General features: G+C 39.5%; 8 protein-coding genes across 14 annotated transcripts; 5 read left to right on the top strand and 3 right to left on the bottom strand.

Moving 5' to 3' along the window:
* Nucleotides 1-22,632: 22,632 nt before the first annotated feature.
* Nucleotides 22,633-24,120, top strand: AKAP5 (A-kinase anchoring protein 5). Its single transcript, XM_070931603.1, has one exon. It carries the CDS (start codon nucleotides 22,633-22,635, stop codon nucleotides 24,118-24,120), a length of 1,488 nt encoding a protein of 495 aa, XP_070787704.1.
* Nucleotides 24,121-43,744: 19,624 nt separating this feature from the next.
* ZBTB25 (zinc finger and BTB domain containing 25) lies at nucleotides 43,745-52,971 on the bottom strand. Of its 2 annotated transcripts, XM_070942414.1 has the most exons (3): nucleotides 52,906-52,971; nucleotides 47,057-47,236; nucleotides 43,745-45,568 (listed from the first exon to the last, which is right to left on the bottom strand). In XM_070942414.1, exons 2-3 carry the CDS (start codon nucleotides 47,227-47,229, stop codon nucleotides 44,425-44,427), a joined length of 1,317 nt encoding a protein of 438 aa, XP_070798515.1. In that variant the 5' UTR covers nucleotides 47,230-47,236; nucleotides 52,906-52,971; the 3' UTR covers nucleotides 43,745-44,424. The 2 variants fall into 2 exon arrangements, with proteins under 2 accessions (XP_070798515.1, XP_070798523.1); XM_070942422.1 differs by lacking the exon at nucleotides 52,906-52,971 and having other exon boundaries at nucleotides 43,745-45,565; nucleotides 47,057-47,326.
* A 6,707-nt stretch (nucleotides 52,972-59,678) lies between these two features.
* On the top strand, nucleotides 59,679-72,718 carry ZBTB1 (zinc finger and BTB domain containing 1). 3 transcript variants are annotated; one of them, XM_070942386.1, is made up of 4 exons: nucleotides 59,679-59,805; nucleotides 64,022-64,163; nucleotides 64,422-64,476; nucleotides 67,534-72,718. In XM_070942386.1, exon 4 carries the CDS (start codon nucleotides 67,553-67,555, stop codon nucleotides 69,680-69,682), a length of 2,130 nt encoding a protein of 709 aa, XP_070798487.1. In that variant the 5' UTR covers nucleotides 59,679-59,805; nucleotides 64,022-64,163; nucleotides 64,422-64,476; nucleotides 67,534-67,552; the 3' UTR covers nucleotides 69,683-72,718. The 3 variants fall into 3 exon arrangements, with proteins under 3 accessions (XP_070798487.1, XP_070798496.1, XP_070798505.1); XM_070942395.1 differs by lacking the exon at nucleotides 64,422-64,476; XM_070942404.1 differs by lacking the exons at nucleotides 64,022-64,163; nucleotides 64,422-64,476.
* Nucleotides 72,719-81,299: 8,581 nt separating this feature from the next.
* HSPA2 (heat shock protein family A (Hsp70) member 2) lies at nucleotides 81,300-83,668 on the top strand. The gene has a single exon (XM_070942374.1). It carries the CDS (start codon nucleotides 81,414-81,416, stop codon nucleotides 83,319-83,321), a length of 1,908 nt encoding a protein of 635 aa, XP_070798475.1. The 5' UTR covers nucleotides 81,300-81,413; the 3' UTR covers nucleotides 83,322-83,668.
* Nucleotides 83,669-100,419: 16,751 nt separating this feature from the next.
* PPP1R36 (protein phosphatase 1 regulatory subunit 36) lies at nucleotides 100,420-135,392 on the top strand. Its single transcript, XM_070931602.1, has 11 exons — nucleotides 100,420-100,467; nucleotides 101,870-101,934; nucleotides 102,562-102,657; nucleotides 104,160-104,278; nucleotides 107,307-107,373; nucleotides 118,760-118,858; nucleotides 122,477-122,617; nucleotides 131,978-132,020; nucleotides 132,672-132,868; nucleotides 133,406-133,600; nucleotides 135,061-135,392. The coding sequence occupies exons 1-11, from the start codon at nucleotides 100,420-100,422 to the stop codon at nucleotides 135,293-135,295; spliced, it is 1,305 nt and encodes a 434-aa protein (XP_070787703.1). The 3' UTR covers nucleotides 135,296-135,392.
* Nucleotides 135,393-152,003: 16,611 nt separating this feature from the next.
* BRF1 (BRF1 general transcription factor IIIB subunit) lies at nucleotides 152,004-395,672 on the top strand. The gene is made up of 18 exons (XM_070931601.1): nucleotides 152,004-152,302; nucleotides 172,943-173,020; nucleotides 208,166-208,339; nucleotides 236,872-236,903; nucleotides 256,820-256,892; nucleotides 279,552-279,701; nucleotides 283,556-283,649; nucleotides 298,385-298,511; nucleotides 301,439-301,478; nucleotides 302,243-302,335; nucleotides 306,966-307,217; nucleotides 345,071-345,132; nucleotides 345,579-345,660; nucleotides 346,229-346,284; nucleotides 356,130-356,386; nucleotides 389,651-389,702; nucleotides 391,787-391,955; nucleotides 395,079-395,672. The coding sequence occupies exons 1-18, from the start codon at nucleotides 152,116-152,118 to the stop codon at nucleotides 395,114-395,116; spliced, it is 2,016 nt and encodes a 671-aa protein (XP_070787702.1). The 5' UTR covers nucleotides 152,004-152,115; the 3' UTR covers nucleotides 395,117-395,672.
* LOC139308148 (fin bud initiation factor homolog) lies at nucleotides 203,331-203,828 on the bottom strand. The gene has a single exon (XM_070931600.1). The coding sequence runs from the start codon at nucleotides 203,826-203,828 to the stop codon at nucleotides 203,331-203,333; it is 498 nt and encodes a 165-aa protein (XP_070787701.1).
* BTBD6 (BTB domain containing 6) lies at nucleotides 259,682-263,520 on the bottom strand. Of its 4 annotated transcripts, XM_070942361.1 has the most exons (5): nucleotides 263,253-263,520; nucleotides 262,689-262,977; nucleotides 261,847-261,937; nucleotides 261,236-261,354; nucleotides 259,682-261,073 (listed from the first exon to the last, which is right to left on the bottom strand). In XM_070942361.1, the coding sequence occupies exons 2-5, from the start codon at nucleotides 262,886-262,888 to the stop codon at nucleotides 260,041-260,043; spliced, it is 1,443 nt and encodes a 480-aa protein (XP_070798462.1). In that variant the 5' UTR covers nucleotides 262,889-262,977; nucleotides 263,253-263,520; the 3' UTR covers nucleotides 259,682-260,040. The 4 variants fall into 4 exon arrangements, with proteins under 4 accessions (XP_070798462.1, XP_070798439.1, XP_070798454.1 ...); XM_070942338.1 differs by having other exon boundaries at nucleotides 262,689-263,326; XM_070942353.1 differs by lacking the exons at nucleotides 262,689-262,977; nucleotides 263,253-263,520 and adding an exon at nucleotides 262,161-262,575.
* Nucleotides 395,673-576,716: the final 181,044 nt, after the last annotated feature.

Genomic DNA, 576,716 nt, shown 5'->3' with positions numbered 1-576,716 from the left:
AAAGAGATTATTAATTTTATCTTGCACCTCTCTCTCTTTCTAAATTGTTCAAAACTCACTTCTATATATCTTAGCCTCTCTTTCCCCAATTTAGGGCTTCCTAGATAAGTCTAACAAGTATCCCAAGGCCTAAGTAGACAGACAAGGATAAGCCCATTTTGCATAATTTGAGCTCCTGGCGTCACCAATTTAAAAGTCTAAATAATGCATTATAGAAAAGCATTTGTGAATGGTTTCCCAGAGAATTGTTGCTTGACACAGCAAACAATAGTGATTAATATACACGCTAATGAGGTTTTAGTTAGTGGTATACAGTACTGAGCTCAAAACATCCTTCCTTCACTTTTGTCCTTCCATCTTTTGACACAATTTTCTGATAGTTTGATCTAGAATCTGATTTTAGGTGGGAAGCTTCCTTTTTTCTCTGATAGCCTGCAAAGTACTATTTGTTGCATATTATCTCACTTCCACATGGTATCTTAAACAGCCATATGGATTAGTAGCCACACAGTTGCTTATTGAGTGGCAGCCATATAACTATTTTAAGAAGCAGATCTGTGAATCTTTTTGCATGCTGCGTATTACAACTGTACATGAATTTGGAGGGCTTGTATCCTAAACAACCCTGGGAGAAACAAGACTGGCTACAGCTTCATGTCTAGTTAGTGGCCAAGCTTTTTGCCAGTTACCTAATTTTGTAACTATGATAAAATAATACCAAAAATAGTATTGGTTGTCACAGGAAGGATAGGCTTATTATATATAACTAACTGTTGAGATGTCAGAAATTCCTGTAGCAATTATTTGATTGTCTAAGTATAAAGAGTTCCAAAGTGTTGTATGTTCCCTTTGGATCTTTTTAAACATATTCAAATAATATAGTCGGTGCTTGTAGAGGATTCAAGGCGAGGAAGCCAGCTAGTTTGATGGTTTCTTAACATAGTAATTCGTCATCCTGTAATAGAATGGCTCATGTGCCATGAGGAATAAATCATGGAAGCTCTTGGCACAGAGCCACTAGCAAGTTTCTTGTTCTATGTCTACATGATTTATTGCTATGCCTTTGGAAGTAGGCAAACACTCTCGCTCACTGAAGCCTAGTCAGTGCCATTTTTTCCACGTCTCTGCATCAGCTGTGATCCAAATGATTCAGTCATGTCTTATACAAAGACTTAAAGCTGAATTCTGTCCTTACAGAAGCCTGTATAAAATCACAATTTGATGATATCTTAGAGGTCATCTGTCCAACACCCTGCTCAGGGCAGGATTCACACATATCTCTGATAGATAAACTTCCAGGCATTGTCTGAAGAGCTCTAGGGAAGGAGAACCCACAGTTGGTACAGTCAAAAAAATCTTGACGTTTTAGGCTGAACTTTGTTCAATTTGGTTTTAAGCATACTTTGTCACTGCATGAGTCCTTGCTACATTTGAAAGAAGACACAAGGAACTGGGCTTCTCTTGGGGAAGGATGTCAGGCATTTTGGCTTTCCCAGTTAAGATGTTGCAGCAGGTGATAGGAAGGATTTTTTGCAGTCATTAACCAGCACAAAGGCAATCTACTGTGTATATGAATATGCAAAGCTGAATTGATAAAATCATTATTTGTTGTTGTTCAGTTGCTAAATTGTATCCAATTCTTTGTGATCCCATGAACCATACTTAGGATACCAGGCTCGTCTGTCCTATACTGACTCCAAAGGTTTGCCCAGATTCATGTTCATTGGTTCAACGGCATTATTTAACTATCTCCTCGTCTGCCGCCCCCTTCTCCGTTTGCTTTCAATCAGATCAGAATAGCTACAGTAGGGTTGTATGATCCGAGCTGCCGTCTCTCTATAAATACTGGTGGGGAGGTGTGGGGTGCTGGCTTTGTTGCTGTGAGTGGGTTGGTTGCCTGTTGCCTGTGAGCGGGTTGTTACATCTTGATTAGTTGATGGAGTTGATATTTGCAGATTAGTCAGCTGTTTCGTAACATCCTGTGTGGGTGAGATCCTTGATGTTTGCCCATTAGTCTTTTGTGTTTTAACGACCTGGGTAATGGGCTGTGTGTTAACATCCTGAGTTCTAGTATTGTGATATCCTGAGTTTTTTGATGTAATGTCCTGAACAGATGGCTGTGATGCTACATCCCGGGCTTTGGTTTGGCTCGGATGTTACAAAACAGCTGACTAATCTAAACATCAACTCCATCAACTAATCAAGATGTAACAACACAGGCAACCAACCCGCTCACAGCAACAAAGCCAGCAACCCACACCTCCCCACCAGTATTTATAGAGAGACGGCAGCTCCGATCACGCTTTCCTCGCACAAGCACGAAGCCGAAGACACCAGCCTGAAGATGACGAGTGGGACCTCATCGAAACGTTGCCAAGATACTCTCAATCTTACACGGGAAAAGACCTGAATACACCAAAACTTGCATATATATACTGTGTGTGTGTGTATATATATATACACATATATATATGTTTTCTGAGGTTTTTGCGGGTGTTTGTATGTAGGTCTTTGGTTATTCGGGTTTTCTCCCGCGTAAAATTGGAAGTGTCTTGGCAACGTTTTGATGAAGTCTCATCGTCATCTTCAGGCTGGTGTTTTCGGTTTCGTGCATTTGCTCCTAGAAGCACGAATGTGTTTCTGTGTGTGTGTGTGTGTGTGTATATATATATACATACATACATACATACATACATACATACATACATACATAGAAAGAATGTTAACTAAAACCAGCATTAAAAACAGAATACTAAGAAGCTTGCTTCAGCTACACATGAGTGACAAAAGGGGAATGGAATTAAAATTAATAATCAGAACAGTACTGTATAAATGCTAAAATAGTAACACAAAATCACTAGTTCTTAATTATCCTTGCCTGATTTTGCGTGCTACCACACAAAACCTGGCTACCTTGCAGGTTATTTCAGGATAAATGTCAGAGAACAGAAATTGCATAGATTGTCAGTTGGGGAATCCTATTTTGCGGTTCAGGGATGTGATAATCAGGTGCTATGAAAAACCTACCCCCGAGAATTGCTACATGATCTGAATAAATTATCCGCTTTAGAATTTTCAGTCAGAAAATTGTACTGTATTGTACACTGTACACTGTAAAAGGTCCGTGTGTGGTGTGTGTGTTTGTGTGGGGGTGAGGGTGAAGGTGGTAGTAAGAGTGACATTAAAAATAGAGAATGCTAGGGAAAATAGTGTTAATGAGTTCCAAGCAGTTTTTTTTTTTTTAATGCATTCACAAAGTCATATTTCACCTACATTTTATTTGCTTAGCCAAGGCATATGGGTGCTGAAGAATTGTCATGATCCACAAGGTGGGCACCATCCATAGAGCTGACTTGTATTCAATTACTGCTTCCATGATTTTTCTTAAGGATTATTATCAGACCCACATCCTAGGTTTCTGTTTCTGATTCCTATTTTGTCTTTGTAACTAATTCTTAAATTTCAAAGATTAGAATGAGAAAATTAGTATTCCAAGACCCACTTGAATTCCATGCATGTAGTTTTGTGCTTCTGGAGAGAAAGTTGTACTTTAGATCTAAAAACGTGGACTCGTTTTACAACAAAAGTTGGCTTTGCAGCAGTTATAGCCCTCACCACTTTATAACCAGTGAAAACCCACTGATTAGCAATGGACTTTATCATATATTGATAGACCAGAGCAGTCATGGGATTATCTTGGTTTCTCATATAAAGTTTGTCCTTGACTTCTGATGTAATGGAGCCTGCCTATTACGGTCATATATTGTAATGTGTAAAGCACATTATCAGACCTTTTTTACAACCTTTTTTGCAGTGGTAATTAAGCAAAGCCATGGTCCTAAAGTAAGCATGTTAGTTGTAAAGCAAACCCATTGTTCATTATGGGCTATTTTGCAAAAAAAAAAGAAATAAAATGCCAGTTTTTGGCAGAAACATAATAAAATGTGGAACACTGCCAATAGCCATAAATGTGGGCTAGTTGCCAAGTACTCAGGGGTCCCCAATATGTGAGCTGCAGCCCACTACCAGGCCATGGCCTATCTATAGCCTGATTCATGCAAGCAACGGGCACCAACACTCACAGCCTCACTTGCAAATGAAGCTGTGTGCACCCATGTGTCTGCCCCTTACACAAAACCATCCCCTCTTTCCTCCCCCCTCCCCCAGTGCCATAGTACCAACCCGGCAAGGTTGGGGAACACTGATTTAACCATGGCCATTGGAACTTCAGAACCAGGTTCATTGTAAGTATCTTTGAAGAGGTCTGTTGTAACTTTGAATGGCAGCTAAGTGACCAGTCGTAAGTTGAGAACTATCCGTATTGGGTTCGCATGTTGCTCAGCTGGCTAAGAAACCCTGTATCAATAGGCAAATCCTAATTTTGAACATACAAGATGCCAGGTTTAAATCTGGGCATCCCACTCAGGACATTAGTGCTTGTAACTCCGCAAAGCCATTGCCCAAAAGATCCAGCTTTCCTGCCACCTGCTGCTTCTCAGCGGAGGGGGGGGGGTGGATTGCAATTCCCAAAACCTCAGTTAGTGTCCCTGGCGGCTTAGTGTGGCCACTGTGGTGGAGAGGTTTAAGATGCTGGGATAGGACTGATGCAAATGGCTCTGGATCAGGCACAAGGCCCTGGTGGTTAAGAAGAGAAATGGGGGGGGGTGTGTTGGTTGCCTCTTGAGAGTCTTGCAGCCAGCTGAACATCTAAGGGATAAAATGATCAAATCCAGCCAGCGCTGCTAGTGCAGGTCAGGGAGACCAGGCACACCTAGTGTGACAGGCAGTATTTATATATATATATATATATATATATATATATAAATAATGCCATTATCCATTATTCCATTATCACCTGCAAAGGCGGCAAGTGAGCACGAGTGCCTACAAACCTGACAGCTACACGTGCGAAGAAAAGCGTTGCAGGCAGCCACCAGAAAGGCGCCCGCAGCGCCACACAGCCTGCATCTTCTTCACCTCCTTGAAAGCTTCCCGTCCATCCGCCGCAGGGCGATGACCCCGGAGGGCCAGCCGGCGGCCACAAAGGGCGTCGCTGCTGCGCCTGAGCTCCGCCAGGACCCTCCTTCTCGGGGCGACTCCTTGGCATCGCCATCGGCATCGGCAGAGCCGGACGGGCGGGTGGGTGGGGGGCCGGGCTCCGCTCCTTCCACCCTCCCCGGGAGTTAAGTGGGAGGATCTGCCGCGGCAAGCGAAGAAGGGACGGAAGGCGCCGCCGCCGCCGCAGCCGCTCGGAGGCAAGCGCTGACTTCAACCGCCGAGGCGGCGGATCCGAGCCGAGAACGGTTTGGAGAGGGAGCAGGTGAGCCCGGGCGGGGAGCGGGCGGGCGGGCGGAGAGGAGGTAGCCAGCCGTCGCGGTGCCCTGGCCGGAGCCGAGGCGGGCAAATGCAAAGCCGGGAGCGCTGGGGAGGGGGCGGGGGGTTGATTTAAGGTGATCGCCCCCTTGAAGGAAGAGCGGGAAGGTGGGGGTGAGGATGGAGCCCATCAAAGGATGCGCGATCGTCGCTCCTTGCAGCCTTGGGAGCCGCGCTCTCTCCCTGCATGTGCACCGTGCGAAGGGCGCTAAGCGGCGATCTTTGCAACGCGTGGCTGTATTGCTAATGCCCGCTCCCCCCCCTCCGCCCCCCCCCTCTTCCCGGTGCACAAGGACATTTTAAGCGCGCGCAAGGCAAGGACAGCTGCTCGGTGTGGGTGTGTGGAGAGGAGAGGAGAGGAGACGGCGGCTTCTTTGCTCGGTGCCTCCAAACTGGAAGCAGCATCTCTCTCTCTCCCCCCTCCTCCTCTTCTGAGTACGCTTCACGCTCAGGGAAGTTGAGGGAGCCTTTCTCTTGAACGGGAGAGTAACGAGTGGGAAAGTCCCCGCTGAGCGTGGTTCGGAGGAGGCTTTGTGTGGGCAAAGGGGTTTCAAGGGGAAATAGCCGCCAACGCTCTTTAGTTGCCGGGTGGGGGTTAGAAACGATGCCCTCGGTGTGCTGGGCCTCCTCCTTGCAGGGCATCTCCCTTGAGTATGTGCGTCGTGCCTTGAAGCAGACCAGAACCGCTGCTTGGCATCCTCAGTGTTTTTGGACTGTGAAATGGGAGCCATCAGTGGGGCCATTATGCTGGCATGGGATGCTTGAAACAAATGAAGGTCCCAAGCAGACAACTGTTAAAGTTGCAATTAAGTTGCAATCAGTTAACTGTTAAGTGCAATCACCAGGCACAGTATGGTAAACTGGGCTGCACACTTTTGTGACTAGAAGTAAGCACCCCGTTTTGTTTCTGTTTTCAAGATTCTGCATTATCATACTTGGGACCTGGTGCAGAGGGCTAGGTTTTGAACCACAGGACCTCTTGAATATACGCTTGAGTAGGATAACTCCACCCAGCCACTTTAATTAAGCTGGTTGCCTCCTGTGCTGAAACCAGCTGGAAATGAAGGTGGTTTAAGAAGCTGCTGTCTGGATTTCAAGCTTTGGTAAAAACACTGGCCAGGAGTTCTGTCTGGACAGCAACCACCATGGCCCTGATTGGTACATCACCTGCTTTTTTTTTTTTTATCCTTCCCACCCATGCCTGGAAGGCAAGCACCAATTGGGCAGACTTTTGAGACTATTCACTTGCATGAGCAAACAACATCCCTGGTCACAGACCCATACAGTCTCAAGTATAATATTGTTTGTTGAGTTCAACCCCAAGCTGAGTGCAAGAATTCTTGCTCATGATGAATGGATGAACTCCACAGGTGAGCTGGTGGGAAAATAACCAGAGGCATCCCTGTTTCAGCTTCCTGCTGTCATTTGAGCTAGAAGAATAAATTCTTGTCAATTTCATCCAATTCTTGCTTTCTGCCAGGATGTGGTTTGGCAAAAAGCCCCAGTATAAAAAAAAGGTTCAGCCATTAATGTTATTGGATTCAATAAATTCCAGAACTGAGAGGCACATCAGCACTGAGAGAGAAGAGAAAGGAATGGTGTGTGTATATGGTTTATATATGTGCATGTGGGGCATGTGTGTGCATATGCCTCTTCTTTATGAATGTTTGGGAAAAGTTTTGGTGTTCATTGCTCTTTTCTTTGCTTGCCCACACTCTCTTTTTCTCTGGCACACAAAATCTTTTGTTGCCCTTCCCTTTCTCCTTCATGTAGCCTTCTCTTCCCCTCCACACCATTCGGGCCCCAGGTTCCAGTCCCTCCATTGCCATTTCATTGCTTTTAGGATGCTTCCATGGGACTGATTAAAACACATATAGAGAGATACTGACATACACACACAAACACACACCCAGAGTTAAGGCTCACAGTTTCACTGGTCTATCAGCAGACTAATTAAATAGAACCTCCCCCCCCCCCAAGAAAGATTCAAACATGAATGGTCCACCTGTGGACTGGTCTAAGAGTCTAGGAAAAATGGCCAGGAGTGACCATAATTAAAGGGATGACGCATGCACAGCACAGCCAATTGACAGCAGGGCTGGCACACTGCTTGAACCAGCAGAGACTGGAAAATTACTTTTGACAAAAAAAAAAAAAAAAACACAAAAAAACCAAGGAAAAATGGGTGACCAGGGGCAGGTTGAGGATGATGTCATGCATTTGTAAGCAAGCTGCCCAGCACCACACCAAGGCAAGTGGTATATGCAAATTAGCGGTAGTGTCTCTATTATAAATCAGAATTGTGGATCAGATTAGGTGCAAAAAGAAGAAGAAATGCGTAGATAATGTAGCTGAGACATACTGCAATGTTTAATTTACAGTACTGTTGATACAAAATTAGAAGTTTTGTGCACCCACATCTCATTACACACACACACACACACACACACACACACACACACAATATGCTGGTCTCTTCTTTGAGATAAGATTCATGCAGCTTCTGGGGAAATTATCTAGAAATAACTCTTGATGGCAAAAATGTACGATTTTTGTCGGCTAAGAATAACAAGCCTGCTTAAGTAAGTGATCTTCAATTGCTGTTTGCCTTTGAGAAAAAGGAAGTACAATTTTGGCTGCTGCTGCCATTCCTTCTGCTTAGTCCAAGGATTTGCAAAGTTGGAAGAAGAAGAGGAAGCTTCTTTCCATGGCAGATCTGGCGCAGAGCTTCATCTTTCATGCTGCTGCTGCAGAAAATCCCTACTTCCAAGAGTTGTCAAGAAAGCTTAGGCTTTTTTTTTTTTTTTTACTAATTGCTTTGATGCATCAGGGACAGTGGTGAAATCCACATTTTTTACTACCGGTTCTGTGGGCGTGGCTTAGTGGGCGTGGTGTGGCTTGGTGGGTGTGGCAGGGGAAGGATAATGCAAAATCTCCATTCCCACCCCACTCCTGGGAAAAGGCTATTGCAAAATCTCCATTCCCTCCCCACTCTGGGGCCAGCCAGAGGTGGCATTTGCCGGTTCTCCAAACTGTTCAAAATTTCCGCTACCAGATCTCCAGAACCTGATGGATTTCACCCCTGATTAGGGACCATGGGTTGGCTCATGTGGACTTTCTCTGCCCCTTTCTGTCCTATAGTGAACCCTACTGAAGGAGAACAGCAGAGTTACACCATCCATGTGTTGGGAGGAAGAGGCCTTAATGGCAAGCGCCTACCATGCAATGGGCCCTTGGGTGAATGGGAACCCAGTCCTAAGATGGGCTTCAGTGCAGAGAAAGCTTTTGTCCATAGCACAGGACAGGCTTGGTGAAAACGCCTTCCCGGGGGAGGGGCATAGGGGAAATGCGAAAAGCCAGCCGTGATCTCTTTTATGCAATTATCCACTGCATGAGAAGGAAATCCACGCAACGCTATAGATTTTCAATATTTGCTGATCACCTATAAAAGCGAAAAAGTCATCACAGCCTTCAGATATAATCACAGCTCTAATCAGAGGTTTCTACCAGTATGATAAAAAAAAAATCAAGAGAGTGGCCCTGACCCAGCAATTGAAGCTCTGCCTGTTTGTTATATCTATTACTGCTGCATTGGCTTCCGGTGGACTTCCGGGTGCGCTTCAAGGTGTTGGTAACTACCTTTAAAGCGCTCCATGGCTTAGGGTTGGGGCAGGGCTGGATTTTCCTACAGGCTAACTAGGCTTCAGCCTAGGGCCTCAAGATCAAGAGGGGCCTACATTCAAATTGTTAGCAAAATTAAAATTACACTTTCACTATGGGTGAAAGGGCCTCATAAGTGGAATAGCCTAGGGCCTCTTTTCATCTAAATCCGGCCCTGGGCTGGGGTACTTACGGGACCGCCTTCTGCCACCAATTGACTCCCACCGGCCAGTTCGCTCCCACAGAGAGGGCCTCCTCAGGGTGCCGTCAGCCAGACAATGTTGGCTGGCGACCCCCAGGGAGAGAGTCTTCTCTGTGATAGCACCTACCCTCTGGAACGATCTACCCCCAGAGATACGAGCGATCCCAGACCTCCGGACTTTTCGTCGGGCCCTAAAAACTTACTTTTTCCAGTTAGCCGGGCTGGCCTGATTCCATGTTGGTTTTAACGTTTGATACTGATTTTTAATTGAAATGTTTTAAATTATGGGCCAAATTTCATTTAATTATTTTTAAAAATTATTTTAACTTTTGTGTACAAATGTTTTTATTCTGGCTGTTCACCGCCCTGAGTCTGAAAGGAGAAGGGCGGTATACAAATCTAATAAAAGATAAAGAAAGATAAAGATATTACACATGTTATACAGGTAGTCCTCGAGTTACAACACTTCATTTAGTGACCATTCAAAGTTATAATGGCACTGAAAAAAGTGACTTATGGCCATTTTTCACCCTTACGACCGTTGCAGCAATCCCCACGGCTACGAGATCTAAATTCAGATGCTTGGCAACTGACTCATATTTATGACAGTTGCAGTTTCCTGGGGTCATCTGATCACCTTTTGTGACCTCCTGACAAGCAAAGTCAATAGAGAAGCCAGATTCACTTAACAACTGTGTTACTAACTTAACAGCAATGAATCACTTAACAACTGTGGCAAGAACGGTCGTAAAATGGGGCCAAACTCACCTGACAAATGTTTCACTTAGCAACATAAATCTTGGGCCCAGTTGTGGTCATAGGTCGAGGGCTTACCTGTACACATAACAAATGGATGGAGCTTCGATTGCAGCTGCCATCTTGATTTTTTTGAACCATACCCTGTAGAAGCCCTTGCCTCTAATATTAATCTTGTCTGTTCAGAAGTAAAGAGAAAGAAAGCAAATCAGATATCCATCTAAGAAGGAATGACCGAAGAAATACTCTACATCAGTGTTTCTCAACCTTGGTAGCTTGAAGATGGGTGGACTTCAACTCCCAGAATCCCAGTTGAAGTCCACCCATCTTCAAGCTACCAAGGTTGAGAAACACTGCTCTACATCGATGCTACTTGTGCTCATTGTTAAGACTGCCGCAGGAAGGCTGCCTGCGACCTAATAAAATTAAATGAAATCCACCTTGAATCTGATAAAATGTTAATCCTATTAAAAGCATATATAAATGAATGAGTAAAAGTAATTACCATAATGAAGCCAGGAGTATATTTTTAATATGATTAAGTGATAGATAATGTATGCCATAGCAGAGAGCATTATATAACTGTTCTTCCCACCTGTGTGAACAGTGAGAATGTCTCTTCCATATGGAGTTTTCTGTCTTTAGTTTATATAAGCATTTATCATAAAAATGTCTCTTAACCTAATCTGCTCTGTCATTACTTGGGATATTTGTTTGACATCTAACTGATTTCATACTCTGATGTCTCTATTTAAAAGTACTCAGTGGGAAGGTTCAAAAAATAGCCTTCAGTGTAAGTAATAAGGAACACATATTAACAAAAATATGGCTTAATTCACATTATCAGAACAGGACATGCTTTGTATTAACTATGAATTGAGTTTTCAGATGTACAACCCAGAAACCACATTTTATGGTTGATTGCTCCTTATTTTCTCTTGCTTCACCTTTATAAATTTATTGTTATCTCAAGGTCCATCAGATTCTAGAAGGGAACCAATCCTCGTATCTACTGTAACCCTTACATCATACCAAATCATATTTAGTATAAACCATTTCATTTATATCCTTACTAGGTGTAAGCCTTGATTAATAGCTAACCTATCACAATACTGTTGACCGAGTATGGTATCTGACTCACAACTTGATGCTAGGGCTAGGCCTTGATAAGTAATAGTAGTAATTCCTATTTTTGTTGCTGAATTGTGTATGAAGATCGGTATGGTGCACTGAACAATATATAGAAACCAGCTATAAGCACTGAAAAGGAGTACATAAGAATATTATTAGCTAAAGCTGAAACATCGTTTACAAACATCAAATAGCCAGTGTTTTTTTAAACAGGGCAGATGGATTTAAATACTCAAGGGGGAAAAAAGCTTAAGAATCCTTAGGGTTTCTTTGGGATGTCAGATGTTTTCTAGTGAACTCTGAAAATGTGCATTTATATTCACTTTTTTAAACATGAGATTTGTAGTAATTTTTATTCTACCTCTTATAATGATAAGGAAGACTGATTTAACTATGTAGTTCTGTGATACCGGACTCCAAATGTTACACTGGAGCTACAAGGCATAAATTTATGTCTATAACTATGATTTAGCTTTCATGTCTATTCGTTCAAGTTCGGGGTATATACATCGTTAGTAATAATAATTCTTTTGATGAGTAATATTAGAAGAGCTGATGATGGGAAAATTTTAATTTCCAAAATGAGGGTTATTAAGATGGTGCTTTACTGCATTTCTGATGAAGAAGCACTATCTTGAATGAAGTTCAAAGAATTAATATATTTAAGTACTTGCTTCAAATTCTAATGGGTCAGTCAGTGGTCCTGGGATTTTCAAAATCATGTTAGCTAAGTGATTCATAGTTGCTTGGTTTATAATGGATGGGTTCATTTATCAGGTTAACTCAAAGTAAACTTACCACATCATAGCTTAATGTAACAAGTGACTTATGTCAGTGACAATAATTCTGGGCTGGTAATAAATTATGTGATGTGTTATAAAGCTTTCCCCATGTTTGAAGAAGGATTTTTCCATTCTTGACCATGCTATTTTAGTGTGGCCAATTTCCCCAGCCTTTGTTTCTTTTTTCCTATTAGTCCAAATATATAGTATATAGAAACCAGCTACAAGCATTGAAAAGGAGTACATAAGAATATTATTAGCTAAAGCTGAAACATCATTTACAAACATCAAATAGCCAATGGTTTTTTAACAGGGCAAATGTGAATGTGTTCACATATGTATTTTATTTATGTTGCTTGTTTTCTTTCTGTGCAACTGAATATTGAACTGGATACTTTGAAAAAAAGTTTGTGTTTGAATTGAAATTGTGCCTCTCTAGTTTTAAAATAAATTGGGACAATGAAGAACTTCAAAAAAGTCTCTCCAAGCATGGGGACACTGAAGGGTAAAATTATCCACATAAGGTTCCCCACCTTCATTTTAATGCTGCTTTCCTGACTGGGGATTTTCAAGTAAGATTTTGGATCCCCTGATCCTGGTTTATAGTTATGGTCTGAGAGGAAAGAGCAAATTCTGTATCTGAAAGCATTTGGATACTTTAAAAATTATATAAATCTACAAGTTACTATTTGGATTGGGTGTATAATAGTAACACTTCGACATATATCGCTTCATAGTGGTTTAAAGCCCTCTCTAAGTGGTTTACAGGGATGTGTTGGCTCAGTGGCTAAGATGCTGAGCTTGTCGATCGAAAGGTTGGCAGTTCAGCGGTTTGAATTCCTAGTGCCGCGTAACGGGGTGAGCTCCCGTTACGTGTCCCAACTTCTGCCAACCTAGCAGTTCGAAAGCACGTAAAAAATGCAAGTAGAAAAATAGGGACCACCTTTGGTGGGAAGGTAACAGAGTTCCATGTGCCTTTGGCATTTAGTCATGCCGGCCACATGACCACAGAGACATCTTTGGACAGCGCTGGCTCTTCGGCTTTGAAATGGAGATAAGCACCGCCCCCTAGAGTCAGGAACGACTAGCACATATATGTGAGGGGACCCTTTATCTTTAAGTGGTTTACAGAGTTAGCATATTGTGCCCAACAATCTGGATCCTCATTTTACTGACCTTGGAAGGATGCAAGGCTGATGGACTTTTTAGGTTAAGGACAAACAGGAGATATAATAGGAGTACATGAAGTATTACATGGCATTATAGGAGTAAAAAAGTAAAAAAAAAAAATCCTGTTAGTGGTAGAATTTTCAGTGAAATTGAGCACTCAGAAATTTAGCACAGAACAAAGGTTTCTCTTCTTAGTAGTATACAAAAAACCCCACAAAAATAGGTTTATCTATGAGAAAAACAATCCATTAGTGACATCTGAAATTGTACAAAAGAGACTGAAAAATTTCAGAGAATAATTTAATGAGTGTTGAATTCTGTAATACCTCCTTTGATGACCAACTTTTTTTCCTTTTTGCTAGAAGTGAAAACTTTGAGGTTGTGGACTAATTTATTAATGGAACATCAGACTATCCCAATGATAGTCTTTAGCACAGTTGGTAAGTGTGGCTAATAACTACTCTTGAAAGCCATTGAGCAATCTTCTGCTAGTCTTTAGTACTTACTACTTACTGAAGTCTTACTGAAACAAAAAAACGTATGAAAAAGGCATATACAGTACTTGGTTAATAGACTTCTGTATGTGCCTTTGTATCCTGGTGACTGCAGGGACAAATCCCTTGCCATTGCCTGTGTCCTAGGCATGAAAGAAAGTGACTGGCCCAAGGTCACCCAGCTGGATTTCTGACTATTAGTTTCTAGCCTGGTGCTTTAAACACTATAGCAGACTGGCTCTCTTAATAGATATAACAATAGATGATTACAAGCTGCTACCTTCCCTCATTGGAGCCAGTGCACAGTAATGGTTGGAATGGGTAGACCTGCTTGTATGGACTATGAAATAAAGAAACATTCATTCAAATGCATGTTTGCAGTATGGTATATTTACTTTGCGACTAAGTATTTTGCATAACCTTTTCTCACTACCTCAAACCAGGGGTGGGTTCTAAATTTTTTTACTATCGGTTCTGTGGGCGTGGCTTATTTTGTGGGCGTGGCTTGATGGTCATGTGACAATTATTTAGGATTTACAAGAGGTACTGGTCTACCAGGCTTTTAACTGCTTGCAGAGCTGTACCGATCTACCCATTTATTTTTTGCAGGCACTGGTCTACACATTTATTTTTGCAGGCACTGATCTACTCATTTGTTTTCTTTTAACACTGATCAGCTGTAGGGCGGCCCTTTGAAGCCCCACGGCAAGAGTTTAAACAGTTTTTTTCCCTCTAGCCATCAGCTGGGACTCAGGAGGCAGCAATAGATTGGGGGTGGGGCCAAATAAAAGGTAAGAATAGCGTGGGGGGTGGGGTGCGGGGGGGGTGGGGGGGCACAGGGGGATAGGGGGGCAGAACCAGTTCGGTGACGTCATATCGTTACCGCTACCGGCTCGGGAGAACTGGGCCGAACCGGGAGGAACCCACCACTGCCTCATACCAATTGTAGTGTTCTTCCTGATTCTGTTCCCTTCCTAATACCATGCAACAAACTTTGTGAGAGCAAAGATAATGTGAATAATAACCTAGGTATATATGCTTCATCAGTAATAATAACTGGTCACAGGTTTTCATGCCCCCATTGGAGCCTGAATCTGTGGAAGAGGACAAGCTGGAACTGGAGCCCACGGAGATCAAGTGGGTGGCTTCATTGGCTTCGGAGGAATTTGGGGAGGAGCAGGCTGAGGCAGCCCAGGGCCCCTCAGGATTGGGACAACTTGTTAGCAGGGTGGAACGGGGGCAGGATGACAAAGAGAGGGCAAGCAGTGGACATGATGAGTGACCGAGCTCAGGCGATGAGCAAGGACCGTCCCTCCTGTTCCCTGACCACGGAGAGTGGAGAGAAGGCGGGAACAGCACAGGCCGACCGGATGACTTGGGAGGAGAATGCCCCCTTCCTCTTCACAAAGCACACATGGGAACAAAGCACACATGGGGAGATTTAAGGAGATGCTGTGGGGAGGGGCATTTGTTGAGAACAAACACTGAATTGGTAGAGTTTGATGTGCCAGTACGGACATTTGGAGTTTGCAGGACTGCTTGCTTCTTCCTGACTTCGTGGACTCAGCACCTTATTCCTTACTTTGTGGACTCATTGTTTGTTCCTTGTTTTGTGGACTCATTTCCCTGTTCCTTTGTTTTGATGGACTGGGCACAGCCAGAGGCTGCCGTGTGAGTGTGCACGCACTTTGCTCTGGGACTTGCCAAGAACGTGGGAGCGTTTGAGGGGAAATTTGGAGCACTAAAGGGGAGTTTGAACTCTCATGTGGCTGTGTGACCTTCGTGCCTTGTCCTGGCTCATCACACAGATAGTCCGGCCATATCTTGTCTGGACGTGTGAATACCCTTGTTTGAAGGGGTGTGTTTTATAGTCATACCTTTTGGGCAGGGTGACCCTCCAAATGAGGCTAAACTACAGTTTCCAGCTGTTTTAGCTGCCATGGCCCACAGAGAAGGATGCCACCAATTCACCCACTTATCCCAGATCTAATAATCAAATCCTATCTGGGAACAATGATTCTTCTTGGTCTTAGGTGGTAGTCTTCAAAATGAGTACAGTACTATAGAGGTTTGTAATGGAGGATCTGAACTCAGACCTGGGCCTTTCTATATGCTTTGCATGTACTGTATACCATCGCTGAGCCGGAGAGCCTCCTGATGTTACCTGAACAACATGATGCATGGAAGGTTGGATGGATGGACAGTTAGATAATTAGATGACAGAAAAGATGATATTCAGAGCATATATATACCAAGTATATATACTTGGTATACATATACAAATACATTTCTTTTACAATAAGTGCTTTATAATTGCTATAATTCCCTTGACATATTTTTAAATATATCATATAATAGCAGCAAATGCTGTTTGAAATACACAACTGTTCAGAAATTTAAGTTTTCATCTATTTAAAAGCCAGCTGTGACTTTTGCTATAATATTGGACCTGTACATGGTCTTTATCATTGGAAGCTGTTTTAGTCATTCATTTAGCCTATAGTTATCAGCAGTTCTGGCAGCAGTTCTTCTAGATTTCAGAAAGAAGTTAAAGATGTGTGGGTGAGTGCAGATATAACCAATTTTCAGCTCATTTTTCCATGAATACCATGCCTGCTGATTTTTTTTCTTAAAAAACAATAAATATAGAAAAAGTACAAAAGAGGAGTCCTTGCTGATTTTATCCCGCTAGTCTTTGCCGACTCTAGGGGGTGGTGCTGCTCTCCATTTCAAGGCCATTGAGCCTTGAAATGTCCGAAGACATTTCTGCTGTCATGTTACCTTCCCACCGAAGTGGTATCTATTTATCTATTTGCATTTGCATGCTTTTGAATTGCTAGGTTGGCAGGAGGTGAGGCAAGGATGGGAGCTCACCCCATAACATGGCGCTTGGGTCTCGAACCTGGGCTGCCAGTTTTCCAGCTGACAAGCTCAGCATTTATAACCACTCAGCCACTGCGCCATCCCAATACAGAAAAAGACAGGAGAAAAAATTGACAGAACTGTCAAAGATAGAGTGAAGTTTGGCTTAGTTTTAAATACAGGTAGTCCTCGACTTACAACAGTTCATTTAGTGACCATTCAAAGTTACAACGGCACTGAAAAATGTGACTTATGACCATTTTTCACACTTACAACCGTTATGGCATCCCCATGGTCACGTGATCAAAATTCAGGCACTTGTCAGCTGACAGTAGCAGCATCCCGGGGTCATGTGATCCCCTTTTGTGACCTTCTGACAAGCAAAGTCAATGGTGAAGCCGAATTTCCTTAACAACTGGGTTACCAACTTATCAATTGCAATGAATCATTTAACAACTGTGACAAGAACGGTCATAAAATGGGGCAAAACTCACTTAACAAATGTCTCACTTAACAACAGAAATATTGGGCTCAATTGTGGTCGTAAGTCGAGGACTACCTATATTGATTGATGGATTGGATTGGATTGGATTGATATGATTTGATTAATACACCCACCCATCTTAGTGACTTGAGTAGGAATTAGGATTCTTGGCTTTAATGTATTTACTTTTGGGGGGGGAGTATGCTTCCTTAAACTATCTTGTGATGTTGATGCTGAATGATCACATGGAGTTTCCATGAGGTACACAAGAGAAACAGTGTCAAAAGAGAATCCCACTTGCTGTCAACGTGTGGGATATTTCTGTTTATAAAGGGAGGGGGGCCCAGGGGTGGGATTCAGCCTATTTGGTCTGGTTCGGGTGAGCCAGTTGCTCTGACAATCAGCTGACAGCAAACCAGTTTGCTCTGACCTTCAGCTGGGCCCACCCGCCCTGTGCTATACCTACCTTTATTTTGTTAGTTTTAAGCCCAGCTGATTGGTGTGGCAGACTGGATTGCCACACCTCAGCTGTTTTTAGTGCTTTTAACACTGCTTGTAACAGACTTTTCTAATGGACTGCGCATGCGAAGTGTGCTCTCAATGAACCGGTTATTACACCGGTTAAATCCCACCACTGGGGGGGTGGGGCGCTTTAGATTCTTGGCCATGTTTTTAAATTAGATTAGCCATGTATTTTGGAAGAATTATAAATACTGTCCTGAGTTCATTCCTAGGAGCATTCATCTCTCCATGGATCCCTTGAGAGCAGAAAATTCAATTTCTTGACAGAATCATTTTACGTTTCTAACACATGCACCTCAAAATGCTAAGGAGTGAATCCAGGACCTTTTAAAATGCCAGATATGTATCCTCCCACTGAATTTTGGGGCTCTTAATAGCTCTGGATGAAGAGTTTCAGGCCTAAGGATGCATTGAATAGGCGTATTTCAGGGGCTTAATGATTCATGCAGCAGTTGCTATGGAAAGGGAACTGAGCCTATAAATAAAGCATCCTTCCTAGAATTTGTATTGTCTTTTTTAAAGTGTAGCACCCTCTATGTTGAAGATTGGGTCAAAATGTTTTGGTGTAAAGAGACTTTAGGGAAGCACCCTATGAAACTGTTGGCTTGCCATACCTTGGGTCGTCCCGTAATGAATCAGACAGGCAGTTTAAATACAATTTGGTATGTAGAGAATATTCTTAGAAATTAAGGACTTCCACGCTCTTTTGTATCTGCTACAGCATGGAGCTAGGAGTAGTGAATTGCTATCTAGGACAGAATAATTTCTTGATGCACTATATCAGACCTCCATAATTTGTGAATGAGTGAACCAGGAACTATGCAATCAAGGGTAAGCAGTAAGCAGCAAGGCACCCTTGATGAATGCTCTAAGTTAGGGGTGTAAGACTCAAGTCCAGCAGGCCAGATCTGCCCATGGGGTGCTTAGATCTGGCCCGCGGGGCTGCCTTGAAAACAGCAAAGGACAGGCCCACAGCCCATGGCTGTCCTGAGCTCCGTTTTCACTGGCAGAGGGTTGTAGGAGGCCGTCATGCAGGGGTGAAATGCTCCCGGTTTGGACCGGTAGTGATGGAGACGGGTGGTTTGGCGAACTGGTAGCAAAAATTCCTCTCCCCCCCCCCCATGCCCAGCTGAGCTGCACAATCATCAGAGGCTTTTTCTTTTAATTTTTAAAAGCATTTTTTCTACAACCTCTTCGGCCGAAAAAATGCTTTTAAAAGTAAAAAAAAAAAAGACTCTGATGATCGCGCGGCTCAGCTGGGATCGTCAAAGGGATCGTCAGCTGATGATCCCAGCTGAGTTGCCTGATCGGCAGAGGCTTTTTTCCTTTTAAATGCCTCTGACGATCCAAGCTGAGTTGCCTGATCGGCAGAGGCTTTTAAAAGAAAAAAAGCCTCTGCCGATCAGGCAGCTCAGCTGGGATCGTCAGAGCCTTTTGAACGCATTTTTTTACAACCTCTTCGCCAAAGAGGTTGTAGAAAAAATGGTTTTAAAAGAAAAAAAATTGGCCATGCCCACCCAGTCACATTACCACCCCGCCCCCCCAACCAAGCCACAGAACCGGTAGTAACAAATTTTAGATTTCACCACTGCGGTCATGGCTGAAAATGGAGCTTGGGAGCCCATTTTCGCTGGTAGAGCAATCAGGCCACCACAGGCACCCCTGGCACAAGTGACATCGAGCTGGCCACACCCTCCCTGACCATGACCACCCCAGCCCCCATCCCCCAGGTAAAACACAACCCTGATGCAGCCTTCAATGAAATCGAGTTTGACACCCCTGCTATATGTTCAAGCCAACAGCAGGATTGCATATTTTTTTATTTTATTTACTCACAGGTAGTTGTCAACCTATAACCACAATTGACACCCAAATTTATGTTGTTATGTGAGACAATTGTTAAATGAACTTTGCCCCATTTTATGATCTTTCTTGCCACAGTTGTTAAGTGAATCAGCTGATAAATTAGTAATATGGTTGTTAAGTGACTCTGGCTTCCCCATTGACTTTGTCAGAAGGCGGCAAAAAAGGATCACATGATCCCGAGACACTGCAACCATCATAAATATGAACTAGTTGCCAGGCATCTGAATTTTGATCACATGACCATGGGGATGCTACTACCGTTGTAAGTGTAAAAAATGGTCATGAGTCACTTTTTTTCAGTGATGTTGTAACTTTGAATGGTCACTAAATGAACTGTTGTAAGTCGACTACCTGTATTTACTTATTTCTGGATCGGGCTTAGTAAAGGAAAACAACTAGCGCAGAGATGAAATGCTTTGTCCTGGGGCTGCTGCATTGCCTCAATTTTTTATTCCTCAAACAGAGAATGGCTAAAATTAGATTTACCCAATTTCACAAAATGTTGGAGTTTCCAAACAAGGCAACGAGATCCAGGGTGATGTACTGTAATAATTAAGGTGTTAGACTAGACTTCAGGAGACACAGGTCCAAGCCCATCTTCATCCATAGAAACTTACTGGCTGACTTCGGGCCAAATGCTCTCTTAGCCTAAATCCACTACACAGGGTAATTGTGGGGATAAAACAAAGAGAGATGTTAAGGTGTCTTGTGCTCCTGGAAGAAAAATAGCAGGGGTGAAATCCAGCAGGTTCTGACAGGTTCTGGAGAACCGGTAGCGGAAATTTTGAGTAGTTCAGAGAACCGGCAAATACTACCTCTGGCTGGCCTCAGAGTGGGGTGGGAATGGAGATTTTGCAATATCCTTGTCATATGTAAATGACTAACCCTGTGATTGATTTATATATATATCAAAAGAATGTAAATATTAATTCCCTTTTCCAATAACCACCCTCTATAACTCCTCCTTACCTTGACTCCGCCTCCTTAGTATATAAGCCCCATCCCGTTCCTTCATCTCTCTCTCTCTCCTGTCATGATACCTGTTAAGAAGAAAAAAAAACAATAAATATATTTAATAGAAAAGGAATGACTTCTATGAGTTATTGGGCTTGATCCTTGAACCTACATAACAATCCTTCCTTCAGGAGCGGGGTGGGAATGGAGATTTTGCAGTATCCTTCCCCTGCAGTGGGGTGGGAAGGGAGATTTTGCAGTATCCTTCCCCTACCATGCCCACCAAGCCATGCCCACAGAACCTGTAGTAAAGAAATCTGGATTTCACCACTGAAAAATAGGCTAAAAATCTAACAATCGATTCACCAACCAACAAAAAGCCATGCTACCTCATACATTTATTTTCATTGGGGTAACAGGCCCCTGAAAAGCTTGATGATCCAGCATTGCAGAATAAAAACTAAACGTTAGCTTGGAGTTAAATGCAAAAAAAAAGTAAAAACTGAATGACGGGTAGCAAACGATGGGCATTGCAGGCTGCAGATGTAATCCCAAACATTTCCAATCCAAAATATTCTTTGCCTGAGTCCCTAGAGTGCCATTGCAGACTGTAATAGGGGATGCTAGCAAAAAGCCTGACTTACTTGCCGATTGTTCTGTATGCATAATGTGCAAACAAGGAATGGGAAATATGTGGCCTTCTAATGTATTTTTTATATTGCATTTTTATGCTAATCTGGATGCTGCCTAGACTCTTTGTAGTCATTGATTTATAATTGTAAATAGGGTTGATTTGGGTCATGGGATGGGTGGCATATATATTTAATAAATACAGATAGTCCTTGACTTACAACAGTTGAATTAGTGACTGTTCGAAGTTACTATGGGACTGAAAAAAAGTGACTTTTTTAGGACCATTTTTCACACTTAATGACCGTTGCCACTTTCCCGTGGTCACGTGATTTACATTCAGATGCTTGACAACGGGTTCATATTTATGATGTTTGCAATGTCCCTGGGTCACGTGATCCCCTTTTGTGACCTTCTGACAAGCGACGTCAATGGGAAAGCCAGATTCACTTAACAACGGCATTGCTAATTTAACAGCAGCAGTGATTCACTTCCCAAATGTGGCCAGAAAAGTTGTAAAACGGGGCTAAAACCACTTTCATATTTCTCACTAAACAACATAAATTTTGGGCTCAATTGTGGTTGTAAGTTGAGGACTACCTGTACAAAGAAATCAATAAATTAATTTTGTTGGACAGCTAGTCTCATTATCCCTTACCATTGTCCATGTTGTCTAGATCTTCCTGAAACTGGAGGCAATTTCAGCAACATATAAATTCTAATTATTTATCCCTTTTGAAGTTCATAAGCTGGTGATGGTGCTACAACCGTTTTCTCTTCTTGTTTGCACATCTGGAAGCTTCAGTTTTATCAACCCGGCTGTACAGGGTAATTCAAATTCAGGATCTTCCTGTATTCCACTTACTTACATTCCTATAAAGAGGCGCCTGCTTTGTGGATATCATGCGGGGTGAGAAGTCATTTAGGCAAGATTGTAAGCACTTCCTTAACAAAATAGCTTACCGGTAATTCTTTGGAAGATTTGTTTGTGTGGGTGAATTTAGCATGCTGTTATTCATTTTTTTCCTCCCTTTTCTTTCCCTCCCCTCCTGCAGATGCCTGCAATGCCATCCCACTGAGGAAGAAAATGATCACATTTACAACCAAAGAAGCACTAGCTGGAAAATGGATTGAAAGGCAGTAAAAAAAGTCAATGTGCAAGGTCCTGGGGAAATTTCATCCCATAATTGATCAGCAAAAAAGCCTTTTCCGCTGCTGTGTTTTGAATGTGTTTCCAAACTAAATCTTTGACTGGGAAGCCATAAGTAGATTTGCAAATGGCTGTTGTCTCTTGTGTCCCTCACTAATGGAATAGGAGGCACTTTGTGTGTTGATTTTCAACCTATTTAAAACATTTAAAATGGGATACTTGTGATGGGATATCACCACCACATCAAAATATATGTGTAATTCCTTCAGGAAGAGAAGAGCACTGTTACGAGTTAGCTGTTAAAAAAACCTCTTCTTCTGTTTTTTTAGCTAACACCTTGAGGCCAATTTTGAATTATAATAAATTGACTTTATTAATAACTTACTGACATACATCTGAACAAGATTCATAGTGATTTCCTTTCTCTAATAACTATTGGGAATTATGCTTCCAAATAAATGGTTTAACATATCATCTCCAAAATACAATTGCCAAAAAGAAACCATAACCAAGTGATATTCTTTTATTGTAGATCAGTCTCAATTGTGTCTTTCCAATGAAACATTAGCAAAGGAACCAATTTTACAGACGTTAGAATGGAAGCCCAAAATATGGAACATTCAGCAAAAGGAATTCAGATGGACACTGAGCAACAATTGGAAACTTCAAATACAACTGATCCAATTATCACTCCTGACAGTCCAGCCAAAAAGGCTTCTATCTTTTGCTTTAAGAAAAGGAAAAAGTATTGTGAGAAGGGAGAAGAGAAGGATGAGAACCATGAATCCAATTCACTTAGCTTAAGGCCTGCTAACCAGTCTTCTGACATGGGGCACAATGAAACAGAGGTTTCAAATCCATTTTGGACTTCAGGAGGGGCCTGGCTGGCTTTTAAACGACTAGTGACATTAAGGAGAAGATCCAAATCCTCTCTAAAGAAACAAACACAGGCTTGTTCTCGCGTACATCTAGATGTGGACATAGGAGATTCTGGCAGGACACGATTTCCTAAGGACCATGCCAGTTCTGGTTCTAAAATTCCCTGCCTAAAACTCTCCCGAAACAAAAAAAGGGCCAGCCACTCTGAAATAATAGAACAGCCTGACTGCGAGAAAAAAGGAAATGATACAGCAAGCATCCTGAACAACAAAAGTAACGAAGAGCCAGAGATGGTGGCTATGGAAGTTCCACTTGATACAAAACAATCTCCCAGCAGAGGTCTTCAAGAAGGAGAAAATGACAGTGGAGCCATGACAAATACGGAAAATGCGTCACTCTCCAATAGAGAGAACACATTTCCTGATCCCAATTGTTATATTGACTGTGGAGTTCCATCAGAAATAATCCATTCTGAAACAGCACTTGTAACTGAAGAAGAGAAGCAAATATTTCAGTTACATCATGGAACCCTCTATGGAAACTTTGAAGAGCTGGAAAATCAGAAGTTCAGTTTTAATGTTGAGATCAGTCCTCCCATTCCTCAGGACCTGCCTGAAAGTGAACAACAACTTATAGGAAGAGAGGGAACCAAAGAGACCAAGTCCCAGCCATTTGGGGCAGGCATTGATGTTGTGGCCAAAAGTGAGGATGCTGCTGCGAAGGAAGGTCATTCCATTGAAGTGATGTTGCATTGCAGCCCATCCATAATGGAAGACGAGGCTTCAGACATACCGGTTTGTTTTGATGAGGAAGAGAAAAATGAAGTAAACCAGTTTACCATTCCTGGGGCCGGCATTGTAATCATGATCACTGAAGCTGAAGATGATCAGGATGAGGAAGAAGAATCAGCCCCTACCTGTGAAATGTTTGCATTTCCCCAAGCCATCAAGCAAAAAGGGAAGAAAAAAACTAGCAAAAACAAAGCTTCTACTGCAGGGTGCAACTACGCAAAGGAAGACCAGGCATGCTCCCAGGTCCCATCTTCCTTTGGCACCAACAGCCAGGAACACTGGACTTCAGAGCAATATGAAATGCTGTTGATTGAAACAGCTGCCTCGCTTGTGAAGACAGCCATTCAGTCATCTGTTGAGCAGCTTGTCAATGAAATGGCTTTGGAGCAAAATAAACAAAACAGTGTTTTATGATCACAGGAGCCTCTTTGTAAATTAGAGGCAGGCCTGCTACTGTATCAGGCAAATGGAAGCATTTGAACAAATTGGCTTGTGCTAGGAAACAAAGTACCATTTGGATTTTCTTTGCCCATTGCCAGCACTGCTTGATCCATCCTTAACGACCAGTTCAGTATTAATGCTGCGAGGAAATGTGCCAGATGTTCTGAAGTATTTAAATTTAGCATGAGAGATTAGGGAGGGTCTTAATTCCTTGAGATATTTGCAATATCTGTGATTAACTTAATTTTGCATGTTGGTATAATGGATGTATATTGTATAAACAGCTTGTAAAAACAAGGGGAGGGTCTTTTGCTGCATGGTGACATGTCTTAATGGTTTACTCTCTATAGTAGATCTAGGAAAGACGCCCATTCTCTCCCTTTCCTTTCTTCTCAATTTATTTATTTCATTTGCAAATACCAAGTTATTCAAGTATTATTGTCAATGATTGAGCAGGTTTTTTTTTTAACCCACTGCCTTTCGGATAAGTTTGGCCTTTCTTAATTTTTAGCTGAAATTACAGGAACTGGTGTTCCACATCTGGAGGTGAGTAGGTTGGAGAAATCTGGCTCAGGGTAGGAGAAACTCAATTTATTAAACAAATGGATCTAAAGCAGGGGTCCCCAAACTTGGCAGTGTTAAGACTTGTGGACTTCAGCTCCCAGAATTCTCCAGCCAGCATAGCTGGTTGGAGTAGCTGGTTGGAATTCTGGGAGTTGGTTGGAATTCTGGGAGTTGAAGTCCACAAGTCTTAAAGCTGCCAAGTTTGAAGACCTCTGCTCTAAATCAAGCTGATAATGGTTCCCCAAAAAGAGCTGAGGAGAGAAAAAGGAATTGGTGACACCCCCATCCAAAACAGAAATTAGATTGAGCAACAGTACCCAAAAAGCATATTTTTTCACATAAAAGCTACCCATTTCTACTGGAGTAGATGACTTCAGTGTTTCTGAAGTCCTACCAATCACTTTATCAAAGAATCTCAGCCCCATCAAGAGAGAAGCAAACATTTCTTCAGAGAAATTGACAAACTCTATTCAGAGACATTGGTTATGGTAAGTTTTAAAGACATAAAAGATACTACTGCCCACAATGATTTTATTAGTATAATTTTAAAATAATGACAAAGAGTTTAATCCTTGCCACTAAAAGTGTTTTCCACTGACCACAAATTCTGAAACACTTTTAATTCAAATAATAAGAGCTCACGGGGGCTGAAACAGTGGGTTTGTATTGCAGTGTGAATTACCTTTCCCCTAAATTCAATCTAAATAAGACAGAAGGAGAGAGGGAGAGGAAGAGGGAGAGGGGGGGCAGAAGAGAGAACACACTAAGCCTAAATCTTTCAGAGGCCGCTCTAATTCCAGACCCTGGGGAACATTCAGTTGAGTTCTTCAATTCCCTTTGCTTCAGGACAGTCAACTGAGAGCTGGCTGCTCTGGCCTCCTTTACTCTGTCTCTCACGAGATCCTTCCCAAATTGGGTCAGTGAGTCTCTTCCCATCTACCCATGTTGGAGAAACTCAGGACTACAAAAGCCTTAAAATAGTGCTTGCCCTAGTTCCATGTAAGGATGGAAGATGGATAGAGTGATGGAAGAAGGCAAGTGATTTGTTCAGAGCTCTAGTAAAGGACTGCTTTCCCCGCTAAAGGTTGTACACATTTTGAAATAATTTGGAAGTCTTTGAGATCTTATAAAAGCGCCACATCTCTGTGATCCAGTAAAGCAGCCCCTTTTTTTGATCTTCTTCACCAACTTGAAGAAGGAAATGATCCTTTAGTTAATGGAATGAATATTACAATTCTTTAAGCAGATACATTTTTTTCAGACTTGCATGACATGCATTTTTGAATAGTAGAGATTGGTATCCTTGCATGAGGTCTGAAGTATTTCTCTGAATGGTAAAGAATGAAGAGCAAAGAAGTTAAGTGAATAAAAGTGTAGTAGAGAAAGAAGAAGAGATTCTGGTGCTGTTTTTGGTTCTAATCTTCATTTTTCTTCCATTTACAACTGAGGCACTTCAACCTCTCTGAAACAAGCTGAGAATTTATGAAGAAAACATCAAGGAAAAATCCACTCTAGTTTACTAAATTCAAGGGTTTTGTATCCTCTGGTGTGCATTGGGAGATATTTGGAGTATAGTGAATTAAATAGGTTGTTTTCAGAAACTTAATTCCCACTTTATCATGCAAAGAAAACTCAGTGCAGCCAAATTCCATGAATATAAATTAAGAAATATCAGGCCATGTTTATAAATTGCAATGAATGAAAAAACAGAGAAGTATGAAAGTTTCAACAATAAAATACGGTAAAAGCAAAAGCAAAGCAAAACTCCAAAACTTTCTAAGCAAAATTACAGAAGTAGGGAAGGCCACTAGATGTTGATCCTCCAAATTCTCCAGATCATCCAAGAAATTCTATCTATGTGGTTATTAAGAATTGACACTGGCTTGACAGCTTTTAATCAATCAATAAAAGCTTTTTAGAACAGTCAGTTAATTCTTTATCAGGTACTGGAAGACTTTCAAGGAAGGAACTTGGTGACATTCCATGACAGATATTTCATAGCATTTCCATCATTTCCACATCAACATACTTTGTAAAAGTACCTGTTTGCAATTGTTTTTTTAATACAAGTCTTAAAAATAAAAAGTATCTAGATCATCCTGAGTTGGCTATACATGAAACTTGCTTTCTGTACATGTCACTGTTGTATCAATTACTCAAGGACCCAAATAAATTGGATGAAGGCATCTCATGTTATCATCAGGAAGGGAAGGTACAGTCACTTTTGAGATCTTTGAAGAATTAGGTGCGTCTGAAGCTGGATGAGACAGCCAGTTTGGTGTACAGTTATGGCATCAGGATAGACACTGGGAGATGAGCTCTAGTCTCACCTTAGGTACAAAGCCAGCTGGATGACATTGGGCCAAGCACTCAGTCTCAACCCTAGGAAGTAGGCAATGGCAAACCATCTCTAAAATGTTTCCAAGAAAACTACTGGAACTAGTCCATGCTGTTGCCAAGAGTCAATACTGACTTAAAGGCACATGTGCACACACCCAAATCCATACATGAGCCATATGAGACAAATAACTGGCTTTCAAGGGAAGATTACTGTGGCTTGTAACCTATTCTGTACCTCCCTGGCCCTATTCCACTAAGGAAAAACAGGAATGCTTGAGAAGAAATGCTGGGTTCAGAAATTACAAAATCCATAGTAACGAACTGGCTGTACGTCCACATCAGTGGTGGGTTGCCCCCGGTTTGGACCGGTTTGCAAAAACCGGTAGTAAAACCAGCGGGAGGCTCCACCCACTGACCCAGATGTCATCAAAGTTGATCTGCGCATGCACAGAAAAGTGCGAGGGCACAATGCGAACCGGTAGTAAAGGTAAGTAGAACCCACCCCTGGTCCACATGAAATATTTGTGTCTTGTGTATAGCCACATGAGGCACAGCTCATCGGTGTATAGGACTATTATATTGCGGCCGCTAGACGACCATGCCAGTTTTGAGAGGGCGGTTACAGAAACTGACTTAATAAATCAAAGAAATACAGGAAACTATTAATTCTTTGCTGCCATCAATTAATGATTGGATGACTACAGCATAAATATGGCAGTTCTACTGTACATGAAGCTGGGAAAGGCTGTGCAGCTATTTCTATCCTGACCCTAAAGTTGTTTGTAGTGTGACAGGAATATGCACCATAAATGCAAGGTTGTGCATTTTGTTTCCTATTAAAGTAACTGTTGGAAAATTCCTGTGGGTAATTTCCAGCTTGGTTTGCACTCCACACACTTACTGTAAATTCCTGTCTCTAGATTGCAATGAACACATGCACTTCTCAGTGCATCTAGCAAAAATATGGTTTGATGTTGTTTATTAAGATCAAAGCAGGGATCAAAATCAGCTAATTCGCAAAATTGGAGCAAAAGGCAAATAAAAATAAGGAGGAGAGAGAGATGAACAACAAAAATAGTTTACATGATGAATCCATCTATGCATATCAAAAGGTCTCGGAATTTTCTAGAGCCATTGGAAACAATCCCTGTGCATAATTAGCATGGGCAGCCCAAAAGGGAATAGCTTGCTTTGATCCATCTGTATATAATGGCAGTGGAATTGAGATGAGAAGAGTTTTATTTATTTAGCTTATTTATACAGTATGTTGGTAGAATTATACTAAGAAAATACCCCAGTGTCCTTTACCACTTTGGTATCGAGATATGGGTTGGTTCCTTTATTCTAAGGAGATAGCCTCAGAGTCTCCAGGTTTATCTGCAGAGATAATCTGCAATGACACACAAGGACATATGAAGTAACATTCCCAGTGAAAGGCCCTGAAAGGTCATACAAGCAAGCATAGATAGTTAATCTCCCACATTTGGAAAGACGTTTCAAGAGATGCAATCACTTTGGATAATCCACATTTATTTTTTGTCATGTTTCATTTAACCATTTCTAAGTAAATGAAAAATCCTCCCAATGTCTATCTTTGGACATAGATTTAATAATAGCATTTCCTTAGCAACCTATCAGAGGTAGTCTTCACTTTACGACTCGCCATTTAACAAATGTTCGAAGTTATGAAGGACTTGAAAAGTTACTTATGATCTATCCAAGAAGTTACAACTGCCGCACCACCCTGTGGTCACATGATCATCTTTTTGGGCATTTGGCAACTGGTTCGCATTTACAATCTGTTGCAGCATCTTGAAGCCTAATGATTATGTTTAGCCATGTTTTTTGCCACTTTCTGGCAATAAATAGCCATTGGATAAGATGGATTTGGACTTACAACCATGTGATTCACTTAATGACTGGTGACTTGCTTAATGAGCATTGTAAAAATGGTTGTAAAATTGAGTCTGGTCCCATGGTAACTTGCCTTATAACTGTAATGACTTACAACCTGTGAGATGTAAATGCCTTATTCCCTAATGTGTAAATAATGTATATATGGGACATCGGGGGTTAACTTATTCTTTGGTTCCTAATGTATTCATAATTCACCACTCCCATTCTTGGCTCCACCCCTTGTATATATAAGGAGCCACCTTCACCATTTTCCTTGCTTCTATCTGTGAATATTCAGTGAATATAGAATGCCTGTTATAATTAAAGAGAAATATATTTAAACCTCTAACTCTTATTATCATTATTGAGTCTGATCCTGAAAATATTGCAACAAGCTGGTAGCAGAGGATGGTTAATTGACTCAATAAATACTTAAAGATGTCTAAGAAAGATAGGCCCAACACCAGGGCCTACAGCAAAGAAATAGAAACTGAACAAGAAATAATCAACGAATCCACAAACGCGATTTCGAGAGAATCCGAAGAATACACCACTGAAGAAGAAGAACTAATAAATGAAAATAATGACCAGGAGGAAATCGAAATAGAAAATAACGAACTCAGGTCAGAGATATTAAAACTATTAAAAAGCCAGAAGAATGATGAAAGCCTCATCGCGAATCTCCAAGAAATGCTGAAAAACAGCGGAGCAGCGAGAGAGAAAAACATTGCTAAAGAGAAACCCAAAGACCAAAAAACTGTGAGTGATATGACTACAGAGAAAGTCGTTATGAAAAAGAAAAGATGTGATCCCGCGCGAAATTTTGAATGGCAGCCATCTTGGTTCCAACAAGCCTCCAAAGTGAGCGAAGCAGAGCCAATCAAAATGCTCAGTTCAAAATTTCTGGCGCGAAAAACGTTATCAGACAACGAAAGCGAAAAGGAAGATTCAAACTCTTCAGAAGAACCAGAATCAGAAAGCGAAGACGACTTAACGAAATCCCAAGTAAAGTCAGCAATGAAGACGCTTTTTGCTGCATTTGGGCCAAAATTAAAAATTTCCAAAGCGACAACGAAGAAGCTAGAGAACAAGCCGATACCTCAAGACCTGCACGCTCCCATCCTGACTTCGAGAGCGACGACGCCCGAGCCCAGAGAGCCATGTCGATTCCGCCCTACACCGCAGACCGGATCAAGTACCAACGCACACAAAAGAAAGAAAAGAGCAGTCGCCGCCATCAAAACTCCTAAAACCGAGCCAGAAACCGACTCGTCTGAAGAGGAGCGGAGCGAGCGAGCTGCAATGGAGAGAACCTTCCACGACGACGCCAAAGAAGAAATGAGCAACGCGCATGTGCGAAACTACGTAGACGGTCCGGAAAGACTTGAACTGGCCAGAGAACCGCGCAGACTCGTTGCGAGCATCCCCATGCCGTTTTGCAATTTCCTGCACTTGCGAGACCACGGACTACCTCAGGTTGTAAGTAATGGACAAAATAATGTGGGAAACTTACCCAGTGACTTCCCAAAACTTAGAGTTGATGGCATTAATTTGCAAGAATGGTATCAACAGCTCCAGGTTGTCTTTATGAAAGAAAATTTGCTATTCTTTATCACTAGTCCTCCAAGAAGACCTTGGACTTTAAAAATAGATTGTTTACATCATAGAGCATTTTTCTTAATAATATCTAGCGTGTCTCCTGCAATGTATCATAGCATCAAACCAAACCTAACTGTTTCAGAAATAATTCAATGCATGTTTAATCTGTTTCACAGCGATAGTGTAGCTACCACTACAAGAATGTCTAAGGATTTCTTTTCTTCCAGAGTAAAACCAGGGGTTTCCATAAGTGAGCATTTGATATCTCTAAACAAAATAAGAGCTGAGCTGCATTTGAGGGGGGAAGTGATTTCAGATCAAACAATGAAAAGTGTTATTATCAATTCACTTGATTCATCATGGGATAGTTTTATGTCACACTTAGACACCATCAATCTAGGATATTTATCCATAGAAAGTCTATCTAACAAATTGATAGCAGAAGACAATTCAAGAAAAAATCGTTCCAGCAATCACACAGAACACAAATCTTTTAGGAAGGTAGCTTTCCAGGAAAAATACAATGAAGCTTTTAAATGCCATAATTGTGGGTCCAGGGAACACAATAGAAGAGACTGTCCCAAAATCTCAAAGGAGAGACATAGGTCAGAGTATAGGAGCAAATACAATTATAGGCAGTCTTCCACAGATAGACATAAATATAGAAGCCCACCAAATTACAGAGATAGTAGAGGGGGTAGAGAAAATTCAAAAGAGAGAAAATCTGGTTCACTGAATGGACTAAATAAACAAGACAGCACTAAAACACAACAAAATGAGAACAATAATTGGCTTATTGATTCTGGGGCAACCAACCACACCACTAATAACAAAAATATATTGTCTTCATTTACAGAAGATAAATTTGTAATAAAGGTAGCTAATCAAGAAAAGGTTCAAGTATTAGGCAGAGGAAATGTGACCTTGCCTGGCCTAGGAAAAATAGAGGGGGTATTGTTAATTCCAGAAATACCTCATAACATACTAAGTGCCATAAAACTAAGCAGAGATTCTGACATCAATATAGTTTTCTCAAAGGGGAAAGCAACTTTAGAGAAGGACAAAACAAATGTAGGCACTGTGATGATTAAAGGAGGCCTACCCTATCTAATAACAAAAGAAAGATGGTTACATAACATTGATTCAAATATGGAAGATTGTATTGAGGCAGATGATGAAAATGTTAGTAACAGTGACAATGATGAATGTAAAATATCTCATGATCACGCAAATACACACAATGAGAAGAAACCAAGAATAGGTAAACCAATTCATGATGAGTGTGCTCACATCTTGCATAGGAAGTTAGGACATGCAAGTTTTCCTGTAGTACAAAAAATGACTGAACACGCAGAAGGTGTCAAAATAAAAAATTGTGAAAATTATTTGGAATGCTCAGTATGTAAATCCACTAAACTAAAAACTAGTCCCAGACCAAAAAAATCCAACAGATCAACTAACAAAATTTTTGACTTAGTACATATGGACCTAGTTGGTCCATTAACTCCATCAATCACTTATAGAAAACGTTACTTCCTAACAATAGTAGACGATTACAGTCGCTATGGTTTTGTTTACACATTAAAACACAAGGATGAAACCTTTCAGAAATTTAAGGAATTCTACAAACGCATAGAAACACAACATAATATCAGAATAAAACAAATTATGACAGATAGGGGATGTGAATTCATGTCTAAAGAATTCTCCCAATGGTTAAAGGATAGAGGAATGCTACATTTCACGTCTAGTCCATTTTCTGCGTTCCAAAACGGGATTGCAGAGAGAAAGAATTCCACACTACAAACCATGATTAGGTGCACATTAGAGGATGCTGGTTTAGGCAAACAATTTTGGTCAGAGGCCTTACATTATTCAAATTACACTCAAAATAGAACCTGGTCCAGTACTGTGAATAAAACACCATATGAGGTGATGTATAATAGGAAACCCAAATTAGCACACATGCACATATTTGGAGTCACTGCAGACGTACACATACCTAAGCAGTTGAGAAGAAAGGGAGAAAACGTATCCAGAAGATTAAGATTTATGGGATATGAAACTGGCACCAAAGGGTACAGATTCATTGATAATAATAACAAATTTATAGTCTCCAGAACAGCTGTGTTCCATGAACAGGCCAATTGGTCTAAATTACATCTTAATGAAATATTTCCAAATAAATGCAAAGATACAAAATCTTGTGAGGAAGGGACAATAGAAAATCAAAATATCAACAAAAATAAAAACAAAACCAAAACTTGGACAAATAGTCAGCACAAAATAAAGACAGACACATTAACAAAAAAGGAAGCAAGATATTTGCATGATAACCATAGCAAACCCGAAAGAGCTATTAGAAACAATAGAAATCAAGTACCAAATAAATACAGAGATTACATAATGCATATGGATGGTGAACAAATGACACCTAATACATATGAGGAAGTATTAAAACTCCCTCGTGAAGAAAAGGAAAAATGGGAACTAGCTATGAAAAAAGAGATGGAAAGTTTGCAAGGATTAAATGTGTTTACACCTGCGATTGCACCTAAAGATAAAACGATTATAGGTACCAGGTGGATTTATAAAATTAAGAATCTAGAAGGAGGCAATACTCTATACAAAGCTAGATTGGTTGCACAAGGTTATGCACAAAAATATCCGGAGGACTACACTGACACATACTCCCCCACAGTGAGAACAGAGAGTGTTAAAACAGCTCTAGTAGTGGCATCTGCACTCAATCTTGATGTATTTCAATATGACATACAGACTGCGTATTTACACGCAAAACTAGATAAGGAAATATATGTAAGAGCACCACACAGTCAATACACTAATAAGAATGAAATTTGGCTATTGAACAAGAGTCTATACGGATTAAAGCAATCTGGCAAAAGATGGTACGATTGCTTGGTAAAAGTACTTAAGACCATGGATTTCAACGCTACCACTGCTGATAACTGTTTCTTTGTAAAAAAGAGTGATGATCATATTGAATTTGTATTAATTTATGTAGATGATATTTTATATATAGGAAAACACAAGGAGAGAAGAGAAACCTTTGTAAATAAGCTAAACGAACATTTCTCGTTGAAATCTCTAGGTAAAGTAAACAAATACCTTGGTGTACAAATTAACAAAACTAGAAGGGGATTCAAACTTACTCAGAAAGATAAAATCATTGAACTTCTGAACAAATGCAATTTAAACAATGCCAAACCCTGTGACACTCCTATGCAAACTGATTTCCTTAGAAACACTGATGAATCTTCCCCTGAATTCAAGGATAATACATTTTATAGATCAGTCATAGGTTCACTTCTTTATATATCTAATTGGACCAGGCCAGATATTGCATTACCACTCAACTTATTGTCAAGATATGTTAGCAAACCAACAATGTATCATTGGGAAGCAGTCAAAAGAATTCTAAGATATCTGAAAAGTACATTAGACTTTTGCTTAGTATTAGAACCTAGTAATGATAAAGAACCAAAACTTACATGTTACGCAGATGCGGATTGGGCTGGAGATATATCATGCAGAAAGAGCACTTCTGGTTATATTTTTCTATTAAATGACTGTCCAGTTTACTGGTACACTGGTAAACAAGAACTAGTAGCCACTTCGACCACAGAAGCGGAATATGTTTGTTTGTCCAAAGCTGCAAATAACCTTGTATGGTTTAATGATTTGATTTCAGATGTTTGGAAAAAACCTGCTTTGCCTTTTGTTATGCATGAAGATAATAAAGCAGCCATTGAAATATCCAGATCCGATGCCATTGGACAAAGGTCCAGGCATATAGATATAAAATTTAAGCATGTGAGACAATTGTCTCAAGATGGATTTATCAAAGCAGTGCATTGTGATACCTCTGAACAATTAGCTGACATATTGACGAAGCCTTTACCTTCTAAACAGCACAAATATTTAACATCAAAATTATATGTCTTATATTGTCCTGAATCTGAATGTAATTGGTGTTGTATAGCGAACCGGCATTTAGAGGGGGATTTGTGAGATGTAAATGCCTTATTCCCTAATGTGTAAATAATGTATATATGGGACATCGGGGGTTAACTTATTCTTTGGTTCCTAATGTATTCATAATTCACCACTCCCATTCTTGGCTCCACCCCTTGTATATATAAGGAGCCACCTTCACCATTTTCCTTGCTTCTATCTGTGAATATTCAGTGAATATAGAATGCCTGTTATAATTAAAGAGAAATATATTTAAACCTCTAACTCTTATTATCATTATTGAGTCTGATCCTGAAAATATTGCAACACAACCAAAATTCCAGGCTCAATTGTGGCCAATGACTACTTGCATTGGGTTTGTCTCATTATCCAGAGCAGCTGTTTCTCAGCACAGTGTGCAGTTCCATCACATCCAAATTGTACCACTGTACACACATAAATATTGCCACTATTTGCTTATCTATTCCATGCTGCTTCAGCTAACTTTACAACCTAACAGTGAAGTCTGCTTTAGTCTTTATTTGGAGTAAATTGCTCTTGAAATCCCCAAACTCCTCTGGATTCCTTCATCTCTTACCCTGTCATTTAGTAATGTAATAGTGAAGCATTGTATAAAACCACAGATCAAAATCCCACTACTGGTTCACACAAAAATTAAGTGAAGTTGAACAAAGCAGCTGCTTTTTATGTTGTACTGGGTCTGAGTCTAAAACAGTGAAGCAGCTGAATGCTGCTAGCTAGCAGGAGGAGGACAATTTAAGCAATGTTCAGCAGTGCTCAGAGCACATTAAAAGATTCCCCGATACTAGCAGTCATTTTTTTTAAAAAAACCCAATTTATGCATTTTGAAATTTTTTTCCAATCAGCCAATGGCTGTAAGATATATTTATCTTCATTTATCTATGCAACAGCCACATTATTGGTGTTTTAGTAATTAATGGTCACCGATCTGTGATACTTTTTCAATCGCCTCAGCAAAAGTAGAAGCTTACCAGAGCAGAAAGGATAAATTACAGAAGCATAGTTTTGCCCAGCTAGGGGTGAAGTACACATTTCATAAACTATATAATTTGGCTTTTGTGTGAACTTACTATAAATAAGCTACTAGGATGGAAAACAATCAGGGGCATGGTTGCAGCATAAAGAGAAGGGGAGAGGGGGTGTAGTCATTTCTTTCCAACTTCAATACATTGGAGCGCTTCCCTCTACTTCATTCGATTAAAATGAAGTAACCAATCCTGCCTCCCACCCACTCTCCCACCCCTGCTGCAATTTGCAAACCAAAAATAGGAATAAATGGAGGAATAAAATGCATTTAATATATGGTGTCATTTGAGTCAAGGGGGAAGCTCATCAACGCTATGGTGAAGGGCAACATTATTCCAGTTTTTCACAGTTGTAGTTCACTAGCTAGCACAGTGAGATTGCCAATTCCATGGTTTGGGTTTAAATTATTCCCATACAGTTTGCCCTTGGAACATGTTTTTGGGGGTCTCCCAGGGGTGAAATGCTCCCTTCGGACCAGATCACCCGATCCAGTAGCGATGGAGGTGGGTGGTTCGGAGAACCGGTAGCCAAAATCCCTGCCCCCCCCCCATACCCAGCTGAGTCACACAATCATCAGAGGTTTTTTTTTTTACTTTTAAAAGCATTTTTTTCTACAACCTTTTTGGCCGAAAAAAATGCTTTTAAAAGTAAAAAAAGAAAGCCTCTGATGATCGCGCGGCTCAGCTGGGATCCTCAAAGGCTTTTAAAAGCATTTTTTCTACAACTTCTTCAGAGGTTGTAGAAAAAATGCTTTTAAAAGCCTCTGATGATCCCAGCTGAGTTGCCTGATTGTCAGAGGCATTTAAAAGAAAAAAAGCCTCTGCTGATCAGGCAGCTCAGCTGGTATCGTCAAAGCCTTTTGAAAGCATTTTTTTACAACCTCTTCATCGAAGATGTAGAAAAAATGGTTTTAAAAGTTTAAAAAAATGGCCACACCCACCCAGTCACATTACCCACCACCACCAAGCCACGGCCACAGAACCCATAGTAACAAATTTTAGATTTCACCACTGGGGTCTCCCCAGTGACACACTGGCATGTTCTTTGTTTCTGGACCTGAAGCTGAATCCATCCTTGTTACAGGTTAGAAGCAAATTAAAAACCGTATCCAGTCTTGTACTCTGCTCTTTTTAAGCTGCTCAATTTTAATGGGTTTTAAAATGTTACTGATTGTTAAATGTAATGAATTGCCTACAGCTGCAATATAGGAGTAAATGGGATATAGATTTTAAAATATTGAAATTGGGAAATGTAAATTAGGTTTATTTAACCTTCACCCACTGATATTCTTGTTTTGCAATCTGTAAGAAATGGTTCAACGTTGTTTTAGGATGCACTGGAGAAATCTAAACAGCCTACCACCTGGCTGTTAAAACTCCCTCTGTTCCATTTCCTTTCTGGTGTAAATAAGGCCATAGCTATTATTTTAATTTAGAAAACATGATCCTCTTGTGAGGGCTCATTGTTTTCCAAAGATTAGACACATCACATCATAGAAGATAATTGCACACAAGACTTTATTGTAGCAACACCTTTCCTGTTGCCCTGGATTAAGTTCCTTCTCTTAGGCTTTTCAAGTTGATAAAGCCATGTAAATAATTTTTTGATGATTAATTCTTATAACAAGTACCATGTTTTCCTGAAAATAAGACCCTGTCTTATATTTTTTTGAACTCCGAAATAAGCGCTTGGCCTTATTTTCAGGGAGGTTATATTATTTTGGGGCACATGGAGGAAACCAGAGGAAATGGCAGGGACCAGCTGCACATGCATTTAAATATTTTTGGGGAGGGCTTATTTTCAGGGGGGACTTATTGTAGTGCATGCGCTCAAAAGCCCAATTGGGCTTATTATCAGGGAATGTCTTATTTTCGGGGAAACAGGATAAAAGTCTTAAAGTTTGTAAAGTGACATTCAATCTTTGTCTCCCTCCAATGTTGTATTTATTCATCATATTTATATAGCCATTCATCTTACAAGATATGACTGTGGGCAGCGTACAATAAAAAACATCTAGTATTAAAAACATCTGCACCAATTCTACACATACCAACCAATAGTGAACACACTGTGGCCGTCACAATATGAGCATTAGTCACTTCCTCACTGCCACAACTGTGGTCCTTAAACAAGGCAATTGCTAAATGAGAACCACCTGTTTATTAAACTCCTAAAATAATATTTTCATACTACTACATCGGTGGCTTTTTTGCTTCTTATAAATCAATGGATTTTTTTTTAAAAGTAAGTGTTAGAGTTAATGTCAGTATTCATTACTAGATTAGCAGAGGGGACTTGAACTTATAGACAATGCAACCACTTCATTATTTCATCCTTACTTTGTGATCCCCAAGTCTGTTGACACAATCATGTTTTGAGGGACTTGTAGAAGGGTATCAAAGATGGAGTCAATTCAACCTCGGGCAGGGTGGTGATATTCCACAGTGAGGATGCTATGGCAAAAATAGTCCATCTCTCAAGTCCCACCAGATGTAATTCCTCCAGAGACAGAATCTGCAACATGCCTTTTCTGCTGGACCATCCGATGGTCCATGCCAATTAGAAGTCAATATCAGCACCTTGAATTGGACCCAGAAGCAAATTAACAACCAATGCAGCTAGCAGAGCAGAGGTATAATGGGTGCTATTTCCGTGCCACCACATTTTGTACCAGCTGAAGCTTCCAGATACGCTTCAAGGGCAGAGGCATAGAAAATAGTGGTGGTGATTATTAAATGAAGCCATGTTTTTCAATCTGGTGCCCTCCACTAATATTAGGACCATTATTGACCTCATGATTTCCAAGAATGATAACTAGAGCCTCCAGGGTATTCATCTGCAAGGCTTATCCCATAATGGTGCATCTTGTCCCTCATGTATCTCCAGGTATGAAGCAGGTCTTGCATTTCCACACAACAAGCAGTGAAGAACCTTGAGAATGGTTACCAAATCTGGGTTGCCAAAATTGGGATGTTTGCTAGATGGACATTGGAGGTATTCTTTTACTGCCATGTAGCAGTTGTCTAGATGTTTGCAGCCTCAGTATGATCACTCTATTTAAAACGGATGTACTGTATTTGCTTGTGGTAACAATTTCTCTGTACTAATTACTACCATACGAATGAAAAGAATAACAGAAAAGAATAAAAGAATAAAAAATGGAAATCAGTGCAATAGAAGATATGAAGCTAAGCTAATGTACCAACACGCAGCACAATGATAATGAATAAAAGTTTAATACATGACCAAAGTACCTCTTAATTTTTATGATTGCATATGAAAGTGCAATTATTTGAAAGGAATAATATGTTCGCCCTGGTTTGAATCTAGCCACTTTGCTGCTTGCTACATCTCTACATGTTTTTTTTTAAACTACATAGCTATGCATTCAGAAAAGGTGCAATCTAAAAGTCAGAGAACACAGGGGGAATCTGCCTTTTTGGAGTTTGTAACTATTACAGGCGATAATTTGTTTTTCCATTCAAATTGTTTCAAATGTCACGGTACACCCAGATACACAGACAGGCATTCCAATATTTTCACTGGTTTTTGTATTTAAAGATAAAAAGGTGTTCAAGCTGTGTGTTAAGTCATACTAAAGAGTTATTCCTGAAAATGAACTGAGCAATGGAACAATTCACCCACCTTTCAGCTGTATTGTGGCAGCACAAAGAGCACAGTAGGAAAAAAGCAAAGCAGCTCTGCAGCCAGCTTTGCAAAATAGTTAATATAAAGTTGCAAGTCAGAAGGAAGGCAAGAGCTATTTGGAGAAAATGAGCTTTCAAAAACAAATACTCTTAGTTAAGTCTAATCTTAGACTTAACATGGACCATCGATGCTTGGCTTAGTACCTTTGAAGTAGGTTGGAATGACAGCTCTTGGAATTCTTAGCCACCAGCACCCACAAATCATATAGACAAACACATCTGGAGGCCATCATGTTGAAGAAACATGCAGAAGAGACGCTTTAATTTGTGGGCTGCTTTGGAGAGGTTAGCAGCACTCAGATGATCTGGAGTAATATCAGAAGCTGCATGGAGATGTCCCTGGAGTTACCAAGAACTAAGCTGTAGTGAGATACATGCAGGTAATCCTCGGTTTCACAACCACTTTTTCAGTGAGGGATCCTTGATGCTGTCTGAGCTTGGATGTTTCCTTGTATATGGGTAACATCAACAGTGCTAGTAGGGAATGGGGTTTCCATTGGAAGATAGGACTGAGCTGAATGGGTGGTATTGTGTTTCCCCGAAAATAAGACTGGGTCTTATATTAATTTTCGCTCCAAAAGACTCATTAGCTCTTATTTTCTGGTTAGGTCTTATTTTGGGGGAAATACGGTCCTAATGCATCCATCTGGCTGACAATCTTAACTGGGGTTTATTTTGGGGGTAGGGCTTAAATTATGAGCATCCTGAAAAATCATGCTAGGACTTATTTTCCAGTTGGGTCTTATTTTGGGGGAAACAGGGTAGTTACAATCAGTCCTCAAAGTTCTAGTTGTCCCAGCACTCTTTGGTATGTGATCAGAGTCTGGGCACTTGGCAACCAGTTGCCACTTACAACAGTTGTAGTGTCCTGTGGTCATGTGATCTCCATTTGTGATCTTCCCTGCTGACTTCCTACAAAGTCAATTGGGAAACTGGCATAGATCACAGATCACTCTGGTGTCTTCCACCAGCAGCAACTACACCCACCCCACCATGCTTGTGCCAGATCCACCCCTTGCGCACCCTGTAGCAGCCACCCCAAGCCCTGCCATGTTTACATATGGCCTTGTATGCCCTCCTGCACCTTGCAACAACCACTTACCATCGGCTTGTGAGCTTCTTAGAGCTTTGAACTTCCTGCTGTCTTCCCCACAGACTTTGGTTGTTGGAAGCTGGCAGATAGTTTGCAAGATTAATAACCTACAAACCTTGTTTAACAATGGCAATGGAATCTGCTGGGACTGACATTGCTAAGTGATGCTGTCGTATGACATTATGCTTTACGACTGCATTGTTTAGTGAGGGAAATTCTGGCCCCAATTACCATTGTTATTCAAGGACTACCCACAATTATTTCTTTATAAATTTCAACATCTATTGTGCTGAAAAATAACACAGGAAGTGAGGGATAGGTTAATTTTTAGTGAAAGCACATGATTCAATGAAGGTGGAAAACATCATTGGCAGAGTTTAAAACTGGAAGAGCTAATTTTTCATAGCACAAGATAGCTCTCTATTAGCACTTGGCTGCCATCTAATGGCCAACAAACTCCTATCGTTCTGAGAAAGTTTGTGCTGAAATGAAACTGAAGGCAAGATGCAAAGTCACAGTATTTGCAGCTGTAGCCAGAGAAGGATAACTAGAATCTGAAGGACGCTCCCAGCACCTCTGCCTTCCTACTAGGCCAGTGCACAAAACATGATCTTGCATCCTCTAAAAAGGCCTTAATTCTAAAAAGTTTCTCCAAGGACACTATTTCTGCAATCAACTGCAATTTTATATTTTAAAAATTATACATTGCTTTGCAAAGATATCACTCTTTTGCATATATGAACTAATGCAGAGTATTTGTAGAAAATCTTAAAAAGTATGTATGGGGAAAATACCAATACCATGTTCTTGTTAACAAAAAGATTTCTGTGATGATCATCTATGCTCCTGTTCACTGCAGGAAATACAGGTAGACTTAATACATTGAAATTCTTAGATTACAATGACTATTGGAATTTCCATGGCTAAGTGAAGCAGTCATAACGCACGACATCATGTAACCATATCATTTAGTGACAGAAATCTCAGTACTCCCAGATGACGTTGTAACTCCAGGACCACCCGGGTTAAGCAGGTAGAGGCAGGAGTCCCAGATTTGAAGAAGCAGCTCAGCGGGTGTGTAAATGCTGTAGAGCAGTGCTCTGGACAGGCTCTGCAGAGCACAGGTGGGCAAAAAAGCAGCAGGAGTGACTTCTGAATTCCTGCAAGCTTCCCCATTGGCTTTGCTTGTGAACATTGGAAATCACGTGATTGTGGCTAGCTGAAACACTGTAATTACAAGCTGGGCACCAAATGCCTGTAATCCAGTCATGTGACTGCAGGGATGCTACAATAGCCAGAATTCTAAGGACCAGTCATTAGTCCCCCTTGTTCAGCACTGTTGTAATTGTATTTGTAATTTGTACAATTACAATTTGTAATTGTAAATGTAATTGTAAAACGGTCACTAAATAGAATGACAATAACAGAAAGACAGAAAACAAGTGCTTGTAACCTGAGGACTACCTGTACGTATCAGAACAAAAGACCACACTGGAAAAACTGTTCCTTTGTCACTGATTCTACCTGTCTCTCCCACTACTTTCTACCAAACTTTTTAGCTGGGGAGTTTAGGAACAGAACTTAGAAATGTCTGTATGCAAAGTATATATTCTATCACGTTATGTTGTTGAGTGATCAACATACATTGCCAACCAGTGGTGAAATCCAAATTTTTTTACTACCGGTTCTGTGGGCATGGCTTGGTGTGCATGGTGTGGCTTGGTGGGCGTGGCAAGGGAAGGATACTACAAAATCTCCATTCCCACCCCACTCTGGGGCCAGCCAGAGGTGGTATTTGCCAGTTCTCCGAACTACTCAATATTTCTGCTACCAGTTCTCCAGAACCTGTCAGAACCTGCTGGATTTCACCCCTGTTGCCAACTCTCCACAAATCCATCGTAACTTTCATTTTTATGTCAGAGTCTTCATCCAAACTAACCCTTAATTCTGCAGAAGATGCTTGGGAGATGCCAGTCATACAAAGATCTAGTGCAAGCTGTTATAAAAAAGTAACATGAGAGAAATTTGATATTAACATACTGGATATAAATGTAAATAATGATCCTGCTAACAAAACAGTTAATTATGAATATTTAAAAATAAAGAGAAGCAGCAGGAGGATAAAAGCTAAGAGTAAAGACAAAAGTCGATGCAGAAAGTTGTAAAATTGTATATATCTGTTGTCAGTATTGTATTTTAACGTCTGATGTGCGTGTGTTTTTGTTTTTTGTTTTTGTCTCTTGATTTCTTTTGCTATTGTGTGTTTGGTTTTAAAATGTAAAATACTCAATAAAAAAATTTTTTTTAAAGAAAAGTAACATGAGAATCCACAATACAGAATTACTGAGTTTCTTTCCTTAATTTTTAATAATGAGTGAAGAATTTAAAACATAGAATTATTACCAGAATCAATTGGTGTATGCTTTAATGCTTTAGAAAGCAAGATGCTTTCAATGTCATAACCCACTCTATGGTTATCACCTTAACCATAACAGCATTAAGTATCAATTAAATTGCACTGTACCAGAAAGAAAATGGAACACCCACTCTCTAGTATACGTGTCTACAGCAGATGCAAGGAGGGCAAGTAATGGAATATGTGGTGGTATGAACCATATGATTCACATACGTTCTTTGGTGGCCTGGTTTCCTTTTACCCCTAACTTTTCCAAGCATAATTGCTTTCTCCAGTGACATGGCCAAAATAAGCGAGACACAGTTTTGTAATTTTGAGAGAATGCTAGGCAGTGTAATCAACCCATTTTACTTCTATATAAGAAATAAGGATAGAATGTAAACTAGTACTTCCTAATCTCAACAATTACAGCAAATTGGTTGGGGAAATTCTGGGAGTTGGAAGTCCTCACAAGTTAAGTTGCTGTGTCTGATAAACATTGATGTAAACATAAGAGTGCTCATATTTAGCAAATAATTTTGACCCAGAGGTAACAAGGTAAACTTTTTCAGAAGTAGAAAGTACTTGATCACATTATTAGAAATGTTTAGAATTATATATATTTGTTGATATTGCTTTGCTTTATAGTATTATTGTAGCTTCCTGGCTACTTATCAGTAAGTAAGGTGGGAATGGAGCAGAAAAGCAATTTAGTTTGTCTGGCTAAGATGCTGCAATAAAACACTGAAACTGAAAATTTCCTTTGCTTTGCTGTGTTAATAAAAAAAATAGAAGATTCCCAAAAGGTATCTTGAGTGCTGTGCCTTGGATCAACCTCCCACATGCTGATAACGAAGTCATTTTATTAAAATTACATTTTGGTGTGTAACAATTTCTAGCCTGGCACAAGAAATAATGCAACTGAACAAAAGAATTATTTACAGTACTTGAATTGTTTAATCTAATTTCATCATAACTAGTGAACTAATCAGTGACACGCTATAACCCTTCTTTAAACTGAAGAACATTAAACAGAATATTAATTTAAAACATATTTAATTTAAATTAAATATGATTTACAATAACCATTTTCTTTTATGAGTACTGCAATTTCCCTTTGTTGTCCTCCCAACCTGATGTATCATGGAAAGCTCTACAGGTGACATGCCAGCATTATATGGTTATTATTAAAAATATCTGTGACTATCACATCTTCCACAACAGTGGACTGAGCAGAACATGTACCACAACCCAATGTTGACAGAGAATAGCATTCCATGGTCTTTTAAGTTCCAGCAATCAGTCTGAACCAAATAGTTCCTGCATGTGAAATTTCCATTCTTTCGTTGGCTCTGATTGTATTTCTCAGCAATATTTTATGTACAAAATATTTTACATATTTTGTGTACAAAAATATGTACAAAGATCTGGCTATATCATATGCTTTTTCCAAATGCATTCCTGATGGCATACATTACTGGGGATATTCTGGAAAACAGCTGACCCACCAACTAGGAACATAAACAGGGTGTATTTCAGAAGAACAAATAACTCCTTCAACAGTATTCATACAATAGGGCTGAATGCATGAATGCACAGGCTACAAACTTGCAGGTCAAAGAGAATGGAAAAGGAGAGAACTATTCCACAAGTATGGTATCAATGCTCTCTTGAGAGAGGTCAGGATCCAATGCGTTTTGTGACTCCACCTGAGCTTGTGAGAGAGTGCCGCTTTTCACCATACTTGGGATCCAATTGTCACCATATGGCTGAAACTTGACGGCTGCCGTGTTGCCAACCCGCTGGTATCGGGCAAATTTGAAGTGTTTACCTTTGTGCGTATACATGTGTTCAAGAAGCTGGTTTTTTCGGAGAAATTTGTGACCACAAACAGTGCAGCTGATCTTTCTTTTCCGTGAAAAGGAAAAGTTACAGTTTAGTTCCACAGGTTCTGTGTCCTTGGACACCAGTGACAGCTGGCCAATTGGCAGTGCCTCTAAGTTGGGGTGGCTGGGATATTCCGAGTAGTGTTCGTTTTCTTTCTGAAGGAAGGAACTGAGTCGGTGGCTTTCAGTAGCTTCACAGTTTTCACTGAGTGGCTGTAGTTGGCTAAGGTTATTGCTTTCCAAGATGGAGGTGGGAACCCTGAAGGGCAATGAGTCTGACACATGAGTAAACAGGTGTTCACATAAATTGTTCCTGGATTCAAAATGTTCCCCGCAGTACTGACATAAATGAACTTTGAGGTTTTCTTTGGAAAAGGATGGACCCCTGGGATTTGGGGAGGATGATGTGTGACTCTGAGACACAACTGGCTCTGCATCAGTCTTCTCTTGCTTTATAGTCACAGGTGGATTTGCAGCCTCCTCTGGTGGTTTCCCAGGTGTCTTGGTAGAAGGATGGGAAACCTGCTGGTCCAAAGACCCATCATCCAGCCCAATTGCCAGAGATAGCTGGAGCTGAGGGTGATCTCCCTGATTAGTGGCTCTACTACCAATATTGGTTAAATTTTCCTTTGCTTGGAGATTCTCCTTCATAGCCTTGTGTGTGGTTGAGATCTGAATCCCATAAAGGTTTGAAGACTGCACAACCTCTGGAGAAAGCATCTGGTTCATTTCAATTGCCATGCGGGAAAGATAGTCAGCATGCAGGAAACGGATGCCTTCTTCTAGTCGCGTATGATTGACCATCTGTTTAGGTCCTTTGCCAGTGTACATTATATGAAGCAAGTAGCTGAATATGTCAGGTTGGATATCAGTGGGCTGAATCTTTATGCATTCACTGCTTGAAACAAAAGTGAGAGTTAAGTAAGAACATCATGGTTAAAGCTCTGTTTATAGAAGAATGAAGACAAGCATATTCAGTATGTCTCAAAGGAGCCTTAAGAACCAATATGTTAATTAAGATATACAATTTCAGGGATTCGGAGGCCCTTCTATTAATGCATAAAATGGAATTCCAAAGTAACGGCATATATAGGTGCATAAAATGGAAAAAAATATTAGGAAAATATTGGTCATGAAAATATATTAAAATGTCACTGCATATCTAAGAAGAAAAGCTGGCAGATACTCTAGGCTAATTTACATACAAATGATTGTTATGCTTTCCTCCTGGCTTGAGATTACAAGAACAGTGTCATCTGGAGACTGCGGCCACCATCCTGATTTCTCCCTGGTGACACCCACGAGGGAAGTGTGTTGTTTTGAAAACTGCTCCCCATTCCCACATTGCTGTTAACAGCTCTCAGGAGTGAAGCTAATAGAAGTGTTTTCCTCACTCAAGAGTGGCGACTTGATGCTGTTAGGAGTGACAGCAGTGCTATCCTTTGAACATAAGAGAGATGAGAAAGAAAAGCTTGAGAATTTTTTCTTGCCTCAAAAGCAAGACACCCCAACTCATAAAATTTAGCACCCAGAAAGGATTATTTGTATTTGTGAAGAAAAGAAGAAAAAAAAGAGGGAGGAAGATTCACACCTAGTACACTGATAGACAGGAGGAAGCTTACATTTCTTAAAAGTTACAACTCCCTGCCCAACTTCTCCCATGGCCTCCTTGCCCTTTTTGCTGAGTTTCCTCCCAGATTAAATCAAAGATAACATCCCTATTTTCAGCTAAAGAAGAGGAGGGGAAAGTTCACAACAGTCTTTCTAATAGGAACACTGAGCTTGTGGAAGATTTTCCATGAAATTCACAGTTTCCAGGCAATAAACAAACACCAGATATGCTTCTGTTGTCACTGCAACCAAAACATAAATGGCCACAGACTCACACAGCCCTACGATTGGATGGGAGAAGAATCATCCAGCAGTGGGACCCTCCAATAACTCTTCTGCTATGAAACAGAATCTTCTCATAGTAAGTCTGTTTTCTGATATATAACTGTATCCTTTAAACCAATATTTATCAAACTTGGCAATTTTAAGATGTGTAAACTTTATTTCCCAGAATTTTCAGTCACACATCCTAAAGTTGCCAAGTTCGAAAAATGCTCCTATATAATAATCTATATAATTAAAATGAAGATCATCTTGTCCATCACTAAAATGATCCCTTTTATCTGAGCTCCTAATTTACTATCTTTATTTTGCAGGCCATTTGGAGGATAAACAGATACATTATTTGAAATCATGCCCACCAGAAATTTCCATGATATATATAGAGGCCAGCAAATAAAATGCTAAAGATCACGTGAGAACTGTAATTTCTGAAGCTCCCATCAAAAAGTCAATGTGAGTCTTAAATGTTCTTCAAAAAAGGACACTGACTTACCTTGTCTGATGAATGAATATCATCTTAAAATAGTTGGAAAAAGCAGCCAGGACAGCTCGATGAGCTTTGAAGTAGACATCTCCAATTGCAACTGTGCAGTCACAAAGGAAGCCAAATTCTCGCTGCATGTTGAGTTGTTGCAGGAGGATCAGGCTGTGGCTTGCTGTATCCATTGTGCTTCTAGGAGACAAAAGAAGTTCTCTCAAGGAACATGCTAACTTCAGTGCTGGCAACTGCAGGAAAGCCTGCAATCTACTGCAAAACACATTATATCAGGTATGCCTTGCAAGAAAACAGAATCTCAGAGGCTAAAAAGATGCTGTCAGTTAATGAAGACAGCTGTCTTCTAAGCAGAATTGTTTCTCTGTCTTTTGAGGGATACAATATCTTCTTGTCCTGTTTTATCTCTGTAATGGTGTGTGGGAATGACCTTGGGAGAAGGGGGAAGAGCCACTGTAATTACTAGTAAGGCTGATGTCAGCCTTGTGAGGTAGTACAGATGAGAAGCATGCCCAGATAAAGTAATACTACTTTACTACAAGCTTACATTAATAGAATATTTCAAGCCGGAAATTTCTCCCCAATCCATCCATCCATCCATCCATCCACACCACCACCATCTGTATAGTCAAGAAACTAGGAAGGGTCCCTCCTGATATGCTTGCCACATCCACATTCCTGCTGAGGGCAAAGTTGCCTCTAATCTGATTGTTCCCCTGGTGTGGCTCTTTCCCTCGTCTCCCAAGGTCATTCTCACAATCTCACATACAATTACAGTATCTCAGGACTCTTTACCAAATTAGAGTTTTGATGTATCTATTTTGGGCCAGGCAATCTTTCAGAGGCCAAAGACAGTGTTAGGGTTATATTCACTGAAGCAATGAAGTAAACTGGGTGATATTGGTTTTGTACTTCCTTTTGAATAGGGAAATGTCTATGAAGAGTCTCAATCATCCAGGTCATAGTCACAGTCAAGCTGTTTTCCAAGGCACCCGAAGGCCAGACAAAGAATAATGGATGGAAACTGATCAAGGAGAGATTCAACCTAGAAATAAGGAGAAATTTTCTGACAGTGAGAACAATCAACCAATGGAACAGAAGTTGCCTTCGGAAGTTGTGGGAGCTTCACCACTGGAGGCTTTCAGGAAGAGATTGGACTGCAATTTGTCAGAAATGGTGTAGAGTCTCCTGCTTGGATGGGGGGGGGGGGTTGGACTAGATGACCTACAAAGTCCCTTCCAACTCTGTTAGTCTAATCTAATAGTTGTCTCGAAGATGGTTGTTTTTTAAAAAGGCTACTGAATAGGGGGAGGGGGGTGTTTGTTGTTTTTTTGGGGAAGAAAAAGATGTTTTGCTTCCCATCCCGGAATCTTCATCAGTTGTACTGGATGGTGGGGGAGTCACCAATACAAACAGGTATCCTTCCATTTCCCCCACCATCCAATACAACTGTGAAGCTTCCTGGATGGGAAGCGAAGTGTCTTTTTCTTCTTCTTCCTCAAAAAAAAAAAAAAAAAAAAAAATCAGTCCAGTTGCATTTTCAAAACAACCACCTTTGAGACAACTATGACTTGGATGACTGAGAATCTTCTGTTATTTTGAATGGGGACACTTTTAAAAGTTTTAAAACAGGTGGTGAAATATTGAAGTGCTTAGTTTTATTATTTCCTGTCTACCACTATTAAGGAAGGAGGCAGCTTTGAGGACCACAATGAAGGATATTAGGAGACCAGATGAAGCCCTAAGACCACATATTGTCCAGTTCTGCCCTAACTGGTTATGGTAGGATTTCAAGGGAAGAGATGGACTGGGTGACATCTTTTTTCATATAATGGTGGCCACTTATATGGAAGACTTAACCTGGATAACTGGGCAACTGATTGTGTTTAACATACCATTCAAGCTGATGTTTGCTGAGCTGTCCAACAGAGGACAAAAACAAGGATGTGGGCATTCCCTTCTGGCTGAGTAATTTTTTATATTTCTTCCCTTCTGTTAAGTCAGGAGCTGGGAAAGAATGGGTGCCTTGTAATTTATATCTTTTTCTGGAACTCTCCCTGCCACCATTCCTTTATTTCCTTTCCCCCATTAGGAAAATTTATATTGGAGTCTGGAAAAGTTTTCCACTACATTTCCTATTCTGACAGTGAGAGATCTTGAAAGAAGAAATGTATATGTTAATTTGCCTGGATTTCTGTGCTACTTTATTCCTGCACCTCTAACTGGTATAAAGTTATAAAAAATTAAAATGGTGTATAATTCAATTGTGTAATCTCAAAACAGAAACAGTGCCATCCACCAGGAGAAAGTCAGGCCTTAGCACCTGCCACGTGCTCTCTCAAGGGGCCATGTTTTCATGGATCTGCAATAGCTCAATTGCAAGAGGATGTTTGGATGTGAAAAGGCAACTATTAAAGCCAAACTCTGCAGATGGAATCCCCTTGGGAGCAGGACCTCCACAAGCCCTCTCTTCCTTATCTTACTGGAGGGGCAGATTCATTTTGGAGTAGATGCTCTTGAAGATATCCAGGTCAAATCATGTAGATGACAACCAGAACCTTGAATTGTACCCCAGAAATTAACTAGCAGCCAATGCTGCTCCATGAATAGAACTGTTCCATAGTTAAATTTAGATATGTCAATAACTATACAGGCAGCCACATGATCTAAACTTCTGAATGAACAGCCCCATGTACAGTGAGTTGTTTAAGATTAGGCTGAAGCTTCCATACCTAAAAATGATGTAGGCAGGTAAGCAAGGTGGACCAGGCTCTTATCTAAAATATCCCTTCAGGAAATAAATAAGAAGGAACCAAGTCATTAAGGAAACGAAGGAAAAATGTCACCTAAACCAGACGAAAGAAATTGGGTTTGAGAACTTGGGAGACCCCTCCCCAAATTCCATTAGAGCTACCAGACTTGTAAATCAACAAGGCCAGACTAGCAGCCAGTCTTGTGACTCAACAAAGCAAGGACTCTGGGAGATAAAGGGGTCCTGAAGACCTTGGAGTGTTTTTGGATCCAGACTTGGCACTTTTCATCCCTCTAGCTAGTGCTGCCAGCAGAGTTAAGGTTAATTGTGGCTAAGTGTGTATGTATGTGCACACATACAAACACACATGTGAAAAAGCAAATACATGTACGGTATATAATAGTGGTGAAATTCAGCCGGCTTTATCCGGATTGCACGATCTGGTAGTGCTGGCAGTGGGAGGCTCCGCCCACCCGCCCGGAGTCATCACATCCGTTTTTGACCCTCTGCGCATGTACAGAAGGCTCTGCGCATGCGTGGAGGCGCACGCTCACATTTGCAAACCTGTAGCGAAGTTAAGTGAATACCACCCCTAGTATATACATTGTAACCAGTATAGTTTGCTGTTATTTAAATTCACTGGGTCACCATGTATTCCAGGGGTGTCAAACTCACGTCGTCACATCGTCGTCATATGTCGTATCGGGACCAGCACGTGACGCATCCAGCCCGCGGACTGCAAGTTTGACACCCCTGACGTATTCTAAAGAATCGTTTGTGGATCAGCATTCGATTGAAGGTGATTTGAGTGTACCTATTTTCTAGGGCTTTATGTGAGTAAATGACCATAAACCGAATATAGCAGCTCTCATGCAACAGTTGCAATAACACATGAAATGACAAAAATATGAGTGATCACATGTAATGACTACCGATCTATGGAAAGAACAATTGGCACACTGGCTGTACTTGTACTTGCTCTGATGATTATGGCCTTCAGATACTATTCAAGCTAGAGCGACTGCAAATTATCTTCAGAGCTACAGATGGAGCATCTCTATATTTGGAAGACCTGCAGATTCATAGCCACTATTAAGATTTAGTCTCTCGTTCTAATTGTCTAAGGAATCAGGTGAAGACTTTCACCATATCACTAGCCTAGTTTAACATATTGAAAGAATAGGCAGGAAACTTAAAACCAGAGCCCAGAATTATGATTATGTCTACCAATTCAATGCTATTGCAGGGCATTGTTTTAAATATATTGTTGTGTCAGTTGTTTAATATTTGTTTACTGGGTTCAAACATAATTTAGTTGGATTGCCTTGTAATTATTACAGGGTTTTTTTCTTTGTACTGCATCTTGGTAAAGGTATATTATTAAATGTATTAAATTCTTAGTACATTTCATGGAGTAAACTCCAACAAATATGATGATACTTTTGAATAAGAATAAACAGGATGGCACGCTTAAATGATTCAGCCTGGAGTGTAAGAAACATCCTGGAGGGAAATAAAATCTACTCCCCTTGTTACCACCTTAACATTTGGGAGATTGAACCTGAAAAATGAGGTCAGCATTTAAATTTCACCCTTCAGAAGCTATGTTGGCATGACACATTTACTTATGACCAGCCAAACCATGGTTAAGTCACAACAGTTTTCTGAAGCTATGCAAATGAGTTTACACAATATTTTTGCATTCTCTGAATCCAGTCAGTATCTTTTGGCAGCATAAATGTAACTTGCTTCTGAGTTACAGTAAAAAAATAAAAGATATAATATATAAAGAAAAAAATCCTTTTATTTTTTTTCTTCTCCCTCTACTTTTTGCTTTTTGTACTTTTCAGCTTGTATTAGGGTTTTAGTCTGCATTTTTAAAGTTTAATAAAAAAATTTTAAAAAATAAAAATTAGTGACAATACTTCACAAAACAAAATATGAATTATGAACTAAAAGAGAAGCAACCCAAGTCCAGTACCACAAGAAAGCAATTCTTTATCCAATTCTGGGAGATAGCTTCTTAAAAGATTTTTAAAAAATCTGTCCCACGTATAGTACTTAAACAAAACAAAAAAGGTACTCTCGCTATTGCATAATAATCAGGGTAAAACCGCTAGATTTCTACTGAAGGAATCTCTACAGATCTTTCCAAATCAAGTTCGTTTGCGCTAACAGGGTCGGTCTCTTTTTCTCTCCCCAATACAATTATTTGGATCTTAGACTTTCAATACAGTAAGTTTTGTTTTAATACAACGCACAGATATTAACCTAAACTTAAAAGTCAGAATCTAAGCGCAATAATTTTCCAATTAATGTCATAAAAGTGCCGGTCAGAAGAGCAGTTTCCCCTTTCCCGGGGTCCCAGTGTTTTATCCTCTCCAGTCCTAGTGGAACATGGCGCTCTCCACCTTCCCTGGCAAGGAAAGATGGGAGTCGCAGACCCAACATCTGGAGGGCGCCAAGTTGGCGAAGCCTCAGCTGATAAAACCAAACAAGCTTCCGGAAAGGGGGGGGGAGAGAGAAGTGAACTACTCGTAACCAGCAGGTTGGCAGCTGCACGGCCCCTAAAACGGCTCGACTCGAACTCCTCCAAGGAGCCGCCGCCGCCGCCTCTTAAAAAGCCACCAAGGCAGGAGCGGGCTTGTTGAACTCCCCGACTCCCTCGCTCGCTCGGGGGAAAGCCCCGAAGGTGGGAGTCAGAGAAAGCGACGCCCTCCTCCAGCAAGACGCCGCTCGGTTTTCCAAGCCGCCTTGCCGCCGCCCGCAGGATCTGCAAAACGCCGCCAAATGCACGAACGTGTCTGCGTGGACTGAGACAAGCCGGCGGCCAAGCGTGCAGCCTCTCTTAAGGGTCCGTCCGGTTCGTCTTTCTGCGCTCTGCTAGCCCAGGGGTGGTCAGAGGCCGCAAGCGGCTCTAGGCTCCAAAAAGACCCTCTCCGGCCTCCCTGGGGAAAGCTAAGGCGGGAGGAGGGGGGCGGAGTGTTGACACAAAGAGAGGGCGCATCCGCCTCTCCTTACTGACCCCCAAACGCACCCAGGCAAATCCGGCGCCAGCAGTGCAACCAGCCGGTACCTCGGCCGGTCGATTCCTTACCCCGATCCGCCCTTGACACAGGAAAGCGGGAGGCGACGGCGGCACAACTGGGGGGGTATACACGCAAGCCGCTTTCTCTCTCTCGCTGCCGCGCGTGCGCGCGACCATCAGCTTCCACTACCACCCCCACCCACCCCCACTTTCCTCGGCAGAAGGAAAAGAAGAGCCTCACTTCGAAAGTAGAAGGTGGAAGTCGTGACCGCTGGCTGAAAAAAAGAACAAGGGCTGAATTGCACCGCTCTAGGCTGATTAGGGTCCTTCTGGATAGTAACTCTTTTTTTTAATGTTTTTGAAAGAGAGCAAGAAGGGAGATATTGGGTATGTCTAATTTAATATAAAGAAGAACTGGGGGGGGGTTTGACATGATAGCAGCACTGTTCCAATATCTAAGGGGCTGCCACAAAGAAGAGGGGGGTCTGCCTGTTCTCCAAAGTACCTGAAGGCAGGAGAAGCAGCAAAGGATGGAAACTAATCAAGAAGAGATCCAACCTTGAAATAAGGAGAAATTTCCTGATAAAACAATTAAATCAGGGAAATGACTTGCCTCCAGAGGTTTTGGGCGCTCCCAACACTGGAGGTTTTTAAGAAGAGATTGGACAACCATTTGTCTGAAATGGTATAGGGCAGTGATGGTTAACCTTTTTGCCGTTGCATGTCAAAAGCGGGGGGAGCACGGGGGGGTTGCAGGCATGTGTGCCCACACCCATAATTCAATGTGCCCCACCCCCCACGCATGACCCCCCCCCGCACTCCCCCCGCTTTTAGCACACGATGGCATGGTGGACCCGGTAGGCCCGTTTTTTCGCCCTCCCCAGGCTCCAGAGGCTTTCTAGGAGCCTGAGGAGGGCGAAAACGGCCTTCCCCACCCCTCCAGAGGCCCTATGTTGGCCGGAAATGGTCCGTTTCCCAACTTTCCGGAAGGCCCAAAAATCAGCTGGTGCTGGAGCTGAGCTAGGGCAATGCTCGCGTGCCCACAGATATAGCTCCATGTGCCACCAGTGGCACGCGTGCCATAGGTTCGCCATCATGGGTTTAGGGCTTCCTGCTTGAGCAGAGGTTGGACTGGAAGACCTCCAAGGCCCCTTCCAAACTCTGTTATTCTGTTATATTCTACTTATATATACCTGCACAATTAGCACAGGAGCTCCCCAGGGCTGTGTGCTCTCTCCACTACTCTTCTCTCTATACACCAGTGACTGCCTCTCAAAAGATCCCTCTGTTAAAATACTGAAGTTTGCAGATGATACAACAGTGATTGGTCTCATTCAAGACGATGAATCTGCATACAGACGGGAGGTTGAACAACTAGCCTTGTGATGCAACTAGAACAATCTTGAACTAAATACACTCAAAACCGTAGAAATGGTGGTGGATTTTAGAAGAAAACCACCTATAGTACCGTCTCTTACAATACTAGACAACACAGTATCAACAGTAGACTCCTTCAGGTTTCTAGGTTCTATCATATCTCAAGACTTAAAATGGACACCTAACATCAAAAACGTCATCAAAAAAGCTCAACAAAGAATTTTCTTTCTGCACCAACTCAGAAAGCTCAAATTGCCCAAAGAGCTGCTGTTCCAGTTCTACAGAGGAATTATTGAGTCTGTCATCTGCACCTTCATAACTGTCTGATTTGGCTCTGCAACCAAACAAGACAAACTCAAACTTCAAAGGATAATTAGAACTGCAGAAAAAACAATTGCTACCAACCTGCCCTCCATTGAGGATCTGTATACTGCATGAGTCAAAAAGAGGGCTGTGAAAATAGACCCCTCACATCCTGGACATAAATTGTTTCAACTTCTACCCTCAAAACAATGCTATAGGGCACTGCACACCAGAACAACTAGACACAAGGACAATTTTTTCCCGAATGCCATCACTCTGCTTAACAACTAATTCCCACAACACTGTCAAATAATTTACTAAGACTATTACTATTATTCTTCTCTTCCTTACTAGTATCTATCTCTTCCAACTTATTACTATAACCATGTTGCTTGTATCTTTCAATTTATATTTTTGTTTCCTAATACGATTTGATAGCTTATTAGTAACCTTGACTGTCACTAAGTGTATCTTTTTTATTTTTGATGAATGTATTTTATTCTCCTTATGTGCACTGAGAGCATATACACCAAAGACAAATTCCTTGTGTGTCCAACCACACTTGGCCAATAAATAATTCTATTCTATTCTATTCTATTTTCAGTGGGGGAGCTGGCAAATGACCCTGGCCCAAGTGTTACCTTCTAAGGAGGAACAGAAAAGAATCCCTCCATGCAGATGTAGTTTCAATAAGGGCTACATGTTGAATGCGGTTTGAAAGCTCACAGGATAGAAGGCCAAGGCCCCAATGTCCATACTGAGCAAGAGCTCCCGTACTCCACCGCCTAAACTTTTGGCTTATGGCATTTCAAAAGAAGTGAAGTAATACAGTTCCCCTCTGAAGAGCTTCCTTGTCTCACTGTAACATAAAACAGAGGTTAACCTAATGCAATTGGCTGTCTACTTTTGGAAATGCCATGCAGCCTTAAATTTATAGACAACATCTGTAACCATAGGAAGAGCCAACACAGTAACATTGGCTGTGTTGTGTTTTATTTTTGTTTCATGCCTTTATTTTTACAAATAAAGTGGTGAACATATCCAACACACTTTCCTCCTCCTATTTTCCCCACAACAACTCTATAAAGTGAGATGGGCAGAGAGAGTGACTGGCCCAAAGTCACCCAGCTGGCTTTCATGGCTAAGATGGGACTAGAACTCAGCCAGTCTCCTGGTTTCTAGCCTGGTGCCTTAACCACTAGAAATACACAGTTCAATCTGAAGCTGTTGGAACTGTTGGACAAGGAAAAACAACTATTCAGTGGCCAGAAACCTCACTTAACTTGGGGGCAGGGGAGACTGAATATAGTGGGCAATGTACTGTGACGCACATCTGGACCAAACCAAGAAGTTTGGGAGAAGTTCTTCCTTGGTTTCAGAGGGAAGTCTTTTCAGCCTATTTTAATAATTATAATTTCCAAATGTTCCGAGCCTTATGACACAAATAATGTTTCTTTATCATTGTGTTTGGATGGAGTTTCAGATTTTGCACAAAAGGAGTTCAGCTCTAATGCATCATGTTGTACACTCTTGTTTAAAGAGAATCTTATTTTCCAATTATATGTTTAACCAAGAGTCAACTCCTTCTTGGCAGTGAAGAAATAGGTACTACAAACAAACAAAACACACACAAGTACTTTAAAACTTAAGCATTATAATATCAAACAATGGGATGAAACAAAAGAATTGATTTGGACTCAGATTATACTTTGGCACATGATCCAAGGGAGACTGGCTTCTACAATTAAGATATTTGGGAGGAAATGTCTTTGACTTTGAAGAGCTCCTGGAAAACAACACTAAAACAAACAACAAAAACCTTTCAAGTAATTTAGAATAGGTAACTGATTAAAAACATCTCAGGCTGGGGTTTTAACAGAGTGCTACAGGAGGATAAGGAAACAGCAGAAGGAACTGATTTGAATTCTATGCTTGTTTTCATTATTAAAGATTTAGGACAGATTTAGATCTGTGCTAAACCTGAGTTTTTTGGTGGAGAATCAGATCAAATGATTGGGGATGAAATCAGAGGTAAAAAAAGATTAAAAATTATCAGCCAAGTTAATCAACCAAAAATAAATAAATCTCAGTTCAGATAGTATTGCCTAGATCAGTGTTTCTCAAACTTGGGAACTTTAAGAAGTGTGGACTTCAACTCCCAGAATTCCCCATCCAGCATGGCTGGCTGTGGGATTTTGGGAGTTGAAGTCCATACATCTTGAAGTTCCCAAGTTTGGGAAACACTGGCCTAGATAGAAAGACATGTATTTTTTTAATTTTGAGATTTGTTCCTGAGGACTGAAACCAATTTGATTCCAATATTCAAAAAGGAACCAGAATAATAAATATTCTTGTTAGTATAGTATCTGCTCTAGGGAAGTACTGTAATGGTAAATATTAATGAATACCAAAATCATAGCCTTCTTGAAAAGGAGCCACTGTGGTTTCCATAAATGTATATCTCACTAGATTTTTTTAAAAAACACGTAGATAACTCAAGAGATGTGTTTTCAAAAAGGTGAGATCCTTCATCATCACTCCTGAGTTTGATGAGTTCCTTCATCAAAAGCTCCTGAGCAAATTTAGTGGTCAAGAGTAAGAGATCAGGTACATCATGAAGGCAAAAATGAGGTCCTACATGCATGCCAACAAAATTATACATTTAAAACCATGCAATATAGGTCAATGGAGATACGTAAGTTTTTCTTCCTCACTCAGAATGTTAACATTTTAGGCAATAGAAACTCAATGCAGTGAGACTCAAGATAACGCTTGTGAGCATCTCAAATGCATTCATTTAACCACTGCAACACAATATGCTGGATTATATGAGTCTAAGACTTGATCCAGCAAAGCTCTTGTGATCTTATTGCTATATCCAATATATGCCTATATCACTTCAGGGGGGAGGGGGGGGCTACAACACATTTAAACTGTTAATGGGACATCAAACTTTAGATTACAGCATTTCTTTTGAAGAAAATTAAGAGGACAAATTTTATCACTTGACTGCATTTTTATCTGATGACTGCAGAAATGGATTACAAAGGGGAAATTGTTAATTTATGTCTGTTACAGAGGAAGAAGACTTGTTTTGATATTCAGATAATATAATAACCAAAGTGTGTATATTGCATTCAGGCAGCACTGCTGGAAACAGTGGAATGGAGGTAGGTTAGTTTTTCCAACTGTATTTTTTTTTCATTTATTTTCCTCCTGTTGAAAGAATTGGAAAGGTAAACTACAGACTAGGGTAACTGCATTTTAGTCTAATATATTGTGCAAAAACATCCCATATATTTAAGTATGTTATATGAACCCAGAAAATTGTGATAAGTTAATACATTTTGGACAAAGAAAGGGATGGGAACCGGGACAATATGGGAATGTACCTGGTTCAACCATAGGTATTAAATACTGGAAAACTTAGTGTAAAACAAAACAGATTTCATAGAGTAAAGTAAAAAAAAAACCCACCCTAATGCCTCCAAAACCCAAAAAATCCTTTTCACTTGACTTTGAGTGTTTTGTATCATTGTCCCTCTTCCTGTAGCCCTTCTCCAAAATGATTTGCTACCTGCTTCAAAATCTGATCTTTCCAGTCTCAGAAAAAGGCAGCTTTGGTGACTAGAGCAGGGGCCAACTTGGCAAATTTAAAACTTGGTTGGCTGAGGAATTCTGGGAATTGAAGTCCATAAGTGTTAAAGAGACCCTCCTCTTAAAGGGGGTCTCAAAATTTGGTAATCCCTGGACTAGAGGAAAGGTGAGAGAGGGAACTGTAAGGTTTTGGATTGGAAATGATTATGTAGATTCTCTTTCTTTCAACATTTGCAATGCATGCATATACACATATATATCCTGTTCAATCGTATCGGTTTTTTGAGACAGCTGAACCAAGTTCCTGAAATTTTCTTGGCAAGGTTTTTCAGAGGTGGTTTGCCATTGCTTCCTTCCTAGGACTGAGAGAAAGTTACTGGCCCAAGATCATCCATCTGACTTCATGCCCAAAGCAGGACTAGAACTCTCAAACTCTTGGATTCTAGTTTGATGCCTTATCATGCACTCACCCAACTCTCCTGTCTGTTTCAAACCTGCATTGGGCAACATTAGTAGCAAAGTATCATACACTATTAGTGAGACTCACTTTCAGAGTTCTATGTCTATGGTTGTGCCAATTATTTTTTGTAAAAAATAAGTTTTGCACATAGAATTATTTAGGAAGGTCAGTTACTCTCAGGCCAGCTTTGTTTGCATAGTGGTTGTGAGGATAAAATCAAATGAAATTATTACGTATGCTGATTTGATTTATAAGGAAAATAGAACATTATATGCAATAATTATTTGTGTTATTTTTCCTTTTAAAGGTGCCCATTACAGTTATTATTCTTACAGGGGATTGAGGAAACCCACCCACCCCAAAAGCAACATCTTTGAGAGCCAGAATATACATTTATTACAGAAAAGGAGAGAATGGGAGAGGCTCCTGAGCATTTTCAGTCTGAAAGAAATAAATTCAGGATCCATATGCCTAGTTCACATATTCTGAAGTGTAAAGTTTTGCTTACTCTGTTAAACTTCGTTAAACATGATTAATACTGTACCATTCTGCTTGATCCCAACCCAACGTGATTTATGAAAAGAACTATAGTTCAACGAATCGTTCAATATGCAGACCCAATATTTTCTTACAACTCAAAAATAGGTTTTTGGTAAAATGGTGGAATTAGCGAAGTACCGTGGGAAACATCGCTTTGCTCTAACTAAATATGAATAATAGCCTTTCCTGGGAAAGAAGCAAACGACGGTGCATCTGCCTTCCCTAATCCTGACCGCTGGTCCAGGCGAAGAAGCAGCATCCCGGGCGCCAGAAACCACGCTCTCTCCTCCCGTCTTGGCGGCACGAACGCGAGCCTGGCGACAACGGGATGGCACCGGGCTGCTTCCTGCCGATACGCCGAGGGCCGGCCGATTGCCCCGCGGTCCCTAGGAAAGGGCAGAGAAAAAGAGCGACGGGCCGCGTCGTGCCTGTACATTGGCCACGACCGCACCAGCCGCAGCAAGCAGGGCCAGGCGCCGCTTGCTGGCCGCCAGCCGGGGGGAGGGGTCCGGCTCAGTGCGGTCGCGGCAAAGCCCTGAGTTTCTTCTGCAGTAAGAGAGCAGCGGCAGCAGGCGCGGCCGGGGGCGGAAGTCCTTTGTTGCTGCAGCAGAGGAGGAGGCGGCGGCCGCGCCGGCAGAACAGCCGGGGCCCTTCTCCTCTGCTCCAACACCTCCCCAGCGCTTTGGCGGCAGGTAAGAAAGGGGACGCGAGGCTCGCCAGCGCAAAGAACGGGGTAGGCCCCTGGAGGTGATCTCTGTTGCGCAGCAACGGGAGTCAAGAGTTGGGCGCTGCGACGGCTCCAGGCCTCGGGAGGCCGAACGGAGGAGTGGCGGGAAGGGTCCCCGGGCGGGAGCGGAGCAGCGTGGCCGATTGCTGGAAGAGGAGAGCGGGGGGGAAATGGCTGAGGGAATATGCCTCTGCTGTCGCCCGCCTTTTGAGAAAGCGAAGCGCCGGAGAATTTTTCCTTGTTCACGGCCCTCTGTTGCGCGCCGAGCACCAGAGGGAAAGGCGGCGCCAGCCCGCCCGCTCGCCCGGCCTAGTGGTGGGGCTTTCCAGCGGAAGCCACTCCTAGCTGCGATTCAAGGCTGCTCTTGCTTCTCCTCCCCTGATGATTGCACCATGTGGCTGGCGTCTCGTACCGCCATCGGCTTTTTTAACCGAGAAGCGCAAAAAGAGCCGGGCGGATTTTTTTCTTTCCATCGCTCAGGACAAAAAGTTGTACTTGGGGTCGGAAAGGCTGTGGGAGGGTTGCTGTCGCCGGCTGTTTTTGACCGAAAAGCTGCCATTTGTAAAACGCTACGCTGGTCAGGTTCCCCGGCAGTTAATTTGCACTTTGTTGGGGTTTAAAGAGAAATAGATAAATGAGCAAAAATCGGAAGGACGCTGCTTTGCACGTCAGTCTCAAACAGGTGTATAAAAATACTGTATAACTTTATGGGTAGCATAAATCAGGGGTCTCCAACCTTGGCAACTTTAAGCCTGGCGGACTTCAACTCCCAGAATTAATAGCTTTAATTAATTAATAGCTTTGCTGGCTGGGGAATTCTGGGAGTTGAAGTTCGCCAGGCTTAAAGTTTGGAGACCCCTGCCATAGATTAAACTTTTGTGTTCTTCCTAATGAGTACTTTTTCTCTACTCAGATATATATTGAAACTGCTTTAGTTTTTTAAAATTGTCTTTGAATTTAAATGAAATCTTGGCATCATTTCATGGAGAACATCCCCCATCTCCAGTTGTTGGATCTTCAATACCGGATGAAGTTTTTCTCTGGAAATGAAACTTAGAAACGTTTCAGTCGTCAAAAACCGAGGAGATAAAGAAAGACGGAAGGCTAACATTTGACAAGATTGCCTGCCTTATGTGTACACATCACTCTTGTACAGAGTTCAAATGTAGAGGAATGTGATGATAGCCTTGAAGGACGTGTGCAACAGCTCAGTTCTGAAAGAGAGGAGGCAGTGGGGAAAAAAATCCTCAAGGATTTCCCTGCTTTGATGGCCTTGGTATTAGAATGGGGAGAGAGAAAAACTCAGGCTTCCAAAAATGTGAAATTATACCCTGCAAGAATAAAGTAGAGCTTCAGTTCTGTAGTATTGTTTCCTGATCTTAAAAAGCTGACAAATGTATCTTTTAAAATGTATATCCCTTAGTATGCACAGTATTTGAATTTTAATGAAAATATAAACATTCATTTCAGATAGAAAATACTTAGTTATATGATAACCATAAAACATGACTAGGAAGGAACATTAAGTCAGTAGCAAGTTACATGGGTTCAAGACTCTAGATTCAATTTCTGACAATTCTAACTGAATAAGTTGATGCAGGTCTAGTGAAAAGTTACCAATCAGCAAGGACAGATACCCTTGGTTTACCTACACACTAACACACTGTTAACTTACTATAGGTTAGTGAATAAATCACAATTACTTGGACTCACATACCGTACTAAATTATAATCCATGATAAATATTATGATCTGCCATTATCAAATGACTGGCAGCTACTGTGAAGCAATCTCACTGATTTTTTTTATCAATGGTGTTTTTTCAAGTTAGCTCAGAGCCCACAATCTATGTATCCAATGATTTTGACCTTGTTTAAATACCTTCTTTGGATTGAAAAGAATTTCTTAGAAAGCTGTGACAAACTGTTTCAATTACATTAGTATTAATGTATTTATTTTGATTAATTTTTACTTCTGATTTCTAAAATAGATATCTGTACAGTATTTAGTTTTCTAGCACATTGTTTATAGATATTGTATAATCTTAAATACTGGATTTGTCAGTGCTGTTTTCTTAGATATAAGTGTTAATCTGTTACGTATATTTTTAACAGAAAATGTCTTTCTTGCATTCTTGCACTCATTCTTGTAATATCTATCTAGCTATCTATCAGATTTATTTGCCTCCCATCTTGTGGTCCAGGTGACTTTTTAACATCCATTAGCCATCAAATCTAATTAGAACAGAGATGAATGTGTGACCCTGTAATGCTGTGATGGCAAACCTATGGCACTGTGCCAGAGGTAGCAATCAGAGCCCTCTCTGTGGGCACACTTGCCATCCACAGCTGCTCTTCTGGTTCCCAGCACGCATATGCGTGCCAGCCAACTGGTCTTCAAGGGCACTGGAAAACGGCCTGAAAAATGGCCAAAAACCAGGCTGTTTCCAGGCCATTTTTCGGGCTATTTTCAGACTGTTTTCTGGGCCGTTTTTAGGCACTGCATGGACACGCGTTCCGGTTTTGGCACTTGGTGCTGAAAAGGTTCGCCATCACTGCTCTAAGGGCTTTGAAATTCCACTAAGGTAGTATAGCCAATGATGAAAGATCCTGGGAGTTGCAATTTAACATCTGCAGGATGTTCTCATCTGGAGAACTACAGAATTGTCTGCAAAGCATAGGGACCTTGAAATATCCAGAATTCACAATCATGCAATGTCACATTTCAGAAGTTGGAAGCTTTTGAGTTTCCATTGTTACTCTTCTTCAGCCATTGACACACAGTGGTCAGAGATTATGTATCTGGTCACTGAAAAATATATCTTCCATACAATATCCAATTGTTCTAAAATAACCATCACAGTATCTGTGACCTTCCACTCATATTTCATCAGCTGCTTAACTTAAATAGTTTGTGAACGGTGAATTAATATTCCAAAAGTTAATTCTGATTTGAATATTTATTTGTCATAAGAAAGCTTGCTTAGTAGATGGAATAATGGAAAAGTAAATCATATGTTGATATTTGGAAAGTAACCAATAGTATTAAGTCTTGGTTGCTGCCTGTTAATGGTTAATGGTTTAGTGTGCCTTAGCATTAAACTAAGACCAGATGCTGAACTATCAGAAGTTTAACTATCAGAACTGAAGCATTAAAAACTTATATCCTCTATACTTTGGTCATTAAATTTCACTGTCTTTTTTCAATATTTCTTTAGACTTAATTTCTCATAAAAAGTTAGATCATTTGACTTCTAATTGGTATATGTAGATTTGTGGGTTACTCGAGCCTGGGACATATTTTCAGTGCCAAGGTAGCACAATAAGCCATCCAGAGTTGTCACAATTAAGTAACTGCAAATATTCTGACCAGATCTCCTTTTTTAAAAAATAATAATTCCTCACATGAATTGTTGGAGGGGAGGATGAAGGAGATGAGTAAAGCCATCACAAAACCACATTGCTGATAAAGAAGTAGCACAAAGACCACTCATATCTCTCTGCATTATTTCTCGGAGGGAGAATTTATTTTTCTTTGTGACTTCCTTATCACATATAGCATGTATGTGTATGACTTTGTCCATTTCTCCTCCACTGAATTCTTGGCAAACTATAGTCTATGACAGTGATGGCTAACCTTACCATCGCGTGCCAAAAGGGGGGGGGGGGAGCGTGGGGGTTGAGTGTGCACATGCCCACACCCATAATTCAATGTGCCCCACCCCTGTGCATCCACGTGCGACCCCCCCCCGCGCTCCCCCCCCGCTTTTGGCATGTGATGGCCCGGTAGGCCTGTTTTTGCCCTCCCCAGGCTCCAGAGGCTTTCTAGGAACCTGGGGAGGGCAAAAATGGCCCATTTCCTGATTTCTGGTGGGCCCAAAAGGCCTGAAAATCAACTGGCTGGTGTACGCATGCACGCTGGAGCTGAGCTAGAGCAACATTCACGTGCCCATAGATATGGCTCCGCGTGCCACCTGTGGCACGCGTGCCATAGGTTCGCCATCACGGGTCTATGATGTCACCAGAAGTATATGAACTGAAACTACTGCTGCTGCTGCTGCTGCTTAAGCAATTGACGCAGAAGGGGAAATAGGAAAGATGGGGATCTTTGTGAAAATCCACTATTTCAGACAGTTTTCTTTTTTGCCATTAATTTAAAATTTTGTATGTATGCATTAACAGAAGCCTCAGATAAAGTATCACAGCTCTTCCCCACCCATGCTTAAAAGGATGTTGACAGACTGGAAGAAGTGCAGAAGAGACCTACAAAGATGATAGCAAAGTTTAGTGAGCAGATCAGATGAGACAGAGCTGCAGGAACAGGGTAGGTTGCTTGCTCAGAATATTTTATTAAGTGATTCATTGAATCCTACCTAGTCTCTTTTTGCAGGACAAAGTATCTCTTGTCTCCTGTGCAATTTTAGGGAGATATGAATTTTCTTCTATTAAAATTGTTGTCTTGTGTAAATGTAATGTGTTGTGGGATAGACAACAGTTAAGCTGAACTGCTGTAGTAAATAGCTAAGGGCCAATAAGGACATGATGATGTATCTGTAATTGTAGCCACCATGGTTTATTGCAGAACAAAGACAGACACAGAACGCAAGTGGAATTGGAGTTAGGCAGTGGCATTGAAGGTAGGATGTTTGAAACTTTACTCCCACTGTAATATTTTCAACATCAAAATGCATATTTCTCTCTTTTCTGCTCTGCTATTAGACCCGTTGGAGAAAAAAGATAACAACTTTGATTGATTTATCTCAGTTGTCTCCTATCTCATTGCCAGTGATTTCTTTAAAATTGTTGGCAAATCTGATCATAGGTTTTTCATATTCATCTTGAAGATCATAAAGTTAGTGGTGCTTTACTTCAATCACATTCTGCCCTGATTCTGGACTCACATGATACTCGTAAGTCAGCCTTTTCCCAAGGAGATATCCTCTAAATATATGAAACTCTTCCAAGAATTCATTTATCAATATAGCCATTGCTGAGAATTTTGGTAGTTGAAGTTCACACACTTGGGGAACAAACAGGCTGGAGAAGGCTGCCCTATAACTTTAAATGTAATGATACCCGTTTTTGGCCTCCCCCGCCTCCAGTAGCACTCTGCGGCCAAAAACGGGGCCCACGGAGGCCTCACAGGGCATCTGCACGCCCGGTTTTTAACCTCTCCTGCCTCCAGAAGGTAGACAAAGAGGAAGAAAGAAAGAGACAGAGACAGACAGACAGAAAGATAGAGAGATAGACAGAAAGAGAGAGAAAGAGGGAGGGAGGGAAAGAGACAGGATAGAGAGAGAGAAAAAGAGAGATAGAGAGGGAAAAAGGTAGAGAGAGAGAGACAGTGTTGATTGTAAATTCCTTGAGGCTGAGAAGAATTGCTGCAAAACTGAGTTTCCTGAAGTGGACCACTAGACTCCTAAACATCTGAAAAAACGATCTAGTAAAAAGAAAAGTCAACCAAAAGAGCAACATGCAAACAAAAGCAAACAAAACACCCCCAGGAGCAAAACAAATTAAAGTTTAATTTGTGTGCATTGTTTAATGTACTGCTAAATTGGCCATGCCCACCTAGTCACATGACCTAACCACACCCACACCAGCCAGTCTGGCCCACCAACAGTCTGAGGGACCATAAATTGGCCCCCTGTTTATAAAGTTTGAGGACCCCTGCCCTAAATCTTTGAAATCCCAATACTCTAAAAGTAAGAATAAATAAAAAGCAAAATAAAAACCCCAATCCTAAAATGTCTGCTTCTTCGCTTCTTGTGACATCATTATAATTCATTATAATGCAGCCATATTCTCTGCAACCCCCAATGCTGACATTAAAAACAACGCACCACAATTGCAAAAATGGGCTAATACATTACAGTATACTATACCACACCCACTCTTTCTGTGTGTGTGTGACAATGTACATACACACACAAACATTTAAGTTTTGGAGAGGGGATGCATACACACACAGAAACACACATTTAGTATGATATGAATTGTCCAACCAAAGCATTCAAAGTCTGTTCTAAGGACAACAAATACTTTACGTTATCAGGGTTATATAACACTAATTATAAATAACTCTGAAGAGACAAGGGATGGAGAAGTCAATTATGGGAAGAGAGAGGGGAAAGAGGGTGGGGGAAAAGCTGAAGAGATTGGAAAAACAAACTAAAATGTTTCTCCTGTGCTTAGAGAGTGCAAGACCTGATATGCACTGACCCAGATAAATAATTCATTGTTGCCTATTGCAGCTTCTCCATTTTGAACCCATAGAAATGTTTTGGCTACAATTGTTATCAACCTCAGTCAGCATGATTTGAATTCCAATCTTAAATATAAACTTAGGTTAGGGAAAGCTGGTTTAGTTAGAACCAGCAGGCCATCAGTGTAAATTGTGGAGCAAATCTCAAAATTGAGAAATTAAATAACCATTTCAGTAGACTGCTCAGTTGAACATCACTAACATTGCTCTAGTCTAAGGAAAAGATTCTAGAAGTTTTTTTGCTTATTTTTAAATAATACATTTATATATAGCAATTTATGTTGCTTATAAACCACTTTGGAAGAACCTTTAAGGATTTAAAACAGATGTAGCATCTGTCACATTTTTTATGACCTTTGGCAGAGCTGGAATGGGGGTGGTAATTCTGTCTTTCTGTTCCTTCTCCTCCTCAGTGGCTTTTGACCACTAAAAGGTATCCTTTTAGGCTAGTTGAAAGATTTGGGGATTATTTTAGGAGGGCAGGGAGTTAGGATTCATTGTTTTACAGTGGTTCTCGTTCCTTAATGGCCAGTTGTAGTTGATGCTGTTGGGGTAGGAGAATCGGGAGTGATTGCTCCTTAGTCTTTCCAGTGTCTGGTGTCACAGGGTTTGACATTCTCCAATTATGTAAAATTTGCATGAAACTGCTAGATGAGTTCATCTGTTGGTTTGAGATTCAGTATCATTCATACACTACCCATTGACCTTGAGATATGTTGTGCAAGTCTTATATGATGAAACTGACTCCAACTTAATCTTACTGAGTCAGAGTATGGATTTTAAGGCCCCACAGATCTGGGAATTTTCCATTTTTAGTTTGGATGAAGTTATACTTTTCCATTCAAGACTGGTGCTCAATCTGAGATCTTGGACTCTCAGCTCCTGCTTCAAGAGCAGATGGCAACTATGGCCAAAATGTCTTGTATACATATGTGCCCTTTTCATGATCAGGAGTCCTTGGCCTTCTTACTCTTGTAATTAATACAGCATAATTTATTATGCATATATTTCTTTGGAAATGAGAGCTGTCTATATATTTAACTTAAATTTGAATCTAAACTTTGTTACTATAGATCTGAAGGCCTTCTGTAGAGGCAGAAAAAAAATCAGAAAATTGTAGGTAAAGTTGTAGTATCAGTTCCTTCTTCTAGATAAGACATCTTATCTCTTTGCTTATTGCCTAATCTTCCTTGGGATCCCTCCCCCATGCCTATGAAGGTGTAGTTGCTAAAGAAAAAAAAACAGAGGAAGGAATACAATTTAAAATATTTGGGACCTCGAGTGCATATTTCTAGTTTTCTCTAGTTTTGTTGTCATCTCTGGGAATGTGGTAAATAGTTAGGGTCATATGATGTATGGTGGCATCTGATTATGTCTGTTCTCTAAACATAACTAATACTTGTCCTTTTCTCCATTTCTATTGGCACAGGTTGTGATTCAAGCACAAGATGGCAAGGACTAGCCATAGCAATTATGTCCTTCAACAACTCAACAACCAAAGAGAATGGGGATTTCTCTGTGATTGCTGTATTGCAATTGATGATATCTACTTCCAGGCACATAAGGCTGTCTTGGCTGCTTGCAGTTCTTATTTTAGGATGTTTTTCATGAGCCAGCAGCAAAGCACAGCACAGTTGAACCTCAGCAACATGAAGATTACAGCTGAGTGCTTTGATCTCATTTTACAGTTTATGTATTTAGGGAAAATCATGACAGCCCCAGCTAACTTTGAGCAATTTAAAGTAGCCATGAACTCCCTACAGCTCTACAATGTGCCAGAATGTCTGGAAGATATACAAGATACAAATTCCTCTAGTTTACAGTGCTCTTCTTCTGCTTCCAGCACTCAAAACAGCAAAATGATTTTTGGTGTTCGGATGTATGAAGATACACAGGCTAAAAACAAGAGCGAAGCAAACAAGTGGGGTGCTGAGCCACCAAGTTCTACTGTCAGTACTTCCCAAAGCAGAGAGGTTGATGATGAAGCTTTGCAATTAAACAATTTCTCTGAGCAACCTTTGGAGAATTGCAAAAGGACCACTGTGTCAAAACTCTCAGGTGCCAAAGACAGAGTGCCCAATTCACGGCGCTTTGGAAGAAGTTTTACCTGTGATGGCTGCGGCTTCAGTTTCAGCTGTGAGAGGCTGTTAGATGAGCATATCATGTCATGCACTAATAGGCATTCTTATCAGAACCCCAGGTATTTGGGGTCTGAGAAGGACAGCAGTGAAAGGGACTCTACTTCTAAAATGTCAGTTTCCCAATTGGAGAAATATCAAGCAAGTGCAAACCAATCTGCTGAGAGTTCTTCATCCACAACATCAAATATAACAAGTGGAAAAAGCAGGGGTGCCTCATCAGAGCCATTAAATGAAGAGCGAAGTAGAGCCACAGAAAGGAAAAGGATTATTGTCAAAATGGAACCAGATGATAACCCTACAAATGACCTGAAGGAGTTTAATATTGTTAAAGTAACAAATGGCAATGATTCCACTGATAATGAAGAGCTAGATGATGATGAACCTGTTTATAGATACTACATTGAGGAAGATGTCAGTGAAAATAGAAGTGTTAGAAAGGCTCTTTTAAAACCCCACATGCTTATTGGTGAGCAAGCTAGGAAATATATTAAAAGTACCAGAGTCCTTGCAAATAAAGTCAGTGCAAATAAAGCCAAGGAGGTGACGGAAAATGCATCTTGTGAACTCTGTGGTCTGACAATCACAGAAGAAGATTTGTCTTCTCATTACTTATCCAAACACATAGAAAATATATGTGCCTGTGGAAAATGTGGCCAAATATTAGTAAAAGGACGGCAGTTACAGGATCATGCACAGACTTGTGGAGAGCCACAAGACTTAACCACCAATGGTTTGAGGAATATGGAGGAGAAAATTGACTTGGAAGAGAGTCCTGAAGAACAATCTGAAAACCAAGAAATGATGTACGTAGACATGTTAGATGAGTTTGGAGATAGCCATTTTCAGATGAACACGCTCCCCAAAAAACAACTGTACAGGGATTCAGCATGCCCTTTCCGATGTCCTAACTGTGGATTACGTTTTGAAACAGAGAATTTGGTAGTTGAACATATGTCCAGTTGTTTGGAACAAGATCTGTTTAAGAATGCAATTATGGAAGAGAACGAAAGGGATCACCGACGCAAGCATTTCTGTACTCTTTGTGGGAAAGGGTTTTATCAGCGTTGTCATTTGCGAGAACATTATACTGTGCACACCAAGGAAAAACAATTTGTTTGTCAGACATGTGGGAAGCAGTTTTTACGAGAGCGTCAGCTGCGCCTTCATAATGACATGCACAAAGGCATGGCCAGGTATATCTGCTCCATTTGTGACCAAGGGAACTTCCGAAAACATGATCATGTTCGGCATATGATATCCCATCTATCACCTGGGGAGACAATTTGTCAAGTTTGTTTCCAGATTTTTCCAAATAATGAACAACTTGAACAGCACATGGATGTTCATCTGTACACATGTGGGGTTTGTGGAGCCAAATTTAATCTGAGAAAAGATATGCGATCTCATTATAATGCTAAGCATTTGAAACGAACATGACCACATAATGCTTGTTTGACAAGACCTAGAACAAAAGCAAATGGAACACCAAAGCAAAACGAACAGTAGTGCATAAAAAAATTGATCAGCCGGTTTTTAAATGTCTGTTTTTATCTTCATTATAGGGTCTTAAACTACAGTACATAGCATAAACAGTACCTAATGTTTCATTATTGCATTTTTATTTTTGTCTCGTTATATTTTTGTTGGGTTTTTTTTGCCAGAGTATTCAAGCTATTATTTTTAAACCCTCAAGTTTTAAAAGCACGCTGTAGTATTACTCTAGTCACTAGCTTCTATTAAAAAGCTTCTCAATTCCATCAACATAGGATGCCTGCTTTTATATTTCTATGGGTGTTTTATTTTTTTTTTCCTTTTTTTCTTGTGAACAATTTAAATTACATAGATTTTAAAATATGCAAGGGTAGTCTTAAGGCCAAGAAATAATTACTGGATACTATCTACAACAGAATCCACCATATTTAGGTATATAGAAATTCATGGACATACTGAGTTGCAGGAGGTTTTTTGCTTCTGTTATAAGAATATAAGGTTATCTTTGATATCTTGTCATTTGCATTTCATGTATCCAGCATAATTAGTGCATTTTGTTACTTCTGCAACAGTATCTTGAGATGAAATGAGGACTGCACATGAGTTTCATACTTCAGAATCATTTTACATATTTGTATTTCCTGTATAATTTTACACTGTTGTAATCTGCTCTAAAGATGTGGTGCAGCTGAAAATATGTGAAGTTCCCATAAATGTGCCCATAAGATAATTCATAAAATATCTGGAATAGAACTTAAACCAAAAGCAAACAACCTTTTGCCTTCCAGATATTTTAGGGTAGGCCACAAGTGAATTTGAATACATCAGTTCAGTTTAATGGGAAAATGTGCAATTTGGAATCATGTTTATCCTCATTTTTTTTTTAGATGTCATGTTTTCTTTTTTTCTGGTTGGCTTTACCTGATAGTCTAGACAGCAATCTATTTTATTCCTAAGAGACAGAATATCTTTTTAATTGGATGCTTTTGTCAAGGAGTTCTCTTATCTGTATAAATTTTAGGGGCTTTCCTATTTCTTCAATCCTTTCCAATTCTGGAATCCTTCAATTCCAGAATTGAAAGTTGGTTTGAATTGTTTACTGAGGATGGGCAGAAATAATTGAAATGTCAGTCTGCAGTGCTTGTCAACTTTGAAAAATGATTCTGTAAATTTCATGTTAAGAGAGGAGTATTGATGCTGCTTTGGTTTCTTAGAGAAGCAACTATGTATTTTCCTTTTTTCTACAGCGCTCATCTTTTTTCCTGTATTCACTTTGAAACTAAGGATGATTGAATCACTCTTGTCATGGGGATAGGGATCTTCCCTCTTCTGTAGCTTCACTTTTTAAAGCTAAAAACTCCTAGTTTAGAGATAGCTTATGGGGTTCCAGATGTTGCTGAAGGACAATTCCACATTAGCCAATATGCGAATACTAAAAATACTGAGAATTGTAGTTCAGCATTTGGAGTGCAGTGGATTGGCTTAACCTTCCTAGTGCTTGTTGCTTATAGTTTCTTAAGCATTAAGTTCCTTAATTTGAAAGCAGCAGAATGATTATTTTGTAGGCTAAATTCTGGACTATATTATTGAGGAATAAGATGTGTGTGAAAAATGTGTGAAATGAAAAATGAAAACAACTGCCTGAACCATCCTGGACATTAAAAAAAATCTTTTTAATTTACCTTATTTTTTTAAGGACAAGAACCATATAATTCCAAAACACTCCCTTTTTCCACGCTGCAAGGATTAACAGCCCTACACTTGTTAGTTAACTGCCCAACTATGTTATAAGAATAGATTACCAGTCCTTCCTCTCATTTGACTGCTATTCCTTCAACACTAACACATCCAGATCCTCCTACTGAGCAGGATGTGGTTTTCTCCACCCAACCCATTTTTATCTTCAGTAAAGACTGTAGAATCCAGGTCTCTACAATACACACAATTCCCATTAGGAATTTGAGGCTAAGACTTTTTGTTTGTATCACTTTTCCAGGGATAGGCACTTTTTTAGGCCAAATGATGTAAGTCTACATCATGCTTTGGGAGACATACATAAGCTCATGGCACATGCATATATGGGATGATAGAGTTGCATGGAAACATTCCCAGATAGATACAAAGCCACCATTACCTGTGATTAATAGTGTCATGATCATTCAAGGCCACTTGTTGCAAGAGAGAAAAAATTACCTCCATAGGCAGCAATAAAAGTCATGCTCTAAGGAAAAAAAATATGGATTTTCATCCCTTTTTTAATCCAATAAAAGGGGAGAAAACCATTCCTGCTCCATCCTTGGCAGGACTGGTGCAATTACTCCATGTTCCTTCCATGTAAAAGAAAGAGCAGATAAGCAGAACCAAAGTGCAAGTGTAAGGGGTTGGTATGTATGTATAGTGTGTATGTGTGGAGTGTTGGGAGTCTGGGAAGCCTGTCTGTCACATTGCCAATGCCTGTTGCAATCTACCAAAGAATCCCATACCATTGCACTGCTTCCAGTATTTCTGCACGTTATTGTTATAGTTTGCTCTAGTTATGCTGCTATTGCATCAAATGTCAAAAAAAAAATGAGCTGCTGTGCCTGATGTAGAAACTAGTTTAGAAAGAAATAGGCGTGCAATCAATGTATATAACTTCAGGAATGTGCTATGTTGGCTCATGTGACAAACATTTACACTTTTTGCAATGTACAAAGCTCTTTATACAGTACATAGTTTTATTCATTTTTCAAAGATATTCTAGCTGCTGGTTTTGAAGAAAATTAAGCAGGTTTGCATCTGGTTACTACGATGAGAGATCACTAGGAAATCCCAAGGCTGTAGGCTAGACTAGAAAGGACAAAAATATCTCAAAAGGGAATGGCAAATCTTTTCTATATTGTTGCTAAACAAAACTACATGATGGTTTACATGTAATCAGATTACAGAGTCGTGGAAGTCTTCAATTTTATTCAAAATAAATCATCTGAGTTCAATGTATAATTGTGTTAGTTTAGAATTCATGTTTATGCCTACTTATAAATGACTGGTGGTCAAAACTGGATTTTGGATTATACACTTCATGTGAATCATAAAGATTTCTTTCAGCAATTAATGGGGAAGCTTCCAAAATACTCTAACCAAATGAATAGTATAGTATTTTTTTAAGAAATACCAAAATTCTGAAAGTATCATACAGCCTATACCACTTTTCTTCCTGGGAAAACATATACTTTAAAGACATCCTCATTTTCCTTGAAGCATCTTTATATCTTCAAAGCTTGCAGAGTTACAGTATTTATATACTAAAGATAAAACATCAAGCCCGCTGATTGATAGATAGCCACTGCAGTTGCTTCAGCATAGAATAGCACAGCCAAATCCAATTCCAGATCCAGGAGACTATCCAACAGATGTTTAACATAATCCACAACAGCTCTGGAAGGATTTCCACAATTCCTCTATCCGGAAGAGATCACTCACCCAAAATTGGTTGCTAGGCGGCTATCCAGCTGGTATATTTCCTTACCTACAGCAGTGGAGAAAACACTGAAGATGGTATATAAAACATCATCTATGTTAAACTGAAAAAGTAACCATGCACTGTTAATAAGACACTTAAATGATAAATATCAGTGTAGACTGTCTACAGTGATGAGGTGGGAGGGAATTGTCAAACTTTTGATAGGTCCTATCACATAGTTTGTAAAATGTATCTAGATTTGGCAACAGAATCTAATTGCATATTAGATCATTATTCAATATTGAATATTAATAGTAAGGAGTTTGTTAGTGGAATTATGAGAGATGGTAGATTCTCCTGTGTTAGACAACCATTTGCCTTAATGCTTTAATTTGGAATTCTGCCTAAGCAGAAGGTTAGTCTTGAAAGTTGTGCTTCACATTAAAAGCAGCAGCGACAGGGCTCTGGTTGAATCAATGCCATATCACACTAACATGCATCAGGATTTCTCCAAAGGGATCTAGCATAAGACCACAGTTAGAAAAGAATGAAGCTTGACTTGGAGGGTTTTCTGTTTTTGACATTTCAACCAGCCTATGTAATATTAACTGCAATTTAAGGTAAAGATGTTAACAAACAATAATAGGTTTCACTAATAAAAAAAAACATTAAATAACTGTTGATGTAGTTGCTACCAAGGTCTTTTCTTATTTTTTTAGAATTTCACTCAATAAATGGCTAGCCTCTTGTAATGCTGTGTCAAGCTTCAACCTACAGATAGGATTGGAAGCAATTAGGCAAGCTCCAAAGAATCCAAGATTTTCTGATAAGTAGTTCTTATTGAAGAAAATATTGGAAGACATGACAAAAGAATTCCAGTGATTACTGTGTCTGAAGAATAAACCCTATTTATAAAATCAGTATTTTAAATCCTTTGGGGCTTTCTTTTCTTGCTTGTCCCACATACTGTAATGGACTTCTCAACTCCCACCTTTTGAGCATGAGGCCCAGTTTCTATTTGTGTCTTGTTTTGGCAACATCTGTATTCATACTTTCTCTGACAACATGACAAGTAACTCGTATACTATTTTTTTTTCAAACTTTACAATGAACACTTGATTAGTTTTAACAGCTGACCAAATCCTAGGTGGCATAGAATAACTGAACCAAGGTTACCCAGATATTGGTTAATAAGCTTCCTGAAAACTTAGCAATATGAAATCATGGCTATTATTATAACAAGAAAATATGAATGGAGAAGAAACTGAAAATGGGTGGATACAACTATTTCAAAATATTTTTCCCCCTGGGTTACAATCAAAAATCCTTCAAGAAAATTCTAAAGGCAATTTTTATCTAGAATGTCATAATTCAATTATCTTTAATAAATAAAATAAACCAAAAGAAAGACTCATGTATGATATATATAACATTGTCTTATACCGTGGCTTGAAAATGATACTATATGATACAATAATTAAATATATGGATACTATAACTATTCCTAATCACTTGTTCTTTCTCTGTAAAATTGAAAAAAATGCCATTAACAGTGGGGGTCAAGCTCAAATTAATCTGATGTGATTCTTTAATTACTTTGATTCATTTGTTGAGAAAAGTAGCACTGAGGTTTTCTTTCTTTTAGATTCTTGCCATCTACCTATTGCTACCACATGGTGTCATCCTTGCTCATAAAAAGCAAAGCAATTCTTGTTGAAGTTGAAATTTTTTCTAAATTTCAGTCTTTAACAATTGCCATAGTCCTGATCCTATTAAACACAAAGGCTTGAGTGTACCCAATCATGGTCCAAGCAAGACAGACAAACATACTCGGCCTCAGAAATAGTCTCTCCTCCAGGTATTCAAATCTTCTTTCTGTTAATTAACAAAAAGTGCCTATTAGTTTACAATCAGTCACCCATCACAAGACTTTATTAACAAAGACCAGCACCGGCTTTTTTTAATCTATCCACTCTCATGTAGGTGGACACAAGTTAGCGTGACTAGTCTGAGTCACTATATACTTTAAGAAAATAAGTGCTAGATTTTTTTTAAGGTTGATGTTCTTCAATCCATCACTAGTGCCCAGCATCACAGCAGAGCACAGCATGGCATGGCCAAATCCCAGTCTTTTTTTTTTCTCTTCTATATACCTGTTAGCACACTTATTAGTAAGATACATTTTTTTTTACTTTGTTAGCTTAAAATTCTAGCATAGCATTGCCTATGATCAAGTTTACTGTATAACCAGTCAATTAACAAAAATGAAATTACTTTGAAAATGATATGCAGTAAGAAAATATTAAATTTGCTATCCTTATTTGTGGCAGAAAATAATTACATAGAGGAGTGGGTACAAAATTACATAAAATATATTCATAATTTATCGCAATCCCAAGTAAAGACAATACGCAAAGAAAATTGTCCAGATCATGGGTGTCAAACTCAGGGGCCAGATGCTGGCCACGCCCACCTGTTTTAGTGAAGGGGGAAAGTTGCGATATGTCATGTGACGACAGGAGTTTGACACCCCTGGTTCAGATAATGAAAAATGAGCTTACTGAAATGGAAAACTCCACAGAACGTATCATGAAAAAAAATCTAGATACTTGTTTGTTTGATGAAGCTGGTATAATTGTCATCAAATTAGAATAAATTGAAATGAAATAAAAACTTTCTGCTGTCTATTCTATATATTCTGCTGCATATATATCAGTATCAGTGGTGGGTTTCAAAATTTTTTACTACCGGTTTTGTGGACGTGGCTTGGTGGGCATGGCATGGCATGGCTTGGTGGGCGTGGTTTGGTGAGCGTGGCAGGGGAAGGATCTCCATTCTCCATTCTCTCCCCACTCCAGGGGAATGGTACTGCAAAATTCAGAGCTTGGATAGCTCTGCAGACTAAAGCACTGTAATTTAACACCAGCTGTCTGCAATTAAAGTAAATTCGAATCTTGCCAGGCTCAAGATTGACTCAGCCTTCCATCCTTTCTAAGGTAGGTAAATTGAGGACCCAGTTTGTGTGGGCAATAAGCTGACTTTGTATAAATATACAAAAGTGTGAAGGCTATTGCTTAACGCACTGTAAGCCGCCCTGAGTCTCCGGAGAAGGGCGGCATATAAATCAAATTAAAAAATAAATAAATCCCTATTTCCTCCCGATCAGCTGGGACTTGGGAGGTAGAGAATAGATGGGAACGGGGCCAGTCAGAACTTTTACTACCGGTTCTCCGAACTACTCAAAATTTCCGCTACCGGTTCTCCAGAACTGGTCAACCTGTTGAAACCCACCACTGATCAGTATTCATCTAACCTAATATAATACAATTATCAACATGGAATTTTCTTATTGCTGGAGATTTCATGCCTTCACTGTGTAGGAAGTTAGCACCCACCCCTTTCCTGGAAGAGTGAAATATTTTAGGAAATATGAAAAAGGCAGAATATTATATTTCCCTGGATGAGAAATATGAGAAGCATATTTTACAGACAAAGCAGCTCCCACCTTCCTGCCCCCCACCCTTTGTCAATGGGCCATTAAGGCCTGGGCCAGTCTATTCTACATAACAAAGATCTGCCTCCTTCAGGCAGAGCCATAGTAGGAATTGCCAAAGATAGGATTAGCCCTCCCACACAATAGCAGCAGAAACTCACCACATGTGACCTGGGAAGCACATGTGACCATCAGCCAGCAAGGCCCCCACCCCCTGGGAGTCTGACAACCAATCAGGATACTCTGTTGGGGCCCCAAGAAATGCAGAGCCAGAGAGAGCATAAAAACCCGAGGATTTACTGTATCTGCCCTTTTTCTGTTCAGGAACTCAAGCCATGTGATCCTGTCCACCATTAAACCATCTTTCCAAGCAGTCTCCATGTTTCCAGTGTCTGTTTTCCCCACTTGGAGCAGAACCTAGAAGGATGTTTCTTCCAACAACTGTGTCTAACATCTGATATTCAGAGATAAATTGTATATTGACATTCTGCATATCATAAACACAGTATGCAAGCATGTTCTGAAAAACCTTGGTTATTCTAAAGCGTGTGTGCTAAAAACATCTCATATGCCCTAAAATATGTGCTAAAACATCCAATATGAGGTGTAAAAATGCTATTTTAATTTTAATACCAAAGCTAATGTTGAAATCCTATACAAATCTATTTAAAGTAAGTTTCAATAAACATAATGGGATTTACTCCCACCTAAGTTTGTAAATCTCATCAATTGTTTAGAACCCTCACAGGCAGAAGTTATTTTATCAGATCAGTATGAAAATTTAATAATAGCTTTGCAAAAATGAAAACAAAGTTTAGCAATTGTAAGGTAATTGCATTAATTGCATATAAGGAAGTTCCACTTCACATTAGCATAACACAAAAGGTTGAAGCAAATTCAAGAATGATCAATATATAAAAATATATACTTAAATTCTCTGACCTGTGACTGTAATAAAAATTACTACTACTAAAATTCATGCAATTCCCTCCACAAGATGAATTTAAAATGATATAATATGGGAAATAATTAGTGAGGTAATTTTATTACTTCTTCCCCAAAAGAGTTAAAATATAACTTTACCTTGTTCTGATTATTTCAAATACCTATAGTGTGATTTTTTTTATTTGGGATTATGAACCACCTTTTATGAAAATTTAAATTAGAAGGGATGATAAATTAATTAAAATAATTAAATTATTTAATTGGGAACACCCTTTTCCTATTTTCTGATTTTTTTCTCCTTATGATACATTAAACATATGGCTTCAGTATATGAAGTGAGAGACTATATTTGTAACAAAATAATACGCTTTCATTTGAAATAACATTAATTAACTATGGTCTAAAACAAGGGTGTCAAACTGGTGACCCATGGGTCAGATGTGTCATGTGCAGGCCACATCCACCTGGGCTCCAGAAAGGAAAAAACATCACGATACGTCACGATATGTCACGTGACACGATCGAGTTTGACACGATTTAAAATGTTTATGTGAATGCTTTCTTCTATGTGATGGAAATGCTTGTTGAAAGAATAAACAATTTTAAAGAATCTGCTTAGACAAAGATTTTCTTTTTTTTCCTTTTCAGAGAGAATGACATTTTAATGCTTAATTTTTTTATACACATTCCCAGCACATACTGGGCAGAACTAATCACATTTCTTTTCTGGTTTTACCAGAAATTCACCATCAGATAATTTCTTGCACTACAACAAAAAAGGTAAAATTATTTTCCTCTCTGAAGATTTGTTATTCTTTTGCAAAGCTTAAGGTTCTTTTTTTGTCATTTATTTACATAAGAAACCACAAAGAATAAGCTTGCTCTCAGTATTCAAAATGTTCTAAAAACTCTAAACATGCAGTCATCACCTTAGAAGCTGTACAGTATATGCAAGATAAGGTCTACATTTCTGCAAGACTACTTCCAAAAGTTGCCTCTCCTACATGATTTGTCAATGTTGCATGCTCCAGGTTCCATTGATAAATTTTTAAAAATTATTTATTAAATGTGTTTGCCATCTATCTCGCTGCGAGGTGACTCTCATGGCAGGAGCGGGGAATGATGGCCCTTTTAATTTGTGGACTTCAACTCCCAGAATTCTTGAGTCAGTGATGCTGGCAATTTTGGGAGTTGAAGTCCACAAGTCACAAAAGGGCTTTTTTGGTGGTTGCAGCACACTGCTGGCTTATATTTAAGTGATTATCTGTTTAATATAATATTTAATCATATTTAAATGACTGACTTCAGTGCCCAGAGAATTATAGGGTGCAGTATAAAATATAGGGTATATATAGTGTAGAGTGCAGTATAAAGGCAAGAAAACAACAGTTTATTGTTTATTCATAGTATTTGTTAACTCAAACAAAGGCTTCCTCCAAAGACTGGTATTTTATTTATGTTTCACAATCATGTTATTACAATAACCTATAAAACATTATTAAACTTACATGGTACAAGTTACTACTATATTGCCCTGATTTCTTTTATCTGCAGTGCTGCTACCTTAATTTTAGTCTACATTGCCCTACACTTGCTGTAGCTTCAATCCTTCATTGACTTTAGGTCCTTGCTGCTCTCATATTATTTTTAGGAAAAGTACGACTTGACCTATTTTAGCACTACATGCTGACATGGCTATTTATCTAACTTGAGAGATTTAATTAACTCCAAAGGTTTTTCACTCAGGTACAAAATGGTTAAGGAACTTTGAAATTATGTTTCTGTGAAGGAAAATGGATTCTGTACATACCATTTTTTAAATAATTCCGGGGTTGAATAGTGGTTAAATAGATCTCGATTCTAAGTTTCATCTTTGCTGAGGCATTGAAATGCCAGACATAGACTCTTCCTTTTAGCCTAATCAAAATGGTAATGGAGAGCAGATCTCAGTAACTGAAATAAAGGGCACATTCCCACAGCAGTCTAAAATGATCGATGGGATCTAAGCAAGTTTCAGTCCCCGACCCCAGGTTGATGAAACCTGTTAGAACTCTGTTGGTTAAGGAGGGGGAAAGTAGTTTACTTTAAAACTACAGCAGCTAAAAATGGCTTTAAGGTGCCTATGAAGACATATTCATGAGTTCATGTCATAAAAATGGTTACCAGGATATATTTGTGCCAGTTAGAAGACATGAGAGTGAATCCTCAGTTTAGAATATTCTAAGTACAGAAAGCCCACCCCAGGGTCCTAAAAGCACTGTCTCTTTCTATGTAGTTCAGAAATATACACTCTGAAGTTTTATGTAGCTATCTTGGCTTACATCCAATATGCAAAATCCCCTTGTCTTTCATTTATTTATCCCCTCGGTATCTTTTATGTTCTAAGCCAGCAGCCACACTTTGTAGTACAGAATTCGGTACATTTAATTATGCACTGTGTGAAAAATCTTATTATTTCTTTTGAAGATACTATCAGTAAACCTGAGATCTATTACTACTATTATCATATACACTACAATGTGAGATCACAGCTGCCAATTCCTTGGTTGGTATTAGCCTTTATACACATTGAATTCTTCCCAAGAATATAGGATGTCTTCATGTAGTAGTATTCATGCACATCAAGCAGTATGGCCTTTTATAATTGAAAGATAAATATTTTGCCAATGCACAGATTTTCTAAATGCTGCCCAAATTTTTTTGGCATGGCACCCAGTGTGCCAATAGCCACTATTATTATATTTTATCACTTTTTCAAAGTACATGTTTGGTCAACTAAATATTAAAATAATATTTTCTATTATTTCAAAACTAAATATCCCTGTCTATTTTCTCTACACAACTCTCTGGAGGGTTGGGCTGGGGAACAGGGAGTGCTCAGTCACCCAGCAAGGGAAGCCCAGAACAAACTGTCTCGTCTTCTAGCCCAGCATCTGAACAACTACACTTGCTCTCTTTATATTCTGAAGAGGCTGAAAAATAATGATTTTCTATGCGGAAAAAAATTGCACGAACCAATAAACTTGCTTTAAAAAAAGACCTGTGTGTATTTGTGATACATTAGTTTGATGTAAAAGACACATAATTTGTCAGTCAATAATAACAGCGCGCGTGAGGGGAAGCAAACTCAGTATATGCTCAGAAGCAATGTTGCGTCTGGCCCTGGGTCTCGACATGATGGCTCAAGTTTGCGATAGTTCAGTCATTTTCCCGTTAGGAAGCTGATTTTTTTCCTCAGAGAACACTTTTTTCCTCAACCGTCCCTTCCTCCTCCAGCCGGCAGACATCGCCCCCTCACCCCCCCCCCCTCCCCCCGTGCGCGCCCCGAACCTTCCAGGCGCCGCTAGAAGCGAAAGGAAGGGCTGAACCCCGAAAGGAATTTAAGCATACAAAACGAGTTTAACCACTCCAGTCACTGGAGTGAAGGGCGTAACGACCGCCCGGAAGGCGGTTCGAGACCGCCCAAGGAGAGCGTCCCGAATCTTTATTGGTCGCTGGTGACATCAATCCTTCTAGACGGAGCGCGCCTCCTCTGGAAATTTCCAACTGTGACGGAAGAAGGGGCAAGGACATACCAAAGGGATTGGTTAGACATCGGTAAAGAATGACGTGATTGGGCAATTGGCTTCTGGCAGATTCCAGAAGCTGGTGCACTACGAGTATAAAAGGAAGCTGAGGCGAACGCAACGGCAAATCGCTGAGGTTGTCCGTTGTTGGCGTCTAACGGCCGGCTCCTGAAAACTTTCATTTTAATCCTCGAAGTTTTAGAGGGATATCTTGATCGCGTTCCTGCAACCATGTCGGGCAAAGCGCCTGCCATAGGCATCGACTTGGGCACCACATACTCCTGCGTCGGAGTTTTCCAACACGGGAAAGTGGAGATTATCGCCAACGACCAAGGCAACCGCACTACACCGAGCTATGTTGCCTTTACGGACACTGAACGCCTCATCGGAGATGCAGCCAAGAATCAAGTGGCTATGAATCCCAACAACACCATCTTCGATGCCAAGCGTCTCATCGGCCGCAAATTTGATGACCCTACGGTGCAGTCCGATATGAAGCACTGGCCTTTCCGTGTGGTGAGTGAAGCTGGGAAGCCCAAGGTGCAAGTCGAGTACAAGGGTGAGAACAAGAATTTCTTTCCTGAAGAAATTTCCTCTATGGTATTGACCAAAATGAAGGAAATAGCCGAGGCTTACTTGGGTTGCAAAGTCCAGAGTGCTGTAATTACTGTACCTGCATACTTCAATGATTCCCAGCGCCAAGCCACCAAAGATGCAGGTACCATTACAGGTCTCAACGTATTGCGCATCATTAATGAGCCCACGGCCGCTGCCATTGCCTATGGTTTGGATAAAAAAGGGAGCAGAGCAGGTGAGAAGAATGTGCTGATCTTTGACTTGGGTGGTGGCACATTTGATGTTTCCATTTTGACCATTGAAGATGGCATCTTTGAAGTGAAATCTACTGCTGGAGATACCCACTTGGGTGGGGAGGACTTTGACAATCGCATGGTGAGTCACTTTGTGGAGGAATTCAAGCGCAAGCATAAGCGTGACATTGCTGGCAACAAGCGAGCAGTTCGACGGCTCCGCACAGCCTGTGAGAGAGCCAAACGTACCCTGAGCTCCTCCACCCAGGCTTCTATTGAGATTGACTCATTATTTGATGGCATTGATTTCTATACATCCATTACCCGTGCTCGTTTTGAGGAGCTCAATGCTGATCTCTTCCGTGGTACTCTTGAACCTGTGGAGAAGGCTCTTCGTGATGCTAAGCTAGACAAAGGACAGATTAATGAAATTGTTCTGGTTGGTGGCTCAACTCGTATTCCCAAGATCCAAAAGTTGCTCCAAGACTTCTTTAATGGAAAAGAGCTAAACAAAAGCATAAATCCCGATGAAGCTGTAGCATATGGTGCTGCTGTGCAGGCTGCTATTCTGATGGGTGACAAATCAGAAAATGTGCAAGACCTCCTGCTGCTTGATGTAGCACCACTTTCTCTGGGTATTGAGACTGCTGGTGGTGTGATGACTGCCTTAATCAAGCGCAACACAACTATTCCCACCAAGCAAACTCAGACCTTCACTACCTATTCAGACAACCAGAGTAGTGTGCTGGTACAAGTGTATGAGGGTGAGAGAGCCATGACCAAGGACAACAATCTGCTGGGCAAGTTTGACCTGACGGGTATTCCACCTGCACCTCGTGGTGTGCCCCAAATTGAGGTGACATTTGACATAGATGCAAATGGTATCCTCAATGTTACTGCAGTGGACAAGAGCACAGGAAAGGAGAACAAGATTACAATAACTAATGACAAGGGCCGCCTCAGCAAAGATGACATTGACCGCATGGTGCAAGAAGCAGAGCGTTACAAGGCAGAGGATGAGGCTAACCGAGAACGAGTAGTTTCCAAAAATGCCCTGGAATCCTATGCATACAACATCAAGCAGACTGTGGAGGATGATAAGCTGAAAGGCAAGATTAGTGAGCAAGACAGGCAGAGGGTGCTTGAAAAGTGCCAAGAGGTGATCAACTGGCTGGATCGAAACCAGATGGCGGAGAAGGAAGAATTTGAGCATAAGCAGAAGGAGCTAGAGAAGCTTTGTAACCCCATCATTGCCAAATTGTACCAGGGTGCAGGAGCTGCTGGTGCTGGTGCTCCAGGTGGTGGTCCCACTATTGAAGAAGTAGATTAAGCTACCATGGACTGGACTGTATGAGCAATTGCCATCTGCTCTACTCTTTCCCCATGGAGCCTGTGGGTGTGTAAGGGAGGAGGTATTATCTTGCTCTCTACTTTATTGGAAAGCATTGCCAGCTCATTTTGTTGCAGATAAAGTTTGTCTTAGTATTAAGATACCTATGCTAGTTGGTGGATGTTTGGTTTTTATGTTCACTGTTGTAAATATCTACTTGAGCATTACAATTGAGGGAAGAACATTTCAGAAGAGTATGGAAAATGTTAAACATTAAAAAAAGCCTTATGTTATTTTTTGGCAACTTTTTGGTCTGATTATTTTGAAATTTTGGTAATAAAAGTTATTTGAAGCATACATTTCCTTTTTTTTCCCTTTCTTTCTAAGTGTAAGTTTTTAATAGCATGCAGGGAGCCCTATGTGTTGCTTTTACTTAACAGTAACAGCTATAATGGTCGAGGTTAAATATTTTATCATGTGCTGATGTTAAAAGATATTGCAGGTAGAATATTTTCATGGGGTTTTGAATTTTCAGAATGCACTGTCTGATAATAGTGACAGATAAGTTTACTACTAAGCAGAAATTTGGCAGGCAGAAGGGGGTGCATTACATTGCCATGCTCAGACTGACACTACATGCTAGTTAGCAGATGTATTCTGACATAAGTGCCATCTTTGTCTTTGCCAATTAGCAGCAATTAAGTGTTGCTTTCCTTTAATTAAAATTATGCACTAGCCTGCTAAATCCTGTAATAATCCAAATATCACTTGCTTTAAAGTTTAAAAAAAGCTTCAAAAGCAGAGACTGGCTAGATTCATTAAAATACAGAACCATTTCTAATTAATTTTGCTGCCATAACCAGTTGAACAGCTAATGTCAGCATAAAAGTTACCAATTATATAGGACAAAAACTTAAGCTGAGCTTTAGAAAGTGGATCCGAGTGGCTTGATAAAAGAAGCTAAATGGATAACATTTTACAGGGAGATCCTGACACATGGGAAATAGCTGAGGTTAATAAAATCTTTGAAATATAGTCAAGTATTCTAGCTTTTGCATATACCTAAGAAACCATTGAAAAATATGTGCATGCTTGGATATAATTCATGACAAAATGTGCCCAGGGCTGCAGCTGCAGGTTAGGAACTATTAACATTTGGTGTCCTTCGGGACCTTTGGTGTGATTGTTCTGATTATCATCAAATGGGAAAATCAAAATGCTATTTATTGAGGTCAACCCATATTTAATAATCTATTCTAGGTTACTAATGTTCTGCTAGGATAGCCCAAGTTGAATAAGAAACGTCAACTCTTTAGATACTGAGCTACAACTCCCACAGCACTTGGTCAAACAAGCTACTTGGAGCTGTTAGAAATTCAATGTATAGGGAATTGCAAGTCCCCTTCCATGATTAATTTAACAATTTTCTATGGAAAGGTGGCTGAACTTGGCTGTTACGGCTTAACACTTGATCACACCAACTATCTTTTAAAACTTGGCAATCTTAATATTTTTTTCTAAAATATCTGAAGCATCTGAGTAACTTGATCAGTGATATGTATGATAGAGAAAAGATTGATAAAGATCTTAAAATATTTTGGGTACCACAAATCATTTCCAATAGCTTTTTCAAATCATATAACAGTTTAAATTTATTTGCATGTATGTGTGGATAATTGCTTTTTTGGAACAATATAAATTTATGCAGGGTATATTTATTGTACAAACATGCACAACCTTTTCTCTATAATTAATATAATAATTAAACTAATAGCTAGTTATAGACGTTATTCATATAGTATGTTTAGACTGGCAAACAAAAGAATTAGCTAAGTCTAACCAATGTTTAGTTAGCATTAGTCATAGTTTTTTTGTGGGCTGACTGTTCTATAAACAAATCTTGCTAAGTTTCTGGTTCGGGGCATTTTGACACTTCCCCTTGGGTTAATTCAGTACCCAGGCTAAAATGCATTCGTTCACATAGGATAGTAAAGTTCATTTAAATGACAACATTTTCAGAATATAGACTACTTTAATATGTATGCTAAATGCTTTTGTATCTTTGCTGATTCGGGTCTACTGTAAACAATTTATAAGATTCATCTGCCATTTAATATGGATACGAATAAGGGAATATTAATAAAAGCAAGTTTTTATTTCAGTTGCAAGTGGCCCATGACTGAGAAAAGCATCTTCAACACTATTAAATGTACAAAAAAAAAATCTATCTTTCCTTGGATTTAGTTATTTTACCAAAAGATCAAAAGAAATATATTTTTAAAAAATTAGATCAGTGATCCTCTCTAATAGTGCAGGAAGGTCTCACTTAAACCTGTAGGATAGATATGTAGCAGGTATTGCTATGTTAGATAATTTAAGGGCTAGACCTCATACTGAGAATCACTTGGAAGTAGCAAAATAGTTTCCCATAGGGAATTTAAACTGATGCAAAATGGATATTTTAGAGAAAGTTTCCCAATTTTGTATATAATACAAGTTTGGTTAAGTCCTCACTCTTTGTATCCTTTACCATGTTTATGCAGTTTCTTTTAGTGGAAATATAGGGATAAGTTGGTCATGTATCACCAACATTTGGCAGGTCAATGTCCTTTCCTATGTACAGAATATTTGAATCTTCAGGTACAGATTTTGTGTGTGTGTGTGTTCCTTCAATTCCCGGCAATTGCTGAGTCAAGTTCCTTTCAGTTTTCTTGGCAAGATTTCAGAAGTGGCTTGCCATTGCCTTGGGCTGAGAGTGACTGGCCCAAGGTCACCTAGCTGACTTTATACCAATGGTAGGACTAGAACTCATGGCTTCCCAGTTGCAACCTGGTGCCTTAATCATTACTTCAAATTGGTTCTTCAGGTGCAGTAGTTCAGGTGCAACTTTGTCTTGGCTAGAATTTGGCATCTTCACTTGTTTTCTTTTATTAAATTGTATTGGGACTCCCAATTTCTTGGAATACTATAACATAATATGGTAACAGGATTATTCTCTTAAAAACTACCATGCAAATTATTACTGGCCCAGTATGATTTGTTTTAGTTCAAAAGTGCCCAATTCTAACAGCTATGTGGGGTTAGTTAATACGTCAAGCTTGTCACAGAATATGTATTTACCGTAACTAGTAGCCACAGCCATTTACATCCCTGACAAGCTGCTTGTACACCTCTGCCCTTGTACTGTATATACAGTGTATATACAATAACAATGAAATCAAATGTGTATTAATGGCAAGGTATTACTATACTTTTTGCCACCATTGGCAGTTTTACAATTAAAAATATTAAAATGCTTTTGGGGTGTGTTTTATGGTAGAGAATTCCAAAATTCAATCTTAACCTGCTCCTGCATGTTTTTTTTTTTCTATCACAGCAGCCTCATAAGTTACCTTATCTTTAGAGCAACAAAACTAGTATGGTATATTTTCACTAATGTGTATTAAATAAGCAGAATTCTTTCTTCAGAATTTTTTTTTAAAACTCGTATGTCCACTTCTATGCAGAACTGCAAGAAAAAAGAGAGGCTTTAGATATTGGCTTGAGCAACATATTTTGCTAAATCATAAGCCAATTGTGGCATATTCAAGATATTACACCTTATTGTGATAAGCCAGCTGTTTCCTCTCTACAGAGAAGCACACAGGAATATTGATCCATAATCTGCTAGTAGTAAGAAAATATCTGACTTTTATAGTCATATTTTGCAAACTCTTCTACAATACTTCCTATTCCTACTTCATGAGCAGACATGTTTATTATCCTAGATTGTTTCCTTTTGGAAAAAACCCCAATTGCACTGAATTCTTATATACAGATTTGTACTATTGTATGCTAGGGTGTGTATGCATAGATCAGATCAGTTCTAGCAAGGAGGCTAATGAAACATACTCTTGGATAAACAGGTTTGTTAAACTGTTTGTAAAAAGCAAACAGGGTCCACCCTATTAATAGGAAACTTTAATTGTATGCATGCCTGGAAATTGCTGCTAGCCCCAGCTTGATCATATTTGCATGTCAGTAAATGTTACTGTTTTTTTAAACCTTTTCTGACCAGATCAAAAACTTGTGAATGCTGAAATAAAAATATTTGAAACTGAAACATACCAAACAAATGAACCAGCTGATGTTTTTCAGTATCTTAAGATCGCTATCACTACATGTTATGCAAATTTATCAGTCTGATTCTAGAAATGTTCAGGACACCAGGTAAATTATGTTTCCACCACGTTCAAAATCCAATTAAGCCACTTGGACACAATTCTATGACCATCTTAAAGTCTTGATATGAAAGAGCTTCTTGGGTAAATATTCTCATAACATTCTTGGGCTTCTGGTAGACAGAAGATTTGATTCCTCAGGATTTGTGGAAGCCAGTATTCCTGTTGGTGTATGAATTGTTCTGAAGCATTCTGGTTATAGTATAAAGAATATTCTTCACTGTATTCTACACCATTTTTATTGGCTTTTTATAGATACATATTATTAGTTAACTGCCCAGAATTAGCTGTTTAACAGTTTAAGACAGGTGGCCATATACATTTTGTAAAAAAGTAAGTCTGTGTGCTGTTCTTTTATACATAATACATAGTTGAGAAAGCCAGAATCCTGCTCTTGGACGCCTTTCCTATCTTGATCTTGTGGTTGAAATTTGGAAAACCTTTTTGTAAACAGTACAGAGAGTCCTTACTTAACTCTGTATTGTTGACTTGGCAATTTGGACTGGCAACTCCATCACTAATCAATGTGGTCATTAAGTGAAAAATTATGTGACTGTATCAGATTTCCAACATCAGTTTCGCTATGGTCATTAAACGATTCATCTGCTGTAATTAAGCTGGCCTGCTGCCTTCTCTGACTTTGCTTGTCAGAAGCCAGCTGTGAAGCTCACAGTGGTGATTTCATGATTGGGGAATGCTGTGACTGTTTAAATGTGCATTATTATGAAGCGCCCAAATTGCAGTCAACTGACAGTAGGGATGCTGCAACAGTCATAAATTCAAGGACTGTAAAGCTACTTTTTCAGTGCCATGGTAAATTCAAACAGTCACAAAACAGGACAGTTGTTAAGCAAGGACTACTTGTAATTTTTAAAGGAGTACATTTCACCTGACATTTGTGTTTCCTGCCACTATCTCCACTTTACATTTTGCAAAAAGTTGGATGTTATAGCAGTGTTTCTCATCAACTTTTAAGAAGTGGGAATTTCAACTCAACAGCAGAGTTCCCTAGTTAACATAAGCTTTTGTGGATCACATACTGTATGCATGATTGATAAATATTGTGGTCAACAATACATTTGGCCAAAATAAATATTAGTTTTTAAGTTTCCAGACAATCTCTTGGTTTTGATACAAAAGACTATCATTGCAATAAGTCTTGAACTTATTTTGGATGTATTTTGACAAATGAAAGAAACAGTTCTCTTCTCAAATTCTCTGCTTTAATTGCCCTTCATTTTTGTATATCATTTTAACCTTTCCCTATAAATAAAATGCCTACTAATACACTGCCATTTACATTTTACTATTCTCATAGAATTTCTACAGCAAATGCACAGTCAGTTAAAATTATGGGCAGTGAGATATGGGCAATGAAATAAAACTAGATTTGAGATAAAACCTCATCTAAGTGATGTTTTTTCTGTAATCTTGATTAATTTACTTTCTTATTTTTAGCTCTTCATCTACAAAATGTGTACTTTTAATTATGTAAAGAGTGATGATCAAGGATTAATAAGGATTAGAAAGGCCCAAAGCACTCAGCATATAATAAATGGGAAGAGTTTGCAAAAGTCAAAATTTCAATTACGGATAACAATGCTAAGTAATTTGCTAGAACACAGTCTATTTCAGCAGTGTCTCCAAATGGTATGTTTATGATTAAAGGTTATTTCTTGATAGACTAGTCACAAAACAAATTTCCAGAAACATTAAAATGGATGGCAAACCTTTTACAAAGAAGAAAATAAAGACCAGCTGGTTATTCCAGTTTTTCTAAATTTAAGTTCTTTCTGAGGTTATTGAGCTGAAGACTTTGATACAAAACAAAGTTGTCATTCACCATTAAACTCAAAAATTCTTTAAAGCCCTTCCCATGCCTGCAGGATTGAGGAGGGCTGGTCTTGTTAATCATGTAAAGCAGTATCTCTATAGTGTGAAATGGCTTATGTTATACTTTAAGATGCAAGCTAAACACTATTCACTTCTCTAAATTTAAAATCTCTGGATATCTGTTGCAAGACGGTAATGAGAAATGATTTGAAGAGAATACAAAATATGCTTTCATGTGTGACATACTTAAAAAACAGGCAAAGCTTTGTTTTAACTATTGCAGTTGCCATTCTGGTTTTTTTTTTTGTTTTTTTACCATAACCTATGAGCATTCCAAATTTTGTATTTGGCCACAGAACAGTAAACCCTTGGCTTGCAACCTTAATCCAATTATGAGAATTTCTCTTCCTGACAAACCTTTCTCTTACTCTTCCTAACCAAAAAGCAAAGGGCATAGAAGATGATATGATCAAATGGAAAAGTACAGAGCAATAACTCAGAATGAATTTCGTAAGAGAAAATTCTTAGGTTCCATTCCTAAGGCTAGGAACTGCTTTTAGAGAACAGAAGACAGCATTTGGCAGGTAATCAGCTGGCACAGAAATAAATAAATGGCAGCTGCTTTACTGGGAATTAATTTAGCAGGGTTCAGTTCAGTATAAAGGTAGTTCTGAATGAATATTCTCTGGAAAGCCAGAGCTGACATCGTCTTATTAACCAGATATATAAAGTTATAAATGTCTCATCTATTCCTATCCTTTCCAATGTCCATTGATAAGCAGGTATAATTTTGAATATGTACAAAGGTTGAATGTTATAAGTCTCCAACAGATGTGCTGATATGCTAGAAACTGATGTCTTTAGAATATCATCTTTTGCTTCAGTTTATGGAAGCTGCTGTGAGAAAGAGCTTCAACTGAAATTTACTGCTGAATGCAAGTAGTTTATGGTAATGACTGTGTTGATATGAATTCTGTGCATCATTGAGCCAAGAAATGAAAAGGAAATAAACAGATAACTGATTTGTTTAATCAAAAATAATTTAGATCTCTTGTGTCAAGGACCAACACATTTTGCATGAAACAGGTTGATGAACTGGTTAATAACAACTGATGGATTACTCAAAGGGAAACTGCTTTCAAGCTTGCCTTTTCACAAGAACATATGGCTCATATTATTGATGTCTTCACTACTGGACTGTTTTGTGCAAGATGGGTTTTGTTAAGGATATTGGTGTTGTGTTACCAACCAGCAGAGTAAATGCACAAGGAAATGTTGCTGAGAGTAATGAATAAGAGATATGCAAACTGGTTTATCAAAAGCTTACTTTATAGTAGAAAAACAGTCTCATAGTCTTTAAACAAATTCCAAGTCTTTGCCAGTTGAATCAGTCCAGTAGTTACAGATATCTTCTTACCAAACAAACATTAGTTGGTTAGAATAACAAACTCACTCTGGTTCACAAACCACGATGGTAGCAGATCCATCAAACGATGATTAGCAGATAGCAACTCCGCTCAATGGCAGCATATCATACTCTGGTAGCATATCACATCAGCTTCATCATCAAACTGAATACGTTACAATACCTTGCTTAAATACTCTCACAACCAGTCATTACCTAATTACAGCATGGCTCAGCATTACAATGAATACCTTTAAAGTAACATAATACATTTACAGATTAAAGTTACAGTACACTTATATTGCCTGGACAACTTAGTTAGGCTCAAACCATATCCTAACAGGTTTCTTGTATGTGAATAGCAGAAATGAAAGTTCAAGAGTTGAAATTTTCCAACAATTGTGTCCTGTTAGAAGAACAAGGCAAATAATTTATTCAAAACATTGTGTCAGGCAGCGAAACATGAGCTTATCATTATGATCCAACAATGAATATCCAATGAATATCATTACAAAAGTTCACTTGTGATGTGGGGGGAGATAAAACCCAGGCTTTGGCAGGAAAATAACATATAGCTTTTTGGCATGCAGGAGGTGTTATTCACATGGATTTCTTTGAACCTGGCACTAGGATCAACTCAAAACTGAAATCTTTGAAACAATTGTTAAACACAGCTTGGAGCACAAAAAAGAATTTTTGCTGCAATTTGACAATGCTAGGTCTCACACTTCACAATCCATTCAGGAGGTAATTAAGAAGTTAGGGCTCACCTTCTCTTACCCAAAATTGAGATTTCTTCATGGGCATCTGTTTGATTCAAATGAAGAGGTGTAAGGACTGTCAGCATGTGGTTAAAGAGACAAAGTTTGGATATATTTCATGATGGAAGCTTGTCAATCTTTGACAGAATAGCACATAGTGGTGATTATCTAGTGAAACAGGTAACAGAAGAGCTAATTTAAGAATTATTTCCCTGTTTCACTTGTTAATATATCCCTATTGAAACTAAAGTTAATCAGGTATTCCTTTTAATTTTCATAATAGATGGTTTATAGGTATGCCAAAAAATCAAAATAGCTTGTTATATCTTCTTTGCCAACAAGGGGAACTGATCATCTTTTAGCATCTGGGTGTTGTGATATGTTAAAACAAGTAGGTAAAAGACATCTCTCTCTTACGTACATGTATATATACACATACATATGATATATCACGTATTTGTAATGCCCATATACCATTTTATTTTGTTACTTAAAAACTTTCCCAATTTCAAACTGCCATAGCAAAAATATGATGGATAATGAATATTCTGCTAGACTTTTCTATAGCATTGATTTCATAATGGACAATCAGATAACATAATAACAGAGTTGGAAGGGATCTGCAACCCCCTGTAGAAGCAGGAGACACTATACTATTTCAGACAAGTGGCTGTCCAGGCTCTTCTTAAATGCCTCCAGTGATGGAGCATCCACAACTTCTGAAGTCAAGTTAATTGTTCTCACAGTTAGGAAATTTCTTCTTAATGCTAGGTTGCTTCTGTGTGTTTGTATTATATTGATATTAATATTGATGGAATACACAGTATTTCTCAGTTGCAACTGAGAAATGCAGAAACATGATAGAAAATGAAAGCTAAAATGTCTGAAGCATTAGTAAGGAAGATACGCCAAAGGTACATAAAATTATAAACCAGATAAATAAAATAACAATCAGTAGGTACTATTTAGGCCATTGAGTCCAACCCCTCTACTCCCCATCCCCCATCTTTGCTGCAAGGATCCAAGCAAAACCATCCCAGGCAGACATCTAGCCTCAGCATGAAGACATCAAGTGAAAAAAAAGCCACCTACCTCTTTGGGTGATGCTATTGTTGAACTGCTCTTAGGAGTTGGACTTTATAAAGATTTGCAATGTATTGACTGGGATACTTGAAAACAACCATCTTTATAAAGCAAATTTAAAAACAGAAGTTTTCTACTGAGGATTGGTAGTTTCCAAGTTGGAATAGTTTAAAAAGGGAATTAAATTTTGACAGATGAAACTATACTTGGCTACTAAATACCAAATCTATATTGTCTCCAGAATCAAAGTCAACAGCTTTCTCAAATCTAGCTTCTGGGAAATATGTGCAAGAGGCATCTAGTTGGATACTGATTTAATTGGGAGCGCATTTTGATTCAATTTATCTTAACAGTTATTGGTCTAATGAATGGGCATGATACTGTAGCCTTAACAAACAGAAGCAGATGAAGGAACATTTCTGTTTGGATTCTGCTTTCATTGCAATTACAAGGCTTAACTTGTTTCCCTATCAGTTTCTCTGTCTGTTCTTAATAAATATGCATTGTTGCTGCCAAACGTCCAGAATATCTTTGGCAATAGCAATAGCAACTGCAAACACAAAAGAACACTGTGCTCTTCTCAGGAAAGGTCAAAGAACCAAAACAAAGGAGCAATGAAAGCTTGAGCAAATTTTACAGATACGGCATAGTTGTACATGGTGATGTACGTTAAAAAGATGACTTAAATTTAAGAATAGAAATAGGCAAACTCTAAAGTCACTTGGCCTTCTTCTGACTGAAGCAATGTGCATTCCTTCTAACTCTTTTCTGCAGTCATGGATTCTAAGCATATGTAGCAAGGTCCATTTAACGTTCATGATTATGAAGAAAACACATGTTTTATACATTTTTATAATACTTGCTTTTTATCCAAGTCCTTTAACACTGATTGGCAAGAGAATGTGCTTTGATACATCTGTATGATTGTGAAACTACATTCTAATGACATTTAAAAAAATAAAACATGAAAATTCATTGAGGCCTGGATTATTATTGTAGTAATCAATTTAGTGACCTCAAAGATACTTCTTGTCAGGGGTTCCTCTCTGTTATCAGAATTGTGCCTGCACTTCTATGCTTTCTAACTTGTCCCTGTTTTGTTCCAGCTGGAAAAGATGTCAGATAACACTGGTTAAGAATCATATTTTTCTTTATTAAAAAAAGCCCAAGTTGGGTAGGTGGCTGCCCAAAACCACTGCCAACACCCCCTTCCTTTACTTGTATCTTTTTAGCATATGATAACAGTAGGCACATTCTTGCTTGGTTTCATTATTTTTTAGACAACTACTTGCTTCTTTTATCTTATATCTACTACACAAGTCTACATCATCCTCTGTAAATACTGGTATGTGTCTGGCACATTTAAAAACAGTATTTGGCATCAAATCTATATTTGTTAAATTTCTAAAGCACGGAGCATCACATTTTTATATGAGGTTTACAAAAGGAAGAGAAAAACCTATACCCTGAAGGCAAAGTGAAAACAACACTCCAAAATACAACACAACCCACAAATTACAGTACCTAAAGATAAATTTATTTTGAAATAAAGCAGCTGTCAAGTGTATCCTGCTTTTTCCAACATATCCTTTATACTTTCTCTTCTCAATCAAGCTTGTTGCTGAATAGGTGGAGGATCTGTTGAAACAGTAGCTTTCCATACTATTGGATCACAGTTCTTAGAATAGCTGCCTGGGTATTCTGGGAGTCCAACTATTATTATAGCTGGTCACAGAGTCAGCCAGATATTTAGATTGAATTAGACCACTCCTTCCCAAGAACCTAAGGCAGGCAGGTGTTTAATTATAGTAAGTTATTGTTAAAATTATTAAAGTTATATATTATGGTTGGTCATAGAGTCTGACAGATGTTTTTGGCATTTTTATTCCATTGTAGAGTTTTTAAAGACCTGGGATAAGTGAATGTTTGGTGATGCTGAAGGTATGTAGCAGCATATCAGCTGTTCAAAGTAAAGCTACCTTTTGCAATTTACTAATGGCAATTCTATTGATCACCACTGGTGTTCAAATGGTGTTCCAGATATTTTGGGATTGCACTCAAGGCACCTATTACTATTAGTATTATCTTTGCTTTCTTTTATAACAGTCCTTCTGCATTCAACTTCTATATTCAGGTTTTTGATTTCTGGGATTTTCTCCTGTCCTTTTTCTTTTTGCTGTCTCCATGTAGAACATTGATTATTGTTCGGAATAATATTGCTTCATTGACATATGAATTATTGTTGTTAAATACTACTCCAGTGAATTTCGGAGGCATTGAACTGAGGAAAGCAGAGAATTACGTGTACTTACGTGCCTTGACTCAGCTAAGTAATATTAGGAAGGGTTGGATTAAAGCAGAGAACTAAGATTCGCCTTTCCTGAAGGAACTCAAGGTGCCTCAGGGCAGCGCTTCTTTTTCCAAGCCGATTCGCGCAGCGAGAGGGAGGTTGGCCCAAGAAACGACTGGCCCAAAGTTATCTAGTGCTTTTCCAGAATAAAATATGTCAGTCCCGAAGTTCAGCATCTACACCAAGATGATTCAGTCACTAAGTTCTTTGTTACAGACGAGTGTATATATATATATGTGGGGTGATGGTGGTGGGGTGGGGTAAGCAAAAACCACAAATTTAAAGGAAAGGGCAACGTTTTATTTCGTTCAGCCACCACCATTTTTGTAATTTTTTCTGCATATTACTCTTAGGAGACCTCTCTCCTCCTCCCCCTGCCCCCCGCCCCCGTTTCAAAACTGTTCAAACTGCCACCTGCGGCCAGGCAGTTTTGCTCTTACACAGTGTGAGGGGACCTGAGGGAGGGCAGTGAGATGGGGGAGTGGGTGTTTCAAGAAGTTTAATCAAAATGCAGTTAACAGTGATAAGCCATCATTAAGAGTATACATATACATATACATATACATATACATATACATATACATATACATATACATATACATATACATATACATATACATATACATATACATATACATATACATATACACAGTGGTGGGATTCAGCCAGTTCGCACCACTCGGGAGAACCGGTTGTTAACTTTCTGAGCAGCTTGGTGAACTGGTTGTTGGAAGAAATCATTAGGGCAGAGAACCGGTTGTTAAATTATTTGAATCCCACCACTGCATATACATATACATATACATATACATATACATATACACATACACATACACATACACATACACATACACATATACATATACATATAAATTTGTTTTCTGAGGTTTTCGCGGGTGTTTGTATGTAGGTCTTTGGTTATTTGGGTTTTCTCCTGCATAAGAAAACGTGGGAGAAAACCCGAATAACCAAAGACCTACATACATATACATATACATATACATATACATATACATATACATATACATATACATATACATATACATATACATACATACATACATACATACACACACACACACACATATATATATGTACATACATACATACATACATACATACATACATACATACATATATATGACAGGAACCAGAAATATCTCACAGGAGCAACTGAAGGCAACTCCTAGAGAGACAGGAAATGCATCTCAGAATAAAGCTGCCTACACAGCTGACATAACCACTGTAACATCTTCCCTTTTCATATTACATAAACAATATTATAAGCATTGTAAAACATGTAAAAGTGCCGATGAAAACAACTGTAATATCTTCTCCTTTTCATATTAAAACAAACTAACACATATTAGAAACATCATAAAACATTATAAGCATTGTAAAACATTATAAAACATGATAAAACATAAAATATTATAAAACATTATAAAACATTATAAAACATTGTAAAAGTTCAGATTGTAAAAGAGTAGAATATCAACACTTTCTACAGATTAAGTCTGTCAGGTGGTCACGGACATCTGCCACTACAGGTGACGACTGGCCCTCTTGCGCCGACTGGCTCTCTTTGCACTACGGGCTTCTGCGACCTCACTGAGACCGCTGGTATCTTCTCGCCACTTACTGGGGTGTCCGTTATTCGACTGCTATCGGGTATACCCGCTTGCTCCAAGCTCTCATCAACATTGGTCTGAGGCCCCACCCCTGTGCATTCCTTATTGTCAATGGGTAAGTGTGGCATGGTAATACCAGATGCATCTGGCCTGTCCACAGGATATGTAAAATCGGGCTGCTCAGCTATGCGCAAATCTACCCGATTGCGATGATATAGAGTTCCTTCAATGTCCACTAAATAGGAGCGTGGAGCCACTTGTTGTAAGCAGCTACCCATTTTCCAGCGGCCTGTTTGATCTCCAGGCAGCGGTCTCATCTGAATCCATTCCCCAATCTTCAATTCTGGGAAATCTCTAGCTGATTTATCATATCTTGCCTTGACCGCTTGTCTCTTCAGCCGTAACTTTTCTGGAACTTCTTGCATCACAGAGGGTTCAAGCAGCTTGTTTGCCACTGGTAAGGGTGTCTAGTCTCCTTGACATCAGTCTCTGTGCTGGACCATGCCCTCAGTTGGGGTATTTCTCCAATGTAGAATGGCTTTTCATGGGTCTTTACCTTCACTGTGAGCTTTCCTACATAGATTCTTAGCGATCTTTACAGCTGATTCAGCTTTGCCATTGGCTTGTGGATGACGCGGTGAAGAGGTCACATGCTCGAACTCCCACTCAGCGGCAATTTTCCTAAATTGCAGGCTCATAAACTGAGGACCATTATCGAGATCACTTTATCTGGTTGGCTAAGACGTGCAAACTGAGTCTTGCATCTCTTAATAGTAGTCTCAGCCGGACAGTCAGGAAGGGGTTCGATTTCCCAAGAGTCAGAGTAATGATCAACTAATATTAGGTATTCTTTTCCTGCATAGTTGAACAAGTCCATACTAATAATCTGCCAAGGGCGTGATGGTATCTCATGTGACATCATGGTTTCTTTTTGTTGCGAATATGCATATTCATTGCAGGTGGAACAATTGCTAACAAAGTCCTTGATTTCACCTTGCATGTTGGGCCAGTAAAGCGTGTCATGGGCTTGTCTATAGCATGCCTCTCCACCAATATGGCTCGAGTGTATGCGCAACAGCATCTCTGCTCTCAGTGACTTTGGCACTATGACTCTTGGACCCTTGTACAAGATTCCATTTTGTACGGTGATCTCATCTCTAAAAGACCAATATTCCCTCACTATTGCAGGAACTGCCTCCTTCTCATTCGGCCACCCACTCAGAATGATAGCCTTCAGTGCCTGTAAAGCTACATCAGTACCTGTGTGCTGCCTAAGCTGACATAGGCACTGATTTGTGACATTAAGATATTCTCCTTGATTAACTTCGGCAAAGAAAGTTTGCTCCTGTTGCAACCAGCAAACCATCTGATGCTCGTGTTCTCCTCCAAGTGTCACCTGATCTAACATAGCCCTACTTAAGGCATCACTGATATACATTTCACGTCCTGACTTGTAGACAACATTGAGGTTGTAATTCTGTAAGCTAAGCATCATGCTCTGCAGCCGTTTAGGAGCACACAAAAGGGGCTTCTTGATTGTATCCCGGGTATAAAGATAATGATTGAAATACTGGCAGGCAAATACAATACTTAAGAATTCCTTTTCAATTTGAGCATAATTCAACTCGGCAGAAGAGAGCGCTCTGGATGCATATGCAACCGGCTGACCTTCTTGCAATAGGCAACATCCTAGGCCATTTTTGCTCGAATCAGTTTGAATAGTAACGGTCTTTGTAACATCATAATATTTTAACACTGGAGCAATGATGACCAAATGTTTTGTCTCCTGTACTGCCTGGTCATGCTTGGGAAGCCAGTGCCAAACTGCATCTTTGTCCAGAAGGCGTCTCAATGGCTGACACACCTCTGACAGGTGCGGCAGAATTATTTGCAAATGAATTTTAAAGCTGCATTTTATGCTGGTGCTTGTGTTGATAATTCGTCATACTTGGCTATTGTTTAGAGACTGTATTGACACCATCATTAACCCGCTCTAGAGCTCTCAGTCATTTGTCAATAAGTTCTATAGTCCGACACATCTCAATTGAGGACCCAGTTTGTAGGGGCAATAAGCTGACTTTGTATAAATATACAAAAGTATGAAGGCTATTGCTTAACGCATTGTAAGCTGCCCTGAGTCTCCAGAGAAGGGCGGCATATAAATCAAATTATATATATAAAAAAAATTGCTGCTTGTAAGCTTAAATTATGCTCCTTCAAGAGGCGGCGGCATGTGCTTTCACTGGTAAAGCCCCAAACTATTTTGTCCTGAATGAGTTCATCCCTTAAAGGGCCATAGTCACATTGTAGCCTTTTCCCTTAAGTGTGTGATGAAGATATCTATTGTTTCACCTTCTTCTTGCTTGCAGCTGCCGAATATATATCTTTCATGAATGACATTTTTAAGAAGTCTAAAATAAACCTCTAAAGCAGGGGTCACCAACCTTTCGGACCTCAGGGACCACTAAATTCATAATTTTAAATCCCGCGGACCACTAATACGATCTGCCTAATGACCGGCTGGGTGGGCATGGCAAGGTGGTCATGTGACTGGGTGGGCGTGGCCAACTCGATGTCACTCATGTCGAGGGACACCTTGCCAGCCTCTACTCACCACTCCTCACTTGCCCGCTGAGCTCCTTAGGGCCCCAACAGGAAGCAGTTGCTGGAGCTAAGCAGCCACCATGAGAAAGAGTTGGCAAAACAGCTGGCTCAGTTCAAATTGGATCTGACCAAGAAGGAGGCTCAGCAGAAGCACCTCACTGAGGACTACGAGCAAAGGCTTTCCAAGCAGACGGAAGACCTGCAGGAGTGCAAGGCCAGTACCAGCACCTGGAGGCTCAGTGGGCTAAGTTGGTTAGCCAGTTCCAGGCCATGATGCTGTCCCACTGGAACAAGGACCTCTGGCTCCTTGCCACCAGTGGCACTTCCCTCCAGCCTTCGCCCAAAGCCCCACACCAGGAGGCTGAAGCAGACCCCAAGTCAGAATTTCTGCCCCACTCCGACCTGCACAAAAAGACCCAGAGGGGGAGACTCTCTGCAGCAACACAAATATTCATTGCATGTATCCGGCTCAGGGGCTGTAGTTTGAGGACCCTGATTTAGTGCAATATAAAAAATACAAATAATTTTTCTGTGGACCACCAAAATTTTCTCGCGGACAACCAGTTGGTGACTGCTGCTCTAAAACATCTAGGATAGCTTTGATGTCGCTTTTTTGCTCCTCAGTGATGGTTAAGTTGTGTTTATAAATGTGGAGGCATTCACCGCCCATCAATCTCCTTAATGTGGCGGCTTGTACTGCTGGCGGCTTATCATTCAAGCCTGTAGATAACGAATAAACTTCAAATTCCACCCTAAACATATCCCAATTGCTGCTGCAGTCTCCACTCACCCTCATAGCCTCAAGGCAGAGGTATCCTGTTAGCAGCTGCCATGCTTCAACTGCTTGGCTTCCGGGAGTTTGCCTCAAATGTATCAGGAAGACATGGATTCAGACCTCTGACACCATGTTTCAAGAAGTTTAATGAAAATGCAGTTAACAGTGATAAGCCATCATTCAGAGTATCTCTATCCCTATCCCTATCTATCTATCTATCTATCTATCTATCTATCTATCTACCTACCTACCTACCTACCTACCTACCTACCTACCTACCTCACAGAAGCAACTGAAGACAACTCCTAGAGAGGCAGGAAATGCATCTCAGAATAAAGCTGCCTACACAGCTGACATAACCACTGTAACAGTGGGGGCAGCTCACACATGCCAAGAGAGTGGTTGCCAGGATACTCTGGTAAACAACCCCTGCAGCATGTCCCAGCTACAGTTTTTGGAGCTGCCTAAGGGAGTTTACTTGCCGGTAAGTGAGCCTTTGAATGGGGCTGCTTGGACCTGCACTTCTTAGGAGGAGGCTTTGGGACGAGAATACCGTGGGAAATGATTCTTTCATGTCCCAGGGCTTTTAAAAAGGACTCTGTTTGAGTTTGTATGAGAATCTCCACAATCAATGGGGCTTATGATATCAAAGGTGCTTTTCCAAAAGGCAAAAAAACCCCCAAGTCCAGTTGCCTTTTTAAAAAGCACCTTTGAGACAAGACCCATTGAAATCAAAAAGTTTTCCTTTGAACAGTCATTTTAAGAGTTACCTCCAGGCTGGTATTTTAAACAAAATAAAAAATAGGCAAAATATAAAACGCTTTAGACAAGTGGAGCAGACTTTCCAGGGGTGAAATGTAAAATGTGTTACTACCGGTTCTGTGGGCATGGCTTGGTGGTGGGGGGAATGTGACTGGGTGGGCGTGGCCAACTTTTTTTTTTTTAACTTTTCAAAGCATTTTTTCTAATGCTTTGAAAAGCCTCTGCCGATTAGGCAACTCAGCTGGGATCGTCAGAGAGGCATTTTAAAAAATGGGATCGTCAGAGACTTTTCAAAGCATTTTTTTTACCACCTCTTCGGCCAAGAGGTTGGAGAAAAAAATGCTTTGAAAAGCCTCTGAGGATCCCAGCTGAGCCGCACGATCATCAGAGGCTTTTTTTTTTTACTTTTAAAAGCATTTTTTTGTCAGAAGAGGTTGTAGAAAAAATGCTTTTAAAAGTAAAAAAAAAAAAAGGCCTCTGATGATCGTGCGGCTCAGCTGGGCATGGGGGGGGCGCAGGGATTTTTGCTACCGGTTCTCCGAACCACCCGCCGCCATCGCTACCGGATCGGGCGATCCGGTCCGAACTGGGAGCATTTCACCCCTGAGACTTTCCCATCACTACTGATATGGAGAACTTTTTTCTAATTCCGGATAGTTTATAGAACAGGATTTTAAAGATACTGAAAGTCGTACCTCTTTGCTACTGTCTAAATTTGTATAGCTCAAATAAAGAGCATTTGGCAGTGAAATGCTTGTCTTCTGAATGCCCCCCCCCCACTTTTGGAAGCTAAATTAAGGAACATTATAGTTGCATAATCTGAATAAAATTCAGGAGAATGTTGTACTGTGCTGTCCATACCCTCCTGAAATGCAGACAGGCTTTCTCTTCAAGGTAATTAAGACATAGGCAGCTTGCCCCTATAAGGTTTGGCACTTCAGGTGATTGCCTGAATTAACTTATAAGTAATAATACCTGATAAATAATAAAGGTGGAATATAAATAAATAATATAGTCTACACTGCTAGCAACTGAATTCATTTGTGTTCCTGGCTGCAAATTTGACATCTCAGTGACTGAGTTTAACTTATTTCTAAACTATGGTCTATTTTAAATATTTTCAGTTGACTATAATTAACCCTGGCTTGTGGTACTGGAAAGAAGATACTAGAACGCTCGAATTTTCATGGTAAGGATTCAGTTGCCTCTCTGACTTTCACCTTTATTTTTAAATTTACCAAGTTTTATACTGCTTCTAATTTACAAACCATGTAAATCAGTGAAAATTCAAATCAACAATGAGCAATACTGAAAGTATCAATCATTAATACTTCTATAAGTTATTTTCCAGTGGCTGAGAGCAATAGAAATATTTTTAACCCAGCCTTTTCCAACTTGCCAATGTGTTGAATTTCTAGTCTCATAAACCTTTCTATTATCTACTGAATGTACTGTATGTGCTATTGTAAGTCAAGGCTCATAGTTTCTCAGTTTTGGTAGGATTATATCTTTATTCCCCAAACAAGCTGGTTGGTAAGAAAATTAGTAGTAGTGGCACAGGATATTTTAAACCAGTCAAGCAATTATTCCCACATAATACATACCATCCAGTTTCATTGTCTAGCACCCACTACTGCTCCTCTTATCCGCAACCACAATAGAGATCCCTGTGCTGTCTAGGAGTTATGAGTTCTCAATCCAATCCATCTGAGATACTAATATGCAGAACAGTCTACTAATTTCATTTTTTAGTTGCATGCATTACTCTATTCATATGAATTTTCTGTTCATAATTATTTGACTTTTTATACTGCAGTGCCCAGCTTAAGGAAGAACCTAAGGACAGTAAGGAGAAAAATAAGAAAGGCAAGACTATCCAATTTCAGGAACTTGGAGCAAAGCCACTAGAAAGGTGATAATGTTTCAAAACCAAGAAAAGTTTGGCTATCCAGCAATGATTTGTGGGTTTGGCAGTGGATAAATCTCAGTTAGGATGTGAGAGGTCCTGGATTCAAATACTGAGCAAGGACTGTCTGGTGATGTTGGTGCAGAAGATTGTACTTTTGGGGATGATTATTGCTTAGCATAGAAATATATGGAAAATATTTCTGATATCTCAAATAGTTAGCAGATGAACTCAATTTTCTGTGCCTGATATCTTGAACTGGTCCAGGTCATAACAGATGCAATTTGCATAAATAATATTTGATATAGGGTGATCTATGTGATCTTGCTCTGAGTGGATTTATAGGGATTAAAAATGTTATGTTGGCTAATAAGTAAAACTTGTCTATAACTTTGGCTGTGAATTCAAATTATTATTTTTACCGGATTGGGACTGCTTTATTAAAGGATAGAGGATTGGTAGTCAACTATTACATTTCTATCATTTGAGGGCTGGGTGATTGAATATGAAGCTGTTGAAGTTTTTTCCTAAGGCATTACAATGTTATGGGATACTATATGCAGTATGTGTTTCTCCTCAGTCATGAATATGACATGTCTGAGCAAGATGCTAGCTTGCATCCATTTCTCAAAAGGAGAGCAATAGCATCTCTGTTTCATATAGATAGTATGTGCATGATTGTGATCCAATATATTCTTCTTTAGAACTTTACTGCCAGAGAAATTCTGCTGAATTGAGACACAAGGTGAAAACCCCTGATGTTGGGCTGCCATTGATCATGTGCCTTTATATATATATATATATATATATATATATATATATATATATATATATATATATATATATAAAATGTTTCTAGCAATTCCAATCTTTGAGTTGATTATTGATCATAGCCCCCTTAGAGTGAATAGATCTGATATTTTAAACCCATGTTGTGGCCTTTGGAATGCATCCAAAAGTTAAAGCACCCATTTATCTCTCTCTTACATGAACACAGAGATGCAATTTCTTCAGATTTTTTAGTGGTGGGGGTGGGAAGGAGATTAAGAGGCAAAATAGGTGGCATAAGCTTCTGTGAAGGAAAGCACAAAAGCAACATGTGATCATCTAGGTTGAAAAACATTACCCACATCCGGAGTAAATTAAATCTAGAAAAAGACACTGTTGGGTAGATAAAGAAGCAAGAAAATTTTTAAATTTTTGTATGATTTTGTATGACTTATCTATCTTTCCTTTTTATGTTAATTATCTGTAACTTTGTTTTACTCCATTTTCATTGATGCAAAGTTCTACAACTAAATAATGAGAATTGGGCCATACATTATTGCACACTATAAGCATGTTTTGCATAAATAGGATATGAATTGAAACAGAGAAACCCAGACTTTCTTTATGTAATCTATTCCAATACTACCTCAGTTTTTCATGTACCTGAATTACGTAGAACTGTTGTGTGTGTTTTGCCTTTAAATAGGTACAACAAAGAGTTATTCTTTTTTTAACTGTAGGTCAGGTCCTCATTATTTTCGAAATCTGTTTACCTTGAGTGTTTCTTCTGGAGAAGACAAAACCCCTCGGCCAACCAAGAGAGCACTATCTGAACTCATAACTCTAGAAGATGTTAAGTGTGAGTAAGGGAAGATGTTTACACTGAATGACTGGGCTTGGAAACTTGGTTAGGCTTGGAAACAAAGTCATGCCAAGCCAGTTTGTATTTGGATGGAAACTGTTTAGAAATTCCAAGGCCATAAACTGCACTGACAAGTTGAAAAAAACATTCTGAAGAAAGGCAGTGACAAACCACTAGTATATGCTACAGTTGCTAAGAAAACTCCATGGATATGACTATGTACACCTCACAAATTGAACCTAAATTGAGGACAGTTTTTTTTCCTTCTTAACACTATCCAGATTCCACTCATTTTGTTGCCATATCTGAAATGGTTTGAAAGATTTCTTATTTGTTTATATTACTTCTGTAGAAATGTTGTCTTCTATTAAAAAAGATAGTTGCCCATTTCTGTGCAGTGCTGAAGGTGCAGAGAACAGGTGTTCAACTGAAAGATGCCAGCCCTGCAAATAATTATGATTAAAGAGCACAAAACTATCAGAGAATAAAAGAAAACTACTCTGTGTTACATCCTGCTTTATCTGCCTCTTCACAGACCTCTCAGTATCTTCTAAGTTTCACTTATTTTTATGATTGGGATAGAGCATATGCTTTCATAAAGCAGATTCATGGGAAGTTTGGGATTAATAAATAGAATATGAACATTCCTTAATGATAATGCTTTCCTTAAATACTTTGTCGCTTTTCTCCTGCGAGGAATCGGGATAAGATTGAATTGTTACACATATTTAACTTTCCTGATTTTTCTTAATGAAAGTTCATTTTAATTCTCAAATATCATATAAGGGAGTTCTTCCAGAATTGTATTATTTCAAAATGTTAGGGAAAACAGTGTGTCTTTATATTCCATATTGATGTATTTCATTTTTTAAAAATAGAAATGATAGTGGTACTATTTTATTATTTCAATACATATTTTCTCTTTTTTTAAAAGAAAGAATTATATCTTTCATTATTATGTGTACCAGAAATAGGCATTTATAATAAAACTAGCTTGGTCCAAAGTTCAGCCTAACAGACAGGAAGCAGCAGGTGAAGCTAAGCAGAATCACATCAGATACCTGTACAATTAGCACAGGGACCCCACAAGGCTATGTGTTCTCTTCACTTCTCTCTATATACCAATGACTGCATCTCAAACAATCCATCTGTTAAACTACTGAAGTTAGCAAATGACACAACAGTGATCGGTCTCATTCGAGACAACAATGAGTCCGCATACAGACGGGAGGTTGAACAACTAGCCTCGGGGTATGACCAGAACAATCTGGAATTGAACACACTCAAAACCATAGAAATGGTGGTGGACTTTAGGAGAAACCCTCCCATACTACCACCTCTTACAATACTAGACAACACAGTATCAACAGTAGAAACTTTCAAATTTCTAGGTTCTACCATATCTCAAGACCTAAAATGAACACCTAACATCAAAAACATCATCAAAAAAGCACGACAAAGAATGTTCTTTCTGTACCAACTTAGAAAGCTCAAACTGCCCAAAGAGCTGCTGATCCAGTTCTACAGAGGAATTATTGAGTCTGTCATCTGCACCTCTATAACTGTCTGGTTTGGTTCTGCAACCCAACAAGACAGACACAGACTTCAAAGGATAATTAGAAGTGCAGAAAAAACAATTACTATCAACCCGCCTTCCATTGAGGACCTGTATACTGCACAAGACAAAAAGAGGGCTGTGAAAATATTTACAAACCCCTTGCATCCTAGACATAAACAGTTTCAACTCCTATCCTCAAAACAACGCTATAGAGCACTGCACACCAGAACAACTAGACACAAGAACAGTTTTTTCCCGAAGCCGTCACTCTGCTAAACAAATAATTCTCTCAACACTGTCAAACTAGTTATTAAATCTGCATTACTATTAATCTTCTCATTGTTCCTATCACCCATCTCCTCCCACTTATGACTGTATGACTGTAACCTTATTGCTGGTATCCTTACGATTTATATTGACTATTTCCTAATATGATTTGATTGCTTATTTGTTCCCTATGACTATCACTAAGTGTTGTACCATATGATTCTTGACTAATGTATCTTTTCTTTTATGTATACTGAGAGCATATGCATCAAGACAAATTCCTTGTGTGTCCAATCACACTTGGCTAATAAAGAATTATATTCTTTATTATATTCTATTCTTAATTAATTATATTAATTATATTCTATTCTATTCTTAAACCTAATTCAAATTGCAATTTCCTTGTAAAGGTTTTTTGTTGATTTGGGAGAGGTAGTTATTTTCCACCTTGGAAAATAATTCAGAAATGCTTTGAAGATCATCCAAACAGAATCTTTATTTATTAAAGCAGATGATTTTTTTTTTCAAGCTTCCATGTGATTTTGAAAAAAAAAAAGATGCTGCTGTTTTAATGAAAATCTTTAATGAGCTTTGAAGTGTCATAGCTATGGTTTTTCGGAGCTTATTTTTTCAGTGTTTTGAGGAAGTAAAATAAGTAGACTGTCCTGAGTTGTTATGAAGAAACAGTTGGATATAGTTTTAAAAAATGATATAAGCCAACTTTTTGTAAGATTTTAATTGCCCTGGTGGCTGGATATGATGATATGTGTAATTTCACATATCTGGAGGAGATGGGGTTCATCCCAGGTGCGGGTTTTGGGGGTGTTTGGGCAAGATACCAATCCCTGCCCTATAGATCACAGATTGTTCTGTATTGCTCTAAGACTAAGCTCTAAAATGACTTTACCCTATAGATTTTATTACCTTTGTGTATGTATCTGGGTTCTTCTATAAAGCATGCAGCTTTCTGTCCCATTTACATTTTTTTATTGGTTTAAAGAAGGCAGGTAAACAGTGACATTGTGCAAGAAAATCAGGTCCATTGTGCCCTGAGCATTAGATTAGGTTTCTTATAACAGGTGTTCCCAAATTTCTGCTTCTTGCAAAGTGGAGGGCCTTGGCAGATACTTCCAAATTCTGGAAAGGTTGGATTAAGCATACTGGCTCATTATACTTTTCTTTCTTTGTGAATATTTTCAGATGCTGCTTTATTTCTGGCACATGAAGATGATTCCATTCACGTTTCTTCTTTCTCCTTAGTTATGAGGTACATATTGAGTATTTCTGTCACATGATTAGAAGCTTGTGTGTTTTCATTTATGAGCAAATCAAGAAGCTGTTAAGTTAAAGCAAATCAGTTAATTTACCAATGCTTGATCCAACCATACATCATCTCCCACAAGGCCTGGAACAGTCAGGAGGCACATACAGTAGATTTAATAATCGGATGGCAATATTTATAGCACCAAAGACCCTCTCAACTTTCTTAGGATCAGTAGAATTAAACATTTCCCAGATAATCTACCCAGAATTTATCTCTCAATTCCACAGACTTACATTGCCAGAGTACATCTCAGAATGGATGTAAGCAACTTTATCCAACCGATGCCTTGAACATTGCTCACAGTGGTACTGCAGATATTTCTCTGGTCTTTCTTTACCCAGGAAGAAGTGGGTGATCTTGAACAGGGCCACTTGTTGGCTACCTATAAGCATGATAAGAGTAAAAAAATAATTGTTTTGTTTCCCTCATTTTGACAAGAAACTCTCACTGATGCTTAGCACTAGCACTAGCACTAGCACTAGCACTAGCACTAGCACTTAGACTTATATAACGCTTCACAGTGCTTTTACAGCACTCTCTAAGCGGTTTACAGAGTCAGCATATTGCTCCCAACAATCTGGGTCCTCATTTTACCCACCTCGGAAGGATGGAAGACTGAGTCAACCTTGAGCATGCTGAAAATTCGATCTGCCAAATTGTAGGCAGCCAACAGTCAGCAGAAGTACCTGCAGTACTGCATTCTAACCACTGTGTCACTGTGGCTCTTCTTTAGCTTTGTTTTTCATCTTTCTCCAACATCTCTCAAAATGTCTTCAGGAGTTAATTTCCATTTTAATCTCCAGGTGTTACTTTGAAAACCAGGAAGCTGCTAGGATCCCAAGATAAGAAACAGCCTACAGGTGTTGGGAGTCAAGTGGCATACACATTTAACCAACAAATTAGTAACACCTGAGCAGGCACAACTGGATCCAAGACCAATGTTACTTTTTTATTCTAAGATGATTAAGGTCTCATTTGAACCAAGCATCTTTTTCTACAGCTGTGTCTTTTACAGCTGTGCACCATTGAACAACTGATTCCCAACACTTTGCCACCACCCCTCCAAACTACCAATCAGCAGCCCACTCCAGTCTGGCTCCTGATCAGACTGATAACATAAGGTATCCTGAATAGCTCAGGAGACCACTGTGAAGGCTGTGCCTGTTGCTGTCTCTTGTAGCCATTAATCTCTGTTACATCCATTCATATCTGACAGGGGGTCCAAAGACCCTTAAAATCTTTGTCCTTCACAACTTCCACCAACTATCATTGATGTATTTCACTAATAACTCCTATGGACAGTGCTTAATGCCATCACATCAGACAATGCTGTTACAAAAACAGAACCAAACCCCAAACAAACTTTGAGCTCATTTCATTTCTGGACATTTTATCTTCTATCTTTCCAGCTTTAACTGTAATAAACTACACAAGGGAAAAAATAGAAAGGATAAGATACTGGGATAAATAAGAGATCAGTATGGTGTCACTTTATTTGTATATGCTTTGACTCTGTTATAAAGGTAGGATACAGAATCTTTCTCCTGCTAGTCTGTGGTTTAAAGAGGTCAAACAAAGAAGTGGTGGAGGCAAGATAAAAACTACATCTATACAGTATATATAAAAGCCAAAACCACTCACGAATTAATCACAAAATCTCCAGAACTGTAAAGCCTACAAACTTGAAATTTGCCATGTATGTTCCTCTTGGCTTCTAGTTGCTCACAAAGAAAGGATTTTTTGAAATGACCATCAGAGCATTAGTATTTCCTATATTATTATAACAGGCTCTGATGCTAATTAGTTAGACGTTCTACTCTGGAGAGAATGGGATAGCATAGGACAGGCTTCTGTGGGGCAAGCTTCATGGAGAGGAGGGGGTAGAAAGCCTGAGGGAGAGAAGAGGATAGGATAGGAGACGTTTCTGTGAGCTGAGGGAGAGAAGGGGAGAGGAGAGGCTTCTTTGGGGCCAGCCTGAGGGAGAGAAGGGGAGAGGAGAAGGTCTATGAGGCCAGCCTGAGGGAGAGAAGGGGAGAGGAGAAGGGAGGCTTCTGTCAAGCCAGCCTGAGGGAGAGGAGAGAAGAGGCTTTTGTGGGGCCAGCCTGAGGGAGAGAAGGGGAGAGGAGAGGGTCTATGGGGCCAGCCTGAGGGAGAGAAAGAGAGAGGAGAGGCTTCTGTAGGGCTAGCCTGAGGGAGAGAAGTGGAGAGGAGAAGCCGATCGTATCTACTCATTAATTTTCAAACTCTAAGTGTTGATTTATCAAGCCCGATCACATAGTTTTGTAGTGAAGCACGGGTATACAGCTAGTTTAAATATAAATTGAATTAAGATGAAATTAAATAAATGTAGGTAATCTAGTTGTTTCATATTTATTTAATAGTGTTCACTTTCTTTTTTTATTAAGAATTATATTAAATAGACACAACAAAGAAACCAAATACCCCCCTCTCTCTGGATGGATGGATAGATAGATAGATAGATAGATAGATAGATAGATAGGTAGATAGGTAGATACATACATACATACATACATACATACATACATACATACATACATACATAGGAAAAATGACCCTCTCCCAAAAAAGATAGTAAAAAAAATAAACTTTCCCCTTTATCATCAGCAAACATATCAATACTGAACAATTTATTGTTGACTGTTAAATATAAACAGATCATAATTCTATACCTCACCTCATTTTCTATAAAACCCTTTTTAAATCTTCAGCTCCTCTTATTGATCAACAGAGATCCAGTAAAAATCAGTAAAATTGATAAGATTCTAAATATATAAACCTCCTTTCCATTTACTCTAAATCCTCTTTGTCCCTCTCTTAACAATTAAACATTACAAAAATAATGGAATTGAAAGCTATTAAACATTTATTGATTTATTCAATTTAAACATTACCAGAAATAACCCCTTATTTAAATATTCAAAAGTTGATAGCATAAATGTTACAAACGAATTCATTATATCATTGAATATTTCTCAAGGAGAAACAATTCAATCCAGATACCCATTAAATATCACCAAAGATAGCAACTCATTATTTAATCACAGTCAAATAAACCAATTTTGTAGCTTTTTTCCTTTTTCCTCCCAGCCATTCTTAAATCCTACAGATACATTCTAACTTCTGTTTTTTATATTCTCTTTGCCTTTTCTCCTGAAGTTCATCATATTTATCCAAAACCATTCGTAATTTCTATTAAGTAATTCCAATACATCTCTTATATTTAAATGTAAAAGGATAGCCCACATCACTTTTAAAGTACATTATTTGTATGTTCCTTTGGATTTTTAAATATTCATCCAGTTCCACTTGCAAATCCAGTATCTTGATCTCTGTTGTAATTTTTAAGTCCCTCTGAAAGACCATTTTTATTGTCTTCAAAGGAATTTGTTCATCTTCAGTAGCAACTTTAAGTTCCAGGAGAGAGTTGAAAAGCTGAAGCACTTCATATGCTCACAAATCAAACATTTCCTTTAAAGTTGCTGTCATATGCTTTAGTAATAGATCTTCAAAGTCTTGTTTGCAAAATTTAAACAAAACAGACCTTTCCCACAGGAGAGGATCTAATTAATTTCAAAGCCTTTCTTTAAATCAGTTTCACAAAGGCTTAGTTAGCATTTGAACTTTTTAAACCGTAAAGTACTTTGCTGTATATTGCCAGTTACAAAAAAACATCTTACAAAGCTAATAAGACTTAGTTTCCTTTCTTTTGAAACAGATTGAAGGAAAACACACCCAGCAACTTGTAGGCTTGCAGTTCTAAAGGTTTATCAATCTCAAAGAAGCTATACAAAAAATAAATTCCAAAGTGATTAAAAAGATGAGATCTGATGAAACCTTAAGTCCATGAAAAGCTGCATTTATAGCTCAGAGCATGACTCTGAGAGTCATGCTCTGAGAGTCAGAGCATGATTCTCAGCTGATGGCAAATGGCTGCAGAGGCATCAATTTCTGCTGTGTGTTCACAAAAAATCAGCTGTTGAGGAATATATATGAGCAATCTTCAGATCTCTCTTTGTTCCAGAAAGAATTCTGGCAGATTGGACTTCACATACAACTGCTTTTTGGCTGTAATGCCCCTGCAATCTGCATGGAGCGGAAAAATGTGCCTTGCCTCACTAGAAACTCTCTGCAAGAGAAAGATCTTTAAAGGTGTTTTAAAAAGTATTTTGACTGACCAACGTGTTTTGGACATGTAATAGCAAACTTGGTATCCAGGGTGATCTTGGAAAAAAAGATTCTTCTCTTGTTAACATGCGTTGAAACTAGGATTGGGGAGGAAACAAACTAGACTGGTGGGTTTGCTTTGGTTTGGCATCAGTATTTCGGGCACATGTATATCAGCTGGCAGTTGGGCTCCTTTTGACATAAATGTAGCTTCATTCATTCATTCATTCATTCATTCATTCATTCATTCATTCATTCACTTTAGATGACTGCCTACCTCAAAGTCATTACTCTAGACAGCTATTAGAGTTAGAAATACAGTCAAACATAATAAAAAGAACATTCACATAACCAGCATAAATCACATGGATAAAAATCAGAATCAACGTAACTACTGCGTAGCCTGTGTCCCACATCTAGATCCCAAGAATATTGACAAAACCAGTCCTTAAGGCCTTAGAAAAGGAGCAGGGCAAATCTAAACACTGGCCTGTCAGGCAGGTGTGGTGTGATGTAAAAGAAAGGGCTGTTCCATCTCACTTTTCTTCTACCTCCTGGACCAATCAATACTGGCATTATTTTTAGACAAGAACCTTTAGCTCTTCTTAAAGACCAGTAAACCTGTACTTAAAAAGTTTTAAATATACAGGCAGGAGAAATTATACTATCTCTGCTTTACTGGGCACTCCCAACCCACACTATAAGGGAGGCACTTTACTAAGAAGCTCTAACCTAACCACAGATCAGACAGACACAGTACTTGTATCTGAACCAGTGGGCAATGAAGTCCAAAGTCTTCAGCCACCCAGCATACCTGTCAGATGCTCTGAGATGAGCCAACAGGCCTTATTGGGGTGGCACAGTTGAACAAGAAAGTTCACTTCACTACATGGCTCTTTTAGCAGCTGTCAAGTGTTTGGGTTCTACTTTTGAACAAGGGTTTAATGCTGCTTCAGAGAGTACTGAACATATGATTAAAAACAGTTTTAGAAAAGATGATGGGGTAGGGCAGTTACAATGGGAAGATCCCCCTTTCTTGCAATTACCGCACCTGTCAACTGTTTTTAAAACTATTATTAAATATTGATATTTTCCATAGGAGTGCTAAACTCAGGTTTAAATGTACACACACAGAGACTCTGGAGTGAGCTCCCCCTCCACAGCAGGTGTCAGCAATCTTTCAGGCTGGCTGACCGATGCAGGCAATGGGAATCCAGTTCTTCCAATAGGCACCCAACTGCACAGTTCAATTCTACATGATCATTGACTTGATGGGGAAGTCAGCTTGTCCCTAACTTCTCTCGCCATTTCTCTGAGCCCTGGCAGCCTGGGGACCTGTTGTCAAATCTGGCAGTTGTGGCAAGAGAAGCATAGAGAGATATTTCTTTCTTCACTAGGTAATTGATTGCATGGAGCTGCTCCATAGAACTTAGATGTGGTGAGAGTGAGGAGAGCGTATTTTGAAAGAATTGAACGCCCCTATCCCTGAAAGCAGAACAGCTCCGGAAGGCAGTATTTAGAGCCAGAGGGAAGGTGATTTCCTTCAGAAGCCCAAAACATCCAATGGGAGCTGGATAGATCCCTGATTCTGATAGTGTCATCATCAAGATGGCATGCAGCGAAGAGGGGGTTGAGGGGTTTTCTATGCAAATTTTTAATGAAATTTTTAAGGGGACCCGGGAGGAGGGATGGGAATAATGATTTTTTAAGGGGAACCGGGAGGAAGACCAAGGGGTTTGGGGGGACGAACCCACTAAGGTCAGAGCTGAGCCTGGCACAAGGGACGGTCTGGAGGGGGCAAGTCGAGGGATTGGGGAGGGGCTGGAGGACCACCCGGAGGAGGAATTTTCCATCAGCACGGTGAATGGGAGGGACAGATATGGCGGGAGCAGGGGACCATATCATGTGTTGGGGGCGCGCACTCGCTGTTTGAGAGCAATTGCGCACCCCGGTCCCCAAGACTCCACTCAGATACTAGGTGGCTTAGATACTTAGGACCTGGGCCTCCAGCTGATGTTATGCAATGCCAGGTCCGTGGTTAATAAGGCCCCCCTCATCCATAATCTTATACAGGAGGGGGGAGCGGACCTGGCAGCTATTACTGAGACTTGGTTGGGCCCGGAGGGAGGGGTCTCCCTGGTTGAGATGTGCCCACCGGGCTTCAGAGCGTTCCATCAGCCGAGGGCCCAGGGGAGGGGTGGGGGGCGGTGGCGGTGGCGGTTATTATTAAAGAAGGTCTTTGTCCGAGGGAGACCACTGTGCCACAGATTGCCGGATGTGAAACCCTCTTTGTGAGATGGGGTCATGGGACTCAGATGTACCTGGCTCCCTGCCACGTGGCAACGGCCCTGCCCGAGCTACTCAACGTGATAGCCACGGTGGCAGTTGATACACCCAGGCTTATGGTCATGGGTGATTTCAACCTGCCATCCGCTGGTGAGACGTCTGAGATGGCCCGGGAGTTCATGGCTTCCATGATGGCCATGGACCTGACCCAGTTAGTTCATGGCCCCACCCACAGGTGGGGTCACACTCTGGACTTGATTTTTGTCTCTGGCCAGTGGTTGAGTGGCCTTGTTATAGGGGATATAGACATGGAACCCTTGTCATGGTCTGACCACTCGCTCCTTCGCCTAGATCTTCGAACCGCTACACCCCACCGCAGGGAGGTGGAGCCTACAAGATGGGTCCGCCCCAGGTGCCTGATGGATTCTGATAGATTCCAGATGGAGCTTGGGCCATTTCCTGAGGTTCTAGCACATGACTCAGTCGGGGACCTGGTGGCGGCCTGGGATCGGGCCGCTAGCGGAGCCTTAGATCGAGTCGTGCCTTTGCGGCCTCTGACCCAGTGCCGATCCCTCGCAGCTCCTTGGTTCACTCAGGAGCTGAGGGAGATGAAGCGCCGGAAAAGACGCCTGGAGAGCGGTTGGAGGGCCAGTCTCACCAAATCTGATCGAACACTGGTAAGGTCTCATATTAAGACCTACCTAGTGGCGATAAAAGCGGCGAAGTCTAATTACTTTTCCCCTCTTATTGCGTCATCAGAGAATCTTCCGGCAGCCCTATTCAGAGTGACCCGCTCCCTGCTTCAACCGGGAGTGCGGGAGGACCCCTTGGAGGGCAGGGCTGAGGATTTCAGATGATATCTGTATGACAAAATCGCTCAGATGCGGCGGGATTTGGACTCTGACTGAGTAGATCTGGGCAGGATGATGAGGAACAGTCTTGAGAATGTTATCTGGGAAGAGTTTGACTCTGTGACTCCAGATGACGTGGACAGGATTTTGGGGAGACTTAATGCGACCACATGTTTACTGGACCCGTGTCCCTCCTGGTTAGTACTAGCTTCCCGGGAGGTCACATGAGGCTGGCTCCAGGGAATTATCAATGCTTCGTTGAGTGAGGGTCACTTCCCCGCTGCCTTGAAAGAGGCGGTGGTGAGGCCTCTCCTCAAGGAGCCCTCCCTGGACCCGGCAGTATTGGCTAACTACTGTCCTGTCTCCAACCTTCGCTTCGTGGCGAAGGTTGTTGAGAGTGTGGTCGCACGACAGTTCCCACAATTCCTGGAGGAAACGTCCTATCTAGATCCGTTCCAGTCGGGTTTCAGGCCTGGGCACAGCATGGAAACGGCATTGGTCGTGTTGGTTGATGATCTCTGGAGGGCTCGGGACAGGGGTTGCTCCTCTGTTCTGGTCCTATTAGATCTCTCAGCGGCTTTTGATACCATCGACCATGGTATCGTGTGTTGTGGCCCCGCCCTCTGAGCCTATCCCATCGGAGGAAGAAAGCTCCGAGCATGAGGAAGAGGAGTCAGCCAGGCCTCTCTCTCCAGGCCCCTCCCCTCTGGCACTGTCTCAGGTACCGGCCAAGGGAGAGGAGATTAGCAGGGAGACAGGTGTCTCGGATGAGAGTGAAGGAGAGACATCATTCCTGGACGCACGCCTCCGAAGGCGTGATAAACGATTGCAGCAGCTCAGGAGGCGTGCTAGGGATTAGAACTGAGTCATTGGACCACACCCCAGAGACTATATAATAGAGGGTGATGGCCAGTGATCCTTGTGACGAACAAAAATAAACCTTGGATAGTCACTAAAGCCTTGTCCGAAACTGCTGAGAAGAATATTTATTTTTGTTGGACTCTTGTACGCTGAGTATATTATTTTTCTGTTTCTGTGGAAATAAAGCACTTGGCAGACGGTGTGTATATCGCTGCCAAGTTGGAGATAAAGATCTGGGTGTGTGCCAAGTGCTTCCTTAACCCTCGGCTGGCTGTGTTTGTGTGTGTGTGTGGACGGGGACAGATCATCATGCTGCACTGGTTGGAAGAGTTGGGGATGGGGGACACCGTGTTACAGTGATTCTCCTCCTTTCTCTCCGACCGGTTGCAGTTTGTGTTGACAGGGGGGCAGAGGTTGACCTCGAGGCCTCTCATCTGTGGAGTGCCACAAGGGTCGGTCCTCTCGCCCCTTCTGTTCAACATTTATGTGAAGCCGCTGGGCGAGATCATCCGTGGCTTTGGGATGAGATACCACCAGTACGCTGATGACACCCAGCTGTACATCTCCACCCCCAGGCCACCCCAGCGATGCCCTTGAAGTGATGGCCCAGTGCCTGGAGGCTGTACAGATCTGGATGGGGAGGAACAGGCTCAGGCTCAACCCTTCCAAGACTGAGTGGCTGTGGTTCCCGGCATCCCGATATAGTCAGCTGACTCCATCGCTGACTATTGGGGGCAAGTCTTTGGCCCCCATGGAGAGGGCGCGCAATCTGGGTGTCCTCCTGGATACGCAGCTGTCCTTGGAGGAACATCTGACAGCTGTTGCCAGGGGGACTTTTTGTCAGGTTCGCCTGATTCGCCAGTTGCACCCCTTTCTTGATCAGGATTCCATGTGCACAGTCACTCATGCCCTTGTCACCTCTCGCCTGAACTACTGCAACGCTCTCTACATGGGGCTCCCCTTGAGGAGCACCCAGAGGCTCCAACTGGTCCAGAATGCGGCCGCGCGGGTAATTATGGGAGCTGCATGGCGCTCCCGCATAACACCGCTCCTGCGTGAGCTGCACTGGCTCCCAGTGGTCTTCTGGGTGCGCTTCAAGGTGTTGGTTACCACCTTTAAAGTGCTCCATGGCATAGGACCTAGTTATCTTCAAGACTGCCTTCTGCCACCGACGACCTCCCATCGACCCGTGCGCTCCCACAGAGAGGGCCTCTTCAGAGTGCCATCAGCCAAGCAATGCAGGCTGGTACCCCCAGGGGGAGGGCCTTCTCTGTGGGGGCACCTACCCTCTGGAATCAGCTGCCCCCAGAGATAAGGAGAATCCAAGACCTCCGTGCCTTCCGCCATGCCCTTAAAACTTTCCTTTTTCAACAAGCCAGGCTGGCCTAACAAATCCTTTTAAATGATTTTAAATTCATTTGTCTTTTTAAATTTTGGGCCAAATTGAGATATTTCCTTTTAATCTGTTCTTAATTTATGTATTATGTGTTTTTACTTGGCTGTACACCACCCTGAGTCCCTAGGGAGAAGGGCGGTATATAAATTTGAAGTAAAATAAAAAAATTAAAAAAAAAACCACATTGTCACAGAGGTGTCAAAGATGGTTTCTGGTGAAGAGGGAAAACAACACCTTTTTAACACTGGACCAGCAAAAGACAGATGAAAGCTGCCTCCACAGTAGACTCAGGATGAATCAAAGGCTACAGATAAATTTAACAATGGTTAACAGGATATCTTTGTGCCATGGTTACCATATGAGCTCTTAATTTCACTATTCACTATTCCTTTTACTATTCTCTTGCATTCTGGATTGCAGCTATCCATAGGTTATGGACAGCACCAGGTGAGCTATAGATATAGCCTGCTGCTGCTCATTATGACCTTGGTACATTTTCCATAACTTTTTTAGTCATGAGAATACTAGTCTCAGTCATGGCCATACGACATACTACTGCTAGTGATAAGAATAGGCAGTATGCCACAAGGGGAGCACAGGCCAGTTTTACCCCCAAATGTATTTAGGCTATTATGTGCAAACTAGGATCTTTAATTTAGAGATTATTTTGCAAGCTAGCATATTCTTGCCTCCATTCTATCAGCTAGAAGGCCTATGCCCATGATGGCGAACTTATGGCACGTGTGCCACAGGTGGCACACGGAGCCATATCTGTGGGCACGCGAGCGTTGCCCTAGCTCAGCTCCAGCACCATGTGTGGGCCGGCCTGCTGATTTTCAGGCCTTACAGGTGGGAAACGGGGCGTTTCCAGCCTCTGGAGGGCATCCAGAAAAGTGGGGAAGACCGTTTTCGCCCTCCCCAGGTTCCAAGAAAGCCTCTGGAACCTGGGGAGAGCGAAAAAATGGGCCTTCCGGGCCACCAGAAGTCAGGAAACGGGCTGTTTCTGGCATCCGGGGTGGAGGGGAGGCTGTTTTCACCCTCCCCAGGCCCCAAAAAAGCCTCTGGAACATGGGGAGAGTGACAAACAGGCCTACTGGGCCCACCTTTTTGCTGTCACATTGTACATGCATGCACAGTGGGGCAGAGGCATTGAATTATGGATGTGGGCACGAACACGACCCCCCCAAATTTCCCCCATTTTTGGCACCCAACAGCAAAAAGGTTAGCCATTACTGGCCTATGCAATATATAGTCACCTGCTTAGGACTGCTAAATTCAAAAGACATTCAAATTTATATTTTAAAAATCTCTTATTAATCATTGTAATTTGATATCAACTTTTGGAAGAGCTTTGAAGGTTGCATCTCAGTCTTCAGGTAAGGCGGATTTTTGATGAGCAGGAGTGGTGCTGGATGGAGAAACAGTAAGGGCAGATATGTATCAGACTGGAAGAGGCGGAGGGTTCAAAGATGAAAGTAAGGGTATGCTTATGCTGAATTTAGGAGCATGGAAAGAGCAACTATGGAGAGTATAAGAACTATCAAGTGATTTGAAAAGTGGTTTGGATATACACATTGGATGTTTTATATCCTTGCCCAAATAACTGAATTGGTGGGATTAAAATGTATCATTGATATGAATGAGGATGGTAAAATCATTGCTCCTGAAGCAAAAATTATTTCCCAAATCCTAGTACCCTGTTCCAAGTAAAAATCTCTTTCACAATATGTGACTTTTAATTTTGTTCTAGGTGTAAGCAGTTGGATGATTTCCTCATGGCTTTGTTGTACTACATTTCCTTTTATCTGGAGAAAATAACCCTGGAGATGAAACCCAAGTCTTTTATGGGGTGAGTAACTTTTATGCTTTCCTAAGCAGACTCCCATAACTACAGTATGTACATAATATTGTATGGTGAAGTCTTGGTACTAAGGCAAAGGTATTCTCTTTCTTTAGAGTTTGTGCACTCAGAGGATTTCCCAGTTTGATCTTTACTAGACTGTGCAAAGAGCTTTCTCCATCAATGGAAGGTCTAGCATTTGGAGACCAGGTTGCTCAGAATACAATACCCTTGTCCCATTTTACAAATCTGCACGGATTTTTCAGTGTCAAAGATTTCAAATTCTGTAGCAAGAATGTAGATTTAGATTTAACTCAAAATGAAAATTTAATCAATTTGTGGGAGCAAGGTGTTTTAAAGTGTAAATTACTTAATTCTACCCTGAGAAACTCAGCTTGAAAAACAAGTTTCTAGCCCTTTGTGATTCTGAAATACCTGCTGAAGTCAGAGAAGAGGCTAAGATAAATTTTACTCATCAAATTGGCTCCAGTGATATTGCTTTATGACCCGGGGAAATAGCAAATAGTACATAGTAATGTAGGTTACAGAATATACTCTTCTTAGCCCACAATTTGATAGTCTTGTAATTAATTTTTATTTTATTTAGCATGATGATAAAGACCTGCCTTGTTTAGGGAGGGATAGCTAGGGCTCAGTGCTTCAAGGAATACCTGATATTAGGAAGCTCTCTACTTTAATTCTCTGTAGTGCCAATATCTCATCATGTGGGAAAGAGGTATTAATTCAAGAGAAGACAAAAGAATTAATTAATTCCAGTCAGAGAAGACACAAGAATCAAGCTATATGGACAACAGTGCTATGCAATAGGTCACCTTATATAATAGAGAGAATAGGTAAATGATGAAATGCTTTCAGGCTCTGTGTTCTCTTCTTCTTCTTTTTTTTTTTTTTTTTATTGCAAAAGTTTTACAATTACATTTTCACCCCTTTTTTCATCCCCCCACCTCCCTCCCCAAACTTCCCATCCTCCCTAACCCTCCCCCCCCCAGACTTCCCTATTACATACTCATAACTAATAACACTAATATATAAACCTGAACCCATCCCTCCCCCTATATAATTTTTCCTCTTTGTCTCTTTACATTAAAATATTTCTAATACATTATTTTCAAATAAAAGCTATTTGATACTTTCTAGTTTGGTATTTCTGTGTTCTCTTCTTGATGATCTTATGACAGACTTGCTGGTTAGAGCAGTGGTGGGTTCCTCCCGGTTCGGCCCGGTTCCGCTGAGCCGGTAGCGATGACGATATTATGTCACCGAACTGGTTCTGACCCCCCCACCCCCCCACCCCCCGCATTATTCTTACCTTTTATTTGGCCCCACCCCCAATCTATTGCTGCCTCCTGAGTCCCAGCTGATGGCTAGAGGGGAAAAAAACTGTTTAAACTCTTGCCGCAGGGCTTCAAAGGGTCGCCCTACAGCTGATCAGTGTTAAAAGAAAACAAATGAGTAGACCAGTGCCTGCAAAAATAAATGGGTAGATCGCTACAGCTCTGCAAGCAGTTAAAAGCCTGATAGACCAGTACCTCTGCTAAATCCTAAATAATTGTCACATGACCATCAAGCCATGCCCACAAAATAAGCCACGCCCACAGAACTGGTAGTAAAAAATTTTAGAACCCACCCCTGGGTTAGAGCCATATATTTTGAAGTTCCACAGTGCCTCCTGGAGCTCCATCCATATACTGTAGTTTTTAACCTCCCATTCCTTCATGACCTTATTTTTTCTTCAGATATTTGCAGTGTCCTCTTTAAGATATTTGATTCACCACCTGTTATTGGTCTACCTCTCCGATTCTCTATCCTTTGGTCCTTTTTAGGTTTCTTCTACCACAACTTTGAAAATTGGTATGATTTATCCAATCCTGTTTTAAAGGTGGTCAAGCCAGTATCTGAATATGTATTTCTAGTGTACAAAAATGAAATAACTACAGGTAGTCCTCGACTTACACCCACAATTGAGCCCAACATTTATATTTCTAAGTGGGACATTTGCTAAGTGAGTTTTGCCCCATTTTGCAAGTGCAACTGCAGTTGTTCAGTTAGTACCATAGTTGTTAAGTGAATCTGGCTTCCCATTGACTTTGCTTGTCAGAAGGTCACAAAAGGTGATTTACATGACCCTGGGACACTGCAACCATCATAAATATGAGTCAGTCACCAAGTGTCTGAATTTTGATCACCTGACCATGGAGATGCTCCAGCAGTCATAAGTGTGAAAAATGGTCATAAGTCACTTTTTTCAGTGCTCTTGTAACTTTGAATGGTCACTAAATGAACTGTTGTAAGTCAAGGACTACCTGTAATAATGACCTGGCTGTTTCCCTGAAATATTCAATATTAAACTTAAAGCAAGGCTAAAAGTCCTCTAGCTCATGTACTGTGTCTAACTCTGGGCTTCCAACTTTAAGATAGACAAACAGAAATAGTTCTGGATACCAAATGTTGTTCCTAAACTACCATTACAAGAAGTCAATTTATTGTTGAATGTTAGGGGATCATCTTAAAGGCTTTAAGTTATATAAACACAGAACCAATTATTGACAAAGAAGTGGTGAACACTGTTCTCTGAATGAGTTTGAGCAAAAGATGGTTCTCAAGGATGCTAGCTTGGATTCCTGCACTGAGCAAGGGATGGGCTGTGGGATGCATTCCAAAAAGGGGATGGGATTGAGACGAAAAAGTACTGTATATAGGTTCAGAATGAAAAAAGTTGACTTAATTAATTTTAAATTTAATTACAATTAATGTGAACATTCACCATGTGTTTAACTATTTTTCCTTTTATCATATTAAAATTACAACCTGATGGATACCTTATGGCAGGATTGACCCTGATTTAGTTTAAATTAAATTAGTTAATTTAGTTTAAACAATCCTGAAGGGAAGTTTTGCATGATGAATTCAGTCATAGAACAAACATTTACTTGCATCAGTAAATGTTTTATGCTGTGTTGGATCACAACTTCCAGCTTTTGCAATAACCCTGCTAGGATTTTGAAAATGTCAGCATTAATGTTTTCTTCCTTCTCTTGACCTATGTAGGGCATTGTAGTACTATCCTTTCTGCTTCTTGTTTGAGATGCATTATAGTTCTACTATTAATGATAATCTGATATATATGTAAACTATTTTAATCATTGGAGTCTTAATAAATTGGGTAGATGACTTTTATGATGCGGTGTTTACAATGTTTTCTTTTATTAACTCAGAAATTCCCAGTGTTGATAACTTTTCTGATTTTCTAATTGGGATTAGAAGATTGGAAATGCGCTAAACATGGGTTGAACAGCCTAGACCACATCTGACTCTATGTCTTTATTTGATTTGAAAAAGTGTCTGCAAATGATCAGTTCAGAGCAATATATCTCTCCCGCTACAGTCTGCCGCATGTGGAGGGAAAGAACAAAGTATCAGGAAGAGATGAAGAGAAAAGGTGTCATAAAAGAAGAGAATGGGTAGCTCAACTCACCTTTTGCTTGTTCTATCAGACCTATCTATCAATATGTATTCAGCTTTGTATCGATACTTTCAAGAAAATGTTCCCCAGAACAGAAATAAATTAAAAAATCCTTTAATTTTTATATATTTTTTGTCAAACAGAAAGCCCAGCATCCTAGAAAAAAAAGAAATGAAGGAAAACCAAATAAAGCTCGCAGTGACCAAAAAGCACCTTGCTGAAATGTACTGTATTCTTATCCTTGGACTGGGAATGTCTGATCAGCATCACATGGCTTGTGGAAAGTAAGGAAATGGTTGTGCCTAGAAAATATTTTCTCTGAGTGATTCCAAATGGATGTTTCCTCATATTGCCCATCAGAAGACCTGCACCTATTCTGTCTTTTCCTCATGAATATTTTTTGTGTGGAAAGAATGAAAGAAGTGGTGAGACAATGCACAAGGGTTATAAATCAACCTCCACCACCACATTTCATGAATGTGCGTGGGTAATTGCATGCTGAACTCTTTCCCTGGATAGACCTTCTGAAATAATGTGGTTCTAAATGTGATATCATGTTATGATCTAAATGTGATGTCAAGTCATATGCACTATGTATAAATGGCTGTAGGCAATCGAGAATTGAAGGCAGATAAACTATTTTCTGAGTGGAAGTAGGGATGGAAAAGAGAAATGACAGTAGGCAGTTTTGTGAAGTGAAGTGAAGTCCCAATTTTTGGGACTCTTACTAGGAAGTATACACAGCCAACCAATGAGGGTTGTCATCAATTTAGTTTATTTATTTATTAATACTATAAGATACAAAAATACAAAAGAAAATAGTAGAAAAGGTAGGGGAGGGAAAAGTGTGGGAAAAAGGGGAAGAAGAAAGAAAAGGCATTGACTTCCAACTCCCTTTGGTGCAGTAGAATAACATAATAACATCAGACCTTTTTTACTTTTACATAGTAGCATAAACTAGCCGTTTCTATAACAACAAACTGATCTAATTGGTAAAACCCAAAGTCAAAGTTTCATTTTTTTCCACCTTGAGAACAAAGTCCAGAAGCGGCTTCCAAGTACAAACAAAAGTAGCAGTGGTGGGTTGCTCCCGGTTCGCACCGGTTCGCAAGAACTGGTAGTAAAAATTTGTAGTAGTTTGGAGAACCGGTAATAACATTGGCTGGCCATGCCCCCGAACCGGTCCCCGGCCCGGTCGCCACTCACTTACCCCGCCCACTTCATCAGAGGCTTTTTTTTCTTTTAAAAGCATTTTTTCTACAACCTCTTCGGCCGAAAAAATGCTTTTAAAAGTAAAAAAAAAGGCTCTGATGATCGCACAGCTCAGCTGGGATCGTCAGAGGCTTTTAAAAGCATTTTTTTCTGCAAACTCTTCGGCCAAAGAGGTTGTGGGGGAAAAAGTGCTTTTAAAAGCCTCTGGCTATCCCAGCTGAGTTGCCTGATCGTCAGAGGCTTTTAAAAGCATTTTTTTCCTGCAACTTCTTAAGGTTATAGAAAAAAATGCTTTTAAAAGTAAAAAAAAAAAAAAGTTGGCCACCCCCACCCAGTCACATTACCCCCCACCAAGCCACCCCCACAAAATAAGCCACGCCCACAGAACCGGTAGTAAAAAAATTTAAAACCCACCCCTGAAAAGTAGTTGTATTTTTGTCTTTAATCAAAGCAGTCAGTTTGGCCACCTCGGCTAACTCCATCAACTTCTGCAGCCATTCATCCATTGTGGGAATCAAAGTGTCCTTCCATTTTTGTGCATAAAGTAATCTTGCTGCTTTCAACATATATAACATCAAAGTACCAATTTTTTTTCCCCAAGTCTTTTTCCATTAAACCCAAAAGAAAAGTTTCTGGTTTTATCTTTATAATCACTTTGAGAATCTTCGGTATTAAGATTTGAATCCTACTCCAACATTTCTTTGCTTTGTCACATGTCCACCATCAGTAGTAAAAGGTCCCTTCTTTACTTTTACACTTCCAACATTTATTTGAAATACCTTTATATGTTCTTGACAACTTATCTAGTGTTAAATACCAACAATACATCATCTTATAAAAATTTTCTTTTAAGTTACAATTTAATGTAAATTTTAAACCTTTCATTCACATATTTTCCCATTGTTGAAGCATGAAATTATATTCAAAATTCCTTGCCCACTGAATCATGCAGTGCTTTATGTGTTCATTTTCCAAATTAAAATTCAATAACAATTTATAAACTTTAGCAATAATATATTCATGACTACCACACAATTCCAATTCATTTTTCACAAAATCAAACTCATAACTCTTTTTGTCTGCTTTAAATCTTTCTTTCAATTGTAAATATGTAAACAAATGGCAGACATGTCTTTCTGATTCTAACTCCTCCTTAGACTAAGGATAGGATCACCAAAGTTAAAATATATTATTTGACCGTAAGTCCACCAGTCTGGCTTCACCAGACTGGTTTTTCTTGTCTAAAAACAGCTTCCTGAGGCGACAAATGTCCTGACGTGTAGCCCCAAATCCAGGTAGCCCCAAATCCAGCAACAACAAGCAGGAAAAAACCCCAAAGTTTGCAATATTTAAACAAAGGTCAGGCATTTTCAGAGAAGTTGAAAAGGTAGAACTCAGCTAGAGTATATTTGTTTTTTAATGGACAAACGCAGTAATGATTTTCTTAAGAAAATTAATGATTGAAGCCTAACATTCCCATTATTCTTTGAAGGATAAGTTTCTGATAATCAATGGGTAATGAGCCTTCCAGTTAGGGGTAGGCAAACCTTTCAGTTTGGTTCCTGTCTTGTGTTTCATAATACAGCTCCAAAATCTTTAACACTGATTTTTCTGTCAGGATCTGAGGGAAACTGCCAGGTAGCCTGTTTATTGTGAATGCATTGTAAGGATCTGAAGAGGTGCAGGCATGTTTATTAGCAGCATTTTGCTATCAGATTGTAAAAACATTTACAACATTCAGAGCCTTGGACTTGGAAAAAAAGTGTTAGTTGTCTAGGTTGTTCATATGCTTCTTATGTATTAGACTGAAAAAACAAAAGTCTCTTTTGAGACACATTCAATTTATGCTAACTTTATGGATTTCCATACAATTCTCTTGACTGGAATATGGGAGTGATTTGTCATTATCTTCTGCCATTATCTTTGATTCCCAATACAGCCTACAGAACTGTGATCCCCTGTTGGTCTCCCAATGAAGCACTAAACAGGTCCAATTCAATTGAACTTTTTGAGATTAGTCAAAGTTGGCTAGGTGCTGCTTTCCAACCTACTGGGTTGTTGTGCATATTGTAGTTCTATTACAGGTAGTTCTTGACTTACAACAGTTCACTTAGTGACCATTCCAAGTCATTACAGCACTGAAAAAAGTGACTTATGACCATTTTTCATTCTTATGACCCCTGCAGCATCCCCGTGGTCATGTGATTTACATTCGGATGCTTGACAACTGACTCCCATTTATAAATAAATAAATAAATAAATAAATAAATAAATAAATAAATAAATAATTTTATTTCTATACCGCCCTTCTCCCGAAGGACTCAGGGCGGTGTACAGCCTATTAAAAAACACAAAGACAAACATCAGTTAAAATAATTAAAATTATTACATAATTCAGCTGAAATTTAAAACCCCAAAAATTTAAAACCCAATTTAAAAATCATTAAATTGATAGCCCGGCTTGGCGGAACAGCAGGGTCTTGAGGGCACAGCGAAATACACGGAGGTCGGAGATCTTGCACATTTCCGGGGGCAGTTCATTCCACAGGGCAGGGACTCCCACAGAGAAGGCCCTCCCCCTGGGTGTTATGACAGTTGCAGTGTCCCAGGATCACCTTTTGTGACCTTCTGACAAGCAAAGTCAATGGGGAAGCCAGATTCACTTAACGGTGAATCACTGTGTAACTAACTTAACAATTGAAGTGATTCCCTTAACAAATGTGGCAAGAAAAGTCGTAAAATGGGGCAAAACTCACTTAACAAATTTCTCATTTAGCAACATAAATTTTGGGGTCAATTGTGTTTGTAAATTGAGGACTACCTGTGTCTGCGTTAGCAAAAAAAAACAACAACAAAAAAAACCCAAGACAAATCTGTTTAGCAAATTTACATGGCCACCCATCTCACTGAATCTGACTCTGGACAGCATACCACCAGCTTATGTTTAGAGCTTTATCCTCATTTGCACTTAATTACAGCATAAATGTGGGTTTATCCTCTTAACACAACTTTCACCTGGTCCCAACCCATGAATGAAATGTATACTTTAGACTCCCTTAAATAACCTCCTCCTTTTTTCCTCATACCATTCAAAAGCTGCTTCAGCATTTGTGAAATCATTACTTTGGAAAAAGACAGATGAGAGATTGCAAATAGCAAATCAAGTTAGGACAATTTTCCACCTGCTCAAGGGTGTGGACTAGCATTGGGGCTTGGTACTACGAAAAGGCCCTTTCATTAGTTTCCTTAACTTTTATGACTGTCTGGGAAATACTTAACCTGAACTTAATTATTCAACCCATGAAATGCTATTTTAAATAACACATGATATGTATTACCTCTGAAAGAACATCTGTGTTATCTCTCAACAACAATTTTGTGAAAGGTCACAATTAATGAGAAAATTATCACTGCCTATATATACTACATGTTATTTTTTCATAAATCTCACCATTTATAGTTCAACCTCCTTCCTTCCCCTAGATTGGTTCATGTATATATAACACATAACTCAGGCTAATCATTTGTGACTATCTTGAAGTGGATTCCTGTCCATGAAAACTTATAGATGGGTTAATCTTTAAAGTACTAATAGTTGCTTCATTTTTACTAAAGGACGATAAAAATAAAAGCATACCCTGAACTAAGCTCCTTTCTAATGCATTCACATGCATTTTCCTGTCTTTAATGACGATTAGTGTGGCAGGAAAGATACCCTCTTAGCCAGTGTAAGCTTGGGGCACAAATCAAATATTGTCAGCAAGGCCAATGATTAGCAGAAAGACCAAAGAGAGCAGTAGAGGACGCATGGGAAAGCAGCAAAAAACAAAACAAAAAATGCCCTCCAAGACAAAATGAAAAGAGAGGAAGATTCAAGGGCATACTATAGAAATAGTTGAGCAAATGAAATATTATGCAGGTGTCCTGAGCAGTATTTTTCCTGCGAGATCGAATTTGGGTTGGTTACCAGGACCTGAGATTTACTCTTCTGGGTTTTTGAACTAATGCTGGAGCCCAGCATGAGTCTGAAAGCTTGGAAGAGTAAATGTCTGGACCCAGTGATCGACTCAAATTCGATCTCGCATCATTATCCTGGGACATGAAAAATTGGCCTTCATTTGTGAGTATTTTTCCTTTATGTAAAAGTAATTCTACCCATTTTTTTTTTTTAAATTTGATTTATATGCCGCCCTTCTCCGGAGACTCAGGGCGGCTTCCAGTGCGTTAAGCAATAGCCTTCATACTTTTGTATGTTTATACAAAGTCAGCTTATTGCCCCCACAAACTGGGTCCTCAATTTACCTATCTTAGAAAGGATGGAAGGCTGAGTCAACCTTGAGCCTTGGCGAGATTCAATCTTACTTTAATTGCAGACAGCTGGTGTTAAATTACAGAGCTCTGTCTGTTGAGCTATCCAGGCTCCTTACCTGGACCTTTTATCATTTATTCATAAAGACTAGGATGGGCAACCTTACTATTCTTTACACAGTGAGGACTCCCTATGGGTGAAATCACATTACACATATGGGTATGACTAGATTAGGGGAATTTGGGGGATTTTCTGTTGTTTTACCCATGATTTGTATATTTATGTTTTTAATCTTGGCTGTACACCGCCCCGAGTCCTTCAGGAGAAGGGCAGTATATAAATAAAATTATTATTATTATTATTATTATTATTATTATTATTATTATTATTATTATTATTATTTGCTGACTTTATATTTTAAAACTGCAGTATTCATGTTTCCCAAATGAAGTGGTATAAATCTGTGTTGTTAGTTTTCAGTAATCATGGTTAAAGAGGCCTTTTTGGTCTGCAAACCCTGACTTTCAGGATTGCATATAACCCAGATTGCTCTTTGCTCATTTCTCATCTACAGTAGTGGCCAAAATTGTGGAAACCTTTTTGGAAAAGTGTATTTTTGAGGTTTGATGGCTAATAACATCACTTTATTTTAGGAGTTTCAAGATAATCATATTCCATTGCTGGAATGGCTTGGGAATAGCCCAGACCTTAACCCAATTGAAAATCTATGGAGCCAACTAAAGAAACTTGTTATTCAGAAATGACCCAGCAATAAAACCCAGTTAATATAAGCAATTATTCAATCTTGGTTTCACATTACAACAGCTGCAGAACTAAAAGACTTGGTTCATCCATGGGAAGACATTGTAAAGCCGTCATTCATGCTAAAGGTTACCCAACTAAGTATTAACTGATGTGATAATTTTTGTATATCTCGTTTTTCTGTGGTGATAATTTTTATATATTTCATTTTTTCTATATGTTTCACTTTTCTTCTTTATACTGTAACTGCTATTCTAATAGCAAATTCTTCATAAAAGTTATTGCATTACATTCTTGATTAAATTATCTTTCCATTGATATATAATTTTATGGTACTACTAAAAAAAAAGTAGTGTTATTAGCTAGTTTTAGAAAATACACTTTTCCCAAAAGGTTTTCACAATTTTGGCCACTACTGTATACATCTACTAAATATGTACGGATCTTTTCTGTCCTTTTGTCTAGACTGCTATAAGAAATTTTTGGTCAACAAGTACTAACACCTCTTAGTATAGTCCAATAAAATCATATCACAATAGTAAGGAAGCTTTTAATCCCATTCATCCCTGGTATGTTAGGATTCCCGTTCTGTTCTCCCAAATATGTGTAGTTTAGTTCTTAGAATTCTTATCAATGGCAATTCCCTCTGGGGAATTCTGAGAGTTGAAATCCATATCTCTAAGGGACCTTGGGAAAGTTGTGATAGGATTCTTCAGTGGTGTTTTTATCTACAGGGAGGATATGTGAATGTGTATTTAGCATAAGAAGCTGAAGCAGTGCTATTTAGTTTTGTCACCTTAAGATTTCATTATCTCATTGTGCTATTGTTTGTGCTACATGTGTGAACTGGTTTAGAATGAGAAAGCCGCTTGATTATTTGTGAGAGGCACCACAACAGATTTGCAAAGCCAAACTAGGTGTGGTGTTGAAAACTTCATAGAGAATAATTTCAGCTGTCAGAAACAATGAAGGAGTTGGATTTTAAACAATATTAATACATTTTCCACATCAAAATGAGGGAAACTCGGTGCTGGTTAGTGGTTATAATAAAGGTAACTGAATGGGAAATAATGTTGGGAATTCTCAGCAAGTGAAAGGAACTGTTCCTTTCAGCAACCTCTCTTCCCAATAATTTTATTCTAATCAGGGTCTCATCCAATCAGAATCTCATCTTGCCAGACCATTCAGGGCAACTTTCCATGTATTGATTTTATTTTTAAAACCAGATCCCATTCTAGCCCCTCCGTACATTGTATATCTAATTATTTGTAAATATACAAAATGGATGCCACACCTTTTACATGGAAATATTACCCAGGTGCACATTCAGCAACATTGGATTAAGCCAGCCTCATTGCTTGCGGTTGGGGAGTGTTCTTCCTTTTCTTGATTAGGCTGAAAGAAGCATGCTGACTCTGTTGTTAATTTTAGGTGGAAGCCCATCCCAGTGCTATCCATGCAAGAAGCTACATGAGTAAGGTTGCTTAGTGACCTAGCTGGAAAGTCTAGCTTTGAAGAATGGATTTCAGGGATTTAATTATTTCCCCACCCCAATCCATTCCCACCACATAGTTACAGAAAAGGGAAAGTTAAAAGTGAAGGGTGTCTTGAAATAAATCACCTGAGGAAGTAAGGGATCTTTGTAGTGGTCTGATGGGTAACGCAAAGGTTGCTGTTCAAAAGGCAATTGGACTTCCCTGATTTTTTTCCCCTTGAAAAACATTTCACCTTCTCATCCAAGAAGCCTCTTCCGTTCCTTGGATGAGAAGTGAAACGTTATTAAGGAAAAAACCAAGAGAGTCCAGTTGCCCTTTAGTCAGTACCTTTTGGACAACCATGGTCTGGATGATTGAGAACCTCCATAGATGTCTGATGGGTAAAGGAAAAGGTACAGTATGTGAAGCCTAGAAACAATTTATAAAAATATTAAGGGATAAACAATATTTTAAAACAATTGTTCTCCTCTCCCCAAGGAAAATCTTTGTTTCAGTGTACTAAAGATATGAATATATGGAATAGGAAACAAGGGGCTGTTTATATTTGCATATGACTATCAAAACTTTCTCTTGCTTTCAGATGCAGTGGATACTGTAAGGTTTTTGAATGCATCTCAGAACCTATTAAGTCCAATGAAACTCTGAACACGAGGCTACTGATAATCAGTTTTTATTTTATGCAGAAAGCAAAACTGGGCGACCCTTTTTAGTCATCCCCCTAAAACAGCAGGCAGAGAGAAAAGCAGGCGCGCGAGGAAAAAAAAACTTTTCCAAACTTCTTATAGTTCACACAGCTTACACAAATAGCCATTGCTATAGCAACATTATTTCATATTATGCAAACCTCATGATTTTTCTCAGCGTTCTGGAAACAATGGACCTTAGAAGGGGAAAGAAATACATTTTCTGGCATATAACTCAAGTTTTGTTAGGGAATGCTATCTCTCATTAGGTTGCTGAGAATACACATTTTAAGTTACAGCAAACAAGCAGAATCCACATTTTGCATTTCATAAGAAGTTATTTTAGCTACTTGGCAATTCACCTAGAGGCTTTATCTCTGCAGTTGGCACATTAGGTTACAATGGAGCTCAGCTTCAGCAGGGAATCAAAGGTCAAGTTAGGCACCCACTGTATATGCTCTAATCCTTTCAGGGACCCTTTCATATCCTCCCTTTTTAAGGCAATAGGATGCTTCCTATTGCTGGAACAATTCCTCTTCCCAAGAAAAATCTTTGTTTCAGTGTACTGAAAATATGAACATATGGAATAGGAAACAAGGGGCTGTTCATATTTGCATATGACTATCAAAACTTTCTCTTGCTTTCAGATGCAGTAGATACCATATTACAGGTGGTTCTTCTGTTGAAAGACCTTTCGAATTTGTGATGGTGCTGAATGAGAGGTAGTAATGACTGGCCACAAATGGCCACTGGGATGCTTCACCCTGTGTGCCTGCTTTATGGCCACTGAAGCATCCCAGTGGCCATTTGTGACCTTCTTTGCCAGCTTCCTTCAAGCAAAATCAAAGGGGAAGCTGGGGGAAGGTCACAAATGGTGGCATGATGTCCTCACTTAGTAACTCACAATGATTAGCTTAATGATGGCAACTGGGAGTGCCAGAATTTCCATTGCTAAGTAGTTCAGTCATGTGACATCATGCTTTACAACTGTGTTGCTTAGTGATGGAAATTCTAGTTCCAATTGCTGTCGTTGAAGCACTTCTGTAATATACTCTTGAAGTATATTACAGAAGTGTAATATAAAAGAAGCACTTCTGTAATATACTCTTGTACAAGACAATTGCAGAAAATTGAGAGAGGGTTTTATGATTAATACTTTGCTACTTCTTTTCCTTGTTTTAGAAAGAAAATATCATCATCTCGAAAAGACAGGGAATTCTTTGAAGTAAGTAGAGGCTAACATATACTCTAAGATAAAATTAATTGTATTTAAATTTTGTGTGATTATAAAGGGGGGAAAATCAGATGAAGCAGGTTTTGAGCTGTAATGTATCACATATGCCACTAGAAAGTCAATGAATAATAAAAGCCATTTATGACCAACATGTCTTAAACTGAAAAAGAAGTTTTTATTAGTCTCTATATGCTGAAAAGACTAAAAATGCTATCCTCCCTATTTATTTATTTATTTATTTATTGATTGATTGATTGATTGGTTCGATTTATATGCCACCCTTCTCCAGAGACTCAGGGCGGCTTACAATGCGTTAAGCAATAGCCTTCATACTTTTGTATATACTGCTTAGTAGGGCTTTCGCCCCCCCCCCCCCCACAATTGTTCTTTTTTATACAAAGTCATCTTATTGCCCCCACAATCCGGGTCCTCATTTTACCTACCTCGAAAGGATGGAAGGCTAAGTCAACCTTGAGCCTGGTGAGATTTGAACTTGCAGTAATTGCAGGCAGCTGGTGCTACTTAACAGCACTTTAGTCTGCTGCGCCACCAAGGCTCTATGTTCATTCAGTATAATTGTAATTTTTATTTGTAAATGTACTTTAAGTAGAGAAAAAGAGTTATATTCCTGCTTGCTTTTAGTGCTTGTACAACTTCGCATCCTACGTAGCTTTTGTGACATTCAGACAGAAAAATCTCAAGGAAATCCAGCAAGAAGTTGGTAGATTGCTCCGGTCAAACATATTCAATTCTGCTTTAAGAGAGAGAACCAAATCTAGCAAGGAAATGAAAACAGATATTACCAAACAATTCATGAAAGCCACATTTGCCTTTCGCAAGTAAGTCTTAAATTCTCTTTCTCTCTGACCCAACCTACCATTTTGTCAATTTTAACAGGGAAAACTTATAACAGAAATTAAAGATGTTATAGCTAGAGTTTCATACATGCATACTTGCTCACACAAGCATAACATTTCAAAATGCTGGAATAGGCTGCATATTGCCTCTGTCTTCATATTTTAGGTTGGTTTTTGTTTATTTTTAAAAAAATGTAGCCATGTTTGCTTAAATATCATTTCTTTAACTTATACCTTCTTCAAAGTTATAAAACTACATCAGGGATTGGAAGGAGATACCATGTCTGCTAATCACTATATGCTTGCCACACCCAGTTTTTCCAAATCCATATTGAACTATGTTGAAATATATATGACAATTTGTTCCAGGATAGAAAAAGTATGCTTTGCTCTTGTTAGTTGAATGTGACAATGTTACCATGTCTGGCTCCATTGATCTTAGGAAAAAAAAAATATTTGCTTTCTTATTTGACAACTCCCATTATGACTTTTTTCTGATGTTGTTATTTTTTTTAATAGGAGAACAGATGTTAAGCAGCCAGCCATAAGAAGTGTCATGGATCAGCGATCACCAGTGCTTAGTACTTTACTGCCTCTGGCTAAAGATAGTGCTCAATATCTGTTTCAGGACCATTATCTTCGTCCCAGCAAAACTGCCCCACGTTATATCCCAGAAGAATTGCCAGAGTTGTTTTCTATTGTGTCACGCACCAAGTAAGAAATAATTTCAGTATCACACATGTAGTGTCAACCTGTTCATTTAATTTTATTTAGCATATTTATATAGCTACCTATCTCATGTGTTTCCAGGTGACGTACAACACAACAAAATTCCATACCATAACAATCTAAAGACAATCAAAACTAAATAAAACATATGTAAAATAAACAAATAAAACCAAAGAAAGCAGGAAAAGAAGCATCACTTAATCTTGAACAGTCATCATGCAGGCACCTCTTGGGATCTCCAAGGCCAGTGAAAAAAGCATGTTTAAATGGCTTTCCAGAAGGCTAACACTCCAAAAGGGGAAATCCAAGATTACTTCAAGTTCCAGGCTGCATTCAAAATTACAGACCACACACCACGCTGTCCATCTCTGGCATAAGCCACATTGGCATCAGGTTGCTGATGTTTGCATAATGCTGTTGCCATTGCAGTCTAGATATCTCAACAGAATGCATACTGGCCAGACAATTCCAACAGGCAAAAAGGCCCTCTCACCAGCACTGCCATACAGACTCCTGCCAATGGCCAGTCCATGTGCTGCTACCAGTTCCACATCCAAATGGAACAACTGCAGATAGGTTTATTTTCAATAAATACATCTACATGATTCATATTTTCAAACTCATTTTTTTACACATTATGTTTGTAGGCTTATGCTTAAAATATGGTAGACAAATAAGCTCTTGGTTGGTTAAAAAAAAATGGCTCGCAGAACACCTTTCTCCTATTTATCTGGAATTCCCAGAATCTTTTCCCCATTTTAAGTTCATCTTGAACAGATGGTAGAGGTAGGAAAATCAAGAAAAAAGTAACACATTTCATGCTGATACTTAGTTTGGGAGAAATACTAACAAGGTAGATATATTCAATATCAAATATATTTTGGCTAGAAATGTTCAGTCAACTGAACAGCTTGGCTTTTGTGACATATTTCTCATTTTGATGAGTTTTACTAAGAGCATGTGGAAAAAGCCAGAAACTCAACCACTTCTCATGTATCTCTGTTTTTATGCCAACCTTTCTTTAAGAAGCTCAGGACAATTTATATGCTTTCTCCCATCCCCTTTCTCCTTTGATCTTCATAGCACTTCATGTGAGATATTCCAAAAGATTTTGATTGACTTAAGTCTCTGAATTTGTGCCTAAGCACAAATTTAAACCTTGTCATATTCTAATGTTCTTATCAACTACTCAACTGCTTAGATCCCTTAGGTGGCTATTTTTTTTATTTATTCAATCCAGTTTTCAGTTATGATGAAACAGATCTTACAAAGTTTTGCCAATCCTATTTGAGTGATGAGAAGATTCTTGCCTCTCTTCTACCTAATTAACTTGCTTTATTTTCATATATTTCACTATATTTACAGTTGCTTTCCTCCAATGAGTTGAAGATTGCATATTAAACTCTTGAGTGTATTTAACATCCCTGTCTTTTCTCCTGCAACAGGATTGGCATTATTGGCTCTCAACGCACCAAGTTTGTCCCGCATACACTTTTACCAATTGGAAGCACGGAGGATGAGAAGGAAAATGGAGAGCATCTCGAAGGAAGTGTCTCTTCAGAATTGTCACAAGAAATAACCACAGGCTCTAGCAGGGCTGTTCAAAGCAGTGCCAGTCACCAATCTGTGGCAGTTTCACGGGCTACGACTGAAGGAGACTATATTGAAAATCCCCAGTAATACATGCTAGTATGAGGGATACAATGCCCATGTATTAAATCTCTTGGTAGCTTTCTAATCAGCTTTTGATTTTATCCATTATTCATGCCTGAGAAAATATGGCCAGTTTAGTACTATTAAATGTCACAGTGCTGCCCAAAATAATAAATGAAAAATCCTCATGAGGACAAATATTATAAACACATGTTTCGTTTGTACCAGTTTAACTGCTATAGGTATTCAGCCCAAAAATGCTGGGAACTAACTTTAAGTATTTGTAATTTGAATATCTGAAGGTATTTCTACTCATGCATGAATTATTTATGACTAATAAAGCAGTTTAAACTGGAACTTTGGCTACTCATATAGACTAAGTTTGTAAATTATGTCTGTTAAACCATGGTTTGCTTTAGTCCAACTGACTCAATTGCTTCAATCAGACACATTTAAAGTTTCTGTTGACGTACTGGTTTTGCAATTTAAAAAAATATTTCAATGGAATGTAATGGTATGGTTTTCAAACAGGTAAAAGTATCTATATTAAAATCGTAAGAGACATAGGCAAGAGGATACCTACTTTAGACAGGAGTGTTACTTAATGTGGAAGACAATGTGTAATGACGTAATGTGTAAGAAGAGACTAGACAGCCACTTGTCTGGAATAGTGTAGGGTCTCCTGCTTGAGCAGGGGGTCGAAGACCCCCAACATCCCTTCTAATTCTGTTATTCGGTTCTGTTGTGTTCAATACAAATGTAGCAAGACACTCTTTTACTGAGTAAAAGAGTGTCTTTTACTCAGAGTGTCTTTTACGCGATCCTGTTGCGAATCGGTAGTAAAGGTAAGTAGAACCCATCCCTGGTTCCTATCCACTGCTTTTGGCATGCTGAAGGCAGCTCATCTGCAATCATAGACATGATCTGATAGTCAGTTATTTTTAACAGATTAACAGAGTTGGAAGGGACCTTGTAGGTCATCTAGTCCAGGGGTGTCAAACTTGATTTCATTGAGGGCTGCATTAGGGTTGTGTTTGACCTTGTGGGGGGGGGCATGGACAGGGTGTGTGGCCAGCTCAATGCCACTTATGTTGATGGCGCCTGTGGTGGTCCGAACCCTCTGCCAGCAAAAACGAAGTGTGCGGCCCTCTCGATCTTCGTTTTCACTTGCAGAGGGTTGCAGGAAACCATGGCAGCCGAAAAGGGAGCTTGGGAGAGTTGGGTGTGGCTCTTCCGAACTCTGTTTTTGCTGGCAGAGGCACCACAGGCCGGTCCTTCACTGTTTCCAGGGTGGACCCACAGGCCAGCTCTAAGCATTCCGTGGGCCGGATCCGGCCTCCAGGCCTTGAGTTTGACACCGCTGATCTAGTCCAACCCCCAGTCCAAGCAGGAGACCTTACACCATTTCTAACAAATGGCAGTCCAATCTCTTCTTGAAAGCCTCCAGTGATGAAGCTCCCACAATGTCTGAAGACAAGCTGTTCCATTGGTTGATTGTTCTCACTGTCGGAAAATTTCTCCTTATTTCTAGATTGAATCTCTCCTTGATCAGTTTCCATCCATTATTCCTTGTCTGGCCTTCAGGTGCCTTGGAAAATAGCTTGACCCCTTCCTCTCCGTGACAACCCCTCAAATATTAGAACACTGCTATCATGTCTCCCCTGGTCCTTCTCTTCACTAGACTAGCCATGCCCAGTTCCTGTAACCATTCTTCATATTTTTCAGTTTCCAGTCCCCTAATCATTCTGGTTGCTCTTCTCTGCACTTTTTCTAGAGTCTCAACATCTTTTTTTTATAGTGTGGTGACCAAAACTGGATGCTATAGTGTGGTGACCAAAACTGGTATTCTAGGTGTGTTCTTACTAAGGCTTTATAGTGTGGTATTAGTACCTCACTTGATCTTGATTGTATCCCTCTGTTAATGCTCTATTCCTACATTATTCAGATTCTATGGATGGCACTTTTGTTTGTGTGCTTGCTTTATCTTGTAAAGTTAATTTTATCCTAGTTTCAAATCCCAGAGTTAGAAGGGGGCATTAAGTAATGACATTTTAATCACCTTGTGAGTACAGGAATCTAAATTATCTGTACTGATTATTTTATAGATCAAAGTGTTGTATGAAAGCAGGGAATAGTTTTATTTGCTAAACTATAGTTCAGCACAGCTATTTGGTTACTTGAAAGTAGCATAATCCATCTTTAGACTGTCTGGGCCTGTAAATATAAGGAACCTTGTGTTTGGTTTACTTAGACAATCGATAGTACACAGAATGCATGTTCCTACTCAGTATATATATAATCCTCTATTTCAATATAATTGCTTATTTTTAAAACAAACCCTGCCCCTGGTAAATGCTATCTTATTTACTTATTTCATTTACTGATTGATAATTTAAGGCTGTTTGATTCCAGAGTAACTTTACTTGGCTTACTGTCAGGCCCCCAAACCAAGAAAGAAACATGGCGATTCCTTCAGGTCGATTTCTTTATTGTTCCACAGTATAGGCAGAATCTTGCCAAACTGAAGCACTCTACTAGCTACATCAAACATATATTTTGGGAACTACTAGGGAGGACTTGTCTTCTTTACCCTGTTTGTTTCACACAAACTATCTGGACTGAGCTGCCTCTTATTCCTCTGGAATGCCCCACTCCCTTCTGGGAATCCAGCCCACTACATTCCATCACACACTATAAAGAATATACAGTTTTAAAAGACAGTAATAAACAGAAAAGTATACATGTCTGGAAACATTCCAGGAAATACACCTGATGGGCTCAACAACTATTCTCTATTCCAGATCCTGGGAAAGAGTCAGGTTTTCTAGGAGACTATAGGAAGTTAGCACCCACCCCTTTCCTGGAAGAGTGAAATAGTTTAGGAAATATGAAAAAGGCAGAATATTATATTTCCCTGGATGAGAAATGGAGAAACATATTTTACAGACAAAGCAGCTCCCACCTTCCTGCCCCCCACCCTTTGTCAATGGACCATTAAGGCCTGGGCCAGTCTATTCTACCTAACAAAGATCTGCCTCCTTCAGGCAGAGCCATAGTAGGAATTGCCAAAGATCCAACAAAGATAGGATTAGCCCTCTACACAATAGCAGCAGAAACTCATCACATGTGACCTGGGAAGCACATGTGACTATCAGCCAGCAAGACCCCCACCCCCTGGGAATCTGACAACCAATCGGAGTACTCTTTCTGGGCCCCAGGAAGTGCAGAGCCAGAGAGAGCATAAAAACCCGAAGATTTACTGTTTCTGCCCCTTTTTCTGTTCAGGAACTCAAGCCATGTGATCCTGTCCACCATTAAACCATCTTTCCAAGCAGTCTCCATGTTTCCAGTGTCTGTTTTCCCACTTGGAGCAGAACCTAGAAGGAGATTTCTTCCAACAAGACCATTAGAGTGGGAATTACAGACACATTCCCTTTTATATGAGGGAATTGCATTTTTCTACGTCATCTGTGCTGTACATTTAATAGTTAATAGTTTTTAATGAACATAGAAAAAAAAGTACATTTAAATGAAACTTCGAGTATATATCTCAAATGTATTTCATCATTAATTTATAAAAGAAGCTACATTCTTCAAATTATATGTACAGAGATTTTAAAAAAGGCTATTTCCTATCTGTGGGCCCCAGTTTAATAGATGTGATGCAGTGAAGAATACATGGGAAAGGGAAAGAAAAAGCAAATCCAGATAGCAATTTTGAAAATTTGATAAATTATAAATGAAAGCTGCAGTCAGTTGCGAGAAAGAAGGAGCTACAATAGCCATTGGCTTCAAATGATCTAACAGAAAGATCTGCTTTCTATCCTCTATGGCACAATGTGGAAGAAATGCAGAATGAACTGATTAATTAGCTATTTGACTAAATCTTACTTGGTTAATCAGCTAGCAAAGGTTTAATTGATTAATAATCCTCTTTCATGTTTGTCCAAATCAGTCTGTGCTGGCTGGATGTATCAGCTCATTTTTCTCTGAAGAGATATAAAAACATTCTCTAGAATCACTATGCAGAATGTATTGGTTTTGCAATATCTATACTAGAAGAATCAGGTCCTGATTGTCTTCCAGACATGAAGGATAGGACAGATGTCCTTTGTGATTACGTTGAAATGTTACAGTTTTTTACAAGATGCATATAGAGGTGTAGGAAGAATTATGCCTTTAGAATTATGAAGGACCAGTTAATGTTGGGAATATATTAGTATCAATGCGAGTTACTAAAAAAACCTGTAATCCAGAGATATTAAGGGCCATGTTAGTTGGTTCTCAATTTAAGAACGCTCATATCAAGTAAGGAAAGTATTTTTTGCTGAACACATTGTTTTTTTCTGGGGCACTGTGTAGAGGCTGCCTGCTGGAGGTGGGTAGGACCAAACAAAAGTGGATAGATCCACTCTCCCCTTCCTTTTTCCTCCTTGCTTTAGTGCCTGTCTAGATTCTCAGTCATCCAGGTCATGGTTGTCCCAAAGGTGCTTTTTCAAGAGGCAACTGTACTTTCTCATCCAAGAAGCTTCTTCAGTTTTGACTTCCATTCCCCACCATTTAGTCAGAATTGAAGAAGCTTCTTGGATGAGAAGCAAAATGTCTTCAAGAAAAAACAAAGGAAGTCCAATTGTCTCTTGCAAAAAAGTACCTTTGGGACTCCTTGCTTTATGATATCAAAGAAACAGATGATTACTATTGCCAGAGATAGGAAGGGCTTTAAACCAAGGACATCTGATTCAGGGATTCAAGTTGTCTAGTCTGCCTTAAAGAGTTGATGTAAGAAATATGGACCAGATGATGTGTGAATTCTTACAAAGAGCTGCATGGATGAAAAATTACTAAAAATAAGCAAGGGGTACTGATGCCAACCAAGAAAGGTTTTTTTTTCAACTGGCATCTGCTACAGAAAATAGCAGAACATAATATTTGGGCGGCATTCTGTGATCTGCCACTGTTTGCCTATTACCTCTATTTTGTGTGAAATAATCAATCCTATCAGGAGGTGGGGAGAAAATCCAAGAGGGACTGTTATGGTAAGTGTACTATCAGGATAGCTTAAAGCATGGTTAACTTAATCATGATTTACTCAACCTAATTTTCTGGGCCTTTATGATGCAGTGAACTGAAAGCCAACTATACCCGTTGAGCTTGCATAACCTGCTAAATATATTGCAATAGGATACTTCGTAGCTCAGTATATTGTGCAAACTCAGCCAAACAGTTCCAGGCATTTTCCTCAGCCTTACACCATGATGAGCCTTGAACAGGTCCTCAAGGCAGCTTTGGGCAATGCAGAAATGGAGGTGAAAAATCAGGACCAAAAGTGATAGTATATGTTGTGCTTTAACTCAGGGGAGAAATCCAGCAGGTTCTGACAGATTCTGGAGAACCGGTAGAGGAAATTTTGAGTAGTTTGGCGAACCGGCAAATACCACCTCTGGCTGGCCCAAGAGTGGGGTGGGAATGGAGATTTTGCAATATCCTTCCTCCAGGAGTGGGGAAGGAATGGGGATTTTGCAGTATCCTTCCCCTAGAGTGGGGTGGGAATGGAGATTTTGCAGTATCCTTCCCCTGCCACGCCCACCAAGCCACATCCACCAAGCCACGCCCACAGAACTGGTAGTAAAAAAAAATTGGATTTCACCACTGCTTTAACTACATAAAACCTATCCTACAACAGATGGGAAATACCAAAGCAAATGCACCCCCCCCCCCCATAGTTCTACAATCATGATCTACAGCTGCTAATTATGGAACCTAAGAAAATAAGGAGTAGAGAAGCTTTGAACAACACAGTGGACAAAATTGATCAAAATTAGTGATCAAAATTACTCATCTTGGAGATTAAATCAAATGCGGAAATTTGTTGCAGACCCAACTGCACAACTCCAAAATACATAGGTGCATGAGATGATATGATGTGCATGAAATCCATGTTACACATGGATGGCAATAGATGGGCTCAAAAGGTTACGGTGTTGATCTATAACACTGTATGCCCAACTTGAAATGGAGAGAGAAAATATGGAAAAACTGTGCCAGTTGGAATAATAGATTGTATACAATAAAAAACATTTCAAGCAGTGAATCTACCCTAATGAATTCAATGATCAAAGTATTAAATAAATGAAAGCAATCCTGTTTATTCCAGAGGGAAAAAATGATGAACATCTATAGTTCATCAATAATTCGACTGACATTAATGAAAATTGGGCAAGAGATTGTAGTATCATCATGTTCTTCACAGTTGTGGGACAAACAAGATGGTGCAAAAAGAAATGGCTGAGGAAGTTGCAAGGAAGTCCAAAATTTAGGCAAAATGTTTCAGTCACGCAATCTGTTTAAAGTCAGTCAAGGATGGAATCTATGGAATGAAACATTCATATTGATTTAGAGCATTATTTGGGGATAAAGAATAATGCCTGCCTTATTGTATTCGTACAAATGCATTTACTCTACAACCTCTTAGAAAAGGATGTTTACAATATGCATAGCAAGCAGCTGTGGAAGATTTGCTAACTAGGAGTTGCTACTGAAATCAATATGAAATTGGCAAAATTGTAGCTTTCTTGTCTCTGCCAAATCATTTAAAATTTGCTAGGCAGTATAGGCAGCTCGGAATATGGATGAAAGTGGAAAAAGAGAAGCTTAAAATTTATAATTAAAATGTGGCTCTGTATATATAAAGGCAAGAGTGGCTGTTTATCAAAGTTCCTCAGCTAAACTAAAGCTTTGCTCAGGGGCAAAGCTATGTTATCTTCAGGAAAGTGAAGTTTTAGCTCCTAACATGGGTATACCATTCTTGTAGAAGCATGTAACTTGCTGAGGTCAGGTTCCATCTGAGAATGAATCATCCTTCTAACAGGAGAAAATGAGTCAGGAGTAAAATTCTTTTCACAAGCTTATTATATGAGTCTCCTGCTTTGCTCAGGAGTCATAAAACAAAAGAACAACTTTTGATGTTATAATATTACAATAAAAGCAATAAAAAATATAAAAGCATGGCTCCACCCTTCCTTGCACATTTTGTGCATTGCACTTATCTTCAATGTTTTGGTTTAGAATGAATTGGTAGACCAAAAAGTGGCATTTTAAAATCTAATTACCAGTACTGTGCATAAACAGTTTAAAATATGGAGTCAACCAACCCAGTTAAATTTAACACATACACACACGCACGCACACGCACGCACACACACGCACGCACACACACAGAGACACCAGAAATAAAGTAATATGGGATTTAGAGATTAAATGCAGAAATTCAAACTTCACTAATACCTCCATTTAATATTTGATGCTAGTAGGGCACACTAGAGAACAAAATGGGAAGGCTGCCCATATAACATGCATATGTTATACATTATAAATTCCACACATACTAATATCTGTGCTTTGAATAACTTTACCTCCATGCAAAATTGCTACGTTTTTACAAAGCAGATCAAGGCAGCTCCTCCCCAATCATTGCTCTCATTTATCTTCAGAACAGAACTGGAAGTTTAAACACACAAGCAGATCTCTGGGACTTATCATAAATATACCAGGCGTTCCTTCTTTCATATTTTCTGAATTTCCGCACCTCTGCAGATGCTTTTCCTATTTAGGTTGGAGAAACTTTTTTGCACCCCTCAAAAGGGTTTAAGGTCAGACCAGAACTCTATTTGGGCATGCATTTATACAGTGGGACTCAAATACGTGACAGAGGGCAGGACTGTGCTTGCCAGACCCTCCCAGATTGTGGAATCTTTGTTGCTCTCCTATGAAAATGGCTTACTGTCTGGAAGATTCAGACGCCTGATTAGGACTGAATCTAAAATCTTTCCCTGCTTGCATTTCACCAGTGTAGAATCATAATCTGGCATGCAATGTTTTCATTTTGTTCCCAGACTATCAGGTACATCGGCTTACACTATTTAATACATATAATAATATATGAGTTAATGTTAACCCACTAAAGCAGCTTATTATTAGACGACATGTTGGCAGACACAGGCATACTCCACCCCAGACACTGGTCAGCTACTTTTCTTTTAGCAACTGCCTATTCTATGAGCATTTTGCACTTTCCTTCTTCCCCAGTTTTGACATCAACATGCCTTCATGGAATGGGATCTGATTACTTGAGGAACATCTCATCTTAATTACATTGTTCTGCCCTACCCAGTCAGGCAGGGAGGATACCTTGTGGATTTTTAAAGAATTTCAATGATAGGATCCAGAAAGAGAACCTTCTCTGTCATTGCCCCCTCTTTACCCCCATAGACAGCAGCCCGCCCCCCCCCCCTTTGCCAACTGGCATTGGTGTCAGAGACTAATATGCAACCTTGGGGACAGCTGGTGTCATGAGGATGTTCTCGCCACTTTTCAACTTATTAACTGTTAATATTTTAACCATAATCGCTTACATTTTGTGATGAATTTCCTATTTTCTTCTTGTTATTGTAAACAGTCAGTTGCCTAGGTGAGATGTAGAAATTGATGGGTAAATAAATAGATGAATAAAAATGTATCTCCAAATGTCTAACTAGGAGGTTGTGTGAGATGTATGTTGGTGTAAGGGCACGTGGCCTATGCTCAAAGTTAAGATGGTGGCCTATGTTTAAAGCTCCACCATCCCTCTTGTCCAGGGGTGGGCAAATGTTGCCCCTTTACAATCTGTGGACTTCAACTCCCAGAATTCCTGAGACAGCTTGGAGTTGAAGTCCACAGGTTGTAAAAAGGGCCACATTTGCCCACTCCTGCCCTTGTCCATGTGTTGCACAATATGCATAAAAAGGTGGATCTTCAATCACACAGTTGCAGCTGTCCTCTTCACCTTTTTGATCTCTCCCCATAGAAACTCCTGCTTTCAAACAAAGGACATCAGAGTACCACTATTTTATTTGGGGAAGGACAGGAATTTGATGTGCTCTTCTGTATTATGAATGGGATTTTTAGATGCAGAAGTTCTCTTTTTCCTCACTCCGGTATCTAGAGACAAATGAGAGATGTTAAAGGGCAGAGTTGTTTATTTGCTGGTTTTTCTGTATTTGTCATTTGCAGGCACTCCCCCATCCCAATAAGAGATCGTGTTTCCAGAAGCGGGTCAGTTTAAGTCTCCCCTCCCCCAACACATATAACTATTTCAGTGGTGGGTTTCAATTTTTTTTACTACCGGTTCTGTGGGCGTGGCTTGGTGGGCATGATGGGCGTGGCTTGGTAGGCGTGGCAGGGGAAGGATACTGTAAAATCTCCATTCCCTCCCCACTCCAGGGGAAGGTTACTGCAAAATCCCCATTTCCTCCTGATCAGCTGGGACTTGGGAGGCAGAGAATAGATGGGGGTGGGCCCAGTCAGAATTTTTACTACCGGTTCTCTGAACTACTCAAAATTTCCGCTACCGGTTCTCCAGAACTGGTCAGAACCTGCTGAAACCCACTTCTGAACTATTTGCATAATCATGGCAGCATCTGCCTCCCTCCTTCTGGGATTCTTCCTGCCCTAGTATCAACCTATATCTGGCTATTTCATATTATTTTAAATTCTGGAGACTAGATGTGAGAAGAGAAGCAGATAAAACAATCTAAGGGCCTTGCCTTGCCTTTTGTCCTGGAAGTGGGAAGAAACCATGTTGCCCTGTCCCAGTGCCAATTCCCACACAGCTTGGCAATGAGACATGTCACTACAGCTGACTGCATAGGGTTCAACATGAAGAGGCCTTGGGAAAGTGACAGGTGTGTTGCTGCTATTCCCCTCCTACCTTGTTTCACCACTGACTGCTCTTAATATGAACAGTAGAAAACTCCTTAGATATGAGTTGGGTTGACTTATCACAGGCTGCTTAATAAAAGTAATTACGCAAACCCTAAACGCAAACCCTAAACGGAAACCCAAACGCAAACCCTAAGTGTTGGAAATGCGGTCATTGGCAAGGTACTTTCTACCATACGTGGTGGACGTGTCCTGAAGCGAGGAAATTCTGGAAATTGATACAAAAATGGATCCAAGAAATAATAGAGGAGGAGATTGCCCTTATACCAGAAATTTACCTCCTGGGAGTTCTGAAACGAGCATATGGGAAGAAGAAGAAATATCTAATTATCCACATCGTTACAGCTGCGAGAATGTCTTATGCACAAAATTGGAAGGAGAAAAGATGTCCAACTGAGGAGCATATAGTTAACAAAATATTGGAATGCGCAGAAATGTGTAGATTAACATATGTACTAAATGAGAAGGAAGATTCAGAGTTTTATATGGTATGGGATTTGTGGTATAGGTGGTTGGGAAATGAATGCAAAAGTTAATTACTAAGGGGGACAACACTTAACTATTAACTTAACTTATGTACTATTATGACTTATAATACATTAATTTCATAAATATCTTACGATTCTAAATTTAAATTATCTATATAACCTATTAGCTACCATATTTATAAGCATATAGTATGACTACACGTTGCCAAACCGAAAAGGTTGGATTGTAATATATTTGTTTATTCAATAAAATTAAAAAAAAAAAAGTAATTATGACTTTTAGCGACCACATAGATTTTGTTCATGCGAATTGCACCCTAATATGGTTTTCCAAAGAGGTACCCATCATCACTGTAACTGAATCCCTCCAACTTACTGTAGTTGCTCTCGTCTTCTCTTTCCTTCGACCTTTCTCAGTGTTAGAGCCTTCTCTAGAGAGCTGGGTCTTCACATAATATGTCCGAAGTACAATAATTTGTGCCTTAAGTGAGAACTGTGGGTGATTTGTTTGATTATTCATTTTTATACACAAAGAAATACTGAGATTCGCAATCCTATGGCTAGCCCTTTTTTTTTTTTAAAAAAAAGCCTTTTCTATGATTATTTTCTTCCTGATTTGAATGAATACAGGGGGCTTTCTCTCTGCCTTCCCTTCCCTTCCCTCTCCTTTCTAGAGCCACCAATTACGTAAAATTGGGTCTTTGCTCCACACTCCTCCAATCTACTTAGATCACACTAACCTTAACCCTAACTGAACTGTCTAAATTCTAAGGATAAAATCCTAGATTCCTTTTATTTAACCTTATTCCCAGTTGCTCTAGTAGAATTACTTCAAAATCTAGGCCCCTGTTCCCACCCTGGAAGATGGGAATCAAAACCTACCCTCCTCAATATTGACTGCTCACTTGCTCTGTTGCAACTTCTAACCAATCATACAATTGTTCTTTTCATGCCTTTCAAAAAAATTTTTTGGGACTGTTCCATTAAAAAAGATTAGCACCACCTTCATACAACACTGGCTCTCTGGACTAGGAAACGGAGATGAGCACTGCCCTCTAGAGTCAGACACGACTGGGTAAGAGAAAATTTTACCCTTTTATAAAAAGCATTGCTAATTCCAGTGCTTGGAGCTGCAGTTCTGTTCTCTCACTGTCTTTGGCATGGCATTTTCAGATGGACATTGGGCAGGCAGTTGGGGGAGTGGAAATGATGATTCACCCCATCCCAATTTTGATCCTTCTACCTCTTCCTTATTTCTAACTAACTAGCCTTGGATCTTAATATAAATATAAGCAATTATTACAACTGCTATTGCAGTACACCTCCCAGATCTGCTTCTGAAGCACAAGATGATGTCTGAGGATTACTTATCCTTTCTAAATTAATTTATCAGTAGTTCAAAAGTTGGTTTTGTTTACAGAAGTGCTCTGAGTGAGATAAAAGTAAGGATTTAGCTCCCTCTGCTGTCTGCCTCCTATCATTACTGAGTACGTGCTATCTTAATAGCCTGGAGTGGACCACTTTTTGTTATCAATTGCAAGGAGTTCTCACTTGTATAACTTGAAAAGATGTCCTCTGCATAAAGGGCAAATTTGAAAATGTGAAAAAGTCTGTTATTAAGTACTTTGTTACAGTGAGATAAAAAAAAATGAGGATGCCAATTCCTGAGAATACGCAGAAGTATTGCTTCTTTCTTTCTTCAAGCAGCTGCTACAGACAGAGAAGACCCAATTCACTTTCCCTAGTTAGTTAGCAATTTATTACCAGAATATAACTGTATTGATTTTTGGTGCTTTAAATGAATACCTCTGTAAAAATCCTTTCCAGCTACAAACAGGCCAACTTGAATTTAAACAACTAAAATTCCTGGATAAAATTTTGCTGGCTTCTTCTGGTCTGGGTCAAATTTCAAGAAGTGGGTTACAGAATAATTTCCATTGCCAAGAGGTTGGACTTCTTTTCTACAGCCTTGAGGATGGAGAAAAAAGAAAATCACATATCTGCTTTAAAATCTCCCATTGCAATAAGAGTGTGTAAATGCCAACCTATGATGGAATTAAGCAACCTGCCTCAAGTCAGCATATTTGAGTGAACATTCATAGTAGACAAAATAATCTGGAATATTTCTTACTAACAAAGACTAAACATGTTGATTTTTGTTCCCCAAAAATGTTAACAATCACTTTCAAACTGATTTAGATTATAAGTGTCCCACAGAGTACAAAATCATTCAAAACAGACATCTTGCACTTGGTTATCAATCCTAGCTATCAAAATCCAAAAATATGCATTGAATGACCTCAAATGAAAATAATACACATTCTCAAGGAGCACCATGCAGTACTGAAAAATAATGGTGTAGGAACTTGTGCATATTGAGATAATAGTTCAGGTTCTGTACTTTCTAGCATTTTTAATGTGGCATATCGTTTTGAGGCTGGCCTAAATTTAAATTTGTCTTTAAATATTCTTATGCATGTTGCCCTTGAACTTCTTACTTCAATCGTAGAGAAACTTCTGAGTTTCTGAGGCTGGAGAGCAAAATCTAATGGATTGTCAGTCTATCATCTTCATTTAATGACCCCCATAATCCCTTGCAGGGTGGAGTCTGGGCAACTGAATGGAGCAAGCAGAGTGATTTAATGGCTGGATGCCCTTCCTGTCGCCAATGTAGAGCTTTGTTCAGCAGATACATTCTCAGTGCTCCCAGAGAGTGAAATAACTGCCTCTACATAGGATCAAACTCACAGCCTCCCGATTGTGAGGCGAGAGCTCCACCTCTAGATACCAGTCTATATTTGATGAAAAAATGGACACTTAGCCATGGGAAACTGTTCCTGGGACAATAACTAGCCCTGAAAAAGTGGAGGCTGATTCGGATAATTGGAGCTGAGTGCCAGGCACCCAAAGATAGTGCCAATTAAGAGCTGCTAGGCAAGGCCAACAATTCTGGCTATATAGCAGCCAAAACCTGGTTTCATTCCTCCATTGCAAATGGATCTTCAGCTTATGACCCTGGGACAGGGACTTGTGAACTGCCTTGGCTCTTGGCTATCAGTCTGCCCTCTTAACAACAGCAGGCCTTTTACCTTTGGCTAGTCTCAATTTACTGATTTATTAAAGCACCCTGCTACAATTTATTACCAAGAACATTGACTTTAACTGTATAACATATCTGTGGAACATTTAGAACCCTCATTGTTATCACTTTCCCAGCTCCTGTGTTTGCTGCCTTAGTCAGAGAATTATGTTTTTTCTTTGCCTATTACTAGTCTTGGCCTCAAACAGAATGTTTGCTTTTTCCTGTTTGAGAAAGTGACATTACTAGTAGTAGCATGTAATATTGACAGGGAATGTAGAATTACTATTATTATACAGCTATAATTACTGAATTTCTGAATAAATTCCTGAATAAACTGATTTGGGATAAATTGAAGAAATATTCTGTATTGCTATCAGCTATCACGTACTGCAGTATAGTGTTTTGATGTTCTTGGTTTACAGTGCAATAATACTTTTACGCCCGTCAGGTTTACAAATTATGTTATACTGTAGGAAGTTAGCACCTACCCCTTTCCTAAAAGAATGAAATATTTTAGGAAATATTAAAAAGGCAGAATATTATGTTTCCCTGGATGAGAAATGGAGAATCATGTTTTAAAGACGAAGCAGCTCCCATCTGCCTGCCCCCACCTTTTGTCAATGGGGCAGAGGCAGAAACTCAATCTTTGTCAATGGACCATCACCTGCAACACAATAGGACCCATCTAGCAACAGAAACTAACACAATAGGACCCATCTAGCAACAGAAACTCACCACATGGCACCTGGGAAGATTACATCAGTCAGCAAGGCTAGCTAAGACCTCCACCCCCTGGAAGTCTGACAACCAATCAGGATACTCTTTTGGGGCCCCAGGAAGTTCAAAGCCAGAGAGGGCATAAAACCCTCCCTAGGGTTTTTTTTTTTTTGTGGGAGTTCAAAAATATAAGCCCTGAGCTGGAAATAAATTAGCTTATTTCTCAAAGTCAGCCAATGTTGGGGAACCCCCGAAGTCCAGACTTCTTTCAAATTGGTGAATAATTCTCGTGTGAAAGTGCCCAAATATTACATAAAGTGGCCCAAGTGAAAACAATTTCTTGAATATTATTTTGGCAGTCTATCAATATTATGTGTCAAAGGGTCATTTTCAACTCTTATAAACTGCAGAGGTATCTTTTCTCCTTGAATTTTCAATCATTTTATATAAATAAAAAAACAGAAATGTTATATGTTGTATAATATTTTAACTAAAAGTATTTATATATTTAAATCAGGGGTCCTCAAACTTGGCAGCTTTAAGACTTGTGAACTTCAATTCCCAGAATTCTCCAGGCAGCATAGCTGGCTGGAGAATTCTGGGAGTTGAAGTCCACAAGTCTTAAAGCTGCCAAGTTTGAAGACCTCTGATTTAAATGTACCAGACAAGTAAATAAATAGCTTCCACATCTCTTTAAACACAGTGAGATTGATTTCCAGACCTCAGCTGTTTTTCTTTCATTTTTCTGCAGTCAAAAAACCTGGCACATCTAGCATTACCGCACTGGAATATTATAACATGGACCATGTCTTATTGGAAAAAATAAAGGGAAAATCTGAAAAAGGGACAAATCTGAGAGACTTTCATAAAGATAAAAAAATTATAACAGTTATACAATACAGCAGTGTACTGTATTTCAAACTTGGCCACTTTTAAGATGTGTGGACTACAACTTCCAGAATTCTTGCTGCTGACTGGGGAACTCTGGGACTTGTAATCCACATCTTAAAGTTGCTAAGGTTTAGAAGCCTTGCAATATTAATGTCAAAAGGATTGCTAAGGATGGCTACAAAAGGCATATATCCATGTTTTAGTCTTCTCTACATACAAGTTCACCTGATCTTTGATTAAAGAACCTGATCCTTTACCTACTCAGGGTTTTGTGTTCTGGAACAAACTTCAGAGACTAATTAGAAATGCAGAAAAAACAATTGCTACCAACCTGCCTGTTGAGGGTAAAACTGCCCTCTGCAAAGTAGTGCAACGGACCAGACAGTGAATAGATACGTTGCTTAGCAAAAACACACAGATAGTCACAGACTCTGAACGTTTAAAGAAAAATAAACAGTCTTTACTTGTAGTATAAAAACAAACTTGGCTTCTCAAAACAACTTCTTCAAACAATCACGGTTTAACACAAAACATAGTTTGCTTACAATTCCAGTTCTCTTCAAACACAGACACAGTTCCTTCAAGCAGTTCAACCTGCAGGAGCAGGAGCAGGAGCAGGAGCAGGAGCAGGAGCAGAAGTGAACAAACTTCCTGCCTTCCTTTATATGTCTGCTTAGCACAGCCAATTAGTCATCTTTGTAGCAGTTAAAGTTACAGAACATAGTTTTCTATATATTATCTACCCAACCGTAGGATAAGCATCCAACACTGCCTTCCATTGAGGACCTGTATACTGCACGAGTCAAAAGGAGGGCTGTGAAAATATTTATAGACCCCTTGCATCCTGGACATAAACTGTTTCAACTCCTACCCTCAAAACGACGCTATAGAGCACTGCACACCAGAACAACTAGACACAAGAACAGTTTTTTCCCGAACGCCATCACTCTGCTAAACAAATAATTCCCTCAACACTGTCAAACTATTTACTAAGTCTGCACTACTATTAATCTTCTCATTGTTCCCACCACCCATCTCCTTCCACTTATGACTGTATGACTGTAACCTTGTTGCTTATATCCTTATGATTTATATTGATATTGTTTCCTGATTGCTTATTTGTACCCTGTGACGATCATTAAGTGTTGTATCTTATGATTCTTGATGAATGTATTTTTTTTTCCTTTTATGTACATTGAGAGCCTATGCACCAAGACAAATTCCTTGAGAGCCTATGCACCAAGACAAATTCCTTGTGTGTTCAATCACACTTGTCCAATAAAAAATTCTGTTCTGTTCTGTTCTGTTCCCTATCCTATCCTATCCTATCCTATCCTATCCTATTCCTGTTCCTGTTCCTATTCCTATTCCTATTCCTATTCTATTCTTTACTGAACTGACCCTATAGTAAATGAGGAAATTTATCTGTCATCCCGGCCTTTTGGACCAAAAGAAAAACCAAAAACTCTTGAACTCTCCATACTTCAGCCTCCTGCTACCAAATCACCCGTCGGCGGGGGGTGGGGCGTGTAGCGGGAGAGGGAAGGCATTCTAAAGGCTAAGGAGCAAGTAGTAGCGGCAGAAACTCTTGTGAATTGCAACGTTCGGCGTTCTAAGACGCCTTCGGGGAATCCCCAAACACCCAAGAGGCGGACCAGGATACACTGCCGCGGAAAGTGGAGGCTCGCAGTAGCAGGCAAGGCCTCGCGAGAAAGGGCGGTTTTTGGAGGCTGCGGCTCCTCCTCCTCCGGCAGCGAATGGGCGGCTGAGCCAGGCCTGCGTGGAGGAGGAATAGCGCGAGAAACCGCCGGCAGTGTGTGCTGAGCGAGGAAACCGGCTCGGCCCGCTGCAGGGAAGTCGCTCCAACGTGCTTGCTTGCCTGCCGGCCGGCAGCCGCCGCAACCCCCGTCAAGATGTCCGGCGGGCGGGTGTGCGCTGCCTGCGGCGGCTCCGACATCGAGGTGGACTCAGCCCGGGGCGATGCCGTCTGCACCGGATGCGGTTCGGTGCTGGAAGACAACATCATCGTCTCCGAGGTGCAGTTCGTGGAGAACAGTGGCGGAGGCTCCTCGGCAGTCGGGCAGTTCGTCTCCCTCGACGGTGCGAGCTTGTGTATTTGTGTGTGTGTGTGTGTGTGTGTGTGTGTGTAGCGGGAGTTGGGCCCGGGGGCTTTGGCTTGTGGGTGATGGTGGGACAACCGAAGGAGGAGCAGCCCGATGCTGCCTCTGCTACTGCCGGCCGTGACGTTGCTCCCGTGAACAGTGAATTGCACGTGGGAGAATCACAACTCCTCTGCTTCCTCCTCCTGTGTCTCATACAGAATTTGCTTAGTTTAAAAGCAAAGCAGTGCAATGACAAAATCGCCTATGTTGACACTGTTAAGAATACAATGTATGTGCCACTGTAGGAGCCTGTAAGGTGTGTAGTTTGTGACATTCATTTAGCAGAAAAGTACAATTAAAATACAGTTATGACTTATCCACAGTTGATATACATTTGATTTTTTACTCTTCTTGGCTCACCTGCCTTCATGAATACAGCAGCTGAAGTTGTATGGCACTGAACATTTTTTTCTAGTTTCACATATTGCATATCTAGAGGACTATTTAAGAACTTTAGGGAGTTAAGTCCATGGAGAAAGAAACACCTATTCAATCTAGGCTACAGTTTTAGACAAATTGAGCATTGTAAATCTCAGGCATTATTATATAAATATCCCTGGTATTCTAGTTTGGATCTAATCCTGAATATGGAAGAAATCATTGTGTGTTTTGGAACAGGGATATCAATAGGCTAATAAGTCTCAGCTATATTTCTCTGACACATCTGAACACCTGAAACCTCTGACACACCTGAGGTTTTGCTGACCCTTGACCAATAACTTGATGCAGAAGTGAGCTGCACTTGAAAAGACATGGATCCCACAAATAAGGGGTTTCTGGGTTCATGAAATAAGAGGCTGCTTGCTCTGACGGAATTGCATTTCTCTGAAAAAAAGTATGTGACACCAGAGGCTCAAGTGTCAGCAGCAAGGAGAGGCAATGCCATGATAAAAGAAATGCACTGGCTGATATTTTGCTTCTAGATAACATTTTGATATTAACCTATAGACAATTTGGAACCACTTTGAGAGAATATTTCTATTATACAGAAATGCTGAACAATTGCATTCACCATCAAAGGTTGCCTTGAGTCCATCACATGCAGTAGAAACTCATTTGAGTTCAGCTGGAAAGCCTTTTCTGTTACACCAATTTTGGAGTGCTTACCCTCTAGAAATTAACCATGGATTATAAAAAAATTTAGAAGCTACATTGGGTAGTTCATGATGGTATGATTAAATTGCTTATAATTATTATTACATTATGAGTTTTCTTGTATTTTTTTGGTAGTATATGTTTTAAAGTCTACACTGGTTTTGAAGGAGTCAGTGACAAATAAATACTTTGAATAAATCAAAAGGGAGAGGTAATAAATACAAAGCAAAGTGATGGAGAGGGAAAGGATGACATCTTCCTTTTTTTCTCTGAAAAAAAAAATAAAACATATTGTAATTGCCCTACAAGTAGTTTTTGAGTCAGAATTGTAATGGAGCCTGCTGATTTTATGTTTTTTTTTATTGTGGTTCTTAAGTAAACAAAGGGGTTAACATAAGTGTGGACACCATGGTTGTTAACCAAGTTGTTAAGAAATAAGGGTAGGGGTAGTGAGTGTAGCCTCTTCAATGGGGTAAATGAGGTTTCTAGATCACAGATGTCAAACCAGATTGTGTCACATGATGTCATCACGTGACATATCACAACATTTTACCTTTGCGAAGCTGGGATGGGTGTGACCTGCATGTGATGCATCCGGCCGTGGATCGCCAGTTTGACACCCCTGTTCTAGATAATTCAAATTCAGTATTGAAGGGAAATAATTCTGTTAATTGGATTCTTGATTTGGTAAAAAACATTCCTAGTTAATGCTAGCTTAAATATGATTGCTCAGTTAAGATGAATAATCTTAATTGAAAGATGCAGCAATTATCATCATCTTGGTAAAGGAAAAAAGTGTAAAACCATGTTTAGATGATATGAAAAATAATTATTAAATGTGCATGTATACAGATGTAAAATTTTATAAAATATAAAAAATTCCAATGATCTTTCTGTTATTTAGCAGATATATATCTGCCCCGAACCATGGTAAATGAAGATGTACAGTTGCAAGAAAAAGTATATGAACCCCTTGGGATTACGTGGAATTTTGCATGAATTGGTCATAAAATGTGCTCTGAACTTCATCTAAGTCACAACAATAGAAAAACACAGTCTGCTTAAAATAATACTACACAAACATTAGATGTTGCCATGGTTTAATTGAACATAACGTGTAAACATTCACAGTGCAGGGAGGAAAAAGTATGTGAACCTTTGGACTTAATAACTGGTTGACCCTCCTTTGGCAGCAATAACCTCAACCAAACTTTTCCTGTAGTTGCAGATCAGACCTGCACAACGATCTGGAGTAATTTTGGACCACTCCTCTTCACAAAACTGTTTCAGTGTAGCAATATTCTTGGGATGTCTGGTGTGAATCGCTCTCTTAAGGTCATGCCACAGCATTTCAATCGGGTTGAGGTCAGGACTCTGACTGGGCCACTCCAGAAGGTGTATTCTGTGCTGTTGAAGCCATTTTTTTGTTGAATTACTTGTATGCTTTGGGTCATTGTCCTGCTGCATCACCCATCCTCTGCGGAGCTTCAGTTGGCGGACAGATGGTCGTACATTTTCCTGCAAAATGTCTTGATAAACTCTGGAATTCATTTTCCCATCAATGACAACAATGCGTCCAGACCCTGAGGCAGCAAAGCAGCCCCAAACCATGATGCTCCCTCTGCCATGTTTTACAGTGGGGATGAGGTTTTGATGTTGGTGTGCTGTGTCTTTTTTTCTCCACACATAGTGTTGTGTGTTCTTCCCAAACAACTCAATTTTGGTTTCATCTGTCCACAGTATATTTTGCCAGTAGTGCTGTGGAACATCCAGGTGCTCTTTTGCAAACTTCAAACGTGCTGCAATATTTTTTTTGGACAGCAATGGCTTCCTCCGTGGTGTCCTCCCATGTACTCCATTCTTGTTTAATGTTTTCCTTATTGTAGATGTGTCAACAAAAATGTTAGCATGTGCCAGAGATTTCTGTAGGTCTTTAGCTGATACTCTAGGATTCTTCTTTACCCCATGAAGCATTCTGCGCTGTGCTCTTGCAGTCATTTTTACAGGACGACCAAGCCTAGGGAGAGTAGCAACAGTGCTAAACTTTCTCCATTTGTAGACAGTCTGTCTTACCGTGGACACATGAACATCAAGGCTTTTGGAGATACTTTTGTAACCCTTTCCACCTTCATGCAAGTCAACAATTCTTGATTGTAGGTCTTCTGAGAGCTCTTTTCTGCAAGGCATGGTTCACATCAGACAGTGCTTCTTGAAACCAGTAAACCCAAAACAGGTGTGTGTTTTTAAAGGGCAGGACAGCTGTCAGCAACACATCCAATATCATCACACTGATTGGAGTCAAGGTTGGCTCACTCCTGGCTCCAATTAGCTCTTGGAGAAGTCATTAGGCTAGGGGCTTACATACTTTTTCCTCCCTGCACTGTGAATGTTTACATGTTATGTTCAATTAAACCATGGCAACATCTAATGTTTGCGTAGTATTATTTTAAGCAGACTGTGTTTTTCTATTGTTGTGACTTAGATGAAGTTCAGAGCACATTTTATGACCAATTCATGCAAAACTCCACGTAATCCCAAGGGGTTCACATACTTTTTCTTGCAACTGTACATTGATGCATTATTGTCTCCTCCCCACCCAGAATGTTATTAACTGTGGGGAGATGCTCTTTGCTTTGTGGCCTGGGGGCTTCAAGATGCTTGATTACTCTAAGTTGTTCTTCTTTACCTCCTCTTTTACTGCTTCGGGTATCAAGATAGACAGAAAGTTCTGGTTCTTGCTCTTCTGGTGCCACAACCATTGTTAATGTTGTTGTAGTGTGTTTTAAGTTATAACTAATTTGTATTAGAGTAGTAGATCATTTTCTGCTGTTCCCATTTTCCCCATCTCCAACACCCTTCCCCCCCCCCCCCCCCGCCTCCTGATTCTCAAGGTGCATCATTTAATAATATCATTTGATGCTGGATGAGGATGTTCTGATTTATGGGTCCTCAAGTGAAGAGCTTTCTCAGAGCAAGATACAAAATTATACGTGTTCCCACTTACATGAACGTGTGCTGGTTCTGATTTGGTTGCCTCGCACCTTTCCTATGGATAGCCAGAACTGGCTATTAGAGAACTTATTACTTGCAGCTGCTTCTATTTTGAATTATTTGCATTTATTGTATCAATGCTTTTCCTTTGCTATGGCAAAGGTAAGCAGTATAATTTTAGAGAAGAGAAAGAGGAGGGTTTTTTTTGTCTCCCCATAGTCCTTCCTATATAGCGGTGTTTCTCAACCTTGGCAACTCTAAGGAGAGTAGAGTTCAGCTCCCAGAATTCCCTAGCCAGCAACTGGCAGGGGTGTTCTAGGAGTTGAAGTCAACACTTCTTAGAGTTGCCATGGTTTAGAAACACTGCTATATGAGGTCTGCTCAGAGAAGTAGTTAATGTTTGCTTGGATTAGATTCAGCTCTCCATCTCTAATTTTATGGCATATTTGGAATCATTCCTTTTAAATAATCTTTCCCATATGATATTGTATTTCAGAGTTCCAGGCTGACTGACTTCTGTAAGCTAGCACTGTTTATGTATTTATATATTTATGGGTGGGTGTAAGGAACAAAATCCTCAACAATTGTTTATAGCTCAACCTGTATAATTCTCATAGTTAAATCTAATTTATTTTAATTTCCTACTACTTGGTAAATGCTAAAACTATTTTTGTGTCTTCTCTTCTCCAAGTATTTGAGTGTATTCCGTTTCAAAACATGTAGTACATAAATAAATTATAAAATTAATCTACCATTATTAAGATAAAGATATTTTCCAGATGAATTTATCTTATAGTTACCACATCTATTTTTCTTGGCAACAGTATGGAAGTCGATTGCTACTGTCTTCCTAAATATTTTTTGTTGTCCAGTCTAAGTCTCCAAATGGGAAGTTAGAAATGATTATCACACTTTTTTATTGTAAGAAAATATAAAATTTTATTTCAGTGTCTGTTAGAAGTTTTTGATTAAGTCGATTGTTTATTTTTATTTATTTGTGTAATTTGCATGGCTATCATCATTAGCTGGCATTGATTGTTTGAATTGTTAATGGATGTCACTGTGTTTGCAACCTAGGATAAGCAGGTGAAACCTTAAGAGCACAAATTATTTATATTGATTTCTGGATCCTTCTTACTATAGTCCAGTATTAACACGTGGGCAATGTTTGAAAATGAGGTGGAGATGATTCTGAATGAAAAAAGTATTGCTCAGGGAAATCAAGTGTTTCTTTACCTCTTTTATCAGGAAAAACCACATCTTTGCTAGCTGTTATAAAGCAAAGTGTAATATTAATATCTTGTTAGGATAACTGTTAGTATTTCACATATTGCTCTGTTCTCAACAGCATTGTATTTGTAAAGAAAGTTCCCCACAATATACTATAAGTAGAAATAAGTAATATTTGCAGAATTAAAGCCCTGATTAAAAAAAACACTTAATCTCTCCCCTGGTATAGCTGACAAAGTGAGGCGAGCCTGTGGTTTAGAGGTAATACATCTACCTAATACATAAGTAGCCCAGAAGGGTATGGCTAGCTGACGAGAGCTAAATAGCTTGAAATAGATCTTTATTTATTTGTCGGTAAATATAAATTTAACATGCAGAATTCAGTCTCCTAACCTTCTTTTTTTTTTTTAATTAAAAAGTTTTTAAAAATTTTACACATATTTTCCCTTCCCTCCTCCCCCCTCCTGCCCCAACCCTCCCCCCCCCGGACTTCCCAGAGCAAATACAGGATATAGCATTTAACAAACATATAACCCCCCCCATAAGCTAACTATCTATAGATTTATCTCCCTTTTACATTTTAACTCCCCTTGTTCCTATCTGAATATAACTATTTAAACCAAGTATTTCTTGAAAATAATCAATCCAACTTTGTTCTTGTCCATTCTTCAATAATAAGCAAGTCTTCTTTCTTCCAGCATTGCACAATCAAAACCCAATTACAATTAACCATCACATCTCCAACCCTTACATATATTAGCACATTAACACATTAACAAAATATTTTAACCAATCTCAAATAAATTATATTGTAAAAATCTTATTTTTACTTTTTACCCCATAAACTCATATTGACTCTTCCTAGAAACATTCCTTACTTAATAGCTTTGCATAAACTTATTCATTTTATTCCCTACAAATCCATTGCTTATAATCAAATAACATCTTCACTATTTGATATTTATAAAAAATATTGTGAAAACCTTCCCTCAACCCTTGCACCACTTATATTTTCCTTATAACCCACAAGTTTATATTTATTCTTCAACAAAACATTCTTTATAAGCTTATATAAATTTTTCAGCAAAGCATTCCTTAAGATATAACTTTAGTGTTAATATACTTCAGGACAAAAGTAAAGGTTTGGTCAATAGCCCATAACAATTCAAACGTAACATTACTTAATATAACTTTTCAAGACAAATGTCCCTAAATATAAGTAAATCATTTATTTATACTATAGCATTACTTTTCAAAACAAATCATATCCCTAAATATAGATATAGTCATTCGTTTTCACTACTACTATCCTCCCCAGGCAAAAAGATTGTAATTTTTCCCTCTCCATTTTTTCCTGACTTTTTTGCGAACCTTCTTCTTCAGTCTTATTCCTCCATCTTCTTTTATTTTTATAAGTTCTTGAGTTTTCAGCTGAAGTTGCTGTACCTTACAATCTTGTTCTCTTCACAAAGTAATTCCTTTAAGTAAACACACCTCTTTGACTACGATTGAGAGTCCATTTTTGTAAAAAAATTGTAAATTTCCACTTCGAATCCTCCTTGTTATATTAGAAATCCCAACATCTCCTGACAATTTTCCAGTTGACTGTATCAAAGCCTCTGGAGAAATCTCTCTCAATATTACCTGGTTACACTCCTTCAAATCTCTCAGCCTTTCCTTCTTAATTTGAAAAACATCCATTCCATTTTCCAAAGGCACATTAAACTGGATTGTTTCTTCCACCTCTTCATTCAGCAACTCACTATTATTTGGCAACTGAAATACCGATACAGTATCTTCACTTGTAACTTTGTTTTGAACTTGAATAAAATCCTTGTTAAAAAACCCTTCCATTCTTTCCAACACGGAGGTAAAAGATTCTAAAATTTCTTTAAAGAAATCCACAATCAGTATTTGTGTGTTTATTGATGTTTGTAATAGTGAGCCTTCATCACTTTCAAAAAAGCCAGCCATTTTTTTTTATCCATCCACTTTGAACAATGCTGGGTGTTAACAGCTTTATCGAGAGTTAACTTTCACTTTCACACCCTATTAAGCACAAGCGCCATTTTCTTCACTCCTTTAAGCAGCTTCAAAAAGTAGCAATTTAAACGTGGAATTAAGGATTTGTTACTTGCAATTGTCTGTTCTCCTGTCTTCACTCCATCTGCATAGATAATCAGCTTAGATCTCAATAAGGATTGCAGATGTGGTCGCGACGTTTTTTTCTGCTTAAAGCAGAAGCGCCCTGGATCTCGGAGTTTCACCAGACTTCCTGGGGAGCTCTCACCCTCCAAGCCCCCAAAACTATTTCAGGGGCTTTCGGGGAGCTCTACCCCCATCCAATTGCTCTCCTTTCCCTCTTCTACCGGGGGAAAGGTTTTCCAGCCGCCAGACAGCTGATTTGCTGTCAGGGCAGCTTTACAAGACCACAGGGCTGGCGCTCCGAAAGAGAGCATCCAGCAACGTCAGCAGTGCCACCGGAAGTCCCAATCTCCTGACCTTCTTAAAGGCATTGGAATGTGGGAATAATGTGGGGATGTTACTGGAAGGGATAAGAGTGAATTTTTTTTTACTTATTTTGAGCAGTATTAAGAACCAGAGGCATATGGAGGAAAACCATTTCAGTTTCCACCCTTAAAATATCTTCCAATCCAAATAGTGATTTTTCAAGCATTGAACAAACATTAATAGTGGGGCTAGAAATTGTTTGCTTCCAAGCGGCAAACTTACTTTCAATCCTATCCTTAATTTTGCTTAAGAATTTTTTTTTTAAAAAAAATGTGCCATTTTTTTGTGTTTGGGGAAGGGTTGAGTACCACATTGGCCACTCCTAATTTAGGATCAGGTTTTAAACATTTGTCTTCATAGCATCTCTGCCCTGAAATTTTGTTTCTAAGAAAACTTGACAAACCACATCTGACATACTACAGTGGCTTAATTCGGCAGATTGATATTTCTGATGAAATAGAAAAATGACTCTGATTATTGTTTTGATTATGCATTTTATTCAGAATTTAAATTACTTCCTTGCAGTAATTCCTTCCTTTCCTTTTAGAAAGTTAGCTTTAAAAGTGACATAAATTGCTTGTATCATATATTAATAGCAATATTCTTGTACATTGGTTAAGAGATCAAAGTAAAAGAGGTAGATTGGGAAAATGGGTATAAGAGAACGATTGGTAAAGAAATATGTGTATATAGAGAAAAAATGGCAAAAAATGTAGAATGAGGAATGTGTTTAAAAGTGACAGCAAATGCAGAGAGATTGTGGTGGAGATAAAATTTATTCTGAATTAGGGGAACCAGCAGAGTAAATGCAATTAAAAATAAAGCCTGGGAATGCTAGAAGGGATATTTTAGAGATTTGTATGGGAATAATAGTGATATGTTGAAGAGTAAAATTGAAATCAATGCTATAAATACATGTGCCCAAGAAAAAACTGATGAAGTAATAAATGCTGTGGTAATGTTGAAAAATGCAACCATATGTGTGGATGGCATACCTGGAGAAGTATTCAAGTATGCTTCTGGTTTGTTTTTGTTGTGATTGTGTGAATTCTTTAATTATCTTTTTGTAATTTGCTCCTGTGTACTATATTGTAATTTGTTGTTTTTATGTTGCTTTTTATTATTTTGAGTTGTCCAGAGATGGTTGGAGTCGGGAGGCATCAACATTGAATAAATTATGCAAAAAATGCATCTGTGCCTGATAATTGAAAGAATGCTGTTATTGTGCTCCTGTACAAAGTTAACAAAAAATGGTGTTAACTGGTCACTGCCTAATTTTGAAACTGAATGATTTTGTTGTATAATCCAAAGATATAGCATGAAAATTTACTCACGCATTGGAAGTAAACAAAGGTAGACATAGAATACTACATTTAAAATATGTTTGGGCATCAGATTTAGGTAAGTAGTTAGAAAGAGTTTGATAGATCAATACAACAAATTTATGGCGATCTGGAAATTTTTTACCTGCTTCAGTGCAGGAATGCCAGTGATGTAATTCCTATAAGAATTTCACATACAATATGTAATCAGGAGCTGCTGGAGATATTGTAATCAAAAAGTGATTTTCCTTTATATTCAGTTGGAATATGATACAGTCTCAACATTAATGAAAAGATAGCAAGAATTGAACTCGCTCCACCTGTAGGCTTGTTACATATATTTGATGGAATGAATAAAAAGCTATGAAGCAAACTATTTTGGCAGTAAGGTTGATTATTTCTCACTAATGAAAAATATGTAAACTTTCACTTGAAAAATTAGTAAGATTGGTCTTATTAAGGTCCTGTGTGAAAAGGTTTCTGATAAAATTCAGAATGGGAAACCATTTTAACAGGATGGCAAGATTTCATGTTTTATAAATGACAAAGTAACAATAGCAATAGCCCTTAGACTTACATACCAGTTCATAGTGCTGTACAGCCCTCTCTAAGCAGTTTACAGAGTCAGCATATTGCCTCCAACATTCTGGGTCCTCATTTTATTTTGGAAGGATGGAAGGCTGAGTAAACCTTGATCTCGGCTCCCCTAGGACCGTGTCCACGCTCAAAGAACACGCTTAAAGCCAAGCTGGTGTATCTTCATTTAATCGTGGCAATCAGCGCTTACAGAAACCGGAATGCAAAGCTAGCAAAACAAAGACGCAGCTGTCACGCCCTTGCAAGCGAGTCCTTATATAGTTCCTTCCAGATTATATTCAGCTGGAAGGTCTCGTACTTCCTCATTTCCTTCGGACGTACTGGGATGCCGTCACTTTTCTAGAGTGTTCTCAGAGTAGTAAGCTAACCCCACGCGACCCCATAAGGCACCCGTGCACATAAACGCCTACTCGGATGCCTATTCCACCACCATCACCCATGTGGCTCAACCCCCCCCCTTCCAGCCGGGTATCCATGTTCTGCCGGTGCATGGACATGATGTCGAGTGCTTCTTGACGCTCGACAGGCGGCTCCCCCTACCAGGCGTCCGTCTAAGAGGAGGAGACAAAAAGAGATGATATTAAGGGTCAGGTAAGGGATGTGGTTTCTGGGGGTTTGCTTTGTGGAACTTTCTCAGTAATCTGGGGGCGTTTATGTCTTTTACAGGTACCCAGGATGCTTCACTATCAGGATACCCTGTCCAGCGGACTAAATAGTATAACTGGCCTCTACGTAGTTTGGAATCGATGATGTCTTGTATTTCATAGTGGGCACCGGTTACCGGGCCAGGAGGTGGTTTTGGTGTTGTAGTGGGTGTAGTGGCCGGTTTTAACAAGCTAGAGTGGAAAACCGGATGGGTCTTTCCCAATAAGGGGGGTAGTTTTAGCATGAATGTTACGGGGTTAATTACTCTAATGATAGGAAATGGGCCTATATATTTGGGTCCTAGTTTTTTACTTGGTAATCGTAGCTTTAAGTATTTTGTTGACAAATAAACCAGGTCTCCGATCTGAAAAGATGGACATGTAGCCCTCCTTTTGTCTGCCTGGAGCTTGTATTCATCGGCTGCCCATGTCAAAGCGGTTTTTACGTGAGGCCACACAGCATTCACGTTAGTAGCCCAGTCGTTGGGAGTCATAGGGTTTTGGAGGGAAAGGTCTAACTCCGGGATAGCAGGGAAGTCCCTCCCCATGACTACCCGGAACGGAGTAAATCCGGTACTCCGATGTACTGCGTTATTGTATGCCGTTTCAGCAAATAGAAGGTAATCAACCCAATCGTTTTGTTGGTAGGTAACGTAGGAGCGTAAGTATCGTTCTATCATGGCATTCGTGCGTTCAGCAACACCGTTCGTACTAGGGTGATAGGCTGAACTAAGGCCCTGGGTTGACCCTATATCACGGAGAAACCCTCTCCAGAATCGGGCGGTGAATTGTACCCCTCTGTCTGATATTATCCTCTTAGGCACTCCATGCAAACGGTAAATATGTTGTAGGAATAAACGTACCAGGCGTCGGGCAGAGGGTAAGCCTTTACATGGAATAAAGTGGGCTTGCTTTGAGAAAAGATCGACTACTGTCCAAATAACGGTATAACCTCTGCTACTGGGAAGGTCTACAATGAAATCCATGGCTATTTCCTCCCATGGTCTGTTTGGTTCGGCTACGGTTTGTAATAAGCCCAGTGGCTTCCCTGGTTGTGGCTTGGATACCGCGCATGTGTGGCATCCCCGGACGTATTGGTCAATGTCTTTCCTCATTTTAGGCCACCAGAATTGTCTGCGCGTCAGATGTAGGGTTTTAAGGAACCCGAAGTGTCCGGCGGTTTTCCTATCATGGCACTGGAGTAACACTCGTTGTCTCAATGTTGCTGGAATATAGAGTTTATCTCCCCACCACGCTAGGCCATCATGGTGGGTTAGGGATGCTGCATTGTTTTGTGCCCATGCGTCCGTCCGAATGGCTTTCCGTAAAAGCGTGAGCCAATCCTCGGTCTGCGGGGCTGTCAATACATACGCTTTTAGGGGTGAGATTACTGCTTGTAAACCCTCATCTCGTTTACTGTGATATTGCGGCATCCGTGACAACGCATCCGCTAAAAACATTCCTCTAGCTGGCTTATACACGAGGGCAAAACGGAACCGCTGAAAATATTGTGCCCATCTCACCTGTTTTGGGGACAGTTTCCGAGGTGTTTGGAGGGCCTGTAGATTCTTGTGATCTGTCCAGACCTCGAACGGTATGGGATTACCCTCCAGTAGGTGCCGCCATGTCTGTAACGCCCATTTTACGGCATAGGCCTCTTTCTCCCACACTGCCCAGTTCCTTTCTGCGGTTGTAAATTTTCGGGAGGTGTATGCACAAGGCCTTAACATACCGTTCGCATCTTTCTGCATTAGAATAGCTCCTACTGCCACGTCACTAGCATCCGCTTGTATTACGAACGGTTGTGACGTGTTAGGGTGTATTAATACGGGTTCAGTGGCAAAAGCCCGTTTAAGATTTTCAAAGGCTTGTTGGCATTCAGATGACCATTGTAGTTTGTATCCCGGCCTAGGCTTTTTCCCAGGGGCCACCACACCTTTTGTTCGCAATAGCTCCGTTAATGGTAATGCTGTTGTTGCAAAGGACGGAATGAAATGTCGATAAAAGTTTGCAAAACCTAAAAAACTTTGCAGTTGTTTACGGGTTTGCGGAGCTTTCCACTCTAAGACCGCAGCTACTTTCTTCGGGTCCATCTGGATACCAGTACGACTAATTCGAAAACCTAGATAATCGATCTCCTCCCGGTGGAACTCACATTTTGAGAGTTTTACAAAAAGATGTGCGTCCAGCAACTTGGTCAGGACCTGTCTAACCAGCTGGACGTGTTCTTCCATTGTGTCAGAGTAGATCAAAATGTCGTCCAGATAGACTAAGACGCCCCGATATAGGTGTTCATGTAAAATACCGTTTATAAGCTGCATAAACACCGCTGGTGCCCCTTGTAGACCGAAAGGCATCACCAGGAACTGGTAGCTGCCGAGGGGAGTGTTAAATGTGGTTTTCCACTCGTCTCCCTGACGTATCCGTACCCGATAATAGGCTTCGCGGAGGTCCAATTTCGTGAAGACTTTCCCTGACGCCAGGGTAGCCAACAAATCAGTTATCAGCGGCAGGGGGTACAACGGTTCTACGCAGACAGCATTCAATCCCCGGTAGTCAACACATAAACGTAAGCCGCCATCCTTCTTACCTCGAAAGAGGACGGGTGCCGCTAAATGCGAACGACTGGGACGAATAAATCCCCGGGCCAGGTTTTTATCTATATACGTTCGCAATTCCTTCAGTTCCTGTGGTGTCATCGAGTACATACGGGGTTTTGGCAACCGGGCTCCGGGAAGTATTTCGATACCACAATCCGTATCCCGATGGGGGGGCAGGATGTCACATTCTTCCTCGCTAAATACTCGGGCGAGGTCATTATATGCTAGGGGGTATGTACCTTGTCTTGTTGTTTCTTGCTGGAGAGCCACCCTCTCTTTTGTACATGGCAGTCTGAGCCTACGATAACCCCCCTCCCACCATATGTGTGGTTCCCACCTGTCCAACCACGCGAGCCCAAGAATGATGGGTTCGATCATCTGGGTTACTACAATGAACCGGATCATTTCCTGATGGGCTCCTATTTGCAGGAATACGGGTTCTGTAACACTGGCAGTAGGTGTGCCTCCCAGGATGGACCCATCCATCTGCTCGAATTTAATGGGGGTACGAAGAGTCAGGATCCGAAGGCCCAAGCCCTCAGCTACCGACTGCCGCATAAGGCATCGAGTACAGCCTGTATCAATTAAGGCTTTTTGTTCACACTCCTTCTTAGTGACAGGATGTCTAAGGGTCACTGGTATCAGGAAGGGGTGTACAGGGTCACTTACCATAGGATCCTGCAACTCATCTCCGTTGTCGCTTTCTTCGGATGCGTCGGGGACACGAGCCATCCCTGGCATGGTATTACTGGACCGGGTTGTCGGTTCTAACGAGGGCGTCTGCGTGGCCGCCCTAGAGCGTTCTGGTGTTCGTAGGGGTCGGTCACGTGGCGTGGTAGTCGGAACGGATGGCCGGGAAGTTGACAGTCGCGGGGCTGCGACGGGGCAGTCCGCAGCTCTATGACCCTCTTGGTTGCATCGAAAGCACCGGAACGGGCGTCTGTTCGCCTCGGTAGCGGTCGGCCCGAATGCCGGGGTTCCTCTAAATGCCCCGCGGTCACTGGATCTGCCACTTGGACCACGACGGGACTGGAACGGTGGTGTGTTCCGAGGCCTGAATTCTCGTAGACCAACGTCTAGGCTCACCGCTGCCTTGTACCATTCGGACAATCGTGGGCCTAGACCCCGGTATACACAGGCCTGTTTTATTTCTCTATCTAGCCCTGCCTGGAATTGGTGGATAAGTAATCGCTCTGGCCACGAATGGAGTTTTCCTGCCAGATTACGGAACTCCTTGACATAATCCTTGGCAGGGCGACCACGCTGTCGTAGGTTGACCAATTCACCTTCGATGACCTGGGTCCGAGTTTCATCCTCGAACCTATTGCGTAATGCTTCAAGGAACAGGCCCAGATCTGTTAACTCGCGGGCGTGTTCACTATGTAAATCGGCAACCCATTCAGCTGCCTCCCCCGTGAGCACTGCTGTGACCGCCACGACCATGGACCACTGCGAAGGATATAATCTGCCATAAAGGTCCATATGGCTTATTACCTGACTCAGGAACAGTGCCACCTTTCCTGCAGTTCCATCAAATGCAGCCTGCACAGGCGGTAATCCCCAGGGATGTTGCTGGAGGGGGGGTGCCCAGGGACCGTGGCCCCATGCCGGTAGCGGGTCTCTGTAACGCTGTTGTGGTGGCTCGACACTTGAGCTGGTCAGGATTGAATTCCTGGCAGGGAGCTAAATTAGCCTGCAATACTGCATTCTAACCACTGCGCCACTACTGCTCTAATGACTATTCATTAGGGTGAATTGGCCTATTACGGGCTAGTTTAATATAGAAGTGGTTGCTTGTAATGTATTGTAATGTAAAAAAATTGTGATGGTGGTGGTAGTAGGTGAGATGATAAATCATCTTCAGGTGGAGTAATTTGCTAAGTGTGCAAATGTGGATACGACAAAAGATGCATGTCACAAAAATGTTAAATCAGTTATATTGGTTTTAAGATTATGAATCTACTAGCCCTCCCTCTCCCGCCACCACACACACCCAAAAACTGAATTGGGAAGGATGAATATCAGATTTTCGTTGCTAGCAATGTAAAAAACCTGGGTCAATTGATTGATATGATTTGGTCTTGTGAATCATTGATGTTTCTGAAATAATATTTTAACACAGATAAATAGATTTGTGGGGAAAAATTAATCCCACTTCTATACCATTAATGTTTTAGTCCCTTTTTAATCCAGTTTTTGTTCACTTTTAATGTTTTAATTGTTAATGCTTGATGTTTTTAATGCTTTTAACCTAATTGTTATTTTTTGTTGTTTTATGATGTTGTAAGCTGTTCAGAGTTGTGTGAGTTGAACAGCATATAAATTTAACAAACAAAATGTTTAAGACAAATGTATAAGAAATGTATAAGATGTTATTGATGTATAATTTTCTGCCCAATCTCTTGAATCTGACTATTTCTGGGGGATTATGGCTATACTAGCCCTGGGATTTTATAAAAGTAGTATTATTGTTTTATAATATTTGTTAAAAAACCAGTATGGCTCGATGTGTGTTAGAAACAACACTGAGCACATTACTATGTAGCTTTTTTGTTTGCACTTCAATAGGTAACTGAGAAATATATGGAGGTGAAGCAGAAAATTAATTGTATGATTGTTGATTGAGAAAAAATGAATGATGAAGTGAATAAGTTTGAACAATGGAGCTTTGCACAAATTATGGAAATAGAGTTTGGTTATTGAATGCATGAATGGTGTATGACGAAAGTAAAGCAGGTGAGAGAATAAGTGGTGTGCTCACAGAATTTTTCAACATAGATCTAAGAGCAAGATAAATAAGTGACTTTTCCTTGCCTGTTTACTGTGTTGATGGACAAATGTATAAGAAAACCATGTGATAACATTAGATATGTGTTGATTGGGAACATGAATGTGTATGTGCTGCATGCCTTGTTATTAGCTAAGAACCCAAATGATTTGTAGCAAATATTAAACATATTATATAATGCAAAGAGTATAGGTCAGGATCTGAAAATTAATTTAATAATGACAAAAATAATCGTGCTTGATTAGGAAAATGGACTGAATATTTGCAAGTGATATTTTAATGGCAAAAACTTGGAATAAATAAACAAAATTTTACTAAAGATATCAAAATAAATGAAAATACTTTTATAGAAATATAGAGATAAAAATGCGTCAGTTGCAAGAGATGAGTATTTGTTAATGGAAGTAAAAATATTTTTTGTACTGTTTGTTTATACTCACCTTGTTATTTGGAAGTTCTTATTAAAACAGGTATATATTTAATAAATAAATAAGTTATTTGGAAGTGAGAATTGACTGTTTCAGGAGAAAAATTAATGAACTAGGAATGGAATACTTAACATATGTGGTTAAAACAAATTCAGATTAGTAATGCAGATGATTAAGTGACAAAAGTTAATTCACTACAAAACAAGTTTGTTAGTCATATGGAGAGAATAAGTATGAATTGAACTTTAAAATACATAAAGTAGAGCAAATGGCGAAGACGGAGAAAGTTATGGCTGGGTAACTGATTAAATCCTAAAAAAGAGAGAAGTGAGAAGTCTAATGAACAAAAAAATAAAATGTAAAATATGTATGGATATGATAGAAACGAGGATGATTTGAACGGATAGAAAAATATGGAGAGAAAGGTATTATGTAAAGTAGATTTAGTTACATTTCTTTTTTTTTCTTTTCTCATTTAGCTTTAGTGTATTTTGTGTACCTGTTTTTATTATTTACTGGTATATCACTTCAAACTCTTTTCCAAGGTTTGCATTAATGTTGCTTGCCTTGAAAGAGGAGCATGTTTGTAAGAATATTGCTAGTGAAAATCCATAACAAATACTTAGAGCTCTTACTGTGCCTCTTATAGTTTCCTCCAGGTGTCAGTCTTGTATCATGCCTCAGGAGTAATCTCCTAATAACCTTCATGACAACAATAAAGGCTTACTTAAAATCCTCCAGAAGATACTTTGGTGATTGTGAAAACGCTGACTTCTGAATTAGGCCTGCATTGATCCCCTTTTATACTGCAAAGTTGGTTTTATAAGATCAAGAATTTGATCATCTGCCTTTTAATGGGGCTTCTTGGGACCGGAAGAAGGGTGCTATGTATGTGTTGTGTCTGTCTGTCAGGTCTCTGAGAAATTATGTGACATGAATTGAAAGTGTGTTGAACTGAAGATATGCAAGAACAGTACAACTTTTTAAATAAGCTCTCACATTAACATCTGTAAAATCAACCTTCCTGCAAGCTACTGACAGCCAGGGTAAGATGTGCTAAATGAATTGTTGAGTCAACAAGTGCAAGGCCTATGGATTCATATCCCCTTGAAGGGTTAAACATGGAACAACTAGCATGGAGAGTACGCCTGAAGAGTCCTCTGTAAGGATGAAATTGGTCATGTAGTGCATTTTACTGGTCAGTAGCTAGAATTTCAGACTATTACAGTTTTATAACAGTAGACTAAACAGTAGGCTAAAAGTGAGAAAGTATATTTACAGTTTATGTAAATTGCCATGCCGTATTTTGATTTTTCATTGCTTCCCAGTGTAGCTACTGAAATCTATGGTTATTTTACAATTGATTAAATATGCATTCTGATAGTCATATGAACTAAAGTATGATTATTTTATTTTGTAAACATTAATAGATGACTATATTAATCTTTAAAGTGTCAGAAAAGTGTTGCTTTTGTTGCAGTAATGCTATTTCTCTGCAATTTTATCAGACTATCTTAAGAATATGAAAAACTTGAGATGTTGTAGTGTTTAATGTACCGATAGATCTATGTACTGTCTTGCTTTTTTTTTCCTTTAAATGTTTACCATAGTTACTTTGACATATACATTTTCCTCGGCTTATTCTCAAAGGAAATTTATTTGATTGTAAAATGACAGAAATGTGAAACTATATTTACAGTTTCTATTGCTGTCAGTGTCCATTCAGTGTGATAAACAAATATAAATAAACTAGACAAAAACCATAACAAATGAAACAAATCAAACGAAAGTCTTATTAATATTATCATAAAACAAAACAAAACAAAATGTTGCTTAGCATTGGAATTTGTTTACATGCTTGACCAAAAATGAATAAACCTATCTTTGTTCATTAAAAGCAGTCAAAAACAGAACAGTTTTCAGTCTATTGAATGTTATAGATTTGATAAGAGCCCCAATGTGCTGGATTTCAGCTGAAGCCAGATGTTCATAGCAGTGGAACACATTTTATCTTTTCAATGGGCAACTAATAAAAAAAATAAGATGTATAACTCTTCTACTTTGCATTTCCTTTAGCACAGTGTTTTTCTATCTTGACAACTTTAAGACGTGAATTTCAACTCCCAGAATTCCCAGTCAGCATGGAAAAGTTGAAGCCCACACATCTTAAACTTGCCAAGGTTGAAAAATACTGCTTTAGAAGACAAGAGAAAGAGAAACTTGCAGCGTTATAAAATGAAAACCACATTCTGAATTGCCTGAGAGTTTTTGCTGATGAAAGTCTGGATTGACAGTTTGCATGAGTAATTGCAAATAGCCTAAAAATTAGTAAAATATATTTGCATATTCACATACATATAGATGACCTGGAATAACCCTTCAAAGCAACCAAAGCATTGAAAGAATGTGGCTGCTTTAATACTTCAAGAAGGGGTACTTTGCTTCCTCTGATGTGCTTTGCAAAATATCTTTTCTCCCAATTGGCTGCGGAGTGGGTCAGGAATGGGTTTGATACAGTAGATCTGCCTGGAGACTGAGTCATAAATTTGTTGGCCACGCCTCCATATGCCTCCATCGACTCCAGTTTTTCGACTCAGTTGATCTGAGGAGACTTATTGACAATTTCTCTGTATTATCACCATTCCTGACCCATCTGGATTCTACTTTTCAGGTTTTTTCTTTCCTTTCCTTATTTCTTGGTACTGCGAGCTGGCCAGTTCAGTTTAAAACTGAAAACGCCGCACGTGCGCTCGTGCACACGCCCCCCTCCTTTAGCGCTCATCAGCTGTGAAGCAGTCTTTGAACCGCCGCCGGTCGCCACTCTTCCCTGAGCGAGCTGCCGATTGCCTTAGCCCTTATAGGTTCTATAGAAGTTCTATAGGTTCTATAAAATTCTCTGGAATAACAGTGAGGGAAATAACCCATCCTGACATATTTTAACCAAAAATTTTAACCAAAAATCTAAAGAAATACTTCAGGGACATTTGTTCATCTATGAATATATGTGCTTGAGAGTGTCAGTCTGTTAAATGCAGTATTGTAGTTTTTGGACCCAGTTTTTGATAGATGAGAATTGGTTACCCACAGCTAATTGGTTGTGTTCTTATTTCTGTCATAATTGCTCCTCCACTAACAGTGCTGGTTTCCCAATGGTATCATACCAACAAGATGGTTGAGCTGTATAAACTGCCCAGCCTTTTTCTCTCATCAGGCATGTAGCTCATTCACATAATGTTCAGTATTTATGAACAAATCTAATGTCCAAACAGTATAAAGTACTTCACATTATCTTTAATGCTTAAAATAAGGTAGACAGTAGAGTAGTTATTATAATGTTCACTTTGGATGGGAGGACTTGCATTCTTATCTAGATTTGTCAACAAATTAAGATGACTTAATTATTTCAACTCAACAGAGGGCTGTAGATACGACCACAGAAGTAACAAATCTTTAAGGCAAATCCTTACAAGAACTATTCCCTTTGTTGTTACTGATAGAGGAAAACACTGTCAGCCAGGGTTGCTCATAACTATTGTCCAAAAAAGTCTGTGCTTTTCATGGTGATGAAAATAAGAGATTGGCATTAGTTTAAGATTAGAAAGGGGTGTATTAATGGCCAAACAACATTGTAGACTATTTGCATAGCTTTGATAATGTACAATACTTAGCTTCAAAGAATTTCTTAGACATCTTCCATGACATCTAAAATCAGAGGATAAGCCCATCAGTGTCTCTTAATTATGTTGGAACCTTCCTTGCTTGAGAGGTAGTACACTACTGATGCCAGTTGTTGGGAAGTATATATAGCTTTCATATACCACTTATTGGATTTCCAGGGATACCTGATTTGTCAGCGTAAGAAATAGGAATGCTGGACTTGATAAATCTGATCTGATTAGTAGGATTGATAAAAGCAAAATCAGAAATGGTAGAGATGAGGTATTGGGAGAAGAGAAAGATTAAGGTCAAGTACAGAACAGGGCTGGTTACATTTCGGAAAGGTGTCAAACCTGTAAACATTATAGTAATTAGTGTGTAGTATGCCTCTGAGAACTCTAATATAATATGAATCTGTGAAATTGTTTTTGAGCAGCCTATGTACACGTTATATATGAATAATATATGCAGCTTATTTACAAAAAATACGTTGATAACTTGAACTTTAGAGGCTGAGAAAGATGCCAAAAAGAAAGGAAAAAAAGCTGCAGTAGCAGCTTGAGGTTCATAATCACATAAGAGGAGTCTCAGAGTCTAGGACTATTGATGTTTGTTAGGTTGAAATACTTAGCAAAAGAGAGTCTGGGCAAGATGTATTGAAATGTTGCCATTAATTTGTTATATTTGACAGCTTTTTCTTTTCTTTTTCTTGTAGCAGCAGGAAAAACTCAAACTGTTGGAGGATTTCATGTCAACTTGGGAAAGGAGTCGCGGGCACAGACTTTGCAAAATGGTAACTTGTAATTCTTATTTTTATTTAGCCTTGCTAAAGAAAGCTATCCTAGAGCTAAATTTTATCCACTATGATTTTGGAGGGTGTATCAGAGAGGAAGTAGATATTTTTAGAGCATGGCTTATGCAATTCCCTTTAAATTGTGAATTGAGTTGGAAAAAATTTGTACTGAAAACCATAGTTGGCGGCAGCAAATAGTAATTAATGCAAGGAGAAAAGCAAGGCATATTTGACATCTCTGTCCTCATAGCTTCCAAATAAATTGCTTTAAATGTCAGATGTACTTTAATTCTAGGATTGAAGCATTTCAGAATAGACCTAGTTTAGCTGAGTCATGAATCTTGATCTTTTGAATTCAAGTAGAATAATAACCCTTCAAGAGCAGATTGACGGAGGGCAGCTGCACTCAGTAGCTTCACAATAAGAGTGTCTTTCCCAGGTGGTAGAGTGGGCAGTTTGAGACCTTCCAGAAGTTTTGGACTAATTCTTCATTCAATGTGCCAGAGAACAGGAAGAATGGAAAGTAAAATAAAAAAGAAATAGAGGGCATCAGCTTGTCTGTCCCATTATAAATTCAATGCTGAAGCTAAGTAAGTGTGGATCTGTTAAAGCTTTAATAAAAGACCATTTTTCTACTATAAACTTAAAATAGTATGTGCGGTTCTATTCTTAAGCTCAGAAGACCCTATGTGCTTGGTATTTTTGGTAAAATTTGTGAAGTTTCCAGATCAAAATTATAATTCACATTTTCTAATCAAGCTTTCTGCAGTGACAAACAATAAACTGTAGAAAAGAACAAAAGCTTTTGGTTAGATTGGATTTAGGCTGGAGAGCAATTTTCTTTCCTTTCTCTTCTTACATTTGAGAAGTTGGAGCTGTAGGCAGATGGAATTTGACTAGGCAATCAGAAAGTCAGACTTTTGTATTTAAACCAGAGGTGGCTGATTCAGAGGCTTCCCATTCCCATTCCCATTCCCATCCCATCCCATCCCATCGCATCCCATCCCATTCCATTCCATTCCATCCCGTGGCTTTATATTATATTACATTCCAGTCATTGTTCATATGCAATTACTAAATGGATTCTCATATTTTTTATTTTGAATATGCCATGCATTATGTTTAAAAGAAAATCTCATTACAGAAAATGAATGCTAGCTTTAAAATTCATAATTTTGTTTCAAATGTTTCATTTTACTGTGCATTTAATTTCAGTAAATAGCCTTTGCTATAAGCTGCCTCTTACTTTTCTAATGTAACATTGATGTTCTCATTAATTATTTCTAATAAGACCTATACAGTAATTTGCTTGATTTTTCTCTCATAAAACTAGATATTTTTCATTAATTACTTAACACAAGCGAGAGGAACCTTTGAGTGATAATTCAGCAAAACCCATGTTTATTAAGCATCTTTTTAAATGCCACCTGTGTGGATTTTTTAAAAAAACAACAGATTTCAATTTGTACCGCTGAATCTGTATTAATATCAAAACAAGGATTTAGCAACAGTAACTCATCACTACCTGGTGGGACTACTACAGCATGTTCTATGCGGCATTGCTTTTAAATACCATTTGGACGAAAATTCAAAAACCCATTTGCTAATGGGTGCTAGACACCCAGAACATATTACATCTGTGCTGTGAGTCCTGCATTAGCTGTCAGTTGTTTTAAGAGCAATTTAAATAGTTGAGTTTATGACTTGGTACTAAGATACCAGCAGGACTGCCTCCTTCAATTGGAATTAATAAGTCTGGTACCATCCACACATTAAAAAACTGTTTAGAGTTCTCCACTATTAAATGATCAGAGGAGCCAAAGCCAGGAGAAGATGCTTCTCCATTAAGGCCCCTGTGTTGTAGAATAGCTTTTATCACCAGAAGGAAGGCTGTTTGCCTTCTGGAAGCAGGTTAAAATGGAGTTCTTGCAGGGAGCCTTTTTAATGAATGAAGAGAGCACTTTAGAAATTATTTATGTGCTTCCGTTTTAAGGTAAGTTTAAATATTTGTTATGATTGCATAATTGCATTTTGATGTTATGGATGTTTTCCATTGTAAATTGCTGAAAGTTACATGATTGCAGTGGTTTGAAAAATAAAATATTTTAAAACACAGAAAAATATTATAGCATGTTAACCATTGACAGAAGCAAAATGGATTAGTTCTAGTTTCATGTCTGTTATGTTGACCTACAGTGGGGCAAAAAACTATTTAGTCAGCTACCAATTGTGCAAGTTCTCCCACTTAAAAAGATGAGAGAGGCCTGTAATTGTCATCATAGATAGACCTCAACTATGAGAGACAAAATGAGAAAACAAATCCAGACAATCACATTGTCTGATTTGGAAAGAATTTATTTGCAAATTATGGTGGAAAATAAGTATTTGGTCACCTACAAACAAGCAAGATTTCTGGCTCTCACAGACCTGTAACTTCTTCTTTAAGAGGCTCCTCCACTCATTACCTGTATTAATGGCACCTGTTTGAACTTGTTATCAGTATAAAAGACACCTGTCCACAACCTCAAACAGTCACACTCCAAACTCCTCTATGGTGAAGATCAAAGAGCTGTCGAAGGACACCAGAAACAAAATTGTAGACCTGCACCAAGCTGGGAAGACTGAATCTGCAATAGGCAAGCAGCTTGGTATGAAGAAATCAACTGTGGGAGCAATAATTAGAAAATGGAAGACATACAAGACCACTGATAATCTCCCTCGATCTGGGGCTCCATGCAAGATCTCACCCCGTGGGGTCAAAATGATCACAAGAACGGTGAGCAAAAATCCCAGAACCACACGGGGGGACCTAGTGAATGACCTGCAGAGAGCTGGGACCAACGTAACAAAGGCTACCATCAGTAACACACTATGCCGCCAGGAACTCAGGTCCTGCAGTGCCAGACGTGTCCCCCTGCTTAAGCTAGTACATGTCCGGGCCCGTCTGAAGTTTGCTAGAGAGCATTTGGATGATCCAGAAGAGGATTGGGAGAATGTCATATGGTCAGATGAAACCAAAGTAGAACTGTTTAGTAGAAACACAACTCGTCATGTTTGGAGGAGAGAGAATGCTGAGTTGCATCCAAAGAACACCATACCTACTGTGAAGCATGGGGGTGACAATATCATGCTTTGGGGGTGTTTCTCTGCAAAGGGACCAGGACGACTGATCCGTGTACAGGAAAGAATGAATGGGGCCATGTATCGTGAGATTTTGAGTGCAAACCTCCTTCTATCAGCAAGGGCATTGAAGATGAAACGTGGCTGGGTCTTTCAGCATGATAATGATCCCAAACACACCGCCCGGGCAACGAAGGAGTGGCTTTGTAAGAAGCATTTCAAGGTCCTGGAGTGGCCTAGCCAGTCTCCAGATCTCAACCCCATAGAAAACCTTTGGAGGGAGTTTAAAGTCCGTGTTGCCCAGCGACAGCCCCAAAACATCACTGCTCTAAGAGGAGATCTGCATGGAGGAATGGGCCAACATACCGCAACAGTGTGTGCCAACCTTGTGAAGACTTACAGAAAACGTTTGACCTCTGTCATTGCCAACAAAGGATATATAACAAAGTATTGAGATGAACTTTTGATATTGACCAAATACTTACTTTCCACCATAATTTGCATATAAATTCTTTCCAAATCAGACAATGTGATTGTCTGGATTTGTTTTCTCATTTTGTCTCTCATAGTTGAGGTCTACCTATGATGACAATTACAGGCCTCTCTCATCTTTTTAAGTGGGAGAACTTGCACAATTGGTGGCTGACTAAATACTTTTTTGCCCCACTGTATGATTGCTATCATTTGTGAAAATAAAGTAGATTTTTTAGAACACATTGGTATATTATTTGAGAGTTTTAAGGACTAACGTAAGTCTAGTTGAATTGGAAGTTTTCTTGTGGAACTCTTTGGGTGATATTTATGGAGGATGTAAATTTTGATTTTGAGTCTTTGAATCTTTCCCTAGTGGTGTGAAAGTCCCCTGTCTTTCAGTTCTATACTCAAGACACTGACATATTACTCTTGCCATTTAGGGCAGGCTCATGAAAAAGCAACCTCACAGAAGATCCTTTGTTTCAAAAAATATATTTTTCAGGACTCCCAACAAAGGCTTCTAACCTACCGGAATGAATCCTGGAGTCTTGTTGTTTGGCTGTCCATCAACTTTTGCCTGACTAATCCGTGGCATTATTTGAATGGGGTATTTGGGGTTTAATCAAATTTTGATTCACCAAAACCTCGCACTGTAAAGCAACAACAAGAACAACAACAACACTTTCTTCATAAAACATTTGAAAACGTTGTGCTGACTGTTCTGAGAATTGGGTTTCTCTTTTGGGTAACTCTGCAGCTGCCTTACTGTCAATGCATGATTGGTAAATCTCTTTCACTTGACGGAAAGGAATGCAGCCTTTTAACATGCAACAAACTCACTTCTGGCTCACTGCCACACAGTTTCTGAGAATTTTTTTCTACCAATAAAAGCTGTGTGCTAGTAGATTGTGCAGGTGCTGAAAATGTTTTCTATTACCATATACAATATTGGGGCATGTAAGGACATCCTTTTGGTTTCTGTGCACAATGTACTTGGCAGCCACATTTTTTTCCCACGTTTTGGCCAAGTCAACAACTGTTGGAAGTCTGAAAACACCTTTGTAAATTTTCTCCTTATTAGCATTTGGTGATTTTTTTTAAAAAAGGTCATAATATGAGAATTTTGCATCCCACTGCTTGTAATATAGATCCTGTATTGTTATGGGGAATTAAGACCTTAAAAGAAAAAAGGGTGGAAATCATTCACATAAAAATTGTAGTTTGGAAACAATTAATTTTTTGAAGGATGAAGGCAAAACCTCTAGTGCAGCTTGTGGATGGGGACAATACACCGTTATTAGATACACAGATAGTTGAGGATGTGATATGCATGTAGCTGGCATGGCAGTTTGTTATACCCAGTATGAAGATAGTAGATCTCTTGTTTGCCAGTAAATTATTCTGTTAGTCTGTTAGCTAGTGCTGGTGGGAGTTAGTTTTTTAAAAGATAATACTTTTTAGTAACGCTTTTTACAGTGCTAAAAGATAATGCAAACTGAAATCACAAGGAGGTCCTTGCTTAACAATCTGTGATTCTCTTTTAACAATGGCAAACGGGACTGCTAGGATTGTGGTCACTAAGCCACACAGTCACGTGACATTGCGTTGTACAGCTCATTGTTTAGTGATGGAAATTCTGGTCCCAGTTACTGTTGTTAACCAAGAACTACTTGTACATGGTTTACTTCTTTCCATACCCCTTCGCCTCTATTCAAAACACCCAAATTGTTGTAATTTCTATCCAAATGTTGGCAAAAAAATCCAAAAAGGTTTTCCAGATTTTTATAAAAATATTCCATATTTTAACCCTGATCAAACTAGTTGACTCTGAATTCTTTATTTTTGCTTTGAAAGATTAATTGTTAACCCATCAAATTGCTGTCATAGGATTGAATCTCCCTGCAGACTTACCTTCTTCCATCTCAAAGATTGTTTCAAGGAGTTAAAAACATTTTGTAAATTCAAAAATAAATCTTCACCCAAGTCCTTTTTCATCTCTTGATTCATCATTTCTGTTTCCACTCTGACTTTAAACTCCATTTTATAATCCTTAATTTCTTTATTATCAGCTAAGACTTGTATTCCCACTTCATGCTGTCTACCCATAAATTCTTCCATAGTTTATCTGTCAAGAAATAAATCTACAGGTGCAGAGATTATTGCTGTCAGGTTTGTTATAAGTTTCTTTCCCAGACAATTCCAGTTGGTGATTCTGGTTTGTAATGACTGAGGAGGAGAGGCCCCACCTTTGGCCCCTACTATGTGGGGAGTCATAGGGATTAGTGTTTTCTCCTTTCCTTTTTAACATCTATATGAGGCTGCTGAGTGAGTCATGATACTCAATTACTCTGCCAAGCATCACAGTTGCAAAAATCACTCCCCCCCCCATTTTAATTATACCACAGCTGAAAAAAAAATCTATTCAGTTGTCAAACCTAGTTGATGTTGTAATACCACAGAGGTCTGGCATTCTCATAAGGATGTGTTCTCAGGCAGATCAGTTAGATTAACTTATTTGAAAGATATCAAAAAGTCAGCATACCAATATCCTGGGGAAAGGATGCACTTATATTTATTACTTGCATTATAGGTACTCCTCAACTTAGAACATTTGTTTAGTGACTGTTCAAAGCTACAACACTGAAAAAAGCAAATTATGACCACTTTTCACAGTTACAACTATTGCAGCATCCATGGTCACATGATCAAAATTCAGACGCTTGGCAACTGGCTCATATTTATGACAGTTGCAGTGCCCTGGGGTCATGTGACCACATTTTGTAACCTCCTGACAAAGTCAGTGCAGAATCTAAGAATGTCTTACTAACAGCTGCAGTGATTCACTTAACAATTTTGGCAAAAAATGTAAAATGGGGCAAAATTTACTTAATAGCTATGGCTTAGCAACAGAAATTTTGGGTTTAATTGTGGTGGTAAGTCATGGTCTGCCTGTATACTGTATTTCCGTCTGATAGAATTTCTGTAAACAGATGCTTTTTTTCCTTTTAGAATTTGGATTGCATGATTTCTGTTTTCTAAATTCTATAGGTCTTAGTTCATTTTTAGGTTGTTATACTGTTTAAGGAGAAAGTCATTTGAAGGGAAGATAATTAAAAAGTAATCTTTAACTTATGTCTATAGGTCAGTAATTTAATATTTAGTTTGGTAGGTAATCCAACATAAAAAGATATTCCTCTTTCCTCTTTACTTTTTGTGCTGGAAATTATTAGAAATTCCAGTTTGTTTCTCATAACATATACCGACTAGCAGTTTTAATTCTGGGCCAAAATTTGTTTAATTCTTTTAATAATTTTAAATTTTGTATCGGAGGTTTTTTATTCTTGGCTGTTCACCGCCCTGAGTCCAGCAGGAGAAGGGCGGTATAAAAATTCAATAAAATAAATAAATAAATAATTCATATTATAATTTTTCTGCACTGTTTATTTTTTCTCTCCTGACTTGACTCTGTGCTGCTTCAGGCCATGAAATATCTTTCTCACACCCAGAGATTTACAAACTTTACTACAATGTTTTCACAGAAATAGTAAGTGGCAAAGGAAAGGTGCATGCTGAAATACATAGAAATAAGAGAAACGAAGTCTCTCAAAGTCCAGTAAGTTTGCCTTGAGAGAGAGAGTCCAAATCCCAAACACAAGGCACAAGGGTCAAGCAAAATCTAAGGGACCAAGCATCGTAGTTGAGTTGTCAGCCGGTCCAGAGTCACAGTCACAAGATTTCAAGACTCAAATAACATAAAATTTCAAGAGAAAAGACAAGACACATAGAATCTAGGCCAGAAGTCTTCAAATTTGGCAGCATAGCTGGCTGGAGAATTCTAGGAGTTGAAGTCCACAAGTCTTAAAGCTGCCAAGTTTGGGGATCCCTGATCTAGGCTAACAAACAATCAACCAAAGGCTTGAGCTTCCTGTCCTTTTTAAATAGAACCAACCCCAGATATGCTCATTTGGAAGGGCAGGTTCCTTTCTTTACAGAGAAGCCTCACAGAGTGCCTTTGCTCTGCTTGCCCCTCCACATGTGAGCCTTGTACTGGGGGAACTGGCAGCTCAGTTTCTTCCTTTTTTGAGATCTGCAGCACTTGTGACTCCTGGTTACTGGTCATCGTAGCCTCCTCTGCCTGCAGTTGCCCAGGGAGCAGTTTGGCAATTGTGGCTTTTCCTTATCTCATTAATCATGCTGAAGAACAAGTGTAACTAAGAAGGTTCATTTTCAAACTTTTATTACAGTCAGTGACCAGTATGATGTGGGGAGTTGATAGTATATTTGGTAAGGCTGCAAAGAATTTTAATCAATATACCTCTTCATCCAATTACATGGCTTCCAGGGAACCCAACACACAGTATAGCTAAAGGTAAAGGTTCCCCTCACACGTATGTGCTAATTATTCCCGACTCTAGGAGGTGGTGATCATCTCCGTTTCAAAGCCAAAGAGGCAACGCTGTCCAAAGATGTCTCCGTGGTCATGTGGCTGGCATGACTAAACACCAAAGGCGCACAGAATGCTGTTATCTTCCCACTAAAGGTGGTCCCTATTTTTCTACTTGCATTTTTTACATTCTTTTGAACTGCTAGGTTGGCAGAAGCTGGGACCAGTAATGGGAACTCACCCCGTTACGCGGCACTAGGGATTCGAACCGCTAACCTGCCGACCTTTCGATTGACAAGCTCAGCTACTGAGCCACCGCGTCCCTTAATATAGCTAAAGAACTTAGAAAAAAGCTTGGACATCTTCAGAAGGGAGCGAATGTTCTATCAACTCCCCACTACATTGCCTCCAGAAAATCAAAGACCTAATAATAGAAAAATATGATATTATGGTTTCATTCAATGTCACAGCACTGTTTGCATCTGTAGACCTGGAACTAGTGAAAGAATCCTAACCAAAATGCACTAAGATTAGAATACCCAGAAACATGGATTCATCAACCTCTGCCTCACTACCTACTTATTCCCTTGTGAGGGACTTTTTTTTTAGCCAACTTTTTTGGGAGCAAAAATGCTGGGACAGAATCTCTCCAGCAGGAGGGGAACTTCAGTGTTGGGCTGAGAAAAGAAGCTTGCATTACAAAGATCCGAGCTTCTTTTCTCCAGCTCAGTGTTATAGTTCCCTTCTACGCATGGAGGGGATCTATCTGCATCTCTTCAGCAGGCAGTTCTTTCCCTTCATCTATTCAATGATCCATGTGGTTGCTTAAAATGACTGCATCTAGGAGAGCCAGGATGTGGCCGTAAATTTGAGTTAAATAATGTACGATCATAATTCCAGGTTTGGTTACAGTCATAAGTCAAGAACTACCTGTATCATCATAGAAACCCTAATTTTACTGTTTATTTCTTACATATGAACTGATCATGATTGGTGCTCGTTTCTTGTATTATGCATGAAATCAGTGCTAGGAATCACAAAGCAGTTTTTTAAGCCCATTAACATAAGAGCTTTTTTCCCTGTGGAGAATTAGATGTGTAGCCTCTGTATTGTCAAATTTAGTGGTAAATGGGGTTTGGTTGAAGCTGTATTTAAAATCAGTTAACAGCAGTATAAATACCCTTGAGGAAACTCTATGTTTTATGTGATCTTAAATTTCATGTATAAAATATTAACTCTGCATGTGCCTGTTGCTGAGCTATAATTCCTGAACTAAATTATAGGATAAGCAACCTAGTGGCCTCGATATATTGTGGATCTACAAGTATCATTCCTGACCACTAGCCATGCAAATTATGACAGAGCAGAACCCTGGTTACTTAGTTCTTAATTCTACTAGAGACAAATTGAGCAATTTAAATACTAAGATTCATTTGCCCAAGAACCTAAATTAGCTGTGAATTAACAGGTGATACCAACAGTGGAATTGGCCGGGCTCTCCCATTGTTTAGAGCACTAACTAACCTTTTTGCTAGCAAAAAGCAACATAGGCATTCCTACTCAGATACATTGTTCTGTTGATCATTATACTACCTATGCTGCTGAAACATGGTACAACATTTTGGATTTTGCTTCAAGATGACTGAAAAACTCAGTGTTTTCCAAACCTGCTGCTTGTGCTGAATATGTGTCAGCCTTTTAATGTAGAAGAGACTAGGAAACCAAAGTCAAGCATGCTAATACTAGTTTTATTATAAAATTACAGTAACAGTATCTTGCAAGTCTGAATGCGCTTTCCCCGCCCTTCCTTTATTTTTGTGACAACTAAGTCTTGCTTGAGATGCTTATTCAATTTATAACTCAGTCTCAGAGTCTGAGTTCTTTTATCTGATTGTTGTCTTGGTTGCAGCTCCTTCTGCCCATTGCAATATTAGAGGATTTAATCTATGGCAAAATACAAAATGAAACAGTTAAAAGAATGGTGCTGCAACCAATGTATGGTAGCTAATCAAACACCAAATATGGTGGTTTGGATACACATGTCACTTGGCCTTATACCAACTTTCATATTGCTAGCCCAGTCATGCCCTAGTTGGAAAGTGACCAGCTTTTTTTTAAAAAAAGACCTTGGATGAAATTTGTGAGAAAAGATCTAGTAAAATTTAACCTCAATCTGATAGAAGTGAAACAAGAGGGACACAACAAACAAAATAGGAGAATATGCACATGATGTCAATCAACCCATAGCATTTATGGTCATATACTGATTTCACTGTGGGTTGTTACCAGATGTGAACTAAGGACTTCAAGTTTAAGTGTCATAGCCATGTTTAAATATTTATTTTGAAATAATGAATTATATAGTGACAGTTCCGTGTAAATCAGACTGTATTTAAGTACTTTTTTTTTCTTTTGTTCAATCGTGTTCGATTCTCAGAAACTGCCTGGACAAGTCCCTGCAGTTTTCTTGGCAAAGTTTTTCAGAAGTGGTTTGCCATTGTCTGCTTCCTAGGGCTGTGAGTAAGTGACTGGTCCAAGGTGACCCAGCTGGTTTTCTGCCTAAAGCGAGACTTAGAACTCTTGATCTCCTGGTTTCTATCTTGATGCCTTTACCACTACACCAAATTGGCTTTCTCTCTAAGCATGATAGGAATTAACTGCAGACAAGTAAACAGATTTCAGTGTAGGTGAGTGAGAATATTGGTGCTTTCTCCTTTACATTGAGAATACTCTATCCATCCCTTGTCTGCCTGAAACACTTTAGTAAGATTATAGGTTAATAACTTTTATAAGCATATTTACAAAGCTAAGTAGTTGAGTATATTCCTAAAAATGTGCATGTAATTCTTCAGGGTAATGGTATGAAAATAAAGATACTAAATTTATAATATATTACATCTGGAATTTGCTCCATTATGTAAGTATTCATTGCTTGATTGCCTAACATTCAAGTGCTGGAAATCAGTCACATTTTAGAAGCTTGCATATGACTAAAATATTGCAGAGTATCTACTTTCTGTAATATTTGCATAATGTTATTACTATTGCAAGAACAGCATCTTTTGAAAGGGTTGTGGAATGGCACAAGTTTGCCATCTACAGTTTATGATCTTTCATAGAAATCTTATGCAGTATCTTATTTATTTATTTATTTATTTATTTATTTATTTATTTATTTATTTATTTATTTATTTATTTATTTTATTGAATTTCTATACCGCCCTACTCCCGAAGGACTCAGGGCGGTGCACAGCCATGAAATAAACACATAGATATATAAAATTTAAAATCGAATAAAATGAATTAAATAAATTTGGCTGAATTAATACCCATAATTTAAAATACCCATAATTTTAAAATACATTAAAAATTTAAAATTTACACTTAAAAGGGAGAAGATTTAGGCGAGGCCAGCTTGATGAAATAAAAGCGTCTTCAACTCGCGGCGGAAGGTGCGCAGATCCGGAATCCTCCGTATCTCTGGGGGGAGCTCATTCCAGATCGTCGGTGCCCCCACAGAGAAGGCTCTCCCCCTAGGGGCTGACAGCCGACATTGTTTGGCCGACGGCACCTGGAGGAGCCCCTCTCTGTGGGAGCGTACTGGTCGGTGGGAGGCTGTTGATGGTAGTAGGCGGTCCCATAAGTAACCAGGTCCTAAGCCATGGAGCGCTTTAAAGGTGGTAACCAGAACCTTGAAGCGCACCCGGAAGACCACCGGGATTACTGATTTTTCAAAAGAGGGTACACCAACTTGTTCTTAATTATTTACCAAGCCTATTTTATCACATGTCCCCAGGCCATCAAAGGAACCAGGATGGATCTAAACCTTCCTAACCATTTCATTAGAGACCATAAACTGAAAATAATCCCAGATGAGAGTATAAGGCTATTTCAGACTCTATCTTGGGCAGGTTTATCAGTAAAGTGTTGTACAAAAGCATCATGGTGGCTAGATGATAGCTGCTTCTGTTATCCTTGTCAAGAAGGCTTTGCATAATTTTAAAAAGATGTTGTTGGACAATACCCTGTTGTAGTAAGGGTGGAGAATTGCAAATGTTACATTGTCCTTAATTGCATGGTATAGCCTCAGACATGAGCTCTTACCCTCACATTCTGTTTTCAGGGATTGTTCTTCTCTATTTCCTGAAGTTCTTCAGTAAGCCAAAGTGCCTCTGAATCCACAAAAAGGCTGTTGAGGGCAATCTTATTAAATGCCTGACCGACCTTAACACTTGACAGAATTATCTGCCAGATTGCTAGGAAAATCCCTAAGCATCTTCTGGAACCTTTCTGGATTTATCAGGTGCTGAGAGAAAATAGCTTTTGCTATCCTGGAGAAGTTTTGGGTGGTGACCAGGGTCACTTGAACCAGGAAATGTTCCAACCATGGAAAAGGACTCATTAATGTCCTCCCTATTCATATTATATAGCAACTGCTCCAAGGAAAAACTAGGTCAAATAGGCCTCAGCTTATGAAAATCAGTCCTGAAACTAGCTGGGATGGGTCTATAGTTGTCATGGTGGCTATGAAATCCTTAACCAGACTGACGGATAGGGTACAGAAATTGAAATTCCGCAGCAGTAATAATGGTACATCAGTATGGTGACACTGCAAGCTCCAGATTGAGGACCTTGGTCAGAGCTAAGCTGTTGCTAAAGATCATTACAGTGACCCCTTTCCTTCCTTGATGTCACAGGACCTGGAATCCAGGAAGACACAAGTGTTTAGTATCTCCAACATTACTGAGCCAGGTCTTGGAAACATATAGCAGATCCTCTTGTTCTCTTGTTAAGAGCCGTGGTGGCACAGTGGTTAGAGTGCAGTATTGCAGGCTATATCTGCTGACAGCCTGCAATTTGGCAGATCGAATCTCACCAGGCTCAAGGTTGACTCTGCTTTCCGAGGTGGGTAAAATGAGGACCCAAAATTGTTGGGGGCAATATGCTGACTCTATAAACCACTTAGAAAACAGAAAAACAGAATAACAGTTGGAAGGGACCTTGCACATTGTTGGCTCATATTTAAATGGTTGTACACTAGGACTCCAAGATCCCTCTCACAGTTACTACTATTGAGCGAGGTACCACATATACTGTACCTGTGCATTTTGTTTTTCTTGCCTAAATGTAGAACCTTACTTTTTTCACCATTGAATTTCATTTTGTTTGATAGCGCCCAATGCTCAAGTCTGTCAAGATCCGTCTGTATCTTAAGCCTATCTTCCGGCGTGTTGGCTATTCCTGCTCGCTTGGTGTTGTCTGCAAATTTGATGAGTTTCCCCATCTATTCCCTCATCCAAATCATTGATGAAGATGTTGAAGAGTACTGGGCCCAAAACAGAGCCTTGGGGTACCCCACTGCATACTTCCCTCCATGTAGATGCAGTTCCATTGAGGACTACACGTTGAGTGCAGTTGGTCAGCCAGTTATGAATCCATCTGGTAGTGATGCTGTCTAACCCCACATTTTTCTATTTTATCTAGTAATAGGTTATGGTCTACTTTATCAGATGCCTTACTGAAGTCCAAATAAATTATATTGACAGCATTCCTTTGGTTCACTAATTTTGTCACTTTGTCAAAGAATGCAATAAGATTAGTCTGGCATGATCTGTTTTTGACAAACTCATGTTGGCTTTTGCTTATTACTTTGTTTGCTTCTAAGTGTTCGCTGATTCGTTGTTTGATTATCTTTTCCAGAATCTTCCCTGGTATTGAGGTCAGGCTGATAGGTCTGTAGTTTCTTGGATCTATTCCCTCCCCCCTTTTTTGAATATGGGAACTATATCAGTTCTTTTCCAGCTTTCTGGCAGTTCCCTGGTGTTCCAGGATCTTTGAAAGATATAATTCAGTGGTTCTGAGATCTCATCTGCCAGTTTAGAAAGGGCTGGAAAGCACTGTGAAGTAGTATATAAGTCTAAGTGCTATTGCTATTGCTATTCATCTGTCTCCAAGTCATAAATGAATATGGTCTTATTAACAGGGAGTCTCAGTGCTTAGCAGCAACAACTGGAGAACAAATAGTAATTGTGGGAAAGTAATTTGAAGCTTAATACATTCTCCATAAACAAATACAAGTTACATTTATGTACATTCTTTGTGAGAGTTATTAGAATCTATCACAGGATTATGTAAAAAAAACAAACACAAATTTCTCCTAAGTGCTGATTCTTATTCTCCATTTGCCTAGGGTTGATATGTTTGCTTTTATAATTTTTATTTTAATCTGGATTTTATATTTTTTAAATCGCCAATTTTTATACTTGTTATTTGATTGCTGTGCATCTCCCAAAGTCACATGTTGTGAGATGGACAGCTATATAAATTCAATTAATAAAATGATAACAGTTATAACGATATTTAGTTGTGATTACTTTTAGGTTCTATTGATTCCAGACAGTCTATTATTTCAAGATAATATAAACTAGTCTAATGGCACAGCAAAGCCTGATAAACCAGTTGCCTTATCAGTATGTAAAAATATTACTTGTTGCAGTTCATTTCATGAAAGAGCTTGTGAGAATAAAAATGTTTCAAAGTGCTGGCTAAATGATAGTAAAAGGGAGAATTAGGAAACTTCATTGTCAAGGGAGATTCAGAAAGCTATCTTTCCCCTTTTCTTTTTGAACTTTTCCCTTTCTTTACTTGGAGGTATTTGAGCTTTTTAAAACTTGTTTCCATAACTGTTGTACATTTCCTGTAAATATGAACTGAAGCAAAGTTTTTGAGGTTGCAAGTTTAGGCAACAGATGTGTCCTGAATGTGAGAACTAGAACTTTTAACCCCCATTGACTTCACCACACATTTGTTTCTTCCTGTATTGGACAGATGTACTTTATTTTAAAGTTCTGGCTGGAAATAGTAATATAGGAAACTCCCTTGTACAGAAGAGTCACCTATTATTTTTATTTCTGAGGTGAAACCTATAGAGGTTCTGGAAGCTTTCTGCTACATAAAAATGATGCTATCCAATGTATTAGGTATTTACTTCACAGTATGGTAGCTTCTAGTTAAAAGTAATAATCTAAATAAAGAAATGGAACAGGGAACTGGTGACCTTGAAGAAATGGACACCATGTTGCCTGATAGTTATTTTCCTTAACCTGGCGTTATCCAGATAGAGGTAGTCCTTGAGATAAGACAGATTACCTAATGAACATTGACCGCTGATCATTTAACATTGACAGCTGATCACAGATCACCGCTGACCGCTAATGAACATTGACCACAGATCACTTAATGAGAGGACCGCTGGTTTGAAAGACGGGTCAAAGAGGCCATCTATGTCAAAATTGAAACAGCCCTTTCTCAACAGGGAGAGGGATACGACATCTATCTATCTATTTCCAGTCTACATCACAGTCCTTTCAACAGTTCCAGAAGGCTCCACACTTATTTGCACTACTCAGGTGACCCTGACAACACAGATAAACCTCCAGGTGGCCTTAATGACTTGCCAAAATAATGCAAATGACCATCTGTCTGCAATCTGACCATCTGAGTATAAATCCTTCCATTCCCCACCATCCAGTCAGAGCTGAAGAAGTTTCTTGGATGAGAAGCGAAATGTCTTCAAAGAAAAACTAGAAAGTCCAGTTGCCTATTTAAAAAAGCACCTTTCGGATAATGAACATTCAGTTACAATAGACACCCCAAAATTACATACAACCCTGTTTGAAAGTTAGAATGGCTGCAGCATCCCTCCTGTCATTCATCCTCATGACTGCCCACAGAGACTAGTAGCTCCACCTCTCTCCCCCCATCCTACCCCGCCAGGATCCAACAGCACTTGGGCTTCCTCCCACATGCCCATCACCCATTGCATTTACTCTTTGAAGCTCTCTGGTGCTCCTGTTAGGGAAGGAGGGCAGGGCACGTGTTCCTGGGCCACGTGAAGGTAGCATGAATGTGGTCGCCATTTTGTTACTCTTGCTTGTGGCTGGGGACAAAATGGCAGCCTCCAGACAAACTGCTTTATTTTTGCTGCCTTAACAATGTCTACACAGAGCTGCTAAAACATCTGGATACTGCAGAAAGGTTCTGCAGTGCTGTGTAGACCTCATTAAGGCAGCAAAATGAAGTGGTTTGTCCCTGGGTCACACCGCAGCAACCTGAACTCAGCCGTCATTTTATGGGTGAGACAAAATGCTGGCTGTTTTTGGAACCGTGCCATGCAGCTGCAGAAAGAAGCAAGTGCTCTGGAAGGCCTTGGAGCTCTTCTAATACTAGGTGAGGAGGAGGATGTTTGGCCTGGTGGGGTGGGAATTGGGCCTAAAGCCTGGTGGGGCCAAGATGGGAATGGGAAAAGAACTGTGGCGGCTCAAGGGGCAGCACAGGGTGTCTTGGGGTGTGTGGGGAAGTCCTTGGGAGGGCCAGGAGAGGTAGGTCTAGGCCTGTGCTAGGTTTCCAAGCCCCCCCTCCCAATCCCTGAGGCATCCCGTGCTCCACTTTAAAGACCCAGGCATTTGTTTAATGATTAATTGGGAAGAACAGGAACAGGGGGGTCATTAGGTGAGATGCTTCACTAACAACCCTCACAACATGTGACCATAATGGCAATATCCATTACAGTCATATTTTGAGGACTATCTGACCAATGGAATACAAGTCCCATAATCTTTAGTGAGCCTGGTTGGTAGGATAATGGGAATAGTGGTCCACGATACACCTGACATTGTTGCTTTACAAAACACTGGGCTTAACTATGGCTATATTATGCTTCATGGGCTCCATATAAAAGATTTTTGTGCTGATGCACATTTTCCTTTTGTAATGGAAGTATACAAAGGAAACAATATATGTTGTTGGCACTTGCCTAGAAGAGTATACTTCTTGAAATTTTGGCTAGAATTGTCTTGTTCTACCAGGTGTGTGCATCTGCGAGAAAGTAAAAGCCACAGTGCTTATGACCTCTCCATTTGGTGAGTGAAGAGAGTTTTGTGTTGTTTACCTTTGACTTCTTTCCATACAAGTGGAAAGATTTGCAGTTTTGTCCTGTTTATTGGCTGTTTGGAACAGATAGGAGAGGTAGAGCTGAAATCTATCTAGTGTATTGAAAATTTAAAAAAGTAAATTGCTAGAGAACAATATATTGCTATATAGTCTACATTCTTTTAGATTTATTTATGGAAGAAAACCAGAAAGGGTATATAGCCCTGCTCCTTTAAAGGGCTATCTCTGTTTATATGAGATCAAAAAATTGTAGCTGAATTGAAAAATTCAAAATTAATTTAAATTGAATCTCTGTCTGAAAGAGATGAGGAGTTAATTGCTCATTTAACTCCCAACAATCCTAAGTGATAAGTGAGAGAGCTGATGTGGCGTTCTCTAGTTAAGATGTTGGACTGGTAAGAGATTCTAATGCAGCCTTGCCAAGGAACCTGAGTGGTGACTTTGGGCCAGTCACTATCTTTTAGTCCAGCTTATCTCACAAGATTGTTACGGGGCAGAAGAGATCTTGTACAATGCTCAGATACATGCACATATCAATTAAAATATTAAACATAACAAAAAATATAGGGAAGTATAGATCAATCCCCTTTTGATGTATACATTTACTCGGTTGTAAATTCTCTTCAATTCTATGGTTCTTTTAAATAAAAAAGCAATTTTAAATTATAAAGCACATTGTACATTTGATTTTAGAATGTTTAAATCAGTTGATTTTTAGCTATTATGTTCCATACTTCCAAGCTTTAATAATATTTGTTGGAGCCTTAAACGTAACAGTTTAGGATAGTATACCTGGAAATAACACTTCTGGTTATTTCCGTATAATCCGTATAATCCCTTTCCCTAAATGTCCCCTTGAACCTCCAATGGGCCTATAAAGTTTATTAGATAATAAAATCAGTGGATAGCTAAATACCAGAATACCAGAACAAGTTCACAAAATTCCAAATGTGTCTTCTAGACCAAAAGATTATTTATGAACAAGGTTAGAAGTTGCACACATTGCATACAGGTAAATATTAAGTAGTATGTGTGTGTGTGTGTAAATAAAATGGGGATGCACAAGGAATATTAAAAAAATCTTGGGCAGTACTGGATTAAGAGGTACTGCTTCATTATGACACATAATATTTAGAGCACAACACTGTACTGAAGCTTCTGAATAAAAGGGACAATAGAGCAAAATATGGCCACCTTTCTGCAGATTTTTGAGGATTAGACTGCTAATCTCCATATTTGACCTACTTAGGTAGTTAGATAATGCTCTTGGTCAGGTAGAATGGTCTGTGGAATAAAATGTATGTGATTGACTCCCCAGCTAGACAAGATCAAAGCTGATGTTAAATTAAGAGTTATTTATTTCACTTCAGCATAGACAGTGGTGAATCATTGAACCCTACTAATGTGAAGGCTGTTCTGATGTGGCATAAACAGTATTAGTAAAATACTTAGCTGGTACCCTGTTCCCCTGAAATTAAGACATCCCCTGATAATAAGGCCAGTTGGGCTTTTGAGCACATGCGCTAAAATAAGCCCCCCCCAAAAATAAGCCCTCCTCCAAAATATTTAAATGCAGAGCTGGAAATCAGGTAAGATGGCAAGAAGAGCCCCATCTTGCTCCACGTGCCCCAAAATAATAAGACCTCCCTGAAAATAAGGCCAAGCACTTATTTCAGGGTTCAAAAAAAATAAGACAGGCTCTTATTTTTGGGGAAACAGGGTATAAATGTTTTATAAATACCACTATTACTATTTTGGAAGATTAAATAATCCATTTTTTTCTGAATTTGCTTGATCTCTGCATTGGCATTTTGGATGCCAAGTGGGATCAAAAGTTCAGCAGAGAAACCACAGTGTCTAAGTCTCAAATATACGTCTTTTTCCCCAGGATGATATACTCAGTGGGATAGGGATTTTGAATGGAAAGCCAATTTTAGCCAGAGTTATCTTAGCAGTTTCATGCCTGGCTCTACGTAGACTAGCCCAGATTTCAGGCACAAGGGAACTGCAGACATCAGGGAAGAAGGCTGTTAGGAATTTTGATTGTATTGTTTTTTACATGTTTTAGAACTTTGTAAATAGTAATCTGTGAGCAATAAAGCATACAACCAAAAAGGCTGTATGAGTCTAGACTTATAAATACAGTGTTTCCCCCAAAATAAGACCCTGTCTTATATTTTTTTGAACCCCGAAATAAGCGCTTGGCCTTATTTTCGGGGAGGTCTTATTATTTTGGGGTGCATGGAGCAAAATGGGACTCCTCTTGCCATCTTACCTGAATTCCAGCTCTGCATTTAAATATTTTCGGAAAGGGCTTATTTTCTGGGGGAGGCTTATTTTAGTGCATGCGCTCAAAAGCCCAATTGGGCTTATTATCAGGGGATGTCTTATTTTTGGGGAAACAGGGTAGTAGATCAGGTTAGCTCCCTCCTTATTAATGTTCTGATATCTATAAAGCCAGAGATATTTCAGACGGATATTCCTTGCAGTTTTATTTTATTTTATTCTGCCATTTTAACTTCTGTTTCTGTTTGTATTCCTATATCTGATTGATGCCATTTTTATAGTTTTTAGAGAAGATTGTACCATGGTTATATTAATTGAAGTTTAAATTCTATGAAAGTCACCAAGAGTCTTAATTGTGGCAGGGTAGATACTCAAGAACAAAAGGCGAAAAGACTTTGTTAGACTTTATTAAGCAAGAGTTTTATACACTGCTCAAAAAAATAAAGGGAACATAAGCAGAAGACATCCGAGATCTGAATGAATGAAATAGCCTTATTAAATACTTTGTTTGTTACATACAGTAGTTTTGTGTTCCCTTTAGTTGTTTGAGCAGTGTATAAACTACTGTTTCATTCATTCAGATCTCGGATGTCTTCTGCTTATGTTCCTTTATTTTTTTGAGCAGTAGATTGAACTGGATGAAGCTGTCTATCTGGATCCGCTCCAGTCCGGCTTCAGACCTGGGTACAGCACGGAAACGGCATTGGTCGCATTGGTGGATGATCTCTGGAGGGCCCGGGATAGGGGTTCTTCCTCTATCCTGGTCCTATTAGACCTCTCAGCGGCTTTTGATACCATCGACCATGGTATCATGTTGCGCCGGCTGGAGGGATTGGGAGTGGGGGGCACCGTTTTGCGGTGGTTCTCCTCCTATCTCTCCGACCGGTCGCAATCCGTGTTGACAGGGGGGCAGCGGTCGACCCCAAGGCGCCTTGTTTGTGGGGTGCCGCAAGGGTCGGTCCTCTCGCCCCTCCTGTTCAACATTTATGTGAAGCCGCTGGGTGAGATCATCCGTGGTTTTGGGGTGGAGTTCCATCAGTACGCTGATGATACTCAGCTGTACATTTCCACCCCAGACCATCCCAATGATGCCTTGGAAGTGATGTCCCAGTGCCTGGAGGCCGTGCGGGTCTGGATGGGGAGAAACAGGCTTCGACTCAACCCTTCCAAGACCGAGTGGCTGTGGCTGCCGGCGTCCCGGTATAGCCAGCTGACGCCATCGCTGGTTATTGGGGGCGAATCATTGGCCCCCACGGAGAGGGCCCGCAACTTGGGTGTCCTCCTGGATGCGCGGCTGTCTTTAGAAGGGCATATGACAGCCGTGGCCAGGGGGGCTTTTTGTCAGGTTCGCCTGATACGCCAGTTGCGCCCCTTTTTCCATTGCGCTGCTCCTCCAATCCATGGACGGGTAGTATCTCCTAGTTGCTGGGCAGAACTGAGTGCTAATCACTTCCCTTAGTTAGGCCACTCCCACCTCCACCAATCAGCATCAGTCTTTCTCACTCAGTTGCTGTGAGAACTTGGCAATTTGAGTGCTCTTCAATTGAATTTTAATCCTTCCCTTTATTATTTTATTTTATTATTTTTTTTCCTGTTTCTCTTCAGTGCTATTTTAAGCCTCTAAGAAAAAAGCCTGTGGTGCTGTGTGCTGAGGGCGAGCTTGGGGCTCCAAGCCGTCAGGCCTATCTCCCCACCGATCGGGGCTTCAGCACGCCGGATTCCGACCCGGCTGGGCGGATCCGTGCTTTTCTTGCCGCTGGCGACGCGCTAGCCTACCGGGGAGCCGGTGGAGCTGCCGTCGCCTCATTCAACTCCTTCGAGCGGCGCCGGAGTGCCTGCCTTGACATCGGGCGGCCTCCGATGATTTTGAGTCAGCTGTGAGGCGCAAGGAGGGTGCAGCGGCTTCGGGTGCAAGCGCTTGACGAGAGCAGTCCCTCGGCGGCGTTTTTCTTTGGCGAAATTGCAGCTCCAGTCAGAGGACTAGCAGGGCGTGAGTTAAAAGCCTCCTTTCCCTCAGAACTTTGTCCGGTGCCTCAGGAGGAGCGCAGATTGTGGCCGGTCGCCATTTTGTTTCCAGTTTTGCCGGCGTGGCGGCCGCCATTTTGAAGGCAGCTAATTAAAAAAAAAAAAAAAAAAAAAAAAAAAAGAGAGACACTAAAATCAAAGGTCCGACCAGCAGCAGTGACTTTGGGGACTTATTAGCTGCACTTATTGACTTAAGTCATTACCTCAGTAATTGCCTGCCTGCCTTATTGGGTTCTGAGCTCAGCGACTTCTGAGCCTAATTTAACCCCTACTCAGAGAAGTCCTCACTGTGGGCATTCCCTTGAAGGGGCCTCGGTGTTGCACTCTTGTGTCTCCTCTGTGACTCTGCTCGCCCTGTACCCTGCCCTCATACTCCATGGCGGACATACCCTTGTCATCAGACTCAGAGGGCGCCTGTAGTTACCCTACATCCCATCACAAGGCAGGCAAGAAGAAAGCGAAGTCCAAACACCATAAATCAGGTTTGGCTTCTAAATCTTCTAATGTCAATAAAGCTGAACAAAGACGCCATGAGGCCTTGGAGAAACAATTTGAGAGGGCCCAACAACGTCAGGCGGCCCTGTCAAGGCAGGTTTCCACGGCGGAGGGCCTTGCAGAACCTTCTGGTACTTTACAAGCCGAACCCACTGCAGAATCATCAGCAAGGCTCACAACATCGAATCTATCCAGAGGTGTATCAATGTCATTGCCAGATGTATCTAGCCATTTGGATGCATCCTTGGCCGGCAGGCGGATGCCAGAGGCTACTTTTACTCCTACAGCGGCGGGGCTCCGCCCTGAGGTCCCTGACACTTCTGGGAACTTTCAAGCCATGTTGTCAGATGCCCTAGCCAAGATCCTGGCAGCGGGCATGCAACATGAGGCTGCTAGACCTAATATTCCCTGCCAATCTTCTCAAGCTCAGTTTTCTGGCAATGAGGCCGTTCCTAGTACCAGTAGACAGCGACCGGTTGAATCTTCTTCAGAGGAGTCTGAAGAGGGCGAAATTTGTCCTGAGGATGTCGAATTCTCAGAGGATGAGGATCTTCCCCCCGAGAAGCCCTCCTTCACAAATTTATTTCGACCTTCTGTCTTCAAATCTTTATTGCATAAAGCCAAGATTGCTACAGGATTTGGTATTGCTGACGGGTCTGCAGACAAACCAGCGGACCTGCAACACCCTCACGATGCTCTTTTCCAAGTGTCTCACCAAGACCAGGATTTGATTCCGTGTCCTCCCTTATTTTCCAACGTCGTTAAATCGGCTTTTGGCCAACCAGGTTCCCTGACAGCTCCAAGTGGCCTGGACAAACGTCTTTATTCTGCTGAGTCACAACTGGAGGAGCTTCTTGCCGTACCTTCTGTGGACGCTCCGGTCGCTGCCCTATCTACTTCTTCCCTGCTGACAGCGGACGTTGTGGATGGTCTCAAGGCGGAGGACCGCAAAATGGAGATGGGGTTTCGTAAGGCGCACCAAGCGGTGGCTTGGGCTATAAAAGCGGCCACGGCTACGTCATTTTTCAATAGGGCCTCACTGATATGGCTCCGCCAGCTGCAAGAGAGGCTTCCCCCTTCTGATACCAGGCTACACCAGGATATTAACAAGCTGGTGGCAGCAACAGAATATTCCGCGGATGCCTCTTTGACGGCGACAAAATTTGCTTCTAGAGCGATGGCTGCAACAGTTACCAACAGACGCCTCTTCTGGCTGCGCAATTGGCGTGCAGATAACAAAGCCAAATGGAAATTGGCATCAGCACCTTTTACGGCTCCGTCGCTGTTCGGCCCTTGTCTAGATCCAATCTTGATAGAGGATAAAGACAAACGCAAAGTGTTACCATCTTCCTTTCGCCGCTCTGACAGGAGATATACGCCTTATGCTCCGCGTCAGTCCTTTCGATCTTCGGGTTCAGGAGGCTCATACTATCAGCGCTCTTATTCCCAGGCATCTGACCGGACATCAGAGCGACAGCCATTTCGAGACAGAGCCCGGAGCCAATCCCAAACGAGGCGTCCCTTCCGAGGCTCCTCTTATCGACCTCCCCGCAGGGGAAAATGACTTGTTGCGCCAAGGCACCATTGGAGGTCGGCTCCAGCAATTCTCCCTCCAGTGGGGCCTCTCAACAACAGACACTTGGATCCTTGCTACCATTCACCAAGGCCTGCGACTAGAGTTCCATACGTTACCACCCACCAATTTTCGACGCTGCCCCATTCCTCGTTGCAAGGTCCAGAGAGAACTCATGGAATCGGAAATTTCACACCTCCTCTCCATCAACGCAGTGGAGCCAGTCCCGAAAGGCCAGGAGAGAACTGGGTTTTACGCTACCTTATTTCTGGTGCCCAAGTCATCGGGGGGCCACAGGGGCATATTGAACCTGAAACGTCTCAATCAGTACATCTTGTATCGCAGGTTCAAGATGCACTCCCTCAGTTCAATCCTGGCGTCCATCAGGCAAGGGGACTACCTTCAATCTGTCGATCTGAGAGAAGCTTACCTGCATGTGCCTATCCACCCGCTGCATCGTCGCTATCTCCGATTCGAATACAACAACATGCATTTTCAGTATCGGGCGATGCCTTTCGGACTGTCCTCGGCCCCCAGGACTTTCACGAAACTGGTGACGGTGGTCGCGGCTTCCATCAGGTCGCGTTCTGTACGTCTCAGTTGTTACCTAGACGATCTTCTAGTGATGTCGACGTCTCAGTCGCAGGCACGCAAGGACATAGAGGTGGTCCTCCAAACGTTCCAGGACCACGGGTTCACCATCAACTGGCAGAAAAGCCATCTGACACCTACGACCAAACTTCAGCACTTGGGAGCGGTGATCGATTCTCAGCGGGGCCAGGTGTTTCTATCCCCAGATCGTGTTCAAGACATCAAATCTACGGTACAGGACATTCAATCTCAGAGGAAGGTCTCCCTACTGCAGTTAACTCAATTGCTGGGAAAGTTGATATCCTGCATCCATGTCGTTCCGTGGGCACGCAGACATTCCCGGCCCCTTCAATGGTTGTTGCTTCCCTTTCAGAGAGCGCACCGCAGCACATCGACTCATCAAATTGTCTTACCTCCTCAGATACGTCTATCACTCACATGGTGGAGGTCTCCTGCACTACAAAAGGGGTGTGTCTTTCTCGAGACGGATCGTGTGGTCCTGATTACCGACGCCAGTCTCTCGGGCTGGGGCGCACATCTGCAGAATGCAGTGATTCAAGGTCAGTGGTCTCCAGCGGAACAGGCGAACAGCATCAATTGGCTGGAGCTGAGGGCTGTTCGTCTTGCCTTACGTCATTTTGTCCACGACTTAGAGGGGAGACATGTGCTAGTCCGAACGGACAATGTTACCACCAAGGCACACATAAATCGAGAAGGAGGCACACGCTCCAAGTCCTTGATGGTGGAGGCGGAAAGTTTGTTGGCTTGGGCGGAACGACACACAGCATCTCTAGTGGCGGACCACATCTCGGGGCAGGACAACATCATGGCGGACTGGCTCAGCAGGGAACACATAGACCCTGCGGAGTGGTCCCTCAAACCTGCCCTCTTCCAACAGATTGTGCGTCACTTCGGTCTTCCTCAGGTGGATCTCTTTGCCACGCCCCTGAACGCCCAGCTACCAAGGTTCTACACACGTTACCCAACCAGTGGAGCGGAAGGTTACGACGCTCTGCGCTGTCGGTGGCCTCACGGCCTCCTCTATGCCTTCCCCCCTCTACCGTTGATTCCACGGCTAATTCGGAAGATGTTATCGGAGGGAGCCGAGTTGATCCTGATTGCACCTCAGTGGCCTCGTCGGCCCTGGTATGCGGACCTAATGGGCTTATCTACAGCTCCTCCATGGACGCTTCCGCTGGAAAAGGACTTGCTCAACCAGGGGGCCATCTTCCACCCCGACCCAGGTTGGCTCCAATTGGCCGCCTGGCGCTTGAGCGGCTCCAGCTACAAAAGGACAGATTATCCTCGGATGTGATTAAGGTGATTCAAGCGGCCAGACGGCCCTCTACTACTAGGATCTATGAAGCTTCTTGGCGTGCTTTTTCGTCCTGGTGTTTGTCCCATCACGTGGACCCAACATCGGCAGATGTCCCAGATGTACTGGCCTTTTTACATGATGGCTTAGCTAAAGGGTTAGCTCCCGCCACGCTTCGTCGACAAGTGGCAGCCTTATCCACCGTCATCTCGTGCGAGAGACATCGGTCTCTCTCTCACAATCCTAGGATCAGGAGTTTTTTACATGGAGCTTCCAACATCTCTCCGCCTGTAATACACAGATACCCATCTTGGGATCTCCCCTTAGTGCTCCAAGCGCTTACCACTTCGCCATTTGAACCCCTAGCCTCAGTGTCTCTGAAATTTCTGACGCTTAAGGTCACTTTTCTACTGGCTATTACATCGGCTAGACGTGTTTCTGAACTCTCTGCATTGTCGGTTCGTAAGGATCTTTGTATTTTTCATAGCGATAGAGTGGTTCTGCGTTTGGACCCATCTTTCATGCCAAAGATAAACTCCAGATTCCACCGCGCTCAAGAATTAGTCCTGCCTAATTTTTGTCCGAATCCTCGCCATCAGTTGGAATCTCTATGGCATACTTTGGACGTTAGACGTGCCCTCCGGCGCTACATCAAACGTACGGAGTCCTTTAGACAGACTGAATCCTTGCTTGTGTCTTTCACTCCTTCTTCGATGGGGAGGAAGGTGTCAGCTAATACTATCGCCAGGTGGATTAAGGCTTGCATCACAAAGGCCTACGATGCAAAATCACGTCCTCGGCCGTCAAAGATTTATGCTCATTCAACTCGAAGCGCGGCTGCGTCGGCGGCTTGGTCTACGAATGCCTCGGTGTCTGACATCTGTAGAGCAGCCTCCTGGGCGTCTGAGTCATCCTTTATCCGACATTATAAAATTGATCAATATGCTTCGTCGGACGCATCCTTTGGACGTAGAGTCTTGCAACAAGTGGCCACGTCCCAGACAGAAGATTCAAGTCAGCCTCCCGCCCGGGGCAATTGAACTTGGGTACATCCCGTCCATGGATTGGAGGAGCAGCGCAATGGAAAACGGACGTTGTGATCCTGAACGTCCATTTTCGGGGCGCTGCGACTCCAATCCATACCCACCCATTCGGCTTCCTGTTATGTTCTTGTCTGTTTTGCTTTGTTGTAGTTATCATAGTTGGCCTGGTTACAGCGCCTTCGTGAAGAAAGACTGATGCTGATTGGTGGAGGTGGGAGTGGCCTAACTAAGGGAAGTGATTAGCACTCAGTTCTGCCCAGCAACTAGGAGATACTACCCGTCCATGGATTGGAGTCGCAGCGCCCCGAAAATGGACGTTCAGGATCACAACGTCCGTTCTGGACCGGGACTCCCTACGCACGGTCACTCAAGCACTCGTCACTTCTCGTCTGGACTATTGTAACGCTCTCTACATGGGGCTCCCCTTGGGGTACACCCGGAGGCTCCAACTGGTGCAGAATGCGGCTGCGCGGGGGATTATGGGAGCGACGGGGCGCTCCCATGTGACTCCTCTCCTGCGCGAGCTGCATTGGCTTCCGGTGGACTTCCGGGTGCGCTTCAAGGTGTTGGTGATCACCTTTAAAGCGCTCCATGGCTTAGGGCCAGGGTACTTACGGGACCGCCTTCTGCCACCAATAGCCTCCCACCGGCCGGTTCGCTCCCACAGAGAGGGCCTCCTCAGGGTGCCGTCGGCCAGACAATGCCGGCTGACGACCCCCAGGAGGAGAGCCTTCTCTGTGGTGGCACCTACCCTATGGAACAATCTACCCCCAGAGATACGAGTGATCTCCGACCTTCGGATTTTTCGTCGGGCCCTAAAAACTCATTTTTTCCAGTTAGCCGGTCTGTCTTGATTTTAGGGTTAGTTTTTAAAATTTTAATATTGATTTTAATTGATAAGTTTTAAATTATGGGCCAAATTATAAATTATTTTAACTTTATTTTTAAACTGTGATGTTTTGTATAGATGTTTTTATCTTGGCTGTTCACCGCCCTGAGTCCGAAAGGAGAAGGGCAGTATAGAAATTTGAATAAATGAAATGAAATGAAATGAAATTTAGCTTGATTCTTAAGTTTTGTGAAGAAGGTAATAAAAAGATAGCTGGAGGAGAAATAAATAAATAGGAATGAATAGATGGAAGGCAGAATTCCCGAGAGTTTCTTGCTACTTACGCAAAGTTAAAAATAAAGTAACTATTCTAATGTAGCAGGACACATTAAAAGCTAAATGTTTTCAAAATCTCAGTCTTTTGGAACATGTCATACCCTAGTACTGTGATGGCGTGCCACAGATGGCATGGGGAGCCAAATCTATGGCACCCTAGCTCAGCTCCAGCACGCATGTGCGTGATGGCCAGCTAATTTTTGGCCCTTCCAGGCCCACCAAAAGTCAGTAAACAGGCTGTTTCCAGACTCTGGAGGGCCCGGGGGGGGGCGAAGACCATTTTCGCCCTCCCCAGGCTCCAAGAAAGCCTCTAGAGCCTGGGGAGGGCAAAAAACGGGCCTACCAGGCCCACCGGTAACCTTTTTGCCGTTGCGTGCCAAAACCGGGGGAAGCGTGGGGGGGTAGGGGTCATGCACACATGCATGGGGGGGCGGGGCACGGGGGGCATTGAATTATGGATGTGGGCACGCGTGTGCACAACCCCCACGCACTCCTCCCGCTTTTGGCATGTGATGGCAAAATGCTCTAGTGTAAACAAGATATTAGACTTTGCTAGTAGAATATATTTATTGACAGTTGTATTTCAGTAGATACCATGCACAGGCTTTGAGATTTATATATATATTCCTTGTGTCACATGTATGTATATAAAAATACATCTATGCCACTAGCTGAAGTGATTATTTAATACAGTTTGCAAGGAGTTAAAAAAGCATAAAACTGCAAGAAAACTGCATTGCTTTGCTTGCAGAGCTGAATGGAATGGCATTACAGTCAAGTGTTAAATTACAATATTTCTTATGTAAGGAAAATAAAGGTTTTACCAAGCATTACAAAATTGGTAGAGAGAAAATATTTCTTCACAGGAATTAGTAAGCAGTCAATATGTGGACTGTACCATAGCAATCATAGCATGTGTATTTTCTTTGTAAGTACATGTATTAGTTTTGTGTGGGAAGCTCCAGCTCACTGCAGCCTCCCAAAACAGCTGTATGCAAGAATATATATATGTCTGTGATCACATTACAATTTCTGTGCTAGTTTCATATTGTTTCATACTTGGAATAGGTTTTCATCTAGCAATTTGGAAATGTTAACAGTCCTAAGAGAAACAGATGCTCTGTGGCCAGCAGGAACAATTTCTTGTTGGGCTTGACTTAAGATAAGAAACAGATTATTTTTTTGAGTTTAAGATATATGAATGAGAAAAATTGTGGGTATTCTACTCTATGCTATGTTATAGGGAAATTAACGATGTTATTACTTATTAACTCAGACAGTTTATTTAAGTTACAGATTGACACAGTTCAGAATAGTTGGTTTGTTGTTTATTTTAGAACCTACTGCAACTTTGGCACATGTGTGAGCAATGCTTAACTTAATTCAAAAAAATAATACTAGAATTTGGGAATAGGGAATTGCCATTTCTTGTTGGTGTTGGTCTTATCTGGAAAATGGCACCAATGGAGCCTGGATTTCCTAAGGCCTCTTAAAAAGGGATTTGTATAGAGACAAATATACAGAGAATCTCTAGGTGATTCAGTTACAGCTTGGTTGAATTAAATAAAAGTAATTAATTACCAAAGAAAGCAAATGAATTATTTCCCAGCAGTTGGCAGTAGTTTAGAATATGAATTGGAATGACTAACCTGTTTTGTTGATTATGTATTAAAATTATATCCATAGGTTCACAGGCAGCAATTGATTAAAAATAAGGTTTTGATAAGCAAGGTATTAAATGCAGTATGTATGTACCCCGTACCAATCAAATGATGCTTAAAATAAAGAACCAATGAATTTTTTTCCATGATATTAATTAATTTGAGCAGAAGCAAATTATAATTCCCAGGACATAAATCATTTTCTCAGCATAAAGCTACAAGAATAGTGTTCTTGACAGCAGAGACCAATATTTCAGCAAGCTGTTTGATTAGAATAGAGAATAAAACATTGCTTATCTTCCATCTTACGCATTTTTTAGCCAGAGTTTGCCAGAAGGTTAGGTCCTTGGATGGATAACTTGTAATGTGTTGGCAGAATTTCAAACTCAATATAGTTTAGCAACACGTAAAAGCCCCTCCCCTCCCCTCCCCCACCAATCAATAGGTGTTGGTCCTTAGAAGTAGGCAAGATCAAGAAATAGAGGCAACAGACATTATAGGAATATCGTATATTATTATAGTGAAGAATAATGCCGTGTTACCCCAAATGTAGGACATTTCCAGATAATAAGCCCAATTGGGATTTCGAGTGAATGCCCCCCCAAAATAAGCCCCCCCCAAAATACTTAGATGCATGCACAGCTGCTGCGCAAACAATCAAGTAAGAGCTGCTGCTGCTGCCGCCCGAGATCAGCAGGCCAGATTCGGTGAGCCAGATGCACCGCTGCCACTCGGGAGAAGAAGAGAGAGGAGGTGCTGTGAGAGAGCTCATTTCTGACTTTTTCTTCTTCTGGGCGGCGGCAGCGCGTTCAGCTCCTTGAATCTGGCTTGCTGCTCTCGGCCGGCGAGGGGGAGTGGTAGGTGGGGAGTGGTGGGGTGGCGGAGAAGCAAGACGTATGGAGCAAGATGGGACTCCCCTTGCCGTCTCTTCTCCCCCCCTTGCTGGGCATGGCAGGAGCTGGAAGACATGGTGAAGCGAGACGCGTGTCTTACCTGACTTCTAGCTCCTGCCATGCCCGGTCAGCATGCGATGGAGGAAAGTCCATCTGTCCATGGGGAAGCGTGGCCAGCAAGAGTACCGCTGGTGTGGCCAGCCACTGGGGGGGGGGAAGAGACGGTTGCTCGAAGCCCAGCGAGGTGCCAGCTCCCACTCACCCCTTGAGATACTCTGTCTTGAGGTGGCTGAGGCGGGCGCCATGACTCCGGAAGGTGAGTGCAAGCAGCTCTTACTTGTCTCGCAGGCCGGCTGAGATGGTCAGTGTCTCCTTGAGAAGGGCCCGCGCATGCACCAGCATTCCCAGGAAGTCGTGGTTGAGGCGGCTCTCCTCGTGGCTCTCGTGCTCCTGGGCCTGCCGGAACTTGTTTTCCAGCTCCCCCAGCAACTTCTCCGAGTTGACATAGGTGTCCCCAATCTGTACGGATTCCCTGCTCAGGTAGTTGCCGTAGCTTTCCTTGCCATCCAGGTCATAGGCGATGCTCTTCTGGATGCCTTCCAGCACGCGTGCCATGTCCTCCACTTGCTGGCCCAGGAGGGTGAATTCCTCACGCAGCGTCAGAGTGGGTGCTGCCACCGCCGCCGCGGGATGCGAGTGTTCACCCTCCACATCCACTGTGCAGCGCAGGTGGTTGCTCACCCTGAAAAGCAACTGATACTTCTCCGGGTCATCGTTCTCCTTGTAGTCCCCGTTGGGCACGAAATAGTGATGCAACGTCCTGTAGGACATCTCCGGATAAAGCAGGCCGTTGAAATAGCCATGGCACAAACTGATCGAACAGCTCAGCAGTCACACTGAGAGGAGCCCCAACAGCATCCTGGGGTGGAGGGGAGGGAAGCTGCCCTGACACCCTAAGTGTCCCAAAATGGAGGAGGGCAAAGGCAATTCTGGTCGCGCCTAGTTTCAAGTCTTCTGGTTGTGGCCGCCTTTCTTGTAAGGGTTCATTGGGATCCACTGGGAAGCCGTCACTTGACCCTTCTTGCTCCCCGCAGAGAGTTCTCCTTTGCACCCGATTTGCCTGCAAGAACTTCAGGATTTTTTTTTTTTTTGTGACCTGATCTTCGCCAGCAATGCTGCAGGCAAGAATCGGCCACGCCTATCCCGCTTTAGGGATAAGACCCCTGATAATAAGGCCAAGGCCATATTTTGGGGGTCAATAGAATCTTGAGAATTTGTCAGTTTCTTTCTGCCCCATCTTGTAATACCATCTATATGAAGCAAAATCAAGGCAGAGTTATTTTGAGTTTCTTTTTCATGGTGTCCACTTTTCTAGGCCTAAGTTATCTTACTTGTCTTCTCCCTTAATAGTTCATTGCCCTCTAGGTCAGATCTATACTGCTTCACAATATGTTAGTAAGGATGCTTTCTTAAAACAAAAGCAAAAAAACCTCAAAAGGGCAGACTAGATGGATCACTAGGTCTTTTTCTGAAACACAGAACAATTTTCTATGTTTCTATGTTATAGTAAACTAGGAGTGGAGTTTCGTATGGAATGACACTTAAACCTTGTTCTTGTACTGACCAAAAATTTCTAGACTCCATATCATAGGCATCCTGCTCTTAAATTTCAGCACAATTTTCAGGAAATATTCAGTGGTCTGGACCAGGGGTCTCCAACCTTTTGGACCTCAGGGACCACCAAGCTCATAATTTTAAATCCAGTGGACCCCTGGGGGAGGAGGCTCAGCCGCCTTTCGGGTCTACCTGTCTGCTTCTGCGAGGCCTTCAGGTGGGAGGCCCGAGAGAAAGTGCCTGGTCCAGGCACACAGCCTGGAAAACCTCTTTTGTGTTCCTTCTTTCAAGAAGCTTGGTCAATCTGAGTGAAGGAAAACAAAGATGGGCAGACTGACGGTGGCTTGCTGATGTTGGTGGCCAGTGCACCCGGGTGGAGGAGCTGCTCCAGGATGACCAAAGGGCCAGTCCTGTGACTACCACAGCTCTGGAATATGGGACCGGGCTGTGATGGGGCTGGAAATCTCTGCCATAGGGGGTGGCATGTGCAATGTGCAACTTTGCAGGTGGTGCAATATGCAAAAAGGAGCGCAGCCCTTGCTGGCCGGAACGAGATAATGGTGCTGTTACGGAGGGTGGGGCTGGGTGGGTGCCCCAAGCAGGCTGAAGTGGCGGTGGTGATGGCTGGAAGGTGCAGGAGTGAAGTGCTCCTTGCATTTGCATGGCATCAGCATTCCGCCTTCACCATGGTATATTTGTGCCAGCTGGTGGCACCAAGGCAGCCCTTGTTTCCTGCCGTTTGGGGCTCAGAGTGATAAACCGCATCCAGGAAGCACTACAGCTTTTTTCCATCTTATCATTTCTTCCCTACATTACAGTACACTGTTCATAACTGTACTATTTTAAATTTAATCGGCATCAACCTGGAATCTTAACCGGTGCACCAGTTTTTGCACAACATAATCAAGAGAATCCAGTAAAGAAAGCAAAGCTAACAAATCTCAATTCTCCCGCTTCATGCTAAATTTCTTTTAAGAATTTCTACTCATTCCCATTTTAAATGTATAGGCATATTCATGCCTGGGATTTATCCACCAATCCAATACAAAGAGAAGTCTTTAAAGCCCGGTGTTTCTTAATCTTTGTTTTTAAATCGCACAGGCAAAAAAAAGCAGGTTGGAAGCAAATGGAGGACTTGGGAAAGTAATGATTGGGGGGGAAAAATCAATGAGAAAAACGGAGATGTCCAGAAAGGGACAGCCAATGTAAATAATAATAGTTTTAAAAAATCACAGTCAAAAGGGATTTGGGCAGCTAACACTGGAAAAGCCAGCTTTGGAAAGCGCCAGCTGGGTACAGAAAGAGGAAGGGGTCTTTTTTTTTTCCCAGAAAGAGCCACAGGGAAAGACGGGGAAAGAGCCAGTCGGCTTTGTGTGTTAAAAGTCAGGCAAAGATATCTCAAAGATATCTCCAGGAGGTGGAGGTTTCCTCCTCCTCCTCCTGGAACTGGTGCTGCTCTTCCTTTTCTTCCCGGCCGTAGCCACCCAACCTCTGAAGATCCAGTATTTTCACATCCAAAAGGCTAGCCGGACAGAAGGATGGAAGGGGTGGCAAGGGCTTTGTGTGGTCCCCCTGATGGGGGATAGCTTGAAGTAGACGAAGGGCTTGGCTTGGCATGGCATATGAGAGCCAGCACTGGGGTCGACCTGCCGGCTGGAGGGGAATTGCTGCGGGGGACTGATGGGGCGCTTGGGTCTCGGAGCTCTTGGGTCTCGGAGCGGTAAACCACATCAGGAAGCACTTACAGCAGAGAGAAGCAGCCGGAGTCAACCCTGGCTTTGCTGTCCATTGCAGACGTTAGATCGCCCCCCTGCAAACTGTCATCTCTCAAGGAGCCTGGCCAAAGTTTCCCATGCCGCTTCAACAGGTGCTCCTTGAGAGACGAGAGTTTGTAGGGGGCCGATCTAGCGTCTGCAACGGACAGCAGAACCAGGGTTGACTCCGGCTGCTTCTCTCTGCTAACAGGCGGCCAAGCTAACTGCCTGAAGGATCCAATCCTGTCTCTGGGAGTCAAAGCGCTGAAGCACAAGCGGCGCAGGAAACCTTGGCTGGGCTTCTCGAGAGAAATGCAACAATTTCTCTGCGGACCACCAAAATTTTCTTGCAGACCACCGTGACCACTGGTCTGGACGACTTCTGAGAATCTAACCCCTTCTTTTATTGTAGCTCCATTTTTACAGAGCATTTACATTTACTAGTACTGTGCTGTGCTTTCAACCAGCCATGCTGTATCATCTTGTGAATCACCCAAGAAGTGTTTTTTCATCATTGCCAGCTTGAAGATGTGTGGACTTCAAATCTCACAATGCCACAATCTATTCTGGAAGTTTGAAGTCCATACATTTTGCCAAGGTGAGAATTTTTTTTGCTTTGGAAGAAACTCTATTCATCTTTTTCTAGAAGCCACAAATGAAAACCTATTTATTTCAACTAGCTGGGCTGGCTTGAGCTAAATTTTAAATTGATTTTAAATTGGGTTGTTTTAATTTACGGCCAGAATATTTAATTATTTTAATACTGTTTTTTAAATTTTGTATGCTTTGTTTTTACTTAGGCTGTGCACCGCCCTGAGTCCTATTTGGAGAAGGGCGGTATAGAAATTTAAACAAATAAATAAATAAATAAATAAATAAATAAATAAATCTTCTATGCAATCTGGCACATGATCTCTCCCCAAAATATGAATGTAGGGAGGGAGCACTACCACTACAAGGAAAACTTGTAGAGAGCACAATTTTATATTGACAGATTCCCCCAGTTGTGATTTTGTCCTACTTGTGGTTGGGGTTCTGCAATACCAAAATGTGCTTTTCCAATGCATTATATCAAAATACTCACTTTACATCCAAATAAACATGGGATGCTTTATTAGAGATTGTGAAGTATATTGCAGTCTGTTTAGTTATTTTCAAATGAAATGCTGTTGCTGCGAAACCTTTGGCTTGTTTTTAATCTCATAGTGATTAAGGTGCTGGCCTAGAAATCAGGAGACTGTGAGTTCTAGTTCTACCTTAGGCACAAATGGTGGCTTAACTCTCAACTCAATCACCTCACAGGGTTGTTGTGGAGAAAATAGGAAGGGGAAAGAGTGTTGTGTATGTTCACCACTTTGAGTTACTTATAAAGTAATAAGGGTGGGATAAAAATCAAATAGCAATAGTACTTAGACTTACATACCGCTTCACAGTGCTTTAGAGCCCTCTCTAAGCAGTTTACAGAGTCAGCATATTGCCCCCAACGATCTGGATCCTCATTTTACCGACCTCGGAAGGATGGAAGGCTGAGTCAACCTTGAGCCTGGTGAGATTCGATCTGCCAAACTGCTGGCAGCCGGTGATGAGCAGAAGTAGCCTGCAGTACTGCACTCTAACCACTGCGCCACCACGGCTCATCTAAATAATAAATTAGTAATTTTTTTTACATTACACTTCTAATCTTTGGAGTATATTGCTTCACAGTTAAGAATAAGTTAAGCATATAGTTCTATTAGTTTTTACTTGAATCATAAAAATGCTTTGCAAATGGTTTATAATTTTTGTTGTTGTTTCTTAAAGGAAAACGCCAGATCCATCATTTAGGGAACCAGCTGCAACTAAATCAACATTGTCTTGATACAGCCTTCAACTTTTTCAAAATGGCAGTGAGCAAGCACTTAACCCGTGGGAGGAAGATGACCCATGTCATAGCAGCATGCCTCTACTTGGTGTGTAGGACAGAAGGCACTCCACGTATCCTTTCACTGTTTTGGCAATCAGACCATTTCAAAATGTCTTGGATATTTCTAGAATTTTATGAATAGAAGATTGTTTTCATATCTTTAAGAAAACAATAGGAAACCATTCCAAATTGGATAAATGTAAACAATTGATGGAGATAATTAATTGGTGGGAATTATTAGATTTAATGGCAGTTAGGGAAAGGTATGGATCGGACACAGGCTATCTGATTAGTTTATATTGCAATGTGTTTATTTTTCAGAAGAATCTACATCTGTGACCAATATTATAGTTCTAAATCCTGAGAGAGACACAAGTTCTCTAGGGACTTACGACTAGGTAACATATGACCAGTTCCGGTCCTGTATAGACATAGTTAAGAATGATTAAATAAAAGATGTAATTATCTTTAAAATCTTTTATTAAAAATTTAATAAATAAATAATAAATAAATAAATAAATCTTTTACATATGCATTCTAATTATAAAAATTGTGTAATTGATCTGGAGTCTAGTCAAGAGTTTGTCCTTTGCGTTAAAACTCTGCTTCTACTGAGCAAATGGTTTATTGTTTGTACCTTATTCTGTTTTAATTTCATAAATCTGCTTTTCCTGTAGCATTTTCTTCTTTTGTTCGATTTCTGGGTATGTTTCCATTATTCCACATTATTCTTGTTATTAGTGAAATTAGATTCTGATGTCCAGACAGATAAGACATCAGGGTAATTTGAGACAAATATGAAGACCATATTCTTTACAAATATATAATAAGCAAAAAACAATCCTGCAGGAATCTCATTGAATTGAAGGTGAAAAAAAATAAAACAGGAAAAGGAAAGGTAGATACAAAATTAATATAAAGAACTATAGGAAATATTATAGAAGACAAAATAATAATAAAAAAGATGTGTTGTACCTAACACATCAGAAGTTGGGAAAAATTAAAAAAATATACCAAGGAGGAGAGAACAGAGAAAATAGTGGTGGTTGCGTAGAGAAAGTGAATTTATTACATTATCATTGATTTATCACATAATCCATGGAAAAATGTTATTGATCTACTCGTAGAAAAAGTTTAGGTGGTTTGGCTATTGGCAATCATTTCTGCTTTTAAAATTCTCCTTGATCCAACAAACCATTCAGAATATGGGGCCTTTTACCCCTCCTTATTTTCAGATAGGCTGTAGCTTAAAACTATTTCCCTCCCGTTGATTGCACCATTTCTGGGATTAGATACCCTTTTCTCTCTACTTGAATTCTAAGGCATCCCAAAATACTTGAATTTGCACACAAGTTCATGCATCTCAGGGTTGTTAGATGTGGCTCTTAGAGCTAGAGTCCCTCAGACTGCTTAGGGCTGCTGAAAAAGTAGGTGATAACATGGCAAGAATGCCTGTTTGCCACTAGAATGCCACTATTGATATATTGGAGCTTGACAGAACCTTCCTTCCTTCCTTCCTTCCTTCCTTCCTTCCTTCCTTCCTTCCTTCCTTCCTTCCTTCCTTCCCTCACTCACTCACTCACTCACTCACTCCTTTGAAATAGACTTTTTAGCTTGTTACAGCAAACCTTATAAATTATTGTATCAGCTTTTCTGGAGAAAAAAGACTATTCAGTTCCGTATCAGATACTGATTTTCCTTAAGTTAATGCATTTCACATTAAAAAGCAAACTTTGTTACAATTCATTTTTTTAATATCTATTTTAAAATGTAAACTACATTGATTTAAGATTTGTTTGCTGCATTTCTTTAAAATGTTTGAAATATAGAAACATTTTAAAATATTCATTGCCAGTAGTGTTGTGAATAGTATTAAATGTGCACTTTACAGTGTACAAATAGCCCCCTATATTATATTGCAAGTTTGTTCTGTAAGACTTCACATGGTTCTATTTACCCGCCATGTTGCCAGGTGTCTGGATTTATGTAGTGCCAGACATAATGTTAGCTGCTTGTGAGGAGAACCTCTTCTTCATGTGGCAGGTCAGCTTTTGATCTACGCAAGATAATTTTTGCAGGTGTGAGAGATTTTTCTTGCTTTTTTATTCTGTATTTTTGTCTATGGTTTGACTGGTTTTTCCACTTTTATAATTTGGATAATAAATTGAAATGCCATATAAGTAGCAATTACCAGTTAGCTAGTATATTTTAGTTAGGGTTTCCAAGAGGGACAAACAACAAACTTTCCTCAGTTAAAAGAGAAATGTCTTATTTTAACAAGAGATAGCATTGCAGAAGTTGTCAGGGGGACTTTTCAAAAGAGAGCCATTCATCATTTTAAAAATATTTCCATATGTCTGGCGGTGCGGCTGTTATATATACTCTCTTTTTTGACAGATGGAAATATTTAAAAAATATTTTATGAAATAATATTAGCATTTTAATATTATTTTATTGGCATAAACTGCTTCAGTTTTCCCCTTGCATTTATCTTGACATCTGGTCCTCAGAAAGAGGTAGTACATGAGAGAGGCCATCTGGCTTAGTGATTTATGTGATTCTGTTACATAAACTCAAACAGTTAGTGGAATAGATGATAATTTTGTGAACATGGGCAAGCTGGATATATTAGAATGACTTCACTTGTACAGAGTTCCACTTAATATTCCTGCTTCCTTGCTTTTTCCCAATATGTTGGCTGCTTTTGTTACGGTGGATATGTCATTTAATTAGAATCAAATCTTATGGAGAATTAGGGAAGCAATCTCTCTTCCTGGGCAGCTAGCTACATGGAAGCATACCTATAGAGAGGGGAATAGTATTTTAATGGTTTTCATATTGAAAGGCTCCATGCTCAGCCTCTAGTACAGGGGTGTCAAAACTTGACCTAAGGGGGCCGGGGTGGGCGTGGCCAGCTTGACATCACTCGTGTCGGCCCAAGTGCTGTGCCAGCGAAAATGGAGCTTGGGAGGGTTTATGCACGGCCCTTTTTCCATTTTCGTTAGCAGAGGCCCCCGTGGGCCAGTTCTTCACTGACTCAGATCTAAATATCCAGCGGGCCGTATCCAACTCACAGCCCTTGATTTTGACACCTCTGCTCTAGCATCCTCCAATTAAACAGATCAGAGATCAAGTAGTGGACAAGATATTTGCAAAAGTTTTGGACAGCTGTTGCCAAGCAAAGTGGACTGTGATCCTGACAAAAGAGAATATTTGTAATGTACAGATGATCTTTGGAGTCCTTGGAGCTCTCTGAGCTTGGTTGTTTTCTTGCAAATGTTTCATTACCAAACTAGGTAACGAATCAGTGCTAGGAGAGTGGAGTTTGTTTTCTTTTTATATACTAGTGCCCTGTCAGTATTGGTGGGAGTGTTCTTGGTGCTTTCTTGATTAGGCTGTTGTTTACTGTTGCCTTGCTTGTTTGAATTGGTATTTCTTTGATTAGGGTATGGTTTACTTCTAAATTGTTGGCTTTGTATTAATCTTGATGTAAATCAGCTTGTTAATGGCTGATTTGTCTGTGTCCCAGTTTCCAGGAACTCTGTAGTGGTTTTGGACTTGGCTTGGTCTAGAATGCTCACAGTTTCCCATTTGAAACTATGGTTAAGTCTGTTCATAGAGATAAACAACATCTACATACCATTCAAAAGAGACAATCAAAGAATGAAAAAGGGAATAAAAAAACTAAAACACCTCTTCACCAGCAATTAACACTAGACAAATGGTCTGGTCTGTTGAAAGGTTCCTATGATTCTTCAGTCACCATGCTTAATAATGCATCTTACTGTGTGAAATGAGAAGTCATATGCTTATTCCATGTACCATATTTTTCGGACTATAAGATGCTATGAAGTATAAGATGCACCTAGCTTTTGGGAGGAAAACAAGGTGGAAAAAAATCTGCCTCTGCCTCCCAGCAATTTACCTCCTTGCAGCAAACAACAAACAGCCTAGTCAGCTTCAGCACAGCCTGATTTATCACAAGCAGCTGATTGGTGATTGGATCGGCCTCCCTGAATACCACCTATCAGCTGTTCCAGGCTATGTTGATCATTACCGCCCGTTGCTGCTGCCGCCTATCACCACCTCTGTGCACCCCATTTTTGGCCTCCGTGCGTCTTGTTTTTGTCCTGTTCCAGGTGGCGGGGATCGCTGCCACTGCCTCCAATCCCCGCCACCTGGAATGGGGCCCATGGAGTCTGAAAATGGGGCATGTGGAGGTGGCAATAGGCAGCAGCAGGGATGGGCAGTAACAGACTGTGGCGATGCCTGCAGCCTAGAACAGCTGATAGGTGGTATTCCGGGAGGCCGATCTAACCGCCAATCAGCTGCTTGTGCTAAATCAGGCTGTGCTGAAGCTGACCAGACTGTTTGCTGTTTGCTGCAAGGAGGTAAATTGCTGGGAGGCAGAGACCGAAGGGTGGGGGCCGGCAGGTGAACAGGGCTTTGGCAACATTCATTGTATAAGACGCACAGACATTTCCACCTACTTTTTTTGGAGGGGGGGAAAGTGCATCTTATATACAAAAAAATACGGTATATCTAAACCTCATGCACCCCCCCCCAAAAAAAGGTGTTGTACCTTACGATTCTTGATGAATGTATCTTTTCTTTTGATATACACTGAGAACATATACACCAAAGACAAATTCTTTGTGTGTCCAATCACAATTGGCCAATAAAAAATTCTAAAATATAACTTCTATGAATTTGTATATTTATTGCATGCTTTCAGAGTATAGCCTGTGTCTTTAATATCTTGGGAATGAAATACTTTTAATTCTTCGCTAGACTTTCAGAAAGCAGGTTCATCCCTAACACTTTTCTTGTCTCAAAGGTAAGGCTTTGGCAAGTGTCTTCCATTGATCAGTTGATCTGTTGGTTTTGGATCCTGACTATCTCTGCAATGGATTTTGATGATACTCAACCTGTTCTGGGACTTGATCCTATTGGATTTCCCATCTACATGTTATTTGACTGTTCTAAATGTGGATAACTTCTGGCCTAAAATTTTGCTGACTTCAAAGGCTTCACTAAGAAGCAATCTTAAATCATAGTAATATGGTTTAGAACATGCTGGATGAGGAATTCTAGGAACCGAATCCATAAAACTTAAAGTTACCAAGGTTGAGAAACACTTGTCTAGAAGAAGGCTGTCTGTGTATTTTCCTGGAGCAAAGCTGAGTTTTTCTTTATAAAGGATATTGAGTATTGTTTTTATGTTTGCATTTGCTCTCAACCTTGCATATAAGCTGAGGTGTTTCTTCCACTACAGCAAAATAGAACCCTCAGATTTCATCTACACAGGTCTGTTTATCAATGAAACAACACATCTGTGAACTCTACCTCCGACAGAGTCTGCTGTGCAATGCTGAGGGACTCTTTGAAACAGATTTCAACAGACTGCATGAAGCTGTAGGGAAAAGGAGGAGGTAAAAGCTGTTATGTAAGCAGAAATGTGCTTACGCAACCACAGGTATCACTTCGTATGATATTTTGAATGCTGCTTCTTTTGATATACCTTTAATTTCTTTTCATCATTCGCAAACGGAAGGTTTATTGCATTGTTCTCCAGGCACTGTGATATTTATTTAGAACATTATTCATATTGCAACAAAAGAAAACTTAGAATAGAATAGAATTTTTTTATTGGCCAAGTGTGATTGGACACACAATATATGCTTCATCTCACTCAGAGCTGCCTATTGTGACAAGTCTCCATGATCTTAGGAGAAATCTTTTCTAATTCTGGGACTTTATTTTCTTTGGAAATGGATTTTTGGGCTATCATCTTGGGTTGAAAGGATATAGGAAATTGCTTTTTATTACTGAGAATCCTTTCCATGCCAGTACTGTTTTTTAAATTTGGATTTTAACTAAAGAATGGCAATCTGACTTCTCTCTGACCCTGCAATTTCACTTCTGCATCATGTTAGGCGAATTGCGTGCGGGAACTTGTGCTATGATCTTGGCAGGAAAGTACTTGCTACTGCTCTCTGTGGCATAACCAAATAAAGGAGGCAGCCGAGACCATTTGTTTTTAAAACTTTCAGTGGACATGAAAGTTTGAACTAATATTGTAGTTATTCTGCTAAGAAGTATAAAGTCTGTTGGTAGAAGATTTTTGAAATGTGTGTCAGTGAGATTTTAATTGTGCTTGTCCTTTTGCCTTTCTTCTTGGGATTAAGGATAGTGAGTAGTCTCTTTCTTGTTTATCCTCATGCAGCATTTTTAAAAAATAAAAATACCTTGGAAGTTAGAGTCAAATCTGTTAGTAAAATCATGGTCAGTGGCCAGGATCCTCCACCATTTTAAGGAAGATTAATAGTTGTGGATAAAGTTTATGGATGTTCCGGTTGGATTCAGGCAGGGGTGAAATGCTCCCGGTTCGGACCGGATTGCCTGATCCGGTAGCGATGGAGGCGGGTGGTTCGGAGAACCGGTAGCAAAAATCCCTGCCCCCCCCTCCCCACCAAGCCACGCCCACAGAACCGATAGTAACAAATTTTACATTTCACCACTGGATTCAGAGGTGGGTTCCACTTACCTTTACTACTGGTTCGCAGTGGGAGTGCGCACTTGCATTTCTGCGCATGCGCAGATCACCCATGATGACATCATGGCGGGTGGGTGGACCCTCCCACCGGTTTTACTACCGGTTCTATAGAACTGGACCGGACCCGGAGCAACCCACCACTTGTTGGATTGTGTCCTGGGCTTAACTTTTTATTTATAAGTTGTTTGCTTCCTGGGTTCCTGCTCTACAAACAAGATGCTGTAGGAAACAACAATACATGATAGTCCTATAAATGATCTAGCAGTGAGGACAGTTCAAAGTAACAAAGTGACATAGGAAGCAACAAGTTAAGCCAGAGCCCTCACTCATTGCTCTGATCTGGGCCACTCAACCTCTAGCAACTATTACTAACTGGGAACAGGTTTCATGATAGAAAAAGGATGAAGTACTGATCCAAAATCTACCCTTCTTCCATTTTCCATGAAATAGTGATATACAATGGAAAGTCAAATTGATCTCCCAGTGACTACATGGACAGAGTCATGCAGTTTACTTGGCACACTCATTGCTTTCTTCTAGGATGGTTTTTATAGTCTGCCAGTCCAAATTCAGCCTTTTGCTTGTTAGTCTCACATTTCTCACTGCTTGACTTCCAAAACCAGACAAAAGTCTGAAAGAAGCTGCTACTTAACTGTCCTTACAAGTAATATATTACAATTTATTTGCTTGTTCTTTGTGGCTTAAATAGGATTTGAATATATATGTACGTTTCTCTACTAAGGTCCAACATTCTTTATTGTTTTGGATGTTTAGCATGTTTTCCAAATTAGGTCTTTCCAAATTTCTTAGAGATATAGTAGTCTATAGATTATAGGCTTCACATATATTAATACAAATGTCTTGAACTTTTTTCTGTTTCTAAGCTTGATTAAAATTAAGGAGCAGTTTGGATATTGCCATAGATTCTAAACAGCATTCAGTATCTGGAAGAGTTGTCTATTTTTTTTTTTTTACTAGTTTCACCAGTTATTTGACAATATGTGGCTAAAACCATAATTGGGTGTATATTATTTTCCATGTGTAATGTTTACTTTAGAAGGGAAATTGTATTGAATATGTGGATGGCAAGGGAGGGAACGATTAGGAAAATTGTTTTGAATAATGGAAGATTTGCACAATGGAAGATATTTGACTTTATTTTCCCCCTCTAACAACCTTTACATAAGAGCTGTAACAATGGGGCTAATATTTCCTACTTTCCTATGTTCATATCTATTCTCACAAATTAGTGTAACCCCGCCATTGCATCTGCAATAGAATATTAATACCAAACTCTATAAATATTTTCAACATCCATTTTATTAGTGTGTTAATTTGCTTATTGTATGTTCATGTCATAATTTTGTTGCTTCATGAATGGGGGTCATCAGGAGAAGAAAGGAAGCTAACTGCACCTCAGAAATTTTATTTCTTTGAATTCTTAAACATTAGAAGGTGTTGGGCATACAAATTCCAGTATGCTTGAAAAACTAAATCTTTTCTTTTTTTATTTTAGGAAGAGGTATGAATTGAGGAAAAGCACTAATACTTTTAAAGGATTTAGTTTTGTTTTTGTGCTGATTTCATCAGTAGGCATTCTTTCCTGTGAATAAGGTGTAGCCTTATTTAAAATTAAATCAGACCCTGTGAACTGGCTTGCAGACAAATCAGACCATGAAAAGGAGAAAAGGAAAAAAAAAAGATGAATTAAACAGGAGCCACTGAATCCAAAACTTCTGAATTATTATCAGCATTGAAACATGTTTTATATTATTTCAAAACTATATCATTTCTTTATAGACAATTAAAGAGTGTGGTTAAGAGATATGAACACACAATAAAGTTCCATGGGAAACTTTATTTAGAAAATGGGAATGCCTCATATTAACAAATCATAATTAAATAAATAATATTAAATATGTTTCTTATACTTGAGAATAATTCAGCAATTTTTAATGTTATTTGGAGACTTAGAGATTAGTTAAAAAGGATTTCATTATGTTAGAAGTATAAAATAATGGAAGGGACATTATGAAATTGATTTCCCCAATTGCTGTCTTGTTTTGGCAGACAATCATAATTTGTCAGTACAATTTTGGAAACAATAATATGGTTTAATGTTTTTTTCAATTATAAAATGTGTAATTTTTTACTATATTATATGGATTTATTTACAATGGGCTACAGCAAAAAATAAAACTCTTTTATGAAGGAAGGACAGGGCCACCTTGGTTTTATGATCTTGGATTGGTAATATATATTCATTCTCTGCTCATGAGAATTATTTTTCTATTGACTTAATGGAAATACTGATTAATGAGGTCAAGGTTTAATTTTGCTTTTAAAAGACGACTTTTAAATAAGTGTTCTTATATGTTATTCCTTTCCTTTTTTTTTAATTAACATAAACAAACATAAAACACAAATACATGTAAACACTTATACATTAACAAAGAGTCAATCGACTAACTTCTAGAAAACCTTCGCATCGGTGATTAATGTCCATTTAACCAATTTTCCTTAATCATACTATTTACAAATTCACTTGCTTATACCTTAATATATTCATTGAAGTTCAGCAGTATCTTTCTACAAACATATTAACCATTTATTTATACAATCCTACGGCTCATCTCATGTATCTATTTCTACAATTCTTGAGTTATGTTCTCCTAATGTCCTATGTTGTTGGCCCTATCCTTCTTTCTAACCATGTGTACCATTTTTGCCATAATATGTTATTCCTTTCCATAACACACACACACACACACACACACACACACACACACACACAGAGAGAGAGAGAGAGAGAGAGAGAGAGAGAGAATACAAATGTTTTAAAAATGTACATTTGAAATTTATCTCTCTATGCCGTAAGAAAATGTTACTGATTTTTGCACTGATGATGTTATTTAGTTAGGTAATGAAATGTCTTAAAGCATTTCAATTGGTGCAGATTTATTTAAAACATTTACATAGTGACCCATTTTAAAGCAAACTGGGGTGGCTTACAATGAAGAGTAAAGCAATATATACACAGTAAAAGCAAGAAACAAACAAACAAAAAACCAGAAAACCCTAGCACTGCAGCCATACTTCTTTGATACAACCCAGACATTCCCTTCCCACTCTGACCTCACCTTATCCCAACAATAAGGAGTATGATCATGTTAATGGTGAATCAGATTTGTGGATATAACTGCTTTTCTGCTTTTCTTTTGAATTTTTCTAAAATTCAAAAATATTGTCTTTAAAAACCCAGTGCAAATATCCTTGTTGGTAGGTTTAGGAAGAGGCAAACTTTAACCTTACTAGTTCATTTGCATTGATATTGGACTAAGATAAGCTGTACAGTTTTCTGTGGTGTATGTGTATGCATGGGCTTATGAATGTATGCACTTATAACATGTTTTTTATTGAAATGAAAATGTACAGTATTGTAATTAGTAAGAGAATATTAAGACAGCATTGAAAAGCAATTAAATCCAATGGAATGAATGAATGAATGAATGAATGAATGAATGAATGAATGTTTTCCCCACTATAACAGTCAGAATTTCTGAAAACTTCTGGGAACCAGAGTCACCTTGTAGGTGGGATAGACAGTATCAAAATTTAATAAATAACATAAATAAATCATGTATAAATAGAAAGTAGTGGAACACTTGACCTGGTGTTAGAGTGGTAGAGTGTAAGTTTTTAAAGGAAATAATGTCATGGAAGTAAATCACATTTAATGAATAAGAGTCTTAATCCAAAGTGCTGAAGAGTAATCAGCTTTGGGCAAAAACAGTAATGACAGAAATGGTTCATAGGGATTCACAACCTCTAGTATAGTATCTCTACACACCCTTGTTCCCACAGATACCCCCTAGTCTGGCTTCATGTTTGATCAGACTGCAGTTGGATGCATATTGGTACAACTCTTCTGTGGCAAAAGGGATTGCAACATTTAAGGTTACAGGCTGGAGCAACAATTTTTAAAATACATAGTTCTTCATTAGAAAAAAAAGTGGAAAACAGAAAACTAGCAAAACTGGCAAAGCAGGATGATTTGAGCCAGAATCATGAGTGCCTAGTCTACTGTGGTTTTTTAAAATGAATGTGGGTGTATATTTTATTTATGTTATTTTATGTAAAGAAACATCCAGAAATATCAAGTAAAGAATAAGTAATACCTGGTTCAGCAGTAGCAACTGTGAGAAGGATCTCAGAGTCCTAGTGGACGATCACTTAAATATGAGCCTGCAGTGTGCTGCAGCTGCCAAAAAAGCCAATTCAGTCCTAGGCTGCATTAACAGAGGGATAGAATCAAGAGCAGATGATGTGTTAGTAACACTCAAGGCCATAATTGGAATACAGCATCTAGTTTTGGTTGCCACGATATAAAAAAGATATTGAGACTCTAGAAAGAGTGCAGAGAAGATCAACAAAGATGATTAGGGGACTGGATGGTTGCAGGAATTGGCTATGCCTAGTCTAATGAAAAGAAGGACAATGGATGACATGATAGCAGTCTTCCAATATTTGAGGGGCTACCATAAAGAAGAGGAGGTCAACCTATTCTCCAAAGCATTTAGAGCAGTGTTTCTCAACCTTGGTAGCTTGAAGATGGGTGGACTTCAACTCCCAGAATCCCCCAGCCAGCGCTGCTTCCAAGGTTGAGAAACACTGCTCTAGATGCTTTGGAGAATAGGTTGACCTCCTTTTCTTTATGGTAGCCTCTCAAATATTCCAAAGCTTCCAAGGCTGAAAAACACGGATCTAGAGGGCTTAAAAGAAACAATAGAAGAAGCAAAACTCATCAAGGAGAAAACCTACCTAGATCTAAGGCAAAATTTCCTGACGTTAGAACAATTAATCAGTGGAATGACTTGCCTCCAGAAGTTGTGGATGCTCCAACACCAGAGGTTTTTAAAAAGAAATTAGACAACCATTTGTCAGGTATAGGGTTTCCTGCTTCAGCAGGGCTTGGATTAGAAGACCTCCAAAATCCTTTGCAACTCTGTAGTTCTGTAATCTTCTCTTCCCTTCCTCGTAAAAAAATACAGTTCCTTTGAAATCCCTGGGATTTTACCACTTGCTCTGCTGTTTGTATAGTACCAGGAACAGACATTATTTTCTTTGTTATTTTCTCAGGGAATTCAGGATGGCAATTCATGTTCTTCATCCACTATTTTTTTCCACTTAACAATGAGGCACAAAAGAAATCAACGCAGGAGACAAGACAAATATAGCTGTATCCAAAATGACATTATCCACAGTAGTTTGCATAGTAACTATGACTAAAGAGGGTTTTTGAGCTACATTTTTTCCGTTTCTATACCTTAAACCATGGCTAAGCAACGACAGCCTTCAAAGCTGATCCTGTAAGTTTGTCAGGAGGAATGGGAGGTTAAAGACTTTCCCCAGTGACTGAATCTGTATGAGAAGAGTAATATGTGAGAAATGTAAGATTTTGCTAAGCCAAACTCAGGCAAATCATATTACAGTTACTATAGTATTTAAAGTAAAAGAAATCAAGAAAGTAAAGTCTCTCTCTTAGGCTGATGAGATCCCTTTAAGGGCTCCAAAAAGATCATTGTAACCTTTTTCCTTCCCCCCCCCCCACTTTAAAGATTGTCTATTCCTATCCAAACTGTCATATCATTCTCACAAAATTATAACATATGAACTGAAGGCAGAATGTTTGCCTTGGGCTAGAAGAGACACGTGGAGCTATTGTTTCTTGTAACTGTTCTCTGGAGCAAGCTGCATCAAAATAAATTGCAGCCTTTGTGCTGGATCACAGTCAGATTTGCAACAGGACAGTATGCAGAAAAGATTTGACTGCCTTTTCCCCAGCATATTGCTGGCAGCTATTATTTTGCTAGAGGCAATTGTTATGTAGAGACTGTATTTTTCTTTTGAAGAGGTTTAGTAAATGCATGCTTAAGTATTTCTTGATTTAAAAAAAAAAACCCTGATCATGAACACATTTTATCTTGGAAATGAGACTGTTTGCCATCTTTGGAAAATTAAGTGGTCTAAAAGTTTGAAGCTACCTTTATTTTAGTAGAAATATATATTTGGTTGTCAGTCAAAAAATATAGTCACCGCAGTTGGTTTTGTTGAGAAAATTAATCGAGTCCCTGGCCCTATAACACAGTAAAGTATTGAACTGTAACATTTAATAGATATTTAAATTCAGCTACACTTTCAATACATTAGTTTGAGTCTTCAAACTAGGGATGCTTTCTTTGGGAGATTCAGATATAGATACAAATGTCTGTCCTCGTGTACATTGGGATAAGTAAATAGCTTCCTAATACTCATATAAAGAAGTCTTTCTGCTTATGGAGCTATTACAGTGTAAATGGCCTTGCAGAAGGTATTCAGCAGCCATTGAGTAAATAACAATATAACCCTGAAAAGGAGTGAGGAGTGAGGTAGAAACTCAAGATTGCCCTGCCTTGATTCTCTTTTGTGTAAAAGAGAGGAGAGAAAATCTTTGTTAGGCTTTTAAGATTCTGTAATTGTACCTTGCAACAATAAAATAGAGTTGCAATATTCCTTGTGGAGTCCATTTCCTGATTTTGCTTACCAGTGTGCACAGAATAGCTTGCTCAAGTACTGTTACAACATCAGCAACAATTTTATATTTTCAGATAACAAACCTGCACAACTTGATTGTACAGTTAATGCAGCAGTTGGGACAAGACTTGCCTTAGCCAGGAGCAGTTCAAAAATTTACTGCCTTGCCAGTATGTCTTTCCTATCATGGAACTTTACTGGAGAAGTTTGGAGGAGCCCAATATCAATTTCTGACTTTTATAGTCCAGTATGTAAATTGTTCACTAGCAAAATTTCCTACAGATAACTCTTGGTGAGATTTAGTTTTGAGTCTGCTGAAAGAAGAGGCAATCAAATATGCTGGGCCCCTCATTGAGCGCATGACATTGTTGGACAATAATTACAGAAATTCATGCAAAGAATTAGACTTGAGAGGTCTAATTATTTATTCTTGATCAGAATGAAAAGGGATGAATATTTAGCTGTCTTTGATACCAGGTAGGGCAAATTTGAGTAATAGTAATGCTGTTAAAATTGGTTAATTGAAGTCCTCTTTACATTAAAATTGGTTAATTGAGGTCCTCTTTACATTAAAAAAATATTGCCTGATTTTTTGGGGGAGAGGAGTTAATTTGTAGAACTGTATTTGGTTGACATGCTGATTTTTTTCCGAATCCATCTTTGCATTAAACTGATTTCTTTTAAAAGAGTCTTAGAGTAACTCTGCAGACACAAACTTTTTGCCAAGATGGAAAAATGCATGTTTGGCCTTCTCCAATTGGATTATATGGATTACTGGTTCTCTACCAAATGTGTACAAATGGATCCTTGAAAAGTTCAATCTGTGCTCTTAAGACAAACACTTAAAAAAGTAAGTAAGGTCCTGCATTTTCCTGGCTTTGCAAATTGTTACAGAAAGCAAACCTTAATTTTGCAGAGCACACAAAATCTCTGTCACAACACTTAAATAAAGGAATACTTTAAATATGTTTGTTTAAGAGCAATCAACATTTCAAGATTTGAAAATTACAACACTATCAATTCCTGAAAGTGACCATTCTGGTGATAGGCTATGATCAAACAGAGCACTTAGGCAATGTGTTCTGACAATTAGAACAATTAATCAATGAAATAACTTGCTTCCCAGAGTTGTGAGTGTTCCATTATTGGAAGTTTTCAAAAATTGACTGGACAACCATTTGACTGGGATGGCGTAGGGTCTCTAGCCTTAAGGAGAGGGTTGGACTAGAAGATCTCTGAGGTTCCTTCCAACCCAACTGGAGCCAACATGTTCCTAAGTAGTCATGTTCCTTTTTTAGGCCAACAAGATAGAACTCCCTGTGTGGAAAAATACTCACACAAGTCTGATTTATGTTATGTACATTTACTTTTGTCAGACCGGTATGATTCTTGTTTCCTTGAATGTGAATAAATAGTTACACTGTTTGTAAAATTAGACATTCTCTGATGAATGAACGACCTAATTGCAATTTTATGTTGTCTTATTTTGTTTGAAATTGAACATTATTATTTGTAGACTTCTAGTCAATGATTGTAATAAGGATTAACAAAACATAAATTTAAGAGGTGTATTTACTGCTTCTTTTCCTGTTTACCATGTTTAAAAAAATCTTGCAAGCTTGTGCTGGTTATGCCATCATTCTTTTTTTTTTTTTTTGTCAAATGGGCATGAATGGGCTTGAGGAAGGAAAATTAATTTTTGTTATAAGTGGAGATGAACTGTTTTTTCCTTCCTTAACTATAATGACCTTGTAGAGAGAAAATTGTTTTTTGAATTTTGTGTTTATTTTTAAGCTATGTTTTTGTTCTGAAGAGCAGAACAGAATTTGCTCAGTGGACTGCAGAACTGTAGTGGTGGAATTGAGTTTATAGAAAAACAGAAGGGCAATTTCAAACCTTTTCCCTCACAAACCCTCTGAGTCTGCAAATGCTGGCTCTGTCTCTTGCCTTGGTGCTTTAAGTACACTTTGGTGGTTCTACATTTAATGGTCTTCTCCAACCTACTGCTCTCCAGATGCTTTGGATTACCTCTTAAAGACTTTGCATTTGAAAAAGGCTTTGTCTAACATATAAAGTGATATAGGGTGACCCTTGATGTTATTTCTACTACTTTACAAATGGATATAAAAAGTCTACACATCCCTGTTAAACTTCAACAAAGTATCAGCTTAAGGGTGTGTATCTTTATGCAATATATTATGCAACCATGTTATTTTAAGTTTTTTATTATTTTCCCTACCCCAAAATACTTCAGTTTGTTTTTCAATTGAATTCTACAGCTTATATGTTGTATTAAAGGTGGAAAAAAATCTGAAATAATTTATCTTGGTCTGATTTTCTTACATCTTAAAAACTTGTCATTTTAATAGGAGTGTGTAGACTTTCTATATAACTTTGTCTTCTGGACCTGAGCAAAATCTAGCAGAAAACAATGGAAATTAGTTCTGTGATAGAATTGCTCTGCCTTTACTAGATATCATAGTGCTTCTGTTGTGTAATTGTTGGATTCTGTCTTGGCTATATTTCATTTTTTGAAGAGTTTGGTGACAGATTTCAGTTGTTACCAGGATTTCTAATGTTTATTAATGTATTTTGTAGCCCAGAAAATAATGATGTTCTGTGCAAAGTGAATATACTGAGGTAAAATTCCTTTTTTATCTGTTGTATGAAGACTCGGAAGTTACAAAAGTAGAAAAGGTCCTTCCTCAATTACTGGATTTCTCAGTTATAGAACACCTGTTTGGTTTTATTGTTTTCCACAATGGGTAGAGGATATCGAATTGCACAAACGTAAACAGCTAGAGTGGTGAGTAGTTGTAAGGAGTCAAATTGATTAGGCAGAAACAAGAGGTTCCCAACTAGAAAAAACAGTTAGGTCAAAATGAGGAGTAAGGAGTAAGGAGCTGAGGTGGCGCAGTGGTTAGAGTGCAGTACTGCAGCTACTTCAGCTGACTGCTAGTTCAGCAGATCAGCGGATCAAATCTCACCGGCTCAAGGTTGACTCAGCTTTCCATCCTTCCGAGGTGGGTAAAATGAGGACCCAGATTGTTGGGGGCAATATGCTATTTAGTATACTGTCTTTGGTGTAAGCCGCCCAGAGTCCTAGGAGAGTGGGCGGCATAGAAATATGAATAATAAAATAAAAATAAATAAATAAAATAAAATAGATCAGATGTCCCTCAAGGGCAGCAAGGAAACTATCTGTTGACACAAAATGGCAGGAGGAAAGGGTCTAGAATGTTAATCCCAGAATGCTTTATCCAGAATGCTTTAAGAGAGGGGTGTAAAGCTCTGTGAAAAGGTATATAAGTCTAAGTGCTATTGCTAGTGCTGTTACCACATAACCAAACCATATAATAATTGTAAGACAGCTTTTCTGATTTTTGATACCAGTGGGTTACGGCTTTTGGTTACATACTGGTACTTTTAAATAAAAGCCATTATAAGAGATTGACTAAATGCAGTTTAAATGTTTTTGGAATATTAGAATCTTGTTTAAGATAGCCAAGTAAACATTTAGATGTAGTGGATGAAAAGTGGTAGGTGGAAATGTTGCATGCAGAGATCTGTCTGTCTACATGCTTTTCAAGAATAATATACCTGAAACACTGCCTGAAGCTGAGCAGTAATCTGCCTTGAGCTCTGAAGCGCTCTTCAGTATGCTTCATTCAACAACTTTTATCTTTTGACAGCTTAATTCTGTAGCTCTTAAACTGGAGCTTATCTTGTAAATAAAGAAACCATATTGCAGATCATCTTTTCAATTAACTAGGGCCCAGAATAAAATAAATTCAGCAATGAGTGGGTGATTTCTCACTAAAGGTACTATTTAGTACTAGCTCTCCTGTCTCCCACTGTACTTCCTATTCTTAAAAAAATTTTTTTTCTTTAATCCCCTTATTTATTTTTAATTCTTCTCATTTTCCTGTCCTCGTAGAGTTTCTGGTCCTTTTTCAACAATGTAGTTTATTCTTTCTATGACCCCAGAAAATCCTAGATAATGATTGTTTGGCAATTTCCATAGCAATGTTATTTTCCTTAAATTATCATGAAGACATAAAATTGCACCATACCCTAAAATGCACTTTATTTGGTAGGATATGCATGTGTGAGTGGGGGGGGGGGAGGGAGGGAGATCAGTTGTGTATAATACGCCAAGCTATAGTTATCATATATTTTTGTCTATAGAACATCTATATATTATTTAATAAACTCTGATTATAATGGCTAATTTATGATCTGCGCTGTTGATGGCGCAGTGGCTAGAATGAAATATTCCAAGCTAACTGCCCACAGCCAGGAGTTCGACTGCCTCAAGGTTGACTCAGCCTTCCATTCTTCCAGTAATATGAGAACCCAGATTGTTGGGGGCAATATGGTGTCATTTGTAAACGGCTCAGAGAGTGCTCTAAAGCACTATGGAGTGGTATATAAGTCTAGTGCTATTGCTGTCTCTTGTTGCATGTAATAAGGTTTTTTTTCCTCAAGGATATTGTCCATGTACAGATTGTAAAAGCATAAAATTATTCATCTACTTGCCTTTTAAAATTTCAAAGTCATTAGAAAATTCCTGATTGGGGAAACATATAACTATATTGTTTAGGGTACATGAAATTATAAATTGAAGTAAAGATGCCATGCAGTCAGGTTTGATTTGTGATGACTTCATGGATTCATTTATGTCAGTTAGTAAGATCTAAGTGATTCGCTACTGCCTGCTTTTGGATTGTTTTTCAACTTCCCAATACAGTTTATAGTCCTGGTGTTCCCTTTTGTTCTCTGTTGCTCTCTAATCCAACCCAACCCTATGTAGGTTCCAGACTAGAATGGCCAGTGCCACTTATCTGCCAAGATTTTACAAGGATTCAAAACAATAATATACATCAAACTTTCTAAACACTTGCAAGTACTATTGCTTTGTAAATGACAGAATTGCTGTCATAACCGACTCAATTTTGATGCAAACTTTGGCAAATGATAGTAAACTCTCTGATTTCATCACATTTCCCCTCTTTTACCATTATCCTTGATTTAGTGTTTTATTGTAATTTCTTTGATTGTTCTGAGCAACCCAGAGTCACTGAGAATCAGGTGGCATCCAAGTATTCTTATCTATTCACAAAAATGTGAAGTCACAGATGCCAGTTCTTTTAACTGGTGTTGACCTTCATACGCATCATATTCTTCTCAAGAACATAGGAGGTCATAATGTATCAGCATCAGTTGTTTCCAACATTTAATGATCCAACAGTGTGATAATGAATTAAACACATTTTACAATTAATCAATAAATTGCTTTTTATCTTTGGTAATTGTGGAGAACTATTCTATCAATCAGAAGTTGATCTCTTGCCCTATACTTTTCCTTTTATTTCCTGTGTATTTTACTGGAAGGATATTGTTTTCTTCCAAATAATCTTGTATGCCGTCTGCTATTATGTCTGTGAGTAATTTAAACTTTGTAGGAAGCATGCTATAGAACTGTAGTTCCCTGGTGTTATTCCTTTTGCTGGGTCTTTTTGAATCAGATAAATTTTGCTAGATAAATTTTGCTATTAACTGGTACCTGGTTTCTCCTTTATGCAGTATTTCATTACACTGGTTAGCTATAATTGAATATAAGCTAGTCAGATATTTGAGTCAAAAGCCATGCAGTTGCTTATTTCCAGGATACATCTAGTTTTTAATAATGTTCATTCAGTTTTTAACCATTTCTATTGTTACATTAGTTCTTCCATCTTCAACTTCTTTTATCATCCAGCACTTTTGTTACAGATTTTTTTGAGTTTCCCATACATCTTTCCAAAAATAGATTATTTTCTTTCTGTTTTGTTTTCCATTTTCAGAATTTATATTGCCATTTATACTTTGGTAGGATCCTATTATCTGATTGAAATAGCTGATTTTGCTTAAATTGGATGATTCATGTCACATACTGTTCACATTTTCCAGCTATTGATGTTATTTGTTGCTAAAGCTTCCAATTTTTGTGTTGCCAAACCAGTATTTTTTATTGAAAATAAAAAAAAAAAAATCATTGTCCTGATCCTTATATTCTTCAGTTTTTTTCTCTTGTATTTTTTAAATTACTTGCATCTGATTTTAATTTCTTTATTTTGGCTTCTAGCTGGCTCTTCTACATTGGGATTAAATATGATTTTGCTTTTGGTTTTCTAATTTTGACACTCATTTCTTTTGTAACCACCATTACTGCATTGTAGGAAGCTGAATGGTCTGTTCAATAGATGCTACCATATTTTCCGGCGTATAAGATGACTGGGCGTATAAGACGACCCCCAACTTTTCCTGTTAAAATATAGGGTTTGGGCTATACTCACCATATAAGACTACCCCTCTTCCAATGCACACCAAATAAAAATTAAAAAACATCAACTGGCTCACCTACAATGTAAAAGCAGCTGTGCTAGTCCCAAAATGGCCTCTGCAACAAGCAGGAACCTCACACAGCCACAAAAAGCCCCCCAAAAAACTTTCACACTCTACACATACACAACACAACTGGCTCACCCACAATGTAAAAACAGCTGTGCTAGACCCAAAATGGCCCCTGCAACAAGCAGGAACCTCACACAGCCACAAAAAGCCCCCCCAAAAAACTTTCACACTCTAAACACACACAACACAACACAACTGGCTCACCCACAATGTAAAAGCAGCTGTGCTAGACCCAAAATGGCCCCTGCAACAAGCAGGAACCTCACACAGCCACAAAAAGTCCAAAAAACCAACTTTCACACTTTACACACACAAAATTCCACATACAGCTTTGTGAGATTTTGTGTGTTTGTGTAGTTAGAGTGAAACACTACAAAAACACACTAAATCTCAGAAAGCTGCACAAATATTATTTTATTTTATTTTATTTTTATTTTTATATGAAAGCTAAATTTAAAACTTCCTAAACTTTAAATGGCTAGGTCTAAAAAAGAACAACTAAAAAACCCCCCAATTATAACCCCAATTGACTATTTTTTTTAAAGCTCCCAAAGGGGAAAAAAACTTACCCAATAGAACAGAGATCTTCAAACTTGGCAACTTTAAGACTTGTAGACTTCAACTCCCAGAATTCCTCAGCCAGCTTTGCTTTGCTGGCTGAGGAATTCTGGGAGTTGAAGTCCACAACTCCCTGCTTGCTTGATTGCAGGCAGGGAGTTGCTTGCTGATGGAATAGATTCAGGCAAGGAAGCAAGGCAAGCAGCTGAGGTAAGCAAGCTGGAGGGGGAAAACTTTTTTCCTTTTACATGGTTTCTGGCGATCCCAGCTGAGTTGCAGGGAACTCAGCTGGGATCGTCAGAGCTGGGATCGTCAGAGTAAAAGGGAAAAAACTTTTTTCCTTTTACATGGTTTCTGGCGATCCCAGCTGAGTTGCAGGGAACTCAGCTGGGATCGTCAGAGCTGGGATCGACCGACAGAGCTGGGACCGTCAGAGCCATGGTTCTGGCGATCCCAGCTGAGTTGCAGGGTACTCAGCTGGGATTGTCAGAGCTGGGATCGTCAGAGTAAAAGGGAAAAAACTTTTTTCCTTTTACATGGTTTCTGGCGATCCCAGCTGAGTTGCAGGGAACTCAGCTGGGATCGTCAGAGCTGGGATCGCCAGAGCCATTTAAGGCTCGTCAGAGCCTTTTGGGCTGGTCTGCCTGGTTACAGGAGAACGACACCTGGTGTATAAGACGACCCCCGACTTTTGAGAAGATTTTCATGTGTTAAAAAGTCGTCTTATACGCCGGAAAATACGGTACTTTAATCTTTCCCAGTGCCTTATTCACATTTTTCATTTTAGGTGCTAGGTCTTTCTGGGCACTACTTTCAATGCTGGCAGCCTTTGCCTTTTCATCAGTAATTCTGCATATAGCATAATTTTATCTTTTAATTCTTCTTGTCAGGATGGATTCATAAATTTTGCTGTTTGATTTTGGAATGGAATCTAGGTTTGACCTGGGGCTGCAAAATGGGTCCTGGAAAGCTGCAATATGAATAGTGAATTGACCACCTTCAGAATAAAGGTTCAGTGCTCTACTCTACCATTACACTTGTAGTGCATGCACTTTTTCGTGCTTAAATATATTGCTATGTGAATGAGATGGCGGGGTCTCCAAATTTGATATATAAATAAAATAAAAATATCTAGTTTTGAATTATTCGGCCAATATGAAGCATGAATCCTCCCCCCCCCTTCACTTACTATGCTTCTGTTTTTGATCCATTTGATTTACTAAAAATCATATTCGATTCTGGCATTGGCTGGGAATATTTTTATACTTGTAGATTAATTTTTCTTGGTCACAATTGACTTCATCAAGGTCATCAGTGCTATTTCAGTCACTCGGTTCTTGTTCAGATGTGTCTGGTTAAGTCAGAATTTGGGTCTGGAAAGAGCTTGAAAATTTTGCTATTGGTTTCTTTCCTTTCCTTTCTGCCAGCTCCTAGTATTTTTATTTTGACATAATAATACCTTGCATGCTTTAATTTGGGTGCAATTGGACACAGTAGCTTGTATTGAGGATCATTTCATTGTAGTACAACCAATTGAACATTTGTAACTAGATCTAAACTTTGCTGTATTTAGTGTTCTTTTGTTCTTTATATAGTTTCTTTTGTGAGGGACATGAAATATCCATCTATAAATAGTTGCCAAATGGCTTTGCCCAAAGGAATAATATTGCAAACAAAAGGGGCTTGACTGCCTAAGGGGCTCTCAGTGTTTGCACGGATAATATTGAACTGGATCCTATCAAGGGGGACAAATGTTGGTTTGTATTTTGCATTCCAGCCTGAGGAAAGACCTCAAATAAGCCTTGCTCCAGCCTTGTGACCTTTCCTTTTCCAGCAAGTTTTTGAGAATGAAATCACTATTTCTGTGATTCATAATTCTCCAACTTTTCATTCTCTCTCCCTCCCCAACACTAGAAAGCTTGCAAACAAAAGGATTGTTTTTACAACTGCTTCCTACTGATAATTGCTCTCACTCAGGCCAGCCCAGCAATAGCAGATCCCACATTTTATCTTTGTTCCGTAGTTTGGCACCTAAACATTGCCAGATATTACTAGACATGGATTAAATGTTTGTGGTTTGAACTTTTCTTGTTCTTATTTATTAATGGGTCTCTGAATCTCCTTCAAAGGAAGTTGATGACTGATAAGATTTTGCCTTGCTTCCAAATGTGGAAGCTACTCATTTGGGAGCTGCATTTCATCTGTACTGTTTTTAATCTCAAGAATGGAGTTAAGCTTTTCCACTTGATTCAGCTCTTTTGAGTTATAATAATAATTGTGGCCGTTTTTGTAGGTTTTTAAAAGTTTATATTTGAGCATTTGGTTGTCTTAAGTGTGTGACAGGCATAAATTGAAACAGTAAAATATAATGCAAAAAAAAAGCATAATTATAAATAATGTCAAATCCAGTCTAAACATCTGGCTGACTGTGTGACTAATCATCATAATAAAAAGAATAAAAATAATCCTTTTGTGCTCTATATTTAATCAGGCAGTACTGTGCTAAGCCATTATTCATTCTTAGAGTTTGCATGTGTGCTAGGCAGTCTTTGCTGTGGCAGATTCGAGGAGTTTGAAATATTTGACTGTAGGATACATATCTTGATACAGAAAATTCTTAAAGTGAATATAAAGAGAAAACCAGATAATTTTCTTTTGGGTTTAATGAAAAAAGAGACCTGGAAAAAAAAATTGGAACTTTGATATTATATATGTTGACGGCAGCAAGACTTCGTTATGCACAGAAATGGAAGGTCACCTCGATCCCCACAATGGATGAATGGCTGCTAAAATAGATGAAGTTAGCGGAGATGGCTAAATTGACTCTTTTGATCAAAGGAAAAAATATAAATACTTTTATTTCTACTTGGAAACCGCTTCTGGACTTTGTGCTTGAGGTGGAACAAAATGAAACTTTGATTTTGGGTTTTACCGATTAGATTTGTTGTTACAGAAATGGCTAGTTTATACTATTATGTAAAAGTAAAAAGTTGAGGTTTGATGTTTATGCCTTATTCTACTGCACCAAAGGAAGTTGGAAGTCAATGCCTTTTTTTTTCTTTTCCCCCTTTTCTTTCCCCCCCTTTCCCCTTTCCTTTTCCCTTCCCTATTTTTCTACTATTTACTTTTGTATTTTCTTTGTATGCTATATTATAAACTAATAAAAACTGTTTAAAAGAAAAAAAATGAAATAGAAATGTTTGTCCAGCTGTTGATTTGCTGGCCTCTGCAACTGCCGGAATCTAGGCCAGGTAATTATATAAATTACTGTGTTTCCCCGAAACTAGGACCTGTCCAGATAATAAGCCCAGTTGGGCTTTCGATCGCATGCGCTAAAATAAGCCCCCCTGAAAATAAGCCCTCCTTCCAAATACTTAGATGCATGCAGAGCTGCCGCCCAAGCAACGCGACTTGAGGCAAGGCCGGAGAGGAGGGTGACCGGGGGGGGGGGGAGGGGAGTCCGCAGTCCCAATGAGTGGATTTTGCAAGCAGCCTCCCTCCCTCCCTCCCCTGACTGGAAGGCAGCACCGGGGGCTCCTGCCTCGCTTCCCTGCCTGCCCACCCAGCTCCACACAATGGGAGGATGCAGAGACATCCCGCCGTTTCCCCACGTGGAAAGGAGCCCCCCATGGATGGGTGGCAATCAGCCCCCGTGGATGCCAAAAGCCCTGCTGCAGAGGAGGAAGAGTGGGGAGGGGGGTCTCTTGGCCGGCTCTGGGGAAGGGTGGGGGTCGCCTTCCCCTTCTGCCTGCTGCCCACGTCCCCAATCCAACCTCATCCTCGGCAAACCTTTTTGTTTTTTGTGGGTCGGATGCTAAAATGGCCTCAATCTGCCAGGACCGGAGCTCCAAGACAGGACTTCCGCCAGGCTGGGCTATCAATGTAAAGATTTTAATTGGTTTCAAATGGGATTTTAAATTCGGGGTTTTATAAATTGGGCCTATTATTTAATAATTTTAATTATTTTTAAATTTTGTCTGTCTTTGTGTTTTTAATTAGGCTGTACACCGCCCTGAGTCCTTTGGGAGAAGGGCAGTATAGAAATAAAATAAAATAAAATAAAATAAAATAAAATAAAATAAAATAAAATAAAATAAAATAATAAAATAAAATAAAATAAAATAAAATAAAATAAAATAAAATAAAATAAAATAAAATAAAATAAAATAATAAAATATAAAATAAAATAAATAAAATAAAATAAAATAATAAAATAAAATAATAAAATAAAATAATAAAATAAATAAAATAAAATAAAATAAAATAAAATAAAATAAAATAAATAAGAGGAGCTAATTGAAAGGTTCATCGACAGCTGAGATCCCTCCCCATTCCAGCTCTCTCTCTTTTTTTCTCTTTATAATCTGCTATTGGCAAGTGGGAAACAGAGTGGCTTAGGGGGAGGGGGCAGTGAGGGGGATGCTCCGACAAGCCCACCAGCCAGGTTAAATGCTTGGGGGGCGGAAAGGGGTGTTGTGGGGGAGAAGGCGATCACGATGACGATGCCGACGACTATGCCAGGATGCCAGAGTCCCCGAGGTGGCCGCTCTGGCATCCAACTTAGCTGGGCGATCCCCAGTGAGCAGAAGCCAGAGAAGGGAAGGAGAAAGAGGAGGAGGCATCTCACTTCTCCGTCACCCCACCCCTCCCCACCTACCCCCCTCTCGCTAGCCGAGATCAGCAAGCCAGATTTGGGGAGCTGAACGTGCTGCCGCCGCCCGGAAACAGAAGAATGTGAGAAATGGGCTCTCTTGCAGGCCTCCTCTCTCTCTTCTTCTCCCGAGTCTGGCTCACCGAATCTGGCCTGCTGAAGTTTAGGGATAAGACCCCCCTATTGCGGGGGTCAAAAGAAGATAAGAGTTCCCCTTATTTTCGGGGAAACACGGTATTAAGAAAGTATACATGAAATGTTTTAAATGCTATGCAACTCAAATTTAGTTGCTGTGCAGCTAAATGCAATCTGATCACTTAATAAATATTTAAAATTAAAGTGAGCTACTTTTTACTAGTTTTTGGCAATAAATGCCCATTCAGAAGAATGGATCCACATTTATGACCTCAGCATTTGCTTAATAACTGCAGGTTTGCTTAAGGACCACTTCAAAAAATATTGTAAAATTGGGTATGGTTCCATGGTTGTCTCAATTTACAGCCGGGATGATTTATGACCTGTAAGATTTACTACCTAGAAATGACTACCTGTATAGATATTAATGCATTTTTATTCTACCCACACTCAACTGAATCCAACATTTTGTTTGCTTTAGTAGGATAGATTACAGATAGTTCTCAATTTACAACCACAATTGGAAATAGAATCTCAATTGTTAAGTGAAGCAAATGGTAATAGCAATAACAATTGCAACAGCATTTAGGCTTGTATACCACCCCATAGCACTTTACAGCACTGTCTGGACAGTTTACAATGTATTTGCATGTTGACCCCAACAATCTGGGTCCTCATTTACTGACCCCGGCAGGATGGAAAGCTGAATAAATCTTGATCGCATTGGTGCTTGGCAGCCAGTTTGGTCTAGTGGTCTGGAAAGACCAAACTAGAAAGTAGCAAACTGAGAGTTTAGTCCTGTCTTAGGCACGAAAGCCATCTCGGTGGCTTTGGGCCACTCCCTATTCCTCAGCCCAACTTACCTCACAGAATTGTTGTGTGGAGAAAATAGGGGGAGGAAGATGTGTTGGATATGTTTACTGCCTTGGGATACAAATAAGTAAAATAAAAACAGTCGTACACGGCAAGCCAGTTGCCAAGTGCCCAAAATCTGATCACATGACCATGGGGTCCATACAAGATATTTTACAATGGCCAGAAGTGCTTTATGGACCATAAAGCCCCCTTTCTGGCTCCATCATAACTTTGTGTTGTTGTTAAAGGACTAGTCGTAAGTCAAGGACTACCTGTATGTTTAACCTTTTCAGATTTAGTTCCCTCCATTATTTCTGGGGATTGGGGTAAACTCAAGTAACTTTGTAGTTGAAGAGAAATTTAATGTAGATTTGATCTTGTCAGCACTTCTTAACTGTATCTTGTACTGGCTTTCTTTTAGCAAAAATTCCCAGCATTAGGACTGAAGTTGCCTCCTTATTACTAAAACATTTAAGATGCAGTATGAGACTCTTCTGATGAATTCTCATTCATTAGGACCTAGATGCTTGTCAGTGAATTACATTTGTAGAGAATGCAAATGAGTTAATCTATGTTTTTTCCGCAGTCTCCTTTACTGTATCTATTTTGTTCTAGAAGTTTTTAAGGAATGTAGGGGATAGCAAATTAATGAAAATAGTTCTCTGACTTTTCTATGCGTGTTGCATGAGTAAACTACAGATAGTCTTTTTTGAATAACTGCCTTGTTAAGCAGTTATGTTGATGTAAAAGTAACTTTACTACCAATCCTCATTATGACATTGGCAGGTCTGGGAAGGAAAGGAAACCTGAAGTGAGATCATAGCAACAATCACGGTTTCACATAGGAACAGCTTTGATTAACAACTGAGTTTCCCCCCTCGCCCCCTTGAATAAAGACTAGCTATGCTTACTTATTTAACTTTGGTTCCAAGGAAAAGTAATTAAGCTCTACAGTACAGTGCTTTGGTTTGTTGCATATGAGTGAATGATTAATTTATAAGGAAACTAGAGAGTGATACCTTCAAAGAACATAAAAACCCAACCTTCTGACCTCAAAATTACAAACTAGGCTATAAGTTCATTCTGGCTGTTTGCATAGTTTCATCCTTTGTTTCAAGGTCATTCATATTTGGGAACTGGCTTTTACATATACAGATTCTTCTTTATATAGCTTTTCTTTGAAGAGCTAGTAAGAACTGATTGGAGGCTGACAAAATTGTTTCTGAGTATTCTGGAACACTAATAAAGCCACACCCTCTTCTTTTATAGGTAAAATAGTGGTCTAAGGGTGTGTCTGTGTAAAAGTTTTGCCTGAAGTTGGATATGCTTATGCCGGCCATGTAAACTTGTGTAGCTTATGTAAGAAGGACCCAAAGAATCAATGCAGCCTCTGTGGTTTTGTTTTTTTATGTTAAGCTAAGTATGACTGATTTACAATACCAGTAGATCTTTGCATTTTACTCTAACACAATATATGCATACTTTTAAAAAGCCTGCATACCACACGTTTGTATCGAAATTGCACATCATATTCATGTAGTGTGGTGCATTTTTATTGACAACTGAACAGTAAATTACGGAGTTTTTTCCTTAAATCTTACTTCTGTTATGGCAGTAAATAAATCACTATCTGCTTCTGTTTCTTCATCTGCAGTATTAGAACAATTAAGATTTACTATATAAATTAATGTAAGTATTATTGATTTCATTAAGGATTTGCTAGTTAAATGATCACGGATACCTTATTTCTACCTAATAAAATACAAGGATTTTGGCAATTTACTGAACTAAATCAAACTAATATTCAGTATGTTGCTTACTCAGCTGAATGATTTACATACATTTCTTTATTTAGCAAATTTATATGGCTGCCCATCTCAAAGAATGTGACTCTGAGCAGTGTACAGCCAGCAGCAATTAAAAACAATATGACAACTATTCATTAAAATAATGTGATTAAAATAAATATAAACAAAAGCCAAGATTGCTGGAGGATAACAACCACTTAGGTACAATATAATGTTGATTCAAAGGAAAATAAGCTTAGTACTTTATTCCAAAATGCAGCAGTCTGCTTCTGAAATTATTTTGAGAATAAAATGGACTGCAAGTGAACAGATGTGGGCAGAGGGAGAAAGGGCAGAGCTGCCCAATGATAATTAAAAATAGAGATACAGTGGAAATTTGGGATGTCCAATGTATAATTGGACATGCTTCCCACTTCTTTTGACAATATTTACTAGATAATGCTGCATGTGTTGAACTAAAGGTACATATACAATTTACTAGAACCTAGTAGAGACCAGAATTTGAATTGGAGGTTGGGTTCACAGAGCAATCCTGATTTTGGGACAACCCATAACTATTTTTATAGAAGGCTTTGAGGAAAAATCATGTTTTAGTTAAAGACTGGAGAAATGAAGTCTGGGATTCTGGATTTTATTAAGATTTATTCTCCATTCCTTGTGACAGTTGCTATGTTAGGCACAGAGGCTGCTAAACTTTGGCAGAGGTTTTGTGCCTCTTAACATTCAGCTCTGTTTTGAAATCTGTATGCATTGTTGGCCAAGATAACCATTTAAACCTTAAGCAAAGTTTATAACAAATAAAGCCAAGAGCAAAATCCAACTTAAATACTTGTCTGCATCCTTCCTTCCCCCTCTTAAGTCCTCACCGTTTCTTTGCTAAGAACTGGAATATTTAGATGTCCTGTTTTGTGTGCTTCCAGAATAAAATGTTTTTTGTCTTTTTCTTGTTGACAGTCAAATATTATACATTAGGAATGTGTATGCTCTTAAGTTCCTTAACCTCAAGAATAGACATGCTGCTTGACCTCAGTGACCTCCTTCAGGTAATTGTAACTGCTTTTGTTTAAATATTCTGTTAAAACATTAACACATGCCAAAAACTGAAAGCAGAGAAATTATAATAGCAGCTTTATTCAAGCAACTTTTGTTGTCTTTTTCTCCCATTTAGCTCTATTGGTTTATTTAGTGCAATTAGAATCAGGTGTTTGGTATATATCACTCCATTTTACAAACAACAGATCAACAATATAATTGTGATACTAATAATTAGGCTGCCAATGCTGTGGGCTTTATACTCTGTTCAGATTTATGTTTATGTATTCTATTTTAAAAGCAGATTTAAAAAATATTGGCAAAAGCAGGTGTTCAGTTCTGTAAAGCTGGAGGGAAATTATTTTAGCAGAAACTTCAGAAGTTGGCTTGAAAGAAGCATGCTGGCGAAATTATATATGTATTATTTCTTAAGTAACAATTTTCCAACTTGAGGCTCATCAGATACATTGGGATGGAAAATCCAAGAATATAGCATCTGGAATGTTAGAGATGATTTCCCCACATATATTATAATGATTGTCATCTGCATGAGAATGATATAACTGAAATATGCAGGGTGAAGCAAAAACTAGAGGTCCCCAACCTTTCTGGCTTCACGGATCAGTGGCAGTGGAAGCAGTGGGTTCCCCCCCCCCACATGCGCAATCTAGATCCTGCGCATGCTCAAACGAAGCTTCATATGCTCACCCATTGTTTGCATGGCCCAGTTGCCAACAGGCTGTGGACTGGTACTGATCAATGGACCAGGGGCATAGACAAATACAGGTAGTCCTCAACTTACAACAGTTCATTTAGTGACTGTTCAAAGTTACAACAGCACTGAAAAAGTGACATGACCGTTTTTCGTACTTATGTACATTGCAGCATCCCCATGGTCACGTGATTATGTGACGCTTGGCAACTGACTCATATTTATGACAGTTGCTGTGCCTTGCATCATGTGATCACGTGTGACCTTCAGACAAGCAAGGTCAATGTGGGAGCCAGATTCGCTTAACAACCATGCTACTAACTTAACTACTGTAGTGACTCACTTCACAACTGTATCGCTTAGCAACAGAAATTGTTGACTCAATTGTGACCGTAAGTCGAGGACTACCTGTGCATTGCCATCTTAATAATTATAAATGTATGTATTTATTCATGTACAAGTCTTATAGGACTGTTCATCTCATGTACCATAACCTTGAGCAGTTCACAAGACAATGAGAAAACATCAAACCATAACAAAAACTCCTGCTATTTCAAAGAAATTTTTTCTCTACACATCAGCATTCCATTTTGCTGAGCTCCGACCTACTCTACCTAAGTGCTTGTGGGGAAAGCCAGTTCTTTGAGGCTTTCGAAAGGCTTCCCCTGTTGGATCCCAGGGGAAAAGGTGCACTACCTGAGTCCCACCAGATGACAACATTTAAGGAACGAGACCTAGAGTGTGTGTACCATATCCGCCCTGATAGAATGAGTACATACGTTCAGGGTTTTGAAGATGATAACCATCCCCTTGAATTTTACCTAGAAAGAAAGTAGAAATTCACACAGCCGCAGTATAGTATGAACAAACTGTGGAGTTCAGCTCATCAATGGATGATCTCTGCCTGTGACCTCATATAGAGAAGGAGTGAGAGAACTGAGCCCTGAAGTAACCCACAGTGCAAGGACCTGGAGTTTGACACGACCCCCCAGCACTGTCTGGAACCAACCACAGAGGAAGGAAGAAAATCATCACAAAACTGTGTGCTGGAGCTGGTTTAGAAGAATACCATGTAAATGGTATCAAATGCCACTTGAGAGTTATAAGAGGGCCAGGATAGATTCATCTCCTCCCTCCCCCATCCTGAGCCCTCCAAAGATTATCCAGACACAACCAGTGCTATAGCCCCCCCTGAACTCTGCCTGAAAAGGGTCCAGATAATCTGCTTATTAAACGGATAATTTGCAACATCATTCTTATCTTTATGATATCTGGTTTATCTCTTATGGTCTTAGATATATTGGATTAGAATACATCTTACTTAGCAAGCGCCTTATTTAGCAACCATTCCTGGTTATGATGGTGATGAAAAAGTAACTGCACTAGTTTTCACATTTACAACTTTTACAGGTTTGTAAAATAAAGAAAAGCTTCATAACTACAGTTGTGGTTTCACTAAGCAACTAATTAACTTAATGACAGAGTTGCCAGCTCCAATGTGTTTGTTAGAAAACGACTACTTGAACTGCTAAATCTTATCAAACGTCTTCAGCTTTTCTGATCTTTCTTTCAAATGGTGTTCAGCACAGAACTGTATTAATAGCTAATATATAACTACATCATGTATTATAAACTATATATTATTTTTTCTATTGTGCCCTCTTTCATAAAAGTCATATGCCTTTTCTGAAAATAAAATTGAAAACAAACAAACAAAACAAACAAACTGAAGATTTGGATACCAAGCTGTCAGTCTTTATAATGGAGAAATGATGTATTCTGTATTAGTACATATTATCAAAATACCTGCAGACAGAAAACAAATAAGTAGGCAGATTTATGCCAGTTACAAAGCTTTATTTTAATATATGTTAATATAATTCGTTTGAAGTGTCTCTGTTTAAGAAACACTTTTTTAAAAAAAATACTTAATTTATGAAGTCAATATTAACTCAATGGAATTTATTACAAGCCCGAAGCTGAATTCCAAAATAATTTCAAGAATTCTTAAAAAGAGCCTTTTAGATAATACTTTCCAAAAGCAAATCACAACTCTTTCATATAGTAGAAATGAGGGAATGTTGATTATCCCTACATGTGTTGGGTGTCCCACAAAGAGTTAGTGATCTTTCCAGAATAATAAAAAAGGACAGTTTTTCTTTTTCAGTAAGGAAATCAGCCTTTTCTGATGTGATCATAACCAACAAGGAAGGCAGAGTAATCAGACTGGAATTAATTGGAGAATTAACTTTGGGTAAAAGTAATTGTGTAATACTGCACTTCTTGATTTTACGGGGAAATTAAAAAGAAATGAAATCATACATCTACCTTGAAATTGAAGAAAATGGATTATATGGCAGGAGTAGTTAATGGAAAAAAACGAGTCAAAACTTTCTGAAAAATGGAGAGACTAAAAGCAAAACTGCACACAAGTCCAACAAAGAAGAAAAGAGGCGTTGGACTTACCGTGAACGCTCTTTCTCCAGGGGATGCGGAGTGGGTCAGAAGTGGGATGATCCAGCTCGTCTGGCCAATCACTGAGTCGGATAAACTTGGCCACGCCTACTCAGGCCTCCCTTCCTTCCAGTTTGTTCGACGAAGGCAGATCTGCAAAACAGTCTCAAGCCTAGAAATACAAAGGAGAAATCGCAGACGGGAGGGGCTGACCCACTCCGCATCCCCTGGAGAAAGAGCGTTCACGGTAAGTCCAACGCCTCTTCTCCCACTGGGATGCGGAGTGGGTCAGAAGTGGGACATACCCAAGCTTGCTAATTCGTCGGGCGGGAGGTCTGCGAAGGTCGATGTCGGGGTGCCAGGTGAACCTGTTGGAGGACTCTCCTTCCGAAGGCTGCCTCGGCGGAGGCAAAGGTGTCCAAACGGTAATGCTTGATGAATGGAACAGGAGAGGCCCAGGTAGCTGCCCGGCAAATTTCCTCGAGGGAGGCCTGCGTGGCCCAAGCAGCGGTAGTAGCTGCACTCCGTGTGGAGTGAGCCGTAATATGACGTGGAATGGGGAGAGATCGTGAGTCATAAGCTTTGGAAATACAAGCTCGGATCCAACGCCCTATGGTGACTGAAGAAACTTTGGATCCCAAAGATGAGGGTTGAAAGGAAATAAATAGGGCTTCGGAGCGTCTTGAGGATGAGGTCCGAGAGATATATATTTTTAAAGCCCTGCGAACATCAAGGGTCCGCCATTTGCGTTCTAGTGGATGAGATGGATTTGGGCAAAAGTTAGGCAGGATAACTTCCTGTTCACGATGGAATCGTGAGTTAATTTTTGGCACGAATGCCGGGTCCAGTCTAAGAATTACCCTATCTGGGTGTATCACACATAAGTCCGGTCTGACTGATAGAGCTGCCAGTTCAGAAATGCGGCGAGCCGAAGTCACGGCCACCAGGAAGGCCACTTTCATGGTTAGAAATCTAAGGGAGGCAGTCCGGAGAGGTTCAAAGGGTGGACCTGTCAAGGCTGACAATACATGTGGCAAGTCCCATGTGGGATATCGGTGTACCACGGGCGGACGCAGATTTCGTACCCCACGTGGATGGAAAGGTGATGAGACAGAGGCACGCCGTCCCTGGGTGTAGGATTGCCCCTTGACTGAGGGACACCTTCTCCGGAGGAAGCCGCCAAGGGTCCGTCGTTGAGAGGGCTACGAGGTCGGAGAACCATGGCCTTCTTGGCCAATAGGGGGCGATGAAGACCACGTCTGCTCTCTCTGCCACAATTCTGCGAAGGACCCGCGGGATCAATGGGATCGGCGGGAACGCATAGAGTAGCTCCTGAGGCCAGGGGCAACGGAGAGCGTTTGTGTCCTCTGCCCCCTGCGATGGGTAGCGTGTGAAGAATCGGCGTAGCTGTGCGTTCTCTGGGGATGCAAGGAGGTCTACCTGTGGCTGGCCGAACCGGAGACAGATGTCCCGAAACAGAGCGGGGCTGAGGCGCCATTCTGATGCGTCTATCGTGGTGCGGCTGAGATAGTCCGCCTGAAGGTTGTCCTTCCCCGCGATGTGATCCGCCTTGAGGGATAGAAGGTGAGATTCCGCCCACTTCCCGAGAAGAAGAGCCTCCTGCATCAAGGCCTTGGACCTCGTCCCCCCTTGGCGGTTGACATGTGCCTTCGCCGACACATTGTCTGTAAGCACTAGTAAGTGTTGTCCCTGCACCGTCTGATGAAAGGCCAGAAGAGCTAAGCGGATGGCCCTGAGTTCCAGAAGATTGATACTTGACCTTGCTTCTGTCGAGGACCATCGCCCTTGAGCGACCTGGGAACCCAGGTGCGCGCCCCAGCCCGTCAGACTGGCGTCTGTAGTCATAATCAGTGGATGTGTGTCCAAGAAGACGCATCCGTTGTCCAGAGCCGGGGATAGCCACCAGTGCAAAGACCGGCGTACTGACAGGGGGACCCTGATCTTGGATTTGGAGTCCGCTGTCCTTGCCCGCTGATAGGGGAGTAGCAGCCATTGAAGGCTGCGGGCATGAAGCCGAGCCCAGGGAACTATGTCTGTGCATGAGGCTAGTTTCCCCAGGAGACGGGACAATTCTAGCTTGGGAGCTGTCGGATCTTGTAACAGATGCCGAATCAGAGATCTGAGGCTGTCTTTCCTCTCCTGGGAGAGGAACACCTGTCCCACCTGCGTGTCTATGACTGCGCCTAGATGATTTATGCGCTGTTGAGGGACCAACTGACTCTTGGGCACGTTGACTAGAAACCCATGATTCTGTAATATTTGCAATGTGAGAAATACATTGGTTCTGGCTCTGTCGTAGGACGAGGCTTGTATTAAAATATCGTCCAGATAAGCCTGAATTCGAATTGGTATGGACCGCAGGTGAGCTATCAAGGCTGCCAGAATCTTGGTGAAACTGCGCGGGGCCGATGCCAGGCCAAATGGAAGGGCCCGGTATTGTAGGTGACGCCCCGCGTAGCTGAACCTGAGGTACCGCCGGTGAGCTGGCTCTATAGGTATATGAAGGTACGCCTCGGAGAGATCGATTGAGGCTAGGAAGTCTCCGGGTCTTATTCCCTCCAGGATAGATTTGAGCGTACTCATCCTGAACTTGCGGTACACTAAATGGGAGTTCAGGGATTTTAAATTTAGGATCGCTCTCCATCCCCCCGAGCGCTTTGGAACCACGAAAAGAATCGAGTAAAACCCCTGTCTCCATTGCTCCCGAGGGACGTCCTCCACAGCATTGATCTCCAGAAGATGCTGAATGGCGATCTCCATCAAATTTCGCTTGCTGAGGGTGCTGGAGACAGGGCAAGGCACGAAGCGGCTCGGAGGACGGGAGAGGAACTCCAATGGGAGGCCGAATTCGATGATATGAAGAACCCATTGGTCTGTCGTACTGCGAGCCCATTCGGGGAGAAACAGGCTCAACCTCCCCCCAATGGGAGCTATCAAGCGAGAGTCACTTTTGGCGGCGGAACTGACGTCCGCCAGTTCCACGAAAGGGCCGTTTCTGAGGGGCGAAGGGTTTGGATTTATCCCTGTAGGAACCTCTATCTTGGGGACGAAAGGAACCCTGTGAGTAAGGTCTCTGACTGGGGCCCTCCTGAAAGAAATTACGGGCCGGGATCCTGCGATAGTAGGGGGTAGCCCTGCGATCAGCTCGTCTAGTAATGGAAGGTAGGACCTTCCTTTTATCCCTGTCCTCCACTAATAATGGTTCAAGGGAAGCACCAAATAATTTAGGGCCAGAGTATGGTGTAGAAGCTAGACGCCATTTGGCCTTGAGGTCAGCTTGCCAAGGCTTAAGCCACAAAAGGCGACGGGAAGTAACTGAAGAAGCCATAGCCCGCGAGGCAAATTTGGCAGCATTTAACGTGGCATCCGAGGTGAATTGTGTGGCAGCTATTATCTTATTTAAGTCCTGATGGACTCTGGCCTCCTGGGCCGGTAAGCGGGACTGGAGCTGTTGGAGCCACAATAGTGATGACCGTGAAAAGAATGAGGCCGCAGTAGCGGCCTGAATTGCCCAAGCTGAGGCCTGGTGGGCTTTCTTGAAAGAAGAATCAAACTTACGGTCTTCCGGCTTAAGTCCCTCAGAAGTGTCCCCCGAGAGGAAAGGAGACGAAGATGAAAGCGCTGCCACAGGACCATCGACTTCGGGAACCTGCAAGAGACTAGTCAGGACAGGATCCATGTTGTAATTCCTACGATCGTAGCCACTAGGAGTAGGAAAAGAAGTTGGATTAGTCCATTGTTTGCGAACCACATCAGTGAAAAGTTTTGGTGCCGGGACAAACAATTGCTCAGCTACTGGTTCAGAAAAAATGCCCTGACTGGAGGAAGCAGCAGAAGTTGAGGGAGCAGAATCAGTGTCAATTAGGCCCGAGGTAACCTTGGCCTTGTGAAGCAGTGATTTAAAGAGTCCCTGGGGGAAAAGCCCCGTAAAGGCTGGCACATCTGGAGCAGTGGATTCGTCATCCGATAAATCCACCTCCCGTTGAGGTTCATCCTCCAGGTCTATATCAGCACTACCCTTAGATCTAACAGGAGAGTGATCAGGGGACCCTGTAAGGCTGGCATCAGGAGAAACCCTTGATCTTCTGGAATGAAGGCTCTCAGAGACAAGAGAGGCAGAGCGGTGCTCCCTGATGCCTGCTCGAATGCCATGAGAAATGGCCCTGGCAATTAACAACTGCACCGATTGAGGAAGATTCTCCAGATCAGACTTAGGTTGGTTACTTGGTGGAGGATCTTGAACAGAAATAGAACAATCGAAGGGGTCCCCCTCCTGTCTAATTGGAGAACCAGGAAGGCTATCCTGCAGTTCAGGTGAGAAGGCTCTGGTCAAATCAACCTCCTCTGCCACCCCTGAATCGAGACCGGATTCCGGGTTTGTCTCATCTCTATGAGACTTTTTGGTATGCTTTGATTTTGAAGAGGCCTTACGGCCAGAATCAGACTTGCAAGATGACTGGTCTGCCATCGCGATGGTCAGGCTGTGTTACAACAGGAAATCTGCACGTAAATGGACAATGATAAAGGCATCATCAATTATCATGATATCAGACAATATTCAAATGAAGTTAGTGTAAATATAGACAATAATTCCCAAGTCTTAGTTCCACAAGGAAATATACAGAATTAGAATTCCATCCAAGAGACCGCTGTAGTGAATAAGCCAGCCAGGCAAATATATATTATGTTAAGGTAAAATGGCTGCCTGGGAAAACCCTCCAGGGACAGACAAAATGGCCGCCAATGATTTGAATTTAATTCCCAAAGAAATAATTCCATTTGACCCAGGCCTGCTGCATTTTTGGTCCTTGTCTCCTCTCTCTCTTTTTTTTTTTTTTTGGATGATGGTCAGAATCAAAATTGAAGAGAAGCTTACCCATTAAGAGGATCAGGCAGGTCTGAGCAGCCGATTGAAAGGGGCGCGGAAAATGGCGGCCACAGTAACGTCTGCAAGTTGGCGGCAACTAAAAATGGCGGGGAAGTGTCCAAAACCTCCCACGCCAAGCCCACAGCGGTAAAAACGACCACGCCGTCTTCCCTGAGCTCCGGGAAGAACGGCGGCCACAAGCAGAGCCGGAACGAAGCCCTGGACGAAGCCAGGCGCTTGTCGGCTTTTCCGACCTCCAGCTGATTAGCGCTGGGGCGGAACTAACAGCAGAGCGGGCGGCGAAGTCAGGGGCTGAAGAATGAAGCTCCTGTCCCCCGAAGGTGAAAATCGCTCTTCTCGCCCCTCCGCTGATGAGCGCGGAGGCGGCGGCTGTCTGGGGGGCGCGGCGGCGGCGTTTCCAGCCTAGGAAGACTGAAGTGGCCCGCACGCACAGCGCTAGAAGAGAATGGGGGCAGAAAGAAATTTAACATTCACGTTCCCTTGAAGCTCAAGAGGCAGTGGAGTTAGTCCTGCTGATTAGACAGCGTTCAAGGTAAAAAAAGCCCCCAGCAACAAACGATCTCAAATTCTGTCAGAAGTGAGAGACTCAGCGAAGTGACTGGTCAGAACCACTGAGTCGAATAAACTGGAAGGAAGGGAGGCCTGAGTAGGCGTGGCCAAGTTTATCCGACTCAGTGATTGGCCAGACGAGCTGGATCATCCCACTTCTGACCCACTCCGCATCCCAGTGGGAGAAATGGAAAACCGCAGAAGAAGCTGATATTTAGTTATTTTTTAAAAAAATACCCACAAATAGGAGACAGAAAGAGGAATAGAAGGAATCCATATTATTAACTTAGATTTGTAGAGATATTATCAAGAAAATTAAAACTCAAAATGATCTGAAATTGGTAAGCAAAATAAGTTTTTTTTCAAACATATTGGAAAATAAGAGAGAGAAAGAAACTGAGCTGTTGAGAGAAGATGGCATAAAGGATACCAGATAACAAAGGCAGAATTATTCAGTTCCCATTTTGATTAGTCTTCCCTAAGAGGATACCTCTTCCACTGGGTGTTTATGAAAAACAGATTCAAGGAACATAGTTCCAGCTTGAGTCTTGAGAGAAATATACCAAACCCTCTGATGGTTTGACTGAAGCTCTATTCTTATCTTTAAAAAGTCCTAAGAGAATGATTGAAGTACCAGATGTCTGGAAGAGATATTCTTTTCTTCAGAAAGAGGAAAAAAAAGAATCTGATCAAATACTAAAGCAATTGTTCTGGAAACACCTTGGAAACAATTTAATGATTCCTAAAGTTATTATGAATATGTTAAGAACATGTCGTTGTTGGACTTTATTTATTTTTTAATTGGGAAACCTGAATGGGTAGGCCAGAGCCTTGGGGAAGCTGTTGAATGTTATGCAGAAACAGCTTCCAGAGTCACCTGTGAAGTGGATGATGCTGATGTGTGGGGACTTTGTGATACTGGTTTTATAGAGGCCTCAAAGCCTGGGTATGAGATGGAGTTGTAAGAGCTGATAGGAGCCAATGGCATATGGTCAGTTATAACCAATGTATTTGTTTTACTGTATGTCTTGACTTGCTGACCAAGTGATGCTCTAGTGAGCTGTCCTGATGCTTGATGGCTGTTAGGATCTGGTGTGAATAAACAGGCTTGGCTCCCTAACTAGTGTGTCCAATACACGGAATGGAATTATAGAGGTTTTTGTGAATTTAGATATTTAATTTTTGATGGAAACTCTGTTACTGGTGAATAAATTCTGTCTTGACTTCAAATGAATCATTAAAACATGCCTTTCTAAGCTGTCTAAAGTTAATCACTTTAGCCATTAGAGCTTTTGAAGAATGGTGTACAGCTATTTTTAAAGCAAAGAAATGTATTCAGTATTACATAACACTCTTTTTATTAAGCACAGCAGGTTCTCCCAAATTTTCCAAATACGAATTTGACGAATCTAACTAGAATTGTTTGTGACATAGAACTGTTTTAAAATCTAACATCAAGAATTGATCAGGAAGATAATTTATAGGTGGCAGCCCAACCCATTACATTTTAATGCCGCCTTTTGTGTGCACACCCCAGCCAGTTTGATCACCCCAAAATCATATTTCCCCCAAAATAAGGCCTAGTGCTTATTTTGGAGCCCCCCAAAAATATAAGACCGCATGTTATTTTTGGGGAAACACGTTATTACCATCTTTGGAGCAATGCCTAATTAGTCATTACTTATCAAAAGTGCAAAATAATCCAGTAATCTTTGAAAATGAAATTTGTTTCATTATCCATATTTCCTAAGGCATATAAATTGAAGGAACATATTAAATTGATTCAGTTCCTATTGTTAGCTGCCAGATTTTTATGCTGGAAAACTAGAATGTACCTTTCATTGAATCAGAAATATTTTGAAGTAGTGGAACTCGCTTTGGCTGAAAAAATAATACGGCAGTGCTTATTTTACTTCCAATATTTTATGATTTATTGCTTGTTCAAATCAATCAATCAATCAATCAATCAATCAATCAATCAATCAATCACAGTATTAGCTAACTAGTTAGTATATAACACATAGTGTCATTATCAGGACATGTGGTACAGTTTTTCCTGGGCTACTTGTTTAAATTGCAGAGACAAATGTTCTTTTTATGATTACCCATTTGAAAATATTGATGTATATTTAAAAAGAAGATAGCATAGCATTCAACATAATTTTATGGGTTTGCATGTGTAGAATTAAAACAAAAGGTAATGGGAAAGCATTCTGACAAGAACCATCTTCCCATCTTTAGTAGTTCAGCTTATCTGAACCACATCCCACCAGTTGTTCCTTGGCTCACTTGCTTTTGAATTATTAGGCCAAGTCCAATGGCCATGTTTCCCAAGAATTTTCCATGGTCCTTGAACTGCAACATTGCTCTGCCTCAGTGATTAGAAATAGTTCTAAAAACAGCTGGCAGTAGAAGGGGATGACAGTGGTGAAGTCAAGCAGGAAGATTCATGGGCAAGGGAGAGGAGGACTGATCAGTGAAGTAGGAAATAAATTGCAGTGTTTGACCCAGAGTTAGGTTGAATCTCCTACATTACCAGGTACATCTTGCTTTCCTTATGGATCAGGAACAACTAGGCTAGAGGATGGTACTTTATTGTGATTGTGAGAAGAACTCAATGCAAACAGCAATGGGGATAAATGGACTAATTACCTGATCAGATGTGGAGCAGAGTTTAAAGCAAAATCAGCATTCAGATGATTTGAATTAGCCCACACTAATCTCTGTTTTAAAAATACGCATATTTTTCAAATGGTGTAACTTTTCTATGTCTCTTTTTCGTTCCATCTGCCTGTCCATTCAGTGACAAGAAAAGTCTCAAGTAGGTGTTACAGTGGGTGTATGGGGTATTGATATTCTTCACTTGGACATACTGTTTTTCCGGTAAAGTTAATTTTGAACATTTTGTACAGTCAGATTTAAATTAAAAAGTCTCCTGGTGTCCTTTCTCCTAGTGTAGCTTGTGTTTATTCTGCCTATTAAATAGTACCAAGGATAGAGTAGAAGTTTTTGTTTGTAGCTTAACAGTTTTGAAATTTAAAAAATGGAATATTTTCATTGTTTTTTGTCCAGCCATTGAAACTTGGGCAGTATTGAAGTACAGAACAAAATTGAGATATTCCCAGCTTCTGTTATGTTGTCAGGTGCTCAGATCTAAATGCTGGCAAAATTGAACATCTGATATTGTTGGGAATAGCAAATACGGTACTTAGGGCAGAAAAGCAGACCCTGAACAGGCAGTCAAAGCGTATTAATATATATCCTTGGCTCCAGAAAACCAAGTTTCTGGAATGGCAAAAGACACTGAATTTTTATCATAAGTAGTGTAATCAGGTTGCTCAAGGAGCATGAAGATTCTGGCCTATGGTTTTAAATGGCACCATGAACTGCCCACAGTCTCCACTTTTTAAACTCCCAGCACACTATTCACACAGTCCCCAAGACTTCTGGTAATGTCAGATAATATACATTCTAGCACTAAGTAAAACAAGTAAATTATCCTTTTGCTTTACCACTGTGTGTGGTCTTTCACACATATATGGATAAGAAAGTGCTAGAGCACCTGCCCAGCCATGGCTGATCCCAAAAGCTCAGTCTAATTAATACTTGGCTAAGAAATCAGGAGTCTGGTAGTACCTTATCTGACTCACACAAGCATACGCCTTTTAATAACATTGGTTAGTTGGGAAAAAAAGCTAGCAGAGTCCTGATTTTTTTTTTTTGGTCATGCCAGACTAACAAAGCACTCCCTCCTACAATATCTCCTTGGATAAAAATAAAAATCATCAGGAAATACCAGATCTGTGGGATATCCCAGCATGCTGGCTGTGGAATTCTGGGAGTTGAAGTCCACACATGTTAAAGTTGCCAAGGTTGAAAAATACAGGGATAGACTAAAAAATAAGCACACACATAAACAAACCAATCTTGAAAGGAGTTGCAAAACCATTACCACTTGCCAGCAGAACTACATGACTTTGTCCATGGAGTCACTAGGAGTCAGACTTGATTCTAAGGAGACTTTATCTAGGGTTGCAGTTCAGCACTGTCAGATATCTATAATTGGCCACATTAGTGAAATGGTAGGCCTGCCCCACTGATAGCTAGTGGTATCTCTGTTCCACTATGCATTCAATGGGATGGCTTGGGTTTGGATATACAGGGAGATTACTCCCAAGCCCTTCTGCTTCTGCTAGGCAGAAAATTGTTGATCCTTTTAGAACAAAGGTAGCAGTTGCGTATCAGAGCTGGTCAAAGAATATTTTTTTTTATTCTGAGTAAAGGTTTAAATCCATTACAAACTTTATAAAGCCCAGGCAAATAAGTAGGGGAGTTCAGGAATCTGTTTATCTCTAAGTTAAACAAACCTACACAGAAAACTTAGAATTTTAATCTATATTTTATTGTATATTGCTAAAGCTTAATACTTTGACCCTGTATTTATTTTCTCGGCATAAGCTCTGTAATTGTGTGTTTTATCTAACTTGGAACGTCTTTTTTTAACATTTTAATATGAAATGTAAATACATAGTAAAGTGAACTACATTTGTTATTATACAGTAGAACTTCCAATATTTTAAATATACTAATAAACAATAGAACCAAATAATACTTTCTTTTTACAGCAAAATTACTCTAAATTAGAAACTGAGCAGCATAAGATTTTTCTGTGGAAGATTCTTTTAAATCGCAAGCTGTGATTTGAACGGCTTTGTATATTTTATTTCTTTTGCTGTTGGATGTTTGGCATGTGACTAAGTTAAAAGGGATTTTTGCATTCCTGCTTTTCCTTTTTTTAAACAAAGGTTGATTTTATTTATCTTTTCGTAAGATTGTTCTGCCTCCCAAAGGGAAGAGGAGAAGAAAGAGATGATTCCATTTATCCATGCTTCAATAGCAGAGGGATAGGCAGAAACACCACAGAGTTTCTTTGTTTCTTATGTTTATTTTTCCTTTACATTTGACAGAAAAGCCAAACTGATGATAAAAACCTTCTCTCTCTCATAAGAGGGAGTAAGGAGTAGAAAGCCAGGTGATATGCTTCCCAGAAGATAGGGGGCAGCAAAGCTAGGTTGTGTGGACCCAAAAGACTTCAAAGAGAGGTTTGAGACCTTCAGCCTTTTGCTCATATACTAGCAAAATGATGGCAAACTTTTGGGCTCAGTATATCAAAAATTCAGAAAATGTCTATCATAACTTTGCTGGTGTCACCCCCCCCCTTCCTCCCCTTGTTTCCATCTGGGTTTGTTTTCTGTGCTATTTCTGTTACTTTCTTTTGTTTTTATATTTTTCTTTGTTTTAAAATATTTTTAGCAATTTGTAAACTGTCCCGAGTGGCTAGGAGTCAGGGGGCATCTAAAATTAATTATTTGTTGGTGGTGGTGTTGTTGCTGCTACTGCTGCTGCTATTATTATTATTATTATTATTATTATTATTATTATTATTATTATTATTATTATTCCAGAAACAGACGGGTAAATGCAGTTTTGTTTATTCCGGCAAACTGACATTGAGAGGTTTCCTAGTTCTGGAACTGGTTAATTTTATTACCGCTTGTAATCATTGATAGCCTTAATTGCTTTGTTACAATGTTAAATTGGGAGATTTACTAAAAATGGCATCATGCATTTTAATGAGTTTTGAGTTATACATATTTATATAATTTAGATCTGTCATTTTTTATATTTCTTTGTATAATACAATTGAAATGTCCTTATTTCGAAAAAACAAACAAACCTCATTGCATTATAGATTTTTACAAGCGCAGGCTTGCAGATAGAATGTGGTGGTGGGGAGACTCACAACAATCAAACATTGAAGAGTAGAAAATAGTCTCTTTGTGCAGAAACTGCTCTAAATTGACAGCTAAGGTTTGAAAAGAGAGAGCTGGAGAATGTATACAATTTTGAAGTGTGGCAGCCTGAATAAAGAGCAATCTAACTGCTCTTATTCAGTGGGTTAATTTCTCCACAAGGACAACTCCCATTTTCTGGACAGCTTCTTGATTTAGTATAGTATGAGCACATAATCTATAGTTGTATTAAAGAAATAATTCAAAAGGTTTAACTGACAATGAGGTCAGAGAGCCTTAATACATCTATAAATGCCTCCTTAAGAAACCAGTTTGACCCTCTCAACTGACTATCACTTGTTAATAATTTTTTTCCTCTGAAATATTTCTTTTGTCTGCTCCTGAATGAAACTGTCAGTTTTAATAATATTTGAATGTTGTTCAGTTTGTTTTTATTAAAAACAAAAAAGAAAGTTGGCGCTGTGAAGCAAATGGTACCAAAAAGGCAATAAAGATTCTGTTGATGTGTGGTGTCATTTTGCCTATCAGTTTTATTTGATTGTATTTGTATTATTTTATGTAATTCATCCAGTAGATTTATGAATTAATTAGTAGTATTTCTGTTTTGTTTTTAGATGCACGTGCAAAATCCTTGTGTAGTTTACTAAAAGTGCAAAATATTGTAGAATAAACCAAAGTAAAAGCAGATCTTGAATAAAAACTGTGTAAAAACCATTTATTAAAAGACAGATATTAGTTCATGATTGGGTCAGGCCAAATATTAAAAAACAGTTTAAAGGTATCAAAAACACATCAGTGTTGTCATTTGGTACATATTAGATATTTAATCACATTCTTGCTTTGCTGCAAATGACAATCTTCCATTGGTTACTAGCTGGAATTAAGCTACTTAAGGTACAATAAATGGTAGATTGGGTTGTGCCTGCCATTCCACTCACTCAGCTGGCTGGTTACAGTCTGACAGTAGGAGAAAAATAAAGGAGAAGAGTATCTCTGAATTATATAGCCACAGACATCCAGGAAGAAGAAAATGGAAAGTACTATTGAGAACAGATTTTAATTTAGGTAGCAAAGCCACATAAATTTTGAGGACTATTAATATTAGCTCTGTAGGTAGGTTCCAGTCTAATCTCTCAATTTAGTTCTTTAGCTTTTTTCAGCTAAATTTAGATCAAATGCTTAATAATATTTTTTGAGTATATGAACTAAGTTTCACTTTGCCATGTCTTAGTAAGTCAATTTAGACATCTGAAATCATGCTAAGAACTTTAACTATTATTTCTATAAAATATAAATTGAGAAATCATAGTTTACGATTGGCAAACCAGAATCTGAAATCACAATGTACAGTATATCACAGAAGTGAGTACACCCTCTCACATTTTGTAAATATTTAAGTATATCTTTTCATGTGACAACACTGAAGAAATGACACTTGACTACAATGTAAAGTAGTGAGTATACAGCTTGTATAACAGGGTAAACGTGCTGTCCCCTCAAAATAACGCAACACACAGGCATTAATGTCTAAATTGGTGGCAACAAAAGTGAGTACACCCCTAAGTGATAATGTCCAAGTAGCCATTTTCCCTCCCTGGTGTCATGTGACTCATTAGTGGTACAAGGTCTCAGGTGTAAAGGGGGAGCAGGTGTGTTAAAGGTGTTATTGCTCTCACTCTTTCATACTGGTCACTGGAAGTTCAACATGACACCTCATGGCAATGAACACTGAGGAGCTGAAAAAACGAATCGTTGCTCTACATAAAGATGATCTAGGCTATAAGAAGATTGCCAAGACCCTGAAACTGAGCTGCAGCACAGTGACCAAGACCATACAGCGGTTTAACAGAACAGGTTCCACTCAGAACAGGCCTCGCCAGGGTCGACCAAAGAAGTTGAGTGCCTGTGCTTAGCGTCACATCCAGAGATTGGCTTTGGGAAATAGACATATGAGTGCTGCCAGCATTGCTGCTGAGGTTGAAGGGGTGGGGGGTCAGCCTGTCAGTGCTCAGACCACATGTTGCATCAAATTGGTCTGCAGGGCTGTCGTCCCAGAAGGAAGCCTCTTCTAAAGATGATGCACAAGAAAGCCTGCAAACAGTTTGCTGCAGACAAGCAGACTAAGGACATGGATTTCTGGAACCATGTCCTGTGGTCCAATGAGACCAAGATAAACTTATTTGATTCAGATGGTGTCAAGTGTGTGTGGCGGCAACCAGGTGAGGAGTACAAAGACAAGTATGTCTTACCTACCGTCAAGCATTGTGGTGGGAATGTCATGGTCTGGGGCTGCATGAGTGCTGCTGGCACTTGGGAGCTACAGTTCATTGAGGGAACCATGAATGCCAACATGTACTGTGACATACTGAAGCAGAGCATGATCCCCTTTCTTCGGAGAGTGGGCCGCAGGGCAGTATTCCAACATGATAATGACCCCAAACACACCTTCAAAACGACCACTGCTTTGCTAAAGCAGCTGAGGGTAAAGATGGTGAACTGGCCAAACGTGTCTCCAGATCTAAACCCTATTGAGCATCTACGGGGCATCCTGAAACGGAAGATGGAGGTGCGCAAGGTCTCTAACATCCACCAGCTCCATGGCATGGAGGAGTGGAAGAGGACTCCAGTGGCAACCTATGAAGCTCTGGTGAACTCTATGCCCAAGAAGGTTAAGGCAGTGCTGGAAAATAATGGTGGCCACACAAAATATTGACACTTTGGGCCTGATTTGGACATTATCACTTAGGGGTGTACTCACTTTTGTTGCCAGCAGTTTAGACATTAAGAGCTGTGTGTTGCGTTATTTTGAGGGGACATAACATTTACAGTGTTATAAAAGCTGTATACTCACTACTTTACAGTGTAGCCAAGTGTCATTTCTTCAGTGTTGTCACATGAAAAGATATACTTAAATATTTACAAAATGTGAGAGGGTGTACTTACTTCTGTGATACACTGTAGATAACATTGGTACATTGGGGTTTTCACTAAGGGTGACTGTAGTTACGGCCACTACCTTGCATCTGAAAAAGCTCCTGCTCCGTAGAAAAGGGAGTGTTGAGGATGATTATATGTGCAACTCTAAACTGTTGCCCTTTTAGATTAAAAATCCTAATCCACGCTTTAAATTTTAAATTATGGATTTCTGATTCTATTGTAATTTCTGGTTTGGAATTGTGGATATATTCACACATAATTTGATGGTGGATTTGTGATCTTGATTTGTTGAACAATATAAGAGTTGATACATTAATCCCCAAACAACTAACTGCATTATAGTTTATATTTACGTATGAATCCAGCCAATTTCTCCTTTGAATTTTTGAGATACTGGAATAATATGATATGTCTTAAGAACATAGATGCTTTTAAAATATCTGGGGAGATGTAATATGGTATCTAAATTGAAATTGAGGCCTAATACTGGGGCCTAATAATTGTTAATCATTCCACCTGTATTTCCCTTTTGCATTTATTTTCTTTGCCTCTCTCTTTGCAATTTATTTGAAATTGGCTATGACAGACTTTTGCTTCCATTTTGCTGACTTAACCCTGAAGCAACCTAGAGGATTGTTGTTGTTTTAACTTGCCACAAAGAAGGCTAGGTAGAGAATGATAGCTCTACTATCACCAGTGTTCATTTGTTTGATTGATTTTTACTTTATAAGTAACTAAGGTACTGAACATGCCTAATACTCCTTCCTCCTCCTCTTTTCCCCTCACAATAACAACCTTGTGAGGTGGATTGGGCTGAGAGAGAGAGAGAGGCTGGTTGAAGTCTAGAATTCATGGTCTCCTGGTTTCTAGGCCAGCATTGTAATCACTACCCAAAACTGATCCATTAATTAATACATGCATTACCCCATTCTTTAAATGGAAAGGTATGAGCATAAATTTAATGAGAGAATAAGAAAGTAGTACAGCTTTTGGCTCAGATGTCTGTTTGACTTCTCAAACAAAACATAGATTGTTGAACAGTTTTCCATAGCTACTCAGTGAAAAAGAGTGAAATTACAACTTGGCAAAAGTGTTAAAGCTGTAGGGTTTTTGATTTAAAAAATCTGCAGTAAAATTTATCTTCAATAAATTGACAGAATTTTATGTAGTGCATAGTTCTGCATACAGTAAAGAACAAATGATTAACAAGCATGGAGAATGTAGTTACTGCTGTCCACAGATGTATTAAGAAAGCCTACTTTGAAATTCTGAACATGTTGAACAATTTTGAGGATGTTGTTAGCATCCAGTTTTTCTGGATGACACTGTGTACTGACCTTTTCTCTACACTTTCTGCTATTTGATTAATTATTTTTTCATTGTCCCAATAACAAAATAAAATTGAGAATAACATGTGTTGGTAGATTATGAGCTTTGGGTATTGTAAGGGAAGTACAAGTTGACTATTTTGCACCTCCTCCCTTTGCCCTGGGAAGACATTTATCTACTTTGCACTTCTCTTTGACACCTCTGAGGATAAAGTGCAAGGCTGCTTGGTTCCTTGTTTTTATTTTTACTTTCGTTGCATGTGGTGTGGTGAAGAGATTTTTGAAACTGCAGCAGTTTATGGCAGGATAGTTTTTGTTTAAGTTATTATTCACAGGGAATTTCACCTCCACTTGATCTCAGAAATTCACCTTTCATATATTGGAATAATGCAAGTGCTATGTTACAGTTTGTATATTTGCAGGATTGATGTAGCTTCTTTCTCCCATATATTTCAAAGAGACAACCTGGAACTCGGACCACAGAAGTGGAAGAAACAAGGCACACTTTTAATATTTTACATACTAGCAATCTTTCAATTAGGAGCCATGCTTCTTTAATTCCAGTAATATTAAACCAATATAAACTTTCAGTTATTTGGGGTTTATGTCAATAAATCATTATAAATTAGCTGGTACCCAGTCAGCTACATAACTGATTAAAATATGTATGTAAACCTGAATAAAAATGCTTAGGAAAAATAAAGGGCATTAAAAGAACATAGAAGTTCACATATGAAAAGAATCTTGGAAAATGACAAAGTATCTGTTTTTATGGAATACAAAACTGTTTTTGTATTAGAGAGGCTTTAAACTACTCCCATAGAAACTACTCCCATACAGTTTTCATTATTTCTCTTTACTGCAGAATTCTGTGCTGTATTCAGTTTTGTTCTGGAAGGTCATCTAAGATTTAGAAGCAGCTTTTCAAAGGAAGAGACTGCTGGCCAATGAGATCAGTGAAAATTGGTTGCCCTACCTTATATAAACATAACCTGTTTTTCCTTCTGGTAGCACAAAGTCAGAATGACGTGCAATCTATTAGGGTTTTTTTCCCTTCCTAAATAATTTGGTAAGTAATTGGCTGTGTCAGAGAAATTTGGGGTTTATTTGAAAACATTTTGATGCTTATTTAAAAATTAGATGATTATTTTCAGGCTGTTTCATCTAATGACAGATTTATTCTTCTGCTTCTTAATTCAAAGAATCATTTTTTTCCTTTATACAGGTGAACGTCTATGTGCTGGGAAAAACGTTCCTTCTGTTGGCCCGAGAGCTCTGCATAAATGCTCCAGCTATAGGTATTTTTAAATAAGAGTTAGCTTTTGATATGTAGTTACATTGTGCCATTATTTCATGGCAGCTTTTCAAAAATACTTACATGGACTGTTTAACTGAAGTATTTAAAGATACTTCAGAATTAAGACTGGATGAATCTAGAAATGAAAGCTGTCTATGTAAGCTCAGGGTTTACCTTAAAACTGAAAAACAGTTACTTCTGTTATCAGTGTGACTTCTTCCAGTTATATCCATCTTTTGAAGTAACTGTAACAAAACATATATTTGAACTAACATTCAACAGAAATAAAATAAGGATGGTAATAAGTGCTTTGGACTTAATGGCAAATAATGTTTCAGAGCAGGCAGAGGCATGAACATGGAACATAGCCCAAATATAGAATATTGCACTTGCCAACAGCTGCTTAAACAAAGTTTATTCTTTCCCAGGATTATATGTGATGAGGACATCCAATATTAAAAATAGAAAAGGAAAAGTGAATGAATAATAAAGAGCTTGATTACTTTAGAGGGATTTGAGGCCTGTCTCCTTAAAAAAAGGGCAGTGCTGCTGCTGCAATTTTGCAAAATCCAAAACATGATCCTTTCTACATCATGAGTTGTGGACAGTAATTATAATAGTGATGTTATATATACCACTGACTCTGTGACCTGGTTCATGCATAATGCTTAGACATACAGTACTATACTGTTAGCTTTTCTAAGCTATTCATTATAACTTAGAGTTCTATGCAAACCAGGTCGTTATGATTTGTTTTGAAAAAGATGATTTAAAAAAAAGAATTTTGTGTAAGAGCTCTATAGAGAGAGTTTAAATGTACAAAGAACATTTGTGACAAAAGAAATGTGCTTCGTGGTACTTTTGCAGAAAACAGAGAGAAACGCTCAACCATTGTCTTAGTATCATATTGTCTAGTGTGTGGTACTAATCCCTATAAAAATGTTCTTAACTGTTTTGATGTATCAACAGTGGTAACAGCATTATACCATGGATGTCAGAAATGAACTGAACATTTTCATTAAGTCATTTCTGAAGATACTGGGAAAGTGGTATGATATGTTAAAAAATGCCAAAATTTACTGCTAACAAAAACTAGAATAATTCATTTCTGACATTCTGAATAATTTATGTACCATTTTAGAGTGTCTAAACCACTTTGGGTATATTATCTGAGTAATCTTAAAACAGACCATTATCCTTGAGAAAGTGGCTTGCCTGTGACCATATGGAGCGGTAATGGCAGAGAAGACATTTGAACCAGGGATGTTTTGACTAATGCTCCTAGCAACAGTGCTGGCAAGCTATGCGAGATGTTTCCCTAAATTAGCTTGTTGTGCATGCTGGTTAAATGATTATGCTGTTGGTTTCACATAGTAGCATATGTATTTAGGATATAATTCAGAGATGCTCTTTCAGTCTAATTACTTAATAAGACTATAGCTGTGTAAATGGACCTTATAACTCTTTATCAGGAATTTTAAATTTTCAGAGATGAATCGCAGACACTATTAATAGTATCATATTAATATCATACATTTTAATATGGATTTAGCACAATATTGAGATTGAAAAGATATTTGCTTTTATCTCGTAACTTTAGATTGATGCTTATTAAAAAGGTTACATGAGGAACTATATTGGGCATTATATATACCCATATTTCTGTTAAGTATTTGTGAAGTTTCCTCCTATAGTAGAAATGTGTCATGGAAAACAAATCCGGAATCCCCTTGGTTACATAGCTCATAAGCACCTTTAGATCTTGGCAGATACAACTTTTCTGACTTATCCTAATTCATATATTGCCCCGTTAAGTGCCTGTGGCTTGATGAGCATACGTCTCCATTGCTGGATGAACAGGAGTGGAAAGGACACTAAGTAAAACTCATTTTGTAGAGCGCAGTAGCTGCAAGATAACACTTCGTGATAGCTTTGTTGCTTGCCTCTTGGGCTGTCTCTATAGTTACATATACAGATGGCTGACAGTTTCCTCCTGGGGGATTATTAAATTATAAATACTAAATTAAACAGCTTGATCTTCAGTTTACTTACTCAGAAGTAAATGGCATGGTGTTCAAAGTAGATTCCTGTAGTATTCTGATGTTGAAAATCAAGTGAATGTACTTATTATTACATGATCTGTGACAAATCAGTTTGGACACATGGAACCTAGTAGTGAAAAATGTTTTGTGAGAGGAAATAGCTGCCTGCCCGTAGTTATTAGCTTACCATTCTGTAAACAAACGTAGGGCTGAGATTTTGAAAACACTTTCAGGCCTGTTTCCACACAATATGGTTAAATAAGTGAAATAAGGGCCTGGCAGCTATATCGATACAAAACTTGATTGGTGTGTGCTGGGTAGATTAATCATAATCTATGAATACAGCCATTATGACCTGGCTTTTGTTGGTTAAGAAGAAAGCACTGTATAACAATTTGATTATACTTTAGATTCTGTCGCTGTGTTACAGAATTCTGAAATTTTAGATGTGCCTTTTCTTTGTACACATGTTTGTATCAAGAGAAATTCATCTCCTGGAAATTATATTTATTTTACTCATTATGTTTTAGGAACAAACATTTCCACTAATGCTATATAAAAATAAATGTTTGTTCTGTAGTGCAATCTTAGTTTCAGATGTGTCTTCAGTCTTAGAAGTTTAGCTTACAGAAATAGATGTGGAATTATAGCACCTTAGGTTTCATCTTTAAAAAAAGTGTTACTATTTCTGCATATATTGATGTGGTTCAAGTACCAGAAGATTAATAATGAGCAAAGCACATAAGGATTTAGGACAAGTAAAAATGTTTTATATTCAACAGGTTCTCAAACTGCTCTACTTTATAACATTCTAGTTGAGTCAGTCTCAGCCGTTAGTTATCTATATACAAAATAAATGCACATCATGTGCAATTTTTTTAAACATTTCTTGCTCTGCATACTGCAGTTTAATAATTAAGTCAAATAGCTTATGAATAAATAAAATAAGATTAAATTCAAGAGCATTCCTTCACTTAGTTTCATAGCCTGATGGTAAATAGATAAGTAAGTACTATAATACTCTGACCGGCTCTGCAGTCTTTCAGTCAGATCAGAGTATCTATTAATATGCAGAACAGCCCTGGAATACAATCTAAGTGAAATGCATCATGCGTAGAAAATGAGTTCAGGTATTTGTCCTCCTTGCACTCCTGTGCCATTGGTGCTGTCTGAGGAACACTGGAATTGGAATGTCACTTTTCCACACTGTACTTCAGTCATTCCCTCTTGTCCAAAATAGCTGAGTTCATTGCCATCTAGAATGGCACTTACATTGTAAAAGGTGTCTTGCTCAACCTGCACAGGATGCTCAAACCATACTGAGAAAGTGTTACTAGATCCATCGGATGTAAACTTTGTCAGATTCTGGGCAAGTACAGTGCCTAACCTCTTCAGTTCAATTTTGACGCTGTATTCAGCTTTTCCACAACTTGACCCATAGAGTCCCAGTCCTGCTATAAATATCCTTTTATCTACAGCAAACTGGATACTGTCACATCGTCCCCTGTACCTCCATTGATTGCTGCGATATGCAGATGATTGAAATCGATGGCATCTTTGAGGTACAAGTCCTTTCCGCTTCGTTAGTGGAAATTCTAACTTCGGTTTATTTGCAGCAGTATACCACAAGAAAATATTATGTCTTTCCTCAAGGGTCAGGATGTCAGACTGAGCAGCCCCATTGGCAAACTCTTCCAAAGTCATGGTTGGAATCCGAACCAAGTATAAAGCTTTCCCTAATACATTCCTCTTGTTCCTTGGCGTAATTGGCAGCCCTTGTCGCTTGCATTCAGCCTCAGCCCAGTTCAGAACTGCCTCGAACACCACAACCTCCTTGGTGTTTAGTGCTTCCCGCATCACAATGATCTCTAGCGTCTGTTGATCTATTTCACAGAAGCCCTCCGATTTCAGTGCCATTTCAGCTTGAGCATCAATGACTTCCCAGCAGCGTTGTGTCAGCTCTGGTTCCTCAAAGAGCCTGCTCTGAGACAGCAGAACGCAAGCATTCTTGGCCTCTAAGCTAGTCTCCAGAAAATTGACGCAAGCTTTTGCTAAGGCTGGGACAATGTATTTCTTGGCCGCGTACAGAGTAGCAAGCACAGTGTCTGCTTCCAGCTCGATTTCATCACTATACATGTACCTATGAATATAAAAAGATTCCCTTTTTAAAAAAGAAAAATACACAACTCTTAGTTACAACTTTCAAATTTTTTTTGATGATTTTAAACTTTTACATTCATGTTCCTTAAATTTTTGCTTTAAAAAATCATGCAATTAGTAACTTGTCTTAATTATTACTTACTTTAATAAGATTAGGAAAGCAGCAGGTTCTACATCTGGTATATGGATTTCAGACTTGACCTCTGCAAGATCTCCATAAAACATTGCGTAGAAGACCGAACTACCCACTGCCAATACATACTGCATTAAAAATTATAAATTCAAAATCAGGGTTTGGTAGGCAGAGAATCAAATACATTAATTTTCCTATCTCCCACTTAGCTATAATGGTTTAGATCAGAATATATCAGCACATTTTTTTTTGAAATCTGCTATTACAGTTTGGATTCCTCCCCTCCCACCCCACTGCAATTCAACTGCAGATAAACTGCAAGGAAATACATAGCAATAGGACTTAGTCTTATATACCGCTTCACAGTGCTGTCAGTGGTTTACAGAGTCAGCATATTGCCCCCAACAATTTGGGTCCTCATTTTATCGACCTCGGAAGGATGTAAGGCTGAGTCAACCTTGAGCCGGTGAGACCCGAACTGCTGATATTCTGATATTTCTAGGCAATTGTTTTGTTGCATTTGTGCAACAATGTCCTCACTGAGTTAAGAGGACAAGGAAACAAGCATCTTTTAATGCACAATTCATCTACATGGCACAAATAGAAAAGATCCCACCAACCTTGTGAGCAGGAACTTTCTTTGCTGCCCCCACTGGGCCCACAATGAAATGCACGTCAGCCATAAGTTCACTGTTGAACATCAATGCGTTTCTGTATAGATTTACAAAACGGAACCATAATTAACCCCATACCTCTACCCTTGCCATCCCATACTCTTTGTTCTTCTCCCCTCCCAATCAATGCAGGCTACCCCTTCCCCCTCTTTTTGGAACTATTTCAATCATTACTGCAATAGCTCTTTTCTGTGTTGGCTTGTGACCAGAACAGGACAAGTAGCACCGAGTAGCAATGTTAAGAAAAATGCTCAACTTACTACCCAGTGGGCACCCAATGCAGCTTTCTTGGTAGCGCCACAGAAATAGTTTTGTTAACTGAGAGGTCTTCCAAGATGTTTTGGGCTTCCTAGATAGTCTACTGCCCTGGTGTTCCTGGAAGGGTCTCATCCAAATAGTAATGAGGTTATCCCTGCTTAGCTTCTGAGCCTAGGTGTGATCAGCTCCAATTCGCTGAGCAAGACAGGATCAAACCTCCCCAATTTCTGGAAACCCTTCAACTCCCCACGAGCACAAGAGGTACCCCTTGGTTATACCAGACAGGGGAATCCCATTGCCTGTTATTGCAATGGAAAGCATTGGTGCGGGAGAGCCCTTTCAGGAAGCCAGCACAAAGTTCACGCCCAGGTTCTTGCAGCAAGTGCCGAAGCTTTTCGCTCCGAGTCTCTTTCGCTCCCAAGCTCTGCCTTTAAGTTGCCCTCCCTTCCTCTCGCTCCTGCCGCCGCCGCCGCCGCCTCAGCCTCACAACGCGTTTCCTTCTCTGGGCTGCTTGCCCGAGCGGGGCTTACCTCTCTCGCAGGGTGGGGTGGAAGGACTGCCAGTTAGCGCTCTCCACGTTGTTGTTGTTGAGGTTTTGCAGCGGCGGCGGCGGCGGGGGCTGCGCGCTCTGCTGGAACTGAAGGGCGTTTTTCTTGGTGTTGGCGGCGGCGGCGTTATTGCTGTTTGCGAGATTGGTATTGGCGCTGGCAGGGTAAAGTTCCGCAGCCATCTTCTTTTTGAGGCCCAGGGGCAATATCTCATAGCATGCTGCCCCTTTGCTGTTGGCCCGGACGCTCTTTTTGGACTTCTTTAAGGTCTCTGGAAGCAGAAGAAAGAAAGTCAAACACTTCATGATCCGTCCATGGAAGCAACCATGGTCCAGGGGCATCAGCGGGAGGGACCCCCCTCCTCGGCCATCAGTCGAGCGCACTCTCGCTTCGAAAGAATTAAAAAACAAAACAAAACACAACCACCACCCTTCGAAGGACAGCAAAAACAAACTACAGCGCCTCGTTTGAAGGATTGGTGCCTAAAGCATCTTTTGTGTTCCGGCTGGTGGCGCAGCGATGATGCTTTAATGACTCATCGCTCACCTGGCGGTGGGGAGGGAAGGACGCTGGGGATGGTGCAAGGCTCTCCGAAGCTCAAGCCGCGGGGCAGGACTTGCCCGGATCCCGCTCCGCAAAGTCCCAAGGAACTGTCACGATGCCGATTTTCCTTTAAGAGACGAGAGCAGCCCTCGACCCCGGGGCAATGTAAACTTCTGCCAAGGTTCTTGGGGAGGCTGGAGGACACGCGAAAGCGGGAAACCCGGCTTTCGCCCGTTTTCAGGGCAGAGGGCGAACATCCGCGAAGCAACTGTAGATCTCCGCTTATGGTTGTTTATTTAGTATTATTCCACAATTCAGGTTGCAAGTCCTCCGTCTCCCGAGCGATAAAATCCCAGAGGCCGAGGGACACGAAGGAGAGAGGCATACGATCCGGCCGCTTTTTTTTTTTTTTTTTTACGAGCGGAAGTTTTTTTTTCCTGTCCCTTCCCGTCCCTTTTTCGCCTTTAAAAGCGAGACTCGCCAGGCCAAGCTGCAGGAGAGGGAAGCATCCTCTTAGGCTGGAGTCCGGGTCCTGGTGCTCCCCAGCGGCGGTCTGGAGATGCTTCTTTTCTCGAGGCCGCGTCGTCTCTTTTCTACCCTACTTCGAAAGTCGGCAGGACTAACCGCGTCTTTGCAGGACAGGGCGCCCGTGGCCGTCCGCGTGTGCGCTCCACGCGTGTACGTGCTTCCTCCCCGTCTCCCCGCTGTTGTTAGCACCACCGCCACCTCTTCCCCAATGTTGCTGCTGCTGCCGCCTCAAATAGTCAGCAGCAGCGCCGCGCGTCATCGGCGGCTGCTCCAATGGCGAAAGGGCACAAGAGGGGAGGGCCGGCCTCTCTCGCTAGACAATATGTCATTCTTCGCTCGCTCTCTCGAACCGCCCACACGCCCCCCTCCCCCCCCCTCCGCGCTTTCCTCTCCCATCAATCCAGTCCCCTCCTCCATTTGGGAAATTTACAGGAAACCCAAATTCACTCTCACTGTTGGATGGAGGGGAGATAAATGCACGCGCGAGCACACACGGCGGGGGGGAAAAAAAAAGCTGCTGCGGCGGAGCAGTGGGAGTGACGGCCAAACGTAAAAACCTTCCTTCCTTCCTTCCCGCCCTACCTTCCACGACCGCCCTTCCCCAAAAAGGAGTCGCAGAAACTCTTCCAGAAGTAAAAAATCCGTTTAGAAAAAGGGTCGCTGTTCCTTCGAGAAGAAGGAAAGTTTTATTATTCATTGTTTTAAATTGGCATGCCGGCTCATTCCCTTCCATCCACCCCCACTCTTTCGGTTGCTTGGGAAATTCTTCCCCCCAACCCCCCCCCCCCCAATTCCACCCCGGGGAGATCTCGTCTGAGCTTGCCTCTTGCGGCGGCTCGCTCCCAAGGCGATCGGGGTTAGGCGTCAATAAACGCGGCCGGTGTGAATGCCATCTAGCCGGGGGCGCTTTTAATTTTGGACCGTTTGCAAAATAGGGATGGATGGATGGATGGATGGAGGGGGGTGGGGAGAGATCTTTAGGAAATCGCTGGAGGCAGCCCGCGTTGAGCGCCAGCCATCCTGCAGTTCAAAAACTCCGCTGCGGCGCCGATCCTAGCATCTCCCCTCTTCCCATTCCCCCAGTCGCGCACCCCGTCCCTCCCGGCAATTCCCCAGTAGGAAGCAGGTACCCCGGCCGCTCTCTCACCAGGCGTCCCTTTGCCCGAACCCAGTCGGGAAAGTTTGCACTGCGGGCTTATCCGTGGAGTCAGAAGCCATGATTATGAAAACGCCTCGCCGATCCCAGCTTAGCGCAGCAGTTATAAGGAGCCTTTTCTGTGCGGCCTAGCGAGGGCGCCCCTGCTCCTTCTGGCCGTCCCTTCGCACAATGCTCCTTTTCAGGCATCTTTTCTGGCTCCGTTTGAACTCCCTCCCCTTTGAGCAAAAGCTTGGGGGTGGGGATCTACCCAACCCAGTGCTTTTTCAAACTTTTATCGGCCTGAAAGCAAGGCGGAGTTATCAAAGGTGCCGGCAAAAACTGGAGAGTTTTCGCCCAAATGCTTCTAATGTAATGAAGCGGGCTCTGATGGATGACCACTGGATAACTTTCTATTCACTCTATTCTAAAAAGCAATGCATCCGGTTGGAAAGAGTACAAACTCAGCCAAGGTCCTTTTGGTTCCTCTAGGAGGCCTCTAAGTTGTCAGAAGAAAGGAACATTCTAATGACATACATCTTAAGGGTTGGTTAGGTCAAGGGGATCCACATGAGTTAAAAGTTGTCCATCGTTAAAAGATAAAAGAGATGCTTCAGTAATCTACAAAAAGAATTATGACTGTTTTGCAAAGAAACTCTGTAATGTCAATTAAAATTGATAAATGTATAGGACCATATGAACTGCTGACTTCAAAAGAATCCTTTGTCTAGAAGGGTATAAAACCATTGTACCTAATTCCTGTCTTTGTTCAACGCTTCATGTACAGAGCCTTGAACCTATTGCGCAATATATATATATAAAATCTGTCTCTGATCAACCCAAAAGTTGTGTTTGTCTTATTAAATCCACAACATTTATGGCACCCCAGATGGGACTACAAGGCAGAGAACTTTTGTTCTACCAGACAGCCTGCCTCAGTGGGAATCGACGCCTCTCCAAGGAAAATCCACTGGCCGGCCATTAGGACTCCTTTGAAGTCCATGGAGATTCAGTGAGGAGGTGCCGTAAACCCGCTGACAAAGACAGGCCAGTCAAGAATCCTTGAAGGTTGATCAGATACAGAGACTCAACATAAATACATAAAAAAAAAAGAAGAAGAAGAAAGAAAGAAAAAGAAAGAAAGAAAGAGGAAAAGAAAACAGGTAAGTATAAATCAGAGAGTTAAAGTCTCTCTGTTTAGAGGTACCTACCCATTAAAAGGGTGGAAGAGTGGGGTTTGATCAACCTCCTAGGAGACCAGTTGGCGTGCTGAAGTCTCTGGAATTGGAATTAAGGAACTAAGTATTATGTGTAATCTTATGTGTGGTAAGAGAAGAACTAATTGCAGTGTTATAAATTTTCTGATAAACTGACATTCTTAAACAGCCAGAGTTTACTGTTCTTCCCTCCCGGGGTTTAGCAGGCAGTTAAAAAGGTGAAGCCTGTCTAAATGGGAAAACAGATATGATTTGATCAATTTGGTGTGATTTCTGTTAAATATATATGTATATATATAATGATAGTGTGTAAAATTGAATGGAATTTAATTGATTGTGATATGTGTGGCTGCCAGCAAAGTGAGATGATTTGTGCTTGAGGCTGTAAGAGATATTTGAGATTATTGTAATGGTTGGTTTGCATGAAGTGGGATTTTTTGTATGTGAAATTGGTTTAAAGAAGTCTGATTGCAGTACAAATATGAAAAGCCTGTGTGTTGATAAAGTGAGAAATTAGAGAAATACTAATGTTAGTATAGTAATAATACTGTGTTGCTTTGTTGTAAGAATGCTGAATGGAAGAGAGAAGCGAGGCTTCCTTGCATGCTGTACATTTTTTCCCTCTCCCCCCCTCCTTTTCCTTTGTAAGAGAGAAACAGTTCCTTTTAACTTTTTTCCTTTCTCTCACCCCCTCCTTTTTTCCCCTGGGAGATGAGAGGCACGAAAGAGGGGGGGGCTACGGTTTAACCATTTTTTTTCTCTCAGAAAAGTAGCCAGAGAAAGGAGAGGGAAGTGGGTGATCGGCTAATGCTGTTACTGCTAGGTCTCTTTAATTTGCATATGAAAACTTTTCTGCTCTGAATACGATTTTGATTTTATTTTTTCTGGAAATTTTTGGAGGTTTAAAAACGCTTCATTAAACCTGTACTCAGAATCCTGTTGTTTCGCCAGGCTGGGTTAGCAACATAATTTTAAATCGGATGTTTTAAATTTCTGAGGTTTTAAATTGAGCCGAATCCATTTAATATTTTTAATTATTTTAAATTGGTGTTGTCTTGTTTTTTTTAAACAAAATAGGCTGTACACCGCCTTGAGTCCTTCGGGAGAAGGATGGTATAGAAATAAAATTATTTTTATTCTTATTTTTATTTTATCTCAAAGAAATTATTTTGAAAGATTTTTTTAATTTGACTTGCATTTTACTATTGTTTGTCTTTCTTAAATGTTTTTTATGTCTGCGTGCATTCTGCATCCTTAACAGATGGCACGTTTGTTCATTTGTATGTTTGTTTGTTGTTTATTTGTTTGTTTGCTAGTAGCACAAGTTACTGCCCTTTTTGGGAATTGTCACAAAGATGAGTTGGAAATTGCGATGTGTGGTGGGAGAGATTCAGTGGCATTTTTGTCTAAAATGTTGGATTCTGCCTCGAGAGTATGCTTGTTTTTGTTCACTTCAGTTTGCGGGGAGATTAGATAATTGGTGCTGAGGAGCTCATTTGTTTATAGAGGGATATACGGTAGTTGAAGGAAGAGAGGAAGTTTTAAGGGAAGTCAGAAAGTTGCCTTTAAGTTTGTCTACACAGACTTGTGCTGGCTTGGAAATCAGGATGGCAGTGGTAGGAGGAATTGAATGTTATAATAAGAAGGAGTTAGAGAAAGTAGAATTGATGGAAAGGAGAAGGTATGTGATTTGTTTTTGGAAAGTTATGGAAGTTGGCAGATTGAAATGTGGAAGTGCTAAGAAGTAGGAGAGAAGTGGTGATCTGAAGAGAAGTGGTGTTTTTCGTTGACAGAGATCAGATTAAGTGAACAAAGCATTTGAATACACTTAATCAGTGAAGGGAGTGTTGGAAGATTTGAGAAGCTCAATATTAAAAAAGCACAAGAAAATTCCCCTAAAGAAAATAGGCAGAAACTCCGGCAGAGTTCAGCCCCCACCTTTACCAATGGGCCATTAAGAAACTGAGACGCCACCTTATTTCCACAACAAAAGGAAGAATAAAAGATGTGTTTGTTTCTTGCTTGCCTTACTAGGAACAATAAAACTAATTCCAGGAGTTTTGAATTCAGGACTGGGAAAGCTCTGCCTTTCAGCAATCTTTAAAGGGAAAGACTTTTTTTCCCCCAACAGGAGTAGTAAACAAAAATCACTCCTGATAGAAAGGAGGGGTAGCGTCTCCGCCTCCATCTATAAACAAGCAAGAATTAAGACAATCCTATGCAAAATTAATTGAATCTGGATCTTGGAGTTTGAAATGGGAGGGACATGAAAGAGGAAGCCTTGAAAATTTGAAACAAGCTTTAACCGGGGCTCCTGTATTGGGTTTGCTAAATTTGGAAAAGCCATTCGGTCTCTTTGTAGACACACACACACACACACACACACACACACATTGAATTGCACGAGGGGTGTTGGCTCAGAAAGTAGGCAATTGACCTTTGGAGGGAGCCCTCATTGTAAACACCCCACATCAAGTCAGAACTATCCTTCAGTGGTGGTTATCTGATTCAAGATTCTAAACAAAAATAAAACAATTTTAATGCAACACAGATTTGATTTTACCTGCAGTTCTCAATTTGAATCAAGCACAGTTCTTAACCAACACCAGATCAATGGATCACCTTGGATGAGAACATTATGGTGTTGAAATAATTGGCTTACATACAAAAACAAGACCTGATTTGGAGGGACACCCCCTGGAGACAAATTGCCTCAAAATTGGTCTGCTCAAACCTTTGAATTGTATTCATTAAATTAAGCTCTATGGACAGGGAGCCTGGATAGCTCAGTGGATAAATGCATTGTAATTTAACACCAGCTGTCTGCAATTACTGTAAATTCGAATCTCACCAGGCTCAAGGTTGACTCAGCCTTCCATCCTTTCTAAGGTAGGTGAATTGAGGACCCAGTTTGTGGGGGGCAATAAGCTGACTTTATGATGGCTATTGCTTAATTCATTGTAACCCTTAGTCTCTGGACATCATTTGGCAAAATATGGGTGGAGTCATTGGGGACTTCAAGCTATTGTACATGAACTTTTAAACTAAGCTATGATTGTATTGGGATATATCCTTTAGTAACATCAATTATAAACAAATGTTTGGTTTGTAAAAAGGTGAATGAACATGCTGTCAGAAAACAACAAATGGCTTTAAGACCATTTCAATGTATTCATGTGGATTTTACAGAATTACCAAAAGTGGGGAGTGTAAAATATTTATTAGTCATAGTGAACCACCTCACAGGGTGGGTTGCAGCTTTTATCTGCAGTAATGCTACAGCAACAGTGGTGTCAAGAGTTTTACCCAACCTAGACAGATTATCATCATATGAACTGTTGTTTGAAGTAGTTTTCACTACAGGAAGCATATGCATTACTTCCTTGGAAACCAGTGACAAAGTATTGAAACAATATGTGTATAACCTGTCCAGATATTTTGAAGTTTTTAGGAAACAAGGACTATTAGCCTAAACACCACCTTTGAAGTTTCCAGTCCACAAATTCCACCACGATGATTGGATGTTAATCCAAACTGGACGGAAGTTAGACCCCAAGTGAACGGGCTCAATCTCATCAAGGAAATCCAGTGAAGTTGATGATCCAAAGGATCCAGCCACCAGTGGGAATAGCGTTCTTCATCATCTGGACTATTTTTGTATTTTTTTCTTTCTTAGGATTCAGTGGTTGCCTATGCTGTTTCCCAACTGAAAAGGACTACAACTGCTCAGATTCCTTTGTGCACTCGCCCAGATGTATTGGTTTTGTAATTGTGTTTTTAAAGATCTTAGGAGGACAATCCTGGATCCACTGGATGAGACTGATACCAGGTGATCATCAGCCTTGCTGAATCACTCCGGAAGCTGATTCTCTACGCACGGCGGAAGATTTGTAAAGAGGACAACTGCCTTCACATTGTACATATACATATTATTAGCTTTAATATAACACTTTCTTACACATGCTAATGTTATTAGAAGTTTGGAAGTATGTTTTGTGGGTACTTGTTGTTCTAATCTTGCTAGTAATTTTGTTTTACATGTATAAGGAACGTTTTTGTGGTAGACCTAGGATTTTTATTGCTACTCCTATTTCCCAAATCACATGCACCACTAACCCTCTCCCTGACGTAGTGAGCTTCACACCATGGTTGATTATGATTTGTTTATGGCTTTGGACATTATTCGCACTAGGACTCTCAAGTGAACATAAGATGAACATTGATTCCCCAAGTGGAGACACTTTAGGTCAAGTTCACTCACGCCAAGAACGCATTGTATATGCATGAGGTCGTTACCTTAGACCTAAGTCACCTCCACCACCTGAAGTTGCACTATTGACATTCCCAGCTGAGGGGGGAATAGATAAGGAAAATGGGCCTCTACAACAATTGCATAGAGGAGACTATATATCACGGATTTTGGAATAAAGTCAAGATCTTGTTAAACAGTATGACCCTACCCTAGGTCAGAAATGCTGCTTATGTTTATCTACTAGCCCTACATCTTATCATGCTGTTCCTGTCAAACCACAACTCTGGGTTAGAACAAAGGCTACCAGAAATAAACTTTAAGAAGGGAAAGTGGGGTGGATGGAATCTGTCCAAGACCATTTCAACCTTCAGAATTTCCACTCTGGTTCAACTTGAAGTCCAAATTAGATTTGTGTATCCTTTTTCCACCTGGAAATACTACCTCTCGATATGTTTTTTGAAGGACCAATTCTCAGAGATAAACAGAAGGACCTCTCACTGGAAGTCCCATTGCAACCACTGGCAGAAATGTTTGTGGCAGGGACTTAGGGGTCTGGACTAATGCAAGGAACTACTGAGTGCATGCCTTTTCCATAAATCTTCTTATGTGGAAAGGATGCATATTTGTGTTTACCAACAAACTGGACAGAAACATGTAACAAATCAGGTGTGGTCAGAGAAATTGCCAAGGAATTGCAGGATAGGGCTTCCAAGATAGGTCAGAGGTTATAAACAACTGACATGTGGTTTTCTTGGTTGCCTGGATCCGGGTGAATTAATATGGCTGTGGCAGGCCTAGCTTTTATTCCTTGTGCAATCCCTATGCTGAAACATCTATAAATAAGAACAGTAAAGGAGATTCAAGTTGAAAAGGAACTAGCTTTGATAGAACGTTTTCTTAATCAACTTGGTCCATATCCTATGGAAGAACATAAAGATTCTGAGGCAGACCCATATGAGGAAATGGAACCTGTAGAAAAAGGTAGAGAATCTCCCCAAGAATCAAGAGAGTAGAAAAACAATCAAGAACTACCTATCCTTTACTTTTATTAATTATCTTTTGTTAGACCCTATATATGGTAGATTTGTTTATTGGAATCTTGTATACTCAGAAGTTAAACTTATATGAGAATAGTGAAAGTTTCTGCATTGAAAAACTTTCAGAGGGGGGAATAATGTAATGAAGCGGGCTCTGATGGATGACCACTGGATAACTTTCTATTCACTCTATTCTAAAAAGCAATGCATCCGGTTGGAAAGAGTACAAACTCAGCCAAGGTCCTTTTGGTTCCTCTAGGAGGCCTCTAAGTTGTCAGAAGAAAGGAACATTCTAATGACATACATCTTAAGGGTTGGTTAGGTCAAGGGGATCCACATGAGTTAAAAGTTGTCCATCGTTAAAAGATAAAAGAGATGCTTCAGTAATCTACAAAAAGAATTATGACTGTTTTGCAAAGAAACTCTGTAATGTCAATTAAAATTGATAAATGTATAGGACCATATGAACTGCTGACTTCAAAAGAATCCTTTGTCTAGAAGGGTATAAAACCATTGTACCTAATTCCTGTCTTTGTTCAACGCTTCATGTACAGAGCCTTGAACCTATTGCGCAATATATATATATAAAATCTGTCTCTGATCAACCCAAAAGTTGTGTTTGTCTTATTAAATCCACAACACTTCGAATGCTGAGAGTCTTGTCTCTCGTTTCGTTCTTAACATCCTGAAACAGCTTGGAAACTGATGTGTGTGTGTGTGTAAATGACTTCAGACGTTAAAACCTTATCCAGAAGAAATAAAAACAAAAAACTGTCCAGGAAGTTGCAGCCAAAATAAATGTTATTGTTTTAAGGCTGCAACGTTGTTTTTTTTTTTTTTTGTTTTTTTTTTGGTACTAGTTGTAGCTTTGATGCAAGAAACTTCACAAAACTGGCTCTCCACAAGCATTTTTAAAAAAATGCTCAACTCTACTGTTAATAATTTGATCCAGGATACACTCTTACTGACATTGAGCTGACTGGGTTTCAATTATGAATGATCAAGATTTGCCCTGCTCCAGTACTTTGGCAATTTCATCTGTCCTCCATGAATTTGCAAATATCACCTTAACTAGTGTTTCCCAACTTTGGCAACATTAAGATGTGTGGACATCAACTCCCAGAATTTCCCAGGCAGCCATGTTGAAGTCCACACATCTTAACGTTGCTAAATTGATAGACACACAAAGGGGCTCCTTAGCCTTCTAATGAGAGAAGTTAAGAAGGGAGCTGACTAGATTTTCCGATAGTCACTCCTGCATTGAGTACATTCACACACACATACCCTCAGTGCATGATCCTAACATTTCTACTCTTTCAAGAAGATACTTACAGGTTGTCTCCACTTTCGTTTCTGGCAGGAACGGTGTATGACTGTACTCCAAGTATCTTAATTTGAGAAATTCCCAATTCCCTTGCATTCCTTTTGGCCTCGGGATTTCTGCCCAAAGAATCTTGATTAGTGCTTCTCCAAGACTTGATACGGCTCTCTTGAAATCTAATGCACGTGTATGCATGTGTTTATTTTTTTGTAGCTCTTTGAACTCCAATATGACATAATCACTTCCTCCTAAAGCTGTAATTGCTTTCATCTCATCAAACCATGCTTTCTTATTGGTTAGAATCAGCTCTGCGAGATTCAATATTTGTATTCTTCTTAAAGATAAAACTATCAACAAAATGACTGAGAAACCATGTAGTTCTGGCCCAGTTAGTTTTTATATACGGTAGATGCCTGGATACTTAAAATGTCTTATTATTACTATTTCTTCCAGAAAGTTGAGTAGTTTGTCCAGGATATTTTCTAAGATAATGTTTGTAAAATTTATGTGTACATACTCTGAAAACTAAAAATGCTACTGATTTATTATTTTTAGTCATATACAGAATTGTGCAAATGTTATGGATAGATTAATAAATTAACATTTATTAGATTCAGTCATGGGTGTAATTTTCCTATTGTAGATTTTATTCTTAAAAAGTCCTGGTAATTGACATTGATTCCTGATAATTGCACAAAATTATATGTGTTGTTCTGCCAGCAAAAATACCATCTAGAGTCTTTTTTACTTGAGGCACTAGGATAATTCATGTGAATAAGTACTTAAGTGATTTGCTGCTATCCTGGTGGTCTCCCATCCAAGAACTAAATCAACCAACCTATTTAATTCTGTTAAGGTCAGCTAGCTGTTCCACATATCATAGCCTACCATTTGTATGTTTCTGGATTAAGGGGAACAACAAAACTTGCACTGCTTGTCTTGTTACATTATAGACCTCCAGTTTGTCCCTGACCTTCTTGCAGAAGGCAAAGTTATAAAAATGGGTGAGTCGTGAAAGAGGAAAAACCTCTCTCTGCATAGTTCTATCTCCAGACTATTATTTTCCACAAAGGAAGGAAGCATTTGTTTTTGTTTTGCTCTGCAAGGAGGAAGAAGTGTTATTCTGTGCAGGAGAATGCAGGAAATAATAATTCCCCATCATTTGCATGAAGAAAGGCACTTCACGCATAAAGAATGAAAACAAGTTTGAAGGCACAGCCCAACTCATGCTTCTAAAGATCTGGGGATCAGCCCTCAAGGGTTTGCTGTACTGGATTTATGCAGTTGGAAACTGTCTATTTCTTGTTGTATCTGAACAGGGGCCTTAGTGTTACATAACAGTCCTTTGTATATATCTGTCTCTGACTCTGTTTCTTTGTAAGAATGTTTACCTTCCTCTTCACCCAGATTACCATTGCAGCTAAGAAATATAAATGGAGCAACAGGATCTTCTCTCAGTGACAAGCTTCTGACATTACCATTTAGCTTGCTAATTAACACACATATTATGCCAAAAATGCACAGGATTTGCTTTTAATCTGAATGCTAACTTTTTCCTAAACAGGTTAGCTTATAGCATTTGATTTAGTAGTATCTACAGTATATAGCTAACCATCATAGTTAACTGATTGTTTGAATTTCCTCTAAAAATATTAATGTATACAACTCTTCTAGTTAATTATTTAGGTTTTTTTTTTAAAAAATGTACTGCCTCCGGTTATCTGAAAATGTGTATGTGGTGTAGGTGATCATGCATATGCATAGACTTTATGAACACATGAAAATAAAAAATAGTACATAATGTCAACATTAAGTTTAATTAATTTAAGTCCATTTCAGAAAAAGCCCCTTTATTTGTGGAATTGCTCAACAGGGCATCAGCTAAGGATATGGACTTCAATTTAATAGTTAACAATTGATATCAGAGGAAATGAGAACTGGTATCTCCAGTGAAAAATTGGAGAACATAGAACAAAGCTTGGTCATTTGATTTGAGTTAGTTTCCCAAAAGATATACCTTTCTTAAAGTGGTGCTGTGAACAGCCAATGGGATGTTTTTTAAAAATTGGATAATTGCTCAACCTCATACTGCATTGCTCAATAAATGAAATTGTTTACCTACATAAAACCTGAAAGCTCAAAATCTAATCAAAAAATTATTTTTATTTTTATTTTATTGTGTGCCTCAAATAGTAACTAACAGAAGACAACTAAGTAACTAACAGAAGTAACTAACTTCCTAGTAACTAACAGAAGACAACTAAGCCTATTGAATATATCCTTGATTTATAACCACAGTTGAACCCAAAATTTCCATAGGTAAGCAAGGCAGTTGTTTAGTAAGTTCTGCTCCATTTTACAATTTTTTTTTGGCCATGGTTGATAAGTGAATCACGTGGTCATTAAGCAAATCTGGTTTCCCCCATTGGCTTGCTGTGAAGGATACAAATGGTAAACACGTGACCCTGTGACAGTGCACCTGTCAGTTGCCAAGTGCCCAATTTTTGATCACATGACCATGGGGATGCTGCAACAGTTGTAAATATGAAAACTGGTCATAAATCAGTTTTTTCAGTGCTGTTGTAATATTAAAAAGTCACTAAATGAATGGTTGTAAGTGGAGGACTATCTGTAATCTATCTAGAGCTTTTGGGCTGTAGGACATGAAATTATTATATATCCAACAGCAGCTATTATGGTGTTGGCCTTCATTCACATCAAATTCTTGGCAAAAACCTAGGATGTTATAATGTATTGGAGTAGTATTTGTGCAGATTCAAGGAGTGTGGCGTTTTGTAATGGACAGATGGAAATTTTTGTTAATGCACAGATTTTGTATTCCAAGGCTTTTCAGTATGGTACCCAGAGTACCAATAACCACTGGGACCACCACTCCAGTTTATGCCATGATCTTTTAAGTTTGATTTTGAGAACTTGATATTTTGTGATTTTCTCCAATTCTTTGTCTTCTTTTTTTTAAAAAATTTGATTTATATGCCGCCCTTCTCCGGAGACTCAGGGCGGCTTTCAATGCGTTAAGCAATAGCCTTCATACTTTTGTATATTTATACAAAGTCAGCTTATTGCCCCCACAATCCGGGTCCTCATTTTACCTACCTTAGAAAGGATGGAAGGCTGAGTCAACCTTGAGCCTGGTGAGATTTGAACTGGCAGTAATTGCAGGCAGCTGATGTTAATAACAGTGCTTTAGTCTGCTGCGCTACCAGGTCTTCTGTTTTATTCTCTCCTCATATTGCCACATTAATTATCCAAACTTCCTCCTTTTCAACAACAGTTAAGTCAGGTGTATTACATGCCAAGACTTTTATTAGTTTTTATTAAGAAACCCCATAATATTTTAATCTGTTCCTTTTCAACTACTTCTTACCCAGTTTTCATTACTGGCACATTATAATTTTTACATATTTTTACAGATAATTTTAACAATTTTAGCAGATGACTTACAGTGTTTGTCAATGACTGAATTTTGATTTCTGATTTTCCATAAAGCTTCAGATCGTCCATAGAAAGCAAACATGTATTTTCTTAGCATTTTTTTGCTGTTTAGTAGCCAAAATTTGTTTTCTTCAAAATTACTGAAAGTGGGATTATAGCAGTGACAAATGATAAAGATGATAATGAGTTTCCCTGGAAGATACCTCTCCTAATATTGACAAGCCAATTTTTCATTTCCAACCACCTGTCTTCTATTATTTCATTATTTTTTTCTATAAATATTCTGATGTTTTTACTGACACCAGTTGTTTCCAAACATACAACTATGTGGTTATGATCAAACTCCTATAAGCAATCTAAACCATATGTAAATTTGTTTTTCAGTTTTCATAATTCTCCCAAACCATTTTCACAATCAGCACTTGATCTTTTGTCCTGCTGCTTTTCCTCTTATTGCCTTTGTGTTTAACTGGAAGGGTATTTTCTTTCAAATAATCTTGGGAGCTTTATGCTATTATTCCTCTAAGTAATTGAAACATTGTAGGCAAGCATGTTATTGGTTTATAGTTTCCTGATGTTTTTTTTTTTTTTTTTGACTCAGATAAGTTTTGCCAGGTAGTAATCAGTTGCTGATGTCTTCTTTATGCAATAGTTCATTATGCTATTTAGTTATAATTAGATGCAAGATAGTCAGATATTTGAGCCAAAAGCCCTTGTTCAGTTCCAGGAGATTACCCAGTTTTCAATCCTTTTCACTTGACCTTTCTGCTGTTATTATTAGGTCTTCTGTTTGATTTTTACTAAATTCTTCTTCAACTTTTATATCCAGCCAGATTGGAAGGCTGTGATGGTAGAATAGGAGGATCCTCCTAAAACCCACTTTCATCTCTACAGTTTTAACTGTGTTCAGCTCCAGATTGTTCTGGCTGCACCACAGGGCCAGTTGTTCAACCTGCCATCTGTATGCAGACTCATCACCATCTCAAATGAGACCACTGAAAAGGACTTTGCTTTTTTCTACTATGACCTCATACTGATTTTTTGCAACTCAGCTATTTTAGCCTTATCCATACCTTATGCCATGATGCTACAAGACTGTTTTGCGTGAGAAATTAATGTCTGAAATGCTGATAACTTATTTTCTCTTTTGCTTCATACTTTGACATTTAGGTGGTAGTTCTTATTTTAGTCATTGTGTGCGAGCCTGTATTATTTTGGCAGATGGGCAGTATAAATTATTTTTAGATGACATGTTAACATTATGATTCAAATACATTATTTTAGGATTGTAAAATGACTTAATTCCAAAGTGAAATTACAATACAGTAGTTTTAGCTATTTATGATGTGAAACTTAAACTCAAGCACCCTTCCCCCAATAATATATGACATCTACATGAGAGGACCCTTTGATATTGAAAACTGGCAGTGTTCCTCAGTGAAATGCTTTGGAAACCATGATGGTTTCCTGTCATTTCATAATCATAGCCAAAGCTGTCTTCTAGTAACTTTGATAGCTTCTTCTATCCTCTGGCATATATTTTAATGTCTTGGTTATTGAATATAATTGTTATGATGGGGAATAATCATTTGTTATGCAAGTAATGAATTTAAAATCTCGTTTTCTTTTTCTGTAATATTGAAGAACAATTATAGATTGGAGCCATGCTGCTAACTGCATAGCAGTGTAGCATAAAATCTTTTAAATTACAGGTAGCAGCTATATAGGTAGACATTGATTACACTATATCTGCAAATCATTCAGGAGACATTAATCCACATAATCAAAATGGAGCAGTACACCACATAAAATTGTGTCTTTGAGATAAATAATCCATTGCATTTAAATTGTCTTCAAATATTTCTGGTTTCAGGGACTAGAAATCAGTTATCACTAATGGTGATTAGTTAATTTCATGGCATAGTAGATATACTTATTAGTATAGAAGAATTCTCAACCAATTTGACTTTTTTAATGAAAGCTTAAGTTGATTTTTGGAAGTTATTTTTTTGGCTTGGTTCTGTTGATTACTTTAAATTAATCTTCAGTAAAGAGGGAGATATGAAAGCAGAATTAGTCTGTGTGGTAATAATTGGAGCTGGCTAAAACTTTCATCTATATACAATGGCTTTGGAGATCAGAAATTTAATACTGTACTTCTGTAGAAGCGAAATAATTTCATCTGTTAATGTGGCATTTTTAACTAATGTGATATCTTCAAAGAAGTCTCAAGTAATACTAAATTGTATATGGGATGATTTTCCTCTTGCTTGTCATCCTTCTGGATGAGGATATTAATCATCAGTATTAGTCTCCTCATCCAGGTGCTTCCCAGGCATGTTTGGGATTACAATTCCCAATTTTTCATGATATCATAATTTTACAGTATAGTTCTGTAGGTATAGTGAGTTTTGGTCTCAACACATTTGGACAAGGAATGGTATTGATAAACCTGTGTGATTGTACATATTATTCATTGCTACAATTGCTGCATTAATCTATGACAGATCTTAGATTTGGAAATATGGAGTCAAAATAATAATTTTAGGGATTACCCTTAAGGGCTATCAACGCTGATTGATTGGACCTACACTATTTATTCTGTACTTCATAGTTTATGTGGAAATATATATTTAAATATCTCAAGTTTAGTAGGTCTTTTTTAAATCATGTGTCACAATGTATTCTACTTGGTTTACAAATTTAAAATATGCAGCCTTTTTTCTAGCTAGTACTAATTCCTCCTCTGCTGTTCTGTGTTGGAAGAACATTCAGGATTGACTTGATTAATGGCAATACAGCATTTGTATCTATTTCTACTGAAGCTTAAAAAAAAAAGGTGGTCCGTTTTAAATAGACAATGAATAAAAAGGAATATGCAAAACATCTCTTCTTAATTTTTCTTGATCCAAAATAGTCACCTTCTACAGTTCATTTTTTAAAGAGAGGTTGCTTTGTGTGTGTGTCTCATGTGACATTTGGTATCTTTCAGTTCACTGAAAGCTGTTCGTTGTCAGACATGTCCTAATGAAAGGGGTGGTGAATTTTGAATAATGCCCATTCTCCTAGTAGTCCTTGTATATCTGATTGGAGCAATGGGAAAAATGGTGCTGAGAGTTCCAGAGGGAAGAGATAATCAGCAAAATATCACCTTCCATTAGTAGAGGTTTCTGCCAGAACAAAGCACAACAATTCTTTTTGTTCCTAATAGTAAACACAATCTTGTGTCTACAGCTGGAGAAACAATAGGACAGTGAAGTGTTTTATGTAAGTCGAGTAAATCTGAGAAGGCTCTGTATAGAAGAGGAAAAGTTATGGTTGGTAATAACTAACTTTTTTCCTCTTGCTTTGGGCAGATCCGTGTTTATATATTCCTCGTTTTGCACATATGCTCGAGTTTGGTGATAAGAACCATGAAGTCTCCATGACCGCTTTAAGGCTCCTGCAGCAGATGAAGAGAGACTGGATGCACACAGGTCGACGGCCGTCAGGGCTTTGTGGTGCAGGTATTGCAGAACTCGTGAATTGGAGTGTGTGGAGTGGCAACAGCTAGTGGCGGCAAAGAAATGTGTTATGTATATTTCATTTTGTAAGAAGCAGTTGCATATGTTCACCCTTAGAATGTCGTGCTTTTAGGCGAATCTGTACATACAAGTTTAATGTCAAGATGAATCAAGTTAGATATAAACTTTAGGAACTAATCTAACCCTTGGCCATAAACCAGAGTATCACAGAGGTCATATTATTCCACAAGCAGAAAGTGTAGATTACCTATAAGGCATTGTATAAAAGTTGTATAAAAGAACATGAAAACAGTGGATTACACGGAACCTAAATCTTATGGTTTAACTGAATAACTGATAGTTATTCATTCTAATTATATTTAGCAATATCTTGGCATAAATATATTAAGGGTGTATTTATTAAATTTGTTTGCTGCCGAGTTTGCCATGATCAGGGCAAGTAAGTCAAGCTACAGTACTTCCATAGCCTATATATAAGAATATTTTAGAACCAAAGTATATACTATAGGCAGATCCATGGGACAAAACCCTAAAACAGACTTTTCTAAGGAAAAATTACTTTAGGAAGAGAATTCAATTGGTAAATTGCAAGAGCTGTTTTTGCTTTCTCCAATGTCTTGGAGAGGCAAGTATGTTTGAAGCAAAAAAGGGAAAAGTGGCTTACAGGGGGCACTTGGAACACAGAAGATATAAGTAGAAGAAGTATTGTGCTGCACTTCCATTTTTCTGTTATTTTGCACATGACATCCTGCTACAGTGGAGTGAAAGACTGGACCTGTTGGACAACTCTGGCAGAACTGTTGAGAGACTTGTTATATCAGACTTTTCTCCTCCAAATTGATTACCACAATAGACCACTTCAAGAACTTATCCCTGATTCTACTTTGGCTCTTCTTTCCTCTCTGCCTCTTATTTATTTCTTTTGATTATAAGCTTGTGGGTCGTGGTCCTGTCTTGTTTGACACAGGTATTAAGTAAGCTATTACAGGTAGCCCTCGCTTATGACCATTTGCTCATAAACTGCTTGAAGTTACAACCGTGCTAAAAAAAATGGAATTAAGGCCCGTGCCTGAAGTTATAGCTGTTGCAACACTCTCCCTCACATTCACATGATCAACATTTGGATATGTGGCAGCCAGCCTGCATTTTGGACTACAGGGGCGTTACAACTTCTCCCACCTGCCTATCTCTCTCCCCACTCTCCATTTATACCTTTTTGGCCCCCTGCTTTTCTGTGCTCTGCCGCCCCAGCTTATCCTTGCTTTTTCTTGCTCCCAGTGCTGATGATGCATTCACGACCTGATCTTTCATGCCAACAAGCCCCACTGCGAAACCAGCAAAAGCAATCTGATAAAAGCAAACCCTTTTGCATAAAGCCAGCGAAAACAATGCGCCATGCTGCTGCGATGGGCTTCCTTCTCTACCACAAGAAGCAGAAGCAAGCAAGAAACAGCTATAGATCTGCAGCATGCCAGAAACCCACCCCAACCCGACCCAGCAGTATGGTGCAAATGGGCTTGCTTTTGTCAACTGCGCATGAAGGGGCTTCCTTTTGCTGGCTTGCTTTTTCTGCCTCTGGGACAAGGGACAAGGTAGGCATGCCTCCCTCATCAGCAGCGAGAATAAGAAGATGGGGAAGATAAGTTGGGGTGTTGAAATGCAGAATTGTGAGAGTGCTGTGTGACTGCTGCTTCCTGGGGCATGATAATAGTCCCAGAGCCACGTGAATAGGATACAGGATGGCCAAACACCAGATATGAGGGGAGATTTTGAGTCAGTCTCTTCCCTTTTGAGGCTTGGGCCTGAGAGGGACCAAGGCCAGAATGGTTTAGATTAGGTTGGGTACTCCCTTAATGATCCATGAGTCTGTGAGTGTTAGGATTGCTGTCCTAAGGCACATGATACAACCGTGCTGATTTGGCAATTTAAGTCCCAATGGTGGTAATAAATCAAGAATTAACTCAACCTGCTAAGAAGTGGTGGTGGTGGGAAATAAAACTACTTTAAAATAGTACGTTAAATAAATAATACATTTAGGCTTCTGAATTTTTAAAGTGAAGAACACAGTATCTAATTAAACTATTCATGGTTTGAATTAGAGAGAAAGGATGTGTAGCCATTTTAGAATAGAATAGAATAACAGAGCTGGAAGGGACCTTGGAGGTCTTCTAGTCCAACCCCCTGCTTAGACAGGAAACCCTACACCACTTCAGACAAATGGTTACCCAACATCTTTTTAAAAACTTCCAGTGTTGGAGCATTCACAATTTCTGAAGGCAAGTTGTTCCACTGATTAATTGTTCTAACTGTCAGGAAATTTCTTCTTAGTTCTAAGTTGCTTCTGTCCTTGATTAGTTTCCACCCATTGCTTTTTGTCCTACCCTCAGGTGCTTTGGAGAATAGCTTGACTCCCTCTTCTTTGTGGCAGCCTCTGAGATATTGGAACACTGCTATCATGTCTCTCCTAGTCCTTCTTTTCATTAAACTAGACATACCCAGTTCCTGCAAGCGTTCTTCATACGTTTTAGCCTCCAGTCCCCTAATCATCTTTGTTGCTCTTCTCTGCACTCTTTCTAGAGTCTCCACATCTTTTTTACATTTCTTTTCCTTTTTTATTTCTTCCCAAGTAAAATATTTTTTAGTTGGCAGCCACCAATTAATATTTCAATTGTGGCTTTCTTCCTGCACCTAGTAGAAAATGAACAGAATTGTTGAGATATAGCAATAGCAAGAGGACGTAGACTTACATACCACTTCCTACGGTAGTGCTTTATAGCCCTCTCTTAGCAGTTTACAGAGTCATTTTGCCCCCAACAATCTGGGTCCTCATTTTATCGACCTCAAAAGGATGGAAGCAGTGGTGAAATCCAAAATTTTTTACTACTGGTTCTGTGGCCGTGGCTTGGTGGGCATGGTGGGCGTGGCTTGGGCGTGGCAGGGGAAGGATACTGCAAAAAGTCCATTACCACCCCACTCCAGGGGAAGGATACTGCAAAATCCCCATTCCCTTCCCACTCCTGGGGGAAGGATATTGCAAAATCTCCATTCCCACCCCACTCTGCAGCCAGCCAGAAGTTGTATTTGTCAGTTCTCTGAACTACTCAAAATTTCCACTACTGGTTCTCCAAACTGCTCAAAATTTCCGCTACCAGTTCTCCAGAACCTGTCAGAACCTGCTGGATTTCACCCCTGGATGGAAGGCTGAGTCAACTTTGAGCCAGTCAAAATCAAACACCTGGCAGTGGAATGCACAGTTAGCCTGCAAATACTGCATTCTAACCACTGCACTACCACGACTCTTAGGAGCTTTTCTGCGTTGTGGAAAATATACAGGTATACAGTATCTTCCAACTTTAGCGTAAAAACACTATTGAGGATCTCTGAACCTCGAATTGAAACACTGAAAGCACTGAATGATGTTATGCAATTACTTTTTATTTAGATAATTTTACTATGTAAATTCGGCATGGTAAAAATGGAATATATGTACAAGTTTTGAAATAATTGGGAAAAAGCAAATGCATGTGCTATTGTGGTGTTAGGACATTTTCCCCTAATTGTGTGTGCATGGATACATGTGTATGTATGCAAGGAGGCGGTCTATCTAGGTGAAATAATTTTTAAGGTTGAATATTTGTTTGGGCTGATGTAATATTTCTGCATGCAAAGTAAATTTTTATAAAATTCCAGTTTAATCTTTCTGCAGTCCATCAATATTTTAAAATTAATATGAAATAGAAATAGAATTTCCAATGCCACTTATATGATTTAATGTATTCCTTTGCTTCCCTCCACCCTGGGTGCCTTTGTGATGTGATTCTTTTTTTCTGTTCTAGCTCTTCTTGTTGCAGCAAGAATGCATGATTTTCGGCGCACTGTTAAAGAAGTAATCAGGGTGGTTAAGGTTGGTGAATCAACGTTAAGGAAAAGGTAAATCAAGCTTGTAATTTGCTTTATATTTTACTTGAGATTAGAGCATTTCTGAAATTTATTATTTGCTGCATGGAAAATAGATCTGTTTTCCCTTTCTTTTACGAACAGAACCCCATCCTTTGATTAAACCGTGTCTTATTTGGGGCCAAGGAAGTGTACTTTCTCTGTCACAGTGGATGCTTCCCACCAGGATAGCCCTCTAGAAGACTCTTTCTTAGGCTTTGGGTAGGCTGGTTGGAGCTTCCACCGGGTGATATGATATCTCTTTTATGTGTTGACTGGATTTGCCATCTGCTTAGTGTTTTGTGTACATTTTAGTTTTATATTGTTTTATCCTATGAGCTGCTTAGTCAGTTTGGAGTTGGGCAGCATCTAAATGAAACAAACAAGCAAATAAATAAATAAAATGTAGCAGATTTACATAAAATTTCATTTTTACACATTTTTTGTCAGAGAGTTACATAGAATGTCATAATGGAATGTGATCAATACTGCACTGGAGCTGAATCCAAATATTGACTGCATATCGACAGCAGTTCTTCTGTCTCATATTTTGGAAATTGGATGAGCAGTTGCATTTCAGAAGCTGAAATTTCATTGAGGAGATAGCGTTGAAATGACAGTTAAACATAAACATTTAGATTGGAACTAGCTATCTGCAAGCAATTGATTTGTGGAACTGATGTGAGTCATCCATGTTTCCTTCTATGTCTAAATCAGTGGTTTATGTTGCAATCCTAGGATATAACATTCTGGTCTGTTATAGATAGGCTGTTTCCTTTCATGTTAAAAGATACTTCTTCCCAGTCATAACTGTAATTAAAATACAGAGCAGAAGCTTGGTAAATCCAATTTTATGGGTTTATGTTGGCCCAAAGCTCAGTAATGAATATATTTCTTTAGTCTTGTTCTGGAATGCTTATGGGATCTGCAAAAGATCACATCTTAAGAAAAAAATATTAATTCAGTTGCTCCTAACCAAAGCCTACAAATAGATGGTGCACCTGAACCTGCAGGTTTCCCCATAAATTACTTCTGGAAATGTATCTTTTTCTATGTATAAAGTGTCTGCCTATTTTGAAATAAATGGAGAATGACATCCTTCAGGAAAGGGAGCTTCATGCAAAATTTTTGCAAAGTACTAGTGGTTATGGCAGCTGTTCAAATGTCATGGTTTCTACAGGGATGTAACGATGTAATTGTTTTATAGTATTTTATTTTTTATTTTTAATTATTTAAAGTAATAAGTTGAACATTAAAAAAAGGAAAATTTAGACTTTGGTGTTGTGGACTGTTTAAATAAAATCTATAGGACATATTTACTTTTTGCAGCTAGATAGAATGGAAGCTGATTTTCTCTTCAGTTTGCTGAGGATAAAAGGTTTCTATTAAGCCCCAGCACTGTTTAATTTCAAGAGCACAGTTTATGCAAATGTATCAGCTTTCTGAAATAATGTAATTTGGGTTTGTGTAATACAAGTATTCTGTGACTAAAAATGCCTTTTGATGCGCCATATTTAGGTTTGCAAGATAGTGATGTCAGATTATTCTTATTGTTTTATATACAAGTTTCTTATTGTTTTTCTTGTCAAACATAATTATTTTGTAATACCATTTTTACTCTTTAATAATTTGCATTTACAGGGAACCTTAAGTTCTATTGTAACAGAAAACTTCCTGTTTTCCTGTTTACTAGAAAGTAAATAATTCCAGTATTAACATATTCGTTTTGAATTACTATGTTTACAAAGTAAAGTTTAAATTTTGCTTGAAATTATTGAAATTAATAGAAGCGGCTTAGGCGAATGATTATCAATATATTCCAATATTAGTTTTGATAGTATTTTTTTTACTGTTATAACCATAGGTCATAGCCTCACACAATGCAAAAATCACTGACTTAAAATACACATTAAAAATAACAAATAAAACTTCAAACGTAGTTTGTATAAATAAACTATGTAGGAGAGAATAAAAAAGCCTATAATAAACATGGCAAAAGGATCACAAAATTTCTGAAGTAAACAAATCTGCAAAATATAACCCTCATTACTTAGATGAATCAAAAGTTGACATGGCTTTGAGCAGCTGCTCAAATAAAGACTGTCACAGCTGCGAAGGTCATACTATTCTTAGGAAACAAACTTTCTAGGGGGTTGGTCAAGCCCATTTCCTTTTTTGACATTGGAGTAAATATTTCATTGTGGCTGCTAAAGAGGCATGATGAGCAAATAATGAGGAATATCACCTTTAATATCCCATGCAATGAAGTCATAGGCAAAGGTTGTAGGGAATTTGCCTATAATTTCTATCCAGTATAGCTAAGGCACCTCCTGTATTCTGTTTTATCATGTAACTGCTGTCAACTAAAGAGGGATATGGATCAAATAATTTCATTTAAACTTGTTCTTCATAGCACACCATTGAGTAGTCTTTTTTGATATATAAATTGATGCAAATTGTTGCACTAGGCATCTCGGATTTATATGTTTGTCTTGCTGTTAAATGATGTACAATGATTTGCATTCTGAGCAGATATCATTGATGGGATGAAGGCAATTGGAAGTTGACTTGCAGGTAGTCTCTGGATTCAAACCCTAACTTGCCTAGAGTAATTGACATGCTTGGAATAAAACTTGACATTGGGGTTTTTTTGTGTGTGTCATATCAGCCAAAATGTGACAAAACTGGCTGATGTTGTCCTTATTATTGGCAAAGAATGATGCATTTGACACAGCTACCCTTACACCTTCTATATTATATTAAAATAATTTTATGTGAAAGTCTCAATTGACCAAAATCATGATGGCAAGCAGAGTTCTATATCTTGAGTTCATTTGGTGATGACCACAATATATGCATATGGAAGATTGTGACTTTGAATGTAAGAGGAATATGTGAAAAAGCATATGGACGATCAAAGGAGATAAAAGAAAGCAAAAATATTTGTTATGCATCTGTGAAACCAAGAGAAAGGAAAAGGATGGGAAAAATATGAAATCCAAGTGATCTGCTCTGTGGGGTGGAATTGATTCATACATGAAGGGAAGGGAAGGTATATATTTAATTATGTACAAAATGGCTAAAATGTCTGCCAGAAAGAATGAATTTGGGTCATCTAAGTTAATTCACATTAAAATAGGTAGCCAAAGGCAGTCCTATTTTAATACTGTCAAGATTATATTATTTCAGAACATTTCTCAAACATACTCTCATCACTACTTAAAGGTAATCTCCACTTACAACCACAATTAGGACCAGAATTTCAATAATAATTCATGACAGTCATAAATTGAGGAACCTATGTGATTGAACCTGTTTTTATGACTATGTTTACAGTGCAGTTCAGCAAATCTTGTGGTTATAAATCCAAATCCATTTTCCCAAATAGGAATTTTTAGAGCTAGAAACCAGCAGAAAATGTCACAAATCTCAGTCTTGTGATCACAAGACACTGCAAGCAGTTGTAAATGGGAGCTGCTTTCTAAGTGCCCAAAATGCAGCCGTGCGACGGGGGAGGGGGGGCAGACAGGTCATAAATCACCTTTTTTGATTACTCCGAATGATTACCAGTATATTTGACAGCCTTTAAAGATGACCTGAAACAATTGGTTCAGAATGCAACAGCCAAAGTATTGACTGGTCTACACATGATGTATACAGTATGTTCCAAGTCCAGCATAGACTTCTTATAAGTTTCCAAGTGAAATTAAAGTACATATTTTAGCCTATAAAGGTTTTTTATGGCTTTGTAGTGAGGTATTTGTAGTATTGTCTTGCACCTGATTCCCTAGGAGAAATTGCATCATCAGCTTGTGAAGATGGGGATACTTTTCAATTGGTGCATCTGCATTACAGAACACCCTCTTCTGAAAATATGATCGGCCCCCATGCTTCTAGTTTTTGGGTTATTAAAAACTGAACTATTCTGGAGAGGTTTTGAAGTTTTAGGAGACCTGGATCCATCTAATTCTGCATCCTACTTCTCCCAGTAGCTGGCCAGATATCTTTTGAAAACTCAGAATCAAGACAATAACTATCTCCCACTTCTTTATATTATTCTTGACTAGAAGCATGGTGCTTCTGGACTTATCATGACTTACAGCCATCGATAGACTGAAAGGCTTGTCATTCTAATTTAATAGTTTTTTTAGCTGATCAACCTACTGATTTGTGGACTTATCCTCTATGAATTTATAAGCCTCAGAGCAAGCTAAGGCATAGTAAAAACTTTCTTTGAAAACCATCATTATAATTTATTTAAGCTTAAAACCTGCTGATTTAAGGCAGTAATAAAGCTTATAGCTAGTAAGACATTTTGCAGTTTCCAAATGATTCAGAAGGATTATTGGTATACAGTTTTCATTTTATTTGAGTGATAGCAAATGCATTGAATTGTAAAAGAAGCACATTCAGTTTAGCAGTTGTTTAAAATGAAGGCGCGTCAGTACAAAATTTGTGCTTTGAAATGTTTACTCAGGTCATGCACATCAACTAAATTGACAGTGTTATTTACTTTGACAAGGTAAACGTGACAGCTGAATTATTTTTCCAGGATCTATAATTATAGCTGTATTTATCACAGATTCGTAAAACATGATTGATGTTTCTCAAATAACCTCACATTATATTGCATTTATCAAGGGCACATTCAAAACAAATCTTTTTCACTAAGCTTCCCTGAGCTCAATATTTTTTTCTTGAAGCGTTTAGATTTTTAAAATGCCATTAAGTAGCAGTTGAATTAATAAGTACTTATTTCATGTAACTCTCTTAAATTGTGCAAGGATCTGTTTATGAAATTGAGGGCCTCTGACAAGTTGCTTGAGATTTTATCTGGGAAAAATTCTGCATAGACTTCTCATTTGTTTTTTCTCAGCATAGACTACCAGAGAGGAACTCTTGATCATATACATTAAATTCAGAATCTCCAGATTCAGTAATTGACATCTCTGTCTAAGGCAAGGAAGGACTCCTGTTTGAACCAATACTCTTTTAGTTCAATCAATGGTTTTACTCCATATACAGCAGCTTTCTATGTATTGGGCTTCGCACAGGCATACAAGAAATTTCTAGATGCTGACTCTTCATTGCGAAACTGGCTTACTCAGCAGAAAGCTGATACAAATAGTTTAATTTCTTACTTTCAGACAAGAATGAAACCACAAAAAGATCTCCCTATCTTCCTACTTTGACTAGCATCAGGTTTATGTGCACACGCGCGCACACACACACATTGTGTTCCTAGATGCTAATTGTAATCCCTTCCATCTTTCTCAATCAACAGATCATTGGCTGTTCCTTTCCTGGGATTGTGAGGCATCTGATATATGTTTAACATAACATAATATAACACAACACAACACAACACAAGTTACACAACACAACATAACATAAGAAAACATAAAACATAACATATAACGTAATGTAACGTAACATAACATAATAGTCTCACTAGCTAAGGAACTCTTAGTTCTTGTGCTAACAGCTTTATTCCTTACACCATTTCCATATCTGCTTCTTTTTGTTTCTCTTTAAATCTGGCAGTGTCAGCACTTCTTTTCTTCTGTCTGTCTGATTTTTGATGGCTAGAAGGTGTTTTTTCCCTTCTTCCATCTCCATTTCTTTGATGGAGCTGTTGAAATCTCTCTCTCAGAGCAATCCTGACTGGTTAATAGAAAGGAAAACTACCCAGTTACAGGAAATGGATTAATAAGCTTGTCATTCGACTTTTTTAATGGTTCTGTAGAGGGGAGAAAGAAAGCCAGATGTGATTTTTAGTAACAGTGGGAGTTGGGTTTTTTTTTTTTTTTTTTTTTTTTGAGAGAGAGATGCTTGTAGCAAACCTGGGTGCAATCCATTTGATTCTACGTGGCTTGAAGATCCTGAAATGAAAGAAAGCAAAGAAATGTTCAGCAAATAAAAGTAGGTGATAACTCTAGGCATCCTGAACTGGTAAAATCTTAGTGGAGGCATGAACTGAGTTGTGATTAGCAAACTCAGATACAAGTAAAAAGTGAGGTCATTTGTCTAATTGGTACTTTACATGGCAGTGAAGGTTTTGCTTTATGCAAGCATTTGTGCTCTCAGATTTTCTGCTTGATTATTGATGATGGGCAAGAGTAGCTGGAGTTTTCTATAGTTTCCAAAAAGATGCTATGAATTGGGGGCCCTGCTGAGAAATGAGATGATGGGTTCTGGAAAACTTGCTGAAAGATCAGTTGAGGCAGAAGGGAGGTGACAACAGGAAATAAAATAGGCTTTTTGAGAAAAGAGATTACATATCTCCGAGAGGGTATCCATTTTTGTACCATTTGATAAGTCAGTTAGAATGTCCAAAGAAACCGTATCCCAAGCTTCCTATGTGGAGGAAAGGGGACATAACAATTCAGATGGTCAAAGTCATAATTGGACAGTGTCACAACTGGGCAAGTCACGGAAAAACCATTGGTCATTTTAAATATTTCAAAGTCTCTAGATGACTAGCTGTCATACCAGAATCACAATACCTGTTCCCTTAAGGAAAGATGGACAAAGTGTTCCTGAAGGTTATCTCTATGAGTCTGCATACATGGATCTTGCTGTACTATGTAGGATTGCTGAATTAGAGAAAGAATTTCTTTTGTCACTCATGGGTGTCAGAGGAAAAGAACATTTTTTGGGTGCAGAATGAAAGAAGTAAGAAATTCTCTAGTTTATGTGATAAATATTCAGACTAATTGTTCTGCAAGCTAGAATATAAGAGAGATTGAAGTTCAAACAAAGAAAAATGTGCCCACTGACCTGGCACTGTGTGAGCTTGTGGGCAATTTGTAAGTGTTCCAATTTTTTGTGGCCAATCTGAACTTCTGTTGGGTATTGAAGACCTTTGAGGATGTTATCTATACTGTAATGCTTCTTTGTTAAATAACATAGTTCCTTTTGTTTGGAAGGAAAGGAGGAACAAGAACAAGTTGCCCTTACACTCTTGACTAGATTGTAAAAGGGTGGTTCCTAAGGCAAAATAGAAAATGTATGGTTTGATAAGAAGATGGGAGAATATTTAATTTAATTTAAATATAAATTGAATTAATTTTAATTCAATTTATATGCCGCCCCTCTCCAAAGACTCAGGTTGATAAAATGGTTGATAAGAAAGACTGCTGGGTATTAGACTCAGATTTGCAGTTATCCAACATGGTCAGATGAATCAACACAGCAATGATAGGAATAAATTTACACCTCCCACAATGAGAATCAAAAGTAGCTAAATATTGACAGGTCTCTTACATGTGAATTAAACTGTTAGCTCCTCTGAGATTAGTAAATCTCAGTTTAGTAAAAAATATGTGCGTTCTGCAAGCAGTTTAAGAGTTCTATCTCAATAAGGGAAAAGATAGTAATCAGGAGTGGGTTCTACTTACCTTTACTACCAGTTCGCAACGGAGTCGCACGTGCACTCTTCTGTGCAAGCGCAGAAGCTTCTGCACATGCGCAGAAGCATTTTGATGACATCAGGGTCAGTGGGCAGAGCCTCCCACCAGTTTTACTACCGGTTCTATAGAACCAGTGCGAACCGGGGGCAACCCTACACTGATAGTAATTCCTAATTATTACAGAGCTCAGGAGTTGGCATTCATGGATCACACACAAAAAATCATCCCTTGTTTTTAACCCCAAAAACGTACAAGTGCTGATAAGAGGAGGGGCATTTAATTTGTTTTAATATGATCCTTGATTTCCATTCAGCATATAATTTACCTTTAAATAATATAGTCAAATCAAGTGTGGGCAGTCATTGGAGAAGTCTGTGGGCACATGGTCTCCCATCACACATGTGGGTGTATTAGGTTTTGAGAAATGTTCTAGAAACTCCCTGCAGTTTTTTAATTGTGATAGGCTTATTTTAGGGCTTGCATTTTAATTTTCATGTGTTTCCCCAGCGTGTCAGGAAACTGTTGTCACTTTTAAGTATTCTTTACCAGAAGAGTCACAAAAAAGGGGCTTCATATTTTAAATAGTGTCTCTAAGATAAATCTCTCTAAGAAATTTAGTGTGACATGGAGTAAAAAAATTTTACAGTATAAAAAAGAAAATGAGAGATATGGGAATCCACTTTTGACCAAAGCAGAGTTGTGATAAAGGCAGTTGTGAAATGAGAGCCAGGAACTAGAAATCATAAGCTGTAGACTAGAGACATGCATTGGTCCTCGACTTTTGACCAGTTGTTGAACAAAGTGGCTGTTAAATTGAGTGCTTCACTCAATGACTGCAATCCTGTAATTCCTGGTTGCAATTGTTAAATAATTTTGTAGGATGTTAAATGGACATATTCCCAGCTAAGGAATGTGGGATGGCTGGGGAGAGAGTCACTAGGAGGCTCAGGAGCAGAAAATCTTCCCTGATGAAATCCATGTAAGATTTTCAGGGCCTGAGTGGAGAGAAGCTCATGTGTAGCCAGTGCTGGACTTCCTGGGGCTTCCCCCATCCTTCTGTGTGCTTGTTTCCTTATTGTTTCCTTATTATGCTTGTTTCCTTATTGTTCTGCTTCTCTACTCAGGAACTGAAAATCCCCTCCACTGAAATGCAAGCAGGATTTTCAGTCCCTGAGCACAGAGACCCTTGGGTGCTGCCTGCACCAGGCCTCCCAGGGCATCCTCCCCCTGTCTGAGGCAGCCCATGTTCCTTATCTTAACTGCACTACCTCTCTGCTCTCTGATTGGATTTCAGGTCCCTCTTGTCTCTGGGGGATGGCTGAAAGAGTTGCCTGCTGAAGGAGTTCAGTTCTCCTCTAATTTGTGGGAGATAAGTCCTCCAGTGGAATAAAGGATCAAGTCTTCAGGATCTGAGTTAATTCTCTGCAAAACTCGCCGAAGGAGTTCAGCTCCCTTTGGTAGGCAGCTCTTTCAGCCAGCTCCCAGAGACGAGAAGAAATCCTCTCAATAGGCAGCATCAGCTTGCAACCTTCCATTTTGCAAGCTGCTTCATTGACTTTGCCTTTTTGGGGAAGCCAGCAGAAAAGATTGCCAATGGCGATCACATCATTATGGAGTCCTTGGCAACCTTGGTCCCATAAGTGGGACCAGGTTGCCACATACCCAGATTGCAATCACATGACCACAGGAGTGGTGGTACAGTTTACCTCTTGTGTTTTGTAATGGCTGGAAGTGCTTTACAGACCATGAATTACCCTTTCAAAGGCCATTGTAATTATAGACCGTGGTTTAAACAATTGGTCATAACTCAAGGGCTACTTGTACTGTACTGTGCCTATCCAGCCAAACTCTCAGCTTGATAAGGAAATTTCTATCTTGTGTCCTGCTTACAGGATACCGGTGACTGAGGCTGGATGAGTAGAGTTCATGTAGAGTTCCCTAACTTTTACTACATGACAAGGGTTCCTGCCCATAGTTTGGGGACTTGGAGCAGAAAGACAGCATGAACTCTTGATTCTAGATAAGGAGAGGAAGATGACACTCAAGAACATTCTGGTTTGGAATGTAGATTTGCTCCTTCATGCCTGTATTCTATTAGTGTCACTATGTTTCTGAAATATTGCTTAGGACGTAACTGTGTGGTTATTTCTACCTCCCAATCCTCTGAGCACAAGCCATGAATATTTTCTCAGCATAGTATGATAGGGTGGGTACATTGAATAAAAGGCATGTGCTGTTGCACGAGCTTGTAGCCAAGAACTGAAGGCATTTTCAACCTCTAGTATTACTTTATAAGCTATACACATTCTTAGCCTGCATTGATAGTCACTGGAGAATGCATAATGCATTTATATAAAATGACAATTGCTTCAGCTTTAGGCCTGTGAAGAGGTAAACGAGTTCATGTAAATTACAGATCCTAGCAAGCACTGTACAAAATAACAAAAGATGCTTTCAAGGATGGAAAAGAGTGCTGTTCAGTTTTCTATTGTGTAGTGTGCCAAGTTTTGAAATTTATCATGAGCTTTGTATTAAACAGAGCAAACAAGATAAGGTTATATTATATATCTGGGAGAAAAAAAAATCATACAATATTGGTGGTTAGTAGATATGTGTCAGTTAAGATAGATCTTAAATCAGCTGTCAAGCAGATGGCTGACTTTGGAATTTGGGATGTTACCAAAAAGAAAAGAATGTTGGTTATGAATGGAAATAACTTGGCTTTATTTGGTATCTGGCTATGAGTTTCATTGGATACAGATCAAAATTATTTTGCTAAATTAAGTAGTGTCTTGAACTATGTAAAATGATTTTAAATTGTATCATTGGGTGAATCGTACACTTTTTGCCAGTATATTGGACAATGATCCAATTTACTGTAGGTAACTCTTAATTTTCTTCTAGTAAGACATGAGCAACAGTCTCTTTTTATAGAGTAAGTGCCATTTTCCAATTTCCTTGAGGAATTTCTTTCCTTTTAGCAAGCAATTTGTTACACTGATAATAAATATTTCAGGCAATACTCTGTATTTTCATTTTTATGCTCATTCCTTTTAGGCAATAGTCCACATTACTTTTGGTTTTTAGAATCACAAAGTCATTATATTTCATCTGATTCTGTTGCTTCATTGTTTTGCCCAATGACTAGCATTGATGTATAAATAAGAAAGGAAGAAGTGGGTTTCTCATGGCATGTAGCAGTGAATATTTATTAGATCTTCAGTGCAAATCATGAATTTGCATGGTGAGGACTTCTGCCTTTTTAATAAAAAAATCTGGTAAATGCAGAACATATATTCTTTCATGTCCTATAAAGACATATTCTTCTTCCATAAATGGGGATCAACTATCCTTGGATTCAAAGTGAAGAGCATGCTTATTGCATTATTGGGATTTCTGAAAGACATTGTCTTCTCAGCAAAAGCTGCCCACTTGTTAAAATTATTGATGAAGGTCTTTTTAGTTGTTTAATCTTTTTATCCATTATCCATTTTACTTTTTGACATGTAAGGTCCTAGCAAAAGGTATCACCCTTGCAATGGCAGATATATATGATTACCAAAGTCCTCCACAATGTCCACCTGTGTGCCAAGTTTAGCAAAATCTATGTAGCTACCCATTGGATGCCTTTTGTGGGGTAATTTTCTCTGAAGTGTTCTCTTCCAAAGTTTGTGAAATGCCTAGTATTAGATCCTTTAGGAACCTGCTTGGACTGTCTATCTGTCTCACCACATCTTACTTATATGAATTTTAGGATGTATGATACAATGTTGGTTTCCTTTTTGGTAATATGTTTTATATTCTTTAAATTTATAGCTGCTTTTAGTTTGTTTTAATTATTTGATTAATTATTTAATTTTTTTTTCCAGACACACTTTAAGATGCAGTATGAGGAGCAGTATAGATTAATAGATTAACAGATTGTTTAATAGATTGTTAATAGATTGTTCCTTGCACTTTAAGCAGAAGTAGATGAGAAATGCTTATTGAAAATAAAAGATTACTGATCTACAGAATGGTATCAATGCTGACTACTCCTGTGTAGGCTGTATCTAATATTGTATCAGTGAACTTTCGGTCGTATAACCAGATCGTATAACTATATAGACCATTAAAATGGACTTACTCTTAAAAAGTTTCCAGAAGTGCAGTTAATTATATCACATAGAGAAATTGGATAACATCTGTCTGATTCCCAGTTGCTCACAAGGCACTGTATAACATATAGGCTTAATGTTTAAACCCTACATGGCTTGCATTTCTAATATTACAAATTTATTTGTGCATTAGAATCTACAGGACAGGTTTTTTCCCCCAGAAATTTCCTCCCTTCTGTATCAAAGGGTCTATATCACAGGTCCCCATGGACTGAACCCGGCACTGGTCCGCAGCATCCCAGAAACCAGGCTGCCCAAACAAACGAAGCCCTATCAGCAGGATGCAGGCAGCACACAAAACCACGCCCCCTTCGGTCTACGGAAAAACCTGTCTCAATGGAACCAGTGCCCAAAAGGTTGAGGGCTGCTGGTCTATATGGGAAATGACCTTTTCTTGAGCTGGTCCCAAGCTGTGAAGGAATTGTGGATGAAGACAGATTAGTTGCCAATAAGTAAATAAATAAAGCAGATACAAGACTTTAGGTAATAAAGACATCTTGATATCAGCAATATGTCCCAGAAACGAAAATCGATCTCAACTTCATATGAGTTCACAAGATATAACTTTACATTACAAGATGTAACTCATTTTATTTAATCTAATTAATTTAGTGGACATTTTATTTCCCCATGTTGTAATTACTTACAATGCTATATATTAATCATAGACATTAATTTGGGAGCTATGAGTTGTATATCTAAATGAACAATTATGGTGAAGCTCTTATTGTGAAATACTCTAAATTACAAAAAAAATATCTAAATCCAAAAAGAGATTTGATTGTGTAAGTATTAAATGAGATTATTTTTCCCCATTTGATACTTATATACCAGTTTAAATAGATAGGGCCATTATAGTTGGTCAAAAGCTTTTAACGTTTAAGATTAAAATGACTAGTGCATTTTTGGTGCATTTCTCATTAAAAATACAATTTAAAATTCTAATAGAATCTGCTATTTGTCCATCTTCAGTAAATCTATCTTGATCCAAATTTGTATAATCAGTAGTTAATTTGCTTGATCTTTTGACCAAATAAATTATAAAAGTCTTTTGATTTTATTCAAAGTACAGTTGGTTGATAAGATTCAGCTCCGTTAGTTTTTGGTATCATAATTAACCACTTGATAACATGAATCAGAGATGTGATTATCCTGTAGTACTGAGTCAAACAAAAGAATGAAAATAGAGGGCAATTATTTTTGGAATAATTTGATAAACAGTTACAGTAATATTATCACTTTATTTAATTACTTGTTATATTTCTTTGGAAGATGGTTGCAATATGTTCTATGAGCTGCTTAGCTAGGAGTGACGGTAATTGAGTGTAGAAAATCATTTATTTAAATGTACATGCTCTGATGAATACAGTTAGCATAAAGCTGTATAATATATATATATATTATACATACATATATATATATATACATACATACATACATACACATATACATATACATATATACACGCACACACACACACACACTTCTCTCTGAATATGCTTTAACAGAGTTATTTTAATCTATGAAGCTTTCTTTTTTAATTTATTTGCTAATAAGTCATATGCCTTATTGCCATGCTAAAATTTCTGTTAAATACATATCTACTTGGAGGCAATTTTATTACATTCCAAGACATCTAATCCTCTTCTCTTTCCCTCTAATCCTCTTCCCCTTTGAATCATTTTTATTAATGTCTTTATAACCTATATTTCTATATTTTAACTCTACTCTCTTCTTTTAAGTAAAGCAAAAAAGAACACACAATAATTAACATTATCATTAAAATTATAATTAACATTTCTTAATAAAACACTAGTTTTTAATATGTGTGTGTGTGTGTAAACATATGTGTTTGCATATGTTAACAGAACAGCTATATAAGTAGTACTAAAATATAGAAGGCTATATATTTTCATAATGTAAAACCTATATTATGCCAATTGGTAGGAAGATTCCAGTGGTTGCATGGAAAAATAGGTATTATCTCTGGAAGCTATTAAATACATGAGAATTATTCTCCCCAGGAAAATATTTACTTTAGTAGGTGAGAATATTTAAAAATACATTATCCAAATGAAACATATTGAAGAGAACAATAAGAAATAGCCCTGTTTATGCAGAATAATTAGTGTTGTGAAAATAAATCTTTCCAGCAAGATAGATACATATTTTTAAAGTAATGCTTATGTTGATTCAACATAAATATTTTAGACAAATTTATAAGCTAATGATTAAATTCTCCTAGAAAGAACAAACATTTCAGCCTCTGAGGTCTTCCAATGGCAGACCTCTCAGTGATTGTTTTGAAACAGCAGCATTAAGTAAGAGATTTCTGGATTCCTATATATCAGTTTCAGGTAATCTCAGAAAGTCTTAATTAACATAATAAGTTTTTAACATATTATAGTTGTTAGATGATAGGGTTCTTATAATCTGTCTTGAATGTAATCTGCATTGGCATAATCCTTTCCTTCCCCGCTTCATCCTAATTTAAATTCTATATCAACCTAGCCACTCTATGGATCTGATGAAGTGAAGTGTGGAGCTTATGTTTTTAAATAAAATTAGTTGAAAAAGATACTACCAGAGTTCTTCAAACTTACAAAAGATTTAAAGCAGGGGTGTCTAACTCGTGTCATCACAGCATCATCACGTGACGTATCAGGACTTCCCCCCTTTCACTAAACCGGGCGTGGGCGTGGCCAGCGTGTGACGCATCTGGCCCGTGGGCTGCGAGTTTCACAATCCTGATTTAAAGTCTGGAGACTAATTGTCATTTCAGGCTTAGACAGCTTAACATAGGTTAAACTTGCTTGCAAAATTAGGTTATAACAATTCTTAAGTAAAACTGGGTTAATGACAAGATGTTTACATTTTGAAAAAATGTGCAGTTTGTTCCTACATTTTGATATACACTTCAAATGGAAGAAGATTTTGCTTGCCTATCTTGCCTATTGGTCATTAGTTTTGGTGGAATGGAATACAGAAATAAAATGAAACGTCTGCAAGTAAACAAGCTCAGAGAGCACCAAGGACTCCGCAGTACAGAAACGGATTTATCTCATATTTGTATATAGTTTTGTTGTGAAAAATTTTGTATGTAAATTTTGACTTGTATATTGTGACAATCATCCATTAATCTTTTAATATATGCTTTTAGACTTACAGAATTTGAAGATACACCTGCAAGTCAGCTAACAATAGATGAGTTCATGACCATTGACCTGGAAGAGGAATGTGATCCTCCTTCATTTACAGCTGGTCAACGAAAGATAAAGATTCAACAGGTGAATTTTTCAGTTGTTCATTTCCCTAATTCTTAATTCCTTTTGTAATAGGAGTTATAAAGCTCTGCCATGCTATCTTCATAATTTTATCCTTCACTCTTTCACATCTGAAGCCCAAAGTGACAAAAAATCCCATACGTATAGTATAAGCATATGTAACACCAGTAAACTATGTAATAATGTCTTCAGTTCCCTCACTGCATCAGAGTCTAATTCAATAAAAACATTCTGAAAAACAAAAAGTATCAGAATCTGCTTAAATTCTTTCCCACTTATCTTGATCATTAAAAAATTTGTTATTTTTTTTGGGGGGGGGGGGCAAAAATTTCTTTTAAAACACTTGAGACTTTTGCAAAACAGCTGTCAGATCTTTCTAGCAGCAATCATAACTGGAAATGAACAATTGAGGTTCAAGTCTTTCTGAGCTTTGATCAGTAAACAATAGTACAAGAATTTCTTATACTTTTGCTTCAAATATGAATACACACACACACGTACATGTGTACGCACACAAAGACACAGGCACACACACATACAACATTCAAAGCAGTTAGCCAGTTGCTTTTTTTTCCTTCTATGTCTGTGCCACATAGTGGAGGAAACTTCTCTTTTACATCTGGATATTGTTTATACAATGGCAACAAGATTCTTATCAGAATCCACTGTTACAGTATCACTCCCAATATATCATCTGATCCCATTTCGATGTTTCTTCCCTAATGTACCGAATATACACTGCTCAAAAAAAAAAAATAAAGGGAACACAAGCAGAAGACATCCGAGATCTGAATGAATGAAATAGCCTTATTAAACACTTTGTTCTTTACATACAGTAGTTTATACACTGCTCAAACAACTAAAGAGGACACAAAACTACTGTATGTAACGAACAAAGTATTTAATAAGGCTATTTCATTCATTCAGATCTCGGATGTCTTCTGCTTGTGTTCCCTTTATTTTTTTGAGCAGTATATAAGAAAGGCATTTCTCAGCCACATTAATGGGCTTCCATTAGGTCAGTTCTGGGTCCTTGGGTCAAACAGGGATAATGTTTTTATGGGAGGAGAATTGGCAGTGCTGTTACAGAGAGGAGTGGTGTTTTGCCTCTTAGAGGAATCATCCATGGACTTGGAGGTTTTAGATAAGATCATCAGGTCTCCAACTTTCCCTTTATTTAGGGATTTTTATTTAGTTTATTGAAATGATAGTAGTGGAAAAAACTATGGCATATCCTAGATGAAGCAGTTTACCTAAACCCTTTTCAATCAGGATTCTGGTCTGGGAAAGGAATAGAGAAAGCCATGGTTAATTTGGACCTGGTCCTCTTAGATCTCTCAGTGGTTTTTTTTTTTTACATCATTGACTATAGTGCTGTTGTTGATATAGTACTGTACTTGATAATTTTGAGGCACTGTTTTGCCGTGGTTCCTCTCCTTCCTCAATAACAGATTCAAGTTAGTGGTGGTAGAGGCTGAGAGTCAGCCCATTAATCTGACAGATTTGTGGAATTCCACAGGGGTCAGTCCTTTCTTGCTTTTTAACATCTAAGTGAAGCCACTGGGTGAGGCCATCCAACTATTTGAGGTGTGGTGTCATCAGTCTGTATTGGGAAAAAATCTTCACTCTTTCTGCAGAGCCAGTTCGGTGTACTAGGCATCAGTCTAGAAACCGGGAGACCAGAAGTTCTAGTCCCGCCTTAGGCACAAAGCCGGGTGACCTTGGACTAGTTACATTTTCTCAGTTTTAGGAAAGGAGGCAGTGACATACCTTTCTGAAAAATCTTGCCAAGAAAATTGCAGGGATTTGTCCAAGTAATCTCTGAGAATCAGCCAAAGTTGAATGAAATTAAAAATCATTAATCTGAATTGGGCAAAAGTGTTCACTCTGTCTGAAAAACTGTCACAACTGTTTACTGTGGTTTTACTGGAGTTTATTTGCAATTCTCCTAAACAATGCATAGTTCACTTCATAGTGTAGTGGCAAATGTATTCTGACTTACAAGAGTTGGGTTTTTTCTTATGATACATAAGCTTGTAAGCTTGTTATATTGCATGTAGATTTCTTCTCTTATGTATGCCACATTCATTCTTCTACCCCAATTAGCAAAGGCCACAGCTGGAAAGGTATTTGCTTGATAATTAGTTCCAACTCCCCCTCGCTTCCAAGTTCTCCTTTCATTAAAATTCTGTGTTTTAACTGGTCCAGTTTAAAATAAGCATTGCTATTAATTATGATCAAATTGCATTGGAGTCGTTCCAAAATGTTGCTTGCCAAGACATGCAGACTGTCACTGAGTCAGTTTTCTGAGATAGATATTTGTGAACAATTATTAATTTTGCATACAAATTATTACAGCTGTTAAAAAAAATAAATTTGGGGGCTGGATTGAATTTCCCTCTAGAATATTTTCTATAGAACTTTGGGTATAGATATTCAAAATCTAGTCTTTATTTATGACATATAGAAAGGTTTTTTTAAAATCTCTGTCAGACCTTAGCTGAACTTTATCCTGTTGAATGTTGGTGAATATACTTTTAACATGGAATAATGCCATCATAAAGAATTGGAGCTCATTCAAAAGGATTTTTGCAAAATGAGCAAAGGAGGAGGAAAAAAATGTATTTACCATTAGGTAATTGCCACTTCTGTAAAGCATTTTCTGATGAAAATATGTAGCAAGTGGCAAACTTCTCAACTGTAGTCTTGCTCCTGGAAAGTAATACCTGCCTGGTAATTAAACTTAAGGGGGAAAATAATTGCCAACAATGGACTTTCAAGGCTCTAGGGAATATATTTGGAGCTGAGGAAAATATTCAGAAGGCTGAAGCCCCAAGGGCACAGGCCTAGCAACATCAGTAGATAATAATACTGCCTAATATACTTAGGACAAAAATTTCTAACATCTCTTTTCTCTTTTCCCTATCCAGCTTGAGAAGGAATTGTCAAAAAAGCTTGAAGAATTAGAAGGTAGAGTATATATTCTATCGGTATTTTTTCCCCAAATTTTTATGATCACTTATCTAATCAGTAGAAATCTGTCATATCCCTTGTTTTGATCTTTTTGACAGTTTTCTATTGTCCTAGAAGAAATAGTTTGCAAGATATTATAACTCTTAGCCCAATACCAGATCTCCCTTTAATAACAGTGAATCAACATGTTTAATGTTAATCGTCAGAAAATCTGAGTACAGTTGTCATCTATTATGGTGTTAGTTTATCTGGAAGATTGTTCATTCCAACTAATTATCTAGTTAATGTCATGTATTTGCCTCACTGGAGAGCCCTTTCTTTGGCCAGATTAACTGTTCTGCCATCCATGTTAATAACATCGCAGTGCAAGAGCATTTATGCCTTTACTTGGTGGGGGAAATTGAGACAATTACACATGTGCTGCTCATTCTATGTGGCCTGGTGCACAGACTTTCATAATACATGTCCTGGTAGACATCCTTAGAAGGATTCTTAAAGTCTTTCTATAGATTTTGGGTTTTTAAATGAGCAGACATAAGACAGACAGACATGCTTTTTAAATAGGCTAAAGAAATAGGCTAAATCTAAATTGATTTAATTGTTAGAGAGTTTCATTTTTCCCGTTCTTTCCTTTTTTATTGTCCTTTTTTATATGTAACTGACAGATGGTCTTTGACTATAACTAAAGTTTATTTACTTTTCCTTCACTTCAATTATGTCCAATTTCCTTTGCCCACTAGTGATTTTTCTGTTTCTGGCAGGTGAAATAACAAGCTATCAAGATGAAATAGAGAATGAATTAGAAAATAGCCGGCCCAAAGCAAAAGGAGTTTATGCAAATTACAGCAAGGATGGTAAGTTGATCTGAAATCCATTAATCAGGAATATGCTTAAATATGAAAATGATTGTATGGCAGTTTGGTAATAGAGGCATACATTCCACAAGATTGATTTAAAATACGGCAAGAGTAGGATAATGTAAAAAAAAAAAAAGAATCCTTTAATATAGCCACCTGCAACCTAGAATCTCAAGCTTTTTCATCACTGCCAGCTATTGGAGAGGTGAGTTGGTGGAATGTTATTTCATGGAAAAGGGAGACTGAATTTGATCTATGCTAGTACTGGTTACCTGACCTGAGAACACTGATTTCCTTCCCAAGTATCTTGAAAATGGAATTCCAACAGCTGTAGAGGAAGGGACAGGGAAGGCGTGTGAGTTGGTGAGGGCAGGCTACTGCAACTATGCAGCTATGGAATTATGCAAGTATGATATATAAATAGCTTCATTTTTGTCCTGAGCCTTTTGGCAGACTTTCAGCTTTGCAAATTAACTAATACTTTAAAAAATGTATTTTTTACATTTGGCAATATAATGTTTGATTTCACAATTTAAAAATAAATAAAATAAGTGAATAAAAATCAAACGCCAAAATTTTTATTTTTTATAGTTCAACTGGTCAGGAGACTTCTGAGTGAAAATATTTTGGATCAAGAAATTGCTAAAGTGAATTTTGGAAAGCTGAAAATGGTGGAGGCATTTAAGTGAGTTTTAAATGGTTGAATGCCAACTCCTTGAGCAGCTACTTGGGGAAATCACTTGAGCTATACTGTGCAAACACTTTTGTATGAAATTATAACATTTAAGAGAACAGTGTATGATTTTATTTATTACAAAAGTACTTCAATTTAACAGAACATTGCAGGAAAATATCTGTGCATTATTTTATTATAGGAGTCCTCGACTTAAAACAAAGGGGTGAAATCCAGCAGGTTGTGACAGGTTCTGGAGAATTGGTAGCGGAAATTTTGAGTAGTTCAGAGAACTGGCAAATACCACCTCTGGCTGGCCCCAGAGTGGGGTGAGAATGGAGATTTTGCAATATCCTTCCCCCAGGAGTGGGGAGGGAATGAGGATTTTGCAGTATCCTTCCCTGGACTAGGGTGGGCATGGAGATTTTGCAGTATCCTTCCCCTGCCATGCCCACCAAACCACTCCCACCAAGTCACGCCCACAGAACCGGTAGTAAAGAAATTTGGATTTCACCACTGCTTAAAACCATTTGTTCAGTGACTAGTTGAAATTACGGCAGCGCTGAATGAAAGGAACTTATAGCTTTTTCTCAGAGTTACAGTTATTGCAGTGCTCCTGCAGTCATTTGATTAAAATTTGGGCACTTGGCAGTTTTTCCTGCACTTATGATTGCAGGGACACTTCAACTCCTTCCCCCCATCTATCTCCCCTGCCATCTATGTTGGCTCCCTACACTCTGCATCACCTGTGGCTCTTTGCTGTCTCCTCATGCCCAGCCTGGCCCTTCGCATGAGGCTTTCTACCTCATTGTGCATGGCAGTTTCCTCATGAGTCCTGCGGAAGATTACTTCATATAGTCAGCAGTTGTCTCATGAAGGGCCAGCATGGGCACACCTTGTTAGCAGCCAGAACAAGAAGACAGTCAGGTGGGGAGGGAGAGCGCAGGGATGCAGGTGTCTTGGAGTGCAGGTTGGTGAGAGCAACTGGGACTGGGATTGGGCTGGGGTGGCTGTGGCTTTGCACCATGCTGCTGGGATCGCTGAGGCTTCCTGGGGTGGCTGCAACCTCATACCATGTTATACCATGGTATGTTATGCTGCTGGGCTGGGGTGTCTGGGCTGCAGCCGAAGCACGCTAAGAAGTCCCTGAGCTACAGCCTGGCAAGCCCCAGAGCTGTCTAGTTCTAGGTCTGCTTGCCATCCTGCAAGGCAGGATGCAAGATAGAGAAAAGGTAGAGATAGAGTGGGAATAGGCAGTTGGGAAGAGTTGAAGGGGAGGCAGGCTCAGAATTGGAAGAGACCAAGTCTAAAATGTCTTGGAATGGGGTGGGTAAATTGGCTAATGACCAGTGGAATCTGGTTAATGATGGCAATAGGAAGTGCTGAGATTGCCATAGCTAAGTGGTGTGTCACATGACATCACACTTTATGACTGCATTGCTTAGGAATGGAACTTCCAGTCCCAATTGCTATCATATCTCCAGATCTACCTTTAATTTGATTTGAGTTGATCCTAACCCCTAAATCCAAACTCTACTACTGCCTGCCTGTTGTTTGAAGATGCCTCCTTCAGCTCTGTTGCTGGTTTTAGGCTTATTGTATTTTAGGTTTATTCTATCTTTATGTACTTTCTCATCCTTGTTATGGCTTATAACATGCAGTGACATAAAGATAGCCAGATTGGCAGCAAATCCATGTGCCTTTGCATGTCAAGAAAGACTTAAAGCCAATCTCTTGTTATTTAGGTTTTGAAGTTATTAGAAATTGTCTTTAAATGCTGTTTTAGTGTTGATTTCATATTTTCATATATTGTATCAACTAAATATATACTTGCTTTATTAAGACTATTCTTAATAAATAATGCTATAAATAAGATTTCCCCCCAATACATATTCTGTGCTGTTGATGTACATACTAAACCCTTCAAGCTTTCTAAAATTTATGCTGACTTGCATATAATATGAAGTAACAATCCTTTTCTGATACTGTTAAATTGCGTTTTCCCTATTTTCCAAAGTTCATATTTTTATATGGGGTGAGTCTTGGGAGCTGATTGTGGCTCAGTGGTGGGGCTGTTGCTCTTCCTATTTTTATTATTTTAGCAATAATGGTAATCAGAGTGAGGGAGGCTGTCAGTCAGAGCTAAAACTATGCACAATTAAGGAGTACTTGGTTACTGAATCTTATTTCTTTAATGGCCCCTTCTACATGGTTTAGATTTCAATTCTTAGAATAGTACTTCATTATTGAAGTGCAATAATTCACCTACAAGATGTAGAAGAATTAATTCCTAATAACATCACTCATGTTCGTAAAGCAGGCTCCGCACCAGTTATCATGAGTTCATTCAACTCTGGAATTCTGCCTGTGTCTTCAAAGGAGAAGTGGTATTGCATCTCCTGGCACTAATTGCCATTTTGATGAAAGTGTCAGCTCTACAAATGATTCTTTCCTATTGCAAGGATAAGTTTAAATGTACCACCTTTCCAACCCCCCAGCCCCCGACCTTCTAGTCCTGTCACTGTAATGTCTTTTGTGGATCTTGGGAGCTAAATTGAAAATGAGAAAAAGTTCGGTTGCCAGCCATAAAAAGTCCCCTGCCCGTTTAATATTAAGTGATGACTAAGTGGTTAGTAGCATTCAGAAGCCTATTCAGGTAAGTGGATATACTTCTGCAGAATGTAAAAGCAAGATCCTGAGTGAAAAGATATATTTTGAGACCTTAATAAGGAGAAGCCAACACAAACTCTAGTGGCAGTTCCAAAATAGAGGTCTCACCAAAGAAAAGTACTTAATTGTTCCTGTTTTGAAGGAACTAATCATTGGCATGAAATATATCCATGTTAATTACATTATTAGATAGTAAGCTGGATATCTGGGTACCAGTTCAGTATAGTGATTAAGGCATCAGGCTAGAAATCAGAAGACTGTGCATTCTAGTCCTGCCTTAGGCATGCTGGGTAATTTTGGGTCAGATACTCTCTCTTTCCCCAACCCACTTCATAGATTTGTTGTGGGAAAAATAGGAAAAGAAATGAGTATGAATATGTTCTCTGCCCTGAGTTATTTATAAAACAAATAAAGGTGGGATAAAAACCAATCAAACAAACAAACAAACAGACAGACAGACAGACAGACAACAAACAAACAATTTAGGATATAGTATTGCTCAAGTGATGTGAAGCCTGGCTCATATCTCAGTGATTTTGCTTAAAATCCACTACATTGAACTCTCAGGATATTTCAGTATTTTACAGTTGTTATTCCATATGTTTTTTCCAACTGTAATTGGAAAACTGGTCTAATTTGAACCTGCTCCTAGACAAGGGAGTAAATGTAACACTCTAAGCTACATTAGGTAATGAACTGTCTGCAGCAAGAACATCATTTCTGGGATCTCCTCACATGGATTACTCTTTTCCAGGATGAAACTCCTACTGACATTATACAGTATGTGGTATTACACAATCTGTTAAATATTATGAATATGTTGCTATACTTGATATTGAGTTTCATAAAAATGTTTGTCAAACATTTTAAAGAGAAAATGTTCTGTTTATAACTGGAATTTGAAATAATATTAAAACATGGTTGGACACAATTTGCTAATTTGGATGGGACCATTGTCAGCCTACTTTCCCAGACACATTGAGTTGGCAACGTGGAAGCTTCTGGTGCTAATATGGCTTCCAAAACTGACAACCACATTGGGAAAGATTCATACAGTATATGTTTGTTGATGTACTGCATAGAGATTGCACACATTAATTTGCAGAAGAAATGAGCTAGACCTTTTGGCTTTCTGAAGATACGACTTTGATCCTTTGACAAGCACAGATAATAAACTGTTGAAAGGTAGAAAAATAATCTTGGGAATCTTAAGAAACTCATAAATAGCGTATCGAGCACTTAATTTTATCCTATCTGATAACATTTGATCCTCTGTCATTAAAGATTGCATAGAAGATACTATTTCAAGTATATTTGGAGATGAGGATGGAGAAGATGAAGAACTAGCAGCAGCTGCAAATCATCTGAACATGGACTTTTATAATGAACTGCTTGATAAAGACAGATCAAAGGAAAAAGAAATTTCTGTAAGGCCATCTGCTCTGGAATCACTGCTTGGACCTCTTCCTACTGCAGCCAGTCTTGGAATAACAGAATCTATAAAAGAATGTATATTGACTAAAGACCGAGACCATAGTAAGTATTAATTTATTTATAAATTATTCATTTGAATAATCACTGAATTACAATCCTGAAAAAGTTTGTGAACATTAAATGTGGGTTTTTCAGGGCACTAGTGTTCGCATTTTGTAGCATTTAGAAATGTTGCAGTTTTTTTAATTAGTTCCATAGCTTTTCTTTTTATTTGACATGTTTTCATTAATTGCTGGTGTTTATTCTTTTCAAAATAGATTTGTTGGCTTACACTGTACATCTGTGGTTTTCATATAATGAATAAAATGTGGTTTTCTTCATCCCCTGAAAATGATTAAAACCCTAGTAAGGAAAGAATTAGTTCTAACAGAAGAGAATATAAAGCATGTCACTCAGGATTGAACTGAGGAATTTTTGATGTTCTTTGAGCTTGGTTGTTTGCTTGCAGATTTTTCGTTGCCCAACTAGATAACATCACTGGTGCCTTATACTTCACATTTTCTGGGTTTTACTGTTCCTTCGTAATAAATGCACTTACAGTCTGAAGACTCATGAATATCTCTGGACTATTTGTAGGTTCTCATATGGCCTTGAGGTTGATTGGTAGAATATTTAGCATCCCCCATCTCTGTGGAACACTCTACCACCGCGGAGATGAGACCTGTTCCCACCCTTTTGGCCTTCCTGAAGGGTATTAAAACTTGGTTTGGCCAGTTGGCTTGGAGCCACAAGGGAGGTGCTCACCACTGGTTGATGGGGTTAGAAGATCTCATCCCCATGGTGTATATCTCTTGGTCCTGGTTTTATGTATAGTTTTAAAATTTTAATTTGCATAGTTATTGTTAAGGAAATTCGCAGTGCAACTCTAGAGTGCACATGAAAGCGATTGAGAACAGTTGCGAAAAAACAGCCAACACACAGATACACTGAGTTGTGTTTACTTTTTAGGAAATAGTAATAAGGCACAGTCCAATAAACAGTCCAGGTCATACAGTAGATAGTAAAACAATAGTCCAGGGATAATCCAATAACAAAGTCTTCTTACCATTTGTCGTAGTCATACACAATATACAGTTGCAAACAGTAGCAAACACAGCAAAGAGCAATAATGATTAGCAAAGAGAAACAAACCATGTTTCAAGCTCCCTCTTAAGGACATTGGCTACAGAGCTAACCAGTCAGGACACAGTATGATGCAATACAGCAATACAGTCTTAAAGATATATTGAGGTTTTATATATTGCCAACCCAACAAGTTAGGTAATTATCATTTCCTAACATTTATAATATTTTAATTGCTTTTCCATTTATCTTTTTATGAGCTGTAAACTGCCCAGAATTGCCCAGTAGGGGAGATGGGTGGTATATACATGTAATAAATAAAAATAATAGTAATTTTATTATCTGGTACTTTTATCATGACCTACTAGGGATTGCCTATAATTCATTATAGCTTTCTAGTTGTACATAGAGGTACCCTACACAGAGGTACCCTACCTACAAAGAAACAGAAATCTAATTTGGACCTCATTAAAGTAGCGGGTTGTCCAGGGAACAAAAACAGGATGCTGGAGATTATAGATTTGTATGCTGGGCCAAAAAGATGTCCCAATATTTTTGGAATCAGACGCATCGAAACATAATATTTCTGGAGAATAAAGGGCAGCAGCAGACAAGCCAATGGTGTAAAGTAGATAAACCTGAATCATTCACAGGCTTTTCCTCCATTTAGAGGGAAATTATTTTCAGAGTATATTATGCCTCTTATAGAGTTTACACTCAGTTTTTATGTGTTTCCTCCTGTCAGAATTGTGAGAAATTATATTTACAATTTTAGCAAGAGTTGTCAGCTTTCCTGCACATGCACACACAAACAGGGCTGAGGACTATATTGCTCACCTCTTTTTTATATATCTATTTTGAACCAGACATACTGACAGATTAGCTGACTGCAGATGCAGAAATTCTACCTTGTTTAATCAAGTGTGGAGTGTAATAGCTGTGCTTGTTTCTTGATTCCACTTTCAGAATCAGTATATGGTACCTGTTGTTTTCTGCAGCCATTAATTTCCTTCTCATTTTTGTGACTTTCCATGACAGTGTTGTGTCCTTTTATCATCATCACTTTTTACACTCCTATCCCTGCTCCACACCCTTACCCTTATTAAAGGTGCCTTTTCATCTTCAAAAGCTCCAGATCTGAGGCTCAGGTAGGCTGCATACCATCCATTATAAATGTTTAAGAGTAGTATAAATCTATAGGGAATTTTTTAGTGCCGTTTGTGTACTATAGAGCAGCTTTCTTCATCTGGTGGCCTTTGGTATGTTGGACAATTCTTGAAGTCATACTAGCTGAAAATTCTGGAGGCAGTGGTTCAATACACATGGAGTCTATCCTAACAGACTAAAACAAGAGAACTCTTCCCCAATTCCTTCCAGAAGTTTCAGCTACAGCTTCTATTAGTTTTAGCCTCATAGCCAGTAATCAAGAGTGATGGGGGTTGTTAATTCCAACTAGTTCCTAATTTTCCTATTCTCATTCTAAGGAACTTGGTAAGAAAAGTTAGTTCATTGTGTACTTCAGGTTGTCTTTTTATTTAAACATGTTCAGATTTGGCTTTATTTATCATATTTTTTCCTAACAGTACCCATAATCACATCACAACTTACTTTACACTTACTGAGGCGTGCATTATTTTTGTGTTCCTCATTGCCACTTGTCAAAATCTTTTAGTTTGTGCAGATTACTTTCAGCTTGCTGTAAATGTGTATTCTGTGTTCATATCATGCGAAAAGGTTTCTCTAACTGGGTGATGATAAATCTTGATAGGAGCAAACCTTTTGAATCAAACCTTGTATTTACAGCTCATAAATTTGAGTGTCTGTATCTTTGATTGAGCCTTTATTATGCTGTTAATGAGATGTGAATTTTTGCAACCGGCATAATAATGCAGAAACCTTCTTTCATCTATCCCGTCTACTTTATCCACAGTTTAGTTGGTATAAAGTGCAGTTGATATAAATTTTATTGTTTAATAAATGTGTGGATTGTGTAATGACAATGCATGTTCCTTTTCTACCTATGCATTGAATAGTATAAGGTTCAAGTTGCAGTCCCAAAGGTGCTTTTTCCAAAAGGCAGTTGGACTTTCTTGGGGGTTTTTTTCCCCTTTGAGAGTGTTTCACTTCTCATCGAAGAAGTTTCTTCAGCAGCACTCCTTGACAGAGATGTCATCATTACTGTTAGCCTACTTCAGTGCAAGCATCACCACTGCCACCAAGGAGTACCACCTCAAGCCTTGTAGTACAGCCAGCCAGTCTGTATTCCACTTCCTCCCGCTTGTGACAAGGCATGCCCAGCTTGGCCCTAAGCAAGGCAGTTCTGATTGCCGTCTTCCTGAGACTGTGCATGCTGTTCTCCAATTGCCATACACCATTCTTCAGATGTATAGTCAAAGCTATGGTTTTCCCAGTTGCAATGTATGGCTGTGAAAGTTGGACCATAAGAAAGGCTGAGCGCCAAAGAATTGAGGCCTTTGAACTATGGTGCTGGAGAAGACTCCTGTGAGTCCCTTGGAATGGAAGGTGATCAAACCGGTCAGTCCTAAAGATCAACCCTGACTGCTTTTTAGAAGACCAGATTCTGAAGATGAAACTCAAATACTTTGGCCACTTAATGAGAAGGAAGGACTCACTGGAGAAGAGCCTAATGCTGGGAAAGATTGAGGGCAAAAGAAGAAGGGGACGACAGAGAATGAGGTGGCTGGAGGGAGTTACTGAAGCAGTAGGCGTGAGCTTAAATGGACTGCAGAGGATGATAGAGGACAGGAAGGCCTGGAGGAATATCGTCTATGGGGTTGCGATGGGTCGGACACGACTTTGCAACTAACAACAACAAATTCTTGAGATCCTTGGGAAGCTTTAAGGCCTTCCAAAGCTTTGCAAGAAGGCTGCACGCTAAATTGTGAGAAAGATGCAAAAAGGGTACACACAATTTGGAGAACAGTATGTGTGATTTTGGAGAAAGGCAGGAGGTTTCAGAAAGTCTCGGCCTTTGAAGGGTTACGAGTACAGTACACAACGATTTGGAGAAATTGTTGGTCTTGGGAAGAAGGTGCCTCTCATAGGGCCAAGCTAGACATGTCTGATCAACAGTCGGAGGAAGAAGACGGTGAAGGTCAGGTTGGTGTGGCTGAAGTAGAGGAGTGTTGCTATGCAGAGGAGTCCAGCTGTGCAGTGACCAAAAGGGCAGAAATGGGGATGTCCTTCACCTTACTGAGGCTCAGAACTATGAGAGATCAACCTGGGAATGGCTTGGATCGCAGTGGATTCTCACCTGATGACTGCTGGAATTTAATTAATGGAACTCCTCCCGAAGGTGAAGACAGGCGCAGGCTGTTGGGGATGAGTTTGTGTTGTCTCTCTTCAACAGTGAAGGGATACAGGGCAGAAAACATCCTGCAGCCAAGAAGGCGCCACACCTATTTGCACCACTCAGGTGACCCTGAGGACACAGATAAACCTTCAAGTGGCCTCAATGACTCACTAAAAGAATTCAAATGACCAGCTGTCTTAAAGGAGCATAAATCCTTCTATTCCCCACCATCCAGGCAGAGCTGAAGAAACTTCTTGGATGAGAAGTGAAATGTCTTCAAAAAAAACCCAGTTGCTTCTTGAAAAAGCACCTTTGGGACAACCCTGACCTGGATGACTGAGAATCTCCATAGACATTTAATTAATGAGACAACAGGGAATTCCAGGATTTCTAGATGCAGTCCTGTGACATCATGCTTCATGACTACATTGCTTAGTGACAAAAATTCTTATTTCCAATTACCATTGTTAACCAAGGATTACTTGTAAAATGAACCCAGATTCCTAATCACTATGTATGTATGCATTTATGTATGAATGCATGCATGCATGTAATATACTTATTTATTTTATTAGATTTATTTGCTGCCTATCTTGTTTTGATACATGATATGATATTCAGATAGGTGAACTATTGGGCCATTGGTTAGGCATATCAAAACTGTTTGATCCAGAGGTAGATAGAATATAACAGTGATGCCAATGCCCTCTCACTTTTACATAATGGTTTTAGGTTACTATAATGCTTGGAGTATGGGAATAACCTTCAAGATTGTAAACTGCAGCTAACCTATCTATTAAGCCTGCCCAAAGTGATTATATAATTTCTATTCTTATATAATAACTGTAGTAGTTATTATTTGGCTTCTCAGCACAAAATCAGAGTTAGTTTACATTTTATAGATTATACAGTTTTGGCCTTGGACTCTTGAGATATTATCTTTGCCATTATGTTTTGATCTTGTAGATCAAAGAGAGATATTCGGAGAGTAATGCCATTATGAAAGTTCATCTTTAGACTCAGTATGATGGTTTGAGAGTTCTTGGGTTGGGAAATCCCAAAGAGTTATTAAACTCACTGGATAATCTTGGACCAGTTGTTATGTCTTGAACTAAGTCCCCCCGTTGGAATGGCCTAAGAACAAAAGGCCAATGGGTTCATGTACTTGAACGTGAGGCACAATGGTATCCAATATCTGGAGTTAACCTAGGCTATGGCAAATATTCTCCTTTAAGAAATGGCCCTTTTAGAAGAATTTTCTCCTTCATGGAAAAACCTTTGACATAGGAAATTGAATTTGCTTTTATGGCTTTTGATGGTATTTGACTTTTGCTGTATAGGTTGATCATGTTTTATTATGCATTGTGTCTTATGTTTTAAAGCACTATGAAAGAGTAGCTGGGAAATGAAGTAGAAATGTGAGTTAATGATTATAAAAATAAGTGGCAGAGTTTTGTACTATCCGCGCTGAAAAAACTGAATTTAGTAGTTTCACACATGGCAACATCGGCAGTATGCCACCTTAAGGACACAGCTGTGCGTTTCTACTCCTTTTGCCAAAAATCTTTAATGCAACATCATGATTGATGATGTCACTCATCAGTTTGGCAGAGTTCTATCTAATTTGATCAAACTTGGAGATGTTGGAACATAATAGTGCTATATTGACAACCATAGTTTTTTTTTACCCAGTATTTTTTTCTTTATAGGCTTGTTTGTGGAACAGGTTCACATATTGGCTAACATAAAATACAACAGCTTTTTTTCTGGATTGCTTTTTTCCTTTTTTGGCATCTTTTGGGATTCAGAGGTTCCAGGGCCCTGCTGCCATCTAATGTACAAAGTCACTGTCTCTTGTCCTCTGTTCACTTTTTGTTGGAAGTTGAAATGTGTGTGTACGTAGAATTGGCTTGTCCTTTTTCCCTTAAGTATGCAACAACCCCTGAAATTCATCTGTCTTCTTGATCGGCTACTTTATCATTGTATACAAAAGGTATATAATCAAGGAGATAGAGATTGGAAGAACTTGACCTGTAAGTGATCAGGGGGCAAGGGGAAAGAGCTCTGGTTCAGAGGATGGATTGCTTCCTTTGTTCATAGCTTTGAAGCTTATAACAGTCAATTATTTGGATGAGCGGCCATCAGGAACAAGCAAAAAGAATTACTCCTTTGCCCATTTCTTCCTGTTTCCTTTACCTAGAAGCCTCTTATTACAATAACCATAAAAGGCAACCGTATTGCTTTTGATTATTACAGAAGCATTATAGAAAATGAAACCTTGGCAATCTAATGGAATTTCCAATGAATTCAAGCGAAAACAAAACCCATTGTAGTTATGTTACTTAAGTGATTATTGTTGTTTGGATGAAATATCGGGCTAACAGCCTTTCAAGACTACATCCGGCAAAGAGAGGACTCATCATCACACTTTCTGTTGTAGATGAAGATTTATTAAGCCCTTTTCAGAAGCTGCGATCCTTGCCCTTGGCAAAGATGATATGAGGGAACATAGACAGAATTTTACTGGAGTTAACTGCTTTGAAGTCAGCATAACAAATGATAGACCAATATCCAGAGCTATGAGGAGCCCTGAGCATGTCTTTGCTCAATTTACATTTTGCCCTAGATGACCTGTTTTATGATTTCTTTAGGACTACTGGGTACATGATGCTAAGCCCTGCTAATGATATTTCTATATTATTTAACTTATATTCGCAATTCAATTCATTTATAACCTTAATTTTCTAATTTTTGATTAGGAAGTAAAATATAATAGGATAAGGCAAGGTTATGAGGCATAGAATATAGGTTTTGGAACACTGACATTTTTATCAATTAAATAAATGTTGTGAGGTTTTTAATTATGTATTGCCAGAATGCATATATTTCTTTGCTGATATTGTGAAAATGTGATAGATTTCTGATTTGCGTTCTTTAAAGCCACATTCTCTCTATTCTTCAGAGATCTTTTTAGCCAACTGAGAATTTATTGTAAATTGCTAGCAAATTCTGAGATATCCATTTATCAATACTGGTGAAAAATGAGATACTTAAAGGCAGATGGTAATGAGAGATTGGATATTTTCTGAAGTAATATATCATAGAGTTTTTAAGATGTGCCTCAAAATGTATTCAACTTTAATTGGACATATAATTGTTTTACAGGCTTGATTTTTGTTTTATTAATGTAGTTGAGAGGTGTTTAATTCATGCTTTTTTTTTTTTGCACCATGTTCTCACTTCAAATAACTCAATCTTTTTTTTCTGATGATTTTGTTTCTTTTTTCAAGAATTAAAATAATTTAGAAGAAAATATGATAAGAAAAATTAGGAAAAACCTCTCCTGCAGTTGCTTCCCTCTTCACACTGAAACTCCCAGTGACTATCAACTTACAGATAGTGTACTTTTTTTACCTTTTGATCATTTTAATAATTCAGTTGATGGAATTTTGATTGGAATTTTGATGGAATTAAGATAAATGCAAATTAATATAAAATTCCATATAGATGTAAGGGAGAGCATGTTGAATATTTCTGAGTGTTACAGGGAACTATTTTAGCTAATATTCACAAGAAAAATAAGTGAATATACATTTTATTGGCAATAATAATAGCAATAGCACTTAAACTTATATACTGCTTCATAGGGCTTTATAGTCCCTCTCTAAGTGTCAGCATATTGCCCCCAACAAACTGGGTCCTTATTTTACTGACCTCAGAAGGATGAAAGGCTGAGTCAACCTTGAGCCGGTGAGAATCGAACTGCTGGCAATCGGCAGAATTAGTCTGCATTCTAACAACTAATCACCAACATGGCTCAAAAACAGTAAAGCATCTTTTGGAACCAAGTAACTGTACTATCATTTATGATCTTCTAGAATTCTTATTTTATTTTTTTTATTTTATTTTGAATTTGTATACCGCCCTTCTCCCTGAGGACTCAGGGCGGTGAACAGCCAAGTAAAAACATCAAGTACAAATATTAAAATACAGTTAAAATATACATATATAAATTTGGCCCCATTAATTAAAAACAATAAACAAAACACTTAAAAACACTTAAAAAATTAGGCCAGCCCGGCTTGCTGGAAAAGGAAGGTTTTAAGGGCACGGCGGAAGGCACCGAGGTCTTGGATTCTTATCTCTGGAGGCAATTGATTCCAGAGGGTAGGTGCCCCCACAGAGAAGGCCCTCCCCCTGGGGGTCACCAGCCTGCACTGTTTGGCTGATGGCACCCCGAGAAGGCCCTCTCTGTGGGAGCGCACGGGTCGATGGGAGATTGTCGGTGGCAGCAGGCGGTCTCGAAGATAGCTAGGCCCTATGCCATGGAGTGCTTTAAAGGTGATAACCAACACCTTGAAGCGCACCCGGAAGACCACTGGGAGCCAGTGCAGCTCGCGCAGGAGCGGTGTTACATGGGAGCGCCAGGCTGCTCCCGTCACTACCCGCGCTGCTGCATTCTGGACCAGTTGGAGCCTCCGGGTGCTCCTCAAGGGGAGCCCCATGTAGAGAGCGTTACAGTAGTCAAGGCGAGAGGTGACGAGGGCATGAGTGACTGTGACAGGGAATCCCAATCAAGAAAGGGCCGCAACTGGCGGATCAGGCGAACCTGACAAAATGTCCCCCTGGTTACAGCCGTCAGATGTTCCTCCAAGGACAGCTGCCTATCCAGGAGGACTCCCAGATTGTGAGCCCTCTCTGTGGGGGCCAAGTAACTGTACTATCATTTATGATCTTCTAGAATTCTTATTTTATTTTTTTTATTTTATTTTGAATTTGTATACCGCCCTTCTCCCTGAGGACTCAAAAACAGTAAAGCATCTTTTGGAACCAAGTAACTGTACTATCATTTATGATCTTCTAGAATTCTTATGTCTTCCCTCCTACCATAGGCAATTATGGTGATTAAGTAAAGTTTGGCATAAAGAGATACAGGAATAATTAAGGAAAATAAATGCACACAGCCTGGGGGCTACCAAATCTAGACACTTGGGTTGCTTTTCCAAACACCCTTTTCTTTTAGATACTTAAGATTGCAGAAATAGTAATGTAGCTGACTGAAACCCCCAGGAGTTCAGTATGGGAAAAGTAGAAAATTAGGGAAATGTGCCAGAGATGAGAAGGAGAGATAAAGTTTCTTCTAATATAAGGTAATTTCCAGAAAGTAATTCGTGTTGCCACTTATATAGAGAAATTATAATTCTAATTTCTGACATTAGTCAAAGATCACTTGACCCATTTGACCACTTTATTGATTGTATTTTTATCCTCCTTTTTCTCTGCGAGTTCAGGGCACCTTACCTGGGGGGGGGTGTCTCTCCCCTTATAGTATCTCTATACCAATACAGGTAGTCTTTGATTTACAACCATCACCTGATCACAGGGATGCTGCAACAGCTGCAACTATGAGGATGGGTCATAGGTCTCCTCATTCAGTGCCATTGTAATTTTGAATGGTTGCTGAACAAGTGATCATTAAATAAGGACTACCTGTACTTGTATTTTGGAAAATAACAGTTCCTGACTTGTTATTTAAAGTGGGCCTTAGTTTCAAAACCCCCGTGCCCTTGGACTTTATATAAAAGTTATTTAAATTGACATGTATCAGTCCTGATGGCGGAGTGGTTAGAATGCAGTACTGCAGGCTTCTTCTGCTGACTGCCGGCTGCCTGCAATTTGGCAGTTCGAGTCTCACCAGCTCAAGGTTGACTCAGCCTTCCATCCTTCCGAGGTCGGTAAAATGAGGACCCAGATTGTTGGGGGCAATATCCTGACACTGTAAACTGCTTAAAGAGGGCTGTAAAGCACTGTGAAGCAGTATATAAGTCTAAGTGGCTATTGCTATTGAAGGAATAGGCTACAATCTGCCACGTTAGTCCAATCGGGTTGGCAGATGATAAAAAGCATCCACAAAAGAGACCTAAAACAAGATGGAGCAATGACATCAGCAAGTATTGTGGGCCCAACTGGCAAAGGAAAATTCAAAACCATATTGGTTGGAAACATGCAGAAGAGGCCTTCATCCTGCAGTAGATATACAATGGCTAGAATGATAATGAAATTTTATATCTATATAAAATATAGATATACACACTAGGAATATACAAGTTATATAACCAATTCCTTAGGCAAAGCAAGCAAAGACTGTAAATTCATTATATCATTTCCATTATAGTCTTTGTAGTTCAGCCTAAACTGTAATTTAAATATGGAGAGCTAGCATATTGCTGGCACATAATAGCTAATTTCTCATTCTTAGTTTGTTCTTTCTGCAGCTGTCTTCACTCCCCCTTTCTTTTTACAGTGTTAACAATTGCTTGTCTGATTCAATCTCATGCTCTCTTAATGCAGTAGAATGTACTCTTGAAATGACTTCACTTAAATGAATAGTCTCAATTAGCTGGAATCTACCTATTTTGGCATTTTAAAATGTGACTTTTTACAGCTAGTATTTCAAGCATTTCCTTTTCTAAGAAGGCATTTAAGTTGTCAATTAACTTAAGATATTAAAGGAGAAATTCTGCATTGAAATGCAGATGTGCTGTGGACCCCGCCACCCAAATTTTTTGAATTTCCTCTGGCTGTGTCCAGAAAAAGAGCCTTTTCTGCTTTGGTCCCTGACCTCTGGAACTGTTGTGACCTAGCTCGCTTAGTCATTACAGGAGTCATTACAGGACACAATTAGTCTCAAACAAAACTATTTTATTATAACAGCTGAGAATTACTTCATTCCCAGCTTAGTCCAAATTAATTCCAAAACAAGTCCTTCAGAAAAAGTCCTTCAGGCTTATCACAAACCTTAATCTTCTTTGACAACCTGCCAAAGGCCTTTCTTGGCAAAGCCCCACAAAGTTCAGAAGCAAGAGATACCGACTGGAAAACAAATTTAGCAATGTTGCTTTCCTACAAAGAGCCCAAGAGCCTTTGCTACTCTTTTAAGCCTTATGGGAGGGGCCAACCATCTCCTGGCCTTACTCCCGAGTTGTCCTTTTTGCTTTAGCTGCTCTTGCCTTCTGGCAGCCCTGCGCATGCGTGCACTAGGAACAGGCTCCTCCTGTTCTTCTGCCTTTCTGCTGTCTGACTCTGGAGGCTCCGGAGTCCGCACATCACTCCCAGATGGCTCTGGCCCAGGGGTGAAATGTAAAGTTTGTTATTACTGGTTCTGTGGGCATGGCTTGGTGGTGGTGTGGTTAATGTGACTCGGTGGGCGTGGCCAACTTTTTTTTAAAAAAAAATTTTTTCAAAGCATTTTTTTCTAATGCTTTGAAAAGCCTCTGCCAATCAGGCAAGTCAGCTGGGATCGTCAGAGAGGCATTTAAAAAAATACCTCTCTGCCGATCAGGCAACTCAGCTGGGAGTTGCCAGAGACTTTTCAAAGCATTTTTTTACCACCTCTTCGGCCAAGAGATTGCAGAAAAAAATGCTTTGAAAAGCCTCTGATGATCCCAGCTGAGCTGCGCTATCATCAGAGGCTTTTTTTTTTTTTTTTACTTTTAAAAGCATTTTTTCTTCGGAAGAGGTTGTAGAAAAAATGCTTTTAAAAGTAAAAAAAAGCCTCTGATGATCGTGCAGCTCAGCTGGGCATGGTGTGTGGGGGGGCGCAGGGATTTTTGCTCTCGGTTCTCTGAACCACCCGCCGCCATCGCTACCAGATCGGGCGATCCGGTCCGAACTGGGAGCATTTCACCCCTGCTCTGGCCCCATCTCTGCCTCTGATGCAGAGCCCTCGTCCGGGCCTTCCCCAGATTCCAGGACTGGCCCATGGTCCTTTCCAGCCTCCTCATTTTCCAATTCCGCTGCTAGCTCTGCGGGCTGCTGGCAGAGCACAACAGGAACATCATGCTACCCCCCAAGGTGAGAACCTTACTCATTCTTTTGGCCTTTTGAAAGGACTTGAAGACATTTTCTCCTGTAGGCTGTCACGGCAGTCAGTAGAGGGTGATGGACAGGGTGCTGGCCTATAGGACCGAGTCAACTGGATGTTTAAGCTCCGCCCTTTCCTGCTTAGTTCCAGTTTTTCGACTCGGTCTGCCAGGACAGCCGTGTCTGTAGATAGTTCTTGCAAACTAATTAATTTTTACTTGGCTTTGACTTCGGAACGGATTAGACTCTTCTTCGGAATTTCCTTTGGCATTGTTCTACTCATTAGCTGCTGATCGGCTCTATCCCTCAAGTGCGCGCACGAGTTCGCTCTGCCGCGCTTCCCGGCTTTCCCGCCACTCCCCTGAGGGCGGAGGTACGCTTCTCAGAACCCCAACCACCACCAAGCAAATTGGGGGTTCGGATACCGGGATAACCGCCTTCGACCATTCGGCGGTGCAAGCTGCGCTTCAGAGCTTACTAGCTCAGCAGCGGCCCAGGCTTTTTCTCCCCAGCGCGAAGCAAGCTTCGCTTTTCGTCGCGTTCTAGCCTCCTGGTTAGCGACTTCAACGGGCCACTTCAGGATAAGGATCAGCACTCTGGGAAAGCGCAAGTATCTGGGGACCCTGCAGATAGCCCTAGCTACCATTAGTATCCATTCCGGGAATTTCAAAATGGCGGACGCAGCGAAATCGCGCTCTTCGCGCCAAACCCAGGCCAAGGGGAAACGATCCAGGGAGGAGGATCCTGGTGAGGGGACTTCGTCTGGCCGCTCTTCCAAGTCCAGGGCTATTGGCTCCAAATTCGACTCACGCCCCACTGGCTCTAGGCCTTCTAGGGAGGAAGAACGGCGCCACAAGGCCATGGAAAAGGCCTTTTCCAGAGCCCAAACTGCTTTGGGCCTAACGCTGACTCATGATTGCCCTGATATTCCCCCAGAGGCCTCAGGCCCCTCTAAAGCCCCGTCTGTCTCAGCACAAGCACAAGGGTCTACTCCAGCCTTATCCCCGGACAGATCAGTCCTGGAGGAAAATGTCTATGATTCTGAAGCTGCTTCGGTGTTTCCTGTAGCTCAGGAATCTCCCCTTGATCCTGCTCCTACGCAGGTCCCAGCACAGGCCCCTACGGATCAAGCAACCAGTCAGGTTCCCCAGGCCTTTCAAGACATTCCTCCTGCCCTAGCAGTCCTCATTTCTGATGCTATACGCCTGGGCATTTCCCAGGGCCTACAACAAAGGCCTTCATCAGAGTTTTCTGTGCGCTCTTGTCCTCAGCAGCCATCCAAAGATCCATCCTATCAGGATGAAGTAGAGGAGCCCAGGGATGTCTGCGAGGCTGCTGACTCTGCCAGTCAGGATTCCCTTTCAGATGGGGAGATTGTTCCGGATCAGGATCTCTCAGAAGATGAGGGCCTGGAGCCTGATCAACCAGCCTTCATTGGCCTTTTCCGCCCCCATATGTTTCGTTCCTTACTCCATAAGGCTCAACTTGTCACCCATCTGGGGGGTCCTTCCTCTTCTTCTTCTGCAGTTCCCTCTACATCTACGGCTACTGATCCTACCTTGTCCTTATTTCAAAAGCCTGCTGTCCAAAAGGAAGTGGTCCCAGCCCCGAAGTTATTTTCGGATGTGGTTCTCCGACAATGGTCCCTGCCCAGTTCCGGCCCTGTCCCTAACAACTTGGACAAGCGGTTCTACAATATGGCCCCTGATTTTTCCTCTCTCCTCCAAGTACCTTCTGTTGACTCACCTGTCTTGGCTCTATCCTTCTCTTCACCATTCACAGGTCCTCCTGAGGAGTGCTTGCGGCCTGAAGAAAAGAAAGCAGAAAGAACTTTAGTGAAAGGTCATCAAGCATCAGCCTGGTCGGTGCAAGCTTCTTCAGCAGCATCATTTTTCAACAGGGCCACAATCCTCTGGCTGAGGCAACTTCAAGCCCGTTTACCTGCGTCCGATCATCGCACCCACCAGGACCTGAATAAGATTTTGGCGGCAGTGGAGTTCTCTGCTGACGCCACCCTCAACGCGGCCCGCTTCTTGGCCAAGGCCATAGGTACCTCGATCACCTCCCGCAGACTCCTATGGCTTCGTAATTGGCAAGCTGACATCAGAAGCAAGTGGCGCCTGGCTTCTTCTCCCTTTTCCGGAGACAAGCTTTTTGGTTCTCAGCTGGACCCTCTATTAATCGAAACAAAGGATCATCGCAAAATTTTGCCGTCGCTGCACCGTCGCCAGGACACCCGGCCCCTTCACTTCTTTTGACCTTCCTCTTCCTTTCGAGGAACAGACCCTTCTTTCTCCAATCAGCGATCTCCGCGGTCCTTCTTGTCCAGATCCCCGGCTACTCAGGATTCCCAGGTTAGACAAGGCTCTCGTTTCGGCTTTAAACGGCCCTTTCGAGGGAACAGGGGTCGGCCCTTCCGTCGATCCCGCTGATTCCCCTTCAGTCCTTGCCTTGGGGGGCCGCTTATCCCAATTTGCTGACACATGGGATGTTACTGTTTCAGATGCCTGGGTCAGATCTACCATTCGTTTCGGCCTACTTCTAGAATTTCGGTCCATTCCCCCCAAATTTTTTCTTCGCTGCCCTGTATCTAGGGACCCTGCCAAAACTGCAAGGGTCAATTCGGCCATCCAACATCTCTTGGACATCAAAGCCATCCAGCCCGTCCCTCGCTCTCAATGGGGGGAAGGTTTTTATTCGCACCTTTTCCTGGTGCCAAAATCTTCAGGAGGCTGGAGGGCAATTCTCGATCTTAAATCTCTTAACCGGCACATTGTTTATCGCCGGTTTAAGATGCAGTCCCTCCAGACCATCCTCCTGGGTATTCGGCAAGGAGATTTCATGGCTTCAATTGACCTAGCGGAAGCCTACCTCCATATTCCAATTCGGCCCAGCCACCGCAAATTTCTCCGCTTCTGCCATGGAGGGCGGCATTTCCAATATACCGCCCTTCCATTTGGTCTGTCATCCGCCCCCAGGATCTTCACTAAAATAATGGCATCCTTGGTGGCCCATATTAGTTCCATTCCCATAAGGACTATGTTTTACCTGGATGATTTCCTCATCCTATCCCGCTCTCTGACCCAGGCCAATCTGGATCTCGAACAAACCATCCAAATTCTGCAAGACCACGGTTTCTCCGTTAATTGGACTAAGAGCTGTTTAATCCCTTCTACCCGCATTCAACATTTGGGAGCCGTCATTGATTCCGTTTCTACAGAAGTGTCCTTATCCCGGGAACGCCAACTCAGCCTATCTTCCTTAGCCGGGCGTTGCATTAATCGCCAGGTTGCCCCCCTCTCCGACCTTTCCTCCTTGTTGGGGAAGATGGTGTCGGCTTATGGGATCGTTCCTTGGTCTCGTCTCCACAGCCGGAACCTTCAATGGCTCCTCCTGCCCTTTCAACGTCACGCTCCGCCTCCTACCACGACAATGATCCAGATCCCTTCGACTGTGGTCGACTCCCTTCGCTGGTGGACGTCGCCAGCTCTGTCCAAGGGCTGCAACTTCTTAGAACCCCAACGGCTGGTTCTCACTACCGATGCGAGTCTCCTCGGCTGGGGTGCGCTTCTCGGCCCTCACACCGCACAAGGTCGGTGGTCTCCCCAAGAAACGAAACTCAGCATCAACGTCCTTGAACTACGTGCTGTGTATCTGGCTCTGCGAGAGTTCGAACCCCTCATCCGGGGTCGAGATGTCTTAGTCCTCACGGACAATGTTTCTGCAAAGGCCCATATCAACAGGCTGGGAGGGACTCGTTCTCGGATCCTGTTGCAGGAGTCCATTCGTTTGGGTCTGTGGGCCGAGACTCATCTTACTTCCCTCCGGGCAGAGCACATCACAGGGAAGGACAACACCCAGGCCGATTTCCTGAGTCGCTCTCAGATAGACCATACGGAATGGAGCATCCCACTCCGCCTCTTCAATCAACTGACGGCGTGGTTCGGCCTTCCGCGGGTGGACCTGTTTGCCTCTCCCAGCAACCACCTCTTACCACGGTTCTTTTCCCGCTTCCCAGCTCCCGGAGCGGAGGCGGTGGACGCTCTCCGCAGTCCCTGGCCTCAGGGCCTGCTTCTTTACGCGTTCCCACCGCTTCCCTTGATCGCCAAAGTAATTCGCAAGATGTTACAGGAAAAAGCGGAGCTCATTCTTCTCGCCCCTTATTGGCCACGTCGGCCGTGGTTCGCGGACCTCATGTCCCTGTCAGTGGCACCTCCATGGCGGATTCCCGACGATCAAATCGAGTTACGCCAGGGCAACCTGCTCAACCCCGATCCACAGGCTTACCATCTGACCGCCTGGAGGTTGAGCGGCTCCGTTTGATCTCTTCCAACGTATCTCCAGCCGCTATCCCCATCATTTTGGCGGCTCGACGACCTTCGACCGTCCGCATTTACAACTCCACTTGGAAATCTTTTCTTCATTGGTGTTCCAGAAGGTCCTTGGACCCCTCCTCGGTCTCTGTCAATCAAATTCTGGACTTCCTTCAAGTAGGGTTTGCTTCCGGGCTGTCACCTAACACACTACGTCGGCAAGTGGCTGCTCTAGCTTCCGTTTGGAACTCGAGTCCAGGTACGTCCCTCTCGAAGGAACCTCTCATTCGGGCCTTTCTGCGGGGTGCCACCAACCTGCGTCCACCAACAATTCACAGATTCCCCACCTGGGATCTTAATAAAGTACTTACAGCTCTCACCAAACCTCCCTTCGAGCCACTTAAAGAGGTCAATCTTAAATTCCTCTCCTTTAAGGTATCATTCCTGGTGGCCATCACTTCCGCACGGCGTATTTCAGAGCTCGCTTCACTTTCCACTTGTTCTGACCTCTGTATCTTTCACAAGGACAGAGTAGTTCTTCGCTTAGACCCGGCATTCATACCAAAAATTAACTCCACTTTCCACAGGGCTCAAGAGCTTATCCTGCCAAATTTTTGCCCTTCTCCGAAGCACCATCTGGAAAAAGTCTGGCACACCCTGGACGTACGCAGAGCCCTAAAGATATACCTTTCCTGTACTTCCTCTTTCCGAAGATCTGAGGCTCTTTTCCTCTCCTTTCAACCTGGGTCCATGGGGGCACATGTCCCGTCTACCACGATTGGCCGTTGGCTAAGAGCTACCATCTCCTTGGCTTACGAGGTACAATCCTTACCCGTTCCTCGCCGGATCACGGCGCACTCCACCAGAAGCGCTGCAACATCAGCTGCATGGGCTACCCAGGCTCCACTGGAAGAGGTCTGCTGGGCTGCGACTTGGACTTCGGTGACTCCCTTCATCCGCCACTACCGGCTGGATACGTATGCTTCCGCGGATGCTGCTTTCGGACGGAGAGTGCTTCAGAGAGTACGACCGGATCCCTCCCTATAGGACATGGCTTTGGTATGTCCCTCTACTGACTGCCGTGACAGCCTACAGGAGAATGGGCGTTGGACTTACCTGATACGCCCCTTCTCTGTGTGTCTGTCACGGCAGTCAGGCCCACCCTGGTCGATACTGGAAGGGGTGGCTTCACCGGGAGGGGTGTGTGTGGTTCTTTCACGTTTACCAATTTTTCCCTACAGACACGCCAGTCGACTGGAAACCTTCGCCTCAAAACTGGAACTAAGCAGGAAAGGGCGGAGCTTAAACTTCCAGTTGACTCGGTCCTTTAGGCCAGCACCCTGTCCATCACCCTCTACTGACTGCCGTGACAGACACATAGAGAAGGGGCGTATCAGGTAAGTCCAATGCCCATTTTCTGCCAATTGTCCCGGTACCCCAATGGAGGTGTAGCATTTTGGAGGTGGCTAATAGAGTAGATACCCCACTGCCTCACAGTGCACACTTTGCTCCCTCTCTTTGCATCTGGGTCAGTTTTATTTTAACCGAATTTTGAATTTAAGATCTTTATTTATTGTTTTAATGTTTTACAATGTATTTTAATCATATGTCTGTAAACTCGAAGCTAGAAGCTAGAATCGCCTGCAGTGAAATGGGTGGGCGGGCGGGCAGGCAGGCAGGCGTGGAAAAATGTATGTTATATATGCAGTTATATGTCATGCCTTCAGGATACATCTAACTCTCTTACTTTCATTTAAGCAAAATAACAATGGTGACACTAAGCAAGTATAGGGATTCTCAGATATTAAAACACATTTAATTTTCTAATATCAGAACAACTATCTGTTAGTTATCCCAGTGAAATTACAAAAGAACAAAAATCTGCCCAAGTAGAAAATAGAAACCTATTCATTCAATTACAAATATACGTGGCAAGTGAATGAATTTATAGTCATGATGTCCATATGGTCAGTTATTTTTCACTGCTGGTAATTGTGAGCGAAGTTGAAGCTAGGAAAAGATTCAGATTCTGTAGCTGAAGCCAATGGTCTATTGTAAGTTAAGAAGAGTATGTTCTTGTAGCCTGATTTTAAAATTGCAATTGTGCTGATAATGAGGTCTCCATAGAATTATTAAGAAGGAAATGAGTTGATCAGAAAAAGGTCATTTACCACTGAGCTTAGCATTGCCTATATAGTAGCTATGGTGAAAGCTTTGCTGTTGAATGGCAGTAATGAAAATAATAGTATTCCTGCATGGGTTTTACATGGAATTCTCACAATAATATTTAATACTCTTTAAAATTTAATATATGCACACCAGTACAACTAGACACAAGGACAGTTTTTCACTGCATGCCATCACTCTGCTAAACAACTAATTCCCACAACATCGTCAAACTAAAACTGTATTGCTATTTTTCTTCTCATCCTTCCTATTACCTATCGCCTCCTACTTAGGATTACCCTGTTTTCCCCAAAACAAGATATCCCCTGATAATAAGCCCAATAGGGCTTTTGAGCACATGGCAATAAGGCCAAGCGCTTAGTTCAGGGTTCAAAAAAATATAAGACAGGGTCTTATTTTCGGGGAAACATGGTATAACCTTGTTGTGTGTATCTTTACGATTTATATTGCTTTATTTAGTTTCCTAGTATGATTTGATTGCTTATTTAGTATCCTATAACTCTCACTACTGTTGTATTTTATGATTCTTGATGAATGTATTTTTTATGTACACTAAGAGCTTATGCACCGAAGACAAATTCCTTGTGTGTCCAATCACACTTGGCCAATAAAGAATTGAATTCTGTTCTGTTCTGTTCTGTTCTGTTCTGTTCTGTTCTGTTCTGTTCTGTTCTGTTCTGTTCTATCCTATCATTAATACAGCATGAAATGCAACTGCTTTGAGGCTTCACTTCCTACAGAAGTGATTGTGATAGTCTTACATTCAACTCATAGAAGATTAACAAATAAGATGACCAAAAGGGAAAGAAATGGGTGAGCAGGAGATACTGTAAGACTTCTTAAAAATCGAAATAAATTGGTAATAGATTCAGAGTCAGTGGAAGAAAACATTTTAATTCAAACCATAGTAAACAGAGACTTCAATCTTACATATAATTGCTTGGAAGTAAATCCAAAGGATTTTGCTGGAAGTCATTTATAAACATGAATAGGGTTATATTATCAAGGGATTTCTTGTCAGAAAATTGTATTATATTCATTTGCTTTTATACAAGGATATCTTAAATTAAGGGAAATAGCAGTGGCTGTTAGTGTTGATAGCTACCAAATATCTAAAATTTGTATTTTTAATAATAATGTGCTGGAGTCAAAGATAAGCAAATACTTAACTTGTATTTTGTTTTAAATTTGGATTATCTAGCTAAAGATATATACTGGTTTTTTATATCACTCTTAAGACATGATAATAGAGTTATGGATTGTTAAGCAAGCCATGATGGTCTATTACTCACATAATAAATTCACATATCATGCTATATAAAAGCATGCAGACCATATTATGAGTTATTATGGAGAACTTCTTTCCATAACTGTGTTTAATTTTAAATGGGAAACAAGATGAAAAGTATTAAACATGCGATTGGAATACAATATTTAGCTACACTTAATTCTAATAATAACTAAATGTAGGTAAATAAATTGGAAACAAAGTTAAACTAATAATGTTTTAGGTACTGTGAAATGGCTACATATGTGCATAGAGCAGTGGTATAGAATAGAATAGAATAGAATAGAATAGAATAGAATAGAATAGAATAGAATAGAATAGAATAGAATAGAATAGAATAGAATAGAATAATAGAATTGGAAGGGACCTCAGAGGTCTTCCAGTCCAACCCTCTACTTAGGCAGGATACCCTACACCACTTCAGGCATATGGTTGTCCATTCTCTTCTTAAAAACTTCCAGTGTTGGAGCCTTTACAACTTCTGGAGGCAAGTTGTTTCACTGATTAATTGTTCTAACTCAGGAAATTCTCCTTAGTTCTAGGTTGCTTCTCTCCTTGATTAGTTTCCACCCATTGCTTCTTGTTCTGCCCTCAGGTGCTTTGGAGAATAGGTTGACTCCCTCTTCTTTGGCAGCCCCTGAGATATTGGAATACTGCTATCATGCCACCCCTAGTCCTTCTTTTCATCAGACAGACAGAGACAGACTAGACAGTTCCAGCAACTGTTCTTTATATGTTTTAGCCTCCAGTCCCCTAATCATCTTTGTTGCTCTTCTCTGCACTCTTTCTAGAGTCTCCACATCTTTTTTACATCGTGGCGACCAAAACTGGATGCAGTATTCCAAGTGTGGCCTTACCAAGGCATTATAAGGTGGCATTAACACTTCATGTGATCTTGATTCTATCCCTCTGTTTATGCAGCCTAGAACTGTGTTGGCTTTTTTGGCAGCTGCTGCACATTGCTGGCTCATATTTAAGTGATTGGCCACTAAAGGACAGACTTGTATTTGAAATCATCCTCTATTGATTATGTATCAAATCTAAGTAAAGTTTATTGATAAAAGGAAAACAGAATAATATTTTTGAAATTGCTCATTTGTGGTGCTTGGACAACCAACTGAATAGATCTCAGGTTCTCTTATTACAATTTTCCCTACATTGTAATTTTAATTAATTAATTAATTAAAATAGTTAATATACAACTGTGCCTTGATTAGTATGCATACATTTATTCAAGCCCCTTTTTTCAGCAGGATTAAACAGCCACACATTTTGATCTAACTGGATCTTTCAGTTAAAGGAGAAGTAGAATTTGTGTACCATGGAGTCAAAGTCAGAAAGTGCAGAAATTACAGCCGTAGTGCCTAAATGTTCATTCTATTAGTGTTCTACATTTTCAAACTCCATTATTAATATTGTTGCTGCTGCCACCAACAGATTCAGCTGTCTAGGCATGAGTATTTCCCTGTTTCTATGAAGAATGGTTTTCTTTTACATTGATCAAAATATTCTGCTACATTCTGCTGCCTCCCAAATCAATGCAGCTATTAGTGGATGGGAGCAGCTGAGGCAATGCTGGAATAAGCTACCCTCCCTTTTTTTGCAGATATGTTATATAGTATTTGAACATGCTACAGAATGCCCTACAGAATTTGATGACACAAATGCCATGGAGCAGAGCACAGTAACCCAAGCAACATAATCTCTGACTTAAATGGATTATTCTTTAATCAATCTCTGAGGTCATGGTTAAAGTTAGTATGGTGAAGGATAAAGATATAGAAGCAGAACACGTGTGCAACTGTAATACTGTACTCTTGGATAAAGCTTTTCTCCCAACTGCACCCACTCAGTTAATGTAACCAGCTTGTGCCATCCTGGCCATGCTCATCATTTTTTTCATAGCAAAGTCAGCTTTCTAGAAGTGATGTATTTCCAGAATGAAGCCTGTCCTCAGCAGAGGTTCAGAGTTGTCCTTTTGTGGTCTTACAAATAGATGCTTGTAATGATTGTGTGCTTAGCAATATCAGACTCTTTTATTTATGGCTCCTCTATGTTTCCTACCTCTCTTTTCCTTCCCAAGCTTGGCTAGATACAAAGTTCTGGTTTGGTTGTAGAATCTTGTGCTTTGACTTAAGGTATTTTTGGAACAAATGCCAACATTTTTGAGTCATTAATTTCCTGGCTTTCTTTATTATCAGAGGTCAGTTGACTCAATCCTGTCTTAATTCTTCTATGCCTAAATGCATCACCATTGGAGATGCTTTTGTGACAGCTTTGGGGTTTTCTACAGAGATTTTTGAGGTCTGACAATATTTACCTCTCTTGGTCTGCCTGAATGTGCTGGCATCTTTATGTCTGGAGGTCTGTACATCACAAAGGCTCAGAGTTGATTTCTACAGTAGAAGTACATATTTCTTTCCATTAAGCCAGGGGTCGGCAACTTTTTTAAAAAAGTTTTTTATTTTAAACACATTAAAAACAAAACATAGACATACAACTTTTATAGAAAAATAAAAAATTAAAAACCAAAAAAGAGAAAATATCACTTTTCTTTTCAGCTGGATGCAGTGATCCTTTCTTTCTATATATCAATATTTACAGATATTTTAGTCTTAACTCTTTTTTTTTTTAATTTGATTTATATGCCGCCCTTCTCCGGAGACTCAGGGCGGTTTACAATGTGCTCAGCAATAGCCTTCATCCTTTTGTATATTTATACAAAGTCAGCTTATTGCCCCCACAACTAGGTCCTCAATTTACCTAACATTCATTTTCTATTTTCTTTCGTTCCCTCTATCCTATAAATTGATCAGCCACATTTTCCCCCTCCTTTCTTCATTCATTCAACTTATTTCCTTATTTTTCAACCATTCATACCATCTACTCCATATCTTATAATACTTTGATTCTTCTTTTCCCTTAATTCCTTTAGTTAGTTTATCTAATTCTGTGGGGTCGGCAACTTTAAACACTCAAAGAGCCATTTGACCCATTTCCCACAGAAAAGAAAACACCGGGAGCCACAAAGGTCCTAACCAGAAGCCCCCCATTCAATTCTGGAGCTGACTGGAAGTCTGGTTTCCCCACCATAGAGTCTCCTCCTAGCGCAGCGTCCTTTTTCTTCTACCTGTAATAATTGAAAGCCCTATCAATTGTGGAGCTGACCAAAAAACCCACCCCTTGCCATAGAGTCTCCTGGTGTGCCGTGCTTCCCCACCCCCAAACTGGAAAGTCCTTTCAAAATTGTGGCACCAACCGGCGACAGGAAGCTGTAACAGAAGGATGAAAGAGCCACGAGTTGCTGACCCCTGCATTAAGCTGATGCTTTCCAAACCTGGGTAAATTATTCAAAATAGGGTAAAAGTAGTTTTTCTTTGTGTAACAATACACAAACCCATTACCCAATGACAACAGAGACATTTAAATCAACTTAAAGTGTTACAATGGATGAAAAGGACTTTCTGATAAGTGGTAATGCAAAAATAAAGGGGGGGGCAGAAAGTACTGCCTTAAGCCATCCTGGCACCAGGGAAGTAATAAAATCTTTTCTTTCTTTTTATGCATTTGAAGATTTTAAAATTACTACAGTATGTTGCTGTTTTACAGTTGAGCTGTTTGTCTTTCCAAAAAATGCAACTGGAAATGTTCCTTCTTTCTATCCCTTCATCCTGCACAACGAAGTCATAACCAGCTGGAACTTTGATGGTGGCCTTTTGTAGAACTGGCAACGCAACCCCCTCCCCCCCCCCCACCCATTGTCTCCAACTTCTGCCTCCAGGCTGTTTGCCCTGTTGCTCCCAAAATAGTTAATTCTCCCTCTCTTTTTGAGTGGAATCATATGTCCACTGAATAGGAAGTGGGATTTTAAAATATTTATCCACCTTAAGAGGATATCATTTGTGATTTAGTTCATGTTTTATTTATATTTATTTCATTGGACTACTTGCATATGATTTTCTTCAGTCTCTTTTCCAACATACAGTGATTGTAGCAGCTGCAGGAATGACCCTTGTGATTACCACTCCCCCCCCCCCCAATGCTCTAGCATGACATTTTTCTGAGGGCTCCTCTTTCCCAATTGCCACTTTTCCCCTTTCTGAAAATGCCACTCCCCTCATATTTGCCGCTGCATCATCATCATCATCATCAAAAAAAGAGATAAGGAATAATTGCCACAGTTCAGCTTCAGCTATTGCTTGAAATGAAGTTTCAAATTCGTAAATGTCAGAAATTGATTAGAATAGAAATAATTTTGGCTCAATTTTATTCTCTTTATTTTTGCAACAGCTTAATTTGCTTCCATTTTTAAAAATGCATGATGAAAACAATTTTTGTAAAAGATATTCTGATTTTTCTAGATATTATATTAATCTGTTATATTGGTTTAAATTATTGGCAAAGAAGATTTACCATATTTTTCGCACTATAAGACGCACCTGACCATAAGATGCACATTAGTTTTAGAGGAGGAAAACAAGAAAAAAAAATCTACCTGTGCCTCCCAGTATCCATCCGATATTCATCTGCCTAGCATCCTTGCAGCAAACAGCCTGGTCAGCTTCAGCATGTTATCGCACGCTCATCAGGGCTCTGCTCTGTTGCGTCCACCATCGGTCAACTGAACTGAGCTGCCGCCAGGAAACACTGGGGCCTTTGTTGCCGAGCAGCTGATTGGCGGTTGGATCAGCGTCCCGGAATACCACTGAAGAACTGTTCTAGATGGTGGGGATCGCTTGCACCGCCACACCAACCCCTCTCCCCCCTGCCGCAATATTCGCTCTATAAGATGCCCAGACATTTCCACCCATTTGGGGGGGGAGGGAAGTGTGTCTTATAGTGCGAAAAATACAGTAATCATTGAGGTACAAGTAGAATTTCTGTACTTGTAGTAGCAGTATCATCGATCAAGAAGACATGTTTGGTGATTTTTTCCCTCTCTCTGCCTCATTTATACTTTTTTAGAGTATCTTCAATTTATTACATACTTGCATTCATTTCTTTTAAACTGGTCTCAAAAGATTGGTATGTTGATGTTAGAACTACAATTCCCAGTAATCCATCTGGCATGCATGGTAGCAATTTTAAGAAGATGCCAGTTTTGGGGAAGACTGGAATCATGCAATGAAGCACACTAAAGTTGCAGTTAGAATACTGTATGTGAAATCTTCAATGGTGGTACTATTTAGATTTGCAAGTCTCTCTTGATTTGTTGCCATGGCAAAATTTCATTGGGAAAGACTCTTTATCAAAAAAAATTAAAGAAGGTGGCGGGGGGGGGAGGAATGACAAATTTAGCTTTCTTGTATATTTCAAGATAAAATACATTCCTGAGACAGATATAACAGGTCAGATTCTCATTTTCTCATTACACATTTGATGAGTTGTAGGTTTTTTTGACCTTCCCACTTGTCTTTTAACATTGGTATTAAGGAACTGCCTAGTACATCAAAACTGATTTCAGGATTTAATTTCATTTTGTGATGGGGAAAATGTTAAGTGGAGCAAAACTAAATCAGCCAAAGTCTGTTCTTGCTCTGTAATGTTAAAAGTCCTGGTGGGTTTGATTTTTAATTGTTAGAATATAACTTCACCATGTGCAAAAAAAAAAAAAAAAAAAAAAAAGAAAAAAGAATTGTACATAAGGGAAATAGGTTTTGTTGAATTAAGTCTTGTTTCATATGTTTGGGCTTTAAACAAACATAAATAGCAATGGTAACATAATAATTATGCAGCAAAAATAAGTCTTTTTGATGTTACATAACTAAGAAAAGCCCTATAGTTTAAATTGTCCACAAACAAATTTGTACTAAGATTAAACTTTAAGAAAATTCATGGAACATCTAAAAAGTTATTATAGATAAAACATCTCCAGGAATTTTGAAACACCCCCCTCCCCCCCAGTTGTCCATATCAATACAAGACTCTGGGAGGCTCACAAGTAGCTCAGAAATCAAACAAAGGAAGTACAACATCATAAATGGAGGAAGTAATTCTCCATATGGAAGAGAATCCAGAATTGGAACAATTTTCTGTGATTTTCATGCCCATGGTGATATAATTGTACATCTTTTCTGCAATATCATTTGCTCCCAGGTGTATTAACATGAAGCATTAATTATCCATGGAGTTGAAAACAGAGAGGCATCCACAAACAGGTTCTTTAGAAGATACTGTATAACACATGAATGCCAAAACAGTATTCAGGTCCTTCTCAATGAAACAGACTTTGAATGTTCAAAGGAAGAAAAAAAGACAAGATGATCAATCCCTAAAGGGCAGAGAGGCTACTACAACTGTGCCTTATAAGAAGACAAAGAAGAATCTTGAAACTTGGTGATTTGTTAGTATGAGTTATTAACTGACCCCATTTGCCTGTGAAGATTATCAACAGCCAGGAGCAAGGATTAGGGACATGACAGAACATCTTCCAAAAGTTTTCAGCTCCATGGATAATTATTTCTTCATGCTAATACATGTGGGAGCAAATGATGCTGTAGAAAAGATATACAATTATATCACCATGGACACAAAAATCTCAGAAAATTTCAGAAAACGGCTTGGGGGATCAGTTGATATTCTCATCTATCCATCCTCTCATTCCACAAAAAAAGAATAGTATCCGGCATAAAAAAGATCTGAAAAGAACAACAAGTAATGCAGATAGGAAATGGAAAATGAAACCGTTCACAAGAGTATTGAGCAATAACTCAGAACCATAGAGCTGGGGTTCAAAAAATACATGCTCAGAATAAGTTACAGAAGGATTCTAACAATAACAAAAAATACTTCATTAGACACATTCAGAGTATAAAGCAAAGACTGAATAAACCAGCTGTTCTGTTGAAATTGCAAAATGCTAACACGTAACCAACTTCTCCCCACCAGAAAAATAAAAATAAAAAAATTCCAAGGAGCTATTCAATTCTATTTTAGTATAATCTTCTTCAACAAGTAAGAAGATGAGATTAAACCTCTATGATCAGGTTACTTTCATCCAAGGGTAGCAACAAAAAGTACCTGATCATTATGTATTATTAATTATATATTATCTTTGAGAAATCTTGGACAATTGGTAAAGTGCCAAATGATTGGAAGGGGCAAACTTTGTCTCTGTGTTTAAAAAAAAAAGGTAGGGAAGGAATATCCCAGGAACTATAGATAAATTGATTTGTTACCAATATCTGGGAAAATTCTAGTGCAAATCATGAAAAGAACTGTGAGTACCCTGAAAACAATCTGGTAATTATTTAAAGTCAACATGAACAATCTCATTTTTTGATGAAGTAATTTCTGTAATGGCCTCTGGAAATGCTATAGATATAGTATATTGCAATTTTCTCTAGATGAGATGGATGGCACAAATATCTCGATTTAAGGGAGATTACGTGAGAGTGTATTCCATGACATGCTGATTATATGGCCAGTTGTTTTTATTAATTTATTAATCATAGAAGATGTGGCAGGTCACAATAATTGACAAAGTAAAATAATCAAAATTATTACAGATATATTAAAACACCGGAAACAATGCATGACGTCAAACCTCAAAGGCCCTCTGATAAAGAGCTGCTTTCAACTTTTTCTGGAAACTGCTTTCCAGAAACAATTGAGAGGTTTTAACCAACCAGAAAGGGTAGCAATCCAAGTGAAAAATGACACTGCCAGAAGCCCTATCCACTTCATCTGGAGTTGCAGACTAACAAACTGATCCCTGATGACTTCACAGGGTAAAATCCCAGTTGTCTCTTGACCAGCTAGGGTCCATTTCAGCTCAGGTTTTGAGCAGTTTTATCTGTCTGATGCTGTGATAATTCTCCATAACAACCCTCAGCTTGACCATTATCAAATTTAGGCAAGGTTCAAGGCTTATGAAAAATACCTAATTATTATCAACTTATAATTGTATTCCAGGGCTAAAGTTCACACTTCAAAGAAATGTAGTATTCCATACTTACTTGTTAACTTAATAATTTTTGCCATAGTGACTTCATGACTTTCTTGCCAGTGTATTTTAAATATTATAACATTAGGGAGTCAAATAGCAACACTATTTTATTTCATGGCACAATACAGGATTAAATATTACAAGAAAAACGAATGGTTCTAAATAATACAAGCTCCAGAAGATTCCGTGCAATTCATTTACTGGTTGATTGTAAGGGAATCCTTATTTGGATAAAGATTTGTTTCCAGTTCTTGAGATATGAATTGTTAATAGTGCTATGCTTATTTGACAATATAATTTCAAATAGTGTTTTATTCTTTTAAATAGCTGTAGGCCTTTTAAAATGATGACGTCAATGAAAGTTACAGGATGTAAGCAAAACATATTATACAATGAAGCACTATTGTTCTCAGGGTCTAAAAGAAAACTCGCTGCTCCTTACAAAATCAAGGTGGCAGCAAGGTAATCCTAAATACTACAAGAAAAGTTGAATTTTGCAAATTTTCTGAAAAACAAAATTGCAATTTCCTTTTCCTTATTTCTTATAAGTGGCCAGAAGCATTAGAATATAATAAGTATCAAGTGCTGGGGAAATCAGGAGATTCAGGCAGTTCAAATGAGTATAAAGATTTATTACAAACTTAAACTCTCTACAAGAATCTGACAAACTAGTGATCAAGGGAAATGAGCGAGAGATAAGAGAGGCATTCAAGGTGGGCTGGATCTCTTGCGGGTGTGCAGGGACTCGTGACTTACGACATGCTTGATTCCTCCCTTGGGTTCAGCCTGGTCATCTCCTACATCAAGTTCTTGGACTTGGATTTTAAAGGTTTCAACAAGCATTGCCTGCAGTTTTTTTAGTGGAGATTAAAATCATGCACTGAAGATACTTTGTTCATTCTCAGCATTTAAACTGGTTCTTGATTGATCTAATGGAAGTACTGATTAATATCGTTTCATGTGTGCATGGTCTAATTTGCTGTGTAAAAATTAATAGTTGTTATAAATCTATTGTTTGTTGATATTAAAAATAGTTTAAATATTATATCCTTGATGATTTGAGACTTTCATTTTTGGATTTTAAAAAAATATATGTTGAAATATTGTAGAAGTAATACTGTTTCAGTAATTTTATATTAGTTTTCTATAACCCACTCAGTATTTTTCTTGAATGTTTATAGCCAAATAATGTATACAAATAGCCTAGGTTTCTTTGTTTGTTTAAATAGAACAGAACTCTGCATGGCATACCAAAAAAGAGAGAATCAGCCTACAAGTAAAATAACTATATACCATTAAAAATACTAAAACAATAAAATGACCATCACAACAAAACATAGTGAAATTCATGTATGTGTGTGTTATTATCTATCTTTTATGTGAGGTGCCTCAGGGCTTGGTTCTGTCAGGTATGCCTCCTTTCAATACTCAAGAAAGAAAAACCCCGACTCCACTTTCATAGAGAAAGGTACTTTTACTGAGTATGAACTGAATGCAACCAAAGAAAAGCAAGGTCTGAGATAATAGGCGCGAAAATCACATATTGAAATCATCCTTAAAACTCTCCCCCCAATCGTCTGGTCAGGATTATCCAATCCACATCCCCCCCCAGGGGTCATGTGGGGTGCAGCTTCCAATGGTTCCATCCTCCTGGTATGCCACGCCGGTTGACCTTGAGTGGTTATCAGCACTCTTCCCAGCTGCAGAGAGACGCTGAGGAAAACTTTCTTCATTTACTCCACCAGCTCACTTCCCCCTGCCCCCGACATCCAGATAGTTCCCCCCTCCCCCCGTTACAATGGCAGCTGAGCAAGCAAGCAATAAAAAGGGGGAGGCTGACAGCAGGGCTATTCGACATCTACATGAAGCTGCTATGTATGTCTAGTTTAATGAAAAGAAGGACTAGGAGAGACATGAAAGCAGTGTTCCAATATCTCAGAGGCTGCCACAAAGAAGAGGGAGTCAAGCTATTCTCCAAAGCATCTGAGGGTAGGACAAGAAGCAATGTGTGGAAACTAATGAAGGAGAGAAGCAACTTAGAACTAAGGAGAAATTCCCTGACAGTTAGAACAATTAATCAGTGGAATAACTTGCTTCCAGAAGTTGTGGGTTCTCCAACACTGGAAGTTTTTAAGAAGATATTGGATAACCATTTGTCTGAAGTGGTGTAGGGTTTCTTGCCCAAGCAGGGGGTTGGAGTAGAAGACCTCCAAGGTCCCTTCCAACTCTGTTATTCTGTTTTCTGCTAGATAAAGTCATTCATCAACAGAGGGTACAATATCATCAGTAGGCATGTTGTACATGTCTATCTCAGGATTCCATTCAGGTGCTTACTCAGTAATAAAAATAAAACAGTAAATAATTAGAACGTTTTGAAATACTAGTTTGGGTAACTTTTTCATGTCCGTCAAAGCTATTTGCCAGAGTTATTTACCAGAAGAGGAAAATAAAATAAAATAACAGAGCAGGGTAAAGTATCAGTAGGTCCCCACTCCATGCTCTTTCTTGGTAGGCGTCCTTTCTTGTCAGTACCAGTGAGATAGAGAAGTATTAGAAAGTAGGAAGTTCTTCCAAATCTCTCTCCAGAAATGCTTTCTTGTTTCTCTGTGGGCTGGTTAATAGCAGATCCATACTTTCTTGTTTCTCTGTGGGCTGGTTAATAGCAGATCCATACTTTTCTTATGTCTCTTTTATTGGTGCTGAGAAGAATTTTCTGCATGAATACAGAAAAGAAGTAAGAGGATCGGAAAATGGGAGATCATTCCCATGCTGTGCATTGCGCAGGGAGTTGGAAGATCCCTTTCAGTTAATGCTGTCTGTGATTCTGTGATTACCCAATAAGTATTTAAGACTCTGTGCAAGCCAGTATAGAAGACTGCATAAGTGAATAAATAGTGCTTTTCCCACCGGGAAATAAAAAATTGCCCAAGAGCTGTCTCTGTCATTACAAGGACCTCTGGAAGGTTTCTCACTTTCTGCTTCCCATTTTATCTTTTTGAAGCTTGCATCTCTACCTCTTCAAGTGCCGTTTGGCTTCCCCTGGGAAAGGAGTCTGGTAGGCCAGTCTTCCATTAGGAGATAAAAGGTGTCTTAGGACCTCTCTGTTTGACAGCGAAATCTCTGCAGGAGGCTAGTTAGGCTTCTGATGCCAGGTCTGTCAAAGAACAGTAAAACATACCAGAAATCTATTTTAAACATTAGGTACTATAACCACAGAATGAATAGCAGCAGCTAACCTAATTGCAGGTAATACTCGATGTACAATCACAACTGGGACCAGAACTTCCATTGCTAAACTATGCAGTCATGGTGTGATGTCACCATGTGATGTCACAGAACTGCATTACTTAGGGGCAGCAGTTCCCATTGCTGCATAATTCCACACGGTGCAGGTTGTTAAGTGGAAAGTGGAAGGAGTGCCAGATAAGGAGTGCAGGGTACTGCAGCGGGTGCAATAGGTCCTGGGCGGATTGGCACAAGCTGCATGCACATGGATGTATGTGTGCGCACGCTGCAGTATGGCACGAACACAGGCAGATTGGGGAAAGAATATACTGCTGCTCAGTGGCTTCTTGAGGTACTGCAGTTCTGGAGCTGCAAAACCTGTGAATTCAAAGCCCTTCAGAGTGTGAAGCCCACTCCAGCCTGCCATAGTAGCACAGTGCAAAGGGGCAGCTTGGTGTGTTCTGGATTGCAAGAAGCCCTTGAGCCTCAGTGCAGCATTGACAGGTGCAAAACAACAAAATACAAAAAAAAAATACATGAAGGTTCTAATTAAATGATTAATTAGATTAATTTAAAATTAAAATTAATTTAATCTAATTAACTTAGATTCATTACTACAGCTTATGCACAGGAATCTCCTCCGACTAATGGTTAGCATCTGTACAAACCTAGATAAGTGGTTACGTAATGATTCTAAACTGATGCTTCATTTAATTCTTCCCCCTGGCTTTGCCAGTCTCTCTCCTATATCCATGAAGCCTAGCGCCAGCCCAGCCCTGTAGCAAGGTGCAAGGGGACTACTTGTCACCCTTAGAAGCCACAGCTGCTTCAGTCCAGTCTCGGCCACAGCTGCTCTTGCTACCATGCCCTCTGAGACCCCTGCTGCCTCAGGTTTTGCTTCCCCCTCCCTCTGCTGACAAGGTGTGCTGACCACATGAGACCATCTTCTTCAGGTCTTGCAAGGAAACAGCTGTTTGTCCCCTGGGGAAGAAAACCTTTTGAGGCCAGCAGTTGCCTTGGTTAGCAGTGGGAGCAAGAAAGTCAGCTAGAGTGGTTGATGCTGAGGAGGACAGTGGGCCAAAAGAGCATAGATGAGGGAAGATAGGTGAATTGAAATGTCCCTGTGGACATAAGTGTGGGTGGGCTGTAAAGTGTCTGGATTTTGAGTATGTGACCACCATTGTAAGTTTGAGGACAAGTTGTAACTCCTTTTTTCAGCACCACTGTAACTTTGGAAAGTTGCTGAATGAATGGTCATAAATTAAAGATTACCTTTATAGACCTTCTGTAATTCTCAAAGACCTCAGCAAATGAATAGGATTTTCATTTTCTTTTCCCTGAGACTTGGAACACGGGGCAGCCTTGCTACATACTGCCATCTTTCCATTAAGCAATTTTGAGCCTGTTTTGTACCAGTGTCGCACAGGCAAAGAGATAGGAAATGGAAGAATGAGGCTGTAGCAAAACAGTAGTTAGCAGTGCAGCTTTTCCTGTCCAGGCATGAATGTGTGAAGCTGCCTTTATATTGAATTTGACCAGTGGTTCATTTAATTATGGTATCCTGACCAGGATTGCCTGCAAGGTCACAGCAAAAATCTTTCCAAGGCCTGCATGAAACATGCAAAAGATATAAAACCTGGAGGTTTGCTGAATAAAACTGCACACTCGGTCTTTGAGAAATGGATCCTTTCTTTTCTCGTTCAGCCTTAATGTTCAGTTTCTATAGATTTTAGAACAGGGAGCCAGCAATAAGAGCACGAAGGGCCTGACAGACGCTTTCAAGGACTATAATTGAGTTGGAGACTTGATGGAAAGCTGCGGAAACTGCTGGTTCCACCAGAGAGATTAAAACGGGCAGAAAAGGGAGAGAGTTGCTCCTTAACTGTAAAGGCACTCTCTGATCTGCTTATAGGATTAATAGTCGAAAGCGGGACCTCTTTTTTAAAAAAAACAACAGGCAACCCCCTCCCCCCCGCGGGGGCGCCCCCCCCCCCCCAAATCCATAACTCTATTGCAGGCTTTGGCTTCCTCTTGAAGAAAGAAAAAAAAAAGCAAAAGAAGAAAGCAAAATGTGTCATGATTTTCATCAAAACGATCCAGACTCTCTGCTGTTTTAAGATCACGGGCCAAAAGAATAGTAAACAAAGCCATATCGACTAAATTGCTGAAAGAACATCATTGCATTTTTGAATGGATAACTGCTAGGATTTTTTAACTTCGACTCATGTGTGAAAACTGTGAAGTAGAAAGCTGCAGATAACTGCAGTGCAAGACTTCATTTGCTGAATTGTCAACGAACTCATGACTAAAATATGTCTTTTAATAACCTCTCATTTCATGGGAGTTATTGAAGAGAATATTATTTAGAATATTTGTTTAACTGGAAAGAGGACGCCATTGTATATTTCACTTGAAAAAGGAGCCAAGAATTGGGATCAACTTTCCTCTCTACTTCTAAAGCAAGGTGCTTTATGGACCATAGATGGCCCTCTTGGCAGTTAAAACAGATTAGCTAGTTTTGTTGATGATTGCAGTGGAGTTTACTGTGGTGCGTTAGAACAGCTGTTTTTCTTTCTCAGATTTGACCCTTATAGTGAATGTTGATTTAATAGTCCAATTTCTTTATTTACAGGGGACAGAAAATTTGGGTATTTGAAAGCCCCATGTACTCTTTTCACTTAATAAATGCCTGTCAGATGAAATGAAGAGTGGCTATTTGTAGACAGGACCAGTAGCCTTCAATTACTCCATGTCCTCCTCCCTCTCCTGAGTTAAGGTTGTGCTTATTTCGGATCAGTTCCTTGTTCTGCAATTCATCAGTTGGTAAATGAGTTCTCTCTCTCTTAATGTTGACAGAGGAAACAATTGGCACAAATTCCAAGACAAGTTTAAATTAAAATGTTGACACAAAAATGCATCTGCTATTCATGGAAATGGTCTAGTTTACAGACTAGTTTTAAATTCTAATGCACCAGGTACTTTTCTTTTTAATGAAATTTCCAAATATATTTGAGAATATTTATTTTATACAGTGGATCATGTTTGCTATGGTTCAAAGCTGCATATGTGTGTGTAGGAATTTATCATATAATTTGTCCATTTATGACAGAATAAGATAGAAAATGAAAAGGTGGATCATTCTGGTCTCCTTCTCAATTGTTGAGAGTTCTGGAAAACATGTTGGATCTCATCCCCCAACTTACTTCCTGTGTTCTTAAGGAAAGATCTACATTCAAGACACTTAACCAAGATTAGTTATGGTTTGAAACAGGGAACCCAACTGAGACCACAGAGTCAGGCGCAGCTTCTCTAGACTCTGGAGTACAGATTCTAGTCCCCTTTCAAAAGCTGCAGACAAAATGTAATTTATAATATGATCTGAACAGAAAATTATTAAATGTATGAAGAGTAATTGCATTAACAAAACATTTTGAATCCAAACTGTTTAACGCACTCCCAGGCTAAAGCCACAATTTGAAGTGTAAAACAGACTGTTCCAATCACTTGGGTGATATTTCAAGCAGAAAAAAATGATTTTTTAAATTTGACATAAGGTAGTCCTCAACTTACAAGCATTTGTTTAATGAGTGTTAAAAGTTAAGATGGTGCTAAAAGATGACTTATGACTGGTCCTTGCATTTATATGACAGTCGCGTGATGAGAATTTGAATGCTTTGCAACCATGTATTGATGATGGTTGCAGCATCCCAGGGTCATGTGATTGTCATTTGTGACCTTCCCAGGGGACTTCCAACAAGCAAAGCTAGAAGCTGGATTCACTTAATGTCTTTATGATATGCGTAACAACGGTAGCCCCCCCCCCTCATAAAACTGGGCATGACTCATTTAATGCTTAGTGATGGAAGATCCAGTCCCCATTATAGTTGTAAATTGAGGACTATTTGTACTTCTGTGTCTTGCATTCAAAATAGAGCATTTCAAATTTGAAACTGATCAAAGTTGAAACATTTTGCAGACTTCCCAGTATCTTCCTGTAATATAATTAATTTTAATATTAACATTATGGTTTTTGCTTCCTTGTTATATTTTTTAAAAATACAAACAGGTGATCGTATGACAGACTGCTATGATTCTCTGGTAGAGTTGAGCCATCTATAATGTGTGAGTTTAAAATTGACACAAACCCCTTTTGTGTACTTCCTTGAAACTCCCTGGGACAGCACCATCAAAATTTGGCAATAGATTGTGTCAGAGTTTGTTGCAGAAATTAAATCCAGAAAGCACACACAGGCAGACTGATGCAGCAGGATTCATTAACTTCTTTATATACATAATAATTTACAATACCAATATCAGAGTTCTTCTTCAACATAGTAGCAGTTACAACACAAGGCAGGAGAGAACAGTTAAGTTTCATTTCAGCAGAGCAGACAAGCATGCACAGATTGCTTAGTTTCAGTTTCAATTTTTTGCACAGACTCAGAAGCTGCAGACTAAGACACGCCCTGGCTCCAGTCTGTCTCAGCTCCAATTGGCTGACTTAGTTGCTATGCCTATTCATTGGCTGATCTATTCCAGTTTATGAATATTCATACCCTGACAGATTGCTGTAAAATGGCATTTTAGAAACGTAATAATTACTAGCCAAGACCTCAGCATTTTGTCCTCAGGCAACGTCCACCAGTTGCTCAGAGCTGACAGCACTGGAGTGGATGAACAAATAACCTGGCCTTGTAGGAGGAGTTTGGCCATACTAAATGCACAATAAACAAATGGGTTGCCAAGTTCAAACATGCACTTCACATTATGTTTGCCCTTGCCCAGTAGATGCATGAATTAAACTAAGTTTTTTAAAAAGACAGTATTTAAAAGCTACAACTTAAAGATTAAATGAAGAGATGTTTTTGATTTGTGTATCTCAGTTTAGACAACATCAGTTCAACTAAAAATAAACACTTACCTTTTAATGGGACCTCACCCATCTGCAAGCTCAAATTGTGTGGCATAAGAATAATGCAAAACATTCCGCCTGGAATGGCCTAATAGCACTGCTTGGAACAACACATGCTTAAGTATTCTGAAGGGCGAAGTACAGGTTGCATTTATGTGCTTACTAAATGCAAAGGCAATTTATGTGAAATCAACAACAAAGCCATATCGACTAAATTGCTGAAAGAACATCATTGCATTTTTGAATGGATAACTGCTAGGATTTTTTAACTTCAACTCGTGTGAAAACTGAAGTAGAAAGCTGCAGATAACTGCAGTGCAAGACTTCATTTGCTGAATTGTCAACGAACTCATGACTAAAATATGTCTTTTAATAACCTTTTCCAGAAGCATTTCAGTCAATATATGATCACATAAAATTGCCTACTGAAATTGTATATCATCTGTCTATATCCCAGGAGATAAGTGTGCAAAATGTTTCAAATAACATGAATATTAGAATATTATTGGGTAGTTGAAAACACAGTCACAGCGTTTGAACCTGTGACTGTGTTTTCAACTACCCAATAATATTCTAATATTTAGACTAATTACTGAGAAGATTTATGGAATCCTAAGCAAGTTGACCTCTTCCAGTTCTGGTACCCATTTCTTTTGGTATTTATTGTTACCTACGTGTTCTAATCCATAGCTTTAGTTTGCAGCCACTTCTTCAAAATGCATTGAGTATCCAGAGTTTCTGCTTCCTGTCCCTCAAGGCTAGGTTGTATCTGTACAGCATTATGATATTTCTTGACAGTAAAACTACTGTAGTTCAGTTTTGAAACATGTCTTTCTCAAGATTAATAACTCAGTAACAATAGGCAATGATGCAATAGGAGGCTTTTTTTCTTCATTCACTTGCCTGATTGGAGCATTTTCAGGACAGCTTGTAGATTGCAAACTAGAGACTTAGCCTTCACAAAGTGGGAGAAGAGAGGCTTATATCCCTTCTCGAGACCAAACATCATCTTCTCCTTTGTGCCCTTCTTATTTACAATAACAGCAGGTAAGAGAGAAGAGCAGACAGCAGGGCTTAGAAAAGAAAGACAGCTGGACATCTGTGCTGGGAAGCTGCTGCTTTTACACGCTATTGTGGAATGTAAATCTGGACAGGTTTCTAACGAGCAACTGTAATTCATTTTCCTGGATTTTGGGTGGACTGCTTAGGCTAGCAGGGTGAGGAACACTCAAAGTGACCTCCCCAATTGCTAGCCTTTTACCTAGTTATCCCTCTAATTTCCCATGTGTACATTCATGCATACAAAACAGATGTTATGATGATTAGTGCAAGCTACTCAGTGGCATTCATCATTCACATGGATGAATGCAGCAACTATTTAGATATTGCATGTCCTTGACTTTGGGCCATTTAAAAGTTCCTAAACTCTCATTTCTTCACTTTACATTTAATTGAGTGTTTATCACTGAATTATATTAACAACAATTCTTAAAGAGATGAGGGGCAAGCCTTGTTTGTACCTATTTTCCACAATAATTAACTCCGGTGACAGTTTGTATTCACACAAGAAACAATAACTAGAGAAAAGTGTGGTTAAGGGGGAAAAAATCCTATCTTCCCTTTTTTTAAAATATGGATAGGCCCCATATGCTGAATGATTGCTTTGTTAGCAAACCAGTTATCAGAAAGACTGTATTTCTAAGATGATTAAAGCCAGAGATTGAATCGGAGTTGATTTGGAATGAATGCATACCATAATTAAAATTTGTCTTACTTCTGTTTAGATGAAAATACTGGAGATGGTGAATTAGATCTAAGTGGAATTGATGACAGTGAAATAGATATGGTAAGAATCTTTCCACCCCCAACTCTCATAGTTGTTTCTATACATATGAGGATATGTTCAAAATTATCAGAGTTTTTTTTTCTTTTAAAGTAAAACTAGTGCTATTGTTTTTCCCTTGAGAAAAATAAATGTTATTCTATATTCTGAAATTACATGTGCTACACAAAAAAATAATACAAAATTCTGTATTTAAATGAAACTGGTGATTGGTAGTAAATAAGCATGTGTATACAGAGAAAAGTATAGGTGTGCAATCTAGCAATAGAATAAGTAGAAATGAATTATTTGTTTTGTTTCTAAGATCAGTATCTATACTTTAAATATAAAAGAGAGTCTTTGGGAAAGCATGAGTTAGTTTGAGAGAGAATGGTGGACACAATAAGGATTGTGCTAATGCCTATATATTTGCTGCAGAAATCTTAACATTTTTTACTCTTTATCTCTAGTACATACTTAATGATTCAGAAGCCAGGATAAAAGCAGAACTGTGGATGAAGGAAAATGCAGATTATCTCAAGGAACAAAAGGGTAAGCAAAATAAATAAAAACATTTCTGTTGAGTCTTGCTTGCTTTTTATTTGCTTATGACAGTGTTTACAGATCATTTCTTAGGCTGGAAGGCGTACAAAGTAAACAAAAGCAGTAAACAAACTTACAGGGCTCAAAACATTAACTAACTGATCAGTTTGAAGAAAATCATAGTTACATTATTTTAAGAAGACTTAGCCCAGACTTAAATTCATTCTTTAATAAAAAGACACGAGCCATGTGTGTGCTATCTTGTAGTTAGTACAGGTACCCCACCTCCACCATATGATGAAATAAAAATACTGCAAACCTCAGGAAAGATCGCCTCAGAACTATGAATGCCGGGCATCCTTAGCTCCACCTTAGCTCCATTGTTTTCATTTGGGCAAGTCAGAGGTACCTGTGACACTGCATTACTGACCACTGTTCTGGATTTGACACTGCTACAGAAGGGAAAAAATCAAGTCTGTGTTTGCTTCCGTCTCAGCCTCTACCTCCAACCCCCGATTCCTTAAAAAATTATTCCGCTTACACTTCTCTTTTATCCTTTTTTTTTTTTTTTTTTTAGAAAAAGAAGCAAGGATAGCAAAGGAAAAAGAGCTTGGTATATATAAAGAACATAAGGTAAATAATATTTTTGAAATCAATGATGTCAAAAGAAACATTTGAACAATGTTTAATTTTGTTGGATAAGACCTATATAAAGTATTTCACTGTAAACACCAATGTGTTTTAGAATAAGAACTCAATCTTACCAGTTTGGCTGGCTTCAAAAAAAGGGCTGGGCCAACAAATAAAAGTCATGGGATCATAATCTTGATTGCTTGTCTGTCTGCTTCGGAAGACCAGCTGCTGGGAAATTGGTGGGCTTTCTTGTACAATTGGTTGGTTACTGTCAGAACAGACTGCTTGTATTACGATTGTAATACTACAATTTATTTTTTCTCTCTATATTTTTAAAATAAATATGAAGCATATCTTTTTGTGCATTCTATCTTATATATGTTTGTTAAGATCCTCGTATCACTAAGGTATATTATTAACGTGTTTTATGTGTAGTGCATAAATATATATCAACTCCTAGTTAGATGTGGGCTTTTTTTTTTTACTGCAGTAAAGCTTTTAATGTCATTAAAGTAAATCATATGTAATCCAAACTTTCTTAATTATATATTTATTTTTAAAATAAGTATTTCAAAGCTTGATTGTCCTACTTAACAAAAGAATAGCTAGACATGTTAAGATAAGATTGGCCTCAAATTGAGCTACATTTTTATGGACTGCATCCATGCAGTTTTGCTGGCAGAGTTAACAGGTGCTTAGTTTATTGAGATTAGTTAGTGGTGACTCAGTGCTGCCATAGGTAGAAAAAAGTAAATGCTTCTAACCAGTCCTGTGACCTATTGGGTCATCCTTTGAGAGAAAGTTGGTGTAGTCTGATTTGAGTGAAATTAAATTTTATTTATTTATTTAATTAATTAAACTTATATACTGCCCTTCTCCCCAGGGGGACTCAGGGCTGTGGACAGCCAGAAATTAAAATACATATAGTACAAAAGTTAAGAAAAAACTAAAATAGATTAAATCAGCGGCATTACCAATTTAAAATCCCAAATCTACAAAATCAAAAAATTCCCAATTTAAAACCCAAAAACCAATAAAGTTAAAAGATTAAAAATCCCCATTAAAACCATTTAAACTAGGCCGGCTTGTTGGAATAAATAAGTCTTCAGGGCCTTGCGGAAAGTGCGGAGATCTGGGATCATTCGTATTTCAGGAGGTAGCTCATACCTTAGGCTGATCATACTTTTTTTTTACCCCAATGCTAGATAGTCCCATGATCATCTAAGAGGAATGTAATGGCAACTTCTATAATAAGTCAATATTTGCTTACCTTAAACAGATAAACGGAATGACTACAGGCAGGCAAAAAGCAGTGGGAGCAGGACCAACTTCTGACTTCCTGCTGACTTCCTTATTTATTTTGCTTTTAAGGAAACTGACAAGGAATGTTGGAAATCATGATCATGTGAACATGGGGATCCTGCAACAGCCATACATTTGCAAATAAACTGATTTGAACATCATGGAAATTTCAATTCCACAGGAGCAATGGGCCCTGGATTTTTAATGCTTTCTTTAAATTAGCAGATTTTAGGCACTCAGATTCAAAACTTATTGAGGCATAATGCACTGTTTGGGCTAACTTGAGGGTACAAACAGATAAACACAATAAGAACTTTAGTAGTTACCCATTTTCATACCAGTTTTCTCTTTGAAAAATTGAAGAAACATTTATAATAGATATGTTGAAGTTATGTTAGACTTTTATACTTCAGAAAGTACTCTTTAATCTGCAATAATAAGAGAGCAGGGAAGCCTGTGTTGTTCATTTGCTTTCTCTTCCCATTAATGAAATTCCATTCCCTCTTTTGGACAGAAATTGTCAGGGAAGATTTTTCAGTTATTAAAGCAGTCCATTGTACTACATTCTGAAATTGCCCCACTCTTTTACCTGACATACTGTCCTCTTTCAAGCTGGATCAGTTGCAGATTCAGGGTTGTTGTCATTTGTACAGTCACTCCTTTCTTCAGCAGTGACAATATTATGTATCCAAACTCTGTCCCAATAATTATGAAAGAAAGATTGGGAAGCAGATTTTCTTTTCTTGGCAGTAACTGCACATTCCAGTCTTCTTTTTCTAAAATACTACTTCATTCTATGTTAATCCATCATGAAATTAATCATGATGATTTTAATAAAATTTTTCTATACATCTAAATGTGAGTATCTATGAGAGAGATGATGGTAGGGTATAGATTGCCAAAACTCAATGAAGATATAATGCATAGTTAGCGCAAATATTATTTGCTGCATTAATTCTGATACCCTAATGTTCAGTAAATCCATAATTTGGCTTGCTAAATGGTCTTGCTAAATAGCCCTAGTAGCATAGAGGGAAACATCACTAAGGTCTGGATTCTGTCTTGCAAATGAAAAAGCTGGAGAGATGCAGTAATGATGTAATTTCTTTGAAAAACTGGGAGCATCATTTTGGCCAAGTAGTTGCTGTTTTTGCATTTTGCATTTCCTCATAAAATCCTAGCAGCATCCCCATCACACCTGCAATTTTTGTATTCAGCAGCAGAGACTAGAGCTCAACAGCAGAGTACATGATTTGCATGCAAAATAAATCCAAGCTTGATTCCCAGAATCTTCAGATAGGGATAGAAATGATGCCTGTTTGATAACTTAGAGGAACCTATAACTTAGAGAAACTATCTATCAGAGTACAGACAGTACTGAACCCAATGTCTGATTTGTTAAAAGCGGCTTCCTCCACTTTTATTGCTGCATTTAAATTCAGTGCATTATGCATCTAGTTGACATTGCAGTTGCTTTGAGCATCACATATCATTTCTCAGGGGACTGCATTTATTCAGGCCCATTTTCCAGCAGATTTTCAACTTATGCATTCCTGGCAGCTTCCAGTGATCTACAGTATAGCAGTCCCAGAGAGCCCTTGGACATAGTTCTTTGCTTTTACTTGATCTATCTATGCATCCCTTGAGTCTCATGTTGCAGCAGTGGCTGCAGCGTGCTGTTTGATATTTCCATCGAGATCAGCAGAACAAAGATTTGCAGTAAGTTTTTCTTCTATGCTTGTGTGTCTGTGGGTAGCAATAATGTGATTTATTTTGTACTGACATTTTATAAAAAGCACCACTTGAAAATAATTCTTCTGCAACTGGGACAAATCCAGATTTTAGAAATGAAGAAGCAGAGTCATGGGGAATTGTCAGCATTTAGAAAAACCAATGAGGAGTGTGTGGACTTTCCTAGTCAAGAATTGCCAACTAAAAGATTATCACTTTTTAGCATGAAGAAGGGGAAGAGAGGATAGTCTGCAGGCACAGGCCACATTTGACATAATTACTCTGTTTTTTACTAACGTCCCAAGAAACACCAACTAAGAATACATTGTGAAAATCATATATCTAGAAATTTAAGGACAGGATCTTTCTAAGTACATTGGGATCCAAGAATTTGTTTATCACCAAGCTAAACTAAAATCACATTTTCACTTACAATATTGTATATTCACTTGCATATTGTATTTCAAGTGTACAGCCTAATTCATTATGGGAATGCCAATTTTTATGTTTACGGTTTGTTAGTGTGAGTCAACAAATTGCAGGTGACAACCCAGATTCAGGCATACATGTCCTTATACCTTCACAACCAGATTGCAGCTCATGTGTTCTGTATGGAGATTTCTTTGAAGATGTTGTTAGATACAACATAAGGCAGGAATGAGTTTGTTACATGGAACAACACAATAAAACATCTTACTTGACAATACAACAAATTTCTGTACCAAGACATGCATTGCGATGATCTACCATTTTTATAAAAGTGCGTATAGTCAAGGCTATGGTTTTCCCAGTTGCAATGTATGGCTGTGAAAGTTGGACCATAAGAAAGGCTGAGCGTCAAAAAATTGAGGCCTTTGAACTCTGGTGCTGGAGAAGACTCCTGCGAGTCCCTTGGACTGCAAGGCGAACAAACAAGTCAGTCCTAGAGGAGATCAACCCTGACTGTTATTTAGAAGGTCAGGTCCTGAAGATGAAACTACTTTGGCCACCTAATGAGAAGGAAGGACTCATTGGAGAAGAGCCTAATGCTGGGAAAGATTGAGGGTAAAAGAAGAACGGGACGGCAGAGAATGAGGTGGCTGGATGGAGTCACTGAAGCAGTAGGTGTGAGCTTAAATGGACTCTGGGGGATGGTAGAGGACAGGAAGGCCTGGAGGAACGTTGTCCATGGGGTCGCGATGGATCAGACACGACTTCGCAACTAACAACAACAACAAACCATTATTATTTTCTAAGAATATCTGTAAGAGCTATATCGGGTCTGAAGACATTGAGAGATAAGTGATGCTAAAGGCTCACAGTTTTGCAGGCTGTGAGCTTCTCATTCTATTTCATATTAAATTACAGGTATCTAAAAATGAAAATTAAGCGAGAATTTGCTTGGTAAATGTTATAGAGGAAGGATCCAGAAATGTCACTTTATCCCCCCCCCCCAATTGTTTTCAGTTGATACAGTAAATGATTTGGCTATCTCTCCTGATGTTTTTAGATTCAAGGCAACTTAATGTTAGATAATATACTTTGGATAATGCCCAAAGGGTAATGCCACAATTGATTAAATCTTTTATATTCTGGAGCCCTTTAGGTGGTTGTAATTTTTGGGAGAGAGAGTGATTCATCTTTGGTATCAGTATTAAATATCAAGTATAAAGGAATATATATATATGTGTGTGTGTGTGTGTGTGTGTGTGTGTGTGTGTGTGTGTGTGTGTGTGTGTATTACCATCCTTGTGTTTATGTAATACTCTTAATCCAGTCATTAAAGATAGAGCAACTTTATTTGTAAGCTTGGTTGGTTTTTATTGTGGAATAATGCACTATGCAAACCCAACCCATTTGGTTACTATTTAGTTCAGTGAATTGAGTGAACCCATTTAAAATGGATTAATTTCTTGGCAAAGTACTTGATTGCAAACTGAGTATAAGCCAGCAGTATGATGTGGCTGCAAACAAAACAATAGAACTACAATTTTCAAATCATGGGAGGTAAGGAACCTATTCTGCATGCATTGGCCACAACCCACCACAAATACTGTGACCAGTTCTGGTCACCATAGAACATAGAATAATAGAGTTGGAAGGGACCTTGGAGATCTTCTAGTCCAACCCCCTGCTTGAGCAGGAGACCCTATATCATTTCAGACAAATAGCTGTCCAGTCTCTCTTTAAAAACCTCCAGTGATGGAACACCCACATCTTCTAGAGGCAAGTTATTCCACTTGCTCTCACTGTTAGAAAATTTCTTCTTAGTTCTAGATTGCTTCTCTCTTGGTTAGTTTACATCCATTATTTCTTGCCTTGCTTTCTAATGCTTTGGAAAATAGCTTTACCCCCTCATCTTTGTAGAGCCTCTCAAATATTGGAACACTGATATCATGTCTCTTCTAGTCCTTCTTTTCACCAGACTAGATATATCCAATTCCTGCAACTGTTCATCATATGTTTTAGCCTCCATCCCCCTAATTATCCTTGAGATGATTTTTTTTGAGAATTTTTTTTAATCGTTTGAGAAAGATTCAATTGAAACAAGGCTTTAAAAAGGCAATAAAAATGATCAGGTGGTTAGAAACTAAGATCTATGAAGACAGATTGAAGAAGTTTGATATATTTCCTTGAAAAAAGTTTTTTGAGAATGAGTATGATAGTACTCTGCAAATATTTATGTCCTGTCCCAGTCCACACACACACATACACCAAGGAGTCTTAATGCTTTATTTAAGCACAGCAAGCCCCTAGTGTGTCCCCCTTTACTAGAAGTACAAGAACCCAATGAGTCAGAGTCTGCACAGCAGAAGCATGAAGTCAACATCCAAATACAAAGTCTGAGATCGAAGGATAAATCCACCAATCCACACCAGTCCGAAGTCCAAGCACAAGTCCACAGTTCCAATACAATATCCAAAATGCAAGGTCCAAGCACAAGATTGAGTAACAAAGGACAGGTCCGGAAACACGAAGTCAGAGCACATGCATGGCAGGGAGCAAATGGTTATCTTCAACATAGCTCTCCTCTACGCCTGAGACTAAGTAGTCACCGTCTGTTGCGACTCATTAGGAGGGGTGAGGCTGCCTCCTCACAAGTAGCCTCATTGACCTCCTTTGTACCTCCCTCTGCTTGTGTCTATGTGACCTGAGATCCCGTGGAGGAGGCAGTTCCTCCTTGTCTCCACTAATTGGCTATAGCTGTGCCCTTCTCTGCCCTGTGCCTCTGGCTGGCATTCATGCTTCCTGGTTGCAGCTGTGACTGTTCTGTCTCCTTTTCAGACAGATGCTTGTCCAGTCGCTCTTCCATTAGCCCTTCCGATGTTCCTAGTCTCTCCTCCTCTTGCCCATCTACTCCTGTCACAGAGTCTCCTGCATTATCCTGATGTTCTTCCACTCCTCTCTGAAATTCCTGAATCCAGCTCTTCCTCATTGTCCAAGCTGGCATCTGAAGAAGCCATTACAATCTGAACTGATATCATACAGAAGAAAGCCAAAACCTCTTTTCCCTTTCTCTTTTCAATCTGGGAATCAATATTTCAGATACTGCCTTGGAAATGTTGGAGAAGCATTGAGGGAGGCCTGTTTGATGGCTGGTCTGTTTCTGTAGAATTGACTCATCTCAGAAGTATGGATTACTTCTACTTTGGTATCATGAAAGAAAGGAACACTTTTATTCTGTAGAGTTTTTGAAATCTGAGTATCTGCTCATGTTGCCCAAGGTGATAACGGGCAATAGAGGCATTGTTATTCTTTTATAGATTTTCTTTCCTTTAAGTGGAAAGAGCCTATTTTTATTAATAGTTTAAGAAGGCTTTATGTCATTGTTTGCGAAAGGTTTTGTATGCTTTATTCTGTAAACCTCCTGATGTCTCTTGGAATAGCCTGGTAAATAAATGAAGTAGCAAATAAATAAATGTGTGTAGTAGAATGTGTAGTTAAAACGGTTTCAAAAAACCTGTCCTCTACGCCTCATCTCTACTGTAACACTTTAGTTTTTCTTTACATGAACCCTTATAACAATGCAGGGAGAATTATGTTATAATAAATATAAATGACTAGAAACATTGAGGCTCAAAATATTTAAGTATTTATAGCATCTAAATTTTCACATACTCTAATTTTTCAAGCTCATAGAATAGAATAGAATAGAATAGAATAGAATAGAATAGAATAGAATAGAATAGAATAGAATAGAATAGAATAGAATAGAATAGAATAGAATTTGTTTACTGGCCAAGTGTGATTGGACACACAAGGAATTTGTCTTGGTGCATATGCTCTCAGTGTACATAAAAGAAAAGATACGTTCATCAAGAATCATAAGGTACAACACTTAATGATAGTCATAGGGTACAAAAAAGCAATCAGGAAACAATATCAATACAAATCATAAGGATACAAGCACAAAATTACAGTCATACAGTCATAAGTGGAAGGTGGGAAAGATGGGTGGTAGGAATGATGAGAAGATCAATAGTAGTGCAGACTTAGTAAATAGTTTGACAGTGTTGAGGGAATTATTTGTTTAGCAGAGTGATGGCGTTCGGGAAAAAACTGTTCTTGTGTCTAGTTGTTCTGGTGTGCAGTGCTCTATAGCGTCATTTTGAGGATAGGAGTTGAAACAGTTTATGTCCAGGATGCGAGGGGTCTGTAAATATTTTCACAGCCCTCTTTTTGACTCGTGCAGTATACAGGTCTCAATGGAAGGCAGGTTGGTAGCAATTGTTTTTTCTGCAGTTCTAATTATCCTCTGAAGTCTGTGTCTGTCTTGTTGGGTTGCAGAACCAAACAGACAGTTATGGAGGTGCAGATGACAGACTCAATAATTCCTCTGTAGAACTGTATCAGCAGCTCCTTGTGCAGTTTGAGCTTTCTGATATGAATTTGAGCTTTCTAATATGAATAGATATGAATTAGGCCCATCCTTTAAAAAAAAACAACTTGTTGGGGTAGGGATAGACTTCTTTAAAGAACAAGGCCACAGTTTTCAGGATACTGCTACCTGCAGTGGACTGATTAAGAATATGATTTGCATCATGCCTTTAGATGAAGATTTTGAGAGATTCTTCTATTTGCAGATGGGAAGTGTATTTTCTTTCATTTCCAATTATTTTAAGCATACTTTACAGTTTACCTTGCAGTTTTTATACAATTACCACCTCAAAATGGTAGAAAACCACACTATTGATTTTTTTGCCAGAGAGGTGTTGTAGTTTTTTTGTGTGTGAGTTGCAAAGAGAGCTTTGATGGTGACAGAATGCTGACTGCTGACTTAGGACATTATTGTATTGAGAATTATGAGTATTAAGAATTATGTCTAGTCTGGTCTGACTTTTGGAGTAAAAGTTAAACTGACACAATGCTTAACATTGAAACTAATCCACACTGTCATAATCAGATTGCTTCAATGGAATCATTTGGGAGCTGCTATACATCTCAAGACTTTAGCATGCAGGTTGGACTATAAATGCTAAATAGAATCAATTCAAGGCTGTGTAAATATTGCCTCTGGGGAAATAACTGGGTTTCCTTTAGTTACAATAGGAGAATTGCAGCTGGAATCCCAGAAGGCCAATTCACACAAACAATAAAAAGTTTCCATAGCTCACATCAGCAGGTTCCCATGTTTTTATATGCAGGAGTACCCCCTGCATATAGGGATGCAGGGAGATATAGCTCAGCACATGAACTATTGAACAGAAGGGAGTATAGTATGAATTAGGCCCAGGCAGGTAGAACTATATATGTGATACTCATAGTTCCATTATCATGTCACCTTTAAAAAAAACCACCCTTTATACAGGTGCAAAAATGTTTGCAAAAGTAAAGGTTTTATGGTTCCTTACATATAGTAGCTAGTAAATGTCAAATGCTATCTGTTTTTTAAATAGAATTTTATTAGAGATTTTTAAATGAGTAAAAGATGAAAAAAGTACAGAAAATGAACTTGAAAAAGAAAAGATATACAAAACTTTAAAAAGAAAAAGTTATTTAAAGAAACAACTTCTGATTTTCTTTATAAGAGTTACAAATTTATCATTGTGGAATCAGTACTCCAGGGTCACTCTTTCATAATTCAACCCTGATTCTCTTGAAACTTAGTTATCACTCCTCTCCCTTTATTGGAAGAGATCCAGTCAAAACATATAAGCTATATGATCATTATCATAATCAATTCACTAAAACTGGAAGCACTGTAGTACAAGCAGTAGTAATTTCTCACTTAGTTGCTTCATTATGATCTAAAATTAAAGAAAAATAAATTTACATTTCCAATTCAGTTGTCCCTTTCCGTGGGCATAGTAGTTCAAATTTGGATAACAATTAAATTTTATTTCCAGGGTCTACTCTTAAAAATGGGGCCTGAGTTGTTGAAGGAAAACCTATTTTCCTTCAACGTATCTTCTTACCAATGCCTACATCTTAGCATTGGTATATAGTATATACATTGTCAGCCATTCAAAACAAAACAAAACTTTTAAAAATGGGACTTGACATGTTGAAGGAAAATATATTTTAAAAACCTACATTTTAGCATTCATACATGATAAATACATTGATGGCCATTCAAAACAAAACTTATTTCAGTGCATCATTTTTAAGGGAAGGAAAATTCACAAGAGCCTATTCACGTATCCAGCTCTGGATCTACTGTGTGGTAATATCATACTAAAATTTTGACAAACCATTATTATAACTAATCACTTACCCTTCCTGTTCACCATGATTTGTCATTGGAAAATGATATAGTTGTAGCCCATTCTTTAATTTCAGCAAGATTATTCTCATTGCCCCCTAAAACTCCTATTCCTTATGTTTTAATTAAGCCCAAGAAGTCTGCAAAGAAACGGGAGCTGATCCAGGCCAGCACAGCAGGAGAGGCAATTGAAAAAATGTTGGAACAGAAGAAGATTTCAAGTAAAATTAATTATAATGTGTTAAGGGATCTCAACAGCAAAGGAGGTAGCACACCAAAGAAAGATGATGATACCACTGATGACAGCACCAGCACCAAGAAGTTATCAAGGAGAAAGTCTCTTGTGAATCGGAATGTGGCCAATTCAGTAAACCCCGTGGGAAAAAGGTACCACAGTGTTTTTTTTTAAATTTGCATTGTAACCAATGCATCTAGAACTGATGCATTGTTAATGTTTTTTTGACATTGCAATAGTGTTCTTTTTATTGTGGTATGTGAGCCAGAATGAATCTGTAGGTCACATTAGCTGGCAGTATCAGCATGGATTAATCATCCAGCCTGGAGGAATCTACCAGAAATGCATAATTCAGCTGCCAATGGCTTCCTTGATAGAATTTTCAGATGTGTTATGCTAGTTCATTTTTCCTAAATTATCAGGTTTTATATTAAATGGTATGGCAAGCATGCTGAGATAGTGCATATATGTATTCCTTTCCATGTTAATATGAAAAATAAGTAGTTATTATCTGTTGTGACATTTTGCAAGATTTGATTTAGTTCTTAGATATACTTTTATACCAAATGTTGGTTGCTAATTACTGACTTGCACATAAAGCTTTTTAGTAAACATTGCTTGTATTTTCCTAAAATATGAGTGGAGGAAGAAGCTGTTGTGCTAGCAGGAAAATAATTCCAATTTGGACATTTATTGCATTTGAAATATATAGGCATTACAGACAATTTGCACATTTCTTATTCTCTTCATGTGTCTGCTGGCTATAAAACTAATATTTGAGATCTGAGCTGATTTTGTTCAGTGCTCTTTCTCCCTGGCCATTGTGCAGTATTCTTTAAAGAGACAAAGTTAATTGGCTTTGCAGGCTCATCCAAGAGCATCTTAGTGATATCAGATGAGTTTCCTGAAGAATATCTTGCCCCAATAAAGAATCTGTTACTTTCTCTGTGGTTGAAGTCTGCTCATCTGTCTCTATTACCCATCTCTATCAAAGCTAAACCTTTACTGACTTCCTCTTCAGGGCAGGGCTATTGAGTAAATTGATGCAAAGGGAGAGCATGATGCAAAATGACAGTTAAGGCTCTAGGGGGCAGAGGTTACTTCTGGCTTAGAATTTGTTCCAGTGCCAGGGTTCCAGGATTCATCCAGCGCCATCCAATTTCTGAATAGCTGTCAGCAGCCCCAAATATGATTCATGCATCATATTGCATTGTTGCAGATAATAATGTATAATTTAGCAGCACTGCTAGCAGCTGCTATCATCACTATTGTTTATTCTTTATAAACTGGCTTGAAACTTTCAGTTGAATGATAATTTCACTGTATTTACAATAACAAAATTATACAAAGTGCTTACACACCTTAATCTGCTTTCTGTAATAGAAACTTCACTTTCTACCTTAGTCCTGCTCCTATTATTTCTGGATTCTGCAACTGACTCTTCTTCCTGCTTACTGACTAAAGTCACATTTCCTTACAACCATATAGCTATAGCCTCTTTTTGAAAGCATTTTTTTTTTTACCAAATCCCCTATCGCAGGAAATTTCATATTATAAAATCTGCTCCCCTCTAATGCAATAATCTTTGAATCCAGGACTTTTCTGTTTCAAGTCACTGTTGTCCACTGTCCACAAAATTTCTATGTCCATTTAGCCTCAATGAATCTGGGTGTACCGCAAAATGATTCTAAATCTTTGGCATTTTTGCATGCAAAGCATTGTTGCTAAAGGGTAACAGGAAAAGTACAAAAAAAATTATGAGGTTTTTATAAGCATATAGTTCATTATGATGAAAAAAAATAGTAATGAAATATGTATTGTGATTTAACAGGGAAAAGTGTTGGCTTTTTTGTACTTGCACCATAACATCAAACACAGATGGAAGTCACAAGTTTTGCAACATGATGTCATATTTCATCGTTTGCTCCTCCACATGGATGCCTGTGGTAGTTTTATTTGAAATGCTAAGACAAAGGGAGTCCCTCTGTGAAGGAGATGGGTGGTTTTAAAAATAGGTATGTAGATAGGGGTGGGTGGATGGATGGATGGACAGACAGACAGACAGACAGACAGACAGATTTTAGTATTATGACATTAATAAAAACACATTCGGAGAAAATTGGGAGTGGGTTTTTTTGCATCAGAATGAGTAATTAGCAGTGATAGCAAACAGTTTCTGTGCTGTTTCAGAGAAACCTGTATTGATGTATCAATGAAGACATCCAAAGTTAGCTTGTCTCAAAGGAGACTATATCTTTATAGTTCAGAGCTTAAATACATGTTTATCAGCAAAGCACTCCAAATTTAGTTTCTAGCATCACCATTGAAAAGGATATTGTTGTGGTATGATTAAGAAATATGTTTGGCTGAAAACTTGAAGAGAACTGCCAAGAATGGACCATACTGAGTTAAACAAACCAGTGGTCTGATATGAAAGATGGTAGCATCACAGCATCTTGAAAAAGATTGGATGTTTTTGCAATGAGGAAAAAGCTATTTCAAGTCTAAAGGTTATTTTGATTTTCTTAGTATTAAAGATTTACAGCAAGTCTTTTTTATTATTTTCCTTCATTATTGTAACTATAATACCTTATGCACGGTACTAATTCATTCCTTTGTTCAGCATTATTTCAAGATGTAATGCATAATTCCTTTGTTCAGATATGTTCTTCTGAGGTGTTAATAGATAAATGCATTTTAGCCATATAATAATCACAGTAATTTATGTGCAATTAAGAACAAAACGTGCCCCATTTCTCATTTGACAATGAAACTCCTAGTGTGTTTCCATCCAGAAATTGTTAGCATAGATCGTACTATCTAATTTGTAGTGATTAACAATCTTCTTGGATTTAGTTTAGATACCTTAAATGTTGAGTAATTTTTAAATGGCAGAAGACGATGGCTGTCTAAGAGTCAACTGTAAGTTGCAGATATCGTGTTTCCCTGAAAATAAGACCCTGTCTTATATTTTTTTTAAACCCTGAAATAAGCGCTTGGCCTTATTTTCGGGGAAGTCTTATTATTTTGGGGCGCGTGGAGAAAACCAGAGGAAATGGCGGGGACTGGCTGCACATGCGTTTAAATATTTTCGGGGTGGGTTTATTTTCAGTGGGGCTTATTTTAGGGCATGCATTCAAAAACCCGATTGGGTTTATTATCAGGGGATGTCTTATTCGCAGGGAAACAGGGTAATTTAACTAAAAGTCAAGCCTTCCCAATTAGCTAATATTGCAGATAAAAATTGCTATGTTTGCACACAACAGTAGAAAACCAGAATTGTACTAATTTCTGACTTTGAGTTTGAGAAGTTGCAGACAAAAATTTGATGAACGTAAACCAAGAACGTAAAACATTTGTAATGGTAATCCAAATTATGCTTTAAGTATGATTGGTGAGAGCCAAGATTATTTCTAGGGAAGGTGGTTGAACTGCACCAATCCAACACTGCATTGCCCAGTCCCAAATCCCTGCCATAGAAAGACAGAGAATATTGTGCTTTGAATTTTGGTATAGAAAGCTAAGTGTAATTTGTACAATTTAACCTAACTGCCACCATAGTCCCTCAGATTTAAATGCTATTGTGCAATATAATAATGAAATAATAAATGTTTTGGAAGATGTTTGCTGGTTTGGAAATACTTATGGGGACTTCAAAAATGACATTTTAAGGATCAAGGAAAACTTTTAATTCCAGTGTGTTATCAAAGGCTAATTACATACAATATGATTTGTTTTATCATAAATGGGAAGCAATTATCTGTTTATTTAAAAAAGGCAAATGACGTGAGATACTCTGGCAAAATACCAGATATACCCATACATTTGGGGATTAATAAAGAGAGGTGTGCTTGTGGGGGGGGGGGAAGGGGGAAAGGGAGACTATGTTTATGCAGATTCAATTCTCTGTAAATGTGTTTTAATTATATTTTTTGTTGTATGTAATTGGAACTTGCCTAATAGAAAAAAGGTCAAATATAATTTTCACACACAAAATGCTTTGTTTTAAGCATTTCCCTTTTACTGGCTGTATTCAATATCTACCAGTGTTTACTGTAGCTTCATTCATTCCCCATTATTTTTATTTTTGTCTTAACTCTCACCCAGGTTGTGAAGCATGGGATATTGTTATTGGCTAAGTGTTATAAATATGTGGTTTAAAAAGACATTTCTTTTATAAATGGGGCAAAATTAATATCTATTCCATGTTTAATTTTTCATGAGTTTTTCCAAGCTGGTGGAAATGGACTGTGATGTCTAGTGAAATTTTTGCATATTATGTTTTTTGCTTAAACTGAATTCCTTATTACATTGTTTTTGATCTGTTATATCAAATAAATCTGTTAGCAAAGGATTGTTGAAGTCCCTATCATATAAAAGGGTTTCTCTATTTCATGGTACATAAAAATAGCAATATGTGAAGATAGGCAAGATTATAAAAGGAATAAATGCATTGTGTTAATCTTGTCAAAATCTAGGAAGAAAAGAAACAGATTTGCAAAAGACACTGGAAGGTTTTACAACAGAAGCTTCTCTTTGTGTGTGCATTACAGGCTTTGAGAGGCTTCATGTGGGAAAAGATCAGGAAATATTTTATTAGAAGACTGAATTTGAATATCAGGCTTATCCTAACATTGTTCTTGTTCTATTTATCAGAGATAAGTTTTATTTTATTTTATTGTTTATATTTATATACCGCCCTTCTCCCGAAGGACTCGGGGCAGTGAACAGCCAACACATGAAACACAAGAAATACAAAATTTAAAAACAGTATTAAAATCCAATTAAATTAATTTGGCCCACAATTAAAAGCACCCCTGTATTAAGACCCATAATTAAACAATTTAAAATTGAATCAATTTAAAAATTTAGACATGGATTTTAGGGTACTATCCTTTGAATTTTCATAAATGTATTATTTATTTATTTATTTATTTAGATTTTACCCCATTTTTTTTCACTTTATAAGTAACTCAAGATGATGAGCATATATGAAGAGAAAACAATATTCTGGGCAATTTTAGGATTTCTATACTTAGAGGAGCTGTAGAGTTCTGAAACTACATCCTATCCTTTTCCATGCTAACTTTCATTTTGGTTTTATTTTTATTTTTAATTCTGTTTATTATGTTGGAGGCACTTTGTTGAGTCCTCTTCACCCACTTCTATTTCCTATTCCCATCAAAATCATCCTGTACTTTCTCCATGTCTTTTAATCTTAACTTTTCTCTTTTTCTCACATTCTTTGCAATTATCCTTTTTCTCAGTATACGTTTTATGCAGTATATTTCTGGAATGCTAATTTTTTTGCAGCAGTCATTCTGGTATATATTCATTTTTCTTATCCAAAGGCTCTTTTACTTTATAATTCTACCAAGCATCTTTTTCATACTTCACATTAATATAATTCTACACAGTTCTCACATTTATTACATAATTCTTTTCGCTCTCTTCTAAGCAAGTACCATGGGCTTTCTTTCCATCCGCATTATGTTGACTGTTGAAGATTAATGTCTGATAATATTTTTATATAGGAGATGTCCTTCCTTTTCCTGAAATTGTTCTACGTAGTTTCATTTCTTTTATTTCTTTTTTAAACCAAAGTTCTTGACTAAACCAAAGACTTGACATTGTCAAAAATGTTCTGTTCAAAATGATTCATCAACATTATATCCTTCACTAATTCTCTTAATATGTCATCATAAACAATCAAATAACATACTTTTAGAGTGATATTCTTTCCTTGGTCATGTATTTAGCAGAACTGTGCTTAAGCCATATATTTGAAACAGACCTTTTCAAAATATTCACCACTCACCATTCCCATTCTTTTTTTTTCCCTCCAAATTTTCCCATCCATCCATTTATGTTATTCAGGTAGTCCTCGACTTACAACAGTTCGTTTAGTGACTGTTTAAAGTTACAATGGCACTGAAAAAGTGACCTATGATCTCTTTTCACACTTATAACCATTGCAGCATCCCCAAAATTCAGCCGCTTGGCAACTGACTCATATTTCTGACGGTTGCATTGTCCTGCGATCATGTGAACGCCTTTTGTGACTTTTTGACAAGCAAGGTCAATGAGAAAGCCAGATTCGCTTAACAATCTGTTACTCACTTAACAACTGCAGTGACTCACTTAACAACTGTGGCAAGAAAGATCGTAAAATGGGGCAACCTAGATGACACTAATTCATATATTCATTTATTATGAATTAAATCTATACCTTTAGCGCTCTGTGTGTATTTATCAATTCCATTCCACAAGATCAAATCACCTTCCTTCAGCCCCTACATACAGTACTTCTCCTTTCTCTTAGTTTGCAGATACACAATATAATCATTTTTCTTTATTTTCTTTTTTGATTCATGCTTTTTACCATCTACTCATTACACATTCCAGGTTGAATTTTTCTTAATGTCATGATTATCACAAAATGGTCTATAGATATTGACTTCTATTGCCTAATAAGAATAAAGAAGTCATAGACTAGGTTACTAACTGTGATCAAAGCTAAGTCACAGACAATAATCTCTGCTAATGATAGGGAAATACTGATCAATTTTAATATATTTGGGCCAGTATTCTACAGATGCAACTAACATCCACCTTTAACCCAAATCATTCAGCTGTTCCATGTAATTTAAGATCTCTCATGTAGAGACAGCTTTGAAAGCCAATATCCTTTTGTCTGCATTCTACCAGATAGGAAGTATAAACACTCTACTGACATATACGTAGGATGTTGGGCCAGTAAGAATATATTTTAGATATTCTAATAAAATGCTTGCCATTGTTGCCTTAGTTGTTATAAAATGCTTATTTACTAGAAGGCAAACTGATAACCCTAAATTTCTCTAACTCCGGATAATCTCAAAGATGTCATGTTCCCTTTGACTTTTTTTGTAGCTATACTTGCAAAGTATGGGACCATTTTTTAAAATTTTATTTGAATGCCCCTGGGGTGACTCCAAACAAAACAAAATCAAACAAAACCAGCTGAGGCAGGGAGTCTTGCAGATACCAAAAGAGCTACTGCTAATGCTCTATTGCCAACAGATGCCTCAGTGAGGACTAGTTTGCAGTTCTAGTCAAATATAAATAACCTTTGTGTTTTTTCTTGTGTGCTTTTCTTGTACCAAAGACGCTTTTTCAAAACTGGACTTCCTTTGTTTTTGTTTGAAGACATTTAGCTTCTCATCCAAGAAGCTTCTTCAGTTCTGACTGAAACGTGAAGAATGGAAGGATTTATATTCCTTGCAGTCATCTGGTCAGTAGACCACACAGAAAGAGTGGGGCCAAGAACTGAATACAGAACTGTGATCTAACCAGGATTGAGTAGAGTAGAAAAATTACTGATAGAGGAGAATGTTTGTAACTTGGTGTTGAAATGAGGGGCCCTTGGTGCTCTCAGAAAATTATTTCCTGTATTCTGGACTCACATTGGTGCTAATGCAACCCAAGATAGTACTTGACATCAAGCCAACCCAGCTATGGATTTATTTCCGAGTTTTAGATTAGTATCCAAGTGTATATTAAATTCCAGTCCATCTGCTGTATTCATAGTTAAATTTAAGACCAGTGGATAAACCTGAATTATATATGAAAAATAAAATTCAATATATACAATATAAATATGGGCTCAGTTCTTTGCAGCAATTAGTATATCTTGTCCATAGAGAAAGGATGGTGAAAAGCCCTGAGCACTTCCAAAAGTTGAAAAATATTTGGCTCTTTTGCTTAGGAAGGTCAACTGTTCAGAATTAATTCTTCCTTTCATTATCTGTTTTAACAGTTTTTGGAGGGGAGTTTGATTGATTTGAATCTTGCCCTCAAGCTTCTATCACTTTCTAGCCAAAGTGTGAAAAGACTTCTGCCTATAATTTGATGTGTTTGGTCTTCCTAGTTTCTTAATGGAGCTCCTATGAATATAGTAGCTCCCATAAATGACCTTGCATGAAGTTAGGACAAGCATTTTTCTTGTTCTCAAATAAATTGACAAGTAACTGATCTTCTAAACCCGCTAGCAATACTGTAGTCTGGCAAATGCTTTTTAAAATTAGGAAGAAGGATAACTTCATAGTAAGAGGAGAGACAGTGGAAGAAAAATTGAGAGAAATTCAACATTAATTGAATGCCTTAAAACCATATTCATTTTTGAGTGTAAGGAAGAAATATGGTTTCAGCTTTGATAAAGAAAACCTTCAACAAAATTACACACTACTGGATATACTGTTAGAAAGGAAGTTTTTGATTGGTCTTCAACTTTCTTTCTCTTGTCTTATATAATCAAAGGTATGTTTTGGGCAGAAATGTCTCAGGTTTGTATTAGGTAGAAGATACAAGTATTTCAGCTAGGGCATTAGGATTTAAAGCTTGCCCCTGAGAATATTTCATAGTTATTTGCCAAATTAAAAAAATGGGAGAGAGATATCTGTCATCAACTTTCATTGGACAACTAGATTAGTGTACTAGATTATAGAATGTATGTGTACATGTATGTGTATGCACACACGCACGCACACACACTCATTCATCCTATTTATATGGTCACTCATCTCATAAAAAAATGCCCCTTGAACAGTATACAATAAAATCCAACAATGATATAAAAAGTATTCCAGAAATCCCAATAATTAAAAATGATTATTACAAGACAGAGAGATATTAACTCCAATGGAATCACCTCACCTCAGTAACTCAACAGTCCCTTGGGACCTCCAGACCTGATGGAATAACCATGCTTGGGGGTGGGGGAGGTGTTCCATAAAGCCGGATTCACAGAATCCCGCTTTATGGGATCCTGCTTGGATCCGGCTAAATGTAGCTTTTTTGTAAGATGAGCCCCGCATGTGATGGGGTGGACAGATATAATTGGGGAGAAGCAATCCTTCAAATAACCTGGCCCATGCCATAAATAACTTTCAGTCTTCAGTGGACTTACCTACTGTCCTATCTAACTACATATCTAGAATTAAAATAAAATTCCACTTGTAACATAACAATATTTATTTATCTGCCATTATATTCTTCTGTATTCCTGTGTGACGTCTAAGGGTTTAATAGAAGGAAATAAATGTTCAGGGTTGAATTGTGGAGTTCTTGGTGCTCTCTGAAGGATGGTTTTTTTTTGTTTTTTGCTTCCAGACATATACTTTTTTTGCCAACTAGGTAACACCTAACCTAGGGATTTGCAAATGAAACATAAAATAGGACAGCAAATGCTAATTAGTAAGAGCAGCTGAATAACATGCTAATAACATACTAATAACAACAGCCACTGGGGCCTGTCCTAAATCTACTGGCAATAATTGCATGTCAGATATTTGTGGAGGAGGAGGAATACTTTTATTTATGACCTTCTGAATGACAACAGAATGGGCACCAACTGAACTCTTGGGAGGGAGGATATTCCAAAGTGCAGAAACCACATGGGAGAGATATTGTCCCTATCCGTAGCTTCTCCAGTGGGAAGATCTTAAGCATCTTTTCCCCAGATGATGAAATAGGGCAGGCCAGTTTTATTCTTCTAAGCACAACATAATTGTTTTCTGCACGTTGACACATAAACTTAGATGTCCCTGGGGAGGTTATTGAAGCCACTCTGCAAAGCCTTTAAAAAGAAACAATGCCTTACAAAGAAAAAAGTTCCAAAGATCACTCTGGTTGCCATACAGAGAGCTTATGCAAATGGTTGAAGCAGCATACTGGAAACTCTTATTATACTTGAGGGAAAGAAGACTATTGCAGAATCAAGCAATTGCATACAGAGTTTATTTTAATAATACTCTAAACTATGCACAATTCATTTACAAATGAATTGTATAAATAACTATGAACATTTTTAAAAGCTCAAGAATCATTTCCAGACTTAGGGGATTTCATAAACTGTTCCTAAACAAAATTATTATGGTAAATTTAAAACGTAGAGCAATCCATCCCAATGTATTTGTCTTAAGGCCTTTATTTCTGTAGTATTAGCAATTAGTATGCAGGTATTGAGCCTCATCAGTTTTGTTTCTAAGTTACCAAAGGCGTTTTGTCATAACAATGTAACTTTATTGATGACACAGTGGTTTATGATTGATTAAAAGTGGCAGATTTATTTTGCCTTCAACTCTTTCCACCAGCACTCTTACTGACTGTTTGGCAGTGGGAAGATTGGTTGAGAAATAGGAGTAGATTTTTAAAATATTAATAAAATTATTATTTTAGTAAGCCTAGTTCTTGGAAATTCTTTTGCTGAAGAAATAAACGATTCTGTGGAAGAACATAGTAGTATTTATAAGGAAACAGTTTGACAGTGATAGAAGATTCAAAAACCTAAAAACCATTTTGCTGGAGCAGACCTATCTATTGCATTATCTGACAGTGATCAACCAAACACCTGTGAAAAACCCATCTTTTAAACAATTAATGTATAAATATCTCACCAACACTTTTGCCACTGCATTTTGTACCAGATGTACCTTCAAGACTAGCTGCAAAGGCAGTTACACAGAGAGTGTATTGTAATAGTCCAGTCAGGTGATGATAAGGTCATGAATTATTGTGGTCAGAGTATCCTAATTTGGTGGGGTTACAACAGACATGCCAGCAGAGCTGAAGAAGCTTCTTGGATGAGAAGCGAAACATCTTCAAATAAAAAAACAAGATGCCAGTTGCCTCCAGAAAAAGCACCTTTGGGACAACCATGATCTGGATCTCTACAGATAGAGAATCTGTACAGACTTTTAGCTGTACAATTTGGATGAACACCCTTTGAATGGTGTGGGAGTAGGAATGGATTTCCAGAGGGGGGAACAAATTGCAGACTACAGGAACTAGGAGCACTACTCAGGTGACCTTGAGGACACAGATAAAGTGCTTCAACGACCATCTAAGGTAAAGGTAAACGACTCTAGGGGGCGGTGCTCATCTCCATTTCAAAGCCAAAGAGCCAGCGCTGTCCATCTCCGTGGTCATGTGGCCAGCATGACTAAACGCCAAAAGCGCACGGAACGCTGTTACCTTCCCACCAAAGGTGGTCCCTATTTTTCTACTTGCATTTTTATGTGCTTTCGAACTGCTAGGTTGGCAGAAGCTGGGACAAGTAACGGGAGCTCACCCTGTTACGCGGCACTAGGGATTCGAACCACTGAACTGCCGACCTTTCGATTGACAAGCTCAGCGTCTTAGCTACTGAGCTAGGATACAAATAACTAGCTGTCTGCAAGGAATATAAATCCTTCCATTCCCAACTATCCTGTCAGAGCTGAAGAAGCTTATTGGATGAGAAGCGAAACATCTTCAAAGAAAAAACAAGAAAGTCCAGTTGCCTCCAGAAAAAGCACCTTTGGGACAACCATGACCTGGATGACTGAGAATCTCTACAGACTCATGTCAGCTAAAGTTCACACAAGATGCCTTTGGTTTGAGGAAGAGCTGAAATTTTAGAAAGACCTCCAAGTCACAAGCTACATCTTTGGGAGTGGGGACAGACAACCCCTCCCAGAACAACTAATGGTACCAATGTTATTGAATGCTTATTATCATCTAGCTTGAATTTAATTTGCATTTATTTTACCCAGTCCAGATCTTCACAGTATATAATTGCCTAGTTCATTATTCCATGATTTCTTCTAATGTTTCATGTAGTTTTTAAACATGACACCACTCAGCCCTTTTGGATCCCACACTGGATTTCCCATAGATTCAACAACTTCTCCCAATCTTAACTTCCACCTTGAATATCCCATTCAAGTAATAACAGAACCAGCATAAAATGATGCCTCCACTTTGAAGACTTGTAGATGGTTTAACAGGATCTAAAGGGGTGTTCTTTTTCCCATTAAAGATCTAGCATACATCACATATAAGAACAATCAATGTCATTTTTGTCCCACAAATATGTCTGAGCCCCATGTGAAAAACAACAATTTAGAAATGGTTCTTAAAACTGAATTTGAGGCAGTGAAAAAGATATTGAGCTGTTAACATTTCTCTCCCATTGCTCCCTGTTTGTCCTACTTACATTTTCTCTGTTGCAACAAGGAGTTTTCTGGCAGCTTCTTCCATATCCTTGCTGCTTTTGGATGGCTGACCAGACGTATGCTCAACATCTCTGTGGTTTTCTAGAAGCCAGTTTCCTGCTTGAGCACCATCTGTTCCTATGACAGTACCTACCTTTTTAATACAAACCAAAGCAAGCTCAAAGAGGCTAAGAAAAAATGCTTAAAAATCTGCTACTGGTTGTGGTTGGATGTTATGTTTCCACCTGAAATCTGTATCTGATGGCATTTGGAAAAAACTTGACTTCTTAAGCCAAATGAATTTTTTGTCATACACCCCTCATCAGTTTTCTTGACTTTTGGGAGGGCTAGAAGCTTTTACTAAAAAAGGAGCTATCATGTAGAAGCAGTGAATTAATTCATACCCTATGATTCATACCCCATAAATCACCCAGAATGATTTGCCAAAGCTAAACAATACTTTTATTGAACTGTAACTCCTTCTCACCTTCCTAATTCTAAAATTCTCTGGAAAAGAATTTTTTTAGGGAATAATGCTTGTGAGTCTGTGCCTTAAACCTCAAAATTGGGATTCCAATTCTCAATGGAACCCTATAGAACTGATCATCTGGCTTCACTGGAGTAAAGAATCAAAGCTGAAATTTAAATTTATGATGTGATTTATAAGGCTTAAGGAAAAGTTTTTGTCTGGGGCATGATGACAAAAATAGCTATTTGTGTGGATCTGGCTGGGATGATTGTCTGAGGCTGGGATACCGCTACAAAGGACTCTTTCACCCTCCATTCCACAGACTTCAAATGAAGATCTCAAGGTCTAGGTAGGGAAGCAGCATGGGCTCTTCAAATACTGAGATCTCAAGCTCTGAAAAAATCAACACTGAAAAGTTTTACTTTGAACTGGGGCCAAAAAACCAGAACAGGAGCCAACAAATACAACACAATGCTGGAGTAATATGCTGATAATAATATGTCCCAATTGCAGCTGTATTCTGAACCAATTGCAGTTTCTGGATCATTTTCAAAGGCTGCTCCACATAGCAACATTTTAGAGTATCCAAAACAGGAGATAATCAGAGCATAGACCATCAAAGCAAGCATAAGATTTAAGAATTTGCTACAATGCTTGAATTAGTTTATACAGCTTTTCTTCTCTTTTTAAGGAAACCTTGACACTAAGCTGATAGAAAGCTATCTTCCCCTGTTTTAGAAATTGGGAAATTCCAGATGGTAGTTTTCTTTTTCCTTAGAAGGACTTGCTTCAGGTGTTCTGACTGCATTTCCTTTTTCTTCTAATGGTAAATAAAATTACTGTGGGCTAGAACAGATGTTCTTTTGTAAGGCAATTGTTTCTTGACTTTTTCTAAATTCTGTCTCTGGCTGTGTTGACCCTCTTTTCCATCTCTAGTGAATTTGTCAATTAAAATGTATCATTTTTGTCCTTCATGCTATTTCTTTATCCTTTTTTTTAGCTATTCAGCATAAAATAAAGTATAAAAATAAAATATTAAGCAGATTTTCTGATATCTGATGGGGTTCGCAATTCATTATTTATAAACTATAACTATAAAGTAATATAAACTAAAGAATTTTAGAATCAGTATCATTTTGGTAATACATATGAAGACATTCCAAGTATTCAAAAAATAATCATATATAATCATATAAATAATACTATCAATGATCCCAAATGCTTGTATTTGGGTTGTAATGATACTTGGCTGTCATGATAATTTCATGTATGCCAAGTACTTTATATTAATTATCTTCTCATTGAAATAATCCAGTGATCTAGGTTAGTATTACTATTCTAGTATTGTCGATTTATGATGAAGATCAGTTCCTTATTATAAATTCAGGAGTTTTAAAAAATATTTTACACAGAGCAGTTTGTGTGAAATTTATTGTCATCAGATGTGGTGACAGCTATCAATTTAAGTTGTTCTAAAACGGGGGTGGGGGAATGAGACTAATTAAAAATTGGACTATCTGCTAGTGTATTAATTTCATAATCACATACTTTGAATACTAATTGCAAGGAGACAACTGCTAGGGCTCTTTTATCTTGGGTGTGTTATTTTCCCTCATATGCCACTAAAATTTATCCTTTTGAACCTTGAATGTTACCAGGAGAAGCATGGAATATTTATATTCAGATTGAACCTGGGTATTTGTATGACTTTATCAGATAGAAGACAAGGAAAAACCTTCCGAATCACGATACTTAAAGTCTTGGAAAATGCTTGAAAGGAGCAAGTAAAAGTTATTTCGTTATGTGCACAAAAAACTTTCAGAGATGCAATTAGATTTGTAAACACTGTAAAAGTGCTTACATCCTCGCTTAGGCCCAAGCAATCAAGTTTTAAGCCTACAAAAAAGTCCAAGCTTGGAGGCAATTTATTTATTGTTATTTGAAGGACTGTCTTTTCCCCTTTACATCTGCCCAACCCACAAGAGCAGGGAGACACAGTATGTTGCAGATCACCTCTCTTAAGGAGGTCCATCTAGTGGGGCCAAGAAGGGCCTTCTTCATGGTGGCTCCCTCCTGTGAAACATTATCCCCACAGAAATAAAATTGTCCCCCACCTTGATACCCTTTTAAAAATCACTAAAGACATAGTTTTACCAGTGAGCTGGGGAAACCAGGGTGACATTGAGTGAATCAAGCAGCCTTTTGAGGACTGTTGGCTCAATCTCTGATACCTGACAAATCTGTAAAAGAAGTTAAACCATGTAACTTAGATTTAGATTTTCAGAAGGACCAGAATAGAATCTTACAATTTTGGAATGGTAGTCTTTGAAACATGCCAATTTGTATTCTTAATTTCTTATAAAATATCACTCTCTTCCTCACAGAAGAGCATTTACCCTCACTTGGCAGACATTAAGCTCATGAGTGTTGATGGGGTGGCAAGCATTATTTCCTGCCATGATCATATCTGCCCTTATGTGGAGGATGTAGTGGAATCAATAATATATGTTGAGCTTCTCATTATATATGGTGCCGTGTATTAATGCCATCTCCTTAATTGCTTGAGTTGCTCTATAGAAGGAAATACATGTAGTTCTTTAGTGGACAATTCTTCAATTGTCTAAAAGGGATTCTTCAATCCCTAAAAAGCTGCAAGATTTTGTTCAGTCATGATGGTTATAAAAAAAACCCAAACCTTGGATTTATTAGAATGTGACTTCCTCTAGTCACTTCCATATTACAAGTTTCCAACTGGCTCAGAGTATTTCACAATATTACTGTTTTATTGTACATAACATGTATAAAATTTTGATCTTTGATTTTAACTTCCCTGGGCAAAATGTGTCAATTTTGGGTGGGGGGGTGTCCATTGTACATCAGAATTCAGTATTGTATGAGAGCTACAAATTATTTGTTCCATTTTAATCTTTTTTCAGCAGTACAGGTTGTAGGCAAAAATCAAGCACTGTTGTAGGAAATCTTACCCTTCCATCCCCTCTTCTAGGGGTTTTTTTTTCCCACTGACAATATGTGAAAAATAGCCATGCACTCATAGGTAGTATATGATTAAAGACTTATTTAGTCTGACCATCATTTACAAATTCCTTCAGGGTATGCTGAATATCAACTGTGTACTCAACTTTAGTCTGGCAGAATTACACTACCATTACATCATCTTGGGGGGGGGGGGTTTAACAGGGAAAAATGAACCCAAATTGTTTTATTTCTTACTGGCAAAAGTAGATAATTGTCTTTAAGAGCCTTAGGCCATTTAGAAAGGACTTTGATGATATAAGAGGCCATTTCCCACAATACAGCTATATTTCCCAATTCAGACAAGATCCTAGAGATAAAAATGGAACCCTTCCTGTCCTTTGGGTTACTACCTTATGGGTTGTAGTTAATGTGTGCATTATGCAGATGGAATGCTCTTTGATGTAGCAGAATTTGTCACTAGAATGAAAAACCTGGAAGGTTGGAAGAGCCTTCAGAATAGCAAAGACAGGCTTCAGAGAAAAGAGAGGAAACTTGGAAATCACCTTTAGCCATGGATCAAAGTGTTGTTGTTGCTATTGTTGTTGTTGTTATTGTTTTGTCCAGATTAGATAAAGTGATCCAGATTAGATAAAAGTCTTACATCCATGATTTGGGATCAGAGTGCAACAAATTCATTTAAGATTTACCAAATTTACCTGAACAGCAGTAGATTTAAAATGCCTCCACCCCCACCCACCACAATCCCTTCCTGGGCAGATTAAACAAAAACAAATTATCTGCCTGGCCAATTTGATCTGCACATTGGCATGTTCCAGGTTCCTTTAGTTAAACAATGCTATTTATTGGGAACCCAGAAGTGCACCTTTTCTATGGCAGTCCCTGCCCTCTAGAATGAGGCTCCCCACAAGATCTGAATGCCCCACCCAAATGGTGTTGCCAAGAACCTTTGAGATCTGGCTCTTCACCCAAAGGTGAACTAAGGTCCCCTTTTGGTTCTCCTTGTTTTCTTATTAGCACTTGATTTGTTTTCCTGCCATCTTTACTCTTCTTAATATGTCTTGTCATTTTTAATGTCTTGTTTTAATGTTTTAAATCGTTTGTAAACTGCCCAGAGTTGCTGGGAGTTAGGTGGCATATACATTTAGTAAGTAATAATTATATTTCCTCCATTACCATATTCTCAATTAATCTAAAATGACGTACCCATTTTAAAGGTAAAGTAAAATTAGAGGGGCAGTAAAAGCCTTCTAAGGAAAATACAGAATTTTTAAATAAAGAAATATAGATCTGCGATGTAAGTGTTGCTTCATAATCTGTGTGCGGACTAAGACAAAGTAAAAAGAATGTGATCTCTGGTGAAGCCCTAAGCCCAAATTAAATAGGATGCATATTTTTTAATTATTAGGAGAGGGTTACCTACCAAAAAAGAAGTTCAAGACCTTTGTAAAAGGGGGTTTTGTTCTTGGGCCTATGAGTGCGAGTGTGGTGCCATTCCATGTGACAATGCATGACAAAATGTTTCTTAGGGCCTTGATGATATTGTGATTTATCCTGAATAGATATTTCTTCTGAATGCTTATTAAATATATTATGATTTTACTGATGTCACATTATTATATTTCATAGTTTTTATTTAGGAAAATATTTAGCACAATTTGACATTTTAACAATATATTTTGAAAGCGTTGTTTGCATCCTTTCACAACATCATACAGTAACATCTGATTATTATGAAGTTGGTTTTTCACAATGTTACTTTGTCTGATTAGAGGACTATAGCCAGGAAATTTAGAGGACTCTGTTTGACATTTAAACAAGAAAATTGCCTTAATCAGATGCAACTTACATGCAAGAAGGAATGATTTATGCCTTATAATTAAGTGTGAATACAGGATAATCACAAAACAAATTTAAGATTTTGCTGACTTCCAGATGACTAGGTGGATATAGTTGTTTAATGTGTTGCATAGCACACACAGGAAGAAACAGGCTTTTTAATTATTATTTTTTAGTTCCTAACCATAATTTCCATTTGTATGCCTACACTAAGCATGTGAATACCAGCAAGGGAAGCCTCATTCAAATTGATACCTGCTAGCCAGAAGGATTATACCATCGTTTTGTCATGTACTTTTAAAGATAAAACTCTAACTATGAATTTTGAATCACCGTTGGATAATTACACTCTCTGTGGAATGTTCCTGCAGACAGATGATTATTAGATGCCTTTTCCTTTTCATCTTTCCTCTCATTATCTTCTTTTTATGAGTCTTATCAAATACATACTTATTTGAAAAACAAATATTAACCTTGATCAGAGGAAGTACTAAGGTTAAACATGTTAATTTTGATTATTGTGCATTTAAGAATCAACTATTGCAACTCTTAGTATAATTGAGGGCATATAGCTTGTTATTTGATTCTAAAATATTAAACAGTGTATAGAGCTAATGCTGAGTTCTTTCATTTCTGGGTGTTTCAGGCCATCTTCTATTTCCTCATAGGGATATAAGCTATGCTCCTGTGTTTTATGTTTAACTACCCCTCAGAGATCAGAATAACCCAGAGCTTGCTATGTTTTTAGAAGGTCATTAATATCTGCCTCTGCAGAGGGCTTTGTTCTTTGTTCTCTTCAGGAACAGTTTGAGATTTAATACACTATGAATGCTCATTCTTATGAAGATAGAAATAACAATAGGTAGGTGAGAAAATATCCCAACTTTGTTTTGATCATTAGGAAATTTCACTTTGGTATGGGAAGGGGTATCATTCCTGTTCAATCTCAAGAGACCTATGACAGCAGCACCACCATTTTCTTGAAATGTCATGCTGGGGAGATGAAGAGCATTGAAGCTGCGCTTTGCCTTTTGCTTACCTTTTTAATGGCCTCTTCCATGCATCACCTGGCAGCTTAATTTTCCCAGCTGAACTCAGACAGGGAGAACAGCCTCAAAGACAGTAATATGGCTGGATAGATTTGGACCTTAATGAAATTATGGGCACCTCTTATGCTAGGTCAAGGATTCTTGAGAAAAAAGGAAAATTGAGAATTGCCAACCTTCTGGTAGCTTCAACTATATCTAAAAGACGTGACTTGGTGAAGTGATTTCCAATTCCACCGATTTGGCCTGTGGCCTAATATACTCAATAAGAGTATACCTATATTTCCTATACCTAAAAGGAAAAATATTCCTTTCAAAAATAGATTTTAAAAACTTGTCTACCTCCAATATAATTCTGAGCAAATCTAAGACGAATTTCCCATTTTAAATATAAATTGAGTAAGAGAGAACTAGTCTTTGTTTTGGGTTCTTAAAAATATTCATTCAAATTCAATTTCAGAGGAAAAGAGAAATCGGTAGAATGTGAATATTTACACATATTTTTAAGAGATGGCCAGAAATATGTGTGCATATGGTTTTCTTTATTATAAAGCCAACTTTCTAATAGTCTGACTGTTCCCTGGCTTCCCATATTTGATTCCAAGGAAGAAATAATGAGAAACTTTTTCTGACCTATTTTCAGATAGAAGAAAGGGTAGTCAGAGTGGCTTCCAAGTGACATAAATATATATAGAATAGAATAGAATTTTTATTGGCCAAGTGTGATTGGACACACAAGGAATTTGTCTTGGTGCATATGCTGTCAATGTACATAAAAAGAAAAGATACATTTGTCAAGAATCATAAGGTACAACACTTAATGATAGTCATAGGGTACAAATAGTATAAACAATGTCACCATCATCAGGAATGCCTGCTACTATTTCTAACAACAAAGTTGAAAAACACCATCAAAAGAAGAAAGAGTATTAACCTGAGTCACTTGTTTTGTGAGATGGATGGCTGAAAGAAAGAGAGAGAGAGGGAGGGAGGAAGGAAAGGAAGGAAGGAAGGAAGGAAGGAAGGAAGGAAGAGTTTTTGAAAAAATGCAAAGCAGGTTTTAACACTTTAGTTGGAACTTGGAACTTTAATATATATTGCCGATTTTTAGAAACACATTTAACATGCATTATGTACTTTCTCAAAAGGGATAAGCATGTTGAACATGACTCTTCTTCTTCTCCCTTCCCCTCCCCCCAAGCTTCCCACTTTTTAATCGTAGTATTATGAAGGGTTATAATTTAACTTCCTTTACCTGCCTGATGGCTCCTATGGTGTCTGTATGATCTAATTTTTAGTTATAAAATAAAAGCAAATGAAAACAGCTATTTACTGGTTTCTTTTTTTTTTTCTTCCTCAGCTTTTGTTCATTTTGGCAATTCAATTTATGTGCTCTTCAGCCTTGTCAGAATCTGTTATATTGACTTGTCTTTTTAACTTGTTAAGCTAGAAGACAACTTAGATGTTATCTTGTACAACTCAATTGAAGTCAAAACATGAGCTAAACGGATTCAACTGTGAGTAGACAAGATGACAAAATTGGTACGATTATATTTTGTCAGGAGAATGTCAGGTTTGTCAGCTTTCAGAATAAAATAGCTTGGTTGATAAGTGCATTTACATTATAGCACTTTCAGGCTGGTTCATCCAGTTTGTGTGTGTAAATTTTTAAAAATTTAATCTGTTTATATTATAGACTAATAAGCTTATATTTAATGATAAATTGATGGTAGGCAAATGTTTAGCAGTGAAAAATTATTTTGGTTTCAAAATTTTATTTCATTAAAAAAAGTGCTTTTCTGATTGATTTGTAAGTTTCTTATAAAAAAACTGCATGAATTTCATACAGTTTTGATGCTGGTGGTTAACTTAAACTAAATGATGTATGGAATTGAAATGTTTTAATTTATTGATACAACTAGGTTTTTTTCCTAAATTTAATCAGTAACTTTTGTCATCTGTTTTATTTCGGGAAGGACATTGGTAAGTTACACTGATTTTGCATTTTAAAAAATACAGTAACAGTAATAATGATTTTTAGCTTCAGTCCTGAATACATATGCTTTAGTAAACTTTGTCGGGTTCAGTGATATTAACTTTCATTAAAAACCAGTGCTTTAAATTCATTAAACAGCAGAAGTTCATTTAGTAGTTAGGAATGATTCCTGAATATCTGTAGGTAATATATACCTTTAAATGTGAATTGTACTTGGATCAGTGGTGGGTTGCTCCCGGTTCTCACCGGTTTGCAAGAACCGGTAGTAAAAATTTGTAGTAGTTCGGAGAACTGGTAATAACATTTGCTGGCCACCCTCCCTGAACCAGTCTCTAGCCTGGTTGCCGCTCGCTTACCCCACCCACCTCATCAGAGGCTTTTTTAAAAAAAATTTAAAAGCTTTTTTTCTACAACCTCTTCTGCCGAAAAAATGCTTTTAAAAGTTAAAAAAAAAAGTTGGCCACGCCCACCCAGTCACATTATCACCCCCACCAAGCCACGCCCACAAAATAAGCCACACCCACAGAACTAGTAGTAAAAAAAAATTAGAACCCACCCGAGTTGGATACACATACAATAGTGAGCATTGCAAGATATCTTAAGTAAGGAAGTGGCATTAAAGAACAGGATGCAATAACACTTAATTTTTTAGTATACTTTACTAAGTATAGATGGCAGAAGAAAACGTGCAATAGAACGTAATAGGGATATTCTGCCTGCATTCTGAATTGACTTGAATGGCCTTTTCTGGCCTTGGGGGAATAAGGCAAATATATTATGTCAAATGACTCTTTATGATACTCCATGGGGAAGTGCAAAATCTGATTAGGGCACTGAGCTCATCTTGCTTCTTTGCTCACTGGCGCTGAGAGCGAGGCAAGGCACTCAAAGAGCAGGATCATCTTTTTCCTGCCCAATCCAACCAAAAAAGAAGAAAATATTATCTATAATAGGTAGGTCACGTCTGAGGATAAAGATTACCATCTGTCTGGGAAGAATGGGTATTGGTTGTTTCTGCTGTTGTCAGGGTGGTAGTATCAAAAGAATACATGTCTGCTCCTAACTATATTAATGCCAGATTGACAAAACATGTATTGTGATGTCATTATACAAGTTCTGCCCATTTCTACACATATTGTGACATAGCATGCAAATATAATAAGAATTCCCTTGTATGCATGGGGGAGGGTGGAGAAATAGAGCTCAGATCCTGATGTTTGAGCTCTGTTTCTGTACCCCGTTGAAGAGATTCCTTCTGCGCATGGAGAAGTTATGACATTCTCCCACAGGATACAGAAACGGAACTCAGAATGGGCAGGGGGGAAGAGTGGGCATCCTTTGGCAGCAGTTCTTTTCAAGTCAACTTCTAGAGACAAGAGGGAGCCAAAATCCAAGCAGAGAAGAGAGAGGCAGCATGGGTGCTTCAGACAGGTTGGGAAAGCCTGGTGCAGGCCACACACATGTCTCTCCCTCAGGAGCTGAAAATCCTGCTTGGATTTTGGCAAGAAGGATTTTTAGCTCCTGAGCAGAGCTTCTCGGGGTTCTTTCCCCCCCCCCGCACCCCATACTTCTTACCTGAGACTCTGTTCCAGTGGTGAAATCTAAAATTTGTTACTACTGGTTCTGTGGGCGTGGCTTGGTGGGGGGGGGTAATGTGACTGGGTAGGTGTGGCCAATTTTTTTTTGTTTTACTTTTAAAACCATTTTTTCTACAATCTCTTCAGTGAAGAGGTTGTAAAAAAATGCTTTCAAAAGGCTCTGACGATCCCAGTTGAGTTGCCTGATCGACAGAGCCTTTTTTTCTTTTAAATGCCTCTGATGATCAGGCAACTCAGCTTGGATCGTCAAAGGCTTTTGAAAGAAAAAATGTCTTTTTTTCTTTTAAATGCTTCTGATGATCCAAATTGAGTTGCCTGATCGTCAGAGGCATTTTTTCTTTTAAAAGCCTCTGACGATCCAAGCTGAGTTGCCTGATCGTCAGAGGCATTTAAAAGAAAAAAAGGCTCTGCCGATCAGGCAACTCAGCTGGGATTGTCAGAGCCTTTTGAAAGCATTTTTTCTACAACCTCTGAAGAGATTGTAGAAAAAATGCTTTTAAAAGCTTTTGACGATCCCAACTGAGCCGCACAATGATCAGAGGCTTTTTTTGTACTTTTAAAAGCATTTTTTCCTCCGAAGAGGTTGTAGAAAAAATGCTTTTAAAAGTAAAAAAAAGCCTCTGATGATTGTGCAGCTCAACTGGGCATGGGGAGGTGGCAGGGATTTTTGCTACCGGTTCTCCGAACCACCCGCCTCCATCGCTATCGGATCAGGAGATCTGGTCCGAACCGGGAGCATTTCACCCCTGCTCCGTTCGCTTAATGACCTGTGTAATTGCTTTATGACTGCAACTGGGAGTGCTAGGATTGTGGTCATTGAGTGAAGCAGTTATGTGGACTGTCATGTGATATTTTGCTTAACAACCACTTCATTCAACATCTGAGATTCCGGGGTCAATTGTGGTTATAAATCAAGGAATACCTGTATATCCAAATACCAGAAGAAAAGCTAACGTCTCAAAGATCTAGAATGATCTAGAATGACTTCTGGAAAATGCAGAAACTAGGAAATCATCATAAAACCTTTCACTTTTATTGGTAGATCATGTTTATTGTGGCTCAGAATTACTGCATGGCCTCAGCCTTCCTGGTTTTGTATATTTCCCCTCTTAGAGCCAAAGTTTTGGTTCAAATTGTATAATTTAATTATGTATTGTAGACTTGCACAACATACTGCCTGCAGCTCCTCCAATTCCTCCAGTTTTCACCAACATCATCAACAACATTGTTGCCAGCCCTCAACTAGCCATCAAACAGCTGACTGATGCACCAGTTGAAGCCCACAATTATTTCTAATTTAAAAACGTGGCCCTTTCCCCTCAATGAGACAGTCTTTTGTCAATGACTTCAATAGGCACATCCCTTCCTCAAGCAGAATTCTGATTAACGAAGTGACACTATATGGGGTTTGTGTCAACTGTGAGAACACATGCCTATTATAACATTGGATAAAAGGCTCTGAGTTTTGAATCATTAAGTGTCTCACCCCAATCTAAAAAAACAACTGCATTTTCTTTTCAGTCATGGCGTATTATAGTATCTGAGCGCTCACTGGTGAAATGAAACAGCAGAAGGTGCCAATGTTTGTAGCCATGGCAGCCAGCAATTTACTATTTCATATGTCTGGTGTGACAGAAGCTGCTCTCTTATAGAGAGGTCAGGGCATTTAGAGTATTAAAAAGGAACATGCCACCAGGAAAACTGTCCTGTATTTCATGTACAACAAAAGATGAGAATATATATAAAGAGAGAGAGAACTGTGGATAAAAAAGAAATACAATTCTATATTATGTTTTTCTGAAGGCATAAATTGGCAAAGCTGTTAATGTTACCATACGTGGACTGTAAAAATCTGAGTGACTTCTAAATGACAGAAAAGTGCGACTAAAGTTTTCCATATCTATTTGTACCATGCAATGGTCACACACACCCTTTTTTTTTTTTTTTACCACTCCCGTATGGTAGCTTGCCACCCAAAGTTTCTGACATAAACAGATACTCTAATATTTTAAATCCCTGAAATCTTCAGAAAACCTGCTTTTGGCTGCTACTGCTTTGCAAGACAAAAGAGGATGACTGAGAAAGGCAGAGGGATTTTTTTTTCCTATCAGGTAATTGCTTGTTTGGCTAGGGAGGGAAATAGTCTGGGGGAAAAAGAATTTTGTTATAGGCACAAATTCCAGCATTTGGACTGCACATTGTATGGAGAAAATAGATAGCAGAGAAGTTTCTTCTGTCTCATACTTCAGTAATATAATTTATGATTTTATTAGTTTGCTATCCATCATGAGAGACTGTAAAGGGAAAGCTGGGTGTAGGAGTAAACATTCAAAATAAATATATTCAGTTAATTCTGAAAGTCAACAATACATTTGCACAGAAGTTCTTTATAACTTTTCTAGTGGATTGACATGGACACTCACTTAAAAGTATACAGGTGTATAAAGCAAAAAGTTACCAATCACTCTTTATTCTGTCAGTATCGTCGTATTCATTTATTAATCTATTTTTCAGAGTTCTGTATTCTAGATACTTTGTTTTTTAAAAAAAATAGCAATAGCACTTAGACCTGTACACCACTCCATAGTGCTTTACAGCACTCTCTGAGCAGTTTACAAATGTCAGCATATTGCCCCCAACAATCTGGATCCTCATTTTACTGATCTTGGAAGAATGGAAGGCTGAGTCAACCTAAGGCCAGTCAGGCTCGAACTTCTGACAGTGGGAAGAGTTAGCTTGCAATACTGCATTCTAACTAAATATATAAATTATTCCTTTCTTGACCCTACGGATGCTATATTATCTTCCTCAATCTTGGGTCCTATACCTGAGGCCGGGAGTTTGAGGGTTCTGTGCAGCATCTTAGCCAGTGGTGAAATCCTACCGGTTTGCGTGAAAAGCTACCGGTTCAGCGAACCGGTAGTAAAAAAAAAGCTACCGGTTGGTCCGAACTGGTATTTCCGATGATCAGCTGTGACGTGTGATTTAAGTTTGCTAGAAAGTAGGAAATCCTGCTTTCTAGTGAATCTAAATTGTGTGACACAGCTGCTCCCCCCCTTGCTGTTCTACTTACCTTCCCAAGCTTCCTTTTTCCATGTGCAGCAAGCATTTGGTGTGTTCTGCGCATGTGCACTCATGCAGCATGCATTTGGTGTGCACCGGGCATGCGCGGGCAGCAAACCGGTGGCAGACCAGGGAGGATTTCACCACTGATCTTAGCTGTTCCTTGCACTGCATTCCTCAGGACAGAGAACTCTTGATGTCTTTCCTGGGATCTGTTGGAGTCATTCTCCCAGTTTAGGAGTCCCAGCCCCAAGCACTCCTGCCACCACTGGAACTGCTTCCCTGTCCTTTACTTTCCACAACCCCTCTAGCTCCTCCTTTAGGCCTTGATATTTCTCCAGCTTCTCATGCTCCTTTTTCATTTATTTAGTTGTCTTGAGGGCATGTTCAACACCTTACTCCTATTTGGAAGAAGAATAGTAACTTCAGGGTATTCTCAGGGGATGCAGTTTCTTCTGCCATGTCAGGACCAACATATTCTGATAATAACATGAATTAGTATAAGCACGACTGTTACTTTTGAAATGAAAATCCTTTAACATGTTTTTATTGATGTGTAATGATGTGCAAATGCTACTGATAACCTGTCAGCTATTTATGCTGGAACTGCCTTTTACAAATAGATTGTAAGTTAGCTCTCTAAAGGAGCTATATATCTTATACTGAGGTAAATGGTTCCATGGTAACCAGAGATAGCAAAGGGTGAATGTGAAAGAGAAGGTATACCAGAATAGTCCTGAAAAATATTCTGAAATGAACTTTAAATCAGGTATTAATTAGTACGCTCTGAACTTAAAACACCAAGCTCTGTAATGGCGGGTAACAGGCAAGTTAGAGAGAGAAGGCACTGGAGAGAGATTAACATGAAGCCAATATTAATACAGTATCCTGCATTTATATTACAGAACCAAGTTGTATAGTATCTTCAATTTTGAAAGACATTTAGCAGAGGATTCTGGCCAGAATTCCGAATAGTAGCAACTTGTGGGGTCCTTAATGCCCTATAGTTTTTTATTTTATTTTATTTTATTTCAAATTTATATACCGCCCTTCTCCCTGAGGACTCAGGGCGGTGTACAGCCAGATAAAAACATATAATACAAACATTAAAAACAATTAAAAGAAATATCTCTGTTTGGCCCCAAATTTAAAAAGACAAAACCAATTAAAATTATTAAAAGAATTTGTTAAGCCAGCCCGGCTTGCTGAAATAAGAAAGTTTTAGTTGTTTCAAACTCTTCAAGCACCAGTCCTGTTCAATCCTGAGCTACAAATATTCTCTGCCATAGGTAGCAACTTAGTGGTCCTGATGAATAGTTTTGGCTGGCCGATTGAAAGGGAATATGAACCTGTTTGAATTAGATTCTGAGTCACATTTGATTTAGTGGAATCCATCAAAGCCTTTTGGGAGAGTTGGTTCAGTCCCTGACCGTGAGCTTCATGCTATTTTTAAAAGTACATTTCTACAATTGACCAAAATGCTATTGATGATGGTGATCATTACTTTCAGTTCTATTTCAGCCCTATTTTTCTTTTCACATGGGAATTCACATGGGAATTTAACAGTATGCCTTCTCTGTTCTGCTTCCCTATTGACATTTCCAAAACTTTACAAATACTTTGGAAAGTGGACAGCATAATCCATGGGGTTTATCCCCAGTAAGATTGACATAGAAATACAATTTGTATTTTGAAATTATTTTAAAGAACACTAATGGAAAAGTCAGTCTTACCTGTAAGATCACTAGCAGAGCAGAAATAAGGTTAATGATTCTTGCATCTCATCTTCACCTCCTGGCACATTTTGGGCAGGGTGTATATTAGTGTGGGAGATAGATTACTCTCCTGTTGAAAATGAACTATTATTAATTCTTTGATGTTTGCCTTTCTGACTTATAAAAACAAAACCCTAATATCTAATGAGTGCAATACTATGCCAATATTGCAGTATAGATGTATAAGTAATTAATGGAAGCTGTACATTTATCACTAAATGGCAGTAGATCTAAAGAGGGAGAATTGGATAAAGTGGCTTGCTCCAACTTTTAAAAATTATTTTTTAATATATTGAATTCCTTGCCTTGTATGTTAAGGGTGGTTTACTGTCATTACAAGGCAGAAAAAATTCAGATGTAATCACCACCTACAGAATCATCCCATTACATATTCACGGTTCCAAGATATCTGTGTATCTCAAACACTCACATCCATTGTCTAAATAAACTATTGAAATATCCAGGAGAGTTTTCTAGTGCATTTAAGATAAGGAAAGAATAAACAAAATTTATTTGATCACTCTAGAAGTGCAGTCTCCAACCTTCCTGGTTTTGTTGATTGGCGGGGGGAGGGGGGAGAGAATGGTTCCGTGTGAGTGGCTGGCGGGTATGCATATACACAGCTCATTTTCACGAACAGTGGGCACGTACGCCTGTCTCTTGTACAAGTGGAACTGCATTTATTCACATGCCTCCCCCCCTTTGGTCACAAATGGAGCTGTGTGTGCACATGCCTGCCACTTCCGCGGCTTGGTTCTGATTGGGCTGCGGCCTGGTGGTTGGGGACCCCTCTTCTAGAATGAAGGTTATGGATGTCATCTTCATTGGGTAATCTATAGTACTCCAGAAAAAGATGTTTCCTATAAGATAAGAAACAAATATTCTTAAGAAAAGTAATTCCTTATATTTATAGCAAAAGCATAGCCTTGTTTGGTTCCCTTAGGCAATCAATTCGTAAAGAATTTTAATGCAGCTTTCATTCAAACTTCCTTGCAGGCCTACCAAATTTTATCATTCAGATACAATGTGGCTATGACTTGATTCCTCATAAGGTAGTGACTTCGTACTTACAATTCACCATTAACATGCTGAAGAATGACTTGGAAGGAAATTCAAGTGTGAAAAACTGGGATGGAAGAAGACTAACATTAGTTTTAAAAATTATCTAGATGTGCCTTGGAAGTTTAACAGAAACTAGGCAGTCTTTCCTGTTTGAAGAAAACAAAAATAATCCAGACTTTCCATAAAAATTGGATTTTTTTTTTTTTTTTAGGAAAGACAATACAGAGCCAATTTAGTGACTCACCTGACTTCCTCTTCTCTGTTCTTGAATGTGGGAGGAAGCAAAGAAACTTGCAATCCTTAAGGAAGCACCATGTAGCCAGACTGTTGAGGACTTCCTTTTCTAACTATTTTACTTTTTTCCATTTTCAAAACACAAATATAATTTTGCTTTCAGATTTTGTGTATTTTACATGTAATATAGATTTGAAAGATGAAGACAGGTATAGCTGTATAATAAAGGCCACTTCACACTTTCAGATTGCAGTTAACCAAAGTTTTTGCACTGTGGAAATGTTCAGCTGTCATCTGCCACTCGTCTGGATGCCTAGAGGACCAAACTTAACTTGACAAATTCATTTATGTTGTTCACATATAAAACACGGTGAGGATGGACTGAGAATATAAACTATTGATACTATCATTAGCCCTGGTTTGGATCAACTCCCAAGAGTATGTGGAATACATATTTGTCATATTCATGGTGCAGATTTTTAAAATGTACATTTTAAATACTTCTTTTTTTAAAAAAAAATTTAAAAAAGTTTTTTATTTTAAACACATTAAAAACACATTAAAAATCAAACATATACATACAACAAAATATATATGTATATGTATATATGTATAGCTGAAAGAAAAGTAATGTTTTTCTTTTTTGTGTTACTTTTTGTTACATTTTAAATACTTCTAAGTTGTATATAGGTTCACATTAGTTTGTTTATCAGAGGTGCTTCTTGCAGTTTCTCCTCCCCATATTCTAAAGTTAGATGGTTTAAGTAAACTAGGCATTTTGTACATGGAATGGTCTCCCCATCCTTTTTTTATTTACATCCTTCCTTGTCTACTAAATATAGTACTCAGAGTGCCTATCAATAACAATAATTATGCAGATAAAAAAAACTGTAATGAAAATATTAAACTCTATTAAAACATAAACTAAAACACCTCAGTATAACCGAAAAATGATTCTAATGTCTTTTTGGTATCAAGTGAGCACTTTTCCATTTCAATCCTCTGCAAAATGTAGCACCTTGAAGAGCAATATATTTTTTTGTGCCACCTACGTTTTTGTGAGCCAGTTACACTTAATCGAGTGTACAAATTATTAATTCTCAGTAGTATGGCATTATGTAAAAAGAGAATTTCTGTTAGTCACATTCTGTATTTGAACTGGACTTTTTGGTGTTTTTCTTCTTTGGTTTATATTTCTATTTGCTGGAATGTTATTGTTTTTATTTATTGTAATGCCATTCTGAGACTATTTTTATTGAAAAACAGTTGTTATTCATGTTATAAATGAATAATGTAGTCCTTTTGTCATTAAAACTAGAATTTTTCTGGGTGACATGCCAAGATTTTACTATGAGGTAGTTGTTACTGAGCTGTAGTTATGTGACCTTTGTTCATAAATAATTCTTGTCAAAGTATCCTTTTGTTTTCTGTTCTTTGTTTTTCATTTTGTACAGGTTCTGCACGTAAAGCTAGTAGTTCAACAAATTGTTTTATATTTGAGTTTTACATCCTTTGCTATTGGGCTTCATGCCAAAGTTCAGTATAGAACCTGCATTGGTTGTGCTTGTGGATGACTCGTGGAGTACAGCTTGCAATCCTGGTTCTCTTTGAACTCTCTGTGACTCTCAGGATTACTGACCATCTGGACTGCCTCTGAGTGATTGAAGGGGGAGGGCATGGTTTCACATCGGTTCTCCTCCATTGTGAGAGGGCATTTCTAGTTGGTGGTAGTGAGGGAATGATAGATCTGCCCAAAGACTTCTATTTTGTGGACTGCCTTTCAAATTTGTTGTGTGTTTCTACCTGAAAGCACCAGGAAGCTAATCAGTTTTCAGGAGGCCTGAGTTGGTCAATAATGTCCTTGGGCCAATCAGACAATATTTATTTATTTAGATTTATGTGGCTGTCCATCTCATAGCGACACTGAGCAGCTAACAATGGCTGAACAAACACATGAAGTAGAAAAAGGATACCAACACACACACAGAGAGAGACACCCTGGAGCACATGTAGGTAGGTCCTCACTGCTTTCTGAAAGGCCAGAAGGGCTAGAGCCAATATATTCTGCGTGAGCTGCACTGGCTCCCGGTGGTCTTACGAATGCGCTTCAAGGTTCTGGTTATCACCTTTAAAGCGCTCCATGGCTTAGGACCTGGTTATCTACGGGACCGCCTGCTACCACCAATAGCCTCCCACTGGCCAGTACGTACCCATAGAGAGGGGCTTCTCTGGGTGCCGTCGGCCAAACAATGTCGACTGGCGGCCCCTAGGGGGAGAGCCTTCTCTGTGGGGGCACCTACGATCTGGAACGAGCTCCCCCCAGAGATACGGAGGATCCCGGATCTGCACACCTTCCGTCGCGCGCTTAAGACTTTCCTATTCCATCAAGCTGGCCTGGCCTAAATCATCTCCCCTTTTTAAATGTAAATTTTAATTTGTTTTAAATTATGGGGTATTTTAAATTCAGCCAAATTATTTAATTCGTTTTTAATTCATTTTAAATTTTTGTATTTATGTGTTTTATCTCGTGGCTGTTCACCGCCCTGAGTCCTTCGGGAGAAGGGCGGTATAGAAATTTAATAAAATAAATAAATAAATATTCTGTTCCAAGGGCCTGTTTTCTGGGTCCAGCAAGATGACTTTCTTAAATTGACAGACCTGTAGCATGTTTCTCCTGCTGGATCTGATGGGATAGATAGAAACAATTGGGGAGAAGTGGTCCTATAGATGACTCAGTCCCATCCCATAAAGTGTCTTGTAAGTATCACCCAGCAGCAAGAATTCATGAAGAAGATGTAATAGGGGCATGCTGATGTGCACCCATAGTTAGCCACACTATCACATTTTCAGTTGTGATATTTTGGCCAAAATGGTTTTGTTTTGATTTGTGTTATATGGCCACCAATCTCACATAAGTGACTCTTGTAAGGCTGGATTAAATCAAATGCATAAGAGGCGATGGAGGTCAATATCTGTGGACTCACCTGCTGCCAGTATGGCATATGGAAGATTGCAACTTGAAATGTAAAAGGAATAAAAAGAGCAGGAATTAAGAAGGGGGAAAATAAAGGAAAATAGATACATTGAAATGGGACTATGACATAATGAAAGATGTAATAGAGCTAATCGCTCTGATCTTCTGAATAAGGTTGGTGAATATATGCAGGGAATGAAAGTTAGAAATGTAATGATAAATATGTTGTAAAATATGAATTGGGGCCTTCTACGTTTTGCAGTGAGTGCATATGAAGGCATGAATTAATAGGTAGTTAATATTTGTATCTTAAGTTGCAGTAGGTGGAGGTAATGGAAGAACCAGGGTTGAATTTGGAGAAAAATATGAAGCATTTTGAATAAATGCAATCCAAATTACTGGTTTCAAAGTATTTAATTCTTTATGGCTTCCCTTCCTTATAGAAGCCAAAGACTGCCCCATAGAATCATAAAATGTTGAAAGACCTTATAAATCATTTAGTTCATCCCCTTGCTCAGTGTAGGATTCACTAAAACATCTCTGGCAGAAGACCATCAATCTCTGTTTGAAGATCTCCAATAAAGGAGAATTTATAATTTCAACTAGCAGCCTATTTCACTGTTTGACAACTTGCATATTTGTTAAGTTCCTGTTGACATTAACCTGACATTTATAGTTTTAACTCACTCATTTGTGCTCTTGTTTTCTGGGGCAGTAGAAAATAAGTCCACGCCCTCTCTTGAATGACATCCCTTCAAATATTCTCCTCAGTCTCTCCTCATTCATTTCCTTCAAAATGGGCTGGCCTTTCCAGACTGCTTATACATGCACACATACATGTTTGAAGTAAGACAACAGTATCTTTGCTTCTTTTGTTTGAAATAACCTTCCACTGGAGATGTGAATGGTCCTCTTTCTGCTGGTGTACAGGAATGCTATTAACACAGTGGAATGTTTTTATATGTCACATGAACTATAGATGCTGAGTTGGTTCATAGTTTAATTAGTATTAATTTCATGTATTTGTCTTATGAATATTTTTATTTTAATGATGTCGGCTACCAGGAGTCATTTTAGAGTATTCTGGTATACAAAGAAGAAAACAAATAAAATTTGTGTCAGGCAGGAAATTTACCACACGTCATTGGAAAATCAGAATGTTTATTACACATTTCATAACTCAAAAGCAAATGTTGATAATGTAATAGGCTTGAATTATAGAATGTTTTGCATGAAAATGGGATTGAAGGCTGGTTGTTGAATGCTGTAAATCATATACAATTGAGCTGAGGCATTTCTGAAAATAAGTGGAATATTTATTGAGCTAGGAATCAGGAAGAATATGTGATGTCCACTTAGTAGTTCAGTTCATATGTAAACAAAATAAAATACAAACAGAATCTTCAATTAAAAAAGATTTGGTCTGGGATGTTAATGTAGCAGTACACTCTCACATAGAAATCCATACTGGATCGGTTAAGAATCTGAATAATTTGCAGTTATTGTTAGATTATATGATGAGAAGTATGGATCTGAAAGTGATGTATTAAACACCAGGCTGATTGTGTTTGATAGTTGAACTGGAGGGAACAATTTTACATATTGAGAAACCAATACTTGTTCTAAAACATAAAAATAAATGCTAGTAGGAGAGTAGTGGATAATATACAGTATGTAGCAAGTTCATCAAAAAAAGAAAAAACGGCTGAGTAAAGAGTGTGCTTCTGCCTACTTTGTTAAATACTAGTAAAAATTTGATATCTCAATGGAAAAATAAGAGTTCAATGCAGTGGAGATGGGGTACTTATAAAGTGTGTCTGGTAAAACAAGAAGAAATAGAGTCAAGAATGAATGGATGCTGGTTGAATATGGTTTGGAAGCAGAAGTTGTTGACTAGTGAAGATAAAGTAGGTTGAGATGGTTTGACCTTAAAAAAGAATGAATGGGGAGTGAATTCCAACACAAATAAATGAAAGCAAAGTGAATTGGTTAAAAGTAAGGAGAAATTAAGAAAACAGGCGTTGGGTAGAATTGATGGGATTGTTAAAAAAAGAGAGGTAAGAAGTTTAAAGAGTATGGATTCAATGAGACCAATGATAGAAAATACAGAGAGTTAATATATTAAAACTGTTTCCTCCTTTTTCTTATATTTTGGTCTTCAATTTCTTTTTTATTACCATTTCTTATTCTTTTATATGTACTCTGCATAAAAATTGCTGATATCAAAAGAGCATGTTGGATCTGTATATTTACCTATACGTGTGGCATTTTCAAAATAAAAGGATTAAGTTTCTTTCTGCTCTGTATCAAGAACCTAACATTTTTTCACTCTTTTTGTTTGTTTGTGTGTAGGCTAAGACCCTTGATTTCAACCCAGCTCGCCAAAAAGCTGGCCACAGAAGAGGTATGCATTGATCTGAACTTTATTTCATTCTCGGAATCTGAGAGATTTGTCATCACGCTTCTCCTTTCAGAGTCAGCTTCAATTTTATGCTAAGCATATTCTAGAGCAGAAGGGCAGACTTCACATTTCAATTTTAAATGTCTAGTGATATGATTACTCTGGATTTTGTTATACACCATCCTTTTTCCCTTTATATATCTATTTATAAACTATATTTTGGGTAAATGACAATAAACCAAAAATATAGCATAATGCAATATATCACAACAGAGTAAAATCCAAATTAATTTAACTACGCAGCATTAAACAGGCCAGCAAAGCAATTGCTCCCAAATAATCTCTGGAATTACACAATTTTGGATGGAGAGCATAATGGAAATAACAGCAGAGCAAATGGTCCAAGAAGAATGTGGATTCTTCTTGGAAAAGACCTTGACTTGGGTGACTTCCAGTCAGCAACAGCAATCTGAGACTCATTCTCATGGTATTATCTTTTCTGTAAAGAAAGTCAATAAATAATCTCTAGGCTGACTAGGTGACATACTTCATTATAATTTAAAGGTAATTTCTTATGGTAATTTATATTAAATGTACACAAAAGTTACCGCAATAGCCTTTGTCACATTTTGATTTAAATTCTGTGGTTGGAACATGGAACTACTGGTAATCTAATAGTCATTGCTTATCACTATTTTGAACTGGTATCTCTCCTCTTCCTCAAAATGGCTCATTCCTCAGTGTGAGGATGGAAGACAAAAGTAATTTTATTTTATGCATGCAACCTTTTGTTAAATTATAGACTGCTTTTAAGTACTATTGTTGTACAGAACAATAAACAATATCTATTGATTTCAAACCATAAGTAATATCTGTCTTCATTAGAATCTGTTGGTTGTTGAATATATATTTTTCCCTGCTATTGATGGGGAACTGCAGTCTGTGGAGCTCCAGAAACCATACATGGTCTTGATTCTTCTGGAGGAAACTCACAGTGGATGTCAGAATCTGCTTGCAAAATTTTCTTTCATTTTTGCATCTAACAGGGTTTTTTTTTTCTGAGAAAGGTTTTAGGTTTTGCTCATTAGCCAGCATATAGAGAGATCAGATTCCCTGTTGGTAGTAGAGATTCTTTTGAACAATGTGATGTGCCTGAGCAATGTTCTGTTGGTTTCCAAATTGCTGGCATTGTTTAATAATTGAATGTAGACTGAGCTGCTTTGAACATAAAAAGACTATTTGTACAGTATGGTTTACTCTAGAGATATCAAGACAGATGTTGAACTACAATATTCATCAAATCTGACTGTTGGCTGGAATTGAAGGCTAACACATTCTGCGTTTTCTTTTACATTAGTTGATGCTTTGTTTCATCAAGTGGTTTGCCAGTTGGTTTCAATTGCCATTCTAATTGAAACATGGCTTTCCAAAATCCCAGGCAAACTTCTTTCCTAGTCCTATTTTCTAAGATCTTTTCATACCAGGGATTGCACTTGAGATGTTTTGCATTCAAAGCTTGCATTGTTCCATTGAAAAGAGGCCCTTCTAATTAAACAGTTTGATGCAAAATTGCATAATGAGTTATTGATTCTCTTTCTAATTACAGCTGAATACTATTTAATTCATTAGAAGTTATGCATATCATTTTTCATGTTCTGCTTAAATAAAGGAGATTTCTAGCATCAGATTGCTTTGACTAAAGCTAAATTTTTACAGAGGCTCTCTTTCTTGCATTTTTAGTTATCTTCATACTATTGTAGCCATGTTTTGAAATATCAGAATAACAAACAACAGTAATATTCCTCGGGAAACCTATAATAGCCTTGCTGCATTTGATGTCTCTCCAAATGTCTTGAATTACAATTTCCATCATTTTCCAGCCATATGGCTGTAGCTGTTCTGACTGAGTAGAATTGAGTTTGTTATCCTCTACATTTACTTGGCACAAGCTTGGAAAAGACTGGGATATCACTTTCTTAGGCTGAAGCTTTGATAGAATGACAATTAAAGTGAGCAAAACAAGTTCTTAGGTGGATTTTTAAGGGAAAGGGTGAGGATTTTTAAAAATAACTTTTCTTCCTTTATAGGCAGTCTTTCCAAGTACTCAGACAGAAACTGAAAAGATTGAAAAATCAGGAACTGTGCTGGTGGAAACTGGGCCAGTATCTTATAATCATGAGGAGGATGTGGAAGAGGAAGAAATTGAAGAGGAGGAGGATCATTGTGTGAGCGCCCTTAAACTAATGGGAGGAAACGGTAGGCTGTTTTATGTACTTTAAGACATCCCCGCCCCCGCACCCCCCAAAAAAAAACCCAAAGAAGATCCCCACTCCCCAAAGAATCTATAATGGTGTCTCACATGAAAATATCTGTGTGGCTGATGCTTCTCGATCTCTCACCAGCAAATTTAATAGAAAGATCCTGTGGGACTGTTCAGGTCAAATTTATTTATTTTAGTTATATTTATCATATTTAACAACTGGGATGACAGTCACAATTCAAGGTGTTGGTTATTACCTTTAAAGCCCTACATGGCTCAGGGCCAGCATATCTTCGAGACCGCCTTCTACCGCATAACTCCCAATGACCGGTAAGATCCCACAGAGTTGGTCTCCTCTGGGTCCCGTCAGCTAAACAATGCCGGCTGGCGGGCCCACGGGGGAGGGCCTTCTCTGTGGCTGCCCCAGCTCTCTGGAACCAGTTACCTCCTGAGGTCCTGACCATCCCCATCCTATTGGCCTTCTGAAAAGCGGTGAAGACCTGGCTTTTCCAGCAGGCCTGGGGCCATTGATCTTGCTCTTGCGATCCGGTGAGATCCGGCCATGAATGGTATGAATAAGTTTTAATGTTTTTAATGTTTTTAATTTTAAATGTTTTTTATAATGGTTTTAAATGCATTGTGAGCCGCCCTGAGTCTTCGGAGAGGGGCGGCATACAAATTGAATGAATGAATGAATGAATGAATGATAGATAGACAGACAGACAGACAGACAGACAGACAGACAGACAGACAGACAGACAGACAGATAGATAAATAAATGACAACGGAAGGGAGGCAGGTTTTGTTGTATAGAACTTGCTTGACATGAATGTAGACTGTGAACCTTTGGTTTCTATTCTTAACTCTGTTCTCCAAATGACTTTTAAAAGTTAATTAAGTGAACAAGGATATAGATTATCAATTAACATTTAATGCTTTTTCATAAATGGATTATAGCCTCTGGTTTTCAAGCATAAATAACAATCTCCCCAAAGTCATAATATTCAGTAAGGAGAACTGGGGTATACGTTTGTTTGACTATTACAATATGCTTGTGTATTAAAGCTTTCATTACAACATAAATATGTACATATAGCCAGTGCTTTGATGTGGAATATAGTAATTGTGAGATCTGACAGTGTCATGGGGAGATGGCTGGGTGGAATGTTGATTATTTACTGTGTAAGTTTCTCAATACCTTTAATTTAGCAATGGATGCTGATTTCAACTTTTGTGCAGGAACTATAGAATAATCGTTAACACATTGGCTTGATTTGAGTGTAGGGAATTGCATTTCCTGTGGCATATGCAATTATAATTGCATTACCAAAACACTGTGCCCTATATTTGCATGTCTGTATTTGCTGCAAGAAAGTAGTTTGGTTTCAAGTCCCGCAGCATGGCCAGTCACCCCAGTTCAGAGACCCTATCACCTTGAACTTTGCCAGCTCTGTAACTCCCAGCTGATCTCATATTTTTTCTCTCCATGCTGCTCTTTGTGAGGCAGCTACTGGCTGTGCAAGGCCTTCCCCGAGTCATGTATGTCCTTCCGTAAAGTGTGTGAGGCCTTCTGAAGCCTCACAGGATGGTCACGCACACTCAGGAAGAAAGCCTTGCCCAGCAAGCATCAGCCTTGTGAAGGATCAGGCTGAGCGCACCTTATCAGCAGGAGAAAGAAGATGACAAAGTTCAGTTAGTGCAGGGGTGTCAAACTTGTGGGCCGGATGCGTCACGCACTGGCCACGCCCACTCCCGGTTAAGCGAAAGGGGAAAAAGTTGCAATATGTCATGTGACGAGGCAAGTTTGATACCCCTGAGCTAGTGGAATAAGGGTAGCAGAAGCAGCAGAGTGTAGGGTGGCCAAAAGGGCAGAGGTGGGCTGGGGGAGGAGATGGGTAGGGGAGGTGAAGGGTTATAAGGGTAGGTGGGCTACCAAGTGCCCAAACTTTGATCAGATAATTGCAGGGGCCACTGCAACCGCTGTAATTTTGGGAAGTAATTTTATATAGAAGGTCAATTTGGTGTAGTGGTTAAAGGCACTGGATAAATAACTGGGGGACTGTGAGGTTTGCTTAAGGCACAAATCCAACTAGATGATCTTGGCCAGTCACACTCTCTCAGCCCTGGTAAGAAGGCAGTGGCAAGCTGCTTCTGAAAATCTTGCCAAGAAAACCACCGGAAGTAATTCAGCCCATCTCTAAAAGTAAACACTGACTCAAGCATTAAAAAAAAGTTTACCAAAAGGAAGAAATATATTTGAATACCATAAAACTAAAAGACAGCACCCAATCAGATGGGATGAAAGGAGGTTGGTAGGATTAGTTTTTGTAAGATTACATAGCTGGGTATAATAGAAATATCTGTGAAGTAAATGACCAGTATACTTAGGAATTAGTTAGCATAAATATTCCTAATAAAACCTTTTGTTAGAACCCTTTACCCCAGGGGAGTCAAACTGGATTTCTTCAAGGGCCGGATCAACATTGTAGTTCTCCTCCATGGGGTGGCGGGGGGGGCAGCGTGCAGTGGCAGGACGGATGCCTCCTGCAGCACCCTGCTGGCCAAAACAGGGCATGGGCGGTCCTGCGCCTCATTTTCACCCTCCATGGCCTCCTGCAGCACTCTGCTGGCTGTTTTCAGCCTGTTTTCCAGCCGGTTTCCAGCTGGCAGAGTGCTGCAGGAGGCCATGGAGGGTGAAAACGAGGCATGGGGGAGGGGGCGGCGCACACAGCCCGTTTTAGCTGCCAGAGGCACCGCAGGCTGGTCCTTTGATATTTCCAGGCCAGTTCCACGGGCCTGATATAAGCACCCCACGAGCCAAATCCAGCCTGTGGGCCTTGAGTTTGACACCCCTCTAAAGTATATTTGATACTTTACAAGTTATAGTAATTTATTCACTTGGTGACTTAGGTGATCCACTTTTGAGCTTTGGTTCTTTTCAAGTGTTTTAGTTGGCTACATTTCTATTTTATTTATTTGTAAGTTTTATATTTCCCTGCTTATTTGTTTATTACGCTGGTAGGGACTATTTCTGTGCCCTGAGTGAACTGTCTAGCTTGTGGTAGACTATCTTGTGATGATGTTACAGCATCTAATAATTTTCCTTCCTTTGTTTTTAGATTATGGCTGTGATGTGGAAGATGACGATGGATATTAAACTTTTCTGTCTCCAAATGGAAATGGTGGGAGAAGCCACTAGTAGTAAAAACAACTCTTCTTGCCTTGGAAACAAAGGTTCTGTTTGCTGTGGATTCCTGTCAGTTTCCCTTGACCTACAGGCAGGCACTGGAGCTTGACTTTAGAATACTTGAAATGTTTCTGATTTGGATCATGACATAAGAAAGATTAACTGAAGCATCAGTTCCAGAGATGAAAGAAGAGCCAAATGGCTACTCAAACTTCCTTTGGATTTACCATGTCCTGAATTCAATAATATATATTGCTGTAAAAATGTGTACAAAGAAGAAGAATTGTTACAGAATGCTAGACTTTTGTGTGAATATATTTGAGACTTGAACTTTTTTAAAAAAATAGAACATTTTTGAGTTATACTGTTTACATCAATAGGATTCTCAAAGCAGAAGTTTGTTTCTGCTATAACATCTATATTTTCATGCTTCAGAAGTGGTGAATCATATCAAAATGGGCAGACAGCTTCCTTTGGAAACAAGTTCAAATGTATTATTTGTTTGTTTGTTAATACTATTCTAGGATCAGACCATTGCTTGCCTGTAATCTCTATGTCAGTGTAAGACAGCAGTTATATTTCTTGTTTTTAATTCCTTACAAAAAGTTGCTGTATTAGAGTGGAGACCTCATGGGTGTTGCTGTTGTTCAAAGCTTCTTTGCAAGGCAAGTTATTTTGTGTTCCAAGAAAATTAAGCTAGGTCTTCCTTTAAATTTATTGCTACTATTAGAGATGGGGCAAGCAAAGGTTAGGCTGAGGACAGAAGGAAGGAAAGCTCAACAGATTAACATCTGACACTTTTTTTTTCTGACTGAGGACCATTTCACAAGCTTTCTGTGCCCCATCCCAGGTTTTATTTTTTTAATTTTAAAAACAAGATGATATCTCAGGGCAATTTCTGTCCTCTTGGCAGAAGTGTCAGATTTCTCTCCAATGTAATGTCTTTGTTTTGTTTTTTAAAGTTTTTTGAACTATTTTTTTTTCTCTTTGATGCAAAGTAATTTTATATTATGTAATGATGTCATTAAGGATGTATTTATAGCTCAACAGTGCAAGAGGCTCATCTATCCCTATTTTATCAGTTGATCAGTTGGCATAACTAGGACCCTGAGAAATGTAAAACAGACTAGTAGCTTCCCCACTTAAATTGTGTAAAACAGACTTTAGCTCTGGTTCCTGTGACATTTTTGTACCACTACATTTATTTGTTATTAGAAGCAGAAGCATTAATGACACTTTTCATCTTTTGTTGAACAAACGAAGTAGCTTTATGGAAAATAGTTTTTCCTGTTTAAGTGAAAGACACCCAGTTTTCATGTTGATCTTTATATTAGCCAAACTACCTCTTTTTGCCAATGCTTAACTATACCAACTCAAAGTGGGATGGTGCTTTTATTTCATCCGCTTGAAGAATGAAGTGGAAACCAATTTTTTTCCTTTGTTTCGAAGACCAGGATCTCAAATGGCAAACTGTGTCTTAATTATACTGCTTCAGTTTGCAAATCGGAATTCCCATGAGGAAATGGCATTCCGTGCAAATGATCCTTTCCAAATAGGCAATTTAGCATAGTAGAGAGAAATGCAGGCGTTTTTTTTACAGAAGCTTTCAATCAATGAACACTTCACATTTAGACTGGCACACTTGGGCCAGGTACAGATTTATCACCTTATTAAATTAAACTCAAGGTGCTGGTTAAAGGTTAGCAATATGTACAATAAGAAAAAATATGTCTAGTCCAGTGAACTATTCCTGTGTGAGGGGCACTAGTACTTGTAAAATTACAACTCTTTTTTCAATAATACTTTGTCCAGTTTTACTCTGAAAAAGATTGTTATGGTAACATAATTTATTCATTGCTAGAGGAACAAGCAAAACAAATGCTTTTTTGTAAGCACTGAATTAGGAGTTTGCCAACAATTAGCTTGAGCAGCTGCTGCTTTGCCTTATGGCAGGGATGAGAAACCTGTATCCCTCCAGAAGTTGCTGAACTACAACTTTTGGCAGTCCCAGCCAGCATGGCCGATGAGGGATGCTGGAGGCTGACATCCAACACCATCTGGAGGACCACAGGTTTTGCATCTCTGTCTCATGAGTTCATTTGTTTCCAAAGAGATGTTCCAAAAGAGGTAAAACCTCTGGTCGGTGACTTTACCTCCTCATTGCATTTGAGAAAATGAAAGTCTCTCTGTCAGACTTCTTAGAATAGAAATTGCTACTGCTTCAAAGAAAGTATTATGTTGGCAGAGGAAACACACACACACACACATAGGAAATCCATAATTTTGGAATCAGATGTAAGTTAGTAATGTTTGTGTCCCAGATCAATTTCATAATAGTCACATTATAATCAGACACCCAACTGTACCTATGTCATTGGGTTCTCTATGCAGCCTGGCAAGTTTATTTTTCTGGTGTAGTTCTTCATAGCACAGATTGACCCCATGGAGTTGGCTATGCATTGTAACCAGTTCAATTACATATCTGGATTGCAAGTTACAAAACTGGAAGGGGTGGAGCAGGGGCATCATGGATAAACATGCAATAGACACTTCATAATCAGAGTCCAAGCGGATCAGGGTTGGCCATCACTGTAATTTCATTTAAGCATTTTTATTCTTGTTGGGTTGCAAAATAAGCCACAAAAGAAGTAGAATTGGGAGTGAAGTCATTCTTGTAGGGGCTTGTAATATTAAACCCTTTATCCTATTTAATTTTCTAATAAAAATGCTGTTTCAAGGAATGTTTATATATATATGCTTGTTTGCAATTTGTTCTTGGAAGCCATATCTTCCTTTTGCATCACTGTTCTGTTCTCTATCTGTCTTAACATCCAAGCCTCTCATCCTATTTTTTGGAAAGATAAAGAAATGAGAGAGCTAAGAATTGGTCTTAAATAGTTTTGCCCATTGCATACTAACATAATTGTTCAGCTGCATAATTTTCCTAAACTGAGCCAATCAATAATATTTATTCAGTCAATGACCAGCAAAAATTTAAAAGAACAAAAACAGTCAAACAAATAAATACAATAATAAAGTAACAACTCACAGAATAAATCTATAAAATTCTGACATGAGCATTTATTATCTCATGTTATCACTCATCAGATTTAAATGTAATATGCAATGCTTTTGTTGAAAAATGACAGAATAGTAAAAAGTAGTTGAGAGAAAAAGCATTTTTATAATTTAACTATGTGTTTACAGCAAATGCAACTGTATTCTGAATTTCATTCACTATCCGCTATTTGCCCACAAATAGCATTTTAATGTTGGATCTAATAGTGTTGCAGATCCTACACTACAGAATTAAACATACAAAAGTGAAAAGGTGGCTTTGGAAGCATTGCATTCCACTATGCCATTCAATTTGGACTTGACATTGATTTCTATCCTTTCTATTTGTTCTATCCTTCCCTGTATATGCTTCACAAAGACTGGAGTTATTGTAATAGCTTCTTACCTCCTATCCTCAAGCTTAATTTTCCCAAGAAGAATGAAGAAAGGGAGAAACAGCACTAAGAATCCATTCATTCGAGTACGTGGCCTGATAACTTTGGTTTAAAGCATTTTTGTTGTGCTGGAACTACAGTCTTGCTGCCTCCTACATTAATTTCTGAATTGAGCTATCTGATCTAGGGTGCAAAAATTGGACAAACGGCAGATGACAGTAAAAGGCGGGAGTTTTTTTATCTCTCTTTGCGACCACCTTTTGGTTATTCAGATATTTGCCCAGACAGGATAATCCTATGTCTGTAGATGGAATGTTTGAGAGTCAGTTTGGCCTTGAGGTGAGGCTAGAAAGTGGGAGACCATGAGTTCAAGTTTGGCCTTAGCGTGAAAGCTGCCAGGTGACTTTGGGCCAATCACTCTCAGCCCAGCCCATTTTAATTTGTTGTGGGGAAAATAGGAGGAAGGTGTGTTGGATATGTTCACCGCCATGACTGATTTGTAAAATAATAAAGATGAGATAGAAGTAAATAAAATAATAAAAAAACCCTAGACATTACATTTGCTATTTGTATGCAATACATTGCACAAATTATACTTATGATGAGCCGCGGTGGTGCAGTGATTAGAATGCAGTACTGCAGGCTACTTCTGCTGATTACCGGCTGCCAGCAGTTTGGCAGATCAAATCTCACCAGGCTCAAGGTTGACTCAGCCTTCCATCCTTCCGAGATCGGTAAAATGAGGACCCAGATTGTTGGGGGCAATATGCTGACTGTAAACTGCTTAGAGAGGGCTGTAAAGCACTGTAAAGTGGTATATAAGTCTAAGTGCTATTGCTATTGTGAAGTCAAATAGTTAATTATTGGTATTTTAGCAGGCAAGGAACAGAGCTGAGCCTTTTCTTTCTTGTAGAGATCCTGCTGCAAATCACTTCTTTGAAGCTCTTTATTTCCATTTGAGAGAGACCTTCTGACCTTCTGACACTTTTAGGACTTTTCTTTCCAATAGCAGCTCTGGAATAGTGGATTTTCATCAAGATTGTAGCAAGGAAAGAAGTTAGCTTCCCCTTTCTTCCCCCTGAAATCTGAATCCTAAGGGGTTAAAAGTAGATCCCAAGATCTACTACTTTGTATTTTTAAAACGTGACCAAAATTTCTTTAATCTCCTATCTAATTTTGTCTTGAATTCAGTTCTTTTTTTATAAACTGGAGATAGTAAACAGGTCACAAGGAGGCTGCCAGTTCAACTCCCCTTAGATCTATCCAGTCATGTACTGTATACTGAAGATGGCTGCTTCATGTGGCTATTCTGTGTGTGTACCTCTCTCTCTCTCTCTCTCTCTCTCTCTCTCTCTCTCTCTCTCTCTCTCTCTCTCTCTCTCTCTCTCTCTCTCTCTCTCTGTGTGTGTGTGTGTGTGTGTGTGCTGTTTTTGCTTCCAACTACACATGGGGGAGCAGACCATTGTTTTGTGAGGACAGAAAAATATTTGAATTTATCTTTACATATTTAAAGATATCCAACCTGCATCAAAGTTTATGATTCATTTAATTTCATAAGGTCTTTTTTTCCATAATTCATTTCTCTTTGATATAATTAAGCTCGAGAAATACACATGGATAAGCAGATGCCACTTTCTGATTCTGTGCTTGCTTAGGCAAAAACAACAACAACACGGAAAGGCAAGTGGTACTATTAACCTTCATCTGCCACTGTAATATTATGCTGAAACATTTTGTGGAATTCCCTTGAAGTAATTTGGATTATAGTCTCATTTCAGATGAAACGTAGGAGTTCAGGGACTGTTGGTTTTAAATTGTGAAATGTGTGTATCTTTCCTCCCTAGTACACATGTTTAAGGCATTCAATTAGGCAAAATATCCCAGCTGTTGAGTTGTGCTTCTGCACCCTGTAACCTTCTTCATTCTTTTGTCACTGAGCCTCCTTAATTCTTCTGTCATCTGGCAGCTCAGCCAATAGGCAGGTGGTAAGCCAGGTGTTCGCTGCATATGCCTGTTTGTAGCAAGCCCCCCCCCCCTTCAGCATTTTGAGAACGATGACTCCCTGGAACCCCGACCTTCACATGAGTGGATGTCTGTACACAACCAATTAAAACTAAATTGTGTGTCAAGCGATTATCCCAGGCATCCCAGGAAAATGAAAATCTAGCGTTTAGCAAACAGCACAGAGAGGACAAATGTAGGTTATGGCTCAAAACATTTGCAGGTATTTGGTATTTTAATCTATATATCAAACATTCACATTTAGTATCTTATCTCCATTCTATGTGCTATTTTTCATGGAAGTTACATTCTTCAGTACAGGAAGCTTTAAGCAGGAGCACACAGCACTGGTATGAGTCACAGTGGCGCAGTGGTTAGAGTGCAGTACTGCAGGCTACTTCTGCTGACTGCCGGCTGCCTCCAATTTGGCAGTCAAATCTCACCAGGCTCAAGGTTGATTCAGCCTTCCATCCTTCCGAGGTGGGTAAAATGAGGATCCAGATTGGCGGGGGCAATATGCTGACTCTGTAAACCAGTCTTAGAGAAGACTGGAAAGCACGGTGAAGCAGTATATAAGTCTAAGTGCTATTGCTATTCCTACTAGTTTTAACTATATTGTTTGCATTCTCTTTAGATTGTGTGGGAGTTCATTATTTCATGCTGCTTTATGAATTGTTCATTGAAAAATATACGTATTGTCGTTGCTGTCATTTACAAGGCCATTGTCTTTAGTATACACAAATTCCAAACAATCAAAAAAGCACTGAAGGCATCCTGGATGGTTCCTGTGACTTACATCATGAACCACACTCCTATTCCTTGTTTCACACGCATGCATTATTTATAGATATTTTAAGCCATATGTTACTACATGCTCTTGCAGATCTATCAGTATTTTTTTAAAAAAAACCAAGCATTCATTTTGCTCTTCTTTTTCAAAATAAGCAACGTTATACTGAATGCAGAAAAGAAGTAAGAAATAGACAAAGAAATTCAAGATGTACAATAAGCAAAATGAAACAGGTAAAAATAAATTACAGTACATCAACACCATTAGTTATATCTGCAAGCTATCTAGCTTTGAAAATTATCCTTATTTTCATCACTTTCATCAATACACCGTTTCATACAATTCTTTTATCCTTTAAAATTTCCTTTTATCGTTTAAAAATTTTCACCTCTCTGTGTAAGAATCTCATAAGCTGCAGACAGCCCCAAATTCATCTTTTGGTTATTTCTATATGACAAAATCACTTCAATCACACCTCTCTTGCGCAAGCTGCACTGGCTCCCGGTGGTCTTCCAGGTGCGTTTCAAGGTGCTTGTCACCATCTGCAAAGCGCTCCATGGCTTAGGACCAGGATACCTACCTTCTATCACCGAATGCCTCCCACCGTCCAATATGCTCTCACAGAGAGGGCCTCCTCAGGGTGCCGTCAGCCAAGCAATGTCGGCTGGCAACCCCCAGGGGGAGAGCCTTCTCTGTGGGGGCTCCTGCCCTATGGAACGAATTGCCCCCGAATATACGAAGGATCCCCGACCTCCGTGCCTTCCGTCGTGCGCTGAAGACCCTGTTATTCCAGCAAGCCAGTTTGATGGGACAATAATTTTAATCGGGTTTTTAAATATGAGTTTTTAATATGGTTTTATAAGGGTTTTAGAATGGGAATTTTAAATTTGGCCAAAATTGAATTATTTTAATATGGTTTTTAAATTTGTCTTGTATATTGTTTTATTATGGCTGTTCACCGCCCTGAGTCCTTCGGGAGAAGGGCGGTATAAAAATATAATAAAATCTAAAAAATCTAAAAATCAATGTATCTTTTTTTCATACTGATCACTTGTATTAGGTATCCATTCATTTATAATGTTTTTTTTTTGCTTTATAATGCATAATTCCATTCCCACAGTATTTAGTTTCTGTGTTTCTCTTGACATTCCCAACTCTCGCTTCCATATATAAAGTAGACAGTCATGCCTAGGAAGATCTTTGCACAAATTTATTCAAGATTGCTCAGAAGTTACAGATGGTGCAGAATGCATCTCACTAGGCCCATGTAACATCTCTACTGCAAGAACTGCACTGGTTACTAGTGAGAATCCAGTTGCAATTCAAAATTGCAATGCTGATGGTCATGACACCATACCTGGATAGCTGTGGAATTGTCTTGTCTCCAGTTACCTCTACCTCTCTTATAAGATCCAATAAAGCTGGTGTACTCCCATCAATTCAACAGTGCCACCTTATAGGACTGAGGAAGCATTATTCTATATCAATACCTTTTCTATGGAAAAGTTTTCCGCCTGATATTACTTTGGCTGGTCTTTAAGACATCTCTAAAGATCTGCTTTCTTCTCCAAACCAGGATACTATGAGAGCCTGTTAAGGGTATTAGTTGTCTCCCTTACAGTATATTTTACTTCATTTTGTTTTATTTTCCTGAATTTGATGGGTCATCACATATCCTTGTCTTTTTCCCTGCTTAATATTGAACCATTCACTAAGCATTCCACTTATTCTCATGCATGCTTTATTTCCATCACATATTGCTGTTCTTGCATTCGATAACCAACCATACACTCTACGTACACAAAACATTCTACAATTCAAATCCATTCACTTTATCCCATGATTTCTCTGAATGAACAAACATACAATAAAACATTTCATGTTCATATATTTCCAACTGATCGATGAACAGCAAACACCTGGTCTGCATCAAATTGCATTGCACTTTTACTCAAAGATTACTCTATGCCACCTCTTACATCCTTTCAATAAGAGTTTTCCCAAGCACATTTAGCAAACTCCCCCCTTGTAATTTTTGCATTCACTCTGCAACCGTTCTCTTTGTATAGAAGAATAATAGCAACATTCTTCCAACTTTTAATTCCATTCAATCTGCCAGAGACCCCCTTATTAGTCCTCTTCATTTACTTCCAAATGGGTTTTTTCCACCAAAATTACTTTTTCTTTGTATTAAAATCTTAACCATTCCTTGCTCTTTTATACTACATTCTTTGCATCATCTTTTTTTATCTCTCATCTATTTTTTAAAAATCAAACATTCTCTTACATTTATCCACAGCTTCCTTCATTTTAATAACCCACCAAACTGCCTTTATTATACTGTCTTTTGATGTAGTTCTGTGATGCTCTATAATTCTATATAACAGTGTTTCTCAACCTTAGTCACTTGAAGATAGGTGGACTTCAATTCCCAGAATTCCCCAGTCAGCATGGCTGGTTGGAGAATTCTAGAAGTTGAAGTCCACCCATCCACAAGTGGCCAAGGTTGAGAAACACTTATATAATGTTTCAAGCAATCTTCCACATCCACTTTCCTTGTATATATTTTCTGTTCATTCTATTGTCAATTATGTGCTAATACTTTTTTCATACCCAATTGATGTAGACTTTTCTCGCAGTCATTCTACTTTCATTTATTTCACTTTTTTATTTTATTTTCTGTTCAGTTTTCCATAACATTTACAATTAACTCCACACCCACACCCCCATGGATTAGCCCACATCGTCCTTGTATTCTTAATTATTTCAATCTTTCATCATAAATTTTCAGATGAATCATGCTTCCAGTTTTATATTGACTTTTTTTTTTGCAATGTGTACACATAAATAGGCTTCCACTTAAATCACATATTCAACACAGAATATTGCTAAGCAGATACTCAACAGTCATCATTTGCTTTCATTCCTGGCTTTCTGAATGGCCCAATCACTTTTTCTGTATTTTGTTGTCTCATTCTCACCCATCTATTCATGTCACCTAGCAAAATAATTTTGACTCTATTAAATGCGTCTCATTTTTTAAAAGCAGTGATCCCCAACCTTTATGGCTTGGTGGCCCAGTGAGGGGGGGCAAGGAAGAGGGGAACCAGCCTGCATGTGCATGTGCCAGCCCGCTATTTGTACAATTTGAGCTCATGCATGTGTGCTGACCCGCTGTTTGTGCAATTTGAGCTGCATGTGCATGCATGCACTGGTCAGCTGCTCATGTGGCTCAGTTCCGAACGAGTCATGGCCCAGTAGTGAGCTGCGGGCCAAGGGTTGGGGAGTCCTGTTTTAAAGAACAAAACTTAGCTTTCATGATCTTTACCATTTATTCATCTAAATTCCAAGTTGCAATCTCTTATATGCCATAGTCATAACCAGATCGTCCCATAGACATTGACTTCCACCAGTCATTATGACTTAGGTCCATCAAGGCTTTCATGTAAACTCCTGGCCTCGTGTCTGTGGTCCATGTTGAATTCTGTGCTAATGGTAAAAACAATACTGGTCAGTTTTGACACATTTTGATCAGTATGCCACAAGAACCATCATGGAAGCTCACATGTTATTCTATGCTTCCCAGAATCACACTAATCATGCTAAATGAATACATAATTTCTATGTAGTACTGTATAGGATCTCTAGAGAGACAATTGCATAAGCCACCAACTATTAGGGGATATGTGCAGAGTATTGATATATACAGTATATGGCTCTTTTTTTTTTTAAATGGTTATTAACATTTTTGTGACTCAGTGATGTACAAAGATTCCTTGAATAGCTATTTTACTTCTGTCAAGGAAGGCATGTCTAATCGGTGAAGAATGTTTGTATCTTTTTGGAGATTTTTTTTTTCTTGAACAATACACAAAGTCGCATTTTTCTAGTGACTTGATTATACCAGCAAGAGATTATGTTAAACATGATTGTCATCCTATGTTAGATATAAAAATGGAATCATTTTTTTTTAATACCTTGTGGCTTCTACAAACTTCTGGTAGGATTGAAGCTTGTAAGTGGATAACTAAGAATGGCAGCCTCAAGGTCTCAGGCTGTGAAATTTAGAGATAATTCATGGACAGTTATTCTAGTATTACTCCTCAAAGTGTCTGTCTGTCTCTCTATCTCTATCTCTATCTCTATCTCTATCTCTATCTCTATCTCTATCTCTATCTCTATCTATCTATCTATCTATCTATCTATCTATCTATCTATCTATCTATCTTGTTTCCCCAAAAATAAGACATCCCCTGATAATAAGCCCAATTGGGCTTTTGAGCACATGCACTAAAATAAGCCTCCCCCTGAAAATAAGCCTTCCCCGAAAATATTTAAACGCAGAGCTAGAAATCAGGTAAGATGGCAAGAGGAGCCCCATCTTGCTTCACACGCTCCAAAATAATAAGACCTCCCCGAAAATAAGGCCAAGTGCTTATTTTGGGGTTCAAAAAAATATAAGACAGGGTCTTATTTTCGGGGAAACACGGTATCTATCTATCTATCTATCTATCTATCTATCTATCTATCTATCTATCTATCTTCAGTTTGCTATGAATACAGGCAGCAGAATTGAATGATAAAGTATTTACTTTACATGCAGAAGGTCTGAGGTTCAGTCTATGACAGATGTAAATAAGGTAGGAAAATCCCTTGCTTTGGGAGACATAAATATGCATAACACTGGGCTCAGTGACCCAAAACTTTAATTAGGTACAAGGGTGGAGTAAAAGCGTGTATTTTACCATATAGTTTCTATTGCAACAACTTTTCTATGTGTCAGGAGCCATGGGAAACTGAACTCCCTTATGGTTCTCAATGCCTGTGAAAGTAGTAATCATGGCATAGTGAAAACCTTGGGGTAGTGCTCTTCTTTTCCTAGGGGAGGAAGGAAGTACCAAGGCTTAGCATGACTAATAAAAATCTTCTAAAATATTATTGTGCGATGGTGATCTAATGTTCTGATATTTCACACACTATTCATCTGGGAATAATTTCTTCCACTCTGTTGTGGTGGTCAGAGCGAAAGATAGAGTGAATTAAACATATATCAAACTGCACAAAATGACTATATCAGCGATAAGGGTGTGGTGCCCCCAAATACCTTAATAGAACATATGCTGACGCTTCCGGTGAAGTCTTGCTCATGGAAAACATTACTATTTTTAGCCATGTGGGGAATAAATCTTCTAGGCTTCTCATCTTTTATCTACAAAGCCACTTTCCAATAGCACTTCTCACCATAGAACAGTTAATGTTGATAATAATGATGACAAATTGCTTTGCCTTTAAAAAGAGAGGTGTTATCGTTTACACATGTGACCTAAAAAAAAGGAGCTGTGCATGAAGTGTCTGTAAAAGGAGATATGAACCTAACAGAAATGTTCACTATCAGCAGTGGGTTTCACATTTTGTTGCTAATGGTTTGCTCCATGCGTGCATGCCTGCTTTGTGCATGCACACACCTTCCACGCATGTGCCTGGCCTTCCATGCATGCGCTTTGCTCACTCGTGCACCTTCCATGCATGTGCCCAGCCTTAAAACCGTGCCTAAATAGACAGCATAGAGCCAGGGTGGGTGGGCGGGTGAGCAGGTCCACCCATGATCTCCGCCAGCGGTTCACCTGAACTGGTACAAACCGGCTGAAAACCACCTCTGTTCACAATCAGTTGTTTTAAGGTTCCAAAATTCAATCCATGCACCTTCATGGTTTACATCAATTACCTAAAATGTACTGTAGTTCCCTTTCAAATATGTTGGTGTAGAACTCTCATCATTTCCACCTAATGCACTACAACAGTGTGTCTTAACCTCAGCATGCTGAGTGGGGAATTCAGGGAGTTTAAATCTACACATCTTAACACAGAAGTGCTTTTTCAAAAGGCAACTGGACTTTCTTGGGGTTCCCCCCCCCCCTTGAAAATATTTTGCTTCTCATCCAAGAATTCAGTCAGAACTGAAGAAACTTCTTGGATGTTTTCAAGGGGGGGGGACCCCAAGAAAGTCCAGTTGCCTTTTGAAATTTGAGACAAACACGACCTGAATGGTTGAGAATCTGCATAGAAACACATTTTTTAACATTGTTGAAGTTGTAGAGGCGAGGCTGTAGAGCCAGTCATCTTAGCTGGTTAATAAGTGTAGGGCCAACACCAGAAGAAGATAGGTTCCTCTGTCCTAATGATGTTGCAGAGATGGTCAAAGGATACTTCTCTTTATTCTTTAAGGACAATTGTCCAAAGTGCCTTTATATTTTTTCAGTAAGTAGCCGTTCTAGGGGAAAAAAAGATAATTTTAGCTGACACAATTGTGATCTGTTGAAATTACATGCACTCTCATTCTTTTGTCTGATGGGATAAGATACCTATAACATCCTGACTACCTCTTCTGCAGAAGTATGGAATCAATGTCAAATAAAGGTTATTAAACACATCCCTTAGAATATGAAGGAAATAAGAGAAAATGAGATGCTGTGTATCAAGAGAGCTGTCTAGACAAAATATTATACTTGTCAGTAGAAGCTGTTCAGGACCTTGGGCCAAACCACCCTTAGTCCTGCCAAACAGACAGCAACGGAGCCAAGTGCTCTGTTCATATGTCATGGACCCATGTCTAATGTAGAAGTAAATCCCATTAAATCCAGAGGAATTTACTCATAGAGCAGCAGTCCACATCTCTGGCTTAGATCAATATAAATTGCATAATTTTGGTAGTTCTTGAATCATAAGGCTGGAAGGGATCTCAGAGATCTTCTAGTCCAACTTCCTGCTCAAGGCAGGAGCCTTATACACAGTCAAATTGTTGTTCAGTCTATTTTTCAAAACTTCCAGTGATGAAGCAGCCACAACCCTAGGAGGTAAGCTATTCCATTGATTTATTGTTGTCACTGTCAGAAAATTTCTCCTTACTTTTGTGTTGGATCTCTCTTTATCAAGCTTCTACCATTACTTATTATCCTGCCCTCTGATGCCTTAGAGAATAAATCAATCCCCTCTTTGTGAGAGCCTCTCAAGTATTAGAAGAGAGTTATCATGTTCCCCCTAATCCTTTTCTTCAATAGGCTAGACATATCTAGCCCCCTCCACTGTTCGTTATACAAAATAGCCTCCAGACTGTTTATCATCTTTGTTGTGCCTCTCTGCACACTTTCCAGGGTCTCAAATCTTTTTTGTATTATGGTGCCCAGAACTGGATGTAGTATTCCAGTTCGGTATACAGCAGTACTGTCACTTCTTGTTGCCTTCACACTATTACTCTCTTGATTCAGCCTAGGACATTTTTTGGCAGCTGCCATACACTGCTGCCTCATACTTATGTGATGGTCCCTCAGGACACCTAGATCTCTCTCACATTTACCAGTTGAGCCAGGTACCACCTATTCTATTCCAATTCCATTCCAATTCCAAAGAAACGCAATGACAAAGAATGTTCAAACTATCGCACCATTGCACTCATTTCACATGCTAATAAAGTTATGCTTAGAAACCTACATGCTAGGCTTCAGCAGTATGTGGATCGAGAATTACCAGAAGTACTGGCAGGATTTCGAAGAGGCAGAGGAACTAGAGATCAAATTGCCAACATACGCTGGAGAAAGCTAGGGAGTTCCAGAAAAACATCTACTTCTGCTTCAATAACCATGCTAAAGCCTTTGATTGTGTGGATCACAACAATTTGTGGCAAGTTCTTAAAGAGATCGGAGTACCAGACCAGTGGTGAAAACTGAACCGGTTTGCTACCGGTTTGCTGGCCCCACATGCGCGCTGCACACCAAGCGCATGCTACATGTGCATGTGCAGTGTGCACCAAATGCACGCTGTGCATTTAAAAAGCTACTGGTTTGGTTGAATCATTAGTTAGTTACCGGTTTGGTTGAACCGGTAGTTTTAAAAAGCTATGATCCGATGATCAGCTGTACCACACGGTTTAGCTTTGCTACAAAGCTGATTCCCCCCTCCCCCCACTGTTCTACTTACCTTCCCAAGCCTCCTTTTGGTGCTTTTTAAACTACCGGTTCAACCAAACCAGTAGCTAACTACTAGTTCGCCCGAACCGGTAGTTTTTATCACTACTGGTTCGCCCGAACTGGAGTGAACCGGTAGCATTTCACCCCTGTACCAGACCATCTTATTTGCCTCTTGAGAAACCTATATGTGGGTCAAGAAGCAACAGTGAGAACTAGACACGGAACCACTGATTGGTTCAAAATTGGGAAAGGAGTCCGGCAAGGCGGTATACTGTTGCCCTGCCTATTTAACTTATATGTAGAGCATATCATGAGAAAGGCGGGGCTAGATGAATCAAAAGTTGGAATTGAGATTGTTGGGAGAAATCTCAACAACCTCAGATATACAGATGATACCACTCTAATGCCAGAAAGTGAAGAGGAACTAAAGAGCTTCTTGATGTGGGTGAAGGAGGAGAGTGCAAAAGTTGGCTTGAAACTCAACATTAAGAAACATTAATAAAACGAAGATAATGGCATCCGGCCCAATTTCTGGCAAATAGATGGGGAAGAAATGGAGGTAGTGACAGATTTTATTTTCCTAAATAAAACAGATGGGGACTGCAGCGTCTTTTAAGAAATTAAAAGACGCTTGCTCCTGGGGAGGAAAGCTATGGCAAATCTAGATAGTTTACTAAAAAGCAGAGACATCACCCTGCCAACAAAAGTGTGTGTAGTCAAGGCTATGGTTTTCCCAGTTGCAATGTATGGTTGTGAAAGTTGGACCATAAGAAAGGCTGAGCACCAAAGAATTGAGGCCTTTGAACTATGATGCTGGAGAAGACTCCTGCAAGTCCCTTGGACTGCAAGGCGATCAAACCGATCAGTCCTAGAGGAGATCAACCCTGACTGCTCTTTAGAAGGCCAGATCCTGAAGATGAAACTCAAATACTTTGGCCACCTAATGAGAAGGAAGGATTCACTGGAGAAGAGCCTAATGCTGGGAAAGATTGAGGGCAAAAGAAGAACGGGACGACAGAGAATGACATGACTGGATGGAGTCACTGAAGCAGTCGGCGTGAGCTTAAATGGACTCCAGAGGATGGTAGAAGACAGGAAGACCTGGAGGAACGTTGTCCATGGGGTCGCAATGGGTTGGACATGACTTTGCAACTAATAACAACAAATGAATTTAGGGTCCCCCCCCCCCGCCTAAGTACAGGAGCTTTCTTTTCTAACCAGTGAAGGCCTTTATTATTCAGGCAGCCATGAAGGCCTTTAACATCATTAAGACCACCATTGAGGCCTTTATCATTCAGGAAGAACTCTGTTGAATGTAACTCCTGGAATCTCCCTACATTTAACAGGGAACCTTTGGTGACAAAGTGTTAACAATATAGGCTGACATTGACGTAAAACTCTTGATTTTGAACCTGAGAAACATGTGATAAGAGTTAAGCTGTGCAGTCAGTAAGCTTTGTGAATGAAGCAGATGCATTTAGGAATAATGAGCTGTTCAAAGGGCCCAACATCTTATGTCTCTTTAATTAGTAATGGAGGAGAACATTGCTGAGATTTAGGAAAAGAAATTGCTAATTGTAGTGAGGGTGCCGATCTCTGAAAGATCACCATCCATCTCCCTCCCTTTAGTGCTCGTTTTATTATGGAATGCTGCATTAAAGCTTTAATAGGGTCTCTATTAACTGACAGATGGTTCCCGGAGTCTTTTTTAAACATGATGACCAAAGAAGCACTGCAACCTTTTCAAGTTACACTTCAGCAGATTATTGACTCCCGAGATCTTAAAAGATTTTCCTGTTTCCCTTGGAGTATTATGACTTAATTCTATTTGATTCTTTCTGCTTTAAAAAAAGAACCATGAGATTATCTCTAAAGAAAGGGAACGTGGGGACTTTGCAGCCAGGAGATCTGCAGTATGGATGTAAACAAAGTTAAGGCGAGAGAGAAAAAAATACAATCTTATTACAGTGTGAACATGTGCAGGTGGATGCAGAAGTTGTAGCCACTGGGGCTTTTTATTCAAGTGGTGTCAGGTATAGGATTGCATCCTTCCCCTTGTTCAATTTCCCTGGAATTTCCTGATTAAAAATAAATGAAGGCAGCAGCCCTTGAGCTCCACATCTGCTGCTTGGTAATGTCTATTTGTTACATTTTATCCCATTTCTTCAAATGGTGAGAAGTTTTAGAAGTTTACCAGTCCTTCTGTTCTCTTTGGATGGTTCTAGTGCAGGCTTTTTGATACTTTAATGTAGTTGCATTTTTTTATCATTGTTTACTTCTGTGTTACATTTTTGATCTACACAATAACTTGTGTGAATTACAAGGCTGAGTTCAAATATGCAGAAGATAGGTAAAGCCAACATGCACTAATTTCCTCCAATTTATTGCTGTAAATTCTTGGATCCTTATACTTTTAGAATACTGGGATGAAGAAAGTTGACTTAAATTCTCTAAATCTCAGCTAAAGTCCACCACTATTGATTCTCAATGATTCTCAATCAACCTTTTGTTGATGCTGGTAGTGTACAAAGTTCTGTGTGTGATTCACTGTCTTGTTTTAAAACTGAGGTATTGCACCAGAGTTACCTTGACCTACTAGGATGGGGAGCAGAGGTGGTATTCAGCAGGTTCTGACCAGTTCTGGAGAACTGGTAGTGGAAATTTTGAGTAGTTCGGAGAACCGGTAAATACCACCTCTGACTGACCCCACCCCCATCTATTCTCTGCCTCCCGAGTCCCAGCTGATTAGGAGGAAATGGGGATTTTGCAGTAACCTTCCCCTGGAGCGGGGAGGAAATGGAGATTTTACAGTATCCTTCCCCTGGAGTGGGGAGGGAATGGAGATTTTACAGTATCCTACCCCTGCCACGTCCACCAAGCCACGTCCACCAAGCCATGCCCACCAAGCCATGCCACATCCACCAAGCCAAGCTCACAGAAGCAGTAGTAAAAGTTTTTGAATCCCACCACTAGTGGGGAGGTGACTGGAGAGCATCACATTCCTGCCATTGGTCTTTCCCTTTGTTAATATACTGAAGTTACTTATGAATATTTACTGTTGTGATTCTCCTCTAGAATGTCTGTAAAATGCCTGATCTATGTCAAGATTCATAATATTCAACTGGTATTTGAGGTGATACTATGTGCTGATAGTATCCCCAAAGAATGCTACTGTCAACTGCTAAAGATCAGAAAATGGCTTTTCTTTTGTTTGCCATCCATGAATGGGACAAGAAATTTGGATAGGACCATTTTATTATACCCCCATTTACACAGATCCACACAAAGGAACAAGGGCACATTAGAATTGTAAATAGTTTTGTAGTAATTCTCTTTTATTCTTATTGACATATTTCTCAACACTCTTTGTTGCCAAATTCTGTCCCAACTCTGTTGCCCTATTTGTATCTTCAAATCAGTTTCCCATACCATCTTTCCTAAATTTCCCCTCTCCTCTTCCTCCAACAATATTTTATAGATACCGCTCATTAAGCCTTTTATCCCTTTATTTTCTTCCTTTACAGTTTGATTTTTTTCAATTAATTCCTCAAACCTCGTTAACTCTCTACACTCTCCATTTTCTCTTATCCAATTTTTAGTCCATTGTTCCACTTGGTTATAATTTAACCAAGACAACCGTTTTCCTCCTAGAACCTCTTCCAATTCCCCACGTGTCCTCATTCCTCCTAACCATTCCCTTAATTTCATTTTATTTTTCTCTTTTAAAATTTCATTCACTTTATTCTTCAAATTCCCTGGGAACTTTTCCAAAATTACTACAAAATGGTATGGAGGTGGTACTTAACTCCGGTTAGATTAAGCAATATGAATCAGCACTATTCAGATAACTGTTGGAGAGGTTGTGGGGAAAAAGGAACGTATTTACATATGTGGTGGGATTGTAAATTTGTGCAAAAATTGTGGAAGATGGTGTTTAAAGAATTGTAAATAATTATATGAAAAAGCTATGACTTCTATCAAGAAGTCTGAAAAACCATTATATAGAGACCAAATGCCCAGAAGAGGGGAACAAAATGCTGCATTTAAAACTGTAATCACTAGTAATAATAGTACTCTCCTAGCAGTTCTGTTTCCCCATTAATTGAATATCTTTAGTAGGGAATAAGCTCTGAAGTACAGTACACATTGAATATTCATTTGTTTGGCAAAACTTTCTTTGAAGTCCTTTTGACAAACTACAGGGATTTTGATGTAAGCACCAGTGCCAAGAGGATTGAAGTATATAGATAATAAAGCACTTATTCATTAGTGACCTTGAGGTGTTAATTGTGGCTCTGGGAATTATTTCAATTCAACATTTATTATAAAGTTTGATCAAATTGAATTGGGACCCACAAAGTGGAACCAGCGTATTTCAGCTGACGCAGAGCACCCTTTTAGGGATCACCAACTTGGCAGCTGAGTTCGGTGTGTTCTTAAATCCCTTCTACCGGGAAGTTGGTAATGTCAGAATCTCATGTTTTAAGGATTGCTCTGCTTTTTCCTCATTCTTTATTTATAGAACTTCACCTGTTCCATTCTGTGGTGCACTTGATCGATTTCTTACAAATTTCTCTCTTTGGTCAGATCTTGATTAGCTCACAGACTTTCTGAAAGCCGTGTTAATTAGTACTCCTTTCAAATATCTGATTTTGCTATGATCTGCATATTCAGTATGCGTGTACAAGAGTGTATTGACTTAAACTCTCAGTCTCAGAGGAATGTGAGAAATGTTATAGGAACTATGTTGAAGAGTTTAAAACTATGTTTTAGAGGTCACGGCTACGTGTGACTTCTGATGATGAAGTGATGTGGCTTTGATGTATTATACTGTACTGTACTGTTGTCTGTATCTATATGATAATACATTCATTTATTTTTCTTTAGCGTACAGAATTTATTTTGCCTTGCACCAGCATTTTCAAGTCTTGCATCTCCCTTAATTTAGATGCTTTTTAGCATCAGGAAGAACCAAGGTAACCAATGATATTGCTTCCTTCAGTTCCACGTACAGAAATCCTCTAACATTGGCAGTAAGATGGCATCCTTCACCTATCTGAAGACAGCAAAGTTATTTAGTGGGGTTTCTATTCCTAGCAGTGAACAAGATGTCAATATGTAAAATAGAATATTATCTCGGGTGCTGGGTGGGCGCATAAGGGGAAAAAACATAGTCAGAAGAAAGAAGGAGTCTGCGGCCTTCAAATTTCATGGAGGGTATTGATCCATCATCTGTGTAGAAATAAGGTTATTCTACTAGTACAAGTGGCTTCTGTAGATGGAATAATACTAATTTTAGAAGTGCAATAGACCTTCCTCTTGGGCTTGCTCTGCTCATGGAAAACTTCAAAGCATGAAGCAATACTACAAACCCTTCCCATTTTGGTTGTTCAACAAGTAATATTTGGAGGCATACTGCTTTAGAACTGGAATACTATACGTCATGGTCAGTAGCTGTTGATAGCTTTATGCTTATAAATTGGTTTCCATTCTTTTATACTTTTCAACATCTTGTTGCAGCAAATACTACAGTTTAATTGTGGTGGGTGGACCAATTTCCCCATTCAGGTTTTCTTGAATAATCCTCAACACTCCAAGGCAGCCACATCCCTTCACTAACCTGCTTTCCACCCCCAGGAGCATAACAAATTAAAGTTTAATTTGTGTGTATTGTTTGGACTGCTAAATTGGCTATTCCCACCTAGTCACATGACCACTTAGCCACGCCCACCCAGCCGGTCTGGCCCCCCCAACAATCTGAGGGACTGTGAATTGGGCCCCTGTTTAAAAAGTTTGAGGACCCCGATCTATATCCTATAAACCAGTCCAGAACATGGGTGCATTGGCTCCCAAGACATGTAATTAAAGGTGTCGATTATCTGTAAAGCCCTAGATGGCACAGGACTGGATTATTTGATTACCAGTCCTTGATGGTATTTGTCTGTACCACATGTTCTAATAGAATTAACATACTTCAGGTTTCTTCTTCCAAACAATGCCTTCTGGGAAGACTAGCAGGTATTCCTTTTCTGCTGTAGTGCCTGCCCTCTAGGATCATCTCTCCCCACCCCCCAATATATGTGGTTCGTCCTGACCCTGTGGGCTTTTAGAACAGTGTTTATCCACCTCAACCACATGCTAAGAGTTGAAGCCCATGTACCTTAGAGTTGCTGGGTTCTGAAACATTGCTTTAGAAATACTGTACATTTAAAACCCGGTTCTTTTCAGGCAGCCAGGATAATTGGAGGTCCTACCTGGAGATTGTAAAATAAATTTGGATTCCCAACCATCTATTATTCTGAGTGTTGTTTTTAACTATATTGGCCTGTTGTTTGTTTACATTGCTGTTTGTTGATTGTACACCACCCAGAATCACATTTGTTCTAATCGGGTGATGATATAATTTCATAAATAAATAAAGGGCTCTACTTTCTCTACACAATGTATTATTTTATATACTTCTATCATCCTTTCCCCTCTGCTTAAGCTAAATAGTCTAAATATTTCATTTTCTTTTACCGCAGAGGAAATGTCAATTCTTCACTTTAAGCCTCTATTCTGCATCTCCAGGCATTTCCTAGGTGCAGAAGGATGTATAATGAATATGGATAACTGAACTGCATCTCTGCATTCAGAGTATCAGAGTACCAGCATTATAACAATTCTATTGGACTCCTCGATAATCCTCTTAACCCGTTTACAGAAGGGGCCACTAGGCACTGCTGCCAGCAATGGATTGAGTAACCTACCATTTGCCTGTTCATATCTCTGTACTGAGTATGTTGACAACTTTCACGTTGACAGCTCCCTGGCCCCATTCTTTTCTCCCTGTCTTTTGCATTTCTAATATGCCATGAATCTAAAATGTAGCCTGAATTGTTATCCTGCCTGCAAAATGTAATTTAATTTTTTCCTTCTCTTAGTGTTTGATGAGAACCCCTTTGTACTTTCATGCTTTAATACAATCTGGCACATAATTACAAATGACTCACCGATAATCTCAGTCATGGAGCTCTCTGAAATTAGATGCTAATTCAGCCTAGAATCTGTGTAGCAAGAACTAAGAGAAGTTGATTTGTAATTATTTCAGGGTGATTCTTTTCCCCATTTTCCTTTTAGCAGGGAGTTGCGCTACAGACTTTTAGAAGCTGAGAAGTCAATAGATCCCATTTTTCAGGCTACAGTCTCAAATAGCCGGGATGATCCATGTAGATTTTCATCAACCCTGGGCTATGAGGGTTGAGGTGGGGAATATTCACTGTAACCCACCTAATAGAATGTCAGCAAACATATATAGTCCAAATAAATCCAAACAAGGAATTTCCTATAAACCAAATAGGACTTTCCCTGTTAACCAGAATATTTCATGGATGGGCCAAGTTGGATGTCATGAGGAAACATGGCTGCCTTTTTTGGCATCCTTCACACCTCCTCCATGATTGTACAGTAAAAGAGGGTGCCACAATATATTTATTTTTTCTTTATGATGGTACTTGCTGACATTTATATTGGATCTGGTCAACTCCATGCTTCAGGATGTGTCTTCAGAAGAATTCTGCCAGCATTTCCAGGCTGGTGGTGGCCATAGATAAGAGCCAGCTTGGAAGCTGTTATTTTGGTACTCCAAAATGAAATAGACTAATGCAATGTTTCTCAAAGACATTGCATATAAATAAATAAATAAGTAAATAAATAAATAAGTAAGTAAGTAAGTAAGTAAGTAAGTAAGTAAGTAAGTAAATAAATAAATAAATAAATAAATAAATAAATAAATAAATAAATGGACATTGACTGTATTGTTACCTAATACTGAGCGCAGTAGATCATACTGGAATGCTGGTATCCCTATTGGGTTGCTACTATTCATGTTATCATCCTAGTTGGAATTTAAGTTTTACCCAGGGATCTATAATTAGCACTGTATATATGTAGGAATAAAACTGGGTTCCTTGAGATTATCTAAAGACAGGTTCTTAACATCCAAAAGGACAATCAAGTTTATTAAGGAAGTTGCCTGCTCCCATAGAAAATCTATGATATTTCTGAACTTTCTGCCTATTACTTCTGCCAAGAAGTAATGGGCAGAAGAGAGATCCAACCTAGGACCTAAGGAGAAATTTTCTGATAATGAGAATAATTAATCAATTGAATAGCTTCTCTCCTGGAGTTCTGGCTGCTCCATCTGGCTGGAGGTTTGGAAAAATGGACTGGACAGCCATTTGACTGTAATGGTACTGTATAAGGCTCCTGCCTTGAGCAGGGAGTTGGACTAGAAGATGATTCTAAACAGAGAAGACCACCAAAAAAAACCCCCAAACAAACAAACAAAAAAACACCCCAAGATAAATTTCAGCATTGTTGTGGGAACCAATTTAGTTTTCATAAGAATCCCTAGAGGTATCAAATTGAGATCAAAATCAAAATAGCTCAGGAGTCTCAGCTCTTGAACCTTCAGAGCCATCAACTAGAATGCCATGGATACTCAAGCACGAATCTGTTCCTGCGTCACTTGGAAGCATTCTACATGTAGATTCAGTGCAGTACAATTTGGCGCCAGCTCTCTGCCTTCTCACAAGATTGTTAGATGAGCCCATTTATTTTGGCTGCAGGGCAATCCAAATTGCAAGCAAAACTAAAAACAAAGGTTTATGGAACTTTTGGGAGTCAATGTCCCCAGCGCCTGCCCTGTTCCCTCTGCCTCTTAGCCCCTGAGCATCAGCTATCATAGCAGCTCCACAGATGGGAAAGTTGGCTTGACATAATGGGTAATATAGAGTCTTAACTGTTTCTTTCTATTTTTCAGCAGGGAGGTGCAAAGTACTAGGCTGCTTCAGTGTTTAACTACCTTTTCTGTCCCATTTGGATGGAGTGTGCAATGAGGACATTTTAATGGGTCTCCAGTCTCTTCCACGCTGGATTCAGGGGGTTCCACCCTCCTTGGTGGAGGATCGCCTTTCACTCCACCACCTCTGGGCTATCCCCTTTCGTTAGCTGTCCTCTTCAAGGTTTTTCATTGCTGTTATTGGCTTCCAGACATGGAAAATCGGGCAGGAGAAGTGGAGATTCCAATTCCCTGCACCACACCAGCATGATGGTACCCCGGAAGTATTCTATTCTATTCTATTCTATTCTATTCTATTCTATTCTATTCTATTCTATTCTATTCTATTCTATTCTATTCTATTCTATTCTATTCTATTCTATTCTATTCTATTATTTTCTCTTTTCTCTTTTCTCTTTTCTCTTTTCTCTTTTCTCTTTTCTCTTTTCTCTTTTCTCTTTTCTCTTTTCTCTTTTCTCTTTTCTCTTTCCTATTATTTTCTATTTTCTATTCTATTGACTTCAGTGATGGCCCGGAAGTGTCTCTGTATAAGTTCTGGTTCTACGTCTAAGATGTAGGTATTTTGTTTAGCCCTTTCTTCTTCTGCTGCCATCACTGTAGCCTATAATCACAATTAGAGGTGTTTCAGAAACGTGTCTAATTTCAAAATTGCTGTCAGGATCTCATGCCACTTTCACAGCTTTCAATGAGTAATTTAATAAAGTTGGAATGATAGATCGGTGGCTAGATAGCTTCATCCTATTACAGATGCTCAGGTTTGATTGCAAAGGACCAGAAAAACACATATCACATAATAAAAATGTGGGCATAAGTACAGATGCTAGGGATTTATTGCTTTCCCCTTTTCTGTGGATTGGAGGTAGAAACAGTTTGTTGCTCTAAGAATAACAGCAACCAGCTGTTGGACATTGATTGAATGGTGTTTTTTGCTGACTCCTATTGGTCATTTGTAGGAAGAGCTCTGAGTGGCTCATTGTGTTCTTTCTGTGTTCTCAGCATGCCCTCACCATTAGGAGGTCAGCAGGAGTGGAGATGATTGGCAGGTCTCTTCAAACTATTTTTTGAAGAATTGGGGAGTGGAAGTAATTCTATGTGGAAGTGCTCATCACCTAATTAAGACTTAAAAGTGCGGTTTTTGAATTATTGGGAGACTGCTGTTGAGCTAAAGCAACACTGTATATCAGTGCAACATAACAACATATATTATTTTTGGGTTTTGGTATACATTTTAAAGATTGTTAACATAATTTAAATAGAATGGTGTGTGTCCATTTCAGACATTCTGGTGCCCTCCAATTCGTTGGTCAAGCTTTTTTATTTCAATGGAAGAAAGACACTGCTCACATTTTTTTTTCTTTGTAAGGATCAGGGCCGGAGATTCAAAAAAATAAAACAGAACAATTCTGCATTTCCTTTTTTCACTTTTAAGTTCTTTGATGCCAAATACAAATGGAAATTTGCTCTGCCTGGAGGAAGGGTGTTCAATAGTGTGTAAGTGTCTGTGAGGCCCTGCTTGTCAATCTAGTGCCATGATGGCGAACCTATGGCACGCGTGCCACAGGTGGCACCCAGAGCCATATTTGTGGGCACATGAGCGTTGCCCTAGCTGAGCTCCAGCGCGCATGTGTGTGCTGGCTAGCTGATTTTCGGGCCTTCCGATCCCACCAGAAGTTGGGAAATGGGCTATTTCCAGCCTCTGGGGGGCCTCTGGGCGGGTGTAGGAGGCTGTTTTCGCCCTCCCCAGGTTCCTAGAAAGGCTCTGAAGCCTGGAGAGAGCAAAAAACAGGCCTACCAGGCCCACCAGTAATTTTTTGCCATTGCGTGCCAAAAGAGGGAGCGCGGGGGTCGACACGTGCATGCATGAGGGGTGGGGTATGGGGGCATTGAATTATGGGTGTGGGCACGGGCACGCATGATGTCCCCACGCTCCCCGCGCTTTTGGCACGCAACGGCAAAAAGGTTAGCCATCACTGGTCTAGTGTATTGCATGTACAATGCAAGATTCAAAGGAAATCTGCATGACCTCTTCTTATTTTCCATTGTCTTTAATGGAGCAGCAACTACAGGTGGCAGGTTGAAGCAAAGCTGGTTTAGTTTGTCCTTCAAAAGCTTATTGAGATAAGAGGCCATTGGTCTTAGGAGCACATGGATTTCAGCTGTTATCTTCAAAGGGGAGATACACAGGGAAGGAAATATTTCATCCTTTCAAAACTCAATTGGTCTGGAAGCAGTGACACTGTATGCCCTGTACAGGGAACTGTCATACGGATTTGAGCTTGCTGCTCCCACTGTATGATCCCGAGAAAGCACTGCAACAGGACTTAATCAAAGCTACCCCTTTAGTCTGACTGAGCAGAGAGCATCAGTTCAGATTGTGTTCAGGGCAGGATGCTTTGATCTTTAGAGAAAGAGAAATGCAAAACAATTGGTTAAGCAAGACTGAAAGCTTATCTAGGCCAACATCTTCCTCTCTGTGACCAATCAGATGTTTCTGAGAAGTACATATTAGGGCAGGGAGGTCAAACTGGCAGCCCATGGGCCGGATGCGTCACATGCAGGCCACACCCACTCCAGCTCCGCGAAGGGGAAAAACATCATGATACGTCACATGACAGCAATGTGACGCCACGAGTTTGACACCCGTGTGTTAGGGAGTCTACAGGAGGATATCGTAAAAAAAAAAAAAACCCAAGAGGGCCACCACAATGATGTGGTCAAAGCCATGCCTGTTTTGGATGTGTGTTGCATTTGTAATGCATATTTTTTTTTTTAAAAAAAGCACAATCTAGATTGTACAATTGGGGCTGCCAGCTTAATTTTTTGGATGATACCCTGCAGACACGCCTGTATAAATAGGCCATGAAAATATCAAAAACCTATGTTCCTTACAACAGTCACTATAACTCTGGAGTTCCTGGGGAAGTATTTAGCCATAATAAAGAACAGATACTAGTAGCATTTCATTTCTCCATGAATTAGCATATTTTTTTTTTTAAAAAAATCCATGGATTGTAAATGTTATCATCACATCTTGCATCTGAGAGTTTCAGAAATTTCTGAGCTGTATGAAGTATTTTGCTTGTCCTGAAACATGTAATACCAGTTTCATCAACAAAGGTCACCATGAACATCACAATGGAAATGATGAATTAAAAATTAGCATTGGGTTGTGGAAGACTGATTTAATGTTATATGAAGATGAAACTCGTGATAGTGTAATTAAAAAAAGGTTCAAAAGAAAAAAATGGGTTTGATGGATTTCCGTTTTGCAAAATGGCTTGAACAATACAATTAAGGAAAATGAACTTATGCTAAACGAATGCATGATATACTTCTTAAAGTCCCCCAGGTAGAAATAATTTGTCCTTAATACTGTATGCACTCTGTGAAAGCAATCCTATGTATCCTTACACTGGAGCTGAAGTTCTTTCAGTACAAAAGGACTCGGTAAAGCAATAAACCTTTTTTCTTAAATGAAGTTCAAGTAATATCAGCTGGGAAATAATGAAGGCTGCTGGGAGCTATAAAGATTCACAGGTGCAGTAAATTAATATAACATACCTCTTAAATTTTGGATCTTTCTAATTGCATGTGTTAGAGTTGCCTTTGCACAGATGTATACATACCAATACATGTATGTGTTCAGACAGAAGCAGCATTAATGACTATGCATTTCTGCATTAGGCTTACTGGTATATCAGTTTGCAGTGAATGTTTGAGACAGCAAAGGACCAGTAGGTCATAATTTCCAACCCCTATTCTAAGTAACATGCTCTGCAATGACTGCTCTCTGGAAAATAAATCTTCAATAGACGAGATTACATTTTATGTGGGAATGTTGAAATTCATTAGCAATTTTACATACAAAGATCTAGAGGAGATGAAGCTCCCTGAATGACAAGACTTATATGCACTGTAATTCCAGATCCTTGAAAGGTTGAACAACCTCTTTCTGCCATGATTTTTCTTGTCCCACTAATGGGTGTTGTGAAGATTTGCTGGTTGAAATCTATGAAACCCTTTGACAGATAAGAGTCAGCTGTACGGCAAATGTACTATTATCTTATTAGTCATGCAGCCTAATTATCTCAACTTGAGAGCTGTATATGAAAAACAGAAAGAAAAGCAATTGATCAAGAGCATTGGAGGAGGACTGCTCATTATCTCACTCAAAGGCCTCTTTTGGCAGCCTCCCCTCTCTTCCCCTCGCAGTGATATTCTGATGCTCTGATCTCTTACAGCAGACGCTGTGGGGCAACCTGGCCCAAACTGGTGTCCTCCAAATGTGCTGAAGTTCACAGTCCACTAGTGGTCGTTGGTTGTATTCAAGGCCCAGGCTTTGAAATATGAGGTGTAAACATAAAGATGTTGTCCCTGACAAGAGGGGGGCCCACTTATATTGCCCTTCCTCTTAGCCACTTTGCTTTGTTTGCAAGTGCAATTCCATCCCTCAGGATCAGCATCTTTCAGATTAACAGAGTTGGAAGGGATCTTGTAGGTCAGTGATGGTTAACCTTTTCGGCACCGAGTGCTGAAACTGGAGCAAGCACCAGAGCGCCAGAACCCAGAAGAGTAGCTGGCGATGGCTCTGCGTGCCACCTCTGGCATGCGTTCCATAGGTTCCCCATAAATGGTTGTAGGTCATTTAGTCCAGGGGTCACCAACCTTTCGGATCTCAGGGACCACTAAATTCATAATTTTAAATCCCGCAGACCACTAATATGATCTGCCTATTGACTGGCTGGGTGGGCGTGGCTAGGTACTCATGTGACTGGGTGGGCATGGTCAACTTGATGTCACTCACAAGCCGGCCTCTACTTGCCCCTCCCCTCCCAGCCACTCCTTGCCTGCCCACCTGGGCTCCTTAGCCCCAACAGGAAGCAGTTATTGGAACTAAGCAGCCACCATGAGAAAGAGTTGGGAAAACAGCTCAGTTCAAATTGGATCTGGCCAAGAAGGAGGCTCAGCAGAAGCATCTCACTGAGGATTACGAGCATAGGCTTTACAAGCAGAGGGAAGACCTGCGGGAGTGCAAGGCCAGGTACTGGCGCCTGGAGGCTCAGCGGGCTGAGATGGTCAGTCAGTTCCAGGCCATGATGCAGTCCCACTGGAACAAGGCCCTCCGGCTCTTCACCACCGGTGGCACTTCCCTCCAGCCTTCACCCAAAGCTCCACACCAGGAGGCTGAAGCAGACCCAAAGTCAGAATTTCTGCCCCCCCTTCTGATCCACAGAAAAAGACCTCGAAGGGGGAGACTCTCTGCAGCAACACAAATGTTCATTGCATGTATCTGGCCCAGGGGCCGTAGTTTGAGGACCCCTGATTTAGTGCAATATAAAAAATGCAAATAATTTTTCTGCAGACCACCACATTTTTCTGGTGGCCACGGACCACCAGTTGGTGACCGCTGATCTAGTCCAACTCCCCGCCAAAGCAGGAAACCCTACACCATTTCTGACAGATGGCAGTCCAGTTTCTTCTTGAAAGCTTCCAGTGATGATCTTTGATGCAAGCTGCAGATTTGGCAAAATTACACAGGTGGAGTCTTCCTTGGACTGGGAAAAGGTGGTACCCATTTTTCAAATGTTACCCCTGTTAAAAAAAAAAGATCAACAAGCCCCTGAACCATGATGCATATGTAAAAAGGAAAAGAAAAAAGTATCATCTGCAACTGCAAACATCGTCTCAGTCTGCTCAGATGAAATATTTATTGCCCAGGAAACAGAATGCCATTTGAAGAGATTTTCAGACTGAGAAATTTGAGTCTTTTCTTTCTTTTTCTTTCTTTCTTTTTTTTTATAAATAGTGAAATTATACCTTTGGTGTTTTGGTGGGGGATGGGAAAGGTAATTGTTCTAGTTTTCTTATGTTGTCATTTTAATTTTGATGGACAATGGTTTACAAGCTATTTCAAGCTTTCTGGATTTCTGAGAATTTCTGCGTTGACGACAGACAAATGCCCAGATGATTATCCATAAAATCCCTATTAATAGGTTTATCATTACAAATAGGTTTGACCAGGCTTGTCCTGATCTGGCCTTTCAGTCCAGGTATCTTGATTGGTTGACCAAAAAGTCCAGAGAAGGACAGCTGTCTATTCAAAAGGTATGTATGAGTGCAGCCATCTGTCACCACTCCACTCTCCCAGGGGTTGTCCACGGGCAGGGAGTGGAGGAGGGAGAGTTTTGCCAGGTGGCCAAACTTGTGCTCTTTCCTTGCTTAGAGAAGATGATTTGAGCCATCTGTCAGAGGGCAGGCACTGAAAGAGCAAGTTCTGAAAGTACGCGAAAGACTGCAGTTTCTGCTTTGCCAGACAAGCTTGTTGATCGCAACCTTTGTCTTGGTTAACTGCTTGGAAATACAGTGAGCTGCCTTTTATTAGGCTGAGGGAAGGTTTATGAAACAATGTGCAAACTTCCACGATAAAAATCCTAGAAAGAAATTGGGAGGGAGGGGGGAGAGGAAACAATGAGGCTTGTGTCTAACCCATCTCCACACTATTTTGTTTTCTTAAAAAAACAAGTGATACAGAGATGGAAGAAAACCCCAGTGATTAATCCTCCCCCCCTCTCCCTCATGGACCACACGCTGGAACGGAAGTAGCACTCCAGAGAGCTTGGCAGCTGCTTGTGTCTGACCAGCTCTTGGTGACTCTCTTCCCAGGTGTTGTTCTTTGTATCAACCCAGCTGCATTTTGGCACATTCCACCTGGTTTTTATTGAGGATTTTGCACAGGATAGTTAACAGCTTGGATCTTTGGAATGAAAGGAGTTAGAACTGTTTCATCAATGAGTAATGTGTGAAACGAGGTTATAAGGGCCTCTCTGGCTATCTGAATGGAGCCTTGTCATGTATCAGTTGCTCTTCATCAGTTTTTCCTCTTGTTCCTTCCTCCCTGCCCTGCCTATGACCCAGACTGCTTAGTACTTATCTCCCTCTGTCTCCGTGGCTTAATGGGAGATAAGAGGAATGAAAGAGCAAGAGAGAAAATGCAGGCACTGTTAATTACTGGGATGACGTGGCACAGAATTACAACTAGCCCAGCCTTTGGGCAAAAGAACAGCAAAGGAGAAACTATCTATCAATTTTGCCTCCAGGGACAAGCAGTTTCTTCAGAAAATGACACAGACATGTGGAATAAAGGAACTGATGCAGACAGGGAGCTCAAGGATGAGGCCAGAATCACCAGGGAAAACAGGGGTCTTACAGCAAGCTGGCATGGACACTCTTACTAGATATAACAGCACTGTCTCATGTCCTTCCTGAATCATATGGCAATTTGAGAAACTGTAAAGTGGCAGTGCAGTGGATTTGATGGGGTTGGCTTCAGTTTCACAGGAAGGATGGGTTGTGATGATCGGATTGCCCATTTCCAACTGGATGTCCTGGTGCCAATACAGGGAAAGCCTTCCAAACCTGTTGGCATGGGGATGCTGGCTGGGGAATTATGGGATTTGAAGTCCAGACATCTTAAAGTTGTGAAGTGTGAAAAATACTGCCCTAGAGTATTCCCAAAATGGCATTGGTTTAGATTTTTCTCCAATTTGGCATCTTCCAGATTGGAAGATTGTTTCCAAATTGCTTTTACCTGCAGCCAGGTACCTAAGGAAATTGGAAGCTGTAGGGCAAAACAACGGGAAAGGGCTGCTTTGGGATGTAAGAAGTTGCCTTTTGAATTTTTAATAAGGCCACAAATAGTTGTGCAAAATTAAGACGGTGTTTCTCTACCCAGCCACTTTTGCAAAGAGGCTTCCGATGAGAATAGCAAAAGAAATCCAGCCAGAGCAGTGGTTTGCCCCGGTTTGGGTGAACTAGTAATGGCGGCGGTGGGAGGCTCTGCCCACCTGCCCAGACGTAATCATGGATGCTTTACGCATGCACAGAAGCGCCACGTGTGCTCCCGATTCCAAACCGATAGCAAAGGTAAGTGGAACCCACTACTGATCCAGAGGCCAGCTTAATATAGCCCCTAAGAAAGGATGACTTAATGCTGTTCTTTCCGTGCTTAGACAAGATGATTGGCTCAATATTTATGGCAGCAGAGACCTATTTGGAATGAGGTTCCTATCACAGAAGGTTTCTACGTAGACCTTTGTGATCTACATGGACACTCTCATGAGTAAGGTTGTTATGGGTGGGATTTGGATGTATACCTCTTTCTGAATTACTTTGAGCCTCATAATATGGAAGACCTATGAGAAGTGCCACTATACAGCTGCAGGCTCAGGATGGGAATCCTTCCAGAATTTAGTTCTGCAAACATCTCAGGAAATCAATGAAACATCTTGGGGAAAGCAGTCTAAAAAGCAGCTCTATATCAGGATATTATCTGCTCTGGGAGATATAATATCTTTGGATTGTGGGTTATATTTGGCCACTGAAAACTGGGCCAGGGTTGCAGTCCAACTTGTGAACAGGATGAAGAAATTGGTAGGGCCAAGACAAAAGTTACATTCCAGTTAATTTAAATTTGATTTTCATTTATTAATTTAATATGATAACTATCTGAGCTTGTAACAACTGTAAAAACTCCCCTCTTACAGTTACACTGGGTGGCAAATTTTAGAGAAGCTTTGGGACTTGTGCATGCTTTTTTGGGCCCATGGAGCCTCAGGTTCCTCCTAGCCCTATGTAGAAAGTCCCAGTGACTCAACCTGGGGTTGTTTCTTCATGAAGCATAGCCTCAGTTATTGAGACATGCTTGAGTGGCATTCTGCTTAAATTAACCCTTTGCTCAGGCCTAGAATTGCCCTTCTGTTCTTGGCACACGTGAAGCAGTGTCTTGTATTTATCAGGGCAGGGAAGACAAAAACAAGCTGCTGCTTGGTTTGTTGTTTCAACCTGCAATTCAGTGTGCCATGCAAGGAAAGGACAGATTGATGTCAACAAGTATTAGCAGAACCTGGGATTCCAGCCAGAGGGACATAAATGTTTGGACTCAGGTGTTTATGTCAACATGGCAATCCATCAAAATCCTCAGACTGAAGTTTGGTAGAGATTAAAAGTGCAATAGGCAATGAGAATAACGAATATGATGCATTGAATTTCAAGGGATGGCAAAGCTGATACCTGGCAAACAGAGATGTATGCTCTTACTCTCCAAAAGCCAGCTGGTGTTTCAGATATAATTTTTCAAGTAGTATGTGCACACAGGGGGAAAAAAAAATCAAATGGCAAGTACCGGTAAGTTGATATATATCAGCATCTCATGCCTGAAGATGACATTTTATGTAGCTATGTTTTGTTCTGGGAAAAAGCAGTGGCAAACTGCTTACCAAGAAAACCGCAAGGATAGCAATAGCACTTAGACTTATATACTACTTTACAGTGCTTTACAGCCCTCTTTAAGCGGTTTACAGAGTCAGCATATTGCCCCCAACAATCTGGATCCTCATTTTACCCACCTTGGAAGAATGGAAGGCTGACTCAACCCTGAGCCTGGTGGGATTTGAACTGCCAAATTGCAGGCATCCAACAGTCAGCAGAAGTAGCCTGGAGTAATGCATTTTAACCACTGCATGGATGTCTGCATCGGGGTGGGTTCTACTTACTTTTATTACCAGTTCGCAATGGGATCGCACGCACACACAGATCGCCGGTGATGACATCCGGGGCGGTGGGTGGGGCCTCCCGCCGGTTTTACTACCGGTTCTTACGAACTGGTCTGAACTGGGGGCAACCCACCACTGGTCTGCATGCTCCTGCTGCTTTCATCAAAATGTGCCCACCAGGACATGTCCATCCATGTATCTGCATGGGAGTCAAGAAGGTCAGTCTGAGAAAAGCTGCATCCTGCTACTGTGCTGCAAGCCCCACCCCTTTTATACTTGTGTCATGTCACACACAGAAAAGCGGTAAGCTTGGGTTGCGTGGTATGACGTGACTTCCCTTAGAGTGAATCTTTTGATCTCTCAAGCAAATGTCACTTTGTGGATGGATCTTGACTGACTTGATTAGAAAATTCAACTTGATTAGAAAGAAACATTTTTAATACATCAACTATGTTCCCATTTGAAGGGTCTGAAATTATTTCCTAAAATTCTAGGGTTATAAAAATACTAACTTTCAAAATGTCTCACATATTGCTCTTTGGCTCCCTGGTTACAGATGCTGTGTCATTACTATTTTTAAAGCCCAAATGCTAGTCTTTCATCTATTTTTTGGATTATTCATGTAGGTGATTTATCCAATGAATCATCTTCATTGAATGAGAAGTCAGTAAATTGTGCCTGTGTATCAATGTTATAAGGAGCAATGCAATGAATGAGGGCCCAATTTATAAGGAAATTCCAATTATCTTCTTAAAGTTAAAGGTTCCCCTTGCACATATGTGCTAGTTGTTCCCAACTCTAGGGGGCGGTGCCCATCTCCGTTTCAAAGCCGAAGAGCCAGCGCTGTCCGAAGATGTCTCCGTGGTCATGTGGCCAGCATGACTAAATGCCAAAGGCGCATGGAACGCTGTTACCTTCCCATCAAAGGTGGTCCCTATTTTTCTACTTGCATTTTTTATGTGCTTTCGATCTGCTAGGTTGGCAGAAGCTGGGACAAATAACGGAAGTTCAGGACCTCTGAACTGCCGAACTTTTTTCTTTCTTTTTTAAAAATAGTTTTTATTAAGCATTTTTACCTTTAAAAAGAGAAAAAAGGACAAAAAAACACAATAAAAAACAAGACAAACATAACAATATATACTATTTTTACAGCCTTCTGCATCACCATGTATATTCTGCTTTTATATTCAACTCTTCTTGAACTGCCGACCTTTCAATCAACAAGCTCAGCATCTTAGCCACTGAGCCACCACATCCCTCTCATTGCCTTCTTAGTCATCTAGAAAGTGCAAAGCAAGACCTTCACTTTCAGTCATCTTAAGATCATCCAGATCGTACTTGATCACAAGATGTTCACTTTGCTCCAAAAGACATTCCATTATTATTTCTATCTGGTTTGTGCTGCCCTATTCATTTGTGGTGAATCACTGTTGTTCTTGGATCCAAGACATTTTCATAGTCCCAGTCAATGGACTGTCCTTCTTAGGATAGGCAGCTATATTACATATAGCACCTTTCCATTCTACAGTTTTATCAGATTTGCTTCCTAATCATGACTTGGACTAGCTACTGTACATGTTAGGTACCTTATTCAGACCCATGTCTCTTAGGAATGCCTTCTTTTTTCTTGTAACATATGAGTTTTACATGTTTTATAGATGCATTCCTCTGCTGTTATGGCAAAAACCAATAGGGACTTAATGAACTGCATTGTCCTCACATATTGGCCTCAGGAACTGAGGTTTTCTCTGTGTCTCCATTTCACGCAGTGACATAACTACCTGCAGATAATAATGGAATGTGGGGAATGAACTTGGAAAAAGGGGAAAAGAGATGTCATTTAGGACAGGGATCTCCAACCTTGGCAACTTTATGACTTGTGGACTTCAACTCCCAGAGTTCCTCAGCCAGCAAAGCTGCCAAGGTTGGAGATCCCTGATTTAGGAGACAATCAGAGAAGAGAGAAAGGAGTCTTAGAGAGGCTTAGCAGTCAGAGAAAGAAACTTAGAAATGAACTGCCCTAATGGATCAAGCAGTTAAAAATGGCAGCGGGAAGTTTGTACTTTCAGATTTGCAAGATTCTGTTAATGTAGTTTTACAATAAAATAGTTTTAATGCATCGAGTCATGTTTTCTGTCTGGTTTACTGGGGAAGGCTGACATCAATCTTGCAAGACCAAAAGTACAAAGCTTCCCACCTCTAACTAACCCACTGGGGTTCCTGCCTCTCTTGTCTGATTGTTTCCTAGGCAGCATCCCTTCTCCTCTTTCCCTCAGGTCATTCCCGTATTCCATTACACGTTCTATCTCTTCTCTATCCATCAGAGATAAGTCTTTCATCCAGGCCTCGGTTTCATCTGTTTTATAGCTTGGATGATTTGATTCCCTGGTGTCTCTAGGATGAAGAAGAGTGCTAGTGATAAGCTTCTTGGAAGCCTTCCACAAGGACTTCTTATATAGCTAAATGAAATCCTTTCAGGGTATCACAAGGAAACAGCAGTTTAATCTCCTGCTATATCAGGTTCATCATGTTTTGGCCTTTCTTTCACATTTGAAATAGCAATAATCTCCTGGCCCCTTTATTCCTCTTGTTGGTAGGTATTTCTCCCTTTTCTAACCTGCTAATGAAATGTTGCAGGAAAGGCCTAACACATCTCAGTACTCTGGCATCCCTGCAATTTCCAGTCATTTCATCACAAATTAAACCCTGAAGTTATAGCCTGCAAGGATGTTTGAAACAGGAATTTCACAGGATCTAACAGCTAGCGATGTGGTGGCGCAGTGGCTAAGATGTTGAGCTTGTCGATCAAAAGTTCGGCAGTTCAGTGGTTCGAATCCCTAGTGCCACGTAACGGGTGAGCTCCCATTACTTGTCCCAGCTTCTGCCAATCTAGCAGTTCGAAAGCATGTAAAAAATGCAAGTAGAAAAATAGGGACCACCTTTGGTGAGAAGGTAACAGCATTCTGTGCGCCTTTGGAGTTTAGTCATGCCGGCCACATGACCAAGGAGATGTCTTCGGACAGCGTTGGCTCTTCGGCTTTGAAATGGAGATGAGCACCGCCCCCTACAGTTGGGACGGACTAGCTCATATGTGCAAGGGGAACCTTTACCTTTTTAACAGCAAGTGTGGTCAAATGGTTGTGTGAGGTGATAAGTTATATTCCAAAACTCAGTCATATTCTGTCTCAGAATGGCATGTTCCATTGGAACTCCATTTTTCCTATCATTTCTTTTAAAGGAGGAAAGAAAGAAAAAATAGTGGCAAGATCAAGAAATTAAATTATATGAATATTTCACAAATGATAAATAAATCTGATGTCCAAATGAGGGTTCTTAAAACACATTGCTGATTTGTATGCAGACTTCCTTTATATTCTGAGTTAATAAGGCAGGACCTCTCATGGATTGGTAACTAGCTACAAAAGAGAATCAGTGGACGGTTTTTGAACTGAAGAGATTTTTAAAGGAGGATCTCCCAGGAAGTCCTCTCACAACCAGTGCTAGATAAATGATCTAGAGCAGTGTTTCTCAACTTTGACAGTGTTAATTTGTGTGGATCTTAATGTTGACAAGATTGAAAAACATTGAACTGGTGTGTCTGAGCCATTAGATGGTCAAGTTCATTAAAATTACTAAATTCTGCAGGAAAGAAAAATTTAAAAAATGCAAATAATTGCATTTTGAAGACAATGGATGCATTGTCTTTTTTTTTTTTTTAATTTGATTTATATGCCGCCCTTCTCCGGAGACTCAGGGTGGCTTACAATGCTTTAAGCAATAGCCTTCATTATTTTGTATATTTTATACAAAGTCAGCTTATTGCCCCCACAAACTGGGTCCTCATTTCACCTACCTTAGAAAGGATGGAAGGCTGAGTCAACCTTGAGCCTTGGAGAGATTCGAACCAGCAGAAATTGCAGGCAGCTGTGTTAATAACAGGGTGCACTAAACCCTTGTACTATCAAGGCTCTTCAAAATGAGAAAGGTAGTTCAATGTAAAATGATGCAGTTTGGCATGCATGCATGCACCCTCCCCCACACATATACATCAAATGTCACTGATAATAATAACTGAGTTGCAAATGATAGGAAATGGGATCTCAAAGCCATCATGGAAAACGCAGGTACAAATATTATCTGTGTGCTGTTGCTGTGTGTTTGCATGTTTTTTTTAAGCAGATACCATGTTTGGAATACTCAGCAAGGGAACTGGAGCTACAACTGCCAATATAGTTTTACAGTGAGATTACACTTATAATGTTGTGTACAGTCTTTCTTATCAAAGTGTAGAGTTGAAAAAGGGGCAAAGGAAAAACAAATGAGACATCCAATCTAATTAGGGGCTATATCAGCTCCTCCTGAGGAAAGAGTATTGTAGCTAGAGATTTATTAGCATAGAACCAAATTGGGCATGGTAATTCGTGGTCAAAATATATAAAAAACATGCTTGGTATGAGGAAAAAATACATAAAGTTTTTCTCCTCTTACATAGGAACAATTTGAGTTCATTCATAGAACTAGAATGTGTTTCTTTACATAATTCATAATTAAATTATGGCCGATCAATTTATAGGATAGAGGGAATGAAAAAAAGTAGAAAATGAATGTTAAATAAGTTAATACTAAAATATCTGTAATTATTGATAGAAAGAAAGGATCACTGCATCCAGCTGAAAAGTGATATTTTCTCTTTTTTTATTTTTTATTTTTCTTTTATTATATATTTTTTTATTTTTTTATTTTTCTATAAATGTTATATGTCTATGTTTGTTTTTAATGTGCTTAAAATAAAAAACTTTTAAAAAATAAATAAATTATGGAATATTCTGTCCTCAAGTTTGGCAATAATGAGAAAAATGGATTGTTATGAGCAGGAACTAAACAAATTAATAAAGGATCAGGCTATTAATGAGCATTAATTTTTATAGCAATTTACTATCCTCTGAATCCCAGGCAATATTACCTTAAATATCAAATATGGAGCAGGTCTCCTGTCTATACCAGTGGCTTTTCCAAACGTGTCTGGCTGGTCACAGAAGACTTCAATAGTTGGGCTTGGTCTAGTCCAGGAAGGTTCTTCTGCTGTTCTGGGTAATGGAAAGGAGAAATGTGTGTACATGTTGTTTGATCCTAAGTTTTTATGCTGGTGGTTATGAGTGGATTTTGGATTTTTAAAAGGCACCAAGTCTTCTTGTGAAGAAATAAGACATGTGTCTTCGGACAGCGCTGGCTCTTCAGCTTTGAAATGGAGATGAGCACCGCCCCCTAGAGTCAGGAACGACTAGCATATATGTCCAAGGGGAACCTTTACCTTTACTTTATGAGGAAGATTCTATCTGTGCTGATCTATATTTAGCTTCAGAGTTTGGGTTAACGATTCTTCTCAGTCAAGCATTCTTTAAGTAGTAAAGTCAAAACTGACATTGTGTAACTAGTGAAAAGGGCTCAGATGTCCTGTGGCAATGGATTCATTAAGACCAGGCACTGCCTTAACATTCAGCCCATTCCCAGACACTCCTCTTCATCTCTTCCTTTATACCAGATGAAGCCCTGCTGAAGAGCTTTCTTGTTTTGGAGACCAGCCAAGGAAATGTAAATAGCCCAATGTTATATTACCGAAAATGCTCTGATTCAGAAATCAGTCATCAAGGTTTAGCAAAGGAAAGCTATCCTCTTGTAGCTGCATTTCCTTTCATCTGTCTCTAAGATGGCAAGAAAAATGCCATAAATTCCTTGGGTTCAGTGGCAACAAATCGTATTAATGGCATGTATTGTTTTGATAGAGCAGTAGCTCTAATAGCCTGGTGTCTGTGGAATCCAGCACCTCGGACACCTTTAGCTAAAAAGATGCTGCATGAAGGACAAAGTCCATATCTTTTCTCTTCTCTCTGGTCATGTATAAAGAAATTTATGCGTGCTGAAATTCCAGAAAGGATCTAAATCTCTTTCAGCTTTAGGACTAATGGATAGTCAACATCAGCTTCATGGAATATTGTGGGAGCTGTAGGACTTTAGATTTAGTTAATCCCTTACTTCTCTTGCCAGATGCCTTATATTCCTTCTTTTGTTCCTTTTTGTCACTGAGCTAACAATTGGATTTGGAGGCATTTTTCAGGGGGCATGAGGTTTCCAATGTAGGCAAAGCATTATTTCTGTGCTCTTGTAGGAAAGGGGAAGAGCTTTACAGTTCCCGGGAACACCTTCCCATGCAATATAAGACTATTTTATGTATCATCTTACAAGGGATGTGGTGACTCAGTGGCTAAGATGCTGAGCTTGTCGATCAGAAGGTCGGCAGGTCAGCGGTTCGAATCCCTAGTGCAACGTAATGGGGTGAGCTCCCGTTACTTGTCCCAGCTTCTGCCAACCTAGCAGTTTGAAAGCATGTAAAAAATGCAAGTAGAAAAATAGGGACCACCTTTGGTGGGAAGGTAACAGTGCTCCATGCGCTTCGGCATTTAGTCATACTGGCCACATGACCATGGAGACATCTTCGGACAGAGCTGGCTCTTCGGCTTTGAAACAGAGATGAGCACTGCCCCTACAGCTGGAAATGACTAGCACGCATGTGCAAGGGGAACCTTTACCTTTACCTATGTATCATCTTTGTCACTACCTAATAAACAGCCAGCAATAATATTGGATTCATATTATGAATTTCCAGAAAACCTCTGTTTGTAAATTTATTTTTAATGAAACAGCGAATTATGTTTGTTTTCAGTTTCAGTTCTCAAATTTAGGAGATAATATTTAATTATGACATTTCCTCACCATTGTTGGTTTGCCAAGGGAGCATTAAAAAATCTGACCTTTTTGTTCCCACCTTGGGATAATCACAACAGATTTGAGATGTCATTGTCACCAGATCTGAAAAAAGTGCAATGGAATCCAAGAGAGACTAATTAAATTATTTCCAGACCTGCCAGATTGTTACACTCCTGTTTTCTTCAGTGTTTCGGGAGGATGCAATGGCCAGGGCAGTAAATAGGGGTGGGAAGAAGGGCACTTACTGAATTTAAAGAATTCTAAAAAATAAGATCAATCTGGTTTATTATAAAATATACAGACTAAGGCATGATTTGCAAGATTAACATCCCAGTTTGCAGAATTGTTGATATTCGATGCCTCATAAAATATAGAAATAAGAAATAAAAACCAACTGCCTGTGGTCCACCTTTAATCAGTCTTTTCTTGGTCTTTTTTGTTTGCTTTTAGTTTTACGCTGTGTAAGGTTGCCAGGTCTGCTTCCAAAAAATAGCGGACAAGTGGGGGAGGGGTGGTTAAGTGGTAAAAAAAAATTACAATTAAATTATATATTTTCTTACAAACAATTTACAATAGGCCGGTTTGTCGGTTTCGTTGTTGGTAATCCATGCAAAAGTAGCTTCCCAGTCTTTGGTGTATTTGCACACTCCTCTCTTTCATTTTAAAGAATTCAAAATCTCGCCACTGTCACTCTCATCACTCGACGCCATTTTAGGTCAGTCGACACAAGCTACAATACATTTTAAAAATGTGAACTGTACATAATTTTATAATATATTTTTATTTTAATCTCATCATTAATTTTTTCGGAGAATCAAGTTCAATGGATATTCGATCTTTGTCTCATTCTAACTTATGAAAAAAAAGACAAAATGCGATTCTCCTATCCTTATTCTCTTAGACTGTACAGCTTTAGATTATGTACCATTTCATCATAAAGCTTTTGAATAAAAAAAATGTCCACTATTTTGTGGAAAAAAATAGTGAACATAATGTGAAAAAAGTGGACTGTCCGCTCAAATAGTGGACACCTGGCAACTCTAAGGTGTGAAGAGGGGAAACAAGGCATATATCCATTGTTTAATTTCAAGATGTAATAATCAAATCATACTCTTTGTGGATAGCTTTCTTGATTTCTTTTTCTGTTGTGGCAAAAACCCTGGATTTCTGCCCTTCTCTTTCATCCTGGATGTCTGAGTTGACACAACATGCTAAATCTAAAGCTAAGTTAAGAAATCACAATTGCTTTCCTCACATATCAGACTGAACAGTTAAATCATAACATGCTTAATTTGCTAGATACTGAATTTCAACCTTAATTTAGGTCAATCTCTAGTGCTTGCTCTGTGAATACTAGCTGTTGGTGGTGCACCAGAAAAAACACCGTTCCCTCTGCAGATTCCATGCTGGTGAAGATGAAGGATAGGATACATAAATGGCCTCTTTAGAGATGGATTTGGAAGCCCTTATTTTGGAGTTGCTTTTGGAACAAAATCAAACGTATTAATTCCAAACATCCTAACAAGGGAAGTCAATGTGATGAGGAAAAGGCATCCTCCTGTTGATGCTAGGTGGCAGAAAGGCTCTATTGGCACTATTAGATTTTTACTTTCCAACAGATAGGAAATATCAAGTAGGAGTAACAACATCTTTGTTGTTAGAGGTAGTTTGTCTAGTCCTGCAGAAGGATGCCATCAGAGAAATGTAGAGCATTTAGCATTATTGCTGCATTACCAGTAAGAAAAGCTTATCCCTGATTAAAAATCTGACTATACAAATAACTGGATGGCACAGGACAATACCTTAATCTGAACTCTCATAGTTTGATAGTGATCCTTTCCTAAGTAAATTGTAACTGGTTTCTGAACATCTGTAACTATGTACATGATGAATCCTCAGTCATGTCCTGAAATGAAGGGCCTTTGTATTACAAGACCAGGGGTGGGTTTCAAAAATTTTAGCAAGGGGTTCTCTGCCAGGTTGCTGGGTGGGTGTGGCCATGGTGGGCGTGGCCTAGTCGGCCTCCTACACCACGGCGGGGGGGCGCTTTTGTCCTCCTCTGGCTCCGGAGGCTTTCCTAGAGCCTCTGGAAGGGCGAAAACGGCCTCCCCAGTCTCTGGAGGCCCTCTGGAGGCCGAAAATAGGCCTATTTCCGGCTTTTCTCAACTTCTGGTAGGCCCATTTTTCAACCTCCCCAAGCCTCCACGTGTGCCTTGCACTTACCTGAATCCAAAACGGGCCACATGGGGACTCCTGGGAGGGGTAGGGTGGACGGGATGGGGCCAGCCAGGAATGGGATTTGGGGCTTCTCCGAACTGCACAGAATCTTAGCTAGAGGCTCTCCCAAATCCCTGCAAACCCCCAACAGCCTATCCCTGTACAGGACACAGAACCTTTGGGAACCCACTTAACACCATAGCTATAGCTTCTAGTTAAATCACCTCTTTTTAATTATCTTCATGGGCTTGTTTCTGCTCTCCCATCTGTCCTCTGTTCTGTTTCTGTTCTCTTTCTATTTCATAAAAACCATCCCATTGGAAGGACCCAGCCCTTTGCTCCCTTAAGAGACACAATTTGAAGGGCAGGAGACATGGACTTACCTCTGACTCAGCTGTTGCAATGCCAACCTACACTTTGTAGCCTGAGGAGCACCTCCCAATTATGTTATTATTGGAAAATGCTCCAGGGTGGAGCAGGTGAAGAGGGTGCAGATGGCAGCTATGGCTAGAAAGGCCTTTGCACAACTCCTCTGGTATGCTAACCGTACCCATTCCTGGATTGGGAGACACTACTCAGAGTGTCTCATACTTTAATCACCTTTCTGTGGTATCTGCTTCTTCTGTAAGATGTGACAAAGTCAAGCATGCTTCCGGTTCCAGCTATCAAGTAATGGTATCCAAGGGTATCCGGGAGGTATGCCTTCTCTCTTCTGCTCTTCTCTGGAATTTCTTAGCTGAAGTGGGCTGCACCATGCCCTTTTGCTGGTATGAGTAGGGAAGGCCAATCCCATTGGGGTGAGATGAATCCTCAAGTAGCTCGGACACATGCTATAAGTTTTTATAAGCAATAGCCAATACCTTGAATTGGACCCAGAAGCAAAATGGTAGCCAGTGCAGTTCACATAACAAAGATGTTACATGGGCTACCCTAGGGCCTCCCAGAACTGTCTGTGCAATCCCATTCTGAGCCAGCTGTAGTTTCTGAATACTCTTCAAGGGTAGCGTCATGTAGAGCACATTGCTATAGTCCAGGTGAGGAATGATCAGGACCTAGAGTAGGGGTCTGCAACCTTAAACACTCAAAGAGCTATTTGGACCTGTTTCCCACAGAAAAGAAAACACCGGGAGCCACAAAACCCTTCCTGTGCCTGACTATTTCTTGAGTGGCCACAAAATTAGCATATGTAGTTGAATTAAACATTCTGTTTTCTTCTGAAACTTTTTTTTTTCTTGGATTTATCCATGGTTGGCCTACCGGAGGTTAAAAAGCTCAATAAATCATGTGCTGATGGGTGTTGCACATTGGCGGTTGTGACACATATTTTGAATGACTGGGAGCTGCAGCAGAGGGGTGAAAGAGCCACATGTGGCTCCAGAGCTGCAGGTTGCTGACCCCTGGCCTAGAATGACTGAGTACAAGGGACTCCTGATCCAGGAAAGGCGCAAATTGCAAACAACATGGAGTTGCACAAAGAGTCTCATAGTCACGATTGCCGTTCCTGCTCTTCAAGAAGGATTCAAGAATCCAGGAGTATCTTGATTTCCGGTTGGTGCCGCCGTGATTCAGACGGGAAATTAGCGGGGCTCCTTGGAGCCCCACGAAAACCCTGTCTGTCAAGCCGCCACCGGCAGATCTGCAGACTTACCCTGTCTTGTAGGGACAGGGGGTTAGAGAGGGACCCCTCGGATGGCCGAGAGGAACGGGTAGGTTCCTTGGGGCCAGAGGATTGCCCTCTGCGCCAGTGGTGGTGGATGCGGCAGCCATGACCGCTGCCCCGAGACCGCGGCAACTGGAACAAAAGGATGTGCAGGGGGAGAAGCGGAGAGCGGAGCAGGGAGTTTGAAAGCCGGGTGAGTGGACTTTTGCCCAGGCGGGAACTGCCTGTAAACTCTGGATTACAATAAGTGTGCCCCAGCCTTGACAGTGGCTGAGAACTATTGGGGCAAAAAAACTCAAATAAATGCTGGAAGGAAAAGACCTGTTGATGGATAGCGTTAATTATTGACTTCTTGGAAACGATCTCACTACAGACTTGGTTTTTCTTTTTCTTCTTTTGTTGCTAAATGAGAATGGATTATGTTTGAGAGAGAGGAAAGAGAAGAGGAAATAAATACGTTTTTAAAAGCAAAGACAAAAGACAAACGGAGATGGACAAAATGGTTGCCAGCTAAGAAGTGAAAGTAAATCCCAAACTGCTAGTTACTTGAAAGAGAAACTTTGTTGCTTGTTACTTAAAGTGGATTATTTTGAGAAAAAACTCAGGAGACTTGACTTTGGATATATAATCTGTTTATTGGAGGATTTATTGAAGATCAGAAAGAAGAAACTAAATGGAATAATGAAAACTGAACTAATAAGAGTGGCAACAAGAGAAAAAGGGCACGGCAATAAAAGAAGGACATGATGATACCATATATGGAATAGCTAACTCAGAACTAATTTTATAGAACTTATAACTTTGATGACATTGAAATGGAAAAGAAACATAGTTAGACAGATTGGAGAAAGAAAAAAATGGAATATATTATGTAACAAGATAACAAAATCTTACAGTTTGATTTAAATGGATGTAATGGTGTCTGGGTGTTTGATGTTTGAATAATGTTAGGAGATACTTTCCTTCTTCTCTTTGTTCTTTCTTTCTTTTGTTTTGTTTTTCTATTTTCTCTTTTGTCCTTTTTCCCCTCTCTACTTTTTCTAATTCTTTTTTTCTCTTTTGTCATATTCCTATTCTCTTTCCTTTTTTTATTTTTGCTTCTTTTTTCTTTTAACTATTATAAATATTGTTACTATTCTCTCTCTTTCTTTACTATTATTTTTATTGAAATGGATTTTATAAATACACAAATAATTTGATTAGAAAATGAGAGTACAAAAGATTGAAAAACATGATTTTTGGATGTTCTAATGCCTTTTTAAATTTTGAATCTTTAATAAGCTCTATTTACAGACTTAATAATTTAGAAGAAAATGTTTTTCAAGGTGCTGGATATTAAAAAGAACAATTTACAGATTTAATAAATATAGAAAATTGATTTTAAAGTGACTTAAAATGTTGTTACCTATAGAAAATAAGAAATAAGCATGGAATGGGAGAAAGCCTAGGAGAGAATAGGAGCTAAGATATTTGTTGATATACATTCTTATTTTAAATTAGTAAAAGATATGGAGGAGAATGGATCGAAAAATAAATATGGGTAATACATTGTGAATTAATTTAAAGTTAAAAAACTGAATAAGAGATGTAGGAATGGAGGAAAACATAAAGCTGGACAATAACTAAAATAAAATGCTATGAACCAGCTAAACAAATGAAGCTAGGAGTGGAGGGAAGCATGATTCTGGAGAATAGTGAAAGCAAAGCTGTGATCCAGTCTTACAAATAAGGTAGGAGTGGAGGAAAGCATCATACTGGAGAACAGTTAAAGCAAAGCTGGGAACCAGTTAAAGATAAAAAAAAAAAAAGAGTTAGGAGTGGAGGAAAGCAGGTGCTGGAAAACAGTTAAAGTAAAGCTGTGAACCAGCCAATAAATAGAGTTAGGAGTGGAGGAAAGCATACGCTGGGTAACAGTTAAAGCAAAACTGTGAACTAGCCAAAAAATAAAAAGTTAGGAGTGGAGGAAAATATATCTGGAGATCAACTGAAATAAAGTTGTGAATCAGTTAAAAATAGGGGTTGGAGTGGAGGAAAGCATTGCTGGAAAGAAACTATTTGAGTTGTGAACCAGTTTTATAATAGATCTAGGAGGAGTGAAGGAGATAACGTTGGTGTGTAGTTAAAATTATATTGTGAACCAGCCTAAATAAGTAAGGTTAGAAGTGGAAAAAAGCATTGCTGGGAAGCAGCTGATTAAGTTGTGAACCAGCCAAAAAATAAACCTAGGAGGAAGTGGAGGAGATAATACCGGAGAATAGTTAAGCCAAACTGTGAACCAGTTAAACAAATAGAGATAGAAGTGGTGGAAAATAATGCTGGGAAATAGCTACTTAAATTATGAATCAGCTAAATTCAGACTTAATAGTACTAGAGAACAAGCCTGAAGTAAATAAAATAAAGTATTTTGGGAGTAACAAATTATAGATGGAAATGTTGATTGATTTTGAAACGACTTTAAGAGAGGAGGAAAATATTCTTTGTCAAGATCATGGATATTAGCTGTCATTTAAGAGAAGTAGAATATAGATTTGATGTAATGGGTCTTAGGAATGTGGAACATATATGAAATATTGGTTGTTAAAATGAGAAAGATTTGGAATGGTGTCTATTTGGAAATAATTGTTTAGAATTTTGGGTGATATAGTAGAATGATAAATGTTTAGAATAATTTTTTTTCTTTTTTTTTCTTTTTTCTTTAAGATGTAAATGGATAAAATTTGGAACAAAATTGGTTGAGGGAATGTGAGTAATTGTACCTATTTTATACCGGATCAAATCCTTGCTCTAAAAAGATGTATTTTATGTTGCATGTCTAAAAAAATAATAAAAAAAAAATTTCAAAAAAAAGAAAAGAAAAGAATCCAGGAGTATCTCCAGATTGCACATCAGTTCTGGAGCAGAGCTACCCCTTCCAGAACTAATATCTTACCCTAATATAATCTGAATACAATTAAAATCTAAGTGATCTTGTCATTCTTATAACCCAGAAGGTCTCATTCACATGCATACCACACTGCTGTTCACTGAGAGTCTTTACTGCATTTCCCCTTCGCCTTTATGCAATCAATGGCTGGTTAATCATAATAGGGAGAGAGAGAGAGAGAGAGAGAGAGAGAGAGAGAGAGAGAGAGAGAGAGAGAGAGCCAAGGCCTTCAGACCGTCCATCAACAGTGAGCATCTGGATACGAGGCTGATGGGATATAGCTGATTATCTTCTTTCTCATTTTGCCTTTTATTTTATTTGAATTACTGTATATTTGTTATTAAAATTTTACTCATTCTTTTAAAGGCACACCTACAAATATAAATAAAAATATGAAAAAAAATATTATCCTGCAATCTTTTGTTGATTCATAAAGGGTAACCTTAATTAGATATATTTTGAAGGGAAATTAGGCAGTTGCACTGCTGTCAGTGGTGAAATTCAATTTTTTTAAAAAATACCAGTTCTGTGGGCGTGGCGTGGTAGGTGTGGCAGGGGAAGGATACTGCAAAATCTCCATTCCCACCCCACTCCAGGGGAAGGATACTGCAAAATCCCCATTCCCTCTCTACTCTTGGGGGAAGATTATTGCAAAATCTCCATTCCCACCCCACTCTGGGGCCAGACAGAGGTGGTATTTGCTGGTTCTCTGAACTACTCAAAATTTCCACTATTGGTTCTCCAGAACCTGTTAGAACCTGCTAGATTTCACCCCTGAATACTGCCCTGTAGATTCTACCGTTTGTGGGTCTCTCTACTCTCCATCTCTGATTATCTGATTATTGTAAATTCTATATCTAAAATACAGAGGAAAAAAAACAGTGTAGGCTTGTTTAAAAATCCAGTTTGATGTAGTGGTAAAGGCACTAGACAAAAAACAGAGAAACTGGGAGTTCTGATCCTGCCTTAGGCCCAAAATGAGCTGGGTGATCTTAGGCCTGTCAGTCTCTCCACCCTAGGAAGGAGGCAATGGCAAAACACTTCTGAAAATCATGCCAAGAAACCTACAGGGATTTGTCCAGACAGTCAGCAGGAGTCAACACTGACTCAAAGGCAACTCCCCACCAAGAATAAAAACAAACCACTTGTTTTATGAAGAAAAAAATCTTGCAAGACCTCCAATACAGGAAACTGTACTAGAATAACTTTGTCTGTCTGCCTTTTGCTCTTGCCAGCAATGTAGCCCACTGATCCCAAAAACTGAAAGAGTTTAGGGGAGTGGGGTGGGGGGGTTGGGTTTAGTTCTTACTTCTACAAGTACCCTCTCTACAAATGATGAAAACAAAAATGATGCTAGAAGTTCACTTTTCAAATGTTACAGTGAAACAAACAAATAAATACAAATCAGTAGAAGATTATGAATGACAGTTCCCAGAGAATATGAACTCCCCTCCTCCTTCATTGCACCTTTGTGAAAATAGATTTTCAGCTCTTGCTGCAATCAAGATGAAATATCAAAATAGGCGGAATGTTACACCCACTCTTAAGATATTCTTTCACAAATCTCTCTGCAGGTCTTCAAGAAATATGCCATCATAGGGAAGCTCATACATTGGCATTAAATGTAGGAGAAAATAACAGTTATTATGAAAACATATTTGGTTTGGATATCCCCTTTATGTCTTCCTTTTTACAAAGCTATGGGTTGTTTTTTTTAAAAAAAGAAAAGATATTCTATGATTTTGAGATGTGTAAGGAAAACTGGCCCAGGGAATCTTGTATGAGGGAGGATGCAAGGCCAAAGGGACTGAGAGGTGGAGGTGCTTAGATGCAGCTCCACTGCTGATGAACCTAAAGGCCTGAAAACCTTTTCAGATCATATTTTTGGGGGTCTAGTTTTTGGGGATGGGTTTGGATTTAGCAGGTGTGAAATGCAGGGGGCGGGAGCAGGGGCAAAACAATGGAACATTACTAAGATGGATTGCAAAAAGTGACCATGGGCTGCTATGGTCCTCATGTTAAGAGACCCACTCACAAGTAGCTGGCTATATATTTTTATTTTAAACAGATCCAAAACCTACATTTACTGATGATTTAAATTTAGCACATTAGAAAAATAGTTTTCGCAGACAAGGAAAATATTTATAATCTTTAGAATGCAAACCGGCTTTTCATCTTCAGAGTGTTTCCAATCAGGAGCTAATTAATCCTCAATATCCCTATGAGGTAAATATATATGTATTATGCATTGACATGGAGGGTATGTTTGATCTTTCCCTTAACAAGTCCCTGAAGCCTTGAAATTCACAGAGAAAACAGGGCAGACAGGGAGGGAGCATGGGAACCAAACACACAACCCTGCCTTTGAAATCAGAAATACTTTCATTTGCACATCACACTTAGGAGAAGAAACTGTAGTGTCTGGCAAGCATATAAGCCTCAGAAGAATGGGTTTGGCCCATTTATTTAAAAATGAGTTTTAAAGCAAAGTTTTAAAACACAGTTGACTTGGGAAGGCTTCTTTGATTCCAAAACAAAATTATGCGGGCAGTTTTACTTCCAAAGCAACAGTTGTTGTTTGGTGTCACAGATTAATGAAAACAGTGTCACATCTCCTAGAAATCTAACTGAATTAGAGCCATACTCCAGCAAGTAATGTTGTAAACCCATGAGATGGAGGATTGGTTTGAAAGATCTGAGCAGAATTATGTTCCATTTGGTGTTTGTGATAGAAACAGTGCTAGAAAGCATGCACATAATGCTACAGATGCTGAGAGAAATAGGAGATGTGTCAGGCCATTTCAACTTCTTTCTTTCTGAAGTGACATCTGATGTGTACATGCATCACTGCAAGAGTGCCTGGTTAGAAATGAATGGTTGTAAGGGTTGTGTGTCAACGGTTACATAGTCAGGTTCAGAAGCAGTAAATAATAAGCATTTAAAAATCATTCCTAAGAATTGTTTTGGATTTCACACGAACATTCAGTGGTGGGTTGCCCCCGGTTCGGACTGGTTCGCAAGAACCGATAGTAAAACCAGTGGGAGGCCCCGCCCACCACCCCAGATGTCATCATTGGCGATCTGCACATGTGCAGAAGCAAGACGCGCACATGAGTGAAGCGAGCGTGCAAGCACGACCCTATTGTGAACTGGTAGTAAAGGTAAGTAGAACCCAACCCTGCGAACATTGCACCACTTTACAACTGCCCAGAGTCATTGGGTAGTTACAAATTTAATATATAACAATAGTAACGTATACATGTCTGTTGGGGAGCTTTTTGTTGGCTTTTGCACATACCTGGAAAAAGATTCTGCTAGTGTAAAAATTACCGCTACATTTAATTTATGAAAGCAACAGCATCTTTCTTCAGGTTTATACAGCAGCTTCCAGTGGCATCTAATTGTTCATTGTTGGAAGAGATGAACCTGTGGCCTCATCACTACATTCTTCTATTCTTTAGCAGTGGCTGCCCCATAATGCAAACTGGCTACATTCAAGGTAATTTTTGAAGAGGAAAATCATATTTTTGTTTCTCCAAAGTAAAACGGTTTCTTATCTGATCAGCCAAGAGTTGAATCAAGTGCTTTCTGCAAGCAAACTATCTCTTAAACAAAGTCTTTTCCCTCAAGCCACAATAAAAAGAAAATGAATTGGAGATATCAAATAGTTAGGACCCAGCCCCCTCTAGTCTGATTTAAGGATAAGCAAGCAGATTTTTTTGCTTATTTTTGAAATTAATTTTTTCATCATTGTTGTTATTTTGTGAGTGTGTGTGTGTGTGGGGGGGGGTAATTATATTACGTCAGATGCAAAGGCTTTTTAAGTCTGGTGCGCTCACATAGAGCGGGCCTCCTCAGAGTGCCGTCAGCCAGACAATGTCGGCTGGCGGCCCCCAGGGGGAGAGCATTCTCTGTGGGAGCGCCGACCCTCTGGAATGGGCTGCCCACCGGCCTCAGGACAGCCCCTGACCTCCTCTCCTTCTGCCGCAAATTGAAGACGTGGCTTTTTCACCAAATGGGCTGAATCCGTAGGGGTGATTTTTAATAATTTTAATTAAATTTTTAATTAATTTTAACTAATTTTAAATTGACTTTGTTGTTTATGTAATTTTTTTGTTCCTTCTTGTAAGCCACCCTGAGTCCTTCGGGAGAAGGGCGGCATATAAATTACATAAATAAATAAATAAAATAAATAAAGTTCTGGCTTTCAGAGGCTGCCCTCAGATCTGAGATTCTTTGAACAATGAATGCTCTCTTGTATACATGGATGTGAAACTGAAATAATCTGGATTTTTCTTAGTTTGGGGTGCATTACCGTTTATTAGTCCCAACCATTTTATTCATTAAACAGACCACAGGGCAAAATAAGAGGTAATGGGTTGGGCTGCGGGCTCTGCTCTCATAAGCCTTTCTTGAAAAGAAATCGAAAAACAATTTAGTCCTTTTAAAGGCTTTTTACTACCTTGTAGAGAAAGAAGATGGGCAGGGAGGAGGGGAGAACCTGTTTGTGTCTCAACCATCTGTGCCTATTGTGAAATTATTTCCAAGACCACCCTGAAAAATCTCCTGTACCTGTTTATTCATTTTTAATCATAATGACCTGCTTGCTTTTCAGCAGGAGGTGGGTAATTTGAAAATGCAATTACACCTGTTTTCCAGCTGCTTTTTATATTCAGAGATCTTCATTGGGGTTGTGTTTGCTGGGGCTCAATCATCACATTTGAAGCAATGGCTGTGCATAGCAGTGAATCATTTCATACTATATGATTTGATGAGTCAGGTTGCTGTGGAAGCTGTACTGGATGTGCAAAAAAAGTTAAAGGACTTAATCCACATATTCATACCTTTGACAAAGAGCTTCTGAAGATGAAGGTGTGCATTACGATACCAAGGACTGGGTCTCCTTTGGATTCATTTCTCCTATCTAACAAGAAAACATTGTAATGGCGACAAGTAGTAGTAACAGCAAGAAAAAGTTCCTGAATATTGCAATAGGTTTCCATACATTGGAGCAAAGGTCACTGAACAGTTGTCTTCTATGGATCGATTTATCCTCTGATACAATATAATAATAATAGTACCCATGTTTCCCCGAAAATAAGACCCTGTCTTATATTTTTTTGAACCCCGAAATAAGCAATTGGCCTTATTTTCAGGGAGGTCTTATTATTTTGGGGCCCATGGAGGAAACCAGAGGAAATGGCGGGGACCAGCTGCGCATGCGTTTAAATATTTTTGGGGAGGGCTTATTTTCAGGGGGGGCTTATTTTAGTGCATGCACTCAAAAGCCCAATTGGGCTTATTATCAGGGGATGTCTTATTTTAGGGGAAACAGGGTAGTAATAATAATAACACCATCAAACAATATCTGACTATCCAAGATCCTTGGGCAAGACTCAAGAACTGCAGAAAAAACAATTACTACCAACCTGCCTTCCATTGAGGACCTATATACTGCATGAGTCAAAAAGAGTGAAAATATTTACAGACCCTTCACATCCTGGACATAAACTGTTTCAACTCCTACCCTCAAAACGACGCTATAGAGCACTGCACACCAGAACAATTAGACCCAAAGACAGTTTTTCCCCAAATGCCATCAATCTGCTAAACAAATAATTCCCTCAACACTGTCAAACTATTCACTAAGTCTGCATTACTATTAATCTTCTCATTGTTCCTATCACTCATCTCCTCCCACTTATGTCTGTATGACTGTAACTTTGTTGCTTGTATCCTTACAATTTATATTGTTTCCTAGTATGATTTGATTGCTTATTTGTACCCTATGACTATCATTAAGTGTTGTACCTTATGATTCTTGATTAATGTATCTTTTCTTTTATGTACACTGAGAGCAAATGCAGCAAAGACAAATTCCTTGTGTGTCCAATCACACTTGGCCAATAAAGAATTCTATTCTATTCTAATAGTTAGACAAATACTGTAGATGGACAAAAATGCCAAATCCAGTCTAAATATCTGGCTGACTGTGCAACCGGTCCTAATAGTAATACAGGTAGTCCTTGACTTACAACAGTTCATTTAGTGACCATTCAAAGTTACAAGGGCATTGAAAAAAGGGACTCATGACTGTTTTTCACAGTTACAACTCTTGCAGCATCCTTAGGATCACGTGGTCAAAATTCAGATGCTTGGCAACTGGTTCATATTTATGTCGGTTGCGGTGTCCCAAGGTCATGTGATCATCTTTTGCGACCTTCTGACAAGAAAAGCCAATGGGGAAGCCAGCTTCACTTAACAACCGTGTAACTAATTTCACAACTGCAATGACTCACTTAGCAACTGTGGCAAGAAAGGTCGTAAAATGGAGCAAAACTCACTTAAGAAACGTCTCGCATAGCAATATAAATTTTGGGCTCAATTGTAGTCGTAAGTCGAGGACTACCTGTAATATATTTTCTCCTCCTCCTCCTCCTCCTCCTCCTCCTCCTCCTCCTCCTCCTCCTCCTCCTCCTCCTCCTCCTTCTCCTCCTCCTTTCTCAAGTTTACCGTGAACTTCAATAAAATAAGGAGAACTTGTATAGAAATATAAAAAACTCAGCAATTGGATCCTTTCTCCATTGTCTCCTCTAGATGCAATTTGAAATAGCAAGGCGCCATATTGTGAGGATGTTCTCTCTTTTTCCTCACAGCATGTAAGGCTCCTGTATTTATAGCAATAAATACACAAGTAATGTCAAAAATGGTTGTAGAAGTACTTTTATCTCTACAGATTCTTCTCCATTCCATTCTCTACTTTTTATTAACCTACTTCACTTTTTACTTTGTCTATTTTAGGGGCTGGAGAGGAAGGCATTTTGGAACAAACCATTTACATGGCTTTCTGGTTATTGATAAAGACTATGTTTACACTCCACTCCCCAACTTGGGGGAAATTGCATGTCTTTTACTCTCTACTGTGATAGGATAAGTATCCAAAGTGTGGCATGTAACTATGGCATCTTTCTTGCTAATTTTAGGTTACTGGGATGCAGATGTTATCCTGGGGCAGAATGTAGGAAGCCGAGTCCAATCTGATTCTAATCTGTCCTTCCCATCACTTGCTACCCAGTACTTTGGCCAGAGATGCTGGCAGTTTGCCTTCTCATTGGCTCCATGTAAGGTCTTCTCATAGGTTTCACCTCAGGTCACCCAATCAATTCCACTCCAGAATTGAGAACCCAGCCAAACTCATTCCCTATAATGTGGATTTTCTTTTAGAATTCAGTGCAAAGCTATTAAATCTTCCCAAAGTATTATATGCACATACAGGAACTTGCACATTTTTATCTGCTGATTATTTTAATTACGTGTGGTGTAGCTGAATAGACAGTTGCTACATAAATGGACAGACTGTTTCATTTTATAAACACAACCAGGAACCAAGTCCTGAGAAGAATGCTACATGAAATACTGAGACCACAAAAAAGCAGATTGGCTAATAAACTTGATGCTTGGAAACTCCCAAGTTAAAGAGAGAAAAAAATAACCAAAGTCAAACTTGTAAAGCATTGGCCGGCCGCTGGATATGTGGCAGACATGAAATAAAATGTGAATAACTGTTTTGAAGAGCAGACCAATTCAAGTTATGTTTAAAGAAGAGAAAAGGACTGGAAAAACATATGGGAAAACAATTATATTATAACAAAATCAGTGGTTTATAAAGAGAATCAATACAAAATGTGGTATAGATGGTATCTGGCCCCTTTGAGATTAGCAAAAATGTATCCAAATTTAAGTTCAATTTGTTGGAAGTGTAATCAGGCACAGGGTACCTTCTTCCACGGCTAGTGGTTCTGCCCAAAAATTAGGAAATATTGGAAAAAAATAAGAATTTGGTTAAGAGCCTTGGTGGTGCAGTAGACTAAAGTGCTGTTAAAGTAGCACTTAGCTGCCAGCTGCCTGCAATTACTGCGAGTTCAAATCTCACCAGGTTCAAGGTTGACTCAGCCTTCCATCCTTCCGAGGTAGGTAAAATGAGGACCCAGATTGTGGGGGCAATAAACTGACTTTGTATAAAAAAGAACACCGCTTTGGGGGGGGCAAAACCCCTACTAAGCAGGTATATACAAAAGTATGAAGGCTATTGCTTAACGCATTGTAAGCCGCCCTGAGTCTCCAGAGAAGGGCGGCATATAAATCGAACCAATAAATAAATAAATAAATAGAAATAACATCGGAAAAAATAGAACTTAAACCAGAGATTTTCCAACTAGGGATGATTAAAGAAAACTATAGGAAAGAAATAAAGTACTTAATATTACACATAGTCACTGCAGCCAGATTGGCGCTCACCCAATATTGGAAAACTGATCAACTGCCAACAGACCAATTGATAATCCAAAAGATCTATAATTGTGCAGAAATGGGCAAACTAACATTTGAAATGAAGGATAAGGTAGACTCAAAAGGTTATATAGTGTGGAATAGGTGGTATAATTGGATAATTTGTAGAAATTAGAGTAAATGTAAAATTCTGTATGATAATAATAATTAACAAATATGCACTGTCAATAAGATAATGGACGTGAGACCAAAGTCACTTTTTCTTTTTTATGGATTATCATTTGTATTAATATATGTATCTTGTATATATATGGTACAACATTTTACTTTTTATATGTTTAATAAAGTTTTGTTTTTAAAATAAAAAATAAAGAAAGAAAGAAGAGAAAAGAAGAACCAGAAATGTGTCATGACACATGTAAAAAGAGGCAGGGCTTTTTGTACACATTGTTGTGTCCACCATCTTGATTTCTCTGATAGTCACCCACCCTGTGGGGACCTTCTTTTGCAGCTGCTTGTCTTAGGGCCTTGCCATGAAATGACAGATTTATTCCCTGTTTTGAATATAGGTAGCCCTCAATTTATGACCTCAATTGAGCCAAAAATTTATTCAATGAATTTTGCCCCATTTTACGACTTTTCTTGCCACAGTTGTTAAATTTGTTAAATTAGTAACACGGTTGTTAAGTGAATCTGGTTCCCCCATCGACTTTGCTTGTTATAAGGTTGCAAAAGGGTATCAGGACACTGCAATTGTCATAAATATGAGTCAGTTGCCAAGCGTCTGAATTTTGATCACACGACCATGGGGATGCTGCAATAGTCGTAACTGAGAAAAAACGGTCATAAATTACTTTTTTTCAGTGCCCTTATAACTTTGAATGGTCACTAAACAAACTGTTGTAAATCGAGGCCTACCTGTAGTTAAAAACAGTATTGCATTGCAGGAGAAAAATATTCTGTCTCATCAGAGTAATCATATTACATTTGAATCAGCTGGGAGAGATCCTCGCAAGCCTTTTTGCATTAAGTTATGGATTAATAGATAATTTTCAGATTGACTATTATCTTTTAAGTAATTGATATATCTCTGTCCTGCATCTCTTTGGTGTCAAAGAGAGCAAGTCTTCATAAACGATAGGATTTGAAAGGAAGACTGATGAAGATAATTTACAAAAGAAAGAAACTTTTAATTAAAAGTGTAGAAAGGTCACTGAGTCTTACAATCAGATCACAGTGCAATTATAAAACAGATGGCAAGTGTCCCAGCAAACAACGGGAGCAGTGGTCTGGAAAATGGGGTAGTAGGGGCGATGGTGAAGAGTGCAGAATTCAACCATCACTCACAGTCTAAAGCAGTGGTTCTCAACCTTCCTAATGCCGTGACCCTTTAATACAGTTCCTCATGTTGTGGTGACTCCCAACCAGGGGTGGGTTCTAAAATTTTTTACTACCGATTCTGTGGATGTGGTTTATTTTGTGGGCGTGGCTTGGAGGTCATGTGACTGGGTGGGCGTGGCTAGCTGGTCATGTGACAGGGTGGCCATGGCTATGTATATAGGGACTACTCAGAGCACTGAAAAAAGTCATTTCTGACAGGTCCTTGCACTTTTGAGTGGTCCTCACACTTATGACCATCCTCACATTTATGCCCGTGCAGCATTCTTAACTCACTCATTTCACAACTGCTTCTCTTCACCATGATGATAAGATAGGGCAAAAAATGTAAAATGTGAGGACAGTCATAAATTCGAGGATTGGTCAAAAGTGCGAGGACCAGTCAAAAATAACTTTTTCAGCCCTCTGAGTAGTCCATATGCATAAAAGGATACAGCAATAGAGAGGGATGAAGGAAGGGAAGGGAAATTAGAGTAGGAGTGAGGGTAAGAGTGGGAGGAAGAGAGGAGGAGAAGGAGAAAGGAAGAGGAGGTAGGGAGGAGAAGAAGAAGGGGAGGAAGAGAAAGTAAGAAGGAAAGAAAAGAGAGAGGTTGTAGGTTTGAGGAGAAAGATTGCTGTACAATAAAAAAGATGAAAGGGAAGAAAACCAACCCCAAACAAATATAAAGATATTAAGATAAAGAATGAATTGTTAAATTTTAAAGAATAAAAGAGAACAAATATGAATAAATAGCAATAATTAGAAACACACATACAAACATACAATGTATTTTCTTTGAACAGAGTATTTGGCCGGTTCACAAATTTAAACAGGAGCAGTGGTGGGTTTCAAAATTTTTTACTACCGGTTCTCTGGGTGTGGCTTGGTGGGCATGGCTTGGTGGGCGTGGCAGGGGAAGGATACTGTAAAATCTCCATTCCCACCCCACTCCAGGGGAAGGATACTGCAAAATCTCCATTCCCACCCCACTCCAGGGGAAGGATACTATAAAATCTCCATTCCCTCCCCAATCCAGGAGAAGGATACTGTAAAATCTCCATTCCCTCCCCAATCCAGGGGGAGGATACTGCAAAATCCCCATTTCCTCCTGATCAGCTGGGACTCAGGAGTCAGAGAATAGATGGGGGTGGGGCCAGTCAGAATTTTTATTACCGGTTCTCCGAACTACTCATCATTTTCGCTACTGGTTCTCCAGAACTGGTCAGAACCTGCTGAAGCCCACCTCTGATCTGGAGGGCCACAGGCTGACATAATTGAAGAAGGCTGGACTGGCCCAGTGGTGGGGGGCTTTCAAATGAGACTTCTTTAAGGATATTTACTGCTACAGATATAAAAGTTGATTTGTTCTACCTCATCTGGTTGCAATCATCTTACTGAACTTTTTCCCCCCTCAGATGGTTGAATTCTTCACTGTCACTTCTGACCTTCATTCTTAATGGCTTTGGATGCAACCTTTCTACTACTTGCCAATTTTGTTTGGCAAACCACAAAGGCATATTTGAAATCTGTTCGTGCTGTGCTGCTCCTGACCGGACAGAATTAAATATGCCAGCAAGCAGCTTTGCTCATATACTTGTGTTTTTTTTAACCTTCCTGTAATATTATGAGTTATGATTTGATTAAGCATGCCTGTGATCATCTATTGCGACACTATTAATCTGGATTGCTTGTATTCTTGCAGACATACTGGAGTAGCTTTTCTAGGAATTACAGTAAAGTGAGCAGCAGGAGAAAAACTAACTCCCAACTCAACCTTTTTTTTTTTTGACTAAGTAGAAAAGACACAACACTTAACTTTCCTCAAAGGACTATGTATCACTCATAATTACATTGCTGATTTCAAAGATGTAGATCAGGGGTGTCAAACTCAAGGCCCGGGGGCCGGATCCAGCCTACAGGGTGCTTAGATCTGGCCCACAGGGCCGCCCTGGAAACAGCAAAGGACCAGCCCATGGTCTGTTTTTGGCTGCGACGACCTCCTGTAACCTTCTACCAGCGAAAGCAGAGCTTGGGATGGCCACATGTGGAGGAGGCCATCGCAGGAGGCCGTTGCAGCCAAAAATGAAGTTTGGGAGCCTGTTTTTGCTGGCAGACTGCTTGGGCCACCACAGCAGTGGTGAAATCCCCCCCGTTCTATCCAGCTTGCCGAACCAGTAGTGCTGGTGACGGGAGGTTCCGCCCACCCGCCGGGACATCATTACGTCCCTGTTTTTACCATCTGCATGCGCAGAAGAAGCACTCCCATGCGTAGCGCGTGCACACTCCCGCACGCTCCCGTTCCCGAACCGGTAGTGACGGTAAGTGGATTTCACCGCTGCACCGCAGGCGCCCCCAACATGAGTGACGTCGAGCTGGCCATGCTCCCCCCAGCCACGCCCCCCCACCCCCCCTGAGGTCAAACACAACCCTGATGTGGCCCTCAATGAAATCAAGTTTGACACCCCTGATGTAGATCCTACTCAGCCACAAATATCTTCCGGACTGATAACTTTGAATCAGCTTTTTCTCTCCCTTATGAAGTAGGATTTCTGAGTGGCTAAAAATGGGATGTTCCTACTGTATATATCAGGGTGGGGAACCATGACCTTTTCATGACTTGTGGACTTCAATTCCCAGAAATCCTGAGGCAGCCATGCTCCCAGCTTCAGGAATTCTGGGAGTTGAAGTCCACAAGTCACAAAGGGGCCATTGTTCCCCACCTCTGCTATGTATGCATGTTGCCTTGATGCCAGTCAAATCAAGGAGACTAAAATGTTTATCATTATTTGGATATCATTAGGGCTGTGGCCAGCAGAGAGCATGTATTAAAGCAAACAAATACCCCTCTCCCAATTAATGTGTTGTCAATGTAACAACATCAGTGCAATGCAAGTATAACTCAAACCATAAGCCACAGAGTCACAGAGGAAAAATCTTCATCTGAGAAAGACTGCAGTTTGAAGTTTTTAATATAGAATTCCTATATTTAGCTCTAGCATTCCCAGTTCTGCCGTTCAAACACTCTCCAGTCCTGACCCTGCTTAGCTTCAGAGCTCTGACAAAATCAGCATGCTCAAAGGATTGGAGGAGTGAAACCTGTTGCTGTTGATTTCTACATGGGTGAGCGCATGAATTAAGGGTCTTGTGACACCTTAAACACTAACAGTAATGGATTCTCCCTTTGAGCTTTGGAGTATTCAAATAATTCCTGAGTCTGACAGTCGATCTTTAATGAATATAAGAAGGTTCATGGCCCTTCCTCTTGAGTGATTTCCTCCCTGCTACCTATTTCCCCCCCCTCCTCCATTTTTTCCTGCATTCCTGCAAACCACAGCCTCAAGAATTAATCTGAGCCATATTCAGGAGTCCAATTTATGGGTCATGACCCACCATTTGGGAAGCTATTGCCTACATCTCCTGCTGAGGGGAGTCTAAATGAGAGGCAAAAGCGGGATCCGTTTTCAGACTGAATGTCTTCTTTCAAATGTGGGTAGGGATAGGCTTATGGATAAAACGTTTTTGCAGGCACTCAAATATGACTTTATTGCTGGAACCTGAGATGGGTTCTGAAGAAAAACTGCAAATATTTCACACAAAGAGCTTCTGTGATCTGTTTTAGGGCATATTTTCAGAGCCCCGGCCCTGAAAAGTCTATCAGGCTTATCAAAGATCTAGTTATGCTGTAGATCTGCCACAATCTGAAAAAACTGAAGAGGGAGGTTTATGATTAAAATATCCAACTTTTTGAAAAAGAAGTAACAGAGGGAGCCAGTTTAAACTAGAAAGGTGGTACCATGTATATATGTCATTGTTGGTCTAACTGCTTTCTTTTTCTCTCATGTTTCCATTGAAAAGCATCAGCCCCAAAATTGCCTTTTAGTCAAAATGTACATGTCTATGAGCCAAAAGTAACTTGGGTGATGGAAAGATCTTTATTGGAAAAGCACTACAAGGCAAAAAGATGAAAGCTATGCCATGCCATGGTTTAAATCCTGTGAAATGTAAAATCTAAGACAGATGTTTTCTGATCAGAATTCCCAATGCCTTGTTCAGTTTAGTGTAGATTACTGTGAATCCATGAGATGCATGGAATGGAGATCAAAGCTGCTGAATTTAGAACAAAATCTAGCCAGAGAGAGCCTAATAAGAATCTGGGGAGGAGTGGAGAACCCCAGGTGATATCTGGCTGTCCAAGTCTCTTCTGATGCCCTAGAGCAGGGGTCCCCAAACAGCATAGCTGGCTGAAGAATTCTGGGAGTTGAAGTCCCCAAGTCTTAAAGCTGCCAAGTTTGAAGACCTCTGGCCTAGAGTTTCCCTCCAACCATTATTGCTGAAAATAAATGCCCCCAAATGATAGTGATAATCCATACAATAGGTTCATCATGTTCATAGTTTAATAAATTACAAGCAAAACCATCTGTAGCTTTCTAAAAATTTCTCTCTACTTCCAAAATAGCCTGAAAATCCCATTATCCATCATTGCCCTGGTCTCAGTAGCTTTTGGCCTAATCGCAAAAGAGAATTGTGATTCTGAACCATAAAAAGTTTGTCTCCCTCATGCCAAGAAATGTTTCTTGTTATGGAAATCAAATTTTATAGGCCATAGATTCCAGCAGTAGTTTTGATGGGTGAAAGTTTTTGCCTTTGTTACAATTCTTGTGGGCAAGAAGACATTACTAGGTTGTTCCTAGTAGGTTGGTTTAAGAAGAAATAGATCATTCACACATAACTCTAAGTGGTAAAATTGTATGTTTGGATTTGGCTCAGTGTATTTTATAAATATAGTCATTATGGCACCCGACTTAGTGTATTGTATGAAACCAGAGAATAGGAAGTAGTAGAAGGTTATCAACCAAAAGATGGTTAAGTAAACTGTGGCTTAGTACAGTGTGTAAACCCAACTCAACCCTCCCCTGCAGGTGTTAAGGGCCACCAGGTGATAAAATCCTATCTCTGATTCTCTTGGCCTGTTGAAGGCTAAGTTGATACTACTGCTTTGTAGTGATGTTAAATGGATAAGAAAGACCAAGTAGGCTTGAACTGCATCAGCTTTCCCTTCCTTGCTTTTACTGTCCTCTTTCTTCAGCTGCTTCAAATGACATGCACAGACATTTATGGATTAATGCACAGTTGCCCACGGAGGGAAGAAGACAATCAGTTTGCAGAGTCATGGGTTTACAACCATACCCAGTTTTTGTACTGGTTGCAGTCTCTACTAGTAGACCACAAAGTACATTTGAGGGAGGGTGACCAGATGCACCAGAAGATGAGGCTCATTTTGTAAAATAGAGACCTTTAATAGATCATTGGGGATGCAGAGAGGAGTGACTCAATGTTTTTGAAAGGCCTGTCTCAAGAAGGATACATCAGGCTCTAGGAACCACAAGCCTTTGCAGCTAGCACAAAGATGAAAAAAAGGATGCAGTCTGCATTGTGAAATCCCAGTGCACATCCCATCCTTTTGTATGCATGTCTCAACATCAGATGCAAATGCATAAATCATGGACTTTGTGTGGTGATGTCACAATGGAAGTTTCCTCCTCTTGCTCCCCCGCAGATACCTAGACTGTCAAATCCAGGTCACTGGAATACTTGTGGCATACTTTGCATTTGAAGGCAAAAGGTGCTTTGGAGAAAGGGAGAACATGAATGTAGCACCTCTCTGCAACAACAGTTATTCTTTTCGAGGGACTAATGCAGCCGCAGAGCATTCTTAGAAAGACACTTTGGCTTGTTAATTTTGAACTGCCACAATGTAGAACATTTGCACACTTAGGTAGTCTCCTGCCATTTTGGGGATGAGACAGACAAATATGTGACAAACAAGAATTCATGGAAATCCCTCAACTTTGAAATGAAACTGTTAAAGTAGAAAAAATCTCTCTCTCCCTCTCTCCCTCCCCCTCTCCCTCTCTCTCCCACCCCCTCCCTCCCTCTCTCTTCTTTCTTAATTTTTGCATTCACTAGTGGTCTTGATCTGTGGTGGGTTTCAAACTTTTTTACTACCAGTTCTGTGGGCGTGGCTTGGTGGGCGTGGCAGGGGAAGGTTTACTGTAAAATCTACATTCCCTCCCCACTCCAGGGGAAGGATCCAGTAAAATCCCCATTTCCTCCCAATCAGCTGGGACTCGGGAGGCAGAGAATAGATGGGGGTGGGGCCAGTCAGAATTTTTACTACCAGTTCTCCAAACTATTCAAACTTTCCACTACCAGTTCTCCAGAACTGGTCAGAACCTGCTGAAACCCATCTCTGGTCTTGATCACAGAAAGATCCAGCCATGGCTGATCCCAATAGACCAATCTGGTTAATACTTGACTAATAAATCATCAGTCTGGTAGTACCTTTTCTCCCTCACCAGATTTATTAAAAGGCATAAGCTGAAGCTTACACATGCCTTTTAACAGAATTGGTTAGAGAAGATGCTACCAGACTCCTCCCTCCCCCAGTGCATCCTTGAATAAAGATTACTGGGAAATACCAGATCTGTAGGATAGCCTAGTATTTCTCAAGCTTTGCAACTAAGATATATAGATTTCAATTCCCAAAATTAGTCCACATATCTTAAAGTTTCCAAGGTTGAAAAACACTGCATTATATATTGGAAAATGAAAAGACATTCAGATTCCAGAGCGCTCCAGCATGTTTAATAGTTTTTAACCAATTTGTCTCAATTGGGTCCCTGAGGATTTAAGTTTCTATTTAACATAACATTTAGTTGAATGAACAGATTGGGTTTTGTGTGCATAAGGAGACAATAGTAGGGGGTGGAGAGGGAAGACGGGACATAATTCACAGAAGCAGTAGAACTCCCTTATAAGGGAGCAATGCCTGTATTATCAACATCAATGGAGACAATTTTTCTACCTAACTTCAAAGAACTGTAGAGTTCCTGACTTTGCTTTTAAGTCCCCTGCTATTATTCCTAATGACAAGCCTGTCTTTGGTGTATGAGATTCCATCAATAAGCTCCTTTATAGATTGGGAGGAAAGGGGCCCTGGACTCTGGGCACCTCAATACAAGCCATCCCTTTGTTTCTCTTGTGCCAGAAGAAGCAAGAATACAAGCCTCGGGGGCAAGGAATGCACTAAAGTTCAAAGGCTCTGGGTTGCAAATTAACAGGTGAGCTTAGAAGATAGGAAACCCTGCACTGGGAAGTTTCTTTTGGAATTAGAATGGGGGGGGGGGAGAAAGAGAAGGTAGCTATTGTTCAAACTTACCTTTAAGAGATGGGCCACTGAGTTCAAAGATGAAAGGAAGAGATGCCCAGGTTTTTTGGCTAAGGAAGTCTTAACTAAAGAGGTGGTTTCCTTTATCATCCATTTGTAGCTAAATAGGGAAATCTTAAAGGATCAATTATCTAGCCAAGTACAAATACAGAAGTAAATACAATTTTGTGCTTAATCTTGCCTCAAACGTCTTTCAATTTCCTGACTTTCTTTCAGTAATGTTTGCAGGTTTGCAGGGAGTAAAAGAAAAAAAAAAACCTTAAGCAGCTGGAGCTTTGATTGCACCATTGTGGCTGCATCTTTTAAAAAAATCATAGCCTGCGGACTCCCCGTTGCATGTCAAATTTAGAGCGCAGCTTCTTCAGGACAGAGATTTGTTTGACTGTCTTTGCAAAACACTACACTGACAAATCATTTGATTAATGACACAGCAACAACTGCATTTCAGTATCTTCCACTGTTTTCATATTTTCAACATTTCACACTCAATGCATATAGGATTATGTTGCAGGGATTCATATTTCATAAGAGCTCCATGATAAATTTGGGGGTGGAGGGTTATCAGAGTGTTTCATTTAAAATAGGAATTCGATTTAAATTGAACACCATGACCTTGGTGAGTGGCAAGACAATGCTGAAATGAGCGGTGAACATGATGGTTCTGTTCACCTCTTTAGAAAGTAGAAAGTAAGACAGGTGCCGCAAAGGCCTCAGTCCCATCTAGCATAAGGGATGTCAGGTGGATGGGCACTTGAGGAAGATGGCTCACCTGTAGCTACCTGGCAGCACAAATCCCTTTTCTGTCTCTACTAACCTAGTTTGAGATGAAAAGCAGGGAAGAGATTTATTTATTTACTTAGCGTATGGCACAGCACACATGGACTAGCAGTATATATTAACATTTCACCTAGATTAGTAATATTAAAAAGATCTGTGTTCAAATACCAGTGTCTAGGCCATCTAACCATTGAAGGGCAACATAGTTTATATTAGAAAAATCAGGTTGATTTGTCTGAGTGCCAACCTTCCAAGAATTCTCTTGTATTTTGGAATTTGGCTTGGTCTAGGATGCTCACAATTTCCCAGTTGAGATTATAGTTGAATCTGTCCTTGCATTGTGAGTTTTCTGACTGTTAGTTGGTGTTCATGGATGTGCTCTGCTAGTCTTCTGACTGCGGTGATTAAGAAATAGATGCCAGAAGGTCTTTATTTACATATTTCCATCCAACAGATGAAATATCCCATCTATTGTGATTTATTCATTTCCTCAGTTTCCTCATGTACTTATGTTACCAAATTACTTCCAAAAATGAAAGGGGGGGGGATGCATCCTTCTCCCCTATGGCTGCATCCTGTTCTTGTGGAGCAACAGCCAAACTGCCTCTCTAGGATCCAATGCTTGTGACAAAACCGCAAAGGGGTTAGACCATTTCACTGGCTGCCCGCTAAGTAGCCTCCGGGGAGAATCATGAAGGGGGAAAAAAGCCTTTTCTTTATCAAGTGATTTTGCAGACTTGCAGGGAGGCAGCTGTTGGTGGTTCACAGCTCACATTTCCTCAGAAAAGTGCAAAGCCCCAGCTGGACTTCCTGATGATAGATTTTATGGATTTTCCCCTCTAGTTTTTTTAGTCCTCGTATGACTAGGCTGTTAAAAACTACAGTAAGCTGCATTGCTGCACTATATGGTTAATGTCTCCTCTTGTTAATCCTTTTCCTTTGTTCTTTGAAAAATCTACTGAATAAGCCACTTGTTTCACCCTGGTGGGGAAATAACACTTTGGGGGCCTCTTTTCCTCCCTGTTTTATGTATAACAGAAGCACAGTATAGTATTTACAGTCCCCTGCCAGATGTTGGCTCTCCCCCATCTCTGCCTCCTTTTTCCATGAAAGAAAAAAGCTGTCAGCTTTGGTCCTGTTGCTGAAGTCTAGGAACAGATAAGGTGGGGAGGCTGTGTTTCTGAAAAAGCCTGCTACCTCAGTGAGGGGTGATTGACACATTGCAGGTATGATTATGCTGTGGTTCTATCCTTAAAGGATGATAAATGGCTCTTCGCCACTTTGAATAGTAGGCTAAGGAGAGCTGCTTTGACAGGTATCATTTTGAGGCAGTTTCACTTACACTGAAATGAGTTGTTTTGATCAGCTGATTGTTCAGTGAGATAAATAAAAGTATCTCATAAGACTTGAAGAAGCTTTGCTTGAAAGCCAAATGAAAGGTCTTAAAAACATTTCATTAAACTTTTTTTTTTTTTTGCAGTTGTTGAGGGGCGGGAAGAGATAAGGAAACGGAGATTAACAAATGCTATTTTAAGGGACTGTTATCAATCAGTAGGACATGCTTTAGTGTAACTGCATTGGACAACCAGCTAATTAAATAAGTAAAACTGAGTTAGCATAGTCCTTTACAAAACCATTAGTTCTGAGATTATTGATTCAGTGGAGTCCTTGGGGCCCTTTGAGCGTGGTTGTTTGATTGCAGACCTTTCATTCCCCAACTACGTAATGCATGGCACTGAAGTTGTTACATAGTCGGGTAATAAAACATCTGCAAGCAAAAACTAAGCTCTAAGAACATCAAGGAAATATGTTTGTACCCTTTCCAGAATCTCCATCCATCCATCCATCCATCCATCCATCCATCCATCCATCCATCATCATCTATCTATCATCCCACCGTCCTGTCCGCTCCCATAGGGTTGCTATCCTCAGGGTACCGTCGACCAGGCAATGCCGTCTGGCAATGCCCAGGGGTAGGGCGTTCTCCGTGGGTGCCCCTACCTTCTGGAACGAACTACCCACCAAGCTCCGGACAGCCCTGGATCTCCGCTCTTTCCGTCGAGGCCTGGTTATTCCAACAAATGGGCTGATTCTGATCCATGGGTTTTTATTATTTATTATTTTAATCTGGTTTTAGTGGGTTTTTATTATTGTATGTTTTTAATCTGTGTTCGCAGCTCTGAGTCCTTCGGGAGAAGGGTGGCATATAAATTCTGTAAAATAAATAAATAAATCTATTAATCTATCATCTATCATCTATCATCTATCTATCATCTATCTATCATCTATCTATCTATCTATCTATTCATCATCACTCATCTCTGTCTCTCTCATATATCTAATTTAAAACATTTATATAGCCACCCATCTTATATCAAACTCTAGGCTGTTCCCAATCAACAATTAAAACAATATTAATAAAAGCAACATAATGCATATATCAATTAAAACCATAAATATTAAAAACCTGGCATCACAGTTAAGCTTCCAGCATTCTCATTAAATCCTCTCATCTGTCTCATCCATTCGAGTCCTTTGGGGAAAAGCCAGATCGTAAGTGCTTTTTGGAGAGCTAGGAGGATAGAGCCCTGCAGAACTTCAGCAGGATGGGTCTTCCACAGGGCAGGGGCTGCCATAGGAAAGGCACGCTTCCTAGATCCTGTAAAATGGCAATGCTTAAGGGAAGGGACTAGGAGGGTGCCCAGTGCCCACCCTATCTGATCTAGTAGGATGGGTAGATTTCCTTAAGGAAAGGCGGTCCTTCAGTGTTATATAATCTTATGAGAAGAATACCCAAATCAAAATAGCTTTGGAAGCCCTAGGGAAGAAGAGTGGAGTGACCTAGATAGCTTTTCTTTATTAATAAGCTGTTTACCAAAAGTGGCTTGATGCCAATTTGTCCTTACCTATTGGAATTGCATACCTTCCCTTGAAATGCACAACAACCCAGCTAAAGCTGTGGTGGCTTAATCTAATGAAAGCCTACAGTTTTCATGTTAATATATTTGACCAAGACAGCACATGAAATTAGAGATTGTTTTAACAGAATCCTCTATATTTGTTGCCTTTGTATCATGCCATGTCTTAGAATGCCTTTTGGCTAACGATGCACTTAGCCTTCACCTCCGGCTACCTGAATGTTTAAATATCTTCAATTTACTTCTGTTTAACCCTAATTTATAGGGAAGCTGTGCAATTACCTGCCAAGCATTGAACTACATGGAGCTATTCTTGCTGTCTCTCCCTCTCCCGCCCCCTCAACTCCCGAATCCAGTAGGCTCTCAATCGTAACTTTATCTTCCCCTCACCAGTCTCAGGTCTATTAAAGTTAATCGCCTTCATATATAGTATTACCATTCAGCTAATGAAAAATAGTTGTCTCCCAAGGTAACATGTTATAACGATAGCTTTCTGTATAACCACAGTAAGCTTTTGTTTCTTTAAGCCTGCCGGCTTGCCTGCCTCTCTCCCCCCAACTGCAACCACTATCCATATACATTAATTTTGCACAAAGAGGAGGAAGAGAAATTGAGAGGAGAGAGACATTTAAGGAAGAGAAATGGCAGGTCAAGAATAAGGAAAACATCCCTTAAGAAATGGATAGGATTCACTCTAATAAATTATCAAGTAGCAGGGGGAGCATTGTTGTATAAATGAGGTGGGATGGGAGTTAGCATCGTTTGGAAATAAACCAATAAAAGAACTTTAATTTATCATCAAGGACAATTACAGAATACATTGAATGTTTTAGCAACATACCGTAATCCACTTCCTCACCCGGCTTCCCTATTAGCAATATAAACACAGAGGATGTTCAGACATGCATCAACTTAGAAGCAGTCACATTTTGGAACAGTGGTGGGCTTCAAAATTTTTTACTACCCATTCTGTGGGTGTGGCTTGGTGGGCGTGGCTTGGTGGGCGTGGCAGGGGAAGGATACTGTAAAATGTCCATTCCCACCCCACTCCAGGAGAAGGTTACTGCAAAATCCCCATTTCTTCCAGATCAGCTGGGACTTGGGAGGCAGAGAATAGATGGGGGTGGGGCCAGTCAGAATTTTTACTACTGGTTCTCCGGACTACTCAAAATTTCTGCTACTGGTTCTCCAGAACTGGTCAGAACCTGCTGAAACCCACTTCTGTTTTGGAACTGTAGTTTCCATCTTGGCCACGGAGAACTGATGTTCTGCAAGGCTTGTAGAGGGAAAGCAGTGCACAGCATCCCCACTTAAGCATTAACTAGCTGGTGTTGCATCACTGCAACTTCTGGTCACTTTCCACAGTATTTTTGGAAAAGTGACAGCCTTTAATTTACTAGATTTTCAACTTTATCCCTGGGTTTTTACTTTAATATCCAGGTGTTTATGGAATGGGGATTTCTTTGCATCATACCTCCTTTGAACTATTTAGAGAATAAATATGTGAACCCCATTGGCTCAATTTATAGTAATCAGAGGCTGTCTTTTCCAGTTTTGAAAGTTGCCAGAAAGATTTTGTTATTAAGAGGCAAGTAGCTAATTTTTCATCTGGAATCACACAAGAATCTGAGATTTTGAAACAATCCTAATTTGAAGATAGGGAAAATGTTTTATTGAAAATCTTGGATAAGCAAGGGATAAATACTGTAAATTGATTGATACTGATTATTTTAAAGATTTCTGAGAAGCTATGGTTTCAATTTAACTGATCTGAACCATTCATTAGCTGTGTAAGCAATTCAACAAACTAACATGACTCAGATGTTTTAGCAGCTTCAGAGGCTGTATTTGAAGCAAAACCAACTCTACCTGAAAATTAAAAAAATGAAAGTGCTATTAATAATAATATACATGGAATGAGAAATAGTGATATCCAATTGTGTCTTATCATTTTTAAAGAGTCATTAACTTAAATGTGAAAGAGTAAGGAACACTTAATAGAAAATTATTCGGATTCTCATAGCAGAAGAAGAGGCTAAATATGATATTACTGTTGGTAACAGTATGCCAGCCATATAACAGGAACACAAAATCATCCAAGGTAAGACTTAAGCTTAGTCATGACAGGAAAAGTGTTACTTAAAAAACCTAATGGGACAAGTTCTCTTCTGAAATCTTCCTATGGGTTTTAATGGAAGAGGGAGAAGCCACGGAGGCTGTAAAGAAGATTGTACAATGCAAAAAAGGGACATGTATACAAACCCTACTTCACCACTAAATAGGTGGGCACATTTCCCAGTAATAAATTATCCAAATTTTTCTGTGCCTTTCAAACAATTTCTAAAGCATATTCTTCAGATTGAATGAGTGGTATAAAAAAAATTATGACAGTTGATCTATCCTTTATCAGAAATTGGGTTCAAATCAGTGGTGAAATCCAATTTTTTTTACTACCGGTTCTGTGGGTGTGGCTTGATGGGTGTGACTTGGTGGGCATGGCAGGGGAAGGATACTGCAAAATCTCCATTCCCACCCCACTCCAGGGGAAGGATACTGCAAAATCCCCATTCCCTCCCCATTCCTGGGGGAAGGATATTGCAAAATCTCCATTCCCACCCCACTCTGGGGCCAGCCAGAGGTGACATTCGCCAGTTCTCTGAACTACTCAAAATTTCTGCTACCGGTTCTCCGAACTACTCAAAATTTCCACTACCGGTTCTCCAGAACTTGCTGGATTTCATCCCTTGTTCAAGTTCAGTTTCAAGAGTATTGAAAAAACGGTATTATAGTTTGATTAAGACTTTTTAAAAATGTATTATACATAATAATGAATATGAATTTCCTTTTTCATAATTGCCATCACCATTCCAGCTGTGTATTCTGAAAATCCACATCTCATGAAACTTTATATGTTTTGCAAATGCTTGTGCAAAAGTACCACAACAAGGAGGTAAACCGTTGCTCGTATTTATTTTATCACTTTCAATTAAAACGATTGAGTTCCATTTTGTTTTTCAACACCAGAAATGTCTCCCTTTTCAAAAATTGTACACCAGCAGTAACAAGTAATTTAGCAATTAAAAAAAACATGCTGTAGGAATGAATGTATAATTTATAAAGGTGGTAATGGAATAGCTTATATGTTTTTAGCTATTGCCATTTTGTTCAGTGTTTCTAGTTCAGCCAAAAACATAAGACAAAACAAAATCAAGCTTTCCTCGCTACAAACAATTTCTAAATTTAAAAGGATGTTCTGTGCACATCCAAGTTATGTGTCACGTAAGCTGAGAGCGAAGTTCTCATTTGGATTCTGTTGTTGATTGTACTAGACACTGGGGATTAAAGGCAACTGTCATGCAGATGTTATTGGATGCCATAATAGATCATAAAATTCTTCCTACCAATAGCATAGAGTTACATATTTCATTTATTAAAATGATTACATATTTATATTTATGGGGGCATTAATCTTGGATTATTTTTGTAGTGACAAAGAAAATTAGACATTTAATGCTTCCCTTTTGAGGGCTCTCTGATAGTTTGAAGCGGCCTATAAATCCAGTAAATCAATTATTAAACTATCTTTAGAAAGTAAAAATGGAAAGCTGCTGCAGCCTGGTATTTTGTTGGATGTGTCCCCATCCACCTAAAAACAAGACAGAAGTAAGCCCGGGAGATAGACAACATGTTGGAAAGCTACATATGGTTGGAGTTAGCAGTGTCACTATCTAGCATTAGGATGAATGCATCAAGAGCCTTGGCAGTGCAGTGGTTAGAATGCAGTATTGCAGGCTCCTTCTGCTGACTGCCGGCTGCCAAGGTCGAATCTCACCAGGCTCAAGGTTGACTCAGACTTCCATCCTTCCAAGGTCAGTAAAATGAGGACCCAGATTGTTGGGAGCAATATGTTGACTCTGTAAACTGCTTAGAGTGGGATGTAAAGCACCATAAAGCGGTATATAAGTCTAAGTGCTATCGCTATCTGGGCAATGTCCACCCAAGTAGCCATTTTTGTGAGGAGAGTGTCCTTATCTCAGAATTTCAAATGTGGCCAGTAGATTCATCATCTGGGACTCTTGCAGAATGATTATTTTCTGAATGTATCCTTGATGCTTATAGTCTGTTCAATCAATACACATGTAAATGAGAAATAAAATTATTTTAGAATACTGTCCTTTTCCAAGAAAATTGACCCAGAAAGCTATCTCTGGAAGTTTCTACAGCATGCAATATAAGGTAATAAAAACCTAGTTGTGTTCTGAATGCTTTGCAGGTGGGAGAGATTTTTTATTCAGATTTAGGAAGAACTGAACCAGGAGGAATCATTGGAACATCATTAATACAAATTATATTTGAGTTTGGGGTAAGACATCTGTAGTAAATGGACATGCAGCCCTACATTCACTGACTCCCAGGCTCTATTATTCCCAGGGTTTGAATACATACCTTTCCCACAGGCATGGACTTTGGCACATAAGTAAATCCTCATAAGAGAAGGTTTTTTTAAACAAACAAACAAACACCCCTGCCCTGCATGATAGAAACCAAAATGTACTTGGATGAGGAAAAGAGGGAAGTGTTGTGGTCCGCCAGCAGCATGCGGAGCTGGCAGCCATGTCAGACAGTGAGGAGGCTGGGGAGGAACATGGGCCAATCCTGGAGTCTGGGGAAGGCCCGGACGAGGGCTCTGTGTCAGAGGCAGAGATGGGGCCAGGGCCATCTGGGAGTGAGGTGTGGACTCTGGAGCCTCCAGCATCGGACAGCAGAGAGGCAGAGGAAAAGGAGGAGCCTATTCCTAGTGCACGCATGTGCAGAGCTGCCAGAAGGCATGAACAGTTAAAACAAAAGGGATGACTCGGGAGTAAGGCCTGGAGATGATTGGCCTCTCTCATAAGGCTTAAAAGAGGAGCAAAGGCACATGGGCACTTTGCAGGAAAGCAACATTGTTAATTCTATTCTCAGTCAGCATCTCTGTTTGATTCTGGAATCCGTGTGGCTTTGCCAAGTAGGTCTTTGGCAGAGTGTCAAGGGAGATAAAGGTTGGTGATTATCCTGAAGGACTTCTCCTGAAGGACTTTTTGCAACTAATTGGAACTCAGCTGTGAATGAACGTAATTCACAGCTGTTGCAATAAAAGAGGTTTTTGGTGACTACTGGTGTGTTTTAATGACTCAGGAAGCCTAGGTCACAACAGGAAGCTTTCTGGTCTCCCAGTAAAAGGAAATCTACTAAAGACTGGAGAAAGTCCAGGAAAACAAATGGGGGGCTTTAGTTTCTGGTAGCAGGTCATCCTTAGAAGTAAGCAACAAAGTCTAGCTGAGTATCATGCCTTGTTTAATTTCTGTTACTGTAATGAGGACTTTTTTTATGTGTAATACTAGAACCAACCAAACTTCTACAAATATTCATTGGCTTTATTATGACATTTTCACCGCCATGAATGTTCTCAGCTGAAAACTGTACTCCTCTAAATCAATCTCACCTTTTCCAATCAAGAACTGCCCTGTTGTATATATTGGCAACTCTCTGAGTATTGCAGAGTGTTGTCACGCCCCAAACTGATTTTTCTCCCATTTTCTCTAGCTTTGACTCCCTTTTGTCATGGATTTTCTTTTACACAGAAAACTCCAGCTGACAAAGTTGGAGCCTTGCTTTTGTATCTCATTGCCCACAGTTGCTTTTCCTTGCTTGCTGCACAAGCTTCTTTAGTTATAACAAAGCTTAAAGGGTCTGTTTCCATCATGTTTGCACTCACCCACTTTTCATGCTGCTATGGCTAAAATGTTTAGGATGTCAGTGGGGTTAAAGGTCCAGTTCATACCTGGCTTGTTCTGAGATAGGAGCACAAGTTCCATTGGAGCCCATTGAATCTCTACAGAGGGAGAATTTGTGCTGCTGCCTGGTGGCCATTTTTTCTCTGATCCTTGTAGTGACTGGTGTCTTTAAAAAGCCCTTTAGTGGATGATTGATAAGATGTCTTTATTTCAAAGCTAAACTTGTGAATATAAAGTGCAGCAGTTAAAATAAGTGTATTCACTGAGAGTTAAGTTACCGTACTTTGTTAAGTACGCCTTGCAGATGTGCTAAATTACTCATTGCGTTCTGAACTGTCATGGTCTGTGCTCCCCCCCCTTTAATAGTTCTGATAAATGTGCCTTCTACTATACGCATGGAAAAGTATGTATATCATTTTTCAAAGAATTTTCTTTTCATGCCATGTAGTAAAGATCCTCCCACCAACCGAGAAGGAAGTCATTGCTGTGCAGAAGCCCTTGGAAGGTACTTTAAACTAGCCATTAGTCTAGTTTGTCTTGCTTAAAATAAGGCACATTTATGACTAACAAATTATTCATCCTATTAGCTAAATGAAACTTTAAGGAAGAAACTCGCTATATCCCTGAATTCCAGGTGCAGGGGCAATTTCAAATAGTTATCTGGCTGCACATGGAAACAGAGTAAGTGATTATATGGAGTTCAGTTTGAACAAGAGTTCTTTTATTTTACTGAAAACTAGAATAGAGAGTGCTTAAACTGTTGGACTGAATCTGAAGGCGATGCCAAGTAGATTATCTTGAACGCCATATAGGAAAGGTGGGAGTTATATACCCTGTTTCCCTGAAAATAAGACATCCCCTGATAATAAGCCCAATCGGGCTTTTGAGCGTATGCGCTAAAATAAGCCTCCCCCGGAAAATAAGCCCTCCCTGAAAATATTTAAATACAGAGCTGGAAATCAGGTAAGATGGCAAGAGGAGCCCCATCTTGCTCCATGCGCCCCAAAATAACAAGACTTCCCCAAAAATAAGGCCAAGTGCTTATTTCGAGGTTCAAAAAAATATAACACAGGGTCTTATTTTTGGGGAAACACGGTATAACAAATAAATACATGTGAAAAGATAGCAAAATATGCAATGGCAAACACAAGGTTAAAAAAGAACTGTAGTGCATGGCATCTGTGAAAAAACAACAACAAAAACCCAGGTTCAGCTTCCAATTTCTTTGGAAGGGCTGTAAAAATCCCCTGCCTGCAAAATTGGGGGTCACTGTTCACATAGCATAAGGCCTGATTAAAAACAATAATATCACTTTGTATAAGTCTGCTGTTTCCTAAATTCTTATCATTTCAGGGAAGGATGAAATATAGGCACAGAACCCAATGACAACCTTTCCAGGCAGAAAGTTCCAGATTCAGAATCAGGTATCTTTAAATTTTGATTGAGAAAGAATGTTGAATAAAGTGAAAGTGAAGATCACTTTCCTCTAGCAGCAAACAGAGATTTGAGGGGGTGAGGGGGGTTGAATTGGAATGGACTTTTGAGTGACTTACAAGGTTCTGCATTCCAAGATGTAGGCCGAACAAAGACAGAAGCCAGAGCCGCTTTAATTATTTGTTTTCAAACAATTTTTTTAATATTATAAATATTTATATATTTTTAATATTATATATTTAATAATTTTTCTCTCTGCTCATTTAAAAAATTTACAACTCAAAGCAGTTTTGGAGGGCCTCTGGACTACTCTCAAATCCTGTGGGCCCTAAAACCCGAAATTATGAAGGAAGATGATATTTGGAACATCAAGTCTTTGATTCTTTCCTGAGAAGAAAGAATTGAAGCATTTCCAGAACTTAGAAAATGGTGAATTATTAGTTGAACAAACTGTGAAAACTAGGATAAAGGTAGAGACACATTGCCTATAAGTAACCCAAACTATAGCAGACCTTTTCCTATTGGGGTTATGTGAGTCAGTATGACACATCTGGAAGGTATTGGGTTGGGGAAGGTAACTGTATTCAGGATGCACCAGAGGTGGTATTCAGCACCTCTGACCAGTTCTTGAGAACCGGTAGTGGAAATTTTGAGTAGTTCAGAGAATCGGTAAATACCACCTCTGACTGGCCCCACCTCCATCTATTCTCTGCCTCCCGAATCCCAGCTGATCGGGAGGAAATGGGGATTTTGTAGTAACCTTCTCCTGAAGTGGGGAGGGAATGGAGATTTTACAGTATCCTTCCCCTGGAGTGGGGTGGGAATGGAGATTTTACAGTATCCTTCCCCTGCCACACCCAGCAAACCATGCCATGCCCATCAAGCCACACCCACAGAACCAGTAGTAAAAAATTTTGAATCCCACCACTGGGATGCACCCTGTAAAAGTGTGTAAAGGAAAAGACTGGGCTTCCAACATCCTTACTATAGGCCTGTAGTAAGGATGCTGGAAGCCCAGCCTTTCCATTTACACTCTTATTGCCCTAATTGTCATGAAGTCCCACTTAGCAGTCCCCTCCCTTGTGAAAATGCTCCGCCAAAGGCTGTAGGCTGTTTTTTAAACCCAGGCCTAACACGTATAATATCTTTGGTGCCAAATGACTCTTGTTTGCTCTTTGAAGGCCTGTTGATACAGCCTGCAGCGTTCTACTTATTTATCCAGAATGGATTCATTGCCTGGTTAAATAAAGCAACATGCGTTTCTCAGATTGGGAAAGGGGTACATGGGCAGCATTTACCCAGCTCGGTCATTTTAATAGCAGCCCAAATCTTGTTCATTGAAAGTGTGTTTGCTGACAATGTTAATTGTTGTCTTGGTCTCTCTTCTGCCAGGAAGAGCAGGAACATCTCTCACCATCTGACTCTCTTCCTTGCTTTGCGGCTGTTTTTCCCCTCCATGATGCCATCTGTTCTCTCGGACACTGACTTCTCTGAGAAATGATTTATCTTTATGTTCTGCAGTTTGATTTTCTTCCTTTGGGGAGCAATGTCTTTGTTCCTCTGGTGTCATCGTTCAGCTTTCAAGCCCCGTGCAGAGGATCAGCTTTCTTTTTGTTAAGAAAGTTCATAAATCATATTTTGCTGCTCTTCTCTCAATTTTCCATTTGGCTTAGCAAATATTTTACACTTCCTTAGTAGGTTCTCAAAGCATTCTCCAGTCATTATATTGAAACAGCCAGTTTAGTTGGGGTAAATATCAATGGTGGGCTGCCCTCGGTTCAGACCGGTTCTATAGAACTGGTAGTGAAACCGGCAGGAGGCTCCGCTCACTGACCCCAACGTCATCAGGACGCTTTTGCGCATGCGCAGAAGAGCGCGCACGGCCCCGTTGTAAACCAGTAGTAAAGGTAAGTAGAGCTCATCCCTGGTAAAGATATATTTATTTTCTCACACAATCTCATAAGACTTCACTCAGAAAAAAGAACAAGATCCCTATGTTCTTCGTCAAAGTGCATTAGTAATAACCAGAGTTCAAACAACATCCAGAACTAATTAATATTCAGCTTTGGGAGGGAATGGAGACTTAATACATTGGTGGTACACATAATCTACCGTCAACAGCATAATACAGAAAATCTTTTGGTCCTTCAGACTGCATTGTTCCTTCAGTCATGGGGAACTATTGTGTAAATACAACTATTTCCAGCTGTATATGTCTCAGGCTCTGCTTCAAACTTACTTATTTAAATCATCCTCCCTCAGTTTATTTTCTTCATAAATACTAGCATTGGGCTTAATCCTAAAAAATGTTCAAGATCTTTTCAATGTTCTAAACATTATGGGGCCAGTTGGAAAAAGTAAGTAAAATACTGTTCTTTTTAACATACATATTGGGTTGTCAAATAAGGATAGTATGATGATGTTTGAGTTAAAAAAAAAAGCCTTCAGAAATGAGAGGATTGATAAAAAGAAAGTGTACGAATGACCAACATTTCTTGAAGAAAAAAGCAGAATAATTGCCATTGTCTGGGTTTCATCTGGGTTTTTTAAGGATGATAATAAGCCTTTGGGTAGATATTGGATTATTGGGATTTTTCTGAAAGCAATTGTTTATGCCATTAAACAAAAGACTCAAAAGCAAAAACTCAGTAGTCATGGGATAAGAGGTCAGCTAGTCTCATGGCAGTGGTGGGATTCAAATTTTTTTTTACTACTGGTTCTGTGGGCGTGGCTTGGTAGGCGTGGTGGGTGTGACTTGGTGGGCGTGGCAGGGGAAGGATACTGTAAAATCTCCATTCCCTCCCCACTCTAGGGGAATATTACTGCAAAATCCCCATTTCCTACCAATCAGCTGGGACTCGGGAGGCAGAGAATAGATGGGGGCGGGGCCAGTCAGAAGTGGTATTTATCGGTTCTCCGAACTACTCAAAATTTCCACTACTGGTTCTCCAGAACTGATCAGAACCTGCTGAATACCACCTCTGTCTCATGGATTGGTAATTAGATCAAGAACAGAAAATCACTAGAAATAAAAGTACAGTTTTTAAATTGAACAATTAAAGTGGATGTTCCTGGGCTGATGTTAGAATTAGTATTTTTTTAAAAAATAATCTAGAGCAGGGCTGTCAAACTCCCAGCCTGCGGGCCGGATGCATCATGTGCTGGCCATGCCCATGTCCGGTTTAGCGAAGGGGGAAAAAGTCTGGATATGTCATGTGACAGCAACATTACGACGTGACGATGTGAGTTTGACACCCCTGATCTAGAGGTTGGAATGAGCAGTGAGATGGACAGCTTTGCTGATCCAGGCACCTATATGCATAAACATAATTGCAGAATTTGAGGCCATTTATGAAAGACTAATTTGCTAAACAAAAGAAAAGAAGAAACAAACCAAAACAATAGTATGTGAATATATAATAATAATAATAATAATAATAATAATAATAATAATAATAATAATAATAATAATAATAATAATTTTATTTCTATACCACCCTTCTCCCGAAGGACTCAGGGCGGTGTACAGCCAATTTAAAAACACAAGACACAACAATGATTAAAATTTAAAATAATTAAATAGATTTGGCCGGTTTAAAACCCCAAAAATTTAAAATACCCCAATTTAAAATAAAATATACAACCTTCGTGGGGGAAAGTCCATTGGAAATATGAGTTGCATTGAAAGTGAGAATTTTCCTGCATGCAAAAGGATTTCTCCAATTAATAGACAGCTACTAGGAAAGAAGGAAAAATAGAATAAGCGTTTAAAATATCTTCCATGAAAGTAGGGCACAATACAGTCCTACTTGCTACTCAATCCACTGGATAGAAGCTGGCATGGTAGTGCCAATGTTTGCTAATGACTTGTGTTTCCCTCCTTTCATCTGTATCGGGCTCTCTGTCCATCACTAATTTTGTTTGTTCTAGATTTTTTAATTGGAAGCTGGATGCTAAATTGGAAGCTGGATGCTGCAAAATAAATAAATAAATAAATAAATCAGCAGCTGTTAACATCATATTTCTGCTCAAGAATCCCTCTGGATGCCATAGAGGTCTCCTAGGCTTTCTTAAGCAAACAAATATTATGGATGGCTGCAACCCAGTATTATATTTGGGTATGTGCCCATCTGCCCAGGAAAAAGACAGATGTAAGCTGTAATGGCGGGGAGCGTTGGAGGCTGGAATTGAACTAGATATGGCCAGAGTGGGTGGTGAGTTGTTCATTACCACTTTGCAAAGCCTCCCTCACCATAACAACCATTTCATTTAACCCACCAAATGATGTTAACTAGATTAATAAAAAAATGGGTCAATGCCTTAAAGGGTTTCATTCTTAGGGGGAGGTCTCGATGACTATAACAATAATTTTACACTTAACTAAGTAACTGGGTGGCAGCAACTGCAGTATTAGTAATAATACTGTGAAATGTACTTTTGATATTCGAGTACTTTGTGTACATTATCTGTGTAAACTTCGTAATAATCAAAGATAGTCTTTGATTTTATGATCACAATGGAGCCCGGATTGATTGTAGGTTGTTTTGATTGTTACACAATCAGCACATGACTTGACTTGATTCTACAATTATTTTATAATGGTCATTAAGTGAATCACATGGTTGTTAAGCACATGGTTGATAAGCAAATCCAGCAGTGGTGGGTTGCCCTGGGTTCGGACTGGTTCTATAGAACCGGTAGTAAAGCCAGCGGGAGGCTCTGCCCACCATCCCTGACGTCATCAGGAAGCTTCTGCACATGCGTGCGCGGCCCTGTTGCCAACCGGTAGTAAAGGTAAGTAGAACCCACCCCTGAAATCCAGCATATCCTATCAGCCAGAAAATGGCAAAAACTGCTCTAAATTGTGGTGATGTGACTATGAGCTGCTGCATCCTGTTGTAAATGCAGTTTCTAAGCGGTTTCAAAATGTGATCATGTGACCACCTGTCTGGAGGTCATAATTTGGAAATTGGTTGTAAGTAGCTTTATGAAGCCTGTCATAACTTCAAATCATCAAGTGCCTGGTCATTAACTGAGGACTATCTGTAGTGAGTAAAATCAATATTATATTTCATATTATAGCTAGATATTTTTTTCCTATATGTTAACTGAAGTTAGAAAATTCAGTGAAGGGATTTAGAATGACTTTTACAGAGCTACATTTCTGCAGTTCTTTCCAGATGAAAATGACCACATTAACAATATTGTTGTATTATTAGTATTAGTATTAATATGAGAATTATATGTACCGGTAATTATTTTTAAACTCTCCCTTTTTAGCCTGTACTTAAAATTCTGTGACAACAGGTAAGCTGCAAGGAGTGTTCCTTTGAGACCCTCACTTTTCATGTCTAAGCAAATTCAATTATTACATTTCTATGGATCTTTAGGCATTAGCAAAGCACCTGTGACTCTATTCATATCTCTTGAAAGGAATAAAAGAAACAGATTTTAGCACATTAGAAGTAACTCTGTGATTTATCAGCAAAATAAAATTCTGAAGGGCATGGAGCCCACTTTGATAAGAAGGAAGATGAGGAAAGAGCCTAATAGCTTCATGTGAAGTAGAAGTGTGCACTGTAAAATAAATCAATACTTCAGAAACCTTGAAAAGGAACACAAGAGGTAGGTAAGTAAGATATTGTTGGAAGCAGATAACAATTTGCTTAAGCATAGAAGTTGTGGGTACCTAACTATGCAGTCTAAACCTTGGGGGATAAGTGATAGCACAGCCCAACATGGTGGTTCTTGATGACTTTGAGAGTTGGAATTATGGGTGTTGATGTCCAGCCCTTCAGCCTGGGGGAATGGCACCTAGATTAGAGAAGGACTATCCACTGTAGCTATAGATCAGTTCTCTGGATAATAGGAGTGTATATTTTATCTCCTGGCTGGCTGAGTTTCAGCAGGGAAGACAGAAAAGATAATATCTTATTTATATAATAAAAATATAGTGATCTGGTTCACACATCATGGTAGTAAAACTTTGTAATAATTACCTGATTTATACAACGTACTGTATGTGGCTATACTCTGTTACTCCCAGTTATGCAACGGAGTTTGGTTGGGGAAATTCTTATTTTCATTCCACATGTCTTATTTTCTATCTTTTAAGAATAACTACTATTGTAGAGTCATTAAAGCAACATTAACACACTTCTGGACCTTTTCATTTCCTTTGAATGAGCAAAAATAAGCTGTCTGCACATAGACTTTTTTTTTCTGGCAGAGATTCAAAATTTGTATCCTATCAGCAACCTTGGTTGTCCATGTAGATGTCAAAGAGGCTAATTGGGGTTATACTGAATTCTTGAGATCTCATTCACTAAATGTATTCTCAACATGTGTTTTGTGACAGGAGGCAACTCCCCCTCCATCAAATGCTCCAGGCCTCAGTTAAACTGCTGCTGACTGCCTGAGGTTGGGCTAAATGGAGTAATAGGTGAGGCAACAATCAAAGGTAGCTGTGGACGCCCATCCTCTTTCTAACACCTTCTCTTTTATGCTGTTTGGATACTTTTCCTTCTTTCCCCTAATTGGCAGGCTGCTTTTAGTTTTTGCCAGAAGTCTGAATTGAATTTCTGTAGAGGTTTTATATAAATGAACCAAACCAGAAGGTTTTAAAATTAACCTATGTCCCTAGGGCCATAGATTGTCCTCACCTTGGTTTGAGTTGGGAGTATAGTGGGACTCCAACTGCAGAGTTTCCTAAAATAAGTGGATTTCCTGGACCATTTTCAGCCAGATTTCAGGTCTAGGCTGGAGTTAGAAATTGCAATGATCATTCTGGTGGATGACCTTTGTCATGACCTGGATGTGCCTCTCTCTCTTGGTTCTTTTACAGCTCTGGACAATCTTCAATGCCATTGACCATGGTGTCTCTCTGGACTAAGTGTGAGAATGGGTATCAAGAGTTCTGCTCCATTCTGAATGGGCGTTGCCATTCAATGGGAAAAAGAGAAAATGTCATCCAGGTGGGTTGTTCATTGTGGGGTGTCACGAAATACATTGGTCTTTCCCCTTCTATTCAACATGTGAGATAGAATGAGCCACGGTGGCACAGTGGTTAGAGTGCAGTACTGCAGGCTACTTCTGCTGACTGTCAGCTGACTGCAATTTGGCAGTTCAAATCTCACCAGGCTCAAGGTTGATTCAGCCTTCCATCCTTTCAAGGTAGGTAAAATGAGGACCCGGATTGTGGGGGCAGTAAGCTACTTTGTATAAAAAGAACACTGCTTGGGGGGGGGGCAAAAGCCCTACTAAGCAGGTATATACAAAAGTATGAAGGCTATTGCTTAACGCATTGTAAGCCACCCTGAGTCTCTGGAGAAGGGCGGCATATAAATCGAACCAATAAATGAATGAATGAATGAATGAATGAATGAATGAATGAATGAATGAATGAATGAAGTCACTGGGAAGAATCATGTGTTAATTTGGATGCAATCATTAGTATGCTGATGGTAACCAATTATCTATCTTTACTTTACCCAAGCAGAGTGAGGGATGTGGTGGATGTCTGGATGGAAAGCTGAAATTGAATTCTTAAAACCCAAAGGTGCTGTTTATTCAGAAACCATCTGGCATGTCCTGCTCCAGAGATAACTTAGGCCAGAAAAGCACTCCTCAAAAGAGCAAATTGTGTGATTTAAGTATTATGAGACTTTTATACTCACAGTTACAGCTAGATAGGCATGTGGGGCTGGGCAGGGGGAGGTGTTATCCAGCTTCTACTGATGCATCACATCTCCTTTACAGAGCATGAAGCACCTTGCCCTCAGTACCTCTCAAAGTGACTACTATAATGCTGTATATAGGGGATTGCTGAGAAATTTCAGTTGATTTCTACAAGTGAATTCAGAATTTAGCAACTGACTTATGGCAGATGAGAACTGCAATGTCCTATAAGGTCAGTTTTGTGGGAGCTACATTGACTTATGAATATGATTCAAACTTCTGGGTTTGACCAGTAACACCTTTTAATAAATTGGAATGTAACAACTTGCAGGAAGGTCTGGTTTAGGTAGAATTGATCCATTTGGTTCATTCATTGTGAATGGGGATGCTAAAATATTCTCATCAGGGGAGGGGAGGGGCAAGGCCACAGAGATTTTCTTTGTAACTTCCACTATTGTGAAATAGTTGATCATGATGGTGTGTTTGCTAAAAGCATTTTGGAAGGGATTCAAAATGGAGCTTTATTCCATGGATGATTTAATGAAGGAAGTTGTTTATATGGGTGCTGAGCTAGGGTGTGCGAGATAGTTTTTATGGTCTTAACAATTTTATATCTTCATGTCTTGTAAACAGTTAGAAACTTTTGTGGTGTTGTTAATAAATAAACAAACTAGCCAGTCTTGCTTTCATCTCTTGATGTCTACTACCAGGAACATGGTGTCCAGCTTTCTCTTTTCCAGCAGCAGCCTTTCATTCAGCCTTCTGTTAATGCTTGGGCTATTAATGTTTAAAACCAAAACAAGTATACAGATTGTCAATCTTAGAATTCTAAGTAAAAAGGTAAGGGAGTCCCTGCAGATTTTACTTTGCCAGTTATTGCCGACTATAGAGGTGGTGCTTATCTCCGTTTCAAGGTCATTGAATCAACGCTGTCTGAAGACAGTTCCATAGTTATGTGGACCGTATGATGTCATGGATCATTGTTACCTTCCCACCAAAGTGGTACCTATTTGTATACTTGCATTTGTACACTTTCAAATTGCTAGGTTGGCAAGAGTGGGGGGGAGGACGGGAGCTCACTCCATCATGTGGAGCTCAGATCTCAAACCTGGGCTGCTGGCTTTCCAGCCTACAAACCCAGTATCTTAACTGCTGAGCCACTACAGAGCCCTTAGAATTCTAGCAATACTGAAATTCCACAGAGTTTCACAGGGCTGTGTGTATGTTTTAAAATAATATTTCTGGGAATGTTCTTTTTTCATTTGCCTTATGAAATAGAAACATTTGCAAACTGTCTTTGAAGATTCTCCATATTTTTTTTTCCTGGCAACAGTCAGCTTTCCCTGTAATGCTTCAAAATGAGTAATAAATCCTTAGCACAGTTCCTCAGTTCAGGAAGAATGCCTTTCCTTGTTTGCATTGGCAATAACATTGTAAACATTTCTGAATTTTCCACCTAGCATGTTATACTTCTGTTACTGCTGATTGCATGCCTCACTTGGTTAAGAGCACAGCCAGATAGCCTTGTTAAAATGCTATCCATCAGTCCTTGAGTCAGCAAAAAGGATGCAAGTATAAAATTTGAGGTCCTGCCCTATTTTGCCTTCATAATGAGGTCTGTGATTGGTGCTATCAACTGTTTCAGTACAGGATGAGTACAGAAATAAAGAGATTGGTAGATTTCTTTTCCCTTCCTACCAAATAGTCTTCAAGGGAAGCCCTATATAACAAACAAACACACACACATATCGCATTGCAGTAGTCAAGCTATGAGGCAACTGGGCCATGAGTGATTTTTCTGAAGGGTCTCTCAATCACATGGAGCTGTGCAAAGTCCTTCCTGGTCACAGCTACCACTTGCTCATTGAACAGGAGCTTGAGTCCAGGAAGACCCCCCAAGTTGCGTACTATCCTTCAGTGAGGAAGTACCACCCTATCTAAAGTCAAAGATGAAATATCCTCAGATCTGGAGAGTACAAACATCCACAGCCATTTGGATTGAGTTGGAGACTGTTCTTCCCCATCCAAACCTATCCAGACTTCAAGCATGGGGACAGAACTTCAATAGCTTCATTTGGCTGGTCCAGAGTTGAAAGATATAATTGGGTATTACTGATGATACCAAATAACAAATGACTTTACCCAGTGATTTTGTGTAAATGTTGAAAAGTACGGGAAAGAGGATGGCCCCTGAGTAAGGAAGAGGACTGCTGTAAAACAGTGTCCTCCTAACTTCATACAGCCAACTCAGAAAAATATCTTGGATGATGATACTGAAAGCTGCTGGAGCACAAAATATATGCACCACTTGTCATCCCAGCTCTGCCACAGGTCATTTACAAATATGACAAGCTCTCTCAGTAATAAACCCCAGACGTTCAAGTTACTATCAATTTGTTCTAGCCATGGCATTTGGATAATAGCAATATTTTATAGTTTTTAAGTTTTTTTGCAAAATGAAAAAAAAAAGAGATTCCAAAAAAAGAGACCCTAATGACAAAAAGAGACCCAAGTACACATATATAACTGTCAAATTTTATAAATACCACATCTGTATTTCTATCTAAAATGACATTTGCACACAGCTGTTATTAGATTCTAATAGATTAAAAAGTAATATAATCTATTATCGAGCCCTGGTGGCACAGTGGTTAAAGTGCAATATTGCAGGCAAACTCTGTCCACAGGCTGGAGTTCGATCCTGATGGGGTTCAAGGTCGACACAGCCTTCCATCCTTCAGAGGCAGTAAAATGAAGACCCAGATTGTTGGGGGCAATATTCAAATAATATTTTTACATTGTAAACTGCCCAAAGAGTGCTGTAAAGCACTATGGGGTGCTATATAATCCTAAACGTATTGCTATTTTAATATTGTTAACATTATATTACTGGTATCATTCATTACTGTTTTTTTTCTAAGATCTTCATCACATCACTATTCAGCTAGAAATTTTTTAAAAACTTTCAAATACTGCTGATGCAATGAAAGATTTAACAATTGGAATTTATTCAGTTTCTTATTTTTTATCAATTTATACATTTTAGGAAATACAAAGTATAAAACAATAGCAGGGTTCATTAGAAAAGATTAGTAACTGATTTTCTCAGTACCTTTGAAATCTTTTTGTTGAAAGTATAGTCTAATTGGGTACTACCACCAAAGATCATGATAGGTACCAATTTGCCAAAAATAAAGATTTTTATTGCATAACTTTTGAGAAGTGAAATGCCACGTTTGCATAATCTTGATAGTATATTCTTGGTTACTCATGAAATAGATTTAAATGATTTTTATCCTACAAAGAATTCTAGTGAGATTCATCATCTTCAAATACTTTATTATGTGATAGACTTTATTAAAACTTTAAGATAACCCATAATACTTAACATAAAAATTTTATTTGACATTGATGAGATTCCATGCTATTAAATGAAGTATAAGCACACTTTTCTTCAAATGTTGCTAATGGTCTTTTCTGATTGGATTTAGATATCTTACAAAGAAATGACTGAATGTGACTGAATAGTTGAAAACATGCTGATGCATGATAATTTCTTTTCAAAATATATCTAGTAGTAACAGGGTCTCCATCTCTACAGTACTTCTCTAATAATGGAAAATCCTAAATCTTCCTGTTTCTTAAAGTGCTTAAAAAGAAAGTGATCTAACAATGAGAGAAGATGAAAAAAAGTCAGGAACTAAAATGATTTTTACCTTACCAATCTTCTAAAGGTACATTTAAGTATGGATTTGAAATATTAGATATTCATTTCTTACTGATAGGAAGGATAGTACCATCCCCACTAAGAGGAAATCTAGTATTAACTCAGTTTGTATCCATTGAATTTTGGCAATTTGAATAATAAAATAGAGTGTTGAATAATTCTATTGCAGCACATTCTAATTTCACTGACACTTTAATGCCTGGAAAATACATTGGGGGGGAAAAACTTGTAATCATACATTCATATTGTCTGAGAGCCTCTACAAATATGAAGAATGAAGTCTGACATTTCTTTTACAAAGAAAGTAAACACATTTACACAAAAGGTTGCTTATTGCACTTGAAGGGATATTCCAGAGATTTTTCTGATAGCAACAGGGTAATCTCTGATCTGTTCATCTTAAACTGTCAGTTCACATTAGGATTACTTTTTTATTTATTTTTATTGCTTTTAGCTGCGCCGGTTGGAGGGGCTGGGAGTGGGGGGCACCGTTCTACGGTGGTTCTCCTCCTATCTCTCCGACCGGACACAGTCAGTGTTGGCAGGGGGGCAGAGGTCGACCCCGAGGCGCCTTGTGTGTGGGGTGCCGCAGGGATCAGTCCTCTCACCCCTTCTGTTCAACATTTATGTGAAGCCGCTGGGCGAGATCATCCGTGGCTTCGGGGTGGAATTCCATCAGTACACTGACGACACTCAGCTGTAGATCTCCACCCCAGGCCATCCCAACGATGCCCTTGAAGTGATGTCTCGGTGCTTGGAGGCCGTGCGGATCTGGATGGGGAGTAACAGGCTTTGACTCAACCCCTCCAAGACCGAGTGGCTGTGGCTTCCGGCGTCCCGATATAGCCAGCTGTCGCCATCGCTGGCTATTGGGGGCAAGTTATTGGCCCCCACGGAGAGGGCTCGCAACTTGGGTGTCCTCCTGGATGCACGGCTGTCTTTAGAAGAGCATATGACGGCCGTGGCCAGGGGGGCTTTTCATCAGGTTCGCCTGATTCGCCAGTTGCGTCCCTTTCTGGATCGGGACTCCTTACGCACAGTCACTCAGGCACTCGTCACTTTCCGCCTGGACTACTGCAATGCTCTCTACATGGGACTCCCCTTGAGGTGCACCCGGAGGCTCCAGCTGGTGCAGAATGCAGCTGCGCGGGGGATTATGGGAGCGAGAGGCCGCTCCCATGTGACACCTCTCCTGCGTGAGCTGCATTGGCTCCCGGTGGACTTCCGGGTGCACTTCAAGGTACTGGTTACCACCTTTAAAGCGCTCCATGGCATCGGACCTGGGTATTTGCGGGACCGCCTTCTGCCGTCAATAGCCTCCCACCGGCCAATATGCTCCCACAGAGAGGGACTCCTCAGGGTGCCGTCAGCTAGGCAGTGTCGGCTGGCGACCCACAGGGGGAGAGCCTTCTCTGTGGCAGCACCTGCCCTCTGGAACGATTTGCCCCCGGAGATATGGAGGATATCAGATCTCCGGGCTTTTCGACGTGCCCTAAAAACTTTTCTCTTCCATCAAGCAGGGCTGGCGTGAAACACCCCCCCCTGTTTTTGAGATATTAGATTTTTAATTGTTTAATGGGTTTTAGTCGTAAGGTTCTTAAATTTTTGGCCAAAGGGTATAATTCTTTTAAATTTTTAAATTTTGTATTGGATGTTTTTTACTTGGCTGTGCACCGCCCTGAGTCCAGTAGGAGAAGGGCGGTATACAAATTTAAATAAAATAAAATAAAAATAAATAACAGAAAAAGAGAAAGTAAAGAAATAAATCCTAACCTCTTTCCTTTTTCTGTTGTATTGTTTTCACGTTTTAAAAATATTTTTTACGCATATGTTTTTTAAAATAGAATGTCAGTGTTTGCAGTTTACATTAAGATTACTTAATTGAAGTTTGAGAGTAAAGCACACTATAGTGTTATACTCCTGAAATAAAGAACATCTATTATACTTGATAGAATTATGGAACCATGTGGGCTGGGTCCAAAAAATCCAAAGGAGATGAAGCATTGAGATCTTAGATCTGAATTTGCATTTCTTTTAATTTATTTTAAATGAAAGCCATCCAGGGTTGCTTTGGTTAGTTAGCAAGCAGTATATAAATTAAAACAAACAAACAAGTACTTTAAGAACAAGTAGTGGAGAAACATGCATTACATACAAAAAAGGCAAATATTCCAAAGGACCAGCCTTAGTCAGAACCTTTTTGACAGAATTTTAAGAATTTTTTTCCTAAAGTATTTGAAAGAAAAATGACTCCTTCAGTCATAAGAGCAGGGGTGAAATACAGCAGGTTCTGACAGGTACTGGAGAACCAGTAGCGGAAATTTTGAGCAGTTCAGAGAACCGGTAGCGGAAATTTTGAGTAGTTCAAAAAACCAGCAACTACCACCTCTGGCTGGCCCCAGAGTGGGGAGGGAATGTGGATTTTGCTGTATCCTTCCCCTGCCATGCCCACCAAGCCATGGCCACCAAGCCACACCACACCCACCAAGCCACGCCCACAGAACCGGTAGTAAAAAAATTTTGGATTTCACCACTGCATTTTTTGGTAGCACACCTGAAGGAAATGTACTTATTAGGAAATCACAAGACAAAGCGGGAGAAATGTACAAATCCAACAGAAATTTAATTAAAATTACACAAATAAAAAGTCAAAGTTATAATAATATATACCAGGTTACTAATTCTGATCAGAGATAAAATAGATAAAATCAAGGTAATATTAGAACATTATAAGATTATCCTATGTAAATATATTAGATCAGGGGTTCCCAGGCCATGGTCCCGCTACTATACCATGGCCTATTCACAACTGCCCCGTGATTTAAGAGCTTTGCCTACATCAGTTTTGCACTACATTCCATATTTGTAATATGTTGTTCAATAAGCTATATTGGTTGTTCATAGTCCCACTTTACTACTTGTGGAGAAAATCCATAGGTCTGTAATTTGCTTAGAAGGGGATTCATCTAGAACCGTGGTTCTCAACCTTCCTAATGCCGCGACCCTTTAATACAGTTCCTCATGTTGTGGTGACCCCCAACCATAAAATTATTCCTAAAACCATTCAAAATATGTGTTTTCTGATGGTCTTAGGCGACCCCTGTGAAAGGGTCGTTCGACCCCCAAAGGGGTCGCGACCCACAGGTTGAAAACCACTGATCTAGAAAGACTTATAGTTACTTGAGAGCATCAGGGAGGCAAAGCCCTCAGGTAAGAAGACAAGTTTCAACTAGTAGCTAAAATTAAGAGCCAGACTCTGGCCTCTGTCTTCATTAGAGTCGCAACAGAGCACTAGAAATGCTACTCAAGGAATTTGGACTGGACTTTTTCTGTGGTCAACCAGATAATGGACCAAACTATTCTCTGTAGGTCTGCTGAGACAAAGATTTGATCATGAAATCTCTAGCAGAACAGAAACTCATACAATCTCTATGTGATCCAAAGAAACATGTTGTTTTTCTACAAATTGAATGCATTATTTCTCTCTATGTATAATTGTTTAGGGATTCAAAATAAGAAAACAGTGAATATGGCAGATACACATGCTAACCCTCTCATTCATTTAGTGTGACTTTTGCTACTGTAAAGTTGTTAATAAGTATTAAATTGACTTATGCTCACAGTTAGGCATATATAGAGGAAAAAATTAAGTGTTGAGTCTGAAAAAAAGTAACTGAAAGCATTCTTTAAAAGCTTGAAGATTTGTAAAAAAAAAATGGGGATTGATAACTTAGCATCTACCAAGTTCCTTATCTCTATTTAATTTTAAAATTGTCATCATCAATCATTTAAATTATTAAATAGGAAGTTGCATGCTTCAACTCCAAATAGCACCTTCTATTTTATTTTCAAGAATGTCCTTGAACTCCAGATAGATGCAAACTACTCTTAGAAAATAAAAATGGTGAATGGCTACAGAAAAACATAAAAATGTTTTGACAAATAGGAAGCATTCTGGGAGGTTACTGGGCTTACCATTTTCCCGATCATTAAATGAGTATTTTGCAGGGCTATGCAAAACGTTGAAGGAAAGCTTCAACATTCAATGAAAGTCCAGTTGAATTATCCCATAGAAGCAGATTCGTAAGTCATGGCAAGGAACTGCTTTGAAGTAACACTTCAAACAAGGTGGGATTTAAGTGCTTTCAAAAGGTTCACAGTTTCAATGACTTTTTCACAGCTTTTGCGGTTGTTAAAGAAAGTGGATAATGTTGTAACTTCAATTCGATATCTTTTAAGGTGAGACAACTAAGATGACTTCGGCTACCATTTGCTCTGAGCTCTCCAGCTCCTTTGTATAACTCTCTCTTATACTAGCAGAAGGTTATACTTTTGTGCTGGGTAAGCCAATGCAAGTGAGAATTCAGCTCAACTCTGGTTATTCTCAATGATGAGTTCAAGGCTGACCTAGCTTTTAAAGATGATACAAGGCGAGCGGATTTAACTCTTTTGATAATGAGTGAATATGTGGCTAATACTAGCTAATACTAACAGGTACAAGGCCAAATGTTTACTGTTTTAAAATTAGAGATTGGGATGGGCAATAAGACATCCTCTGATAATAAACTCAATTGGGTTTTTGAGCGCATGGCAATAAGGCCAAGCGCTTATTTCAGGGTTCAAAAAATAAAAGACAGGGTCTTATTTTCGGGAAAACATGGCATAAACACACACACACACACACACACACACACACACAGGGAGACATTCTCTCTCTCTCTCTTTTTTTCTCAAGGCTCTATACTCACTCCTATTTTCTTCCGGTTTTGCCAAAAAATGAAGCTGCATTAGACATTTTGATGTTTTCCCATTACAGCCTGTCTACTACATAATCCAATCCAATCTCAGAGTAACAAATCTGAATTGGATTGCCCTTCAAACTATGCCCTTCAAGCTATTTTAAATTGAATTATGCCCTTTTAAAAACGTTAATATTTAATCTGAATTGAATCAAGGCTGATTTGCACAGGCCTAGTATATTTGGTAACCTTGGCTACCAAGCTTGTTCACCATAGTAGCCATTTTGTGGGATACACTTGGGATACACTGTCAAAATGCCAAATCTGCCAAGCAGTTGAGAAATATGGACGCCATCTGGTGCAAGAGCTGCTGAGGCTTCAAAGATATGAAATCTGCTATACAAGGTGAAAGTGTGATATTGTGATATTTACCATCTCAGACTGAAAGATTGAAGATATCCTGAATAAACTCTATTGATTACTTACATCTATAGATCTTTTTTTTTTTTAGCTGAATCACTATTGTCACACTGACAAAGCAATGAAGGAAGTTAAGGAAGATAGGCAGGCAAAACTTGCAAAAACGTAGAATACTAAAGCAACATTAATTCATCCCACAGAAGTTCACTCGACTATATCCAAGACTGGAATACTAGGGTGTTATTATATTCAGGATGACCCTTTCCTTAACTAATCCCTGTGTCCTCAACAGCAGTCTGGAAATAGATTTTTTCCAAACCTACCAACCTAACTGCAACTACATTACTGGAATGAGGAGTGAATGCGTTTTTGCTTGGCAGCTGGCTGGATTTCTGCTATTCAGCTTCATAAGGGACAATACTTTCTTTCATTTGGCTCTGTTCTGTTCACTGAACAAAGGCTCAAGAAGGGAGGCGAGGCAGGATAAATACTTCACAACTGTTTATTGGCTAACAATAAAACCTAACAGTGACTCGCTCTGCTTAGCTAACTACCTTGGAGAGCGAGTGGCGTTTTGAGGCACTGACAGCTCTTTTATACTGAGCTGTCAGTAGCTGGGCCAATCAGGAGCCACCGATTTCCCTCTGGCTGCTTGCCAGCACATGGACCAATCCGCTGCTCTATTGACTGCATGTGCTTGCCGTCCGGACGTAACACCCCTTTCTTCCCGGATGGCACATGCGTGATCAGCGAGGTAAGCTGGGTGTCTCCAGCTCCTCCCTGATCTGCGCAGCCCACTGGATTCAGTTGGAGTAGGAGGATCTATGCTTGGCACTTCTGGAACTCCTGGAGACTGCTTGTCAACGTTGGTGGGGGCCTCATGCAGCAGCGCGGGTATAGGAACAACAGTTGAGTCTGTGGTCCTCTCGTTGTCGGTTTGAGACTCAGGAAGTGACTTGTTCTCTGCAGTCAAGACTCTGGCAAACCCAGGTATGATAGGCCCAGATAGGGCTTCACTAGCAAGCATCTCTTGTGGAGGCAAATGGCGGCGGTGCAGTTGGTCCACATGCCTCCGCCAGGTACGGCCATCCCCCAGCTGAACTCTGTATGATCGGGGCCCCATCACCTCAATTATCTGGCCTGGCAACCAGCGAGGATTCCCCCCCCCATAAATTTGGGCATACACCCACTTTCCTTCTTGAAAGAAGCGGACCCTGCCAATTGAGTCCAGGGGTTTCTCGGGAAAATAATCAGGGTGTAAACGGTCCAGTTCTGTTCTCATTCTTTTAATGGCAGCCCATTAACAACTCAGCTGGGCTGCAGTTTGTTGTTGGGCATGGGGTCATGTGCTGCGTTAACAAGTAGGTGGCTAATTTAGCTTGCCAGTTCCCAAGCCCTAGTTTGGCGAGGGCCTCCTTGGCCGATCACACAGCCCTTTCAACAAGGCCATTCCCTGCCGGGTGGAACGGAGCCACCGTGATGTGCCTAATGCCATGTCTTGCTAAATAAGCTTGGAAGGTGGCTGACATCAGTTGAGGCCCATTGCCTGTTACAATTATGTCAGGTAGGCCGTGGGTTGCAAATAATTTTCTTAGTGCCCAGACTACTGCTTCCACTATGGTTGAGGCCATTGCCACCAACTCAACCCACTTAGAATAGGCGTCCACAGTGACCATAAAGGTATGGCCTTGAAATGGGCCCGTAAAATCCAAGTGAATCAAAGACCAGGGGGCCTTCAGAACCTCCCATTCCCTAACTGGAGCTATAGGAGGGGCTGAGCTGGTGCGCTGGTACTGATGGCACTCTGCGACCCAGTTTGAGATCACTTCATCTAACTTGGGCCACCATAGGTAACTGCGGCCTAAAGCCTTCATCCGGCAATGCCCGGATGGCCATTAAGGTTTCTAGGACTTGCCGTCTTAGTTCTACAGGAACTACCACCTTGGTGCCTCACAACAGGCAGCCCCGCAACGTGGATAGTTCCTGTTGCCGGATTTTCTAGGGTTGGAATTCAGAATCTACTTGCCCTAGGGGCCACCCCTTCCTCACCCAGTCCAGGACCTGGCATAAGACTTTGTCCTTGGCGATGTACCTAGCGATGTCAGCGGCAGACACTGGACTCTGTTGGTCATCAATTTGGAGAATTGATGAGGCCGGAGAGGGGTCATCGACATGAACAGGAAGGGGGCATCTGCTGAATGTGTCGGCATTTCCCAAGTCCTTACCCGGGCGATGAGCCAGGCGATAGTTGTAGGCCACCAGGAACACGACCTACCTGGTCATCCTTGGGGACAAGATCTGCAGGGACTGGCGATCGCCGGCCAGGATTCCCAACAGCAGCTTGTGATCTGTGAAGATGTGAAAAAAAACGGCCATATAAGTAATCATGGAAATGTTTAACGCCGGCCACAATAGCCAGCACTTCCTTGTCGATGTGCCCGTAATTTCATTCAGCAATGAATGAAATTCATTCAGCAATGAATGAAATTCATTTTTCAAGAACTCTATAGAGACAGAGATAGAGTTCTTGAAAAATATGTGATGGAGGCTTTGGTCCCATTAGGCAGCCAATGGCCCAAACGGCCGCTACCCCATAAGGCGATGCATCACAAGTCAGAGTCAAGGGAAGGTTGCAGTCATACTGGACTAAAACAGAGTCCGATGTGAGTAGCTTTTTTACAGCTCAGAAAGCATCAGCCTCCTTGTGTTCCCAGGTCCAAGGTGTTGTTCTATCAAGAAGGCGGTGGAGTGGCTCGGTGACCATTGCCTTGTGATGCAAGAACATGCTATAAAAGTTCAAAAGCCCCAGGAAAGCTTGTAGTTTGAATCTGCTGGTAGGTGGTGGGGCATTTTGGATTGCTTGCACCTTCGCAGGCATTGGGTGCAGGCTGGCAGCATCAACAAGGTAGTCCAAGAACTTCACCTGTGGCACTCCCGATTTTCATTTGTTTGGCTTGAGTTTGAGCCCTGCTTGCCAGAAACGGGATAACACAGCACGAAGGTGGCTGGCTAGGTAAGCTTCTGTCATGGCAGAGACGAAAATGTTGTTGAAGTAAGGAATTACTCAGGGCAACCCGTGCAGTAGCCTTTCCATGAGGCATTGAAAAATGCCAGGGGCAACACAGACCCCAAATTGCAATCGTCTACAGTGGAATGCACCGTGGTGGGTGACAATTGTTTGTGCCTTTGCGGTGGCAGTGTCCACCTCTAATTGCTGATAGGCTTGCACCATATCTAACTGTGTCAGCTGATGGCACCCAGGATGAGGGCATTCTCTGTGGGCGCACTGACCCTCTGGAATAGTTTACCCACTGGGCTCTGGATGGTCCCCGACCTCCGCTCTTTCCGCGGTGATCTGAAGACATGGCTTTTCCAACAAATTTGCTGATCTGATGGGAGCTTTTAACTTTAATCCTTTGGGGATTTTAATTGAGTATTTTAGTAGTAATTTTACTGTTTTATTGATTTATCTTTGTGAGCCGCCCCAAGTCCTTCAGGAGAGGGTGGCATATAAGTATAAATAAACTAAACTAAACTAAACTAACTTCGTAAAAATTGTGCCATGGCCCAACAAATGGAGCAGGTGCTGTACCACTGGAACAGGATAGGGGTGAGCTTGTAGTGCCTTATTGATAGTTGCTTTGTAATCCATGCAGATGTGGATAGAGCCATCAGATTTGAGAGGAATGACAATTGGTGTCTCCCATCAGGTGGGCATAATCCACCTGTTCCAAGATGCCTTGCGCTAACAATGTATTAATCTCTTTATCGACTTGTGCACGGAGTGCAAAAGGCACTCTATGTGGCTTAAATCGTATAGGGGCGATTTTGGGATCCAAATTAAAGGAGATGGGTGTACTGGTATATTTGCCAAGCCCCTCACTAAATACATCTGAGAATTCACTGAACAAGTCAGAGAATACGTCAGATATAGTGGCATGAATACCGGTAATAGCCAATCCTAAAGCGTCAAACCACTCTAATTCCAATAAACTGGGTAGCGTGCCATCAACAACAATTAATTTAAGGCGGCCATTGAAACCTTTGTATTTGATCCTAAATCTCCCTGATCCTAAAACTGGAATGTGATTACCTTGGTAATCATGAAGCCAGAATGTACAAGAGGCTAAACATCTCTTTGCCATCGAGGGCACTAGTTGTTTAAGAGTGCTCCAAGAAATTAGTGCCACGGAAGAGCTGGTGTCCAATTCCATTTTACAAGGTTTACCCTCTATGAGAACTGTAAGGAAATTTTTTTCCCTCAAATCCAACTTTGCCTGACCTATAACTATCTCAGGGTGGCATCCTAAATGTATTGTAAGCTCTACCTTTTCTTTAATTATGTTCTGCTTTTTGCCTCCATACTTCCACATAAATTTATTATGATTGGATCTGGTTTGTCTTGTGCTGATAGCTTCTAAAAGTAATTACTCAAGTCTTCATAATTCTTAATTACTGGATGATTTTATATAATCAGTATTGAAGTGTAAAACACATGCATGTCACATGATGAAGTGTTCAGAAAACCAACAAAATCATACACAAAGTTATTGTGGTTGCTTCAGGATTTTTTTTTTTTTTTTGAAAAAGACAATTGTTTCTTCTAATGAAGACAAACTAATTTGATATTGTCTCTCTCTTTCCAACGTTCTGACTCGCTGACTGTATTAAATCTCAAGAAATAGGTAAGCAGAGGTCCTCAAAATGCATGTTCCCAATTCTGCTAATAAAATCTAGGTATGCTTGCAATGAAAAGATGTCACCTGATTTTGGAAATGCTGGATTGCACGAGCCACTTGCAAACTCATACTCTGAGAAAGAAAACCTGAGAACATATTTTTAAGAGCAATATGTAATTTAAATTCAACTGCACTGTTCAGTTTAGCCATAGTTATGTAGATATGTAATGCTTGCATTAATAAATGAAAAGAAATATGTTTGGGAACCTTAGTTTATCAACCATACATTTATATGCATACTTTTTGGCTTCATATATTTGTAATAATGTTAAATGCTTGCTTTCTCTCATTCCTCAGATGAAAGAAAGACTATGCTCCCCCTTGTCTTGATATGCTTTGTGGAGTCTGTGTATAGGTAAAAGAAGGAAGGCAAATCATAGGTAAATGTCGATGAAATCCATTGGCCTGGAAAATATGAACTGCAAATAGGGCTAAGGCTTAAAATAAATAAAACATATTGCTCTTGATAAAATATTGAAGCTGATAAATGAAAGCTGTGATATAAAAAAGTAATGGAATCCAAGCCTAATAATGCCACTCAAGCTTTTGACAATGAGGGGTGAAGAATGAGCACTCTAGTTGTCATGGTAGAGTAGCTGGAGGATCACACTTGTGCATATTTATGAGGAGACATTTTCATTTAATGACCCAAGAAGCCTCAGTTTATTGGAGATTCCTTGTATGGAGCCCAGAGGTGCTTTTTCAAAAGGCAACTAGACTTCCTTGGTTTTTCCTTGAAAACGTTTCGCTTCTCATCCAAGAAGTTTGTTCAGTTCAGTTCGTGAAACATCTTCAAGAGCCTTGGTAGTACAGGGGTTTAAGGCACCCTGTTATTAAGCTATTTATTAAGACCAGCTGCCTGCAATTACAGCAGGGTTCGAATCTCGCCAAGGCTCAAGGTTGACTCAGCCTTCCATCCTTTCTAAGATAGGTGAAATGAGGACCCAGTTTGTGGGGGCAATAAGCTGACTTTGTATAAATATACAAAAGGATGAAGGCTATTGCTGAGCACATTGTAAGCCGCCCTGAGTCTCCGGAGAAGGGCGGCATATAAATCAAATTAAAAAAAAAAAAAGGAAAAATAAAGAAAGTCCAGTTGCTTTTTGGAAAAGCACTTTTGTGACCTGGATGACTGAAAATCTCAATAAATCTTGTAGGGAGCAAGCATGATTTGAAGCAGATTGCAGTCACTTCAAATAATTGGGCATTAAAAAAATTCTTACTTTTGGTTGACAATGATCATAGACTCTACTATAATTGTAGGTTCAGAATATCTATTAATCTCTTTAGCACTTATTTGTGTGTAGGCCCTGTGATGGTGCCATAAACCTTAATGGTCCAAATTTCTACCTTAATTAGACAAAATTGACCACTTGTTCAATTAATTTGTTTTATGTCATTATTTATGTGTCAAATTCCTCTTAAGGAATTTGGCACATAAGCCTGCCCTATCGCACCACAGCACTGATGGATTAAAATATATGATGATTTGTCACTCATTAATTTAGAAAGAAAGGTTAAGTAACTCATGGGTGTAAGCAGGTGTAGATTATGGGCACGGTTGGGGACACAGGAGTGTTGGGGACACAGGAGATCCGGCCATGAATGGTGTGAATGGGTTTTAATGTCTTTAATGTTTTTAATTTTTAAGTGTTTTTATAGTGATTTTTTGAGTGTATCATGAGCCGCCCTGGGTCTTCGGAGAGGGGCGGCATATAAATTGAATAAATGAATAAATGAATAAATGAATGAATGAATGAATGAATGAATGAATGAATGAATGAATGAATAAATAAATAAATAAATAAATAAATAAATAAATAAATAAATAAATAAATAAATAAATAAATAAATAAATTTCTCCCCTCTGGTCACTAGTCAGATTCTGCCCCAATCTTTCTTATCCGGTATTTGCCCTTTTAATCAGTATTATTTTCTGGGTTCATTCCTTATAGGACACACCCCTTCCCCACCTCCCTATTTTGAAATCAACTCCTTTATAGGCTTCAGTCAAGTTAAAGGAAGGAAGAGCGAGCTGCCATTGCTTTATTTAAGGAAGACGTTTTGTGTGATCTTAAAATGGCATCAGTGAAGACTGTCTTAAAAGGCAGCATCCTTGCCTTGTTCTGAAAATAAACTGGGCTCTTGATTATTATTTGCAAGTGTCTCTGCATTTGTTTCAATAATTTTCTCCCAGTTAAGAGACAAGGCTGTACAACGATTGATCAATTTCAATTATCCAGCTCTTAAAGAGCTAGCTAGCTGAATAGTCATGACAGTGTCTACATCCCTGATTACTTGGGTGATTCTTCCCTGCAATTTCTCTGTGTGTGTCTAATTGTACCAACCAAATAAAAATCTGCTTGGCACAGCTCAGGGATTTTTGGTGTGTGTGTATGTATATTCTTTATTTTTTGGAGTTTAAGATGTACCTTTCCCCCCCCAAAAAAGAAAATCTGGGTGTGTCTTATACACTGAATGTAGCCCTGCCCAGCTTCTCAAATTGAGGTTTCAGAGGCTGAAAAAAGCATCAGAAATGAAGCTTCAGAAAAGAAGCCCCCAAACAGAGCTTCAGAGGCTTTTTTTCTGAAGCTCTGTTTCAGAGGCTTTCAGAGGCAGGAAAAAAAAGTTTTTTCTGAAACAGAATTTCAGAAGTTTCAGAGGCAGAAAAAACAGCAAAAAAAAAAAAAAAAAAAGCGAGGCACAGAGCTCACAATCAAGGAACCTGTTGCTAAAATTCACCTCTGGGAACAGCTGATTGGGGGTATTCCAGGAGGCCTATCCATCTGCCAATTAGCTTTTTTCTTATTTTCCTCCCCAAAAACTAAGGTGCGTCTTATACTCTTGTGCATCTTATACTCCAAAAAATAAGTATATGTACACACATACATTTATAATTAGAAGTTATTTTCTCATTGATGTATGTATTTCACATCATTTGGAACTTGTGAAATGCCCAATAGCATGTGGGAGAAGAGGAAGACAAACCAACTTAGAGGTGTCTAAGTAGACTTCTAACATTGTGGAATGGTTCAATGACATCAGACTCACCCCATTCTTGCTGCAATGCCCTGATTGGTGAATGTTTTCCACTGCCAGGAACAGCCACAAGAACAAAGGAGAACACCCACTGCTTTGCCAATAGCAACAGGCTCAGTTTTAAAACAGGTTAACATGATCCAGAAGGGTGTTGCAACTGAATCAGGATGGGCATGATGAAGTAGACAGCCAATTTTATAACAGCATACTTTTGTGCTGTTATAAGAAGTGGGAAATATTTTGACTCAACAGGGATGCAATAGAGGAAGTATACCATGCCCTACTATATTGCAGTTTCTATAGGGACTTACAAACTTCCTTCATAAAGCCTTTTCTAAAAGATCTATTGGGCAGAGCAGATGAGGTATAAATGTTTTGTAAAGGATTACCGATAGTCCTTTCATGTTTCCTTACCGTGGAGTTTTTGTGCTGTCTGAGCTTGGTTGTTGGCTTGCAACTAGATAAAGAAATTACTTGGGTAATGACCTACAAATAAACAACCAAGCTCAGACAGCACCAGGGACTCTAGAGTTCAAATCTGAGCTTACAGATATTCTCTTCCGTTGTTTCCCTAATGCATGAGCTTATATAGGTTCACAGCATTGTTTCATTTTTAGAACTTCAGGCTCAACATATGAAGGTGACATACGGGATGCTATCTATGTAAGGGTGCGAGATAAGGAGATGTCCCAGGTTGAAAAGTATTTCTCTTAGTAATGGATTGTCCATGTCTATGTAATTACTGAATGTGGAAGATATTAAATTTATTGTGTATGCCAGATATTCTTCTTCTGGAGCACCTTTGCAGTGGACAATATTATTCCCTAGTGGAATTATAAAGTACATGAGGATGCAGTTGTAGGCTGGGATTCTCATTGGAAGTCCTCACAACTAAAAACATATCAGAACTTTCCTAGGGTAGTCATCTTGTCTTGAAACTTAGATTTTCTCATCAGTAAGATGGGAACAACAGTAAGTAACCATTTAATGGAGCAGAGGTACTTCGCAGAAAACTTTTATGAAATTGTGATGATCACATTTTCAGAAGCCGTTATTATGGTGATTGGGAATTGTGGGCATTATAGTTCAACACATCTGGAAAGCGTTAGCTTAAAGAAGACTGAACATTTCACATTTTGATTGTAGGCACATAATTAGTGTAATAATTCTGGGTCCTGGAAAGATAAATACGGATGATTGTGTTCTTTTAAGAGTAACAAAAGAAAAATAACTCTTCCATATTGTGTTCATTCTATTTTTTGCATTGGAGAAGTGTTTTGGAAATAGGTATAACAGCCTTCTACTTTTTTGGTATATATGGTTTATAGCTTGTGATCACAGATGAACTGTTAGATTCCTGGGACACTCTGGGTCACAGATTGAGCTTAATTTATTAAAGTTAGAGTGTACTAAGCCGCTTAATGCTATTATCTGGCTTCCTCCCCCAAGTTTTTCATTTGGAAAAACAAGGGGGAGAGGATCGTGAAAGTATATTAATTTTTGCTGAAAGAGAAAAACAGGGAAACTCATTTCCTCTTATAATAATAATAAGACCTGTGATCAACCAGTGGAACTAAATGGTTGGAGAACCAGGACAGAAAAAAAGAAAAAAAAACTGTGCATAGTAAAACTACACTTTGCTGTGATATGATGTAGTGATGGCTACCAACTTGGATAGTCTTAAGAGAGCCTTGGTACTACAGTGGTTTAAAGCACCCTGTTATTAACACAGCTGCCTGCAATTTACTGCTGGTTCGAATCTCTCCAAGGCTCAAGGTTGACTCAGCCTTCCATCCTTTCTAAGGTAGGTTAAATGAGGACCCAGTTTGTGGGGGCAATAAGCTGACTTTGTATAAATATACAAAAGTATGAAGGCTATTGCTTAACACACTGTAAGCCACCCTGAGTCTCCGGAGAAGGGCGGCATATAAATCAAATTAAAAAAAAAAAAAAAAGAAGACCAAATTGACTTATAAAACTATCAGTACCTATCAGAGGTTTTAATTCCAATAGATAGGGAGCAAAATTATTGACCTTACCTCTTACACAATTACATCCCCCACACGCATTTAATTAATATATGCAGGAGTTGACCATTACATCTGCTAACATTACAGCAATGAGAGAAGGCTCTTATTTTTGAGCTAATCTCACTCAGTTTTTAATGAGGATTTTTGATTGATTCCAATGTTTGGTAAAATATTCTGTGGTTCTTGAGTGAAGTGCACATAAATCAATGCTGATTATTTAATGGTGATCACAATACAAAGCAAAAAGTTGGTTTAGAGGAACACCAAGAGTCCATTGGAGTTGGGCAGCTAATAAATTAAAACAAACAAGAGTATTTTAAGCTCTATGAGTTTGGGAGGATTTAGACTTCATCTTCAAAAGATGTGCGTTAGATTTAAAGCCCTTGCTAATGTTGCAAACAAGTCAAATAAACTTTTGGATTAAAAGATGAAGAAACATTCTATTTTTTTCAGAAAGTACATTTGGAAGTCCACATCTAAGTGGTTATTCTTTACCATTTGGCAATATTTCTTACATTTGGGCCAGGGGTGGGGCAAAAATGTTAACATCTAAAAGAACCCCAAGCCAAGCAGATGCGTTTTGAGGGAGTACAATGGAACAGTCATTGGTGTGTTTGATCTTGCTAAGTGTGCTGTGCCTGGCTGTGAACAAAGGACTGCCACATAACATTTTAACAAGCAGGCCTATCAGTTAATTATCTCATACTGCCACATACTGTAATTCTCCAAGGGCAACTGTCACACTTACATATGCTATATAAATCAGGAAGGGGAATGTGTTGCTATCACAGATGGATGAAGAAAGAAGGCTGACCTTGGTCTTAGTTACAGTTGTAGTCTAGCATAAGAATAAGAAGCCTCCAGATGGAAGCAGCTCAAATGATAGGGTACAACCGAGAAAGCCGTATCTTGAGGCAAAATACAGTGGTGATTTTTCTTAATCTTTGAGTTGGAAAAGTTTATCCAGCTTTGTTTTGTTTTAAATTGGTGTGTGATATAGTGGCAGCCCTGTTCAGGGGGATGACAGCAAACACATTCCTGGAGTAGCCACTCAAGGAACTACATACAAGATATAGACATGATATTTATGTTTCTATCTATTCTTTTTTTAAAAAAATTGATTTATATGCTGCCCTTCTCTGGAGACTCAGGGTGACTTACAAGCGTTAAGCAATAGCCTTCATACTTTTGTATATTTATACAAAGTCAGCTTATTGCCCCCACAATCTGGGTCCTCATTTTACCTACCTTTGAAAGGATGGAAGGCTGAGTCAACCTTGAGCCTGGTGAGATTTGAACTTGCAGGCAGCTGATGTTAATAACAGTGCTTTAGTCTGCTGCGCTACCAGAGCTCCTATTCTGTTGCTAAAACAGGAAGAATGGAAGGAACTGTTTTTTTTTAAAAAAAGACCAATATAAATCTCTGATTTTACTCCAAAGGCGAAGAAACGAACAGTTGTGGATAAAATACCTTTCAACTCAAACTTGTTTCACGAGGACTTCATAAACATGCCCACGTAGTTGTTTTGGCTGCTGTACAGTGGTTTGCAAATTCATTCTTCCGGATTTTTTTTTTTTTTTTTAGTTTCCAGAGTACTTTTATAATCTTCCACCCAAATTCTAACCAGACACAGGTTTGCTTAACTTCTCAACCCAAGGTCAACCAGGTGTTACCTACTGTTGAGACACATGTTGATACACCATGCTGAATCAGTCCGTTGACTCACTTTCCCCCTTCCATTCAATCATGTCTGATTCTCAGAGACTTCCTGGACATGTCTGTACAGTTTTCTTAGTAAGGTTTTTCAGAAAGGGTTTGCCATTGTCTCCTTCCTTCTGCTGAGTGAAAGTGACCAGCTCAAGGTGGCCCAGCTGGCTTTGTGCCTAAGGAGGGACTAGAACTCACAGTCTCCTGGTTGCTAGCCTGATTGTTCACCACTGCACCAAACTGGTTCTCTTGACTCACTAAAGGTATAGGCAACCTTTTTGGCCTGATATTTAGATTTGGCATTTTGACAGCATACATTGAATGCTTTCACAAAATGTCTATCATATGGTAAGCCTAAAAGAACTATTTACCATAGATCCTCCTCCTCCTCCTCCTCCTCCTCCTCCTCTTCCTCCTCCTCCTCCTCCTCCTCCTCCTCTAAAGATAAAGTTTGTCTTATTTGCAGATAAAGCATCAGTTTGTAGCTACCTAGTATTTTCTGGGAATGTGTTTGGGGCTGAAATGAGGGCCAGGGGTTTAATTAAAATATAATATATTGCTTGAGGTTGTACAGTATTTTGCTTTGAGTATGTTAACTTTTCATTTATTTTTTAATAAAAACTAAAAAAGAAAAATAAAGTTTGGGCAAGGTGGGGCATCACTACTAATGGAGTTCTACTCTTGATTGATTGTAGCTCTATAGAGTTCAGGCAGGAAATGTTCCCAGCCTTCTGGGACTAATCTGGAAAACATTTGTATGCAAAGCAAGAGCTCTAATTAATATGGAAATCTGAAGTATTTGGAAAATAGGTTGGCTGTACTGTGCCACACTGTTCATCTTGCGCAATGTGTTATTGATAGTTCTTCAGAATTTTCCACAGAAGATTTTTCCTGGCATATGGAATCTGAATCCTTTCTCTAGATATGCCAAGGATTAAACATGGGACCTTCTGTTTTTAAAGACTGAACTTCCCTTCCTTGTATGTGTCTTAAGAATTTCCAGGAACCACTCCTCTGAGTATCTTTTGCATAATGTACCGGTACTTAACCTCCCATGATGCATTAATATACATACTGTGTATCAATTCTATTTAAGTCTGAAAAATAAGAACAACCCATGCAGTACTAGTGCTTACCCTCAAGTAATTCACTGTGCCACCCTTAGCTAATCTCCTTTTTTCACTGTGTCTAATAGCAGGCCCAAGTTATCTGTTTCTTGGTCAGCTTTTCTGAGGGGCAGCTAACATGGTTAACCTGAAGCCGAACTGTTATTATATCTCATGTGCAGGAAAGAATGTGTTTTCTGAATTGTGTTCTATCTTGTTTACTGATTTCCCATAGTTCTGAATATTAATGGTTGTCTGACTGCTTCGCAAAGTTGGAGAATTCTTGTTGCTCTTACCCTGTACAGACATGCTTATACCACATTTGTTTAAAAAAAAAAAGGAAAAAGAAAGCAAAAGAATTGTGAAACAATATAGCTGACAAGCAATGGATAATGTCTTGAAGACGAGTTAAACAGAGGAAACAAGGAACAAACTCTTGGAATGCTAAGAAGATACAATCAATGGTTCACCTTCAAATAGTGGTAGAAATAAGCAAACTGAATTATATTTCTCCCTTACGTAAAAGTGCTTGCAAATTGAAAATTATTATGTTATGGAAAAATGTTTGCTAGTTTTTCTTTCATTTAACATAATGGAAGCAGACCCCACTTTTAAAGTCCACTGTTTTGTTTTTTTTTACTGTCTGTTGTACAAGCCAGACTAAAGAATCCATTAATCTATCAAATGCTTCACTTTGTTAGATGCTCCTGACCTTCTCTTTCATTTCACTCCAAGTTTTGAAGTTTTCAGAAATTCAGAAGCAAAATCAAATGAAATGGAGCACCTGTCAGATTTGTGAACCTGGAACTCAATGGAAAGATGGTGTCAAATTTTTCAAATAACTTGCAACTGCAGTGTGAGGGTTTCTCTTTTCTTAAAGGCTCCGGAAAAAGCAAGAAGGGCAATTCCCGATTTTCTTCTATGCTTGTAGGAAGAGCTGTTATATCCGCTTGAAGAGGAACTTGTCCCTTAAACTGTAGTGAGGGTTAGGCTTTCCAGCAGGCAAAGTGAAGAAGTTGATTTAGGGAAAGTAAAAAATAATTTGTGATTTAGCATCACTGCATTATTTTCACTATTCAACAAAGCCCTTGTGGGGTTCTGTGATAGCTTTGGGTCTTACACATTATGAAAAAAGCATCATTTGCTGCTCTTCTCTTGCTTTACTTGCTTTGTTTGTGTCTTTGGAAGATTGAAAAAAGAGTTTGGGGACCAGTGTTGGTTGCTCGCTGAGTAAAGGCTGTTTATAAACTATGGTAAATAGAAGGAGAATTTCAGCATTAGGCCTGGGTCCAAGCTATGGGTGTAAACTAACTTCCTCTAGATGAGGTCTAGTTGACAAAGCAGCTATGTCTAGCTGCTAATTTGGGTATCCAAAGAAGTTTTAATGAGCCATTGTTTAGTATGTGATGATTGCAAAGTGTGTGCTTGTGAGATTTTTTTCCTTGGGAAAACCAGATCAGCTTAGATAGTACAGTATGCATTTTTCACTTGGGCAGGAGTATTTCCCTAAAACCACATAACTGGACTATCCCAAGCAGCCAAATATTTTGAAGTAGCTCTGCCTCTCCATTCAGGAAGCATAGAATGGCCACAAGGAATAAATGTCAGCAGCAGCAGCCAAAGTATCTAAGTATTTAATGCACAGCAGGTTACCAAGCCACAGTAGTACAGGAGAGATAAAATTAAATAACTCTGGATGGATTTTTGAATGGCTCACTCAGTTCTCTGCATACAAACAATGTTCTGTTCAAATGAGATCATAATTTTGAATAGGAGGAAATTCAATTTAGCATTACTGAAGGGTAATTAATTTAATGCATGAAAAAAGTCAAGAAATGAGGGGTGGGGTGGGCAAATGTATTTGGTATAATGAAAACACATTACCCTCTAAATTAACATTTCTGCAAGTTTTAACAATAGCATGTAGGAGAGTGGTATTAGCAGAAAATGTGAAGCTTGGTTAAAGTGGTGATTGATAAGTAAAATGGACACAAATAGAATAATAAAACCACGAGGTTGTGATTCTGTAGATGTGGAATCAAGAAAAGAGCTGCAAAGTATAATTTAGTTATATACATTTACATTAAAATGTTTAGTCAAGTTGGTTCCATGCTTAGTATAGATCAGCTGGCAGAGTTCACCATCCTGAATCATCTTCTTTTGATTAAAGCTCCTTACTTAGATTGTACAGAGCATCTACTATTAGCTGCTCTGCAGTAAACTGCGGTTCATACGACTCCTCCAGTTTTTATTTATTTATTTTATTTTATTTTGAATTTGTATACCGCCCTTCTCCCTGAGGACTCAGGGCGGTGAACAGCCAAGTAAAAACATCAAGTACAAATATTAAAATACAGTTAAAATATACATATATAAATTTGGCCCCATTAATTAAAAACAATAAACAAAACACTTAAAAACACTTAAAAAAATTAGGCCAGCCCGGCTTGCTGGAAAAGGAAGGTTTTAAGGGCACGGCGGAAGGCACCGAGGTCTTGGATTCTCCTTATCTCTGGAGGCAATTGATTCCAGAGGGTAGGTGCCCCCACAGAGAAGGCCCTCCCCCTGGGGGTCACCAGCCTGCACTGTTTGGCTGATGGCACCCCGAGGAGGCCCTCTCTGTGGGAGCGCACGGGTCGATGGGAGATTGTCGGTGGCAGCAGGCGGTCTCGAAGATAGCTAGGCCCGATGCCATGGAGCGCTTTAAAGGTGATAACCAACACCTTGAAGCGCACCCGGAAGACCACTGGGAGCCAGTGCAGCTCGCGCAGGAGCGGTGTTACATGGGAGCGCCAGGCTGCTCCCGTCACTACCCGCGCTGCTGCATTCTGGACCAGTTGGAGCCTCCGGGTGCTCCTCAAGGGGAGCCCCATGTAGAGAGCGTTGCAGTAGTCAAGGCGAGAGGTGACGAGGGCATGAGTGACTGTGCACAGGGAATCCCGATCAAGAAAGGGCCGCAACTGGCGGATCAGGCGAACCTGACAAAAGGTCCCCCTGGTTACAGCTGTCAGATGTTCCTCCAAGGACAGCTGCCTATCCAGGAGGACTCCCAGATTGCGAGCCCTCTCTGTGGGGGCCAACGACTCGCCCCCAATAGTCAGTGATGGGGTCAACTGACTATATCGGGATGCCGGGAGCCACAGCCACTCAGTCTTGGAAGGGTTGAGCCTGAGCCTGTTCCTCCCCATCCAGATCCGCACAGCCTCCAGGCACTGGGACATCACTTCAAGGGCATCGTTGGGGTGGCCTGGGGTGGAGATGTACAGCTGGGTGTCATCAGCGTACTGGTGGTATCTCACCCCAAAGCCACGGATGATCTCGCCCAGCGGCTTCACATAAATGTTGAACAGGAGGGGCGAGAGGACCGACCCCTGAGGCACTCCACATATAAGAGGCCTTGAGGTCGACCTCTGCCTACCTGCCAACACGAACTGCGACCGGTCGGAGAGAAAGGAGGAGAACCACCGTAATACGGTGCCCCCCATCCCCAACTCTTCCAGCCGGTGCAGCATGATACCACGGTCGATGGTATCAAAAGCCGCTGAGAGGTCTAACAGGACCAGAACAGAGGAACAACCCCTGTCCCGAGCCCTCCAGAGATCATCAACCAACGCGACCAATGCCGTTTCCGTGCTGTGTCCAGGCCTGAAACCCGACTGGAACGGATCTAGATAGGATGTTTCCTCCAAGAATTGTGGAAACTGTCGCGCGACCACACTCTCAACAACCTTCGCCAGGAAGCGAAGGTTGGAGACAGGACGATAGTTGGCCAATATTGCCGGATCCAGGGACGGCTTCTTGAGGAGAGGCCTCACCACCACTTCTTTCAAAGCGGCGGGGAAGTGACCCTCACTCAACGAAGCGTTGATAACACCCTGGAGCCAGCCTCGTGTAACCTCCCGGGAGGCCAGTACCAACCAGGAGGGACACGGGTCCAGTAAACATGTGGCCGCACTAAGTCTCCCCAGAATCCTGTCCACATCATCCGGAGTCACAGCATCAAACTCCTCCCAGGTAACATTCTCAAGACTATTCCTCGTCACCTTGCCCTGATCTACTCAGTCAGAGTCCAAATCCCCCCGGATCTGAGCGATTTTGTCATACAGGTATTGTCCGAAATCCTCCGCCCTGCCTTCCAAGGGATCCTCCCGCGCTCCCGGATGGAGCAGGGAGCGGGTTACCCTGAACAGGGCGGCCGGACGATTCCCAGATGACGCAATAGAGGCGGAAAAGTAGTTAAACTTTGCCGTCTTTATCGCCACTAGGTAGGTCTTAATATGCGACCTTACCAGTGTTCGGTCAGATTCAGCGAGACTGGCCCTCCAACCACTCTCTAGGCGTCTTTTCCGGCGTTTCATCTCCCTCAGCTCCTCGGTGAACCAAGGAGCCGCGAGGGATCGACACCGGGTCAGAGGCCGCAAAGGCACGACTCGATCCAAGGCCCCACCAGCCGCCCGATCCCAGGCAGCTACCAGGTCCTCGGCCGAGTCGTGTGCCAGATCTTCAGGAATTGGCCCAAGCTCCGTCTGGAACCTATCAGGATCCATCAGGCGCCTGGGGCGGATCCATCTAATTGGGTCCGCCTCCCTGCGGCGGGGTGTAGCGGTTCGAAGGTCCAGACGAAGGAGTGAGTGATCTGACCATGACAAGGGTTTCATGTCTATATCCCGTATAATAAGACCACTCAACCACTGGCCAGAGACAAAAATCAGGTCCAGCGTGTGTCCCCCCCTGTGAGTGGGGCCATGAACTAACTGGGTCAGGTCCATGGCCGTCATGGAAGCCATGAACTCCCGAGCCATCTCTGACGTTTCACCAACGGACGGCAGATTGAAATCACCCATGACCATAAGCCTGGGTGTATCAACTGCCACCGTGGCTATCACGTCGAGTAGCTCGGGCAGGGCCGTTGCCACGCGGCAGGGAGCCAGGTACGTAAGCAGCAAGCCCATCTGAACCCCATGACCCCATCTCACAAAGAGGGACTCACACCCGGCAATCTGTGGCACAGTGGTCTCCCTCGGACCCAGACCTTCGTTAATAATAACCGCCACCCCCCCCGCCCCTCCCCTGGGCCCTCGGCTGATGGAATGCTCTGAAGCCTGGTGGACACATCTCAACCAGAGGGACCCCTCCCTCCGGGCCCAACCAGGTCTCCGTAATACCCGCCAGGTCTGCTCCCCCCTCTTGAATAAGATCGTAAATGAGGGGGCCCTTATTTACCACAGACCTGGCGTTGCACAGCATCAGCCGGAGGCCCAGGTCCTGAGTATCTGAGCCACCTAGTATCCGAGGGGAGCCTTGAGGACCGGGGCGTGCAATCGCTCTCAAGTAGCGAGTGCGCACCCCCGGCACAAGATAAGGTCCTCTGCTCCCGCCATATCTGCCCCTCCCATCCACCGTGCTGATGACATCCCCAATCCCTCGTCCTGCGCCCTCCAGACCGTTACCCTGTGCCAGGCTGGGCCCTGACCTAGGTGGATTACCCCCCCCATCCCCTTTGGTCGCCCTCCCAGTTCCCCTTAAAAGATTATTAAAAACCCTAATTAAAAAACCCCTCAATCCCCGCTTTAAAACATGCCACCTCTCGGGGCTCCAAAGCCCGTCCTTAAGGTAGGCCTTCGATAGAGTGGAAGGCCATCGCCGCGAGAGGGGGGCATCTCGCAGCGCAAGCAAATCTGCCGAGGTATAAGCCATACAAGTATGATGAGATGGAAAAGGGGAACCTTGGATGTCAGCGAAATTTAAAGATAGTCATTGAGGTGAGAGATGGCAAAAGAGGCTGGCCAGGATGAAGCTGGGGCCCCTTCACTCTCTCACAGTGATGGGGCGACCAGATCAGATGGTTGCAGTGCAGGCGGATGGCCACAGCCGTTCTCTCACCGCGGCTGGATGTAAAAGGCCAACAATAGTCACTTTCTCCCTGCAGATGGAGCAGCAGTCCTTGACCTGGACTCTCAGCTTCTCCCTCCAGCCTGCAATCTCTCCTCCCCCGAGCCAAGGCCTAAAGGTGGAAATCGGGCGGCAGGAATAAACTAGCCAGCAGCAGAAGGAGATAGAGAACAAACATAAAAATCCAGGAGGGTGATAATAAAGTCCCAGAGTCAGTAGTGATGGAAAAATGGGCCGACCTAATAGAGAGTCCAGGTAGCAACGGGGGGGAGGCCATTTTCATAGGGGGGGGGCGAATCCAAGGGGGAAACCAGATGGTAATTGGAATCCCCCTCTATCACTCCCCAACTCCCTTCGATGTTCCGGGCCAAATCCCCCCAATAGTCCTGCCAATTTTCTCCGAGCAAATTCTGCCACGATCTTCCCAGGTCTCGGTCCATGTAGGGGGTTTTCAGGCGCAGCTGACCGCTGGGCCATACACCCCGGGCCTCAAATCTGGGCTAAATAACTGTTTAAAGCGGCCAACAGGCCTCCGAGCCTCCGGGTGCGGGTCCATCGCCTTCCCGCACCCCCCCTCCCCCAGCAGCCCAGCTTTTTTTCGGCCACCGTCAAATCGAAGGGAGGCTTGGGTCGCTATAGATGATTCCCTCGGCTCCCTCAGTTCTCCATCCGGCTCAGTTAGACTCCCCAGACCACCTTAACTCCTTCACCTCCTACAGTCAGTCCGTAGGATGAAATGCCCGATCTCCGGGGCTCCGCAGCTGTGGAGTCATCGTGGAGGCCGCCGCCGCCCTCCTTACAGCGCTCCGATTACGTCTCCTCGCTGTAGCTCTGCCATCCCAGGGCCAATCCCGATAAGGGATGGCACATCTGAACCGTCAGACCATCGGCATGCTGAACGTGGGGCTCAAGATCACTAAAACAGCCTCCGACGTTTCCAAAGTTCTCCTTTTCCCCATCAACCTCAACAGCGAGCCCCTCGGAGGTCCGCCATCTTACGCATGCGCAGGGATTTCCCTGTTTAGATCAGAATTATCCAAGAGGATATATATAAGAAAGGCTGAACCCCAAAGAATTGAGGCCTTTAAACTATGGTGCTGGAGAAGACTCCTGCGAGTCCCTTGGACTGCAAGGCGATCAAACCAGTCAGTCCTAGAGGAGATCAATCCTGACTGCTCTTTAGAAGGCCAGATCCTGAAGATGAAACTCAAATACTTTGGCCACCTAATGAGAAGAGCCTAATGCTGAGAAAGATTAAGGGCAAAAGAAGAAGGGGATGACAGAGAATGAGGTGGCTGGATGGAGTCACTGAAGCAGTAGGCATGAGCTTAAATGGACTCCAGAGGATGGTAGAGGATAGGAAGGCCTGGAGAAACATTGTCCATGGGATCGCAATGTGTCGGACATGACTTCGCAACTAACAACAAAATATATTTATTTATCAAATTTCACATCATTCTCACAAAAAGAGACTTTGGATACCATACAACAATTGATAAAACAACAAGCATGTAAAACACGTTTAGTTTTTTTTAAGGCACAGGAGAGAATAGATGTTAACTGCATTAATGGAACCATCTTAAAATTGCACTGGTTCCCTGGGATTCCCAGAACTGTTGACATAGTCAGGTCTTGAGGGACTTTGGAAAATCAATAGGGCTGGAGTTAACCTAACTTTGAGGGGGAGAATCTCTTTCCAAATTGCAATAACGGCGGTACCCAACTGCAATCAAATCTGAGCGACTGTCCAACAGATGCTATATAAATTATTCCATATTCCCCTGCAAGAGGTTCTCTGAGCCACCCTACCTGAAAGGGCTAGTATCACCCAAAACAGGCTGCAGGACAGCCATCCGTGGATGCAATAAAAGTGGAGAAGCACTAAAGCTTTGGGGTCCTTATTTCCACAAAGTAGGCCTTAATAGCAGCTCTACCCCTTTTTGTCATTTGCTCATTAATTAGCTCTATTTATTACTATGGATTCTCTAGATGGATTATCACCATCATGGTTAAGGAAATCTATTCGTCTGAATATTTATCTGGGCTTAATAGGAACAATTTAGCAATTACCTTCATTAGAATATTGATGTCCATTCTTCCAGCTGAAAGAAGATAGTAGGTGCTGTTCTAATAAAAAAAAAATCACTTTGTAGATAAAATTAAATCCCCAAACTCATCACTCTATAGAGAGGTTCCCCTTGCATCCTGTTTTCTTCTGCTGCATGTAGCTGAAGGATTCAGCTAATACTCATTGTAGAGGTTTGCAGTACTGCCAGATTTTGGTGTAGTATCAATTCTTTCATACAATTGGCAATTGATTGTTTGATTTCATATTTGATCCTAACTAAACTGAATCAAGGGATGATGAGCAGTTTTCAATCATTTGAAAGGTGAACATAGAAAAGTAAAATTGTACACTAAAATGCTAACTGGAGATTTCACCCAAGATATTTACGCTTGAAAAGTTAAGAGAAATACTAGGTGTTAAGAAAGAGATAAACCTCAGACGTACATAAACAGCGATGAAACTCAGTGAGTCTCAATGCATTTCAGGTACTGTAGATTCTTGTTTAAAGAAAATTTCCAAAGCTTTCTAACACAGAGTCAGAATCTGCATATCAGACTAAACTGCAACTTGCTAAGTAAACCATGACTGATTGATATTATATAACTGTGGTGGCTAACCTATGGCACGTGAGCCAGAGGTGGCACACAGAGCCCTCTCTGTGGGCACGCACGCTGTTGCCCCAGCTCTGTTTCAAATCTCTGCCGCGCATGCGTGCGTGCCTCCCGCCGGCCAGCTGGCCTCCGGGTCTCCGTTGCACATGCGTGGGCTCACATGCGCCCACATCTTGCAATTTGGGTGCGTGTGTGCACTTTGGACACTCGATGCCAATCCCCTGATAATAAGCCCAATCGGACTTTTGAGCACATGGCAATAAGGCCAAGCGCTTATTTCGGGGTTCAAAAAAAATATAAGACAGGGTCTTATTTTCGGGGAAACACGGTACATAATATTAGGCAAAATCCCAGATAGACATATTATGTCTTTACATGTATATTTGTGTAAACCAACTATTTTAACAACTTTCCTGGTATTCTTCAATTGGGTTGGGTTTATATCTCCCATAATTTCCAAAAGACATGGCCATGCTCATAGGAAATTCTAAGAACACGTAGTTTAACATATTTTGTAAAGACCAGGATGTGATAAGTTGGCATCCTATAAAGCTACAGGATGCATCAGTTGCCACATTTCTTTAAAGTTTCTCCTTTAGGCAGATTAGTTTATTGCCATCCAGGATTCCTACCTCTCAGAAGCTGTTTTAAGCGTGGTATCAACATGATGTCATCAGATATATATATATTTTCTGCTCAGCCAATTACTATAATCTTTGGCATAAAGCAACTGTAAACTGTGAGAAAGTCAGCAGGAGATCTGTGTTTCTGGAGTAGTTCAATCATTCTCTGGACCCAGAAAAGAGCGTGGGAGGTGTTTTTTAGGTTATATATTTATAAATAGATCTGTCAACAGGGAAATCCACCGAAAAAAATGGTAAAGGCTTGAAATTTGTAGTTGTTTTCCCCTCTTTGTTGTATAAATCATGTGACCTTATAAACAAGCTGTGACAATGAATAACCTGAGGTGAAGGCTCATGCTGCCTTTTCCTGTGTTTTCATTCTCCTCCTACATAAATATAGCAGGAAAGATAGTGTTTAATTGTAAAAGGAAAGAATGAGATTGTGATAAGCAATTAACTACAATCCCATCCCAACAAAATGCCATCTTTGCATTGGCTCTAAGCCCCTTGCAATTTCAAAATGTTCATTGTTTATTTTTTATTTTTGCTTGGAAGCCAAGAAGTCTTAACTTCAAGATATTTAAATGTTGGATTATGACCAAGTGAGCTACTAGATATTATTGCAGAAGAAAACATCTCTGTGTGGCCACTTTTGAATCAGTTTTTGACTCCTGGTGATTGCCTGGACTAGTCCCTGTTTTCAAGGCAAGGTTTTTCAGAAATGGGTTGCCATTGGCTCTTTCCTAGAACCAAAAGAAAGTGACTGGCCTAAAGTCACTCAGTTGGCTTTGAACAGAAGGCAGGACTAAAACTTAGTCTCCAAGTTTTTAACCTAATGCCTTAAGGCTTAAACGCTATACCAAACATACTCTGGACTAAATGTTTGCACCCGTAACCTATACCAAGGAGTGCATGCATATATGCTTTCTTGCTTGGTCAAAAAAACTATGATAATGTGCTTTATATGATTATGCAATTTAGATTCACCCCATTTATCTTGCCTGGTTTATTCAGTTCTTCTTTATTTTGAGTTAAACTGCTGGATCACAAACCAGCTATATTTTGAGGAGTGAAGTCAGCTCACACCAGGAAATGCTGATTGAGTTTCATTGGCAGCAATGAGCTTTTATCACAACTTCCAGAGTTTAAAGGCCTGAGAACACAGGAATTGCCTGTTCCTTATTTATTTCCTGGTCAGGTGCAGGAGAGGCACTTGCAGGGTTAGATTTTCCATGAAGCTGCACAGTCTGAGTAGTCTTTGCAATGAGCTGAACTTTTACACAGAATGAAGAACAGAGCTCAGTCAAAGCTTAGACTTGGTCTGCAACCTGCTAAGCATCATGTGGTGATAAAATCTGCTAAATAGACCAGACCTATGATCCTTTAAGATTTGAGCAAATTACACTAGCATTAATTAAACATTGGCTCTCTGGACGATCCTGAGTGCAGATGGCACCCTGCAGATGGAATGCCACTATTGATATGCACAGAGCTAGTTAGGCTTTTAAACTGAGCTCCTGCTGATCACAGAACAATTTATGTTAGCTGCAGCTTTAGGTTTCTGGTGTAGGAGTGGGAGTGGAATAGAAGGTGCCCCTTGAAAAGAAATTTTAGTTGGGAATATAGTCACTTCTCATAAACTAGGCAGAGTATTCCTGTCTTTAAACAGCACCAAGCATGCAGTCCTAAGCAGATAACTGGGATTCAGTCATGCTTAAAACAAGATAGGACTACGAGGCATCCTGATAGAGTAGCTACTTATGCATCACCAGAAAGTGGATAAAATAGGATACAGATCCGCATAAAAGTTGTGCATGTTTCTAAGTACATTGATAGATACAGTACTAGCATTTAAATAGAGTGACAATATATTTTAAAATCATTCTTTAATAAACTGTTGGAGAGATTATCTTCATCCTCCAAACTGTTTTCTTCAAGATGAAGAATGGAGGAGAAATCACCCTCCTGTCCTACTCTCCATCTCTATTGTGCTGCCATTATATACATAAAGGGTTAAAGCTGGATCAAGATGCGGCTCTCCATGCTAATTATGCCCAGCATTGTTTCCAGTAGTTTTGGAAAGTTCTGAAACCTTTTGATATAGATAAACGGACGGATGATTCCTCCCTATTGTTCATATCTCCCTCCCTATTTTCCTCTGCCCTTTGCTCTACTTTGTCAGTTAACTGTGTTTTATCTTAATAAATAACACCAAGCCATGTTTTTGTTACTGAGTGCATATGTGCTCGCTTTGATCCGGATCTAGGAATTGCCTGGGAGTGTGCTGAGTGTAAACTACATCAGAAATTACCAAAGGAATTGTCTAACATAAACTACTACACATATGGACAGGACAGCCTTTCAAGAATCTTGCAAGAATTGTTCCATAAATGTTCTCTGTAAAATAGAAGCCCAGACACTCTTCCTTCTGGTAGTAGATTCTTCCACCTCTATTTAATATATGGAAATGGGGACTGTAAAAGAAGAATAAAACTGAAATATTTAATCCTTTTCCCCCAAAATGATTCAAAGTGCTGATTTATCCCATCCAGATTTTATACAGAGAGGTAATGGCCAATATACATACAACAGAGATGGGGATTGATATGAATGTTCTTCTGACAGCAGCCTGGACATCATGTGTCATTAATACTAAACAGTGAATGTCAATCCTGGATTTTTAAATAATGGAAACATAGAATATATGTTGGAAGTGATCTTACAGGTCATCCTCAGCTCTTATTTGGAAATCTCCAAGAAGGAGAGTCAACTATTGCTCAATAAGGGCTGTTCCACTGCTTTACACTTCTTACCTCAGATAATTTCTCCTAATGTAGGGGAAATATACTTGTTAACTATTCAGTGTGCTGGTGTAAAAGGTTTATAAGTTCAACCAAACAAATGATAACTCAATTGCAGGATGGTTCAAATTTGCTACCCTGTTTCCCCCAAAATATGATATCCCTTGATAATAAGCCCAATTGGGCTTTTGAGTGTATGGCAATAAGGCCAAGCGCTTATTTCAGGGTTCAAAAAAATATAAGACAGGGTCTTTTTATCGGGGAAACATGGTACTAAATTATCTTGCCAGGTTTGCCAGATATGGCCAGGAAACAATTTTAACATGTCCCCTCTTCCTCAATTACTTCAGTGTGATTTACCAGTATGTTTAGATTTTTGCAAGATTGCATCGTAGAAGCCAGTGTTTTGGGGAATCCTACCTATCAATAAAAAAATATCATTACCAGTGTAACAAGGTAGTAAAGAGGACATAGAATCATAAAGTTGAAAGGGCCATTTAAGCCATCATCCAATGACCATCACTCCTACTTTCTAGGCAATTGGTTCTACTACCAAGTTTCTTTCATCATTAAGAAGTTTGTCTAGTATTTCTGTCTTCTGCAGCATAAGACAATAAAAATGAGAGAGGTGGTACTGTAGGTTATTGTTCCACTTTGCAGTCACTTCTTCAAGTATGCCCTCATGTTTCCTACAACTTTTTGTTTCTTAAGCTCAGTTTCTCTTTGTAGTCTATAGCTTTCCCCCAATCACCATCCTCCTCCTCCTCCTCAGTTCCACTTTGGCTATATTTTTTTAAGTGGGTACCTGAACTGTCTTTGAAGAAGGCCAGGATCCAACAAACCACAGTAAGTTGTGTTCCTTTTATGCATGATCTTTTTTTCATGCTCTGGGAAAACATGAAATACTCCTTTACATTGCAATCCATGCTGTCCTTTAAACGTCATTCCACAAAATCAATATACTGTCTACAGCTGAAGCCAGAAGAGGAAAGCCTGGATGTTCTAACATGAATGCAGAACCTGTTGGGTGATTTTTGGAGTCACATGCTGTAGCAGACATGTTAACTGGTTTTTAAACATTTTCATGCTTTTGAATCCTGATTTTCAGGACAAGCTAATACGACCTAGACACAGAATAAAGAGGGATACGGCATTTCATTCTCTAGATACCTTTGACAACTATTGCAAATGTCACTCTTTCTCACTTCCCATAATTTTACTTCAGGGAAGCTTATATTATTGCACATTTTCTCCAATTTGAATTCACTCAGATGATACACACAGATTAGGAAATTCTATAGGAATTGGTATTATTTCCCCTAATACAGGTACTCCTTCCTCCTTATTCTACTGAAGAGGAGACTTCTGCCCTCAATTTTTGCCCAGTAGCACTGCAGCTCAATTTGGCAGTGATGACAATAATACTGCAGTGCTGCCAACACAAGAAATGTGAAGAAAGGACATATCTTTATTCAGGACTCAGAGCATGAACTTTGAGAATTGGTGAAGAACCAGTAGTTTGGAAACGCTCAGAATGCTATATACCAGTTAGCTTAATATTTGTAGTAGGCAAAATTCTAGAACAGATTGCAATCATTATACCTGTCAGTATTTAGAAAAGAATGTTATCATTACCCCAGGACCTGAATGAGTTTGTCAAGAGGAAGTGTGTCAGACTAACCTTATCTCTCTTTATGACACAGCAACTGATTTGCTAGAGCAAAAGAATGCTGTGGATGTAGTGTATCTTAATCTCAATAAATTATCTGATAACGTCTTGCATCATATCCTCAATATGAGGTTGAGGGATGAATGGAAGGAGTGAATATTAAATTTGCAGATCACACCAAGCTAAGGGGATTGACTGACATCTAGAGAACCAAATCATTATTCTGAATGTATTTAGTAGGGTTGCCAGGTCTGCTTCCAAAAAATAGTGGACAAGCGGTGTGTGTGTGTGTGTGTGTGTGTGTGTGTGTGTGTGAGTGTGTTAAGTAGTAAAAAAATAAAAATTTTTTTACAATTAAATTATATATTTTCTTACAAACATTTTAACATGTATTAAAATAATCACTTCAAAACTTTACTTAAAATTCAAAACATCAAATATATTATAATAATATGTAAAATATTAAATTACATTTTACTTTGCTGTCGTGTGTATTTTTTATTTGACTGCGCAGCTTTGATCAATTCTTTGTGTTTAAGGAATAATTCTTTAATTTCAGTACAACGTTGAGAAATATTAAAAAATATACAAAGTTCACTTCGAACTGATGGTACAAGCAGTCAGTTACATTCGTCAGTCCACAAATTTCCCATGACGCTGAAAATTCGTCAACGTTTGCATTTGATACCGGAATTGATGCCCAATACTGGAACAGTTTCAGTAAACTTGGAACTGGCTCTTTCTTGAAAAAGTACATCCACTTATCAAGGGATGAATCGCCCTGCAGATGAACATAAACTTCTTCTAAGGCAGAAATTTAATTGAAGAGAGTGTTGGGTGGAAGTTCTTCTCGCCATGGTGATAATAACCAGATGTTCGTCATTTCTTCTAAAGTTGGAGGATTATTGCGATCAATTAGATTGAAACAACTTAGCGTCTCATATACTGAATCGGTGAAATTATACCACTTTTCTAGGTACGCAATGGCTCTTTGATACACATTGATGGCTTCTTTCTTGAACTTTTGCACGGCATTCTCAGGCAAATGTTTTTGCAAAGAATCACGCAGCTTACACACGATAATGTGAAGATCCCATGCAAGAATTTTCTTGCTTTCCAGCTTCAGTAGGGTGTCTTGCATTATTGACATGAAGAAGTGTGTGAAATATAAATTCAATTCTGAAATTGTTGGTTCATCGTCCTTTACGAGTTCATTTTCCTGATCCGAAATAAGGTTCTAGATAACCTTATGGCATTCATCAGATCCAAGAGAAATAAAATACGATTTTAGAGGTATCCAGTTTAAAAGAAGTCTTTCGGCTGCTTTAAACAAACTTAACCAACGTGTTGGAACATGGCGCAAAACTTCATGGAATTCTGACTCGCAAAACTCAAAAAATGATTTCAACTCTTCTCGTTTCTTCGCAGAATTCGAAAATTCGGCAAAAACCTTCAGCACTACATTTTCGATATCAAAAGATAACTGCTTTAATGCATTTTTTGCGCTGTTGTGTAAAATGGGATTATTGCAATGAGCAGCTACAATATTGTCATTTTCCAGCAATAATTTTTGGTAAACAGATTTGTTCACTCCATAATTGACCGATGCATTATCTGCTGAGTAAGCTGAAACATTATTTATTTCCAATTCGTTATCACTAAGAACTCGACACAGCTGATTTTTTATTGATGTAGAATCTTCGAAAGAATCCTCATAAAAGTCTAAAATTTTCACACACAGTCCTTCTTCACAAGTAAAATATTGTGCAACAATGGGATACATTTTGCGATTTCCCTTGTTTGATGCATCAGTGGAGAGAGAAAATGGAATTCCAGTTTTAAGATCATTGAGAACCAACTTAATAGAAAAAGGATACAAAACCTCATTGACAATAGCTGATGATTTGGTTCTTCCACAAGACATCTTTTTTTACAATTTCTGAATCATCAAAAATTTGCTTCATTAACTTAATACTACAATCTTGAGCCAGGAAAGAAATATGGTGTTTGATCCCATGGTAAGTTTCAGCCATTTCAGCTACAGTCACTTTCTCACTGAAAGAGGAGTCTTTAACAATGAAAAACAAATTGATTTGCTTGTTGCTGGTAGCTATTTTCTCCTTATCTAAATGATTTTTTGTGCTTGCATGCTGTGTGACAGCTTTTATACCATTATATTCAATTGTGAACAATTTCTGACACAATTTACAGTAGGCCGTCGTATTTGTTCTGTCGGTTTCGTTGTTGGTAATCCATGCAAAAGTAGCTTCCCAGTCTTTGGTGTATTTGCACACTCCTCTCTTTCGTTTTAAAGAATTCGAAATCTCGCCGCTGTCACTCTCATCACTCGACGCCATTTTAGGTCAGTCGACACAAGCTACAATACATTTTAAAAATGTGAACTGTACATAATTTTATAATATATTTTTATTTTAATCTCATCATTAATTTTTTCGGAGAATCGAGTTCAATGGATATTTGATCTTTGTCTCATTCTAACTTATGAAAAAAAAGACAAAACATGATTCTCCTATCCTTATTCTCTTAGACTGTACAGCTTTAGATTACGTACCATTTCATCATAAAGCTTTTGAATAAAAAAAATGTCCACTATTTTGTGAAAAAAAATAGCGAACATAATGTGAAAAAAGTGGACTGTCCACTCAAATAGTGGACACTTGGCAACCCTAGTATTTAGGCTTAAACATTAGGCCAAATCTAGCAGAATTATGTTCAACGGTGACAGGTTTTGTTCTACATCTGAATAGGAATAGTAACATTAATAAATCTAGGATTGGGGAGCTCTGGCTTGGCAGCAATGCATGTGAAAATGATCTAAAGGTCTCAATAGATTACCAACTCAACATATGAGCAAGCAATAGCAATAGCACTTAGACTTATATACTGCTTCACAGTGCTTTACAGCACTCTCTAAGCAGTTTACAGAGTCAGCGTATTGCCCCCAACAACAATCTGGGTCCGCATTTAACCGACCTTAGAAGGATGGAAGGCTGAGTCAACCTTGAGCCAGTGAGAATCAAACTGCCAAACTGCTGGCAGCCGGCAGTCAGCAGAATTAGCCTGCAATACTGCATTCTAATCAATGTGCCATCATGGTCAGCATATGTTGTAATATAGTAAGCCAGTTTGGCATACCGGTAGCAGTTAAGGCACCATGCTAGAAATCAGGAAACTGTGAATTCTAGTCCTGTTTTAGGCGTGCGGTGCGTCCCCCCCCCCCGGGCGGCCCGTTTTTGCTCCCAGGAGGCTGCAGGGAGGTCTACTAGGCCCAAAATGGGGTCCGTTTTTGCTCCCGGGGGGGCCAGGAGGCCGAGTGCTGCCTATCACACACCCCTGGCCATGTCCACCATGGCCACACCCACCCAGCCAATCATTAGGGCCAGGGAACTGGTTGTTAAATTATTTGAATCCCACCACTGAGCCCAACTCACCTCACAGGGTTATTGTGGGGAAAACAGAAGGAGGAAGGAATCTTATGTATATTCACCACTTTGAATTATTTAAAAAGTAATAAAGGCAAGATAAAAATCTAATGAATAAATAGCAACTAAAAAGCCATCACAGCACAGTCTTGGAATACAGTAACAGAAATATTACATGGAAAAGCTGAGTAGATTCAGAAAACTACCATGAACATTAAAGGACTGGAAATCATGTTTTACAAATAAACACTTGTCATTTGATTCTGCCTACCTACAGTATTTATTTGGCGCCTGTGGTGGTATATATTTACTATACTGCTGTATTTTCCCATACCTGATTTATTACTGATATTTCATACAAAATAGGTTTGAAGGTTGTGTTATTGATTACATTTTTATTCTGCACTTCCTCCAGAAGACTCAGGAAGACTTAAATTGTTGCCTTTTTTGTTATTCTCTTACCAAACCTATTGAATTGGTAAACTTGACAGTAAATGACTGGCCCAAGAGCAACAAAGAACTTAATGGCTAAGGGAGAATTTATTTCTCTTTGCTCTCCTAGATCCTGATCTGGCCACAATCACTGCACCACAATGTCATTTTAAGGACCTAAATGATGGAATAAATAGTTACAAATCTTTCAGACACTAATAAATAAGTCTGAAATTCTAGGATAGTTTGGAAAGCGACTGCATCAAAATTGGTTTTTATTTACTGTTTTTTTTTTAAAAAAAATCCAAAATGTACCTATGCCTCATTTGAAGACCCCAATAACAAAGCTGAGTTATTATTCTTTGGGATTTATGGTATTCTTCCTAACTACATTTATTTCATTTGGGATCATGTAGGCATTTACATTGCTCTCTGTGGCCAGGATTTAACAGCTGAAAGAGGACTTTGCCCCTGGGGTTCTTCTCGACATGGATTGTAAATGCAGAGAGCATTTATCTGGACACCTTTGGTCTCCTGCTTGATGTTTTGCTTCAGGATTGATAACTTTTTGGTTGCTACAATGGCATCCAGTGACAAACATACTGTGTCTCTTTCCCTCATGTCTTTCAGTAAAGGTGTTAAGCTGGTGTTACCCCAGATTGTGTAATACAGAACGTATATAAACCATATGGGACATTTATTTATTTATTTATTTATTTATTTATTTATTTATTTATTTATTTATTTATTTATTTATTAGTTCGATTTATATGCCGCCCTTCTCTGGAGACGGCTTACAATACATTAAGCAATAGTCTTCATACTTTTGTATATACCTGCTTAGTAGGGCTTTTTGCCGCCCCCCCCCCCCAAGCGGTGTTCTATTTTATACAAAGTCAGCTTATTGCCCCCAGAAACCGGGTCCTCATTTTACCTACCTCGGAAGGATGGAAGGCTGAGTCAACCTTGAGCTTGGTGAGAATTGAACTTGCAGTAATTGCAGGCAGCTGGCAGCTAAGTGCTACTTTAACAGCAGTTTAGTCCGCTGAGCCACCAAGGCTCCTTTGGGTTTCTGCCAGAAGAAAATGGGGAGTTTGAGGTTTATTCTTGCTTGTGTTCCCCACCCTCTTTAGTAACACATAAAGTGACTCTGGTGGATTATTTCAATAATAATTGTATTAAAGTTTACAAATGCAAAAATAAAAAACTAATACAAGCTAAAATATATAAAAGGTAAAGAAATAAAAGTAATAGCGTCTTCCAATATTTGAGGGGCTGTCACACAGAAGAGGTTGTTGCACCTGAGGGCACAGCAAGAAGTAAAGGACGGACGCTTATCAAAGAGAAGCCCAAACTAGAACTAAAGAGAAATTTCCTGACAGAACAATTAATCCCTGGAACAGCTTGCCTCCAGAAGTTGTGGTGCTCCATCCTTCGACGTTCTTAAGAAGAGTCTGGATAGCCATTTGCCTGAAATGGAATATAGAGTCTCCTGTTTGAGCAAGCGTTGGACTAGAACACCTCCAAGGTCCCTTCCAATGCCAGAAAAGAACAAGAAAGTAAGAAAAACAGAAATGACTCCCCTTCTGCCAGGCAGGTATAAGCAACTTCAGTAAGTTAATATCTTGTCTAAATGTAAAGGTTCCCCTCACACATATGTGCTAGTCGTTCCCAACTCTAGGGGGCGGTGCTCATTTCCGTTTCAAAGCCAGGGCTATCCAAAGACGTCTCCATGGTCATGTGGCCAGCATGACTAAACGCATGGAACTCTGTTACCTTCCCACCAAAGTGGTCCCTATTTTTCTACTTGCTTTTTTTTAGGTGCTTTTGAACTGCTAGGTTGGCAGAAGTTGAGACAAGTAATGGGAGCTCACCATGTTACGCGGCACTAGGGATTCAAACTGCTGAACTGCCAACCTTTTGATCGACAAGCTCAGTGTCTTACCCACTGAGCCACCACGTTCCTTAATACCTTGTCTAGATTTTAATAAAAGGAAAACCTCTTTTCCCTGTATATCATCTTTCAGCAATTCACAAATTGTAAAAAAAAAAAAAATCATCATCTTGTTCTAATCAAGCCGACTTGAGTCTTCGGAGAAAGGCGGCATACAAGCTGAACAAATAAATAATTAGCAAATGTTCATTAAGACTTACCAGAGAATATCTTATTTATTTAATCTTAATCAAATAAATCCATTTTTTATTCCAATGCATCACTTTCTCTTGAAAATAAAGCAAAAGAAATCTCTCCCCATAACTTATTTGTTATTTATAAACAAATCATTGAAGCCTGGCCATTCAGTTGTGGTAAAAAAAACAAATTCCATTAATAGCTATCAGAAGTAACAACATATATATTTTAACTCTCTTCTGATGGATTAATGATGAGCCTGTAGCAACTCATTCATTTTACTTACACAAAAAGCCTTTATATTTGGTGAAAAAAAAGCTGTTCTTAGCTAAATAAAGCCTAGGATTCTGTCTTCATAATACAGAACAGTGTGGCTCAGCTGTGAATCCAGGAGAATCACACAATGGGCCAAAATCACAGCTGTTAAACAAAATAAGTTGGAGTTGGAGTTGGGACCAGGTATACAAGACTGCCCTGAGGAGAAAACACAGAGACATTTAATGACAGTCATAATAAGGAAAGGAAATGGTGCCAGATTGAAAAAAAAAAGGACAGGGTAGAAGAGCATATCTCCTCTAGTGGGTGAGGAAATATTGGCAAAAATGTTTTATCACATTTATCGTGTCATTTTCTAGTAGGCCTATAGTCAGCAAAAGAGCTAGTGATGATGCCATTTTTGAAAATGGGTCTTGTAGTTCTGCAAGAGGCAATTAGATACTTGACAGATGGTTTGTGATCAGATTCCTCACAAATATGTGGATGCCATAGACAAGAAGTTCTAGTAACAGCATCAAAATTATATCTTAAGGTAAAATAAGAAATGTATAAAATAAGAAATGTCAATGGGAACTGTCCTGCAAAGCTTATTGCCATTTTGAGATAAGAATAGGAGCAGCAACCATAAAGGAGTTAAACAATTTAAGATGTTGGCTCTGTGTGATTGAAGCTACAGTCCCTCAGAGACATGAATTTATTTGCATGATTGTGTCACCATCTTGAAGTTTTTTGACTCCCCGCAGGTGCCTCTGGATGAAATACAGAAAAATGGTAGCGTAAGACCTAAAATATGCAGTCTGTTTGGTGCTTCAGGTATCAGGTTAAAAACCAGGAAATGAGCACAAATCCAGCTGGATGATCCTGGGCCAGTCATTCTTTCTCAGCCTTAGGAAAGAGGCAATGGCAAACCACTTCTGAAATTTTGCCAAGAAAACTGTGAAAGTCAATACTGACTTGAAGACACAAAACAAAAACAAAGAACAGCCTAAGATAGGCATCTTTCATTTAATCTCCTCTACTTCCCTCCCAAATCTAGACCTACACACTTCACAGCTTTTTGTTCTCCCAAACACAGCCCTGCTGAAAACAGCTCCCATTATCTGTTGACTCGGAGGGAAACAATATGCAGTTAATGCAATAACCAAGGATGCCAACAGCACCAGAGTGACCAGTTGGGGGTGGGTGTTGACCCTTTACCATCCCATAATTATTAAATGGAGTCACTTGCTTGAGATGGGTGGCTATAGAAATTGAATAAAATAAAAAACTAAATGAATATTTTCTTGGAAAAAACAAAAGGCAAACTTGAAAAAAAGGAAAATGTAAGAGAGGCTCATAAGGATAAAAAATAATTGTTTATGTTTATAACTTTGCTTTATAATGAAAGTTCAAGAGTCAAACCAAGAAAATAAATAATTAAATTAAATCTAAAGAGCAATTTTCTGAAATAAAGAACTTTCCTTTATAATAAAGGGTATAGGGTATAGCCTCAACTATTGAAAAATCCACAATCTGTCAACAGCACCAACTTCAGCAAATGGAAGATTCCTCATTTCAGATCTAATTGAGTTGCCTCTTCCATATGGCAGAGGCCAAGGCCAAAGCCAAGAGAAGTTTGAATCCTAGTGTAGAAGAAAGCTGAGAAGCTTAGCTGGCCACATTTAATTAAATATTTATCTTAGTATCTACTATTATGTGCCAACTATTTGGAACAATATTTATGCTGTAGCAGTGGTGAAATCCATTTTTTTTTTTACTACCGGTTCTGTGGGCGTGGCTTGGTGGGCATGGCAGGGGAAAGATACTGCAAAATCTCGATTCCCACCCCACTCTGGGGCCAGCCAGAGGTGGCATTTGCCGGTTCTCTGAACTACTCAAAATTTCTGCTACTGGTTCTCCAGAACCTGTTGGATTTCACCCCTGGGCTGTAGCATTGCTGCATCTGTCCAAACAGTGCTTCCCATTTCTAATTCTCTCCTATTCATATTTTAAAGCTGCAATCCTGCCTTCTTTTGCCAGCTATCCATTTCACCATTATGGGATGGTATAATGCCAAACTCAAAAGCTTTTGCTGAGTTCCTAAGAGGATACTCATTTCCTGTATGAAAGACTCAAATGTACTGTGATGGTAGGTTAAACCTCGGTGCCCCTCAAGGATGACTGAAACAAGCGAGACTGAAGATGCAACAGAGAAGTGTATGTGCATGTGGGTGTATGAATTTTTCTACCACTCTTTGTCTAAGTCATGTTTATCACCTCTCAGTTGGAAGGGATTAAGAAGGAGTGTGCAGGGATGATGTAAAAACCTTCTCAAAACTAAGATGTTTAGTTTAGTAATAAGCAAATCAAAGTTTTTGTTATACATTTAAGTAATAAAGGCAGGATTTAATTTTTTTTTAAAAAAATAATGTTAAATAAATAAATATTTTTGTATATGTTGTTACATCTTACAGATCCCCCAGGGGACTTTGGGCCACAAACATTAATGCATCTCTGAGAGATGAGCATTCAGCCTCTGTTTGAAGATGTCTATAGCAAAGGAGAACCCATCATTTCAGACAACTCTCTGTTCCACTGGCTGACAGCTCATTCGGTGAGAAAGGGCCTCGTGATCTCTGGCCTGAACTTGTCTCCTTATACTTTTAAATACTGGTTCTGGTTTTGCCCTCTTTGTTCTGTTTTTGATGACAGTTCCTGATCATAAATGCATCCCATGGGATGGAAGCTGATATAAAATTACAGGTTCAGGTTTTTTTTTTGATGCCACAAATTGTTTAAACCAAATTTTATCTTGTAAATTCAATATAATTCTGCAGAGATTCTTATATTTATATAATCTAATGTAGCTGTCTATCTTTTTTTAATGATGGGGATTGGATTACACTGCAGCTATTCTAACATTTTGTTCTATAGCTTATAAATGGTGTTTGAACTGTCTTGTGATTCGTGCTGGATTTTTCATTTGTAAATATTATTTTATTAGAATAAAAGTACAGAACTATGATTTACTGTCAATTTATTCCTGCATGGAATTCTTGGAGCAGTAGTATGGTATATTTTAATCCTTTAGCTAGAAAGAAGAACTGGATTAGAAGAAAAGTAGGAAAAGAGAATGAGATTGTGAAAGCTGACTTCTTTGAATTCAATATTATGTTCAAGATTGGAATCAGGATCCAAGGCAGAAAAAATGCAGTTTGTAACATCAGTCATTGATCTTAGCAAGCATTGGGGAGTATAATTATTGGCTACTCAACAAAGCAGGAGCAATTTAAACTGCCTACATGTCCTACTTTATGGGGTAGTCTGCATCCTCTAAATATCCTGGAACCAGATTTTTTGGAATTCTGGGAGGTGTTACATTATGATGGGTTCTGACAAAACTATTATTATGTCTAGACCACATTTGATGGAAAGATCAAGAACCATGAGATTGGAAGGAGGAATCCTGAAGTGGCTCATCCACAAATACTTTGTCAACTTCGAACTGAACCTGGCAGCAACCATTTTCCTGCTCCTCAGTTGCCACACAGAGGGGGAAAGAGGTTGGAATGCCTTACTAGACACAACAGAGAGTTTTCTCATAAGAACCAAGGTCATCTCTACTGACAACGGATAAGGTCAGGGAAGGAGTGCCTAGAGAAGCGTGCCAATTAACTCAATTGGTCAATGTGACCTGTGCACTTGGGGATGGGGTTATTTCAGGGGTGAAATTCAGTCAGTTCGATCCGGCTCGGGCGAACCAGTAGCAGTGGCTGCAGGCGGCTCCGCCCACCCACGCGGATGTCATGACGTTGCAGTTTTGTGACGATTTTGAGCCTCTGCGCACGCAGCACGCACACATTTGCGAACTGGTAGGGAAGATAAGTGAATTTCTAGCCGCCTTGAGTCTTCGGAGAAAGGCGACATACAAGTTGAACAAATAAATAAATTTCACCCCTGGGTTATTTCCTATTTTAATTTTACTGAAACCACGGGAAAGATTTAGAGTTGGTTTTCCTTGAGAGCTGTGCCCATATGATGTACTCAGTAAAGAAGATCTTTGAGGAGGATTCTAGTCTCAGAGTTCTGATTTGCTTGGGTTCATTAACCACAGACTTGACACACTTTTTATTTATATTTAAAGTATAGTGACTATTTCTCAGCTCACACTTGTATTTTGTATTTACTTACAAATACAGATTAGCATATTGATTAATAAATACACTAGCACATTATGTATAAGCTTGGCCTTGAATAATGACTATTATACCTATTGCATCCCATACATTTTAAACTCCAGCTTATATCATTCACATCAAGAATTAGCTTATGATCCTGCAGAGGAGTTGAGTTGAGATTTGGGTGAATTCCAGAATGAGGCAACATGTCATTGGGAATCTGGCTGACATTTCCAAGTCAGAGAAAACAACAACAACAACAACAACAACAATGAAACAACCCTATATTTAGCCGAGGTGGCGCAGTGGTTAGAGTGCAGTACTGCAGCTTCTTCAGCTGACTGCTAGTTCAGCAGATCAGCGGATCAAATCTCACCGGCTCAAGGTTGACTCAGCCTTCCATCCTTCCGAGGTGGGTAAAATGAGGACCCAGATTGTTGGGAGCAATATGCTATTTAGTATACTGTCTTTGGTGAAAGCCGCCCAGAATCCTCGGAGAGTGGGTGGCATAGAAATATTATTATTATTATTATTATTATTATTATTATTATTATTATTATTATTATTATTATTATTATTAATAAAGTAGTAATAATAATAATAATAATAATAATAATAATAATAATAATAATAATACCACCTCATAGTGGCACATGCAGACTGGGATAGTCTCCAGAGCTATTGGATTTCACTAAAATGTTTTTTTTTCTGCCCAGGTATCACCAATAATGATAATTGTGATGGGCGTTTTCCTGTACTGTATTTCTCAGACTATTCCACTTCCCTTCTCTGCATGTAATCTTAGGAGAGAACAGACAGGTCTCCAAGAAAGTCCACAATTTATACAAGCTTGCTCAAATTTTATCCACACAACTTCAGTTTACTGAGCAAAGCCATTCCACCGCTCTACTTTTGATTCAGAATCATTGGTGTGTCCAGGGGAGGGGTAAGGGAGAAAATGACAATATGCATTTGTCATATGTATTAATAGGGGCATTTATATGACTGACTTCATCTTGCATTTGTCTTCATCTTAGAATTATTGCAATTTGTTGTGGCAGCCATTAAATATATTTCTATAGCTCTTATTTCCTATCAGGACTGCTCAGTGGGGGACTCCCAAGTTTAAAAGTAGCAAGAATATCCAAGAATGGTAATTGCTTTCAGGCCTGGCTTCTGAGCGTCCTCAAAGCATCTGGTAGGCCATGTGCAAAAGCAGACTGCTTGACAAAATTGCAGGCATCTGCGCTGCCTTCTCTCCCTTCTATTTCAGCCCTCTCCCCTCCCATCAGTTAGCACAGCAGAGTTGCCAATAAAGCAGCAACCTTAACACAGGTGTGGGAGGAGATAAGAAGAGAAACAGTTTGGAGCTCTGCAGCTACCAGCAAACAGAAGTGCAGTAGTCAGAAGAAAAAAAAAAAGGCATTTTTTTTCCCTTTCAGAAGGAGTGGACATTGAGAAGAAAAAGGCATAGAGGGGCCCAGTAGGACAAAGCACAAAGTGGAAAAATGCAAGAGCTCTACAGAGGCAACTGGACTGAGATGAGCAGCTATAGAAATTGAATAAATAAATAAATAAATGCTGGCCATTAATAGAGGAAAAAAGGTAGAAGAATCAGAGAGCGAGAGGGAGAGAAAGAGAAAGGGAAAGGGAAAGAGAAAGGAGAAAGAGAAAGAATAGGCTCTGTAAGAAGGAAATATTGATGTATATCAGGCATGTCAAACTGGCGGCCCGCAGGCCGGATGTGTCATGCGCAGGCCACACCCACCCCAGCTCCGTGAAGGGAAAAATATTGCGATACATCACGTGACAGCAATGTGACACAGCGAGTTTGACACACATGGTATAGAGCATAGTAAGAGTATAGAAGAAATATTTAATAGTAATTGAATAGTAACAGTATATAGTAATTGTCATAGTAATAGTAATTATCATTGTAATACTATAGAAATAGAACAAATATGGGATAAAGGTAATAGGAAACATTTGCATTTAGATTTGTTAGTTTCAGGCATCACATTTTATACCTTTGTCTTGCAAAATAAGAAGTCTGCTGATACCTTAGAGAGAGAGAGAGAGAAAGAAGCCACTTGGTCAAGGGTGCTTCTGTGTCTCTCTTGCCTCTGGATCAGGGGTTGGTTCTATTTACCTTTACTACCAGTTTGCAATGGGGCCACACACGCTCATGTAAATTTTTAAAAAATGTAAATTTTTAAATGTAAATTTTAATTCATTTTAAATTATGGGGTATTTTAAATTCAGCCAAATTATTTAATTCGTTTTTAATTCTTTTTAAATTTTTTGTATTTATGTGTTTTATCTTGTGGCTGTTCACCGCCCTGAGTCCTTTGGGAGAAGGGCGGTATAGAAATTTAATAAAATAAAATAAAATAAATAAATAAATGTGCACTTTGCTTGCACGTGTGCTTGCGCTTCTGCGTATGTGCAGAAGCTTCCTGATGATGTTGGGGTCGGTGGGCGGAGCCTCCCGCCGGTTTTACTACCAGTTCTTGCGAATCCCCAAACCGGGGGCAACCCACCACTGCTCTGGATCAATCTAATTGGACATGGTTAAAAAACAAAACCCATGAAATTAACTCTTATCAATCAAGGGTTTTCTTCTTTCTCATTCCCCTAGTCCAGCACCGTCTAAAATGCTTGGATGATTACCATCATCCTGAAAAGAGATCAGGGCAACAGGTTGGGGAAGGTTGATTTAAAGAAACGTGTAACTGTCCTTTGAGCCAACCCTGCACAGGCAAATGTAAAGTGCTCTCTAAACCTTTTAAATGTAACCAGCTCCAAATTGCCTTGACTTTGAGCTGGTTGCCCATGCATTCTTTACATCAAGATTAGATTGCTTTCTTCCAGGCACGCAGTGCTGATCTTGCATAATCTTCTACCTGTGCAGCAGTTTCTGCCAACTTCTTAGAATGGAGGGCACCTCGCCAGTCTGAAAGTCATTTGATGCTTAAATGACTGGCTGCCTCAAAGGCCACCTCCAAAAGTAAACATTGCTGTGCCTTTTTCTTTTCTTTTCTTTTCTTTTCTTTTCTTTTCTTTTCTTTTCTTTATGGGTAACTATTACTCAATGGATCTCTCTGCCTTCCATCCCCATCTTCAACTGTTGTTTGATTGGGGAAATTTATTCCTGCATCAAAGCATGCTTATTTTGCATAACTCCTTGAGAGCAATAATATGCATGTGACATCTCGTCAATTTTCAAGGCTATTTATAGCTTGAGTTCTGCAGCAGTGCTACTCATTTCAATGGCTACCGCCTGCCAATTTCATTTGTCCCTTCACCAGGAAAGCCTAGCTAAACAATATCCCCACTCTTTAATAGCCGGCTGACAGCTTTTTCTATTTATAGTTTTTAGAGCAGGACTCCTGAACCTGTGTCCTATCAGACTTCTTTCAGAGCAACCTGGACTAGGAATAGATAAACACAGCTCTGAACTATTTGTTCTTTAGAGTATTAATATTAACATTAATAAAGGTTAAAGTTACAAAACGGGGATTATAACAAGTACTCTTCTTTCAAATGAGAAATCTCTATAAAAGCAATTAGGAAGCATTTGTATATTAAATGGAAAAGGTTCTTCTTACAAAGCTAACGCAGTCTATGCCTGCTGATTGTTTTAGAATTGCTATGTTTCTTATCAATGTGAGTATCAGATCTCAGACGGGTGGTGGGCCGCATAGGACCATTCAGGTTGTTTTCCATGGTCTGCAGTGGTGCTTAGAAGTGCACCGTGTTTCAGTCATACTGCAAGAGGGCACCTGCCATGGCTGGATCAGTGGTTTATTAATCTTGGCTAGGCTGGGAGGAGGGTGTGATCCAGGAGTGAAATCTACTTACCTTCCCAACCGGTTCGGAAGTGCACGTGCTGCGCGTAGACCTTCTATGCATGTGCAAACCTTTCTGCACATGCACAGAGGGTAAAAAACTGGTTACTTCCTGGTTAAAACCAGGAAGTAACTATGGCAGGGCGGGTGGGTGGAGCCTTGCACTGCCATAGCTACTGGTTCTCCGAACCACCAGCCGCCATCGCTACCCATTCGGCTGAACTGGTCCGAACCTGGAGCATTTCCCCCCTGGTGAGATTCTATGTCCAGGTAGGCAGACCAAGCTGCAGCTGGTCTCCCTACCTGGACATAGATGCTGGTCTTAGCATCAATGCTTTCTTGCAATTGAGGGCCCATTGCAGCTTCCCTGACCCTGCAGTAAGATCAGTGGTGGGATTCAACTGGTGTAACAACCAGTTCGCTAAGCGTGCGCTTCGTTCCACACACGCGTGGTTCATTTCCAAACCAGTCTAAAACTTACCTTTGACTGCAGCCCCAGTGAGTAAAATAGCTGAGGTGCAGCAATCCGCTCTGCCATGCCAATCAGCTGGGCTTCAAAAAAAGAAAATAAAGGTTGTATAGAGCAGGGGTGGGCGGGCGGGCCCACATGATCATTGGAGCAAACCAGTTCGCTCTCAGCTGATCATCAGAGCAACTGGCTCGCCCAAATTGATCCGAATAGACTGAATCCCACCCCTGAGTAGGATACAGTACAGCCAGAGCCTGATGGTGGTGAAGGGGCTGCAGCAAGGTTGGATGACGGGTGGGTTGCAGAGTTGTCAAATCAAATACATCTGATGAGAGAAGCTCTTCTAGAGGTATGGGGGTTGCTAGGGTAGGGCAGGGAGTGTGATGTCATTTGTGGCTGTGTTTCACAATGGAAGATTTTTATCTGCTAAAAAAATAAAAAGCTGCTCATTTTCAGCACCTTTCTGACTGGCTAGTCTTTTGTATTTGTGCATTTTTTGTATTAGTTCTCTTGAATAATTTGTGTAGATCTTTGGGACAGTGGGTTACTAGTTTAGTTCAGCGTGTCCCAACTTCAGCAACTTTAAGATGTGTGAACTTTACCGTGCTGGCTAGGGAATTCTGGGAGTTGGTCCACCTACTTGGACATAGAATCACACCCTTCTCCCACTTGCTGAGGTTGAAAAATATTGGTCTTGTCCTACCATGGCACTTATGTGGTTGTGGCGTTTGGAGTCTCCTGATTTAGAATAGAAGGTGATTTTGTAACTGGCTCCTCCAGAAGAATCTACTCTTTGATCAGCTCCAAATGGGATGCTCTGGATTTCTTCTCTTAGAATATTGGGAGGAGAAGACCAAAAAAATTGGTAGTCTTCTCATTAAACTCAGCATCTGTAGGATCCCCATGTTCTTATCATTTTATAAAGTCATGGAGATCCTTGAAGAATGATCCTTTTTAAATGTACAGGTTATTTTAATATTTTCATTTATGCTGCTGTTTTTTTTAAATTTTTTATTTTAGGCTATCTTAAATGGATGCTATGCCAATTCACAAAGGACTGCTATGTTGGGCATGGCTAGTCATAAAACATAGTCAATAAGGCATGAACTGACTTCAGGATGCTTTGTATTATTCCCATAGTACATATTTGAGTCCAGTATGATGCTAGAGAGCAAGCTATTGTACACAATCTTTAATTTTACATGCTAGCAAAAGAATGGTTAGGAACATCCACTGAATATAGGAACCCCACATGGGAAGGAAGATGGCAGATGTTCCAGATGGTTTAAAAAGGCAGAGGAACAATATACATTATTGCTAATTGCTGGATAATTGAAAAAGTTAAAGGATACCAAATTAAGCCAACATGTGCCTCATTGATTATATATATATAAAAAAACCTAGATTGTGTCGAACATTTCAAGCTATAGCACATTCCTAGAAGAATGGTAATCTCAAATATCTAATTGTCCTCATATCAAACCTATACAATGGACAGAAAGACACAGTCCAAATAGAACAACCAGGAGCTTTGGTGGCTCAGCAGACTAAAGCACTCTTATTAACATCCACTTACATCTGCTGCCTGCAATTACTGCAAGTTCAAATCTCACCAGGCTCAAGGTTGACTCAGCCTTCCATTCTTTCTAAGGTAGGTAAAATGAGGACCCAGATTATGGGGGCAATAAACTGACTTTATATAAATATACGAAAGTATGAAGGCTACTGCTTAACACATTGTAAGCCGCTCTGAGTCTCCGGAGAAGGGCGGCATATAAATCAAATTTAAAAAAAAAATGAAACAGGTTGGACCCAGGCTGGCAAAGGAGCGAGACAAGACTGTGTACTGTTTCCTTATTTTATTCAGCCTTTATGCTGAATATATACTGAGGAAAGCTGGATTGGAAGAACAGGAACAATGTTTTAGCACTGGAGAAAGAAGCATCAATATCTGTATTTTGCTGATGACTCTATTCTGATAGCCAAAAATGCAAAGTTTCTGCAACGCTAGTAATAAAAGTCAAGGAGCATAGTGAAAAAATGGGATTCTGATCAAATCAAACAAATGACACAGAAATAACAACAAGTCATATAATTGACAATGAAGACATTTAAGTGGTGGATAGATTCTGCTTTTTAGTTTTGGCTATCAACAGTAAAGGAACCAGAAGTCCAGAAATATGTCACAAGCTAGCACTCGGTAGGGAAGCAGTGAAGACCTTGGAAAAGATATTAGATGTGTCTATACCTATAGTGATCAGAACAGTGCATGTAATGATTTTCTCTGTGACATTCTGTGGAATGAAAATTACACTTTGAGAAGCAAGATAGAAAGAGCTTTGACACTTATGAACTTTGTGTTGGAGAAGAGTCCTGTGAATATATTGGATAGCCAAGTAAACAACACATGAATAATAGAAAGATTTAATTCAGACTTATCACTTAAAGCAGAAATAACTAGACTTAAATTACCATGTTTGGGACATGCCTTATGAAGATTTAGCTTTCTTGAATAATATATAATGCTGGGAAAGGTGGAATTAAGAAGAAAATTACTAGCAGCAAGATGGATGGACTTGATTCCCAATTGTGTCTGCTGCAACATTAGAAGATATGAAGGCCCAGGTAAGGGATACTTCATCTTGGAGAAGGTCTATATGTTCACCAAAAGTTTATTTATTTATAAGATTTGTATGCCTGTGTATTTTAAAACACAATTCTGGATGGCTCATAACAACAACAACAACAATAACCAGAAAACAATTAAAACCAAACTCTGAAATCTTAGCTATCTTCCTAAGATGCATCCAACAGAGCCATCTACAGGCTCCCTGTATCTTCACATTTGGGGAAAGAGACAGCTCTTTACAGCCTTTTAGAAGTCTAAAAGGTGGGGGTTTGCAGTTTCCAAGGGCAGAGAATATTCCACAGGATAGTGGCTATTGTAGAAAAGGTTGCACAAGACAACATCATAGGAAAGGGATTTGGAGCATGCCTACTCTTTCCAACTTGATGGGATGGGCAGATATATTTAGGGAGATGTAGTCCTGCAAACAACCTGGTCCCACGAATGTAGGGCATTAAAGGTGATAGCTAGCACCTTGAATTGCACCCAACAAGAAACTAGGAACTAGTAAAGTTTACAAAAGAGCAATATAATATGGGCCGACTGAGAGGCACCTAACATTGTGCATTGCCGTATCCTGGACTAGTTTAACTTCAATAGCAGCCTCACATGGAGCTGAGGCAGTAATCCAATCGGGAAGTGACTAGCACATGCAACTGGTGTACAAGACAGTCTGTGGAAAGTTTTGCTCCCAGACACAGCTGCCACTTGCTCGAACAGAAGCTGAGGGTCCAGAAGGTTATGAATCAACTTTGGGAAAGTGCAACCCTGTCAAGAATCAAAGTGGACACATTACTAACTTGATGGCACATAATGAATGATATTAGAGGCGATACTTTGTTTTCAGCATGCCAACTTCCTATTTAACTTCCTTATAATTAAGTAGGGAGAAGATGAGGCAGAAAGCCTGGTGGGCACTAAGGAAATCCCCCATGGTGTTCTGAATGTATAGTTATATGCATTTTACTTAGCCTTGTTCTAAATAGTAACATTTGTTGTAAAACTTGCCTGATTTTTATTATGGGATTATGTCACTGATACTACCAAGAAGTAGGCAATGGACTAAATATATGGGACATAGAAATTTTCACCAGAAAAGTGACCCCTGTCAATATATATAAGCTTGTTCCCTCCTCCCCCCCCAACTAACAATATCACTGCTTTTTCCTGCTCTGGGTTGTTATAGCGCATGGGTGTCAAACTTGCGGTGTCACATTGCCATCACGTAACGTTTCATGACATTTTTCCCCATTCAGAGAGCTGGGATGGGCATGGCCTGTGCATCTGGCCTGCGGGCTGCCAGTTTGACACCCCTGTTATAGTGCCTTTTTGACTTCTGAACATTATGACATCATTCTCAACTTCCATTTCACAATTACTTGTATATCTTGGAAAAAATCTTCCAAAATAATGCAAGAAAGAAAAATATTATCCTTGCAGGCTAAAACCACAAGAATAAACGTGTATACAGAGAGGAATAATAATATTAATCCATTTTTCCATGTGCATCATTTAATTTTTTAAAATTTATTTCTATCCCAGACTCATTGTTTTTATAAATAACTTAAGGTGACAAACTTACCAGTGTATGTATGTATGTATGTATGTATGTATGTATGTATATATACATCATTTATAGGCAGTTAGCTTATACTAGATAGTAACTTCAGCTGCATGATGAATGTTGAGTCTATTTTCCACCCCCCACACCCATTCCTTCCTGCTCTGCATGTCAAAAGCAGCTTCATGTCAATCAGTCCGTGTGCTTTGTGTCATGCAAATTACTATTCATTAGGGACCAAGTCAATACCATTAAACAATTACCACTAGTGACCTGACCAGATTTGGCTTCATTTCTCAAGGGACGCGGAAGGCCAATTAATCCAGAGCATCACTATTAGAACATCTGTTGCTTTAAAAAACAACCACACCAAAAAAGCAACAAGACTCATAATGGAGCAATTCAGAGGGAGGTTAAAGGATGAAATAAATTACAGCTTTGTGTAGGTAAATATAGCTTACATATGACAAGAGAAAGGATGGTAAAACTGTGGGATGCGAATAAGTTGAGAAAAGACTGGAAATAAGCCTCAACTGAATCTGAAATCTGTTTTATTTCATTCTCAGATAAAATGTTGGAAGCCACCAGCACACTGAGGTAGTCTAGTACAGGGATCACCAACCTTTCAGATCTCAGGGACCACTAAATTCATAATTTTAAATCCTGTGGACCACTAATATGATCTGCCTAATGTCCAGCTTGGTGGGCGTGGCTAGGTGGTCATGTGACTGGGCGGGCGTGGCCAACTCGATATCACTCACATGGAGGGGTGCCTTGCCAGCCTCTACTTGCCCCTCCCTCCCAGCTACTCCTCGCCTCCCCAGGCTCCTTAGAGCCCCAACAGGAAGCAGTTGTTGGAGCCACCATGAGAAAGAGTTGGCAAAACAACTGGCTCAGTTCAAATTGGATCTGGCCAAGAAGGAGGCTCAGCAGAAGCACTTCACTGAGGATTACAAGCATAGGCTTTCCAAGCAGAGGGAAGACCTGTGGAAATGCATGACCAGGTACAGGCACCTGGAGGCTCAGAGGGCTGAGATGATCAGCCAGTTCCAGGCCATGATGCAGTCTCACTGGAACAAGGCCCTCTGGCTCTTCGCCACCAGTGGCACTTCCTTCTAGCCTTTCCCCAAAGCCCCACACTAGGAGGCTGAAGCAGACCCCAAGTCGGAATTTCTGTCCCCCTCCGACCTACACAAAAAGACCCCAAAGGGGGAGACTCTCTTCAGCAACACAACCATTCATTGCACGTATCCGGTCAAGGGGGCCGTAGTTTGAGGCCCCCTCATTTAGTGCAATATAAAAAATGCAACTAATTTTTCTGCGGACCAATAAATCTTTTTTGTGGACCACCAGTGTTCCACGGACCACCAATTGGTGACCGCTGGTCTAATAAACACAGCACTGGATTTGGGATGGATTAATAGTAACAAAACCTTCGGTCTGTGCAAGCTGAAGATGAGTATGTTATAGCTGTTCTTCTTGGACTAGCTCCAAGAAACTGTCTTCACTATAGCAAAACATATTATAGAGGTTTTGTCACATGGAGGGAAAGGGGAGAGTTAATAATTTAAAGGGTTAGGGAATTTTTAATACTGCAATACTTGGTTGTGTCAAGGTCACACTATACTACAATACTGGTATCACCTGTATAATTGATATCCAATTTATAATCTCTGAAGTCAGTGTCTATAGTGAGTGTATACTTTTAAGGACAAATGGTTCCTACAGTATTCAATTCACAGTCTCAACCTGCTTTTAAATAAATATCCATAGATTTTAATAGGAATTTCACGTATGTCATTCAGGGATTGTGAACTTACATTCTCCACCAGCAGGTAAAGTTTGGTAGTCATTCCTAGTGCATATTTTTTTTCCTGTTTTCCCACCCTCACACTAACCCTCTTTGGCTGTACCACATTTCCCCAATATGACACCCATCAGAAATATTGAAAGGATGCCTGTCTCGGTGCCCTTCCTCATTTGCATCTCACTGCAGTATGAACAAGCTCTAGCTACTTTTATTCTTCCATATTGTCATGACATTACTTTCATCTTTTCCTCAGTTCTTGCTGGAGATAGGCTTATGGCATCTTTAGCTATTCAGTTTTAGAGTTTTCTCTTGAAGATACAGTTTTGAAGTAGAGCTTTCTTTGTAAGATAACAGCATGCAGTGACATTTTAAGAATGAGGACAACCAGTTGTATTTTGCTATTCATGTTGGTGGTTGGTACAATCAAGTGATCCATAAGGTGTCAGATGAACCCCAGACCTATTGGTCAGTTTGGGCTGATGTATACATGCCCTGAGTACAATGGTGCACTCTTGTCCAGACTAATTTGTTTTCCCTTTGATGGAGAAAGAGGAAATAGCAGAATCCAGCTACCAACTGTTTGAAACCTGCAACTCCCTGTAACCCAAACAGCTGATTATTGAGGTGAGAGACCTGCAGAATAAAGGACAAGCCAACACCTACAGCAAAATAAACTAGCTGTCAGTTACTGGGTGTGGACAGTGGGTGTGGCTGTTCAATTGTCTCTGCTACCGTACCATTGGCACAAATATTAGGAAAAAAACCTATACATCAAATCAAATCAAATACTAATGTAAATTGAATATACTTTAGATGAATACATTCCACAATCAATGTGATTTTCATGAATTTAGGCAAAATGATTTGTCTAATTCATTAAAAAGTGATTTTAAAAAAATAGAAAAATGAACAGACCAATAGAAGAAAGAAAAATCATTGCACTCCACAAGAAGCTGTAACTAGAGTTGAAATACTTGAAGGATATCAAGTGTACTGAACTGGTAGGGTAAGAAATCCAGTCATCCAGTGTTTATACTAGTCTTGGCTAATCTAGAGTTTTTGTGTTGTCTCAGTAGGTTTCTGTGGTCCAAGCAGAACGCTAAAGGTGATATGAGACAAGATAGTGTTTTTCTATAGGAATAGAAGTTAAGAGGATTACTACTGAATGTTAGTTCCACATGGTGATTATCCCTGGTTTGTGTACTGCACCAGGCTCCATTGTGGGGATAGCTATAAATCTCAATACACAGCAGAAACTTATTAACACAACATGGCTAAATAAGGTTTACATTTTAAGCCTTTTTCTTCTTCCCTTTTCACACCAGTTGAAACTTGGTCATTCTTTTCCTGGCTTGAGACTGGGAAACATTTGCTCAATGTAGACATAATGGTTCTATTTAGCTTGAGAATTGTTAGTTCCTACTTCACCAATTTTAGCTCTTAGAAATAGGCAGTTTTTACTCAGCCATTGCTGACTGAGTGGATCAGCAAGCAACAACATTCCACAGTGAAACACATTGTCGCAGGTCAGTCACGTATGTATTGTGTTAATGGAGAATACTGTTCCATTTATATAGCCAAACCAGTAGTGAAATCCTCCGCGGGTTGCCACCGGTTCACTGCCCATGCATGCACAGTGCATGTCAAACGCACGCTGCATGTGTATGCGCAGTATTCACCAAATGCATGCTTCACGTGGAAAAAGGAGCCTTTTGAAGGTAAGTAGAACAGCGAGGGGATGTGAACAGTTGTGCTGCAGATTTCCTGCTTTATAGCGAATATAAATCGTGCGGCACAGCTGATCGTTGGAAATACCGGTTAGGACGAACCGGCAGCTTTTATTACTACCGGTTCGCCCGAACTGGTGCGAACCAGTAGCATTTCACCCCTGAGCCAAACCAGGTCTGTCTATACATTAGTGGAATAAACCTTGTGGCTATTATTTACAGAAGTTAAAAAAATATCCAGTAGGATAAATATTAGGGGGGAAAGACTGAACTATATTCAGATATGGGGAGAATGGAAAATCTGGGAAGGACGAACAGAATGGAGTCATTGCAAACTGCAACATTTCACTACAGTTCCCTCTTACCCTTGGCTTTTTTTTAATGGTTGATAGTAACTCTAGGCTCAGAGGCAAAATCAAATGCAAGGCAGAAAAATCACAAAAAACAGGAAAGGACTGCTGACTTCATGTCATACGTTAAATCAATTTCCCAGTATTATTTAATGAAAATGAGATGCTGAATTAAGCACAACTTTGGTTTTATCAAATAAAGCCTTTCTAAATAGCTTTACAGTATATTTTTCTTATGCCAACATTTCAAAACAGCTTTGATTTCTAGTACAGTGTTATGTGCTGTATTAGCTTCTGTTTCAAATTGAGACTTTTTTTTTTAAACTGGCAGTAAAATGCTATAAGGCACTATTTGATGACGGCCTATCTCAGAGCAGAACCACAATATTTATGCTTTGGGATGAATGGCTGATGAATCATTGATCTGAAACACATGGAAGCAGAAATTAGCCAATGGGAATTAGCCATCATGAATTATAAGAGCTGGAAATATTTATTACTGGCATTTACAAAAAATAAGAAAATTATAACACTATTTCTTTTGCAGTTTGTAATCAGGTAATCAAGTATTTTATTTCAACGGCTACGGGCTATTATAAAACAAATGTAAAACTGATCAAAATAGATTGCCTGGAGAACATTTTTTTCACATAAAGTATTCCTCTCTGTAACCTAGAATAGGTTACACTGAGTGGTCCAATTACCCAAAAGATAGGGTGGCTGCTTGTAAAAACAGAGCAGGTCTCTTGCATTATTAACAATTGCATTTTCTTCTACACAATTCCTTAAAATACCAGCATCTCATCTCTAACCAGCATCTGTCCACCTGACTAGCAAAGTTTATAGTTGAAAGTGCGTTAGAAACCATATCTTCTTAGTTTGACATTGTAAGATAACTACTGAAAGATACTGATTTTTGTGGGGTGAAAAATCAAAAGATGTCATTTGGAAAACTATTTAAGAGGAGTGGCTCACAATAGAGAATACATCAGACAAAAGACTTCTTATTTGAAAGCCCATTTGATCATACTCATTTGATCACACATAGAGCCGAGGTAGCGCAGTGGTTAGGGTGCAGTACTTCAGCTACTTCAGCTGACTGCTACTTCAGCAGATCAGCGGATCAAATCTCACCGGTTCAAGGTTGACTCAGCCTTCCATCCTCCCGAGGTGGGTAAAATGAGGACCCAGATTGTTGGGGGCAAGTAAGTAAGCCGCCCAGAGTCCTCGGAGACTGGGTGGCATAGAAATATGAATAATAAATAAATAATAATAATAATACTCATAAAAAGGTAGAATAAAAGTTCTGAAAGTAATTCTGGAAATAAAATAAGGAAATAATTGTGAGAAACATAGGGGACCCTTATGTCTCCTGAAGATCAAACAATTTATCCCTTCAGCTCTGTTTTTTCTTCTTTGATTGATAAAAGCCCTTCAGGATCTCTCCATCATGTTGTCCTTGATTCAGTGTTTAACTGGGGATTCCAGAAACTGAATGTGAAAGCTCTGAAAAGAAGGGTCTCTATGGCTGTTTCCCTTTGCACATAGCCACAGTACAAACATAGCTTAGCAATATATTTTTACCTGCCTTGCCCCTGTGACTTTCATTTCTTCACTGACTCAGGGGTAAGACTGGTTCAAATCATCTTTAGCTATACCAATATTACTGGCATTTTTCCTCTTTATCGGAGCATCATCCAAGGACATCCTCAGTAAAGTCAGATTATTGATAGCAGAAGTAATAGAAGTAGGATAGGGTAAGGATCAACAACAGGACAGGAACTGTTGTGCTGGCAGTTTTCTCTTGAGTTTCTTGAGTAGTAACAGTTCAATTTAGTAATTAGGAAAGGTTCTATGCTGAATCATTTCCTAATAGTGTGATAAGATAATTCTTCTTAGGGATCTGGACTGAAATGTGAGTTATAAAACACAATAAAAAGGATTAAAGTATAAATCCTAGCATTATTTTTCTTTCTTTTTTATCTTAAGGAATCCAGCTTTGTGTACTCTAGGTTGTAGCTTGGTGTGATGTGAGAACCTAGCCATTTTGGCTTATTTAACAGTATGATGAAGCAAAATTCATTTGAAACAGTGTACGAATTAGTGTGTTTAATATCAACAACCCCCCCCCCCCGTGTGTGTGTGTGTGTGTGTGTGTGTGTGTGAGAGAGAGAGAGAGAGAGAGAGAGAGAGAGAGAGAGAGAGAGAGAGAGAGAGAGAGAGAGAGTTTGGCTTGTGGACTATGCCCAATCAATCAGTGGGGCCTTCTCTCTTTGCCTATCCATCTACTAGCAATTAGGCTAGAAAGCAATTCTTTTTTGGCTTCAATTAAAGTCTTTTTAAAAATCTAATTGTGGGCCTTAAAAGGTTAGCCACACGGGAACATTGCCAAAAAAAGGAGTTTCATACTTTGATAATGTCTTTGTGCCCTGAATGTAACTGAAATATGATCCTGAGAGTTCTGTAGCATGTTTCTTTTCCATCTTGACACAAAGAAAGATTTCTCTGTCTTTGCCATTAACCTTGTTTTAAAGAAAGGAATTGGGCTGATTGGACACATCCTCTTTTTGTTCTCAGCAGGACCTCCCTTGACTCCATGGTATTCCAACCATTATTCTCTCTGACTTTTCAGTTTCCATTAAAAATAACACACCTCCCTCATTGTGTGATGAAAATAGGAGGAAAAATGCTCAGGCAAGCTGCGGAATAGGTTGCCCTGTAAATGCAGAATGAGGGTTGAGGGGTTGGACTACGGAGATCCATTTCTCCTTAGAACTCCATCAGTAACTATGGGCCAGTTACTCTCTCTCATCTTATCCTAGTTCATATAGGAATTGTGGGGATAAAAATAGAGAAAGAGACTTTTATGTAAGTTGTTTTGAGCTTCTTAAAGGAAAGGTGATATGGACATATAACCTTTCCCCCCCGATAATATAACCATTTCATCTTTAATCGTTTCATGAAAGAAGGTATGAAATGATCTTCTCCCTGCTGGAGACAATAGTACCAGTTGCATTTGGCCCAGAGAGTTGTAAAATAAAAATAAAATAAATAAAATAAAACTTGTAAAATAAAAAAAATCTTCATAAATCATGTCTAATAAAGATTAGATTTGTTCATTTTGTTAGTAAAATGTTCTTGGATATATTCTTCAATATTCTAAATCTGCTATATTTATGTTCTGTATTTTCTGTAAACTATTTTCTTATACCAGCTATTGGTCCACATCTGGACATTCTTTTAGGAAACATTTGATTGTTTATAGCATAAAGTTTAGACTGTGAACATAGTTGGCATTCTGGCTGTACTGCAGTTTCTTTCAATCTCCTCACTTTACCACATTTCTGGTTACGGCTTGCTGATTAATCTCTCTTAAACAGTGGTATATTTGTATCAGAGTAAATGAAGGAATGAATGAACAAACTGGATGAAATAGGGTTGAATTTCTCTTTGTTACCAAACTGATGCTTCATCACTAATTTCATGGCAATGGACTTTATCTAAAGGTTGAGGTGTTTTCAGATGCAATCTGTTGAGGCAGTTATTGTTTCAGTTTTTCATGCCTCAGTGAAATTCTGGCCAAACTAGTGCATAATGTGTAAATGATAGGCAACAGGCTAATATCAAGTACATCTGATAAACAAACATGGTAACCCTGAGAAGGGCTGAAATCTCATCTCCTGACATTACCACAGGCAGCAGGCAAATAATTAGTTAAAGAAAGATAACTGAATGCAAAAAATGAATGTGAATAATGAAACGACTGTGACATGAATGAATAAGTAAGTAATTGAATGTGATGTAAACGAATGAGTAAAGAAATGAGTGAGGTCTTTTACACCACAAACAAATGTAATTATAGAATGCTATTTTTAGCTTTTGGTAGCAGTACATTTCCTCATCAACATTTCCTGATATTGAAAATTTGTTACTGACAAGAAAAAATGGTTATACAGGAGCAAAGCAGCCATGACATTATCTTGTCTTATAAATTGACCTATAATACAACCTAATAATATTAGGAGTTACGTAGCACTTTTTTCTAGCAGCTACCTAGTGTATCCTGGACCATAGGACCTTGTACCTTATCTTTTCTGGATTGTACATCATGTCTCTTATCTCCTCAGGTAAATAACACACTTATGTCTTTGTCCCACTTTTAATTTCCTGGAGCAAGAGAATATGACAGAATAGTTATTTCCTGAAATTTTTATCACATATATACACATTCATTTCTTCCCATATAATAATCAAGCTTACTCTGGTTTTTTTTTTACTATAAATTTAGGGGGACTTTTGTGTTGTTACAAGAATAATTAAAGCCGCAAATACATGCTTACCCTATTTTCTCTCTTTATAAAACAAAAATACCACAACCTGGAATTTTGAAAGTATTCTACAGGAAGGGTCTCTCTGCCTAGAATCTGAGGATTGTACTCAAAGTTTGCCTGTAAAGAACAGTGAGACCATTTAATAAAGTATAAACAATTTTGTATAGGTTGGGGGTGCTGAAGGTTTTAATGTATGCAGCCAATTTTATATAGAGAGTTTATTCTGGAGTAATAATAATTAAATTCTCTGTATGCTAAAGACAGAAATATCCTTGCTCTTACTGAATCGGACAAAGCATATACATATGTTGGAGCTGTGCATGCATTTCATTTTGTTAAACTACTAATAAAAAGTCTATTTATGGCAATCAGATCTAGGATTATGAGGGTGGTGGGGGGGCATTGCCTCTGTAATTTATAAAATGTCTCTTTCCCTTTTTAGGACAAGCCTCCCCTTCCTTTAGGATTTTTAAATGTTTGCTTATCCTTGCCTCCCAGTCTCATCAAATTAGCTATTCTCCAAAGCACCTGAGGGCAGGACAAGAAGCAATGGGTAGAAACTAATCAAGGAGAGAAGCAACTTAGAACTAAGGAGAAATTTCCTGACAGTTAGAACAATTAATCAGTGGAACAACTTGCCTCCAGAAGTTATGGATGCTCCAACACTGGAAGTTTTTAAGAAGATGTTGGATAACCATTTGTCTGAAGTGCTAAGCAGGGGGTTGGACTAGAAGACTTCCAAGGTCCCTTCCAACTCTGTTATTCTATTCTAGTAGATCCTACTAATACATAAAGGAAACCTGAGTGAACAAACAATATCAATATTTGGCACTTGTTTCTTTGATTTTATGAACAAGATCTTATATTTTTTATCCAACAAAGGATTCTCTAGGGCACTGATAATAGTTTGCAAGGATAGAAATTCAAGCTGATTAATCAGACTTTTTAATGAACTGATCAGGTGTCTTCCAATGATGGTATGGTACTTATTTAAGGCAAGGTTGAGCTGTGGGAAAAGCAGCCTGGAACCTGGATTCAGATATGTTTTGCTTAGGCAGAGAAGTCTATTACCCATTAGAATAACCAAGCGCTTCTCAGTTGCAGAAAAGTTACTGAAAAGAAAGGAAAAAAGTCATAGAGGTACCCAAATTTATGTATATGTAGCAGTGGTGGGTTGCTCCCGGTTCGGACCAGTTCTATCGAATAGGTAGTAACTTTAGGAAGTAGTTCTCCGAACCGGTAGTAACGGCAGCCATGCCACGCCCCCGAACCGGTTCCCCGGTTGCTGTTTGCTCGCCCACCCGAAGCTGACCAGAGCAAAGAAGCCTCTCAGCCGCCTGGCTGCAGGGTGCCGAAAAGTTTTTCAGTCGGTGAAAGCTGTGCATGCATGAAGATGGCGGCAGTGACTGGAGGTCTTTTTGGTGCTGCGTGCCAGTGGCTGGGTAGAAAAGAAGCCTCTCAGCTTCCAAGTTCAGCAGCAGGCTCAGTCCCTTCACACAGGGTCACTTTTCTCCGCGCCAGAGAAAGATCAAAAGGCGCAGAGCAGCCTTTAATTACAAAATCGCCTAGAAAACAAACCACTGAGAGAAGGAGCCCACCAAAGCTGCCGGCGTTGCAGACGCCCCCCCACTCCCTGCAGCTTGGAGCTCCAAGCGGAAGAAGTCCTTGGCTGTTGCAAAGAAGCGGCAGCTCTGGGTGTGCCATGCCCGCTTCTTTCTCTTTGAGAGCTGCTTTGCAAACAAGGTGCAAAGCGACTCTCAAAGAGAACGAAGCAGGTGTGGCACACCCAGAGCTGCCGCTTCTTTGCAACAGCCGAGGACAGAAGAGTTCGCTCAGGAGTGACGCCAGCAAGGAAGGCAGATGGGTCGGAGGAGGCGTAACACGAGCTCTCTGGGATGGATAAACAAGTGTGGGGAGGTGAAGGGGAGCGGACTTGGCCCTCTGCGTGTTGCATCCCCCTCCCAGCCTTTGCCTGTGCCTCCGTGCCACCAGCATCTCCCAAAGACGCCGCCATTGGAGCCACGATAGGGACTGGGCAGCCCAGTAGCAGCCATGAGCCGTGCCTTCCTCTAAGAACTGTAGGCGGCCGAGGGAAACAGGTGCTTTTCTCTGTGAGACTTGGAGGAAAGCGCAGCTCATGGCTGCTAAAGCACCTCAATCAGCTACAGCCCAGATGAGCTAAGGAACTGCGGGGAGCCTCCCGTGTGTTGCATCCCCCTCCCAGCCTTCACCTGTGCCACCGTGCCGCCAGCATCTCCTGAAGCCGCCGCCACTGGAGCTGCAACAGGAATGGGGGCATCCCAGTAAGCTGGGTGCCCGAAAATGGTGCAGAGGCGCGGGGGGAAGGCTGGGAGGGGGATGCAACTGCTCCCTGCAGTTTCTTGGCTCGTCTGGGTTGCAGCTGAGTCCACTGCCCTGAGCTGGCGGAGTGGGTTGCTCCGGCTGCAACCATAAGGAAGGCCCGTCAGAGGCAAGAAGGGGTGCTTTTTGGCCAGGAAGAGCAATGGAGGGAAAGCCAAGACGACCACTGCCACCCCATGCATCTCGACCTGGATATGGGGCCAGAGTGTCAAAAAAAAGTTTCAAAAAGTCCCAAAAAATTTAGCTACTTTTTTGGTGGGCGTGGCTTGGGGGGGTCATGTGACTGAGTGCGTTAGTGACATCACGTTGGCCACGCGCAATCAGTCACACATCCCCTTAGCCACACCTACCGAACCGGTAGTAAAAAGTTTTAGAACCCACCACTGATATGTAGTGTTGCAGCTTGGAAAGTAAGGATATGATTATACTTTTCTTAACAATTTAATTTATGTCGATAGTAGAATTATGCCTGTTATTTTCCCTAACTGTGCACAAAACCTAGGGATTGCTTTGGTTGTAGAGTTTTACTGCAGCGTTCAAGGCAATCTAATCATGCAATAAAATAGATGAGAAAGCTTTGAAGGTCTTTAAATTTATGAAATCAACAAAATGCTTAAGAAATGCAAAATAAACAATCCCTGTATTAAAAAAAGACAGACTAATGATTGAGGTTTTAATTCTAAAGTGAAAATGCATTCCTAATAACTTGTCAAATTAGCCCTCTTGCTGAAAAAGAAATCTTTTCAGGTTTGGGGGCGGGGGGTGGCAGGAATGTGGGGGAGCAGAGATGAAACCTTAGCTGTAAACTAAATTAACATAGCTTTACCATTTAAAATATCATTTAAATGGCTGCCTTTCCATATAAAATTATTTCAGAAATGCCTAAGGAGGGCAAAGTAGGGTGAGAACTAAATGTAGATGTTCTACATCGGGTATGCAACCTTGGCAACTTTACGACTTGTGGACTTGAATGCGCTGGCTGAGGAATTCTGGGAGTTGAAGTCCACAAGTCGTAAAGTTGCCAAGGCTGCAGACCCATGTTCTACATAGTAAGGTATTCATGTCACATCATGCTCAGGAAGGTGATCAATGTGTTAATATAAATCACACAAGGTCACCTTGAATGACAGAGATTGTTTTGTGCACTGAAGGACTCTTTTAAGGCTGTCAAGTGAGAAGGGTTGACGTAGGAACTCCCTTCCTGCCCCACCCTTTCAAATTATCCATCTAATAAATTGAAATTATGGATGCCTTTAAAATCCTGGGCTCTTACCTGTTCATTCTATGTAACTTACAGTGCTAAAGGTGAGCATACTCAAAATGAATTCAGCCCTGCCAATAGATGAAAGACGCTTTTATATTCTAGGAAAGAGTACCATGGGTGCACATCGAGGGACGCCACATGTATGATGCTTCCACAGCAATCCTAGAACCTCTTCAGGGGAAATTTACTATTAGCCTGAGGGAAAAAAAAAAAACTGGGGCAGCTGGCATTTAAAAGAATCACTGTTTAATAATAATAATAATTAATAATTATGAGTAGAGTAGAAGATGCTTCTCATCCCCTTATGCTTTGCCTGTGAGCTTCCTAAATGCATCTGGTTGCTTCTTGTGTGACAGAAAATGCTGGTCTGCTTGGCCTGATTCAGTAGCACATTTTTATGTTCTTAATTTTCTTTGTTCTCACACAATCTTCCTTCTTTTCAGAATTCCTTCATGACTGGGATCTGCCTGATCCAACAATGCATGGGACTTTGGGTATTCAATACATGATTCTTCTCAAATTAGCATCTTTATGTAAAGACTTTTCCTTATGCTTAATAGCATTATCCAGTAATCAGAAATAGAATTCTCTTGGGAAAAGATGCTCTTTTTAGTAATTCTGGTTAATCATTCTAGATAAATCTCCCCTTCATAAGGACAAACAAGAATATAAGCCATCAGACAATAGAGCCATTTACTCTGTGTTGACTGTAGTTACCCACTGATTCCAAAACAATTGTAACAAAATGTGCAAATTGCAGCTAAGAGCTTATATCAGTTTAAACTTGTTTTTCATTTAAGCTATACACTCTATTTCAATAAAGAGAGATACTATGGTGCCACAAGAAGTATATATCTGAAAATTTGTAGATTAATTTTGTAATTCTGATAGGAAAATGAATGAATTATTAAGATGGTCGAAGGCAGTTTGTGGTCTTTTGTGAGGAATGGATGTCAAAAGAAACGAAGTGTGTAGAACAAGAGAGAGAGACGAGAAGCTTAAAGAACAATCGACAATGCATTAAGTTTTCTAAACATGGCAGAGAAGGATAATTTGTAAGGCTAGAAAGGTATGGAGAGATCTAGTGAATGGTATTAGTGTAAGTTTGTTTTTGCAGTGTTTCCTTTTATTTTTCTTATCTCATGGCTTCAATTTCTTTGTCATATACCTTTTCTGCACTCTGCACAACATTGCTGACCTGTAAAAGAATAGTGTGGGGGTAGGTATTCAGCACACCAATGTGAGCAATTAATATGAATGCAATTATTTGATTTTAATCAAAGCCTATTTCTTTAGATACATATTGAGTCTGTCATTCCTTTGCTTCCAACCCTTCCGGCCTTGCAATATTCAGACACTTTGTTTGCAATGGATAATCCATTTTGCTTTTTTTGAGTTATACTGGAAAGTGTGGGATGAACATAGAAGGGTCTGATAAAATTGAAGTTGCTGGTGCATGATGATATGGAGTAAGAAAGCAAACAGGTGTTGCAAGCAACACCCTTGGTAAATTCTCCAGAAAGACTCTTTCATATACAGCAAGTATATACAAGTATTGTGAGTTACACAATGTGAAAGCTGTAAGGAAGAGAGGAGGAAGACAAATATTTCGTGGAATACCTCCTTGAGAGGCTTGATAGTTGCCAAATTTACTATTTAGATTTCTTTCCAGCCCTGGCCTTCGGCAAAGTTTTAATAAACTGTATTGTCATTCTGTTTTTTATGCTTTTACTAATCCCATGACCTGTTCATGGTTATTTACGTATTTGTTTGTTTTTCACAACCCAGAGACTTTCGGAACCTATTTTGCACAAACACACATTCATACACCCTTTCTAAGTTCTAAATTAATGGCCCAAAATCAAATTTATTTGCAGCCACATTATACCTGAAGGCCAGTTTAGATAACATTGGATGTGTTAAAAGCTAGCTCTCATTTCATAATTTCTTAAAGCATTTCATGTGAAATGTGATGAGGAGATATTTCTGAGTCTTAAATTTTTTCTGAGCCTTAAATTATATAAAGGTATTAAAGTACGTATCTATTTAGCAGACTTACACTTTTCCCATCAGTGTCACATCCAATATTTTTGTGTAACTTGTTGAATAGTAATCTGTGTAATATACATTCTCTAGGAGTCTTTTCAAAATATTCTGGTAATAGTAATGTCTTCTTATTTTTTTTTTTGCAAGAAACAGGCATACTCTTATAGTTTGCCATATGCAATATGCATATTCATTACTATTTATATACATATTTTTTTTAAAAAAAATTGTTAATTTTCTTTTCATTACACTTGATTTGCAATGAACATGGCTTGTTAAATGTATCTGCAGGAGGGGGATTAAAACTAAAACTAATTACAAAGCGCATATTGAATGTGAATTCACAAAAGCTTTCAATGGCAATAAAATAGATTGTTTCTGATATAAATTGTTCTGCAAAAGCAAATGAATAATTAGGTGGATATACTTTTTAGAGAGGTAGCAAAATTCAGGATGAAAAGAAAATACTATCAAAATTATTTTTGGAAGGGCAGAATTCAGAAACAATGTTATATTTACTTTGACTCCTTATTTATGATTATAAAAGTTCCATTTTTATATACACATACAGAGCTTTAAATAAAGCTTCAGATTTTAATGAGAAATGCAATTGATCTCTCTAAAAATGTTATAATTTAAGTTGCTAACACATCAAAGGAGAGAAGTATCTACCTTCTACTAGATCTTTTTGCTGACTCTCTAATGTCCTCTGTTGTATGTTAGTCTGTCCCAAAAAGTAGTAAAACTTCAAAGCCACCATAAGTTTCTTGGCCCTGGCATTTTGCTAAGGCTTGCTGGCAATAGAAGGAGTTGAAATACATGCATTTTAAAGTTGCCAAGTTTGAAAAACAGTGCTTCAAAGAATACCCAGTGCTGTGGTGCCCTTCTATTTTACACTTGTTCAGGAATGAGAGGCATGCATTTTACAAGCACAACCTATTTATTATGCAGTAAATAAACATGCAAACTCATAAGATTACTGTTTAATGTATTGTCTCCCTGCTGAAATGTCCCGTTTAAATTTCAGTGGAGGACTTTGAGAGGGTCACAGTTTTGGTTTAACACTATATTTGTAATGTCACAATCTCAGTTTTCTATTGCTGTTGCATAAGAATAATGAGAGAACTCCATGTAAAGAAGAAAAACAAATGATGATGATTACAAGTTGCTGTTATAGCCATACTGTAGCATCTGGCAATGCACAAAGAAGACCAAACTCCAATAATGCCTGGGTTTAGTTACTCATCCAACTGACCACTTAAGTTCTGGAATAAAGAGTATAAACAATTTCTGTTTAGTACTAAAGGTAAAGGTAAAGGTTCCCCTCGCACATATGTGCTAGTTGTTCCTGACTCTAGGGGGTGGTGCAGCAAAATTTTTTACTACCGCTTCTGTGGGTGTGGCTTGGTGGGCATGGCATGGCCTGGTAGGCATGGCTTGGTGGGCATGGCATGGGAAGGATACTGCAAAATCTCCATTCCTTCTCCAATCCAGGGGAAGGTTACTGCAAAATCCCCATTTCCTCCCGATCAGCTGGGACTTGGGAGGCAGAGAATAGATGGAGGTGGAGCCAGTCAGAATTTTTGCTACTGGTTCTCCGAACTACTCAAAATTTCCGCTACCGGTTACTCCAGAACTGGTCAGAACCTGCTGAAACCCACCTCTGGGGTGGTGCTCATCTCCATTTCAAAGCTGAAGAGCCAGCGCTGTCTGAAGACATCTCTGACCCTGTTACGTGGCACCAGGGATTCGAACCACTGAACTGCCAACCTTTTGATCGACAAGTTCAGTGTCTTAACCACTGAGCCACCGCATCCCCTTAGTACTAAATCTGCAACCTTAATATTTATAGTGGATTTTTCTTTGGTAATTTGTATTTAAAAATTGCATCAATTTCCATCTAACAAAGGGTGGGAAGTTGACTAACTGAGAATGATTGTATAATCAAATCCATACAATCTGTACTATACTGTAGATTTGTTGTTACATATGGCAGAGCCATATCATATAAGCGAGCAATGTATCAAATTTGTTGGGTTTTTTGAATTTTTATTTTTTATTTTTAAACAAACATACATAAAAACACAAAACCATTTTCAATTACAAACAGTGTGTTGGTTGGTTACAAGCCTTTTGTGCATCTTCACCATATTCATAGCTTACAGTTTATCTAACTTCTCATATTATTGGTCTAATATATATCTATGTAATATTGTCCTCATTAATCATTTATTTGACTATGGCTATTTCTTCCCTCATTTTGTACAAAATATTCTAAAATTTGAGTTAATTTATATTATGACATTCATTTCATCATCTTAAATCCATCCAATAATAATACATCTTTATATTATATTTTATATAATTCTACAATTCTTGTATTATAAAGATCTCTACCATCTTTCATTTCCATATTTTTTTATCTAACCATTGATAGAATAGGTCCCATATTTTATACTATTGTTTATCTTCTTCTCTAATTTCAAAAAAACACATAGATTTTAAACCAGAGATTTTTTTTATTGGGGATTGTACCTGAAATATATAATAGAGAATTGAGATATCTGATTGTGAATGTATTAACAGTGGCTAGAATTGTGTTTACTAAAAATTGGAAAAATGAGAAAATACTAACGCAAGAAGAAGTTATTAAGAAAATAATGGAATATACTGATATGAGCAAATTGACATTTGAAATTAGAGAACAATGTTCTAAACAATGTTGTAAACTGCATGAGGAACATAATAAAAATTAAACGAATAGGAAATAAAAACTATTTGTTAACTGGGGGGGGGGTGGATTAACCAATGTCTGAGCCTTTAGTCATATAATATTTCTTGCATCCTTGCTATTATTACTGAGAGTTCCTAGAAGGAAAGGCAGATGAACACAGAATTGTACAAGGTTGTGACCCTAACTTACCTCCGTGATAAGAAGACTTCCATTGGTTACCTCATCACAAAACCCAAGTCACTTGTTTTGTAGGATAAGTGGCTATATAAATGTGAAAACTAACTCAATAAACTAACTTTGGAGGCTGGAGAAAATGCAAGGGAATGGGTGGATAAAAGAGAGATACAGGTAGTCCGCGACTTACAACATTTCATTTAGTGACCATTCAAAGTTACAACGGCAGTGAAAAAAGTGACTTATGACCATTTTTCACACTTATTACCGTTGCAGCATCCCCATGGTCATGTGATCAAAATTTGGATGCTTGGCAATTGGTTCATGTTTATGATGGTTGCAGTGTCCCGGGGTCATGTCATCCCCTTTTGCGACCTTCTGACAAACAAAGTCGATGAGGAAACCAGATTCACTTAACAACCATGTTACTAACTTAACAATCACAATGATTCACTTAACAACTATGGCTAGAAAGGTCATAAAATGGGGTAAAATGCACTTAACAAATATCTCACTTAACAACATAAATTTTGGGCTCAGTTGTGGTTGTAAGTCTCGGACTACCTCTATTCTGTGGTATTTTGTGGTATTTGCTATTCTGCAAAAGATGGGTTCTACTTTTCCAAGGTATTAAATCCTGTTTCTCGCCAACTACCAGTAGATATAATGGGTGAAGAGGAACTATTAGAAAGAAGGTTACCTAAAATGCAGAGAATTGAAGATGAGATTGTTATGATACAATTCCGGGCGATGGAATTCGCCATACGGCTTCGGGGAATTCGAGAGGAGGAGAGACAGGATTTGAGACAAGTTTGCTCTGAAGCCTTGGCTAAGATTTTACAAGCTAATCCTGATTTGGTATTTCATAAAATAGATAAAATATACAGAGTGAACTCTTGGGTGGCCAGACAAAGACAACTGCCCAGAGATGTGGTCATATACTTTACTGATAGAGAAATTAGAAATGATATCCTGCAAAAATCTTTTCACACTTCTGTACAAGTGGGGGGTTCACGACTTGAAATTTTTAAAGAATTACCTCCTAAAATGCTGAAAGCTAGAAAAGAATTTGGTTTTCTTGTTAAGGAATTGAAAAATTTACAGATACCCTTCCGGTGGGACGCACCAGCTGGGATAATTTTTAGATATAAGGGAGAAGGATATCGGTTGAATACCGTGGAGAAGGCACAACACTTTTACAGTACTATTCTTAAGGAAAGAACACCATCTCCACGTACATCTACAGTTTTGGAGATTAAGGAGAGTGAAGAGAGGCAATTGAAAGAACAGTCTAAGCAGGAATTAGAAATAGTGCAAGGTGCAGAAGGAGGTTTTCTGAGTGAGCCCTTGTTGGATTCTTCTCCAATTTTGGATTTGATTCAGTTGACTGAAGTTAAAGATCAACGTATAACTAGAGCTCAATCTAAGCTACTTAAACAAAAGCAACAACAACAACAGGAAAGACAAGACAAGAAGGCAGTTAAGAGTATCATACAAGAGAGTGGCGCTATGGGAGGAGCGAGATCGAAGCTCTCGGATGAACTTCAAATATTTTGCTCTGCGCTCCAGAAAGAGGCTGATGACCTTTAAGTGTCTATCTTGGAATGTCAATGGGTTGAATTCAGCACAGAAAAGGAAGAAATTATTTACATATTTGAAACAATTTAATAATGATATAATATGTTTACAAGAAACGCATATTACAACTCAAGATCAAAAATATTTGATAAACTCAAAACTAGGAGCACATTATATATCTTCAACTTCGCAGAAAAAGAATGGTGTGGTTATTTATGTAAATAAAAAATTAACAGCGAAAGTTATAGAAGTGGATCAAGATGGTAGGTTTGTAGCAATTGAATTGTCCACAGCAAATGGTCAAATTCTTCTGATTGGAATTTATGCTCCCAATCAACAACAGGACTATTTTTATAAGATGTTACATACTAAAATATTGCAATGGGACTATAGATCTATTTTAATTATGGGAGACTGGAATGGAGTAATTGATTCTAAACTAGATAAAAAGAGCTTGGCAAAGTCTAGAATTAGACTACCACAGACTTTTTTTGATATGAAAGAAGATATGGAACTAAAAGATGTTTGGAGAATACATAATCCAAATGAATTGGATTATACTTTCTTTTCTGATAGACACAGATCCTTTTCTAGGATTGATTTTATCCTGTTGTCAAATGATCTACTTGTTAAAACAAAAAGAACAAAGATCTTTCCAAGAACTTTGACTGACCATAGCCCTGTATGGATAGAAATTGAGATGGATAAGATTGAGAGACGTTCTTGGAGATTAAATGAGAACTTGTTTAGATATGAAAAAAATACAATAGAACTTAAAAAGCATTTGAAAGAATTTTTTGAAATAAATTTGAATAAAGGTACCCCAATTGAAATTGTTTGGGACGCAAGTAAAGCTTATATGAGAGGGGTACTTATCTATATGAATTCTAAACATAGACTGTTCCGACAAAAGAAAAGATCTGAGTTGGAAATGGAAATAAAGAATAAAGAACAGTTACTTATTAAAAATCCAACAGATGAAAGAATACGAAGTGCTATAAAACTTTTGAAAGACCAATTTCAAATGCTTATGGCGGAACAAGTTGCAACAAGCCTACAATACGCAAAGCATAATACATTTTGCAACGCTAACAAACCGGGCAGATGGTTGGCTTATACATTGAGGAAAAAACAAAGTACACGGACTATTGATAGTATTGATATCGGAGGGAAAGAAATTTTTCAACAAAATTTAATTAAAGAAGCTTTTGTGGACTATTATACTAAACTATATGCCAAAGAAGAGGTGCAGAATGGACTTATAGAAAAATATTTAAATGATAAGAGAGTTACAAAAATTACTGATCAACAAAAGGAAAGAATGAATTATCTTATAACAGAGGAGGAGATAACAGCAGCAATTAAACAGTTAAAAACAGCCAAAGCTCCTGGCACGGATGGTTTGACTGCAGTGTATTATAAAACTCTACAAGCTGAAATGGTGGGACAACTTAGAGATTTATTTTGCAATATTCAACAAGGGGGTAAAATACCCCCATCTTGGACAACTGCTTATATATCTTTGATACCAAAAGAACAAGTTGGTCCTAAAAAACCGGAGAATTATAGACCAATATCTCTTTTGAACACAGACTATAAAATTTATGCGAAGGTATTAGCCAACAGGTTGATGCCAGTAATTCAAAAGGTGATTCATGAGGACCAAGCGGGATTTATTGAGGGCAGATATATGAAGGACAACGTAAGGCAAGTAATAGACTTATTGGAATATCTTGATAAGAATAAACAGATCCCTGCAGTGCTGGCTTTTCTGGATGCAGAGAAGGCCTTTGATAGAGTGGATTGGAATTTTCTACTAAAGACTTTAAAAAAGATGGGCTTTGGGGACCAATTTATACAGGCGATTTCAGCAATTTATCAAGAGCAAAAAGCACAGATTATTATTAATGGAAGTCTGACGACTGAGTTTAAAATTGAAAAAGGAACAAGACAGGGATGTCCGTTGTCCCCACTTTTATTTATTTTAACATTGGAAGTCTTGCTAAATACAATACGGGACTCTAAAATTTTGAAAGGTATAATGATAAGGCAAGAGGATTATAGAATAAAGGCATTTGCAGATGATCTGGTGGTTACCCTATCACAACCAATGGAATCAATAATCTTGATGAACGACATTATACAAGACTATGGTAGAGTTTCAGGTTTCAGACTGAATTCAAAAAAGACTAAAATGATAGTTAAAAATATGACACAAGATCGTAAACATGAGCTTGAAAGGAGGGCAGGTTTTGAAATTGTACCTAAGGTAAAATATCTTGGAGTTCAGGTTGCAGAATCAAACATGAAATTGTTCCAAAATAATTATGAGGTGTTGTGGCGAGAGGTTCAGAAAGACATGGAGATTTGGAAAAAGCTGCAACTGTCTTTACTTGGAAGAATAGCAGCAGTTAAGATGAACATTTTGCCAAGATTTCTGTTTTTGTTTCAAATGATTCCGGTGCTTAAAAGTGATAAACAACTGAAAGTTTGGCAGTCTGGTGTGAATAAGTTTGTCTGGAATGAGAAGAAGCCGAGAGTGAAATTGAAAATTATGCAAGATGTTCCAGAAAGAGGAGGCCTTAAACTCCCAAACCTACAGTTATATTATGATGCAGCAACTTTAACTTTAATAAGTGATTGGTTTGGAAGTAAAAAGACTGGAATACTGAATGCAGAAAGTTTTGATCTTGAATTTGGATGGCATGCTTATTTATTCTATGACGACAAAGTAGATAAAGTATTTAAAAGTCATATACTTAGAGAATCTTTGATGAGAGTTTGGAAGAAGCACCGACTCAAATGGGATTACAAAATACCGTTATGGCTGGATCTTGGTCATACTATGTGGAATACAAATATAATGTCACTCGGGGGGTTTTTATATAAAGAGGTTCTTTTTACAGATGCGGGCAGATGGCAGCTGAAGACATTACAGACACTGTTGGATGAAGGAATTAATTTAACTTGGTTACAATATAATCAACTACAATTGAGATGGAAAGAGGACCAAAAAACTGGTATTATGTTGCATGAGGAAGAATTGGTCAGACATATAAGAGAGAAAGGTCCAATGCATATTAAAAGGCTTTATAATGTTTTGCTAGAAAGGGATTCAGAAACTGAATTAGTTAAAGATTGTATGATTAAGTGGGCACAAAATTTTGAAGAACCAGTGATGTTGGAAACATGGGAAAAAATTTGGGTTCAGAATGTTAAATTTACACAGTCGCAGAACCTGAGGGAAAACTTTTATAAAATGTTTTATAGATGGCATTTAGATCCTAAAAAGTTGTCATGTATGTACCCTAATGTTCAGCCAAAATGTTGGAGATGCGAATGTTTGGATGCTACGTATTATCATGTTTGGTGGACCTGTAGGAAAGTTAAGGCTTTTTGGATAAAAATATGGTGGGTTATGCAGAATGTTTTGAAGAAAAAAATTCAATTCTCTCCACAATTGTTTTTATTGGGTATAGTTAAGGGTTTTACACGGGGTGAAATAAAATTAATATTGTATATGATAACTGCAGCAAGATTGTTGATAGGTAAATATTGGAAGAATGAAGCTTTGCCTACTATTGAGGAATGGACTTTGAAGATGGCTAGTTTTGCAGAGATGGCGAAGATTTCAGCATACTTAAAGGATTGTTCACAAGAGACTTATGAATGGGAATGGAAAAGGTGGATAGAATATGTTCAGAACAAATACCAAACTAGAAAGTATCAAATAGCTTTTATTTGAAAATAATGTATTAGAAATATCTTAATGTAAAGAGAAAAGAGGAAAAATTATATAGGGGGAGGGATGGGTTCAGGTTTATATATCAGTGTTATTAGTTATGAGTACATAATAGGGAAGTCTGGGGGGGGGAGGATTAGGGAGGGTTAGGGAGGACGGGAAGTTTGGGAGGGAGGTGGGGGGGTGAAAAAAAAAAAGGGGTGAAAATGTAATTGTAAAACTTTTGCAAAAAAAAAAAAGAAAGAAAGAAAGAAGGTTACCGTTTTTGTACACCCATGATCTGCATCATTTCCTTTCATTCTGAAGTCCTTGGAAAATAGTTAGATACAATCAACAACTAACTAAAAATTTAAGTTCACAATGTTTAAATGAAACAGTGCCAGAAAGTTCTGGATTTCTATCAGGAACTGGAAGGACTAAGTACTTTACAGCAGATGGCTGTAAAGTACAGAGCCTGAGGTCTAAATATACTTTTGTATACTTTTTTCTATCTCTGCTTGATCTTAGCATACTGTTACTTTAATAGTAAAACTCAATAAATGTCACACCTGCACTACAAGCAGGTCTTTTCCAATGATTATTCTGCACTTTCCTCCAGGAACTGAGAATCATTTTAATAGTTATTGAAATGATGCCCTAAAGGATATATGAGAAACTCAAAACAAATTGTAAGTCCAGATTTTTTTTTTCACTTCTAAAATGTTTTGCCACAGGGGGAAAATAGTAACATCTCAAAAATCATTGTGTCTGGGTCACTCAAAAGTTATTTTAATCTGTTGAAGAATGAAATGACAACAATCAACATTAGCTGGCAATCCTGAAGATGAACAGGAAGCTTAGAACATTTGCCTTGGGCCATAATTCCAACCACCTATTTATTCCTGCAAGAATTATCCTAGATGAAAACTATTTTTGGAATGGCTGGATATTTCTTTAACTAGCTGGGAGTTGCTGATGGCCCAAAGCACAGATGAGGAGGCTATTAACCAATCCTGTTATTAATCCTCGGGAAATTGTGTACTAGAAGGAAGTTCTTATTACTATCGTAGGATAATGAGAGGCATACATGGACACTTTTTATAGTATTGATTTTCCTCTGGTACATTTCTGGACCATTAACACTTCTGCTAATAGCTAACATAGGCCTGAATGATGGGTAGTGTTGCTAAGGAAGAGGTCAATATAGGTAAATAAGTAAATAAATGTCATTACAAAGCAGTAATAAAATAAAAATATGGGTTCCTGGTACAACGTTGCTTCCTGCTATTTGGTGGGAATCAAAAGAAGTTATGAAATCTTTGGTCTTTGATGATGGTTGTCTATTTCAGTAGTAGCATTTTGACAACTTGTGCTCTTCCTGATTATTCCCCCCCACCCCCTCCCGATAATAACATTATAATAAGGAACGGTGTTCCTCTCTCCTCCCAACTCTGTTTCTTTTATTACCATGTTATTTAAAGGAGAAATCAGGAATTGGTTTATTATTAATACTCCTAATCTGCCGTGGGAGTTTTTTTCCCCCCAGTTAAAGAGTGAGTAAAATGTTTTAAATTAGTAAGGAAGCATTCTTCTATGTAGGTCAGAATTGATCCAAAGCTCTGCTCGATGCTACAAGGTAGAGAACAAATGAGGGCAGACATATGTTAATTTTTTCACTGTCCTCTTTCTCAGGGAAAAAAAAAGAGGGGAAAAGAAAAATCAAGATAAAAGGCTTATCTAAATTCTGGCACAGATACTAGGAGCATGGCAGAAGATTGTGGGGATGAGATCAGATCTATCAGGGGAAAAGCTGCCAACTTTTTTGCTAACCTTTGGGGGGCTTTTCAGGTTTGAGGATTTTTTTTTTTTTGTATTTAGAAAAAAGCAACCTTGAATTAATTCCAGTTAATTAACTGAGCAGAATCAAATCTTTGCCTAGGTAGGAAAGAACGGTTACTAATAGCAATAAATTGTCCTTTTTTGGCTATTTCCTGTGTTTTGTGGCTGGCTTTTGTCAGCATGGAAAAATGGGATGAGTCTGCTTATCTCAGCTTAGAGGTGAGAAAAGGTCATTATCATGGAAAGGGAGGTGGGTGGGATTTGGGTTCCAGAATATTTTAGTCATTGAATAATAAAGGATTCTGCTAGATGGGGAGGAAGGAACGGAATGCTGTTGTAGGGATCATAGGATCTCTCTTGAACTTTTATCTTATGGTTTAAGTCTACATGTTAAGAATGCAAATAACCAGGATGATGGCTGACTCATGTAGACAGGAAGGATTTAAAGCTCAGAAGAGTTGGATAGCTAAAGTCCATTCCCATTGTTGCTCAGCCTTTTCTTCCACATAGATATCCAAAGCCATATGCAATATCCATTGGAAGATGCAGAGATGGAGAACAGCTTGAGCTCTTTCTGCTGTGCTGCACATCAATATCTCCACAGTCATCTGCCTTTGCCTCTGTAAATGAATGGCTCTGATTCATTTGAATGGTGAAATGTGAAGTGCTGCACTTGTGAGTCAGCAAAACATGGCATGCCTTCCATCCTTAGTATGGGGTGGAATGAATGAATGAGTGAATGAATCCATGAATTAAGAACACCGCCCCCCCCCCAGCCCACGGCCAGTTCATTTTTGTTGCTTCCAAGGCCAATCAAGTTGAAATATTCAAGCAGTGCAATTGCCCTTTTCCTGGGAATTTGAAATTAAAAAAAATATGGTGTTTTATTAAAAAAGGAAAAATTGAAAAGTTCTGAACATTTGTGTCCTTCCCCTTAAATGCCATCACTGTACCAGTGTAAATCTCCATAGCCCTATGTAGGTAGGCAGGTAAAAAGGAAGAATGAAGGAAGGAAGGAAGGAAAGAAGGGAGGGAGGAAGGGAGGGAGAGAGAGAAGGAGGGAGGGAGGAAGGAAGAGAGGGTGGGAAGAAAGAAGGAAGGAATGAATTAGCCTCTTCAAAGTGGGGCATCTTTTGGAGTAGAAAGCAGTGCAAGAGACCTTGCAACCATTAAAATCCCCTCCCCTACAAAATGCTGCCCTATTAATTATGAACATTTCCCTAGTTGCATGATATCTTTGGAAATTGCAGATTGTATCTCACCCTCTGTGCTAATCCTAAAAAAGGTTAAGTTCTTTATGTTCTCTGAAATGTTCCTGCTTGTCTCAAAAGAAGTTATTTTGCCAGGATCGCCTCCAGTGTAGGGACCATGTGACTAGTCCCGGAGTTCCAAACAAAATAAGTTCCAACATGTTTATTCTCATTCATGCAAACTCTATGCTTTTCTTAATACCATAACAAGCACAATATGATTCATGTCACTCTCTTTCCCACTCAACACTTTTCTACATCTGATTCATGCTGGAATTCTCACTGTATTGTTACCCTATCATGCATTTCTTTTACTAATTCTTAGTAAAGCTCTTTGATGGGCTCAATTCAATATGTTTATTCTAGGGATGGGCATCATGTCATGGCCTCCGCAATCCTATTTTGAAACTCCTCTCCAAATTAACTCCTTCAGTTGTAAAAGATTAAATAAGTTTAACTGAATTTAAGATAGAATGGCTTCCATATATGCTATATATCACACAGCAAGGCAAATATAAACTTATAAAGTATGGTTTGTAAAGTTTATGTTTATAAATACTGTGTAAATCGATCGGCATACAAAGAAAGGAGGATGTCAGAAATGAAATACTTACAATATTTTAGTAGGTATTTTTCCCCCTCTTTTCCTTCTTTTTTAAAAATATAATTTACAAATAGCAATAAATGAAAATTTTGGCCACACGTTCAAAGATTTATGCTCTTTTCATATCATACTGAATGTATTTCATCTGGTATGTTAAATTTTTAAAAATATTATACTTGTCAATTGTAATTTATATATTTAAAACATTGGTACCGGTGGTTGTCCATCTTAAACAAAAGTCTTGGGTGTCTTATTTATCTTCTGAAACTATATCTTTGTTTAAATACATACATAACAAATAAATGAAAAGAAATATGCCTATCATACAAAATGCTGCTGCTTCAAAATACGGCAGCAATGAGGTTTTTTCACTGCTTCATAATTTTTTTAGTCAGTTTCCAGAGGTAATTTTAGGGATACAATTCATCTACATTCATTAAGATCTAAAACCTGGAAATTATCTCGAGTGATTGGAAAAGTGATGAAACAGTCTACTACCAGATTTAACTGGGGGGGGAAAAACTGGAAAAGTAGGTTGTTTAAGGAAAGACAAAGAATAATTTTTAAGATTTCTGCTGGGTTTCAAACCAGCAGCATTCTATATATGAGACTGATATTACTGGTAGTATAACTCAGTGGTGAAATCCAATTTTATTTTACTACTGATTCTGTGGGCATGGCTTGGTGGGTGTGGTGTGGCTTGGTGGGCATGGCTTGGTGGGCGTGGCAGGGAAAGGATATTGCAAAAACTCCATTCCCACCCCACTCGGGCCAAGGTGGTATTTGCCAGTTCTCCGAACTACTCAAAATTTCCGCTACCAGTTCTCCAGAACCTGTCAGAACCTGATGGATTTCACCCCTGATATAACTTTAGAAGACATTAGTGACTGTGGTAACTATTGAGTCAAAGGAACAACCATTCTTACCTCTTCAAAGCAGAGTGTAGGAGACAGTCACGTGTCACAGGCAAATGGACAGCAGAGCTTTAGGTAACAGATAAAAAATAGTACTTTGAAAACTGACAGGAAAATATACCTGGAGGTCACCTTCATAGTTTTAAGGATGCATAAGGGGCAATATCATACATTCCTACCTTCCAAAAAAAGGTTGCTGGCCTGAACTGGTGATGGGACATTGCAGCACTGCAGATAATCTGTAAACACTCAGATCAAATGCCTCAGGTAGCAGGGTAGTTGTCAAGCACCAGGGAAATCAGAAGGTCCAGGCAGTTCAAATGGGTATAAAGGTTTATTTCAAGCATAAACTCTGTACAAAAATCTGAACCACTAAAGGTCCAAGAAAATTGGCAGTAGATAAAAGTCAGTGGAATTCAAGGTGGGCTGAACTTAGATTTCTTGTTCAAAGAGACTCATGACTGATGATGCATTTGACCCTTCCCTTGGGCTCAGCCTGGTCGTCTCCTACAGTAAATATAGGTAAGTAATCCTAGTATACCATATTTGTAAAACACATCTGTAGCTGTATTCGCCTCCAATGCTCACATATGGTTAACCCAAACCATTGAAAACAGCAAAATAGCTTAGTTTCTAGCTACCATGGGAGGACTAGGTTTATTCTATCCCTTAGATGTCAAGCATATTCCAGTACATTTCTTCTGAGCTTGAAGGAATTTGTACTGACCACATATTGGCCTTCCAACTTGTTGATAAGAATATTGGATTTTTAAAAATAAAATCTACCTTTTGTCCATCAGTTTTATATTTCATCTGCACTTTTGCAGTGATCCTATACTTCTTATGTGGTACTCATTTGACTGAACAAAGAGATGAGTTGCTTTGTCCCAGGTCTGACCACATCAGAGCCCAAAGAGGCAGCCTGAGGCAGCTCTTCTCTTGAGGAGCCATGAGGATGAGCAGCATCTTCTATTGGATAAATATAAGGGACAGGCATTGATTTTTTTTCCTTGTGGTCAAAGGGAAGGAAGAAAGGAATCACTTCACTGACTAAGTTTGAGATCCACGGATAGTAGCAATAACAATAGCCCTTAGACTTATATACCACTTCATAGTGCTTTTACAGCCGTCTCTAAGCTGTTTACAGAGTCAGCATATTGCCCCCAACAATCTGGGTCCTCATTTTACCGACCTCGGAAGGATGGAAGGCTGAGTCAACCTTGAACTGGTGAGATTTGAACTGCCGAACTGCAGCTAGCAGTCAGCTGAAGTAGCCTGCAGTGCTGCACTCTAACCACTGTGCCACCTCAGCTCTATATAGTAGACACAAAAAGAAGAGATTCCAGGTTGCTGTGCATGATTCACAGTGTGGTAGACACAACCCTCCCTTGTAGATTCAATCCCATCTGCCATGCATGGTTTATTTACAGGATTGTGAGTAGCATAATTACTAGCTATGCATAGGAAGGTCTTGTCAAATGTGAAAACTCTATAGAAAAGCTATGTTTTTATTAATTGTTGTTTAATAAAAATAAAACTCAACACCTGGATAGGAGCTGTGAGCAAAGCAAAGAAAAAGTCCTATGAAACAGTCCTAACAGCTACAGAATGTCACTTCTGGTTGAAGATATTGAGGTCCACAATGGAAGGAAAACTTTGCAGCCCACTCCACACCTGCTGCAGCACCATCTCTCACCTGGACCATCTGATAAACCAAGACTCTAAAGGGAAAATGAAGCAATTATCAAGAAGACTTTGATCCATAGAATCCATAACCTCTCTAATCCCCAAACACCCCTTTTCCAGTGCTGACTGAAACGTATGTCAGCCTTGCAACTTGCATGCATTTTCCTTCTATCAGCAATGGGAAGGAAAGTGTAAAAGCAAAAATAAAACAAACAATAAAACATGGGAGGAAAAAAAAAGCAAAAGAAGAAGAAAGCCGCTCTGCCTCTGAGCCTTGGGTGAAGTTGCTCTCTTCCCTTTAGATCTCTCTCTGAGCGGTGTGAGAAATGTATGTGAACCTCTATCTCCTGCTAAATGCACATTTTCTGGGTGTTTAGCTAGCATGAAAGAATAGCCATTTCTGCTGATGGAATTCCTGGGAGGGAGCTGTTGCAAGAAGCCTCCTCCTGTATTCCCAGGAGCCCAGACGTGTGAGAAGAGTTGTGATTCCTATACAGAATTAAGCCTGAAGTAGCTAATCCATTTGTAACACCCACATGAGGCAGGTTAGCAAGCCGTCTGCTGTTCAAAGAGGCATCATAGAAGAGTTCAATGCCTGGAGCAAAAATGCCAATTTAAGTTAAAAGAGGTAGGGGGTGCGGCAGGGCAGAGAGAGGAAGGAAGGGAGGGATGTGCTGTTTCCTTCTCTACCTCTGCTTCCTGTCATATTTTGTTACATGCGGTCGTGTTGCATGTAACAAAGACATCTGTTTGTGGCTGGGAGCTGTGAAAAACTGGCGGGTACCATCTGTAGCCATTATTATAAGTATTTTGAAAGCACTGACAAGCCTCACCCCAAAAACAGGACCCTTAGGGGTCACCCTCTATGACACTTTCAATTTGAACTATGGCATTGAATCTGTGTGGAGGCTTTTCATTCTGCCAGCATTGAGTTTCTTTCAAATTCCATAACTGCTGATGTCCTTGTTTTGAACTTTCCAAGTTCAGGTAAAATGAAGAGAGACAAAAGAACAAGAAGCTGTCTGAAAAGTTCACATTGTTATTGATTGCAGCATGTGTGTGTGTGTGTGTGTGTGTGTGCGCGCGCGTGTGTGTGTGCGCACACATAAATATGTGTGACTTAGCATGGAAACTTGGCTTAAATTAAATAAATGGGTTGGGAAAAAATGTCCCAGCTGAAAGAGATATAGCATTCCATCATACAGAATTAGTTTTGCAGAAGTTGGCTTTGGGAACCAAACTTCGTCTTCCACACTAGCCTGAGAGTTACAAAAACTGTTGAAAACAAGTAGCTTATAATAAAATATTTGAAGCTCAAGAGTTCCAGTAAAAATTGTTCAACTTATGAGAAAAGACAAAAAGGACATTGTGAGGAAAGCATTATATTAGCTAATAAATCATAATAGACACATCTTTACCATTGTAAAAATTATTAACATCCTATTTCACCAAAGTTGTTTTTCTCAGCAGAATGAGGAGGAGGCAGGCATTTCTTGGCATTTATTTAACTCTTTTCAGAGTGGAAAATATTATGCACATATTTTTTATGTACAGTAGTCTTTCAAAGAGTCTTAGGACTTCTCCTATTCCTGAAGGATTGTATTCTTCACCTATACTTGAATTGGTAGAAAAGTAGACCAGCATAAAACTTCCCTGCTGGCCATCTCCATTTTGTCTCGCTCTGTTGCTCTGTCACCTGACTCCACTTTAATTTAATTAAAGCCTCACAGAATTACCCACCTTGAGGCTGCTCTTGGACTGTGGGAAAATTATATATTATTTTGGTGTTACTATGGATATTTAAATTTGTCTCCTTGATTATTTGGGGGCAAGAAGAATGGAACATGATAAGGACACAGCAGGAAAAAAATGGTTGCCAGCCAGGGCATTTGTTTAGATGCAAGTAGAGAAAAACCCAAAATGCTAGTGGAAGGTGGAGCTGAGACAGAGATATAGTAGACATATTTCATACTGATTTGGTTCTATTGTTAAGAAGATGTTCTTTCAGCATATTATATTGCTGGACTACTATTCTTTGGATGATAATAATGCTACCTGTCAGGTTCATTGCAAGCCAGCCCATAAGTTCCTGATTTGAAATACAATCAAATGTTTATGTTCACATCACATGCTCAACCAGGTCAGAAAAAGCCCTGCAGATGCAGTAGCACAGCTTGATTTATTTTTGTTATGACTTAACTTGTCTATGAACCCAACCCGTTTTCTTAATTTATGGTTTAATATATTGCATAAACATTGGTAATCGTGTTAGGCATGTTATGTGGATGCAATTGCTAATGAGCAAGCCATTAGAAACAATTGTATCTAGCACTTTTCTGGGGAACTTTGATTAGTTTCATTACAGAGCAATTTTGTCTTAGTCTGGAGCCAAGATGAACATTGTGAGAGCAATGAGGGTAGAGGTCTATGCTTGCTTAAATAATTTGAAACATCATAATTCTTACATCTGGTAGAAGCATTGACTAGTTACAGCATACCAGTCAGCTTATCTGGCAGTAATGCCTGATCCTTGAGACCAGAAGCACCATACAAATTAGCCACAGAGCTCACAAGATAGTGCCATTCTGAGCATTGTAAAGAATTAAACAGCGTCTCTTGAACTCAGGCATTTTAAAGAGGAGCACAAAGCAGCACTGCATTCTATTTGCTGGTACTAGCCATGCCTGTAAGGTCTAGAATTAACCTGGAATTAAGGAGAAACTTCCTAACAGTGAGGACAATTAACCAGTGGAGCAGCTTGCCTTCAGAAATCATGGGTGCTTCATCACTGGAGGTTTTTAAGAAGAGACTAGACAATCACTTGTATGAAATGTTATAGGGTCTTCTGCTTGAGTAGGGGGTTGGACTAGAAGACCTCCAAGGTCCCTTCCAGCTCTATTCTGATTGACTGATTGATTGATTGACTGAGGGCATTTCTGTCCTCTTTTACATTTGGCTGCTGTATTTGCTGCACCATGCATGCTGGCTTCTGAGGCGACTTTCTTTCAAAATATTAATCTTTTTTCTACTTCAGACTTACAAAGCTACAGTCTTTTATTCAGCCTTCCTCTGCATTGCAAGGAAAATATATGGTAACGTCTCCCAAAGCAGCCTATTCTGTGTCGGAAATTGGAACTGAAATTTTAGGCCTTGGACATGCTGGCTAAAGACTCGGAGAATTGCAGTCCAGCATATCTGGAGTGTACCAGGTTGGGAAAGCTGGTAATAACATGCATATATCATGATGATAAGTAATCCTATTGGGAGAGCTTCAGTACGCTTTGAGCTAAAATTGGCTTGCTTTGAGGAGTTAGATGGTTGGCATTGGCAATATGCAAGAATAGTTCCCTCTAGGTCTAATTATTTTTAGTAGTCAAAGTCCCACAGCAATGAGTATGAAACTTACTCTACATTAGATCTTTTTCCCACTCTCCCATTACTTAAACATCCAGGAAAATATTAAAATGTTGCAAAAATATTCTTGTGCAGAAATGGCAAGAGAGTGAATAGGATGTTTATATAGGCGAATGATGGCTGTGCTAGTGTTCAGAACACAGCATATACGTATATCTGCACAATTACATTATTATTTATATCTCTGGTTTGTGTATTGTATGTAATTTGAATTAACAAATTGCATGCATTTTTTTTCATCTTAAATGCTTTAAAGCTATAATACATACATGTACACCCATCATCCTTTTTCTTTTTAGGGTAAGCAACATTACGCAAAAGACAGAAATGGATGAAGAAACAGTGAGAAAAAGAAATTAATGGAATGAAGTCTGAAAATGAAAAGGAAACAACACAAAGTAGGCTCCACTAACATTATATTTTATAGTTCTCCATACCTTTTCTAGCATCCTTCCTTCTACCATGTCTCAACAGTACTTCCTACGTTGCCTTTTGTTCTTTGAACTTCACAGCTCACATCTACATGCAAAAGAGCCTAGAGTTCAAGGTTTTACATTTTATAATTAAACCTATAATAAACATTCTTTTTTTATATATTTGTACTTTCCTTGAATGATCTAATGTTTTGTATAAATATGAAGCATAACCCATTGCTGCTGAATGCAATAAGAGTAGTGTGTGTGTACTGTGTATGTGTGTGTGTATACACACACACACACATATACATATAAACACATACAACATACAAATGATACACATAGTCATTGTATAGATCTGATTGAACAAGGCATCCATTTTTATTCCTGTAAGGTTATAAACATGAAGAGTTAATTAAACATGAAGAGTTAATTAATTAATTAACTGATAATAAGCATCTGGGAAGGTTTTGAGATCCATGTTCCAGTTTTGATCAGGTCAAAACCTAAATAAAGCCTGTCATTTCCAAAGCAAGCAAGAACATCAGTTTTATATGTCACTCTACTGGATATCTGTTCAAAACAAGAGCATCTCTTGCAAGAAATAATGCAATTAGTGCACAGAAATATTGAAGTGGACAAGGGACATCCAGATTCAAGATCATCCTCAGCCACAAAAACTGAACTGATACCAGGGCCAATCCTTCTCTCATCTTAACCAACTTGGCAGCATTGCTACTGGGGGGGGGGAGAAGGGGGGGAGATGACAAAGCAATTGTAATACCCTGTTTCCCCCAAAATAAGACATCCCTGATAATAAGCCCAGTCGGGCTTTTGAGCGCATGGCAATAAGGCCAAGCGCTTATTTCAGGGTTAAAATATATATATATAAGACAGGGTCTTATTTTCAGGGAAACACAGGTAAATGTTGAGGTTTGAGAGGGTTTAAATGTGGGCATGGGAGCAATTCACCTCTGAAAAAGCTTATATTCCGATTTCAAATTTAGGTTTTTAAGCAAAACACTATAGCTGAAATGTAACCGTTTTGTCCTGCTTTAAGGAGCATGATCTTGAGACACATGGGAAGAATAGCATGATCTTGGAGAGCTCTGGGTTGCCCAGACTGCCAGATAGCACAGGGGGAAAAAAACCCACACCAATGTGGCAAGAAAATGTTTGGAAGGATTGAGATGCTGATTGGTGTAATTTCTGTGGGCACCTTAGAGTTTCTGTTGCAAAGCACTGTGCTTATCTCTACAATAATTAATTCATTGATTTACAAATAGGCTGTATAGCCCACTGGGGTGCATTTGAAAAACCAGGAAGCCATTACATTCTAATGACCTCCCACCCTCCAAGCCCATTAAATGTGCAAATGCTGGAGGCAGTGCCACTTGAGTCTGTCAGTCAATAATTCCAACTAGGTAACACTGCTACCCCTTGGAAGAAAAGAGCAAAATCAGAGAATGTGTTGAGAAGAGAGTTTCGATTATGTATGGCAGCTTCTGACAGGGATCCTGAGCTCCTGGATTGTGAGAATATATCTGCAGGGCAGGAAGACCTTGATCAATATCTAAAGGGAAGGCATTGATTTCTGGGATACTTAAGTTGTTTCTCATGCTGCAATTATCAAAGTTCTTGAATAATACCAGAGATTACCTTGAGCAGAAAGCCAACTGGTGAGAATTTCAATCCAGACACCTCAATCACAGATAGAGCCTTTTCTCTCTGCTTTAGGTATTATGCAGTTTTGGAAACTCCCATAGACTAAAACTATTGTTTTCCTCTGCAGCCTTCCTTTACCTGATGCCTCCCCCCCCCAAAAAAAAATTAGGACCACAATGTTTGGGACTTGGAAAAAATACAACTTAGTGGGTCTTGACTGAGGTGCATAACATTTTGCATGCTATTTTTTAAAAAAAAGAACACGGGGAAGTTTTTCTTCTTTTTGAAATAATTGGACAAGAGACAATCCTATAAAGCTGACTGGAAGCATATATATAGAACATATGAACAATGGAAATGGCCACCGACTTGAGTGGGCTGAAGAGGAATTGGGTAAGTTTATGAAGTACAGGTCTTTTGAGTGTTGTTGGCATGATGATTCAGTTCATCCCAGAGTTTTAAAAGCATACTGTACTGCATGCTTTCGAATACTGGTTTCATCAAAACAGTGACAGGAAAGAGATATGTCTTTGGGTCCTGCTTGTAAGTACCCTACAGACATCTGATTATGAAACGAAAAGATGGGACTAAGATGATCCAAAAGGGCTGTGATTCTGATCTTATGCTGTTGTCCATAACGTTGCTCTCTTAAAAGATGATGCAAATAGCACCTTCAGCTAAGTAAACACACCAATCTGATGAAGCACAGAACTAATGATTCCTGGCAGTTATATTTGCATCCTGCTGATGAGAAGCAGCATCTTCCCACTGGGTGTTCTCCTAGAAAGTTACTCCTGCAGCGTAACCCATAAATCACACTGTGCTTTAATGTCTTTCTATGTCTTCTGCAGGCACCAGTAAAGGTGTACCACTTAGTGCATGGATGCTTGCCTCTCACAAATTGGCAAGAAAGAAAAGTAATGTGCTTCTGCAAAAGGTCCTACACTGGGATAATCACAATAACAAAGAACACAAATAAAAATATCTAATTTCAAAGAAAAGCAAGCTCTACTATATATTTAATAGGAATAACACCTACTTTTAAGTACTTCTGTGTATGTTTTTGTTATCTCTGTATATCCATGCGGAAGAATTAGGCTGTACGTTTATACAGTATTTTCTAGATTCCCTTGACTTGAGTTCCACCAAACAAGATTAGATTGTCAGCTAAATAGGCACATTAGACTGTGACCTTATGCTTGTCTAGGACAAATGAAACGTGTGAGCAATAGAAATTGAACTGTGCAATGAATTGGGGATGAATAATCAGTCCTGGTTTATAAATGCAGCAGCATGAAGTGTAGGATGTTTAGTTAGTTATTAGGGTGCCACTAGACTCCTAATGGTGGAGAACATGCTTTTTAAAAATGTCTCACACATCAGAAATTAACTTACATATAACTTACTTAATATAATTCTAATCAAACTTCCTTTCCTGCAGGGAAATAGGTAAACATGATTTCTCACTAGCAATCCTGGTTCGTTCTTTTAGGGTTGCAGGAAGAAATGATTGTGTTAACTAATACATTGTACAGGTAGTCCTTGCTTAGCAACTGTACTTGGGACAGGCAACTCCATTGCCAGGTGTTACAGTTGTAAAATGAAAAGTCACATGACCCAATTTACAACATCAATTTTGGTTGCAGTTGTTAAATGAATCATTGAGGTTTTTAAGTGCAATGTCACGTGATTGGAACTTACAACTTCCTGCTGGCTTCCTCATTGATTTTGCTTCTTGGAGGCTCGCTGTGAAGGTCACAAACAGCAGGAGGCAGTATCTCAAGGCAATTCTGTCTTCTTCTACAAGCCAACATGAAAAACAAGTTGAGTTCTGACAGCACCATTATTACAACCTAGTTTACGTTTGACCACATCCTGCAGACGCTCCTAGTTGGATTGCTTCAGTTATTCTAAGACAATCAAAGAACAAATAAGAAATTGAGTGGATATATTGAACAAGACTATGGTTTTCCCAGTTGCAATGTATGACTGTGAAAGTTGGACCAAAGGCTGAGCACCAAAGAATTGAAGCCTTTGAACTCTGGTGCTGGAATAGACTCCTGCAATAGAGTCCCTTGGACTCAGGGGTGGGTTCTACTTACTTTTACTACCGGTTCACAACAGGGCCATGCTTGCTTGCTTCGCTCACACGCATGCATGCTCTTCTGCGCATGCGCAGAAGCATTTTGATGACATCAGGGTCAATGGGCGGAGCCTCCTTCTATACAACCGGTGCGACAAGGGGGCAACCCACTACTGCTTGGACTGCAAAGCAATCAAACCGGTCAGTCCTAGAGGAGATCAACCCTGACTGCTCTTTAGAAGACCAGATCCTGAAGATGAAACTCAAATACTTTGGCCACCTAATGAGAAGGAAGGACTCACTGGAGAAGAGCCTAATGCTTGAAAAGATTGAGGGCAAAAGAAGAAGGGGACGACAGAGAATGAGGTGGCTGGATGGAGTCACTGAAGCAGTAGGCATGAGCTTAAATGGACTTCAGAGGATGGTGGAGGACAGGAAGACCTGGAGGAAAGTTATCTATGAAGTGCGATGGGTCAGACATGACTTTGCAACTAACAACAACAATTGATCAGAAGTGTGTCATGCAGTGACATCATCTTACAGATCCCACTTATAATTCACCTTATTGTGGTGAATGACTGTGATGTACCAGGAGGCAATCTCTTGTTACTGTATATCCAACCAAATAGTGTTTACTTGTGGCAGCTTCCAGAATCTCCAGCAGGGGTCCTTTCCACCTCTGCTATCTGAGTTCATGTCCTTAAAGTAGCTTTGTTCCTTCATTTGACCACATACAATTAGCAAAGCAATTGTATGGGAAAAACTGGAGCAGCAACTCTTGTAGCTGTTAGTATAAAGAACAAAAGCTATTCCATATACAATACTTTGTAGAGGCACCCAGAGATATTCCCAGTGAATACAGCAAGTGCATGTGCGCACACACACACACACACACACACACACACACACACACACACAAATGAATGTGTTAATGAGAAATGGGAGAGAAATTTGTTTACATTTTAATTAGAATTTATCCATTTGCACATTCTGAATCTCAACATGACTTTTTTTTTTTAATGCAGATCATATTTTTGAAAGCGCATACAAAATGCATGACAGGAAATACATTGTTTGCAAAAATGTGAATTATAGGGAAACGACCTACATACCTCTTTTTCTCTTGAGTGCTGTCTGTGTTCAAGAATGTCGTGTATGTGGGTGTATTGAAACAGAGTGATAGAAACAAAGGTGCACAAAATGCATATAATTCTTTTGTGCATAAAACACCATTCCCCACCCTACCCCCGGAGATCTGCATGGCCCCAGCCCTGTTTGCCTTTGCAGGGCTCTGTAGACCTCTAATTTCCCGCAAGGATTTGGGCCAGGAGGTTAAACTGGCTCTGCTGTTGATGTGATTTTATAATTGGGATGCATTGTTTCACCTTCAGTGTCATGGGTTATTGTTAGTAGTTGTTAGCTTTATTTATTTTATTTATTTAAATTTCTATACCACCCTACTCCCGAAGGACTCAGGGCGGTGAACAGCCACAAGATAAAACACATAAATACAAAAATTTAAAATAGAATAAAAACGAATTAAATAATTTGGCTGAACAAATTTAAAATACCCCATAATTTAAAAACAAATTAAAATTTAGATTTAAAAAGGGGAGAAGATTTAGGCCAGGTCAGCTTGATGAAATAAAAAAGTCTTAAGCGCGCGACGGAAGGTGCGCGGATCCGGGATCCTCTGTATCTCTGGGGGGAGCTCGTTCCAGATCGTAGGTGCCCCCACAGAGAAGGCTCTCCCCCTAGGGGCCACCAGTCGACATTGTTTGGCCGACGGCACCCGGAGGAGCCCCTCTCTATGGGAGCGTACTGGCCGGTGGGAGGCTATTGGTGGCAGCAGGCAGTCCCATAGATAACCAGATCCTAAGCCATGGAGTGCTTTAAAGGTGATAACCAGAACCTTGAAGTGCACTCAGAAGACCACCGGGAGTCAGTGCAGCTCACGCAGGAGAGGTGTTACATGGGAACTCCACGTCGCTCCCATAACCACCCGCGTGGCCGCACTCTGCGCCAGTTGGAGCCTCTGAATGCACCTCAAGGGGAGCCCCATGTAGAGAGCGTTACAATAGTCCAGACAAGAGGTGACGAGGGCATGAGTGACTGTGTGTAGAGAGTCCCGATCTAGAAAGGGACGCAACTGGTGGATCAGGCGAACCTGATGAAAAATCCTCCCAGTCACGGCTGGGTATGCTGCCTAAAGTTACTGTTATGGGACGGCAGGTCATATACACTATTTAAATAAATAAATAAATAGTAGTAGAATAAAATGAACAATTTTAGAGAAGTAAGAAAATGGGTGGAATAACGCTTGATAGATTCACCCATCCCTAATTTTAACTGCTGTAGAGCCAAGAAAAACAAATGGTGCAAGTAAAGAATTGTGCCTGCAGCTTTATGGCTCTTGTAATTTTAGCCTTTATATTTTGATTAGGTTTTCTAAGGTATATATATGAATAAAATATATACATAACGGTACCTTCTTTGTTATACACAATAATAATCATGTTCTTTTCTCAAGTGCAAATATTTTTTGTGGAATGGAACAGGGAAATGAAACAATCAACGTAACAAAGGCAAGCACAGATAGTCCTCAATTTATGACCATAATGGAGACTGCCCATTACTATTGTAAGGCATGATGGTTGTAAAGCAGGTAACCGTGTAACTGGGCACATTTTATTTCCTTTTTTTTGTGGCAGTTGTTAAGTGAATGCTATGGTCATAAAGTGAACATCACAGTTATTAAGTGAACACACATTCATTAAGTGAACCCACTAGCGGGTATTTTTCCCGAAAACAGGAAGTAAACACTGGTTTTCAAAAAAAAAATTGTTGTAAATCATGGTTACATCCCTGTGGGAAACTGCAAACAGCAGTTCCATCATTTGGAACCAAGTCATAAGTATCCTTGGGGGGTGGAGGGTGTCCATTCTAATTTTGAATGGTCTTAAATTGAGGACTACCTGTACTCAGAGCCACACATATTAATATTCATCGTAAAATATATAATGTTTATCTTCCCTTTGAAAATGAAAAGGATAGGACAGGGATTCTTAAGGAGGATTGAGGCTATAACTTTAAATACCTTAAAATTATATGCCGATCACAATTAAATGACCTTTCCATTTTTTTCAGTTGTTTGGATTTTGGGATATTCCTTGCAGCTCAGAATATCATAATGCAAAATATGGAGGAAAGTACATTTATTTCCTTAAAAATATTTACTTTATTTGTATTTATTAGCCACCCAACCCCAATGGATTCTAAACACAACTGTACATTTGAAGAGATATGAATGGTTGAGTATTTAGAAATATTGCAGATTGCTCTAGAAGCCGAATGACATGGTTGTATAAAGAAACATATAGTTGTGTGAGCAAACATAAGTGAAAGTGAGAGTTGCACATCCTTCCCTGGATGAAACCTACCTTTGTGGCCCCGTGATTAGCTTTTTAGGCATTCAGACTTTTTGCTCAGCCAGATAATTGTGTGGCTTTTCTTTTGGGTTACATGCAGGGTTGTGAATATCAAATGTGGCACTCTGAAACAGAGATGAAATTCACAGTTTACCCAGATTCACTCTCAGACTTAAACTGATGGGATTTGGGTTTCTAGCTTGTTGCCTTAACCACTACACCAAAGTGTCTCTCAAGGTTATTTTAAATAGTTGTATTTCAATCATACTTTATCAAGTATTCCAAGGCACTTTGTCAAAAAAAAGATTAAATGGAACTTCATAGATAAAATAAAGGATTACTATATATTAAAATACCTTTAAAATCATTGGAATATAAATGCTTTTGTTGGTGCTGAAAATATATCAATGTTGACAACAGATGGATATTTGTAAAAATGAAATTCCACATGTGGGATGTCATGACTGAGAATGTCCCTTCTGGCTACCAGCGTTTGTTAACTTTCTATTTTATCACCCAAAGTTACCTCAGTCCATATTTATCTTGCAAAGGGAACAATTGTTTTTTTCATATCCCTGAATTGTTAACTGTGTTAGGCTATACAAACAAAGCTTCTTTATGTTGAAATCTGCTGGAAAATGGACTGGAAGCCATTCTCTCAATTAATGCAATAGTTTGAGCGAGTCTGATTTTCGCTGATATTGTAATTAAAAAAGTACAAAACAGTAATTAGATTTCCCTGTAGTTTATAGGCATGCAACAAATGATGCTAAGCCAGAATGTAGAACAGCTAAATTGTATCTCCATTTTAAGCACAAAAATAATAAAAATTAAATGATAATTGCTTTGTTTTAGGATTCAATCTGGGTTGGTTACCAGGACCAGAGGTTTTGTCTTCCAAGCTTCCAATCTTCAGGGAACTTCTCTCTAGCAGAGTGTGTGCTGTTTTGCGTGTGGTATTTGTAGTGCCTGTTGTAAGTGGCTTTTTAGATGCTGATTGGGGTGTGTTGATAGCTGGCTTTTACATGATTAGCTGCCTTTTGTTGTGGTGCCCAGCCCTCACCTTCTAAGTATTTGATAGGCTGGTGGTAAATCAGCATTCCTGTTGATTGACAAGTGGCCTGTTTCCCAGGCTTCGATCACTTCCCTGGCTGGTTTTGTGCTTGCTCATCCAACAATCTTAGTCACTGCAAAGATGAAAGTGTGTCCTTGTTCATTGCAATGTGAAGCTACCAATGAGTTTGAGTCTCCCCGTCTGTCCTATGTAGTCACAGGGGAAATCCATGCAGGGATTTGGTAGATTACACTGAAAGTATCTCCCACCTCCAAGTGATCTTTGCAATGCATAATTTGTCCTCCTATGGTAGCCTCTGGGTGGTGCCCGATGCCCACTTGCAGATCTCAGATAACTGCTTTTTGTTTTATGGACGTATCCTGAAGATCCCAAAAGTTCCTGTGTTGGTTGAATTGGGACATGAAGGACACATTGAGGATATAGCTTGAGCTTTGTTTTCTAGCTAGCATTAAGATATAAATATTCAATTCCATATGTTTTAATGTCACACATATGTTTCTGTCCACATTACGCCCAAAGGGAATAATACATATGCATTGATGTATGCAAGTACTGTCTTTGATTATTGCTTAATACTTCTTTCTCTTAACTCTTTTTTCTCTTAAGACCCATTTTATTTATCTGTTTGTTTGAATCTTGGTATTTATTTTGTCATCTTAAATATACTTCCATATTTTGCTGAGATAAGAATTTTTATCTCAGTTTAACCTAAAACTCTTATTTCCACAGAAAATGTGTAGTGCCAAAATGAAGTCATTTAATTCATTGTTGTAGTATTTTCCTTTTTTAAAGCTCGCAAGGGCTGATAAGAAAAGTTGGTTTTGCAATCTGTGCTTGACAATATAAACTCATCTTCACATTGTTCTTTGACTGGTGCTTAATCCAGCAGCAGCTTTTGGTTTCAACATACTGAAATCTAATAGGCAACATGCTTTGTAGTTCAATGCAGCTTTGCTTAGACAGATTTGTTTAATTATTTTGCTAGTCGTCTCTTACTCCAATTTCACAGTATTTCAGATACAGTTATGCACTTTCTGTACATTGTTTGGTTATTCTCCTCCAAGTGAATGAGGTTAGTACATTAGGGCTAGAGAATGAAACAATAATTTCTAAATTAGAATAAGGAAGCACTTTGGATACAATTGATGGGGTAGCATAAATATTGAATAGCATAAATTTTCAGGATTAAAATGATGATATGAGCCAGGCAAGACAAAGAGTGATCCTAAATTGCTAATTGCTTTGTAATCTCCCTTGCCTTGCAAGACTCCAGTTTAGGTATTCTAATGGGCACTTTGGACTGCTTCTTATTAAACAGACTATGGGGTAAGGCTTTCAATTGAGTCCCAGAGTATCTCTGCCAAAAATATGAAAACTAGAAGTAAGAATCCCAGCATTTAGCCTTTGCAGGCCCATCTTGGTAAACTAGAAAAATGTGGAATAGACAACATCACCACCAGATGGATTTGCATTGGCTGACAAACCGTACTCAATGAGTAGTCCTTAATTGTACTATAGCCACATGGAGGGAAGTAAGAGGTGGGATATCACAAGGCTCCATCTCAGGCTCAGTACTCTTCAATATCTTCATAAATGACTTAGATGAGGGATTAGAAGGGCAATTTATCAAATTTGCAGATGACACTAAATTGGCAAGAATAGCCAATATCCCAGAAGACAAGCTCAGGATCCAAAAAGATATTGACAAACTTGAACAATGGGCCCTATCCAACAAAATGAATTTTAATGTGAAGAAAAGCCAAGTTTTACATTTAGGCAGGAAAAATTAAAGGTATAAGTACAGATTAGATGAGACCTGGCTCAAAAACAGTAACTGTGAGAGGGACCTTGGAGTCCTAGTGGATGGTCATATCACTTGAATATGAGACAGCAGTGTGCAACAGCAGCCAAAAAAGCTAATACAATCCTGGGTTGTATAAACAGAGATATAGAATCAAGAGCACGTGAAGTACTAGTACCACTTTATAAAACCCTAATAAGACCACACCTGGAATATTGCAACCAATTTTGGTCACCATAGTACAAAAAATATGTTGAGATCTTGGGAAAAGTTCAGAGAAGAGCAACAAAGACGATCAAAGGCTTGGAGACTAAAATATATGAAGAACGGCTGCAGGATTTGGGTTTGGCTAGTCTAAAGAAAAGAAGAATTAGGGGCGACATGATAGAAGTATTCCAGTATTTGAGGGGCTGCCACAAAGAAGAACGTGTCAAATTATTAAAAGCACCAGAGGGTAGGACAAGAAACAATGGTTGGAAACTAACCAAAGGGAGAAGCAACCTGGAATTAAGGAGAAACTTCCTAACAGTGAGCACAATTGACCAGTGGAATAGCTTGCTTTCAGAAATCGTGGGCGCACCATCACTGAAGGTTTTTAAGAAGAAACATCACTTATCTGAAATAGTATAGATCTGTGATGGCGAACCTATGGCATGGGTGCCACAGGTGGGACACAGAGCCATATCTGTGGGCACACGAGCGTTGCCCTAGCTCAGCTCCAGCGCACATGCACGCACCAGCCAGCTGATTTTTGGGCCTTCCAGACCCACCGGAAGTTGGAAAACAGGCTGTTTCCAGCCTCCAGAGGCTGTCTGGAGCCTGGAGAGGGTGAAAAATGGGCCCATCAGGCCATCATGTGTCAAAAGCGGGGGGAGCACGAGGGGTCGCACACACATGCACGAGGGGGTGGGACACATTAAATTATGAGTGTGGGCATGCACACGGGCAATCCCCCCTGTGCTCCCCCCGCTTTTGGCACTCGACAGCAAAAAGGTTACCCATCACTAATACAGGTTCTCCTGCTTGAGCCGGGGACTGGACTAGAAGATTTCCAAGGTCCCTTCCAGTTCTATTCTATTCTATTCTATTCTATTCTATTCTATTCTATTCTATTCTATTCTATTCTATTCTATTCTATTCTATTCTATTCTATTCATAAAAGCCAGCAGGTTATGGCATTCAGAAGATTTACACCCTCCCCAAAATCATCCATAGCAAACAGATTTATACATCTACCCCCCCTGTCATGTTGATAAATATGGCATGTATGCCTGAATGAAGAAAGCAAACACATGTAGAATGTATAGGGCAAGAGCACTGGGGTGGAGGATTGTGGCCACAGAGCTAGGGTAATGATGCCTGTGGGAGAGACTGAGAATTATTTTTGTTTTGTTTTATTTTCCCAGAGGTGGGGGGAGAAATTTTGCCCATGTTTTTAAAGCTATTTTAAGCATATTTTTCACATTTTCCTACTCAAACTGCCTGAAAGCCACACCACCCATTTGGCATAATAATGGCCAGAGGGCTTCTGAGGGGCCACAAATAAAAGGCCCAGGCAGTGGTGAAATCTAACATTTGTTACTACTAGTTCTGTGGGCATGGTTGGGGATGGTGGGGATAATGTGACTGGGTGGGCGTGGCCATTTTTTTTTTTTTACTTTTAAAACCATTTTTTCAGTGAAGAGGTTGTAAAAAAGTGCTTTCAAAAGGCTCTGACGATCCCAGCTGAGTTGCCTGATCGGCAGAGGCTTTTTTAAAAAAGCCTCTGATGAACGCACGGCTCAGCTGGGATCGTCAAGGCATTTAACAGAAAAAAAGGGTTTTTTTTCTTTTAAATGCCTCTGACAATCCAAGCTGAGTTTTTTAAAAAGCCTCTGCCGATCAGGCAACTCAGCTTGGATCGTCAGAGGCATTTAAAAGAAAAAAGGGTTTTTTTTCTTTTAAAAGCCTTTGACGATCCCAGCTGAGCCGCACGATCATCAGAGGCTTTTTTTTTTACTTTTAAAAGCATCTTTTCGGCCGAAGAGGTTGTAGAAAAAATGCTTTTAAAAGTTTTTTAAAAAGCCTCTGTTGATTGTGCGGCTCAACTGGGCATGGGGTTGGGGGGCAGGGACTTTTGCTACCGGTTCTCCGAACCACCCGCCTCCATCGCAACTGGATCGAGTGATCCGGTCCGAACCGGGAGCATTTCACCCCAGGGCCCAGGGCTATATATGTCCTCAGAGTCACAGGTTGCCCATCCCTGGCAAAGAAGCTAAAGCACTGGTGTGGCAAGTAAATTGCCAAAATTATGAAAAAAGAATAGATCAGAATTATTTTTACTGTTCTGGTATTTAAAGTTAATCTTCATAAGTTATAATAAATCACATAAAAGGTGTAAGCCTGCTGAGGGTGCATGAATGTACATGCGAGTATAAAAGGTAGAATTTTAGAAAGCAACACTTTGTAGGCAGCGAGCACAATGTCCATATAACAACTGGAAAAACTAACTCTATTGTACTATATTCCATCAATGCAAAAAAAAGTCTATTAATGTAATATCAGATATGGATGCTTGGCATAATGTATTGTAAAATGGGGATATGCATATACCTGCTCAGAGAAGCAGGAAAGTTTTATCTTAGCATTTGACAGGACAATACAGATGTCTGGCTTTCATAATTATGCTTCTCAATCATAATAGATACCATTGGTATTCATTTCCAACTATGGGAATTATGAATAGAAATATCCTGCACCTGCTTCTGAGATATACAGTTGTTGTTGGCAGAGCTGTTAAGTCTACGGGATTCCAAAGAAACAGATAACTTAATTGCACATACATTTTGAGACTGAAATATGTGTCTCCGTGTATGTTAGTGTATACATGGCGCAGCCTATCTGTAAAGGCACTTGCTTGGGTTTTCTACCAGAAGATGTAGGACTGACAGCATCTATCTCATTTCTTGCAGCACTTGTTTTTCAAGGCAGTCAATTGGATTGTTTATAGAATTTATTATAAAGCAACCATCACATGTGTTGCTAATCTAAATCGTTCTCTTTTAATAAAAAGGTGCAGTGTGTGAGAGCTGGTGGTTGTGTTGTTGTTGTTTTCTTCAGACAAAGCTTGATCAGCTTATTACCTCAGGATGATTTCCCACATGGAATATCTAATAATTAGCCACACTGGCAGAACTGATGGGAATAGAATACAGCCCCCTTTACATGGAAAAGTCATGCTGTTTTGAAAAGCTAATTTAAGAACCGCAATTCATGTGGAATGAAAGTCAGTCAGTCAGCCTGGACTAAAGAGGTCAGCACATCCTTCACTGACAGAACAGTCCTGTGAAGCAGGGGTCTCCAACCTTGGCAACTTTAAGCCTGGTGGACTTTAACTCCCAGAATTCCCCAGCCAGCAAAGCTGGCTGGGGAATTCTGGGAGTTGGAGTTCTCCAGGCTTAAAGTTGCCAAGGTTGGAGACCCCTGCGGTGAAGAGTTCCAAATAAGTAAATTCCACAACATCTTGTGGCTTTCCTTCCTAGTCTGTGTCTTTCCAATTGCAACC

Source organism: Pituophis catenifer, unplaced genomic scaffold (assembly GCF_029215685.1).
Source record: "Pituophis catenifer annectens isolate HBS135680 unplaced genomic scaffold, rPitCat1.0.hap2 SCAF_1, whole genome shotgun sequence".
Taxonomy (NCBI): Eukaryota; Metazoa; Chordata; class Lepidosauria; order Squamata; family Colubridae; genus Pituophis; species Pituophis catenifer.
This window is presented reverse-complemented; position numbering and strand designations above follow the sequence as displayed.

Excerpts from the sequence above, each read along its gene's own strand:
- AKAP5 (XM_070931603.1), top strand. The coding sequence starts at position 22,633 with ATGGAAGCCCAAAATATGGAACATTCAGCAAAAGGAATTCAGATGGAC.
- ZBTB25 (XM_070942414.1), bottom strand. The coding sequence starts at position 47,229 with ATGGATACAGCAAGCCACAGCCTGATCCTCCTGCAACAACTCAACATG. Across the intron at positions 45,569-47,056 it reads ATATTCATTCATCAGACAAG|CAGTGAATGCATAAAGATTC; the intron begins GTAAGTCAGTGT and ends TTTTGTTTCAAG.
- ZBTB1 (XM_070942404.1), top strand. The coding sequence starts at position 67,553 with ATGGCAAGGACTAGCCATAGCAATTATGTCCTTCAACAACTCAACAAC.
- HSPA2 (XM_070942374.1), top strand. The coding sequence starts at position 81,414 with ATGTCGGGCAAAGCGCCTGCCATAGGCATCGACTTGGGCACCACATAC.
- PPP1R36 (XM_070931602.1), top strand. The coding sequence starts at position 100,420 with ATGTCCCAGCTACAGTTTTTGGAGCTGCCTAAGGGAGTTTACTTGCCG. Across the intron at positions 101,935-102,561 it reads AGAACGCTCGAATTTTCATG|TGCCCAGCTTAAGGAAGAAC; the intron begins GTAAGGATTCAG and ends TTTATACTGCAG. Across the intron at positions 122,618-131,977 it reads CATCACATGGCTTGTGGAAA|AAAGAAAATATCATCATCTC; the intron begins GTAAGGAAATGG and ends TCCTTGTTTTAG.
- BRF1 (XM_070931601.1), top strand. The coding sequence starts at position 152,116 with ATGTCCGGCGGGCGGGTGTGCGCTGCCTGCGGCGGCTCCGACATCGAG. Across the intron at positions 307,218-345,070 it reads GACTAAAGACCGAGACCATA|ATGAAAATACTGGAGATGGT; the intron begins GTAAGTATTAAT and ends ACTTCTGTTTAG. Across the intron at positions 345,133-345,578 it reads ATGACAGTGAAATAGATATG|TACATACTTAATGATTCAGA; the intron begins GTAAGAATCTTT and ends CTTTATCTCTAG.
- LOC139308148 (XM_070931600.1), bottom strand. The coding sequence starts at position 203,828 with ATGTCCTACAGGACGTTGCATCACTATTTCGTGCCCAACGGGGACTAC.
- BTBD6 (XM_070942338.1), bottom strand. The coding sequence starts at position 263,047 with ATGCCCCTGGACCATGGTTGCTTCCATGGACGGATCATGAAGTGTTTG. Across the intron at positions 261,355-261,846 it reads AGAAAGTTCCTGCTCACAAG|TATGTATTGGCAGTGGGTAG; the intron begins GTTGGTGGGATC and ends TTTTTAATGCAG. Across the intron at positions 261,074-261,235 it reads GCTTTCCTAATCTTATTAAA|GTACATGTATAGTGATGAAA; the intron begins GTAAGTAATAAT and ends TTATATTCATAG.